This window comes from Heloderma suspectum, chromosome 10 (assembly GCF_057233095.1).
Source record: "Heloderma suspectum isolate Gila_16-S chromosome 10, 16-S_ref, whole genome shotgun sequence".
NCBI lineage: Eukaryota > Metazoa > Chordata > Lepidosauria > Squamata > Helodermatidae > Heloderma > Heloderma suspectum.
Window position 1 is genome coordinate 45755672 of NC_139467.1, and position 576716 is coordinate 46332387.

General features: G+C 48.4%; 1 protein-coding gene across 1 annotated transcript; it reads right to left on the minus strand.

Annotated features, from left to right (window-relative positions):
- Positions 1 to 91562: 91562 nt before the first annotated feature.
- Positions 91563 to 426912, minus strand: GRIK3 (glutamate ionotropic receptor kainate type subunit 3). The gene is made up of 16 exons (XM_084816223.1): positions 425741 to 426912; positions 226815 to 226991; positions 214107 to 214364; positions 210636 to 210817; positions 202930 to 202983; positions 190582 to 190755; positions 189852 to 189995; positions 176710 to 176817; positions 172406 to 172519; positions 164932 to 165135; positions 145591 to 145814; positions 132044 to 132162; positions 128763 to 128980; positions 96537 to 96759; positions 94615 to 94865; positions 91563 to 92201 (listed from the first exon to the last, which is right to left on the minus strand). The coding sequence occupies exons 1-16, from the start codon at positions 425868 to 425870 to the stop codon at positions 92007 to 92009; spliced, it is 2775 nt and encodes a 924-aa protein (XP_084672349.1). The 5' UTR covers positions 425871 to 426912; the 3' UTR covers positions 91563 to 92006.
- Between the last annotated feature and the right edge of the window lie 149804 nt (positions 426913 to 576716).

Consider the following 576716-nt stretch of genomic DNA (forward strand, 5'->3'; position numbering starts at 1 on the left):
ACACGCACACACCACTCTGTCTGTCTGTCTCTGTCTCTGTGTGTCTTTGCAATCAGAGGTACAGTGTTTCTGAACATTGAGGCCCTCTCTCTAATATGGCTGGATAAGACAAAAGGTCCAGCATTCTGTTCACATGGTGGCCAACCAGCTTCCCATGAGGAACTCACAAGCAGGACATGAGTGCAACAGCACCCTTCTGCCCATGTTCCCCAGCAACTGGTGTACATAGGCTTACTGCCTCTGGTGCTGGAGGTAGCCCATAGCCATCAAGACTAGTAGCCATTGATAGCCTTTTCCTCCAGGAATTTGTTGAACCCCCTTTTAAAGCCATCCAAACTGATGGCCAATACCACATCCTGTGGCAGCAAATTCCATAGTTTGACTCTGTGCTGTGTGAAGAAGTCCTTCCTTTATCTGTCCTGAATCTCCCAACAATCAGCTTCATGGGATGATCCTGGGCTCTAGTATTATGAGAAAGGGAGAAAAATGTCTCTCTGTCCACTTTCTCTAGCCATGCATAATTGAAACGCCACTATCATACAGTGGAGGCTAGTGGCCAGTCTGAAAGGCGGGATGGAGGGCAAGTCAGCAGAGGCATAGTCAAGGGGTCATGAGAGGCGGAGCCAAGGGGGATCAGTGGATGAGAAGCAGTCTTTGAATCCCCAACCCATACCACAGAAGGAGAAAACTGAGGCACAAAACATGCAAAGGGCGCGGGGGGGGGGGGAATCACATAGCCACACGAAAGTATTTCTTTGCATCCACATTCTGTTCTAGCAATAACTCCCATTTCACAGAGAATCAGGTGACTTTAGGATGATGAATGGGAGCAGAGAGTCCACATAGCCATAATAACAATGGTAATAATTAAAATAAGACTTGATATTCCCAGAGCCACATAGAAAAGCAGCCTTTGGAACATAGGAACAAGTTCTGAAAGCCTCCCAACATCCATGCTTTTGTTTTGAAAGCATCCAAAAATCCATCACAAAGCATCCACCAGAACAGGCCTATTCAGAAGCAGCACAGTACAAATTTATCATTTCATTTCATTTCTGTACCTCCCAATAGCCAAAGCTCTCCAGATTATGCATATCTTACTTGTAAGAAGTAAGGACTGGACTGCTCAGGAGAAAGTATAAGCATCCTTTGTATGTAATGATGATAATGATGATTATATCCCTTGGAAGCCAGCAGGAACTTTTGCAACCCCCCCCCCAGCTTTCACACATACACAAAAACATCCCAAACCATAACATCAATGATAATAATCATAATTAAAATAACACATGATATTCTCAGAATCACACAGAAAAACAGCCTTTGAAATACAGGAACAAGTTCACACCCCTGCCTCACCAATCCATGGTGTACAATTGTTTGCCAGCCCTGGTTAAAAAACAATAGTACTCTGAGCATGTGTAGTTTTATACTTTAAACTCACTTAAATAATATCACAACTATGACTGTAGAAATAAAATGGAGCTTGCTTCTGCTGTCCTGATGCTGACCACATTTACTTCAGAATCAGCACCATTTCCTTGCAGAGAAAGATAATCTATTTAAAAATATGTTTATTTTTTTTAAATTGTCCATTTGTATAGTTTTGTATTTTTTTTAATCCTGTAAGTTCTACCCTTATAAGCTCTACCCTTAAAGGCAGCGTAAAAATTCCATTCCAGCAGGCTGTGGTGAGGGAGCGTGAGAAGCAGCGCCATTCCTAATGAACGGAATGGCTGGGGAATGCTGTGAGTTGTAGAACTTATTTCTGCCTGTTTTATTTATTTCATTTCATTTCTATACCGCCCAATAGCCGAAGCTCTCTAAATGTGCCTAGGACTGCATCCTATTTTTTCCCATTCATCCCTCCCTATTCTTTTTTCCTTGTGTGTCATGTCTTTTTAGATTGCAAGCCTACAGGCAGGAATTGTCTTCACTTACTGTTTATCTGAGTTCAACGTGCATGTGGTTTGTTGGGTTGTAAACTCGACTTGTCCAAAGCCTTTATAGCATGATTGATTTGGTGATCCTCCTTTTGCATTGTGCTCTTGTATGCACCATGCACTGTGTAATGAGAAACAGCTCTGCCACACGGCTTCTCCATCTTGGCTCTGTGTTTCCTCCTCCCTCCCAATCCCCTTTCCTTTTCTATTATGTCTTTTAGAATGTAAGCCTGTGGACAGGGACTGTCTTATTTCCTATCTTTGTAAGTCACCTTGGGACACTTTTGAGCTAAAAGGCAGAATAAAATGCAATCAATCAATCAATCAATCAGCTTGCATACAATTTCAATCTATATCTCTCACTCAAGAGTGGTTTTGGAAAAGTGACTGGCAGCGTGGAAGCTTCTGTGATAAAAATTAATGAAAGTTTCTGAGTGCGTGATATGGCATACTTCTGATTGTGTTGTACAAAGAACCTTGTGTAACTGGGAAGTCTGCATTTTTCTTTTTGTTGGAATCTGCAGAAATTGCCCCGAGAAGATATGAAATTACTGTCCTTATACAGTATTTGCCTGACTTGAACCAGAAAGTCATGGATCAGGGCGGGGTGGGGTGGGGCGGGGGGGAATTTAAGTGTGTGTTGAAACATCAGTAGGGATGTACGGATTCCTCACTGTCTGTTCCGGTGGGGAATATGTGGGGGGGGGGAGGCAATCCGTTCCTCCCCCCGGAATCATGCCTTGGATTCCCCCGTTTTTTTTCAGCTCCCTGAACGTACGTAAATAATTCTGTAAGTACCACCGAAAAATCCTTTTTGCGCGCCCGCCGTTGGTCTCCATAAGAGTAAAGCCCTTCACGGGGTTTCCCCACGTAACTTCCGGTCACCTGACCTCGCCGGACCTGACCTCACTGGACCTCACCTCACCAGACCTCACCTTCACAGACAATAAACAGAAAAGATGGAGGATTTCCGTAGACTTTGCGACTCAGCCCTAGCGAAAGAAAGCCTTGGGAAAATGCCTCGTAAAAAGGGTAAAGCCGTTCACATTCTTCTTCCTCCATTTCCAATTTATGGATTTCTTTTTGTGATTATTTTCGTAAAATCCGTTTGGAGGACAAAAAAAAAAAGATCCACGTGAGCTCCAGTCTGGGTCGACCGGGCTGCCCCATTCCGAGGAGGATTCCGTGGACTGGATTTGTTAGAATTCGATTCCATTTAAAATTCAGGCGGAATTCTCTGACATCTCTACCAGTGCCTTGCAGCACTTTTCCATCCCCTGAGCCAAGTCGATTCTTTTCCTAATTATGCCTTGAAATACATGGAATGTGCCTTTTTTCATAGCAGCTGCACACTGGGTTGACCTTGTCATCAAACTGTCAACCATAAGCCCAAGATCTCTGTCTTGGTCAGTCACGAGCATACAAGTGAAGTTGGGATTCCCCCCACCCCTAATGTGTATCACTTTACACTTGCTAGAACTGCATTTGCCATTTTGATGTCCATTTTTCCACTATGGTGTGATCTATTTGGAGCTCTTCGCAATCCCTCTTTGTTTTAACTGCCCTAAATAATTTGGTGTAATCAGCAAACTTGGCGAATTTGCTGCTTAGTCCTAGTTCCAGATTATTTATTATTATTATTATTATTATTATTATTACTACTGCTACTACTATTACATTTGTTATTATTACATTTATATCCTGCCCTTTTTCCTCTTGCAAGTAACCCAAGGCTGCTTCCATGGGCATCCTCCGCCCCCATTTCACCCTTACAATAACCGTGTGAGGTAGGTTAGGCTCAGCGTCAGTGAGTGGCCCAAAGCCATCCAGTGAGCTTCATGGCTGAGTGGAGACTGGAACCCAGATCTCCCAGGTTCCAGTCCAACACTTTAACCACTACACCATACTGTCTTTATGAGCAAATTGAAAAGCATTGGTCCCAATACAGATCCCTGCTATCTAAAAAGCTATCTAAAAGTTAAATATGTTTGAAAATATATTTTAAAAGTTAAGCAGGGAAACAGTGAATACCCTTTTAAGTTGTTAAACAAATGAAATCATGCCACATGAGAAGTCTTAAGATATGTATGGTTTATAAAGAAAATTAAATGCAGAAGAACATCATATACAGAAATAAAATGTGAAACATGCAAAGATTACAAAGAAAATACATGTGAACGCTATGCAAAATACACTACAGTTTAACTCTTGCTAAGGTCTATTGAAAGAAACCAACGTTCGTAGGCCCAATGTTATTTAGGGGTGAACGAAAGTCACTTACCTTTTCTCGCAGCTTTTTCGCGGTGGGGGGGAGCGCTTCGCTGCTCCCCCCGCGAAGTTCAGGCCGGGGGGGGGAGGCTTCCCGCCTCGCCCGGCCGAAATTCAGGCCAGGGGGGGAGGCTTCCCGCCTCGCCCGGCCGAAATTCAGGCCGGGGAGGAGGCTTCCCGCCTCGCCCGGCCGCGAACACGAAAGTAAAAAAAAAAAAAAGTCCCCTGATAGGCTACGTGACGATTCACGTAGCCTATCACGGCTAGATCTGGAAAGTCAGCCGTGATAGGCTACGTGAATCGTCACGTAGCCTATCACGGGTGACTTTAAAAAAAAAAAAAAAAAAGCGCGTACGCGAATGGCGGCCCCCATAGGGAGCCGCCATTCGCGTTCCTTATTTAGTTGCTGTAGTCTACGTCAATGTTTACGTAGACTACGGCGAAAATAAGGGCAACGCGTTGCCCTTATTTTCGCCGTAGTCTACGTAAACATTGACGTAGACTACAGCAACTAAATAAGGAACGCGAATGGCGGCTCCCTATGGGGGCCGCCATTCGCGTACGCGCTTTTTTTTTTTTTTTAAAGTCACCCGTGATAGGCTACGTGACGATTCACGTAGCCTATCACGGCTGACTTTGCAAATCTTGCCGTGATAGGCTACGTGAATCGTCACGTAGCCTATCAGGGGACTTTTTTTTTTTTCTTTCATTGCAATGGCGGGGGCGGCAGCCGGTCGAAAGACCGGCTGCCGCTCCCGCCCCGCTCGAACACCGGACGAACCGCCAGCCGGACCCGCCGCCGGGAGGGACATTCAGGGAAGGTAAGTCCCGTCCCGGGGGGGGGGCGGGGGGCGGGGGGGCGGAGGATTTCTCCCCGAAACTTGTTCGGGGGGCCGAACACGTTGGCGCTCAGCCCCCCGAAGTTTCGGGGAGAAATTCTCCGCCATCCCTAATGTTATTAGGCCCAAAACAGTGTTAGTAGGCCCAAGTAAGCCCAGCAGCAGTTTCAATCATACTTTGCTGTACTTAAAACTTTCATCAATCCAAACTAGTTAAATGCAGTGTTTGAAGCTTTTCGCTATATAGCAGTATGGTCCACATGTTTAGAGAAAAGGAAGAGAGTGAGGGGCGGGGCAGGGGGATTAAGAGGAAGGTATAGCTACCTCTGCAGATCCCAAGCAGAGATCTGAAGACCAGGCTTTTGGGGGCCCATAGGAAGGTCGAAAGAGACCTCTCCTAGGACCCAGAGTGTAGAAGTCAGCAAAGTCCAGGTAGGGAAAATTAATCCAGGTGGAGAGTGAAGAGAATGTTTAAACTGAAAAGGGTTGCGAAGCCCATGCTTCACCGGTAGGGATGTCAGAGAATTTCTCCACGAATCTCGGGGAGGCCAAATTAGGGATGGCGGAGAATTTCTCCCTGAATCTTCGGGGGGCCGAGCGCCAACGCATTCGGCCCCCCGAAATCGGCGGTGAAATTCTCCGCCACCCCCCGCCACCCCCCCCGGGATGGGACTTACCGTAGCCGAATGTCCCTCCCGGCGGTGGGTCCCGGCGGCGGTTCGGTGGGCTTTCGGCGGGGGCGGGGGCGGCAGCCAGTCTTTCGACCGGCTGCTGCCATCGCCATTACAGCTGAAGTAAAAAACAACAACAACCCCGTGATAGGCTCCGTAACGATTAACGTAGCCTATCACGGCTAGATCTCCAAAGTCAGTGGTGATAGGCTACGTTAATCGTTACGTAGCCTATCACGGGTGACTTTGGAAAAAAAAAAGCGCGTACGCAAATGGCAGCGCCCCATGGGGGCCGCCATTTGCGTACGCGCTTTTTTTTTTTCCAAAGTCACCCGTGATAGGCTCCGTAACGATTAACGTAGCCTATCACGGCTGACTTTGCAAATCTAGCCGTGATAAGCTGCGTAAATCGTTATGTAGCCTATCACGGGGTCTTTTTTTTTGTTTTTTACTTTCATAGTTCGCGGCCGGGGAGACGGGGCGCTTCTCCCCGGCCTGAATTTCGGCCGGGCGAGGCAGGACGGCTCCCCCCCCCTCGCCTGAACTTCGGGGGGAGAAGCGAAGCGCCTCCCCCCCACCGCGAAGCACCCCTGCGAAAAGGTAAGTGACTTCCATACATCCCTAGGCCGAATGCCAGCGCATTCGGCCCCCCGAAATTGGTGGAGAAACGGTCTGCCCTCCCGCCCCCCCCGGACGGGACTTACCTTGTGCAAATGTCCCTGGCGGTGGCGGTTCGGCGGCGGTTTGGCGGCGGCGGCAGCTGCGGCGCCCGGTCTTCCGACCGGCCGCCGCCGCTGCCATTTCCAAGTTAAAAAAACAAAAAACAAACGTGATAGGTTACGTAAAGATTTACGTAGCCTATCACAGCTAGATTTTTAAAAAACACCGTGATAGGCTACGTAAATCTTTACATAGCCTATCACAGCTGAGTGAAAAACAAAAACCCGCGCGTACGCAAATGGACACAAAAACAAAACAAAAACGGTCCTCAGAAAGAAAACAAACTCCCCCCCCCATATTTTTCTGGGAGGGTCAGGTCTGAGCCTTCACATCTCTAGGTACGGTAAGTTTAAAAGTGCTGAAAATGGACACATTTACACATTTTAACTTCAATTTGCAGCACAGCATATCATCTGTTGCTTTCAAATTTTGGTGAAATCTACTGATGTACTTTTTTCAGGCTTGCTGCGGAGACGTGCCTTTCATTGGTTTGGTGGAGTTCTGAGCAGTGGTCCAAAGGTTATTAAGGGTTTCCTCCCCTGTTATAGCCATGGCAGCAACTGCTGGCAAAGTTACGTTGTGCCCATTGTCATTCTGAACCTAGAATGTTGCCGGCACTCTGATGTTTTCAAAGGGTTATGTTGCAGAGGGAGTCTGTGCGCAATGCCTATCCCTCTAGTTATGGACTGTGACCTTGCAAGGTCAGCCTACATGTTACAGCATAGATTGGGATCCTAGCATGGCAGGGTAGAGGAACTTTATGGGATAGGGGGACCCCACCGCTGTGGTACTAATCTGGATCAGGCCCCCCATGCCTCCAGTGTACGTTGCCAAAAAGGCACCCAGTTGTAGTGTAAATTCTAGGCACAGGGGAAAGGGATAAAAACCCCTACCCCACTCTAGGGTCCTGATTATCTGTCAGGGATGCTCTGACCTGGATTCCTGCACTGAGCAGGGGATTGGACTCATGGCCTTGTAGGCCCCTTCCAACCCTACGTTTCTATGATTCTATGATCCCTATTAGGTCCCATGCACTTACTTTTGAGTAAAGAAGGGAAAAAAACCTTAGCGACATCTTTAAAGTAACATGCAGTTTGCTCCTCAGGGAACTGAATGGGGTGGGGGCAGATTGAACAGGTGGGGGAAGCAGAAAGACAGGGGCTCATGCTACCTTTCTGAAAGCAGAAATGCAATACGAGGGCCCCAATCCCTGCTCTTCCTTTCCACATAGAAGGTAAAATAAAGGGGGGGATTGTGTGTGTGTGAGAGAGCGAGTGTGTGTGTGTGTGTGTGTGCAATGTGCTGAGTTTCTGAAGACAGAAAGAGAGTATGAGGGCCTCAGTCTTTGCTGTTCTTTTCTATGTGGGATGAAAATAACGTGCAAAGATCATGTATTACAGAGGGATATTCAAACATTACACTGAACATGTGTTCACACTCTGTATGCTCATTAAGAATAATAAGAATCTAGCCCTATGCAGTCATTCTGCTCATGCGTAAGTTCTACATGTAAGGAGTGGGAGTGGGAATGTCCACTAGGGCACTAGGTCCACTCCACCCCCTCACTGTTCTTGTTGCCCTCTACATGTCGAAGGTGGCTGTCTGCAAAGGAGAGCCTTCTCTATCCATGGAAATTCTCCCCAGGTTTTTAGAATCCTGATGTTTGACGTAAGTCAAGCATGCCCAGTGCAGCTCTCCTGTCAGCATTCTGACAGTGGGGTAGGGGTAGGAGGAAACTGTCAACTGAGATAATAGTGAGGTAATTTTGAAGGCTGAGGGAGTCATGCCCGATACTGATGAACAGAGGGAGGAAAAGGGGTGGAAACCATGTTGGAATCCTGTGCAGGCTAACTCAGAAGCAAGCCTTTCTGAACATACAGGGTCACATCTATTCATTTGTAGACATATACCCAGTTAATATCTTATTTGTGTTTCATTTTTTAGTTTGTGTCCCCCGCCCCCACCACAACAAATACTGTAATAATATATTTCCTTTTTAAAAAAATGGAAATTCATTTTTTTTTTAACCCTGCTGGTTTAAGACCAGAGCTAAGGCTATTTTATGTTGACTCAAGCTCCGCAAAGAAATTGCCAGGAAATGGGAAGTTTAGGCTGTTGCCTTAACAGACGTGCCCTGTGATCAGTGAAGAGGTTGTGCAATGTCACAAATAGTGCTTTGTTACAAGCAACAAATAGGCATGTGTCAGCTCACAGGAGGATTCCTCTAGCAATACAGTAAAACCCAGATTCTTCGTAAGGCAATACAGGACCAGTGGGACATCTTTTCCATCTGGATTTGGGCCTGAAAGACAAAGAAAAGTCTGTGTGCATGGAGGATAAATTGTGGGCAAGCACAATTTGTGGCACTGCACAACATCTTCACTGATCACAGGGCATGACTGTTTTATGACTGATAATGTGTGGAGGACCTCCATAGGTATGGTTACTTGAAGCCTTCCATTTGTCACAAAATTCAAGGGAGGATGAGGATTCCATGCCTTGCTTTCTAACAGTTTCACCAGAATTTTAGAAATCACCCTATCAAGTTGTCATCAAGTATTTCCATAAGAAAGACTGGAAAATGTCATCCAGTGGCACACAAATTCCCTAACGCTTTCTTGGAATACTGTGCAGCTGATAAAAGCTTAACTCCCAAGGTGGTGTACAAGAAAACTTTAAACCACAAAGCATAGTAAGTCAATGATAAAAAAGGATACAATCGAACTTAAACTTGACCATAACCATTTTGAGAGGTACTTTGGGTTCATAATAAGTGGGGGCAGGTTACTGCATTTCAGATTTCTAAAAAGAGGAGACTGGCTAAAACAAACTATAATAAAAGGATGTTCATTTTTGACTGTTTTTTAAAACGTGGGTTTTGAAAAACTAGGAGGAGGAAATGAATCCACCACCATTTGTGATCTTCTGGCCTGAATTGTAATCTCGCTCCTGCTACTCTTTTCACCGTCTTGGTGATAACATCCTCTGGGGTAGGAAAATGCACCAGCAGGAGGGAATTCTGCATGTGCAGATGGCACAGCGGTATCATCCACCAACGTAAGGTAATTACTGAGGTCACACAATCTTATTTAAGAATCCAGCAGGGCACCTTTACTTTTGTTAAGGCTGCTGTTTTCCATATGCTTCTCAGCAACTGACAGCACTGCTTTTTCTTTTTCTTCTTCTTTTCCGTTCTTTTTCTTTTTTTGTAAATTTGTATTAGATTAAACTGGTTGCTCATTCCGTTATGTATTCCCTTTTGTAATTGTAAAGGATGCACACCAAATGCTCCAGGGATATAGCCGGTCATAACGTGGTGTTCAGATGGGCTTCCATGCAGCCACCAGCTGGGTTTGAAATTTAAAAACAACAACAACAACATACCTTGGTGGGTAATTTAGAAACCTACTGGACCAATAAAGTTAGATACTAAGACCCAAAATATATGTCCTGCAGGATATTTATTTTGTTCCAAACTTTAATCCTGCCATCCATGCTCATGTCTGTGTCATATAATTGCTGTTAATTATCCATTTCCACATTCTGCAGCACCCAGGATGCACTGTAAATTAAACCAAAATCTAATTCTAACCACCACTGGCTTTCCCCAGAGCGATCAGTTTGAAATACATGCTTTTGAACTGGGATATTTGATCATGTCAGAGTTAGATTGTGAAATACTTGCATTTTTTGCCCATTCTCACAACAGCCCCATCACTACTACATCCATCTGCAGGCAGGCCTATCTCTGGAGGACAGTTCCTTTGGGTCTAGTGTTATCTCATATGTTTGTGGATCTCTACAGGGATTTCCATGACAAAACAGACCATTGGCACCACAACCAGGGATACACAATAATTTTGTTGCTGTTTGCAGATTATGCAAGCATGTCATGATCACAACTCTGAATGCGGATATGAGGAGGAATGCAGTTTCCAAACTTGTGTTTTCATTCAAAAGTGCACATTTGTGCAAATGTGTACTTGTGCAAATCCTGCAAAATTGCATTTTTGTGCCTATGGGGGAAAATTCAATTTTTGGTTGGGAAAAATGTGCATTTTTTAAAAAAATTGTATTTTTACACTTGGGAAAAATCCCACACTTTTAGAAATGTGCATTTTCTCCGAGAAAAAGGAAAAGAATGCTCATGTTCAGGAACACAAACAAGGCAAAACAAGCTTCAAGGCAGAATTTGGAGAATCTCAACAAACTTGAACAGCGCATGTTTGCCCGTCCCATTCCTCATGCCCACCTGCTGAACTGCAGTGAGTGGGGGATCCAAGGCAAACTTGAACACAGTGTGTGGGAGGAAGCAGATCATTCAGTTATCAGGTGGCACAAAGGCGCCAAAGGATTCCACTCAGCCCCCCTCCAACATTGGTCTCTGCAGTCTGAGCAACCTGTTGCTGGAGTGAAGAGCCAGCTGCTCTTGGATCACCCAAACCTGCTTGCCAACCCCGCAGCATGTTTTGTATCCAGACCATTTGCCTTATTTATTAAACTTATAACTTGCCTTTCCGCTAAAAATAGTGCTCAAGGCAGCTGACAATAAAATGCAGAAAAAAACAGTTATAATTAGAATATTAAAACTCATCAATTACAAACATGGCCAATAAAAACGCTTGAAAACACAAATAAAAATAAGATGAGCAAAAGCACATTCATAAGAAAAAGCAATAACTGCACCCACCAGATTAAAGGCCCAATTAATGAGATCAGCTTGGATGCCAAAAGCTGGCCTGAATAAAATTGTCTTTGTGCATTGCGAAGGACAACAGAGAGGGGGCCAACCTGGTTTCCTTTGGCAGGGAGTTTGAAAGCCTGTGAAAGGCCCTCTTTCCCTCTCTCACATCACCACCAAGCGTGCCTCCAATGGCCGTGGCACTGAGAGAAGGGCCTCCCCGAAGATCTTAAAACCTGGGCAGGTTCACGCATGAGGTAGTCTTCCGGACAGCCTGGCCCCAAGCTGTGTAGGGCTTCATAGGCCATAAGCAGCACTTTGAATTGTGCCCAGAAACAGACTGGTGGCCAGTGAAGCTGTTGTAACAAGGGAGTCATGTGCTTCCTGTAACCTGCCTCAGTCTGGCAGCAACATTCTGGACCAGATGAAGTTTCTGAACCCTTTTCAAAGGCAGCCCCACACAAAGCGTGTTACAGGTGTCCAAACAAGGTGCAACTAAGACATGTGTCACTGTGGCCAGATCTGATGTCTCCAGGAACAGGTGCAGTTGGCGCACTAGCCTTAGCTGTGCAAATAAATTCCTGGCCACCACCAAACATGGACATTCAGGAGTACACTCAGACTGCAACCTGAGGGCTTTTCTACGTGAGGCTTTTAACCCGCCCCTTTACCAAGGCGTCTGCTTCCAGATTCTTTGTTGGGATTAAGCTCGGATCCATTACAAGTGTTTTTTTCCAGGTTTTTTCTTTATATGTTCCATTACACAACCAGTAGGTGGCACTGTGGTATAACGGAATTGCGCAAATACCCCAGGGTTTTATGCTGCCATTCACAAAAATACCACTTTCCTCGTTAGAAACACACAGATGCTATTATGGTTGCAAAGCACATGAGAGAGGCCCTGGAGGAATACGACATTGTGTAAAACACCTGCAAACTACCATGAGTGAGAAATCCTGAGTGCACAATAAATGCCGTGTGTAGAAAGGATCTGAGTCTTCAAGGGGAGTTGAGCTGAGGGAGGGGCCTGGAGAGACATCCCTCCTGGGCAGGCAGCAGGATTCAGGAGCTGTTTGTTGCTGACCAGCCAGCCCAAAAGTTAGTATTCAGAGGGGAAAAAGAACACCAAGCCAGGATGGATGGGTCCCCGCAAGGCAGAGTGGGTACTTAAACAGTCACCACAGAGAGAAACAGGGTGGTGGTGGAGAAGGAAGACAATGGCCAGTGGAAAGACAGACAAAGGAGGGAGAGCTGGAGGAGAGACAGCGGAAGGATGTAATGGAACAAACAACAGCCAATGAAGAAATGGAGGCAAGAGGGGAACCCTACAAAGATGACAGCTGAATAAGCAAAAGAGACAGAGCAAAGGAGAGGGGGCCGTGGCACGAAGGTACTGTGGGAATTGGTGGAGTGCATAAAAGTGAGGAAGAGGCAAAACAATGATAAACTTACTTGGGAAAGGGGAAGCCCTGATACAGATAATTTATTAACGGGCTGGTCAGTCAAGGGGCTGCCTTTAGGGAAAATGAGGCTGAAGAGGAGAAAAGAAGTTGGAAAGGCCAGAGAGAGAGAGCCAGGACACACAGGAACTGCTGGTGAGAGCACAGAGTCTTCCAGAGGGACGCTATAGGGGCGAAGGCTCTTCTTGCCAATACTTACCCTGGGTCCCAATGGGCTCAGGACAGGATGCACGTTGGAATCCTGCATACTCCAAGGAGACTTATTCCAGAAGGAAACTGAAGCAGGATTAGTTTTCATACTCAGGATACACATTTGAAGCCAAATCAAACCCCAAAATTTAACCCCAAGTGAGCCTACAGGCTCTTCCATTACGACAACAGTTATCTTTACCCAAAGGAACAATTATTATTTCTTGATTATGCTTACTATAAGTGCACTGAAGTGCTCTCACTTTATGAACAAAAAATATTTTCAGTTACCAGAACAGGATGTTTGCATTTAATACAATGGGGATGAGGGACAGCATAAGGCAATGACCCAGTGCTGAACAGGAGTCCTCCAGCACCACTTTCTGAAATTGCTCCTCCAAGAAAAGCTGGAGCCACCATAACATGGTGCCTCCAAGACTTATCCCACCAGGCAGTCCAGAAGGGCACCACGGTGGACTGTATTGAAAGCCACAGAGAGGTCCAGCAGAACTAGCAGGAGCATGTTCCTCCATTTCAGTTCCCAGTTCCAAGCAAAGATTGTCCACCAAGCCATCTCTGTCCCACAGCTAGGCCTGAAGCCAGACTGAAATGGGTCTAGAGTTCCTTCCTCATCCAGAAACCCCTAGACTATAATGGTGTCTGTTGAACCGCATTGATCCAGCTGCTCTGTGTTGAATAACAAAAAGTACACAGCAAGTGCAGGTTTGGAAGCAGTGGGGAGAGAAGTCACAGGATAGGACCATCTGCTCTGGTGATGTTTGAGATCTTACGTCTACCCTGTGGGAGGCTGGCATGGCCATCCTTTCTTCCACTTCTCCATTTCCATCCCCCAGGAGAGCTGTGTTCCAGCCCAGCTGCATGAGACTAAACTATGACAGTGTGACAAAGAGCACAACAGGCAGGAGAAATGTTGATAACATGCCTGGGCTAATGGCAAATAATGGGGTGCAGAAGAAGATCCAACAGGAACTGAGCAGTGACACAGAGACAATAGGGTGCCCTCTATAGACACAGCATGAGACTTTTCCGCAGCTTACACCAATCTGCTAAGTGAAGAGAATTCCCAGCATGGCTTTAAGAAATCTATGATAGGCAATATCTGTAAGGGCATCAATCTTCATGGAGGAGGGGGGCAGGGATAGAAAGGTGCAGTCAAACAAGAGTTGGCCTCTCTTTCCTGACAAATGAAGATAAATGCGACATTGACAGGTTGCTTAGTTAGTTAGATTGGCAGAACACATATCTGTGTGCTGGAAAACAGCTATCAGAAACAACTACAATGTGAGTGTCTCTACATAGGGAATATGTACTGGTGTGCCAAGAGATCCATATTGACACATTCTCCATCAGGTGATCCAAATATGCTGATCTTGACTCAGAATAGTAAGAGGTTTATTCTTTTTTGGAGGGATGGAAAGCCCACTGCTCCAAGGACTCATGCCATCAATGCCACTTCCCAGAATTGCACAAGTTCAGAGGGATCCTTGTGAGGCCCACCAGCAGGTGCCACACACAGAATCCAGAGGGAGGGCAGACCAAGTAGGGGCCTAGGAGAGGAAGACGCATCGACTCCTAAAGCCTTCAGGCAGTGCAAGCAGAGCAGAAAGGAGACTTGGACCGTGTGTCCACAACAACAGAAGGAGAAGCGAATGGAGGAGTACTGGATTTTTTAAAAAAGGGATCCACTTTGCTGTGCTTCGGTCCATGCAGAGCTCCACAAGCGAGTGCTCCGCACCAGTAAAAATTGCTTCACAGAACATGCTTTGTATGGGGGTGGGGTGGGGGAGTGAATGTCATCTGACTGGCAGGGGCTGCTCAACCAATAAGAGAGGCTTCCCCCCTCTCTCCTTTCCCCTGAAACTCCAGATACATTTCAGAGGGCAAGCCTCATTGACTACAATGGGATTTACTTTCGAATAGACACACATATCCTTGTGCTGGGAAAGGGGGGTGGGCACAGGGATGGGAAACCAGCGCCTTTTCTTACCACAGGATCTCTACATCGAAGGTGTGAAGTAGTTACTTCCTAAAGCAATAATCCAAGCCTTGGAGAATCGCAGGTTTGGTAAAGAGCTTTACAGGCATCAGGGAATCAGTGCTTTAAAATCTGTATTTCAATTCAGGGGCATCTCTATAAATTCTGATGTTCATTAGCCTCCTTGAGCACAATGGGAGTTACTTCTCAGTAGGCACTACTTGATTTGTGCTGGGAAACATAGGGGGCATGTTTCCACGCTATAGGCTTCACTTTGTTTGCAACTTTGTTGCGATGTTTCCCCAATCGCATCTTCTCCCTTTCTAGTTTCCACTAGGGATGGTGGAGAATTCCACCACGGACTCCAATGAGGCCAGATTCTAAGAACTCCCCCCCCCCCCCCCGGAGTCTGTGGTGGAAAAAAAGACTCACCTCTGCCACCTGGGGGAATCCGCGATGGCTGGATCCTACCTGCTGCTGGCTGTCCGCTGCCGTCTGCTGCTGCCTGTCTTCGGACACAAATGGTGTCCAGCGTAGTGGATGCCATTTGTGCCCCTGCCTTTTGCTGTGATAGGCTACATAAATCTTTACAAAGCCTATCACGGCAAAGAGCAGGGATGCAAATAGCGTCCGCTACGCCATTTGCGTCCCTGCTCTTTGCCATGATAGGCTACGTAAAGACTTACGTAGCCTATCATGGCTAAAGCAGGGACGCAAATGGCGTCCGCTATGCCAGAGCTAGGGATGTACGAAAGTCACCTGTTCGCAGATTATGTTGATGGTGGGGGGGGAGGCGTTCCATCCCTCCCCCCGGAATCCTCGCCGGGGGGGAGGCGCTCCGTTCCTCCCCCCCGGAATCCTCCGCGGCCGGCTGTGCTCCGTGGCAGCTCCGTGGAGCAGCTGGCCAGGCCCGGTCAGGCCTGTCCGCAGCCGGATTTCCAGCCGCAGAAGGCTCTGGGTAAAAAACAAACAAACACCACATACGCCAATGGCGGCAGCTACAGCCGCTGCCATTTGCATTCCTTATTTTTGGCTGTCTTAGTCTACGTAAATATTTACATAGACTATGATGGCGAAAATCAAGGGGAACGCAAATAGCGTAGTGGGCGCTATTTGCGTCCCTTTTTCATTCCCCATTTTAGCCTACGTTAATATTTACATAGGCTAAAATGGGGAATCAAAAAGGGATGCAAATAGTGCCCGCTATGCTATTTGCGTTCCCCTTGATTTTCGCCGTTATAGTCTACGTAAATATTTACGTAGATTAAGCGGGAAAAAATAAGGAACGCAAATGACGGCAGCCGTAGCCACTGCCATCTGCGTACATGGTTTGTTTGTTTTTTTTAATCCACCCAGCCATGATAGGCTTAGGGCTGTCAGAGAATTTCGCCACGAATCTCGGGGAGGCCGAATGCCAGCGCATTCAGCCCCCCGAAATCGGTGGCGAAACAGTCTGCCGCCCCCCTGCCCCCCCGGGATGGGACTTACCTTGGGCGAATCTCCCTGGCGGCGGCGGCTCCGGCGGCGGCGGCTCCGGCGGCGGCCAGTCTTTCGACGGGCTGCCGCCGCCACCATTTCCAAGTTAAAAAAAAAAGAAAAAAAAGTGATAGGCTACGTGAAGATTTATGTAGCCTATGATGGCTAGATTTTAAAAAAATACCGTGATAGGCTATGTAAATGTTTACGTAGTCTATCATGGCTGAGTTAAAAAAAACAAAAAAACCTGCGCGTACGCAAATGGCGGCGCCCATGGGCGCTGCCATTTGCGTTCCTTATTTTGGCACGTGTAGTCTACGTAAACATTTATTGTTGTTGTTGTTCAGTCGTTCAGTCGTGTCCGACTCTTCGTGACCCCATGGACCATAGCACGCCAGGCCTTCCTGTCCTGCGCTCTCTCCCGGAGCGTGCTCAAGTTCATATTCATTGCATCCGTGATGCTATCTAGCCATCTCATCCTCTGCCGTCCCCTTCTCCTTTTGCCTTCAATCTTTCCCAGCATCAGGGTCTTTTCCAGAGAGTTTTCTCTTCGCATTAGGTGGCCAAAATATTTGAGCTTCAGCTTCAGTATCTGTCCTTCCAATGAGCACTCAGGGTTGATTTCCTTTAGGATGGACTGATTTGACCTCCTTGCAGTCCAGGGGACTCGTAAGAGTCTTCTCCAGCACCACAGTTCGAAAGCATCAATTCTTCAGCACTCAGCCTTCCTTGTAGTCCAGCTCTCACAGCCATACGTTGGTACTGGGAAAACCATAGCTTTGATTAGACGGACCTTTGTCGGCAAGGTGATGTCTCTGCTTCTTACTATGCTGTCTAGGTTTGCCATAGCTTTCCTCCCAAGGAGCAAGCGTCTTTTAATTTCATGGCTACAGTCACCGTCTGCAGTGATCTTGGAGCCCAAGAAAATAAAATCTGTCACAGCTTCCATTTCTTCCCCTTCTATATGCCAGGAAGTGATAGGGCCAGATGCCATGATCTTCGTTTTGTTAATGTTGAGTTTCAAACCAGCTTTTGCACTCTCCTCTTTCACCCTCAACAAGAGGCTCTGCCCCCCGCAGACCCCCCCAGCAGACTGGTGAGTGCGTTTCGTACTCCCCTAGTTTCCACAGTGCTTAAAGTCCTGGCTTATCATCGCTGTAGCCTGAGGCTCTGTGCTGTTTCCACTGAGTTCTCATCAAATTCTTTTCTTGATGGCTGGGTGGAGTCTGCGTGGAGGCTGGGTTGGGTCTGATTACCTCATCTGTGTTCCTGCCTTCTCAGCCATGTTTCCAGGACAACAGAAGGAGAAGCTAATGCAGGAGTGCCGGATTTTTAAAAAGGAATCAGATTTACTGTGAAGAGAGGCTTCCCCCCTCTCCCCCCGTTTCCCTTGAAAGTTCAGATGCACCTGCATTTCAGGAGCAAGCCTCATTGAGCACCATGGGAGTTACTTCTGAGTAGACACACATATGCTTGTGCTGGGAAAGGGGGGGAGAACACAAAGAGGGAAACCAGCCCCTATTTTAACCCAGAGGACCTCATTGACCACAATGGGAGTTACTTCTGATGAGACAGTAATGGGTTTGTTGGGGGAAAGAGAATAGTAAACACAAAGATGGAAACCAGCCACCATTGTAACCTCTGGGATCTCTATATGGAAGCTGTGAATGAGCTACGTCCTAAGGCAATGGACCGAAGTCTCAAGATCTCGCTAAATCCCATTTAAGGAATTGGGCTTTGATATGTGCCGTGTCACTGAGGGGCTTCTCTGTTATTTCTGTGGTCACTGAGAGGGGAAGCCTCATTCGGCGCAATGGGAGGAAACACCCCTTGACTGGGGTCCTGGCTCCTGGGCTGTGTGTTCCAGTGCTTATTTTCAATGATGTTTTAAGAGCTGGTCCCTCGGCATCCTGCTCCAAAACAGTGATGAAACTTCTGGAGAATGGAGGGAAAGGGTTGGGTCACTGAGGTCAGAGCGACACACCCACAAAGGCTACATGCCCCATCGGCAGGACTATGATACCGGACCCAGTGTGATTGTGGAAACGGGTCAGTAATGGAGCCGCGGTAAGCTGGAAAAGTCAGACTATAACCAGTCTCAGAAGAAGTGGGTTTTCAGTGATAAAATGTGGGGCTGGTGCTGAATGGCCACGATGTCACGGAAACACAGAGACCTCACCGTGCAGCCAGGTTGGAGTAAATCACTGGTGGAAACACAGCCCAGGGCAGGAGACAGGAAACACCCCTTAAGGCACACCCCTGAGCAGGGCCAGCATCCCCGAGGTCAGTGTGAGGGTTGGGGCACATGGCAACCATACTGGGGAGAACCTGACTCAAGGAAAAGAATCTTGGGAAATCTGGTTCCTCCCTGATAAGCTGCTGTTTTAAAATCCAAAGGGACAAAAAGGAAATTTTACAATAGTCTACTCCAGGGTTTCCCAAGATGTATATGGGATGTGGGCAGGGAGAGGGATAAATGCGGGATGAGGCCCAGCAAGCTTATGTATGAGTGGCGTTTGCTTTCTGACAAGCAAGATGGAAGGGGGGAATGTTTGTTGCTACTGTCCAGACCTTTCAAAGGCAGCCCAAGCAGCACATAGGAATGCTTCTTGATGTTACAACTCTGCAAGCTATTTGCAGGACTTCATCGGCCTTAATGCAAATGCTTATCTTACTAGGCACAGTTGAAATCCTTATTTAAAAAGGAGCTCCACTGCTAATTCTGGGCAGGTGTCTCCATGACAACAGAAGGAGAAGGGAATGGAGGAGTACTGGATTTTTTAAGAGGAATCAGCTGTGCTGAGCTTCTGTCCATGCAGGGCTCCACGAGGGAGTGCCGCACACCAGCAAAAATCACTTCACATAACATACTTCCGGGTGGGGTTGGGGGTTGGAGTGATCGTCATCTGACTGGCAGGGGCTGCTCCACCAATAAGAGAGGCTCCCCTGCCCCCAGGCTCTCCCCCACTTTCTCCCTTCCCCTGAAGCTCCACATGCACCTGCATTTCAGGAACAAGCCTCATTGACTACAGTGGGAGTTACTTCTGAGTAGACACACATATGTTTCTGCTGGGAGACAGGAAACACATTTTGTCTCAATAAAAATCACTTATTCATTCTCTCTCTCTCTCCACTCCCTGCACCTGCATTAAGTACTTTATTAAAGCGACAATCATTAAAAGAACAGAGTGTTCTCCCAGCTGAACAATCTCCTTCTCTCTCTCCCCCCTCCCGCGCATTACTTACTTCATTAAATAATCAGTAGAGGAAGAACACGGTTCTAGTTGCCATGCTGGATCAATTGATGTCAACGCTTCGACATTAAGGCTCCTAAATCCATTATTTTGATTTATGGGAATCTCAGTGACTCCCTGGAGTGCACATTTTGGGGACAAGCCTCATTGAGCACAGTGGGAGTTACTTCTGAGTACACACACACATGCTTGTGCTGGGAAACACCATGGGGGGGGGGAAACCAGCCCCCTTTCTAACCCAATGCTGTGCAGGATCCCTATAATGAAGGTGTGAAGCAGTTACTTCCTAAGACAATAAACTAACTGACAGAGAGTTGGAGCCTCGAGATCGTGCTTTACAGCCTTTAGGGAACTTGTGCTTTAAACTCTGCCATTTCAATAGAGGGGGATCTCTGTAAATTCTGATGTGGGCATTCAGAGGACAAGCCTCACTGAGCACAATGGGAGTTGCTTCTGAGTAGACACTAACTGGTTTGTGCAGGGACGGGAAACACACAGGGGTCATGGTGAAAGGCACACCCCTGGGCAGGGCCAGCATACCTGAGGTGAATGCAGGGGATGGGGCACACAGCAACTATACCACCAAGAACCCGACTTAAGGAAAAGAATCAGACTGTAAGCAGTCTCAGGAAATCCGGTTTTCCCCTGATAAGCTCCGGGGTGGCTGCTGGATGGCCACAACATCATGTATCCCTAACAACCTCCAAACGCAGCTGGCTCAGAGTAAATTGCTCATGGAGAAACCCTCTGGAACTCAAATGGCAGAGTTTTGAGATTCCTTTCCATCACTCACAATAAAATAGCATTTTGGAATATCAGGGTACCTTAGTAGACCCAAAAATATTTTATAGTGTAGATCTAAATGGGAGCTTAAGTGTTTACTCAGGATGGTTCAGTGGACAGAGTATGTTCATGCCCAGATACACACTTAATATTATTTTCTGTCACACAGTGGTTAGTCTCTCAAAGAAACCAGATGCCACTTTGGAAAATAGGATAGGCTATTGTACAGATGATAACATCCCTTTTGAAGTTGTGGGAAGACTGACAGGTTTTTATAATGTTAAACTAAGCTTGAATATCTCACTATTAGCATTTATTCAGCGAGATCTGACACAGACTTATTAGGAAACTTGGAACTGTGGGAACAAGATAACTTTAAAAATGATTGTATAAAGAATGGTCATCTGGTTTCATTTCATGGGATTATTCTGAAAATGTCTGGGGCCAGACATACATTTTTTCCAGTATTTACAAAATTCCCAAATGTATATGCCATAATTAGACATTTGAGAGGGATAAGGGAAAGATCATATTTTGAAAATCTGTTGGTCTGGAACATTAACAAAGGTTTGATGAAAGATCTTTATAGTTATACTTTTGGATAGAATTTAGGGGTATAAAAGGAATTTATATATACAGAAGGTACATAGAAATGGGCTTTGTTCCTCCAAAGTGAGGGTGCTTCCAGGTGGGGGGCTCCTTGCACTAGCAAATGGATGCCTTGTGCAGCTATTCCATCTTTTTTTCCTCCTTTTTTTTGTGGTGGTGAGATGAAGAAGCAGTAAGAAAACACAGAGAGGTTACAAGCTGAAGATGACAATGCCTGGACTTGTGTGAGTTAGGCAGGGCGACAGGGCCATAAAAGCCTCGTCTGGAAGCACCCTGAGTCTGTTTACATCTGAAATAACACCTTCATCAACTTCATCAACTATTATCTGATAGCACCTGATACCTCTGACACTTCAGTAAGCCCAACCTGTAAATTCACTCAGCTAACAGTTGAAGATTGCCTACTAGGGGACTTCACTCATCTTTGGTGGAGATGTCTAAAAAATATACATTAGCAAACTAAAATTCAGTTTCTTGAAGACAATGCAGATTATTATATTAACTGACTCTGAGCCTGTTAACTGTTCTCCTGTGTGATCTGGGAAAAGTAGAAACGTAACGAGTTTATTATTAATCTCTTATGTGCCATTGCAATTCAGCAGCTAATTGGAACAAAATAATTGTGCTGAAACTTAAAGGCTATCTGGAAAGGATGTGGCAGGGAGATGAAATGGGAAAAAAAAGGGGTAAACTACATAGGAGGCCCTCAAATGGGCAGTCAGTTTGAAGAACTCTGGGCACTGTTCATTCATTCCTGGAATAAAAAAGATATAAATGAAGAGCCATGCTCAACCATATGCCATGTGACTTTACTGTAGTTTCAGTTTTATTTTTTATTTGTTTTGTTTTGTTTTCCATCATTCTTTTGTTCTCCATTGTTATAATTCACCCCCCATACTGCACTGTGTGTGTGTGTGTGTGTATTTTAAATACTAGTAGTGAAATAGTATATATTAAAAATATTAGTGTGTTTAGTTCCATCACACAAGAAAGAAGCTGATCTTATTTCTAGCAAACCTAATGAAGTCCATCTAATTGTGTTGGGGTCTGTACAGTCACTGCATTTTGTGGACAATTGGCACCAATTTCTTAGCACTCTAAACATCATGAAATAGAGATGTCATGTTATTTGTGCTAATAAAAAGTAATAGGTAATAAATTTCCAATTAGCAGAACAGATGGTAGCCAGTGGTATTTTAATGACACTTGTCAAGGGGAAAATACTTTGCCTTCTGCTCCAGCTCCTGGGAAGAAACACCATTGATTCCATAGAAGAAAATGTTAGAAATCATCTCTGCCATGCGAGAGGCCCTGGTCAGGCTCATGCATAATTTGTTAGGGAAGTCAGGGCTGAAAATAATGGAAAATTGGCATTCCGAAGTTCTTTGTGGCCAAGAGGCTTAGACAGTGCAAAGGCACTGGACCAAGCAACAGCATCAGCAGGACTGTGGGCCAGTGCAAAAGCGACAGGTTTCAGGCCCCCACAAGCCCCCAGCTGTGAATGGCACAGAGGCCACACACTGTTAGGGGTGTACGAAACCCCGCTTACCTGGCTCCACTGGGGTCTGCAGGTGGGGGGAGGCAATCCGTTCCTCCCCCCGGAATCCTCGATGGGGGGGGAGGCGATCCGTTCCTCCCCCCAGAATCCTGCCTGGCCAGCTCTGCTCCATGGCCAGTCCGTGGAGCCGCCAGCCAGGCCAACCCGCAGCGGGGCCTCCAGCCACTGCCGGGCTGCTGTGGACGCAAATGGCGTCCTGTGTGCTGGCCTGTGATAGGCTACGTATATATTTATGTAGCCTATCATGGCTAAAGCAGGAACAGAAATAGCGTAGGGGACGCTGCCACCACCGCCGCAGCCACCGCAGCCGCAGCCAGGTAGGCTCCATTTCGTGGGGCTTTCGCAGTGTGGTGGGGTGGGTTGCTCCGTTCCGCCACAGATTCTGGGGGGCCAAATTCACTGGAATTCAGCCTCCCTGGGATCTGTGGCAGAATTCTCTAACATCCCTACACACTGTACAGGCACTGTTAGAGCTTGAGGCGTGTTAATATGGACAGGAGGGAAGCCCTGGGAGTATCTCTCATCAGTGTTCTCAATGCTTCTCCTTCCGAACCTGATCCTAAACATGATGACATGATATCAATGGGACTTTCTAGCCAGCAAATGTAGGATCCCAGCAAGGCCAGCCCAAGATATTTTGCTGCCTGAGGCAGAGCACCATATGCTGCTCTACACCCACCCAAGTCAAGGTGCACAGTACCCCAAACCAGCCACTTTTTGGGGGGTACAGAACATCCCATAAGCACCTCTCCCCATCCCTGGCAGTAGAAACACAACAATAACAAAGTGAATCACAATTTGCTATCCTCCTATGACACCCAAAATCGGCTGCCTGAGGCGACTGCCTCACTCTGCCTCATGGTAGGGCCGGCCCTGGATCCCAGCCTTATGTTGCTTTCAAAATATACAGAGCAATCCTAGGGATGCTTACTCAGAGGGGCTGTAGCTCAGTGGCAGAGCCCCTGCTTGGCATGCAGAAGGCCGCAGGTTCAATCCCCAACAGCATCTCCAGACAGGGCTAGGAAGGAATCCTGCCTGAAACCCCAGAGAGCTGCTGCTGCCAGTCAGTGTCAACAATACTGCGCTAGATGGACCCAGGGTCTGACTCAGTATAAAGCAGCTTCTTATGTTGTTCCTAAGCAAGTCCCACTGTGTTCAGTGGGGCTTACTCATGCGCAAGCGTACACAGGATCTCAGCCTTAGGAGATGCCAGGGCTCCCAAGAAGAGCCGCAGGTGGATGGGATGCCGTGCTGGGGTGCGGCACTGGTGGATGGGGCAGTGGATGTGGGGCCAACCTGCACAAGAGGCCTCCGTTCTGCAGTGGAGCCAGGTTGCTGGTGCTTGATACCAATCGGTTACATAGCAGCTTTTAAACTGACCTCTTGGGAAACCCAGAAGGAGCTTGAGATCATCCAGTTTGGGGTGGCTCATCCCTAATATGAAAGCCCCCGGTTGTCCAGACAGGGACTGGGTAGAACTTGGCAATGAGTGTACAAAAGGGCATGACAGACAGATTGTTGGAAATGCCAAAGGGCCATGCTAGAAGCACTTTGCCAAGATGGGAGAGCTGGAGTGCCGCTGGTGCAAAAAAAGCACACACACGGCCGTATCAGAGAAGAATCAGTGAGATGTCCCTGGAGAGAAACTCTTTAGGACAGACAGCCATGTGGGCAGCCATTTTCCCCCAGGGGTGTCACTCCCAGGGGCATTTTGAGACATCAGAACATCGGAGGAGCCCTGCTGGATCACAGCAAGGGTCCATCTATTCCAGCATTCTGTTCACACAGTGGCCAACCAGCTGTTGACAGGAAATCCACAAGCAGGACACATGTGCAAGAGCACCCTCCCGCCCATGTTCCCCAGCAACTGGTGTACATAGACTTTAATAGTTGTTCTACTCTGAGACTCAGAAGTAAGTATTAGTTGAGGGACATCCTAGTCTTTTATGTCTAAACCCTTTAAACAACTTCCAAGAACATAAGAAAAGTCCTGCTGGAACAGACTAAAGGTCTACGTAGTCCTCCTGCATCGGAGTATTAACAACTCTCCCACTGAGGTTTGTTTATTTACTGTATATACATCCTGCCTTTCCTCCTAGGATCTCAAGGGGCTGTACATGGTTTTCCCATTTTTACCTTCACAACAACCCTGTGAGGGAGGCTAGGCTGAGAGATGGTGACTGGCCCAAGGTTATCCAGTGAGCTTCATGACCAAGTGAGCATTTGAACCCAGGTCTCTCCAGTCCTTGTTTGATATTCTAACCCTTCGTTCCCCAACCTGGTGCCAATGGCCATGCTGGCTGGGGGTGATGAGAGTTCCCCACACGTCAGGTTGGGGAAGTCTGCCCTGACCACTCTGCACTGGTGCAACCCTCCCCACCCTTTCTCTAGCATACTAGGCCAGACTGCATAGACAGATTGGGGAGGGGGGAGGGTTGGCAAATAGCCAGGGGGTTAGACTGGATGGACCTGTTAGTCTATTCTGCCACTGTGACCCTGAGCTAGGCTGGCATAAATGGGAAGTGATCCCCCCCGCCCGAGACTAGCCTGCTTAATCTCGATTCAAGCACCAGGGAAGGGTGACCCCATCAGAACCAAGGGCTTTCTCGGCACACACAAATAATTGACTCTGTCATGAGGCTGGCAGGAGCAGTGGGCCAAGGGGACCGCTAGATGCACTACACGGTCTTCTGTGACTCCAAATTAAAGCTAAGCTCCAGCTCAGTCAGATCTCCTCTGCTAATCCTTTCACAAAAGCATGGCATTCTAATCACATTCTAGACATGAACCAACTGCCAATTGAATAGCTACCTAGGTTAGTTTCATATTTACAAATAAAATCCCATCTCAAAATGCAATTTGACTTCTTGCCACCCTTGAGAAGCAGCCACTTCAACGAAGACTGTGAAGAAGCAGAAAATCCATTTGCCAAACTTCCCGCCCCCGTGACTACCGGGCTCAGCATCAACGCTCTAAAAATGGCTGGAATGAGCCAGGGCAAGAAATGCTCTTGAGAAGCTGCCTGCCAATCCCAGAGTTCAAAATGACTGACAGAGGTGTGTGTTTTGCTTTGCATTTAGTCCTAAACTCTAAGCCATTCACAGCCTGATCATATGTACTCAGTCTTAGAATGACAGAATCATAGAATAGTAGGGTTGGAAGGGGCCTACAAGGCCATCGAGCCCAACCCCCTGCTCAGTGCAGGAATCCGAGTCAGAGCAGCCCTGACAGCCTCGTCTTGAAGGCCTCCAGCGTGGGAGAGCCCACCGCCTCCCCAGGTAACTGGTTCCATTGTCGTATTGCTCTGACAGTCAGGACGTTTCTCCTGATGTTCAGCCGGAATCTGGCTTCCTGTCACTTGAGCCCATGATTCCGTGTCCTGCACTCTGGGATGATCGAGAATTGATCCTAGCCTTCCTCTCTGTGGCAACCTTTCAAGTACTTGAAGAGCGCTATCCTGTCTCCCCTCAGTCTTCTCTTCTCAAGGGTAAACATGCCCATTTCTTTCAGTCTCTCCTCATAGGGCTTTGTTTCCAGTCCCCTGATCATCTGTTCCTCCTGTTGTTTTTGAAGAAGTTATATCCTTCAGTTGCTGTATTCCAGTCATGGGAGTCATCCCACCAAGTCTCAGTTATACCTATCAAGTCATAATTTCCCTGCTGTATTAAGAGTTCAAGTTCGTTCTGTTTGTTTCCCATACTCTGGGCATTAGTATATAGTAGGGGTGCACGAAAGCCACTTACCTGGTCTCGCAGCTTGCTTCGCGGTGGGGGTGAGGCGCTTCGCTGCTCTCCCCCCGAAGTTCAGGCCGGGGGGGGGAGGCTTCCCGCCTCGCCCGGCCGAAATTCAGGCCGGGGGGGAGGCTTCCTTAGTCTCACCCCACCCTTCTGTAATAGGTTTACCGTTCATTCTTCTCGTTTCGTTTGTTCATTTAAAATGCAGAAAAATTCGCTTTAGTTGCTTATTTCTTCTCCCCCAACCTTTTCAGTTCTCTCTCAACCATAAGTTTGCCCTTACTTTGATTCTGTCTCTCTATATAGAACTTTCTTGTCCTCGTTCTTGGCTCCCCTCCCCTCCCCTCCACCCCACCCCATCCCTTCTCAATTCCTGTATTCCTTCCCTTCCCATTTTTTTTATCTCTTTTCCCTAAAATAAAATTTAATTTTTTTAAAAAAAGTCTTTCTCTTCGGTTAGGATTATAATTAGTCCCCCCCACACACACACACACTTTTTGCTGGTTTAGTTTGTGCTTTTCTTTTGCTCTTGTGTGTCTCTGTGGGTGAGTGTGCTTGTGCTGTCTGGACAAGCAAACAGTGTGTGTCAAAGGACTACAGTCCACATTTCCAAAAACAGTGGGCAAAGCACTACACACACAGACACATTAACAGCTATTATTTAAATAATATAATGCTACGCTGTGTGGCAAAGCAAGCAAGCCCAACATGAGGCATCTCCGGGGTCCTGTTGGCAGGGGCAGAGGTGGGCGAGGTGCTGCTGGGACTAGCAGCGCCGGTAAGCAAGCCAGCTCTCCCCAGCCCAGATAATGCTGTGGCAGGGCAGAAGTGTGGAGGCCAGTGTGGAGGCCAGTGGCAGTGCCTGGAGGTCACTGTTTGCGGAGGCTGGTGCAGGCCGCAGCAGCAGCACTCTTGTCCAAGGAGCAGCTTCTCTTTCTGTGGTGGAGGAGGGGAGCCCGCTGAGGGACATCACCCCAGAGGTGTCTGATGTCCTCAGTGGGTCGTAAAATGGAGACATTGTTGAACTCAGTACCAGTGGCAACTGTTGCCTATTGGGACTGGGCAGGACAGCTAACAGTAAGCAAAGCCAAGGCGTCACAGTGAGCAGAGCCAAGGGTTCTACTCCGCAGCAGGCACCCATTGTACAGAAAAGGAAAACTGAGGCAAATGAACCTAGAAGTCATGAGTGCAAAAGCAGATGTCCTTTTACAACATAAAAGGAGCCCTTTTTGAACCTTTAATTGTCTCCTACAATATCAACCCCCAATGCACAGAAAAGCCAAATTGAGGCAAGTAATTCAAGATCATGAGCGCAAAGCAGTGCAGGGAAGGGCCATACCAAAAGCTCTTGTTGGAACCCACATTTTTCTGTTCCAGCAGCAGTTCCCAGTGCACAGAAAAGGCAGACTTTGTTTCCCTTGTCATCCCTCTCTTCTTGCAGGACAGCAGTCAGGATTTCTGTCTTTTGAGCAACTGCAAAGAAGTTGCATGTGCTCAAATTCCTCCTTTCACACACTGTGGTGGTGGTGTTTTTATTTGCAAAGGAGTTCTGTGGGCATATGTGGTCACCCTAAATCGGGGTGAGCAAAAGGTAAAATCCAGTCCACAACTAATTCTTTTTTTAAGCTTTATGGACATAAATAAACTCCCAGCTTTGAATTATAGGGAAACTGTTGTCATTTGTGGAATCTGCGAGTCAAGAGCTTCCCAATGAAGTGTGTTCCATGAGAATCAGTCAACATGAAGGCAGTCAGACAGGGAAGACCTACTAATTCCTGAATTTGAATTATTATATATATATATATAAGGTAAGATTGATTGATATTATATCTGCTAAAATGCTGGCACTAGAATAACATCCAAGTTTATGTATATATTTATTAGTAATTCTTATATGCTGCAATTCCCTAGGGAGGTGGGGGGCTCTCCCACACTGGAGGCATTCGAGATGAAGCTGGACAGCCACCTGTCAGGGATGCTGTGACTTGGATTCCTGCATTGAGCAGGGGCTGGACTTGATGGTCTTGTACACCCCTTCCAACCCTACTATTCTATGATTTTAATATAATAACAGCTCTAAGCAGTTCACATATAAACATTTAAAAACACTATTAAAAACAATTTCATTGACAGTAACAATAAAAATTACATTTAAAATATGCTATTAGAAACAATTCTAATGACAATTGGGGATGTACGGATCCCTTACCTTGCTCTGCTGAGGGGCATCTGCGGTGAGGGGGAGACGCTCCATCCCTCTCCCCTGAATCCTCCCCAGCTAGCTCCGCTCCGCAGCAGCACCGCGGAGCTGCCGGCCGGGGCAGCCCACAGCCAGACTTCCGCCATTTGCGTCCTTGAGGAGGCCATGATAAACCTAGACACGTAGATACTTACGCCATTTGTGCCCCGGCCTTTTGCCGTGATAGGCTATGTAGATACTTACGTAGCCTATCATGGCCTCCACAAGGATGCAAATGACGGCCGCTACGGCAGTTCCCATTTGCAGCTGCAGCCCGGCAGCGGCTGGAAGACGACCCGGAGCCGCCGGAGCCACCACCACTGGAGCCGCCACCAGGTAGGCTCCGTCCTGGGGGGATTCCGCGGGGTGGCAGGGGGGATTGCCCTGTTCCACCACGGACTGTGGGGGGCCAGATTCTAAAGAATCCGGCCTTGCTGGAGTCTGTGGCAGAATTCTCCACCATCCCCAATGACCATACAAAAGCAATACAAGGAGCAGAAAGGTGGAGCAGCCTACAGTTAATTGCAATTAACTACAAGCCAGAGAAAAGCTGGGTGAGCGAGTGGCAGGAGCGCCCTAGCTGCCTCTTACAGTCCCTTCCAATAGCCTACTCAGGACACAGAAGACGAGGATTCTTTCCAAGGCTTTATTCCATTATTACTTTATGACTCTTTCAGATACTAATCACTAGCGACTAAGCAAGGAACAGCACTGGGGAAAGATAGCAGAGTAGCCTAAGCTCCAGGTAAGGCAGTTGGTCCCCGTTTGAAGGGAAGACCCTGAACTTATGGGCTATGGAGAGATCCTCCTTTCCCTTGGGTCCTTGGGACGCGACTGTTGTTTGAGCGCCAAATGAGTGGAACGCCTCCTTTCCTCACCCTCCATCTGTCGTCGCTCCCTGCGTCTGTGCCGAGCATCCAGCATGCCCCCCTCCAGCGCTCTCTCACTGCCAGGGTCACCATCTATCCCAGGAATGCTGGCAGGAGGAATCTCTGCCAGCTGCTGTGCTTGTGAGAGATGAGCGAGCTCCTCCCTCGCGGATTGCTGTTCCTCCTCAGAATCAGAACTGCTCTGGGGCTCTATGGGCTCAGTTTCCACCCTGACAGCAAGTGCGTTTCAGGGGGTGTCAGAAACAGACCGGCTTCCTGCCTCGCAAGCTGCACAGGGGGGTCTTCCTGAGGCTGGGCGCCACCTCCATGAGGGCCCAGCATCGAGATATGTAGCGACTTTCTGTTGGTCCTAATCAGCTGGGTATATACAGGGGAAGGTGGTCTGCTAGATATCCTGGTCCCAAGTTGTTTGGGGCTCTGTGTGCCAACAACATAACCATGAATAGCTAACAGGCAGACCGAGCAGTTCTTTTACCCCCGGTGTTAGGTGGGCATAGCTGGGCCTCCCAGTGGGCACCCCAGCGGCTGCATCCTGCACCAGCTGCAGTTTCTGGACCAAGGACAAGGGCAGCCCCACGTAGAACACATTGCAGCAGCCTAACTGTGAGGCTACCAGTGCATGGATCGCAGTAGCTGGGCTGCCCATATCCAGGGACAGGTGTAGCTGGTGCACCAGCCAAAGTTGGCGACGAGTGCTCCAAGCCACTGAGGTCACCTGGGCCTCCAATGTCAGAGATGGATCCAGGAGCACCCCCCCCACACACCAAAGAAAGACGTACCTGCTCCTTTGGTTTGGCACCAGGGAAGCCTCCCTAGGGAGGGCATTCCGGAAGTTTGGGTGTGGGCGTCATGCCGAGGGCTGTGTTGAAAACCCACCTGCTCTTTCGCAGCCTCAGTTGTTTTTCTGCCTCTTTCATCGGGATGTTGAGAATGTCTCAGGGTGCAGAGCTTGAGTGCTTCCCTTCCTGGAAGGAGGTGGCTGGGGGGCTCCTGCGCGCACCTTCTTTTGCCATTTCCCCACGCTCTGTCCTTGCAGACTCTCTGGCTGCTTGAGCTTCTCGGAAAGCCCTGGAGGACTCGGCCAGGCCGCCCCCCCGCCCCCGGGGCTCTCCAGTGCTGTTGCCTGCTGAGTGCCTGAAAGCCAAGAGGGGCATTTTTCGATTATTTTACTTTATTGCTACAAGTCCTTTTATCAGAAGCAACAGCAACAACAACAAATCCTCTCTCAGCTTTCAGGCACTCAGGAGGCAGCAGTGTTGGAAAGCCCCAAGAGAGGAAGGCCTGGCTAAGTCCTCCTGGGAGCTTTCTGAGAAACTCAAGCAGCCAGAGAGGCTGTGAGAACAGGGGAAAGTGGTACAAGAAAGAGCCCCCCCCCCCCCGCTGCCACCTCCTTACAGTAAGGGAAGCACTCATGTCCTGTACCCTGAGCAATTTCAGAGAAGTTCTCACCCCTTCCCTCAATTTTCGGGTAGTTTATTTTTCCCCCTTCCCCCCAACGAATGGTCAAAAATAAATACATCAAACCCTTTGGCACAGTGCTAGTCATGACTGAATAGACTCTCTGGCCACCACACACCTAACTTCAGTTGGCATGGGAGGGGAGCAGAGAGGTGACCAGCCCAGTGTTCGGGCAGGCTTGCGTGACAGAAGGCAGCCCTTGAAGTATTCAGGTGCCCCACCACTTAGGGCCGGATAGGTACACATCAGCAGTTCAAAGGTGCCTGGACTGGATATGGACCAGTTGCCAGTGCTACTGAGGAAGAACTGGTGGACCAGTCCCAGGTAGCAACCTAGCTGCTGCATGGTACGCTCACTGACGTTTTTGAGAAATCCTCAGAACCTGCCCCACGTATGACACCTTGTAAAAGACTAACCTAGAGGCTAGACAACAGTGGCCAGGCCATAAGGCCCAAGATGTGAAAGATGAATTCCCCATTCCCCCCCCCCCCACTCAGTGATTCAGAAGCAACAAGACGGGGACAAACGTCCCATGACTGTGGGAGCGACTGGGGCCCTGGACGCTCTTGCGGTGGGCAGCCCTGGCTTGTGCAGGGCAGGGCAGCTGGTGGATGCAGCAGTAATTGTGCTTGAACTGACCCTTCTTTCTGCCCACCCCGAAGGGCACCCTCAGGAGTGGGGGTGCAGCGTGATGCTCTGCAGAGGCGGCTCTTGAAGCAAGGGGCACCCCTCTCCACTAGGGCCCTGGGAAGGCCTGTAGCGCAGTGGCAGAGGCCCTGCTTTGCCCGCAGGAGGTCCCAGGTTCAATCCCAGGCATCATCTCCAGGCAGAGCTGGGAAAAGACCCCTGCCTGACACCCTGGTGAGCCACTGGCTGTCAGCGTAGACAGTGCTGAACTAGATCCTGGGCCAACGATCTGACTCGGCATAACACATAAGGCAGCTTCCGAGGTTCCTGCAACACTTTGCCTAGGGAGGTTGTGGGAACTCTTTCCTTAGGGGATTCCAGTGGGTGGGATCCTATAGGAAACCCTGTTTTAGTGGGTTGGATACTTGGAGTAGACAGGAGCATCCATTGAGTTTAGTGAAGAAATGGCGCTTGGAGGAATGCAGAATGACAGGATCACATGTGAGGATTACCTGCTATCTTATATCAACAGGCTGATAAACGGTTATCATTAAATTATGCTGTCTTGGATTCAAGGCCAATACATCAAGTTGGTATGAAATCCAGCGCTGCCTATCACAGCACTTGGCTAATGGGGGGTAGGGGGCTGTTATCTTTTGCTAGAAGTTGGCCGAAGCTTCGATCTGTCAGTTATCTTTAACTCACTCATAATGGAACTGGAGTAATATCAAATGGCAAAGACTTACACACGATGATGATGGATCCTCTTTTACACCCCCGTGGCCCTGCAGAGCAAGAGAGTACTAAGAAATGTGCATGTCACATGTTTATTGCATGAGGATAAAAAAAAGAGAAAAGGAAGTTACTACAGATATCTCCAAAATACATTTGAGCAAGTATGATCTATGTTCTCTGAAGGATGTGTGTGTGTTTGTGTTTGTGTGTGTATAAACTCATCGTCATGCAGCAGAAAATGTGCCTTTGTGTTTATGTTCTTTGGCTTATGTTATGTATTTTGGGCAGAAGAAACTATAGAGTCCTAGGGCCCAGCAAGGCCTCTCTGTCCCCAGCAAGCCCCTGCCTACTGCCAGTGACCCTCTCCCCTTCTCAAGGGTACATTTTTTTGTGGTCGAGAGGGGACTGGTGAGAGGAGGGGTGCACTTAAGGCCCTCATGTTTTTTTGTAACTCTGCACATGAGTACTAAAAAAGACTCTGTTTTCTCTCAGCACTTGCAGGGAAAGTTTGCCAAAAACAAGTCACAGAATCATAGAATAGTAGGGTTGGAAGGGGCCTAGTCAGGCAAGCTAGGAGGACTGCTAACCAAAACATCTACTGGAATACAAAAGGCAAAACAGGAGCCAATTGCTGTAGGTCTGAACTGTGTGAGGAAAAATGCAACTACATTTTTGGTACTGTGGACTGAGCATGAGTGTGATGGGATGGGGGAGATGTTGCTCATCTGTGCAGGATCCAAGCTGTTGATCTGAGTCTTTAGACAAATTCTGCACCTTGAATGATGCTTGGAAGTTGGTAGAAAGCTATTTGATATTAATTTTATGTTATCAGGGTGCCAAACATATCTTGCTATTCAATAACAGATATAATACAGGTGCCACCACCCCTCTGAACTATCATTTGTAGCAAATCTTTAACTGTGACAGTGCTACTTAGCAGACATCCCTTCTTTTACTGCATTTTTTTTTTAAATCAATGAACGAAAATTTGAAACATTCAATGCATCAGAAGGTCACACGGTGCCATTTCCATCTTCTTCAATGCCTTATTTTCAGGCGTCTTTTTTGTCCCGTGAAAGGCCCATAATGTGCAAGTGTTTTTTTAATCCATCTCCTGTAGTTCTATAGTATTGTCCCTGCTGTAACTAGTTCTCTGCTTCCCCCTCTTTTTGCAGATATTAATTTTTTGTTTATAGGAAAATCTATACAGTTTGAATTATCAAAAGCCAGCTTCCCCAGTGGGGAAAGGCACAAAATCAATACTGAGATATTGCCTTATTTAATGGCTGTTGTGAATAGCTCTGTTATGATGCTTTCAGAGAGGTAAATTATGAAAGCTTTACAGAAGTCAGTTAACAGTGCCTGTTCCTACCTGCCTTGTATTTTAGCAGCCCACACTTCTGACATGTCTTGTTGGAGACTAGCTGACATCATGTTGCAATGCCCCAGTTCACCAAGATTTCATGTAACTCTCCTGGATTTTAGAGGGGTTGGATGGAACACATTTGAATGCAGTGTTTTGGGACTCATGTGATATGGAAAACTGCAGAGTGCTGAGGCAGGAAGGGGCTACCAAGGCATCCTCATGGATAATAGTATTTGAAATGAGGTCCTGAGCTTTAGATCCCAGTTTTCATCTATGAGTACTGAGGGCCAGTGTGTGTGCTCATCAGAATCAAGTGATGCTTAAGCTTTGCCTGAATGGTACTGCATTAGGCTGCATGTCTGGCAGAAGAGTTTGAATTCACCCCCCACCCCACCCACCACGCATACAGAAAACAAATATGTCAGGAGATGGATTTGGTGGCCAAGCCTTCTTCTGGGGATGCTGCTTTTCTGTATTCAAGAAATTGTACTTTTGTACACAGGAATATTTCAAGGACATAGATGTGGTGAGATGCCCATGAAGGATGAAAGGCAGATAAGAAAGGAACCACTTACTGAGCACATGAGTTATTTGGACTTTTAAAAATCCCTTGACCTTGCTTAAAGCCCCTGTTTCAATCAAGATGGCATTCCACTTAGACTCCCCACCTCCACTGGCAAAGTTTTGGTCCCTGTTCTATTCCTATCCTATCTCACCTCACTGATATATTGAAGGGTAACATCAAAGACTGGGGGGAAACCCAAACAATTTAATATTCCATTTGTTGCCTATTTGTTTGTGGCAGTGTTGAGATGGGAGCCACCTGGGGAACAAAAGCCTCAAACTCTCTCTGTGCCAGGCAATTAGGCACCGATCCTTCAGAAAGGCTTTGAAATGCCACTTCTTGCCGGTTGGTCAGGCAGGGAAATAGCTGTGCCAAGAGCTGCACAGCTCAGCTGCCAGTTCACCCCAACAGCAGGCCCTCATCCATTCCACATACGGCAGAGATGGTGTCTGCTGGATGCAGAAGTAGCTGTCCTCCCATGCAGCTGCTCTCTTCACCAACCAAGAGTTGAATCTCCCCCCCCCTTTAAAAAAAGTGGGGGGAAGAATGGCTCAGGAGCCAATATCAGAAAGTTTGCTGCCTTCCCAAAATCACCACCTCTAGTGTTTCAGGAACATCAGCCACAGCTGTCACCACATTTAAGGCATCACAACACAGGTGCTCAGATCAGAAGCGCTACCATCACTGTATTGTATCATTTCTACATCACTTCATTTGCCACCAAACCCAGCTTTGGTCTGAGACCGACATCTTCGACCACTTTGTGTGTCAATCAAAGTATTCCTGTTCCTGACAAAATGGGTGCAGAAATAATGAGGAACAAGGGCTGAAAGACAGTCCAGGGGAAAAGGCTTAAAAGTCACTCTGGGACTGTGTCTCTACAACAATGGAAGGAGAAGCGAACAGAGGAGTACTGGATTTTTTAAGAGGAATCAGCTGTGCTGAGCTTCGGTCCATGCAGGGCTCCACCTCCACGAGGGAGCGCTCCACACCGGTAAAAATCACTTCACAGAACATACTTCCTGGTGGAGACGCCCCCTGGGTCAAAATATTCCACCCAGATGGTTTCAGGGGCTTGGCCAGTCCACCAATACTTCAGGGCGGGGGGAGATACTATACATTTCCAGGGGGCTTACAATGATGATACAAGCTGAGCAAGGGTTGTTCCTTCGTTTTCTTTTGCAGCTGCTTCAAGCAGCACCAGAGCTGCAGGCACAGCCCATCTGCATGCTGCCCCTGGGACGGGCTTGTGCTTGCAGCCTGGCTGATGCGACCCAGCCATTTGCAGGGCTGTGCTGAGCATTCTTCCGTTTCAGTTCTTGGGTCAAGAACTTGGTTGAGATTGGACTGAAATTTCTCCTGAAATTTGCATGGTTGTGCAAATGTCACCTGGATGCTGCTTCACTGCCTTTGCACCTTCCTTCTTTCTGGAGTAGTCATATGGGCAATCCTACCCAATCAGAACCACATAGTCAACCGAGAACACCACAACGCTATGTAGCTGATCAGATTCGGTTGTGTGATGACATCATAAACAGGTTGTAACGACATTTTTATTCAAGCCACCCGCCCCCTTAAATCTATGAGGGACTGAGTAGGATCAACCCCCTCCCCCCAGTGTTTCCTACATTGGCCCAAGAGAATGCCTATCTCAACTCCTCCATACTGCTGGCATTTCTTGGGGTGAGGCTCCACAATTCAACTGGATTTTCAATATTTTATTGGTCACAACTGGCAGGCCCCGTGTGGGTTGGAAGGGAGGGCTCGAATGCCAGGCTGACCTGATGAGCAACCCGAGGCATTGTAAGGGCGGAGGGGGCTTGTCCAGCCAATCTCTCATGGCCAACCAGCTCAGGGGGACGGGGGGTGGCTGCCCTTGGGTCCTGGCAGCAGCGTCCTGTCAAGAGCTTGACCAGCCAAGGTGCAGGGGAAGATGGTCAGGGGCCTCCTTGACACACCCTAAGGCTGGCCAGTGATGAGAACCATGGCTCAGGGCATGGACCGGTGCTTTGATCCAGGCTGGAGTTGCCTGTTAAGACAGACAGGCCAGGGATGTCTTCACAGCTGTCTCCTTCTACTGCAGGGAGCCATGCTGTCGGGGGACGTGCTGCTCATGGCAGAGCCTTGCAGTGGATGAAGACAGGGCTGTTTTAAAACTCCATATCTGTCTTGTGCCTCCATTCCAGGGTTCATGAAAATACTATTGTTTTCTTATAATGGTTCTTAGTACTTCTTTTAATGTTCTTATTGTCTACTACTTTGATTGCATAGAATCATAGTAGGGTTGGAAGACCATCGAGTCCAACCCCCTGCTCAATGCAGGAATCCAAGTCAGAGCATCCCTGACAGGTGGCTGTCCAGCCTCGTCTTGACTGCCTCCAGTGTGGGAGAGCCCACCACCGCCCTAGGGAATGGGTTCCATTGCTGTATTGCTCTCACAGTCAGGAAGTTTTTCCTGATGTTCAGCCAGAATCTGGCTTCCCGTAACTTGAGCCCATGATTCCATGTCCTGCACTCTGGGATGATCGAGAAGAGATCCTGGCCTTCTTCTCTGTGACAACCTTTCAAGTACTTGAAGAGCGCTATCACGTCTCCCCTCAGTCTTCTCTTCTCAAGGGTAAACATGCCCAGTTCTTTCAGTCTCTCTTTCTTCATAGGGCTTTGTTTCCAGTCCCCTGATCATCTTTGTTGCCCTCCTCTGAACCCTCTCCAGTTTGTCTGCATCCTTCTTAAAGTGTGGTGCCCAGAACTGGACACGGTACTCCAGATGAGGCCTAACCAGTGCTGAGTAGAGGGGAACTAGTACTTCCTGGGATTTGGAAGCTATGCTTCTATTAATGCAGCCCAAAAGAGCATTTGCCTTTTTTGCAGCCTCATCACATTGTTGGCTCATATTCAGCTTGTGATCGACAACAACTCCAAGATCCTTCTCGCTTGTAGTGTTGTTGAGCCACGTATCCCCCATCTTGTAACTGTGCTTTTGGTTTCTTTTTCCTAGGTGCAGAACTTGGCATTTATCCCTATTCAATTTCATTCTGTTGTTTTCAAGGGATGTACGAAAGTCACTTACGGTTTTGCGGATCTTCTTCGCGGTGGGGGGGAGGTGCTCTGTCCCTCCCCCTGGAGTCCTGCCTGGCCAGCTCCACTCTGCAGGGATTCCGCGGAGCCGCCGGCCGGCTCCGCCAGCAGCCAGACATCCAGCTGCTGGGTAGCAGGGACGCAAATGGTGGCTGCCATAGCCGCTGCCGTTTGCATCCCTGTATTCAACTGTTGAATCCCTGTATTCAACGTAAATATTTATGTAGCCTATCATGTCTGGGTTAAAAAAAACCACGTACGCAAATGGTGGCGGCTATGGCGGCCGCCATTTGCGTTCCTTATTTTTCGCTGTTTTAAATATTTACGTAGACTATTATGGCGAAAATAAAGGGGAATGCAAATCGCGTAGTGGGCACTATTTGCGTTCCTTTTTGATTCGCTGTTTTAGCCTACGTAAATATTTACGTAGGCTAAAACGGCGAATCAAAAAGGAACGCAAATAGCGCCCACTACGCGATTTGCGTTCCCCTTTATTTTCACCATAATAGTCTACGTAAATATTTACGTAGACTAAAACGGTGATAAATAAGGAATGCAAATGCGGCCACCATAGCCGCCGCCATTTGCGTATGCGTTTTTTTTTTACCCAGACATGATAGGCTATGTAAGTCTTTCGGTAGCCTATCACGTCTGGGTAAAAAAAAAAAAAAAAAAACCAGAGTGCAAATGGCAATGGCGGCAGCCGGTTGGAAGATCAGCTGCCGCTGAAGCCACCACCGTCCGGAACATCCGCCCCAAGTAAGTCTCGTCCCGGGGGGAGGATCCGCGGGGGAGTGGGGTGGCAGGCTGTTCCGCCACGGATTTCAGGGGGCTGAATGCCAGTGCATTTGGCCTCACTGAAATCCGTGGCGGAATTCTCCGCCATTCCTATTGTTTTCAGCCCAGCGCTCCAGTCTATCAAGATCACTTTGAATTCTGTTTTTGTATTCCAGGGTATTAGCTATTCCGCCCAGTTTTGTGTCATCTGCAGATCTGATCAGCATTCCCTGCACCTCCTCCTCCAAGTCATTCATAAAAATGTCGAAGAGCACTGGGCCCAGGACTGAACCCTGCGGCACCCCACTCATTACCTCTCCCCAGTTTGAGAAGCACCCTTTGAGTCCGATTCTGCAGCCAACTGTGGATCCACCTGACTGTTGTTCCATCTAGCCCACTTTGAGCTAGTTTGCTCATCACGATATCATGGGGCACTTTGTCGAAAGCTTTGCTGAAGTCGAGGTATATGATGTCCACAGCATTCCCACAGTCCACAAGGGAGGTGACCTGATCAAAACATGAGATCAGATTAGTCTGGCAGGATTTGTTCTTGACAAATCCATGTTGGCTTTGAGTCATCACTGCATTGTTGTCAAGGTGCTTCCAGATGGATTGCTTTATCATCTGCTCCAGAATTTTCCCAGGGATTGATGTCACACTGACTGGTCTGTAGTTCCCAGGTTCCTCCTTTTTACCCTTTTTGAAGATAGGGACAACATCAGCCCTCCTCCAGTCATCTGGCACTTCACCCGTCCTCCATGATTTCTCAAAGAGAATAGACAGTGGCTCTGAGAGTTCTTCTGCCAGTTCCTTTATTATATTACATATATTTATTATATATACTACATATATTTATTATACTACATATATCCTTTATTATACTCCATATATTTATGTAGAAAGTAAAATAAAAATAAGCTAGCTAGCTAGTTGAAGGGTACTGAGAATGAGTGCGGATGTAGTGAACACTTTTGCAGTGAGTGCCAAAAATGGCTGGCAAAGAGGGCCATGGAGCCACAGTAAGTAGTTTGAGCTGAGGTTTGTCCTAGTGACAAGGTTTTTGCTGCTGGCCACACAAATTCTGACCAAGCAAAATAAAATGGAAGTGCTGAATAGGTCCAGGGTGATGGAAGCAATTCCACCTTAGACTGCAGCCCTCTTCCTATTAGCCAGTACTTCCTCCCGGAGTCCCTTGTCACATGATGAATTTTCAGCACAAGCACTAGCAATTAGGAATTCTACTCTCATCAAGGAAAGTGATTAGCAGGAATGCATGCCGCTAACAAAAGCCAGCTCAATTAAAGAGAATAACAAGCTTTTTACAGCAACAAAGGACGTTCTAAGTAGGCCTGGGTGAGTAAATAAAGCAGTAATCAGGGTGATTAATTTAAAAATTCTCAGAAAGGTCTGCAATGGATTGATATTCTAAAAGTCTAATGGATCCCCAGAGAAAAGCAAAGGAACCATTTGGCTAAAGAGTGAAGGAAGCCTCATTAATTGCCGGCAACAAGGGGCAACAGCTGAACACTGTCAAGCATCCTTCTGCCAGAATCGGGGGCACAGCACATTGCAGCACTTAGAAACGCAGCTCACTCCTGTGTTTCGAGTGTAAGGGAGAGGTGTGGGGACCTTTGAGGTCCTTCTGCCCAGTCTCTGACATCTAGGTGCTGTTGTGGCACAGGCACAGGATGCCTTTGCGCTTTCCTGCCATTGGAGTTAGTTTCGGGGCAAGGCGGGGGGGGGGGCGGGGGGGCATCAGCAGACTCTGTGGGTTGCAGCCAAGGCTCACCTGGTCTGGTGTTCCCACCGTTCCCACCGTGGCCTGCCACAACTGAGCAGGGGATCGTCTTTCTTGGGAGGAGGGAGGAGGGAGCCTCCCTGCTCACTTTCTTCACGGCCTTGGCAGGGCACTGTTAAAAGGACGGGAGCAGGGCCAGTAAAAACGGGGGCTTATGGAAGAGCACCTGGCAGTCCACAAGGTGTCCTCTTTTACAGTCCTGTCTTTGAAGGGCTGCCAGAGGACTGTCCTCTATCGGTCTGAAGGTCTGCCCAGTCTGAGCCTGGTTTGAAGTCCAAGAACCGTCCCCAGGAAGAGCCGCAGCGGCCTTCAAGTTGCCCATCAACACCCAGCACCTGGAAAGCAGACTGAGCAGACAGGTCACCTGGTCACAGGCATCCACACGACAATAATCGTTTCAAATGTGTCTCCATATGTATATGTTAGCATATGCACATTTTAATGCAAAGCAGCGTCTGTCTGTCCTCTTCGTTGGAGATTCCAAAGTGGCCACCCAAGCACAGAGGAGGTGTGGGGAGGACCCACGGCAGGCTGGTCATTAGGCCAAGGTGCCTCAAAGGCCAGGAATGCCTCAGGACCGGCTCACGAACAGAAATGGACTTACAGGCTCTAGAACAGGGGCAGGCAGCATGTGGCCACAGGCCCCTGCCACCCCCACTGCTCCACCACCAAACTGTGGCTAAATTTGTCCCTTTAGGCCTCCGTAGCAGTCTGCTGCCAGCATTTTGCTGCTGGTAGCAGCATGGCTGCAGCAGGAGTGCAGCCTGCAGCAGGGCCCAGGGGGTGGACAGTGGCACCTGGGCCTGCCAGAGTGGCCTGCCCTGCTCTGGGAAGTCACTGGGGGGGAGGAGGGTTCCAGGGAAAGGCAAGGCCTGCTGCTCATTCTTGGGAGCCATGCATGAATGCCACAAGGAGCAACCCAGTGAGAGACAGTGTGGTGTAGTGGTGAGAGTGCTCCGCTGAGGCTGAGGAGACCTGGGTTCAAGTCCTCCCTCAGCCATGAAGCTCACTGGGTGACTTTGGGTCAGTCCCTGTAGGGATGTACGAAAGTCACTTACCTTTTCGAAGGGTGACATTCGCAGTGGGGGGGAGGCTCTCCGTCCCTCCCCCCAAAATTCTCTCTGGCCGGCTCCGCTCCGCGGAGATTCTGCAGAGCCGCCAGCTGGGGCTGCCCGCAGCTGGACATCCAGCCGCTGGGCAGCCTGCAGGGACGCAAATGGCGGCTGCCGTAGCCACCGCCATTTGCGTCCCTGTATTTTGCCGTGATAGGCTACGTAAATATTTACGTAGCCTATCATGGCAAAAAAAAAACAACACAACCGCCAACGCAAATGGTGGCGTTCCCTTTTTTGCGTGTTTGTCAGGGTAGACACTGAGCCCATAGAATCCCAGAGTAGTTCTGATTCTGAGGAAGAACAGCCGCTCCTGGGAGAGGAGCGCGCTCATCCTTCCCAGGGCCAACAGCTGGCAGGGATCCTCCCACTGGCATTCCTGGCATAGATAGCAGTCCCGGGAGTGAGAGAGTGTGGGAAGCAGATTTGCTGGACGCGCGACGCCGACGCAGGGAGCGGCGCCAAATGGAGGGCGCGGAAAGGAAGCGTAGTGCCCGGTTGGCGCACAAACAACGGTTGCGCCCAGAGGATCCAAGGGAAAAGGGGAGGGACTCTCCCTAGCCCATAAGTTCAGGGTCTGCCAGTGATTCTCCTTCAGACGGGGACCAACTGTTCCAACTTAGGGCATAGGTACTCTGCTGCTCATAGCTAGTTGCTAACAGTAGAGTTGTTAAGTTGTAAAAGAAGAATAAAGCTTTGAAAAGAATCCCTTTGTCTGTGTCTGGACTTGGCTACTGGATTAGACTGAGAGAGGCCTCCAAGGAGCCCTTGACAGCATTCCCTTTTTTTTGCCATAAATATTTACGTAGGCTAAAACGGCAAAAAAAAAAAAAAAGGGAACGCAAATGGCGGCCGCCGTAGCTGCCACCATTTGCGTTCCCTTAGTTTTGCCGTGATAGGCTACGTAAATACTTACGTAGCCTATCACAGCTTCTGCAGGGACGCAAATGGCATCCCTGTGTTAGCCGTGATAGGCTACGTAAGTATTTACGTAGCCTGTCATGGCTACATGGAAGAAGCGAATGGCAGCCACAGATGCGGCCGCCATTCGCAAGTCAGTGCGGATGACAGCAGGTAGGTGCTCCGTTCTGGGCCAATTTCGCAGGGTGGGGGCGGGGGGGCTTCGTTCCACCATGGATTTCGGGTGGCCGAATGCACTGGCATTCAGCCTCACCGAGATCCGTGGCGGAATTCTCTGACATCCCTAAGTCCCTGACTCTCACCCTAACTGACCTCACAGGGTTGTGAGGATAAAATGGAGAGGAGGAGGATCGTCTGTGCCACCTTGGGCTCCTCAGAGGAAAAGACAGGACATAAATGTAACAGGTAAATCAGTAATTGGGGCAATGAGAAGTGGAGCCAACGAACTCCATCAATTAAGTTGTACCCCTCAACAGCAAAGTGAGAGTTCTGGATGAAGGAGGCTGGAGGGAGCCCCTGGGAAGCAGAGAGCAAGCCAGGCATGGGGAACCCTGCTGCCTGTGGTTTCACCACAGATGCCTTTCTGTCGGGAGCTGATGGCTCTAGAGCCCACTGAGATAACAGGGCTGTTCACACAGCATGACAACCCACTGTGAGTTAGAGGCTGTGCAGCGTGTGTGGCCCCCATTTTGAATATGCAGCCCCACTCGGGGGTAGTGGGGTCATACGAACCTGGTGAGCATGGGTTGTTGTTGTTGTTATATTTATTTATACCCCGCCTTTCTCCCAGTACTGGGAGTCTGGGACACAAGGCGGCTTACAAAAATTAAAACATATACAATTAAAGCATATGAAAATATATAAAAGTTAAAATATAAATTAAACGACAATACAATTAAAATTATATTAAAACATTAAAATAGCATTTTAAAACAGCATTTTAGCAGCTTACCCCCAGGTTCCAGCTATGTCCCAAAGGCCTGCTGGAACAAGAATGTTTTAGCCTGCCTCCAGAAACACATCAAGGAGGGAGCCATCCTAGCCTCCCTGGGAACGGTGTTCCATAGCTGTGGGGCAGCCACTGACAAGGCCCTCTCCCGGGTTCCCACCAAACGTGCCTGTGACAGCAGTGGGACTGAGAGAAGGGCCTCCCCAGAAGATCTCAGGACACAGGCAGGTTCATAAGGGAGGATATGGTCTTTCAGATAACCTGGACCAGAGTCGTATAGAGCTTTATAGGTCAAAGCCAGCACTTTGAATTGGGCTTGGAAACAGACTGGGAGCCAATGAAGCTGTTTTAACAAGGGAGTTGTGTGCTCCCTGTAGCCAGCCCCAGTCAGCAGTCTGGCAGCAGCTCTTTGAACCAACTGCAGTTTCCGAACACTCTTCATAGGCAGCCCCATGTAGAGCGCGTTGCAGTAATCCAAACGGGATGTAACTAAGGCATGTGTCACTGGGACCAGATCAGACATCTCCAGGAACGGGCGCAGTTGGCACACTAGTTTTAACTGTGCAAAAGCACTCCTGGCCACCGCTGAAACCTGAGCATCCAGGCTTAGGGCTGAATCCAGGCGCACCCCCAAACTGTGAACCTGAGTCTTCAGGGGGAGTGTGACCCCATCCAACACAGGCTGAATCCCTATTCCTTGATCTGCCTTTTGACTGACCAGGAGCACCTCTGCCTTGTCTGGATTCATTAAGCTTCAATTTGTTCTCCCTCATCCAGTCCATTACTGATGCCAAACACTGGTTAAGGACAGAAACAGCTTCCTTGGAATCTGGCGGAAAGGAGCAGTAGAGCTGGGTGTCATCAGCATATTGGTGGCACCGAACTCCAAAACTCCGGACAACCTCTCCCAGCAGTTTCATGTAGATATTAAATAGCATGGGGGACAGAACAGAACCCTGAGGTATCCGACAAGCTAACAGCCATGGAGTCAAACAGGCATCCCCCAATACCACCTTGTGAGTTCGCCCTGCTAGGAAGGAATGGAGCCACTGTAAAACAATGTCCCTTCACAGCGAGGCATCCCAGAAGAGTACCATGGTCGATGGTATTGAATGCCGCTGAGAGGTCCAGTAAAACTAACAGGGACACACTCCCCCTGTCCAGTTCCCGGCGTAGGTCATCCACCAAGGCGACCAAAGCTGTCTCCATCCCATACCCAGGCCCGAAACCAGATTGAAATGGATCAAGATAATCTGTTTCATCCAGGAACCCCTGGAGCTGGGAGGCCACCACATGCTCTAATACCTTGCCCCAAAATGGTACGTTAGAGACTGGACAATAGTTATCTAGTATGGTGGGATTCAGGGAAGGCTTCTTCAACAGAGGTCTCACAACCGCCTCTTTCAAGCATAATGGAACAATGCCTCGTTCCAAAGAGGCAATAACCACTCCCATTATCCACTCAGCCCGTCCTCCTCGGGCCTCTTTAGTAAGCCAGGAGGGGCAAGGATCCAGCATACGTGTGGTGGCTCTCACTGCTCCGAGGAACCTGTCCACATCCTGGGGCTGCACAAATGAGAAGAATCCATCAGCACTGAACACGCAGGAGCCAAAGTGGCATCCACGGGATCTGCATCAACTACAGCATCCAGGTCAGGACGGGTCCGAGCGATTTTATCAGCAAAGTGCTGAGCAAATTGTTCACAGCGGGTTGTCGAGTGGTCGGAATTTTTATCACATGGGCCAGGATGTAGAAGGCCCCTGGCCACTCGAAACAGCTCTGCTGGCCGGCTCCCTGCAGATGCAATGGTGGCAGAAAAGAAAGACTTCTTTGCTGCCCTCACGGCCACGGAGTAGGCTTTCAGATAAGCTCTGGCCCATGTTTGATCGGGCTCGTTCCCAGTTTTCCACCAACGTCGCTCTAGTCTCCATCTCCTTCACTTCATCGCTGCCAGTTCCCTAGAGAACCAGGGTGCTGGATTGGCTCCATTCTGTCAGAGGAGACGCTCAGGAGCGATTGGTTATGCGAGGGTTCAACAACGACACAACAACCCCCGAGTGTGGGGGCTTGGATACGCAACCTGGTGCCCACGTGAACCACAGCTCGTCCAAACCCAGTCAGTGTCTCAGTGGGAGGAGTGGCGTGGAGTTTAACCACAGCATTCATTTGAAGAACCCACACTCCACCCTACACACTTCCTCCGTGTTTAGCAGGAGGTTCAAAATAGAATATGTTTTTGTCATAAAGAGGAGGGAATAATGACGGACTCTCTTTGTTGAGCACTAAATGCAGGGGATAATTTTAGGTGCCTTCTGGTGTTGTGTGGGAGATATCTCAGCCCTGGCAGTCAACAAGGGGGAGGCAGCTCCTGATGTGGAAAGGGAATTCAGAGCGAAGTGAATGCCACCCAAACAGCAGGGAGCGGAGGCGGGGGGGGGGGGCGCACAGTGGCTGGCTGGCAGGGCTGCCTTGGTTTGTGGCTTTTGTCACAACAGCTTCTGAACCTGCTGGGCTCACGGGATGTCTTTTGCGCCTGGTACTCAGAATTCACCTGCTTTTGGTATGGAATAACAATGGAAGGCCTGGTGAAAATGAGGATGCTGAATTCAGAAAAGAGACAACGGGTCCCCTCAGAGCAGGGGCCAGCAACGTTTTTGTCCCTGAGAGCTGCATGCAGCGACAGGCGGGGGTGTGTGTGCACACATGCACACACAGCCGTCCCCCTTGACTCCCACTCTCAAAGACCCCCTCCCCCATGCACACAATGTCTCCCCCCTCATCTCTACTTGCAGGAATGGGGGGGGGTTACAGCTTTCCTCCTTGCATGCTCAGGCCCCTTTAAAAGTCGGGGTAACAGCCGTGGCAGCCAGCCTGCCCCTGGCTTTCAAAGGCTCTCTCTGCTGGGGTGGAGAAGGGCAGACCCCTCTCCACCCCCTCAGCCCACTTCACAGATGCGCAGAGATCTCCAGAGCGAGGGAGGGGAGTGGGGACAACCTCCCCGGCAGGCCACTCCCCCCCCCCCAGTTGTGCTCTGGCCAGAGAGCAAGTGCAGCTGCAGAGGGAGGGAGGCGCCCCCCTCCCATGATGACGCCACCCCGCAGGCCGCAGAGTTGTGGGCTGCACGCTGAAGGCCGCAGCATGGCAGGGGCAGGGACGGGGGGAAGGGGTGCTGAGGGCTGGGGAGGACAGGGGAGCAATCCGGGGGGTGGGGTGCGGGGGAGGGCTGTCAAGCAGCCGTGGCCTGGGGAGAGGGCTGTGGATGGGGTTGTTTTCCCCCCAGATGGGGCTCTGGAGTCTCTGCGCCCCTTCCCCCGCGGGGCAAAAAACACTGGGTTGGGAGGGAGAGGACTTGGAGCAGAAAAGCAGCCTGGGGGTCAAGAAGCCGCACCTCCCACCCAGCCAGTCCCTCGCCGTGCTCTGTATCGCAGGTGGACCGCAGGACCTTTGAGGGGGATTTGGGGGCGGTCATGCTGCGAGCCTGGGGTCTGCAACCTGGTGCCTGCCAGGCTCCCTGCCCCTCCTCATATGTATGTATGTATGTATGTATTATTTTAAACAATACATCTGAAAAGTGCCTGGGAGGGTGGCCCGCTACAACGTGAAGTTCCACGAATGCAGCTGCGCCCCACGTGGGCCCCAGAGGCTCTCTGTGGAGATGAACGCGGTGGCTGCAGCCCAGCCTTTCATTCTGAAGCATGCCAGAAAAACAGAAAGGCGCACGCGGGGGTGGGCTGGGGATTGCCCTGGGGCCAGAGGAGGTGGCGGGAGCACCTGGGGCCTAGCGGGGCGCAGCTGGCAAGGGGGTGCGTGGGCAGTGCTCTCTGCCTGGGGGATGTGCTGCCTGTCTGCTTGGTTGGTTGGTTTTAGCATAATGTGCATTTGCCTGCCTTGTGTGTGGGCGGTGCGCATGTGTGTGTTGCCTGACTTTTGACTGAGTGTGGTGTGTGTCTATCTGAGCATCACCAGTTTGCCTTCTGGAAATGAGTATTTGTTGTGCTTATTTAGTTGTACTTTGTGGGGGCAAATATATGATTTGGTATTTGGGTCTCAGACTCCACCTCTGCCTTTGTACTGAATTTCTTGGCCAAGTTACTTGACTCTGAGCCTCCTCAGTTTTCCTTTTGTGAAATGGGTGTTGGAGCAGAAAACTCACTGTGCATTCAAACAATGATTCTGTGTTTTGCAGCTCAGACTCCACCTTTGCCTTGGACTTACGGTCTTGGCCAAGTTACTTTTCTCTTAGACTCACCAGTTTGGCTTCTGGGAAATGAGTATTTTGTGAATGGCCTTGCCAACCATGGCAGCTGCTTTAGGAATGGGCAACCCCACCCCTGATGGCAGCCATTTTGCGTCTGAGTGGCCATGGCACTCTCTCAAAATTCCAGATGTGCCCACTGACCCAAAAAGGTTGGGGAACCCATATCAGTTCAGTTTATTGTATTATTTTTCACTCTGTTATCCCATCCTTTCTCCACAGAGCTCTGGGTAGCAGCATACATGGCACTGTCCTGTTCTCTCTTCTCAACAACCCTGGGGTGAAATCTTGGTTTCCCTGGATGCTACCCTGCCTCCTGCTAAACCTCCTGGCTGAGTGATGGCTTGAAGCTGGATTCCCTACCAAAAACCCTAATACTCTTCTGTGCCCTGCCCCATACTGGCTGCCTGAGGACCAGGAGAAGTAGAAAGTAAGGGTGTTTCTGCATTAAGCAAAAAACTTGCAAAAATCCACATCCTTTCTGGAGCTTCCTGCTTTTGGTTTCTTTGTGGGATTAGGAAGGGCTCCTTTACACAGCAGCCACATGGTTTGAACGGAGGGAGTGCCTCCCTCCCTCCCTGGCATGTGTGCAAAGGAATGGGGGCGGGTGGGTTCTTGTTTCCGTAGCTTAAGGTCTGCTGTACTGTTTTTTCGCAGCCCCCAGGAAAACTCTGATTTACTTCTGAGTAGACATAAGATTGTGCGGTAAGCCTGCAACCCTCAACACACTAACTTGGGAGTAAGCCCCATTGAACTTAATGGGGTGTTCTGAATCAACGGAGGACATTGCTTCTGAGCTGGGTGGGGTGAGGGATCAGATGTGTCTCCCTTCGTTGCAGGGAGGCATTTTACTCTCTTCTCCCTCCAGCTGAGAAATGTGCTCAAGCATTTACATGGCAGACACCTGGGAATCGAGGACAGTCCTTCCTCAGCAAGACTTGAGCGGAGGCAGGAGTTGCAATTGGCGGGCGATTCTTGCCCTCGCGTCTGTCAAATCTGCTCCTGCACGCCCCGCTCCCATCCTCCATGCCTTCGTCACCCTGAAAACAAACTCCCACAGCAGGCAGACACAGCGGTTTCTCCCACTGTTGGAGAATTTCATGGGGAGGTCATCATGGCGCTCCTGCGCCGTGGGCTGGAAAAAATACTACATGTATTGCGTTTGGGGAAAACACAAGATAGGCTGGGGAAAATGGTGGGAGACACCCTGGAGGGTCACAGCGTCCTCTTAAGAGCCCCCAACTCCTGTGACAGAGCCATCTCAATAGCAGGATAAAAGCTCCATGTGATGAACCCCTAAAACAGCACGCACCTTCTTCATTAAGGTTTTCTGCATTCTCTTTGGCAACTTATGCACAGGAGACCAGGACGAAGAATGCTTCTGTTCCTAGCTGGAGAGAAGCTGCCTCAGTCCACCATTAGGGAGTAAGTACCCAGTGGCTTGCTCCCAATATTCCTGCCCAGAATCTTTTATCTTCAACACAACAATATGTCCCTTTGTAGTTGCAACTTGCAACGAGCTGAGCAAACAAGTGTAGCAGCCGTGAAGTCTTGGAAGGTTTCCAGCAGATTAGTTAAGGAAGACCTCCCTCTTGCAAATACAAGTTGGCCGTTTCTAATCAAATTATGTTCTTTCAAGGTCTTTCCTTTACTAAGCACTGCAAAATTGTTTCTTGACTAAGCGAAATAAACAGCCGCTTGACACTTTGCTTTTCACGGGGCGTCCCCATGCAGGTGCCCCAGAGAGACATGCGACATTAAAACATGACTGTAAACAGGTAGGAAAGTAAACAAACAATAATTAAAAATGCAGCTGGATAAATTGAATGCTAATGAGCCTCTGTTATGCACCAGAGACTTGGCACAGCACAGATCTTGTGGCAGGCAGGGAAATGCCCGAGACCAAGGCCCAGTGGCGTGCGCATGCTGGACTCGGAGGCATTGATCGCAAAAGCCTTTGCTACGATCCACCTCCAGACCCTTTCTGGATCTCATTGTAAGACATGTGCTACTGGAGCCGGGGGAAGATGAGAAGTGGGAATCTCATTTCACAGAGACCAAAGCGGGAATCTCATTTCACAGAGACCTAGGGACAACAGAATGAGAAACGCGTTGGAGTATTACCCGGATTTTCATGGAATTGGCTTTGGCACGTCAGGGATGCATGAAGCAAGAAGATAAGTTGAATGTACCATACCTCTAAAATATGGTTTTCAGGGATCACACAGAGCTTGAAAGGAACATACTTCTGCGTGGGGTGGGAGAAGTAGAACTGTAGTGAAAACTGGTAACTGGGGCATGAACCTCTATGCTAGACAGGAAGGCTCTTTGGGGCTTGGGACATCACACAGTTAATGCAGGAGATTTGGCAGGAGAGAGAGGCTCATTGATGGGTCTTAGAAACCTTGGACTGGCATCTGGCAGGGTTTATCAAAGAAGTGGACAATGCCGGGGCAGATGTCTTTACATCTGAAGATGCCTTCAGGAGAGGTACAGAAAGGATGTGTTTCCTCAAGCGACCCAAAATGTCCTGCTTCCTGAATTCCCAGAGTGCTGCATGAACACAGAATGGAGAGGATGGGTGGCTGAATCCTAGAAAATGAATCCTGAGATCTGAGAAAAAGTGACACCGAAGGAACATCAGAAGGACTTACGTGTATGAACAATCCAAGTTTGGGTCTGAAAACTGGTCTTCTGGTCTCAGCAGTCTCCTGACAGGGACATTTCACTCCTGAACGTTTAGTATATGAATATTTAGTGCATGAGCATGTTTCAGGTTTGGAGTGTGTCATTTTGTGCTATTTGAAATTAGTAATAAACTACATACTACAACTTCTGTTCATGTGATGTTAGGGAACTTATGGGGTCTTAAAGCCTCTGTGAGAAGTAGAAGGCATGTAGCTTAGCAGAACAAATAGACTGAAAGTGCAACCCTATAAATGTCTACTCAGAAGTAAGCCCCTGAGTTCAATGTGACTTACCATCAGACGAGTGTGTAGGATTGTAGCCAAGAAGGCCAGATGAACTGCATCCTAGAGTAATAAAGGTACTGGCAGAAGAACTCTCAGAACCGCTGTCTATTCTCTTTGAGAAATCATGGAGGACGGGGGAAGTGCCAGATGACTGGAGGAGGGCTAATGTTGTCCCTATCTTCAAAAAGGGTAAAAAGCAGGAACCTGGGAACTACAGACCAGTCAGTCTGACACGAATCCCTGGGAAAATTCTGGAGCAGATGATAAAGCCATCCGTCTGTAAGCACCTTGAAAACAATGCAGTGATTACTCAAAGCCAACATGGATTTATCAAGAACAAATCCTGCCAGATGAATCTGATCTCATTTTTTGATCAGGTAATCTCCCTTGTGGACCATGGGAATGCTGTAGACATCATATACCTCGACTTCAGCAAAGCTTTCGACAAAGTGTCCCATGATCTCCTGATAAGCAAACTGGCTTAAAGTGGGCTAGATGAAACAACAATCCAGTGGATCCACAGTTGGCTACAGAATCGGACTCAAAGAGTGCTTATCAATGGGATCTTCTCAAACTGGGGAGAGGTAACGAGTGGGGTACCGCAGGGCTCAGTCCTGGGCTCAGTGCTCTTCCACATTTGTATTAATGACTTGGAGGAGGAGGTGCAGGGAATGCTGATCACATCTGCAGATGACACCAAATTGGGCGGGATAGCTAATACTTTGGAAGACAGAAACAAAATTCAAAGTGATCTGGATAGACTGGAGCGCTGGGCAGAAAACAACAGAATGACATTTAAAAGGGATAAATGCCGAGTTCAGCACCTAGGAAAAAGAAACCAAATGCACAGTTACAAGATGGGGGATACATGGCTCAACAACACTACAAGCGAGAAGGATCTTAGAATTGTTGTCGATCACAAGCTGAATATGAGCCAACAATGTGATGTGGCTGCAAAAAAGGCAAATGCTCTTTAGGGCTGCATTAATAGAAGCATAGCTTCCAAATCCCGGGAAGTACTAGTTCCCCTCTACTCAGCACTGGTTAGGCCTCATCTGGAGTACTGTGTCCAGTTGTGGGAACCACACTTTAAGAAGGATGCAGACAAACTGGAGAGGGTTCAGAGGAGGGCAACAAAGATGATCAGGGGACTGGAAACAAAGCCCTATGAAGAGAGACTGAAAGAACTGGGCATGCTTAGCCTTGAGAAGACTGAGGGGAGACGTGATAGCGCTCTTCAAGTACTTGAAAGGTTGTCACAGAGAAGAAGGCCAGGATCTCTTCTCGATCATCCCAGTGTGCAGGACACGGAATAATGGGCTCAAGTTACAGGAAGCCAGATTCCAGCTGAACATCAGGATAAACGTCCTGTTAGAGCAATATGGCAGTGGAACCAATTACCTGGGGAGGTGGTGGGATCTCCCACACTGGAGGCGTTCAAGACGAGGCTGGACAGCCACCTGCCAGGGATGCTCTGACTTGGATTCCTGCACTGAGCAGGGGGTTGGACTCGATGGCCTTGTAGGCCCCTTCCAACCCTACTGTTCTATGATTCTATGATTCTAAGGTCTTCAGACAGGCCAAACAAATGTAAGTTTAAAGTATCAGGAGGGCTGCAGCTAGAAACTGCTTTGCACTTGGCATGGCATGACAACAGCTGGAGCAAAGAAATGCATGCAGGATACCCACAGTAGTGCCCCATGCAAGGGGAATGAGGAAGCTGGAGAGAGCAAGGTATGCTGGGATCTACAACGGGAAATGGGGAATGCTGGAGAAGAGGGGCTCTGAGCAGCTGGCTGTGGTGGGGGTGGGTGCATGGGGGTGGGGACTGGCAGGCCTCGACAGATTTTTTTTTTTTTTTTAAGGGGACTGGTAATTTTTGAAGCTTTTTCCTTGTTTTTCCTAATAAATAGCACAGTGGGTATGTGAAGCTTGGAGCAAGGCCTGTCACTGCCACTTCAGGACTTGCTGAAAAATAGTTTAGGGAGCAATCCTACGGCCACTAGACAGAGGAGCATGGAGCTGCAGGAAAGGGGCATGGCTGGGGGCGTTCTGGGATGGGGAGGGGGGAAATGCCTGTACGACACATCCAATGTGTCGTACGGCAGCCTCCTTCCCTGCTCCATGCTCCCGTGGCTAGACAGCTGCAATCGGTTGTCTAGCCCAAATAACAGGGCAGGAGAAGCGCGGAGGGAACGATCCCCTCTGTGCTTCTCCTGCCCTGCTTTCTGCATTGGAAAGGTGGTCCCCTCCGAGTTCAGAGGCTATCTAGTTAGGATCATGTCCTTATTAATTTAAAATTATTTTTAGACTGCCTTTAGGAGAGGAGCGCCAGTGGTGCGAGTTTTGGACTGGGGAGGCCCGGGTTCCAGTCCCCACTTGGCCATGGAGCCCACTGGGTGACTTTGGCACAGTCACTGACTCTCAGCCTAACCTACCTCACAGGGTTGTTGCGAGGATAATATGGAGAGGAGGAGGATCATGTAAGCTGCCTTGGTTCCTTCCAAGAGGAAAAAAGGTGGGATATAAATGTAATGAATATTTAAGAGATGGAACTCTCTCGTCTCAAGGCAGCGTACAAGATGAAAAACACACAAAGTGGATACAGCGCAAATCAGTAAGAACATATTAAATAGTAGTCCATAAAAACAGGACTTAGCAATAAAACCAGCAGTCTCGACCTTACCAGAATGAATACAGGTGGGTCTTCAGAGCTTTCCTGAAGACTTGCAAAGAAGGGGCCTGATGAACCCTGATGGAAGCTGATTCCAGAAGTGTGGGGCCACCACTGAGAAGGTCCTCTCCTTTGTACTCCTCAGTCTAACTTTGTACTCTCTTTGCTCTTTAACTCGGCTCCCAGGAATACCTGCAACTTGTCTGAAAGTTAAGAAGGGGTGCAGCTATTTAAGCAAAATTCAGTCACCATCCAGCATTTCTTGGGAAGGGGCGAACATTCAGTCTTTGTCTAATCATGTCAATTGATAGCAAAGGCAGAAAGTGCATCCAAGAAAGTTCACCTCTGCCATCATGTTTGCTGCTGATACCCCCTCCTCCAACCCATCACTGTGCAATGGCAACTTCCAGTACTGTTTTCTTCTGTTACAGATTCTATTTAACTGAGACCAATGTTTTATTGCCATATCTGTGCGTTTCAAATTGCATTTCCCCTCCAGATTTAGCCTAATGGGAATTTACAGCACCCATCATGCAAGAAAATGGAGCCTTTTCAGCACGAGTGGAAATTTATTTTCATCAATTATTTCTGATGGGAATCTTTACCTCCTTGATTAATTTGGCTGATTAGTTATAAAAAGTGATTACTGCAAGTGCACAAATAATTATTGATGCGACTAAGCAGCTAGCTAGCAGCTCGTGAGCTCTCAGCTGGTTCTTACAGTGGCATAATGGGGAGACGTGTCTGAACTGAAGTGGTCGAGGGGAACTGGTGGACAACAGCTCTTGCTGCAATTAGGGATGGCGGAGAATTCCACCACGGACTCCAATGAAGCCAGATCCTAAAGAATCTGGCCCCTTGGAGTTTGTGGCGGAACGGAAGACTTACTCCCACCTCTGCACGGAATCCTCTTCAGCTGGATCCTCCGGCTCCGGATTGCCAGTGATACAGCCGCCATGCCGTATCGCTGGCTGAAGGGGACTGACTGCGGACGCAAATGGCATCCAGGATGCCATTTGCGGCCGTAAAGGCCTTAGTTTAAGGTTAATGCAGCCATTTGTGTCCGTGCTTTTCATTAATTCGCTAGGCTATGCAAATATCTGCCGTAAATGGCTGCATTTACCTTAAACTAAGGCCTTTACGGCCGCAAATGGATTCCTGGACGCCATTTGCGTCCGCAGTCAGTAGTCCCCTTCAGCCAGCGATACAGCATGGCAGCCGTATCGCTGGCAGTTCGGAGCTGTCCAGCAGCTCCGCAGAATCATGAGTGGAGCTGGCTGAAGAGGATTCTGGGGGGAGGAACAAATTGCCTCCCCACCCTGTGGACCCCCCCCCCCCTAGACTGGCAGGTAGGGGATTTGTACATCACTAGCTGCAATAAGAGATTGCACATGTTGAACTGAGGTTTTTTTTGCAGCAGGAAAACAGTGCTTATCAATGGGATCTTCTCAAACTGGGGAGAGGTAATGAGCGGGGTACTGCGGGGCTTAGTCCTGGGCCCAGTGCTCTTCGACATTTTTATGAATGACTTGGAGGAGGAGGTGCTGGGAATGCTGATCAAATCTGCAGATGACACCAAATTGGGCAGGATAGCTAATACCCTGGAAGACAAAAACAGAATTCAAAGTGATCTTGATAGGCTGGAGCGCTGGGCAGAAAACAACAGAATGACATTTAACAGGGATAAATGCCAAGTTCTGCACCTAGGAAAAAGAAACCAAATGCACAGTTACAAGATGGGAGATACGTGGCTCAACAACATTACAAGTGAGAAGAATCTTGGAATTGTTGTCGATCACAAGCTGAATATGAGCCAACAATGTGATGTGGCTGCAAAAAAGGCCAATGCTATATTAGGCTGCATTAATAGAAGCATAGCTTCCAAATCCCAGGAAGTACTAATTCCCCTCTACTCAGCACTGGTTAGGCCTCCTCTGGAGTACTGTGTCCAGTTGTGGGCACCACACTTTAAGAAGGATGCAGACAAGCTGGAGAGGGTTCAGAGGAGGGCAACAAAGATGATCAGGGGACTGGAAACAAAGCCCTATGGAGAAAGAGAGACTGAAAGAACTGGGCATGTTTACCCTTGAGAAGAGAAGACTGAGGGGAGATAGGATAGCACTCTTCAAGACCTTGGAAGGCTGTCCCAGAGAGGAAGGCCAGCATCTCTTCTTGATCATCCCAGAGTGCAGGACACGGAATAATGGGCTCAAGTTCCAGGAAGCCAGATTCTGGCTGAACATCAGGAAAAATGTCCTGACTGTTAGAGCAATAAAACAGTGGAACCGATTCCCTAGGGAGGTGGTGGGCTCTCCCACACTGGAGGCATCCAAGACGAGGCTGGACAGCCATCTGTTGGGGATGCTCTGACTTGGATTCCTGCGTTAAGCAGGGGGTTGGACTCGATGGTCTTATCAGGCCCCTTTCAACCCCACTATTGTGTGATTCTATGAAACATGCAAAGTGTTGAGAATCTGGCACAAGAGAGCCCTGCTCTCCACACAGAGAGGACCTCCTGCCCTTTAGCAGGGATGTGCACAACAGTCACTATTTTAGCGTTGGCCAAATTGGCGCCTCATGTTTAGGACTTTTACCTGCAAAAAGAGAATTGTGACTTTCACAAAGGCAGGATTGTCTGAGTGCTGCTTTCACACATTACGTGGCATCCAGGAATAACTTGGATCATCCCCTGTTCAAAACTGTGACGATTGTGCTCTTGACTGTGTAGGGTGCCGGGTACTTGCTGCCCAGCCTTCCCTGTTCTGTGCAGTTGGCTTAATTGTGCAATGCCATCTCTCTCCCTCCGCTTCATATATCTTCAATAACTGTTCATAAACTCATCCATACATGCAAATGTGATTTTCACTCCCTGTATTGATCTGGGGTCCCGATTCTGTCAGGGCCCAGTCAAAATAGATGCTTTTGGATTGCCAAGATGAAATTGTAGTTAGAAGAGGGATAGAAAGGGAACGAAAAATACTCCGGGTGAATGACTGGCTACGAAGGTGGTGCCGACGAGAGAGATTTGGATTCTGGGACCACGGGCTATACTTCCTGGAAGATGGGCTGTTGGCTAGGGATGGGTTGCACCTCACAAAGGCTGGGAAGAATGTGTTTGGCCACAGCATGAAGAACTTCATCAGGAGGGCTTTAAACTGAATCCTACGGGGAAGGGAGATGTAATGTTGGGGGTAACAATGGATGTAGGCGCATGCACTGCAACGGAGAGAACAGCTCTGACAGCGCCCAATAATAGTCTTCAGACACAGGTAGGAAGAAAGCCAGACTATGAAGCACATGGTCTTCGATGTCTATATACTAATGCCCAGAGTATGGGAAACAAACAGAACGAACTTGAACTCTTAATACAGGAGGGAAATTATGACTTGATAGGTATAACTGAGACTTGGTGGGATGACTCTCATGACTGGAATACAGCAGTTGAAGGATATAACTTGTTCAAAAAGAACAGGAGGAACAGAAAGGGAGGCGGGGTTGCACTGTATGTGAAAAATACATATCTCTGCACAGAAATACAGGAGGAGGAGCTTGGTAGCCCCATCGAGAGCATCTGGGTTGAAATAAATGGAGCAAAGAATAAAAGGAACCTGGTGGTCGGAGTCTACTACCGGCCACCCAATCAAGGAGAAGACAAGGATGAAACTTTTGAAAAGCAAATAGCCAATGTTTTAAGGAAGCATGATGTAGTAGTAATGGGGGACTTCAATTTCCCCGATATTTGTTGGGAGACAAATTCTGCAAAACATGGCCCCTCCAGGAAATTCCTGACTTGTGTGGCGGATAACTTCCTCCTACAGAAAGTAGAGGAAGGAACTAGAGGATCGGCTATCCTTGACTTGATCCTAACCAACAGAGATGACTTAGTGGATAAAGTAGCAGTTACAGGAACTCTGGGGGAAAGCGACCATGTTGTACTTGAGTTCTTGGTTCTAAGGGAAGCAAAAGCCGAGTGTACTCAAACGCGTACCCTGGATTTTAGGAAAGCTGATTTAATAAACTCAGAACAATGATCAGTAAGGTCCCATGGCAAGCAATGCTAGCGAGAAAAGGCGTCCAAGATGGGTGGGAACTTTTAAAAAAGGAAATTCTCAAGGCACAATCACAAACAATTCCAACAAGAAGAAAAGGTGGAAGACAACAGAAGAAGCCAATGTGGCTTCACAAAAAGCTTAGGGATGACCTGAAAACAAAAAAGGACACATATAGGAAGTGGAAAGAAGGCCAAGCAACGAAGGAAGAGTACAGGCAGGTAGCACAGAATTGCAGGGATGGCGTCAGGAAGGCTAAAGCGGAGAACGAGGTGAGGTTAGCGAGGGATGCTAAAAACAACAAAAAGGCTTTCTTCAGCTACGTGCATAGTAAAAGGCAGAGGAAAGAAATGGTTGTTCAGCTATTAAATAAGGATGGCAAAATGATAACAGAGGACAAAGAAAAGGCAGAGGTGCTCAATTCCTACTGTGGCTCAGTCTTCTCCCCAAAGAGGGTCTATGACCCCCCTGGCAAAGGCGAAGTACAGGCTGAAGGGGCAGGATTGCAGCTTGAGATCGACAGGCATATGGTCAATTACTTTGAATGAGTTCAAAGCATTACTTTGAATGAGTTCAAATCTCCAGGGCCAGATGAACTGCATCCTAGAGTCATAAAGGAACTGGCAGAAGAACTCTCAGAACCGCTGTCTATTCTCTTTGAGAAATCATGGAGGACGGGTGAAGTGCCAGATGACTGGAGGAGGGCTAACGTTGTCCCTATCTTCAAAAAGGGTAAAAAGGAGGAACCTGGGAACTACAGACCAGTCAGTCTGACATCAATCCCTGGGAAAATTCTGGAGCAGATCATAAAGCAATCCATCTGGAAGCACCTTGACAACAATGCCGTGATTACTCGAAGCCAACATGGATTTGTCAAAAACAAGTCCTGCCAGACAAATCTGATCTCATTTTTTGATCAAGTCACCTCCCTTGTAGACCGTGGGAATGCTGTAGACATCATATACCTCGACTTCAGCAAAGCTTTCGACAAAGTGCCCCATGATCTCCTGATGAGCAAACTAGCTCGAAGTGGGCTAGGTGAAACAACGATCCGGTGGATCCACAGTTGGCTACAGAATCGGACTCAAAGAGTGCTTCTCAATGGGACCTTCTCAAGCTGGGGAGAGGTAACGAGTGGGGTACCGCAGGGCTCAGTCCTGGGCCCAGTGCTCTTCAATATTTTTATTAATGACTTGGAGGAGGAGGTGCAGGGAATGCTGATCAAATTTGCAGATGACACAAAATTGGGAGGGATAGCTAATACTTTGGAAGACAGAAACAAAATTCAAAGTGATCTGGATAGACTGGAGTGCTGGGCAGAAAACAACAGAATGGCATTTAATAGGGACAAATGCCAAGTTCTGCACCTAGGAAAAAGAAACCAAATGCACAGTTACAAGATGGGGGATACGTGGCTCAACCACACTACGAGCGAGAAGGATCTTGGAATTGTCGTCGATCACAAGCTGAATATGAGCCAAAAATGTGATGTGGCTGCAAAAAAGGCAAATGCTATTTTGGGCTGCATTCATAGAAGCATCGCTTCCAAATCCCGGGAAGTACTAGTTCCCCTCTACTCAGCACTGGTTAGGCCTCATCTGGAGTACTGTGTCCAGTTCTGGGCACCACACTTTAAGAAGGATGCAGACAAGCTGGAGAGGGTTCAAAGGAGGGCAACAAAGATGATCAGGGGACTGGAAACAAAGCCCTCTGAAGAGAGACTGAAAGAACTGGGCATGTTTAGCCTTGAGAAGAGAAGACTGAGGGGAGATAGGATAGCGCTCTTCAAGTACTTGAAAGGTTGTCACAGAGAAGAAGGCCAGGATCTCTTCTTGATCATCCCAGAGTGCAGGACACGGAATAATGGGCTCAAGTTACAGGAAGCCAGATTCCGACTGAACATCAGGAAAAACTTCCTGAGTGTCAGAGCAATACGGCAATGGAACCAATTACCTGGGGAGGTGGTGGGCTCTCCCACACTGGAGGCCTTCAAGACGAGGCTGGACAGCCATTTGTCAGGGATGCTCTGACTTGGATTCCTGCATTGAGCAGGGGGTTGGACTCGATGGCCTTGTAGGCCCCTTCCAACCCTACTATTCTATGATTCTATAAATGAAGCCCCTCGTGCAAAAGGATGGCAGTTATTGCTAGAAAACAGATGCAGCATAGATATGCAAAGGAAGCGCTCGCCTCTCATCGGCCAGTGAAGCTCTCACAGCTAAATGTCTATCTGGGCCCCCAAGAGAGATGGAGAAACCATTCCTAGGGCCATAAGTCTACCCAAGCTGGCCTGCATGCGTGTTGCTCCTTGGAGCGAGACCAAAGTGCAAAGTCTGCGGATTGGATCTTGTAAGCGTTTCTGCTGGATGCCCATGAGCTGACAGGCAACGCCTCTCCCCCCTCTCAGGACAGGCCTAGCAGTGTTCAGATGTTGACATGTGGAGCTGTACTTCCTTGGAATCAGTTAAGGCCTGGCGTACAAGGCCTGCTTACTTAACCATGTAGCTGCTGGTTAAGCCAAATCTCACAGGTCTACCACCAGATATAGGAACTCCATGAAGTCCGCTTTTTTGCTCACTAACCAACTCACTACATTCCCAAGTAGGAAAATCATGAATATTCTTGGCATCCTTTGGGGTCTTGGTTAATTTTTTTGAGATGTGCCACCTGACCTGGCTGCTGTGTTGCCCCGGAGAAGTAGTTCTGAACTGCTTGCCTGTTACGATTTTGCATCTGCCTGGCACAGCTGAGTATCCTATAGTCCCAGGTCCCCTGGCGATTCTGCTGTCTGTGTACAGCTCATTATGAGATGATTTTTGTAAATTGATCCATGGTGGGGCAGGCAAATGACTGGCTGCACATTTGTTTCCCAGGTGATTGGAATGCCTCCAGGCTCTGTCATATTAGCACCCATCTATCCACAAAGGGCTTTGTGCTGGAAGTCAAAGTACTCAGAGACACTTTCTGATATGTAGCGCTGGGGCACCCATTCGGGGTTGGGGAAGGGATCGGAATCTGTCATACTCTCAGTTGCATAATTGGACGGTGCAACACACCGTGACCCAAATAGGGTTGTAATTGGGCTTGAAAGAACTGAGCTATTTCCCAAGTTGTGGGGGCGAAGGGGAGGGGGAATTAAGAACACAATTCTGATCCTTACTAGGGGGAATTGGGCTCAGCCATTGCTAATCATATGCCTTTTATAAAACCTATTTGCTCCGTTAATTGGACCTATTGCTCTGTTGGCAGTTGATGGAAACACACACCATGTTGCAAGCCCTAGGAAAGGTGAATTTCACAGTGATTATACAAATATCCTTTGGAATATAAACCACGTGATGAAGTGCTCATCAACTGCAAAAACTCTTACTGACCCTGGATAGTGCCTTCCTGGATTTTTGAGTTCTGCGTTACCTGAACTCTTTTCCAAAGTGGAGCCCATGCATTAGAAATTACCCATTCTTATTTTTCTTTTTCCAATTTTTGTACATAGCATTATATACTTTGCTACAGAGTTGTCAAGAGAGGAGATCCCATTGCATTTTAAAACTGTTTTTAATTGATATACAAATTTATACAGATGTGTACATTACCAACCAAATACTGATAAACCTTCACAAATACTCAGTAAATAAAACCATCTATACAAAATTGAATTAAAGTCATCGATAAATAGCAAACTTCATCATAATATTTAGATAATTCACTATAACAACAAAATACATAACTTTCCAGTTAATTTCCGCCATTTCCAGTTAAAAAAAACAAAAACAAAAAAAGTGATAGGCTACGTAAAGATTTACGTAGCCTATCATGGCTAGATTTTTAAAAAACACCATGATAGGCTACGTAAATTTTTATGTAGCTTATAACGGCTGATTTAAAAGAAAAAACAAAACGTGCGTACGCAAATGGCGGCGCCCATGGGCGCCGCTATTTGCGTACACGCGGTTTTTTTCCTTTCTTTTAAATCAGCCGTGATAGGCTACGTAAACATTTACGTAGCCTATCACGGCTGACTGCAGGGACGCAAATGGCGGCGGCTACGGCCGCCGCCATTTGCGTCCCTGCTAGCCAGCGGCCGGATGTCTGGCCGCTGGCGGAGCTGGCCGGCGGCTCCGCAGAATCCCTGCAGAGCGGAGCCGGCTGACCAGGATTTGGGGGGGAGGGACGGAGTGCCTCCCCTCCCGGCCAGAATTTCAGGGGGAGGGACGGAGTGCCTCCCCTCCACCACGAAGGGTAGAATCATAGAATAGTAGGGTTGGAAGGGGCCTACAAGGCCATCGAGTCCAACCCCCTGTTCAATGCAGGAATCCAAGTCAGAGCATCTCTGACAGATGGCTGTCCAGCCTCGTCTTGAAGGCCTCCAGTGTGGGAGAGCCCACCACCTCCCCAGGTCATTGGTTCCGTTGTCGTATTGCTCTAACAGTCAGGACGTTTTTCCTGATATTCAGCCGGAATCTGGCTTCCTGTAACTTGAGCCCATGATTCCGTGTCCTGCACTCTGGGATGATCAAGAAGAGATCCTGGCCTTCCTCTGTGTGACAACCTTTCAAGTACTTGAACAGTGCTATCATATCTCCTCTCAGTCTTCTCTTCTCAAGGCTAAATGTGCCCAGTTCTTTCATTCTCTCTTCATAGGGCTTTGTTTCCAGTCCCCTGATCATCTTTGTTGCCCTCCTCTGAACCCTCTCCAGTTTGTCTGCATCCTTCTTAAAGTATGGTACCCACAACTGGACACAGTACTCCAGAGGAGGCCTAACCAGTGCTGAGTAGAGGGGAACTAGTACTTCCTGGGATTTGGAAGCGATGCTTCTATTAATGCAGCCCAAAAGAGCATTTGCCTTTTTTGCAGCCACATCACATTGTTGGCTCATATTCAGCTTGTGATCGACAACAATGCCATGATCCTTCTCGCTTGTAGTGTGGTTGAACCACGTATCCCCCATCTTGTAACTGAGCATTTGGTTTCTTTTGCCTAGGTGCAGAACTTGGCATTTATCCCTATTCAATGTCATTCTGTTGTTTTCTGCCCAGCGCTCCAGTCTATCCAGATCACTCTGAATTTTGTTGCTGTCTTCCAAAGTATTAGCTATCCCGCCCAATTTGGTGTCATCTGCAAATCTGATCAGCATTCCCTGCACCTCCTCCTCCAAGCCATTAATACAAATGTTGAAGAGCACTGGGCCCAGGACTGAGCCCTGCAGTACCCCACTCATTACCTCTCCCCAGTTTGAGAAGGTCCCATTGAGAAGTACTCTTTGAGTCCGATTCTGTAGCCAACTGTGGATCCACCGGATCATTGTTTCATCTAGCCCACTTTGAGCTAGTTTGCTCATCAGGAGATCATGGGGCACTTTGTCGAAAGCTTTGTTGAAGTTGAGGTATGTGATGTCTACAGCATTCCCACGGTCTACAAAGGAGGTTACTTGATCAAAAAATGAGATCAGATTTGTCTGGCAGGACTTGTTTTTGACAAATCTATGTTGGCTTCGAGTAATCATGGCATTGTTTTCAAGGTGCTTCCAGATGGATTGCTTTATCATCTGCTCCAGAATTTTCCCTGGGATTGATGTCAGACTGACTGGTCTGTAGTTCCCAGGTTCCTCCTTTTTAAGGTATAAGTGGGGCAGTTCCTCACCCAGTTCCCATCTCATCAAGCCTCACATTACATCCATTAAACTGGCTTTGAGAGCCCTCGGAGCTAGAGCGCACCATAGAGAAGCACTGAAAAACCCACTGGAAACCAATATCATGTACCCTCAGCTGCCCATGAGCATCCATTAAAGTTAGAAACCTACACCCCAAAGATGCACAGAACCTCTTCTTGCATCCTGCATCTGCTTGCATTCAACAACCTTGTGGGGGGAGGGGGATCAGGGACAGCTACACTCCTTTGGCTTTCTGTTGTATTTGGAAAAAATGCTCCCCCAAATCTCATCCTTTAAGAAGGCATCTTTTAGTTCCAACTTCCAGAGAGTGCAATTTGCACAGGGCAAGAAAGCTGTTTCCCTTCCCATTTGTGTGACTACGTTTTTATACCATCTTGGAAATCTCAAGCAGAACCCAGGTCAGGTGTTTGTTTTGAGTAAGTTCCATACCGTGTGGGGGTCAAGGGGAATCTGAAGCTTACTAGTTCCTGTGTTCCTCCACCGTGGTCTTTTTCTGGATGGCTAGAGAACAACCTGCATCTTGTTATCAGCAGGCCCACCAGTAATTCCTAAGGAATAACCTGCACCATTCCAGTGCTCCATTCCAAAGGATGCTCTCCCAGTTCAGAGCAACCCGCTGAGGAAGAGCCCCGTCTACCCACCGCTTGGGATAGGAAACTTTTGCACCATACCGTCTGTTCTGTTTCCTATTCTGTTTCCCTACTTGCCCTTCTGACCAACAGTTATTGCCACCTTGGGCCAAGGTTTTATTTACATTTTGGTCCCTTTCCCCAACCCAATGAAGTGCCTTGTGTGTCTATCTGACTCTTATTACCCTTCTATTTTCTTATTTGGCATTTCCCCTCATTCACCTTCCTATATTCCTTGTGAACGTTGGCTGGGCCAGAGATTCATTCCATCTCACTTGGTCCTTCTCCTGTCTCTTATCTTCAATATAGATTTAACCATATCGTTACTGGCTCCATCGGAACACCCATTACTCTGTCATTTTTGTTTAATGAACTGCATGTTTGAGTACCTTAAATTCTGTCTTGTCCCTTTCCTCCTTCACCTCCTGGGTGTCCTAATTCTTGCCGTGGCACACTGTGACCTTCAGTTACAGATCCCAATACAAATCATTGTTTGTACTGCCGTACGTAGGTAGATGAGGTTATGCTTTTCAGACCCTTCAGTCCATTCACATCTTTCTACTGATCTACATAAGATGTCCATGTGTACATTCATAAAATGCCACCAGAATTGATCCTCTTGTGATCATATTTGTATGGCTGCATCAAGATCTGTAAAATATTCTCCTGATAAAACCAGAATTCCAGAATAGTGGAACACATGGCAGGTGGGAAAAGAGGAGCAATAAAAACAGTTTGTCTTGTCCCTAGTGGCCACCCTTCCCATCCCTTGAAGTGAAAATCAGGCATATCTTGAAAACAATGGGACTTACCTGTGAGTGGGCATTCTAGGATTAGACTGTGGATCTCAGAAGAGACCTCTGTTGGGAACTGCCTTAGCATATTAAGTGAAGAATCATTTCAATGATTCCATTTTCGATCAAAAAATTAAAAAAAAATACTTGACTGTAGGATCCTTGTGAATATTGGCTGGGCCTGAAATTCGCTCACCCCTTAGAAACTGATTGGGCCAGCCTCCAAAAGACTAGTGTCTCCCCGCTCCATCGGTTTTTCTGGGAACCCTTCACAGGCAGTGTGGGATCTTAATCCAGATTACATGGCTTTCCAGTGCCAGGCAACTCCAATTCTTGGACTCATCAGCCCAGTCAATCCATCTTCAGGTTGGGAACTAACCAGGCCATTCTGAGTCCTGGTGGCCCAAAGTGTGCAATATCCTGGCAAGTAGTCCAACGCATCTCACCTTGGAGACAAATAGTGGTGGCATTTGAAGAATCTTCTACATCAACTCGTCTCTCCCAGGTTTAACTGGAGACAACACTGATTGTTTGCTCTTTCTCCATGGTCTCTGAGAAATGCCATTCCCTGCTTACCACTGCTTCCACAGAGGCACACACATTAGCAAAGCTCTGTTCCATGTTCACTTCTCTCTCGAGTGCTAAATCCTGCATGGAATCTTTAGTGCAGAAAATTCTGATTTATTTATTCCCAATCTAAGCACAGTGTCACATGGATGGCTGTGGCCAGCAATCCCAGTAAATATATTTGTTTAATTTTCTGCATTATTAAAGCAGAGTCGCAACAGCAGTTTTGTTGTTGTTGTTCAGTCGTTCAGTCATGTTCGACTCTTCGTGACCCCATGGATCATAGCACGCCAGGCCTTCCTGTCCTCCGCTCTCTCCCAGAGCGTGCTCAAGTCCATATTCATTGTATCAGTGATGCTATCTAGCCATCTCATCCTCTGCCGTCCCCTTCTCCTTTTGCCTTCAGTCTTTCCCAGCATCAGGGTCCTTTCCAGAGAGTTTTCTCTTCACATTAGGTGGCCAAAATATTTGTACTTCAGCTTCAGTATCTGTCCTTCCAAGGAGCACTCAGGGTTGATTTCCTTTAGGATGGACTGATTTGACCTCCTTGCAGTCCAGGGGACTCGTGAGAGTCTTCTCCAGCACCACAGTTATAGGGATGGGGGAGAATTTCTCCCCGAAACTTCGGGGGGCCAAGTGCCAACGCATTCGGTCCTCCGAAGGTTCAGGGAGAAATTCTCCGCCCCCCCCGCCCCCCCCGGGATGGGACTTACCTTTTACGAATGTCGCTCCCGGCGGCGGGTCCCGGTGGCGGTTCGGCGGGTCTTCGTCAGGGGCGGGGGCGGCAGCCGGTCTTTTGACCGGCTGCCGCCGCCGCCATTACAAGAAAAGTAAAAAAGAAACAAAAAACGCCCTTGTGATAGGCTACGTAACGATTAACGTAGCCTATCACGGCTAGATCTGCAAAGTCAGGTGTGATAGGCTACGTTAATCGTCACGTAGCCTATCACGGGTGACTTAAAAAAAAAAGCGCGTACGCAAATGGCGGCCCCCATAGGGAGCTGCCATTCGCGTTCCTTATTTGGTCCCTGTAGTCTACGTAAAGATTTACGTAGACTACGGCGAAAATAAGGGCATCACGGGGCTTTTTTTTTTTTTCTTTTGAAGTTTGCGGCCGGGGAGATGGGGCGCTTCTCCCCGGCCTGAATTTCGGCTGGGTGAGGCGGGAAGCCTCCCCCCCCGGCCTGAACTTCGGGGGGAGAAGCAAAGTGCCTCCCCCCCACCATGAAGCAAGCTGCGAGACCAGGTAAGTGACTTTCGTACATCCCTAGTTCGAAAGCATCAATCCTTCGGCGCTCAGCCTTCCTTATAGTCCAGCTCTCACAGCCACTGGGAAAACCATAGCTTTGATTATGCGGACCTTTGTCGGCAAGGTGATGTCTCTGCTTCTTACTATGCTGTCTAGGTTTGCCATAGCTTTCCTCCCAAGGAGCAAGCATCTTTTAATTTCATGGCTACAGTCACCGTCTACAGTGATCTTGGAGACCAAGAAAATAAAATCTGTCACAGCTTCCATTTCTTCCCCTTCCATATGCCAGGAAGTGATGGGGCCAGATGCCATGATCTTAGTTTTGTTAATGTTGAGTTTCAAACCAGCTTTTGCACTCTCCTCTTTCACCCTCAGCAAGAGGCTCTTTAGATCCTCTTCGCTTTCTGCCATTAGCAACAGCAGCTAATTGCTGCTAATCAATAGCACATGTTGTTGATCATGTTTATTCAAAGGCAAAGGCACAACTTCCTTTGCTTCAGCAACTGGTGAGGCCTTTTGTATATGGCATCTTGCATGAAGGACTGTGTTGCTTGCTTTATACTGACATCTTAAAAACAAACCTGACTTTTTTTGTTTGCTTTTAAGATCATAGAATAGTCCAACCCTACTATTCCATGATCTTAAAAACAAACAAAAAACTGTCAGGTGCTGCAACTTTTCAGAGGGTTCTATGGCAGATATCCAGCACTGAAAACAGGTGCTGTGGTGGAGTAGGAAGGGGCCTATAAGACCATCGGGTCCAACCCCCTGCTCAGTGCAGGAATCCAAGTCACAGCATCCCTGACAGATGGCTGTCCAGCCTCATCTTGAATGCATCCAGTGTGGGAAAACGCACTATAGCTATAACTTTTCACTGTTTCCACAGAAGTGCTTGAAATCTGGGTACCTAGTAGCCCCCATGGAGGGGATCCCACCTGCTAAATTTCAGACAGTTTGGCCCAGTAGCTTTTGTGCTAGGCACAGGTGAAATGTGCTATTTTCAGAAACTCAAACCAAACTCAGAAGGGAAAATATATCAGAGAAGTTAGGTCTTGAAGTGGAGGAGGTCACTATCCCTAATCTCTGCTGTAGGTTTCTTTGAAGTGCAAGTAACCCCTCTCCCCTAGGACTAATTTTCTTTTTTCGGATTCCCAGACTAGAGCTGGTGTGAGGAAGCCCTGTGCACTTATTTTGACAGGATCTGGCTAATAAGGTCAGTTTCTATATTGGGGTTGGGGGATTAAATGCTGTGGCTCCTCCTCACTTCCTCTGTAAGCTGAGAGGAAAAGACATTTCCCATATTGCAGCCTCACCCAACCAGGTGCCCCTCAGGTGTCTTGGGCTACAACTCCCATTGTCCCCAGCCAACATAGCTACTTAGTACTACTATTCTATTCACCTTCACAGTGGAAGACCTCAGGCTCTCTTTGGCTGAATTTGGAATACACACATTACCTGGCAGGCAGGCTGGCAGGATAGTTTTTGTAGTAATGTGCTTTTTTTTAGCACACACAAAGTAACAACTTTATATTTATTTTATATTTTAATATTTTTTTTTAGCCACACCACACCTGCCAAACTTCAGAGAGTTTTTAATTTAGAAAATGATGCAAGTGAACTGAAGGAACTGAGAGTGTACCAAGTGCACATCATTATCCAGTTTATATTTATATATGCAGTAGATGATCTCTGTTGTAGGTTTCGATGACCTCAGGCTCTCAGTCATCTAGTCTGGCAGAGGCAGGGAGACATAGCCAGCAACCCTGCCAGGCGGGCACATCGTGTTGAACTGAGAGCAATGACAGTGGTCTTTTCTGACAGAGGCAGCAAGACACAGCAACCCTGCCAAGTGGGAACGGTGGTATTCTGGAGCTCATACATGGCAAGGAGCACTGACTTCCTATTCTATACGGAAGAGCGGCCTGGGGTGAGAATGGATCAACAGTGCCTTGCCCGCCAGGGCATATTCTATAGGGAAGAGCGGCCCAGGACCACAAAGGAATCAGCAGTGCCTTGCCTGCCAGGGCATGTTAGGGAAGAGCGGCCTGGGGCTGGGAACAGATCGACAGTGCCTTGCCTGCCAGGTCATAGCATTATTATTCTCATGCTTCGGTCACTCTGGATTGAATGACTACACTTTAATGAGGAGCTATTGAAGGGCAGGTGGGGTGCCAGCAGCTGCGGTAATGCCTGCTCCCACAGCATATGTTGAGATTGTTAGGGATGGACGAAAGGGACTTACCTTGTCCCGCAGCTTGCTTCGAGGTCGGGGGGAGGCACTTCGGTTCTCCCCCCAAAGTTCAGGTGAGGGGGGGAGGCGCCCTGCCTCGCCCGGCCGAAATTCAGGCCAGGGGGGGAGGCGCCCCATCCCTCGCCGGCGAAATTCAGGCCAGCTGAATAGCGTTCCCTTATTTTCGCTGTAGTCTACGTAAATCTTTACGTAGACTACCCCTGTCCAAATAAGGAATGCAAATGGTGGCGCCCATGGGGCGCCGCCATTTGCGTAAGTGCTTTTTTTTTTTCTCAAAGTCACCCGTGATAGGCTACGTGACGATTTACGTAGCCTATCACGGCTGACTTTGGAAATCTAGCCATGATAGGCTACGTAAATCGTCACGTAGCCTATCACGGGTGTGTTTTTTTTTTTTTACTGTACTTTTTTTTTTTGTAATGGCGGCGGCGGCAGCCGGTCGGGAGACTGGCCGCCGCCCCCACCCCCGCCGAACCGCCGCCAAACCGCCACCAGGACCCGCCGCCGAGAGGGACATTCGCCAAAGGTAAGTCCCATCCCGGGGGGGGTGGGGGGCCGGCGGAGAATTTCCCCACCAATTAAGGGGGCCGAATGCGTCGGCACTCGGCCTCCCGAAGATTCGTGGAGAAATTCTCCGCCATCCCTGGATTGCTTCAAAAGCTTGTTACATTTATATTTTCCTAATAAAGGAAGAAAGGGAAAACTAATCAAAATCAACATTGCCTTGCCCACCAGAGCATACGGAACAGCAGAGGCCATGCCTGCCAAGAGGGCGTATACTGTAGGGGAGGGCTGTGAGGGGTGACTGGGGCTTGACTGCCCTGGGGCAAACAGCCAGAGCAAATGAAAAGCAGATACAGAAAGAAAACCCCCTACATGCAAAAGGGTAGACGGGAGGGAGGAACACTGTGCCCTGCCTTTCTCATTGGGACTTGGAATTGGAGGATGTGCACCACTCTTGTGCTGAGGACATCAGACACTTCTGATGTAACATGCATCTTCCTGGAAACAGAAATCCCCCCATGCCAGGAGGGCACATTGATTGGACAAGAACAACCACAGCTGCTTGACGGACCAAGGCAAGGGCGCTGGCATGTGGCTGGTGGGGAGAGAGAGACACACACCTGCGAGTGCAGCAGGATGCAAATAGGCAATAGTCCTGTGGCGTCAAAGCCACCAAGCCCAGCTGTTCCACCCAGGCACAGGACGCGGGGCACAGGGTGGGAGGGCGACCTGGTTGATGCCCTACCTGACTCAAATAAAAACAAAAATGAGCCAGCTGAAATAAAAAGAAACAGCAGGGTGACTGTGCCGCTCAGTTGCCCAAGGGCTTGAGGGGGGGGTATCCCAGCAGGGGCAGGTTGGCCTGGGGCTGGAAACAGAACAGCAATGCCTTGCCCACCAGGGCATATAGTGGCCTGGGGGCAGAAATGTGGAGACATACCAAAGCCAAGCCCACCACGTGGGCATATTCTATAATGGGGGAAGGCTGTGAGGGGTGACTGGGGCTGGACCGCCGTGGGGCAAACAGCAAGAGCGAATGAAAAGCAGATACAGAAAGAAAACTCCCTACATGCAAAAGGTCGGGGGGAAGGGAGTAACACTATGCCCTGCCTTACTCATCAGGACTCGAAACTGGCGAATGTGGCAGGCAGAGGGAGAGGCACCCGTGGGTGCAGCAGGGCGCAAATACACGATATGCTGACTCTGCCACTCTCATGGGGAAGCTGTACTATCCAGTTCTGTCAGTGATGGAAGAGGGGCTCTGGTGGAAGATCCAGCTCCCAAGAACCAAAGAGGCCTAAGGAAATAAGCATCCAAGAGGTGGACCCCGAATCAAGCAAGGAAAAATACATCTGCACTAAATGTGAAGCCATAAAATATGTAGGATCCCGAGTTCAAACTCAGACTGGGCCTGGAGAAGACGAGCAAGCAAAGGAAACTAGCCCGCTGTGGGCATATTGAGACAGAAGGCCCTGAGTTCAGACTGGAACTGGGCCTTCGACAAACAAAACAAGCCAGCTAAGAGACTTAAAGACTTAATGGCTATGTATTCTAGGGGGTACTGCGGGTTATTGTTCATAGAATCATAGAATAGTAGGGTTGGAAGGGGCCTACAAGGCCATCGAGTCCAACCCCCTGCTCACTGCAGGAATCCAAGTCAGAGCATCCCTGACAGGTGGCTGTCCAGACTCGTCTTGAAGGCCTCCAGTGTGGGAGAGCCCACCACCTCCCCAGGTCACTGGTTCCATTGTCGTATTGCTCTGACACTCAGGACGTTTTTCCTGATGTTCAGCGGAATCTGGCTTCCTGTCACTTGAGCCCATTATTCCGTGTCCTGCACTCTGGGATGATGGAGAAGAGATCCTGGCCTTCCTCTCTGTGGCAACCTTTCAAGTACTTGAAGAGCGCTATCCTATCTCCCCTCAGTCTTCTCTTCTCAAGGCTAAACATGCCCAGTTCTTTCAGTCTCTCTTCATAGGGCTTTGTTTCCAGTCCCCTGATCATCCTCATTGCCCTCCTCTGAACCCTCTCCAGTTTGTCTGCATCCTTCTTAAAGTATGGTGCCCAGAACTGGACACAGTACTCCAGAGGAGGCCTAACCAGTGCTTAGTAGGGGGGAACTAGTACTTCCCGGGATTTGGAAGCTATGCTTCTCTTAATGCAGCCCTAAAGAGCATTTGCCTTTTTTGCAGCCACATCACATTGTTGGCTCATATTCAGCTTGTGATCGACAACAATGCCACGATCCTTCTTGGTTGTAGTGTGGTTGAACCACGTATCCCCCATCTTGTAACTGTGCATTTGGTTTCTTTTGCCTAGGTGCAGAACTTGGCATTTATCCCTATTCAATGTCATTCTGTTGTTTTCTGCCCAGCGCTCCAGTCTATCCAGATCACTCTGAATTTTGTTTCTGTCTTCCAAAGTATTAGCTATCCCTCCCAATTTTGTGTCATCTGCAAATTTGATCAGCATTCCCTGCACCTCCTCCTTCAAGTCATTAATAAAAATGTCGAAGAGCACTGGGCCCAGGACTGAGCCCTGCAGTACCCCACTCGTTACCTCTCCCCAGTTTGAGAAGGTTTGATTGATAAGCACTCTTTGAGTCCGATTCTGTAGCCAACTGTGGATCCACCGGATCGTTGTTTCATCTAGCCCACTTTGAGCTAGTTTGCTCATCAGGGTACCATGTCGAAAGCTTTGCTGAAGTCAAGGTATATTATGTCTACAGCATTCCCATGGTCCACAAAGGAGGTTACTTGATCAAAAAATGAGATCAGATTTGTCTGGCAGGACTTGTTTTTGACAAATCCATGTTGGCTTCGAGTAATCACGGCATTGTTGTCAAGGTGCTTACAAATGGATTGCTTTGTAATCTGCTTCAGAATTTTCCCAGGGATTGATGTCAGACTGACTGGTCTGTAGTTCCCAGGTTCCTCCTTTTTACCCTTTTTGAAGATAGGGACAACGTTAGCCCTCCTCCAGTCATCTGGCACTTCACCCGTCCTCCATGATTTCTCAAAGAGAATAGACAGCGGTTCTGAGAGTTCTGCCAGTTCCTTTATGACTCTAGGATGCAGTTCATCTGGCCCTGGAGATTTGAACTCATTCAAAGTAATTAGGTGTTCCTTGACCATATGCCTATCGATCTCAAGCTGCAATCCTGCCCCTTCAGCCTGTACTTCGCCTTTGCCAGAGGGGTCATAGACCCTCTTTTGGGAGAAGACTGAGCCAAAGTAGGAATTGAGCACCTCTGCCTTTTCTTTGTCATCGGTTATCGTTTTGCCATCCTTATTTAATAGCTGAACCACCATTTCTTTCCTCTGCTTTTTACTATGCACGTAGCTGAAGAAAGCCTTTTTGTTGTTTTTAGCATCCCTTGCTAACCTCAGCTTGTTCTCAGCTTTAGCCTTCCTGACGCCATCCCTGCAATTCTGTGCTACCTGCCTGTACTCTTCCTTCGTTGCTTGGCCTGCTTTCCACTTCCTATATGTGTCCTTTTTTGTTTTCAGGTCATCCCTAAGCTTTTTGTGAAGCCACATTGGCTTCTTCTGTTGTCTTCCACCTTTTCTTCTTGTTGGAATTGTTTGTGATTGTGTCTTGAGAATTTCCTTTTTTAAAAGCTCCAACCCATCTTGGACTCCTTTTCTCGTTAGCGTCGCTTGCCATGGGACCTTACTGATCATTGTTCTGAGTTTATTAAAATCAGCTTTCCTAAAATCCAGGGTACGCGTTTGACTACACTCGGCTTTTGCTTCCCTTAGAACCAAGAACTCAAGTGCAACATGGTCGCTTTCCCCCAGAGTTCCTGTAACTGCTACTTTATCCACTATTTATTGGCAGCGCCTGGAGAACTGGGAGCAGCAGCGGTGGGTGGAGTTTCTGCTAAGCCCCCCCTTCTGCGTGTGCTGAAAGAACAGTTGTGCTTGAGGCCCGCTGATTCCTGCACTCATTCCAATACAACGCTAGCAACAGCAACATGTAATGCCCTGCCTGACCAATGCTAGCCAGCCAAATTAAAGAGAAACAGCAGGGTGAGTGTGCCGCTCACTAGCCCAAGGGCTTGAGAGTGGGGCATCCCAGGAGGAGCAGGGTGACTCTGAGGAAGACCAGCGTCCCCACTAAGTCAGAGTCCGAGCAGGGATGGTGGGGTTCACATCGCCCACCATGGAGAACACCCCCTCTTGGGGCGGTAGAGGGTGGGCATCTGAGTCCTTCCCTGGCCACCCGAGCCAGGTCCGGCCAAACCTGGCTGTGGGACAACCAGTAGGCCATGGGGTCCATGGACCAGTCCTCCATAGGTTCTGCCAGGTAACACTGCACAGATGTTGCGGCGTCATCCTGGCGGGTGGGTTGTGTGCCTCTTCCCCCAACCACTGCCCACACTGCCTTGGCCCAGAACCCCTGGCCTGTGGTCCTGCTGGGAATGATGCTGCTGGAAGGGATGGTGCCCTGTCTCCCCGCTGCCGCCGCCACCTCCTCCTCTGGCACCTGCCCCAGCCTCTTTGCCCATGCCTCCCTGACTTGCCCCACCAGTATTTCCTGCCACCCCATCCGGGAGTTCTCCCCACAAAGACCGTCTTTCAGGCGGGGATTGCACATGGTGGCCAACATGCACGTCCTCTCCCAGCATAGGGGCTCCACCCACCGTACTAGGCCATCCTTCAGCCTTGTTGCCACTTCCCACAACTCTGGCAGGAAGCGCCTGCCTGTGACGGATTCCCTGGTCTCCAGAAACTTGCCCATCTGCTTCTAGAGATGTTTGGCCACAGGGATCACCTGGTTGAGGAGAGCAGTGCTGGTGCTCAGGCTCTTGGTGGCCTCGAGGAATGACTTGAGGACCACCACAAGCTGGGACATCGCATCCCACTGCTGCTTGCCCTGGGGTGCCTGGATGCCAATGTCCCTGACCCCTGAGCCCTCGTGGACAGCATGCTGTTGCTCCATCGTATGCTCCGGTGTGAGGTGGGAAGAGTCCCAGCATGTTGCCACATCCTGCACCAGCCTGTGCTGTGGGAGCCCCAACTCTGCCTGCTTCTCCTGCAGCAGCCCACTGCCTTCATCCTGTGGTCAAAGTGCCCAGCCACCTTCCTGCAGCTCTCCACCAGATTATGGATGCCAGACAGGGGGGTGGGATACGCCTTGGCGTTGCCTATTCTAAGGGCCAGCCACCCCTCGGCCATGCAGCTCGTGGCCTCCGTAATCTCTGCTGCGGTGTGGGACTGGTCCATGGCTTGCGCGTGGAGGAGGGCCCAACAATACCTGTCCTTCCCAGTCCCAGAAGTGCCGGCTGCTACCATCCCTGTGGCTGCCCACCAGAGAGCCATCAGGGACAAGGGAGCGTGCGCTCCGCCCTCGCTGGGCCAAATGTCCGAGGTGAAGTGCAGCATCTGCGCCTCGGCCTGGCGCAGACAGTCCAGCACTTTCTCCCCGCGTGCCTGGTACAGGGAGGGCACCCTCCGCCTGCTAAGGGTGGTGTGACACGGAGGCTTGTGACAGGGCGCCACAGGGGCCGTCAACCTCTTGACCCCCACAGTTTCAACGAGGCTGGATGGCTGGTCGTCCAGCGCCACCATCTCACCGATCTGGTCAGGCACTGAAGCCTCCACCTGGTGGACCCGCACTTCCCCCGCCCCGTCTCCTCCATGGAGGCCTGCCTAAGCCTCTGGGGGGTGAGAGTCGGAGAGCCTGCAGGAGTTCTGGAGGCACCGCCAGCCTTCCGCTTGCCCCTGCTGCCGGGCTGCCGGGGCGTGGGGCCTCTTCCCCGAGCAGGACCGAGTGGTGCTGCCGCCTGAGGTGCAGGAGCAGGCTGCTGCTGCTGTAGCGCCTGCTGTTTCCCCTGCTCAGAGGCGCCTCGCCGTGGCGGCACACGGCAGTGCTGGGATCCGCTCCCCCTCAAAGCGGTCCCACGCGATGCTGCCCTGATGTTTCTGTGGAGACAAGAGACTGCCTGCCTTGAGTCTCGGGGGTCACCACCGGAGCAGGGGGCACAATGGAAGAGGGGCCGGGTGCTGGAGACTGAGCCTCTGCCTGCTGCTCGTCCTCCCCTGCACCCTGGAGGATCTCCTCCTCCTGACCCTCCACCACGCTGTGGACATCAGACACCTCTGGCTTGACATCCCTCAGCGGGCTCCCCTCTTCCACCATGGGAGAAGCTGCTCCTTGGGCAAGAGTGCTGCTGCTGCTGCCTGCACCAGCCTCTGCAAACAGTGATGTCCGGGCACTGCCACTGGCCTCCGCACTCTGCTGCCCTGCCACAGCATTATCCAGGCTGGGGAAAGCCAGCTTGCCTAGTCCCAGCGGCACCTTGCCCACCTCTGCCCCTGCCAACAATACCCCAGAGATGCCTCATGCTGGGCTTGCTTGCTTTGCCACACAGCGTAGCATTATATTATTTAAATAACAGCTGTTAATGTGTGTAGTGCTTTGCCACACACGGTTTGCTTGACTGCAACACAAGCGCGCACACGTGCACACACGCGAGCAGAAGAAAAGCACACGCTAAACCAGCAAAAGGTGGTGGGGGGAGGGGGACTAACTATAATCCTAACAGAAGAGAAAGGTGTTTTTTTTTTTTTTTAAACAATTTAAAAATAGGGAAGAGAGATTAAAAAAATGGGAAGGGAAGGAATACAGGAATTGAGAAGGGGTGGGGTGGAGGGGAGCCAAGAGCAGGGACAAGAAAGTTCTCTCTCTCTCTCTTAAAAAGTCTAGACAGAATCAAAGTAAGGGCAAACTAATGGTTGAGAGAGATTTGAGAAGGGGAGGAGCTAAAGAAAGAGGCAAAGTGAAATTTTCTGTTTTTTTTTTAATGAACAAACAAGAAGAATGAAAAGTTAAAACCTATTAAAGAAGGGTAGGGTGGGGGGAGACTAAGACCCAGGGAGGAAACTCCAAGTAAGTACGAATTGTTTGTCTTTTTAAATGAATCTAGAAAAGAAAGAAAGAGCATTGGGAAGGAAGAAGAGCGCTAGTGCAACACGCGTGCAGGCGCACGCACACACACACACACGCCTCTGGCCAAGTTCAGACAGAGCCCTCTGCAGCAACACCACCTCTCTCACAATGAGCAAACACAGCCGTTTCTCCAGGTTTATCCAGTATTCCCCCCCCCCCTCCACCACTGTCACTGCTGGGTAACATTCAGCCCTAATTTGGCAACCACAGTTGCCATTCGCCAAAGCTCACTCTCTCCTCCTCCTCCTCTCCCCTTCCCTGCTCCTTCCTCCTCTTCTCCCCCTCCCGGATCTCTCTCAAATTGATACATTTGGAGCCAGCCTGTCTGGGCTGCTCAGAAGGCATTGGAAGAGCTCCGAACCTACAAGGCGGACCGAGGCACCTCGTCAATGATATGCTTCACTTTGGGCTGCCTCGGTGCTGTTCTGATCCGCTTCAGATCACACTGATGCACCTCTGAAGCAGCCTGCTTCGCCTTGTTATTCAGGATTCAGACCAAAGCAGTGCACAGCCCTAGTTTAATTATAAGCTGCCTGTAGCATAGAATTTCCAGCCAGCCAGTAAGATGTCAGCGTTCAGTTCACTGAAACCCTCCTTCCTTCTTCTGTCCAAATTTCCACAGGCAGGCTGGATTTAAGTAATGGCCTCTGTTCAATTTAATGATCCCATTGATTTTAATAGCCAACCTGCACACCCATTGACTTTAATGAGAGTTGTACAGCTATTTTAAAAAACCACAGAAAACAAACCTTTTGCAAGTCTCTTTGAGAGACCAACTTTAAAATGCTTTAAGCAGCTCTATATTTTACCTATTATAGTATTGACCAATTTTCCTCCCCACAAAAGCATAGCCCTGTGAATTCATTGCCTAGTAAAAATCCTGAAAGGTTAAAGCATTACAAACACTGGACATTTATTTCCTGGAAGTTATATTAGGGTCGTACTTACAAGATAATGCCCCCATTTGTTTAATGGGAAATGAGCACCCAGCCAAGGACTTCTGCCATCCTGCCCCTGGCAGAAATTAACAGCAAGATTAACTAGGGATCTGCGAAATATCCAAAATTTAAGATGAGAAAAAAACTGAAATGCTGAATCCAAAACATCAAAAATGACTTTGAGGGACCCTTTAAAAAAAGATGGAGGGTCTCTCCAGTTCTCTGCTTCATCCTCCCCTTCTCAAATCCCATGTGCCCCAACTGGGGAAGCCTTGCTATGTGTCGAGAGCTATGCTGTGCTCACTAAGCCTTGTGCATGTGCACGGCTCTACATGATAGACCAAGGAAAGGGGCGGATCCAGAATCTGCCGTCCACAAGAGGAAGGGACCCACTTGCAGAAGGTCCCTCTGCCTGTTTTTTGAGATCCCTCCTCTCCCCACACTGCAGCTCACCCCTTTCAGCAGGGTCTCCTGACTCTCGGAAGCATTTGCAGGGGACTGGTGGGGCTGCCGTGGGAAGCTGGTGTGTGTGTGTGTGTGTGTGTGTGTGTGTGGCAGGGCAGGGCAGTCCACTTCTGCCAGCACAGTTGATCCAGCTTAAATCTGGATCTAACCCTTAGTCTTCAGCTTTGTTGATAAGTGTTTGAGGAAATAACAACATGGCTTTGCGTAACCGAAATAACATCAGGTATGACCTTAGAACTACTCTTTACTAATCCTAGTTGTTTTTATATCTGCTCTTATATCAGCATGTTAGATATTTCTATGTAAAACATAGGATAATAGGATTCTGGGACCATTTCATAAGGTCAGACATCTGAGAGCTGTTTATTTTTTTTTTTAATAGAATCTGAATCGGCAAAAGGAAAAAACTGGAGGTATGTTATGGAAGTGCAAAACAAGATGCCAAAACAGGGTTCAAAGTACAATTCAAGGGAAAACGTTTAGACTGCTGTGTCAACCGTTCTTACCGTTTGAAAATTTGGCTGTCTTATAACTCTCACCATTGGTTACTATTGCTTCGGTACAGACGGATTTGGATTCAGCAGGTCAAATAACATACAACACATTCAAGCAAACAGTCCCCTCAAATAGCCTCAAACCTGGGAAATCTCTCTCACTATGGGAAGGCATTCTCCCCTACGGCAGTCTTCTGGGCAGTGACTCCATTCTCCCTGATCAGCAAGAGAAACAAGAGCAGCAAGAGAATGACCAGAAGAATCCAGCCAGAAATGTGGCACAAAAGCCTTGAGTCTTTGAATATCTATTCATGATTTTGCTGTGCATTCCACCTTGGTTCCTTTTAATGCAAAATCTCCACCCATCATGGTGCAGATGCAGTGCCAGCAACTGATCAAACCCTTTCTGTGGTGCCTTTAAGAGCCCTTCTCATGCCCTGTCCTTCCAACCAGCTTTTTCCTTGGAGGTAGGGATGGACGGAACACGTACCTTCCGTTCCGTTCTGTTTCCGCTGGGGGGGAAGGCGCTCAGTCCCTCCCCCCGGAATCCTCGATGGGGGGGGAGGCAATCCAGTCCTCCCCCCCAGAATCCTGCCCAGCTGGCTCCGCTCCGTGTGACATCCGGCCGCTGGGCAGCCCTGCAGGGATGCAAATGGCGGCTTTCGTAGCCGCCGCCATTTGCATCCCTGTATTTAGCTGTGATAGGCTATGTAAATATTTATGTAGCCTATCACGACGGGAAAAAAAAAACACCAGCGTACGCAAATGGAGGTAGACGCCACCATTTGTGTACGCTGGGTTCTTTTCCCCCTGCCGTGATAGGCTACATAAATACTTACGTAGCCTACCACGGCCTCCGCAGGGACGCAAATGGCGTCCCTGCATTAGCTGTGATAGGCTACGTATTTACGTAGCCTATCATGGCTATGAAGAGGAAGCGAATGGCGGCTGCAGGACGGGTGCCATTCGCAAAGCAGCGCAGACAGGAGCGGGTAAGTGCTCCGTTTCGCGCAACTTTTGTGGGCTGGGGGCGGCGGGGACTTTGTCCCGCACGCCTTTCGTGGGTTGGGGGGGCGGGGGCTTCGTTCCACGACGGATTTCGGGGGGCCGAATGCTACTGAGCTCTGTCGCAGAATTCTCTGACATCCCTATTTGGAGGAGCTCCAGCCACCAGGCGGCCCGAATGCCACTGGCAGAATCTGTCCGTATAACGAATCATTTAATATGCTGCCAAAATGACACGGATTCTGAGTGCCTGCGCAAAGTCGTAACAGAAGAGGCCTCCATTTGGGAAGTGTATGATTATTGCTGCGCCAGCTCAGGCGTGACTCTCTGACATCAAGCGCTGTGCAGCAGCCTGTAATTAGAGGGCTGTTATTAAGTGTCATTTATTAGAGGGGCTCTTGCATGGAACTCTTCGCCAAGTCATGTGCCAGCCTTGCTCAGCTACAGGTGGCTGGGTTGTGTGCGCGTGTGTGTTTTGTCAGCCTCTGTTCATTTCTGGCTGCTTTGGGGGAGGAGTCTCCCCCCCGCCTCCTTTTTCTTCTTCCAACTTTCCCTGTAGATAATTTAATGTTTATTTTGTTCATTTTTTCACCCTTCTAATGTCACAGCATGTGGGAGGTTGCCAGCTTTGCAGTGCAAAAATAAGGTCTAATGTGGTGATAAACCACTCAAAGTCTGTACAATGGATCTGAAGGCCATCAAGTCAAATTCTTTGATCCCTGCCTTGTTGCATTGCCCAGACTAGAGTGCCCCAAAGGATGGAGGAAAAACACAGCAAGATGTCCCATACCTGAGATGCTGCACAGGGGAACATTCTGGGCAGGTGGTCCAAAAATTCCCAGAGACATTTTGCTGGCCTTATTGAACTCTTTTGTCTTCCCTCAAAAATGCTCAGATTTTCACCTGAGGAGGAACTGCTAAAGTGGCTGATAATTTCCGAGGTTTTTGTGCATTTTTACTTTGAAACAGAAGCACCACTGATGACTCTCTGAAACTGCTCAGAGTGATTAAAAAGGAGGAAGCTGGGAACTACAGACCAGTCTGACATCAATCCCTGGGAAAATTCTGGAGCAGATCATAAAGCAATCCATGTGGAAGCACCTTGACAACAATGCCATGATTACTTGAAGCCAACATGGTTTTGTCAAAAACAAGTCCTGCCAGACAAATCTGATCTCATTTTTTGATCAAGTAACCTCCCTTGTAGACCGTGGGAATGCTGTAGACATCATATACCTCGACTTCAGCAAAGCTTTCGACAAAGTGCCCCATGATCTCCTGATCAGCAAACTAGCTCAAAGTGGGCTAGAGGAAACAACGATCCGGTGGATCCACAGTTGGCTACAGAATCGGACTCAAAGAGTGCTTATCAATGGGACCTTCTCAAACTGGGGAGAGGTAATGAGTGGGGTACCGCAGGGCTCAGTCCTGGGCCCAGTGCTCTTCCACATTTGTATTAATGACTTGGAGGAGGAGGTGCAGGGAATGCTGATCAAATTTGCAGATGACACCAAATTGGGCGGGATAGCTAATACTTTGGAAGACAGAAACAAAATTCAAAGTGATCTGGATAGACTGGAGCGCTGGGCAGAAAACAACAGAATGGCATTTAATAGGGACAGGAAGCCAGATTCCGGCTGAACATCAGGAAAAACCTCCTGACTGTTAGAGCAATACGACGATGGAACCCATGGCCTAGGGAGGTGGTGGGCTCTCCCACACTGGAGGTGTTCAAGACGAGGCTGGACAGCCATCTGTCGGGGATGCTCTGACTTGGATTCCTGCATTGAGCAGGGGGTTGGACTCGATGGCCTTGTAGGCCCCTTCCAACCCTACTATTCTATGATTCTATGATGCTCTATCTGCTGCTAATTTTGTGGGCAAAGTAAATAAATAAATAGGTGTTTACTAACATCTTTTTTCACCTTGTTTTCCACAAACACTAAATGGTACCATTGACACCTTTTCATAGTAGAATTAATCCATGGTTGGTTGGGGGGATACACAGATGAGCACTTAAGCACCAGATGTTTGCTGGGTCTGAGACAGAGATAACAACAAAGTGAAACATGAATTCAACAACAGACTGAAGTCTCTCAGAAAAAGGGCCCCAAGCAGAGAAGGAATCAAGGGTGCTCCTCAGATGCCCTCGGGAAGCAACGGCGCCAGATGAGGGACTCTCTCCTCTCTACTCCATTTTTTCCATGCAAAGCATTCACAGAGCCTTTCCACAATCTCCTTCCTTTGACACTGCCTTTGTCCCCTATATGTCCTGGCTGGTTTCCTGCTCCTGATATGTAAGGTAAGGGTTTGCTGGTTGCTTCGTATATCCCTTTTTGCTGATGTTCATGTTTTTTTTTAGATCCCTCCAGCGAGCTTGACTTCTAGTTCCCTCCATCTCGTGTATAAATGCAACCTTCTCGCATTTTATGTGTAAACTTTTGTAAACGTTGGTATACACTTTATACGGTCGCTGGGGTCATAAGTTAACTCCATGTTTCTGGAACTGATTTGACCATCCTGCCTTTCCCTTTCAGCATCCTTTCAGCAAGTCAGCCATTTTACAGAACTTCCCTCTTTCATGGCGTTGACGTGAAACTTCGCAAAACACACAAGCGAGCTTCACGGAGAGCTAGGGACAACGTTAGCCCTCCTCCAGTCATCTGGCACTTCCCCCGTTCTCCATGATTTCTCAAAGAGAATAGACAGCGGTTCTGAGAGTTCTTCTGCCAGTTCCTTGATTACTCTAGGATGCAGTTCATCTGGCCCTGGAGATTTGAACTCATTCCAAGTAATGAGGTGTTCCTTGACCATATGCCTATCGATCTCAAGCTGCAATCCTGCCCCTTCAGCCTGTACTTCGCCTTTGCCAGGGGGGTGATAGACCCTCTTTTGGGAGAAGACTGAGCCAAAGTAGGAATTGAGCACCTCTGCCTTTTCTTCATCATCTGTTATCGTTTTGCCATCCTTATTTAATAGCTGAACAACCATTTCTTTCCTCTGCCTTTTACTATGCAGGTAGCTGAAGAAAGCCTTTTTGTTGTTTTTAGCATCCCTCACTAACCTGAGCTTGTTCTCAGCTTTAGCCTTCCTGACGCCATCCCTGCAATTCTGTGCTACCTGCCTGTACTCTTCCTTTGTTACTTGGCCTTCTCTTCACTTCCTATATGTGTTCTTTTTTGTTTTCAGGTCATCTCTTAGCTTTTTGTGAAGCCACATTGGCTTCTTCTGTTGTCTTCCACCTCTTCTTGTTGGAATTGTTTGTAATTGTGCCTTGAGAATTTCCTTTCTTAGAAACTCCCACCCATCTTGGACTCCTTTTCTCGTTAGCGTCGCTTGCCGTGGGACCTTACTGATCATTGTTCTGAGTTTATTAAAATCAGCCCCCCCTGCCCTGCGAGGTGCGGAGGATGGGAGCAAGGGACAGGGCCTTCTCATTAGTGGGCCCCAGGCTGTGGAATTCTCTGCTTTGGGAAATCTGGCTAACCCTGGGCCCATTTGGATGGCAGTTTAAGACAAATGTGTTTAGGAGTGGATTCTGAGAAAATGTTTGCTGAATTTGACCCTCCCTGGTTCGGTTGTAGTTGAGTTTCATTTTTGCTGGCGGTAATTATTGTTTAAACGGTTTTATTGTTTCACATCTGGACTGTAGGCTTACTTAAGGATTCTACTGGAAGGAAAGCACATGGGATAAATATTTTCATAAACACAATAGATTAATGCAGGAAGCAGCATCTTCTCAAACCTATGAAGCGCAAGAGAGGCCCCCAAATGCCTAGTAGCTCACTGATATACTGCAGAGCTTGAGGTTGGAGAAAGAATCCAAAGTCTGCTCCATTTGTTCTTGGGATGAATTCTTGGAGGGGAAAGGAGCACATCTAATTTCACTTCTTCCTCTTTTTAAAAAAAAAATTATTATTGCAGTTTGATGCATTATTCATGTCTGGCTTATTGACCCAGGTGGGGAGGCAAAAGGCGGCTCCGTGACTGGCAAGGTGAATGGGGCTCTTCTGCGATGGGTCGCTCCCATTTAAGAGCCCTTTTGATTAGCCGTCGTGCTGTGATTCCACGACAGATGAACTCTGCTGACCGGACTTGGGCCTCTGCTAGCAAGATGAACGCCGCTGTCTTCCCAGAGGCAGCCGCCGCCGCCAGGCACAGGCGCGGTCTGATCACCGTGCACCAGGGGCACATACTGGGAAGGAGGCCCCATTCCAGACATCAATTGGTTTCTGCTGCCTTTGACAGCCGTGTTGCATATTGATCAGGGCTCAGAACATGAAAACCGGTTTCCCCTTGAAAGACTCTCCTTTGGGTGGGAAGTGCGGGCGTGCTGTGTGCTTACAGAGAAGAGAACTAAGCGAGATTTCAGGGTGAAGGACCAGACAAGGACACTGTGTTAAATCACCCTGTAGAACAAGCAGAGGAAATTTTGCTCCCAAACATGCATGTTAAAATACTACCAAGGGATTTCAAGATGGGTTACAATCATAGATCAACATGAGCCAGTCCTCTAATCAGTTTGCTGAGAAGAGGGGGATGATCCTTATCCTTCACCGAAGGCGTGATTTTTTTTTAAATTGAGTCTCCCCAGTAGTCATATGAGAAACCACCTTTTAAAATGGCCGCCATGTCCTTTCTCAGAGGTTGATAACTTAATCAAAAGCCATGTTTGGGGAAAACAGCTCTAGAACTAATGTTTTCACAGCGTTCCAGTGAGGACCAGAGTAACCCATGGTCTTGCCAGGCACAAGACCACATTTTTATCCAAAACCCAAAGGGGGGAATGTCACTGTGTGACTTTTCCACCACAAATGGCGGCTTCTTGGTTTGCTGGCACACTGCTGGATTCCCCCCCCAGCTGGCTGTCTAGTCCATTCAGAAGGTGAGAAGAAGTAGGATGTCTTCCTCACCCACCATCCAAATTGCAGCAACTCCAGTACTGATAAAAATTGCCATTTTGGGGGTAGGATAGCTTCCATCAAGCTAATGAGAGATTTTAATTGCATTGAGACATCAAATGGACGGGGGGGAGATAAACAGGTTTTTCCATTGCTTTGAGCTGACAGGGAGGCTGTAATGCTGCATTTGATACAAACACCTCTGCCTAATGAAAGGCAAAGTCTTTGATAAGAAGCTTGAGGTGGTGGAGCAATACGGCAATGGAACCAATTACCTGGGGAGGTGGTGGGCTCTCCCACACTGGAGGCCTTCAAGACGAGGCTGGACAGCCATTTGTCAGGGATGCTCTGACTTGGATTCCTGCATTGAGCAGGGGGTTGGACTCGATGGCCTTGTAGGCCCCTTCCAACCCTACTATTCTATGATTCTATGATTCTATGGGGAGCAGGAGGCAGGGAAACCCGCTCCCACCCAGCTTCAATCGGAAGCACTCCGACTTTTATCAGCAGTCTTACAATGCTGAGGAATTACAGACTGAATAACGTAATTTTTTTTTAAGAATTGGAGGTACCACTGTGGAAGTACCGCCTTTTCCTTCCCTACCTGCGAAGGGCTGGTCCACGCACGCACATCTGCCTTGATTGCCTGCAGCTGAACCTTGAAGTGGAAAAATTACCACTTGCAATGCTAGCATGGGAATGTGTTGCTGAGCTGCCCAGAGTCACACAGGCAAAAGGACGTAGTGACTGAATGGGTGCTGGAGGACGGTGGTTGATTAACTTACTGTGCATGAGTCACAATGCCTAGCAGGCCCTTGTCTCTGGAAACCGGAAAACTTCCTCTGAAGGAAGTGTGTAGCCCCTTGACTCAGTGCTGCACCAAATACTAGGGATGTACGAAACACCTGGTTTCGTCCAGGGATATCCATGGTGGGGGGGAGACGCTCCGTCCCTCCCCCCTAAATCCTCGATGGGGAGGCGATCCATTCCTCCCCCCCCCCGGAATCCTGCCCGGCCAGCTCTGCTCTGCTGCCAGGCCAACCTGCAGCGGGGCCTCCAGCTGCTGCTGGGCTGCTGTGGACGCAAATGACGTCCTGAGTAGGGGACGCCATTTGCGTCCTTATGGTAGCCTGTGATAGCTGTGATTTACATAGCCTATGACGGCTAAAGAGGGAATGCAAATGGCGTCCCCTATGCCATTTGCGTCCCCGCTTTAGCCGTGCGTGATAGGCTACGTAAATATTCACTGGAATTCGCCCCCCCCCCCCCGGGATCCGGTGGTGGAATTCCCTAACATCCCTACCAAATACTGACCAAAGCTTATGTCATGTGCCTTGTTTACTTGTTTGTAAATACCAAAGTCACCTATTGTTCTGGGTCCAGGCCTGAGGGGCCACACTGGCAACTCTTGACTGCCCCACACCTTGGTGTTCTGGTAATAAACATCCACTCAAACAGAGGCCAGTGTCTGTTAGCTGGCTGAGCTTGGCAGAAGGGTAAAATTCTGCAACAGCCTCGGCAAAATAGTCTTGCATTTGAAGTGATGGCAGGTGGTAGCCATTGCGAGTGGAATCCCCAGCTTGTTTTCTGTTCCACACTTGATGGTGCACACACACACTGCACTCATCTGTAGTTCTGCTGCACATGGGAGGCAATCTCCTTTCCATGGGAGAAGACAGGACCATCTGCCTGTGCTCACCTTTTCAGCTTGCAGCCTGGACTGCTGGGCCCACTCTCCCTTCTTCCCTCAAAGGGCTGGAATATGCAATGGCTTAAAATATGAGCAAGGAAATCCACAATTCCAATCTAGGGGTGTACGAAACCCCGCTTACCTGGCTCTGCCAGGTTGCACTGGTGGGGGGAGGTGATCCATTCCTCCCCCCAGAATCCTCCATGGGGGGGGCGATCCGTTCCTCCCCCCCGGAATCCTGCCCGGCCGGCTCTGCTCCGTGGCCAGTCCATGGAGCCGCTGGCCGGGCCAACCTGCAGCGGGGCCTCCAGCCGCTGCCGGGCTGCTGCGGACGCAAATGGTGTCCTGCGTAGGGGACGCCACTTGTGTCCCTATGCAAGCCCATGATAGGCTACGTAAATATTTACATAGCCTATCACAGCTAAAGCAGGGACGCAAATGGTGTCCCCTATGCCATTTGCATTCCCGCTTTAGCCGTGATAGGCTACTTAAATATATACGTAGCCTATCACGGGCCGGCGTACCTGCTGCAAATGGCTGTCATAGCGGCCGCCATTTGTGGCCACAGCAGCCCAGCAGCGGCCAGAGCCGCAGCCACGTAGGCTCCGTTTCGCAGGGCTTTTGTGGGGGGGCTCCGTTCCGCCACAGATTCCGGGGGCCAAATTCACTGGAATTCGGCCCCCCTGGGATCTGTGGCGGAATTCTCTAACATCCCTATTCCAATCTCACTGCAGCCAGGAGCTGTCAAGGCAACTTTACACCTCAGGTTTAGCCTCTCCCAGATGCAATATGGAGAAGATAATACCAGCAGCCCACCTGTTGAGCAGCTTACCAAGAATAGGAAGTGCCCTGGACACTTGAAATATGTTCTATAAATAACAAAGTGGGACACCTCTCCCTGCATATTCCTCCAAATCGTCAGGTCAGGTGGGGATACCTTTTTCATCTGTACAGAGTCTTTTCAGGAGTAGAAAGATGCTCGATAGAGTAAAAGTGCACTCCGATACTTGTCTATTCAGAAGTAAGCCCCATTGCATTCAGTTGGGCTTACTCTCAGGAAAATGTGTTTCTACAGCCTAAGTAATTGATTTTTAGTCTTATCACGGTCATTCCATCTCCTCATTTTGCAAAGCAAATGTTCTTCAACTTACCTGAATTTTCTTATATTCTGCTTCTGTTCCTCCTTACCTTTGTATCTTGTCTATTAGATGTTAAGCTATTCTGGCAGGGATGCATCGACCCTATTCTTAACTTAGTGGAATATTCAGTGCTTCATCATGCTATACTATAATATAGCCAATTGAGTCAGTGGGGATGGTGTTTTGGTCTAGGGTGGAGCCAGGTGCATTTTTTCGATGGGGACCCTGCACACTGGTAAGCAGTTGAGGTGAAACCACATCCTCTGTTTTGGAAAGTGAAATCCCACTCTAGTAAGCTGGCCCTCACTGGAGAAACCGAAGCCGAATTCATGAACCGATAAAGCACATAAAGGAGCTTGAAAATTTACATCCCACTGCTCTCTCTCTCTCTCTCTCTCTCACACACACACACACACACACACCATCTGTTTACCACATGTGTGCCTCTGATACTTTGACTTGCATTTAAAAAAAAATGTACTACAAATCCATTGGTAACAAAATGGTGGGGGTTTCTTTTGTAGAAATTTCTTTTATTTAAAATTTAAAACAATGTTACCTCATACAGCAAACTGTGCACTTTGATATATCACAGTGTCTTAAAAAGGAAAATAATCAGATTTTTCTTCTTTTAAAACTTGGAACGCAGTTTTGGGAATTTTTATTTACATCCGCCTAGAATGATCTGCAAGTAACACAGTTACTATGAAACCAAAATTGTTACAAAATGTTTACAAAAAACTATATTCATAGAAATTTCTGCATGTCCACAAAGGAATATTCCCCTGAATGTCACAGAGACCAGTTCTGACAGTTGTTGAGAAACAGCTCAAGAGCAGCTTGGGATAGACAACAAAAGAGCAGTTCGGCAATGATGGCCCACGCCCACCATTCTCTTAGTTGTGGCAAACAGACTGTCCTTGTGCAGCGATTGGATCATATTACTTTTCTGTGGCCCATAAGTATTGGTGATTAAATGATGTGAGTTTGTATGGTTGTGAGAATAAGTGTGTGTGTTTGGAATGGGACTTGCACAGCAGCTCTGCATTTTTGTGACAATCTGAAGGTCATGAGCTCATAATCCAAGGTCAGAAGGTAGCTCAAAAAGCCACTGAGTTTGTCATCTTGCAGAGCCATGTGGGAAAATGTAAGCACGGCGCATTAACTACCAGGACTGGACATCAGCTGTTATCAAACGGTATTTGCTAGCCATCAGGGAAGCAGCGGGAACATCTTTTTTGGGACTTCCAGGGCACAGCCCTGGCCAAAGCTTCAGCTGTGTGAAAGAAGTGCAGCTTTTCCAGCACAACCCCTTTGGCAGAGCAGTGGCAGCTGTGACCAATGCCCTTCCCCCTCCTGGCATTACATTTGAGCATAATTTGCTTCCACTTGGAGCATGAGCAAAATATGGCCCACAAATACAGTCTCCCCGAGTTTTAATACACTGAAGAAGGGTGCGAGATTGTTCTTGGTGGCTAGTTGAGATATGCCCACTAGCCACTTAGTCCAGTAGCTTGCCTCCACCAGTGGCTACCCAGCAGCACCCAGGGCAGGAACTGTGTGCTCCACCCATCGCTAGCTTACTCTCATAATCCAGTTCAGCCTCAGAGTGCTTCAAAAACTGCTATCCATTGTTATGCACATCCTCAACGACTTGCATAAGCAGGCCTGGTGTAGAAGACAAATATATGACAGAGAACACAGAGGGAAAGGCTTATAGCAAAGCCCCAAAGAAAAAAGGCTGTTTTACATGAAGTTCAGAGGCTGGATTGAGATCAGGTTTTAGATAAATTCAACTGGATGCAAGAACAAACAGTTTTTGCTCAAAGGGTTCTGAGACAACCTAAATGAGCATGTTCCTGATTTAATTAATGATTCCTGTTTCCTAGGTTTGCTGAAGTAAATTGGTAACCCCAACCCAAAAATCGAGATGCAAAACCAGCACCAATCCGCCACAACATTCAGTGCCATCAGACCACTCCTAATGAAAAGACTTCACAACCAGTGAGGGTTTGACTAAACTGAGAATGACTGAACTCCTCCTCCTCCTTCTCCTCCAGGGTAGAATGACCAACGTCTTCTGGGTGGGAAGGAGTGGCAGCAATGCCCATCTCTTTCTTCAAGGTGCAAGCGGCAGGGAGGGTATATCGGAAATGGACTAAAGCTCACTGTTACACATGCAGAAGTTCCACAGGTCTCAATGTCTTCCAGCCAAACTGCCCTCCCTTTCCAAGACAGAATTAAGCAGCTTGGGCTAGTTATTTCTATAACTTTTGCTTTGTTTCTCAATCCCACTGTTGCAGTATTTTGAGTGGTGGGGCAGGGGTCAGAAGGCAGCAACAGAGACATGGAACTGGGGAAATGAGAGGTGGAGAAGAGCTGGTGAACAAGGATCTGCCTGGGGAGAGGGTGGAGGGGCAGCTAGCCAGGGGCACTGGGAGGGAGATGGGCAATGTCAGCATTTCACAGGCCGGCTTGAAAAGACCAGCCGGTCCGCTTCTGCGTGGGCCGCATGTGAGGGACACACACGGGCCCTTCCCTGGTGGTGGCTGCCCCATCATTCCAGTGCCTTCTGGTTCTTCACTCTGGGGCTCCTCTGCCTTCTGGCAGCACTGAAACCAGGCAGCCACAGAGGCTGCGGGGCTCTGCCCTCAGAAGACATGAAACTCACACTTGTCTCCATGCTTGCCACCGTCTCGGAGGCCGTCTCAGTGTCTGTTTTCCCTGCTGACGAAAGATGCATGTGGCAGTGAATCTAGTCTGAGTCCTGTGCATAGTCTCCTTTCATCCCACCCTTTTCTTTTGAGAATGAAAAGCAGCTGCTTGAGGAGTGGAGGAAGGGGGTACTTGGCCTTAAGGGGAAGGGCTGTGGCCCCGTGGCAGAGCCCCTGCTTTGCCTGCACAAGGTCCCAGGCTCAACCCCGGCATCTTCAGCTAGGGCTGGGAAAGAAACTCTCGACAGCTGCTGCCAGTCAGCCCTGACAGTGCTTGGCTTGATGGACCAAGGGTCTGACTCGGTATTATGAAGGCAGCTTCCTCGGCTCCATGTTTACGGTTCTTCTCAAAATCTCCCTCCAGTGTAGGGGTGCACGAAAGTCCCTTACCTGTCCTCGAAGCTTGTTCGCGGTGGGGGGGAGGCGCTTCGCTGCTCCCCCCGCGAAGTTCAGGCCGGGGGGGGAGGCTTCCCGCCTCGCCCGGCCGAAATTCAGGCCGGGGGGGAGGCGCCTCGCCTCGCCCGGCCGCAAACTAAAAAGTTAAAAAAAAAAAACGCCCCCGTGAGAGGCTACGTGACGACTAACGTAGCCTATCACGGCTAGATCTGCAAAGTGAGCCATGATAGGCTACGTTAATCGTCACGTAGCCTATCACGGGTGACTTAAAAAAAAAAAAAAAAAAGCGCGTACGCAAATGGCGGCCCCCATAGGGAGCCGCCATTCGCGTTCCTTATTTGGTCGCTGTAGTCTACGTAAATCTTTACGTAGACTACAGCGACCAAATAGGGAACGCGAATGGCGGCTCCCTATGGGGGCCGCCATTATCCGTACGCGTTTTTTTTTTTTAAAGTCACCCGTGATAGGCTACGTGATGATTTACGTAGCCTATCACGGCTGACTTTGCAGATCTAGCTGTGATAGGCTATGTTAATCGTCACGTAGCCTATCGGGGGCGTTTTTTTTTTCTTTTATTGGAATGGCGGTGGTGGCAGCCGGTCGAAAGACTGGCTGCCGCTCCCGCCCCGGACAAAGACCCGCCAAACCGCCAGCCGGACCCGCCGCCGGGAGGGACATTCGGCAAAGGTAAGTCCCGTCCCGGGGGGGGTGTGGGGGGTGGGGGGGTGCGGAGAATTTCTCCCCGAAACTTGTTCGGGGGGCCGAACACATTGGTGCTCGGCCCCCCGAAGTTTCGGGGAGAAATTCTCCGCCAACCCTACTCCAATGTGCCTTCCCCCTGCAGGTCCCCATATCCTTCCTCCCATGTGGAGAAGAGAGAAACGGCCAACAGAGCCCTGTGAAGCACTCACTTTCCCCTCATCCTTCCTCTGTTCCCGACTGCAGCCCCACACAGCTGTTCTTTTCACGGTATAGACCAGGGGACAGGGAACTGACACCGAACTCCATCTGACATGCTCTTGGAGCCTGGGTCTCTTGAGCTCTTGCCTGAACAATGAGAGCCATGCCAGGTTCTCTTGTCCCACTGGCCAGCCGAGCCCCCTCCTCTTCTCCACAGTGTGCTTGCAGCTGGTGGATGCTGGTACCGCAGTCTGGTCTGCTACACATCTTTAAATATTGCACATGATTGCATGAGCTTGGTCATCGTGGCTGGGACTGAGTGCTGGCAGAAAGAGGCAGTTTAGGCAATGGCCTGAGATCACCCCTCCCATTCTATTAGCTGATGCCAGGATTCAGACTTCTCTGGTTATGCCAGACCCTGGATCCAGGCCTTTCCCTGGCCTGCCCACTCACATGTTCCCCAGCTAGATCTGACTTGGAATGTCATTGACTACTGAACTTCTGAAACTGGGATATGGTTTGGAAACTTGTCTTGCAATGTGCATTAAGATCACAAGTCAAAACAAAAGTTTGGTTCAGTCTTAAGCTGGCTAGGTGTGGAAAGATGCAGCTTTGCATCCATGTGTACGTTGTCAATCTACTGATAATTTCCCAGGAAACAGAGGTATGCGGAGTCAGTGTCTGTTGATGCCACCAACAAGAGCAAGGAGAAGAACAGCCCATTCACTGTTTTCTTTGAAATGGCAGGTAAGGCGGTCTTTGGTCATTGGGAGAGAAAACATTTGCCTGGGAGGGAAAAAAGGACAACTAATGGGCAATTCAAGGTGCCATTGGGGAGAGCTATTCCTTTTGAATGGCAGTTTAAGTACTTTTTGCTTTAGGTGATTGGGGCTACAGTCCTACGCATACTTACCTGGACATAAGCCCTGCAGAACACAGCATGACTAACTTTTGAGTAACTGTGAATAGGGTTGCACTCTAGCTCACCCAAAATTCAGTTTCACCCCCAGCTGTCACTGCTGGTTTCAGGTAGCATTTTGTCTCACTGTACAGAATGTTGCCAAATCCCACCCCGCCCCACTCAAATTAAATGCCAAACTTTATCCACTTTGCCCAACCCCAATTCACTCCTGGTATCAACATGGTCATCATTTCCCAGTTGCAGGTTTTGCCAGAATGGGAACATCTCTTTCACGAGGTCTATGGCCTTGCCTGATCTGCATCACTGACTTGGGAGAGAGGGCAGCAACGGGTTCAAGGAGCCACTGTCTGAAGGGCAGGATTCCTCCTCCTCTGCAGCAGGCATCCACCCCAAGGAGAAGGGGATGTTTGCTTTGCAGGCAGCACCTCCTCTCTCCTCATATCAGTTCCTGTCTTCCCTCCCCATGCTCAGCCGCATGTCTGAAGATACACGCTTTCCATGGCATCTCCTCCCCTCAGGAGGGAGCAGGCAGGCAAGACACCCACACAAGGCAGGTGCGCTGGTGGAAGCTTCCGGACGGGGGCTTCCTGATGGGGGAGTGTCCAGAACAGCACTGAGGTAAGAGGTCACAGTTTTGCTCCTTCCGGAGCCAGTGGCTTTGACCATGAATACTCCTTCCGCCCTTCCCCCCAACCTCCTGTCCACATTTCAGAGACATGTGGAAGCCAGTTCAGATTGTGGCCCATGTGGGGCTCCGCACATGTCATTTTGTTTATTGCCATACGTAAAAGGAAGTGTTAGATCCGAGGGCGATTCTTCTCTGAGCCGGAGGAGTCTATGCCCTGCTTTGTTCCTTCCATTACTTTGATATGTAAACATCAAGACTCTTAGATGCGTCTGGCTGAGGAGTGGGTTGGGGGTGCTGCTTAAATCTTGGCCTGCAGTGCTGCTTAAATCTTGACTGGAAAAAAACCCAAAACAATCCCCAAATGAAATCATCACAGCCCATGCTCTGAGTTCTTGTTTCCAAGTTGGATGATGGCTGTGGCAGCATTAGAGGCCTTGTTCTCAGAAAGAAACCCCCCAATGCTGGCTCTTTCCCTGCTTCCATAGTATGGGTGTGCCCCCCCCCTCGTGTCCAACAAGCCCCTCCCCAGTTCTCATCCCTCACTCTGTTATGGGAACACAGGGGTCAGCCCTGTGCTACAGGTCAGGCTGTCCTTGCCAGGCAGACGCCGGTCATTGAACGTGTGCATATTGATCACAGCATCCGTCTTCGCCGTGACGGGGGGCTGGGGCTTGTGTTTCACACGCCGGTGGCAGGTGAGCGACAGTCGGATCTCGTTGGCCATGGCACTGCAGAAGGAGCGCTGTGGGCAGGGGGAAGGGGAGGGGGGAAGAGAGAGGCGCCCATTAGACTCGGCAGCAGGTGCTCTTGGGGCGCGTGGCCCCCGAGCAGGAGCGGCACGCGATCGCCCGGAAATACTTCAGCCGCAGTGCACCGGGAGGCTCTCCTCTCGCACCCCTCTCTCGCTCACTGTGTCTTATGCACCTGCTCAAGGGTGAGGGCACCACGCAGCCTTAGGAACAGGTCAGTGTGTCTTGTATACATATGAGCATGCTGCATGGGACAGAATTGGAACAAAAAGGGCAAGTTTCTAGTTCTCATGATGGCTCCTGAGAATGCAAAACAAAAACAACAAAGCACTGATGAAACACTTCCCTATGTTTGAAGTGCTTCTTTTATTTACTCCTTTGTAGACAGTATTTATACCCTAACCTTAAAAAAATCCACAGGTTGCCTCACAACACACATTACCTGTTGTAGAGCTTGGTCAGCACGCATTATTATCCCTGTAATAATAATAATAGCTTAAGCCTACCTATGCCGACATCTTCGTAATGAGTTTAGGGCAAACCAAGGTTTGAACCAGGGATTTCCTGGTCTGCAACTCAGTCTCTTAGCCAGTATGCTGCACCAGCGCTACCACAGAGAGTCTGAGGAAGAACTCCTGGCCTCTTGCTACTCTCCTCCTCCTGCCACAACCCAAAACTTATCTAGACTTTGTGTAGAAAACTCGTGTTCCATTTACACCCTACATACACAACACACCTGGGAAGGGGTCTACAGTAAGAACCACCAAACTATATCTGTTTCCAAAACATCTGAGTCAGAGCTTGAGGATGATCATGAGTTTCACATAGATGAGATGGGCTGGATGCTTCCCCACGGGGCGGTTAGCGGGGCTGTCAAAGACCATGTCAGACCAAAGGCCCATCCAGGCTGGTGCTCTGGCTCTGCTAGCCAGCCAATGGCTCTGGGAAGCCCCTGTGCTCTCCCCGCCTCCCCCGCCCCCAATTGTGGCTTCCCAGGAGCACCCAGCCACACAGAGCCAGACAGTGCGTAGGGATGGACGAAAGTCCCTTACCTGATCCCGAAGCTTGCTTCGCGGTGGGAGGGAGGCGCTTCGTCCCTCCCCCCGAAATTCTGGCCGGGGGGGGGGAGGCACCCTGTCCCTCCTGCTGAAATTCTGGCCGGGGGGGAGGCGCCCTGTCCCTCCGGCCGCGGGACGCAAATGGCGGTGGCCGTAGCCGCCGCCGTTTGCGTCCCTGCAGTCAGCCGTGATAGGCTACGTAAATGTTTACGTAGCCTATCACGGCTGACTTTGGGGGGGGGGGGAGCGCGTACGCAAATGGCGGCCCCCATGGGCGCCGCCATTTGCGTTCCTTATTTGGGCACGTGTAGTCTACGTAAACATTTACATAGACTACGGCGAAAATAAGTGGAACGCTGGAATGTTTACGTAGACTACACGTGCCCAAATAAGGAACGCAAATGGCGGCGCCCATGGGCGCCGCCATTTGCGTACGTGCTTCCCCCCCCCCCAAAGTCAGCCATGATAGGCTACGTAAACATTTATGTAGCCTATCATGGTGTTTTTTAAAAATCTAGCTGTGATAGGCTACGTAAATCTTTACGTAGCCTATCACGTTTGTTTGTTTGTTTTACTTGGAAATGGCGGTGGCGGCAGCTGGTCGGAAGACCGGCCGCTGCCGCACCGCCACTGGAGCCGCCGCCGCCAGGGACATTCGAACAAGGTAAGTCCCGTCCGGGGGGGGGGGGGGCAGACCGTTTCTCCACCAATTTTGGGGGGCCGAATGCGCTGGCATTCGGCCTCCCCGAGATTCGTGGAGAAATTCTCTGACATCCCTAACAGTGCGGCCCCTCCACACGCAGGCTCCACTTCCAGTTTCTGGCTGTCATCAGCTGATGGCTCTTGACAGATCCTCATCTAAGAGAACCTAAGAATGCCGTGATGGGTCAAGCCAAGCTCCATCCAGCTAGTCCAGCACTCCGATTCCAGTGGGGGGGAACTGCCTCCTGGCCCTGGAAGGTGCTGACCATGTCCCAGCCACCCAGTACTGAGAGGCAGACTGCCGCAGCATCTGGAGGTTCCACTGAGCCATCTTGGCTAATAGGCTCTAACAGGTCTCTTGCTCTTTTCCTCCATGAATTTACCCACCCTGTTTTTCAAGCCATCTAAGCTAGTGACCATCACCACATTAAGTATAATAATGGTATGTTTCTGACAGCTGCAAAATAGATTTATGATTTAGAGAAGGGCCTTTCTGAACACATCTCCCCTTACTAGGAAGTCTGAGGTCTTAAGGTCATGAGGATTCAGGCACCTCTTTCTAACTCGGGTCATCTGGGGTCCTCTGTGCATTGGTGGAGGGGAATGAAGGTGTCTCAGGGTTACTTCAGGGTGCCATGGCCAATACCTGCTCACGCTCTGCTGTTTTGCGCAGCTTGTAGATGAATTCCACAGTGGCCACAAACACGGAAAGGACCAGCCCAGCCGCCAGGACAATGAAGAGCCCCCCGATGTTCTGGATCCCGAGTGCGCTGGCTTCTTTGCTCTCCTCCTCGGGGCAGCCATTGCTTCGCCACCATTTATCCTTCATCGCATGCAGCTTGGCCTCTTCCTGAAGCTGAAGGATTGCGATGGTGATTTTGTCTCTATAAGGCGAGCCTGCAGATGCAGAGAAAATGGGCATCCCATAAGACATACAGCGATAAAGCGAGAGGCAAAGCTGCTCTAAAAATTAATAAATCTGAATATCCGGATACACTTTGCATTCTTTTTGAGGCCAGATGAAAAGATTTTTGGATCTTGATGCTGCAGAATCATTTTTAATTGGTATAAAAATTAAAACAAGGGAACCAACTCTCCCAGCCTCCGGAGTTGGAACTTAGCCATCTTTACTGTTCGTTTGAAGTGCTGTTTGGGCTGTAGCCGATAAGACTTCTGGCAGCATGCCAGAGTAAATGTTCACATATTTTTGTTTTCTTTCTCCTTTTTGTTATATTGTAATAAAATACCTATTTGTGTGTGCATGTGTGTGTACACATATATATTTTTAGATATATCACTTAAAATATACAAATCATTTGCTTTTTTAAAAACTTTTTTCTTCTCTTTTTATTATTATTATTATCATTATGGGATTATTATTATTATTATTTCTTGTTGGCTAAACCTTTAATGTTTATTAATACATGTTAACTGAATGGTCACATATGGCCAATGGAAATGGATTGTTTGCTCCCATTCCTTTGCTGTAAGACTGAGGTTATGATATTGAAAGATAAGGTTTACCGTTTGTGGTGTAGTGGATTGAACATTTAATAATACTTGCAAGGTTTGGATGAATGCTCTATAGGTATAATCTGCAATTGGATTTATATTTGGATATTTGGTCTGTTCTTATTGAAGTTTAATATAATCCTTTTTCTTTTCTTTCTTTTTTCTCTTCCTTCTTTTGCTATCCTCCCTTTTTTCTTTTCCTCAGAATACTGTAATGTTGGAAACTGAAGATTCTGATTATGTTGTTGGTAGTGTTTATTTCATTTATAAAAATAAAATAAAAATAGATTAAATTCTCTCTCTCTCTCTCTCTCTCTCTGCACCCAGACAAGCTGAATCATGCAACTTGTGCAAATTCTACTCAATGTTATTCCTATTTGCACAATGTCTTCTTCTTTTGCTAGTCACGGTTGAAGGGCAAGGAGCATGGCAAGATACTGACCCCACTGGAAATCTTATTAAGCCACCTCCTGACCCTTTGAGGTTTCATATGCTTTGCAGTCATAACGTCTAGAAACTTGCTTTTTAAAAAAAGCTTGTCAGGAAGCTGAAATGTTGTGCACAGAACCACTCTGATGGAATCATGGCACACTCACAGCCCTGGTTAAAGTTGGCTTCAGAAAGCCTGTTTCAGAGGTAGCAACACCGTCACTTCTACACAGTATTGTGGGTTATTTGGTTGTTTGTTTTTGAACGAGGGGGCTATTTAAATGCCTTGGTAGACATGTGGCAAGATGAGGGCTCGTAACAATTTTGTTTTTGGCTCAAGGCATGTTTCATGGTTTGTGCCCAATATTATTACCCCATCAGATGCCCTTCCCAGCCATCAGATTCAACATCCTTGCAGGGTCTCCTCAGACATTACAGCAACAACGCTTTCTTGAAGGAGGAGCTGGCTTTCCTTTCCTGCAACCAAACCTGGAAGTGGTGCACTGACCCATGAATGCTCTCCCCAGCATCTGGAGCAGCCCTGTGAGCCTGCTTTCAGCTGCTGCCCTGCCACAGCACCATCTCCCACCACCCCACCCCCGCCACTGGGGCTGTGCTGCTCCTCACCCATGGGAGTGCCAATCCCATATCCCTTGGAGTCAATCAGTCCCCCAATCTGGCTGAGGTTGCAGTTCCTTTGGGTGATGTACTCAATGGTGGTGGATTCCATCAGCAGGGCGTAGTCAGAGGTGAGGGTGCGCTGGATGCCTTCCTCATTATTCTTAACAAGAGCCGAAGACTTGCTGCTCATGAAGGCCCACATTTTTTCAAATGTTGAGATCTTGGATTTCTGAAACGGCAGTCACATGGGAAACAAAACAACACAGTTGCCTTTCTGTACAATGACAAGCAGGACAAGCTTTTCGGTCTTTCTATGTCACTATCCACCCTGAAAGCATCAAAGCACCTCCTGCTTCCTGGAATCTGCCCCACTGTCAAAGGAATCTGTACCACTGCACAGGAGCTTTCATGCAACAAGGTGTGCCAGTCCTTGAATTCAGAACTAACAAGAACGTGCTGGTGTGCAAAACCGTTCTTGCAGAGCAATGTGGTTCCTGCTTGTGGCACAAGGCTTACTCAACTGTCCTGCACGTGGCCCCGTGACATTCTGAAGGCGGACACCAGTGCCCTTCCGTACTGCTCTGGTGTCTCAGCCCTGCCTGCTACTTCTCTTCTCCTTAGGGTACTTCTTGCCTGTACGTAGCGTAGATGATGTACAAATGGTCTCAGGTCATCTTTCTTCCTAAATTAAACTACCCCACCCCCCAGACATGATGGATGCTATGAACATGATGAATGGAGAGGGAGGGCTCAGACATTCTTCTTCCCCCTCCGTCCTCATGCAGGCACCCTGGACCACTCAGTGACATTTTTGGCAATTGGTTCAAGACAGGCAAGAAGGTGAATCACAAATGCATGAAATTCCCTGCCCGTGAATGCAGCAATGGCCTCTACTTTAGATGACTTTAAAAACGGAATTAACTGAATCATGGATGGGGATCTGTCTGTCTGTCAATGTCCATTTAGCCATGACAGCTAAATTGAGCTTCTACACACAGACAGGGGCCATGAATGCTGGGCACTGGAGACAAATGGGAGGCAGCCACGATCACCACCTCCATGTTGGTGGAAACAGGATGCTGGATGAGATGGACCAGTGGTTTGTTTCAGCAGCAGGGGCATCGGGGTTTGGAGAGGGGGGCAAAAGGGGCAGTCCCCCCCACCCTGAGATGAACCATAATGTCCAGACTCCCAGCTTTCATTATTTTCCTTTTTTAAAGCAGGTCTCTAGTCCTTACAGAACCTGAGAAAGGAGGCAAAATGTACAGCCAACAATTCTGCCCATTTGTTCTGTGCTCCTGGCTTTCAGTGTTTTAACCAATGAATGGTCAACATGCCCAGTGTCTGGAGAAGGAAGTGCAAGTCCATGAATGGGTGACATCCCTACCCAAGGCTTACTTTGTGGCTCTGGGGAATGCCTCTCATCCTACCCTACCTAGAAAGACTGTTGTGAAGTAAACCAGGGAAAAACTGCTAAGTAATCTGCAAACTGAAAAGGGCTATAGAAATAGAATTTCAACTGGAAAACCACGTGCCCTGTTACTGACTTGTGTCTAAACCATGCAATTAAGATGATGTAGCTCAGTGGTGCTTGGGGATGGGGGACGGAAAGGAGGTGCTTCTTATCATGATCAAGTTCTCATCACCCAGATGTGGGTGTTTTCTGCCCTGAAAGATGGAGGCTTGTCTCATATCACTGCAGCCATTCAGAGTGTTAAGGTACTTGGTGTCAGATCCATTATCTTGTGCTGAAATGTGTGCGTGAGGGCTGTGCAAAGGAAGTGCAGATCATTTCTTTTGTTACTTTAAAACTCAGGGTTCATAGAAGGATGTTCAGGAGTTGTGGGTCAACCATTAGGGAGTCATAGGCACAGGGGAAGCTGCTTTATTCCGAGTCAGACCCTTGATCCATCTAGCCCAGTATTGTCGACCCTGACTGGCAGCAGCAGCAGCTCTGCAGGGTTCCAGCCAGGAAGAAGTTTCCCAGCCCTACGTGGAGAGGCTGCTGGGGGCGGAGCCTGGGTCCTTCCGCATGCAAAGCAGGGGCTCTGCTCCTGCTCCACAGCCCCTCTGCCTCACAGGATGTGGGGAGCATTTTTTGCTTGCACTGAAGAGCCCCATAAAACACAAGACGTAGCAGTTAAAACAGTGGCAAGGGTAAACAAGGAAGTGTGACAATAGGAAACTGCAGTGTGCTTTTTATGTCTATCCCGGCTATGACAGAACGGTTAATGAAAGTTTTCACGTTTTCAGACAGACATCAAACAGAGGAGCATTTGGTGGCATTCAGGTATAACACCAAACCATAGTTTAAAGCTATGTGCACAAACCGCAGGCTCATGCGCCTGTCCTCCCCTCCCCTCCCCTCCTTTGGCACGGCCCTGGGGGCAGAAGAGTCTGGTTCTGCTTTCAACTAACCACAGTTTGTCTTTCATCCAAACCAGGACAGATGGTGTTTGGTTTTTACCCATGTTTTGTCAAAACAGACCATTTCTAAGCTTTGTTTAGGCTCCTGGCTTGATTGGCAAACCATCGCTGAAACTAGAATCAGAGTTGGAAGGAACCCCAGGGGTGCTCAAGCACAACCCCCTGCGATGCATCCTTGATAGGCGGCCATCCAGCCTCAGCTTAAAAACCTCAAATGAAAGAGAGCCCATCACCTTCCCAGGAAGTCTGTTCCACTGTCAGACAGCTCCTACTGTCAGGAAATTCTTCCTAAAGTGTAGTCAAAGGCCTTTTTCTTGTAATCTGAACCCACTGTTTCAGACCTTACTCTCTGGAGCATCAAAGAACAAATTTGCTCCATCATCAATGGTTTGATCGTGGATGAGGGAGCCGACCTGGCGTGCATTGGTGAGGCCTGGGTAGATGAGCTGGGCAGTGTAGACCTGACCCAGATTGTCCACCCAGGTACTCTGTGCAGCACCGGGCCAGGCTGGTGGAAACTCCATCTCACTCACTAGGAACCCCACCCCACCCTGGGCCAGCTTATGAGAGCCTTACTTGGTATTGGGCCAAAGAGACAGATTGGAGATGCTATTGGTGGACACCTGTGCTGCTGCCTGACAGCCTCCCTGCCTGACCTGGCTGAGGAAGTCTCAGATGTGGTTCTGGAGACCTGCAGGATTTTGGTCCAGGGAGACTTCAATATCCACACTGAGGCTGCCTTAACAGGACCAGCTCGGGACTTCATGGTCTCTACATGATAGAGGAGCACAAAACTATGCATGGTGTGGAGAAAGTGGATAGGGAGACATTTTTCTCCCTCTCTCATAATACTAGAACCCAGTGGAATCATCCCATGAAGCTGATTGGTGGGAGATTCAGGACAGATAAAAGGAGTTCCTTCTTCACACAGCGCATAGTTAAACTATGAAATTCACTTCCACACGATGTAGTGATGGCCACCAATTTGGATGACTTTAAAAGGGGATTGGAGAAATCCGCAGAGGAGAAGGCTATTAATGGCTACTAGTCCTGATGGCTATGTGCTACCTTCAGAATCAGAGGCAGTATGCCTATGTACACCAGTTGCTGGGGAACCTGGGTGGGAGGGTGCTGTTGTGGTCATGTCCTGCTTCTGGGTTTCCCGTGGGCAGCTGCTTGGCCACTGTGTAAACAGAATGCTGGACTACTTGGACCCTTGGTCTGATCCAGCATGGCTCTTCCTATGACAACCATGGGGCTGTGTCAGTTTGTCATTGGTCCAACACATAGGGCAAGACACACTCTTGGTCTGGCCTTTGTCTCAGGGTGTGAGGGGGGTGTTCTGCATATTGGGTGTATGTGGAAATCACCTCATTGTCATGGTCAGACCATGTTCTGGTGATGTTTGGTCTCACAGTGGCAGCCTCTCCCTTGCAGAGGTGGGAGGCCCATCAAGATGGTCCACCCCAGAGATTTATGGAATCCAAGGGATTCCTGAATATTCTGGGGGATTTTCCAGTAGCCAGAGTGGGGATTCTGCTTCGGCCCATGTCACACTGTGAATGATGAGGTGGGACCGGCCATTGACACGATCGCTCCTGAGCCCCCTCTTCAGCACTGTGGGGTTTGGACGGCTCCTTGGTTTACCGAGGAGCTTCAGACAATGAAATGGGCCAGAAGACAGCTGGAATGCAAGTGGCACAAGACTTGTTGTGAGGGTGATAGAACATGCATGAGAGCACATCATCGCGCCTAATGCATGGCAGCGAAGGTGGTAAAGAAGGCTCACTTTGCTGCCTCCATCATATCTTTGAATAACCATCCAGCGGAGCTCTTCTGAATGGTTCAGGGATTGCTTTCACCTACCCAGTGAATCCAGTGCTGGAGCCCTCAGAGGCCTGCTGTGATGAGTCTGCCAAACATTCTGAGGATAAAATTGCTCACCTTCATGCTGTCTTGAACATCAGAATTAATACAGTGCTGTTGAAGTATCCAGTCCATTGTCTTGTCCTGTGTTGTGGGATCAATTTCAATTTTTGAAGACTGAGGTGGACAGGATGCTTGCATATGTGTGACCCATCACTTGCTTTCTCTACCCTTGCCCATCATGGCTTCTTTGAGCTAGCCACGGGGGACTAACTGGATGGATCAGGGGAGTAGCGAATTTATCATTCTGTGATGGTGAGTTTCCCGTTGCCTTGAAGGAGGTGGTGGTGTAACCACTCCTGAAAAAACCCTACCTTGATCTATACTAATCACCCAGTCACAAATACCCCCTTTTTGGGTATGGTGCTCGAAACAGTGGTGGTGTCTCAGCAGCAGGTGCTCTTGGATGAAACTGGTCATCGTGATCCATTCTGGTCTGGGTTCAGACCCGGTTTTGGGAAAGAATTGGCACCCTGATGGATTACTTTCTTCAGGAGAGGAGTGGGGCCGTGTGATTTCATTGATTCCTCTTGAGTTCTCTTTTGATACCATTGACCATGGTATCATCCTGAACTGGTTCCATGAGTTGAGAGGTGGTAGCAACATTTTACGGTGATTCAGTTCTTATTTACAGGGTTGGTTCCAGAGAATGACAATGGGTGATTGTGTTTCAGTTCCCTGGCAGTTGAGCTGTGGAGTGCCACATTCTGTCCCCAAGTTGTTTAACATTTATATGAAGCTGTTGGGAGTGGTCATTAGGATTTGGGGCAAGGTGTCATCAGTATGCCAATGATACTCAGCTCTATTGCTCTGTAACATTTGAACTGGGAGAGGCCACACACATTCTGAACTGGTGCCTGGATGCTGTTATGAGATGGATGAAGGCTAACAAACTGAAGTTGAATTCTGACAAAACAGAAACAATATGGGTGGGAACTGGGCTAGTTTGCCTGTTCTGGATGGGGTAGTAATTCCTGTGAAGGAACAGGTCTACAGTCTGGGGATGCTCCTGGATCCATCCTTATTTGCTTGTTTGTTTATTACATTTCTGTACTGCCCAATAGCTGAAGCTCTCCTTGTCAATAGAGCCCCAGATGTCAGAGAATTCCGCCATGGATCTCGGTGAGGCCAAATGACAGTGCATTCGGCCCCCCGAAATCTGTGGCGGAACAGCCTGCCGCCCCCCCCGCGGATCCCCCCCGGGACAAGACTTACCTGGGGTGGATGTTCCAGGCGGTGGCGGCTCCGCCATTTGCAGTCTTGTCAGGTTTTTTGTTTTTTTTTACAGAGATGTGATAGGCTATGTAAAGACTTACGTAGCCCATCACATCCCGGTTAAAAAACAAAACAAAACGCGGCTGGATTTCCGGCTGCGGAGGGCTCTGGGTAAAAAACCAAAAAACCAAAAAACCAAAAAACGCGTACGCAAATGGCGGCGGCTATGGCCACCAACATTTGCGTTCCTTATTTTTCACTGTCTTAGTCTACGTAAATATTTACGTAGGCTAAAACGGCGAATCAAAAAGGGCCACAAATAGCACCCACTACGCTATTTGTGTTTCCCTTTATTTTTGCCGTAATAGTCTACGTAAATGTTTACGTAGACTAAGACGGCGAAAAATAAGGAACGCAAATGGCGGCGGCCGTAGCTGCCGCCATTTGCATACACGTTTTTTTGTTTTTTTTACGCAGAGCCCTCTGCGGCCGGAAATCCGGCTGCGGATGGCCCTGGCCTGGGCCTGGCTGGCTGCTCCGCAGAGCTGCTGTGGAGCACAGCTGGCCGTCAAGGATTCCGGGGGGGGGGGAGGACTGCATCGCCTCCCGCCGTCGAGGATTCTGGGGGGAGGGACGGAACACCTCCCCCCCCCCATTAACAGAATCCGTGAAAAGGTAAGTGACTTTCGTACATCCCTACCTCAGTGGCTCGAAGTGCCCATTACCATTGGTGGAGCTAGAGGGTTGCCATGTGAAGAGCATAGCAAAAATAAAAAAACAAAAAAACCTGATAGTTCTGTTAGAAACAAAATATGAAATCCTTTCGAAAGCACTTTCACACTGCAATTCTATGCATAGTCACATGAGTGCAAGACCAATTACACAAAATGGGACTTACTTCCAGGTGAAAATGCATGGGATTGAAAGGAGACCTATAAGAGAAACCCCATAACTGACGAGTGTTGAGTGAGGATGCTTGTTTTGGACAAGGACTGTTATGATGGTGACTACTGGAGGACACAATGATGGCAAAGTGGGGCTGAGGGAGATGCGTTCTTCTGGAAAAGAGCATGCTTGGCTTAATTGATTGAACACTGAAGTTAAGCACAGCACACTGCTGTTTCAAAACATAGTTGAGCAGAAATCCATTTACAGAGAGGCACATTGAGGCAATTATGCATATATGAGAGTCAATATAGTCAGAGATAATGATTACGATGGAAAGGTTGAGTCAGACCACCACACCACACTAACACAGTGGGGGGCATTCTCCCACTGAGAGAGCAAGGTTTTTTTAAAAAAAATGTTTGCCAGAGCAAGGCAGATGTGGCTGTACACATTAAACAGAAGGAATTTAGCAAGAAATGCAAGTCCTAGAACAGGGGTGTGTAGAAAGTTGATCTCCAGGTGTTTTGGACTTCAACTCCCAGCATTCCCAATAAGGGTGGATGAACCACCCTGTGCCCGCCCGATGTGCCCATCGCTGGCCCGCTGCCATTCACCTGCCCCTGTTTGGCTCCCTGGACGAGCTGCTGGGAGATCTCCAGGTGCCCCAGTATGCAGCTGCCCGACCCCTCAGTGAACTGTAAAGCGGCCATTTACACAAGATTGCAGGCACGAAGGGACCATTCACACCTGTAATCTTGTGCAAATGTCCACTTTATGGCCATCATTTGCATAAAAGCCCTTTTACATAAAACAGCAAGCTGCCATTTTTATGCAAAATAGGGGCTCGGCAGCCTCTTGGCACTCACCAGGCAGCCGCGGACCACCTGGCAGCTCATCCAAGGGGGCCAGGGTAAGTGTCAGTGGTCTGCAGACTGTGGAGTCCAGGATGCTGAATAAGGGGGAGTCTGCCAGACTCCATCCCCCTCTCGGACTCCCGCAATATCCCCAACGCCTTACCATTGGACATGCTGGCAGGGGCTTCTGGGAGTTAAACTCCTAAACATCCAGAGTTGAACTCCAAAACCTTCTGCCCACCCCTAGCTAAGGACATTAATTTGCTCTACCCAGAGAAAAGAAAGGGTTACAAAACATGCAATTACCTCCATCCCACAACAGACACTTTTCCTTAAGCGTACATATACAGACTTGCATGCATTTTTCACATGGTGAAATTTCTCAAGTGTACCAGCCAAGAGAAAGTAAATGTTTTAAAACCAAAATTAATTTTGCCTACTTTAAGCAGAGTAATCCAGAGAGAGAGGCCACAGAGGAGAAAGGCCATGTTGGCCCACACGGCAAGCAAGCAAACCAGAAAGCAAGGCTTTTTAAAGACAACAACACAAGGCGCTTTTTCTTTGGCTCAAGTAAACAAGCAGGCCCAGAAGCAAGCCTTACATGATACATTTCGCCCACACAAGCAAATAATCAATACAATATGTGTTCAATTGATGATGATGATATTGCAACCATAAACTGAGATGGATTTATATACAAGATACAATCTAACCAAACCTCATATTTTTTAAAGAGATGGTAGAATTCAGCAATTTGTATCCACAGAAATTTAAGTAAATTCATCACCACAGCTCACATCCCAATGTATTTTTACACAACGTGGGGACACAGACTTACACTGCAATCCTATACATGTCTGTTCAGAAGCAAGTCACTCTGAGTTCAATGGGACTTAGTCCCAGGTAAGTGGGTATAGGATTGCACCTTTAAATGTATTCTCCCCCCCCACACACACACACTGATTTTCTCCAGCCACAACTCAGAGGGGGAAAATGACCCACCTACCCACCCACTGCACACACACACATGAGCAAACCATAAATAATTTCAGCCTATCAGTTGCCAGTTCAGAATAGGGGTGTATGGAACTCACCTCCGAGTCCACTGGGGAGTCCGCGGGGGGGGGGGGGTGATCCGTTCCTCCCCCTGGAATCCTCCCCAGCCAGCTCTGCTCCGCGGTGAGTCCGCAGATCCACCGGCCGGGTCCATCTGCTGCCGCCCTGCCTGTCTTCGGACGCAAATGGCGTCCGGCGTAGCAGACGCCATTTGCGTCCCTGCCATTTGCCGTGATAGGCTATGTAAATCTTTATGGCTGAGGTGAATCTTTCGTTCCACCGTGGACTCCGGTGGGCCGGATTCTAAGAATCCTCTAAGGATTTCTAAGAAACCTCATTGGAGTCCGTGGCGGAATTCTCTGCCATCCCTACTTCAGAAGGGGAAATAATTCTGAGCTTAGTGGTGTCCATAGAAGGGGAAGTCAATGATTTCTTAATCCCTCACCCCAGAAAGGAATGTTTAACATTACATAAAAGTAGCCTACCTACAAAAAGGGAAATGTCCCCACCCCATAAATAATTTTCAGTGCAATCCTTTGCCTGTCTAATCAGATGTAAGCCCCATTGAGTTCAATTGGGCTCACTGCTAGCCAGTTCCGGGTGTGGATTGGAGCACAGGTAAGACAAACAGCAACATTCATACCAGTAAATCCACAAATTAGTAACGCAAGGCATTGGTGTCCCCCCGGAATCCTAAATGTATGTATGTATTTATTTTGATGTGCACAGGCACCCCCTGCCCCGCCCCGCTAGTTAGCAAGTGGTTTGGAGCAATCTCTGGGCCGCTCCTGTGGAGGGTGCTGCCAGACTCGGGCCCTGCCCCCCTCTGGGGGCGGGGGAGCCTTCCCGGGCAGCAGGCGGCTCCGGTGACTGCCACTTGTTCCGCTCTCGTGGGGCTGCTCCAGCACACATTGCGAGCCCTGGCAGCAGGACGCGAAGGCAAACAGAGGCGTCGTGGGGCTTTTTGGTGATCGGGGAGGAGCTGGGGGGCTGCTGGGCTTGGCCCTGCTTTCTGAGGGGCCAGTGGCCAAGAATAGAATCCAAAAGTGCCCCAGCAGAACAGAGACCCAAAGTGCCAACCAGGTTCTCAGGGAAAGGGTCGCAGACATCCTTTCCTTGGGGAGCAGAAACTTGGTGCAACTGTTTGGATTGCTTGATGGCTGAAAGAAAGGCAGGCGGGTTTTCCGCATAAGAGAGAAAGCAAACAAGCAGAGCTGTTTCTGTGTGCTTAGCTATGGATATCTGCAACTACTTCAAAAAGCAGGAGACAGCTAGTGAGCCCCAGGCACAGACTGAAGTTCCTACTTCATCCGGCATCGTGCAAGTAGCACCGGATGTGTCTGCCCCAAAGGAGACAGAACATATCCAGGCACAGACAGTGGCAGGGCCTGAGAACACCCCGTCTGAAAATACTGAGGCAGCTACCAGTACTGCACAACTTGAACGACAGGAAAAGCTGGAGAGGGGGAGCTACCTATCGAAAGCAAATTCTCTATAAGATGTATTAAAATTTAAGCTGATTACACAATGCTGGATCCCTACAGAAAGTTACGTCTTCAAGCATGATATACAGGTCCAAGAGAATTTTACCATGCATGGCATTCTAAATATTCTCCTTCATTAGCATACTCTGCTGTTTTGAAAGGACCTGTAGGATGTTACTGCATTTTATTTCCCGAGCCAGTAGTACAGGGCACATTCATTACTGAAGTTTGTACCAAGTACAAAAACTTCAATGACTCTGGAAGTGAGCACTCAAAAAGTGGATGCCATAGTGGGTCACATGAAGATCCTTCTTCCTTTCTGTCATGAACAGGAAAAAGCTGTCAACTGAACAGCAACTTAGTAAGTCATACGCAACTTACGCAAGAGCTATAGAGGGAACTAAACAGAAGCTGTACTCTGTAATATCAATTACTGTGTATTATGGGTCACATGGCCTTGCTCTTCAGGGTAAGACCAATACCACAGGTAACATAATAGACCTTTTACAATTTTGTGTTAAGGCAGGGGATGAAATATTTTTTTAAAAAAACATTTGGAAACTGGGTCAGGCAGTGCTAAGAACACATCTGCAAGAATGCAGAATGAGTTTATTATTTGTTTATTACATTTCTAATTCACCCCAAAACTAATGTTATCTGGGTGGATTACAAACAGTTGAAAAACTAAAATGCCACGGAACAATGAAAAATGTAAAATAAAATACAAATATTTAAAATAATAAAATACAATATAATAAAGTTAATAATGTTGTGTGGCCAAATTCTGAGGGAATATATTGTTGTGAAGGCTTAACACTTAGGGATGGACGAAAGGGACTTACCTCGTCCCACAGCTTGCTTCGCGGTGGGGGGGAGGCGCTTCGGTTCTCCCCCCGAAGTTCAGGCGAGGGGGGGAGGCGCCCCGCCTCGCCCGGCTGAAATTCAGGCCAGGTAGGAGCGCCCCGTCTACCCAGTCGCGAAAAAAAAGTAAAACACACACACACACCCGTGATACGCTACGTAATAATTTACGTAGCCTATCACGGCTAGATTTCCAAAGTCAGCCATGATAGGCTATGTAAATCGTCACGTAGCCTATCACGGGTGACTTTGAAAAAAAAAAAAAGCGCGTACGCAAATGGTGGCTCCCATGGGGACCGCCATTTGCGTTCCTTAGTTTGGTACGTCTAGTCTACATAAAGATTAACGTAGAATATGGCGAAAATAAGGGCAACGCAAATAGCTAGACGTGCCAAACTAGACGTGCCAAACTAAGGAATGCAAATGGCGGTGCCCCATGGGCGCCGCCATTTGCGTACGCGCTTTATTTTTTTTTCAAAGTCACCTGTGATAGGCTACGTGATGATTTACGTAGCCTTTGGAAATCTAGCCATGATAGGCTACGTAAATCGTTACGTAGCCTATCACGGGTAGTTTTTTTTTTTTTTTACTTTTTTTTTTTTGCAATGGCGGTGGCGGCAGCCGGTCAGGAGACCGGCCGCTGCCCCTGCCCCCACCGAACCGCCGCCGGGCCCCGCCACTGAGAGGGACATTCGCCGAAATTAAGTCCCATCCCGGGGGCGGCTGGGGGGCCGGCGGAGAATTTCCCCAACACTTTCAGGGGGCCGAATACGTCGGCACTCGGCCTCCCGAAGATTCGTGGAGAAATTCTCCGCCAACCCTGTTAACACTTCCACAAGGTTCTCAGTTTTAGCAGATGAAACAGCAGGTATTTCTGGCATAGAACAACTGTCTTTAACTAGGGATGTCGGAGAATTTGTCCACGAATCTCCGGGAGGCTGAATGCCAATGCATTTGCCCCCCGAAATTGGTGGAGAAACGGTCCGCCCCCCCACCCCCCCGGAATGGGACTTAACTTTGTCGAATGTCCCTGGCGCTGGCGGCTCCCGGCGGCGGCTGGTCTTCCAACCGGCTGCCACCACCGCCATTTCCAAGGTGAAAAAAAAACAAACAACAAACGTGATAGGCTACGTAAAGATTTACGTAGCCTATCACGGCTAGATTTTCAAAAAACACCGCAATAGGCTACATAAATCCTTACGTAGCCTATCATGGCTGACTTTGGGGGGGGGGAGAAAGCGCGTACGCAAATGGCGGCACCTATGGGCGCCGCCATTTGCGTTCCTTATTTGGGCACGTGTAGTCTACGTAAACATTTACACAGACTACGGCGAAAATAAGGGCAACGCTATTTGCGTTTCCCTTATTTTCGCCGTAGTCTACGTAAATGTTTACGTAGATTACACGTACCCAAATATGGAATGCAAATGACGGCGCCCATGGGCGCCGCCATTTGCGTACGCGCTTCCCCCCCCCAAATTCAGCCATGATAGGCTACGTAAGGATTTACGTAGCCTATCACGGCTGATTTCAGGGACGCAAACAGCGGCAGCTACGGCCGCTGCCATTTGCGTCCCGGCAGGAGATGAGATTCGCGGCCGGAGGGACGGGGTGCCTCCCCCCCGGCCAGAATTTCAGCCGGAGGGATGGGGCGCATCCCCCCTGGCCAGAATTTCGGCGGGGAGGGATGGGGCGCTTCCCACCCCGCCCAGAATTTCGGGGGGAGGAACGGAGTGCCTCCCCGCCCACCGTGAAGCAAGCTGCGGGATAAGGTAAGGGACTTTCGTCCATCCCTACTCTAAGTGTAAGATTTATGGAAGAAGAGGACCTGGACAGATAAAATGAACTTTACCCTGGATCAGTTATTGGGTGTTGATGATGAGTTTTTGCTATTTTCAAATTGTGAGATAAATTTGATTTGCATCCTACAGCCGAATGGCAGTATTTGCAACTGAAATACTTGTTGGTATCTAGATGTCAGGGTGGACACTGAGCCCATAGAATCCCAGAGTAGTTCTGATTCGGAGGAAGAGCAGTCGCTCCTGGGAGAGGAGCGCGCCCCTTTTTCCCAGGGTCCGCAGCTGACAGAGATTCCTCCCACCAACATTCCTAGATTAGAAAGCAGTCCAGGGAGTGACCCAGCACCGATAGCAGACTGGTTGGATGCGCGGCGCAGATGCAGAGAGCGGCGCCAAATGGAGAGCGCAGAAAGGAGGCGTAGCGCCCGGTTGGCGCTCAAAGAACGGTTGCGCCCAGAGGATCTAAGGGAAAAGGGGAGGGATTCTCCCTAGTCCTTATATTCAGGGGTCTGCCAGTAATTGCCTTTCAAACGGGGACCAACTGTTCCAACTTAGGGCATAGGGATGCTGCTGCTCAGATCTAGTTGCTACCTGTAGAGTTGTAAGTTATAAAAAGAGGAATAAAGCTTTGAAAAGAATCCCTTTGTCTGCATCTGGACTTAGCTACTGGATTAGACTGAGAGAGCCCTCCAAGGAGCCCTTGACACTCTATTCGGTCCTGCTGCTTTTACTACCTCGGAGTCTCCTTTGGTTTTGGAAACACTTATTGAAGCTGACCACATATATCGACCCACGATTCATGTTTATAAATACTTATTATCAATGAATAAATAGGATACATGGGGTCTACAGCAGGACTAGAACAAGGAATTGGAATGTCCTATTTTGTCTAATCAATGGACCACCATTTTGGCATAGGTATAGGATATCTCTATGGATCTCCAGTTATGCCTTATTCAGCAAAAACTTTTGTTTGGGGTCTATTGGACGCCACAATGTCTCTTTAATAAAGGTTTGTCAAACTTGGCTAATTGTTGGAGGTGTAATGTAGTTAATGCTTCTTTTATTCACGTTTTGGAAATGCTCAACAGTTGCCTCCTTTTGAGAGGAAGTTATTATATGGATAAATTTTGTATTGGAAAGCTCTTTAATATTTACTTATATACACGTTCTCCTAAATTACTTACCTGCTTTTTGGAATGTAACACATGGTCAGCATAAATGGATTATTCGTACCCTTTTGGTTGCTAAAAGACTGATACTACAATACTGGAAGGATAAAAGCTCACTGCCTATAATGTAATGGATTGAAGACTTAACAATGCTAGCAACATTTGAAAGAGTGGCATAACTTGCAGATGGACTTATATTTGGATATCTGGTCCACTTTTACTTAGGGATGTCAGAGAATTTCGCCACGAATCTCGGGGAGGCCGAATGCCAGCGCATTCGGCCCCCCGAAATTGGTGGCAAAACGGTCTGCCCCCCCGCCCCCCCGGGGACGGGACTTACCTTGTGCAAATGTCCCTGGCAGTGGTGGCTCCGGCGGTGGTTCGGCGGCGGTTCGGCGGTGGCCAGTCTTCCGACCGGCTGCTGCCGCCGCCATTTCCAGTAAAAAACAAAAAACGTGATAGGCTACGTAAACATTTACATAGCCTATCACGGCTAGATTTTTAAAAAATACCGTGATAGGCTACGTAAATGTTTACGTAGCCTATCATGGCTGAGTGAAAAACAAACCAACCAACCGCGTGTACGCAAATGGCGGCGCCCATGGGCGCCGCCATTTGCGTACGCACGGTTTTTTTTTCTTTTCACTCAGCTGTGATAGGCTACGTAAACATTTACATAGCCTATCACGGCTGACTGCAGGGATGCAAACGGCGGCGGCTACGGCCGCTGCCATTTGCGTCCTGGCCAGCAAGGATTCGCGGCGGGAGGGACGGGGCGCCTCCCCCCCCGGCCAGAATTTCGGGGGGGAGGGATGGGGCGCCTCCCCCCTGGCCAGAAGTTCGGGGGGGAGGGATGGGGCGCCTCCCCCCCAGCCAGAATTTCGGGGGGAGGGACGGAGCGCCTCCCCCCCACCGCGAATCAAGTTTTGTGAAAGGTAAGGGACTTTCGTACATCCCTACTTTTGCTGAAGTTTATGTGTAATCTATTCTTTTTTCCTCCCTAGACTACTGTAATATTTGAAACTGAGAATTTTAGAATATATTTTTAATTTTTTGGTTTTGTTATGTTGTTTGTTTTGTTTTGTTAAAACTCATAATAAAAAATTGATTTAAAAAAGATTTGTGGAAGAAAGTGATGGGAATGCATCTGTGCATGAGGAATTCCTTGGGTTCATTTCAGTCTCAGACCAAACTGCAGTGGGCAGAGCCAACACAACCCTATCTGCCTGTTTGGATTTTGGACGAGATGTCAATAAGTTAGTTGGACAAGGATACGATGGCAGGAAAAGAAGGTGGGGTTGTTCAGGCAGGCATTTGGGGTGGGTTAGGGTATTTTGGAAAACATTTTTATTGTAGAATTTTATTGTTTTAAACTGTTTTATTATATGCTGTACATCTCCCAGAGTGGCTGGGTGACCAGCCAGATGGGCGATTAATAAATTTAATAATAAAATAAAAGTGGGGTCCAAGCACAAATCAGGGCAATCTATCCCCAGGCAACCTTTGCCCACTGCTCATCCCATAGACTTAACCTCAGTGTCAGTGAGCAGGATGGCATTAGTGATATGCACAATACTGTTGGCTCTATTAAAGCCATGATACATTTTTCTGTGACAGCATCCAAAGATGACATCTAATACCCCAAATACCAATGCTATGTGAAACATGGTGGACTCAAAACATGAGTTTGCAGAAAATTACGCAAGTATTATCTTGCAACCAAAGCAATTAGCAGGATCAAGCAACACTACGGGGGAATCTACATGGCGATGGTGTCTGAAGTGTTTTGTGGTTATATCCGGATTTTTGTGAAATCACTTTGGTCCATCAGCAGCACACAAAGCAAGAAAAGTGGAGCATACACTACCTAAAAACTGACTTTCATGGGTTACACAGAATTTGAGACTGCCATACTTTGGGACTGGGTGGGTGGAGTCCAGTGAGTACAACTGAAAATCATCAACCACATAGCTGTTGCTCAGCCAATGAGAGAAGCTTGTTCCCCACCCATGCCCATGCTCTTCTGCTCAGGGAAGTTTACTGGAAGTGCAGAATTAAGCTCCTGTAGTTTACCCCACCACACCTCTCCCCCCTCTCATCCACCACTGGGATATTGTGAAAGGTCAAAAGAGTACTACTGCAATATTATGAATAGTTAAAACAGTGCAACTACAGATTGTGAATGGGTAAAGCAAGCTACTGCAATATTGTGAATGGCTAAAACAGTGCTACTGCAAAGTAGTAGGGAAAGGAAGCCTGTGTCCAAAAGCACCCTACTTCGAATGGGAAAAAAAGGGAATGGGGCAAAAAAGGGGTGGCCACACACCTCGATCATCACTGCCACATCACAACCAGGTCACAGAAACATCCCAAGGCATGCCCAGGATTTAATGTGGAGGGATAGGGCACACTGCAGTAGAACGAGGTGGGAGTGGGAGCCACAATTAAGGACAACAAAGCACTAAAATGACTTTGTGAGAATGTGCCACTTCCAGAGGGAAGCTGCGGGGTTGCTGCAAATTGGCAACAGTGTCATCTGACCCCAATGTGCTCTTGCTTCACACTAAAGCGGCGGTGTAGACTGGGCCCAAGACAAGACAACTTCTGTGCCAGTCATTGTGTGCATCGTGGACATCAACTTTATAAGCGAATATTCTTCAGTGCTAGAGCCAGTCACCCAAACTCTGCAGTCTGTGATGTAAGATGTAGTGGAAATGAAACCACATATGCAAGAGTTGCTGGGAATAATGGAACAACACTGGGAAGCTAGTGAGGAGGCCTTTAGCACAATAGCAGAGAAGTGCAAGAAACTGGCAGATGAAGTGGGTGCAGAACTTAGAGCACCTAGACTAACCATACCACAGAAACATACAACAGATCGATTGCCTGGCTTGTGTTTGCTAGATGTCCATAGAGAAAAGTTGAAGACCTATCCCAAGGAGAAATGTATTATAGAAGTTACTGACCATTTTGGACAAAACCCTCAAGGACTCCAGTTTTTATTTAACAAATGATCCACTTTGTATTATATTCTCCTTTGGTTTATGGACAGATAAGGATTAACAAAAAAATCTGACTCATTTTAGACCTTATGTCTGGCATTCACCAAAGCCAAGGCAGATTCTGTGTAAATGGTGTGAAATTCAGCCTTAGGGATTTTTCATTTGGGTCAGAGTCCTACAGTATTGTTGTTCAATGGACAAACTGAAGCTGTATATGTCTTTCTAGTGCCTGTCTCTGTTATTGTTAAATGGACAAATAAAGCAGTTCGTTAGAAGTTTGTTCTGAAATGTATAATCGCACACAATGCAGTAAATCACCAACAGGCACTGCCCACCACTGTTTCTCATTGCTTCTCTTCAGCACCATGTACTCGTGCGACGGGTTCAGTCATATAAAGACTGCAAATAGTCCAGTCAACAACCTGTAGTTACAAGTCAAAGACTCCCCCTGCCCCATTATTTCTGCAGACAACCACGATGCAAGCTGAAGGCTTGAGTAAAATCTGGGATGGGAATGAAAGAAAGAAAAAACCAAACAAATCCCAAAGCTGCTGCAGCCGCCGCTCTCTACCCTTAGGCAGTCGCTGGAGAAAGGAACCTTGTGGGGTTCAGCAACGCATTCAGCAGCCTTGCCCCACAGCTGGGAGGCACCCCTCACCATCGCCCAGCACTCGAGCTCCTCCAGTGGGAAGGAGAGGGCACCTCCAGAGGCAGCTCAGGCTGGGGTCTGAGCCAAGGAGCTTCTCTCCTCTTTTCTCCCCCTGCCCCACACACTTTGAGGGTGTGAGAGCCCTCCAGGAAGCCTTCCGCCAGCGTGCACACCGGCCGTTCCCAGGATGAAGCTGATGGCCAGGAGCGCCTCCCCCAGGTCTGCAGCCGCAGCGCAGCAGCTGGCACAACGTATTTGCAAGTAAATGATTTATCAAAGCGGGCAGGCGGGGGTTAGGTGGTTCACAGCCCCCCGCCCTTGATTCCCATTTCCACTGCAAAGCTCTAAATAACTCGGGCCTGGGATACTTGGATGGCCATCTTCCCTTGCATATACCCAGTCCGCCCAAGATCTTCCGAGGAAGCCTTACTGGTCATTCCATGGCCGAGAGGATGTTGCCAGGCAGTGGAACGCAAGCGGGCCTTCTCAGGGGTGGCACCTGCCCCCCCCGTGTGTTCCCCACATGTGGTTCAAGAGGCAGAAATGGTGGCAAGTTTTAAATGCCTCTTGAATAAAAACACATCTTCTCACACAAGCTTTCGCTGAACTGTGAGGGACTTTGTTACTACCCTGTTGCTATTGTTATAGTACTGTAATGTTTTAAAAGGTTTTCAATATATTAACCATTTGTTATTTTATCTGGTGCTGTTATATTGTATTTTAATGTGAACTGCTTGAACTTTATGTGAACTAATATGAACTTTAATGTGAAGTGCCATTCTCTGGTAGAAAAGCGGGCTATAAATCAAATGAATGAATGAATAAATAATAAGCTGTACAGAAGTATTTCAATAAATAAATGCTTATAAACTATGTGACGGCCCTTCCAGTATCATGTTGCCTCTTAATTGTCTCTTCTCCAGGCTAAACGTACTCAGCTCCTTCAACTTTTCCTGATCAGACCTGGACCACGTCTCCATGACAACAGAAGGAGAAGGAAGGAGAGTGGCTTACCCACATTTTTCAAGGAGCTGATTTCGGTCTGGGCAGGGCTCCATGAGAGAGTGCATCGCCCCATAACTTATGAAGTCGCTTCACATAACGTGCATCTGGGTGGTGGGGGTGGAGTAAACGTCATCTGACTGGCAGGGGCTGCTCAACCAATCAGAGACACTTCCCCCCATCCGGGTTCTCCCCCCACCCCTTTCTCCTTTGATAAAAACTTCCTCCTTTGTCAAGAATCATAGAATCATACAATAGTAGGGTTGGAAGGGGCCTACAAGGCCACCGAGTCCAACCACCTGCTCAGTGCAGGAATCCAAGTCAGAGCATCCCCGACAGGTGGCTGTCCAGCCTTGTCTTCAAGGCCGCCAGTGTGGGAGAGCCCACCACCTCCCTAGGTCATTGGTTCCATTGTCGTATTGCTCTAATAGTCAAGAAGTTTTTCCTGATGTTCAGCTGGAATCTGGCTTCCTGTCACTTGAGCCCATTATTCCGTGTCCTGCACTTAGGGATGGACGAAAGGGACTTACCTGGTCCCGCAGCTTTCTTCGCGGTGGGGGGGAGGTGCTTCGGTTCTCCCCCCGAAGTTCAGGCAAGGGGGGGGGAGGCACCCCGCCTTGCCCGGCCGAAATTCAGGCCGGGGGGAGGCGCCCCATCCCTTGCTGCCGAAATTCAGGCCGGGGAGGAGCTTCCCGTCTACCCGGCCGCGAAAAAAAAAGTAAGTAAAAAACAAACAAACACACACCCATGATAGGCTACGTAATGATTTACGTAGCCTATCATGGCTAGATTTCCAAAGTCAGCCGTGATAGGCTATGTAAATCGTCACGTAGCCTATCACGGGTGACTCTGAAAAGAAAAAAAAGCGCGTACGCAAATAGCGGCGCCCATTGGGCACCGCCATTTGCATTCCTTAGTTTGGCACATCTAGTCTACGTAAAGATTTACGTAGACTACGGCGAAAATAAGGGAACACTATTTGCGTAGCCCTTATCTTCGCCATAGTCTACGTAAATCTTTACGTAGACTAGACGTGCCAAACTAAGGAACGCAAATGGCGGCGCCCCATGGGCGCCGCTATTTGCGTACGCGCTTTTTTTTTTCCAAAGTCACCCGTGATAGGCTACGTGACAATTTACATAGCGTATCACGGCTGACTTTGGAAATCTAGCCATGATAGGCTACGTAAATCGTTACGTAGCCTATCACGGGTGTTTTTTTTTTTTAACTTTCCTTTTTTATTTTGCAATGGCGGCGGCGGCAGCTGGTCAGAAAACTGGCCGCCGCCGCCGCCACCGCCGAAACGCCGCTGAACCGCCGCTGGGACCCGCCGCCGAGAGGGACATTCTCATGAGGTAAGTCCCATCCCGGGGCGGGGGGGCTGGTGGAGAATTTCACCACCAATTTCGAGGGGCCGAATGTGTTGGCATTCGGCCTCCTGGAGATTCGTGGAGAAATTCTCCGCCATCCCTACCTGCACTCTGGGATGATCAAGAAGAAATCCTGGCCTTCCTCTCTGTGACAACCTCTCAAGTACTTGAAGAGCGCTATCATATCTCCCCTCAGTCTTCTCTTCTCAAGGCTAAACATGCCCAGGTCTTTCAGTCTCTCTTCATAGGGCTTTGTTTCCAGTCCCCTGATCACCTTCGTTGCCCTCCTCTGAACCCTCTCCAGTTTGTCTTCATTTTTCTTCAAGTGTGGTGCCCACAACTGGACACAGTATTCCAGATGAGGCCTAACCAGTGCTGAGTAGAGGGGAACTAATACTTCCTGGGATTTGGAAGCTATGCTTCTATTAATGCAGCCCAAAAAAGCATTTGCCTTTTTTGCAGCCACATCACATTGTTGGCTCATATTCAGCTTGTGATCGACAACAATTCCAAGATCTTTCTCGCTTGTTGTGTTGTTGAGCCACGTATCGCCCATCTTGTAACTGCGCATTTGGTCTCTTTTTCTTAGGTGCAGAACTTGGCATTTATCCCTATTAAATGTCATTCTGTTGTTTTCTGCTCAGCGCTCCAGTCTATCCAGATCACTTTGAATTTTGTTTGTCTTCCAAAGTATTAGCTATCCCGCCCAATTTGGTGTCATCTGCAAATCTGATCAGCATTCCCTGCACCTCCCCATCCAAGTCATTAATACAAATGTGGAAGAGCACTGGGCCCAGGACTGAGCCCTGCGGTACCCCACTCGTTACCTCTCCCCAGTTTGAGAAGGTCCCATTGATAAGCACTCTTTGAGTCCGATTCTGTAGCAAACTGTGGATCCACTGGATCGTTGTTTCATCTAGCCCACTTTGAGCTAGTTTGCTCATCAGGAGATCATGGGGCATTTTGTCGAAAGCTTTGCTGAAGTCGAGGTATATGATGTCTACAGCATTCCCACAGTGTACAAGGGAGGCTACTTGATCAAAAAATGAGATCAGATTTGTCTGGCAGGACTTGTTTTTGTTTTCAAAGTGTTTCCAGATGGATTGCTTTATCATCTGCTCCAGAATTTTCCCAGGGATTGATGTCAGACTGACCGGTCTGTAGTTCCCAGGTTCCTCCTTTTTGCCCTTTTTGAAGATAGGGACAACATTAGCCCTCCTCCAGTCATCTGGCACTTCCCCCGTCCTCCATGATTTCTCAAAGAGAATAGACAGTGGTTCTGAGAGTTCTTCTGCCAGTTCCTTTATTACTCTAGGGTGCAGTTCATCTGGCCCTGGAGATTTGAACTCATTCAAAGTCATTAGGTGTTCCTTGACCATATGCCTATCGATCTCAAGCTGCAATCCTGCCCCTTCAGCCTGTACTTCGCCTTTGCCAGGGGCGTCATAGACCCTCTTTGGGGAGAAGACTGAGCCCAAAGTAGGAATTGAGCACCTCTGCCTTTTCTTTGTCATCGGTTATCGTTTTGCCATCCTTATTTAATAGCCGAACAACCATTTCTTTCCTCTGCTTTTTACTATGCACGTAGCTGAAGAAAGCCTTTTTGTTGTTTTTAGCATCCCTCGCTAACCTCAGCTCATTTTCAGCTTTAGCCTTCCTGACGCCATCCCTGCAATTCTGTGCTACCTGCCTGTACTCTTCCTTCGTTGCTTGGCCTTCTTTCCACTTCCTATATGTGTCCTTTTTTGTTTCCAGGTCATCCCTAAGCTTTTTGTGAAGCCACATTGGCTTCTTCTGTTGTCTTCCACCTTTTCTTCTTGTTGGAATTGTTTGTAATTGTGCCTTGAGAATTTCCTTTTTTAAAAGCTCCCACCCACCTTGGACTTCTTTTCTCGTTAGCGTCGCTTGCCATGGGACCTTACTGATCATTGTTCTGAGTTTATTAAAATCAGCTTTCCTAAAATCCAGGGTACGCGTTTGACTACACTTGGCTTTTGCTTCCCTTAGAACCAAGAACTCAAGTACAACATGTCCCTTTCGCCCAGAGTTCCTGTAACTGCTACTTTATCCACTACTTTCTTAAAACAACAGTCAATGCAGGAACTCAGTGTTCTCTCGGTTTTAAAACTGCCAAAGCTGAGAGCAATCTGCCTTTCTCTCCCCGGCATTAGTTACTTTCTTAAAACAACAATCATAAGGACACAGTGTGCTCCCTGCTCTGCTGCGATCAATCGAAGCTTCGTAGCTTCACAGCTTTGACATTAAGGCTTCTAAATGCATTATTTTGATTCATGGGAATCTCAGTAACTCTGGGAGTGCATTTTGGGACCAAGTCTCATTGAGCACAATGGGAGTTACTTCTGAGTACACACTAATTGGTTTGTGCTGGGACGGGATGAGAAGTACAGGGGGATGGGGAAACCAGCTCCCATTTTAACCCAATGGTGTGCAGGATCTCTATAACCAAGGTGTGAATTAGTTACTTCCGAGGGCAATAAACCAAACACTGGAGAATCACAGCTTCAGTAAAGCGTTTTACAGCCTTTAGGGAATTAGTGCTTTAAAATCTGCTATTTCCATTGAGGGGGATCTCTGTAAATTCTGATGTGCATTCAGGGAACAAGCCTCATTCAGCACAATGGGAGTTACTTCTGAGGAGACACTAATTGGTGTGTGCAGGGACAGGAAACACAAAGGAAACCCTCCTTGATCAGGGTCACAGTAAAAGGCACGCCCCTGGGCAGGGCCAGCATACCCAAGGTGAGTACAGGAGTTGGGGCACATGACAACTATACCAGGGAGAACCCGACTTAAGGAAAAGAATCAGACTGTAAGCCATCTCAGGAAATCCATTTTTTCCCTGATAAGCTCTGGGGTGGCTGCTGGATGGCCATGACGTCAGGTATCCTTAATGAGCTCTGCCAGCTCGGAGGAAATTGCTGGTGGAGACACCCTCCTGGTCTCCAGCCCCACCATCTTTCTCACCCTCCTCTGGATGTGTTCCAGTTTGCTGATATTCTTTTTTATTCTTCTATCCTGGATTTTGAAGTTTAAACTGCATAGCCTTCTTAAACATACATTAATGAAACAACAAACTGAGGTTAGTGGAAAATGGAAGTGGATCCTTCTTGACTCCTTGCAGCCACACCAGCGAAAGAAGGGGAGGGAGGAGCAGGCTTCCCTCAGTTTGTAGATCATGCTCAAAATGCTCCACCCATTTTGGCTTTGCTCCCACCCACTCTTGCTCTAGCTCCTCCCCCTCAGAAGCACAGCCCCCAGCCAGGTGTCCAGCATGAAGAATGGCCCTCGGCCTCGTGGAAGTCGCTTACCCCTGTCCTATAGCCTTGCAATCCCCTGCTCCACCATTTCCACGGTGCCGCCTTCTTTGCCAAACACAAATTTCCCCAACTTTCATCTTTACTATCTCTTTTCTAGTTAGGCCTATTAGGTACACTGACCTACGTGTTAGGGCGTGGGTGTACGAAGCACGCCATTCTTCCTTCTCTGAATATATGTGCACGTGTCTTTTTAAGAACAAAAAGCTGTAAAAAATAAAATTGACGTATTTAACTTTGAACGAGCCTTTATTTTATTTATTTATTGCATTTATACCCCGCCTTTTTTCCTCTTGCAAGGAACCCAAGGCGGCTTACATTATCCTCCTCCTCTCCTTTTTATCCTCACAACAACAACCCTGTGAGGTGGGTTGGGCTGAGAGTCTGTGACTGGCCCAAAGTCACCCAGTGAGCTTCCATGGCCGAGTGGGGACTAGAACCCGGATCTCCCAGCTCTTAGTCCAACACTCTTGCCACTACACCACACTGGCTCTGTGTATTTTAAGCCACCACTTGAATTGTAGTTATTCCCCATTTTAGTAGGAGCATATTGCATGTGCCTCCTGTGTACATACCACACTTTGGGCCAAAGGCCCCCTAAGACCTGCATTGTTTTTTACACAAGTAGACATCTCAGTGACGTGCCCATGTGAAGGAGGATACGGGGCAACATTTGGAGGCCATCTGCAAAATTAGAGAGCAACACCTCCCACTTCACACTGAGCAGCCATAGTTTGAGGGTTTGAAAACTGGTGCGTGTGCGTCATAAAAATGTCATGTTCTCACTCATTGCCATAAAAGTCAAGTCACGCTCCAACTGAAAGCATCTCCAATTAGGGCTAGGCTTTGATTACATGCAAATTAACTCCCACTTTCCCCATATCATCTAGGAGAGGGTATACTCTTTTAATAACCATATTAGTTGTCAAATGTCCACTGTAATTGCTTGCTATTAAAGCTAACTGTCAATACAGCAGGCAATTAACAACATCAGCTTTTGAAGTTAATCAGGTATCTGTCATGTATTGATTTAAGCACCAAGCAGTGCTTTAAAAAATCCAAACAGAAAATTTATTGAGATGCAGCACCCTTTGTTATATCATGATTGGACGGTATAAACATACTCTAGTTTCTAACAAGTGAATTGCATTTAAATTTGGTGTTTTGTTCAAATTAATACAAGTGTCTTGCAATAGCAGTCAATTGATAGGCAGTCCATCTGCTAATTTTGGCATCCATTTTCCTTTGATGACAAGTATACCCTCTGTGCAGGTTGTCAGGGAACCCTACTGCAGATGTAACAACTTCCCCCTACATTGAGAGATCTTTACACTGAGAAGGTCTGCAGACTCCAAGCCCAGCATCATATTGTGGAGTGAGACCTGGGGCACAGGAAGCTGCCTTATGTGGAGTCAGACACTGGTTCATCGGTTGATACTGACTGGCAGCTGCAGCTGTCCAGGGTTTCAGGCAGGATTCTTTCCTAGCCCTACCTGGAGGTGCTGGGGATCAAACCTGGGACCTTCTGCACGCCAAGCAGGGGCTCTGCCCGTGAGCTGCAGCCCTCCCTGCACAGGCCTAAGGGCATCAACAGGAATATGGCAAAGAAGACCTCCCGCTCCCCCTCCCCCGGCCCTACTGCAGCGTTGCCTTACTAAGCATTGAATTATCTGGGCTGGATAAGGACGGCCTTGCTATCCACGTGACTGAGAAACAACAGAATAGACAGGGCACCTGGGGAAGCGGGAGTTGGCTAGTGGGGCCCCAGGAACAGTCTACTAGGTGTAATTTGTCTTGGCACGGGCAGCAAGAAGCACCCTGAGGTTTCTGTTCTGTTTGAATTGGGTGTTTGTTTCTCTTCCCTTCTTTGGATGTATTTATTTTAAATATTTATAAGCCACCTTTCCGGACAAAGTCTACTAAACGTGGTGAACAACAATATAATCATAAAATTAAAATAGTATAATTTTATATTAGAAATGTTAAAATTCAAAAAACAGAAAAAAATACAATTTAGCCAGTACAAAAACTATTTCCAAAGACACAGCAATAAAACAGCAGCATGTCCAATAGAACAGCTCACTTAGACACCAATTGGAACAGGGAGGTTTTAAACCCTTTATGAATACCAAGACTGAAGGGGTGGGAGGGCGTTCCACAGAGTAGGGTTCACTAGAGAAGGCCCTGTTCCTTGTGCCCACCAATCTAACTTGACAGTGGGCCAATGAGCAGCATCTCCAATGATATCCTGAAGGCATGGGCATAGGCAGGTGGTCCTTAAAATTATTTGGCCAAACTGTTGATGGCTTTAAAGGTCAACACCAGCACTTTGACCTGGGCCCAGAAATGCACAGGTAATCACTGCAACTCATATAGAGTTGGTGTAATATGATTCGTCCACCCAGCCCCAACAAGTTCTCAGCTGAATTTCCTGGGTTGCCTTTCTCTTTCCTTTGATCTCCTCATCACCCCCTCTGCCCTAGAGCCTTCTGTCAAGCTGCTGTCTGTGCTGGAGTAGCCCCCGACCCCATCAGACTCCCTTCTTTCCTCGAGACCCACCTCTTCAGCAAAGCATTTCCTGGGTATTCTCACCTGCACTTGAACTGCTTCCCACTTGTTTGGGAAGAACTTCTTAACAGTAGTACAAAAAAGGTCCCATGTGGGCAGGCACCAAGGCCATGTTCATACACACATACTCATCCCTCCCTGCCTTGCCTGTGTCAATGGGCCATCCTGGAGTAAGCAGCACAAACAGGCCTTTGATATCCACCTCCATTCATCTCAAACACACAAAGCTTTTCAGCAAAGCTGGTTCACATGGACAGCTGCAACACCTTTAAGGGCCGAGGAACTAAGAAAAGTGTGTGCAGGTGTGACTGCCCCTTCCCTAGAGAACGGCCTCCTCTGCCCCTCCTCCCTCTCCCCTGCAGCACCTTCACACTCAGGAGTTTCCCCACCCCTGCTTGTGAAGATAATAAGCTGGTTTGCAGCTCCGTAGTTGAGGTTTCAGGCTTCACTGGGGAACAGCTGGCTGTTCCATGGTGGACTGAATTCTCCCTCCTAGCCAAACACCTCCCCAGACCTTAGCCCCTTTCATCCTGTTGGACAGAATGATCTTAATGTGTGTGAATAGTTGAAAGAATGTCCACATCTTAGGAAGAGGGAAGATGTGTGCACAGGATATCAGCACTCCATCTAGCCTCCCCTCCACATGGTCTTTTCTGTGTGGGCTAGTGCAAGCTTTCCCCTGCTAGCTGTGTCCCACAGGTATCTTCCCATGGCCAAAATGGTGAGTCCCTCCCTCTTCAGGTGAGTCTGCTTCTATCTATTAAAAAGGCAGATCCAGGAGATTCAAAAAGGGGCTTTTCTTTGAGCTTCTTTGTGTTCTAAAAAAGGACTTTCCCCTTGCCTTGGGGAGCCCAGGTGGAAGCAATGCCATGTGAAGCCATGGCCTGTGTCTTCAAGCAATTGTTCTGAGAAAGGCATGCATGGGTCACTCTGTTTCTAGAATGGGTTAAACCAAAAGACTGTACACCTGCAGCTTAGGGTCAAGGACTTGCACGGACAGACAAAACAACAGAGGTTAGGTGTGTAAGAAGCTTGCAGTGTTCCGTCTGACATTTTTTCTTTGCTTTTTAAATGCCATGTAAACGTTGATTTCCTTAAATCAATATATATTTTCTTTAAGATTATTATGCTTCTGTACTCGTTCACACTTGTCCTCCCACATGCTACTAAAAGTTTGGGACACCCCACAATTATTGGGATTCCTCTTAGGTCTGTTGGGGCCCTTTTAATGGGCAGTCCCAGGGGCTCATTCAAATGGCCGAGGCGGTGGCAGCTTTTAAAGTACATTTTATGAAGTTTTGGGGGTCCCCGTGCCTCACCTTGAACCTGATCCTTCACACTGCTTGACACTTCATTGGCTGCTGCTTGCAGGCTCAGGGGAACTCTGAGCGGAATGACATCCCATCGCACATGTTACATAACTAGATGCTGTGGGGAAGAGGAGGACAAGATGCAGGGCTGTTTCTTGTGGCAGTAGCCATGCAGATCCCATAACATCTAGTTTAGCCTTTAGGTAGCCGTCCAGGATAAGTACATATAAAATGCATACAATATAAACTGGATATGGGAACTTCTTTTAAAAAGGAACCAAGAAATGGAGCTGTATAACCTGTATTTAATGTCTGGTGCCTGGATTGCTGCCAATGCCAGGTGTTCCAGAGGGACATGCGCTGCAAGGCTTCCTTGCTGTTGCTGCAAAGGAAGTTTTCAGGGAAAGGCAGGGGTGGCAGGCAGGCAGGGCTGCTCATGGGGGAAGGCATTGGGGCCCCACCATACTTCCAATATTGTCACTGGGAGCACAACAGGGGCTGAAATGGGGAATGAGCATGGGAATAATATGAGTTATTTTTGTTGGAAAAGCAATTTGTATTAGCTGAGCCCATTCCGAATCAAGATGTGGCTTTCACCCATAATTAATTGTGAAGGTCCTGCTTGTGAACTCCTGAGGGCTGGGAACATTTGTCTTTTTGTCCAGTATGTGTGTAGCACCTGACAAAAACAAATGCACTCCTAGCTTGCAAATGACCGACAATAATGCTACAAACATTTTAGCTCAGAACCACGTTGACTGGAGAAGCTCTGCATGCAATAGAGTTTATTCTTTGCAGTCACAGTTCAGGAGCCTCCTTTAAGAATGGGAGTTTCAGGACCAGTCTCCCGAGCAAACTATTGGGACAGTTTAGAGGTGCTGGCATGAAGGACCACCCCAAGATCTTTCTCATTTTTTTTTAAAACCAAAAGTAACTCTCTGGCTTGCATTGTTCAGCTCCAGTGCATACAAAGAAATCAATTTTCAGCAACTAAGTGAAGATACTAACTCTTAAGAATTTAGCATTTCTGTACATATACCAAGGCACTTGAACAAAGTTTTGTCTACACGTTATTAATACACCAACAGGGACAACCAAAACACAGCTCCCAATTTATGAGAAGACAGTTTTGCAGCATGTAGAATTCTTTTACATTTTCCCAAATTGCAGATTCAATAGCCACTTTAGTTCACACATTATTTTGCTTAGGAACAGGAAGACTACAATTCCATGCTACAAAAAACCCCAAATTCTGCGATGAACCCAAATTTCTGCACAACTAATTATGAAAAAATAGATTTGGCTTGCATGTTTATGCACTTCCAAATTAACTAAGTTAACAGCTCTGTCCAGGAACACCAGATTCCATCATACAACCCTCAGCACAGAATTGCACAAGAGAAACCTGGTGATGCAATGCAGTGAGCGCTAGAGTTTGATCTGGGTTCAGATCCCTGCTTAGCCAGGAAGCCTCCCTGCCCACAGAGCAAAAAGGGGTATATCCCATTTTGGAAAAAGGATGGGATAAAAATGTAATAAACAGTTTTGCTTTTATCTGGCATGTCTTTACATAATTTCTATCTTTCCAGGGAGAGTTTTTGTTCCTTTGCCTGGCTCTTCTTGAAATCCCACATCTCTTCCAATGGAGAAACTGAACCCTTGCTTGCCTTTACCACCACTTTTTAATGCATTTTGCATGCATCCTCGCTCCCTTAAAATCCATTTTTCAGATTTAATTGGCAAAGAAGGACATCATTTTTGAAACCAGGGAAAATCCCTTGGCAAGGCACATCCTCCCCTTCCCCCCACCCCCAGCTCGGGTGTCCCCTCTTAGCACAAACACTGACAACCAAAAGGTGCCCCTTTCAAAGCCCCTCTCAAATCTCTTAATTAATTTCAGTTTTTAAAGCAGCATTGTGTAAAAAGAAGTGTGGTATCTTCTCTTGTGTGTCCACCGGCTCCTTCAATTAATTTCTTTTCCAATTGTGGAAATTAATGCAAGCCGTTTCAGGTGAGGGCTGGTGGGAGGAGCAGAACAGGGTGGGTGGCAAGGTTCACCGGTGTGAAAGAAGACCACTGAGGCCTGAACTGGAGCATGTGGCTTGCCCCCTTCCGACCTTCCCTGCATGTGCCTGTCCTGGGGGTGTGTTTTCTGGTTTTTCTCCCCATTACTTTTTCTGCAAAGCGTTTTTGCAGATGCAGCACTGAGGAGCACTTGATGAAATATCAACATGGGTTGGATTCCAACTCTCATCCCAGTAGGTTATTGAGACCATAAGGGCTGCCCTGCTGGATCAGAGCAATGAGAGTCTGGCCTGCCCAGGATCCTGTTTCCAGCATTGGCCGGCCAGATGCTTCTGAGAAGCCCATAAGCAAACATTGCAGGTCAAATACTTGTGGTGTATTGGGACAAAAAAATAAAATGGGCTACTTTTTTAAGCTTTGTTTACTAAATTCAATTAAAATAAACATACTAAATTATATCTCTCTAGGGCAGCGGTGGACAACTTATGGTCCTCCAGATGTTTTGGCCCATGGCTCCCATCAGCTCTAGCCAACGTTTCCCATGGTGAAGGATGCTGGGAGTTGTAGGCCAAACATTTGGAGGGCCACAAGTTGCCCACGCCTCCTCTAGGGCATCAGAAGATTTTCTGGGGCAAACTGAAAATGTTCTTATGCAAATGACCCTAATTCACATTGGAACATTTTCCAGTACATACTGAAAAATTTCCTATGCAAACAGCACTGTGTAAATTAAAATTCTTTGCACTCCAGAAAACTCTCCAATTCAAATTTTTCTGGAAAAGCCTGCTCAGGTCAGCAACAGCAGCAACACCTCCATGTGGGACGTCAGCTCATTATCAGAAAACCATGCCTTGCTTGTGGTGAAACCTGGCTGCCCACCATTGGAAACAGCATGCTAGACAGGCTGAACCCAGAGCGCTCTCAAGCAGCACTCCTATGTTCTTCCGGCTGGTGAGTCTCTCAACAGGGGCTGCCTATAACAGCTAAAGGAGCCTCCTTGCGCAGGGCTACTCTGTGTGTGAATGCCAGAGGCTGGGAACAAACAGACAATAGGGCAGAGGGGTGACTTCCAGCCTGTGGGCCTAATGTGGCCCACAGGATTGCCCAAACTGACCGGTGGAGGGTTGGGGTGCCTCTGCAGGCCCGTTCCTGTCCTCCCCAAGCCCCTCCCCTCGGGAGAGGAACACCATGCTCCCTCCCATTTCTGATTGATAATGGGGGGATTCCTCTCCCCATGGGAGGGGCAGAGCTTTGGGGATGGGGAGCGGCCCATGGGGGATTCTTTTGCACTTGGCTGGGGCTTGCAGCAGCCCCAACCAAGTCCCTCCCCATGTCTGCTGCTTGTGCTCAGACAGGGATGCAAGCAGCACGGGAGGGAGGTGTTGGACTTGGCCAGGGCTTCCAGGAGCTGGTCCTGCAATCCCCGGCCCGGCCACATGGGGCTCTGTGCCTCTCTCTGCCCAGAGTGGGAGAAAGACCAAAAAGAAGAAGGTGGGGCAGACTGGATGCTGCCACAGGACGGGGAGGCTGGGGGGCAGGGGGTGGGGGCTGGCCCTTGACGTCACTCAGGCTGTGGCTTGGCCTGGGGGGCAATCTGGCCCCCAGACCAAATTAGGTTGCCTGTCCCCGAAACAGGAATGATCACCTTCATGTCCAGCTTGTCATACTAGCCTGATGTACCTGGCTGGTCACTGTTAGAAACAGGATGCCGGACAAATGGACCTTGACTGCGTCCAGCAGGGCTCTGCATATGTCTTTCAATAGCTTGGATCCTGTCCACCAGTTCTCCTTTCCCTCGAGAGGTAAACTTATAGGGCTGGTGGCTGATTGCGGATCGATTCTGCTATGTAGAAAGCAGGGTGGGGGGCCACACTCAAGGAGCAAAATCAGCGGGGATTTGCGTTCCTTATTTCCACCTGCCACTTCTCCCCTCGGCACTTTTATTCCCTCCGGGCTCACTTCCTTTGTGGGAGCCCAGCTGAAGAAAAGAACTCCCAGGTGGGTGTGTGGGGGCAAGCTCCATGCCCAGGGGGCGTTCGCCACTCCTCTGCTTCCCGGCGTGCCTGTTTTGTTCTTTGAACCCTCCCGCCCTGCCTCATCTCCTGCTTCCCAGGGCCTGCATCAGAGCAGACGAAGCGACTGCCTTCCACAGGCAGGCAGGGAAGTGGTCCTCCTGGGCCAGAGGGCTCTCCAGGGTTTCAGGCAGAGAAAGGTCTTTGGCCTCACTTGACCCTTTCACCTGGAGATGCTGGGGCTGAACCTCGAGCCTTCTGCATGTCTCACAGGGGCTCGACCACTCCATGCCCAAACATCGTTTCACTGGGCCCGGTGAAACCTTGTAACAGGGCCCGCTTCTTCCCCACTCTTTCTGACAAAACACTCTGTCTGGTTAGAAAAACTGGAGGATTGCCTGGTATGTTTTTGGTCCCTTTGTTTAGGCGCCTTCCATTTCTGCCTGCCTAATTTGTATTTATAGCCAGATGTGGTGGCATGAGCCCCACGAGAGAGGCCATCATCGGGGTTATAGACTAGGAGGCCAAAGACGGCCCTGGGCTGTGCCAGGGGTCTTCTTCAACACTCCCTTGTGCTTCTCCAGCCAGTAATTCCCTTGCTGCAAAGTTCTTGCCACACTTGCCCTTTGCTCCAGGAGTAAGCTGACAAGCATTTCATGCCTTAAGAAGGATGGCTCCCTGCTGTCTTGACTACTTGGGGGTCAAAAGAGATCCCCCCCCCCGAACAAATATACCATAACCAGTGAACTGCAAGCCAAAGAAGCTCATGCACTGAAATCGGTGTGTGAAATCTAGCCTTTGGATCACAGTCCTCCCACCTCCAAAGCGCCCTTGCTCATCTACCCCTCCTGCCACTGGCACGCCCCTCCCCAACACACGCACGTGCCCTTTCTCCAGTCTCTCCTCCGCACGCTTTCCCGCCTTTGCTTGCTCCCTGCCCTGCCCCTCATTCCTAAGGGTCTGCTTCTCAGGCAGAGTGCTGTTCAAATCCGCAAGGCTGAAAAGGGCTGACTGGGAAGGTAGCCAGTCCACACGGGCCACATCGCTAGCAGACACACGACTGCGCCACCACACGCACAGCTCCAACCCAAACCACCTCCCATCCATTTCCGCACACAGCCCTGACATTTTCAGGAGAGGGAGCTGCGGCCCCCTTCATATGGCTGCACTTGGGCTCAGACTCCTCACTGGCCTTGCCATGACTGATGCTCCAATACCCCGGACTGTGTATTTCCATGTCTGACTGGAGGCCAGGATCGAATGCATTCAAACCTCACCTTGAAGAAGGTCATGGTGGCCCCATCCTTCACTGCTCCGTATTCAATCTTGGTTTGCTTGGCCAGGTCATCAGCCGAGTCGATGGGGGACTCCATCCTCTCCACAGTCAAGAAGGCAGCCAGGTTTGCCGTGTAGGAAGAGATGATGATGAGAGTGAAAAACCACCAGATACCCCCAATGATGCGAGTGGACAGTGCTTTGGGCATCAGCTCAGAACCTGGGAAGAATTGGGGGTGGGGGGGAGGAGGAGGTCAAAACAAGTTGGAGTGGGGGTGGGGAACGCATAGAATTTAAACCCCAAATATTATTCATTGCTGGACTGTTACACAAATTCGACCATGTATATTAAACGTAAATTAGCCAGACAGTGGTGCACAAGAAAACATTCATGTTTTTTCTTCTCCCCTTAACCTATAATGTTTGCAGAAATTCCCACCCTGCTACTGCTGACCTTGGGCACAGCCAGCAATTTATGGGGAACTTTCAAACCAAAGTAATTAACTAAGCAGCTTTTATGTGATTTAAATAGCAAGTCATTTGTGAACTTTTATGAGTGTTTTGTTCTACCATTTAAAATAAAAAGGCACTTCTCTTATATGGATTGTTTTTCAAAAGGGCTCACTCTAGGGAAATTCTTCAAATATACAAGCACTTTTTTAAAGTATCCAATAGTGTGGAAGAGAAATGATCAAGGCTCTAAATAGCAGCTGGAGGTAGGAAAATACCATTACAAAAAGGTGTTACAGGCCTGTAATGACTTTGAGCATACACGGATGAAGGACATTACGGGCTGCTATTTTTGTACTTGCCCCTCCTGGTGCCTATTAAAACCAGAAAATGGGGGAATGGAGTGGGGAGCTGACCTCAGTGGGCATTTTTGGTCTGAAATTGGGGAATCAAACAGCAAGCTGACGTGGTGCCATATTAAAGCAACATCAAGGCCTATCCCCATGCTGGCTAGTCAATCAGCCAGTCCTCAGAACCCAAGTACTGAGCATCATAGGATATGCAGTCAGCAGAGAGCTGGGCTATCACGTCTCCATCTAGACATGATGCTCGAGGGATGGCTTTAGGAAATCTGCACCTGCCACTGGCTGGTTTTTTGAGCCCAAAGAAGCATCCCATCCATGAGAGGTGCACAGCTTCTTCAACCCCATGGGCTGCATGTGACCCTGCTGCAGGACGGGAGCTGCATGCGCATGCACTTACATGTGCGCAACACCGCCCCACTACCACTGACCCTGAAACAGCTTACTCTTTCCCCTGGGGAATGCCCATGCACAGTGAACCCAAGTCCTGGCTCCCTGAGCTGCCAGGTGGAAGAGTGCTCCTCTGCCCAGGGCCTTGGAGAGGGTGGCTTCATCCACCTGTGCCCTCTGCAGTGGGGAGCCCAACTGAAGCCCCACCCAGAGGAGCCTCAGCCAGTGCTTCAGCTGGGACCAATGACGTCGCGCCTACGAGCATCCTCCAGCCCACAGAGGTAATCCGCCTCATTGTCAGTTTCTCAGCCCATTGCCTTTCATAGAATAATTAGTGATGTATGAAAGTCACTTACCTGGTCCCGCAGCTTGCTTCGCGGTGGGGGGGAGGCGCTTCGGTTCTCCCCCCGAAGTTCAGGCCGGGGGGGGAGGCGCCCCGCTTCGCCCGGCCGAAATTCAGGCCGGGGGGGGAGGCGCCCCGCCTCGCCTGGCCAAAATTCAGGCCGGGGAGAAGCCCCCCGTCTCCCCGGCCGCGAAATATAAAAGTGAATTTAAAAAAAAAACCACACACCCGTGATAGGCTACGTAACGATTTACGTAGCCTATCACGGCTAGATTTCCAAAGTCAGCCGTGATAGGCTACGTTAATCGTTACGTAGCCTATCACGGGTGACTTTGAAAAAAAAAAAAAGCGTGTATGCAAATGGCGGCGCCCATGGGTGCCGCCATTTCCATTCCTTATTTGGGCCCGGGTAGTCTACGTAAAGATTTACGTAGACTATGGCAAAAATAAGGGTTGCTTCTATTAGGAGGCAAGGGGAGTGCCATGGCTGCCACGCCGCTCTGCAAAGGCGAAAAATCCGCCACTTGGCCCAACTCGGTGGTGGCTGAGTCGGGCCAGCTGGCGGATGTTGGACTGGACTCTGGGGCATCAAGCTGGCGAAAGCTCACTGAGCCCCACCCCCCAAACACATCCCTCCTACATCCTTAATACTGAGTCTACACTTACAGCTCCACAAGTAAAAGCAGATATATGTGGACTTAAACTTGTAAATGTTTTAATATTGTGTTTGCATTGTTTATATTGTTGCATTTTATGGCTTTAAGTTTCATGAACCACCCAGGGAGTTTCAACTATTGGGCAGTATAGAAATGTAATAAATAAATAAATGTTAGCAAGCAAGCTCAGGGTGGGACCTGGAATACCCCTGAGGGGGGTGGGGGCTCCCTCCCTGAGGCAATGGTCATGGACCTGGCATTGAAAAACAAGCTCCAAGTCCAAGGCTTGTATGCAACCCCAGGAACTCTCTGTTCCCCTTCATGATTCGGAGCAAAACCTACTGGAGATAAGGCTGGGTTTACAGTCCTATTATCAATGGTGCCTCTGGAGGGACAGAAAAGAGGAGAAACTTCACACCCTTTCTTTGAGCTAAAATTCCTGGGCAAGTCCACAAGGCTGATTTGCTTCCAGGAATTCAGGCCTCTGAACCACGCCTGGATTCTGCTGGCTTAGCTAAATGCCACCCCACCCCCCTTTCTGGCTCTTTGCCTGCCAGGAGTGGCTCTTGAGCAACGCAGCAAGTGGAAGGAAATCCTGAGGACAGCAGAGCCATGCTGGAGAGGCATCGCTCAATTAATGGGAAGAGCCATAAGAGGCAGGGAGCTTCGGTGCCTGGTACCCACAGGGCTGCGTAAAGCTGTCAGGGGAGAAAGAGGGAGAGAGGGAGATCTCAGCCGCACCTAAAAGCCTCTGCACTGTGGGAGAGACAAAGCTGGTCTTGACAAGCACTCCTGTAATTGTTAAGAGACAGACTCCACCATTTCAAAACCAACGTCTTTGTTTGTCATTGTGGGATGACAGAGACACCCTGGCACTGCTCAGCTGTGTCGTGACAATGAGGGAGAAGAGGCTCAACGTTATTGTTCTTGCTCCAGAGACTCATTTTTTTGACAAGTGCAACTACATTTATCTTGCACCTGTCAAGAAGGAAAACACACAACACGTGCATGCAGGTACGCACCAAACACAAGAGGCATTCAGAAGAGGCATTTGTTCAGGGGGTGATGGGAGGGGGACATACCTTGCTGCATAAGTGCTCCCATTCCAAACCAGAAGCTGTTGAGGAGGGTGAAGTTATTCTCAACTATGTCCGACCCTGGGTTGCAGGGGTGGGCATCGTACCATTCGTAAGGGCTGAACCTGTATGTGGAAAAGGAGGGAGGAGTCAGTCATAATGGACGCAAAACCTCATGAGACGGCGAGGAGAGGGAGGGAGAGGTGTAGCAGGCGTGCACCAGCCCCGAGGGACGGCTTCAGCCCTGCTGTGGCTGCTTGGAGGCTACCGGATCCAACGGACTCTGAATCAGAATCTCACCTGGGGAAGTGCAAAGCTGTGCGCCTCCCCATCGACTCTCATTGGGAAAGCGACAAATGGCATAACATTTTTGCTTTTTTGACAGAACCGGAAAATATTTCCAGACATTCTGAGGGGATAACACCAGCCACATTTCAGACAAAGAAGGGTTGGCATGTATGTGTGTGTGCAAGAAGCCTTTAAAGTCTGATTTTTTTAAAAAAAAAATTCTTGGTAGAATTGGATGAAACTTGCAAGCATAGTTGTCCATATTCTGAATCCTACCAGATTTCAGACAGGTGCATAGTGTGTGTGTGTGTGTGTGTGAAACAGTAGCTGTTACATTTTGGAAGGTTTTTTTTTTTAAAAAGGATTCATTTACTGCCCTCTGTTTTGAGGGGTAATTTGTATGGAAACAACATACATCATAGAGGCACCCCTAGGAAAGAAACCTGCACATTTTATTTATTATTAACGTATACTGCCTTAATTGCTAAAATGCCAAAAAGGCTGTGCACAGCAATTAAAAATATTAAACTTTAAAGCAATAAAAATAACATTAAAAACAGTAAAACATTAGAATATTAAAATAACTCCATAATTTACATTATTTCACATAATTAAGTAAATAATTAAATGTAATTAAAAGTTCAGAAGGTTGAGGGTTCTTTGCACTAGGTGCCTTTAAAGGTGATTTGGGGGAGGGGCTAAAAGGGAATTCACTGCCCCCAGTGGTTTTGTGGGCAGCTTGTACTATATAGAGGAGTCCCTTAGTAAGTAATGTCTGAAATTTTGGAAGGATAGGCGCAGTGCCTAGGAAGGTATGATGAATGAAATACAGTTTGAGCCCCTTCATTCAAGTGAGTTAATAAATGTTCTTGTGCACATTATATGCTGGGCGCTGTAGTCGCCTGCAGTCCAGTTACAACTAAAGTGGGGATGGCACATGTGTGAACATGCACCCCCTCTACCCCCAAGCCTCCCTGCATCCATAAGTTTTCATGATCTTCACTCATTCACTTGTCACAGATATTTCCTTGCTGAGGCTGGGTTCCTCATCATGGAAAGGTTCCCAGTAAGGCATGAGGGGTCTGTAAGCATGTTCAGCCAACCTCACTTACTAGCCCGTACTCAGATCCTCATGGTCAACGTGGGAAGTGCTGTCACAGGGAACAGGGACATTTGGGGGTGGGGCATGCATCTCACACATGTCCCATCCCCACTCTAGTGGTAACTGAGTTGCAGGTGAACACCAGCATAGGACTCTAGTGTGTGCATGTAGCGGTCACATACACTCACACATACACATGCACCACAAGGAACACACAGTCAGACAGAAAATAAAGTATTAGAGAAACACACAGACCAAAACAGAGAACACTGCACTTAAATCAAAATCAAACCTATGCAACCAGGGCCAAAATTGGGCGGGGGGGGGGTAGGTGTGTGGTAATGGAAGAGACACTGCCTATATATATATATAGCTACTAAGAAACAACGAACACTCAAGACAGACTCAAAAACAACAGCAAGAACTAAGAACTGGATTTTAGGAAAGGATATGGATTTTAGGATAGGACGAGATTAGAAAGCAAGGTTTTTAGGAAAGGACTGGTTGGAATAAGCAAAGAAATAGATAAGTTGGATACTGGTTAGGAACAAAAACTCCCTAGACATCACCACAATTATTTAAACGTTTTTACTCAGAAGTGAATTCAAGAGGCCAGTTGATATATTACTTCTCTCCCCAAAGTACCATGTTTAGACAGCCTTGGCGAAATTCCCTGTGCCAGGCCTGTCAGTCAAAAAACTACACGCCCCAACTCTCCCCCCCCACCCCCGGCCCCACCCCTGGCCTCTGTCCGAGTCAGGCCAATTTGGTTTGGGTTTCAGCATTTGGATGAATCCAATACATGCCCCTAATGCAAAGATTTCAGAACTGTGTCTGCACACGTGGACTGGGAGAAGTGTGACACTCATGGGGCCTCTGTGTGTCCTGCATTTGCTTGCACTGCAAAGGGGCAGCTGGGAGGAAACGGGGACCTGTGTCAGGGGAGGCGCCTGTTTCAACAGAGCCTATTTCTGCACTTCCCATTCTTTCCAATTCAGCTGAAGTCTGCCGGGCAGGAATTATCTTTATGCTGACGCCATCACTATGCGTGGCCCATTGCGGACTAACATAAGCAAACGAAGACGATCCCTGCCTGGAGAAGCTTGCCGTCTACATTTCAGTTGTAGGGATCTTTTGCTTTATGATTGTGAGTTCACCATCTATGTGTATGGCACTTTATAGAGTACAAGAGGACAGGTCCCTGCCCCAAGGAACTTACAATCTAAAATTTGACACAGGGAAATATTTTTTGACACAGGAAAAACAGAGAAAGGGGAGGAAAGGGGAGGCAGAGGGAGCAAACAGGGGAAGAACAATCATGCTGCCACTTGCCACCTTTTCAAACAAGAGCGCACGGTCCACCCTGCCAATGGTGTCCATCACTACCTACGAACCCACACCTGTTTCATGTATTTATTATGAAGATTTATACCCTAACCTTCAATCAAGTTATCAGGGTGGCTTACAATAAAATATATAAAAAACAATATTACAACAAGTACATAAAAATAAGCTAAAAGCAGCAAATCCATAAAAGCAGCGTTAAAATAATATGCCAGACGGGATAAAACAGATAATCAAATGTTAAAAATCTGGCACTGGACAAACCTTAGAGCGGGCACCACAGGAGAGAGTGTCGCTAAGCCAGGGCGCCCCCACTGGAAACCACCCGCCGTACCTCGGTCCTGTTAGGGATGTACGAAAGTCACTTACCTTTCCGCGGATTATGTTGATGGTGGGGGGGAGGCGTTCCGTCCCTCCCCCCGGAATCCTCGACGGGGGGGGAGGCGATCCATTCCTCCCCCCTGGAATCCTCTACGGCCAGCTGTGCTCCGCGGCAGCTCCGCAGAGCAGCCAGCCAGGCCCAGCCAGGCCAGAGCCGTCCGCAGCCGGATTTCCGGCCCCGGAGGGCTTTGGGGAAAAACAAACAAACCCGCGTACGCAAATGGCGGCGGCTACGGCCGCCGCCATTTGTGTTCCTTAGTTTGGGCCGTCTTAGTCTACGTAAATATTTACGTAGACTATGATGGCGAAAATAAGGGGAACACAAATAGCGTAGCGGGCGTTATTTGCGGCGAATCAAAAAGGGACGCAAATAACGCCCGCTACGCTATTTGTGTTCCCCTTATTTTCGCCATCATAGTCTACGTAAATATTTACGTAGACTAAGACGGCCAAAAATAAGGAACGCAAATGGCAGCAGCCATAGCCGCCGCCATTTGCGTATGCGTTTTTTTTTTTAAACCCAGCCATGATAGGCTACGTAAATCTTTACGTAGCCTATCATGTCGTGTGTGTGTGTGTGTGTTTTTTTACAAGACTGCAAATGGTGGCGGCGGTGCCGGCAGCCGGTTGGAAGACCAGCCGCCGCCAGAGCTGCCGCCGGAGCCGCCGCCACCCGGAAGATCCGCCCCAGGTGAGTCTCGTCCCAGGGGGGATCCGGGGGGGGGGGAGGCCGTTCCGCCATGGAGTTCGGCGGGCTGAATGCACTGGCATTCAGCCTCACCGAGATCCGTGGCGGAATTCTCTGACATCCCTAGGTCCTGTGCTCCCTTGCTTGCTGTGAAGCACAGAGGACAACTTTCTGCTCTTCAGATCCTGTCGCTGGTATTGCCCTCACCCAGACACCCTTTCTTCTCTCTCATCTGCTCTAGCTGAACTGTCCACTTGTGACCTCGGCCAGATCTACACAGCAACAGAACGAGAAGCGCGATGGGGCATTATCCGGATTTTCATGAAATCAGCTTGGTCCATCAGCGGCACACGAAGCAAGAAAAGCCGAATGTGCACTACCTAAACCCTCGCTTTTCTTGCTTCATGTGCCCCTGACGGGGCAAAGCCGACTTCATCAAAAACGTCAACAACCCCGTAGGTGCTGCTCAACAAATGAGAGAGTTGTTCCCCGCCTCTGTCCATGTTCCCCTGCTCAGGGAAGTTTACTGGAAGTATCTGGGGGAAAAGCAAACCTCGCAGCGTGATCCCCATGAAGGCTTACTTTAAAGTAAGTCCAACTGAACTCAGTGGGGTTTACTCCCCTGCTTGAGACTGCAAGGAAGCAAAATATACTTCTTACTGGGGAGTGAAACTTAGTTCTGAGTAAATAAGCACACCGGGGGTAGGGGTGGCTTCACAGAGAGTCCAGCACTGGGATATGGGAAAGATTAAAGATTAAACCTGCAGTTTTATGAATGGAGAAAACAGCCTGCATTCTACAAATGAGTCAAGCCACTATCCTGACAGAAAGGAATAGTGAAACTGCGCTTTTAAGAAGGGAGAAAACTGCATTCTATGAATAAGCCCTTATCCTGACCCATCAAAATAACAAATCTATGCCTTTAAGAATGGAGAAAATAGCAGCATGGCTCCAATTTTCTCAATGGGAAAAAGACGCTACAGGTTCTCAAGGGAAAGGCACCTTTTTTTTTAAAAAAAAGGAGATGGAGCGGGTGTGCATTTTGGTGTGCTTCTTGTTGCTTTGAGGGCGGTGAAGGGAAATGCTGTGGGCACTGGTGTGATGGGAGTAGGGATGGCAGAGAATTCCACCACAGATTCCAGCAAGGCCGGATTCTTTAGAATTTTTCTAAAGAATCCGGCCCCCCGGAATCCGTGACGGAACGGCCTCCTGCCCCCTGCCCCCCCACGGAATCCCCCCGTGACGGAACTTACCTGGGGCGGATGCAGCGACGGCTCCAGCAGCTGGTCTCCTGGCCGGCCGCGGCCGGGCTGCTGCGGCCGCCATTTGTGTCCTTGCAGCTGTGATAGGCTACGTAAGTATTTACATAGCCTATCACGGCTACCCCCCCCCCCAAAAAAAAACAGCGTGCGCAAATGGTGGTGGCTACGGCGGCTGCCATTTGCGTTCCCTATTTTTCGCCATTTTAGCCTACATAAATATTTACGTAGGCTATTACGGCGAAAAAAAAGGGGAACACAAATAGAGTAGTGGACGCTATTTGCGTTCCTTTTTTTTTTGCCCTAATAGCTTACGTAAATATTTATGTAGGCTAAAACGGCAAAAAACAGGGAACGCAAATGGCGGCCACCGTAGCCGACATCTGCGTACACTGTTTGTTTTTTTGCCTGCGGTTGATAGGCTACGTAAATACTTACGTAGCCTATCACGGCAGCCTGGCTGGACGCAAATGGTGGCCGCTATGGTGGCCGCCATTTGCGTCCGCACCAGCCAGTCCGCGGCCAGAACTCCGGCTGTGGACAGCCCTGGCTGGCTGCTCCGCGGAGCTGCCGTGGAGCGGAGCCGGCCGGGCAGGATTCCGGGGGGGGGGCGGATTGCCTCGCCCCCCCTGCGAATCTGCGAAAAGGTAAGTGACTTTTGTACATCCCTAGATGGGAGCAGGAAGAAGCGGGGCACCAGCAGGTGAGGGGAGAAGAGTCTAGGGGAGGGGAGAAGAGTAAGTGGTTCTCCTCAGGCACCCTGAAGGCATACCCAAAGTTAATTCTGAGGAGGTGGATATAAGTGGGGGATTATTTAACACTTGACTGCCAGTTTTGACCCCCCCCCACTTCCTATGTCTATTAAGGTAAAGGTGTCCCCAGCCAGTCGTGTCCGACTCTAGGCGGTGGTGCTCATCTCCATTTCTAAGCCGAAGAGCCAGCGCTGTCCGAAGACGCTTCCGTGGTCATGTGGCCGGCAGGACTGAACACCGAGGTGCATGGAACGCTGTTACCTTTCCCGCCGAAGCAGTCTATTAAAGGAAGCGCCAATGTCTCTCTCCCTGCCCCTCCCCCCGCTCTTGCACTGCCTCTCTCTCCCCCTCTCCCTTCCCCTTTTCCTAACCAAACAGTAGAAGGTGTTCTGGCTCCTAGCCAGCGCAGAAGCTTTTATGAATGGGAAAGGCAGGGCAGATACTCTGACTGGCAAAAGCAAATACAGCAGGATTCTGAAGGGGAGAAACAGTGCTCCAGCGCTTTTATGAATTGGAAAGGCAGGGTAGATACTCTGACTGGTGATAGTAGTGCCAACGGGGGAAAAGAGTAAATGGGGAGGGGGAAGAAGCCATGTCACAGAGGCACACCCAGGATTTAATGCGGAGGGATGGAGCATACTGGAGGGGAACTGCCTGGGAGCCACTTTAAGTAAAAATACAAAGTAAAAGGACTTTCAGAAAATGCTTTTTTTTAAGAGGGATGCAGTTGGTTGGCTGGGGACTGGGCACAACATCATGTGTTGCAAAGGACCTCCAACTGCTCTCACTTCACACCAAATTGCTCATGTAGATTGCTCCCTCTTCTAGTCCAAGTAGAGGCACTGCATTTGCTCCATCAAGTTTGAGGTTGACTTTGTCAGATACAGTTGTGCTGACCTATCAACGTGCTCAATATACCTGTTCCTAGAGTAACCTGGACTCAGAGGGCAACCCTTATGTATCTGGGGGTAAACAAAATATTATGGCTGAGCTAAAAGTTCCCTTAAAACAATTACCAGCTGGAGATGTGGGATTTTGTCGCTATGTGTATGTGAAAGTGTCTCTCCAGTCCATCCCTGTCCCACTTTTTCCCATTGCTGCTTGTTTTGTAGTCTGAGTAGCGATGGCAAGAGTGCTCTTAGGGGTAATGGCATCTACCTTTGTTTTCTCCCAGGAGTCCTAGGAGAAATGGGGAGGTGGGGGAAAATTTTGGTTCAGCCCAAAAAAATATACAGTAAGGCAGCAATTGATGAACTGAAATGATAACGAAGGACTCAGCTGCCTGCAAGGGATGGATGGATCCATTTCTTTAGGGTCCTTGTCAGTTTTGCTTGTGTTCAGTCAATCCATTTCGATCTGTGTTTTGTTCATTTTTCTTAAAACCACACAAAAATTCATATTTGAATTATGCTTACAAATGCAGAATGAACAAAATTCTCCATCATCCATGCACAGCCATCTGAAACCAACATTCTCCTATAGGTTAGTGAAGTGCAATGGTTCCTCTTCCACCACCACCACCCTCCTTGGACTTGGCCATACACCTTCCCCCACAAGCTATTTAAATCAAAATTTGTTCCCTGTGCTTCCTCTTGTGTGGAAGCCAGTTTGCCAGCACTTGTAAGACGGAGAGTGTGGATGGCTCTGGGAACCAACTGAAAATACGAACCAAGCGCAAAACATGCCCAGCTTCTCACAAACAGATGTACCCGGGAGCATGAGATGAGGAAATGATACTGAAACCCCTATAATATAGGTGTAGCAACTGCAGTATTGCAACCGAAACTCTCCCCATGACCTGAGTTCGATCCCAGCGGTTCGATGACAGTGTACTGTCATTCACATCACTGCCTCAATTACACTACAAAGCATCACCAGGCAAAAGTGGCCCACCTAGAAGATATCATTCTGTATCTCTCACCCTGACGACATTTGGTGAATCCAGGCTGCAGCTCCATCAATAAGCTTCAAAAGCCTTATTAAAAGCTCTGATGGATCAAAACGGCACCATTTCTGGTTTCCAAGCAGCCAGAGAGCTGACTTTAAATGGCAATGACCTATGCTGGAGCTGATGGAGGTCTTTATATTGGGGGGGGCAGGCAGGCTTCAAGAGCGACTCATGTCTTTGAATTAAGGTGTACCAATGTTGGCAACATTTCCCCTGTGGGCAAAAATTCCAGAGCTGGTGAAGGTCAAGAGTGGAAAATGTTCCTATTATCTCTGGGAGTGACAAATCCAGTTTCATTCTGGAGACCTGTGTGCACCCACTTTCCCCCAGTGCAGCCTTTGTACAATCTGAATTATGCTGAAGGCCAGGTGTTGCTGAGAGACATAACAGGCTGAGGATGAAAGGCATACAAGCACGTAATTTTGAGGGAGAACTTGTGGTCATAGGAAGTTTAATTAAAACCAAGCCAAGGGGAAAATCATATGAGAGAAGTCAGCTCAGAAAAATAAAAATATCCAGTGATGTGATGGAGTTATTTTGGTTGGAAATCTGTACAGATTAAATAATTAAAAAACTAATAGGTAAGAAAGTGGATGGAAAGACACAGAAATAAAACTTAATGGAAGAATGAAAAGGATGAATTAATTTTCTCCCATTGTGGCATGACCGAATGCAAAAGTGGGAGGGAATTAATTAATTCGTCTGCTAAAAAGGTTTACAAGTTATTGTATTGTTTCTAGGGATGTACGAAAGGGTTACCTTGCTCCGTTCCGTGGCATCTGCGGTGGGGGGAGGCGCTCCGTCCCTCCACCCGGAATCCTCCCTGGCTGGCTCCGTGGCGACTCTGGAGCCATCGGTTGGGGCCAGCCGCAGCTGGAATTCCGGCTGCAGCCGGGCTGCTGCGGCTGCAAATGGTGGCCGCTACGCCAGCTGCCAAGCCATGATAGGCTACGTAAGTATTTACGTAGCCTATCATGACAAAAGGCAGCCACGCAAATGGCGGCCACTACACCATTTGCGTGGCCGCCTTTCTTTGTGATAGGCTATGTTAATACTTACGTAGCCTATCATGGCAAAGAGCAGGGGCGCAGCAGCCCGGCAGTGGCCAGACCAGCCGCCGCTGCATCCGCCGCCGCATCCGCTGCCAGGTACGCTCCATCCTGGGGGGATTCCGTGGGGTGGCGGGGGGGGAGGCCATTCTGCCATGGATTCCGGGGGGCTGGATTCTAAAGAATCTGGCCTCACTGAAGTCCATGGCAGAATTCTCTGACATCCCTACCCTATGCACATATGGAGGCTTTTGTGTATAGGGCTCCCCTTTTACCATTCTCCAACTGTAGGGATGCATGAAACTACTTACCTGTTTTGTTTCGTGACATCTGCGGTTGGGGGGAGGCACTCTGTCCCTCCCCCCAAAATCCTCGCCGGCCAGGTCCGCTCTGCGGCGACTCTGCGGAGCCACCGGCTGGAGCCACCCGCAGCGACATCTGGCTGCTGCTGGGCTGCACAGGGATGCAAATGGCGGCCGCCGTAGCCGCCGCCATTTGCGTCCCTTTTTTTTGCCGTGATAAGCTACGTAAATATTTACGTAGCCTATCACGGCGAAAAAAAGGGAACGCAAATGGCGGCGGCTACGGCAGCCGCCATTTGCATTCCTTTTTTTCCCCCTGATAGGCTACGTAAATATTTACTTAGCCTATCACGGCCTCCGCAGGGACACAAATGTCGTCCCTGCGTTAGCCATGATAGGCTATGTAAGTATTTACGTAGCCTATCACGGGAAAAATCATGAAGCTATTCATGAAGCAAATCGTGAAGCAAATCATGAAGAAAAATTGTGAAAAATCGCAAAGCAGCGTGAACGGCACCAGGTAGATGCTCCGTTTCGTGCGCCTTTTGCGGGGTGGTGGGGCGGGAGGGCTTTGTTCCGCCATGGATTTTGGGGGGCCGAATGCACTGGTATTCAGCCTCACTCAGATCCATGGCAGAATTCTCCACCATCCCTAATTGGTTCAAAAAAAAATAATGAGGGGGGTGGGATACCCAAACTGTCAAGAATGCACATTTTCCTCCATATATTGATATGGTGACTCTACTCACATGTTGGGAAACTAAGCATGACTTGGAGCACCCCTAAATGTCTGTCAGTAAGAGATGCATTTGATCAGTAATTTTAATAAGGGATGGAAGAAATAACTATCATGGGAATCTGACAGAGAGGATTTAAAAGTTTTTCCCCCCATGGTTTCATTATTCCCAGACAGTTTACATCTCTAGACTTTCTATAGAAGCCTTCTTATTACATCATTTTTAGAAATCATTTTGTGGGGAGTAAAGGCTGGGTAACAATATATGAACACTTTGTCTTGAATTCTAAAAGAAACTATTTCATAATCCAAAACTGTTCAATTATTCCAATTTTTCAGAAACCCCCCCCAAACCAGCCCTTGGAAAGAAAATGGAGAAAAACTGTTTTTTACAATTTTTTTATTGGCCTTCACATCGCCGAGCCTGGTGGGCGGTGACAGAGAGGAGGGCCTCTTTGTGGTGGCACCCATGCTGTGGAATGCTCCCCTGCTTGAGATTCATCAAGCACTGAACCTCTATGGTTTTAGGTGCTTAACCAAAACAGGGCTGTTTAGAAAGGTCTTCGCTCATAAATGATTCTCTTCTTGTTATGAATATGTTTAAGCCAGTTTCCCTTTCTCTGAGTCTTCACTTTGGTTTTTGGAGTTATTTTTGGTGATTTGGGAAGTTTTTCTTCATGGTATTTTCTGATGGTTGTTTATTGCATTTTGTGGATTTTTATGTAAACTGCTTTGAGTTTCTTTTTGGAAAAAAAAGTGGGACGTCAGTTTTTTAAATGGAAAAAAAAATAAAACAAATCTTTGTTGTGCTTCCCTCTGAATTATTCTGTGAGGAAGGCCATGCTTTCTCCAGTTAAAGCTGTGAGATGCCCAAGGCCATGCAGGGAGCGTGGAGAGGTTTAAACCCAGATTTCCATCTAGAGTAGGGATGTATGAAACTCCCCTTACCTGGCTCTGCCGGGTTCCGCTGGGGGGGGGGAGGCGCTCCTTCCCTCCCCCCGGAATCCTGGCCGGCCAGCTCCACTCCGCGGGGATTCCACAGAGCCGCCAGCCGGCTCCGCCAGCAGCCAGACATCCGGCCGCTGGCTAGCAGGGACACAAATGGCGGCGGCCATAGCTGCCGCCGTTTGCGTCCCTGTAGTCAGCTGTGATAGGCTACGTAAAGACTTATGTAGCCTATCACGTCTGGCTTAAAAAACCCCCCAAAAACACGCGTACGCAAATGGCGGCGGCTACGGCTGCCACCATTTGCGTTCCTTATTTTTGGCCGTCTTAGTCTACGTAAATATTTACGTAGACTAAGACAGCGAAAATAAGGGGGAATGCAAATATACGTAAATATTTACATAGACTAAGACGGCCAAAAATAACGCAAATGGCGGTGGCCATAGCTGCTGCCATTTGCGTACCTTTTTTTTTTTTTTTATAAGCCAGACGTGATAGGCTACATAAGTCTTTACGTAGCCTATCACGTCTTGTAAAAAAAAACAAAACCCGACAAGACTGCAAATGGCGGTGGTGGCAGCCGGTCGGAAGACCAGCTGCCACAGCCGCCACCGCCGCAGCTGCCGCTGGAGCTGCTGCTACCTGGAACATCCACCCCAGGTAAGTCTCATCCCGGGGGGGATCCGCAGGGGGCGGCAGGCCGTTCCACCACAGATTTCGGGGGGCCGAATGCACTGGCATTCGGCCTCACCGAGATCTGTGGCGGAATTCTCTGCCATCCCTATTCTAGAGGAAAACTCTTTCTGATCCCTTCCTTATGAGCTGCTGTCTGGCATCAGGTTCTCTCTGGAGGGGAGAGGATGGTCCATTCCTGAAATGTTGGGATCTTTGGAAAGGACTCCTCTCAAAGTTGGTTGATGCACCTGCTAAACTTTCCCTCCCCCTCCCCCTTTCCAAGCGGCCATTTAACCAATCCAGATGTGCCAGAGGAAACAAATCCACCCGCTCCCTGCTGAGCTGATTTCCACAACAGCATTACATGAAATTAGAGTATTAGGCACTAAGCTCAGGTAATCGCCTCCAAATGCTGTAATGGCCCCAGGGAGCCTGCAAGGCATCACAGCCGGAACACGGAGGGTGGGGTGGGGGGCTAATGGAGATAATGATGCTGCAGCTGCCTTTGCTATTCCCTTTCCTCTCAGATCCCAGGCTGGACAGGCTCTCGCAAAAGCAATTTGCCAGCTGACCCCAAGAGGCCTGCCACACAGGCACCTGGGATGTTTCCTACCTCAAAATTCATTCGCATAAAACCAACTTCAGGGATGGGCTGGGATCAATCTTCCCAATTACTACCAGGAAGACGCAGATTGTTGCCTGTAATTGTTTAATATGCTGCACTTCTTCTCCCTTTACATAGCAGTACAGGGAAGGTGGCATGGTTCTCCCGCCCTCCCAAACCAGTTTTGCATGGTGCCTGCTATGGTGATCTTGCCGTGACAACCACCTGCAGTGAGCGGCTGCATCGGTGCCACAGCCCCCTAATTCCAGCATGTGTGGAGTTATCACCATTCTTCCCCAGCAACAGCAGGGAAAGCCCCCAACCCCCTGGGGCTGGGAAGGAGGGTAGAAGGCCATGGCTGGCTGTGAGAGAGATAGGAGCCAAGAACCTTCCCGGGCTGCTCCCTCCTCTCACACTCCATTGCAGCCACTGTGGCAACCCACCACCACCCCTGCCCTAGGGACTGCTGGGAAGGCATGGCAGTGACCAGCCATCAAGACTCAGGCAAGCATCTTCACTGCCGGTGATAGCTGGAGCTATATGCTTTGCCCTATTTCATGCCACTCCCAAATTTGAGCCATGCAAAAAGGATGGCGAAACTGGGGGAGGCATTTTGGCTCAGCCCTCATTTAAGGGAAGCTCTAAGACGCCGTCTTCCATCTCTCTGTGCTTTCCAAGTAGGGTAGCCAGATGGAAAAGAGGGCTGGACCTTGTAAATTTAGCTGTGTAGAAGATGACAAGCTATGCCTGCTGAAATTCCCTCTTCTACACAACTATTAAGAAGGAGCCTTATCACCTTTTGCATCTGGTCACCCTTACTCCAGGTCCTTCTGGGTGTGGGGAGAGGGGGCAGGCAAAATCACACCCATGAGGAGCCTCTGAGCTTGGCCAACACCAGCCACTATCAAGCAGCACTGATGTGGCAACGAGACCAGGCACCCATGTTGCCTCTAGTTGCAGCACAGGAAGGCGCACTGGCTCAGTTGCCAGGGTGGCCAGGATATTTGCTGGAGTTCCTGCAGACACAACTGAATTTTGTGGGATATTGGGGAATGGAGGAAACTAGCACTGGCCTTAGGGAGATATAATAGGGAGCAAGTGGCCAAAGAAGCTTGCCCTGTGACCCCAAGAGTGGTATAAGGGAACACAGGGAGGAGGAGGAGGAGGAGGAGGAAGCTGGTTGACAGCAACCCCTTCCCTTCTGATCTGAGGCCATGGAATATGAATGAGGGAGAGCCAAATCTGACGAGGTATTTCCCCAGGAAAGTGCTAAACAGAAGCTCTTGCTTCCCTCTGAGTCAACCCCAAGGTGAGAGTCAAATGTCGCCGGGGACGATCAGTGGCGGAAAAGGAAGAGCAGGAGCTGCTGTATGTGTGAAGCAGATCTCCATCCCCAGGAGCAGGAGGGTTTCTGAGGGAAGGTGCCCAGCCCAAGCCAAGAATCAGGTCTTCAGGCCCTTGTACTTGGTGAGCTCCTTACCTGGCAATCACAAAGAGCACACAGCTAACTCCCAGATAAGCGAGGAGGATGTACATCCAGATGTCAGGAGACAGAGGGTTAAGGAAGGAGAAGGCACTGGGGCTGGTTCCATTGGCCTTCCGGTAGAGTATGCTGATCCCCAAAGTCATGAAAGGCTTGGAGAAGTCTATCGCTTTCTCCCGGACATGGGTGATGGTAAGTGGAGCGACTGCCAGATCAGCTTTCTGTGGAGCAGATGTGACAAGAAGGGGAGAGAGAGAGAGAGAATAGCCATTAGGAATGAAGAAGGAAGGCGATGATGGCGTAAGAAGTTCTTTGGTCTCTTTAATGCAACCTTTTTTCCTGTAGGACTGCTTCAAAGATATAATTATTCTGGGGGAAAGAGCTGCAGTGGAACTGGAGTGGCCCTTATTGGAGTAAAATATTAAAGACATCTGAAATATTCCTAGCTCTCTTATAGAGACAGCTTGTGCACAATATCCAGCTGCCAATTTTAGCTGGAACCAATTGTTCGATCAACTTTGTCACTTCTTTGCTTTAATCAGAGGGTCCAGACATTGTTCTACGTGTGTTTTTTACTCACATTTGCACAACAGACAGTTTGTAGCCTTAGGGCTGAATGACCTGTCATTCTTAGGTGTGCATGTTTGGTTTGGAGGAAAAGGGCGACTGAAAGAACAAGAAGGTCCAAGGGCCAAACTAGAGATCTGCAAAATGAGAGATCTGTATACAAACATCCTCCCCTTTGCCTCAAAGCAGCTGTGGATGTACGTGTGCATGTGTGCATGCGTGTGAGCGCGTGGATCAGGCCGTGGTGCTAGGGGAGGGTTTTCTTAATCCTCTCCTTCCATGTCATTGCCCTCAAGCTGCTATTAGCTACAGAGGAGAAAAAAGACAGGTACCATCTTATTAAAGAGAAGAAGTCATGATATGAACTGAACCAGCTAAACCTTGGATTTTCTGCAGAAATCTGTGGCATAGGAGTAGGACTGAGAAACAGCATTCCTCTGGTGGTTTCTATCCACACGATCCAGGGCAGGAAGTGCCAGAGGAGGATTTCTAAGGTGGAAATTCCAGAATTTGCAGGTTGCTGAGATGGTGCAACAAGCCAAGTCATGCCTATGGGCAGGAATTAGGTACAACTCCACGTGTCTTCCCAACCCTAACATTTTCTTTGTCCTCAGTATCCCACAGCCAAATTGACTAGACTAGCCCACAGATCAAGTCGCTTATGATCCCAGACGCCACTTGTCCTCTGTGTCTGTCTCACTCCCCTTCAGGAAAATGCCATGGCTCCCTTCTTATGCTAGACTAAAATGAGAGCATTTCAAAGAGCATCTAGAGCATTTCAAAGAGCATCAACAGAAGGATCGCAACTGACTTAAGCACTCTGCCCATGCAGCCACTGAGCCTGCACTGCACGGGCTTACAAGGACAGCACAATTTGGTGTGCCCATTTCCCAGATGTAGCCCATCACTGTAGTGAATAATGTAGGGAACTTTTGCCATGTTTTCAAATCCCGATGTTTCTTCACGGAGGAGAAATCTTAGCTCTAAGTACAGTTATACTGAATTAAAAGTTAATGTGCTGGATTTGAGTATCTTGGAACTATAGTGAGATATTATGCTTATAAACTACAGAACTATGTATTGAAGATGAATTATAACATGGATATACTATTGCACAGAATACTTCAAGTCAGCCAATAGCATCTCTGTTAAAGGACCAAGCATGGCCATTAAGAACAGGTCTGCTTCATTGCTATGATAAGTCTCTCTCCTCTACCCCAAGACTCAAACTCTCCTTGGTTTTCCCTGCTTCTACCTGATCTCAAAAGTGGCTCGTGTGGCCTTGTGCCATGATCTGTGGCCAGCACAGCATTCTTCCAAGCAACGCAGATTTTCCTAAAGGTGGTTTTCTGGCCAAAGAGATATCTTTCTAATATACAGAAAGAGTGAGGAGGGGAGAGAGAGAGAGAGAGAGAGAGAGAGTGAGAGAGGGTTCATTTCTCATCTGTTGGCCGTGGCATGACACCCCGTGGAGTCAGAAAGGGTGCTTAGAACAGCTCCTTCATTCAGCTCTGGTGTTTGCACTTCAGAAAAGCAGCTGATGTGTGTGTGTGTCACAGTCAATGAGTCTCCAGGGAGCTATCAAATGAGCCAGAAGGTTACAGGATCCATCTTACCCAGTGTATTACATTTCTCATACACATGCGAGCAAACTAGCTCAAAGTGGGCTAGACGAAACAACAGTCCAGTGGATCCACAGTTGGCTACAGAGTCGGACTCAAAGAGGGCTTCTCGATGGGACCTTCTCAAACTGCAGTGGGGAGAGGCAAGGAGCGGGGTACCGCAGGGCTCAGTCCTGGGCCCAGTGCTCTTCCACATTTGTATTAATGGCTTGGAGGAGGAGGTGCAGGGAATGCTGATCAGATTTGCAGATGACACAAAATTGGGCGGGATAGCGAATACTTGGAAACAACATTCAAAGTGATAGACTGGAGGGCTGGGGACAAAATAACAGAATGACATTTAATAGGATAAATGCTGAGTTCTGCACCTAGGAAAAAGAAACCAAATGCACAGTTACAAGATGGGGGATACATAGGGATGTCAGAGAATTCTGCCACAGATCTCGGTGAGGCCGAATGCCTGTGCATTCAGCCCCCCGAAATCCATGGCGGAATGAAGCCCCCCCGCCCCCCCACCCCCCGAAAGGCGAATGGAGCACTTACCGGCTGCCATCTGTGCTGACTTGTGAATGGCGGCCGCATCTGCGGCCGCCATTCATTTCCTCATTATAGCCGTCATAGGCTACGTAAATAATTATGTAGCCTATCACGGCTAATGCAGGGACGCCATTTGCGTCCCTGCGGAGGCCGTGATAGGCTACGTAAGTATTTACGTAGCCTATCATGGCAAAATACAGGGACACAAATGGTGGCGGCTACGGCCGCGGCCATTTGTGTCCCTGCAGGCTGCCCAGCGGCTGGATGTACGGCTGCGGGCAGCCCTGGCCGGCGGCTCTGAGGAATCTCCGCGGAGCAGAGCCAGCCAGAGAGAATTTTGCGGGGATGGAAGGGGCGCCTCCCCCCCACCGCGAATGTCACCCTTCGAAAAGGTAAGTGACTTTCGTACATCCCTAGGGATACGTGGCTCAACAACACTACAAGCGAGAAGGATCTTGGAATTGTTGTTGATCACAAGCTGAATATGAGCCAACAATGTGATGTGGCTGCAAAAAAGGCAAATGCTATTTTGGGCTGCATTAATAGAAGCATAGCTTCCAAATCCTGGGAAGTGCTAGTTCCCCTCTACTCAGCACTGGTTCAGCCTCATCTGGAGTACTGTGTCCAGTTCTGGGCACCGCACTTTAAGAAGGATGCAGACAAGCTGGAGAGGATTCAGAGGAGGACAACAAGGATGATCAGGAGACTGGAAACAAAGCCTATGAGGAGAGACTGAAAGAACTGGGCATGTTTAGCCTTGAGAAGAGAAGATAGCACTCTTCAAGTACTTGAAAGGTTGGCACAGGGAGGAAGGCCAGGATCTCTTCTCCATCATCCCAGAATGCAGGACACGGAATAATGGGCTCGAGTGACAGGAAGCCAGATTCCGGCTGAACATCAGGAGAAACTTCCTGAGTGTCAGAGCAATATGACAATGGAGCCAATGACCTAGGGAGGTGGTGGGCTCTCCCACACTGGAGGCATTCAAGACGAGGCTGAATCTGCAAGGATGCTCTGACTTGGATTGCACTGAGCAGGAGGTTGGACTCAATGGTCTTGTAGGCCCCTTCCAACCCTACTATTCTATGATTCTATGTCTATCATCTTGTTAAATCAGCTAAGATTAGGTGTCAAAGGGCTTAATTTGAGTTCCCCAGGGCTCAGGCTGAGGAGCCATTTTCAATGTGAAGCTCAGAAGAATTCACTGGAGCATGTGAGAGTGTATTTTCCCCATCATCAAGTAACTAGTCCTCCACACCTTGCACCTTGAGACTAGAGGGTGGATTTGCAGTAGGGTTGAGCTCCAGCACCTACCTACCTACCTACCTACCTACCTATTATTTCTAGGGATGTACGAAAATCTTATCTGGCTCCGTGCGGGGCAATCCGTGGTGGGGGGGAGGTGCTCTGCCCCTCCCCCTGGAAACCTCCCTGGCTGGCTCTGCTCCGTGGTGGCTCCATGGAGCTACCGGGCTGCAGCGGCCGCAAATCGTGGCTGTCATAGCAGCCACCATTTGCGTCCTTGCAGTCAGCTGTGATAGGCTACGTAAGTATTTACGTAGCCTATCACGGCAAAGAGCAGGGGTGCAAATGGTGTAGCGGCTGCCATTTGCATCCCCGCTCTTTGCTGTGATAGGCTACATAAATACTTACATAGCCTATCACGGCTGAGTGCAAAGACGCAAATGGCGGCTGCTACGACGGCTGCCATTTGCGGCCACAGCAGCCTGGCGCTGGCTGGCCGGGAGACCAGCCAGAGCCGCCGCATCTGCTGCCGGAGCCGCCGCTGCCGGAGCCGCTGCATCTGCCTCCGGGTAAGGTCCGTCCTGGGTGGATTCCGCAGGGTGGCGGGGGGGGAGGCCGTTCCACCATGGATTCCAGGTGGCTGGATTCTAAAGAATCGGCCCTCACTGGAGTCTGTGGTGGAATTCTCTGATATCCCTAATTATGTCAGGTTGCCTTTCAGGGCAGGAGCCCTCCCAACGTGGCCTACAGTGACGACATTCATTTTATAAATGCCTGATGTGTTTGTTTGAGAATCACCCGCTGTCCATAGAGCAGCTCTCAGCACGCCTGGTGCTTCAGGAAAAATGCACAGCTGGCTGGCAGCCATCTCTGGAACAAACCGTCCCCTGCCCTAGAAGGCAGGAAGCCATCATGAACTGGAAGGGACCTTCTGACCTGCCCGATGAGCCCGTAACGGAGCCCGAGCGCCCTGCTGGTCAGGCCAAGTGCCATCCAGTTCAGCATCCTGCTTCCCCCCATGGCCACCCCAGTCCCTGGAAAGCTACAGCCCTATCCCCCGCACTGCTGCTCTTCAGGCTCCAGCAGGACACCAGGATTAATAGCCAGGGGCAGACGTCTCTGCCGCCATGGATGTGCCCGTCCCCTTTGCCTCCTCCTTTGTTCTTATCCCACTTGAGAGGGAGGGAATCACCAAGGGAGATGGGGTGGAATTTCCATTCCAGAGGGAGGCACCCCAGGCCAGTGGGGGGTGCCCACGTCGCACGTCGATCCCTGGCATCTGCCGCCTTAAAGGGACAAGGTAGCAGGGGATGGGAAAGACCCTCTGGGCCAGAGACCCTGGTGAACTGCTGCCAGGGGCATCACTAGGCTTGGCATCACGGGGCCCTGGCCTCGATTCCCTTTCCTAGGCCCCAGATCTATTCCTCAGAACCCTGAGTGGCCGCGGGTGCCAATGGGAGGTTTTGTCTTCAGCTTCGTGGCCATGCAGGAGGTGATTTTAAAGGAGGACTGCAGCTGGGAAGGGAGGGGTTAACTTCTCACCACATCGTCCACCCCCTCCGCCACGCTGCTAATTAGATTAATTGAAGAATTTGTTTTAGTTAGATGAGAAATTAATTCGCTGGCCTTTCCTGTGGAATTTAAATAAATCGTAGGAATTATTTCTATATTTGCATATATAGTTATAAATCAACATATGCAAATTATATGCAGAATTGTGTCCTATGGGCTGGGACCCCGAATCTTTTAAGTTCCACATGCTTCGCTGCTGCCAGCCTAAATGTAGACAGCACTGGGCTGGATGGAGAAATAGTCTGACCGGGGGAACGGGGAAGCCTGAGAGGGGAGCGGGGGCAGCATCGCTGCTCGTCGAGGGGCCTGGGGCCGCGCCCCTGCACGCTCCAGCTCCGCTACGCCCCCGCCATGACTGGGAGAGCTTCTGCCTGTCTACTTTCTCCACGTGATGCCTACTTTCATACACATCCCCTCCCCGCCACTCTTCAGTTGCCTGTTTTCTAAGCTAAACTAAAAGGCCCCAGCGCTTTGGCCTTTCACGGCACGGAGGCTGCTCCGGCCCGCTCGCTTTGGCTGCCCTAGCACTGGAGGCCTGAAATCAGTTTCCTCCTGCGACACCTCGTGTCCTATGGGGTTCTCTCTATGAAGCATGAAAGGTAAATTGTTATTATGGGATACCTCAATAACTGGGTCTAACAATTCTTTTGATAGACAAGGGAAGGAGCAGGCCCAGGAACCGGCTGTTCCCTCGGAGGAGCCAAAATCCCAGGGCTGGTGGCCCTCCGGCCTTTCACAGGCTGCCAGTGCTCGCACGTGCCAGTGGGAACGCTCAGCACCCTCTTCCCCGAGTTCTTATGGGGGAGAAAAAACATCCCCTAAGCTAGTACTATGCCGAAACCTGCCCCCTATTTTCACATTTAAAAAAAATCTCCCTGCGAAAGTGGGATTGTTTCTGTCTTTTTCGCAGGGAGGGGGAGAATTTCAAATAATTTTCTCACTGGGGCAGGGGCAGGCCTTCCGCTTGCCTGGTCAGTGGTAAGAGGCGGTGGGGAGGGGGCAGTCCTCTTTTTAGCTGTGAGGCTGAGGTCACCCTGTGCGTCGCAGCGTCGCGCGACTCTCTGCACAAAGGCCTTTAGCCTGGCAGCAGTTCCTGAGGCCAAACTAGACGCTCTTTAAATCACACATAGCAGAGCTGTGTGCGATTGACCTACTTACCTCCATGTAAGCATATGGGGCCCCAATTTGGATCTGGACCATGGTGACTTGGGAGGGGGAGAATTTCAGTTTCCCTCCCTCCCGTTTTTGTGCCAAAGAGCTGCCACCGTGGAGAAGCCTCTCTAAAGAGTCCTGTGCTGCTACAAGTGCATGGGGCGTTTTAACGCCAAGCGAAGCCCTCCGCCACCTCCTGCACTAAAAAAGGCGGACAGACCCCCTCCACCGCTCCCCAAGGAGAACAGCGCTGGGGATTCTCACCTCCCCAGCCTCTTTCACCGGGGTTTTCATTTCACCCCGCTGCCCATGAATTGCCAAAAATTGAAGGATCAAATACACTCCACAGCTGTTTAGTGAAAATGATTTTAGCTGTAACTTTTAAGGGATTTTAATATTTGTGTTTATTTTTACCTGCTGCTCCTTAATATTTATTATTTGTGTTTTAAAATGTTGTGTTACTGCTGTTTTATGAACTATTGGAAGCCACCTTGAGAGGCTTCTAACTTTAAAGGCAGGCCTATAATAAAAATAAAATACACTTTAATACCTGGGGCATAAGGGATTCCTGCACCCTTTGGGGGGTGGCCATTGAGGACTCACAACTCAGTCCTGATAAGGGTGGACATCCTCAGCGGACTGGCTAGATCACAGCTGGATATCTTGGCAGCACACGAGAGAATCAAGCGAAGGCCTGTGGGAGTGTCTTGGTAGTGCTCAATAGGTGCTGAACGGTAGCAAGAACACTCTCGAGTCCTCTGTCTCGTCAATGCAGGTCCTCCTTGGACCCACAACTGAGGCACTGACATAACGAAGGTTATTCAACAAACAAGCGAAGTGACAAAGCAGCAGCAGCAGCATTATCCAAGGACAGAAGAGGGAGGGAGCAACACATATTTACTTTAGGTATTACATAAACTAATTGTCTGTGTCACTGGAAGACAAGGTAAATAATGCATATGTCATTGATTTTACTGGAGAACAACACAGAGACTGTAGGGAAAAAGGATAAACTGCTGTTACTTCCAGCATATTTAGGCTGGTGAGTGGCAAATGACTCATAATGGTGGACTGACTCCAACAATATTTTCATTTGGGGAGTATGGGGATTTTCCGCACGCGCACGCACACACAAACCCCGAATGTCACAAGAGAGATGCCCCTGTTTTGATTATGAAGGGTAGAGCCAGGGATGCTTGAGCTTGCTGAAAGTCTCCAGACTTCACTTCAAGGCTCAGTTTGGCTTGCTCACATTCTCACTTGCAACCTATTTTTTGGGTTCATTAGAATGGGAAAAGTGTACACTCCCCCCACCTTTAACTTAGGCATGAAAATGATTCTTCTTTAAAGTGGGCACATTTAAAAAGACACCCTTTTAAAAATGCACACTTAACATTGTGCATTTTTAAATTGCATTTTTAAAATTGTGCATTTTGTAATGTGTGTATTTTTAAAAGTGTGCATTTTTAAAGTGCATACTTTGTGAATGCGAATGCAGGTTTGGGAATTTGTGAACATTTTCGGAGAACATAAGCTTCCATTTGCGTTCAGGGTTGCGAATGCGGCACTTTCAAGTAATTTGCAGATGAAACAAAATTCTCACACATCCCTAATTCTGATTGTAACATCTCTCAAAATGGCCAGCTGGACAACACTTCGCAGCAACAACAACAACAACACTAAAATTTGATTGCACATATGCCCACGTAGTCATCAATTTTCACTAAATCATTGCCTTTTTTATTTTCAGTTCTCCTACCCCTATAATTTGTAGCCACAGATATGCCAAATTTAGATTGGAACAAAAAGGATATACAACTGGGAATGAAAAAAAAAATTGGCATGCAAAACCCACCTTTCTAAATGTACTAAAAAAGGAGGTATCACAAGAGATCCATAAATCCTGCCTGAGATTTTTCACTAAACGTACTGAAACTCTTTTAGCCCTGAGAACCCTCAAAAATTATTTTAAATGTAACATGGCAGTATGTGACCATTCCTCTCATCTGAGAGAATTTGTGCATCATCAAAATTTCCTTCAAAACTCTTGGATGTTTTGCCTACAAATGCACCTTCTCTGAGGCTACTCTAAACAAAGAATCTCATAAGAGGAAGACTGTGTTTCTCCTTCCCACTCTCAACTTCTTTCTCCATGTCAAATGTGGGATAGCATCAGGCCATGACCAAAGCTGTTGCCTTCATTCCCAGGGCAATCACTTTGCCAGTGACCTGCATCTGTTCTGAACAATCCCCTAGCATCAGCCGCAAAAACATTTCCAAGCCAGGCGGCCATCAGGACATAATTCACTGGAATTTACTGTCAATAAATGCTAATTTATTGTGAAAGCATTAAATCAGCTGTCAAACCATCCCCCAGGGATATAGTTTAGGCCCAAGCAACCATCATCAGTGGGGAGGTATTTCCTTTCAAAACTCCTTCCAACGTTTGTGTCCTTCATGCCTAGCAGAAATCACAGCAGCCCAGAGAAGAACTTGTACGTGTGCAAAGACAATTGCCAAATTTCACCAATAAGGATAATAGGATTCTTAATGCAGCCACTTTTGCTGCAAGCCTCTTCTGTGGTAGGAGAGGTGTAACAACAAAGCTAGCTTAAGTTAAAACTAAAAGAAATTCAAAGCACAGTTCATTATGGGTTGTGAAAAATCAATTATGAATAAATGCATTGCCCTAAGATGATGGTCACTTACTCAAGTAGCTTTGTAAAGGGTTAGTTAGTCAAATTCAGGGATAACAGGTACAGGTTGCTCAGTTCTCACAGCTGCTATTAGCTGTGAGAACTAGGGATGTCAGAGAATTTCTCCACGAATCTCGGGGAGGCCGAATGCCAGCGCATTCGGCCCCCCAAAATTGGTGGAGAAACGGTCTGCCCCCCTGCCCCCCCCCCCGGGAAGGGACTTACCGTGCTCGAATGTCCCTGGCAGCGGCGGTTTGGCGGCGGCGGCGGCCGGTCTTCCGACCGGCCGCCGCCACCACCATTTCCAAGTAAAAAAACAAACAAACAAACAAACGTGATAGGCTACGTAAATCTTTACGTAGCCTGTCATGGCTAGATTTTTAAAAAACACCGTGATAGGCTACGTAAATGTTTACGTAGCCTATCACGGCTGACTTTGAAAAAAAAAGAAAAAAGCGCGTACGCAAATGGCGGCGCCCATGGGTGCCACCATTTGCGTTCCTTATTTTGGCACGTATAGTCTACGTAAACATTTACGTAGACTACGGCGAAAATAAGGGCAACGCAAATAGCATTAAGGGCAACGCAAATATTTCCGTTTCTCGCAAATAGCGTTGCCCTTATTTTCGCCGTAGTCTATGTAAATGTTTACGTAGACTACACGTGCCAAAATAAGGAACGCAAATGGTGGCGCCCATGGGCGCCGCCATTTGTGTATGCGCTTTTTTTTTTTTTTAAGTCAGCTGTGATAGGCTACGTAAACATTTACGTAGCCTATCACGGCTGACTGCAGGGACGCAAACGGCGGCGGCTATGGCCGCCGCCATTTGCGTCCCAGCAGGAGATGAGGTTTTGCAGCTGGAGGGACGGGGCGCCCCCCCCGGCCAGAATTTCGGCGGGGAGGGACGGGGCGCCTCCCCCCCCAGCCAGAATTTCAGGGGGAGGGATGGAGCGCCTCCCCCCCACCGCAAAGCAAGCTTCGGGATCAGGTAAGGGACTTTCATCCATCCCTAGTGAGAACTAAATAGAATGTCCATGTCCAGTATAGTATGTCTCCGAGTACAAGATGCTTGGTGGACAAACAATAGTTAGAAATAGTTGCCTTCGTGCCCTTCTTATGAATGAACTTCCTCTGGATAGTGTCATTGTTCCTATGGGCCAGGCTGTTGATGAAATTTTTTACAAGTTAAAAAAGAAAATTTAAAAAAGAAAAAAGTGTCCGAATTTAATGTCCTCCAATGATCCACAAAAATCCCCCCCCCCGCCACTTTGGCACAGGGCAAATGGCCTTGCGCTAGTAGTGGTAATGGGGATCTTTTGGATTAGCAAGATGATTTTATACTCTTATATGTTCTAGAGCAAAAGGCCACAAGTCCAGCTCTCTGCTATGAAACAGGCCCATCCATGGATATCCAGTTAACTACAACGAGAAACTGGAGTTTTGTAGAGCCCTGAAAATGATCCTGCATGCAAAATTGCAGTTTCTTATTGAGGTCAGCAAGTCGGACAATGAACTTGCTATGAACAAAGCAACAATTATGGGGAGCTAGTTACAGCCTGCTAGATCTGGATGTTTTAAATAATTGCTTTCTGCCTTTCCATCTTGTTTCCAAGACCCAAGGTGGCTGACATCACAACATTTATATGTAGGATGTATAAAACTCACAGAAGGATAATGCTGGTGCTGGACCAAACCTCCCCCCCTTTTGTGGAGCCACTTGTGCCCATATGAAAACGTGGGATTGGCCATCTTCATGGGTGTGGTGGGGAGGAACATTCTATCATTTTCAAGGGTGGGACCTTACCATTAGGACATGAGGGGACGGAGGCTTTTTGCCAGTGGAGCAGCCATCTTTTCCCCTGGCAACATGCCCATGCTACATTGTGACATGGTGTCACTCCCATTGGGCCACTGGGGACAGAATGCCAACCAGAGGAATATTGCAGCTCCGCTGCCATGTGAAGGAGTAGCAACGCTTTGTTTGTTTGTTTAACAGAAAGAAAATTGGAGAAAACTCTGTGCCACCATGTGTCCATATGGTAAGCTCTCCAACCCCTGGGAAAAAAAAGCTCAGTTTTGTATTTCCACATCCAGCTCATTAGCAAACCTCCTGTTAGTTATCTCACTGGGAGACTTTGGGCTGGACTCTCACCACTACACCACACTTCTGTTATGAAACTCATGAAGAAAAAGAGACAGTATAATGGAAAGCTCTTTCTGAAGCAGTCACACTTCACTTGTACAGATGCAGCATGAAGGGAAAGATCAGCAACCTTCTCTTTGTTTGAATAAAAAGCACACTCTGCACATGCTCAGGGAATGGACAAAATGAGGAATAAACATACCAGGGAATATGAATAACTATATCCTTCTATTGTGTGTGTGTGGGGGTGTGTGTGTGTGTAATCTCCCTCCATCCAGCTGTTCCCTGGAAAAAAAAAAACCCATTCACCCAAGGGTCTTCCGAGATAACTAACAGGAGGTCTGATAATGAACTGGATGTGGAAATACAAAGCTGAGCAGAGAGGAGAACCAACTCTGTGCATGTCTACTCAGAAGTAAGTCTTATTGAGTTCAATGCAACATACTCCTACACACGTCAGCACCCCACTTGCCCCCAGCTCAGCTTTGTATTTCCACATCCAGCTCATTATCAAACAGCGTTGCTTTAAACAAAGAGTGCATCGTTCAGGCACACCTAGGACTAGGGATGTCGGAGAATTTCTTCACGAATCTCCGGGAGGCCGAATGCCAATGCATTCGACCCCCCGAAATTGGTGGAGAAACGGTCCGCTGCCACCCCCCACCCCCCGGGATGGGACTTACCTTGGTCGAATGTCCCTGGCGGCGGCGGCGGCTCCCGGCGGCGGTTCGGCGGCGGCCGGTCTTCCGACTGGCTGCCGCCGCTGCCATTTCCAAGTGTAAAACAAAAACAAAAACAACAAATGTGGTAGGCTATGTAAAGATTTACGTAGCCTATCACGGCTAGATTTTCAAAAAACACCGTGATAGGCTACGTAAATGTTTATGTAGCCTATCACGGCTGACTTTGGGGAAAAAAAAAAGCGCGTACGCAAATGGCGGTGCCCATGGGCGCCGCCATTTGTATTCCTTATTTGGGCACGTGTAGTCTACGTAAACATTTACGTAGAGTATGGCGAAAATTTATTTATTTATTTATTTATTGCATTTATACCCCGCCTTTCTCCCTCTCGCAAGGAACTCAAGGCGGCTTACATTATCCTCCTCCTCACCGTTGTATCCTCACAACAACCCTGTGAGGTAGGTTGGGCTGAGAGTCTGTGACTGGCCCAAAGTCACCCAGTGAGCTTCCATGGCCAAGTGGGGACTAGAACCCGGATCTCCCGGCTCCCAGTCCGTCACTCTCACCACTACACTACACAGGGCAGCCCTTATTTTCGCCGTAGTCTATGTAAGTGTCTACGTAGACCACATGTGCCCAAATAAGGAACGCAAATGGCGGCGCCCATGGGCGCCGCCATTTGCGTACGCGCTTCCCCCCCCCCAAAGTCAGTCGTGATAGGCTATGTAAACATTTACGTAGCCTATCACGGCTGACTGCAGGGACGCAAACGGCAGCGGCTACGGCCGCTGCCATTTGCGACCCGGCAGGACTAGAGGATTCGCGGCGGGAGGGACAGGGCGCCTCCCCCCCGGCCAGAATTTGTCATCCAGTGTGAAGCTGAATACAGTAGTACTAAGGGAGAGGGGTTATCTTACTTTGCACTTCAAAAAAACCTACACCAGAAATCAGGTATAGCGACCTCCTAATCATCGCTTAAACACCTAACTTCTCTGATTATTCCCTCATGATTTTTGGTTTGAGTTTCTGAGAACAGCATGTTTTACCTGTGCCTAGCACAAACGCTACTGAGACAAACTGCCTGAAGTCTCGCAGGTTCAGTCACCTGCATTGGGGCCGCCAGGTGCCCAGATTTCATGCACTTCTGCGGACTCAGTGAAAAGTTCTAGCTCTTTGCTTTCAGAGTTTTTGTTGAAAAAATCAACTCTGTGCCTAGCACAAAAGCTGCTGGGCCAAAGTGTCTGAGATCTGGCAGGTGGAATCAGCTCTATGCGGGCAGCCAGGTCCCCAAATTTCATGTATGTATCATAAAAACTGAAAAAGCTATGGTCGTTTCTGTTTCCCAATGCAAGTCAACGGGAAAACAGGAAATCCAAATAATTTGGATATCCAAATCTCACTTCGGATCTGACTCTGAAGTGGATTGGGTCTGAATCGGTCCGAAGCAAAGCAGGGGCTATTCAGAAGGTCCAAATCGGCATCTGAAGCAAATCGGGGGGGCACAGCCCTAATCTACTGTACATATCTACGCCACTTTGAACTGGGATTCACTGCTAATGAATCCTAGGAACTGTACTTTTGCGAAGGTAAGAAGAATTTCTTTAAAAATGGAGAGTCCTAACTCATCTGAGAAGCACAGTTCACAGTATTCCTTGCAAGGGAACTGTGACAATTAAAAAGGTTGCAAAATGGGTTTAAATGTATAGCCATCCCCAGGCCCAACATGTTCTCTACTACCCTACACTGGCTCTCCCACACTGTTGGTCCACTGTGTGTGAAGGTCCAGTTTGAGTCTGACTAGCTTGGAATAAGCTGAGAGGTACCCTGATTTTGAGGGATATAGACTAGCTTATTCTGAGCCAATCCAAGACAACACTTGAGGGTAGGGGTGAGTGTGTGACTAGCATGACTTCCCACCATTCCCAGTTCTGCATACAGGGTTGCAAATTTCATTTGTTTAGAAACACAGTTTTATTTTTCAAAGTAGTCTAACCCAGACAAAATGGAAACTGAAGCTGTTTCCTAGCTGGGTAGATGTAATACTGAACATCTATAATCCTCCCACTTAAACTCTGCTAAGCACGCATTAAAGGAGATAATCCACTCATCTATGTGCAAGCCTCCCGCACCACTCATGCACTCATAGCCCTCTCCAAACTGCATTCAGAGTGCAATTATGCCATTAATTATTTTGTTCTGTTTTACAGGTTCAGTTTAAGAAGGGCTCTGAACTGAAATTTGCATGAAAGACACTTCAGTGGGTTGGGAAATCAGGCTTCTCTCGGACCTCCTTCCTTCACAGTATTATTGGAGCCACAAGAAATGATGCTGTTTCAGAGCCTCACGAGACTTCCTGCATATGGCATCCCAGATTAATTATCCAATGGCTAAAACAAATGGTAAATGGTGGCGGTCCTATTAATAAAGCGATTATTAAAAGGACATGTTTTCCATAGGTAATCAAGGTTAACAAAGTCCTTTTGTGCTGAGGCCATTGTAATTTGCAAATAGGGATTAAAGAGACGCGGCAACAGTTCCCATACACCGACAACTGCAAGTCCCATCGCAGCTAATATGGTCAGTTTCTGGGTGACTTCGGATTCTAGGCTTACGTCTACATTCTGCCTCTGATTCGGTCTGCAGCCCTGGACAAAGCCATTTACTGTTTCAATTAAAATGGAACCCACAGAGCATTGCAGGGGGGTAATTAAGGAGTGCGTGCGGAGTGCTTTGAGGGATTTGAATAAAAAGATGTTCTCAATGGGCAAGTGGTGATGAAGGCCTGGAAGGGCTCCTAAAAGGGTGGCTGGTTTTTAATGGCCTTTTAAAACCATTTCCCTCTTGGAAAGTGATTTTTTACTTGTTGCTTGTGCAAGAGCATGTGTGAATGTGTACATGTGGGAACAGGAGGAAGACTCAAGCCACCCACTACAGGGGCAAGGCTGGGAGGCAGGGAGAGGGCAGTTCCAGTGTTGCCCTCTTCCCGCGTGGCAGCTTTCCACACAGGGGCTGCAACGTCTGAAGTCTGTGCACCATATGGAGATCTCCACAGCAGCAAAAAGTTCTCCCAGCTGCCACAGGGGACACTGCAGGTAGTCATGTCTATTCTTGTAGTGAGGAGATTTAAAATGGGTGGTGATTAGGCTGTCAGACTAAGACTGGAGAGACTGGGGCTCAAATCCTGACTCATCTCTGAGGCTCATTGGGTGATTTTGGCCCAGTCATTCTCTCTCTCCCTTAGCTTAGCCTACCTCAAAGGGTGGTTGTGAAGATAAAATGGGATTAGGAGAACATGCATGCCACTGAGCTCCCTGAAGGAAAGCTGTGATAAAACTGCAATACAAGACAAGACAATCCATCCATCCATGTGTGCATGTGTGGACAGCATAATATCTGTAGACACAAAATACTTTTATCTGTTAATGATGTCACCGAGACTCATATTCCCATGCTTGGGAATATGAATCTCAAGGCTCCTAATGGTCATCTGAAAAAAGAGGTGAGCATCACACCCCCTGCATTCTTCTTAGCATCGGATTTTAATCTCGGCCAGAGAAGAATCCCCCCCCCCAGTCCCTCCCTTGGGCAAACTCCATTCCTCATAGACTACTTGCAGCCCGCCAAGCCCTGGCGGGATGAAGGTCTCTCCTTGCCCCCACTTGGTGCCAGAGAATCAGAGAGCAGCTAAGCTGCTTCCCTATTTTGGTGAAATGACTTATTTCCAGTCCAATCCAACAGGAGTCAGGAGGAGCCTGAACTTCAGTACTGTCCACGGAGGGGCCATCAAGGCCTCCCAGTTTAGCATTCTGGGAAGAAGATGGGTTACTGTTAGCTTAAGAAGCGTTCTATCTGAGGCATGAGAAAGGCTACTGCACCCGCTCAGCTGGAAAGCAGAATCTGTTTACATTTTGTCCAGGTCAGACTGCTTTCGAAAATAAAACTGCATTTCTAAATAAATGAAATTGTCCCTCACACACCTGGTCCTCCTTTTAGATCTTGCCCTCCACTCTGCAGCAGGGTAGGCAATAAAAGTGCAAGCCCAGATCATCATCATGCGGAGATATTGCCTCTGGGATTCCGGCCTGCAAGGCAGTGGCTTAACTCCTTGAGAGAAGGATTTCTCTGGACTGGATGTGAATTCAGCACATAGCTCTCAGACAGATTCTGCTCTCCGGACCGGTCTCAATTTCAGACAACAGAGACTCCATACCCCTTCCCTAACAAGACTTTTTCTCTGTTATCCAGAAGCTTTGGAAGGATATAAACCTAAATGGCCAACATTAATAAACTCCTTTGTGAAAATTCAGATTCTAAACCCCGCCCCACCCGCAACCCCCAAATATTCAGATTTCAGTTAATTTTCAACCACATGACACCCAGCTCTGTTTCCTCTTTCCATCACATTCTGGGGAAGATGTTGACATTCTAAACTGGCGCTTGAGGTCAGTAATAGGGCAAAGACATTGAAGCTGAATCAAGACAAGACAGAGGTGTCCATGGTCAGTAGAATTGGGAACTGGCAATAGCTGTTCAGCCTGTTTTGGTTGGGCTAAAACTCTCCCTTAATGCAACCCTGTTAATTCTGCTTGACCTCTCATCAGCTTTTGATGCCTGGATCGACTCTGTGGGATGGGCATCGGAGGCACTGTGTTACAGTGGTTCTGGTCCTATCTGCGGGGTTGATTTCAGACAGTAACGTTGGGTGATTAGTCCTCGGCCCCTTGGCAATTGAGCTATGGGGTCCGCAGGGTACCATCTTGTCCCCAGTGTTATTCAACATCTACATGAAGCCACTGGGAGCGGTCATTAGGGGATTTGGAGCCAAATGCCATCAGTATGCTGATGACACACACACAGCTGTATTGCCCTGTGACATCTGAATCAGGTGAGGCTGTGCAAGTACTGGATCAGTGCCTAGACTTAGTGATGGGCTGGATGAGGGCTAATAAACTGAGGCTGAATCCTGGCAAGATAGAAGCCTTGTGGGTGAGTGGCTCCCGAGTCCAGGAGACAGACTCACTGCCTGTTCTGAATGGGGCTGCACTCCCCTTGAAAGATCAGGTCCATAGTCTGGGGGTCCTCCTAGATCCAACATTGTCACTGGAGGCCAAAGCGGCCATGGTGGCGCCGAGTGCCTTTTACCATCTTCGGCTGGTTCGCCAGCTACGGCCTCTCCTGGACAGGGATAGCTGGGTCACAGTGGTACAGGTGTTAATAACCTCAAGACCAGATGACTGCAATGCGCTCTATGTGGGGCTGCCCTTACGGCTGCTCCGGAAGCTGGAGCTGGTGCAGAACGCAGCAGCTCAGCTGTTGTCAGGAGCTGCCCACTTTCAACATGCAACTCCTTTGCTGAGGGACCTGCACTGGCTTATTCGCTACCGGGCCAGGTTTAAGGTTTTAGTACTGCATATAAAGCCCTCAACAACTTGGGCCCAGGATACCTGAGAGAGCGCCTTTTCCCTTACCAACTTGCCCAATCACTGAGGTCATCAGATTGCATGCTATGATAGTTCCACATGGACCTATGGCCCAACTGGAGTGCAGCTGGAGAAGAGCCTTCAGTGTGCTGGCCCCCTTTCTCTGGAACTCCTTGCCTCTGGAAGTCACCCAGACACCAACATTATCTTGTTTTCAGTGCCTCCTGAAAACTTCTTTATTTCAACAAATCTCCCTTGTTTGACCAGCCACAGTTTTTACTGCTACTCTTTTTAAAAAACAAATATTTTAATACGGTGTTTTATTCTTTTTATTCTTTTCATCTTTTATTGTTGACCACTTCAGAATTTATCTAGATGTGGAGCTCACAGCTTGGGTGTGCTCCTGGACACAGCCTTGAAAGTGGATGCTCATTCCTTAGCTACCTCTCAGACTACTGCAATGTGCTGCACATGGGGATGCCTTTAAAGAGTATTTGGAAACTTCAGCTGGTTTAGAATGCTGTAGCCAGACTGTTTACCAGAGCTGGGTATTGGGTGCACATTACTGAGTATATTACTAGAATATATTACTGTGGCTGGGTTTTGGGAGGATATGACTGTGATTTCTGGTTCATTTCTGAGCCCAATTCAAAGTGCTGGTGATGACCTTTAAACCCTCAACAGCTTGGACATGGGATATCAGAGGGACCATGTTCTCCCAAAGAAACCTGCTATTCATTAAGATCTCGTGGAGAGGACTTCTCTGTACCAGAGTTGTGCTTGGCTGGAAATCAGGGCAGGGCCTTCTCTGTGGCTGCACCCAGGCTTTGGAACTCCCTAACCAGAGAGGCTTGACCTCCTCCTCGACAACCTCCTGCCATCATGTGAAAACCTTCCTTTTTCTACAGGCATCTGATCTGCCATGTGGATACGTTTTTATTGTCCTGCTGTTCTGTTTTGGAAATGTTTTTATTAGGGGTGATCCAAACATTTTATCCTCCCCAATTTCTCCACATTGCTGGGCTGTGTGAAACTCCTCCCACAGACTGGGAGGAGGGTGGGGGTGGGGTGAAGACTCCTAGTGGAGGTGGCAATAGTGCTTTCACTTGAAATAGTGAGGTGGTTGGAGGGCTTCTTAACCCCTCAAAAGCACCACCACAGCTCAGCTGAGCACTCCAGCACATGGAAGGGGCTGCAAATGCCGCTGGGAAGATGCGCCGCTGTGATGATGTTGCATCATTCCCAGGGCAGTGTATGGAAAAATGGTGGGAGACATCTTCTGAATGGCAGGTGGACTAGAAAAACAGGAAGGGATGAAGAAGCCCTCAGGCCACCTTGTAATGCCATTTATAAGCGTTACTCCCTCACCCCAAAGCCTAAAGAATTTCTCCCCTACCTGCAAAGAATGTTCCCAAACTTCTAGCCCCAACGTTTTGTTAGAAAGAAAGGTCTGAAGAAGGTGGTGGTGCTGGGGATTTTGCCTAGCCTAAGTTTGCATCTGCTGTTTCATTTTTAGTGTTTTTACCTTGTTTCTGGCTGCATTTTGTGCTTTTTATCCTGGTTGATAGTCAGGTGGAGTGTGGTCTCGCATGGAAAAGCAGGGCAGAAGCATTTTAAAGGAACGACCCAATGACCCAGTGGATGAAAGTGAAGGCCAGGGTGACCCAGCGCACAGACGAAAGGCACAAGGTGTCTCACTCACATGGTCAATCAGCTCTCTTATCATGCCATTCCACTGTCCCTTTTCATCCTGGGCGCCATACTTCCCATCCTCCACCAACCGGATCTCATATGAGAAGCCAAGGATACGGGAGACCTCTGTGAGGAGGTCGACGCAGTACCCTTCAAAGCGCTTGTTCCCAGAGAGGACTGTGTCTGACTTGGTGAACATGACGAAAGGTTCCTCCTACACAGCCAAGAGAGAAAGGTAAAGATGGTGACATCAACAGCAACAAAATACACACGTAACTCAAACCCACGAGTTTTAGAGGTGGGCAACACAGTCAGTTTCTGGTTGGCTGCTTCTTCATTTTCTGCATCCAGTCTGGTCATTAGTACTGCCACATTCCATCATTAAAGCATGTTTAATTTGCACAGTGCTTTACAATTTGGTGGGCCATGATCCAAGACAAAGTGAAACACACTAAAACCAGGCACTGAATTCAATGGGGTTTTTAAAAACAAACAAACAAAATCCTTGGATCGTGGCCCTTTGCTTAACTGTGTGAAATTTCCCATTTTACAGATCAGGAACTGAAGGTGAGAGCACATGACTTGCCCAAGACGATGGCAGAAGGCCAGGGTGCAAGGCCTCCTGTTTTGCCAGTGGACCTCATTGCCTCTCTTTAGTAAACAATCCATGACTGCCCTACACAGGGAGTATCTCCCACCAAAGAAGCTTTGAAATATTCTTCCCCTACAGCTCAGAAAACATAAAATTCATGTCAAACATTCATAAACCAACACATGCTTAGTGCCATCCATCATTCACACATTTCCAGATTCTCAGTATGCAAGACATGCTAGCAAGGGTGAGAGATCCACCCAGACTCCAAAGTAAGGCAGACTTCTTGTGACACCCCAAATGGGCACAGCTGGTGGAGTAGCAACAATATTAGAAGAACGAACACACACACACGAAACAGGTGCTGCACCTATGAAATCGGTAGAATTGTAAATTTTATTAGCCCTTGTGCCTTATGGAAGCCCTCTAATCTATGGGTCAGCTGGAGTGGCCGTAAAGCCCCATTAACCTCAGGAGGCGTCAAAGGGAGGGCATCCATATTTAACAGTTGAAACAGCAGCAGCAGCATGCTAGAGCTCTGCTCGCCTCAGCACTGCTGCTGGCGGTCTCATCTCAAACATTTCCTAGGGGGTGATGCTTGAACTCTGCAAGGCACTTATTCACGGGCTGTTTCACAATGTATTACTGGAAATGGCCAGACATTCAATTCGCAAGCTTTCAGGGCTTGCTAATCGATTTCTCTGCGAAGGTGCCCTCAATTTCAGGGTCTTCACAGCTCTCCTGTGGCTCAAGGAGAGAGGAACGGTCTGCTGGGGCAACAGCAGCATTCTGCTGGCGAGTCGCTGCAATATGGGCAGAAGGGTGTGAAAGAACGAGGGAGGGAGAGGGGGATTCCGGCTCACCAGCTCCTTGCTTCCCCCTTTCTCCAGCATCACAACAAACATGCAAGCAAGTGGCAAAGGGTGTGAGAGCTGAAGTTTCTTTTTCGTTTTCTTACTTCTGGGGATACTCAGCTTGAAAATGGAAGGATCGCTGGACTCCGGGAAAGTGGAGGCACTTGTCTCTACATACAGCAGTATCATGGTTTTTGCTGGCTTTACATCTTGCCATGGAGAATGGCTTATTGTCAGTGAGGGGCGGAGGAGACGGCTCAAAACAAAGAGGGAAACGTCAGGGAGGGACTGCTGAGCCTCCTCCCTTCCCATTTCTCTGACTCGGAGGACTGCCAGGCTTACAGGATCTCTCTCTATACTTCTTGTACAAGCCTCTTTCCACCCTCTCTCATGGCTCAGCTGATTTGCTTACCTCCTGATCCACAGTCAGTTCACTGGGATTGCCCTGCACAGCACAGAACATGCATTTAATGCAGAATCCAGCTGCTTGTACAGAATCCTGTACAAGTATTAACATCAGCATGTATGGTTTTTAAAACACTGGGCTTCTAGCCCTCATTGAGGCAGAGCAAAAATGTTTTGACAGTTTTTGCTGAAGAACTGAAACGAGAACTGGTCCAGTACAGGACTCTCCTTGAAAGCGGGTAGGGGCTTCATTCACTCAAACTCACCCCAATCTTCCTCCCCTGCTTTCTCCCTTCAACAGCTGTCAGTCATCTTGCTGTTTTTCTGCAGACCCACCAAATCTCTTTCACCTGTCTCTAGCATGTGCACACACAATTGTGTTAATTAATTTCTGGCAAAACTGAAACTAAAGAAAGCATCCAAATAGAAATCCCGATCAGAACAGGAATGCAACTGAACGTCCCATAGTGTATTTGTAGAAATCACGTTCTGGGGAGCTGTAGAATTAGGGCTTTGTACTGAATGATTCTGATCATTCAATTCCTTGCCCCAATTCCAAATCCAGCAGTACCATAATCAAGGACTTGCATTAGTATCTGCCTCCCTTTATCTTAGTCCATTAATCACCTTTAGAGGACATGATATGGCCTGAAAATGAATTTGGGGGAATGCAAAAATGTGCTTACTATTTTGTGACATTTTAGTTAGTCCAAAGAAAAATGCTACCCAACTGTTACTTTGACAATTTCGTAGCATTATGTGTGGCTTAATTGGGGGCAGGAGGGGGCTTGGGGGGATGGGAAGGAAAGCTTGTGAGGGGGCAATTGCAATCATTTTCTGCTTGAAGTGAGCCCAATTTATATGCAGTATTCATCTGAGTAGCTCGAAAGCTTGCATATTCATTTACCAACAGCAGTTGACACACAAAATATTATTGAGTTTCACTACTGGAAGCAGCAGAGCATTGATTTTGCACATCAACCTCCCCCACCCCCATGCTCTCCCTGAAGGCTTGATACTGTGCCAGAGGAAGTTTCCCGGCTCGAAATCCCTTGGAGAGGATCCATATGCAGGAAAATGACTCCATCTCTCTCTCAGGAGCCACACTGATGGGCGGGATTTCCTCCCATAGGGAACTAGGGTCTAGAAGCAGCAGCAGCAGGAAACTTAATGGAGATCCAGAACATTCCAGGTGCAAAGGGGGCAAGAGGGCTCATCACGTGAAGTGACACAGCAGCCCCCTGGGTGAAAGCGTTCCTGAGGTTTGAATGGAAGAAAGTTACCAAATGAAGCAAGCAAAGTTCCCAGAAGAAAAGAGCCGAGGAGGAACTGAAAAAACAGGTGTGTGTATGTGCAAAGCTGACTGGGGGATGTGAACAAGATGCAGTTAGCGGAGTTTGGAAGAAGAAAACAGTGGCCAAAGGAACTTCCAAGATAAGCCTGGAGCCTGAGGCAAAGGGGGTATGATTGCAAGAAGGTAAAGTGGCAGTCAAGACCTCTGAAGGAACGGGGATGCCCTTCAGCATCAAGCAGAGGGATTTCCAAAAAGGGTAAGCGGAGCACAATTAACATACAACCAGGGCACACAGTCAACAGACATGTTTTCCGCATTGTGCAAAGACTTAGGAGAAAGAATATTTAAGATACACCCAAATCAGCAAAACTCTGAGGAAGACATGGGGCTCCATCACACAGGTGAAGAATTCCACAGCAATACCAGTGCTTTCCCCATCCGGTATCCTTGTGGGACTGGCTCACTCTCTTTAGATGGCTGTCCTCGATGCGTTACTTTTCGTTTCCTTCTTTTTCACAGGGGTGGTGATGCCACTCGGAGATATCACCACCTTTCTGCGAAGAACCATTAAACGTGCTGGGGGTTTCATGATAATTCCTCGACCCTTTTCCTCCCCTCGCATGTCATTGATGGCTGGGCTAGACTGACACGTAGACAGCTCCTCCCCCCACCCCAGGCCTCCCCATCACCTGTTCCATGTTTCGCCTCTGCCTTTTACTCTGCCATTTACTCAGCCACTGGGAATGCACAGCATGGGGGCATCCCAGCAGGCTGGGATGCTGCCATGCCGGGTTTCCCCCCTCTGCGGAGGAACGTGCATCTGGGCCTCAGGGCTTGCTAGTGAAATGCTGCTCTGCCGCCTTGTTCTTAGGGCTGCAGGCTGAAAATGGCGAGGACCCAAAATGGCGCAATCGCGGAAAGGCGACACGCCCCACATCCCGTCGGCACCACTGTCGCCATCATGACCCTGGAGGTGAGACCACCTGGGAACTACAACGAGTTCCAAAATGGAAGAAAGGTGTGATACAAGTGTAATAAGTAAGTAAGTAAGTAAGTAAATAAATAAAACACCCCAGAGCAACCACCCACAGCTGCCAGCATACAGCAGTTTATTTGTGCTATGAGATAAATACATAGACAGGCCATGGCACTCCTGTTGCATTGACTGGGAAAACATCACATTTTTTCTGTTTGAGGATAATACGGGATAGGTAGGGGGGAAATGGTGGGATAATGACTGGAGGAGGAGGATGTCGTGTAATGGATCCGCAAACATCCGTGAGTGGCCAATTATGAATGTGCGATAAACTGCAGGTGTAGAGATAGATGCCCAGAGGCACCAAAGAAGCAGCTGTGTGCGGCACACCGCCTGCTTTCAAGTGTACGGCCCGGCCAGACACCGGGCTCTCTTGCTCCGACACTGGCAGCTATCCGAATGAATGTGACACATGTGAATGGGTTGCACTTAACTGCATTTTATCCAGATAAAGGTGTCCTAGGAATTGCATTTGGGTTTTGTGTCTCAGTCTGTATCTTGCCCTGTATCCCAGCTATCTCCTGCACCTTTGTGCACAAGAGGTAATTCCAGCAGGTGTAGTTTGCATAACAGTATGTTGAACTGGAATTGCTCATTTGCTGACAGGAAGCAAAGCTGAGAACAACGGAGCTCCCCAAGGGGCCTGACGGACCTGCCAGGATTGCCAAGACCATGTTCCAGGCGGGCCTGGCCAAGAAGGGCAACTGACGGGGAGCAAATCAAAGCTTGGATACAAAATGGCAGAAAAAGGTAGCCTGGATCAATTGTGAGGCTCCAGGAAATGGTTTCAGGCTGATCAAATGGCCAAGGCCTCCTGCTGCAGGCAAAGTGAATAAGTGATACAGGTTCTGACCCCACAAGGACTAGCACCTGACACTGCGCCATCCCTGCGAGGGCTTTCTGAAGCTATCAAAATGGAGGCTGAGTGGGGAAAAACGGTATCTGTGCATGTGTTTTAAAGGGAGAATCTCGTCAGTCTTGCTGCAAGCAACCTTGTGTCAATTGCTGCATCCCTCCCTGCCTCTTCCTCTTGACACAACAAGACCCAGCGCCGTGTGAAACATACCCGAGTCTAAACCAACGGGCCTCATCATAATTCATTAAAGACTGGATAGAAATTTCTCCTGATCTGATGCCTGCTATCAAATCCAATAGCAGGCGGATGTGGTAAATTGACTGTGACAGTTTGTGGTCAAGGAGACTGGTGGAGTATTCGTGCGTTGCTGGCTAAGCGAATTACATTGGGCTAGTCTGTCACTTGTGTGCCTAACACTGTCTCTGTGTGTAGGGGCAGCGACGGGGGGTGTGGGAGGGATGCTGAGAAATTTCAAGGAAGAATGACAAGGCTTTGTTGCAGTTTCAGGTGCCCTCCAGAGCATAGTGGCCATGGGAAGACGCTGCCCAGAACTTTTAATTGCAGGCAGATGCCTTGAGAAGAGTCAGCTCACCCTCTGAGCAGCTACACCAGAGGGACATCACCCCCCCCCCGTGTGCTTGCTGCTTGTGGTGGCTGACGCTGCTCCAGAGTCCCAGCAGCCAGTGTCTCTTTCTGATGCTGCCTGTCCTCACACACAGATCCTCCACCAGGACACATGTTGGCTAGATGATGTCAGGGTGGCAACAGAGCCAATGGATCCCCAGAGCAGTTCTTATTCTGAGGAGGAACAGCAATCCGTGGGAGAGGAGCTCGCTCATCTCTCACAAGCACAGCAGCTGGCAGAGATTCCTCCTGCCAGCATTCTTGGGAGAGATAGTGACCCTGGCAGTGAGACAGCGCTGGAGGGGGGCTTGCTGGACGCTCGGCACAGATGCAGGGAGCGATGACAGATGGAGGGTGCAGAAAGGAGGCGTAGCGCTCGTTTGGCACGCAAAGAACGGTCGCGTCCTGAGGACCCAAGGGAAAGAGGGAGGATCTCTCCCTAGCCCTTAAGTTCAGAATCTTCCCATGGTTCTCCTTCAAACGGGGACCAACTGCCTTACCTGGAGCTTAGGCTACTCTGCTATCTTTCCCCGGTGCTGTTCCTTGCTTTGTCACTAGTGATTAGTATTCTGAAAGAGTCATAAAGTAATAAAGGAATAAAGTCTCGGAAAGAATTCCTCATTGTCTGTGTCCTGAGTTGGCTATTGGTGGGGACTGCAAGAGGCAGCTAGGGTGCTCCTGACAGATACTGGTGGACAGAGGTGAGAAGGGGTTGGAGGAATAAGGGAGGATGGGATGGCGCAGGGGGCCTGGTGTAACCCGTGGACTGATGAACACCCTCACCGCATTTGTATCCCACTCTTCCAAGGAGTTCACTCAGGCAGGGTCACTCAGGGCAGGATACATCATCTCCCCATCCATTTGATCCTTCTACAATGCTTTGAGCAGGCTGAGCAGGTGCAATGGCTTCAAGGTGACCTCAGGAGGCCATGTGGCTTAGCAAGGATTGGAACCTGGGTCTTCCTGGTCAAAGTGCTGATGCTCTTTTCACTACCTCACCCTGTTGTGGAGCAGGACCCAAGGGGTTCCTTCTTAGATACATCCCGATGTGGCCTCTAGCACTGCCCTGACCCAGTCCTGAGACTAATTCATTGTTGTCTACTGATGATCTTGGCCACCCTAACATGGAGCTCTTTGCTTCAGGTGCCTGGGGGAAACAGCCAACCTGTCACTTCTTACATCTCATGTGAGCCTGAAATTATTTGCTTAATGAGAAAGCCAGCTGAATTCTCCCACATGGAAATCAAAACCCATTTAACTCTTTTCAGTCTTGACAAGGGAAGCAGAAATTGCTCCATTTTCACACTCACCTCAGAACTTTGCTGTACAGGGCCTGGCCTGCTCAGAGAACTTCTCCTGTGCTGAGCATACTGACAGATTACCAACTCTCTCACCACTGGATACGTTGCCACTCTAGTCCTCAGCCATCAGTGCAGGGCAGCGATTAGCTTTCGATGGGCTTGCCCATTAGCATTGTGAACTTGCCCGTGACTGGCCTGATTACTTGGTGAACTGATGCTCTTGCTCACCTTGGCAATACCTCTGAACCTGGCCTGCTTGTTCGATCCTCTGGCTGCACTGAGCCTCAGTCTGGGCAAGAAGAGCACTGTCCTCCACAGTAACACATCATATGCAAACATTTTGGCAAAACATCCGCAATTGTCCGTATTGAACATAAAGTATGCGAACACTGCTCAAGTTCTGTATTTGCTTCCCATGAGAAAATTTGGTTTTGATCTCAGAATTGTAAACAGCAAGTAGGAGACATGAGAGCAAAGCATGGACAATATAGGAGGATTAAGTAGAAACCTGCAACCACCTACCAGGATTGTGGTGACAACCAAGGATCTATTGGTCAGGGAATCGGTCACATTGGGCCCTTGCCTTCGGGAGATTTCGGTGATGTTCAGTCCATCAGAGGGGCTCCACACTCCAACCTGTGATGGAGGCAAAGGCAAAAATTAGCAAAATCTCAACTGAGGGGCTCTGACCAGACCCATCAAGCCACTGAAGAGAGAGAACTTTTACTCAGGGTAGAAGGAAATGGTGGCCAGAGATGCTGAAAGTCCTAGATAAGAAGGCAAAAATCAGCCACTAGTCTTTAAGAGAGTTCTTTTACAATGATAAGATGGGGAACCCTTCTAAGAAGTGAAAGGGAGAGCTGGCCCATCTTTGCACAAACTGTTACTTTAATAACAGGCAGAAGTACTCAATTCCTGCTTCGGCTCAGTCTTCTCCCAAAAGAGGGTCTATGAGCCCCCTGGCAAAGGCGAAGTACAGGCTGAAGGGGCAGGATTGCGGATTGAGCTCAATAGGCATATGGTCAAGGAACACCTAATTACTTTGAATGAATTCAGATCTCCAGGGCCAGATGAACTGCACCCTAGAGTCATAAAGGAACTGGCAGAAGAACTCTCAGAGCCACTGTCTATTCTCTTTGAGAAATCATGGAGGACGGGGGAAGTGCCAGATGACTGGAGGAGGGCTAATGTTGTCCCTATCTTCAAAAAGGGCAAAAAGGAGGAACCTGGGAACTACAGACCGGTCAGTCTGACATCAATCCCTAGGAAAATTCTGGAGCAGATGATAAAGCAATCCATCTGGAAGCACCTTGAAAACAATGCAGTGATGACTCGAAGCCAACATGGATTTGTCAAGAACAAATCCTGCCAGACTAATCTGATCTCATTTTTTAATCAGGTGACCTCCCTTGTGGACCGTGGGAATGCTGTAGACATGATATACCTCGACTTCAGCAAAGCTTTCGACAAAGTGCCCCATGATATCCTGATGAGCAAACTAGCTCAAAGTGGGCTAGATGAAACAACGATCCGGTGGATCCACAGTTGGCTACAGAATTGGACTCAAAGAGTGCTTATCAATGGGATCTTCTCAAACTGGGGAGAGGTAACAAGCAGGGTACTGCAGAGCTCAGTCCTGGGCCCAGTGCTCTTCAACATTTGTATTAATGACTTGGATGGGGAGGTGCAGGGAATGCTGATCCTTTTGCAGATGACACAAAATTGGGTGGGATGGCTAATACTTTGGAAGACAGAAATAAAATTCAAAGTGATCTTGATAGACTGGAGTGCTGGGCAGAAAACAGAATGACATTTAATAGGGATAAATGCCGAGTTCAGCACCTAGGAAAAAGAAACCAAATACACAGTTACAAGATACTTGGCTCCACAATACCACAAGTGAAAAGCATCTTGGCATTGTTGTAGATCACAAGCTGAATATGAGCCAACAATGTGATGTGGCTGCAAAAAAGGCTAATGCTCTTTTGGGCTGCATTAATAGAAGTATAGCATCCAAATCCTGGGAACTACTAGTTCCCCTCTACTCCGCACTGGTTAGGCCTCATCTGGAGTACTGTGTCCAGTTCTGGGTACCACATTTTAAGAAGATGCGGACAAACTGGAGAGGGTTTAGAGGAGGGCAACAAAGATGATCAGGGGACTGGAAACAATGCCCTACGAGGAGACACTGAAAGAACTGGGCATGTTTAGCCTTGAGAAGAGAAGACTGGGGGAGATAGGATAGTGCTCTTCAAGTCCTTGAAAGGTTGTCACAGAGAGGAAGGCCAGGATCTCTTCTTGATCATCCCAGAGTGCAGGACACGGAATAATGGGCTCAAGTGACAGGAAGCCAGATTCCGGCTGAACACCAGGAAAAGCATCCTGACTGTGAGAGCAATATGACAATGGAACCAATGACCTAGGGAGGCGGTGGGCTCTCCCACACTGGTGGCCTTGAAGACGAGGCTGGACAGCCACCTGTGAGGGATGCTTTGACTTGGATTCCTGCATTGAGCAGGAGGTTGGACTCAATGGCCTTGTAGGCCCCTTCCAACCCTACTATTCTATTATTCTAATTTAACACAACTTGGTTTTATTGTAATGTTCCTACTTAGTGAGGAGATAAAATGAGGATGGAGCAGAGCATGGGCTCCACTTTCATCAGGATGAGTACAAACCTCTCAAGTCTTGGTTCCAGTGAACATTACTAGAAAAGGGCAGGCGAACACACTCACACACAACACACACCCCTTCTGTTCACTGACTGTATAAAATGGGAACAGCCCCAGGCTGTGAACCTCACTGATTTGTTGTGACTCGAAGGAATTATTATTGTAAATCTCTCTGCTCTGAAAAAGCTGATGTGTGACAAAGCACAAGGCACCATGTTCATTCCTTTGCTTAGCGGCACGTCTGGAAATGGCCCAACAGCTGGGAAGTCGAATATGTGCCAGCTGATCATGGGACATGTGTGTGCAGTGACTTCAAGTGATATTTCCAGGCATTTTAGGAGACAGATCATATGCTTCTGTAAAACTAACACAGGCCAGCCTGTTTCGAAGTTTCATCTTGGAGAGCTGAGATGAGGTAAAGGCTCCAGTCCCAAGCCACACTTTCTGCAAGCAGTAACTTCTGCATTTCTTACTTTTCTTTCTTTCCTTTTTTTTAGATCTGCACAGCCACCTGGTGGTATTGTAACCTGAGAAAAATGAGGCAAATCCTTCCAAAAGAATAATAGAATCACAGAATAGTAGGGTTGGAAGGGGCCTACAAGGCCATCGAGTCCACCCCCTTGCTCATTTAAAAGAGTTTAATGAGAAGCCAGGGTGGTGGTGTAAAAGCCACTCCCCCGCCCCCCAGTCTTCTCCTCAGCCTCTGTGCTAAAAAAAATCTTGGTGGGTATGATGGGAAGCAAACAGCAGCCGAGAACCCACTGCAGCTGCGACGATCACTGGGCTAAAGGAGGACGAACGCCCTGTGAGAGACTGGCTCCAGCTGCATCCACCGTCTTCTAGAATCCCCCAGCAGCACCAGCGCCCTACCCCGCTGCCGCACTCCTGGCATAATGTATGACCGGCAATTACACGTGGTTAATGCTACCACAACCCGCAACGCTGCAGGAGGCAAGGAAAAGGGGGACCCCCCCTCACGAAACCTCTGCAAATGGAAGCTCTTAAGCACAATGCAAAAGTACATATTGGGATTTGCTCCTGTTTTGGGCGCACCATTCATTCAGATGATCTACTGACAAGAATTTAATGTCCTGACTCCACAGAGATTGGACAGGGGCACTTCAAAGCCTCTCTTGAGCTGACAAAGAGCTTAAATACACACTCATGTGAAGGGGAGAGTGAGCATGCCTGTTAAGACCTCTCCAGAAATGACAGAGATTAACCACAGAATCACTGGCAACCTTGCAGAATAGGGATGGAGCTTCATAATGCCAGAGGCTTTGGAACGCTGCATGTTGGGCTCAGATGACAATGTCCCACAAGTGCCTTGAATTGTCTTGAATAAGGGATTGTGGTGGAAGAAGTATGAAGACCAATTACCTCCAGAAGGTCCTGCCAAAGGTCAGAAAGTCTGGAGGGAGTTTAGGGAGGAAGGAGGACATATTCTTCTCCACAAGTTTCCGCAATTAATGCTTGCTTGCTTGTTCATTTATACTTCTTTATTGCTTTGTATAATAAGATATCTAAGTGGTTCACACTAAAATGCATGCAGAATACAATATTAAAAAAGTAAAGCAGTCCCTGTCAGAAACAGTGTGCTGGACTAGATGGACGTTTGCCTGGCCCATCAAGGCAATTCTGCTCCCAAGCAGGCTCCACTGTGTCTCCAAACCAGCCAGCCAGCAACGATCGTGTCAGGCCAGTGTGGTTGCTAAATGAACTTCAGGAATGAGAAAGGATCTGAACATGGGACTGGGCAGTGCAAATGAAAGGATTGTAGATTTGGAAGGGATCTCGAGGGTCATCTAGCCCAGCCCTGTCAATGCTGGGAATCCACTGCTACAGCATCCCTGGCAGGTGGCCATCCAGCCTCTCTGGAAATGCCTGCCGGAGAGCATGCCATCTCCCAAGGCAGCCTTCTCCACCGACAAACCCAACACTACACCATCCATACCAGGGGCAGGCAACGTGGAGCCCTCCGGATGTCTTGCACTACAGCTCCCATCAGTCCCAGCCATCATGGCCAATGTTCAGGGATTATGGGTGCTGAGGTCAAAAACATCTGGAGGGCTGGGTACCCCCAATGCTGTCTGCACGGCTGGAGCTATGCCAGAGGGAGCCCCATGGGAAGCCGGAGAGGAGCAGCCCACTGACCTTCTCCAGCCCATCTTCCTTGAGGCTGACGATGTCCAGGTCGAAGTCGGTCCTCAGGCCACTGGTCCTGTTGAAGGCGATGCGCCCGGTCAGGCCTTCCCACTGGGCCTGAGGGGAGCAAGAGTGGACATGAGGGGGGCAGGGGTGGCAGCGCGTGTGCACGGGTGCGTAGGGGGTGGTGAACAAGGCCAACAAAGGAGCCATTCGTCAAGCGCATAAATCACCATTCGCTCCAAGCCGTGTGCTGCTTCGTTTTAATTGCTCTGCACACCATGACGCTGTCCCTGTGAAGCCCGGTTAATTCCTCATCCCGCCTGTCATTGCTCAGAGCGCTGCAGAGGCTGGAGCGTCCCACTGCACTTGTCGCCCTGATTTATGCGCACACCTTCTGGGTTCACTGTGGAGGGGAACTAACTGAGCATTAGCTGAGATCTGGTCACTGGCCAGTCAGCCCCTGGGAAGGGGGAAATTTCCCCTTGCCTTAAGCCAGCCAGGCACTGAGGGAAAGCAAACGGCATCTGCTCAGTCGTCCCAGAGGACTGGGCCAAGGAGACCAGACGCCTTTTTCTGGCATGCTGTTCCAATGACAGGGCTCAGTAGATCAAGCATAGGAGGCCTCTTGGCATGTGCAGAATGCCTTTCCCTCCCTTTGTAATTGCAACCTAGTACTGCCACATGATTGGTATTCAGGAAAGGGCTTCCAGGTCAGAAGGGGTGGGCATGTCTCAATCCAGCTCCTTTGTCTTGTTCACTCTATAATGAATAACCCCTTTCCTGTACCTCTCCTGCAGCCACCCATCACCCTTCTGGGACTGTCCTTGCCCAGCACCCTCCAACAAAGCCACTTGGTCTGTGGTCCCCTCCCAGCACACTGGAAATCAGTTTTTCTCAGCTTCCAGCACCACTAGAGCAATTCAGCTGGATGCCACAATGGTCTCTCCCTCACACATGCACACACCCACATACAGAGTACAACTGCAGGAGGTGGCCCCCTTTTTGTGGGGAGGGGCATGGTGCACCCACAGATTAAGGTCTATTCTGGCCTGTGGGCTTCCACGTGGCCAGCCCTTGCTCCCACACTCAACAAAGCAGTTCTGTGTGCCCTAAGCTTTACACCTGGCATTTGCCTGCTTCCATCCATGAAATGCCAAGCTCTTTCCATGTGATCCTCTCATGTTCTAGTGACGGGGGTGCTGTGGCTCCAGCACATTCCCATAGGAAGCTTCTCACAGGTCAGACTTCCCACACCAAGCTAGAAATCCCCCCCCTCCACCCCCAGTGTATACATGCAACCCCTTTGACAGCTGGAAGCCTTGTCCCCATGGCCCCTTCCATGCCTTCATATGTAGTGAAAAAAACATGGGGGGAGAAAAGGATAGATATGTTAATATTTGGGTTTTTTCCAGATCATGTGCCTAAGAGCATGCTTAAAATTGGTATTACTATTATCAATAATAAATAATGATGCTATATTTATAACTGAGCAGCAGAATGACATTATTCTGTATTTTGTGAATGCAAATCCAGGTTTCTCCTGCGTCAAGAGAACTAGTAAGAGAACTCCTGCTAGTAAGAGAACTATAAACTTTGCTAAACCTGAGTAGCTAAGATAGTTCCAGACTGAGGTCTCCTGCTTGACTTGCAAAAGCTGCATAGGATTGGGTTGTCCTTCAAAGGGCAAGCCCAGCTTTTTAGTGTTGTTTTTAATGTTTTACTATGTTTCTGTTTGACTATGGAACAGAGAGGCTGTTCAAGGGGCAATTGACAAGCTATTGATTGCTAAACCCCCAGCAAGAGGAAGCAATAAAATGGGCTGAACCCCCAAAGAGGAGATACGGCCTGAATATTCATCTCTCTTGCTCTTCCCTGGAAACGCTGCTCCATGCAGCTCAGGTGGGTACTCCGTCCCCTTAAACCAGGCAAACACAACAAGCAGCAAGGCGGCAGTGTTGCCAATGGCCTTCTGTCTGCAGCTCCTCAGACACATTCCCGTTCCACTGGGCTAAGTTTTATTCCCAGGGTTGTTGCTTCCCCGTGTTTTCAACCAGCCGCACCTTTGCGCGATCGGCTACTGAAAGCAGAGATCATAAAGAGGCAGCACTGGCCCTTTGGGAGATTCCAAACGGATGGCATTTCTCTGTGAGAGAAGCCAACAGTCCCTCTGTGGGTAGCAACCTGTGCTGCTTTTGCCAGCATGCAACAGACTGTCCAAGTTTCTGCTGAAAGCAGGAGAATGCCCAGACTTTACAAGGCCAGTCTCCCCTGCTTCTGCTTTGCAGATTGGTCTTCAGACTTTGTTCTGTTTCACCTTCTTTGAGAATTTTCTTAACAATCTTAGGAACAGAAGATGCACCCTGCTAAATCAGACCAAGGGCCTGCCTCTCCAGTCCAGCCTTCTCTTCCCATTGCAGTAGGCTGACCATATTTCCTTGAGACAAAAATGGGATATTGGGATGACAAAAACGGGACGGGGTTATGTAATATTCCGCTGTAATAAAAAAAATAGCTAACAGCCTGTTGAACCGACATACGAGTCTGAAAAGTCCGAATCAAACTGAATGGAGGGCAGAAAGAATCTCTATGGGCAGAATGATGGTAGAAATAACAGCAAGTCTCACCCTCCTGGCTCCCACACGCTGAACGGGGCTTAGCGATGCCTCTCGAATTCCCCACCACTGCAGACAAGCCAGGGGGCGGTGTCTGATCGTGGCCAGCTGAGGAAGCCCGGCCCTGGCTGGACGAAGGAAACGGAGCTTCCTCTTCCATCACACTAGTAGTTTTACTGCACGCGTTGATTAGCATAGAGCCTTATGATAAACGCGTTCAGTTTTTTACAAAAAATCAAAAACGGGACAAAATTGACATTTATATTAAAACGATGGGACGGTCGGGAGATATGAAAAAACGGTACTGTCCCGCTTAAAACGGTACGTATGGTCAGCCTACGCAGTGACCAATAGCTGCAGTGCTATTGACAAGTAAGGGAAGTTGAGCTGTGTTTGTTATTGATGGATTGACTGAACTTCTGTACCACCTTTCTGGGACCAACCAAGGCAGTTTACAAAAAGATGAAAACATAAAAACTCTCCCTCTGCCCGGCGCGTGGCATTGGTTCTCTCTTTAAGATGGATCATTTGTCCTTTTGCAATTGATTATGAAACAGAAGTTGCCTCCAATTCTCTTAAATCTTCCTATTGTTCTCTTTCTGCACACTTCACCCTCCTTCTTCTCCCTGTCAATCTCTTCTCTCCTTACAGAGGCAGTTGGTGGGAGTAGCAACCAAGCTGCTCCAGGTGCACACGTGCGTACTTCCCCCACACTCCACCAGCACCCCCTCTCTGAAGGGAGAAGGTCAGTGTGAAACCCTGGTCCCTATACATCCTTCTCTCATGACAAGGAAAAGAAAGACAGGGATTGGGGCCCTCATGCTGTGCTTCTGCTTCCAGAGATCTCCACTTTCCTCCCCATACCCATTGCCTTAGGCCCAAATTACACATAAAGCAGGGGTGGGCAACTTGTGGCCAGATGTTTTGGCCTACAACCCCTGCCATCCCTCACCATTGGCTATTTTGGCTAAAGTTGATGGGAGTTGTAGGCCAAAGCATCCTGAAATCCACAAGTTGCCCACCCCTACTCTAAAGTAAGCACAGGGTCCCCAATCTGGATTGGGACTACAGTGTATGTGCGTGCGTGCGTGTGTGCATGTGTATGTATGGTGTGGGGGGTACTTAAACCTTTGGCCTCACACATACATCTGCAATTTATATTGCTCAAAATATAGATTTCATGTGTTGGTTGGATCACTTTTTGACAACGTAAATTGCAGGTGTAGGGCCCCCAATCCTGATTGGGACCGCAGCGTGGGGCAAAGAATTAAACCCCCCTAACACCCCTATGCTAGGGTCCCAATCTGTATTGGGTCCTCTCTGCTTACTTTAGAGTAAAGAAGAAAAATGTGCAGCAATGCGCCATTTGGCACTGAGAGGTTGCAGTCCATGACTAAAGAATTCTCTGGTGGCTCTGCAAACTTTGGAGGACTGGCAGCTCTCCAGCTTCAGAATCAAACTGAGCATGCATGACATAATGCTGCCAGCAGTTGCTGCTATAGGCTTTAATGGAAAAAAACCCTTAATAACCTTTGAACCGCTGCTCAGAACTTCACCACACCAATGAAGGGCTCCCTTCGGTGTTGAAGGCACATCAGGAGCTTCCAGCCAAATCTGACGGAAGTACATGATATGCACAGAAAGCTGCCACTGCTGAGGCTGTCGGAGGAAGAGGAAGCAGCAGCCCTTGCATTGAATTTAGACCCAACTCCATGACCTGCTGAAATATGCAGCTAGGAATCTAGTGCCTGCATTTGTTTTTTCCTCCTCCCTCCCAATCCCCTTTCCTTTGTGTCATGTCTCATAGATTGTAAACATGCAGGCAGTCACAGCCTTATTTCTGATCTTTGTAAGCCACTCTAGGAGCATTTATGGCTGAAGGGTGGGATAAAAACTCTTTGAATGAATGAATGAATGAATGAATGAATGAATGGGGTAAATGTGTCAATTTTCAGCACTTCTTAACTTGCTGTACCTATGGCAATATTGATCAGATTGGTTTGAAATTTGCACATTTGTAGACCTCATGAAGTAGATCATGGGCACCGAGTTTTTAGCTCGACAGGTGGCATTTCATAAGGAACAGGCATTGGAGTTGTCTCATACTGTGACAGTAGCCAATCAGACGCAGGCCATGAGTGCACGGTAGCTAATCAATTGCCCACAAGCCGGATACGAGTGCAGCAGCGCCCTCCTGCTATCGTTCCCCCACAATCCGCTTTCAGAGGCAGATACTGCTGGAGGTGTGGCAGAGCCTTCAGGCGCCTCATCCACCATGCGTTCTATCACAAAGCAACTGCCACAAATCAACTCTGAAGAAGAAGCACAGGAGGGCAGTGCAGGGAACACTGGGGGACGAGGATTTGACAATGATGTTGTCTGGATGCTCTGTAAAAAGTGAATGAACAAAAGACGCAATCCCGAGAGATGGGCTAATGGGGAGCGACCTCTCTTGGCCAGCCTCACAGGGATGGAGCGGTGCCTTAATCTGAGGCCAGATGTTGCAGTTCTTCTGCCTTTGTCTACCAGACTCAAAGAGATGCCTCCACGAAATGCCTTTAGTTTCATGCACACAAGGGTGGAGCCGCCACTCGACCTTCTCCTTGACGACCTGAATAGGACTCCAGCCTGCCTCATCTTCTCATGGCCATCGCTTCCACTTGAGCGGGGACCTTCTCCTTTCTAGCCACTAGAGATCATTCAGAATTAGGCGCCTTGAGGAAGGGTGGCAGGTGAAGTGGCTTGGAGAGCTGCGACCAGAGGTCGGCTGATCCTGTTTCTTCCTCAGCAATGCTCTGCTGTTCTCCAGAGTAGCTTCACTGAGCACTGACTGAGGAAGCAGCTGCCTCTTAGGCCAGTGCTGGAGCTGTCCAGCTCCCTCCACAGTTTAGAAGGCTGATGACCTGCCCGCCACACCCGCGCCTCCTCAGAGCTACAGGCCCAGGCCAGCCATTCGGATTGCCACCTTTCAGGAAATACTCCAAAAAGCTGCTGGCTGATAGAATCATAGAATCATAGAATAGTAGGGTTGGAAGGGGCCTACAAGGCCATCGAGTCCAACCCCCTGCTCAATGCAGGAATCCAAGTCAGAGCATCCCTGACAAATGGCTGTCCAGCCTCGTCTTAAAGGCCTCCAGTGTGGGAGAGCCCACCACCTCCCTAGGTAATTGGTTCCATTGCCGTATTGCTCTGACACTCAGGAAGTTTTTCCTGATGTTCAGCCGGAATCTGGCTTCCTGTAACTTGAGCCCATTATTCCGTGTCCTGCACTCCGGGATGATCAAGAAGAGATCCTGGCCTTCTTCTCTGTGACAACCTTTCAAGTACTTGAAGAGTGCTATCATATCTCCCCTCAGTCTTCTCTTCTCAAGGCTAAACATGCCCAGTTCTTTCAGTCTCTCTTCATAGGGCTTTGTTTCCAGTCCCCTGATCATCTTTGTTGCCCTCCTGATGGTTTTTCCTGATGTTCAGCCGGAATCTGGCTTCCTGTCCCTATTAAATGCCATTCTGTTGTTTTCTGCCCAGCGCTCCAGTCTATCCAGATCACTTTGAATTTTGTTTCTGTCTTCCAAAGTATTAGCTATCCCTCCCAATTTTGTGTCATCTGCAAATTTGATCAGCATTCCCTGCACCTCCTCCTCCAAGTCATTAATAAAAATGTTGAAGAGCACTGGGCCCAGGACTGAGCCCTGCGGTACCCCACTCGTTACCTCTCCCCAGCTTGAGAAGGTCCCATTGATAAGCACTCTTTGAGTCCGATTCTGTAGCCAACTGTGGATCCACATGATCGTTGTTTCATCTAGCCCACTTTGAGCTAGTTTGCTCATCAGGAGATCATGGGGCACTTTGTCGAAAGCTTTGCTGAAGTCGAGGTATATGATGTCTACAGCATTCCCACGGTCTACAAGGGAGGTGACTTGATCAAAAAATGAGATCAGATTTGTCTGGCAGGACTTGTTTTTGACAAATCCATGTTGGCTTCGAGTAATCACGGCATTGATGTCAAGGTGCTTCCAGATGGATTGCTTTATGATCTGCTCCAGAATTTTCCCAGGGATTGATGTCAGACTGACTGGTCTGTAGTTCCCAGGTTCCTCCTTTTTACCCTTTTTGAAGATAGGGACAACGTTAGCTCTCCTCCAGTCATCTGGCACTTCCCCGGTCCTCCATGATTTCTCAAAGAGAATAGACAGCGGTTCTGAGAGTTCTTCTGCCAGTTCCTTTATTACTCTAGGATGCAGTTCATCTGGCCCTGGAGATTTGAACTCATTCAAAGTAATGAGGTGTTCCTTGACCATATGCCTGTCGATCTCAAGCTGCAATCCTGCCCCTTCAGCCTGTACTTCGCCTTTGCCAGGGGGGTCATAGACCCTCTTTTGGGAGAAGACTGAGCCAAAGTAGGAATTGAGCACCTCTGCCTTTTCTTTGTCATCTGTTATCATTTTGCCATCCTTATTTAATAGCTGAACAACCATTTCTTTCCTCTGCCTTTTACTATGCACGTAGCTGAAGAAAGCCTTTTTGTTGTTTTTAGCATCCCTCGCTAACCTCACCTCGTTCTCCGCTTTAGCCTTCCTGACGCCATCCCTGCAATTCTGTGCTACCTGCCTGTACTCTTCCTTTGTTACTTGGCCTTCTTTCCACTTCCTATATGTGTCCTTTTTTGTTTTCAGGTCATCCCTAAGCTTTTTGTGAAGCCACATTGGCTTCTTCTGTTGTCTTCCACCTTTTCTTCTTGTTGGAATTGTTTGTGATTGTGCCTTGAGAATTTCCTTTTTTAAAAGTTCCCACCCATCTTGGACTCCTTTTCTCGCTAGCATTGCTTGCCATGGGACCTTACTGATCATTGTTCTGAGTTTATTAAAATCAGCTTTCCTAAAATCCAGGGTACGCGTTTGAGTACACTCGGCTTTTGCTTCCCTTAGAACCAAGAACTCAAGTACAACATGGTCGCTTTCCCCCAGAGTTCCTGTAACTGCTACTTTATCCACTAAGTCATCTCTGTTGGTTAGGATCAAGTCAAGGATAGCCGATCCTCTAGTTCCTTCCTCTACTTTCTGTAGGAGGAAGTGATCCGCCACACAAGTCAGGAATTTCCTGGAGGGGCCATGTTTTGCAGAATTTGTCTCCCAACAAATATCGGGGAAATTGAAGTCCCCCATTACTACTACATCATGCTTCCTTAAAACATTGGCTATTTGCTTTTCAAAAGTTTCATCCTTGTCTTCTCCTTGATTGGGTGGCCGGTAGTAGACTCCGACCACCAGGTTCCTTTTATTCTTTGCTCCATTTATTTCAACCCAGATGCTCTCGATGGGGCTACCAAGCTCCTCCTCCTGTATTTCTGTGCAGAGATATGTATTTTTCACATACAGTGCAACCCCGCCTCCCTTTCTGTTCCTCCTGTTCTTTTTGAACAAGTTATATCCTTCAACTGCTGTATTCCAGTCATGAGAGTCATCCCACCAAGTCTCAGTTATACCTATCAAGTCATAATTTCCCTCCTGTATTAAGAGTTCAAGTTCGTTCTGTTTGTTTCCCATACTCTGGGCATTAGTATATAGACATCGAAGACCATGTGCTTCATAGTCTGGCTTTCTTCCTACCTGTGTCTGAAGACTATTATTGGGCGCTATCAGCGCTGTTCTCTCCATTGCAGTGCATGCGCCTACGTCCATTGTTACCCCCAACATTACATCTCCCTTCCCCGTAGGATTCAGTTTAAAGCCCTCCTGATGAAGTTCTTCATGCTGTGGCCAAACACATTCTTCCCAGCCTTTGTGAGGTGCAACCCATCCCTAGCCAACAGCCCATCTTCCAGGAAGTATAGCCCGTGGTCCCAGAATCCAAATCTCTCTCGTCGGCACCACCTTTGTAGCCAGTCATTCACCCGGAGTATTTTTCGTTCCCTTTCTATCCCTCTTCTAACTACTGGAAGGATGGATGAGAAAACTATCTGGGCCCCAAAGTTCTTGAGTTTCCTTCCCAAAGCTTCAAAGTCTGACGTGATCTCTTCGTAGCTCCGCTTGGCGCTATCATTTGTTCCCACATGGATGAGAAGAAAGGGATACCTGTCAGTGGGCTTTATGAGTGCAGGTAACCTTTCAGTCATGTCTCTAATCTGTCCTCCCGGGAGACAACGTACCTGGCGAGTCCATGGGTCTTCGCGACATACTTGGGTCTCGATCCCACGCAGCAAGGATTCTCCCACTACTACCACTCTTCTCTTCTTCTTCTTGTAGGCCTGGGTTTCATCGCCTCTGTTTGACTGACCTTCAGCCTCTTGCTCACTCTCATGCAGGTTCCCCTGTGATTCTTCCTCTGCAGGCTGTCCTCCAGTCTCATCTGCAAGTACCTGGAATCGGTTCCACAGCTCCACCGCTTCCACTGGTGCAGAGTGGCGTCTAGTTCTTCTTCTCCTAACTGTCACCGTTTTCCAAGGAGTATCCTCTACTCCATTTTTCTTCTCCTCAGCATTTCCCACTTCTGCCTCATCTTGCTGTTGCTCTTCAAGCTTCTGGTCTGCCCTTTGCTGCTGTAGTTCCCCCATTCTGTCCAAGAACTCTTCGTGTTCTCTTATTCCCCGGAGGGTCGACAGTCGCCGCTCCAGTCCACTTACTTTTTCCTCCAGCAGCGTGATCAACTTGCACTTGTTGCAGGTGTAGGCCATGTTGTTCTCAGGCAAGAAAACAAACCTGGCACACACCTTGCAGGTCACCACCACTGGAGAGTCTTGTCCTTCCATAGCCCCGTTTCCCTTTTTGTGTCTAGCTTTGTGATTGTTCTAGACTAGCCTGTGCCTGCTCCTCTACTCAGTAGAGGTTAAAAGCAGAGTCCCACTGGTGTGGAAGTGTGTGTTACAAGACAAATAAATGGGAAAAAGTTAGTTAAAAAAAAAAAAAAAAAAGTTAGGGGCCTCCCCCTTGACCTCCCCTGCCGAACTCCCCTGGCCAACTCCTGTTTGCTCCCCCTGTTTGCTCGCTCTGTTCGCTCGCTCTCTGGGAGCTTGCCTGCTTCTGTAGTCCCTGGAGCAGCTTGCTCTGCTCTGCTCTGCTCTGCTCTGCTCAGCTGGGAGGCGGGAAACAGACTCAGACTGGGAGAAACAGACTGGGAGGCGGGAAACTTGATCCGTGAAACCAAGTCTAGCAGCCTCCCGCTAGGCTCTGGGGCATCCACCTCACCTGGGAAAGGGCATCTTTGCTCAGGACAACCAGCCTGCACACACACATCTCTCGGCAGCCTATCATTACCTCCTTGCTCTAGACCTAGAAATGAGGGGCACAAACCAGCCCTTACAGCCAAGGCAGGCCGGGACACTGTGGAGGGGGCGGTGTGTGTGTGTGACTGCCAAGCACCTTTACTAATCCGAGACCAAAGCTGAGGCAAGGACCTTTGGTTTACTTACACGGAAGTTGCAGGCTGATGGAGAAGCCATCCCACTGCACGGTCCTGGAATCTCATTGTGGCTATGCTGCTGGCTGAGGGCCCCATGAGCCAGACTACCCATTCCCTTCCAGCACTTGGCCTTCCCCCAGGCCCACTCTACACGGCCCATGCAGTGCGGAGCGAGAGCACATCAGGGTTGTTCGTGACAGATGATGCGGTCACCAATCCGCGGCATCCCTGCAGCTTCCCTCTGGAAACCGGGTATTTTCACAAAGTCCATAGTGCACTGTTTTTCTTAAGCATGGCTCCTGCACAGTTCCACTGCAGTGTGCCCCGTCCCCCCACATTAAATCCAGGGCATGCCTAAGGGTATTTCTGTGACCTGGTAGTGATGGTCAAGGGGTGGGGCTGCCCCTTGTTTCCCTCCCATTCCCTCTTTTTCCCCATTTGCAGTAGGGCACTTTTGGATACAGGCTTCCTTTCCCTGCTACTTTGCAGTAGCGGTGTTTTAACCATTCACAATACTGCAATAGCACTGTTTTCCCATTCACAATAGCGCAGTAGCCTGCTTTTCCCATTCACCATCTGTAGCCTATTTTAACCATTCACAATATTGCAGTAGTGCTCTTTTAACCATTCACAATATCCCAATGGTGGATGAGAGAGGAGAAGAGTGGGGTAAACTACAAGGGCTTAATTCAGTGCTTCCATTAGAATGCCCTGAGCAGGAGAGCATGGACGCAGGCAGGGAACAAGCCCCTGTCATTGGCTGAGCAGCAGCTACGTGGTTCATGATGTTCAGTTCTACTCACTGGACTCTGCATACCCAACCCTGACGTATGGTGGTCTCGTGCCGTGTGACCCATAAAAACAGGTTTTTAGGTAGTGTATACTCCACTTTTCTTGCTTCCCGTGCCCCTGATGGACCAAAGTGATTTCATGAAAATCTAGATATAACCACAACACGCTTCAGAAACTGTCACCATGTAGATCCCCCCCTGGTAAGTTAACAAGGCTTTCCCTCTCCTCAGTTGCCAACCATTGAGGGGGACCTTCCCTGAAAGAGCCAATGGCTTGAATCATGCCAGGATTCATAGGTGGTAACTGCAGCACAGAGTCACCAGCGATAAGTACTCGGCAATAAAAGCACTGGTTTAAGGGCCACCCCCCCCCGCCCCCACCACAGGTACTAATTGAGGTATGGCACATTTTCACCATCGGCCATCTTCAAAAGGCTCAATTCCTGTGAGATGTAAAGTGAGCACCAGACTGCCAATTTCATCTTGGTGTGGGTTATGTTTCAAGAGAACATCAGGAAATGGTGAGCCCTGGAAAGTTCACATGTTTCTATTTTGGCCCCTTGTGATTGCAAACTCAGCTGGCTGCTCTGCCTCTCTGATTCGAGCTGTGCGCACTGCACACCCTTGCTGCCAAAAACGGGCAGAAAAGCTGTTTGGGCTGCAGGCAAGCAGAGAGTAATTACCCAAAACACAGAGAAAAATGAAGTTCCCACTTCACTCCCCTGACATTCAGCTCACTCAAGTCCGTGGATCTGCCAAAACAAAGGCATCCATCGGAAAACGCAGTGCGGTGCCTGCTGCCAAGGATCCTGCTATAGTTTTAACTATTCACAAAGTGCGTGACAGATGTGCCAAGCAAACACTCCTCAACACGGCCTATAGATGGAAAGAAGGGCAACCAACGGTGTTGCCACTTTACTCAGAAAATCTCGCAGAAAGGGCGGGAGGAGGTGCCCACAGTCCAATGGCAGAGCATTTGCCTTGCCTGGAGAAGGTCTCAGGCTCAGCCCCTGATATTTCTGAGGGAACATGTCTCAGGCAACAGGGCTGGGGAAAAAATGCCACTCCCCCGCCCCACCAGAGAGCCTGGAGGGCCACCGCCAGTCACAGCGGACAATCCTGGGCCAGACGGACCAGAGGTCTGATTCAGTCCAAGGCAGCTTCGTAAGTTCATATGGCAATAGGGCATCAGTCCCTGGATGGAACCTGGCAGTGAGGGTGACAGTGAAAACATTGGTGCAGTAGTCTAGTGGCAGAAAGCGGTGTGTGTCTAGGGACTGGCGACTCAATGGAGAGAGAAAGCGCCATACGTAGAACAGGTTGCAAAGGGGGGAACAGAATGGTAGGAGCAGAGGAGTCTGCCTGATACTGAGTCAGACCCTTGGTCCATTTAGCCCAGTATGGTTGGCGTTGACTGGTAGCGATGGCTCTGCAAGGTTCCAGGCAGGCTCCTCTCCTGGGCTAGCTGGAGATGCCACCAGGGATTGAACCTGGGACCTTCTGCATGCAGAACAGGGGCTCTACCGTGGTGAGGGTGGAATTCCTTTTTTGACTATTGCTCTGCTATGTGTGATTAGCAGAACGCTTAGTTTGTCCCTCGGAAGGGACTTCAGAGGTCATCTAATCCACCCACCTGCTCATGCAGGAAATCTAGTCCTACAACATCCCTGACAGGCAGCCATCCAGCCTCTGCTTAAAAATCTCTAACGAAGGAGAGTCCACCATCTTCTGAGGCAAGCAGTTCCCCTATTGAGCAGCTCCTACTGTCAGGAAATGCTTCCTACATTGTTTTTTCTTGCAATTTAAATCCGTGGGTCCTGCTCGATCATCTTCGTGACAAGCCCTTCAAATATCATGTTGCCTCTCAATCATCTCTCCTCCAGGCTAAACATACCAAAGTCCTTCAACCTTTCCTCATAGCACTTGGTCTCTGGGCCCTGCACCAGCTCTGGCAGCCTCCTCTTGACATTGCTTATGGACGGCAGACTACGGGTCAGGGCCCTTTGGGGGCCACTGAGGGAAGCATAACACAGCCTGCAATTTAACAAACAGAAGCAGCCATACATTGTTAGGAGGGCGGGGGGGGGGCATCCTGAATGGTTCCCTAATTTTTTTGCCTATTTCAGACTGCCTCAGAAATAAAAAGAAAGCACTTGTCTTTCATGGACTCCCATTGATCTCTCACCTAAAGCTTTCTTAGATTAATCTACCAATTCGACAGACCCATGCTTGCAGAAGTGCTAAATATCCCAGTGCCTCTCTGGGGCTGGCTGGCTCTGTACGAGTGCTTGCCTGGGTGTTCCCCTTCCCTCATGGAGTTAAAGTAGGCTCTGCTTGATGCTCATCTTACCTCTTTGATGAAATTCATGAAGCGTCCGCCAAACCGCCAGGCTTTATGCCGATGGCACTGGAGGGAGTTGACGGTCATTTGCGGAGCCCGTTGGTAGCACACTGAGACGATGTGGACCGCATCGTACAAGAGGGCAGCATCTGTCTAAAATGGAGGGGAACCAGGTTTGCTTTGCTAACCATTCTCGGGGCAGGAAGCCACAGGGCCCCACGAGCAGCGATGGGGCTAATGCAGCACCCTCAGGAAGCTGTGCTGGCCAGGACATTCTCCTTGTTTTGCCTCCAGAGGAGTCCTGAGCTCTCTGTGCTATGAAGCTGCTTCCATCCTAGAGGCTGGGCCATCTCTGGTCCAGTTTGCACAGGCATTGTCATCCCTGGATGCCCCGCTCTCACAACCACACACCTGGGAAACTACGGGAGGGAGGGAGGGGAAAGCAGTGGCTGGGGAGAGCAATTAGTACTCCCTCATGCTGCAGCTCCTTGGTTTCCACTGGCCCCCCTCCCAGCATGACTGTTCCCTAGAAGGAGGAGGTGTCAAGGTTTTGTTTCACACATTCGTGCGTAATGGCTCACAGCTGATGCAAGAGACAGTGGGCTCATTTTCTGTCAAAAAGGAGAACCTGACCCAAATCTCTCTCTCTCCCCTTCTCCTAACACTGACCCGCCCCCTATAAGCCACATAGGTTTACACACTAGGAAAATGCTGGAGTAGTTCAAAGTGAGCATCGTACCATCATCACGCCTGCAATCAACCCTGGTTCAGGCTTGGGGGCTGCCTGCAACCGCTCCATGGACCATTTATCGATGATGGCAGAGACATGAGGGTTCTCCACGTTCAAGATGCGGAAGCCAGTCAGGTTCACTCCAGAGTAGCGATACTGCTCTAGATCTAATGCATAAAGATCCTTTTAAAAAAGAGAAAAACCTTGTTTCAGTGCTTCATCTACTTTCCTCTGAGCTTCATTTCATTCTTTTTGTGAGGGAGGGGCAGTCTGTAGGGAAGGGGGCTGGTGCAAATCCCACTGAGAAATTCCACGAGTCTCACTGAAACTCAACTTTCCTTGGAATTCAGAAGATGCTTTGCCTGTGCAAGGCCCCTCAGAGTTAGTCTCCAACGATGCTTCAGGGGGTGAAGGAAATTGGTGTCTATTGCAGCTGGGAGGCATTTCTGTGCCATGTATCAGTTAATTATGGTGATGATTAACTCCAAACCACATGAGAAAATTTAAAATGTTTGAAAGGGGGAAAAGAAATAATAATGTGGAAAGACTGACATTAAACCTCGTTGCCACTGCTTCCTCCAAGCACTAAAAAAACACCAACGTGAGAAGCCGACACTGGGGGCACCATCTCGTGGCTTTCTGCAGAACAGCTAGAGGGTTGGGAGTGTGGTGATGAAACTGAATACAAGTTTGCCCAGATCATAAGATCCTGAAAGAAGCCCTGGCATGATGAGCCCTGATACAGCTTTCTATTCTATTCTATTCTATTCTATTCTATTCTATTCTATTCTATTCTATTCATGAGACAATCTCAGGCGGGAAACTGCACATGGAAAGGTCGCCACCAGTTCTTCAGACTTGTCCCACCACCTGTGGAATGCAGCTTACGTGCATCTAGATGCTGGTGCACGTATCTCCCTGCTGCGAGAGCCTTGAGCGGCGGGCACCATGCGGGAGTCTTGCTGGGGCAGTTCACTTCTGCCTGGCTTCTCATACAAGCCCCCCTCCCCGTCTGATCACAGTCTCCCAAAGCTCAGGCTCCGTGCCGTGGATGGCACTGTGCTGCCTTCCTGCCTCTGCTCCACAAAGCCTCCACCAACCCCGGCGTGCTCCTTTGGCTTCAGACCAGGGACGGTGAGCTGCTTTCAGCCTGAGAGCCAAATCCCATTTCAGGGAAGCTTTCGGGGGGAGGGGCCTGTCCTGGCGGGGGCAAAGGGGGCAGGGCTGAAATTCCAAACTGTGCCTTCAGGCTCTTGCTGCCAGCTGCTGAGCCTGGGTGGGGGGGAGTCGCGCAAAGCGATCACTGGCCAAAGGGGAGGGACACTGCACTATGGGGAACCCTGGAGGGCCAGACTGGAGCCCCAGGGAGGCTGAATTTGGCCCACGGGCCCTGAGGTCCAATACCCCCGCTTCAGGCTCTGGGACTACTGTCATGGAGCACAGAGCTCTGTGGCATGGCACTGTGTCCCTGGCCCTGGGGGTGCCTCCCAGATCGCCCTTTGGGACATGTGGACCCCGGCCCACATTTCTCCATCACCCCAGATTGTGACAGGAGGACAGGGCACAAAGTTCTTCCCCTCTCAACTCCCCCTGTTTCCCTACACACAAGCCAGAGCTCCTCATGGTATTGGTATCACACTCATCACAGAAGGCGAAAAACATGGCACATTTCCTCCTGACCAGCTCAGTCCTTTAAGAAACGGGCTGGGTTCCCTGACCCCAAATCTCCCCCGTTTCTCCCAGAGGGGAGACTGCTTATGGTCTGCAGATGCATCTTTGAGTGTCTTCCAGTTAAGGAGACCAAGCAGCACATGTTACGATGAGAGGCAGTATTTCTTTAAGGCCGCAAAAAGCATGTCTTTATTCTTTTAAAAAAAATATTGGTCCTAGCTGTGAGCACTGACTTGTGGAGCACCCGGGCTTTGGCCTGTCAATTTGCAGATTGCGATCAGTGAGGAGCTAGGATGCATTTCCTGAATCCACCAGCCATCTCAACCATGTGCAAATAAACATGCGTGCCCTTCATGTAGTTCACTGAAGAGGGGAGAAGGAGGAAGCACTTGAGCGGAGGGCTTGCTTGGCTCTCGGCCATGTGAGCTGAGGGGACATTCACAAGCCCCCCTCCGGTGCATTTCCCTCAGACCTCTCTCAGGCCAGAATATGGGCTCCCACCACAGGGATGTCTGCAATTCCAACCTCACTGAGCCCAACCTGAATGGACCAGGTGAGCCAAGTGAATGACTAAGGGACAGCTGACCCAATTTGCTAGCCTGTTACAGCAAAATCAACAAAGAGTCTTGTGGCACCTTAGAGACCAACATTTATTTTGGCATAAGCTTCATGGACCATAGCCCACTTCATCAGATGCATGGAGTGTTACAAGAATTTCAGGTTTTCATACAGTGAATATAGTGTGTGTGTGTGTGTGTGTGCGCGCACGCGCACGTGTGTGTGAATTTCCTTCTGACCTCACTATCATAGAATCATAGAACAGTAGGGCTGGGAGGGGCCTACAAGGCCATCGAGTCCAACCCCCTGCTCAGTGCAGGAATCCAAGTCAGAGCATCCCTGACAGGTGGCTGTCCAGCCTTGTCTTGAATGGCTCAAATGTGGGACAGCCCGCCCCCCCTTAAGCCTTGGCCAAAGTTTTAAGCTTCACATGGCTTCCCATCATGGTTACGCCACAGAAGGGACAACCTGGACATGGCAAGAGATGCATCTCTGGACGGCTCCTGCCTCCACCTGGTGCTGCCAACTGAAATGCAGCCGCAGAGGGTGGGTGGTAGAAATGTGACAGCAAGAGCAGGAGGGAAGGAGAGGGCTACTTAGCCAGCTTAATGCACCTACCTGCACCTTAAGGTGCTCCTCAGAAGCCCTTCTTCAAGCGCCCCCTCATTCCGAGGCTCAGAGGGTGGCAAAAGAGACAGAGGGCTTTATAATTCTCCCCTCCCTCATACATGCTGTATAATTTCCTGAAACTCATGGTAACACTTAGTGCATCTGATGAAGTGGCCTGTAGTCTATGAACGCTGACCCAATGGAGAGGGAAGCAATTGGAGTTCAGCAGCAGCCCTGTTGGTCTTGGAGGACAGCAACACCCCCCAAAGGAGACCCCAGATCTCATGCCAGTGGTTGAGAACTTGGCTGGCCCAAAAGAACAGGATCAAACCACTCCCATTCCCTACGTCCCTAGAGGTGTACGAATTACTCACCCCATTCCGGTGGGGCTGTCTGCTGCTGGGGGGAGGCGATCTGTCCTTCCCCCCCGGAATCCTCTGTGGCTGGCTCCGCTCCACGGCAAGCCCACAGAGCTGCCAGCCAGGCCTGCCTGCAGCCGGACCTCTGTCTGCTGCTGGGCTGCAGCTGCCAATGGCGGCCGCTGTAGCAGCCGCCATTTGCATCCCTGCATTAGCCGTGATAGGCTACGTATATATTTACATAGCCTATCACGGCAAAAGGCAGGAATGTAAATGGCGTAGTGGATGCTATTTGTGTCCCTGCTTTTTGCCGTGATTATTGTTCAGTCGTGTCCGACTCTTCGTGACCCCATGGACCATAGCACGCCAGGCCTTCCTGTCCAGCGCTCTCTCCCGGAGTGTGCTCAAGTTCATATCCATTGCATCAGTGATGCTATCTAGCCATCTCATCCTCTGCCGTCCCCTTCTCCTTTTGCCTTCAGTCTTTCCCAGCATCAGGGTCTTTTCCAGAGAGTTTTCTCTTCGCATTAGGTGGCCAAAATATTTGAGCTTCAGCTTCAGTATCTGTCCTTCCAATGAGCACTCAGGGTTGATTTCCTTTAGGATGGACTGATTTGACCTCCTTGAAGTCCAGGGGACTCATAAGAGCCTTCTCCAGCACCACAGTTCGAAAGCATCAATTCTTCGGCACTCAGCCTTCCTTATAGCCCAGCTCTCACAGCCATACGTTGCTACTGGGAAAACCATAGCTTTGATTAGACAGACCTTTGTCGGCAAGGTGATGTCTCTGCTTCTTACTATGCTGTCTAGGTTTGCCATAGCTTTCCTCCCAAGGAGCAAGCGTCTTTTAATTTCATGGCTACAGTCACCGACTGCAGTGATCTTGGAGCCCAAGAAAATATCTGTCACTGCTTCCATTTCTTCCCCTTCCATATGCCAGGAAATGATGGGGCCAGATGCCATGATCTTCATTTTGTTAATGTTGAGTTTCAAACCAGCTTTTGCCCTCTCCTCTTTCACCCTCAACAAGAGGCTCTTTAGATCCTCTTCGCTTTCTGCCATTAGGGTGGTATCATCTGCATATCGGAGGTTGTTGATAATTCTCACAGCAATCTTAATTCCGACCTGTGATTCATCCAACCCGGCGTTTCTCATGATGTACTCTGCATATAAGTTAAATAAGCAGGGCAACAATATGCAGCCTTGTCGTACTCCTTTCCCAATTTTGAACCAATCGGTTGTTCCATGTCCGGTTCTTACTGTTGCTTCTTGACCCTCATACAGGTTTCTCAGGAGACAGGTAAGGTGGTCTGGTACTCCCATCACTTTCAGAATTTGCCAGAGTTTGTTGTGATCCACACAATCAAAGGCTTTAGCGTAGTCAATGAAGGAGAAATAGATGTTCTTCTGGAATTCTCTTGCTTTCTCCATGATCCAGCGAATGTTGGCGATTTGATCTCTAGTTCCTCTGCCTCTTCAAAACCCAGCTTGTACTTCCGGTAGTTCTCGGTTCACATGCTGCTGAAGCCTAGCTTGTAGGATTTTGAGCATCACCTTGCTGGCATGTGAAATGAGCGCAATTGTGCGGTAGTTTGAACACTCTTTGGCGTTGCCCTTCTTTGGAATTGGAATGTAAACTGACCTTTTCCAGTCTTGTGGCCACTGCTGAGTGTTCCAAATTTGTTGGCATATTGAGTGCAGCACTTTAACAGCATCATCTTTTAGGATTTTAAATAGCTCAGCTGGAATACTGTCATCTCCGCTAGCTTTGTTGTTAGTAATGCTTCCTAAGGCCCACTTGACTTCACTCTCGAGGATGTCCGGCTTAAGTGACCACACTATCATGGCTATCAGGGACATTACGATCTTTCCTGTATAGTTCTTCTGTGTACTCTTTCCACCTCTTCTTAATCTCATCTGCTTCTGTTAGGTCCCTGCCTTCTTTGTTCTTCATCATGCCCGTCTTTGCACAAAACGTTCCCTTGAGATCTCCGATTTTCTTGAAAAGATCTCTAGTCTTTCCCATTCTGTTGTTTTCCTCGATTTCTTTGCATTGTTCATTTAAGAAGGCCTTCTTGTCTCTCCTTGCTATTCTCTGGAACTCTGCATTCAGTTGGGTATATCTTCCCCTTTCTCCCTTGCTTTTCACTTCCCTTCTTTCCTCAGCTACTTGTAAAGCCTCATCAGACAGCCACTTGGCTTTCTTGCATTTCTTTTTCTTTGGGATGGATTGAGTTGCTGCCTCCTGAACAATGTTACGGACCTCCATCCATAGTTCCTCAGGTGCTCTGTCTATCAGGTCTAATCCCTTAAATCTATTCCTCACCTCCACTGTATATTCATAAGGGATATGACTGAGGTCATACCTGAATGGTTTAGTGGTTTTCCCTACGTTCTTCAATTTAAGCCGAAATTTTGCAACAAGAAGCTCATGATCTGAGCCACAGTCGGCTCCAGGTCTTGTTTTTACTGACTGTATAGAGCTGCTCCATCTTTGGCTGCAAAGGACATAATCAATCTGATTTCGATATTGACCATCTGGTGATGTCCATGTGTAGAGTCGCCTCTTGTGCTGTTGGAAAAGAGTGTTTGCTATGATCAGCGTGTTCTCTCGACAAATCTCTATTAGCCTTTGTCCTGCTTCATTTTGTACACCAAGGCCATGCCTGCCTGTTATCCCTGTTATTTCTTGACTTCCTACTTTGCCGTGATACTTTGCCGTGATAGGCTACGTACATACTTGTGTAGCCTATCACGGCTAAAGTAGGGAGGCAAATGGCTGCCGCAGACCGGGGCAGCGGATGGACTGGACGGCCGACAAAAGGAAGGGTCCGTCCCATGGAAATTTCACAAGGTGGCGGGGGGGATTGCTCCGTTCTGCCATGGACTCCGGCCTCATTGGAGTCCGTGGTGGAATTCTCTAACATCCCTATATGGCCCACCCCCAACATAGCCACAGCTACTGATGGTGCTGAAGTTTGTAATTAGCTGGTTCAGTATATGAATTGGTGCAGCTCATGATGCTCAGCTGCATTATGAATTGAGTCCCATTTCCCCCAGAAGTTCTTGCCCAGCTCAGAATGTTATATGAGATTCTCCACATGCTCAGTCAGCCTCCAGCAGACCAGGCACCCAAAGACAGCTCTTACTGATTGCTGTCAAACTACATGAGCTGGCTAAATGGCCATGTCGTTGCCAAAACAGCGCTGCGCTGCATAAAGCAACCAACCAGGGGGATGTCTGCACCATGGTGCTGCAGCATCCACATTTGCTGCAGGTTCAATGGTGCAAGTAGTACCAAACTAAATCACAGTTCCCAGGAAGCAAGCACCACACCACACATAACTAACACTATGAGCCAGAAAGAACTCTATGAAAACAGATGAGCTTTTTCTGAAGGCCTAAGCTTGTAACAGCTGAGTCAATTGTGAGCAGAGCCGAGGGGAAGACGCCCGTCACACCCCACTGCCACCTTTCTTGAAGGTACACATTCACGTGTGTGCTATCATAAGGAAGCCCTGGGGGCTGAAACCACTGGGTCTCAACATCGTAAGTTGTTTACATCTTTACCGTTTGCCTTTTGTTTTTTAATATTTTATTACATGCTATTATAGTAATTCATCTATCCATTTTCTCACTTCACATATGAATTAAAAATCTTAACACTATTAAATATTTTTATTAAATTGCACATTCCAGAAGTTCACAAAGAGCTTACCCAAATCTCTGTATTATTCTTATCTTATTTATCCCTTCTCCTTTCTCAGTCAATTAAAACAGGCCCCTCCACTCTCTTCCATGAACTAGCTACTTTAATTCTAACAGCTATTCATTTACTAATTACAATGAGTACAGTACCTCTGATAAGTTCTAAAAGAATTGCCATTGGTTTTTGTTTGAAACTTTGGGGCACCAACCACCACCACAACCAGTAGGTGCTTGAGGCAGGATGGCAGTCCACTGGGTTGAGTCCAGGATCAAGCTGAGACACAGATACCACCCCTCGCCAAATGGAAGGTGGCTGGGACCTTCTCCTTGCTCTTTGGTCAGCCATTGTTGATGGGAATGGGCCCATCTCTCTGTCTTGCCTAACACTAAGCCATCAAGGTCCTAGGACCATGGCTTCCGTATTTCACCCATTTCCACACTGAGAAGCCCCTGTAAGCCTCTCGCACAACCCCTCTTTTATGCTGCAGAAGTTTCTGGGGCATGTTCTACGATGCGGTTCATGCAGAGTGCTGCGTGGTCTAGCGTGGCATGCAGAAGCTTAGTGTGCCTCAGTAGCTCTGTGCAGGCATTACAAAACTGAAAGCATGGAGGGCACATGGGGACAGGCATGCTGGCTCTGCCCGAGCTCCCCACATTGACAGGCAAGGTCTGAAGAGAGACTGCAACCACGTTCAGCTGAATGCACTTACATTCCTTCCATGGTTTGGGAATCCTGATTGCGCAGGGCTACCTATTATGCAGAAGACTGTAACGGTGTTAGAATCATACCATCACAGAACAGTAGGGGTGGAAGGGGCCTGCAAGACCCTCGAGTCCAACCCCCTGCTCAGTGCAGGAATCCAAGTCAGAGCATCCCTGACAGGTGGCTGTCCAGCCTCGTCTTGAACACTTCCAGAGTGGGAGAGCCCACCACCTCCCGAGGGAATGGGTTCCACCGTCGTATTGCTCTCACAGTCAGGAACTTTCTCCTGATGTTCAGCCGGAATCTGGCTTCCTGTCACTTCAGCCCATTATTCCGTGTCCTGCACTCTGGGATGATCCAGAAGAGATCCTGGCTGTCCTCTCTGGGACAACCTTTCAAGTACTCGAAGAGCGCTATCCCATCTCCCCTCAGTCTTCTCTTCTCAAGGCTAAACATGCCCAGTTCTTTCAGTCTCTCCTCATAGGGCTTTGTTTCAGCCGAAGATGGTTACAGTCTCTCTTCAGACCTTCTCAGGGCCTGTCTTCATGGGTGATTTGCTGTGGATTGGGACCATATGGAGGTCCTTTGCGGCACATGACATGGTGAGCAGTCCGCAGCCACCCTGGAGTTTACCTGTGGGGAAGTGGCATTTTTGCAGAGTACTTTTACTCCATTGTTTTTCTTTAATTTGGCTCCCCTGAGGTTCAGCTGCTGTGTGCCCATCCCTCCGCTTTAAATTCTGTATGAACGGGACATTCCAGGTGTCTTTCACCCGGCTGTGACCTCGGTAACGTAGGTGACTAGAGTAACTAGCCTGCCTTTCCAACTCATCAAAGTGCTAGAGTGCTCGTCCGTGCCTCCAGAACCGCGCTGTACTTCCTTTTTGTTAGTCAGAGTAACTAGCCTCCATTTCCCAGCCCAGCCCGTTGGGAGCAGTGATTATGCACTTCTCTGACGCTTGTGTCACTTCGTGGCTTCTCTGCAGGGGGCAGGGGATGGCTGGCCGGAGTTGCCTCCCTCTGCTAGCACTGCTGCTGCCTGCCTGCCTCCTCTCCTCCTGCTCCACATCTTTAATTTTCACTGTATTGCTGTATCGATACAGCGAAACACTGGGGCTGCAGCCTCCCACTCCTCTGGCCGCCTCCTCTTGCTAGATAGCTAGTACTTGAAACAGCACAGCTCCTGTTTTCTCAGTGGGACAAAGACACTACAGATTCTCAATGGGGGGGAAGCAGGCAACAGAGGCTGCAGACTGAGAATGGGTGAAGCAGCTAGATCGCGGTATTTACTCCCTGGAAGTGTGCAACTGGGGTTTTAGGACTGGGCAACACAGGCTGCAGGCTGTCAATGGGTGAAGCGGCTAGATCCCTGCCTTTACTCCCAAGAAAGGGAGTGGGAGCTCTAACTCCCTGGCTGTTGACTGGAGTGGGGTGAAATTGCGCTGGTGGGGTGCTCCCATGGCAAGCCTTTAGATGTTGTTGGGGATAATCATGTGGTAGCCGGGGGGAGCCTGCACAGGGGTGGGAAACAAGCCTCTCTCATTGGTTGAGCAGCACCTGCCAGGTTGATGACATTCAATTCTACTCCCCCGACCCTGCCCGGAAGTATGTTGCTTTCAAGCGCTGTGTGACCCATGTAAAGTGGATTTTTAAGGTCACAGTATGCTTGGCTTTTCTTGCTTCATGTGTCCCTGATGGACCAAAGCCGATTCCATGAAAATCCAGATAATACTCCAAAGCACTTCTCATTCCATTGTCTTGAAGATCCTCCCGCCCCCATCAACACAGGGAGGGTGGGGGGGGGGAGGCAGGGCTGGGGTTCCCCCCTCCATGCTTACCATTGTGTCTTCCTTGCCTGGGGCTACTGCTGTCCCTAAAACACCCCCCAATGCTCCCCCATGGCTGCACACTCTGCAGGGGAGGATCAGTAATGATGGGAAAAGTGTTTCCAGGAAGTTACCAATCTTTCTTTGATGAACCCTTGCTGGGCTTCTGAGGAACTCCCAGGATCCTGGAGCAGTTTTGAAAATAACTGGAGTAGGAGAAGGGATAGCCTTTCACACAGAGGCAGGAGCCATTATTTCTCCAATCACCAGTAACTTAATTTAGGAACAAGAAGAGGAGAGGTAAAAAGGGACGGGAGTCCTGCTGCCTTAACAGAAACCATTCCCAGGATGTGAGACCTGCCCAGCAGGCTCAGTGATTGCTGGGGCCATCTAGTATCCTCAACTCTGCATGCTCAGGAGGATCTCCTGCAAGGTTCTCCCCATTCATCCTGGCTCTTTTTTGCAAATACTGCCCCCTCCTTGCCAAATGCTGATCCACAGTGTTTGGAATCCATTGGGGATCTTTTAGCGTAACACAACAGACTAATTCAATCACACCCCCTGGGCCCTGTAAGGCAGAAAGGATGGCTCTGAAAAGAACAGCGCCTGGAGGAGCAACAGCTGAGAATATCTTTCCCACAGTACAGCTGTTATTTCAGGGAAGTGGCACTAATTGTAATTGCTTATCTATTAATTTATTATAATTCTTTTTTTGGCTCCCTCCTCCCACACCCCTTCTTCATCTTCACCTTAAAGCTTCTACTTATTTGCAAAAAATGTTCCAGCGTCTCAGCTGGGGCTGATTAATGGGAGGTTATCAGAGAGTTGCGTAAAGCTGCTACAGATAGATAACGGTGGCAGCAGTAATTAAAATGTCTCTTTATTTTGGAGGGAGGATGTAATCTTTTAAAATTAAATGCAGATGTTTCCATGTGTGTGATTTGCTCTGGGGAAAGAGATCTGGCCCCAGTGCACCATCGGAGGGCCCAGGGTGCAGCCACCAGGCGGAAGCTCAGCAGCGCCAGGCAGGAGGCCACCTGGGAAGCCCAAGCAGGCTGCTTTGTGTTCCAGGATGGGGGAACCCAGAACACAAATGTGTGAAAGAGATCAGGAGAAGAACGACATCTGGTAGATGGCGAGGGGGACTTTCCACCTCCTCTGCCACAGGCTTGCTCTACATCCTTGGTTAAGCCCCCTCTTCCACTACCCACGTGTAGTGGCCTATTATTAGCAGCATGTGTGTTATTTAAAAGATTTATAAGCTGCTTCTTAGGGCAAAGCCCCTCCCAAGGAAGTATACAAAATGTAAAAGTACAAAACACAATTAAGAAATGGTGAAATTTACAATTAAAACAAGATAACACCATATACCAAATGGGACCCAATAAAATCCTGACTCAATTATAAGCCAAGGTAAATAAATAAGCACTTTTCTACATGAGGCATTTATTGTGCACTCACCATCCCTTACAGTTTACAGATTCTTTAAACAATGTCATGACTCTCCAGTTTCACTTTTTTTTTTAAAGAGCACTTTCCGGGGGGTGGGGGTTAGAGATGGAAAATGGAGTATTATTTGTGAAAGTGAAATCAATTGTATTTTCCTACTTGTGTATTTCCACTATTCCACTGTAGCACAACTCCACCTAGAGGTTATGTAGTGGAAATGCAGGAAAGGAAAAGTTCTTTGTGTGGAGCTTGGGTCTCAATTCTGTGACGAAACCGAAAATAGATACAGGGAATTAATGACCTCATGTAGAAAAGCTCTAAGTCTTTAGGGCTTGCTTGAAGGCTGGTAATGAAGGAGCCTGGTGGACGCTGATCAGAACAGAGTTCCACAAGTGAGGGGCCACTGCCATTGTGCCTGCCAGCCTAGCGCTTTGACACGTGGGGGAACAGGCAGGGGCTTCAGTGTTGATCTCAGGGTGCGTGCAGGCTGATGTGGGTGAAGGCAGGCAGCCCTTCAAGTACTCTGGAGCCAAACTGTCCAATGCCAGCCAAAGCAGGCCAGAACCAGCACTTTAAGTTGGGTCTGGAGACGCACTCACAGAGCATACCAGTGCTGCTGATACAATATCAACGTCACATGACCCAACTGCCTGGCGTTTACCAGAATTCAAGTTGACACATTTTCTACCAGTCAAAGTTTCTGAACCATCTTTCCAGGCAGCCCCCCCCCCCCCCGTGTGATTCGGGCTGGATGTCCCTAGCGCACGGATAACTGATGCGAGGCCCGTCCTCTCCAGACAGGGTCGCAGTTGGCGTATCAGCATACGTGTGTAGAACGTGCCCCTGGCTACTGCCACCCCCACTACCTGAGCTTCCCTACTTAGTTCTGAATTCAAGAGAATTCCCAAGTGCAGTACTTGGCCATGCAGGGGGAGTGCAACTTCATCTGGACCAGAATAGTTAGGTCCCCTACCCACAATACCTCTGTCTTGTCTGGATTTGCCCTCACCCATCCCAAACCTGTGTCCAGACACTGGTTCAAGGCTACCTCACAGTGCTGTTGTGAGGTGAAACAAACAAAGGCTGCAGTGTCTAGTGTCTCATCAGCAGCTGCTATTTGAATTTCGAAGTTACATCACAAATAGAGTGAAATTCAGTTCAGTGGATATTGCGGAGCCACGTTCAAGTTCTCTTTCTCCTTAGAATTACAACCATAATTTTACAAGACTGAGTTTACCCTCTTGGCCAGATGCCAGAATAAGATACAAAACCAGGGTTTAGAGCCATGCTGTGGGCACTGTGGCTACCATGTAACAGGGTAGATGCTTGAAAAAGGTAGAGGACGGGCGAGTTTATTTCGAGCTAAAGCAGATCTGTCATCTGCTCTTCCTGCTTCTAACCAGGGTGGCTCAATCAATCACAGCCCGAGTTGTGTGGTGGCCAGAACAGCCGGTGCATGCGTCAAGACACTTTACCAGTGTGGTGAAGATGAAGTGGTAGTACTCCGTCATCATCCCCATCGCCATGGCCTGAGAAAGAGCAAATGGAAAGTTCATTAGAAAGGCAGCCGGGACACAAGCAACAGGAAGACGGGGCCCAAAGAGCCTCCCAGGAAACAGATTTAAGGGCTTTGCCACTTTGACTACAAGATATGCAGCACCCCCCTGCCCCAGGCAGCCAAAGAGCGCTCCACGGTCATGTGGTGGTCAGTGCTGGACCCCACAGGAGCAGAACTACAAACTTTGGCCAACCTGCCAAGCCTGGACACTGTTTTCAGCGCTGCTGCAGCATCTCCCTGCTCCGACTGGATTCCAGCTTGGCTATGGATGACATCAGTATTTCAGGTCAGCCCCAGGGGCGGCTGCTCTACCAGAACTCCAGATATGGGGAAATCCTATACAAGTGGTGAGGAAAGAAGACTGTGGTCCCGGGTGCAGAACAGACTTTCCTGAAATGTTTGACTATCTTTTTAAAGAAGTGTCTAGCGCTTGGCAGCACCTGCTGAAGTCTCAGAGGCAAGATACACAAGGTGTCTGGTGGCCAGGTGTCTGGGCCTTCTGTGCCCTGGCTCAGATAGCAGCTTCCCCTCTCCCTGGCTGGCAAAGAAGTTATGCAGAATAAGCAGAAATCTGCTCCATTTGCAAAACACACACAGATTGCAACGCTTGGCTTATGTTGACACCACAACTTGTTGCAGCATATTTGTTTATTGGGAACGCAGATGACAGACAGACAGCTAACCCTTCCCTGAAGTATTCCAGCTCGGCAAGTCTGCTCTCCCTTTCCTGCTGATGGCCCTCTCCTTGGACAGGTGGCCCTGCTGTGAGGATGTGCATTCATTTCAGGACAGAATGGAGACTGGGATGACAGAGCCCCTTGCACTCCATTCACGATGAGCCAAAGCCCAAAGTGACCACCTTTTCAGAGGAGCGTTGATAAACTGGGGCATGCCCAGGGAAGAAGGCCAGGTGTGTGTGTGTGTGTGTCTGGAAACCAAGTCCTATGAGGTATGCTTGAAAGAGCTGGGCATGTTTAGCGTGGGGAAGCGAAGATATAATAGCAGTCTTTGAATATCTGAAAGGCTGCCATGCTGAAGGTGGAGCACGGTTGCTCTCCATTGCTCCTGAGGGCAGGACTAGAACCGAGGGTGGAGATGGCAGGGAAGCAGATTTTGGCTAAACATTAGGAGAACCTTCCTGGCTGTGCGGGCTGTTCAGTGGTGGAACAGGCTGCCACCTCAGGAGGTGGTGGGCTTAAACACTTCCAGCAGAGGCTGAATGGCCACCAGGCAAGCTGCAACTTGATCCTGCATCAAGCAAGAGGTTGGACTAGATTATCTCCAACTCTTTCTAGAATCTGGCTGAATTATGGGAGATTCAGGACAGCTAAAAGGTTCACACAGCACATAATTAAACTATAAAAATCAGTACATCAGGATGTAATGATGACCACCAACTTGGATGGCTTTAAAAGGGGGTTAAACACATTCATGGAGGATGCGGCTATTAACGGCTATATATTACCTAGCCATAATAGCTATATTACCTCCAGTATCTGGCAGTATATCATTGCTGGGGAACATGGGTGGAGAGGTGCTGTTGTGCTCATGTCTTGCTTGTGGGTTGTCCATAGGCAGCTGCTTGGCCACTGTGGGAACAGAATGCTGGACTAGACAGGCCTTTGATCAGATCCAGCATCAGGGCCCTTCTTATGTTCCCCACAGTGCCATGTAGTTCAGATTAGGTGGGGCCAGGGTGTGTCTCCAACACACCTTTTTAAATTGCGGTCTGAAATTTGGCAGGTGTGATTCAAGCCATTCCTGGGTCTGAATTATAGATACTGTCTAAATAGGTGTTCCCTAAGAGTGGCTCCCTGAGGGACCCATAAACCAGCACCGCTATTTAAAGGTGTATTGTGGAGTCCAGATGGTGGATTTGTGTTTTGGACAAAGTTTTTCCTCTTCTTAGATAAGTACCAAGGAAAAAGCCAGATACAGGGGGAAACATCCAAGTTGTATTGAAAGTGTGATGAAATGGGCCCGGGGAAAAATTTGTCAAATCTGAATTTGCTTTCTTTCTCTCTGCCTTAGGTAGGCCTTTCATATGTACCCGCACTAGCAGCTAATTAAGGAATAAACAACAGTGTGCCCCTTACTCATCAGAGGGGCACTTGGAAACTCTTGTCTAATTAGAAACATTTCTAGGGTCAGAGAAGACTGCAGAGGTAAATGCGTGGTTGGGGATGGGGATGGGTGGAGAGGCGAGCAAAGCCATTCAGCTGTATTTGTCAATGACATCAAATCAGTTAGTACACATTGAAAGAGCCTGGCAGGTTGTACAAAATGTTCCCAAAATAGCCCAAGAAGGATTGCTGATGCTGGCACCCACAGAAAAAATGAATGTTTCCAAGGAGGGGAATGCTAGATCTTCAGGGGTGGGTTGGAATCTAGAGCCATGCAGTGGCTGGCACGAGGCAGGAGCGGCAAGTAGCCCCACAGTACTGCACAGCTCCCTGCACTGCTGAGTTATTCAGCAGAGGGAGTAACCCGCATAGCATCATCATCATGAATCAGGTTGTCACTAAGATGGAAGACAGTCCAGACCTCCGCTCTGGCAAAGGGACCCTTGCCCTTCTTGTGCCACAGCTCTGAGTCACTGCTGTCTGCCAGAGAAAGCAGGTGTTTGAGGACGCTCAAGTTTTCCATGTGGCAGGCGGCGGCAGCCCCCCACCTCCAGCCAGAGGGTCTCCTGGCTTTGTGCTGCTTCTGCGGAAATTACGAGGGCAGAATTTCACTCGGAGGAAGAAGGGAACAGTTGGCAAAGAAGCAGGAAGCTGGGGGCATTGGGAGGGAGGAAAACCATGGGGGGGGGAGAAATGGGGAGTGGGAGAGTCTGCTGTAGGTTCATTTTCCTTGCAACCCTTGTCCTGACCTGGATGGCACTGACAAAACTGCAGGGGAAAGAGCCAAGAGATGCGATTTCTGAGGTAAGCAGATCGTGCTGACTTGGCTCAGCGTCAGTGACGCAGAGTGAAGGGAGCAGTCACATGACCCTGGTGGGTGCTGGAGGGTCGGCTGGCCATGCGGCAACTAATCTGGGCGCACAGACTGAACCCGTCATGCCGTCTCTTTGCCATATGCGCGTGGTCAAACTTGTTCGGTGCACTTCCCCATTTAAATAGGCTGCTGGGGACTGACTCCAGAAGCCTTTATGGGGGCGCGGCGCATCTGCCCAGACTCAGGCAGCCTCTTGTCTTTTGCAAAGCGCCCTCAGGAGAAGCAGCTTGCACTGGAGAAGGTGCAGGCGGGGAGGGAGGGTGCAAGCATTCCCTTACCAGCCCGCTGCCCTCCGAAACGCTCCCTTGAGCCGCTTTTATCCCTGTGCGAGGGTGGGAGGGGCTGGTCGGGGAGCAGCTGTCAGGGGGCGAGTGCAGCGCTCCCGCCTTCCCGCCTCTTCTCCAGGGCAAACTGGCCCCAGGGGAGGGGCTGCTGGCCTTTGCTGTGGCCGCCGAAGTGTCCTGTGTGGTTTGCTCCTTCAGCGTCCAAGTGAGGCCGTTCCCGAAGCCCTTTGCCACAATCCCAAGCTCACCCCACCAGGCCTAGCCCCACCTGACAGGGCACCTCCAGGCTGTAGGAGCTGCTCCCAAGGGCGACTGGGCTGCTGTTGACCTCAGGCCCCTGCTGCCACGACTCTGGCTTCCCGCCGCAGCATGGAGGGCAATGGGCCAGGGCTGCAGGAGGCGGCGGCACTGGGCTGGAGCTTTGGCAGTGAGCCAACTACCAGGTATCCTCAAGCCTGAGCCTAGGTGGCCCCCCACTCCAAGCCAGCAGCGCTCAAGCCTGACTCCGCTGAGGGGCCAACATCCTCACCTCCACAGAGCCCCCCTGGGGTGAAACCTCCTGAGCACTCGCCTGGGGGCAGGTCCTTCTAGCTCCCTGACTGTGCACCTAGCCAGGCCAGGCCAAATACCTCTTGGAAGAGGAGTCAGTGGGAGCCTTCCTTGCTGGCCCCAGTCCTGATGCTGAACCACATGAAATGCCTCTCCTGCCCATCCAATATCCCCCCCCCCCCGCTTCTTCTGGCTGTTTTCAGGCACTCACATAGCAACACCAGGCTGGACGTGAGCATCTCTGCCTCAAATCAAACCTTCCTCCGGTGTGCCTCTCCTGTCCCTGCCTCTCTGGGTGGATCCCCCGATCCCTCCTGGAGTCCCCAATGCATGGGTCAGCTGAGGGTGTATTGCACCCCATTCAAAGTCCAACACAGGACCCTCTTCTTGCAGTACTTTCTTAGTGGAGAGGGAAAGGCACTCTGAATGCATCCAGAGGCATTCCTTTTATTGCTGCCTCTCTAGTCCTAAGGTCTGGCTCAAATTAAGCCTTGTCTGTAGACTGTGTATAGGAGACACAACACTGGGGAGTCGGTGGCAGGGGGAGATAGAGATGGATGTTAGAATAACACAGGCACTTTGGCTTGGCGAACCTGCACTTAAAATTATGTGAACAGAGAACCTATCCAAGGGAGGGAGCAAGGGAGGGAGAGGTGGAATCGTCTGTCCCGGCTGACACCCGCCATAAGCAGCTGCGAAGCGGGTGACAGCGGATGTCCAGCCACCAGCAAACAGATGTGCTCAGAAAGGGCAACCAGTCACAGAGCCCCGGGGACCTGCTGAGTTGGCCCGGCTTCTCCTGTGCCAGGAGGGGAAAAGGCAAACTCTTCAGTTCCTCATACATCATGTTTTCAGTGTCAAACAAGAGGTTCTGGGGCTTAAATCTTCCTGGAGGCCATCCCTGCTGATGCCAGTCTGGAATCCTCATCTCAAACATGAAGTTGCACAGTAGCATGGGGAAAGGCAGTCTGCTGCATGTGGTTCAGTCAGAGACCCACGCTTCGTTGGGAGGGCTCTTGTGTGTCCCAGAGATTAATGTGGCTGGTCAAAAGCATTCCGGGACTGAGCCCTGGCTCAGATTAGGCACAGCCCAGTTTTAGTCACTCAGATCAGCATTTTCCCTTTGCAAGTCCAGAAGAGAATGTAAAAAAAGAAACAAAATATCAATTATATTGCCTAAATTTGGCACCAAGATGGTCTCATCCAGGAACAGTTACTTCATACTTGTTTTGCAAATACACAAATTGTGAAAATACACAAATTGTCTGTTGAGAGAAAAACCTGGGGAAGCCAACAACACAGGGTGCTCCAAGGCATACTAAAGGACACACACCTGTCCCAAACTTCTGCTCTTTAAGCTGGAAATCATCTCTCATATTTCTTGATGCATGCAAAATATTTTAAAGCCCTCATTTGAAGCGAGGTCCATGCGCTCAGAGGTTTTCTAAAGTACCAGCACAGCAAGCTGCATATCAAACTGTGAAAATGGTTCACTTTTCCTCCTGAAAAGTAAGTTAACTCAGAATTTGGGGGATTTTCAAAAGCACTTTGTACATGCTCAAGAGTTTCCTCTAGCTGCTTTAGAAGTGCAAGGGGAAAAATAGAGCAAATGCCTGATATTCCTGTTCCACACAGAAAGAAGAAATCAACGTCTTGCAAAGATGCAAACTAGCAGGTGCTGGGAACTTGTCCTCTGTGTGCAGGAGATATCAGTGCAAACACGGTGATATTCCATGGCTGAGTTCTGGGTCGTGTTAAGCTGCAGGTAGGCTACACACCTCCATGCAATGCCCATGTCCTGGAATGCCCACACAGGGTTTTCCCAGGCTGTGTGCATCCCTCTCCTCCTCTTCCCAGCCCAGTTTCCTTCAGTGATGAATGGAGCAGATGGGCACAATGACGTATGATAGGAGTGCCTAATAAGGGAAGAGCACCCAACACAGCCACTACACGAGTGTCAGGGAAGGCAGGAAATGTCACTTCTACCACCAATTTGCAATGATCCCTCTCAGGCTTGCGGCTTACATTGGAAGCTTCCATTAATTTTAGAGCGACCCAGAGTTGCAGGAGCATGGAGGCCACTAAAGGCCTGGCCAGTAGGGATGTCGGAAAAATCCACAGCAGATTCAAATGAGTTTCTATGAATTCAACCTGTGGATTCTGCAACAGACCACCTTCTTCTGAGTTGCGCAGACTCTGTGGACGCCCGGACCCATTTTTTATGGGGTGTGTGTGTACAAATGTGCATTTGCGAATGAACAAAATCCTCATACAAAAAGTCAAATTCTGTCAATGACTGGCTGACAGAACGAAAGACGCCCGACAATCCACGAAACACAAACAGAACAGATGGAACAATCTGTCCATCCCTCCTGACCAGGCTGCTGGAAAGCAGCTGACCTCCAGCTTTACCCTGGTTTGCACTTAGAGCTCCAGCTTTACCCTTGTTTGCACCTTGTTGCACTGTCGATACGGCCGGCAGCCATTGCCGTGCCGAATCGCTGTAAGTCAGGCTCCGGACACAAATGGCGTAGTGGGTGCCATTTGCGGCTGTGAAGCTGATAGCTTAGCCTAAATGCAGCCATTTAGTCTGGGGGGGGGGAGGCAATCTGGTTCTCCCCCTGGAATCCTCCCTGGCTGGCTCCACTCTGCGGCAAGTCCGCAGAGCTGCCGGACTTCTGGCCACGGCTGGTCTTCGTCCGCAAATGTCATCCTGCGTAGCAGGTGCCATTTGCATCCTGCATTTTACAGTGATAGGCTACATTAATCTTTACAGAGCCTATCACATTAGAGAGCAGGGACGCAAATGGCGTAGCGGATGCCATTTGCATCCACAGTCCGGCGATACGGCCATGATGGCTGTATCGCTGGGTCTTCGGAGCTGGTGGCAGGGAGGATCTGCCAGCGAGGACTTCGTGCTGGAAGACAAGGTAGGAGATCTGATCCTCCACGGACTTTGGGGGGCCGGATTCAATAGAAGCCAGCCTCATTGGGGTCCGTGGAGGATTTCTCCAACATCCCGAATCCCTGGTCCCCCCCCCCAACAGCACACAGTCCCCCCTCTTGTTGGAAGGCCCTTTGACCTTCTGCCCCCAAAGCCCCCTCCCCTCCAGCAGAGCCCAACTATCCCCACCCTGGGCTCCATATGAAATTCTACCTCCCCCCACTCTCTCTCCCCCTCCCCCAATGGAAAAAACATCCCTCCACACTAACTGCCCTTTCGGCCTTCCACGGAGGGCCACCCCCCCTTGCAGCGAATGACTAAGGACCCATCTGTGACTCCACAGCGGCTTCACCGGCGTCCCGTGCTGCTTGCAGCTGGCTGATGTGTGGTGGTGAGTTTTGCAGATCTGCAATACTGGGACATCCGCAACGCAGTCCCATCTGGAATACAGGGCACAGTCCTGGTTGCTTTCTCTCACAAGGCAGAGCCGGAAAGGTGCAAGGAGGTGCAACCAAAATGCTCAGGAGATGGGGGCACCTTCTCTATATGGAAAGGCTACATGATTTGGGTGTTTTTAGCTTGGAAAAAAAGGCTACTGGGGGGACCTGATAGAGGTCTGTGACATTTTGCACAGTGTGGAGAAAATGGCTTTTTCTCCCTCTCATAAAACTAGCAGTTGGATCATTCCATGAAAGACAGATTGGCCGGAGAGTCAGGGAAGACAAACGGAAGTAACGCTCGTGGCCAGAACAAGGCTGGGAGCCCAGGTCACCCGGGCCCCAAGCGCTCACCACTATGCCATTCCGCTGCTCCGTTATCCACACACGCGCGCGCACACCGAGGGCCCACCTGCTTGAGGATGTGCACCGCCATGGTGTGGGCGCAGTCGAAGATGATCCGGAACTCCCGCCCCCGCTTCATCTCCTTGAGCAGGGGCCGGGTGTCATCCGTGTCGAGGGGCAGCTGGCGGATTTTCAAGCGGATGTTGTATCTGGATGGGGCCATGATCAGCTCTTGCAGCCGGATGAGGCCTTGGGGAGAGCAAGCACAAGCACAGGAGACCAGGCACAGTGGGACAAGGGCACCAGGCTCCCCATTCAAACCCTCTTACTCCCGGAAAGGAAACCTGATTGTCATCTGAAGCAAACTGCGGTCAGTGAAGTTACAGTGGGGAAAAATCTCTCTCCCTGCCCTCCCCCCGCCCACTGGGGTTCTGCTCTTTTATAACAAGGAAGCCTCTCCTCTCACCACCTCTTCACTCAGCCTCCTTCAACCTGATGCCCAGATGTGTTTGGACTACCACCCCCATCTTCCCCAACCTGCACAGCCAATGGGCATGCTGGCTGGGGATGACTGGAGTTGTCATGGGTTACAAGGTGGTGAGAGGAGAGGCTTCCTGGAGGCCACTGGGTTGTGGGACGCTGACTTATCTATGGGGCTGGGGTCATTTTTGCTGTAGGGTAGAGATAGGCAACTGGAGGCCCCAGGGCCAAATCTGCTCCTGCCCCCAAGGAGTCTCCTCTGGCTTCTGGCTGCCAAAGCAAGGGTCTGAGGGCTGCAGCAGTGGCGTTTCAGCCTCCCCTCCCCAAAGCAGTTCTCTGAGGGAAGGAGTGAGCTGCAAAGAGCTGATGAGATAAAGCAGACACTCAGAGGAAATGGTCCCAAGTGGCGGCCGGCTCACACAGGAATGTGTGGTGCTAGCACGAGAGGAAGAGTCCATGCAATTCAGGGGATCCACACCGTAAGCAGGTCTGCAGGCTGCCTCCCATGTGGGGTCTCTCCTGGTCCTCAGGCAGGCTTTCCTGAGCATCCACATGGCTGCGAGAATGGGTGAACCTTCTGCTTGGTGGCTTCACCAGCTCAGCTGTTTGTCTGAATGACCCCCTTGCGGTTCAAAGTCCCCTTAGACGATGGGCCAGTTCACCTGACATGACAGCCCATCGAGGGTTAATCTACCCTCGAGGAGGTGTGGTGCATGCCCATCGCCATTATGAGTATGCGACCCGTGACCGGGGGTTGTCAGAGGTTGTCGTGTCTCGTGAACCTGGCCAGCAGGGCTTATTTGAGGGTTAAGCAACCTTGGCATAACCGTACAACAGACCCTAGGTTCTGTGATGATAGTTTAACCATCACATAACCAACGCCAGCTGGGTTTGCAGGACAGGACAACCCCACCAGCTCCCAGCTGCATGATGCATATTTATGACAGCGGCTGGCAGGTGTTGCAGCTCCTCAAGGGTAAATGAACCCTTGGTGGGCTCTTGTGTTGTGCATACCCGGCCAATCTTGCAATGCTTCACTTTATAATTGTGTTCCCAGGTTTAGTGTTAGCACCCCAGATCTTAAACGGCAAAAAACTCCTTAGGCACACTGTCACAGTTAAGCTACCTTCCCAAGGTCAAACGGGCTTGGAACCTCTGACAAATGGACTCCTTGGGGCTGATGAATTCTATTGTCGAAAACATAGCCTGCTGCCTGCAGTTATGATACTGCATTAGCCAGAAACTCTCTGCAGAAAAACAGCACAACCCAATCCACCGCCAGAATACCCTGGCAGAGCACTTGACTGTGCCGGGGGCTGGTAGGGCAGGACGTCCCTGAAAACACACACGTTCAGAAGTGACTTTTTTGTCTCTAACATGAGAAAGGGAGGATGTGTTTGTGAATATGATTACGAGGTGCGCATTCTGAGCTGTAAGGAGGCCCCGATTATTCTCTTCCAGGGAAAAGATGCTGTCTGCTCACTGAGGAGCAGCTCAGTGGGCAGAGCACATAGAGTCTCCAGTTCAATCCCAACACCTCCAGTTAAAGCAGGAGTGTGCAACATGCAGGTGTGGGAAACACGCAGCACCCTGGCCTTAAGTGCGTCCCACCTCCTACCCCCCGGGCAATAAACTGACTGCTGCAGTGGTGAGCTGAAGTTCAGCAGCAAACTGCAATGGAGGCCTAAAAAGGCCAAATTTAGCTTTAAAGCAAATCTCTGATGGTTTCACTGCAGCCACCACCACCAGAATTTGGCAATGCATAACAGCAAAGTGTGGGTGTGTGGCCCCCAGGGAATTCAAATTTCCCCACCCCTGAGTTAAAGGAGCTTAGGTAGCAGGACTAGAAAACTCATCTGCCTGAGAACTGGGAGAGAGAGCCAAAATTCACAAATTTTGTCATGTTCCAGAGGGAAAGAACTTGACATTTTTAAAAAAAATGAATGTGGGAGACTTTACCAAAATCTGCAAATTTCTTCATATTTGGGACCCGCTAGTCAGACTGCAAGATAATAGATCTAGGCTAGAAAGACCAACCAGCAGTCCAGCTTGGTGGTATAAAACAGTTTCCTATAACAGTTGCCCCGAGAGACACGTTATAGATCCACTTTGGCATTTTTCCCCAGAGAGATAGGGCCAATCTTTTACCAGGAAATGATATGCAACAACGCAAGAGAAGAAGAAAAGGTCAGGCCCATTAAGAAATAAGGAATTCCTTTGTGACAGTCAAGGCTTCCCAGTGACACTGATGAGGTCAGACTGCACAGCCCTCAGTGTTATTCTATTTTACGTAGTGAGCACCTGTTTTACAATATTTTCCGGCCACTCTGAAATGACCTGGAAAACATTATTTATTTTAGTTATCTATTAAAAAGTATTTATAAATTGCCTTTCTGCCCACCAGAGCCCTCAAAGTGAGAAACAATTTAAAACAACAATACAATAAAATCACAACAGAGCAAAAATGGAAACAACATTTTCTTTAAAAGAAGCCAGAACAATATTAACGTCCATCAAAGGCCCATTGAAACAGGGCAGGTTTTACTGCCTGTCTAAAACTCATCTGGGATGGAGCCAAACTGTTGGAGTAATGCTAGAGTTGGGGTGCTGCTACAGAAAAGGCCCCGTCTCATGCACCCACCAGCCCAGCTTCCCTTACTGCAGGGTCTCTGATGAAGATCACACTTTGATTAAGGGCAGGCTCCTATGGGAGGAGGGGTCTTTCAGGAATCCTGGCCCCAAGCCATTTAGAGCTTTAGAGGTCAAAACCTTGAACTGGGCTTGGAAACTAACTGGAAGCCAGTGGAGTTGGTTTAAGACTGGTGATCTGCACCCTCTAAAGTACACACCACACAATGGTCTGGCCGCTGCATTTTGCACTAGCTGTAGTTTCCAAATGCTTCTCAAGGGCAGCCCCACACAGATGTCCCTCAAGGCTCTTCCTCGACCCTCTGTGCTTCTTGAAGGCCCCCAGAGGACACATCGGCTTTTGTAATGTGACAAGGATCCATCCACTAGAATCAACGAAATGGAAGCGCTCTGAAGGGGCTCTGCTTACCTGTGCTATCATCATATACCACCGTTGCTGACCTCCACTTCAGGTACTGTACAAGGTCCAAGATGGCGTGGCTGAGGGAGGCATAGTCCGGGTAAAGGTTGACATAGAAAGTGTCTTTATTATCCAAAGGGTGATGCTTCCACCGTAGCTGTATGTGGGGGACTTCCAGTGCATTGCAAATGGACTGGACTGCATTGGTACAGGAGCCCTGGGAAGGCCCAAATATTGCTACAACACCAAGTGCAAGCTGGTCACAGGCTGCAATGGAAAGGGATCAATGTTGTCAGTCACACTCAGGCAGGAAACAAACAAGCGACATCAAAGGAGGCGCATGAAAGGGCTTGTGGCACGGCAGAGCGGAGATGCTCAGAACCAGGCTGGGCCACAGCTCCACGATCCCTGCAGGGAGGAGGGGATCGCTACCGGCCGTACCGCGTGGGTTACGCTGAGGGGGGCCGTCTGCCTGGCTGGTTTCTCCCATCTGGTGGGGAGGGGGCATTTTGTTGGGACCCTGGAGGAGGGTGTGCTGCTGAGCAATGTATCTGAGGCCAATCAGACTATGAACTGTTAAAACATGTGCCAAGGATTTTGTTTTGCTTTTAAAAAGTTTAATCAGGGTCCCTGTCCCTATATATGGTTTTGGGGAATCTGGGATCGCGTCTAAAATGTATGTGTTTTTGTGAAGCGGTTATACATGTGGGTACTTGTGTGTCTTGTGATGTCCACAAATTAGATGTGTGTGTGTGTGTGTAAGGGGAGGGCTGTGCTGTAGAGCGTGTTCAGGATGGCAGACTCCCCAAACTCTCTCTCAGTGAGAGGACATGGTGAGGTGCTGTGCTTCTTGCCTAAACATTCACTACTCTCCCTTTACGTGTTGCTGGCCTGCTGGACCTGGGCCAAAAAGATCCTTTTTGGTTATCTGCCGGCCAAGCTAACAAGGCCCAGGTGTGTGTGTGTGTGTGGGGGGGTGTCTGTGCAGAACGGCACGTGGCCCTTGCCAACTACCCCTTCAACAGGGGGTCTGAAGACCATGTTGGGAAACTGGGGAGGGGTGGGTCTGCTGGAGAATGGCAGCTACATCGCTCCGGAGCCCATGAAGGAGTGTAAGGGGCAGGGGGCCTCCCCAGGGAGTTCCAGTCTGCACATGAGGGACAAAGGCGCAGGATCTGTAAAGTGGACAGCTTATAGGTTTTGTCTTATTTTTAGCGTATCCTCTGTTTGCTCCCTTACCCTATTTGTCTTGTTCATCTGTTAAATAAAGTTCTTTAGTTAACAATTGGGTTTGTGTCATCTAATTGGGAGGTGTCTGACCAAGATTCAAGGGAGGGCCTGACCACTTGGGAACACTACCCAGAGTAAGATCTGAATTCTAAAAGGGTGTCAGGGGGGGACGAAAGTCCCCCTTCCAGAGGGGAACCCCTTGTGAGCAGCACTGAAAGGCAGGCTGCCCTGCAACAATTCTTGAACACACAGGGAGGCTGCCTCGGACTGCACGCTCGCCCCCCCTGCCTAGCAGGTTTGTGGAGGGCTCATCCCCAAGGCCAGAGGAAGCCCTTCTTGTGGTGGGTCCAGAGAGTATTTTGTGTCACTGTCCTCGCACCAGAGAAGATGCTTCCTTACGTATGGTTGGTGGGGGAATGAAGCCAACACAACATATTGCACACCTGTGCTCCACAGACACTTCACTGACATAGCTGAGTCACTTGACCTGATTCTGGATTCAGCCGAAATGTGCGGAATTTTCACCACACGTTATTAAGGGCAGAACTTAGGGACGTCAGAGAATTTCTCCACGAATCTCCGGGAGGCCGAATGCCAACGCATTCGGCCCCCCGGAATTGGTGGAGGAACGGTCTGCCCCCCTGCCCCCCCCCCCGGATGGGACTTACCTTGTGCGAATGTCCCTGGTGGTGGCGGCTCCCGGCGGTGGTGCAGCGGCGGCTGGTCTTCCGACCGGCTGCCGCTGCCGCCATTTCCAAGTAAAACAACAACAACAACAAACGTGATAGGCTACATAAAGATTTACGTAGTCTATCACGGCTAGATTTTCAAAGAACACCGTGATAGGCTACGTAAATGTTTACGTAGCCTATCACGGCTGACTTTGAAAAAAAAAAAAAAAAGCACGTACACAAATGGAGGCGCCCATGGGCGCCGCCATTTGCATTCCTTATTTTGGCACGGGTAGTCTATGTAAATATTTATGTAGATTACCTGTGCCAAAATAAGGAACGCAAATGGCGGCGCCTATGGGCGCCACCATTTGCGTACGCTTTTTTTTTTCAAAGTCAGCCGTGATAGGCTGCGTAAACATTTACGTAGCCTCTCACGGCTGACTGCAGGCCAGGGACGCAAATGGCGGCAGCTATGGCCGCCGCCATTTGCATCCTGGCAGGGGAAGAGGTTTCGCAGCCGGAGAGATGGGGCGCTCCCCCCCAGCCAGAATTGCGGCGGGGAGGGATGGGGCGCCTCCCCCCCGTCCAGAATTTCGGCGGGGAGGGACGGGGCGCCTCCCCCCGCCCAGAATTTCGGGGGAAGGGATGGAGCACCTCCCCTCCACCGCAAAGCAAGCTTCGGGATCAGGTAAGTGACTTTCGTCCATCCCTAGCAGAACTGAAGTCTTGAACACATCCACCACTGTAATGCAGGAGTCCAGCTCGACTCAGTCTCCACTCAGGTTCCCCACACAAGCTTCCAGTGATGTGGCGCACCATCCATTAGTCCTTCAATAAAACGGCACACGATAGTGAATGTTCGTCCCAGAAGAACATGAGAATGGAAGCGCCAGGGAAGCTTCCTGGCAAGGAACGTTGAGCAAACCGGCTCTTGAGCGAAGTCCCCGTCCCACCCCAGAAGGGATGCTGCTGCCTTCCGCAATGTGGGTTCTCGAGGCAGTCAAGCAGGGAATAGATACTACATTGTTACTAGATCTGCTTTGGACCCCGTCCCAGAACCTAGAACCCACCTCCCTTCATTAGAGAATCAAGTGATTACTGTGAAGTCAGTGTATCCAGTGCAGAGACACCAACCTACACCTGAGATTCCATGCAGGCAGGGGCAAGCTGTGCAGGTTTTGAGCTGGAGAACAAATGGGCTGAGGCATGAGGGTTTTCCCAGTGTATGCACAAAGCATTCACTGGCACAGAAAGCCACAGGGAAGCCCCTGCATGTGTGGAGAGAGACCCTTGCATACTCTGGAGCCTTGGGGACTTCCCAGCTGTATTCAAGAAAGGAAATGCAGCAGCAATTAACATTTTCAGCTGTGGAGGAGCAGAGTCCATAAGTCTTCAGACCAGCACCTGCAAAATGAATGTTAAGATACTGAAACACACGCAGGGCAGCATGAGGAAACTCCTTTCCGTGACAAGAATGTTGAATAAATGTTCCGTGAGATCCAGTTTGCAACTGACCAACCAGATTCAAATCGTGCCTGAACCCTGGCCTAAGTGGATAGCTGTGGTCAAGTTCCTACCCTTCAGCCTCAGTTTCTCCAGCCTGACAAACAGGAATAGCAGTCACTGTGAAATAAAAAAATGAAGGCCAGTTTACATTATCCACTTTTACAAGAATGTGTCACCACAAGATGACCAATTCCTATCGCCCTTCAAGGTTACCTATTCTTATAGTAGTTTTCCTACTAAATTCACTGGCAACTCCTTTTTAGTAGGAGACATTATTACAGGAATTTCTGCAGGTGTTTTTATAATCCCTTGAAGAAGGCCTTAAAATAAAAATAGGCCAAAATGTGTTGGGCTTTTTTTACCAATAAAGTCTTTATTCCAGCATCTTGAGACATTTTCCTTCCATTTGTGGGTCTATGCTCTCCCGTGTTTGCGCCTTGTGTTTTTTCAGTTACCTACCTGTCCATTCTGCTCTTACTCATTCTTCTTTCCACATGGTTTGAAAATATTGTCCCGGTGCATCTCTCCAACTGCTCCAATGAGCCACGCGCATGATCCCTTCATGCGACGGCAAAGCGGCATCTGCTCTGCTGCTTCCGCTGGCATGTGCGGGCATGCTGAAGGAGGGCTACCTTTCTTGGGGGAAAGTTTTCAAGCATCTTTACTGAGTAATGTGCAAGCCTTGAATAGCAGAACATTAATTAAACGCACGGGAGAGGTTGGTGAGGGCTTTTTCTTTTCTTTTTTTAAAGTAAACCTAACCTTATTTACTTGCCACATTTCATTAGCATCTTCTGTAAACAGAACCATATAGCAGTCTTTAAAAAACTTTAGTCAGAAGAACTAGGCCAATTTGGGCAGGGTTAGTGGGTGGAAGAGCAATGCCATCTAGCTGCATTGACAGAGGCTAAAGAGCAAGGCTCGGGGGCTCAGTGTCCCAGCCGCAGGGATTTCAGCTTCCCCCACAGTCTGCTTGACTTCTTGGTATGAGGTCCCTTTGGAGGCTCGATTCAGCAGCAGTGCAGAAGCAACCCAAAGGAGGACCACTTACTTCTGGTGATCCCGCTTGCTGTGAAGTGATGGTGGAAGAGACCCACGGCGGAGTGTGCCCAGCTCTCCGACTCTTGCAGTGACTGACGGAGCCCTTGCAGGGTCTAGGCACTGACACGACAACCTGCTGCCCTAGCCCACAGGCACCAATATTCCAGATTTCTCTTGCCTGCCCACTTCCCTCCTGCTAACAGCCCCAAAGCCTTCCCGTCCTTAGGCCTTTGCGAGGTTTTCCGCATCCCTGCTTCCTCCTTGGCCGTGCTGTTTCTCAACTCTGCTTCCACCATCCACTCTCTTTCCTTGGGCCCCAATTACGTGGCCACCCAGCTTCCTTCAGCCATGCTGACTCTCTCAACTGGCCCCTCTAGCAAGCCTGTCCTTCCCAGTGGCCTCTACTGTCCTTCAGCTACATGAGGATCCACAGACCCTGTTGCATTGGTAAAAGGGATGACTGCACCAGTGACTGAATTGGCGGGCCCCACGCAGACCTGTTCTTTATTCAGCACAGGCGGAAGTGGGGGCTTAGCAGAGCTCCACCCACTGTTGCTGCTCCCAGTTCTGCAGGAGCTGCCAAGGTTCAAAACAATAACTAACCCATAGTGCCCCCGCTGGGATACATAACATTCCTCCCCCCTTAGCTATCATAGCCTTCCAACCAACGAGGAGGAACCCTTTCACAGCACGCCCTCTGCACTCCGCAGCAGGTGTGGATTGCTCAGATGACTTCCTTTCAGTATATGCTGTAGGTATGGAGGGGGTACCGCTCCCATTGCTTAGTGGTTCTGGCACTTCAACAGGCAATGAGAGAAACTCATCACTTCCAGATAGATCAGCAGCTACCTCTCCTGATGACAACCCACTCTGGCCCGAGCACCTTCCTCTCAGCTGGTCAACATGGCAATGCCACACTGACCCATCTGCACACTGGACCTTGTAGGACACAGGCCCAGCGACCTCAGGGATAGAGGAAGGAACCCACCTCGGTCCAGTACCATAGTTCCTAGCAAACACCTAATCTTGTGGGGCAAATGAACAGAGGGTACGAGCTGAGAAGGCAGAGCTTGCTCCAGTTTGCTTTGTAAGTCTTCAGCTAAATCTGGGTGGAGATGGTCAAGGGCAAGGCAAATGTTTAGATGCTGCCCCATTAGTAACTCTGCAGGACTGACTCCTCTGGTTGCACAAGGAGTAACATGTTGAGCAATGAGAAACCTGGCAAGGCGTGTTGGCCAGTGTCTTCACTAGGGCTGTACGAAAGTTCCGCCACGGATCTCGGGGAGGCTGAATGCCAGCACATTCGGCCCCCCGAAATCGGTGGCGGAACAGCCCGCCACCCCCCCGCCACCCCCCTGGGACGGGACTCACCTGGGGCGGATCTTCCTGGCGGCAGCGCTCCGGCGGCGGCTGCCGGTCTTCCAACCGGCTGCTGCTGCCGCCGCCATTTCCAGGTTTAAAACAAACAAACAAACAAACAAACAAAAAAGGTGATAGGCTACGTAAAGATTTATGTAGCCTATCACAGCTAAATTAAAAAAAAACACATCGTGATAGGCTACGTAAATGTTTACGTAGCCTATCACGGCTGATTAAAAAAACCAAAAACAAAACGTGCGTACGCAAATGGTGGCGCCCATGGGCGCCGCCATTTGTGTTCCTTATTTTGGCACGTCTTAGCCTACGTAAACATTTACGTAGACTAAGACGGCGAAAATAAGGGGAACGCAAATAGTGTAGCGTCTACACTATTTGCGTTCCCCTTATTTTCGCCGTCGTAGTCTACATAAATGTTTACGTAGACTAAGACATGCCAAAATAAGGAATGCAAATGGCGGCGCCCATGGGCGCCGCCATTTGCGTATGCGCGTTTTTTTTTTAATCAGCTGTGATAGGCTATGTAAACATTTACATAGCCTATCATGGCTGATTGCAGGGACGCAAACGGCGGCGGCTACAGCTGCTGCCATTTGCATCCGTGCTAGCCAGCGGCCGGATGTCCGGCTGCTGGCGGAGTCGGCCGGCGGCTCTGCAGAATCGCTGCGGAGCACAGCCGGCCGGCCAAGATTCCGGGGGGGGAGGAACGGAGCGCCTCCCCCCCGGCGAGGATTCCGGGGGGAGGGATGGAACCCCTCCCCCCGCACCATCAGCATAATCCCCGAAAGGTAAGTGATTTTCGTACATCCCTAGTCTTCACACAATGCGCTTCAGGGCATCTTCTGTTGTCTGCACCATCCATTCAGCCATTTGCTCGGGGATGACGAGGTGCAATGGTGACAGCCCGAATACATTTCTTGTCCGCAAAAGATTTAAATTCAGCAGATGTAAAAGCAGTCCCATTGTCTGAGACTATAGTATCGGGCAACCCATGGGTTGCGCATAAGTGGCTCAATGCTGTGATTGTTGCAGCAGGTGTTTGTGATGGTACGAAGACTACTTCAGGCCACTTCGAGTAAGAATCTACCACAACCAAGAAGATTTTTCCTTGAAATGGTCCTGCAAAATCAATACGGATTCTTGAAGATTTTTCCTTGAAATGGTCCTGCAAAATCAATACGGATTCTTGACCAAGGCTTCTTGATCACTTCCCATGGAAAGATATGTGCCCTAGGGGATTGTGCCTAGTGGCTTGACAAGTGCCGCACTCATTTGCAGTTCTTTCAAATACTTTCATGCAAACGATCCCTGGATGAGCTGCACGCATCGTGGTCAAGATGGTTTGATGACCCTTATCTGGATTAACAACACTGTTTCCCCACAGCAGACATCCCTTATGGCAGACGTCTCATGCTGACGGCGTTAGAATAGCGTACATCCTCTGGCAGTTCTTCATCTGGCCATCCCCTCCATACTCGGTTTAAAGCTTGAGCCAGTACAGGATTTCGAGCAGTCAGCCTAGCAATTTGATCAGCCGGAACAGCTGGGTCAGGAATAGGGATGTACGACTCCCTTACCTGCCAGTCCAGGGGGAGGGGGTCTGTGGGGGGGAGGAAGCGATCCGTTCCTCCCCCCGGAATGCTCGTTGTCCGGCTCCACACCACGGCGATTCCATGGAGCTGCTGGCCAGCTCCGAAGCGCCAGCGATACAGCCGTCGTGCCGTATCGCTGGCTGAAGGGTAGTAGTTAACTGACTACTAGTTAACTGACTGACTTAAGGTAAATGGCTGCATTTACTTTAAACTAAGGCCTTTACAGCTGCAAATGGCGTCCTGGACGCCATTTGCGTTCATGCTTTTCATTAATGTGATAGGCTATTACGTGATAGGCTATGCAAATATCACGCTTTTACGTGATAGGCTACACAAATATTTGCATAGCCTACGGCGTTAATGAAAAGCACGGATGCAAATGGCATCCAGGACACCATTTGCAGCCGTAAAGGCCTTAGTTTAAGGTAAATGCAGCCATTTACAGCTGCATTTACCTTAAACTAAGGCCTTTACGGCCACAAATGGCGATGCCATTTGCGTCCGCAGTCAGGCCGCCCTGCCAGCGATATGGCAAAGGCAGCCGTATTGCTGGCACTCCAGAGCCGACCGGCAGGGAGGTTCTGGCTGGTGAGGATTCCTCCAGGAGGCAGAGGTAAGTCTTCCGATCCTCCACAGACTCCGGGGGGGGGGGGATTCTTTTGAATCCTGCCTCACTGAGGTCCGTGGAGGATTTCTCCCCCATCCCTAGTCAGGAAGGGCTTCTAGCATCAAGACTTCCAGCAGACAAAAACTGGAATTTGAAGTGGTACCTGACTCAATACATCAGCATTAGCTATTGCCTTTCCTGGTAAGTGTATCATCATAAGCAGGGAGCAGAATGCTGCAGTGCTGCATGCGAGGGGATAGTATGCAGGGAGTAGGCTCACCAGGAGAGAAGATTCCTAGAAGAGGCGTGTGGTCCTGCATATTTCAAAAGCATGGCCACGGAGATAGTTGTGGCACTGTCTGACTCCTGCAATAACAGTCAAGGCTTCTCTGTCAATTTGTGCGAAGTGCCTTTCAGGGGATGACATAGTCCTTGAATAATAAGCTGTTGGTGCCTCTGTACCACCTGGATATTTGTGGCTTAGCACAGCACCAACCCTGTAAGAAGAAGCATCAGTAGTAAGGATTAGCAGAGGGGAGGGGTTCATCATAATGTACAAGCACAGAATTTGGCCTCAGCATGTGTTTGACATTCTGGAAAGCCTTCTCATGCTGGCTGGTCCATTTCCATGGAACTCCTTTTCCCAGCAAGCGATGCAGTGGCTCAGCAAAGGTAGCCTTCCGTGGAAGAAACACAGGGTAGAAATTGAGACATCCCAAGAAGGCTTGAAGTTCCTGCTCTGTTTTTGGAGCAGCTGCATCATGAAAGGCACGTGCTTTTCCGTCAGCGGGGAGACTGCCAGAAGCATCAATATGATAGTCCAAAAATGTTATGCTGGAGGTTCCAATTTCACATTTCTCCTTTTTTGCCCGAATGTTGGATGTGTCAAAACAATTTAGGGCTTCTTGAAGTCGTTCAGCAAGTTCTTGCTCTGTTGATCCCATGAGCAGGGCATCGTCAAAGTGTGGTACAACACCTGGAATTCCAGAAAGTAGGGTTTCCATGAATTGTTGGAACAGTCCAGAGGCCACAGAAATTCCGAACTGCAGATGCTTTGCTCGGAATGCCCCTTGATGAGTGGTTATTGTTTGGGCACCTGCTGCAGAATCATCGACAACCGTTGATATGCTTAGGCCAGGTCAAGTTTTGCAAAGACCTTCCCTCCACCAAGAACAGCGAGGAGTTGATTGACAGCAGGCACTGGGTATGGCTGCTGCTTAGGTGCCTCATTCACAGTGCACTCGTACTCTCCACACAGTCTCACCTTCCCATTAGGCTTTAATACCGGCACAATGGGCGTAGCCCACTGGGTCTGTGTAACTGGATCTAGCACACCTTGCTTGATGAGATGCTCAAGCTCTTCTTTAATTTTTTCCCACAATGCAAAAGGCACATTCCTGGCTTTCATGCACATTGGTGCAATAGATGGATCCAGATGGAGTGACACTGGATTCCTGTTGTAGTCTCCCAATTCTTCAGACAAACCCTTGGAAATGTATTAACAATTGCTGCAAGCCGACCTGTAGTAAGGGCGTGAATTCCTTGAACGCTAATCCCTATTGATGAGAACCACTTTCTCCCCAAGAGGTTTTTCCTCTGCCCCTCCAAAATTATAAGTGGAAGATTCCCTTGGAAGGAGCCATACTTTACATCTACAGTGTAGCATCCAACAATATTGACCTTCTTTGCATAGTAATCATGCAGAATGCATGATGGACTTGACAACTTTGGAGCAAGGGTCCCAGAAAATATGTGCTTAAAGGTGTCTCTGTTAATTAAGGATACCCCAGACCCCGAATCCACTTCCATTTTGCACTTCTGGCCATTGATTAATACGGTTGCATACAACACAGAATCATGAGGTTCTTTGCCACAGACTTTCTGAATGTGATATAGCTGTTGAGTTTCATCACCCTGTGGATAATCAACCCCATGAGACGCTAGGTGGAGTGACTCCTTGTTATAGTTCCTGGCCTTGTGCTGACAGGCTTTGAACAGCAGACTAGCTCAAGGTGACCCTTCTTCTTGCAAAACCTGCACTCAGCATCGTTGAATCTGCACAGAGAGCGCTGATGTGGTCCTCCACAGCCTGAGCAGGAACAGGTAAACCAGGGCCTATCTGCAGATTTTATGGAGGGTACATTTCTTGTGCCTGTTGACCTTGCTGCCCAGAATTCTCAGCCTGCTTCCTCCAGATGGCATTTACATCATTTGCATCTCTCTTGAGTTCTGTGACATATAGCGATGCAGTCTCACTGCCAGATGCCTTTTCTTGAGCCATTGCAAATGTCAAGTTTGGCTTGGACAAGAGGCATCATCAGAAACCCCACAGACAAGGCGACCCCTCAACATATCCTCTAGAAAATCCCCAAAGTTGAAGTGTTGAGAAAGATGATGAAGTTCTGCAATATCCATGGCAATATCCATGCCCTCTCCAGGTTGCTGCATTCGTTTGTGAAATTTAAATCTCTGCACAATACCTGAAGGATTCGGTGAGAAATATATCTTCAATAGTCCTAAAAGTTCATCAAATGTCTTAGTTTTGGGTGAGGCAGGAGCAGTGAGGGAGCTTATTATGGCAAATGTCTGCGGCCCACAAACAATTAAGCTCGCTTTTGTTCAGCATTAGCTGTCTTATTTGCTTCAAGATAAAAGAATAGCCATTCTGCATAGGAATCCCAGGAAGCAGGTTGACTAACATCAAACTCTTCTATATGGCCAAGAGCAGCCATTTGGATTTTAATTCTCTTAAAACACACACACACAGGAGTTGCTCAAGTTCTTAAGTGGGTCTAGCTGACTGCTTACCACTTAGCTATGTAAATGGATTCACAGTCCTTGCTGGCTGTACAGCTCTCAGAATCCCATCTTTGTTGCTATGGATGTACGGATTCCCCACCATCCGTTCTGGTGGGGAATCCGTGGGGGGGGGGAGAGGCAATCCATTCCTCCCCCCCCTGGAATCCTCTGGAGCGGCTCCACTCCACGAGGATTCCGGGGGCTTACCTTGCCACCTGCCAGCCAGAGCCGTTCACCTCCGTTCACCTCCTCCCTGCCAATTGCCATTTCTTTTTCTTTTGGAAAAAAAATGGTGATTAGCTGCAGCAGGATGTGCCTATAGACTTATACACAAATACAGCCATGAATCTTGCGTATAAGTCTATGTGTCCATAGGCTTATACACAAGATTTATGGCTCTATTTGTGTATAAGTCTATGGGCACATCCCGCCAATTGCCATTTAAAAAAAAAAAGAAAGAAATGGCGATCGGCAGGGAGGAGGCGAATGGCTCTGGCCGGCAAGAAGCAGCCGAGTGCCGTTCCGCCTCCAATCCTCCTGGAGAGGAGGTAAGTGGTGCCGATCCGCTGCAGATTCCTGAGGCCAGATTCAAAAGAATCCAGCCTCATTTGAATCCGTGGCGGATTTCTCCAACATCCCTATTCATTGCCAAAAAATGTTGTAGTGGTAAAAGGAATGAATGCGGGAATCAGTGGGCCCCAAACACAACTGTTCTTTATTCAGCACACACGGAAGTGGGGGCTTAGTAGAAACTCCACCCACTGCTGCTGCTCCCCATTCTACAGGAGCTGCCAAGGTCCAAGAGCAATAACTAACCCACACTCCCCATAGAATACATAACAGACCCCTCTCTCCCCATCTCTTCTTTCCCTCAACTCCCCATCCCACTTGCATTCTCTCTTACCAGGCACCTCTCTTTTCCACCTACCTGTCTCAGACTCCAGCATCACACTTCTTATTCTGCCTTCTCCTTTCAGCCCCCCTCCCCATAATTTTCCCACCTCCTGAGTCTTCTTCCATGTCAGCGTTTCAGTTCTCATAACTCTAGGACTTGTGAGAGTTGTAAACTCCAGCCGAAGCCCAAGAGCCAGAGCAAGAACATCTCATCCTGGGTAGCTTCTTTTCCTGAGCAGCTGAAACGTTCCCAAATGTCCTGTGACATCATACCAACTCAGCCAATCAATCTCTGGCTGCCATAATACAACACAAATGGCCAACACCTTTGTTTGAAATATTCTGTTGCGGTTGAGTTGCCTATATTATTTAATTCTCCTTAAACTGCAACACCTTATTGAAAATTAATCAATTAGGGCTTGCTCTTCTTCATTTTTCTTTTTTAAATCAGCTTGCATATCAACATATTGGAAGGATTCTTCACCAGCATGAATCTCCTTTAGCCATTCACTTTGCATCAAAACTATTGCAGGTGGCAACCAGCATGAGGACTTCAGAAAAAGAAAAACAAAGGAAGAAAACATGGCTCCTGTCCTGGGGCACTACAAGCAAAGGCCTGATCAGGCCTATAGCTGGAGAAGCACAGTAAAAAAAGAAAAGAAAAGGGGTGTGTGTGCTCTTCTCTGGTGTTGCTATACGTCCAGAAATGATGGTCCCCAGGGTAGCATCCAGGTGGGTTCCACGACACCTCCTGACCTTGCTCCCTCACTCCCACAGGAAGCAAACCACTGAACATTCTTCATGGGTTCCATAACACCCTTCAGGCCGACTGAAGAAAGGCGATAGAAATGGATGAAAAGGACGGAATTTTAGGAAGCACTGAGGCGCCAGTGAGCCCCCAAATCCTGTCAGGACAGCCAAAACTGAACCTCTTGGCCCACGAAGCCCTCAACTTCACAGGACCGTAAAGCTGTGTGGGAAGCTGCTCCCTACTCACCCTTCTTAGTGGCTTCAAAGCTATCGTGGAAGTGTATCCTCTGGATGTCATAGGTTAGGGTTGTGTTGGGCAACAAAGTCCGATTCCTATTGATGATGTTGGCAGAGAATCGGAAGGCCTGCTCCTCAGCGTTCATGATCTGGGCATTTGGGCCATCTGCGTATTCAAAGATTCCTCCTGCAAGAAAATGACAGACTGTCACCACCGACCAGTCAAGCATGCTCAAGTCAAAGCGCAGATTGCACCTTGAGCACCATTTCGTATGCTTTGTGTTACCAGAGGTGCATATTTGATGCATTAAACATAGAACTGGTGAAGAAGAAACATGCATCCTGCACATGTGGCAGATGTGTGTCAGAGAGACAGAACCAGCCATATTAGGGATGGATGAATCTGCCAAATGCATTTTTGGCCAGTTTGGTGGATTTCCGCAGGTAAAGTCATTCTGTCCCATTTCTGCTTTGATTTGCAAACAGTATTTTTAAAAATCAGCAAGAAAATATATGCATTTTTGTACACAATTTTCCAAATGTATCCATTTTTAATGCACATTTAAAAATATATATGTATCCTCCCCTCTCCCACCCTGGCTGATGTGATGTTGTGCACTCTTTCCCCTAATATGTGCATTCTGTGTGCGCCATTTCTTAACATATGCTTTTTTGTGCATATTTTAAAATTGCTGAACTTAGTTCAACATTCGGGAAAATGCAGATTTTGGAGTGCAACTGTGTTCTGGTTTGTGCGTTGGTTCAGGGAGTGCAAATTAGGTATGTTCACCTCAAAATGCAAACCAAATGAAATTCTCACTTAATTTATATGGCCTAGATACACGTCTATAGTGTGTTTGGGAGATTCACATCCACGACCAGCGTCAAGGGTAGGTCTGGTTGAGCACCAGCCAAGGGCCCACACCCCAGCAGGGGCTCCCTGACCAGAGCCCCCTGCAGTTGCTCCTCCTCTTCACCACTGCAGCCTGCTTGTTCCCCGGCCTCTCCCTCTGGCCCAGACAGCAGTGGCAGTAAGAAGGAGGAGCAGATGCCATGGCCGACTCACTCACTGGCTCTTGGCCTGGCAAGCAAGCGGGAGGAGGAGCAAAAGGGGCTGGTGACCATGATGGTGAGGGGGTGCACTCACTGAGGGGGGAGGGGGCCCATGGGGGGATGTCTTACCCTAGGGCCCTCCGAAACCCAGAGCTAGCACTCTTCCCTTCCCCCAACCTATGCACTTCATATGTTCTGTGTTTACCATGACAAATATCAGTGTACCTTCCACGTGTCCATGCTGCCACACAAAGTGTGAAGTGGCTCAGGGAAGGTGAAACTTTCCACCTTGCTTCCCATTCCTGGAGTAAGAGGCCACATCTTTGCATATTCATCTGCATTATCACAGTAACTCAGCCAACCACCCTTCTTCAATCGGAGCTTAATTGAACTCCTTGAAGTCTGTTGCAGGGAGGTGGGGAGAATAGGTGACACACATCTGGGTATGGACTGGAAACTCTGATCAGTTACCTGAGCCAATGCCAGTCCAAAACGTGAGTTTTCTTTCTTCATTGAATGGATGGAGACAAAGCAGTATTGGATGTAGCATGTCAATGACGTATAGGACATCAACAATGAAGAATGGGAGAACTGGTCAACCAGGGGCGTTGCTCGGTTCTTATAAGATCCGGGGCACAGGCCCATAACACAAATTTGCATGTGCATATGTCCGAGTCTAAGCGCACCTCCAATATATATATAGATATATATGTGTGTGTGTGTGTGTTGAACATGTGATGTGCTTGCATGTGTGTATGTGTGTGTATACATAAGAAGGGTGTATTGACGCCCCCACCCCACTTCAACTCAGACCCTGATTCAGCGTTTTGGAAAACATCCCGCTTCTGCTCGGGCCAATTTGTAGTTGGCTCAGCACCAAACCTGAGTCAAGCTTTGGAAAAATGAGACCTCATGCTTCCTGTTGACTACCGTGGGAAATTAGGGCGGGGGAAACTGTAACTTTTTTCTCTTGGTCAGAACTGGATGATAATTTCAGGCATAGTAGCCCCCTAGAAGGGGATTACACTTGCCCAATCTCAGAAAAATAGGTGCAGGGTTTGTGTTTTGATTTTCTTTTAATGGGAGCAGTCAATTCCTTGGAAGAATTGGATAAAAATTTCAGGATTCATTGCCCCATCAGAGGAAATCATGTCTGCCAAATTTCAGAATGATAGCCACAGAGGTTTTTGTGCAAGGGTAGCCTTGACATTTTGAGGTCTCCAAAAGAGGGCATACTTATCTCTGACCATTGTTCTGAAAATTACAGACAGCCTAGACAGCCTTCTCCTTAAGTAAGAAACCAGCAAAGTTTCAGAAGGATAGGTACAGCAGTTCATGTGGAAAGAGAGTTCTCCAATTTGGGGGAGGGAGTGATTTGCTTTCCCTTCCCTTCACCCCCTGCCCCCCAATAGTTTTGGGTAAATTTGTATGAAAATGCACAAGTAATTAGAGGTGTCCCCCAGGCAACCCCCCCCCCCTGCAAAGTTCATGAAGGATACACATGCATGCAAATTTAAAATTACTAGAATGTATTTACATTTCACCAATGTTAGCAGCAGGGAAACATGGGTGGGAAGTGCTATTGCACTCATGTCCTGCTTGTGGGTTTCCCATGGGCATCTGGTTGGCCACTGTGTTAACAGAATGCTGGACTAGATGGACCTTGGTCTGATGCGGCACAGCTCTTCTTATGTTCTTAAATACAGAGTGCCTCTGAGCATATACAGGATGCTTTTCTTTCACCACTGAGCCCTTACATTCTCCCCCTACCATGCAACCATCCCTGCTTATCCTACCATCCTCCAGCAACTCTCCATAAAAAGATGTCTTGTTTTGTGCAACTCCTCTCTACCTCCTCCTTGTTATGCACAAGCTCTCATTGTATCTTCCTCCTCATAACTTCAATTGTGCCAAGACTTCACCAGGATTCAGCCAATGAGTCTGTTCTCAAAACTAGAGTTAAGGAGAAACTCTGAGCATGTAGTAAGCATGTACTAAGTGCCTTTCCGTCACTACTGAAGCTAGAGCTCATGCAAAATGGGGGAAAAACCCCACACACAAATGACAAAACATGCATAGGATTGAGTTGAAAGGGTAGTCAATTCATTAGTCTGGAGTTGGGTAGACACTGTATTAAGCCTGCAGTACCATGCTCACAACTCAGGACTTATTTCTGAGTAAACATGCAGAACATCCGGGTTCAAACCTCCCTGCAAAAGTAACTTGTGCTGGAACCCTATGAACATTTTCATGAGAGTAAGCCACATTAAACATAATGGGGCTTCTGAATAGGCATACATAGGGTGTTTCTACATTAAGCAAAACCCCCGCAAAACTCCACATCCTTTCCGGAGCTTCCTGCTTTCGGCTGCTTTGCGGGATTAGGAAGGGCTCCTTTACAGGGCAGCCCCTGGTTTGATCTGAGGGAGTGCCTCCCTCCCTCCTTGGCATGTGTACAAAGGAGCGGGTGTGTGTGTCTTGTTTTCCTGCTTAACCTCTGCTGTACCGTTTTCTCACAGCCCCCAGGAAATCTCTGACTTACTTCTGAGTAGACATAAAATGTAAGGCTGTGCATGGACCCTCCAATCTGCTTCAGACCCCCTTTGATCCGACTTGGATCCAAAGCAAGATTCGGATATCCGAATTGCACGGTTTTGGTGTTTTCCCATTGACTTGCATGGGAAATGACGCAAATGGTCATAACGTTTTCAGTTTTTAGGATACAGACATGAAATTTGGGGAGGTCTCCACCACCCTGGAGAGGAGACCACCTGCAAAATGTCAGACACTTTGGCCCAGTGGTTTTAGTGCTAGGTCGAGTTAAAATCTGATGTTTTCCACAGAAACTCTCAAAGCAAAGAGCTGTCACTTCTATTGTTTCCACAGACATGCTTGACACCTGGGCCCCTCCCAGCCCCCCTTGAGGGCATCCCACTGGCCAAATTCCAGGCACTTTGGCCCACTGGCTTGTGTGCAAGGCGCTGATGAAATCTGAGGTTTTCCAGGAAAACTCCCAAAGCCAAGAGCTGTAACTTTTCTGCACCTCTGCCCTGGCCAACACCCCGAAGATGCCTCATATTGCACTGGATTGCTTTGCCACACAGTGGAGTGTTATTGGGATAAGAAGGTGATTAATATAAAATACTAGGTGTCTCATGATTTTTCAACACTGCCTTGAAATTTGGACGTACGATGTTGGTGGAAAAACACCCTAACATGTACCCACCCACCCACATGGATACAGACACACAAGAGCTAAAGAAAAGAAGAACTACCTAAGCAATGATGGGTGTCTTTAATTTATTGTTTTATATTTCATGTTTTTTTATGGAAGGCAGGGTAACTTCAAGAAATACAGTACAGCACAGGCAGTAAGATAAGAGCCTAGATAAATCAAACAAAAAATTTAAAAGCCCCTTCTTTTATTTCTGTTTTGGGAGTATCAACACAGAGAGAAGACACAGATAGCTCAGCACAGAGGGGCGGGGGAGCAAACACTATAGACTGCTATAATGTTCCTTTCTTTAAGAATTTAGAAAGATAAAAGTAAATGCCTGAATATGAGTTAAAATCGGGGGGGGGGGGGGAGGAACATGCCCAGCCAGAAGTCAATGTCTGCTTTTAAAAATTGAAACAAGACTGAGTTTTTAAAAATCTAAAAGAGACAGAGTTGATGGAGAAAAATGACAAGGAAATAGAATGGAGAAAGCAGAAGTGACAGTCGAGTGACAGCCTTTTCCGGAGTCCAAAATCGAGATAAGCAAACAAACACAGGAATGGCAGGGGAGGGGAGAGCGTAGCAGCAACAACTCAGAAAAAGCTGTTAGTTTGAAAAATTATGGAAAGGAGAGATGAATCAAATACAAATAACAAACAAGTCAGAAGTAGAAGGAAATAGGAGAGGGCAGCTGGAAGAGGTGCTGCAAAAGACACCGTCCCAAAAGGGACAGAGTATAAAGGAGCGAGGAAACTCTCCCAGTACAACCAAGCTGTTTCCTTTTAATTTAAAGTTTGAGGAAAGCCTAATGGCGATCAAAATAAAATGAATTGCAACCCCTGGGAATGCACGACCACACACACACACACTATCATCTAACCACACCAGCCCTCTCCCAAAGACACAGCGCAATAACCGAACGCAGCCTTTCACCAAAGTATATATACAGCCTTTCTCCACCTCTCTCTGATCGGAGACTGCTGGCGTTGGTGGTCAACTATTCTAAATGTATGTGAGACTCTGCCCTCCTGGTGACCTTGCATCCCTTCCACCACCATCATATAGGGTGTCCCGTCCCTACAACCCACATTTCACCCCATTCTCTTCTGCCTCCTTACCACTCTGCCCCCTAACAAAAGTGAAGGACAGACTCCCCCCCCCCACACACACTCTTTAACACACTGTCTACTGGGCATACAAGTCCTTGTGAGGTTCTCCTCCCAAATATACACAAATTCTTCCACATCTCTCACTTTAGCTTAAAAACTGAAGAACAGTCCTGCTGGATTAGGCTAAAGGTCCATCTAGCACAGCATCTAGGAGCACCCAGATAGATGCTGCTGGGAAGAAAAACCTTATCCAGAGATAGACTGCCTCTGAACAAGGAGGTTCCATTTAGTTATTATAGGGTCAGTATGGAGGCAGCTTTGCTCCCCCCTCACCTTTCCTTACTGGGAATGAGGCCTTCACAAACTGGATGGGGTGGCCTGGTGGTCCAGATTTAGCTCAGAGGCCAAAGTTTCTAGATCCATGATCTACTGGATCACGCCATATGCTCTCAAATAAGTCCATAAGGTTGGTGAGACAGAACTTCCTTTTGCAAAAGCCATACTGATTCTTCCTCAGCAAGGCTGGTTCTTCTATATGTTCTAATTACCTTTAATAATGCTTTCCGCCAATTTAATAATGCTTTCTACCAACATAAACTAGCTGGCCTGTAACTTCTAGTCTCTCATCAAAAACAGTCTATGTTAGGTTAGATATTTCACAACCTTCCAACAAAGAGGGCAATTTTAGTGATAAGTTACATGTTCATCATGTTAGTTACATGTTCATCATGTTGTAGAACACTACAAGCGAGAAGGATCTTGGAATTGTTGTAGATCACAAGTTCAATATTAGCCAACAATGTGATGTGGCTGCAAAAAAGGCCAATGCTCTTTTGGGCTGCATTCATAGAAGCATAGCTTCCACATCCCGGGAAGTACTAGTCCCCCTCTACTCAGCACTGGTTAGGCATCTGGAGTACCGTGTCCAGTTCTGGGCACCACGCTTTAAGAAGGATGCAGACAAGCTGGAGAGGGTTCAGAGGAGGGCAATGAAGATGATCAGAAGACTGGAAACAAAGCCCTATGAGGACAGACTGAAAGAACAGGGCACATTTAGCCTTGAGAAGAGAAGACTAAGGGGAGATAGGATAGCGCTCTTCGAGTACTTGTAAGGTTGTCACAGAGAGGAAGGCCAGGATCTCTTCTCGATCATCCCAGAGTGCAGGACACGGAATCATGGGCTGAAGTGACAGGAAGCCAGATTCCGGCTGAACATCAGAAAAAACGTCCTGACTGTTAGAGCAATACGACAATGGAACCCATTACCTAGGGAGCTGGTGGGCTCTCCCACACTGGAGGCATTCAAGATGAAGCTGGACAGCTGTCTGTCAGGGATGCTCTGAGTTAGATTTCTGCACTGAGCAGGGGGTTGGACTCGATGGTCTTGTAGGCCCCTTCCAACCCTAGTATTCTATGATTCTATGATTAACAAATTTGCATTTGCATTAAGAACCCTTGGATGGGTGCTATCTGAACTTGTTGACTTGTTAATTTTTTAATTTGCTACTAAGCCCAATAATCTCTTGTCACATCTGTTTAAGATGTCCTCCCCAGAAAACCAGTTCAGACATGGGTGTCCGGTCCAACATCTTCTGCAGTGAAGATGGATGCAAAGAAGTTATTCAGCTTCTCTGCAATTTCCCTGTGTTCATTTAGAATTGCTTTTACTCTTTCATCATTTTAAAGTCTGCTTCTGGTGTATTTAAATTGTTTTAAGTTATTGTTCACCTTAATGTTTTTAATGACATCTTTTCTCAAATATGATTTTTTGCCAGCCATGTTTTCAGCTTCTGCTCTGTTTTTCTAGAGTTTGTGCTCTTTTTTGTTCTCATGTGGGCCTTGAGCTTTCTTGAGTCTGATCATTCATAATATTATTTTAAAAAGAAAAACAAAACACAACAACAACAGAAACACACAATACACATACACTAAAATATCTCTTAAGATGGTAAGATATCTACCTTTGGCTCCCCTTATACAACAAATGCTCATTATTATTCTCTACTTCTTATCTTAGTTGTATATCATATATTGAGTTCACAGACATTATCTAATTTCTCTCCCAATTTTAACAACAAAAAAAGAGAATTAACCATCGCAAAGTTCAAAATCCACATACATAGATATCATTTTTCTCTATTTCTTGTACAAATACAAGACAAGACAAGAGGAGACAAGAGGAGGCTGGGGGATGTTGACCTGGTGTTGAATGGGGTACGGCTACCCTTGAAAGACCAGGTCCGCAGCCTGGGGGTCATTTTGGACTCCCAGCTGTCCATGGAGGCTCAGGTGTCAGCTGTGAGCCGGACAGCGCTGTATCAACTCCATCTGATACGGCGGCTGCGCCCCTTCCTTCCCGACCATCTGCTCCCATCGGTAGTACATGCCCTGGTCTCCTCTCGTTTAGACTACTGTAATGCGCTCTACGTGGGGTTACCCTTGAAGACGGTTCGGAAGCTGCAGCTGGTACAGAACGCAGCGGCTCGCCTGATTAAAGGCAGCCGCCGGCGAGATCACATCACTCCAGTGCTGAAGAAGTTGCACTGGTTACCAGTTGTTTTCCGGGCCAAATTCAAGGTGTTGGTTTTGACCTTTAAAACCCTATATGGTTCCGGCCCAGCCTATCTTAAGGAGCGCCTCAAGCAACACCAGACAGGCTGCTTAACAAGATCAGCCTCGGATGGCCTTCTCCCTGTCCCATCAGCCAGGACAGCTAGACTGGTGGGGACGAGGGAGAGGGCCTTTTCTGTGGTGGCCCCCACTCTGTGGAACTCCCTCCCTAGGGAACTCCATCATGCCCCCTCTTTAATGAGCTTCCGTCGTGCATTAAAAACGTGGTTGTTCAGGCAGACATTTGGGGTGGGTTAGGGTATTTAAAAAAAAAAATATGGTAAAATTTTATTGTTTTAAATTGTTTTATGGTGGGTTGTACATCGCCCAGAGTGGCTGGGTGACCAGTCAGATGGGCGATTAATAAATTAAATAAATAAATAAATAAATTCTATAAAAGGTTTCCAATCTAACATACATTTAGTTGTTGATCCTTCTTTCATTATAATAGTAAGTTTTGGAATCTCTGCCAACTCCATCATTTTCATGATCCACTCACTCACAGTTGGTATTGTTTCATTCTTCCACTTTTGTGCATACAATAACCGTGCAGCCGTTGTCATGCAGAGAAAGAGGGTCCCCCCCCCTCTTTTACATGTTTATCCGTTAGTCCCAATAAAAAAGTTTCTGGCTTTAATTCTATAGTAGTCTTTAATATTCTTTGAGCTAAAGACTGTATTCGTTTCCAAAATATTTTAGCTTTTTTACAGGTCCACCATAAATGATAAAACAGTCCCTCGTGATCTTCACATTTCCAACATTTTCCAGAAACACCTTTATACATTTTAGACAATTTAAACGGTGACATACACCATCTATACATCATCTTATAAAAATTCTCTTTAGGACTTGTACATAAAGTAAATTTTAAATCTTTTCCCCACATACTTTCCCACTCTTCCATTGATATATTATCACCAACATTTTGTGCCCATTTTATCATACAGTCTTTTACTTGTTCATCCTCTGTCTCATACCTTAACAGTAATTTATACAGTTTAGCAATAACATGTTCATCATTTGTACACAGTGCTGTTTCAAACTCAGATTCTGTTTGTTCAAATCCACCATTTTTCTCATCTATTTTAAACCTTTCTTTAATTTGCAAATATGAAAACCACTGACATACATAACCTTCTTTCAATATGTTTTCCCCTGATTTTAACTTATATTCCCCTTGTGACAGTTCCAGTAAATCATTATATCTTATCCATTTATGCGTGCTGTCAAATTCTCTTATACGCATTGCTTCTTGTGAAGATATCCAACGTGATATTTTTTGATAAAGCTTTAATTTATATTTATTCCAAATTCTTAATACAGCCCTTCTTATATAATAATTATTAAAATCTACATTCACTTTTGTTTTATCATACCACAAATAACCATGCCACCCATATCTCAATTCATGTCCTTCTAGTTCTAAAAGTCTTCTATTTTTCAACGTCACCCATTCCTTCATCCACATCAAGCAGCAGGTGGAAAAACAGGTTTTAAAATCTGGGAATCCCAAGCCACCTCTTTCCTTTGCATCTTGTAAAATTCTTATTTTAACTCTTGGTTTTTTTGCTTGCCATATAAACTTCGTTATATCTCTCTGCCACTGCTTAAAAGGTAAATCCGATGTAATAATGGGTATCATTTGAAACAAAAATAACATTCTAGGTAATACATTTTTTTTATTGTTGCAATTCTTCCCAGAAGTGATAGTTGTAATTTTTCCCATTTTAATAGTTCTTGTTTGATTTCATTCCACACTTTAACGGAGTTATTTTGAAAAAGCATACAATTCATATTTGTCAAAAGGACTCCCAATATTTTACTTTCTTTTCAATTTGGAAGCCAGTCTTATCCATCAACTTTTTTTTTTCTTGAACATTCATATTCTTTGTTAAAATTTTTGTTTTCTGTTTATTAACTTCGAATCCTGCCACTGCTCCAAATTCTTTTAATTTTTTCATTAAAATTTCAATTCCCTTTAAAGGTTTTTCCAACATAAATACTAAGTCATCTGCAAAAGCTCTTAGCTTATATTTCTCCTTTTTAATCTTTATTCCTGTAATTCGATCATCTTGTCTTATATCTTTGTTCAATAATTCTAAAACCAATATAAACAGTAGCGGTGACAATGGGCAACCTTGTCTTGTTCCTCTTTGTATCTCACAAGGTTTAGTCAAATCCCCATTTATAATTATTTGAGCCTTTTGATCAGTATATACCGATTTCACTGATTTTATAAAGTTTTCTCCAAAGTCCAGTTCTTCTAAAGCCTTAATTAAAAATTTCCAGTTGAGTTTATCAAATGCTTTCTCTGCATCTAAAAAGATCAGAGCTGCTTGTTTTTCTGGGTGCTTTTCCAAATATTCCACAACATTCAAGACCGTTCTTACATTCTCTCTCATCTGTCCCCTTGGTAAGAAACCACTTTGGTCCTCACATACGGACCTGCAATATTTTCTTGAGCCTTTCTGCCAACATCGTTGCAAATATCTTATAGACATTGTTTAATAATGAGATTGGTCTGTAGTTTTTTGTCGAAGTTAAATCCTGTCCTTCTTTAGGTATTAACGCTATATATGCTGTTTTCCATGTTTCTGGTATCTCCCCCTTTTCTAAAATACTGTTCATCATATTTTTCAACGGTTGTAAAATTTCTTCTTCACACTTCTTATGATATAATCCTGATACTCCATCTGGTCCCGGAGTTTTTCCCAATTTAATTTTTTTTATTGCTTCCACCATTTCATTTACTGTTATTGGGCAATTCATCATTTGTTTTTGTTCCTTAGTAATTTTTCCAAAATTTTGTTTATGAATATATTTATCCATTAATTCTGGGGAGATATCCTGTCCTTTTTACAAATTTGAATAATATTGATAAAAGGCTTTCTGGATTGCCACATTATCGGTTAATTCTAATCTGCTTTCCCTTATTTTCACAATTGTTTTCTTTTCTTTTTCCTTTCTAAGTTTATAGGCTAACCATCTCCCTGGTTTATTAGCAAATTCAAAATTTCTTTGTTTTAAAAAGTTTAATTTTTTTTGCATATCCTGAACTGTTAACATCGACAATTGTTGTTGGAGTAATTTAATCTGTCAGAGGACACTTGCCTTTCCCATTTTTTTCTTTAGGAATTCTTCTTTCTCTTTCATCTGTTTTAGAATATTTTGTACCTTCTCTTCTCTTCTCTTCTCTTTTCTTTTCCAGTTGCGTGTTTTGTTATATAAAATAACCTCTCATATAGGCCTTACTTGCATCCCATACTTTTCGGTTATTCCCTTGTTTGTAGCAAGCTCTTTAGTTGTCAAAATCATATAAATCCTTGAAAAAAAAATATGTCTTTCTGAAAAATATGTATATTCTTTGGAGTTTCCATTTTTATCTCTCCATACATCTACTAAGGCCAAATTATCCATCAATTCAAAAAAACTTTTAGGTAACTTCCCTTGATTACGCTTTATTTTTTTCTCCAATATTCTATCAATTTGAGGTGCAATCACCCCATTCCAATCTCCCATTAAACACCAACTGTCAAAGGTTAGATCCACGAGTTTGGAAAAGAGATCCTCATAAAATTCCGCTTTGTGGTCATTAGGTGCATAAACCCCTAAAATCGACATTGATACACCATTCAGTGTAATTTTAACTCCCAGAAAACGACCTTGTTCATCTGACAATACCAATTCCGGTCCCAAATGTGGCTTAATATATAAAACTACTCCATTTTTCTTTTTTCAGCTTGCAATTATAAACCTTTAACCTAATTTTTTATTAATTAAATATTTGGTATCTTCTTTCTTAATATGAGTTTCTTGTAAGCATATTACATCTTGTTTCAATTTTTGTAAATAGTAAAATATTTTCTTTCTCTTTTGAGGGGCATTCGCCCCATTAATGTTCCAAGTTAAAAATTTATAATCCATTAAAAAAAAAAAAAAAGATTAAGGTACATTCTTAATTTCCACTTGTTGCGCCCCGAGTGCTGTCCTCTTCTTTTACATCAGGTTGTAGGTCTGTCCAATCTTTTCCATAAGTTTGAAGGAACTGAGTTCCTTCCTGAGTTCAACTTAAATCTCTGTGTAAGAGAAGACCACACCTTCTGGGAACTCCCATCTAAACATGATCTTTTTCTGTTTCAGGATTGTTGTTAAAAATCTCTCTTTTTCCTCAGAAATCTTCCAAGAATTTCTTTCATGATGATAATCTCTTTGCCCACCATCTTCAATTTAGTTTTATAATGTTTCTGGAGAATTGCATCCCTTGTAGTTTTCTTTACAAAATGGACAATAATATCTCTGGGTAGACCTTTTGTTTTTGCATATGTCGAATTCAGTCCATAAGCTTGATCTATTTCCATTTCCATGATTTTCTCTTCTTTACTCAAAAAGGCCGCTATAGTCTTTACCAATTCCGTTCTGAGGTCAGGTTCTGCGCTGCCAAAACTTTCTGCGACCCCTCTAAAACGTAACGAATGTTCCTCATCTTTAAGCTCAAACCAAGCTAAGGCATCCTGTCACGTTCTAACTCCGTAGTTACAATTTCTGCATTATTTTCCAGTACTTCCACTTTGTCATTATTTTAAATTCTTCTGTTCTTTGATGTAATGCATCATCTAATTTCTTAAATTCTTGTCTCAATTCTTCCTTCGTGTCTTTAATCTCTTCCTTTACTTCCAGTGCTTGCCTTTCCATCCATTTTTCTATACGTTGTTCAAAGGTGCCCATCCTCTGTTCTAAACATTGTTCAAAAGTGCCCATCCTTTGTTCTATGCATAGTTCAAAAGCCTCCATCTTTTTGCTTATAGCATCTATAATATTCTGTGTTTGTTCATCCAAGGCCATATTTTGTATATCTTTTGTATATAGGCTTTTGTATATAGGCTTCTGCTCAGGTGCCTCTTCCTTGCTTATAGATGTTGCTTTCACCGATAATTTTGTAGCTCCCGTCGGAGTCTCTTTTAGAGAGCCTTTCCTGGATTTCGTATTTCTACTTAATTGTTCTGTAGGCATCTCCCAAGTATTCACTCTACTATGAGTTGTTCTGATATCCTTTGCCGGTTTATCCAAATTCATAGCTCTCATTCAATTATCTTCTTCATTACTTCCTTTATAAATTAATCTACCTGGATATCCAGTAAGTTATTGATCCTCCAATGCCAAAAGAGATCTCTCTCAGTATCAATAGGAGAAAAAAAACAACACAGAACATGAAAAGAAGAAAGATTTTTCATAAGCTGTTGATTTTTTAACATCCAACAGGTGTCAGCAATACTCCTTCTTTAGTCAGCCCAAAAGTTGATATTATTCCAGCCTATTCCAGGCTTTCTGCCAAAGATTTAGTTATTTTGACTTCGTCGCTTTCTCAAGGTCATGCAGAAGAAAAAAGTAACTGGACAAAAACATAGCTTTCAGCCATATAAGTTCAAACATTAAAACCTTCAAACACTGATTGAAAGAAATAGTAAGTTAATTAGACTGTAATATTTATTCAAAAATGCAAACAGTCTTAGTACTCTTTCTTTTTTCTTCTTTTGAAAGGACCTTTTGAGCTAAATTCACTTTGTAAAAGTCTGCAACTCCTTGATTTTAATTCAGGTTAGATTTATACAACTGCCATACTTTCGCTTTTTGCTGTGTAAGTGGTGCTCACCGGTAGCTTAAGTTTACAAATACTATCTAAGATTGGAGCACACCCTCCTTATATTCTCTTAATTAATTAAGAGTTTCAAAACAGCATTTCAGTAGGTGTTTATCTCCGGTGACTGACCTTAGATTTGAGCCCCTTTGCATCCTCCACAAAGGCAGCTGTTCTTCTAAGATTTCATCTGGATGGTACTGCAGGCTTCCCCTTATTTTCCAGGGGAAAAAAAGGTTTCTCAGTCTTTTCACAGCTGTTTGAAAGAAGCTACCTGAGGAGCCCTGTAAGTCACTGCCAGGATGACATGACTCCTTACTGGAAGTCAGCTTTCTTGAGTCTGATCATTAAGCACACTGTCATTCTCTTGGACTTGTTGGTATCCTTCCTAACCTGTGATACATATTCTAGCTGATGTTTTCAATAACATCCAAGAGTCCTGGGGTGATTTGACCATCTTGACTTTACTTTCCAACTTCCCTTCATGATTTGTTTGTTTTTTAGAAGTTTTTAAAAATCAAATGTGACCATGCTGGCTTTTCTGGGCAACTTTCCACTTACATGTTTGCTGAATTTCATAGCACTGTTGTCACTGTTCCCAATTGGTTGGGCACCACTTATATCTTGCCCCAGGGGGGTGTCTCCATGGTCGATTTGCTGTGAGGTGGCTCCGTTTCAAGGTCATTCAGGGCACATGACATCATGGCCACCCCACAGCCATCCTGGAGCTTTTCATGGATAAACCGGATTTCCTGACACTACTTTTAAGTCCGATTCTTTTCAGAATCAGAGAACCGCGGAGTCAGGTTCTCCGCGGTATAGTTGTTGTGTGCTCCAGGGATGTGCCTTTCACCATGACCCTGGTCAAGGGGTATTTCCTATCCCTGTGTTTCCTGTCCTGTGTTTTCCAGCACAAACCAATTAGTGTCTACTTAGAAGTAACTAAGATTTGTCAAAAACAAGTCCTGCCAGACTCATCTGATCTCATGTTTTGATCAAGTCGCCTCCCTTGTGGACCGTGGGAATGCTGTAGACATCATATACCTCGACTTCAGCAAAGCTTTCGACAAAGTGCCCCATGATATCCTGATGAGCAAACTAGCTCAAAGTGGGCTAGATGAAACAACGATCCGGTGGATCCACAGTTGGCTACAGAACCGAACTCAAAGAGTGCTTATCAATGGGGTCTTCTCAAACTGGGGAGAGGTAATGAGTGGGGAACCACAGGGCTCAGTCCTGGGCCCAGTGCTCTTCCACATTTGTATTAATGACTTGGAGGAGGAGGTGCAGGGAATGCTGATCAAATTTGCAGATGACACAAAATTGGGAGGGATAGCTAATACTTTGGAAGACAGAAACAAAATTCAGAGTGATCTGGATAGACTGGAGCGCTGGGCAGAAAACAACAGAATGACATTTAAATAGTGATAAATGCCAAGTTCTGCACCTAGGAAAAAGAAACCAAATGCACAGTTACAAGATGGGGGATACGTGGCTCAACAACACTACAAGCAAGAAAGATCTTGGAATTGTTGTCAATCACAAGCTGAATATGAGCCAACAATGTGATGTGGCTGCAAAAAAGGCAAATGCTCTTTTGGGCTGCATTCATAGAAGCATAGCTTCCAAATCCCAGGAAGTACTAATTCCCCTCTACTCAGCACTGGTTCGGCCTCATCTGGAGTACTGTGTCCAGTTCTGGGCACCACACTTTAAGAAGGATGCAGACAAACTGGAGAGAGTTCAGAGGAGGGCAACAAAGATGATCAGGGGACTGGAAACAAAGCCCCATGAAGACAGACTGAAAGAACTGGGCATGTTGAGACTTGAGAAGAGAAGACTGAGGGGAGATATGATAGCAGTCTTCAAGTACTTGAGAGGTTGCCACAGAGAGGAAGGCCAGGATCTCTTCTCCATCATCCCAGAGTGCAGGACACGGAATAATGGGCTCAAGTGACAGGAAGCCAGATTCCGGCTGAACATCAGGAGAAACTTCCTGACTGTTAGAGCAATACGACCATGGAACCAATTACCTAGGGAGTTGGTGGGCTCTCCCACACTGGAGGCATTCAAGACGACGCTGGACAGCCATCTGTCAGGGATGCTCTGACTTGGATTCCTGCGTTGAGCAGGGGGTTGGACTCGATGGCCTTGTAGGCCCCTTCCAACCCTACTATTCTATGATTCTATAACTCCCATTGTGGTCAGTGAGGCTTGTCCCCTGAATGTGCACTTCAGAATTTACAGAGATCCTCCTCAACTGAAATAACACATTTTAAAGCACGAATTCTCAAAAGGCTATGAAGCGCTATCTCGAAGCTGTGATTCTCTGTTGTTTGGTTTATTGCCATTTGGAAATAACTAATTCAGAGCTTTGATCGTGCACAGGCTCAGCATTGGGTTAGGAAGGGGGTTGCTTTCCCATCCCTGTGTTTCCTGTCCCTGTGTTTCCCACCACAAACCAATGTGTGTCTACTCAGAAGTAACTCCCATTGTGTTCAATGAGGCTTTTCTTTGATGTTTACTTCCTTTCTTTTTGGAAGTAATTAATTCACAGCTTCGCTTCTTTGCAGCATCGGGAGCTTCAGGGGAAAGGGGATTAGAAAAAGGGCTGGTTGGAGCCAGGGTGCTTCAAGTATTCACAGGGTTAAGTCTCCTGAAGGCTTTGAAGCACTTTGCCAGCTGTAAGGGAGCAGTTAATGCGGAGTTATGCTGGATTGCAGCATCCCAAACTTAAATGGAGGGAGAAGGATCTCCAGCTGTGTTTCTGTAATGTTTCGTGCTGAAAGAAAGTTGTTAAAGGGGGGGAGGGGGAGAGAGAAGGAGAGTGTTTTTGTTGAGACACAGGAGGAAACCTCCCAGGTTTTTATTGAAGGAGAAAAGCGGGAAGAGCCTGGACGGGGGGAGGGGGGGACTCTCTTACTGGTTGAGCAGCCCCTGCCAGTCAGATGATGTTCACTCCAACCCTCCACTTGTGGAGCCCCGCGCAGACCAAAGCTGATTCCTAGGAAAATCCGGATAATCCTCCATTTGCTTCTCCTTCTGCTGTCGTGGAGAAACCCCCCAGGTCCTGGGCACCAGTCAGGATTGCATCCCCCACCCCATCAGTTCTATTTGCAATTGTTCTGTGGGACAGTCATGTAAGGAACCTAAAAATGTAAAATTTCACAACTATTCAACCTTGCTCAACTAGCTTGCTTCCTTGGGGTGCTTAAAATATTCATGAAGATGCTGTGGCAGCACAGTTGCTCAGCTAATGACTTGGGGAGGTAACAGGCGGGACATGATCCATGTAGTTTCCTTGTCTTCCATAGTAGTCAAGTTCTTCCCCAGTCCTTTTATGTTAGGCTCGCTTTTCCCCTTTTTTGCCCACTCTCCTCAGATTTGCCTCCCAAGTTCAGACAAGCGGAAACTTCCTTCTGAGCAAGCGCAGGGGAGCTATTCAGGCTGCTGAAGTGTGCACACCGTGGAGCACCGGCTTTTTGCTGTTCTGAAGTTGTTAATGCCATTATCTCTCCCAAAGGCAGAGCAGCTCATGTCACAGCATTGCAAAGTTTTTCTTGGCTCCACATCTTCCAGGCTTGTTTTCGATTCCCCACAGAGAGCCTCTCCAATCAAAGCACCAGAACCCAGGCAGAAATCACGTAATTGTATTGCCTTGTTTCAGAGATGTTGGAACAATCTTGTGTTTTCCTTCCCTCCCTATCTCCTTGCTCTCCCTTGGAGCAGCAGAGAGGGACCTAAACCAGGCACTCTCTGATTAACAAGCAACTCAAAATAATTAATGGATGAATGAAATATGCAAATGCAGCCAGGAACAGATGGATCCCCTGATTCATTAGCAGAAAGCAAGCCTCCCTTTTCAGTGTCAGGAGAGCTTGTCGGCTGCTGTATCTTAACACTGCCGGATCCTTTGCAGCTCTCCAGGCACTTCATTAGATTTTATGGATTTGCATTCCACTCCTACTTCCTCCAGAAGAACACAGGGAGCAGGACATGGGAAGTATCTCTTTTTATCTCTAAAACATTTCTGTGAAGTGGATGAGACTGGGAGAGCGTGACTGACCCATGGCCATCCAGGTTGCTTGATGGCTGAGTGGGGACTGGAGCCCATCAAGGCTTCCCAACACCAGACCACTCAGGAGGCCCTCCTACACCTAGTACATTGGATGTGCAATTCAGTCTCCATTTTGCCACCAAGGTGCTCAAATTCTACACTATGGAAGAAGACACTTTGAAATCTGACCAGTGCAGTTTTGCATGTATCTTTTTTATTTTGCTTCTGCCTGCAGTAAGGAGAAAGGAACAAAATGCAATGAACACTATTGGAACATTATGGTGGGCTTCATCACTGAAACCAAGCCCCCACCCCAGCATTTAAGTTTTAACCTAGCACTGGCCATGATTTTTTTTCAAACTTATCTTTGAAGCTGTAAGAGCTGGGAACTTGCTTTCAAGAACGCGGGCGGAAGTTCTCAAGAATGGATGCTAAAACATGTGCCAACACATTTGGCTATTCCACGGTGTGATTGTGACCATGAATAATATCTCTAGGGTTCCTCCATGACCACCACCTCCTCTTCCACCTCCTCCTTCTCCCAGAGAAGGTGAGAGATACTTCAGGTCTGGCTCTGTCTCTGGCTGTCTACAGCTCTAGCTTGGCCTTGACACAGTCTACCAGCCAGGTTTCTGGAAATGAGAGAAAATGGCTGTGAACCTAGCTACCGGGTCAGGTTTTGGGCACCAGTATGACCAGGCAGCTGTGATAATTTTTTTTCCAGCCAGGTTGTAGCTTTGCACAATTTCTCCACAGAACTCTACAGGAATGGAAAGAGAAACACAGGAAGTTCATTCCCAAAGCTGCTACCAAGAAAAGGCTTCACAGGTATTTTTATCATGCTCTACCTCCAAGGAGCTCAGAATCACATATATGGCTCCCCGTTGGATCCACATAAAAGGCATGTGAGGGAGACTAGGCTGAGAGGGAGCGGCTGGCCCAAGGTTGTTCGGTTTGCTTTCTGGGGAATGGGTATTTGAACCCAGGTCTCTTGGTCAAAGTCCAACCTCTAACCACTGGTACCATATTGCCCATTTAGCTTCCAAGATAGGGAAATGGGCCTTTGATGCCCTTCAACCAACTTGAAGGCCTCTATTCCTTTCTTCGGGATTCCTTGTTTTTCATGTTTTGCTGTATTTATGAAATAGTCTGTTATATTGTTTTAATATATGGAAGGTTAGCTGCTGTGGCTTGTCCCCTGCAAGAATGGTGGGATAAATTTTCCAACATAAATAAAAATAAACAAAGAAATGTTGCAATGTTGCAATTTTTAACACTATATGGTAAAAATACATATCTCTGCACAGAAATACAGGAGGAGGAGCTTGGTAGCCCCATCAAGAGAATCTGGGTTAAAATAAATGGAGCAAAGAATAGATGGAACCTGGTGGCTGGACTCTACTACCGGCCCCCCAATCAAGGAGAAGAAATGTTGGGGCTGGACTCGATGGTCTCATAGGCCCCTTCCAACCCTACTATTCTATGAATGTTCTGGAATCCATATCTGAGGAAGAGAATCACTGAGCCAAGTCCCAGGTGGCACCAAGCTCCGTGAGTAAATGGTGCTTCTCTCCCCCCCCCCACACACACCTAAAGATTGTTCCCTCCCTATTGCCCATGAAGTATTAATGAGGTGACAACCCTTTTCCATCATAGCAGCACTCTGACTCCAACTTGAGGGGATCAATTATTCAGGATAATGCAGCCAAAGAGGGCCTCCTCATTCGAGCACCGTATCAGAAAGGCCCGCATCACTGCTAAGTATCCCCCAGCAACACTTAATGCGGAGAGATGGGAGCCCATCTGCTCCTTTTGCCCAGCGCAGCCTGAGATGGCAGCAAAGATGGGTGAAGTCGGCAGCTCTGACAAGACAGAACAGTCAAATGTGGTTGGTTCACTGGGGTGCTCAGGGAAGGGCCAGGCCTGCCCTCTCTCCATCTCCCATAGATCTGGTACCAACTAAAATAGCCAAGCCATGAGAAACACTGCTTCTTGTCAACCCACACTATACTTCCAGTGCTGAGATTTCCTCCCTCTCTCTCTCTCTCTCTCTCTCTCTCTTTCTCTCTCTCTGTATTATATTGAAATGACAACAGATTTAAATAAATCTGAATAAATAGCTGTATTGTGTGTGTCTCTTAGCCTGCATGCCTTTTCAAGAGAAGATTTTCTATTTTCCAACCTGCCTGCTTATGATACAATACAGATGCATTAGGACTGGGATTACATCTGTACTTGATCCAAAATAAATTAACACTCCAGGCATCCATTTGGACATAATAGGCTTTTCGTCTAAGAAGGATGTACACTTGATATGTGGGAACAAGGTGAGAGCTGGGAGCTGATAACCTATTCCAGATTATCCTGAAAGGATTTTTTGCCACAACCAGAAGGCCACAAAGCAAACCTGGCCTATCCATGGGGTTGTAGGGAAAGTGAGACCATTACATCCAAATGACCATCCCAGAACAGCAAAGACCCGCACAAAGGTACTCTCAGAACCATTGTGGACATAGGGATTTGGAGAAATTTGCATTTTAATGTGAACTTACCCAGTTTTGCACTTTTGAACCATTACGTAAACTGAAACTCAGATATAATTTGGAATTCACACTTCTCCAAATTTTGCTATGGAGTTTGTCAATAAATAATGCATACAAAATGCATATATTACAGAAAAGTGCATATAAAAATGCATATATGAGGGGACATGATGTTTAAAAATGTATTATATTAGGAAAATCGCTTGCAAAAATGTGCATATTAGGCAAGATGCATACCAAAATGTATGCATTTGGTGAAACATGCCCGAAAATGCTCATGAATTTTCATTCAAACTTTAAAGTTCAACATTTGGGGTGAAACTGGAGAAATTCTCAAAGTTCAAGACAAATTGAATGTATGATTAGAAGAAGAAAAAAAGAAAAACTGAGAGAAACCAAAACTGACAGATTGAGCCATCCCTATTTGGACATGGTGATTTGCAGGGAGAAGAGGAAGCAAAAGTCTCAGACTTCTCCATCTCACCCACTTCCCCTGGGAAGGACCTGAGGGAAGCACAGTATGCTTCCTGTCCCCCCTCCACTTGCAGTTACACTGGGAATGGCTTCCACAGTATGCACCTTCACACTTAAGCCATGTGAAGGGACATCATTCACAGAAATGGGCTGCGCTGCAGGCCAGCCCCCAGGGCCACATGGCTTCTCAGCTCCACCCCCAACATCCATGCATTAGGCACGGAAATTTGCAGGGGAAAACCTATGCACGCAGGCTTTCCATGAGCTGGAATTGTTCCAGCTTGCATGTAAAACCTACAAAAATAACCTTTCCTCTGCAATTGCTCTTGCCCAAGGTGTGGATATCGGGGGCAAGGCCAAGGGAAGCCGCCACAACTGGGAAGGCCCTGATCTTTGCACTCACTCCATGAAGGAACCCAGAGCAGGACTTCAGATGTTGCTCAGGGTGCACAGGGGGAACATGGGGAGCTGGTGATCTTTAAGGGATCCTGCTCCCAAAACAATCTGGGATTTCAAAAGGTATAAACCAGCACCTTGAACTGGGCTTAGAAATGGACAGGTAGCAAATCAAGAAGTACCGAAGCAGTATGTTCCAAGTCCCAGATAACAATCTTGCAGTAGAGTTTCGGACCAAGTGAAGTTTCTGGAGACTATTCAAGGGCAGCCCCACATCAAACACATTATGGTAGTCCAGTCAGGAGGTTACTAAAGCATGAATGACCATAGCCAGGTTCGTCTTCCCCAGGAACAGGTTCAGTTGGCACACCAGCCGAAACAGGTAAAAAGCGCCCATGACCACTGCTGCCACCTGAACAGTCCGAGGCCATGCCAGATCGAGAAGGGTCTTCTCTGCGCGGTGAGCCTGTGCCTCTGGGGGAGTGCGATCCCGCATGAAGCAGGCTGTGGGCTCACAACTCCCGACTTAACTGGATGATGTTTCGTATTGTTCACCCACACCAAGTCCTTCCCTGGGCCCAAACAATGATCCAGGGGTTCCTCTGCCTCCCTAGAATCCAGCGCAAGTGAGAGGAAGAGCTGGTGACCCTCAGCCCAAATGCTCTCCTCTGCTGGCTTGATGTGGGAGAGGAGGCAGAACACAGTGGAGCCCCAGGAGCCCCTGGCCGGCACAGAGCAGTCGCCCCCCATCTTCTGGGGCCTTCTCCCAGGGATTGCCAGAGCCACTTACGCATTCACTTCTCCACGCATTCATTCATTACATTACTACGCTGCCCAACAGCCAAAGCTCTCTGGTCAGTTTGCAAAGATTAAAACCCTAAAATAACATAATATGAAACAAGCCCAACAAATGCATAACAATTTTAAAACAATCCACAGTAAATCCCAGGAGCCATTACAAACCTTATCATATATTGCCAAATGCCTGGGAGCAGTCAAAAGGCTTAACCTGGCAACAGCAAGATGGCAATGTTGGTGCCAGCTGGGCCTCACTGTGGAGAGTGATCCAGAATCAGGGAGCCACCACTGCGAAGGCCCTCTCCCTTGTGGCCATCCTCTGAGCCTCCTTCGGGGGAGCTCGGGGGGGGGGGGGAGCTCCTATGTTGATCGTAGAGTATGGGTGGGTTCATGTTGGGAGAGGCACTCTCCAGGTATTGTGGTCCCAAGCTGAGCAAGCAGAGTGGCACCCCACCATCCCCGTCACTGCAGGTTGGCCTAGGAGGATGGCATGGTTAATGGTCCTGATACAGCCAAGACATCCAGAACAATTAGAAGCATCATCTCCCCTGCCTTTCTCCTGCAATTGAGCATCCATCAGAACAACCAAGGTGGTTTCAACCTTAAAACTAGGCCACAAAGCAGATGGAAAGGGGTCCAGATAATCAGATCTGTCCAGAAAATCTTGGAGCTGGCTCCAACTTGCTGCCCCACACACTTAGCTGCTGAAATGAGGAACAAAATAACAGGATGATGGACGTTTGGCTGCCTCCACCCCACCTTGAGCAGGAATGTCAGTAATGCTCACGTTTGCCAGGATTCTCTGGTCTCCCCGTTGAAGCTCAAGCTGTCTTGCTCCTGCCCCGTTTTCTGTTGTGATCTGATTTTCTTTTCACTTGAAGAGGAAAAGTGTGCATTTTGGTAAGCATTTTTTGAACGCGTGCACCCAAATGTGCACTTTCCCCCCATAGACTAAAGCATGAAAATGCACATTTTAAAGTAAGCATTTTCCTAAGTATGCATTTTGTGAACATGATCATAAACTCAGGACCGTGTAAGCTTTTCCTGAAAACTGTGCTCCCATTCACGTTTGGGGCTGCAAATGGTGCAAATCTGAGTTAAACATGAAAGAAAATGACATTCTTGTAAGGGCGAGCAAAGCGGAGCAAGCTCAGACCCCTCCACTCCTCCACTGGCTTCTGATGGAGGAGCAACGGGGATGGAGGCCGCTCAGCTGCGCTCCACCTGGGCTTCACTAGCCGGGGAAAGCTCGGATGGAATGAAGCAGTCCCCTTCGCGCCTGGTTTTGGTGCCTGTGGGCTTCCCCTGGCCAGGGAAAGGCCACCCATGTGGAAGCCTCCCTGGCTGAGGGTTGCTCCACCCAGCACTGCCTTGGCTCAGCGTGCTGCTGCCACTCGCAACTGGGAGGCCAAGAGGCCTGCTCCGTGAGGGGAACCCCCAAGCTCTCTGAGACTGGCAGGCCCAAGGGGTGGGCGCTTGTGGAGGTGGGGTGTCAGTGGAGGGAGCCGAAGCCTCTGTGGGGAGATGGGGAACCTCCTTGGGCTGGCCTGGACTTGTGAGCCAGTGGCTCCCCATCCCTCCTAGCCCATCTGGGGGGGCTGCTAAGATTCATCAGTGAGGGACTCACCCTGGCAGCGCTGTCCCTGTCTAGGGGTGTACGAAACCCCGCCTACCTGGCTCCACCAGGTTCCGCAGGTGGGGGGAGGCGATCCGTTCCTCCCCTCGGAATCCTCAACGGGGGGGGGAAGTGATCTGTCCTCCCCCCCAGAATCCTGCCCGGCCGGCTCCGCTCTGCAGCCAGGCTGCAGAGCCGCCTGCCAGGCCAACCCGCAGCAGGGCCTCCAGCTGCTGCTGGGCTGGTGCGGACGCAAATGGCAAATGGCATCCTGCGTAGGGGACGCCATTTGCGTCCCTCCGCAAGCCCGTGATAGGCTATGTAAATATTTACATAGTCTATCATGGGTCGGCATAGGGATGCAAATGGCGGCCACTACGACTGCCGCCATTTGCGGCTGCAGCAGCCCGGCAGCGGCCAGAGCCGCTGCTGCCGCCGGAGCCACAGCCAGGTAGGCTCTGTTTCGCGGGGCTTTTGCGGGGTGGAGGGGTGGGGGGCTCTGTTCCACCACAGATTCCGGGGGCCCGAATTCACTGGAATTCCGCCCCCCTGGGATCCGTGGCAGAATTCTCTAACATCCCTATACCTGTCCCATAACTTGACAAGGGCAGCAGTAGTCTGGTGAGAGCGCGACTCAAGAACAGGCTGCAAGAACCCTGGCAGGATTAACAGGAGAACCTGGACAAGTCCCAGTGCTAGATCTGGAAAGAACCTGCCCGTCGTTCACAAGTGTCGCTGCTACAGTCCCTTTGCGCTGAGGTGTGGAAGCGCATCGCCTCCTGCTGCCGCTGCCGTTCTTCATGAATTCGTGCGTTACTCAACAGCACCTGCGTGCAAATTCCAGATCTGTTGCCACTACAACAAATCAGCCTCCTTCTGTGTGACAGCTGCGCATACCCACACGCACGTACCTCTGGGCAAGTTTTTTGCAGTCATTAAAGAGCCTAATCACTAACTTGGAGCAGTTGATTAATGCATAATCTTAATCATGATTACACAGTGTAATTGGCGTTAATTTGGAGAGCCAGTTAATTATGAAAATAATTGTCACAGCTTTTCTGTTTTAATAAAATGGAAGAAATGTGCCTGGGCTGTAAATTACGTGGGGACATGGCCATTCCAAGGTTTCAGGAATCCATCTCCGGCTCTGAATTTTGCTAAGGAAGGCACGCTTCACATCACAGCGCCCCTCCGAAGAGGCTCCGCAGGTGGAGCCTTGTGCAGAGCTTCCTCACACACATGGGCGTGGCGGCCCTCAGCAGATATTGGGCCAGCGTCCCCCTGGGCAGGAGACAGACAGACTGGATCCCTGGTGCGCGTTCCACTTCGTGCTGCTGTACAATTCCCATTCATTCCAATGGGAGTTGTGCAGGATTGTGCCCCATAGGGATCATATGTTCATCTCTCAATCCCCCTCCACCATTGGAGGGCAGGAGCCATTCCATGGCAGCTGACCTTGTGCCATGTTCTCATTTTTAATGGAAACTACTACACTGCCCATGTTCTCAGGCTGGGGAAGAATGATTTATTTATTGCAGGATTTTTGCCCGAACTTGCCACCCCCTTGATTGATGGATTGATTGTTCACAACATTTATATACCACTCCATATCTAGAACAGATTTTGGAGTGGTGAACATGAAAGGTAAAACACTAAAGGAATAAAAAGATGATAACACCACATTAAAACTATACTTGTTTAAAAAACACAATGCCAATAAAAACCATAACTGGGCAATTAAGGAATGCCTCCTGGAACAGTGCTGTTTTCAGGAGGTGACGGAAGCAACACAGTGTTGGTGCCTGCCTGACCTCAAGGGGCAGGGAATTCCACAGGAAGGGGGCCACCACGCTGAAGGCTCTTCTCCTGGTGGACTCCAATCAGGCCATAGGCCCATGTGGAGCCACCAGGAGCATGCCCTCCAATGACCTCAGTGACCAGGCAGTCTGGTGAGGGAGAAGGCGCTCTCTCAGGTCTCCTGGTCCTGAGTTGTCCAGGGTTTGTCCACTAGCACTAAGACCTTGAGCCTGGCCCGGCAGCAAATAGGCAGCAAGTGCAGCTCCCTCAGCAGAAGAGGTGCATGCTGGAAAGGGGCAGCTCCCAGCAACAGCCGAGTGACTGCGTTCTGCACTAGCTCCGGCTTCCGGAGCAGCCTCAAAGGCAGCCCTGCATAGTGCACTGCAGTAATCCAGTCTTGAGGTTACTAACGCTTGTACCACTGTGGCCCAGCTATCCCTGTCCAGCAGAGGCCATAGCTGGTGAACCAGCCGAAGCTGGTAGAAGGCACCCTGAGCCACAGTGACCACTTGGGCCTCCAGTGACAATAATGGATCTAGGAGGACCCCCAGACTATGGACCTGATCTTTCAAGGGGAGCGCAGCCCCATCCAGAACAGGCAGTGAGGCTATCTCCTGGACTTGGGAGCCACTCACCCACAGGGCTTCCATCTTGCCAGGATTCAGTTTCAGTTTATTGGCCCTCATCCAGCCCATTACTGAGTTCAGGGACTGGTACAGTACTTGCACAGCCTCTCCTGATTCGGATGTCACAGGGAGATAGAGCTGTGTGTCATCAGCATACTGATTGCCCTTGGCTCCCAATCCCCTAATGACCACTCCTGGCTGCTTCATATAGATGTTAAATAACATTCAGGACAAGATGGTAGCCTGTGGAAACCCATAGCATAATTGCCAAGGGCCGAGGAATGGTCGCCCACTGTTACTCTCTGAAATAGGCCTTGTAGGTAGGACTGGAACCACTGTAACACAGTGCCTCTGATACCATCCCACAGAGTCGATCCAGGAGGATACCATGGTCAATGGTATAAAAAGCCAATGAGAGATCAAGCAGAATGAACAGGGTTGCTCTCCCCCTGTCCCTCTCTTGATAAAGGTCATCTATCAGGGTGATCAAGGGTGATTCAGTCCCGTAAGCAGGACAAAACCCAGACTGAAATGGGTTTAAATAATCAGTATCCTCCAAGAGTCCCTGCAGTTGTTGTGCCACATCCTCTCCAGAACCTTCCCGAAAAAGGGGTATTTGCAACTGGGTGGTAGTTGTCTAATACCATTGGGTCCAGAGTGGGCTTCTTCAGAAGTGGTTGCACTACTGCCTCCTTAAGAACAGTTGTCCCAATTGTCCCAAACAACTCCAATGAGGGATTATAGTTCTAAGTGGCTTACATCAGACAAAAGAGGGAAAAACACACCCATAAAAATTAACAAAAACAGCATAAAAACCCCAACAATGAACAGAACAGACTTAGGGGTGTACGAAACCCCGCTTACCTGGCTCTGCCAGGCTCCACAGGTGGGGGGAAGCGCTCCATCCCTCCCCCCGGAATCCTCGCTTGTGGGGAGGTGCTCTGCGCCTCCCCCCCGGAATCCTGGCCGGCCGGCTCCGCTCCGCGGCCAAGCTGCGGAGCCACCAGCCAACTCCGCCCGCCCACAGCCAGACATCCAGCCACTGGGCAGCCCTGCAGGGACGCAAATGGCGGCTGTCATAGCCGCCGTCATTTGCGTCCCTGCAGTGAGCCGTGATAGGCTACGTAAATATTTACGTAGCCTATCACGGCAGGGGGAAAACCCCAGCGTACGCAAATGGCGGTAGTCACCGCCATTTGTGTACGCCGGGTTCCCCCCCCCACCGTGATAGGCTACGTAAATACTTACATAGCTTATCATGGCCTCCACTGGGACGCAAATGGCGTCCCTGCATTAGCTGTGATAGGCTACGTAAGTATTTACGTAGCCTATCACGGCTGAAGGAGGAAGCGAATGGTGGCCGCAGGACGGCTGCCATTCGCACAGCAGCGCGGACGGGAACAGGTAAGTGCTCCGTTTCGTGCGCCTTTCGTGGGGTGGGGGCGTTGGGCACTTCGTCCCGCGCACCTTTTGTGGGTTGGGGGGGGTGGGGGATTCGTTCCGTGATGGTTTTCGGGGGGCCGAATGCACTGGCATTCGGCCTCACCGAGATCCGTCGCGGAATTCTCTTACATCCCTAAACAGACTAAAATCCAGAGGGGGACAAGAAAATCAAACAGCAGCCAGGCCAAAGGCCTGCCTAAGCAAAAATGTCTTCAAATGATGGTGGAAGACCTTAGGGATGGCGGAGAATTTCTCCCCGAATCTTTGGGAGGCCGAGCGCCGACGCATTCGGCCCCCCAAAGTTGGTTGGGAAATTCTATGCCGGCCTCCTGCCCCCCCGGGACAGGACTTACCTTCGGCGAATGTCCCTCTCGGCGGCGTGTCCTGGCGGCATTTCGTTGCGGGCAGGGGTGGCGGCTGGTCTCCCGACTGGCTGCTGCCGCCGCCATTGCAAAAAAAAAAAACCTAAAGTAAAAAAACAAACAAACACCCGTGATAGGCTATGTAACGATTTACATAGCCTATCATGGCTGACTTTGGAAATCTAGCCGTGATAGGCTACGTAACCTATCACAGGGTCTTTTTTTTTTTTTTTACTTTTTGTTTCGCGGCCGGGGAGACGGGGTGCTTCTCCCCGGCCTGAATTTCGGCCGGGCGAGGCGGGGCGCCTCCCTCCCCAGCCTGAATTTCAGCCGGGCAAGGTGGGACGCCTCCCGCCCGCACCTGAACTTCGGGGGGAGAATAGGGATGGCGGAGAATTTCTCCCCGAATCTTCGAGGGGCCGAGCGCCAACGCATTCGGCCCCCCGAAATCGGTGGTGAAATTCTCCGCCCCCCTGCCCCCCCACCCCGGGATGGGACTTACCTTTGGCGAATTTCCCTCCCGGCGGCGGGTCCTGGTGGCGGTTCGTCGGCCTTTCGTTGGGGGCGGGGGCGGCAGCCGATCTTCCGACCTGCTGCCGCCGCCGCCATTACAAGGTAAAATGTAAAAAAAAAACAAAAAAAAACATGATAGGCTACGTAACGATTAATGTAGCCTATCACGGCTAGATCTCCAAAGTCAGCCGTGATAGGCTACGTAAATCGTTACGTAGCTTATCACGGGTGACTTTGAAAAAAAAAAAAAGTGCGTATGCAAATGGCGGCGGCCTATGGGCGCCGCCATTTGCGTTCCTTATTTTGTCCCGGTAGTCTATGTAAAGATTTATGTAGACTACGGCGTAGAATGGGGCGCTTCTCCCTGGCCTGAATTTCAGCCGGGCCAGGCGGGAAGCCTCCCCCCCCCGGCCTGAATTTCGGCCAGGCGGGACGGCTCCCCCCCCTCGCCTGAACTCCGGGGGGAGAAGTGAAGCGCCTCCCCCCCACCGCGAAGCACCTCTGCGAAAAGGTAAGTGACTTTCGTACATCCCTAGGGGAGAAGCGAAGCGCCTCCCCCCCACCGCGAAGCCAAGCTACGAAAAGGTAAGTGACTTTCGTACATCCCTAAAGACCATTGAAGAAGGTGTGAGAGAAATACCTTGGGGCAGCGAGTTCCACATTCTACGTGCTGGCACACAGGAGGCCCTGTTCCTTCAGGCGCAGCAACTTTGACAACAGACAGAAGGACCTCTCCTACTGACTGCAGAAGATGGGCAGGATTTTCCAACCAGGGCTTTCAGGGTGATACGCAGCACTTTGAATTGTACGTTTACACTACTGCCTTGTAACTTCTACTTTTTCTTCCTCTGTCTTTTCTTGAGTTTCTTTCACCAACGGTTCCCACCTGTCTTCATTCATAGTTGTCCCTCACAGAGGCTTGCTGTTCTCACAAAGCCATTAGTTCCACAGCATATGCATGATACACTCAAAGATAAATTCACCATGTTTAATAGCAACCAGCCAGACAATGAGAAAGTTACTCATAAAAATAAATCTGATATGAAGAGGGAGATTTTCAGTCAGCTCCCACCTACCCCACAGACCAACGTAGTTGTCATCAGCTCAAACGTTCACACCGGACATTTCTCCCTTTGTATCCCTCAGCGGCTGTGCGGGTCAAAGTGACCCAAACCCTAACTTCCTACAAAAACGGTAATTGCTGCCTTGCCATTTCCCTGACTCAGAACAGAACTGCATCAACGAGCAAAGGCGTGCTGAAAGGACAGCTTGCTGAGCGCTTCCTCACATCCTCAAGTGCTTTTGTCTCCAGATTTCAGAGTGGGTCACTTTGCCACATTTGACTGTGAAGGAATGTGGCAGTGACCCAAGGGCAAGGCAAGAAGCCCTGACTCAAGGAGCGTCACCAACTCCATAGTGCAGTCATCATAAAACTGATGATAACTCACAGGGCTTCTTCACGAGGAGCTTTTATCCTGTATTGAGATTGCTCACTCACAGAAGTTTGTGGGTCCTTTTCATGATGTTGTCAACCTCCAGGGCAATCCAGAGATATTTCCTGGTTATTCCATGTTTAAAAGATCCAGAAAAAATGAGGTATCAAAAAAACTTGGATTGTTACGCTACTAAATCAGCCACTAGATGGTACTATTTCATTGAGTTCTATGGAACCTTGAAAATTAAACGCTTCTCCTCCCAGCGCCGTCTGGGAGCCCGCTGTAAACACGGAAAGGCTCCACAGCAGTAGGGCTGCGGGGTTTTTCTTTAATGTAAAGGCAGCCACAGAAACAGGGAGTATCATGCACAAACATTAAGTCAACCCATTGGATAGAGAAGTGATCTTCACTATTTTTCAAGCAGGAACCACTTTGGATGCAAGCACTACCACTGAGGCCACTTGGGGCCTTTCCTGGGCTGTGGGGGTGGGGCTTGCTCTCCCCCACTCCAATCAAGTGGCAACACTGAGCACAGGATAGCTGGAGGCCTTTTCAGGCCTCCTCTCCCTATCCCCTCTATGTCATCCAAGCAAGGAGTCACTAGGCAGGCAAATCCCGACAGGCTCGCTTGGCCTTTGGACTGGGAGGAGTCTTCTTCCCATCACGGAGAGAGTGCCCTGCTCTACGGAGTGCTGCAACATCTCCCAGTGCAAGTGCGCACTGCCCTCTTCTCCCTGCGCATTCAGTTTCCCCTCCAGCACCACTACAGCTAGCCTATCGCATTGCTCTCGGCCTCTTGGGCTCCTCCCCACCACAGCTAATTGGCTGATTGCTTCTTTATTCCACCCAACCACTCCCTTAAAGCTGGTGAGCGGCAGGCCTCTAACCCCCCACCCGAAACCTCCTCTCCTAGCCCAGATCATAGCAACTTGCCTGCCGCTAAAGCAAGCAACGAGGCAAAGCTTCAGCGCTCCTGCAGTGAGTGCAGCTACTGCAAAGAGAGAGGGAGAGGGCAACAGGGTGCCCTCTCAAGATGAGCAACAGGGACTAGGTCGTCTCTGCCCCGACTTTGCACTGAGGGGAAGGAAGCAGGCTGGGCGAAGAAGTGGCCAGGTCCCCTGTGCTTCTCCAACAGGAGAACAGGGGGCTCAGACGGCTTCACCTGCCTGCCTCCTTGTGGGAAGCAGGAGGGCTGGCAAAGCAGAGTCAGGCCGCCTGACACCCTCATCTTCACTGTTATCCCCCGTCTGAGAGTGGAGATCATCAGGTGGATGGCAGGAAGCAGGGCAAGAACCACATCTCTCCCCCCCCCATACTAGAACCCAGTGGGGTCATCTCATGAAGCTGAGTGATGGGAGATTCAGGACAGATCAAAGGAAGGACTTCTTCACCCAGCGCATAGTCAAACACTTCCACAAGATGTAGTGATGGCCACCAATTTGGATGGTTTTAAAAGGGGGTTAGACAAATTCCTGGAGGAGAAGGCCATCAATGGCTACTGGTCACGATGGCACTATGCTACCTCCAGTATCAGAGGCAGTGTGCCTCTGTTGCACTCATGTCCTGCTTGTGGGCTTCCCATTGGGGCATCTGGCTGGCCACTGAGGGAAGAGAATGCTTGGCTTGATAGGTCTTTGATCTAATTCAGCACAGCTTTCTTATGTCCTGCTCTTGATTTATTGTGGAATGAGGGTTTCGAGAATCAACCTTCTTCTTTGTCAAAGCATGCTGAGAAGGTAGCAGAAATATAACATATCTGACTGGTGAATGAACAGAGCATAACTCAAGTTAATGAGGTGAAGGCTAAAGAAAACAACACCACACGCGCGTGCACACAGACACGCATACCCTAGCCGCTGGATGAATGAACACAATCTATGCCCCAAACCTTCTCTGGCGAATCCAACATGCTAAATGCACAACCTCATATGTTATGTGCTGGAATTGAGAGCACCACCCACCAGCATTATTCAGATCAACTCAGTCGAAATGTGTTAAATACTTCCAGTTATGCAGCATGCCCGGGGATCTTTACTTTGCTTTGTTCTTCCTCCAAAGAGCTCACAGTAGCACATTACTCTGGTTCCCAACTGGATTCCCTTCCCAGGAACTGTCAGGACACAGCCATTTTACTTCAGCAGCACCAGCTTCCTGCGTCCCAGACAATTTCTCTGGGCTGACTGGGCCCAAGGTTGGTAGGCAAGAAATGCCCTCTGACTGTATATGCCTATTTTTTAAGGGGAACGTACCACCACAAGGTGCTAACTTTGGCCTTCTATATGCTGATGGTATGAGTCTTGCAAAAGTATATGGCAGGGTGATAATTAACCACTTCCTAAAAGTACATTGCCTTCCCCACCCCCTGGGTCCAGGAAGTGGAAACACGAAGCCTTACCACAATCGCACAAGGCTACATTCCACCAGAGAGGAGAGGAAGGATGTCATTTTGCAACCCCCACAGCAAAACCAGTCATCTGGGTTCAGCCAGGGAGTCAGGTGGAAGAGAAAGTAGCCTGTGCATCAAAGGCCAACCTCAATGAAGGCAGGGTCCTGGAGATGTTCCAAAGAATCTGCATTTCCCACTCTGTGGGACAACGTCGAGGGAGCATTAATGTACTCACCAAATAGGTTCATTTTAGTGAGAGGCCTGACACATCCCCATGGCAAGAGCCCCACTGGGCAAGTCACAAGGCCATCTTGTCAAACAGGAACCTGGGACAGAATGTCTGCTCATTAGCAAACATAAAATTAATAAGCTTATTTGATGAATAATTAAGTCGGAAGCTGCTGTATTTCCCCCTCCCAACCAGGGGTTGAACATTCCCCAATCTTTTGTCTCCCTCCTCCTAGGGATTGTCACATCATGAAAGAGACTGAATATTTGTCAAAATATGTAAAAGGCTGGTGGGGGAGGGCCAGGAGCCCACTCTTCAAATATCAACTGTATGCTCTTCTTGTATTTTAAATATCAGCTGGCAGGCAGGTTAAGCACTCATTCACATTCTCTCCTGGACTTCAAAAGCAGGCTAATTGCTCCCTGGAGTGCCTCAATCGGCAAATGAGAGAAGGCACCAATTAGAACCTGCTCCCCTTTGGATGTCATTGACCACCAAAACTGTGGCAAACAGTCTAGAAAGTTTAAAAGTTTTCGAGGGTCGCAAGAAGAGCCATGCGGATGGGCCTGGTCCACATGATTGCAGGGCGGCTCATCAGCCCCTGTGGCTGGCCAACCCCCCTGCATGCCAGTCAACCAGGGCACGCACCCTGGAGCAGCCCGTGGGTCCTGGGTGGCTTGTTGCCCACGGCTGTGCTGCCGAGGAGGATTATGCCGAGCCCACCCGGCACCTGTGGCGGGGAAATAAGCGACCGTGTTGCCCATGCAGACCAGGTCACTGTCACAGGGGCCCACCCCAGCCCAGCCTTTGCCATTGCCCCTCAGCCCAATCACTGGTCTCTGCGAAGGATCACAAAGATGCTGCTCCCCACATAAGATCCCTGGTCTGCACTCATTGATTCGAGAGAATCCCTTGGCTCTGCATTCACTGATCTTGGCCATACACTGGAATGGAAAGTGTGGAGAAAATCCATGCTGACTGTGAGCAGATCTGGCTAGGAGAAGCCGCTCCAGAACCACCTGCAGACGGCCAAGGAGAGAGAGAGTGGCTCCTTTCCCTCTCTTTCATGCCATCAACGTGGCCAAACTAACACAGAGATGAGTGGGCTAGTCTGATTTCTTTGGGCTACTAACTTCTATGGATTTATTTGCAAGTTAGGAGCAGATCCAGGTGTTCCAAGAGTCTAGCAGAAATCTCTGTTACATGATACTGTGTATAAGCCCCAAATAAAAGCAAACAGTGAACATTCCGCATGCGGGAAAGGTTGTTGTGGCAGAATATTTACATACGGAATCTCCGGGTGTAGAGATGCACAATTTCCAGAAATTTCCAGAGATTTTGAAGCCATGGGAAAAAAAACATTTTTCTGGGATTTTTGTGTGGAAAAACATGGATATTTGGGGAAAAATAGAAAAATAAGCAGTACTTATTAATTTTAAGCACTCTTGACAGATCTAAAGTCACTTGGTTGCTTCAGGACAGCCTTTCTCAACCTGGTGCCCTCCTGGACCTGAGCTCCTATTAACCTCAGGCAGGATGGCCAATGGTCAGGAATGCTGGCCATTGTAGTCCAAAACATCTGTAGGGTACCAGGTTGAGGAATGTTGCTATAGGAATGTAAAGCAGCCTTTATGTTCCTAAAGTTATATGATGTATAACATCGTTTGCTCATAAAATTGACATTATATTTGAAAACTTTAAAAAGTGAACTCCGTAAATTTGTAATTGTTGTCTGAATAAACTATACTTTAAAAATTTCATATACTAATATGATTAATTTTATGAGCAAACCAAGTTATACATAGCATTTTTTAGATTCCTAGTTGATTGATTGATTGATTGCATTTATATCCCACCTTTTTTCCTCTTGCAAGGAATGCTAGTTTATGTCTGACTAGAGGGAACTTCAGCAAGTAGTCCTTGAAACATCTGAATCACCCTAGAAGCTAGAAGAAGCAGGAAGAACTGGAGGCAGAGGAAGACAAGTCCAGAAATACTGGACTCTGTAGAACAAAACCCAACTGTCAAGAACGTACGCTTTCTTCCATATTATGATATGGTGACTCTCTTCACATGTTGGGAAACTGACCAAGACCTGTCTATCAGTAAAAGATACATTGGAGCAATAATTTTAATAAGAAATGGAAGAAATAACTATGCTGAGAATCTTACAGAGAGGATTAAAAAACATTTCCCCCTATGGCTTCATTATTTCCAGACATTTTCTATCTTTAGTCCTTCTATAAAAAGTCTTCTCATTACATCGTTTTTAAAAACCATTTTGGGGGGAATAAAGGCTTGTTAACAATATATAAACACGTTGTCTTAAATTCTAAAAGAAAATATTTCATAATCCAAAGCTGTTCAATTTTTTCCAGGGCTTTTTTTGGTGGTGGTGGTGGGGGAAATGATGCTTGGAAAAAACCCAGAAAAAAACCTGTTTCCCCCCCAAATTTTCCCATTTTTCTTCCAGGCCTTCACATCTCTACCCACATGCCCTCTGAAGTTGTACGGTGCAGGAAGAACTATGGCATCACATGCAATGTCAGCTCTGAAAAGGACCTTGACAAAGCCTGAAGCAGCCAGTTTCTTGGCTGCTTCAAAGCAGCTTCCCAGGAAGGACTCCTTCCCAAGTGGAGATGTGAAGTCCTGGGGAATACTCAGAAACAATGGGAGGAAACTGGAAAAAGAAAAAAACAACTTGTTTTCCCCAGTTTCTTTCAGGGATTTTTGGAATATTTGGGGAAAATTTGTCTCCATCCCTGAATTCGGTTCCCCCCCACCCGAAGCTGTTACATTTCTATTCCCAAGCAGTGGCAGACCCCAGCTTAAGATTCAGCTCTCTTTGGAAATGTGCCAAGCATCTGCAGACATTTGCTTGCCACTGGCAACATGGGAGAAATGTTGTGTCTGCAAGCAAACCTTGAACCTCGACACTGCTCAGCATTTTTCAGCATTTACTCTGTCTGCTTCTCTTCTTGCCAGTTTAGCAGACAAATTGTCAGCCCAAATGCCACTTCTGTAAATTGCTCATTATTGTTGCATTTACAGGGGAAAATCCACAAGAAAAGAAGATCCTCTGAAGCTCTTACTTAAAATAAAAAATATGTGAACCAAACCAAACAAGCTTCTACTGAGAGGAAGCATTCAGGGATTCTATACTTCCTTCAAATATAAATGACCAAGTTGTTTCACTTTGGCAAACTGCTCCTTTTGATAACACCACTCCCTTCCCTGCTGATAGTGTTGCTAACACATCCAGACAGCATTTGGGGTAGTCAACTTTCCTCCCTCTCACCAAAATAGTCCTGAAAGGGACACATGAAAAGGGGATGCAGGTTCCTTCCACCCCTCATCCATATGATGCAGGAAACAGGAGAAAGTGGAAAGGGACTGACCAAGGCACAAAAGGCCCCCTGCCTTGGAAAATGAACCATTCTAACTGCTAATGGTGATGGCGGGAGAGGACTGCTGGTAGGGGAGAAATGACCAGAACTGCTTAACCACCACCCCTGAAATAGTCTTGAAATAGCCCTCAAATTGATCTAGATCATCCAGGTTTCAGAAGTGTGTGGAGGAAAATAGGCAGAAGATAACAAACCACTGAATATTGGAGGCCTAGATGAATACTCTGAATCCCTGCGAAGGGGTTGTGGAACCGAGAAGTCTAACATCACCAGACAGTGATCTGACCATGACAAGGGGCTGGTAGATATACCCCCGACTTCCAGATCACTCCCTGCTTCTCCAGAAACAGACACAAGGTCTAGTGCATGACCGGCTACATGGGTGGGCCCAGTTAGAATATGGTGCAGCTCCCAGGAAGCCATGGTCTCCATGAAGTCCCGAGGTGCTCCTGTGAGGATGGCCTCCGAATGTACACTGAAGTCCCCCAACACCAATAAGTTAGGGGACTGTACACGCACATCAGAGACCACCTCAAGCACCTCGGCCAGGGAGTCAGTCATGCAGCGGGGTGGACGGTACACGAGCAGAATCCCCAGACTGCCCTTCGGGCCCAACCTCCAGTACATGCACTCAGCAACCTTGGTCTCCCGGAGAGGGGGTCTGGTGAAGACCAAGGACTCTCGGTAGATAACAGCCACTCCCCCTCCCCGATCCCCAGCCCTCGGCTGCTGTGCATACGAAAATCCAGCTGGACACATGGCTGCAAGGGTTGGAGCAGCAGCCTCAGCCAGCCAGGTCTCCGTAATACATGCCAGGTCTGCACCCTCGTCCAGGATCATGTCATGGATGAGTGAGGTTTTCTGGGTAACAGACCTGGCATTGCAGAGCAGCAAACGAAGGCCAGAAGATGGAGTCACGCCTCCCCCAGCCATCCTTTGGCTCTGGACAGGCCCAGAGCAGGGGACAGATACTACACATCTCTCCCTTGTGCCCCTTCCCTGGCATGGCCTGCCCCTAGCGCTCCGCCAGCGCCTGCCGCCCAGCCTCGGTATGTTCTGGCCCCCAACAGTCCCCCCACTGCCTCCATCAGGTGGACACATGCCCCTTCGCTCCCACCTATCAAGCAGGCTACCCACACCTAAAAACACAACAAAATCCCCCAGAAATTAAAAACAACAACAACAACAACAACAACAACACAATTAAAAATCTCCTTAAAAATAATGCCAGGCAGGAGTCCACAGTAGTGATAGTGGCGGTGGCAGCAGTGCAGCAGCAGCAGAAAAGATGTGCAAGAATCACAGCAAGCTTTCAATTAAAGCGCAACCAGTTTTTCCATTTATCCCTTTCCTATCTCTCAAGTCAAGGACCAAACAAGCATGATAAATTTCCCTAACAACAACAACAGCAAAACCAGATTTATATATTTTTTTAAAAAAGGAAACTAAGCTATCGTCATTGTAAAGACAGATGCTCTCATACTTCCAGAACTGATAGAAAGCTGAAATTTGATACACACATAATCCAAGGCACATGAAGTACAAGAAACATCTGGAAAAAAGGAACATCAACACTCATATTGAAAATGACCTGATGGTAGAGGCCAGAGCTCCAGGAGAGAGCACGTTGAGCTTTTGTAATGAACATAATGAAGGAGTATGGGTGAGTTTTCCCATTCACTTGGGCCATCCTCAGGTTGGGAGAGGGGAGGATTCACAGCGGCAGCCAGGAACATACATCTGAAAAAGGTGAAGCCATACCTGTGATGGATGGTTGCAGAGTCTGTAAGCTACAGGGGCAAACTTATCAGATAGGTGTTTGAACTGAACATGTTGTCCCCACATGTAAGGGGCCAGAAAGTGGGGATACTGGAGAAATTCAAGATGGACTAAAATGAGTTCAGATTTCTAAGAATCTGACCTGCGGAATCTGCTGCGAAGCGACCTCCTCAAGCTGTGCGGAGCCCATGGACATCCAGATCTTTTTTTTTTTTTACTTTCTCGAAATTTATGCAAATTTATTCTTAAGAAAATATGCAAGTTTCTGCTGAGACTGGTAAATATATGTGAGGAAAAGTGGAATGGAATGGGGGACAATACACTAAATCTTACGTACTAACATAAATTACATAAATTGATGCGAACCCTCTTACGGAATAATTTTTGTATCTTTCCACATGAGAAAAAAAATCGAATCCACCTGTGAGCAGACGCCGGAATGAATGACACTGCACAATCCACAAAACACACACGGAACAGATGTCACCAAATGCAGACATCCCTCCCACAGAGTCTGTGTAGCTCAGGCCCTGAACGGAGGCAGGCTCATCAGTCAAGTTCATTAGGTGTGACAAGGGGAGAATCATCCACTCGACCCCTCGCGCCAGTTGTACTCCGCTGTCTCAAACAGGCAGGGCTTGGTCTCTCTGATAAGAGAGGGGTCGCATTGCTGTCCCTTTAAATACAGAGTAAGCGCTCCTCGGCCCTGCCGCTTTGTCTTGACCTGGTTTAATGTGACAGGACATCGTTGCGCATCTCAGGCGGAAGGCAAGGGGCTGGGCCTAAGTGCACGGGCCCCGCAGAGCCTATGTGGCACCCGGGGTCGACGTGGACATTCCCGCTTCTGCGTACATTCTTCAGCTACACCGTCTTCCCACAGCTCTCTCCTCCGTTTATCAGCAGCAATACTGTGACTGTAACCATTCCCCAAGGGGCGACGGCCGTGCCGGCCCGGAGCAGAAGCAGCAAAAGGAATCTTGTGGCACCTTAAAGACTAACACATTTATCTGATCTGGTATAAGCTTTCACGGATACTGTCCACTTCATCAGATGCATTCTACTGTGAATGTAAACATTTACACACACACACACGAGCAGATTCTGACATTTTGAGCTTTGATTTTCTCAGGAAGTTGGAACTAATGTGAGGCACTATAGCTCAGTGGCCAACCTTACCGAGTTGTTTTAAATATTTCTCAGATAATGCATCTGAAGCACTTGGAACACTCTGAAGTGTTATATGAATGTACTAATAAGGTCAGAAATGTCTTTCTTCCAAAAAATGTTTCCCACAAGTAAAGTGTGCACCTGTGTGCACACGTGTGTGTGTGTGCACTTCATCAGCTTCCCAAAATATTGGTTCCCTGAAATTTAATTTTCCAGAATTCTCGTTTCCTGTAGAGAATGTCTTGAGGGTGGGACTTGATACTGAGAAAGGTGAATGTTCACCATACAGAAGGTGGCTTAGACATTCTTGCCTACAACTTTTGAGAACGTGTTGCCTTCTAGAGGCACAGAATCATAGAATCACAGAATAGCAGGGTTGGAAGAGCCTATAAGACCATCGAGTCCAGCCCCCTGCTCAGTGCAGGAATCCGGTTTTGGTTCCTCCCAGAGCAGGAACCGCTCGGTTCCCCACTCATAGAAGCTTCTGGTGGAGAGAAGCTGCCAAGTGCTCAACCCTCTGCAAAAGACCTCCACATTCTGCCTCACCTGTTTCCATGCCTTTCCCCCCATCCCTTTTACTACATAGCAAGAGACTTCAGTCCTCTCCCACACAGTGGGGGACACACAGGAGTGGTTAAATCTTCCCCAACACAGTAAGGTTGCAATCCTGTGGGGATAGTTGGCCACCTCTGAACTCGGAGGCAGCCAACTGTCCAATGCAGGGTGGGCCGAGTGCAGAGGGGATCTTCTCCTCCACACTCTGGCCACCCTGCACTTGCGGCTAGATGGCCAATTTCGGCTGTCCAACCAGGGTGCCTGGGGGGAGGCCGGATGGCACATAGGAAGCATCATACCAGCCCTTCCAGAGTCCCCTCCCCTCCCTGCCCCCAGGAATGCCCCCTTTTCGGTCGCTCCACACTGCTCCTCTGAGATCGGGGCTGGGGACAAACTGCGCCTGCTACGAGGCAGTGGGGGAGGGGGCAGGACTCGGATCTCTGGGAACCGTGCTTGGAGTACTGGCTCCAAGCTCGGTTCCCATGAGCTGAAAAATCCTATGGCTGCCGAGACGCTGCTGTCTAGCGGCCATAGGACTGCGCCCTAAGTCAGGGGAAAGGAAAGTCACAGACATTTTGCTGAAGCAGGACACACTCATCCCCTCACCGTTGAACTATGAGGAGACGCTTACCAATGCGAGGTTCATTCCCAAATGGGGCAAGTTGGGGCGACAGCCTGCAAAGTGGCCCCTGGGTGTGGAGGGGAAAACTTCCTCTGACTGAGGCAGGGAAACCACGAGAGGCAAGTGGGTCTTCGAGCAGCCTCTCTCAGCCCAGTGCCATTGTTTTTATATTTTAGAGTATATTATTGTATCCTTATTGCCTATTTGCATAGATCTGTATGGTTTTTTTCCTGTATACCACTTTGAGAGGGTTTTACCCTTAAAGGTGGCCTAAAAATAATTTTACATGAAAATAAACTTAAAAGACACGTACTTTCCAAAAAGGCTTCCAGTGTGAGAGGGCTGTTCCTTGCAAGTGTGGCATGTGAATACACTTTCCCTGCCTTAGGGCATCCTGTAGGGGCACCAGAGGCTGCCTTCTGCTGAGCCAGACTCTGGGTCCCTCTAGCCCAGCAATAGCCATGCTGACTGGCAGCAGCGGCTCTCTCCAGGGTTCCAGGTGGAGTCTTTCCCGCCCAACCTGGAGACCACCGGGGTAAAACTGGAGCCTCCGTACGCCAAGCGGGGGCAATGCCAGATGCGGGTCATTCAGCGGGGTGCCACAGCAGATCCCCGGTGGCCTGAGCACCCCCCCACTCCACCGCCCCCTGGCCTTTGACGTGTAACTGTCCTTTAGAGACAGCACCCCCACGCTGGGCGCTGCGCCAGTGGAACTGCTGCGGCGGCGGCTCTGTGCTGCTCCCCTGGAGCAGCGCTGCCATGTGATCTGCGCCTCTGACAGGATGTCAGTTTCAGGCTTTTGTGCAAGCGCCTTCCTGTCCTCCTTTTTCTCCTCCTTACATGATAATAAAATGCTGTGGTGCAAGACCATCAGTAGGGGTGTACGAAACCCCGCTTACCTGGCTCCGCCGGGTTCCACAGGTGGGGGGAGGCGCTCCGTCCCTCCCCCCGGAATCTTCGCTGTGGGGGAGGTGCTCCGTGCCTCCCCCTGGAATCCTGGCCAGCCGCCCGCAGCCGGACATCTGGCCGCTGGGCAGCCCTGCAGGGACGCAAATGGCAGCTGTCATTTGCGTCTCTGTAGTGAGGCGTGATAGGCTACGTAAATATTTACGTAGCCTATCACAGCAGGGGAGAAAAAACCCCAGTGTACGCAAATGGTGGCGGCTATTGCCATTTGCGTACGCTCGGGTTCCCCCCTCCACGCCGTGATAGGCTACGTAAATACTTATGTAGCCTATCACAGCCTCTGCAGGGACGCAAATGGCATCCCTGCGTTAGCCATGATAAGCTACCTAAGTATTTACGTAGCCATCTTACCTGTTTCCTGAGGAACCTGTACGAGGGTCAAGAAGCAACAGTAAGAACCAGACATGGAACAAACGATTGGTTCAAAATTGGGAAAGGAGTACGACAAGGCTGCATATTGTCACCCTGCTTATTTAACTTATATGCAGAGTACATCATGAGAAACGCCGGGTTGGATGAATCACAGGTCAGAATTAAGATTGCTGGGAGAATTATCAACAACCTCAGATACGCAGACGATACCACTCTAATGGCAGAAAGCAAAGAGGATCTAAAGAGTGTCTTGTTGAGGGTGAAAGTGGAGAGTGCAAAAGCTGGTTTGAAACTCGACATTAAAAAAATGAAGATCATGGCATCTGGCCCCATCACTTCCTGGCATATGGAAGGGGAAGAAATGGAAGCAGTGACAGATTTTATTTTCTTGGGCTCCAAGATCACCGCAGATGGTGACTGTAGCCATGAAATTAAAAGACGCTTGCTCCTTGGGAGGAAAGCTATGGCAAACCTAGACAGCATAGTAAGAAGCAGAGACATCACCTTGCCGACAAAGGTCCATAAAGCTATGGTTTTCCCAGTAGTAGGGATGGGGGAGAATTTCTCCCCGAAACTTCGGGGGGCCGAGCGCCAACGCATTCGGTCCTCCAAAGGTTGTTCGGGGAGAAATTCTCCGCCCCCCCCCCCCGGGATGGGACTTACCTTTCACGAATGTCCCTCCCGGCGGCGGGCCCCGGCGGCGGTTCGGCAGGTCTTTGTCAGGGGCGGGGGCGGCAGCCGGTCTTTCAACCGGCTGCCGCCGCTGCCATTACAAGCAAAGTAAAAAAAAAAAAAAACACCCGTGATAGGCTACGTAACGATTAACGTAGCCTATCACGGCTAGATTTGCAGATCTAGCCATGATAGGCTATGTTAATTGTTACGTAGCCTATCACAGGGGCGTTTTTTTTTTTCTTTTTAAGTTCGCGGCCGGGGAGACGGGGTGCTTCTCCCCGGCCTGAATTTCGGCCGGGTGAGGTGGGAAGCCTCCCCCCCGGCCTGAATTTCGGCCGGGCGAGGAGGGAAGCCTCCCCCCCCGGCCTGAACTTCGGGGGGAGTAGCGAAGCGCCTCCCCCCCACCGCGAAGCAAGCTGCGAGACCAGGTAAATGACTTTCGTGCACCCCTAGTAACATATGGCTGTGAGAGCGGGACTATAAGGAAGGGTGAGCGCTGAAGAATGGATGCTTTCGAACTGTGGTGCTGGAGAAGTCTCTTACAAGTCCCCTGGACTGCAAGAAGGTCAAATCAGTCAATCCTAAAGGAAATCAACCCTGACTGCTCATTGGAAGGACAGATACTGAAGCTGAATCTCAAATATTTTGGCCACCTAATGCGAAAAGTCACTGGAAAAGACCCTGATGCTGGGAAAGAAAGACTGAAGGCAAAAGGAGAAGGGGACAGCAGAGGATGAGATGGCTAGATAGCATCATGAATATGGACTTGAGCACGCTCCGGGAGAGAGCGCAGGACAGGAAGGCCTGGCGTGCTATGGTCCATGGGGTAGGGATGTCAGAGAATTCCGCCACGGATCTCGGGGAGGCCGAATGCCAGTGCATTCGGCCCCCCGAAATCGGTGGCGGAACGGTCTGCCTCCCCGCCGCGCCCCCCCGGGACGAGACGTACCTGGGGCGGATCTTCCTGGCAGCGCTGCTGCCATTTCCAGTTAAAAAAAAAAAAAAAAAAAAGACCTGATAGGCTACGTCAAGATTTACGTAGCCTATCATGGCTAGGTTTAAAAAAAAAACCGTGATAGGCTACGTAAATGTTTACATAGCCTATCATGGCTGACTTAAAAACAACAACATCAACAACGCACGTAGGCAAATGGCGGCGGCCACTTGGGAGGGGTCATTTGAGTAGCGTCCGCTACTCTATTTGCATTCCCCTTATTTTCGCCATCTTAGTCTACGTAAATCTTGACGTAGACTAAGACGTGCCAAAATAAGGAACACAAATGGCGGCGGCCACGTGATAGGCTATGTAAACATTTACGTAGCCTATCACGGCTGACTGCAGGGACGCAAACGACGGCGGCTATGGCCGCCGCCATTTGGGTCCCTGCTAGCCAGCGGCCGGATGTCCGGCTGCTGGCGGAGCCGGCCGGCGGCTCCACAGAATCCCTGTGGAGCACAGCCGGCCGGCCAGGATTCCGGGGGGGGGAGGAACGGAGCGCCTCCCCCCCATCCGGGATTCCGGGGGGAGGGACAGAGCGCCTCCCCCCCCACCATCAACATAATCCGTGAAAGGTAAGTGACTTTCGTACATCCCTACCATGGGGTCACAAAGAGTCGGACACAACTGAACGACTGAACAACAACAACAAATCACGGCCAAAGAGGGAAGAAGTGAATGGTGGCTGCAGGACGGCTGCCATTCGCACAGCAGCGCGGACGGGAGCAGGTAGGTGCTCCGTTTCGCACGCCTTTCGTGGGGTGGGGTTGGCGGGCACTTCGTCCCGCACGCCTTTCGTAGGTTGAGGGGGCGGGGGCTTTGTTCCGTGACAGTTTTCGGGGGGCCGAGTGCACTGGCATTCAGCCTCACCGAGATCTTTTGTGGAATTCTCTGACATCCCTAACACCATGGCTCTCTTCACACCTTGGTTTTTTAGTGTAACCGTTATTCTTTAATCGCTGGTTTTCCCAGGAGCTTTAAACAGTGCTGCTGCTCTCCTGCTGCTATCGCACAACTTCACCTCCCTCTTCCCATGTTATCTGAGAATGGGGAAAACCCGGCATTTTCTGTGCTTACGATTGAAATTGCCATTTCCTCTCTGTAGCGCTTCGTCCCGCTTGGTGTGGGCATGTGCTGGGGGTGTTGCTGGGCGGTGTTGAATAACACTGTCATGGCAACAGATCAGTGGGAGGGTGGGGGCAGGCCACGGACCGTGCTTTCGGTGACCCTTTCCACCTCTCTCCCATTCCACTACGGGTGCTTGAACTGTAAAGTGGTTAACCATCCCAAATTCTCCAAGATCCCCCTGAACACAGCAATGCTTACTTCCAAGTAAACACATTGGCTATAAGGCTTTCCTGTCCTGGGAGTAAGTGCCATTGAAATCTGTGTGGCTTGCTTCTGAGTAGGCATGCATAGGAGTACACTGTAAGTCTCCTTAGAGTAGCAGTCTTAAGGTCTCCCATCCCCTTCAAGAGCAGCAGAAACCCCTGCCGCTCTTCCTGAGCATGGCCACGGCCCACGATTGCTTTTCGTGATCGCAGCCAGGCTGGCCAGTTCCCCTTTCCCCCTGCCAGCGGTAGCTCCTTTGAAGTGCTCAGATGGCACTTCGGAGGGGCTGCCACTGCCCCCTCAGCTCCTGGCAAGCCCCCCATCCTGCTCTGACGGCAGTCCAGATTGCAGTTGGAGTCCCTTTTGTGTGTGTGTGCAAAAAACGGGGCTGGGAAAGTTTTCTTGCATTTTCCCAGCACTCTTTTATGTGTGCAAATCCCCCCCCCCCCGCTTTTTGGTTATTTGCAGTTGTGCATTTGATTTGCGCAACTGCGGATTTCCAAAATATGGGAGCGTGTCTTGGCTGCTCCCTTGCATGTCAAACATACAAGTGAACAGTCAAGGCTACAGTGAAGCAAGCATGTTTCGGCAGCCTTCCAGAGCTGACAGGGAGGGAAATGCGCCCCTAGCAAGGGTATCCCCAGGGTTCAATTCAGGGCTCAAATGCCCTGAATGTTGGGGGTGCCCTGCTAGGAATCCCCCCCTTGCCTGAGTCCCCAGAAATCTGTTTTCAGGATGCCTGACACGCCACCCCCTTTTTCTATGACACACAAGGAAAAAGGAATAGGGAGGAATGAGGAAAAAAATAATGACGCAATCCTGTGCATGTTTAGAGAGAAATGAGTCCCCGACCACATATTAAAATACGTATTGTACTTTACTACAAGAACACAGTACTCATCCCAACATAAATGTGTTCAGCATCAGGGCAGCAGGGGCAGCTCCCATCTTATTTCTGCAACCATCATGGTGACGGTCTTTAAATGAGTTTAAAGCGCAAAACAGGCGCAGATTATATATGTTGGGGTTGGCAAACAATTCCACAGCATGGATTGGTGGGGCAGCGGGGGAGGGGGTGTTAATTGTGCACCTGATGACTAGAGCAATGCACATGGCTTTTTAAAGGCAGCTGTGGGGTGGCGTGAAAGAAGACCATTAAGGACGCAATCCTATGGGGATAGGCGGCCACCTCTGAACTTGGAGGAAACCACCTGTCCAAAGCAGGGCAGGAGAAGCATGGAGGGGATGATTCCCTCCGCGCTTCTCCTGCCCTGCATTTGTGGCTAGACAGCTGATTTCGGAGCGGAGCGGAGCGGGGTAGGAGGCTGCCGGATGTGTCGTACCAGCATCTCCGCCTTCCCCGCCCTGGAATGCCCTGTTTGGGCTGCTCCGTGCTCCTCTTCTTTGCGCAGAGCTTGGGGCTGTTCCATGCTGCCTGCAAGGCAGCGTGGAAGGGGGGGGAGGTCAGTTCTCTGGGAGCCAACCTTGGAGTGCGGGCTCTGAGGTCAGTTCCCAGAAAATCTCATATCCTATGGCTGTCTAGCCACTGACTAGCGCCATAGGATTGCTCCCTAAGTCCAGCATCAAAAATTAACTTCATGCATCTCAGGGCTGGGGAATTTATCATGTATTTCTTACATTTATATTTCACCTTTTCTAAAAGGAGTGCAAGATGGTGTACTTGATCCCCCTCCTCTCCACTTTACTCTCACAACAATCCTGTGACGCACGTAGAGGTGTACGAAACCCTGCTTACCTGGCTCCGCTGGGGTCCACAGGTGGGGGGAGGCGATCTGTTCCTCCCCCCGGAATCGATGGGGGGGAAGCGATCCCCCCCCGGAATCCTCCCCCCCCAGAATCCTGCCTGGCCGGCTCCGCTCCGTGGCCAGTCCGCAGAGCCGCTGGCTGGGCCAACTCACAGCGGGGCCTCCAGCCGCTGCCGGGCTGGTGCAGACACAAATGGCGTCCTGCATAGGGGACGCCATTTACGTCCCTACGCAAGCCCGTGATAGGCTACGTATATATTTATGTAGCCTATCACGGCCAAAGCAGGGACGCAAATGGCATTCCCTATGCCATTTGCGCCCCTGCTTTGGCCGTGATAGGCTACGTAAATATATACATAGCCCATCACGGGCCGCCATAGGGATGCAAATGGTGGCTGCTACGACGGCCACCAGCCGCAGCAGCCCGACAGTGGCCAGAGCCGCTGCCGTCGCTGCTACCGCCGCTTCATTGCCGCTGGAGCTGCCGCTGGAGCCACTGCTGCCGCCGGAGCCACAGCCAGGTAGGCTCCGTTTCACGGGGCTTTTGTGGAGTGCGGGGGTGGGGGGCTCCATTCCGCCACGGATTCTGGGGGGCCGAATTCACTGGAATTTGGCCTCCCTGGGATCCGTGGCGGAATTCTCTAACATCCCTAGAGGCAGGTTAGGCTGAGAGGTAGCGACTGGCCCAGATGATCCCATGAGCAACGGGAGGCATTTGCTGGTCCTCCTCATGCAGCAAAAGGTCCTGGGCCACCACTGGCTGTGCTTGTGCGTGTCCTGCTTGGCTGTTGTGCCTAAATGAGTCAGTCTGTGTCTCTTTCTTGAGTGTGTGTGTGTGTGAGGGAGAGAGGGAGAGCTTTGATGTGTGTTTAAATTGTCTGTGTCTCTGTGTTGTATGCTCTAAAAGGGGAAGCTCGTGTTGAGTTCTCTGCCATGGAAGAGATTTTAGTCTTTTGCTTCCAGGAAAACATGGAAGTATATTGTGAAAAATGTTCTTGCATTATCATAGAATCATAGAATAGTAGGGTTGGAAGGGGCCTACAAGGCCATCGAGTCCAACCCCCTGATCAATGCAGGTATCCAAGTCAGAGCATCCCTGACAGGTGGCCGTCCAGCCTCGTCTTTAACACCTCCAGTGTGGGAGAGCCCAGCCCACCACCTCCCCAGCTCACTGGTTCCATTCTCGCATTGCTCTAACAGTCAGGACGTTTTTTCTGACGTTCAGCCGGAATCTGGCTTCCTGGAACCTGAGCCCATGATTCCGTGTCCTGCACTCTGGGATGATCGAGAAGATGGTAATTATTATTGTATGTTGTTGACTGTGTGTGTGCAAGTGCAAATGTTGGGTGTGAGTTCTGTATTGGGGACTCAGCAGGGGGTTCACGACAGATGGCTGACCCTTGATCTGGCCCTGGCTGTATGGCTCTGTGTATCATCGTAGGGTAACATCCTTAGCAATGGCAGCATTACGATTTTGTGTGATGTTATGTGGTTTTGTGACACCTCCCCCCATGATCTTAAAGTCTGTGGAAGGGCAATTATTGCTGGAACAGGAGAACATGAGTCCAAAGGTGTGCTTTTTTGTGGCGCTGTGATTTCCTTACACTCTCCATTGCATATTCAATGTGCCTCAGCTTTCCCTTTCTGTAGCATGGGTTGCTGGTTGTTGGGGATTCAAAGAATCCTCCACCTCTGCTGACCCCCTTGGCTCCTCCTCTGCTGATCCCACCTCTGCTCCACCAGTCAGATTGGCCACCAGCCTCCACCGTGCTCTGCCACTGAGCCGTGGCCCCTCCCACTCACAACCTCCCCCCCCCCGCATTTGACGAGGAACCACTGATGAACACCCTGAATCTGGGTTTTCAACCAGCTGTGGATCCACCTGGTGGAATTATCATCTCGTCTGCATTTTACCAGTTTGCTGACCAAAGTGTCATGGGGAATGTTGTCAAATGCATTGCTGAAATAGAGATTAAAGACAAATGATCGTGTATCTCATATTTTTAAGTATGGATAAAGAACAGCTACAGAAGGTGTGATCTGGATCAGGACCATGGAGGTGAAGATCATTCAACCCTTCCGTTCTCCCAATCAAGGTTCTCCCAAGCTGCTCTCTGCCATTTTAGGAAAAACAGATGTGTTCAACTGGTATGTTTTCCCCCACAGGACACACAACAAATTCAAGGGGGAGGGGATTTTTATCAGGGAAAGAGTATGGAAAGATAGCCGCCCATCTCCCCACAAAGCCACAGTCCCAAACTGAAGCCACAGTCCCCCTTCGCTAAGATCGAAAGTTGGGAGATTCGATCCTGGGTCTCCATTGTCTTCTCTCATTTGGCCCTAAGACTGCGGCGATGCAGTTGGAACTTCAGCTTCACAGGGGCAGGAGAAACAGGCCAGGCCAGGGAAAGGTCCCTGTGCCAACATCCACACTGAGCAGAAAGTCGGGCATGTGGTAAAGGGCAGCTGCTTGCATCAATGTTCTGTGTGGGGCCATGGAGAGATGGGTGCATCTATCAAGCTCTATTTCATAGAATCATAGAATAGTAGGGTTGGAAGGGGCCTACAAGGCCATCGAGTCCAACCCCCTGCTCAATGCAGGAATCCAAGTCAGAGCATCCCTGACAAATGGCTGTCCAGCCTCGTCTTGAAGGCCTCCAGTGTGGGAGAGCCCACCACCTCCCCAGGTAATTGGTTCCATTGTCGTATTGCTCTTACAGTCAGGAAGTTTTTCCTGATGTTCAGCTGGAATCTGGCTTCCTGTCACTTGAGCCCATGATTCTGTGTCCTGCACTCTGGGATGATCGAGAAGAGATCCTGGCCTTCTTCTCTGTGACAACCTTTCAAGTACTTGAAGAGTGCTATCATATCTTCCCTCAGTCTTCTCTTCTCCAGGCTAAACATGCCCAGTTCTTTCAGTCTCTCTTCATAGGGCTTTGTTTCCAGTCCCCTGATCATCTTTGTTGCCCTCCTCTGAACCCTCTCCAGCTTGTCTGCATCCTTCTTAAAGTGTAGTGCCCAGAACCGGACACAGTATTCCAGATGAGGCCTACCCAGTGCTGAGTAGAGGGGAACTAGTACTTCCCGGGATTTGGAAGCTATGCTTCTCTTAATGCAGCCCTAAAGAGCATTTGCCTTTTTTGCAGCCACATCACATTGTTGGCTCATATTCAGCTTGTGATCGACAACAATTCCCAGATCCTTCTCAGTTGTAGTGTGGTTGAGCCACTTATCTCCCATCTTGTAACTGTGCATTTGGTTTCTTTTTCCTAGGTGCAGAACTTGGCATTTATCCCTATTAAATGTCATTCTGTTGTTTTCTGCCCAGCGCTCCAGTCTATCCAGATCACTCTGAATTTTGTTGCTGTCTTCCAAAGTATTAGCTATCCCGCCCAATTTGGTGTCATCTGCAAATTTGATCAGCATTCCCTGCACCTCCTCCTCCAAGTCATTAATACAAATGTGGAAGAGCACTGGGCCCAGGACTGAGCCCTGCGGTACCCCACTCGTTACCTCTCCCCAGTTTGAGAAGGTCCCATTGATAAGCAGTCTTTGAGTCCGACTCTGTAGCCAATTGTGGATCCACCAGATCGTTGTTTCATCTAGCCCACTTTGAGCTAGTTTGCTCATCAGGAGATCATGGGGCACGTTGTCGAAAGCTTTGCTGAAGTTGAGGTATATTATGTCTACAGCATTCCCACGGTCTACAAGGGAGGTGACTTGATCAAAAAATGAGATCAGATTTGTCTGGCAGGACTTGTTTTTGACAAATCCAATTTCACTCCAAGTTCTCATGTTTTCCACAGCTAAGTTTGTTCCATCTCATTTCTGCTTCAAAGAGCTTTTTTTAAAAGTCCACATGAAAATGTGTATGTATTTTTGTGTGCATTTTTCAAAATGTGTGCACTTTTTATACATAGTGGTTCAAATGTATACATTGTTGCATGCAGTTTTTGTACACTTTTTTGGTAACTGCATCACAACTGTTAATGGTGAATGTTAATATGGTAACTTCCCAATGAAATCTGAATCAAGTGAAGTCCTCACCTGTCCCTACCCAGAAGGCCAGCTAGGTACAGCTTTCTCCCCCGCCGAGCAAATCTACAGTGTCTCTGGACTGAATTCGGCTGCTCTCAGCCAGTGAAGCATTCGAGGCTTCCTCAGTGCTCGCAACTGGTGAGCTCCAGAGAGCCTCTGGTGGAGACTTTGGCTCAGCTGTGACTTGCTCCAGAAGGTAAAGGGGCAAATTTGTTTTGGAGTTCCAAGAGGACGGAGCTGAGTGGAAACCACAAGGCTCGTCCTCCTCTTCATCTAGAGAAGGGTTTGCTTCATTGGTGAACAAAAGGGGACAAAGAAAAGGAAGAAGGGCTACTTTTTTCTTCACCAACCTGTTTTATACACTCCCAAGAGACACTCTTTTGTGAGTGTGTGTTCATTTTGGCATTAAACATTCTGTTTTCATTATATTAGATATTTCCTGTCACTTAGGATGACAGTATTCTCCTGTGCACAAGCCATTTAACAGATGAGCAGTCAAGTGGCAAAGGAACTACATTATTAATGTTTCTGGTTAAATTAACTGATTAAACACACACACACACACACACACCCCTTAGGTAAAATGTACATATCAGCACTTTATGCAGACTAAATTAGAAATTAATGGAATATGGCAGGTGATTTTGTAACAAACAGCAGACAGAAACTGCATGGAAAGGTAATGGAAGTTACATATTAGGGATACACAAACAAGATGAAGGTGCAGACTGAGAAGTTTCAAAAGGATTCTCAAGAGCTTCACACCTCCACCCACATTTGATGGCAAGGGAGGAAACTGAAGTCAAGTCACCTGTATCCTGCAGTAGGAATCCGGAATGTTCTGACCCTCTTACTTCAACTCTGGGCCCAGACAGCCTATTGGAAAGAATTTGGATGTTTCATTCAAAAGGCACCCAGCAAAACAGAACCTGGAAAAACGCAAGAGCTATGTGCGCTCAGTGTAAATTCTCCGCCTCTCTTGCTCATAGGGAAGGTTCATTCCTCTTTGTTTACTCTGCCATAACTCCACTGGTTTAAATACTTTGAAATGAGATGGACCAGAGACAGCCACCCAGCCAAAGAGGAACTCTTGCAACGTGTCTGTCTGTCTGTTTGTCAAAGGCTCCAAAACGAGGCTGACAGCTCTAGATAAATATGATGCTTTGCTGGGGATTATAACCAGGTGTAAATCCTGGATATCTGAGCCATAACAAATGCCCTGGCATGAAAAGCTTCAGGTCCTTGCCACACTGTCATGTGGCAAAGCACTGGGGTGGGGTGGAATGGAAATTGAGGTGTGATGCTGGCAGCCAGCAGCCCCTGCCCACACCTGCCCTTTGTGCTTGGCAGCCTCTGTGTTGGCATGGGCATGCTGGCATCACAGTTCTTCCATTTTTAGCAAGTTTGACACATGCTTGGATCTGCCTAGGATGGCTGTCCATCTGCCATCGTGCTGCAACTGCTTGCCAATTATGGAAAACCGCCACCAAGCATTGCTGTTTCCCAGGACTGCACAGTGGTACCTGGGACTGCAGGGCTGCCAGTGGAATCATGGAAGCATAGGAAGACGAAGCCAGGACACAAGACACAACAGAGAAGACAGCAGGTGAGCAGAAGGCAGGCAAAGATGGAGCAGAGGAAAAAGATGCTGTGGGTTCAAGAGGGATGGGTGAAGGCAGCAAGGTGGGGCACAAAGGGAAACAAAGAGCCAGAACCAAGGACTAGCAAGGAGCAGGGTGCATCTTCCAAAGCACAACCCCACGTTGCTGGAATGGGGAGGCTGGGGCTTTCCATCTACAAAGGCCTGTCGAGAGCCACTCACCTGCCATGGGTGTGAAGGATCTCCGGGGAACCGAGCTTGGCTCCTTTTGGTTTTAGGGTAACACAGGCAGGCCATTGGGTGAGGCATAATTGATGTATTGCATTTTTATCCCACCCTTCCTCCAAGGAGCCCAGAGCAGCAAACGTAGTTTTTTTCTGACACACACACACACACACACACACACACACTTTTATCCTCAGAACAACCCTGTGAGGTAGGGTAGCCTGAGAGGGGTGACTGGTCCAAGGTGACCCTGTGAGCTTCATGTGTAACAGGGGAGTAGAACTTTGGTTTCTCCAGGTCTAGTCCAGCACTGTGATTGTTCTACCATGTTAGCTCTCATGTGAACCAGTGAACCTTCATTCCCTGCCTTTGCCAAAATTTGACTCCTCTCAATCTCTCCCTCCCCCCCCTCTCTCTCTCACACACACACACACACACACACACACACGTGTACTCAGTTCTCCACTGTCAGATCTGGAAGCCCCAGCTGCCTTTGCAGCTTGGTGTTTGCTTGTGTGTTTATCTGGAAGTTGTTTTGACATTTCTGTCAATGACCCACTTTGCCTCCCAGAAAACATGTGCCAGAGAGCGACCCCTCAGTGCACCACACGAGGGCCCCCAATCAAGAGAGCAGATCAAAGCGCTCAGATCAAAGGCCTTCAGCACTGCTACAAATGGAAACAAATTAAGTTAGCAACAGATTTCTTGAGGATGTTTACATTACTGATTAGCACAGAACAAGATTAAAATGAAACACCCGCTCCCCAGCTTTCCTAGCATGCTTTATTAATTTGAGAGAACCAAACCAAACCCACACAACCTCCTGAGAATATCACAAAATCAAGATAAGGGCCACCAAAATGCCAAATCAACATTTAACTTTTAAAAGAGAGATGTCAGAGGAGAGCAACATTTCTAAGGAGACTTGACTAGGGATGGCGGAGAATTTCTCCCCGAAACTTCGGGGGGCCGAGCGCCAACGTGTTCGGCCCCCCGAACAAGTTTCGGGGAGAAATTCTCCGCACCCCCCCGCCCCCCGCACGCCCCCCAGGACAGGACTTACCTTTGCCGAATGTCCCTCCAGGCAGCGGGTCCGGCCGGCGGTTCGGCGGGTGTTCGTCCGGGGCAGGAGCGGCAGCCGGTCTTTCGACCGGCTGCCGCCGCCGCCATTGCAATAAAAGAAAAAACAAACAAAAACGCCCCCGTGATAGGCTACGTGATGATTAACGTAGCCTATCACGGCTAGATTTGCAAAGTCAGCCATGACAGGCTACGTAAATCGTCACGTAGCCTATCACGGGGGCGTTTTTTTTTTAAAAAAAAAACTTTTGAGTTCGCGGCCGGGCGAGGCGAGGCGCCTCCTCCCCGGCCTGAATTTCGGCCGGGCGAGGCGGGAAGCCTCCCCCCCGGCCTGAATTTCGGCCGGGCGAGGCGGGAAGCCTCCCCCCCCCGGCCTGAACTTCGCGGGGGGAGCAGCGAAGCGCCTCCCCCCCACCGCGAACAAGCTTCAAGGACAGGTAAGTGACTTTCGTCCACCCCTAGACTTGACTAACACAGACTCAAGGTCAGTTCACATAACCAATATTAGGAGCAGAACTCAATACGGGTTGAGTTTTCCTGTGTATGTTTGACAAGCTGAACCAGGATTGCAACTGAATGTTTCACCAACCATACATCCTAACCAGCAGCAGGTTGCTTCAGATGGTTAGGGAATCCCATTCCTTGGCAGATCTTCAAGGCCAGACAGATGTTTACCTATCTGGGATGTTTTACCAACAAGTCCCTTCCATTGTCATTTCTAGGATTATATGGAAAAGAGCAATTTAAAAAATCTAAAGGACTAATGTGGATGTTCTCCAGCAGATGAAGAAATAATGGTGAAGGAAAGGTAGCTGGAAAGGTGTAATGGCAGTAGGTACTGGGAGGAAAAGGTGGTAGGGTTGGCCTCAGCACACATCACTGGACACCTGGAGATGTATATGGCCAAACTGTGGCAATTCCAGTCCAAAGGGTCAGTGTGGAAGCAACTATGTCCTAACTGAATTCAGTGATGAAAATGAATTTCATGTATTTTGCCTGAACTTTTGCTGGTATTCTGAGTAGAGATGGGGGACACATTCATTTGGTTTGCATTTTAATATGAACTGACCTAATTTATAATTCCTTAACTAATACACAGACTGGAATGCAATTATCATTGAGTTCTTGCACTTCTCCATATCTTGCAATGCAGTTCTGATTAAAAAAAAAAGTGTACCAAAAATGCATACATTTGGGATGCACACAAAAATGCATACATTAAAAGAGATACATACAACACTGCATAGATTAAGAGAAATGCATATAAAATGTGTGTGAATTTTAGTGCAGGCTGGTTACCCATATATTTGTAAGCTTATGTGGAAACGGGATGGCCTGAGCTTTGCTGGAAAGTGGTAGAAACTAAAACAGACAGATTCATCCATTCCTAGTTCTAAGTAATAGAAAATGTGGGTAAAATATTTTGTAAGTGTGCCATAGCTGTCCCACCCACTTTGCCCCTTATAGCAAATTGTAGTTTGAACATGTGTTATGGTATTCACAAAACCAACTGTGTTGATATTGTATTGTATCGGTATACCAATTGTATAGTATTATTCATAAGACCAATAAAACAAAATCCAGTGTGCTGCAATTTCAGACCATTGCCTTCTCCTCCAGCTGTCTAGTGGACAAGAAGTGGTAGATCTGTCTCTCACAGAACAAGCCACTGTTGTTTGTGAACAGCAGGCTGATCTTGCAACAACAAGAGATAAGAGTATCCACTTGTGACTTTTGTAGCAGCAGCCAACTTGGCCTGGAACCTAGAGGCAGGAGACTAAACAGTGCAGGCCCAAGACATTTTCCCACATCAAATGGAGTCCAAATAGTATTCCCTCCGCCCGGCGAGGGCCACAACTTTAAAGAGTCTTGCTTCAGACACCAATTCTTGGCTTTATCTATCTCACTCCACCCCAGTTGCTTCACCCTACTGCATGGCAGCACAGGACCTGGGAATAAATCAAAAACACCAACACGTGGCATTTGCCGCTCATTTTCATCCCACAAGAACAATTCAAACTTCCACAAACAGTAGATAATGTGGAATCAGTTGAAAGCTAATAATTACTGGGCATCTGTAAAAGGGAGAAGGATACTCTCCGCTGTAGATTTTTTTATTCTGCCATGTAGCCTTGTTTATACAAAAGCCTTACATTCACAACACAGAGACAGAACAGGAAAAACAAGCAAGCAAAATAAAGGCAGGTCAGGCCTGTAAAAGAGATGGCAAGCCACTGGGAAGAAGTGTGTGTGTCTGTGTTCCCTGGCCCTGTGGGTATGTTATGCAAGTGCAGGGTCTGCCGCCATCTGGAAATGAATTCAGCATTCAGAGAATCTCCATATTCCACTTTCCCTCCCTTATGGTCATGGAGAAAAGCTGGGAGGCATCTCCATATTCTTCCCCTCCCGGCTTTCTTCCCCCTCCCCTCAGCCTCACTTTATGCCACAGAATTCTGTATTACTTGAACGCCTGAACTGTAGATACAGAATTATGTGCATTTATTTATTAATGTATTTCATTTCTTTCATTTCTATACCTCCCAATAGCTGAAGCTCTCTGGGCAGTTCACAAAAATTAAAACCAAAGAGCACACAATAAAACAATATAAAATATATAAAACATTAAAACCACAGTATAACAATACAACCAGAATAAAACCAGAATAAAACCTAGCAGCAATGCAGAGATTTAAAATACAGATTCAAAACAGCAAAGCTAAAAGTCTAGAACGCTAAAATGCGAAAATACTGGGAGAATAAAAAGGTCTTCCCATGGCGTTGGAAGGAATACAATGTAGGTGCCAGGTGAACATCACAAGGGAGCTCATTCCACAGCCGGGGTGCCACAGCAGAAAATGTCATCCTCCTAGTAGCCACCTGCCTCACTTCCTTTGGCAGGGGCTCACAGAGAAGGGCCGCTGAGGATGATCTTAAGGACCGGGCAGGCACATATGGGAGGAGGCGATCCTTCAGATAACCTGGCCCCAAGCTGTTAAGGGCTTTGAATTTTAATACCAGCACTTTGAATTGAGCCTGGAAATGGACTGGTAGCCAGTGCAGCTGGAAAAGTACAGGCATAATATGAGCTTGTTGGCCAGTCCCTGTTAACAATCTTGCTGCCCTATTTTGGACCAGCTGAAGTTTCTGGACCTTTTTCAAAGGCAGCCCCACGTATAAAATGCACTGCAGTAATCCAGAGGAGAAGTTATCAGAGCATGGATGACTGTAGGTAGGCCATCTCTGTCCAGATAAGGGCGTAGTTGGTATACCAGCCTAAGCTGATAAAAAGTGCTCTGTGCCACTGAGTTCACCTGTGCCTCAAGTGACAGTTCTGGATCCTGGCCCTCACCCAGTCCATTACCACGCCCCAGGCACTGATTCAGAACAGCCACTGCCTCACCTGGGATTGATGAGAAAGCGAGGTAGAGCTGGGTGTCATACGCATATTGATGGCACCTCAGCCCACACCTCCGTATAACCTCCCCCAGTGGTTTCATGTAGATGTTAAACAGCATGGGGGATAAAACAGAGCCCTGTGGAACCCCATGGCAAAATTGCCATGGCACAGAGCAGTAATCCCCACACACCTTCTGGATTCGGCCATCCAAGTAGGAGCGGAACCACTGCAGTGCAGTGCCTCTGACTATCAGCCCAGACAACCTATCCAGAAGGATACCATGGTCGATGGTATCAAAGGCCGCTGAGAGGTCCAGGAGAATCCACAGGGTCGCACTTCCCCGTCCCTCTCCCGGCAGAGGTCATCCCACAGGGTGACCGAGGCAGTTTCCGTTCCATTGCATGAGCGTGTGTGTGTTTCTGTGTGAGTGCACATGCACCCCTCCCCCAGTGAATGGCTTCACATGAATTATTCTGTTTGCAGGTTTTTATCATATATTATACTAAGGGACTCCACCTCCAAGCGTGGGTCCTGATGTAGCCAAAACAGCACCATCCACATACAAGAGGGCAGCATCAGCAGCGGGGCAGTGGACCTGGGGATCACAGGGATGCAGCGCTGGCCCTTTTTTGGCTTTTGGTTAGCAGGTCCCCTGCCGCCCCCTTCAGGCTCCCCCTTTCCTCTGAGCTTGGCTGCCATCCTCATAGTAGCTGGGGGAAAATTAATTTTCCCAGCAGCAACGTATTGATCCCTGTTGTAATCAAAGCCTGGGGTGGGGGGCCTTGGCCTTCAACAGGCAATTAAGACCCAAGACCTTTCCCCAAGACCTGCTCCTGGTGGAGACGAAAACTTCTAGAGCTGGTTTGCTGACATGGCTATGGTTTTCCCAGTAGCAACGTATGGCTGTGAGAGCTGGACTATAAGGAAGGCTGAGCGCTGAAGAATTGATGCGTTCGAACTGTGGTGCTGGAGAAGACTCTTACGAGTCCCCTGGACTGCAAGGAGGTCAAATCAGTCAATCCTAAAGGAAATCAACCCTGAGTGCTCATTGGAAGGACAGATACTGAAGCTGAAGCTCAAATATTTTGGCCACCTAACGCGAAGAGAAAACTCTCTGGAAAAGACCCTGATGCTGGGAAAGACTGAAGGCAAAAGGAGAAGGGGACGGCAGAGGATGAGATGGCTAGATAGCATCACCGATGCAATGAATATGAACTTGAGCATGCTGTAGGAGAGAGCGCAGGACAGGAAGGCCTGGCGTGCTATGGTCCATGGGGTCACGAAGAGTCGGACACGACTTAATGACTGAACAACAACTCCAAACAGCTGCCAGCACTTTTGGGACTCTGCTTGTGGGGTGTGGCTGTAGATGCTGTCATGATGCGCGCCTGTTCTTCAAACTGTGCTGCTATGGCACTGGCTGTCAGCTGGCTTTGGGGAAGCTCAAGGTTTGCAGAAGTACAAAAAGTATTTAGATTCCCCACCACCACCCTGAGTGGAGGAAAGCCCCAGAACAGCCCAATGGGGACCGAGCACACTCAATGGGCACAGAACACCACCAGACTGAGTTGAAGAGGGAAGTGCTGGGAAAATGGGGACTGGAATAGGGCAGCATGGAAAATGGTATGACTGGCTGGCTGGAATCCTGAACAGCAGCATACTACTGCACTGCGACATTCTGTGGCAGGCTCCACTTGCTTTCAAAGAGCTTTCATATTTTTTGTTTAGAATGTATGGGGTCCTGCACTGCTTAGTGGGCTCATAGTTTTCTATGCCGTATATTTTTCCAACTAGTATTACAGCAGTGATCAGTATAAAAGGGGGCTTAACCCCACTCCCCTAACAAGAAAAAAATTAATAGTTGACTAACAGCTTGTTTATATTACCTATAGCATAAAATAATATCATTTTAAAAAAGCCCCCCCCCCATTTCCTGAATCACCTCCAAGAACTGGGGCAGATGAAATCCTAAGAACATAAGAAGAGCCCTGCTGGATCAGACCAAGGGTCCATCCAGTCCAGCGTTCTGTTCCCACAGTGGCCAACCAGCTGTCGACCAGGGACCCGCAAGCAGGGCATGAGCGCAACAGCGCCCTCCCACCCATGTTCCCCAGCAACTGGTGTACATAGGCTGACTGCCTCTGGTACTGGAGGTAGCACATAGCCATCAGGACTAGTAGCCATTGATAGCCTTTTCCTCCAGGAATTGGTCTAACCCCCTTTTAAAGCCATCCAAACTGATGGCCAATATACCACATCCTGTGGTAGCAAATTCCATAGTTTGACTCTGCGCTGTGTGAAGAAGTCCTTCCTTTATCTGTCCTGAATCTCCCACCCATCAGCTTCATGGAATGATCCTGGGCTCTAGTATTATGAGAAAGGGAGAAAAATGTCTCCTGAACTACATTCTCCACACCATGTGTAATTTTGTAGCCCCTTAACCTCCCTTTTTCCAATTATTATTATTGTTGTTGCTGTTTTGTTATTATTATTATATTTATATCCTGCCTTTTCCCCAATACTGGGACTCAAGGCAGCTTTACAACATTAAAACTTATACAATTAAAACCTATAAATAGAAATATAAATAGAAGTGTACAAAAGTTAAAATTATAATTAATTCCAAGCTAAACAAGCCCAGCTGTTGTAACCTTCTCTCATAGGGGAGATGCTCCAGCCCCTTGATCATTTGAGTTACCCTTTACTGCACTTTTTCCAGCTCTACGATATCTTTTTTTTTTAGGTGTGGTGACCAGAACTAATGGACACAGTATTCCAAGTGTAGCCACACCACAGATTTGTATAGGGGCAGTATGATATTGGCAGTTTTTTTCTCAATTCCTTTTCTAATTATGCCTAACATACAGTTTGCCTTTTTTCAGTGGCCGCACACTGGGTTGACAACTTCATTGAGCTGTCCACCACAACCCCAAGATCTCTTTCCTGGTTGGTCACTGCTAGCTCAGATCCCATCAGGCTATACTTGAAGTTGGGATTTTTTGCCCCAACATGCATCACTTTACACTTGCTTACACTGAACCACATTTGCCATCTTAGATGCCCATTCTCCCAGTCTGGAGAGATCCTTTTGGAGCTCTTCACAATCCCTTTTTGTTTTAACCACCCTAAATAATTTGGTGTCATCCACAAACTTGGCCACTTTACTGCTCGCTCCTAATTCCAGATCATTTATGAACTGGTTGAAAAGCACTGGTCCTAATACAGATCCCCGTGGGACCCCACTATATACTGTACTTCCCTCCATTGGGAGAATTTACCATTTATTCCTACGCTCTGCTTTCTGTTCTTTAACCAGTTACTGATCCATAAGAGGACTTGTCCTCTTATTCCATGACTGCTAAGTTTGCTCAGGAGTCTTTGATAAGGAACTTCGGCTATTGGGCGGTATAGAAATGAAATAAATAAAAATTAAAATTAAAAAAAAACTTTGTCAAAAGCCTATTGGAAGTCCAAGTAAACAATGTTTACCGGATCATCCCTGTCCACATGTATATTGACACTCTCAAAGAACTGTAAAAGGTTAGTGAGACAGGACTTACCTTTGTGGAAGCTGCCTTGATTCATTTTCAGCAGGGCTTGTCCTTCTATATACTTACTAATTTTATCTTTAATAATGCCTTCTACCAATTTACTCAGAACACACACTAAGCTAGCAGCCCTGTAATTTCCTGGATCCCCCCTAGATCCCTTTTTGAAAATTAGTGTTACATTGGCCATCTTCCAGTCCTCTGGTATAGAGGCTGATCTTAGGCACATGCTACATATTTTCGTTAGAAGATCAGCGATTTCAAATTTGGGTTCTTTGAGAACTCTAGGAGGGATACTAGCTGGGCCCAGTGATTTATTTGCTTTCAATTTATCAATAAGGTTGAGAACTTCATCTTTTGTTGCCACTATTTGCCTCAGTTCCTCAGATTCTAGGGGTGTACGAAACCCCACTTACCTGGCTTCGCCGGGTTCCGCCGGGGGGGGGGAGGTGCTCCGTCCTTCCCCCCGGAATCCTCGCCGGGGGGGGAGGCGATCCGGTCCTCCATCCCGGAATCCTCGAAAGCCGGCTGTGCTCCGCAATGGTTCTGCGGAGCAGCCGGCCAGGCCCAGGCCAGGGCTGTCTGCAGCCGGATTTCCAGCCGCGGAGGGCTCTGGGTAAGAAAAAAAAAAGGCGTAAGCAAATGGCGGCAGCTACAGCCGCCGCCATTTGGGTTCCTTATTTTTCTTCGTCTTAGTCTACGTAAATATTTACGTAGACTAAGACGAAGAAAAATAAGGAATGCAAATGGCAGCGGCTGTAGCCGCCGCCATTTGCGTATGCCTTTTTTTTTTTTTTTTACCCAGACGTTTTAGGCTACGTAAAAAGTTACGTAACCTATCATGTCGGGGTAAAAAAAAAAATGCGTACGCAAATGGCGGCGGCTATGGCCGCCGCCATTTGTGTTCCTTATTTTTCTTTTTCTTTGTCTTTTTTTTTTTTTTTACAGAGACGTGATAGGCTACGTAAAAACCTATGTAGCCTATCACATCTCTGTAAAAAAAAAAATGACAAGACTGCAAATGGCGGCGGCGGCAGCTGGTCGGAAGACCAGCTGCTGCCACCGCCGCCCGGAACATCTGCCCCAGATAAGTCTCGTCCCGGGGGGAATCCGCGGGAGGGGGCAGGCCGTTCCGCCATGGAGTTCGGGGGGCTGAATGCACTGGCATTCGGCCTCACCGAGATCCGTGGCGGAATTCTCTGACATCCCTATCAGACTCCCTTCCTGAAAACATTAGTTCAGGCACAGTCATCTGTCCTATACCTTCTGCGGTGAAGATGGATGAAAATAATTCATTCAGCTTCTCTGCAATCTCCTTGTCCTCCTTCAGTCCTCCTTCAACTCTAGGGATGTACGAAAGTTACTTACCTTTTATGAAATTTGATTCGCCGTGGGGGGGAGGCGCTCCGTCCCTCCCCCCGAAATTCTGGCCGGGGGGGAAGGCGTCCCGTCCCTCCCCCCTGAAATTCTGGCCGGGGGGGAGGTGCCCCGTCCCTCCCGCCGCGAATCCTGCCAGCTGGGTCTGCAAATGGCGGCGGCCGTAGCCGCCGCCGTTTGCGTCCCTGCAGTCAGCCGTGATAGGCTACGTAAATGTTTACATAGCCTATCACGGCTGAATTAAAACAAAACACAACCGCGTGTACGCAAATGGCGGCGCCCATGGGCGCCGCCATTTGCGTATGCACGGTTTTTTTTTTTTTTAACTCAGCCGTGATAGGCTACGTAAACATTTACGTAGCCTATCATGGTATTTTTTAAAAATCTAGCCGTGATAGGCTACGTAAATCTTTACGTAGCCTATCACGTGTTTTGGGTTTTTTTTTTAAACTTGGAAATGGCGGCGGCGGCGGCAGCTGGTCAGAAGACCGGCCGCCGCAGCCGCCACCGCCAAACCGCCGCCGCAGCCACCGCCGCCAGGGAGATTCGCCCAAGGTAAGTCCCATCCCGGGGGGGGGGCGGGGGGGCAGACCGTTTCGCCACCAATTTCGCGGGGCTGAATGCGTTGGCATTCGGCCTCTCCGAGATTCGTTGCAAAATCCTCTGACATCCCTAATCTCAAGTTCACTCTGAGTATTTTGGTCTGGGGGATGTTAGCATGTTCCTAGCACTAAAATAGTTTTGGAGCCTGGTATTGTCACCCACAGTGCTTCTGTGGAAGATCCTACCCCTTTTACGTGTTCTAGTCCTCTCCACACTATCTCTTCTTTGATGTACAGGGCAACACCTCCCCCAGTACACCCTTCGCTGTCTTTCCTATAGAGCTGATATCCAGAGATAACCGTATCCCACTGTTTCTCTCCACTCCACTAGGTTTCTGCAATGCCCATCATATCCAGGTTTTCCTTTAAAATCAAGCACTCTAATTCTTCCATTTTGGCTTGGAGGCTTCTAGCATTTGCATAAAAACACCTATACATGGTATCCCTCCCCAGTTGCCTCTGGCGTGTGCATCTTTTGCTATGGGACATTGGCCCCTTTGATTGGCTATTATGTTCTATACTCCTGTCCTATTCCACCCCCCCCTTCTACAGATGCTTTCACCCGAACTGGATGCTTCCCAGCTCCTGTCAGCTTTCCCCCAGGGTTTAGTTTAAAAGCTGCTCTGCCACCCTTTTTATCTTTAGTGCCAGCAGTCTGGCTCCATTTTGGTTCAAGTGGAGCCCATCCCTCTTGTATAGGCCTGGCTTGTCCGAAAACGTTCCCCAGCGCTGAACAAATCTGAACCGCTCCTCCCTGCACCACTGTCTCATCCATGCATTGAAACTCCTCAGCTTCGCCTGTCTAGCTGACCCTGCGTGTGGAACAGGTAGCATTTCAGAGAAAGCCACCTTCGTGGTCCTGGATTTCAGCCTCCTACCTAGGGATGTACAAAACTCTTACCTGGCTCCACGCTGGGCAATCCGCGGTGTGGGGGGGAGGCGCTCCGTCCCTCCCCCGGAATGCTCTGCAGCAACGCTGCAGAGCCACCGGCCAGGGCCACCCGCAGCCGGACATCCGGCCGCTGGGCTGCACAGGGACGCAAATGGCGGCCGCCATAGCCACCACCATTTGCGTCCGTGTCTTTAGCCGTGATAGGCTACCTAAATATATACGTAGCCTATCACGGCTAAAGACACGGACGCAAATGGCGGCGGCTACGGTGGCTGCCATTTGCATTCCTTCCTACTGCCGTGATAGGCTGGAGCCGCAGCCAGGTAGACTCCATTTCGTGGGGCTTTCGCGGGGTGGTGGGGCGGGTTGCTCCATTCCACCACGGATTCCGGGGGGCCGAATTCACTGGAATTCGGCCTCCCTGGGATCTGTGGCAGAATTCTCTAACATCCCTACTCCTACCTAGCCACCTAAATTTGGCTTTCAGGACCTCACAACTACATTTCCCCACATTGCTGGTACCAACATGGACCAGAACCACTGACTCCACCCCAGTGCATGGTATCCACAACCTTCGCACCAGGCAGGCAGTTCTCCATGCGGTCTATACGCCCATCACAACGCCAGTTGTCTGTATGTCTAATGATCGAATCTCCCACTGCCACAAGCCCCCTCCCCGCCAGAGGCACATTCTTGGTGTGAGAGGATATTTGTTTGTCTTCCAAGGAATAGGTCCCTTCTAAGGGATCATTACCCTCTTCCTCAGAATGACACCCTCCTTCCTCGAGACCCACATTCTCCATGACAGCAGAGAAGCTGTCACCCTGGGAGTGGGACACAGCTAATAGGCCCCTGAAGGTCTCATCCACCAACCTCTCTGAGCTTCTGCAGGTCAGCCACCTTGGCCTCAAGTGAATGAACTTGTTCCCTGAGAGCCAGGAGCTCATTACACCAAGCACGCGCCCACGTCTTCCGTCCAGCAGGCAGATGTCCAGCAGTACATGTGGCACTCTGCTAGGGATGGCGGAGAATTTCTCCACGAATCTCGGGGAGGCCGAATGCCAACGCATTCAGCCCCCCGAAATTGTTGGTGAAATTCTCCGCCCCCCCACCGCCCCCCGGGATGGGACTTACCTCCCTAAATAACGATTTATGTAGCCTATCACGGCTGAGTTTGGGAATCTAGCCGTGACAGGCTACGTAAATCGTTACGTAGCCTATCACGGGTGTGTGGTTTTTTTTCTTCACTTTTTTATTTCGCGGTCGGGGAGACGGGGCGCTTCTCCCCGGCCTGAATTTCGGCCGGGCGAGGCAGGGCGCCTCCCCCCCCGGCCTGAACTTCGGGGGGAGAACTGAAGCGCCTCCCCCCCACCGCGAAGCAAGCTGCGGGACCAGGTAAGTGCCTTTCGTACATCCCTACACTCAGCGCAATACACTGGATAGCCCCCACCCCCTGCTGTTTTTCTACCTTCATAACTTCACACATTTGGGTGTGTTTTCCCTGGAAAACACAGTAGTTTCCTACGAGAAGTTGGGGAAATTATTTATAGTTATTTATTTACAGTTACTTACTTTAAGTACAGAATAAGGAGGAAAGAGTCGACTGCACTGGATTCCTCGCCCTGTTGCTCAACTCGCACAATGATGCTGCGTCACTGGACTCCTCAAGCTCGGAGAGCTGGCTCCCTCGCAAGCGCTCCTCCTTATATAGAGAGGCCCAACTGCTGCTGCAGTGAATCTCATTGGAGGGCCTCATTTGAAAAGCAAGGGAGGCGGTGTGAAATCCTAGCCATGTTTGGCCAGGCAACAGAACATATCTTACTGAACATATTTTCAGTATAAGTTTTCTTATACTGAAACAGACAGTTGGTTCATGTGTATTCTTATTCTTATTATTGTTGTTGTTATTATTATTATTATTTTCATGTATGTTTGAATGTATTTGTATATATATTGTGCATTTCCCATGCTTAATAAAGCATTGGGGCAACTAATAAGAATTAAAAACAGAAATACAATTCCATTAATAAAATTAGTTGAAAATAAACTGCATGAGCAAGTATTATATAACAGCAATTACTAAAAGATTCTGGCATAAAATTTACATCTCCCCAAATGCCTGCTAGAATTGTAGTGTCTTAACTGACCTCCTAAAGTGCAGAAGCAGAGAGGCCCTGCCGAGTCTCGCCCTGGGAGAGCTCTACAGCAGGCAAGGGCACCCCCACCCAGATGGCACCCACCAACCAACCTCACCTCAGCCAGTGCTGAAACTCAGAGGGGGCTCCACCTCATGGGCAACATGCCCATGCAGGGGCATGGCAGAACAGGCATCTTTGAGATCTTGACATCTCTGCCAGGCCTGCTCCTGTATTGCTGCCTATTGTACGGCTACGGAATGCAGGGCAGAAGAAACAAAGTCCAAAGGACCATCCTGCGTCCTGCTAATTTTCATATTATTCATCAGTCCAGAGGCAGTTTGCCACTTTTCATACTTACAAATCAGAGACTAAATGTTTTACACTACTTGGAATCATTTAGTAGCTGGAATTGAATCTGGAACCCCCTGCATACGAAGCAGGTCTCTGCCACAAAGTGACGGGCCCGCCCCTGAATTTAACAAGTACTGTGTGTTCTAACAGCAGGTCTCCAAGGCCGAAGACTTCCTGGCCCTGCTAGCTGAGAGCCTTTTAATTAGGGATGGCGGAGAATTTCTCCCCGAAACTACGGGGGGCCGAGCGCCAACATGTTCGGCCCCCTGAACAAGTTTTGGGGAGAAATCCTCCGAACCCCCCCCACCCCCCGCACCCACCCCCGGGACGGGACTTACCTTCACCGAATGTCCCTCCCGGTGGCGGGTCCCGGCGGCAGTTCGTCAGCCTTTCGTCGGGGGCGGGGGCGGCAGCTGGTCTTCCGACCGGCTGCCGCCACCGCCATTACAAAGTGTAAAAAAAAAACCCGTGATAGGCTACGTAACGATTAACGTAGCCTATTACGGCTAGATTTCCAAAGTCAGCCGTGATAGGCTACGTAAATCGTTACGTAGCCTATCACAGGTGACTTTGGAAAAAAAAAAAAAGCGCGTACGCAAATGATTCGGGGAGAAATTCTCCGCCATCCCTACTTCAGACAAATGCTGCCAAGGAAGTCAGAATATATAGACAGGTTGCTTACCTGTAACTGTAGTTCTTCGAGTGGTCATCTGTGCATTCACACATATGGGCTCTGCGTCTGTGCGGAGACTCATTTGGGAAACTTCCAAGCTGAAGAAGTTTTTGGTGGGAACCCCTCCCCCACCGTCCATGGTATATATAGCGTGGGTTCTCACCTTCCCCTCAGTTCCTTAAGACCGCAAAGCAGTCTCGAGCCCGAGGAGAAAAAACACCTTGGTACCAATAAGCGATACATTGATACCCAAGTGGAGATGGTGGGAGGGTTGTGTGAATGCACAGACGACCACTCAAAGAACTACAGTTACAGGTAAGCAACCTGTCTTTCTTCTTCATGGTCTCTGTGCATCACACATATGGGCAAATAACACGCTGACTTACCGGAGGTGGGAGGTGCCTCACTGCAGTACCGACAAGAGCACAGCCCTGCCAAAGGCACAGGCTGCTCGGGCCCAAACATCCAGTCTATAGTGCCTTATAAAAGTAGAAGGCTTAGACCAGGTAGCTGCCTCACACAAGTCCACCAGAGGCACACCTTTTGTAAAGGCCGTGGAAGTTGACACTCCCTTGTCGAATGTGCTCAGATTCGAGGTGGTAACACTGCCATATGACCAAATAGGCATTGAATGTTGCGTGCTTTGGTATGGTGATTGAGAAATATTGAAGTGGCATGTTTGACCAGATCTTTGACGTGATTTGTGGGAAGATATGCCCGCCCAGTCCTGGAATCGAGTATAGCCCCTATGAATTGTACTGTTTGTGTGAGCGTCAAGTTGGATTCCCCTTCATGGATCACTGCCTTGTTGTGGCGAAGGGGCTTGTGTAACTCAGTGAAGCCATAAGTTATGCCATGCAGGGCCACCCTGCATGGACAGGTCAGGTCATGGACGGACAGGTCATGGCAAAGAGTTCTGACAAAATGTGGTCCACTGGAGAAGGAAATGGTAACCCACTCCAGTATTCTTGCCAAGAAAACCCCATGGAATGTATCACAAGGCTAAAAGAGATGATGCCGGAAGATAAGCCCCTCAGGTCGGAAGGTGTCCAATATACTACTGGGGAAGAGCAGAGGGAATTTCCAAGTAGTGCCAGAAAGAGTGAAGCGGCTGGGCCAAAGCCGAAAGGACACTCAGCTGCGGATGTGTCTGGTGGTGAAAAGAAAATCTGATGCTGTAAAGAACAATATTGTTTAGGAACCTGGAATGTAAGATCAATGAATCAAGGTGAGCTGGAGGTGGTCAAACATGAGATGGCAAGATTGAACATCGACATCTTGGGAATCAGCGAACTAAATTGGACAAGCATGGGCGAATTTAATTCAGGTGACCATCATATCTACTACTGTGGGCAAGAATCCCTTAGAAGAAAAGGAGTAGCACTCATAGTCAACAAAGGGATGGGAAAAGCCATACTGGGGTACAATCTCAAAAACGATAGAATGATCTCAGTACGAATCCAAGGCAAACCATTCAACATCACAGTAATTCAAGTCTATGCCCCAACCACTGATGCCGAAGAAGCTGAGGTTGATCAGTTCTATGAAGACCTACAACACCTTCTAGAACTAACACCAAAAAAAGATGTCCTCTTCATCATAGGGGATTGGAATGCTAAAGTAGGAAGTCAAGAAATAACTGGGATAACAGGCAAGCATGGCCTTGGTGTACAAAATGAAGCAGGGCAAAGGCTAATAGAGTTTTGCCAAGAGAACACGCTGCTCATAGCAAACACTCTTTTCCAACAGCACAAGAGGCGACTCTACACATGGACATCACCAGATGGTCAATATCGAAATCAGACTGATTATGTACTTTGCAACCAAAGATGGAGAAGCTCTATACAGTCAATAAAAACAAGACCTGGAGCTGACTGTGGCTCAGATCATGAGCTGCTTCTTTCAAAATTTCAGCTTAAATTGAAGAATGTAGGGAAAACCACTAAACCATTCAGGTAAGACCTAAATCATAACCCTTATGAATATACAGTGGAGATGAGGAATAGATTTAAGGGATTAGACCTGATAGACAGAGTGCCTGAGGAACTATGGACGGAGGTCCGTAACACTGTTCAGGAGGCAGCAACTCAATCTATCCCAAAGAAAAAGAAATGCAAGAAAGCAAAGTGGCTGTCTGAGGAGGCTTTACAAGTAGCTGAGGAAAGAAGGGAAGTGAAAAGCAAGGGAGAAAGGGGAAGATATACCCAACTGAATGCAGATTTCCAGAGAATAGCAAGGAGAGACAAGAAGGCCTTCTTAAATGAACAATGCAAAGAAATCGAAGAAAACAATAGAATGGGAAAGACTAGAGATCTCTTCAAGAAAATCGGAGATATCAAGGGAACGTTTTGTGCAAAGATGGGCATGATGAAGGACAACGAAGGCAGGGACCTAACAGGAGCAGATGAGATTAAGAAGAGGTGGAAAGAATACACAGAAGAACTATACAGGAAAGATCTGAATGTCCCTGATAGCCATGACAGTGCAGTCACTGAACTTGAGCCGGACATCCTAGAGAGTGAAGTCAAGTGGGCCTTAGGAAGCATTACTAACAACAAAGCTAGCGGAGATGACAGTATTCCAGCTGAGCTATTTAAAATCCTAAAAGATGATGCTGTTAAAGTGCTGCACTCAATATGCCAACAAATTTGGGACACTCAACATTGGCCACAAGACTGGAAAAGGTCAGTTTACATTCCAATTCCAAAGAAGGGCAACGCCAAAGAGTGTTCAAACTACCGCACAATTGCGCTCATTTCACATGCCAGCAAGGTGATGCTCAAAATCCTACAAGCTAGGCTTCAGCAGTATGCAAACCAACACTACTGGAAGTACAAGCTGGGTTTCGAAGAGGCAGAGGAACTAGAGATCAAATCGCCAACATTCGCTGGATCATGGAGAAAGCAAGAGAATTCCAGAAAAACGTCTATTTCTGCTTCATTGACTACGCTAAAGCCTTTGATTGTGTGGATCACAACAAACTGTGGCAAATTCTTAAAGAGATGGGGGTACCAGACCACCTTACCTGTCTCCTGAGAAACCTGTACGAGGGTCAAGAAGCAACAGTAAGAACCGGACATGGAACAACCGATTGGTTCAAAATTGGGAAAGGAGTACGACAAGGCTGCATATTGTCGCCCTGTTTCTTTAACTTATATGTATCATAAGAAATGCTGGGTTGGATGAATCACAGGTCGGAATTAAGATTGCTGGGAGAATTATCAACGACCTCAGATACGCCGATGATACCACCCTAATGGCAGAAAGCGAAGAGCCTCTTGTTGAGGGTGAAAGAGGAGAGTGCAAAAGCTGGTTTGAAACTCAACATTAAAAAAACGAAGATCATGGCATTTGGCCCCATCACTTCCTGGCATATAGAAGGGGAAGAAATGGAAGCAGTGACAGATGTTATTTTCTTGGGCTCCAAGATCACCGCAGACGGTGACTGTAGCCATGAAATTAAAAGACGCTTGCCCCTTGGGAGGAAAGCTATGGCAAACCTAGACAGCATAGTAAGAAGCAGAGACATCACCTTGCTGACAAAGGTCCGTCTAATCAAAGCTATGGTTTTCCCAGTAGTAACGTATGGCTGTGAGAGCTGGACTATAAGGAAGGCTGAGCACCGAAGGATTGATGCTTTCGAACTGTAGTGCTGGAGAAGACTCTTACGAGTCCCCTGGACAGCAAGGAGGTCAAATCAGTCAATCCTAAGGGAAATCAACCCTGAGTGCTCATTGGAAGGACAGATGCTGAAGCTGAAGCTCAAATATTTTGGCCACCTAATGCGAAGAGAAAACTCTCTGGAAAAGACCCTGATGCTGGGAAAGACTGAAGGCAAAAGGAGAAGGGGACGGCAGAGGATGAGATGGCTAGATAGCATCACTGATGCAATGAATATGGACTTGAGCACGCTCTGGGAGAGAGCGCAGGACAGGAAGGCCTGGCGTGCTATGGTCCACGGGGTCACGAAGAGTCGGACACAACTGAACGACTGAACAATAACAAGTAGGATTTCTCTGTGTGGATCCTTAGTCCCAGTGCCTGAAGGAGATTCAGAACGATTATAATAGCGCACGATAGAGCCTCCCAGGAGGTATCCACTAAAAGCAAAATCGTCGAGATATGGGTAGATCTCTACTCCCTTGAGGCGGAGGTAAGCACCAACCACAGCCAGACACTTTGTGAATACGCATGGGGCTGTTGAGGGACTAAATGGCAGAACGTTGAACTGGAAGAGTTCTGCACAAATTGCAAAGTGGAGAAATTTTCTGTGTGATTGTTCTATCGCTATGTGGAAATACGCATCGTTGAGACTGACCATGGCAAACCATGAACCCTTTCGGAGGAGTGGGAGAATTGTGGCTAGGGTTGTCATTCTGAATCTCTTGGGAGTGACAAATCTGTTCAGGTCCCGAAGATCTAAAGTGGGTCGGAGGCCTCCATGCCATTTGGGTACAGTGAAGTACCTGGAGAAAAAGCCCGCTGTACCAAGTTCTGGATGAATGCACTGGATAGCTCCTTTCCTTGGAAGATACTGTGTTTCCTCCTGGAGGACTTTCGAGAACAGAGTAGTCCGTACCGAACCCAGCAATGGAAATGTGCTGAATTCTATTTTGTGTCCTCGACAGACAATAGTTAGCACCCAGTTGTCTGACATCACTCTCGTTCAAGTCGAGTAAAATTTGCTCAGAAGATCTCCAAAAAGTAGTTTGTAATGGTCTGTATGGAGGGGAAGAAGACTGGAGTCAAAGAAGACACTTAGAGAATCCATTGCCCTTCACCTTTTGTTGAAACATAGGAAAAGGATAACTTCTCCTTTGTTGCTGTTGTTGCTGATGTTGGTATCTAGGTGCTCGATCCCCAGGTTGTTGAGGGGCACAGATCTGGTGTTGTCAGTATCAGAGGTGTTAGCGATAAGGGACATGTTGTTGTTGTTGTTGCTGGACTTGGCCGATACCCATTTTACAAGCACAGTAGGGGTGTACGAAAACCCGCTTACCTGGCTCCGCCGGGTTTCGCTGGGGGGAGAGGCGCTCCGTCCCTCCCCCCAGAATCCTCGCTGGGGGGAGGCGCTCTGCGCCTTTATTACTCTAGGATGCAGTTTATCTGGCCCTGGAGATTTGAACTCATTCAAAGTACTTTGCCTTTGCCAGGGGGGTCATAGACCTTCTACCGGGAGAAGACTGAGCCAAAGTAGGAATTGAGCACCTCTGCCTCTTCTTTATCATCTGTTATCGTCTTGGCATCCTTATTTAATAGCTGAACAACAATTTCTTTCCTCTCTCTTTTACTATGCACGTAGCTGAAGAAAGCCTTTTTGTTGCTTTTAGCATCCCTCACTAACCTCAGCTCGTTCTCAGCTTTAGCCTTCCTGATGCCCTCCCTGCAATTCTGTGCTACCTGCCTGTACTCTTCCTTTGTTGCTTGGCCTTCTTTCCACTTCCTATATTTGTCCTTTTTTGTTTTCAGGTCATCTCTAAGCTTTTTGTGAAGCCACATTGGCTTCTTCTGTTGTCTTCCACCTTTTCTTCTTGTTGGAATTGTTTGTAATTGTGCCTTGAGAATTTCCTTTTTTAAAAGCTCCCACCCATCTTTGGACTCCTTTTCTTGTTAGAGTCGCTTGCCATGGGACCTTACTGATCATTGTTCTGAGTTTATTAAAATCAGCTTTCCTAAAATCCAGGGTACGTGTTTGACTACACTCGGCTTTTGTTTCCCTTAGAACCAAGAACTGAAGTACAACATGGTCGCTTTCCCCCAGAGTTCCTGTAACTGCTACTTTATCCATTGTGTGGCGGATAACTTCCTCCTACAGAAAGTAGAGGAAGGAACTAGAGGATCGGCTATCCTTGACTTGATCTACAACAATTCCAAGATCCTTCTCGCCTGTAGTGTTGTTGAGCCACGTATCCCCCATCTTGTAACTGTCATTTGGTTTCTTTTTCCTAGATGAAGAACTTGGCATTTATCCCTATTAAATGTCATTCTGTTGTTTTCTGCCCAGTGATCCAGTCTATCGAGATCACTTTGAATTTTGTGTCGGTCTCCCAAGATATTAGCTATCCCGCCAAATTTTGTTTCAAATTTGATCAGCATTCCCTGCACCTCCTCCTCCAAGTCATTAATAAAAATGTGGAAGACCACTGGGGCCAGGACTGAGCCCTGCGGTACCCTGCTCATTACCTCTCCCCAGTTGGAGAAGATCCTATTGATAAGCACTCTTTGAGTCCGTAGCCAACTGTGGATCCACCGGATCGTTGTTTCATCTAGCCCACTTTGAGCTGGTTTGCTCATCAGGATATCATGGGGCACTTTGTTGAAAGCTTTGCTGAAGTCGAGGTATATGATGTCCACAGCATTCCCACAGTCCACAATGGAGGTCATCTGATCAAACAATGAGATCAGATGAGTCTGGCAGGATTTGTTCTTGACAAATCCATGTTGGCTTCGAGTAATCACGGCATTGTTTTCAAGATGCTTCCAGATGGATTGCTTTATCATCTGCTCCAGAATTTTCCCAGGGATTGATGTCAGACTGACTGGTCTGTAGTTCCCAGGTTCTTCCTTTTTACCCTTTATGAAGATAGGGACAACATTAGCCCTTCTCCAGTCATCTGGCACTTCACCCGTCTTCCATGATTTCTCAAACATAATAGACAGTGTTTCTGAGAGTTCTTCTGCCACTTCTTTTATTACTCTAGGATGCAGTTCATCTGGCCCTGGAGATTTGAATTCATTCAAAGCAATGAGGTGTTCCTTGACTATACGCCTATCTATCTCAAGATGTAATCCTGCCTGTCAGCCTGCACTTTGCCTTTGCCAGCGGGGTCATAGACCCTCTTTTGGGAGAAGACTGAGCCAAAGTAGGAATTGAGCACTTCTGCCTTTTCTTAGTCATCTGTTATCGTCTTGGCATCCTTATTTAATAGTTGAACAACCATTTCTTTCCTCTGCCTTTTACTATGCATGTAGCTGAAGAAAGCCTTTTTGTTGCTTTTAGCATCCCTCACTAACCTCAGTTCGTTCTCAGCTTTAGCCTTCCTGACGCCATCCCTGCAATTCTGTGCTACCTGACTGTACTCTCCTTTGTTACTTGGCCTTCCTTCCACTTCCTATATGTGTACTTTTTTGTTTTCAGGTCATCTCTAAGCTTTTTGTGAAGCCACATTGGCTTCTTCTGTTGTCTTCCACCTTTTCTTCTTGTTGGAATTGTTTGTAATTGTGCCTTGAGAATTTCCTTTTTTAAAAACTCCCACCCATCTTGGACTCCTTTTCCGTTAGAGTCACTTGCCATGGGACCTTATAATTGTTCTGAGTTTATTAAAATAGGCTTTCCTAAAATCCAGGGTATGTGTTAGGCTACACTTGGCTTCTGCTTTCTTTAGAATCAATAACTCATGTATAACATGGTCGCTTTCCCCCAGAGTTCCTGTATCTGCTACTTTATCCACTAAGTCATCTCTGTTGCTTAGGATCAAGTCAAGGATAGCCGATCCTCTAGTTCCTTCCTCCACTTTCTGTAGGAGGAATTTATCCAACACACAAGTCAGGAATTTCCTGGAGGGGCCATGTTTTGCAGAATTTGTCTCCCAACAAATATCAGGGAAATTAACGTTCGCCATTACTACTACGTCCTGCTTCCTTGAAACACTGGCATTTTGCTTTTCTAAAGTTTCATCCTCATCTTTTCCTTGATTGGGGGGCCGGTAGTAGACTCCGAAGACCATGTTCCTGTTATTCTTTGTTCCATTTATTTTAACCCAGATGCTCTCGATGGGGCTACCAAGCTCATCCTCCTGTATTTCTGTACAGAGATATGCATTTTTCACATATAGTGCAACCCCACCTCCCTTTCTGTTCCTCCTGTTCTTTTTGAACAAGTTATGTCCTTCAATTGCTGTATTCCAGTCATGAGAGCCATCCCACCAAGGCTCAGTTACACCTATCAAGTCATAATTTCCCTCCTGTATTAAGAGTTCAAGTTCGTTGTGTTTGTTTCCCATACTCTGGGCACTGGTATATAGACATCAAAAACCATGTGCTTCATAGTCTGGCTTTCTTCCCTACATGTTTGTGAAGACTATGATTGGGCGCTATTAAAGCTGTTCTCTCTGTTGCGGTGCATGACCCTTCACCTGTAGTCAATCTGCCCTATTCTTCCGGGCCTGCTTCGATAACAATTGGCAGTGGTGGCGAGATTTGACTTCATGGGATTCTCCGAAACACATTAGGCATAAGGAGTGACTGTCTGAAGAAGGCACCTTACTGCCACAAGCCGTACACTTTCTGAACGGTGCCTTTTGGGCCAAAAGCTGTGAGACGTGTCGTTGTTGAGGCGAATGACGCTCTCCTCCACCGCTCTCCTTTTCTCTCTCTTTCTCTCATTTTAGATAAAGAAGGAAAAAGATAAAGGAAGAAAAAAGGAAGTAAGACAAGATAAAGATAGAATAACAGCTTGACAAGAATGTCAAAGAAGTTCCCCACAAAGTAATGCTAAGGCAGTCAAAAAGGAACTGAGGGGAAGGCGAGAACTCATGCTATATATACCATGGACGGTGGAGGAGGGGTTCCCGCCAAAAAACTTGTTCAGCTTGGAAGTTTCCTGAACGAGTCTCTGCACATGTGTGACGCACAGAGACCATGAAGAAGAACTCCAAGCTTACAGTTGCTTTCCTTACAAGACAATAAAAATGGATAAAACAAATTCCATTCAAGTATCACCAGCTCCCAAGCACAATTTGACTGGTTATTGCAATATGTCCTTCAAACAGTAAGAAAGAAAAGGAGAGGAGGAGGAGGAGGAAGGGGGAAGAACGTGTTGGCAAAAAGGGAGAAAACTGTCTGTTTAATCCCATCCATTCTCTGCAGTCAAGCCTTTATGAAGGCAAAGATCAAAGGTCCATAATAAGATTTCAACACGTTTCAAAGGGACTTGCAGCACACTGAGTAGAGTTGAGGTTGCTGTGCCAAATGAGCGATTAAATTGCTATGTCCTGCTATTGTGCCAATAGTTGGGGAAGGGCTGAGGTTTAGAGGCCTTATCTTCCATATCCAGGCAGAAAATATCAGACTTTCCAGAGCCTGTATTCTGGCAACATAATTCCAAAGGGTACAAGTACAAAGCGTGAATGAAGCAGTGCTAGCCAGGCTGATGGTGGATGGGCAATAGGGAACTGGTGTCCAGCCCCCCACCTATCAAAGTCCCACAGTGCTAATCAACCCAAACCCTTTAAATCCACGAACAGCAGCTTTTGTCTTGTTTACCCCCCTTGGGAAGCCAGGGAAGGGGTGACTGCCCAGATTGCCTCCAGGTTTACCATAGTCCAGGAATGGTTCCCCAGTAGAACTGTCATGATGCATGGAGTCTATGAGAATGGAAAGGCACCAAGAGACCATCTACTTCAATGCTCTGACCAAGGAGGCAGGATCCTGCAACAGCAACACCACCAACAAAAGCAACAACAACACACACGCACACACCCTTCTCCATCCAACCATCAGGAAACAGCTGCTCTGCAGAGAGAGAAAAGAGCTCCAGACAATCCAAGATTCGGAGCTGCTGACAAAAGCAAAGTATCTCCAGTGGCACAAATCAGTGTAACCTACTGCAAATCCAGAAGAAGTAATAACTGCTAGCATTTATATGGTTCTTAGTAGGGACGTATGGACTGTGTAAAACCTGTTTCATCTGTGTTTTGCGGCTTGTCAGGTGCCTTTCGTTCCTTCATCTGCCCATCGACGGAATCGGATTTTTTTTGTTTCCAAATTTGCACAAATGCACATTCTCACAATTTCACACTGTCAAAAATGTGCAAGTTCCCCCAACATGCGCATTTTCACATTTTGGCCATTTTTAAAACATTTTCATATTTTTCTACGATGAAATTTGAACAAAATCTGGGAAAGTTAGAGAAATGGTCTCCAAGTCCATGAAATCCACCCGACAGAGAGAAAACTGGTCTTCTGCAGAATCCACAGGCCAGATTCATGAAAATCTGAACCCATTCAGTTCTGCTGAGGATTTCTCCGACATCCCCAGTTCTTTGTTCTTAATAACTTTGTTGAGTATTTAAATAATTTTTATTTAAATCAAAGTTTTGTATTGGGAAAGGTTCTTTGTTTTTAACATTTCTAAACATTGTAAAAGCCTATGGCTATATACAGTAAAGTCTATATGTTTATTATGCTTCTTTATTTGAAACGTTTGCATCTCCCTGTCCTACAAGAGCCATCAAGGCATAATCCCAATCATGACTCTGTAAAGCAGGTCAATCAGTGCTATCATCACCACGTCTTGCTTGGGGACGATAGCAGTGGCTGAGGGGAATGAAGGCCCAAGGAAACTGAGTGGGTTTGTGGCAGAGGTGAGATATGTACTGCGGTCTTCTTTGTTTGCAGTTCTGTCTCTTAGGGTGCAATCCTAGGCATGTTTAGAGAGGAAAAAAGTCACTGTGCTCAGTTCCAACTCTGGAACTCTAATGCAGCCATCAGTCAGCCTCTCAGTGTGTGTAGAATCACCATCCCCCAAGCCATCCTTAGGACAGGTGACTGGGCACAGCTCCGAGGCATGCAACACCCTGCCTGCCTGTGTTGCTTCCTGTTTCCACAGAGGAAGGCAAGAAAAACCTCCCTCGCAGACAAACGTTTCTGTGCATAGTTGCATGTGTTTAGGAACACACACATATGCTCTCAGTCTCTCCCCGCCCATACTTGAATGGATATATTTTATTCCAATGAGTCAATTACAAGTCTACGGCTTGGTCATCAAATCCAGCAACATCTTCTCCCCTCCCCGCCCCGCCACTCTCTCTCTGTGTTTACTTAACATCTAACCTGATGAAGACTTTTGATGAACTAAACACTTGGCTCACTTCTTCACGACTTTTTCAATTGGTCCTAATAAAGTTATTACTCTACAGTAGATTGTATCAGTCTTATCATAGTTTAAGGCCCGAAATGGGTGACAAACAGTCAGAAGTTTTCAATCTTTCAAATGAAACAACCAGCATAATGCAGCTGGAATGGATTCTGGCGTTAAGCAATGAGTAAGCAGACGAACATGCTCTCCTGATGGATTTGTGTACACCCCTTTCCCCATAACTAACGCAAACTAGCTATGAGTTTGGAAATTAAGAGAGTCAATTACAAAGTCTCATAATTGGAACTCTTGTGATTTAACACCAATTACAGAAGAGGCAGCGCAGGGGAAAGCTTATTAATGGATGCAAATCCAATTAACGACAAATTTAAGTCACTCTGCAGAATGAAGGATTGTTAGGGGGTAAAATGCAAGAGTGCTGAACAGAAGCCCTGGCTGGCCCCTGAATGGCTAATGAGGGACTGCTGCTCCCCTTGCCCACAGGTATGTGTGTCCCCACAAGCTCCCCCAGGTGCTTAGCATGGAAAACATGCTGGAACGTTACCACAACCACCCAGTGAACCAGTCTTGATCAATAGGGTTGCTGGAAACCTAGGCTATATCCACAAGCTCCTTACGTGTCCCCAGTGGTCCCCATTTCCTTCAGGATTTCTACCCAGCCAGCCACCTTGATGTGATGTTGGCAGACCCACTAGCCAGTCTCTCTAAAGGGCTGTGTAGGAAATCCAAAGGGGAGATCACCTGAGAGTCTGTACTGGTGCCAAGAAAGAGCCAGAGGGCGGAGCAGCTCCCTCTTGCTGCAGCTCAAGCCCAAAGGGCCTGGAGGATACAGCCACCTTGCTAGGCAGAGAAATTACTTGGGCTAGGTTGGGGGGGGGGGGCGAGAAGGAAAAAAAGGTGGTTTTCAAGGCTTGCATAATGTGTGGGTTAAAAGTAAAAAGGGGCAAGGACTCAGCCAGAGACCCAGGGGAGCGTTTGGGAGGCCTTCCTCCTGGTGAGAAAAGTGTGTGTACATGTGTGTGTGTGTGTGGGGGGGGGGGGAATTCGACCCAAGGACAACCTCGTAGGAATGCTTGGCTGGAGCTCTCCACACCACCCCATTAGGAGGTGGGGGATTGTAATGACGTATGACATTTCCACTGGCCCATCGTTCCAACCTGAGTCCAGAATAAGGTTACAGGGGGACTGAGGGCAACCCTCAGTCCCCCTGTAACCTTATTCTGGACTCAGGTTGGAACGATGCAAACCACAGAGGCAAACCACATGAGTACCTACTGAGCATGACAGCAGGGAAGCACCCAGCCTCACAAGTCTAGTGCTTCTGACACTTCCAGCAAGGAGAAACATGGGAAACACAAATACCAGAAGCTCATTTCCAAAGGAAGAACAAATGCCCGGGAGCCTTGCCTTGGAATTCTCTTGAAGGAACCAGAAATCAGGAGTGCCAAGCATAGGAGCAATGTGCATTTAGCTCTGTCATGCTGCTCCTCAATCAATGACTTCTTGATTCTCCTCCCATCACCAATGTTCCTGAAAGTTCTTGTGCTTGCTGCTCCCATTTGCACCCTGGCCAGAGGGGTACATGATCAGGACTTGATTGTCAGCGGCCACCACAGGCTGGACAGGACAGGTCATACTCTGCCCCCCCGCCCCCCGGCAAGCCACATTTGGAGCAACTCTGCTCTGTAATTTCAGTCTGAGCCCTGAGTGGGGTGTCAGATATGGATCACCCTTCCCCCTTTGCAATCAACACCACATGGAGACAGACAAGCTTCAAGCTGTCACTACTTTATTTTGCTGGGAACTGGCCTCTTTACAAATGCAGATTCCAGGAACACTTTCAGACTGCTTCAGGCCCCTAAACCATTAACCTGTGATCCACAATAGAGTTGTCAACAGTTTGGGTGTGAACCTCTCATGGCCAGACTCACTTCACAGTATGCCCCTCCCTCAGGGCGGCTCCCTCCTACGATGGCTTCCAAGCACGGTTATCCTGGCGGAGTGTCTGAGCCCTGCCCCTAACTTTTCCTGCTTGGCCTTACAACGTGCCCTAGCATCTCTCAAGTCACGCCCCTCTTCCTCCTCCTCCTCCGAAATTTCAGTTCTCATGGTGGAGGGAGAGGGCAGTGACTTAGCCTGGGCCATCTGTTTGTCAAGGCCTCAGGAGGAATCTCTCCCAGTGCCATGGCTCACTAGGGAGGTCCCCCCCCCCCAGCATCTGATCTAACTGTTCCAACTCTGATTCAGAGTTGGAGCTGTCAGAAATGTCAAGGCACTCAGACTTATCCTGACAGGGGGTCTATCACAGCCACAACAATCTCAGTGGCTCTGTGACGCTCACCAGGAAAACAAGTCTGCAGTCCAGGCAATCAGCCTGGGAGGATGTGCCTGATGTGGCCTCCTTGGAACTCTTGATGGAGCATCCACATCATGGGATTCCCTAAACTGGTGACTGAGGTAGGCAGGGCAGCCATTTAGTAAAACACTTCCTGACAACTTGGCGTTTCATGTTCGACTCGGCTCACACTGAAGTATCACTCTGTCTTTTTCCTCTTCCTTTTCGAAGTTAAAGAAACTGGTATCTTGACAAGAATACTGGTAGGCCTGGGTATGAGTGGAGGCTGTGACCTGAAGTGTGGGGCTTCCTCTCTGTGTGGGCTTGGGGAGACCAAACATGGGATACAAGGGTCGCTGAGCACGGCGGAAGGGAGAGGATGGAGTGGTGCAGCAACCACAGATCCACAATACTAGCCTAGCTGAAGATCAGAGGAAGATCTGATGTTCCCTCCCTCCTTCCCTCAGGTGCACCCAGACCAAAGCCCACGCCAAGCCACATGGCGACATTCCAAACTAGTGCACTGCTGCAACTGACTCCCTTAATTAAAAACAGGCAGTAACTCATGCAAATGGATCTCAGGGCCAGAATAATTAAAATTTATGAGCTGGCTGTTTGGAAAAATAAATGAATGTTGCTCTTGCTGGTTCTGTAGTGTGTTGTTACATCCCTGGTGTCAGCTGAAGTCAGCTGCGAGGGCTCACTGCAGAATCAGCGTCTAGCTGTAGGGGGGGAAACCTGGAAACCAATCCACCAGCACTCCCATCTGCCAGGGAAAAAGAGAGTGGATGATAAGCTGTGCATCTTCAGCACGAACCGGCATCATCATGATGGGAGGAGGTGCTGTTTGCAACCTCAGGACCTCCAGAGACCTGAAATCTGGAAGGCAAAGGAGGGTAGGTTTCACCCTCCCCGCCTACCAACATGTGTCTTAAGGAACAAGTTAGTGCAGCAGTCGCAGGTGGGTAATACTGGAATAGCTGAAGGTCTGAGGAGGAGATCCAAGAGGGGTGTCTGTTTCAGGGCTTACAGGGGTCCTTGAAGGCCAGTTTGGCTCCCAGATGGAAGCTCCAGAAACAAAACTCCCTCCTCCTTTCTCTCATATACACTAATCCGTACACATACGGTGCACTTACACTGTCATTTTTTACAGTAAAATGTCATCACAAGGTAAGAAAACATTGTACTGTGCCCATTTGTTACCATTTGCATCCACGAACGCACAGCTTTCTTTCATCTCAGGGCAACAGTTGAGTAGATGTGATTATGTAAACCCTCCTAGCTCAATCCCATCTAGTTTCAGAGAGCTGAGAGGGGGACGGGGAGGAGTGGCCAGGTGCATGAGGCACTGCACGTCCCTAGTCCAAATGTCAGGCCAGCCATGAACATCAGCCTTAGAGGAGCCATTGCTTTCTCCGTCTTCACAGGTGCTCTGCAATTTGGAGATAAACGATCCTGAGCTCCCTGCAGATAGGTCAAGAATTCACTGAAATAAAGGGCTGCAAGAATTAACTGCGATAATGCTTGGGATGTCCGTTGCTTTATTGCAATGTGCCTCCTCACCAGAAATTGCACGTGACTCACTGAAGGGCATCATGCTCGGGGTAATATATTCTGCCAGGGATGGCTGACTCCCACCTACAAGTCATCCTTTGCTCACGGCAGCTTCTAGCACTCATCCCAGCTCCCTGTGCCACAGGTGGGGTGGGCGGCTTTGCTCCCAGCAAGGGAGGAGGCGCGCACACAGGCAATGGCTACACGGACCCTCCTGCAGCCAGGCTAAAGGGGAGGCAATGCTCTGCTGGCAACAAAAAGCCGGAAGCAGGCCTCCCTGCCTCCACTTGGCCACCCCATGTCTACCCTCCCACTCTGCCATGCAGGATTAGCCTACGGCTTCACATCAAACAGGATTTCTCCCCCACCCTTCATCCCACATTGATTTTAGGATTCCCACCCACCTACTCAGAGCAGCCCACCTACTCTGCAGGGCTGGTGGAACAGCAATCCCTGGCAGGCTATGCATGCTAAACAGATGAGTCATCTGGACATCGCGGGCTGAATAGTGGGGACAGGAGAGGATGAAGGAGTGGGGCAGGTGGGCGAGCACCCTGAGGCCTTAATGAAAGATGGAGAGCTTCAGCAGGCTAGACTAAGCATCCAGAGCTACTTGATCCCAGGGAAGCAGGAAGCCAAACTCTCTTGAGGCATGTCTCAGACAGTCTTACCTCAAGGCTTCATGGGACGGGAGCAGTTTCTGTGCTCAGAGCAGGGTGGAGCTCAGCCAGACATGGCTGTGAGATAAGTAGGGATGTGCGACACTGAGAAGTCCATTCTGTTTAAGCCCAACAGATTGCCACCGTGTTTCCAGTCCATTAAGCAGGGGCAGACTGTATGGGGGGGGGGGATTCTGGGGAAAATTTCTGCTTTTTCCTAATGGCTGCAATTTGCGTAACTTTTTAAAGGGTTCTGCCATTTATGCAAATTACAATTTACACAAAAAATTGATCTTGAAATGTGCTCAAACGTTGCGGTCATTTTTATTTTTTTTTAGAAGATTGTTTGAGACTTGGGCAAGTGGAAGCGGGGTACCCCCAGGTGTTGGTTCAACACATCAAACCTTGAGGATCAGGTTGCTTAGTGGGCGATCTGGTCCCCTTTTCACAACCTGCCAGAGTCAAAGCATGTGCAAATTACCCACTGATAGGTCCGGAAATGGGGACCCCGCTTCCACTGCACACTTGCTAGAGTCTCAAGGAAGTGCTTTCAACACAGATGTAGCCTCCACCCCTTTTGCCTGGAACCCATTTGCAGTAACCATGACAGCACTTCCTGAGGGTGGGGGCGGGGAGTGAAAAGGTGTTGACAAGTATGGAATATGGCTCTGCTGGGCTAAATGAAGTCATGTGCGGTGAGGATGAAACTGACAAGGATATTAACAAGAGGGGAATTTGCCTCTGTGGGGCTACATAGTGGAGAGGCAGACCTGCGACCGTGCGCAGTTGCGCAAGAGCAGCAATAAAAACATCTTTTAAAAATTATGGCAATATTTGCATACATTTCAAGATCCAAAAAAATAAAAACAACAAATTTGTGCAAATTGCAATTTGTGCAAGTGGTGGAACCCAGGTTGTTGTTTTTAAAAAGTTCAAATTGCAGCCATTAAAATAAAAATGGATACCTACATATTGGTCCCGCCCCCCACAACAGAATCCTCCGACATCCCTAGAGATGAATGGAGAATTGACATCCACAGATTCAGCCCAGGAAGTCACCCACCTGCAGGATGGGTGCCTGGTTCCAGTTGATATTCCATGGTAGATCTTTCTATTGTGTTAATAAAGTCTCCTTATCTCTGAGTCTGGGTGCAATTCTATTTGTTTCTCACAGGAAAATGCTGTTGCTCTTTTAGACAAGTCCCTGGGTTAGGGCAATAATTGCAAGCAAAACCTTCAAGTCCTAATGACTATGTACTCTCTGGACCGCCCTCCCACCCCACTGCCCCATGGTTAGTCCAATTAGAACTTGGCCTGTCTTTCTTGCCTGCTGCAGAGATGGAGGTGGCAATCCTTTCTTCTCCAAAGACTGAAGGCTACCCCCATCCTCTCATGACTTTTTGTCTTGAGTTTCCTGCCTGCCAGCCCACATGCAGCTCATATCCTTGGTGAATGCAGCTTAGCAGCACTAAACAAAACCCCCAAACATGTCCATGGGACACACTAAGATGATTGCCAAGGAGGGCGACAGCCACTTCTCTGAATGGCAGGTCTCCTCACAGGGGTAACCTAATTCCATCATCCTAACACCTGCAGAGTACAACTGTTGGGAATGGCAGACTTTGGGGCTTCTGCATCAGGACCAGCTTTTTTCTCCCCCTCCCCTTTCCTGTTGTTTTGTTTAACATCCAGCCTGAATCAGATTTCTGGAGAACATTTGGTCACTCCTTTGTGGATTGATAGTTAGTCCAAAGAAAGGTATTACCTTCTGTGTTCAACATGCTCCCTGTTGCCCAACCTCCCTTAGCTAGCTTGGGGGTGGAGGGAGGTGAAGTCACAAGGGTCACATTCCCTTCCAAGGGGACAGATGGCAGGATGCTTCCATTAGAGCGGAGCGGAGCAGGGCAGAGGCAGGACACAGCAACAAGGGAACACAGACTCTCGCACTGCCTCACTCAGTGAAGGGGCAGTAATTGCTTTTCTCAGATAAAAAGAGGCAGCGCTAGAAGCTGAGAACCAAATTGGTGCCACTTTCACACATTCAGCAGGAGTAGGAGAAAAATCCCTCCATAGTTATAACCATAGGAGATTACAAGGCAATTCCTTCGGGCCGTGCAGAAATCCTCTTCAGCTATCACTTCCTCCCACTACCATTAAAAGCCCCCCCCCCCCGACTCATACACACACACACACAGCTCCCAGTCAAGGGGGGACTTCCTTGGCTCATGTTCCTCCAGTCCTCACATGATTATTTTTAGGTGGTGATTGCAGATTTCCCCCCTTCCTGCCTGCAGATATTCCTCACACTTGAGGAGTGCACAGAAAGGTGACAGCTCCCCCAAAATGAGCCACCCAGAGGAGATGCTGTCACCTATGGAAACCATTCAGGAGCACTTGAGTGGAAGGCAGAGTGGGAAATTGTGTGTGGCTGATCCAACTCAGGAAAGACACAGCTTTTAATCCAAGGTAGCATTTTAAGTTTCCAAAGCTCTTTACTTGTTTTCTTGTACTGTTTGCCATCACACAATTTAGAGAAAGATCATTATCCCCATTTCATAGATGAAGAACTGAGGATACAGTGTACACACACTGCCCTGCTAAGAACTAGCTGGAACAATCACTCCATTGACTCATTTATCTTATGATCAACTGAATGTTGGATTCTCTATCCAGCCAGTCATACAAATCGGCCTAGATGGGAGACAGGATCCAAAATTGATCTTAACTGGAGCTGTGCTGACTAGTCTTCAGTTCTGGTTTTACAAAGAAACTAGGGGAGCTTCCAGACAAAGGGCTCCTAGCACTGCCAGTCAAAAGTCCTTCTGCCGTTATTCTGTCTTTTCCTCCTTAATAGCTTTTTTTCCTGATAAAGAGAAAAGGTGGAAGAAAGGTTGGGAAAGCATGGGGGATGACAAATGGAAGGCACCACTGTCTTAGTTTGACTGGGCTACTAGCTTAGTGGCTATGGGCATAATGTACCTAGATTTCAGCAAACTACGCAACAAAATCACTCATAGTATTTTGGTTAGCAAACTGGTTAAATGCAAGCTAGATGAAAATACCATCAGGTGGATTCACAGCTGGTTGGCAGCCCATACTCAAGGAGTGCCCCACTTCAGGTCTTCATCAAACTACAAAGAGGTTTCAAGTTGGGTGCCACAAGACTCTGTCCCGAGTGCTGGGGCCAGGCTTCATAGCAACGCATTGAGATGCGTTTTCAGCTTCCATCCACTTTTTCCTGAAATCATCTTAGCCTATTAGAAGCAAGAAAAAGTGGACTATACAGCTCCCAAACCACTTTCACAGGTCACACTGCACTTTTATCTGCCTTATCTTGGGGTCAGTTGGGTGGAGTCCTGCCAGTTGAAATGATGTCATCAACCATCTCTGAGAAGCATGTTACCTGCCCCCTTGCTCCCTGGGGGCATCCAGAAAAGGCAGCAGAGCATTCTGACTCCAAAATTCCCTACATTCCCACCCAGTGTAGGTATGTCATGAAGAGGTCTATTTGTCTGCCTTCTTTCTGCACAGAAACAAGGCTTCCACAGCTACGTAGAGCCATACCGTGATATCGTCCATATGGAATAGCTCCAAACTGCTATAGTGCTGTAGCGCTATACCAGTGTAGTGATAGAGCAATTTAGAGCTATTCCCTATGTGTGAAATTGCTACTGCAGGGCTTCCAACCGCAAATTTGGTTGTCCTTAGGATTTGATTAGTATTTTGTACAGTTGGGCTTCAATTAGGGATGTTGCAAGCACAGTTCAGGGATTGGGAATTCATCGAGCAACCCCCACCTGCGACCCCCAAAATGCACCCGCTGATATGCTGTCCTTGTTCGCCCCCCGCTCGCGCTCCTCAGTACTCACTGCAAACCCATTTGGTGAGCGCTGCCATTTTCACGCCTTTGATTTCTTCGTAAAACAGGAAGTTAAAAAAATATACATATTCATATATGCAGTTTGGAGCTGGGAAAGCTAAATATGCACAATATTATATATTATAGAGGGTATAATCCCTCTAATATTGCGCTTATTTAGCCTTCCCAGCTCCAAACTGCGCATATTTGAATATGCACATTTTTTTTAACTTCCCGTTTTACACAGAAATCAAAAGTGCGAAAATGGCGGCGCTCACCGAACGGGTTTGCGGTGAGCACTGGGGAATTCACCGAACTCATGGGTGGCTTGAGCGCAGGTTTGGGGGGATGCGAGCAGGGGCGCTGCTTTGGCAAGTGCCTGGAGAACCTGAACTAGGGTGAGTTCTTGCATCCCTAGGTTCAATGTTTCCCGTTTTTACCCACCCCTGAAATGAAAGGGTGGGGGGATAAAGAAAGGACCAAAACACACTGTAATGAGACCCCAAAGTAGTGCGATTTCAACATCTGCTATGGCACAAGGGCGATTTACTGGTTCAGCAATTTCAGAAGATTTGGGGGAATTAAGCTGGGAAAGACTGCAAGATAGAAGGGAACAGCAAGAAGAGAGCTGAAGGAGAAAGCCCCACTGGCCTTGATCCCCAAAAGACACACCACAGCCCAGGAAGGAGCAAAAGGAAAGGGGGAATACAGCTGGCAAGTTCCCAGTAATGAGAAACTGTAGTAATAGAGCAATTTTGGCATTGTGGCACTTCATAATAGTGATTTCATGATTTTCTGGGATTTTGGGGGATTACAGGGTAAAAAAATGATCAACTGGAGGGGGGGATGGTTTAAGGAAGGAGCAGAGAATGAAGCCTCTAAAGTGAGCTGCCAGAGGTGCAATATAGTGAGATAGGGAAATTTATTTATTTATTTATTTATTTCATTTCTATACCGCCCAATAGCCGAAGCTCTCGGCTTTACAAAAAGAGTAAAGGAGTTGTTACTTCAAAGCCATGCTATCTCAGGACTGTGGTCTACTACCGAAGAAAGAAGATGTGAAGTAAAGTGGATGGGAAAGCAGAGAGAACTATTGGGAGGCAGAAACACTGGTACGGCAAAAACCAGACCAGTGTCCTCCACATGCTACTGCAAAATGGCAGCAACTCAAAACAACAGTGGGAAAAGGTCCCATGGCAAGCGACTCTAATGAGAAAAAGAGTCCAAGATGGATGGGAGTTTTTAAAAAAGGAAATTCTAAAGGCACAATTACAAACAATTCCAACAAGAAAAAAGGGTGGGAGACAACAGAAGAAGCCAATGTGGCTTCACAAAAAGCTTAGGGATGACCGGAAAACAAAAAAGGACACATATAGGAAGTGGAAGGAAGGCCAAGTGACAATGGAAGAGTACAGGCAGGTCGCACAGAATTGCAGGGATGGCGTCAGGAAGGCTAACACTGAGAACGAGCTGAGGTTAGTGAGGGATGCTAAAAGCATCAAAAAGGCTTTCTTCAGATATGTGCATAGTAAAAGACAGAGGAAAGAAATGGTGGTTCAACTACTAAATAAGGATGGCAAAATGATAACAGATGACAAAGAAAAGGCAGAAGTTCTCAATTCCTACTTTGGCTCAGTCTTCTCCCAAAAGAGGGTCTATGACCCCCCTGGCAAAGGCGAAGTACAGGCTGAAGGGGCAGGATTGCAGCTTGAGATCGACGGGCATATGGTCAAGGAACACCTAATTACTTTGAATGAGTTCCGATCTCCAGGGCCAGATGAACTGCATCCTAGAGCAATAAAGGAACTGGCAGAAGAACTCTCAGAACCACCGTCTATTCTCTTTGAGAAACCATGGAGAACAGGTGAAGTGCCAGATGACTGGAGGAGGGCTAATGTTGTCTCTGTCTTCAAAAAGGGTAAAAAGGAAGAACCTGGGAACTACAGACCAGTCAGTCTGACATCAATCCCTGGGAATATTCTGGAGCAGATGATAAAGCAATCCATCTGTAAGCACCTTGAAAACAATGCAGAGATTACTCGAAGCCAGCATGGATTTGTCAAGAACAAGTCCTGCCAGACAAATCTGATCTCATTTTTTGATCAAGTAACCTCCCTTGTAGACCGTGGGAATGCATCATATACCTCGACTTCAGCAAAGCTTTCAACAAAGTGCCCCATGATATCCTGATGAGCAAACTAGCTCAAAGTGGGCTAGATGGAACAACGATCCGGTGGATCCACAGTTGGCTATAGAACCAGACTCAAAGAGTGCTTATCAATGGGATCTTCTCAAACTGGGAAGAGGTAACGAGCAGGGTACTGCAGGGCTCAGTCCTGGGCCCAGTGCTCTTCAACATTTTTAGTAATGACTCGGATGAGGAGGCACAAGGAGTGCTTATCAAATTTGCAGATGACACAAGATTGGGCAGGACAGCGAATACCCTGAAAGACAGAAACAAAAATCAAAATGATCTTGATAGACTGGAGCGCTGGGCAGAAAACAACACAATGACATTTAATCGGGATAAATGCCAAGTTCTGCACCTAGGAAAAAGAAACCAAATGCACAGTTACAAGATGGAGGATACGTGGCTCAACAACACAACAAATGACAACGATCTTGGAATTTTTGTAGATCACATGCTGAATATGAACCAACAATGTGATGTGGCTGCAGAAAAGGTAAATGCTATTTTGGGCTGCATTCATAGAAGCACAGCTTCCAAATCCCGGGAAATACTAGTTCCCCTCTACTCAGCACTGGTTAGGCCTTTTCTGGAGTACTGTGTCCGGTTCTGGGCACCACAATTTAAGAAGGATGCAGGCAAGCTGGAGAGGGTTCAGAGGAGGGCAACGAAGTTGATCAGGGGACTGGAAACAAAGCCCTCTGAAGAGAGACTGAATGAACTGGGCATATTTAGCCTTGAGAAGAGAAGATTGAGGGGAGATAGGATAGTGCTCTTCAAGTACTTGAAAGGTTGTCACACAGAGGAAGGCCAGGAGGGTCTCTTCTCGATCTTCCCAGAGTGCAGGACACGGAATCATGGGCTCAAGTGACAGGAAGCCAAATTCCGGCTAAACATCAGGAAAAACATCCTGACTGTTAGAGCAACACGACAATGGAACCAATTCCCTAGGGAGGCGGTGGGCTCTCCCACCCTGGAGGCATTCAAGATGACACTGGACAGCCATCTGTCAGGGATGCTTTGACTTGGATTCCTTCGCTGAGCAGGTGGTTGGACTCGATGGTCTTGCAGGCCCCGTCCAGCCCTACTATTCTGTGATTCTAAGGGAGGACACCACCCCTTGACCAAAGTCACAGCCTGGTGAAAGACACACCCCTGACACACCCATCAGGCTGGATTTAATCTGGAGGAATGAGGCACACTGCAGCTGAACCGCTTGGGTAAAAAAAAACCTACTCTGCAAAAATATGGAGTTTACAGAGGGAAGCAGCGGCATTGCTGTGGATTGATGACGACGGCACGTGTCGCAAATGACCTCAAACTACTTCCCTCTGTACTAAATTGCACATGAAGATTGGCCCCTGGACTCTTCAATATTTCTATAAAATACTTAAGGGATGACCTACAAGACCCCTTATATTTCTGTGAGTCTATGACTTCCACCCCCTGATTGTTCCTGATCAATCTGACTGGCCAGGTTGTGCCTGACAGAGCTGAAGAGGGAACAGAACAGCTCTGGGGCCTTTGGAAGCAGATTTCTCCCTTAGAACAAGGATGCCTCTCCTCTCCATCACATGAATCGGATTGGCGTCATCAAGACGATGACTTCTTAGAGCAAATGTCTGTGTCTCTCAGATTTGAAATCCTCCCTGAGAAGACTAATGTCCATTCAGCTTGTTCATTCACCTCCTTTTGTTGTCATTGTTTCTTATGGATGTTTCTGGAAAGGGATTGTGGCTTTTAAAAAGCTTTGGGAGGGAGGGAGGTTGCTGCCCCTGTGGGGAGGCTTGTGCATTACGGATCAGAAGCAGGCCTGCAGCTGCACTCCCCAGAGGAGCACCTGCCCAGGCAGGCATGATGGATAAGGACAGGGCCAGGGCCAGGGCCGGGTGTCAATGGAATGCGGGCTACGGGTCAAGGCAGGAGAGATGTGAGCTGGGAGAAGTTGCTGCTGCTGCTGCTGTGATCCCACCATCAGCGTACAGCACATGGCAAATTACAGAGGTAATAGCAACGTAAACAGTGCTCTGCCCACATTGAGCCTGCAGCATAACACAAGCTGTGGGAGAACAACCGGGGGGAGGGGCAGAGGGCAGGCCAATGCCATGACAGCTATTTAAAGCCTGGTTGATAGGATAGCACTCTTCAAGCACTTGAAAGGTTGCCACAGAGAAGAAGGCCAGGATCTCTTCTCCATCATCCCAGAGTGCAGGACACGGAATCATGGGCTCAAGTGACAGGAAGCCAGATTCCGGCTGAACATCAGGAAAAACTTCCTGACTGTCAGAGCAATACGACAATGGAACCAATTCCCTGGGGAGGTGTTGGGCTCTCCCACACTGGAGGCGTTCAAGACGAGGCTGGACAGCCATCTGTCAGGGCTGCTCTGACTCGGATTCCTGCACTGAGCAGGGGGTTGGGCTCGATGGCCTTGTAGGCCCCTTCCAACCCTACTATTCTATGATTCTATGATTCGAGGAGGAGGAGGGAGGGAGACACGCCCAGGCAATGGCTCCATGTGTGCCTAAACCCTGAGAAATCACCGTAGCCAGGCCGTGTTCTACCTTTCACGCAGTTACTCCCCCCCCCCTGGATAAGTTAGCTGCAATGTATTGTGTGTGTGTGAGAGAAAGAGTGAGTGCACGTGCACACACTTACCCATCTTCTCTCACTCTCAACCTGCTACATCTTTTAATAACTGGTTAAAAATTAATACATTTCTAACCAGAAAAAAATAGGGTGGGGAGGAGACAGACCATCTCTTGGTTTGCGTAGTCATTTAAAGACAGGCCCCTACCCTGAACACTTCTACTCCTGACCCTTGCCACAGAGTACTTTCCCCCAATCTTTTGTGAATTGAACTAATATCTAACTGTTGAACATCAAAAGGCTCCACAAACGTGGGGGCTGTGGGGGCTCCTCCACCTTGACTCCGAACTGTGGGGCTTCCTCAACAGTCAGACACATTCTGTTTTCCCATCAGGTACCATCCAATCCATCCCTCTATGACCCACTGGATCTCATGGAGCTTGCTTGCCAGTAAGTGTAGATAGGATCCCACACACATGTGCCCCACACTTGACAAACCTTTGCAAAAAAACACATGCCTGTCACTTCTCCTTTTCCAGCTGCCATCCTAGTTCAACAGTTAATTTGTAATACAAGTACTACATTTCATTTTATATATACTCTACCCTTCCTCCAAGGAGTTCAAGGTCGCTCCACATTTTATCCTAACAACCCTGTGAGGTAGACTGTGATGTGAAGGGCAGGCTAGACTGTAACTGGCCCAGGGTCCTGGTGATCTTTTATGCCCATGATTTGAACCTGGATCTCCCCAGTCCCAATCTGCCACTCTCATCATTACACTACCCTGGCGCTCTCGGTGCATATCAAATGCATATTTTAACTGATCTGCTGCTCTGCTTTTAAATGCTCAGTTAATTTGCCAACTAAAATGATCATTTCATAACAGCAGTGATGAGGGTTTCATGAAGATGTCAATTCCTCCTAAAAGCAACACAGAAAATCCTTTAGGCTAGGGGTAGAGATCAACTCCAGTGGTTGCCTGGTTTGAAGGCCATGCAGTAGTTTACACAATGCCATTCAGAAGAGATTACTCCAATTAAAAACCTGCATTTCTACCTACCATCTTATACAAAAGCTCTTGCAGAAAGTTAATGGCCCGCATGTCAGCCACTGAAGACAGTAAGGGGACTGAGAAGCTTTGGGGAAAGTTTGATCATCTTTTTTACATGTGATTTTAATTACAAATCATGCAGAGCTGCTTGCAAAGTTCATCTGGAATCTTCAGAGTCTGAAATATCCTAAAATCAAGACTCAAGAACGTTGCTCCTGAGGGGACTTCCCCCCACCCCCACCCCCCACTTACACAGGAAGACATTTGTCCTTTTTAGGGGCTGAAATGAGTCAAGGGACTGTGTTGCTGCTGCACTAGCAGGCAGGCATATGGGTGAACATGTATGTCCTTAAAAAGGCCAGCATGATCCGCTTAACTCCAGGACAATGCTGGAGACACACAAGAGATCTTCTTCACAATGATCTCTGATAAGCAGAGCAAAGCAGGATGTGAAGCAAAGATAACAATCAGACTCTGAATGACTGCAGGAGGCATGTTGGTGCAATGTGATTCTCCAGCTTCTAAGAGGAAGGCGGGGGGGGGGGAAGCGCTTACGGAAAACACATCAAGGAGATGAGAGTCCCTTGACACATCTTCAGACAAACTCTGGATGCTCCCACTGAGATAGTGGGGACAAAGAGAGACGCCTGCTCATCTCTGCAAAGAACAACATCCAGAGCGATTACACTCTAAACGGGATCGCAGTTATGCTAACATGGGGAAAATGTCCTTCCCAAGAGGCACAATTAGAAGGTGAAACCCTAAAGTCACATGGTGAAAATCCTCAGGCTTGCCAATGCAGAAGCTGGAGACTAATCTGGCCTCTCCCAAATAAGCAGCCACATCTGGCTCCCAAAGGCAACCCACCTTCCTCTGTCCTGATTTCCACTGGGCTCTGCTCCCCACCCCAAACTGCTCTTTGAATACTGAATGGTGCTCCTTTACAGTGAAGGAGCATACACTGATTTTGAGCCTGTTTTACATGTATTATTTATTGCATACCATGAAATGTTAAATTTTAGGAGATCGCTCTCCAAATCTTATAAATATGCATAGGGGAGGAAAGAAATAGCCAATGGGGTTTGCATTTTTTCTTCTTCTTCCCACTTAAAAAAAGACTGAAATATGTTCAGATGCTAATAAACAGAGACTCTTTTTGGAGTTAATGATGGTTCAGCTTGGGTCACCTCCTGCCTGTGTCAAAAGATGCATTAAGATCCATTTAAAGTAGCAAATAACTCTCCAGTACTTGGGTGGTGACCTTTGCTGTCCGCACTGAGACACAATGTGTATAAATAGGCAAGAAGGACAGCGCTGAAGGACAGCATTTCCTTCAGCTCGGTAGCAAAGAGAGCTTTCTGAAAACAAGCACAGTATGTATGGAGAGGTCAGGGATTTTGAATGTTGCACACTCAGCATGTGGGACAGTTTAAAATCTAGTATGCTTTGGGGGCATAAAGGCATCAAGACAAAAAAGGAGGTTGGGAAACTCACTAGGGCCCAGTCCCTAGTTGTCTGGTGCACCCAAGCATCAACTAAGCATCTTGTTCTCATATATTTGGTTAGTGGGATAGTGTTCTATGAGTTGGCTATGGTATGTAAGCTAACTGCAGCTATTTCCTAAGAACATTCCTTCTGTTCTGGTACCTGCCCCTACTGAAACACACAAACCTGTCCCTGTTTTTCACACCTGTTCTCTATTCTGGATGTCAAAGATGCCTTTGAAAAATAACACTGGAGTTCCAGTCCCCTCCCACAAGTCTCTAGAAGTCAAATACATCAACTTCTGGTAGTGCTGGTATTGACCTTTGACATCCTAAGCTGGCTAGAACCAGGGACCCCCCACTCCTATATGAGAATAATGAGACTACTGTTGAGGTCCATGTTCGACCAGCATTAGAAGTACAGTGGTAGAATCAAAGAATCATAGAATAGAAGGGTTGGAAGGGGCCTACAAGACCATCGAGTCCAACCCCCTGCTCAATGCAGGAATCCAAGTCAGAGCATCCCTGACAGGTGGCTGTCCAGTCTCATTTGGTACCCAGACTTAAGAACTCCCCACTTTGCAAGGTCCACTGAGTCTCTCCCCTTCGTGTTTTTGGGAGGGTTGTGAAGACCACCCGATTCAGGCAGGTCTTCTATTAGGAAAAGCATGAACCCCCTTCTAATAAAAAGCAAAAACAAAACCAATGGTGTTTTTTCTGGCTCCTGACAATACTGTGTTTTCTTTTGTTTCTTTAGTCTAGCGTTTCACCGCCCAAAAACAGTCTATGCATTTTTAAAACACGTAAAATGCCTGTGCTCTCAGTTCTTTGGCTAGTGTCCTGCTCCTCCCATCTCCGCCCCATCTGAGGTAAGACAGGTGTGTACACTGGGGAAAATCCATTTATTTGCATACCACCTTTCCACAAAACATTGTCCTCAAAGCAGTTTACAGCAAGCACAACATCAGCGGCCTGTCACAAGCAAGTCACCATTGCACCCAGGCTCTTCCCCGAGAGGATCGCCTGCACACACACCCCCAACCCCTCAGCCTCCATTACTCTGTGAAGACTTTTTTTTTTTTTTGCTTCAGAGGGCATTTGGGCAGGCAAATTGGCTTGGTGCTGCTCTGGTTCTTGTTTTTATTACTGCTCTTGAGAGGTGTTGTTTGCACTGTATTCTAGTTATTGGTTTGTTGTTATATATCATACATATGTTTGGTAGCTGCCTTGACTGTTTAAATCTAAACAGCTAAACCAAAAGACAGGATATAAATATGTTTAAAGAAATGAGCACATCTCTGAGTGGGGGACAGGCGCATTTTACTCTTGTGTGCCTGCATGTAAATGCACCCAGGTAGACACACCTGAATGCCAGGTCATGGCTTCCCTTCCTCCCTCCTTTGAAGCCCCTCTCCAGCTAGGTAACTCTGTCTGAGTCGCATTTGCTCTGTAAGAAGTGTGGCCAGATCCACTGTAACATCAAATAGCAGAGATGATGCATGAAGAATTCAGACCTGTGGAATCCTGTACAAAGTGATCGGATCACTAGACCTCTTGGACTAATGTGTGGATCAGAACTTATCCTCTGGATTTCACACCTCCTAATGCTGTGATGCATTTCTTGACAGTTTAAGCATTTCAAAAATGTATTGTGAAAGAACACACACACATAAATACATATTGTGGAGGGGGGCGGTTGTTTTTCTTTTTTAAAAAGCAAATTCACAGATTATTCATTCATTTCATTCCATTTTGATACCATCCAATAGCCAAAGCTCTCTGGGAGGTTTAACAATGATTATAAAACAATACAATAACGAAACATACAAAAATATAAAAAACAATTTTAAACTATTAACAATAAAAAATCCTAGGTCCTCTTAAAAAGCCTTATCATATGCTGTCAAACACCTGGGAGTAGAGGAGTCCTGACCTGGCACTGAAAAGATAACAATGCTGGTACCAAACAGACCTCAGTGAGGAGGGCATTGCATAATTGGGGCCACCACCGAGAAGGCCCTCTCCCTCACTGCATCCTCTGAACCTCCTTAGAAGAGGCACCTAGAGGAGGGCTGCAGATGATGATCACAGTGTACAGGTAAGTTCATACCAGGAGAGGTGCTCTGTCAGGCCTTGAGGTCTGAAGCCATGTAAAGCTTTGGGGTCAAAAGTGGCACCTTGAATTGGTCTCAGAAATGTATAGGCAGCCAGTGTAAATGGGCCACAATTGGTGTTATATGTTCAGAGATCTTACTTTGAACTGATCTGGCATTTAAAACCAGCATCTGTAGAGTCATAGAATCCTAGAGCTGGAAGGGGTAATTTTGGCCATCGAGTCCAAGCCCCTGCTCAGTGCAGGAATCCAGCTTAAAGCATCCCTGACAGATGGCCATCCAGTCTCTGCTTGAAGACCTCCAACAACAGACAGCCCACTAGGCAGCTAGTCCCATTTCTGACTGCTCTGACCATTAGGACATTTTTCCTGAAGTTTAACCAAAATCTGCCTTATTTTAACTTAAGCCCATTATTTGATGTCCTACAGTCTTGGATGATAAAGAACAGGTTGTGGCCCTCTTCTGCATGACAGCCCTTTAGATACTTGAAAAATGCTGTCATATCCCCCCTCGATCTTCTCTTTTCAAGGCTAAACATCCCCAGTTCCTCCTATCTTTTCCTCATATGACTTCCAGGCCCCAGGCCTGAGGGCAGGTGGATGGGGCAACCACCAACCCTGCAGATGGAGGGAGAGCTAGAGCACAGTACAGATACCCCTCACCTCACTAGCCCTCCTCCCAATGCCATACCTCCCCCTACCTATCACCACACGAATCCCCTCCTTACTGTGGAAATGGAATGGAATTATGAGTAAAAAGATGTAGAAGTGATTCATGGACCACAGACGGACAGACTGATTCGTCCATCCCTATCATGATTTCAGAAAAGGAGGCTGCTGAAGTTAGTTTACTAACAACACCATGGTTCAGAAACAAGCACTCTTCTACTCAGTGGCACCTAAGCAGATCTGCCTGTCATTGTCATTCACACAGAAAACGTGGTACTTGTCAAGAAGCGGTTGGTTGGTGAACTTATGGAAGGTGCACATACCTGTGGATCTTCTCCCCTGACTAGCAGGGGGCATGGAAGAAAACTAGCATATTCCAAGTACATATGTAAACCCTTCTCTTTTAAGCTCCCAGTTCCCATGCCCTACTATAACTAAGCCTAAGTAGGTAGAACTTAGGTAATGCATTCCCCCCCCCCAAACACACACACACACTGCTAATCCCTGTCTCCATTTCCCTTCCCTTCTACTGTTGTCTCCCTTGCAGCAAATTTTAGACTGTGAGCCCCTTGGAGCAGAGAGCTGTACTCTGCAAGCCATGATGCACATTGATGGCAGAAGGAGGGGGAGGCAGAGGAAGCAGTTACTGAACTGTCACTGGCCAGGTGACAACTGCATCATTTCATCTGACCATGGAAAATAGAAAAGGCTAGATGACATGCTATCTCCCCCCACCGCCTCCTCCCATATATAGCACAATTCCTGCCCTACTTCTGTCATGGACACAGATGGGCTTCTCTCTCAGACAAATGAGGAAGCATTTAGGGCACAGCCTTTGGGAGTCTGGTTAATTTCCAGGTCACAAGCAGTGTTCGGTCCAAAATGAAATCAATTTCTATTCTTCCTCCAAGTGGCGAGGCTGGGAGCCTGTGGTAGTGCTCAAGAGTGCACCATCTTGTCGACTCCCATTAGCTACGAAGGACGGAGACAGTGACCCAAGGAGCCCGAGAATTGGAAGGCAGCCCCAGCCGTCACTGTGGGCTTGTGCATTGCAGGCTTCTTTGTAGCCATTAACAGTACTGTACATATATCTATGTAACCAAGGTGTAATAATAGTGGTGCTTTCGTTACCAAGGATAATAACGAAATAGCGGTGCTTTCGTTACCAAGGATAATGATAGCGGTGCTTTCGTTACCAAGGATAGGAGCAATGCCTAAGTGTTGGAGCTCAATGCGGAGGGGGGGGGAGCAAGAACAGAAGAGGGGCAGAGAGGTGGTGGAGGAGGGCTTCTGGAAGAAAAAGATTCCAAACCGAATGGGCTCTAGTGAAGCATGAAAGCAAACCCTGGGAATAATTGTGGGAGCTGCAGTGTGGAGGGCTCCTGCTCATGGTGCCAGCCAGCCAGCCATACCTCCTCCAAGACACTCCATTCCATTCCTCCTCCCGCCCAGATTCCCGTTTGTTCACCCAAGAAAGCCAGCATTCTGTGGCCATTGAGCATGCCAGTCGGCTGCACTGGGCTATTATGGGGATCCCGTCACAGCTTGGAGGCCTTTTTCTAACCTCAGTCCTCAGGGCTTCACCAAACCTGTTAACACCTCCCTCTTGTGTGGGGGTGGTGTCATTTTGCCTACAAAAGTATTGGCACTTACAGCCTGAATACTGCTAACAGAGGGAACATGTGCAGCTGTGCAACAAAACGTTGCAGCATGAAGTGCCTCTTTTCAGGGTTCCAGCCACTCCATTCTATTTCAGTTCCCACTCAAGTTTTCCTTTCTTCCTTTCTCTCTCAGTCAGCATTCCATGCTCACTGAGCATGCTCAGTCCTCCCTGGGCTGTTCTGGGGGGGGAGGGTTCTCTCCATTTGGGTTTGAAGTGGGGTCGGCACCCTTGTGCCCAATCCTAGTTGCATTCAAATCTTAGTTTTCTCCATTGATTTCTATGGGCACTCCCACTTCTCTTCCAAATGACATTTTAAAATATCATCTCAGCATGAGCCAGGAGATGATTTATCCCAGCCTTCCCCAATCTGGAGTCCTCCAGAAATTTTGGACTACAGTTCCCAGCATCCCTTACCATTGGCCATGCTGGCTGGGGCTGCTGGGAGCTGAAACCCAAAACATTTGGAGGGCACCAGGTTGGGGAAGGCTGGCTTATGCAAAGAGGTGTTTTTCTCTCTTCAGAAACCTATGTCTCTCTTTTTTGTCCTCCTCCTCCAGCCACTGCATTTGATTTCCCCTTCTATTTCTTGTCACTTTTTTCTAGTGGTATGCCAAAAATTTCTCCTACTTTTTTTTTAAACCATTCTCATTCAATTTGATAGAAAAAAAAATGCTTTGAAAGAAATTCAAAGGAGAAGAAAATTTTGGAGAAATGCTCATACTTTTCTGATGAGGTGGCCAAGTAGTGTCACAATTGTCCTGTCTTTCATTGTAAAGTCATCTCTCCAGCAGCCTGTAGTCTCCTTGGCTTCCCACACTTCGATTGAAGCCCAGGGAAGACACCATGAGGGAATTCCTCTCATAGGGCTTTTTCAGATCAGAAAGTGCAGGCAGCCTGGAGGGCTGCAGAGCAACGGAGAGATGTGTAATAGAAAGAAAAACACACATGCAGCACCCCCAGCCACTTCACACCTCAAAATACCTCCAAAAGAAATTCAAAAGAAATTATAAAATGCCCTGAGAATGAGGCAGAAAAATGGAAGCCTCCTCTTTCACGGGAGAAGAAAACTTTCCGGAAATTGGCGGACAGATTTTGGCACAGCACTTGCCCCACCGCTTCCCTGGATCTGGACACAAGACTCCCACCTCACGCCTGCTACACGGCTTTCAGGGAAGCAGTGGTATTATAAGCATCTGCCTTAGAGACAAGATGTACCCACGGTCACCCCTCGGAAAGTTAACGTTTGGAAGATCCTCAGGAAGGAGCTGAACCCTGAAGAATGATAGTCAGAGCTGAGCCAAAATTTTCTCAAAAGACATTTTTCTCAAAAACATTCTGGGATTTTGCTTTTCTCTCCTCTGCCCCCAACCCCCAGATATAAAAGGCTACTTCGCAGAATTTTCTCCCAGTTTTCTTCATCTTTTTCTGATGTGGTGGCTGCCTTCCCTCTCCTCCCTGGAATGATGCTAGTATGGGGCACTGTGGAGGATGCAGAATTGGGGTCAGGCTGCCCACAGAGTCGATGCTTTTGCCACTTGCACCAGCAGTGCAAAAAAACAAAAACCCTTAAGAAAGAAAGAAAGAAAGAAAGAAAGAAAGAAAGAAAGAAAGAAAGCAAGCTGTGCTACAACGCCTGCCAGGGGTGAGTCCCACTTCTGAGAAACTGTTGGGAGAATTTCTCCTCCCACTGGAGCAATTTGGTGAAATGGTTCCCCCAATTTCTCTGTCCACGAATAGGGTGGAAAATTTTGAGAGCCCCCTCCTCCCCGTAAGCTAATGGAGCAAAACCAACCATTCTTCCCCAGGCTGGATTCCCTTTTGGAGGCTTTTAAAATTTGCCTCTCCTCCAAGGTGGGCTTTAAGGGGTCCCCAAAGCTCTCTTCTGGTCTCTCCCATTTAAAAGGTGCCACTGGAGCTATCATCACCAGGGATGCCAGAGACCCTCTTCTGGTCCCAAAGTAAGCTTGTGACTTTGGGGAACAACGACTGGGTCGTTCTGATGGGCCCAAGCATGATCGAGGTGGGCAGTAGGTTTGAGGCTGGCTGTGCTATCGGGCCCACTTCCTAGCAGAAACTGAGCAGGGGTGTTGCTGCAGAAGGTGCCTTCTGGTCTGCCCTGTCCTGTCAGACAGAGTCCATTGTGCCTCAGTCCAAGATTAGGGATGTACGAAAGTCACTTACCTGGTACCGCAGCTTGCTTCGTGGTGGGGGGGAGGCGCTTCGGTTCTCCCCCCGTAGTTCAGGCCGGGGGGGGAGGCGCCCCGCCTCGCCCAGCCGAAATTCAGGCCGGGGGGGGAGGCGCCCCGCCTCGCCCGGCTGAAATTCAGGCCGGGGAGAAGCGCCCCATCTCCCCGGCCGCGAAATAAAAATGAAAATGTAAAAAAAAAAAAAAACCACATACCCGTGATAGGCTTCGTAACAATTTACGTAGCCTATCACGGCTAGATTTCCAAAGTCAGCCGTGATAGGCTACGTAAATCGTTACGTAGCCTATCACGGGTGACTTTGAAAAAAAAAAGAAAAAAGCGCGTACGCAAATGGCGGCGCCCACAGGCGCCCATCCCGGTCCCATCCCGGGGGGGGGGGCAGAGAATTTCACCGACAATTTCGGGGGGCCGAATGCGTTGGCATTCAGCCTCCCCGAGATTCGTGGAGAAATTCTCCGCCATCCCTAAAGATACATTCAGAGGTGCAAGAGCGGACATCGACCACACTGCCTCTTCCACACAAGCTGTGCCCAGGCTGACTGGCTCACCTTTCAATCCTTCCATCAGTTGCACTGGCTTGAAAACCAAATCACTTTGTGCAGAATTTAAAACTTTTGCCCCAAAGAAAATTGCCTCGGCAGCACTGATGTGAGTGGAATGGATATCTCTGCAGGAATGACTGCAGATGCACCATTTTAGAAGTCTTTCAGGAGTGGTTTTGGATTTTATAGTCTTACATAAAAGAGCACTTCACAACTCTGGATGGATAATGAAATTTAGGGTCCCCTTGAGACCTCCCTTGCTATGCATTCTTCCTAACACCAAATGTTTCGTCCTCAATTTAATTTTTGTGTGGCCTCACAAATCCCCTTTCCTGATCAGGGTAGTCACAATTACTTTGGGGGAAGATAGCACTACTAGAGACTTACCATTGTGTTTGCAGTAAGTATTTACAGAGGTGTGCCTGAGCAGATCTTGCAGAGGTGTGGTTGTCAGTACACAGGCAGGCCTTTTCCAAGATCTCAGCCACCCCCAAATCCCAACCAGCTCTCAGTGTTCCAACGTTTCCCCTAAAATTCTTAATTTCCCATGCTATACTGTCCAGACGTTTGGGAAACTAATTGAAGCAGGAACCACACAAACACCTCCAGAGGTAACACAGCCCCTCTGCCCTGCCCTGCTCCCCCCCCCCAGACACACATTTGTTAAGGGTGTTAACTTCAGAGCCACCCTTAGGGTGTTTCCAGATGAGGCTGTTATTGTGCAGCCCCCATCTAATTCATGGAATTGTATAGGGGTGGGGTGGTCCAGATGACATCATGGCCCACTGGTAAACCTCCCCCCGCCCCGTTTCCCACCACTTCTTCTTTTTTCAACCCACACACACACAAAATCTGCTAAAGAGGAAAGGGTGAAACTGCGGCACCAGGCCTCTGGATTGGTAGTGCCTGGGCCCCCCTGTCTGGAAGTTCCCACATTCACCGTTTCAAAGGCTGCATCACGTTTCATTTTCCTTAAATATTGCCTTGGCTATCAATAACGGTACTCCTTGCTCAGATCCAGGGGATAAATTAAATCCACACTAGGATTAAAGTTGTGCCAAAGATTCACCAGATCCAATTTGGGTGTGTGGGGGGATTAAGTTAGCAATTCTTATGGCCTGAAAATTTACTCTAGAAAACGGTTTGATGAGGCAAATATTTGCTTTTTAGATAGCGTTTGGTGACTGGTGGTGGCGGTGACAGCTAATTTTCTGCCTGTTTCTCCTGGCTGCTTCTTCTTAATTAACCTTCTTCTTCTCCTTCCTGAGTCTCATGGATAATCCCATCCAACCAAGGCCATACAGCATGGAGGCAAGCAAAAAACATCCATCACGGTCAACTGTCAGACAATTTCAGATGCACTGTCACTATCCTGCTACCCAGTGGTCTGCACATGCTCAGAGTTTGCTCATGACTATGGTTGACATTGCCACTTTAGACAGAGAGGTATGCCAGGTCAGTGTCATTGTAGACAATAAGATATTGTGAGGCACTTTAAAAATCAAATAAGCTTCAGTGGGCCTCTCTTCTGCGCAAACATGGACAGGGCTGGGTTGTCTGGTCTGGTGTTGGCTGAATGCCTGCTGCAGTCCTTGGCACACATACTTGAGAATAACAACAACTGCTTAAAGTGTGGCTTATTTCCAAGAGAATGTGCAGAGAGCCAGGCTGAACGTCTGGTGTGCAAGTCTCTTATTGCAGCTCTATGCCCATCCACAGCTCCAATGGCTGTAACTCTTCACACACACCCAGTTTGACTTTGGAACCTGTCAAGGCAGAGATGATCTGGCAGCATCCAGGAAAGTCAATAGAAGAGAGGAAGTGTTGAGCAAGGGGGTGTCTCCACAGTTGATTTACCGTGAGCTTGCTCCGTTTCAAGATTGTTCAGGGCACATGACGGCGTGGCCATCCCGCAACCACCCTGGAGCTTTTCGCAGAAAAAAATGGATTTCCTGAGACTTTAAGTCCAATTCTTTTCCTCAAGTCGGGTTCTCCCCAGTATAGTTGCTGTGTGCCCCATCCCCCACAAGGACCTCAGGTATGCTGGCCCTGCCCAGGGGTGTGCCTTACACCGTGACCCTGGTCAAGGGGTGTTTCCTGTCCTTGTGTTTCCTGTTCCTGTGTTTCCCAGCACAATCGAATTAGTGTCTACTCAGACGTAACTCCCATTGTGGTCAATGAGGCTCGTCCCCTGAATGTGCACTTCAGAATTTATAGAGATCCCCCTTAATCAAAATATCACATTTTAAAGCACTAATTCCCTAAAGGCTGTAAAGCCTCGAAGCTGTGATTCTCCGTTGTTTGGTTTATTGCTGTTTGGAAGTAACTAATCCACAGCTTCAACCCTGTGCTGCATCGGGTTAGAGAGAGGGCTGGTTTCTTGTCCCTGTCTTAGGGATGGCGGAGAATTCCGCCACGGATTTCAGTGAGGCCGAATGCACTGGCATTCAGCCCCCCGAAATCCGTGGCGGAACAACATCCCACCCCCCGCCATCCCACGGAATCCCCTCGGAACGAAACTTACCTGGGGCTCTAGCGGCGGAGGCGGCTGGTCTTTCGGTAGTGGCCACCATTTGTGTGGCTGCCTTTACCATGATAGGCTACGTAAATACTTATGTAGCCTATCATGGCGGCCGCCATTTGCATCCGCAGCAGCCCGGCCGCGTGCCAGCCAGGGAGGATTCCGGGGGGAGGGACGGAGTGCCTCCCCCCCACTGCGAATCACATCTGCGAAAAGGTAAGTGACTTTCGTACATCCCTACCCTGTGTTTCCCAGCACAAACTTATGTGTGTCTACTCAGAAGTAACTCCCATTGTGGTCAATGGGGCTTGTCTCCTGAATTTGCACTTCAGAACTTACAGAGACCCCCACAATCAAAATAGCACATTTTAAAGCACTAATTCCCTAACGGCTGTAAAGCGCTATCTCGAAGCTGCAATTCATCATTGTTTGGTTTATTGCTGTTCAGAATTAATTTGCACTTGCACAGCACTGGGTTAGAAAAAGGGCTGGTTTCCCGTCCCTGCGTTTCCTAGCACAAACTTATGTGTGTCTACTCAGAAGTAATTCCCGTTGTGGTCAATGAGGCTTGTTCCCAAAATGCACACTCCTGAAGTTACTGAGATTCCCATGCATTGAAATAACATGTTTAATTAATGTGAAGCTTCAACGCTTCAGTTGTTGGCAGCATCGGCAGCTTCAGGGGAGGGAGAACACTGTGTTTCTTTAATGATTGTTGCTCTAAAGAAGTAGTTAATGTGAGGATGGGGAAGAGAGAGAGAGAGAGAGAAGGAGAGTGATCTTTCTTGAGACACAGGAGGAAACCTCCCAGGATTTTATCAAAGGGGGGGGGAGCCTGGATGGGGGTGGAAGCTTCTCTTACTGGTTGAGCAGCCCCTGCCAGTCAGATAATGTTCACTCCAACCCCCTCACCACACCCGGAAGTATGTTCTGTGAAGTGACTTATAGTGGTACAGTGCACCCATTTGTGAAGTCCTGCGCAGACCAAAGCTGATTCCTAGGAAAATCCAGGTGAACCACCATTCCCTTCTCCTTCCATGGTAGTCGAGATGCCTCCAAGTCCTGAATTTCTCTGAATTTCTAAGAAAAGGAGATGGGGGCTCTTCAGTTTAACCCCAGCTCTGGCCTGGTCTAAAATGCAATGAATTAAAGTTTAGAATTTAGAATCAGTTTGGGGGGCCCTGGAAGGTGCCATCCATGACCCCCTCCAGCACCTCCCTGGTAAGCCCGCCCCCAAAGCTTACCAGGGACAAACTTATCAGTTAGTAGTGGGCAAAAGTGGGTATGTGGTGGGCAACAGAGGGGGGGCAGCAACACTGAAGCAGCCCAGTCCCAGTCGCCCAATCCTCCCTCAGCCCAGCATGACAAAGAGAGACAGTTACAGTGGCTGATGCTCTGTCATCAACTTCTGTCTTGCCAGTGCCTTTGGGCCTTGGTCAAAGGTGTATGTCGGGGCAGAGTCCAGAGGCACTGGTGCTGGTGGCAGAGGTAGATGCCTTGCATGCCACTTCTCTTTGCAGTGCTGCTTAATAAAAAGTTTTTAAAAATTAAGGAGAGGACCAATATCAGCTGTGGTGGGCCCCTTTAACTGGGGATGTCGGGGGGATCTGACTGGGGGGTGGAGTTTGACAAGCTTTCATCAGCTCGTCTCCAATCGGCTCCTGGACTCCAATCCCAACTTCCGCCAGCTGGCCTGACTTGGTTTGCAATGAGTTGGGCCAGCTGGTGGAATTTCCATAAATAATTTGTGTGTGTGTAAAAAAAACACATTTTGCGCAATTTACAGCTGTAGATGCGCAAATTGTGCACATGTGTAGCTGTAATTTGCACAGATCTCTATTTGTGCAAATTACAGCCAAGACAAAAAAAAAATGCGTTTAAAGACTTGGAACTTGAGGAAATCCTGCGGCTCGACTCACAAAAGCAAGTGAAGTTGAGCGTGCCGTGGAAGTCTGGCAAGCTCAAAAGGGGCTGGACTTCCTGGCGATAGGCATCCCTACCCTTAATGATGGTTTGTTGAAACAAGGCAGCTTCAGACCACAAGTTATGAAGCTGGCTTGTCTGACCAACCCATGGTTAAGATTAACCACAGTTTAGGGTCCAAATGGCATGCCGAGTTGCAGTTAATATAGCAGGGCAGCAGAGCCTTCCAATCTCCTCCTTGTGCGGAGCGTGGGAACCCAAGGTTCTCTGTGGCTCACCTTCATCTAGCATTACATGCAAATAGGGATGGGCAGAAGGCTTACCTCTGGGTCTGGAGTGTGTGTGTCCACGGGGGGGGGAGGTGATCCGTCCGTTCCCCCCCAGAATCCTAGTCGGCTGGCTCTGCTCCGCAGCAATTCCGCGGAGCTGCTGGCCAGCTTCGGAGCACCAATACGGCCGCCACTGATTGCCATATCGCTGGCTCAGCCTTGCTGGGTGGATTGACTGCGGATGCAAATGGCGTCCACTACGCCATTTGCTGCCATAAAAGTCTTAGTTTAAGGTAAATGCAGCTGTAAATGGCTGCATTTAGCTTAAACTAAGACCTTTACATACTGGACGCCATTTGTGTCCGTGCTTTTTCACGCGATATTTGCGTAGCCTATCGCGTGAAAAAGCAGGGATGCAAATGGCATAGTGGATGCCTCACTGGGGTCCATGGAGGATTTCTCTCCCATCCCTACATGCAAACTGTCCCAGAGAGAGAGAGGCAGCTTTGAACTTGAGGCCTCAGAATATTAGCAGGTAGCCATAGTTTGTTGCCTGTGAACAGGGCTTTGGGTAGCTCTTCTAAGCAGAGTGTGTTTTAAGGGTTTGATGTTGGGATTTTATATGGCTTTCATATGATTTGTTATTACTATTTGCTCTATTTGATTTTTCTTTTTATGTATGAATTTTAATTGTTCTTATATTTTGATTTTACAAGATTTGTTTACTTTGTTAAAGGGTGGAATTTTACACACATAAAATAACATTCCCGATTGGTAGTAATTCAGATGTGTTTTTGGTAGATGATCCCACCGTATGGCTCCTGAGGCAAAGCAGTCTACTGTGCTGGTCTCCACCCCAGCTGTCATTCTGTGACTGGCTCAAAAACCTGGACCAGGATGTCAAAGTCTTCTTGATCCAGAAAGGAATGGAGCCTATGCAACAGAAGGAAAGCAGCCCTCCCCAACTTGGTGCCCTCCAGATGTGTTAGACAACTCCCATCCTGGCTGGGGATGACGAGAGTTGTAGTCCAACACATCTGGAGGGCACCAACTTGGGAAGGCAGATGGAAAAGATGAAATGTACTCCCAACACATGGTCACTTGCTTCTCCAGAAGCATGGCCACAGCCAGGAGCACCCCCAAACGTTCCTAACCCAGTCAGAAGGAGATGCCCCCACTCTGTCTACCACCACAAAATCCCTCCCCACCAGGATCTGAACATCCCCCACCAGCATGAACTTATTACTTTCTGGGTTTAACTTTAGCTTATTCACCATCATTCGCTCAACCACAAGCTCCAAGCCCTGGCTCAGGACAGAGACGGCAGCTCCCGAGTGGATGTGTTGCCTCATCACCTCTCTGGATTCTGCTAAGGATGATAAGTATATGGCTTCACACAATAAAAATGCCACACACACACACACAGTGGCATTTCAGGGGACACATCAGAATTGCATCTCATCTGCAAGACAGATTTACACTTCTAAGCACTCTTGCGAAAAAAATGCAAACACCATCCTGCATATGGTGATGGCAAATGTTCTGACAGCTCAAAGAACTGGATGGGCTGACAGCCTCCATTTGGGATGAGATTGCCCAAGGGAAGCCATGCATCATGGGCAAAAGAGGTGTGATCTCAGAAGAGATGGTGGCCTGGAGGCTTCGCCTTCCTTCCAATTCTACACATTGACACGGTGGGCTCTAATGTTCCTTGTCAAACTTAATATATGTCAAACTAGATTCATCCAGTCCTCCACCAGCAATAGCTGCAAGAACGAGAGATGGCTTTATGGGAATCCAAGTACTGACCTCATCATTTGCCAGGATAATGAGATGCCTGGGATTATTCCAGATTTATGGCCCATTAATTTCCGTGTTCGTGCTAAACTATCATGCCACCAGGATGGTCATAAGGCAGCACCCCAATGGGATGGCCGCAGATCTGGAAGATATATAAAAAGCTGTCCACTGGGCCATATTGCTTTTCGTGCTCTAGTTCCAACCTGGTTGCAAGGTTTGCTGTTCTCAATGGACTGGAGAAGAACTTTAGCTCTATTTTATTTATTTATTTGGTAGATTTGGTAATTAGGATAGTGAACACTTTAAAACATCACAAAGAAATACAATAAAAATTACAAACAGAACAGTAACACCATAAAAGTGGCAGGCCATAACCAGACCCAACATAAGACAAACACACAACCAGCTATGAAGCATGTGGCAATAAAAAAAAGTCTTTACCTGACACTGAAAAAAACCAAGTGTTGGCACCAGGCAAGCCTCTGTATGGAGAACATTCCAAAGATGAGGTGACTAGAGAGAAAGAACCTCTCTCCAGCCACCGCCCACCTGAATTCTGTTGGCAGCAGGACTTGGGTGAGGAGCTCTGATGATCACCATAAGATTCAGCCAAGTTCATGTGGTAGTAAGTAGGGATGTACAAAAGGAACTTACCTTTCGCGGATTCTGTTTATGGTTGGGGGGGAGGCGTTCCGTCCCTCCCCCCAGAATCCTCACCGGGGGAGAGGCGCTCCGTTCCTCCCCCCCCCCCCGGAATCCTGGCCGGCCGGCTGTGCTCCGCAGGGATTCTGCGGAGCTGCCGGCCGGCTCTGCCAGCAGCCGGGCATCCGGCCGCTGGCTAGCAGGGACGCAAATGGACGTTTGCGTCCCTGCAGTCAGCCGTGATAGGCTACGTAAATGTTTATGTAGCCTATCACGGCTGACTTAAAAAAAAACACACACAAAACGCGCATACGCAAATTGCGTTCCTTATTTTGGCACGTCTTAGTCTACGTAAACATTTATGTAGACTAAGACGGCGAAAATAAGGGGAACGCAAATAGCGTAGAGTCTACGCTATTTGCGTTCGCCTTATTTTCACCGTCTTAGTCTACGTAAATGTTTACATAGACTAAGACGTGCCAAAATAAGGAACACAAATGGCGGCGGCCATGGCCGCTGCCATTTGTGTACGTGCGTTGTTGGTTTTTTTTTTTTTAAAGTCAGCCGTGATAGGCTACGTAAACATTTACGTAGCCTATCACGGGGTTTTTTTTAAACCTAGCCGTGATAGGCTACGTAAATCTTTACGTAGCCTATCACATTTTTTTTTTAAAACTGGAAATGGCGGTGACAGCAGCCGGTCAGAAGACCGGCCGCTGCAGCTGCCGCACCACTGCCGGAGCCGCCGCCGGAGCCGCCGCTGCCATCAGGAAGATCCGCCCAAGGTAAGTCTCGTCCCGGGGGGGGGCATTCGGCCTCCCCAAGATCCGTGGCAGAATTTTCATACATCCCTAGTAGTAAGCTGCCCTTCAGAGAGCCAGGTGCCCCACTGTTTTTACTCTAGGGATAGAGGTAGGATTAAGATGTCAGGTTTGTGGTACCTAGAGCTCAAAGGCTTGGCAATAATTGACTGATTCACCAAACTTTGGTCAGGATATCTGTACAAGGATGAACTTGGGTCATGGAGGGGGAGGAATAGAAGAAGAAAGCCAAGGAGAGAGCAGGGAAGAAAGCAAAACCACCTCCACATTTGGGAAAATGGTGCTCTTGTCAACAGTCAGTACAAAGGAAACACCCCTGGCTTTTCCAACCTGCAATAAATTAGCAATTAGCCTCCAAGGTCCACATCAATGTAAACCTGGTGGAACCAAAGGTCTAGAGAGTTGCATATTGGATTTACATGGTAGAAAAGCACATCAAGGAACACAATCCACATTATTAAAGGTCCCTGGGGCACAAGCCACCTCCGAGGATGAGTTCTTCCCGCTGATCGGAGATTGGAAATAGCGCTTTCAAAAGCTGTACACATCTTTCTTCATCTGCCGTAAATGAAATTATTTAGCGCTTGACAATTACAGTCTAGGGAGCCAGGATTTACTGAAGCATAAAGATGCCACCAATAATTTATTGGGGGGAAGCACAGTGGGAACAACAGAACTGTTATCTTGAGCAGCTTGCAAACTGCACTTGAACCTCTGCTTACAGCAGAAAATGTGAGCAGCTTGAAGCCACAGCAGGGCTCAAAGAGTCAACTGCAAGGCTGCCTTTGGCATGGGCTTCAGAAAATTTATTGCGGCTATAGAGGTCTCAAACCTTGCGGTCACATCAGGGGACAAATCCAGTTTTCCTGGTTGTGAAAACAGCACAGTTTAGAATCATGACTGAAGTGTAGCTCCTCTTTGTAGTAGAGATGTCAGAGAATTCCACCACGGATCTTGGTGAGGCCGAATGCCAGTGCATTTGGCCCCCCGAAATCTGTGGCGGAACGGCCTGCCATCCCCCTGCCATCCTGTGGATCCCCCCCTGGGACGAGACTTACCTGTGGCGGATCTTCCGGGTGGCGGCGGCTCCGACAGTGATTCGGTGGCGGCTGTGGCGGCTGGTCTTCCGACCGGCTGCCACTGCCGCCATTTCCAGGCTTGTGGGGGGGGGGGAAGATGTGATAGGCTACATAAAGATTTACATAGCCTATCATGGCTAGGTTTAAAAAAAGAAAAGAAAGACGTGATAGGCTACATACATCTTTACGTAGCCCTATCATGGTTGGGGGTGGGTTTAAAAACAAACAAACACGCGTACGCAAATGGCGGCGGCTACGGCCACCGCCATTTGCGTTCCTTCTTTTTGGCCGTCTTAATCTACGTAAATATTTACGTAGACTATGACGGCAAAAATCAAGGGGAACGTAAATAGCATAGCGGGCGCTATTTGCGTCCCTTTTTCTTTCACCGTTTTAGCCTACGTAAATCTTTACATAGGCTAAACGTTAAAACGGGGAATCAAAAGGGGACGCAAATGGCATCCACTACACTATTTGCGTTCCCCTTGACTTTCGCCGTCATAGTCTATGTAAATATTTACGTAGATTAAGACAGTAAAAAGAAGGAATGCAAATGGCAGTGGCCATAGCCGCCGCCATTTGCGTACACATTTTTGTTTTTGTTTTGTTTTTTTACCCAGAGCCCTCCGCGGCCCGGCTCTGGCCTGGCTGGGTCTGGCCGGCTGCTCCATGGAGCTGCCACGGAGCACAGCCAGCCGTTCAAGGATTCCAGGGGGGAGGGACGGAACGCCTCCCCCCCCACCATCAACATAATCTGTGAAAGCTAAGTCACTTTCGTACATCCCTACTTTGTAGTGTTGACTCATGAGGCTTCACCCCCTCTTTCTGTTTGTGACAGTAACTCAGTATATGGGCAGAGAGAAAATCATAGAAATAGGGAAAGACACACAGCACCCCACAGCAGATGCAAACCTCTGTTTGCCGAACAGGAGCACAACATAGGTAGGAGGGAGTGGTCTGCTCCCCACTATCATGCCCCATTTGGCTCCAACTGAACGTTCTCATTCAGCTGGCTATCACTCTAAGACGCTGGAGTCCCATTAATTCCTTATTTCTACAATGGTGAAATCTGTGAGGGCTCATGAGGAATTATTGGGAAAATGCAACAAAGAGCCCTGGGATACTTCCAGTGTGGCAACCCTGAAATTCATCCTCATTGTGGGGGGCTCCTGCACATAAAGCATGTGTGAGATGCAAGGTAACCGCTCCAAAATGTCCCCCTACAGAAGTAAACATTGCAGTTCTGCTCTCTTTGTGAGGATACAATCACTGTGAGGAGCAACCACTGTTCCCTCTCAGGATTTCCCATGCTTTCGCTGTCACAGTGTATTAATGTAAGAAGAATGCACTTGCTGGATCAGACCATCTTGTCCAGTATCCGATTTCCAACAGTGGTCATATATCTCTGAAATCCCACGAACAGGAGAGGACGGCACAGCCCCTTCGCCCACCAGCATGTTGTCCTCATGAGCTAATATTCAGACACAGACTGCCTCTGTTCACAGCAGTTTCATTTTGCTAGCATGGCTAATAGATGTTAATAGATCGCTCCTATATGAGGTACCTCTGATGGCTTGAGATCCTGGTATGTGAAAAGCCACCTCCTAAGACATGAGGTTGCCCAAACCTTATGTGCTCCATTGGAGACCTTTCTCCATGTCCCTTGCTCCCCCTGCCCCGCTCCCACTTCACACTCATCTGAGATTTGGCAAGCAGTGACCTGCAGTAAGGCCTGCTCAGTTGTGGCGCCTCATATGTGGAATGCATATATGGAATACACAGAGAAGCTTGCCTGTCTCCAACCTTGATTTCATTCTAACACCAGGCAAAGCAGTGAAGGCTGGTCCATTAGTGCAAATCGGGTGCTGCCCCACCAGGCACAGGCTGCCCCCAGCCTGGCCCCTCCCGTGCACATCTGTATGAATAAACATTGCATGCTGTGCAACGTAGGGTCTTTCTGTGCAATGAAGGACCCTGAATAAATAAAACAAACAACCCATGCTACCTAGCGAGGTCTTGTAACTCTATAATCCTTCCTGCAGCTCCCTCGGCATAGTCTCCCCCCCCCCCCACGAGATCGGCCCAACATGATGTCCTCCTCTTGCACACCATGCAAATGGCTGGGAGATGGAAGGCCCTGGAGGCAGGTTGTCCTCACCTGTACTTCTGCAGGGACTGAGGAGACACCAGAGCCGAAGCACACCTCCAGGCCAGCACCACAGGAGGGTTACTGCTGTGCCCCTCTTGGACACTGAGCACAGCTTGGGTGCTGAGTCAGCAAGTGCTCTGGAGGTGGAAGGTCGCTGAGACAGATTAAACTGCCCGGCATGCAGCATCTTGGCCGCAGACTCTTACATCACTTTGATGTCTCCAGATTGTGGGAATGGCTGCAGTTTGAAATGGATGGAATAATTCCAGACATGGAGGCAGGCAGGGGGAAAAGGGGTAGTAATGTCTCCCCAGCAGGAGATAGCTATTCCAGACCTCTGACCACAGCTGGGCACCTGGACATGATGTGTTCTGCCACTAAGCTGAACCCCCCCCCCCCCCCGCAACCACAGGGAGTGGCAGAGAAAATTAGGGATAGAGCAGTAGTGATGGGAGAGCAAAAGGAGACCGGGGGGCGGGGGAATAGAGCATTAGCACCTGGCTGGAAACTCTCACTTGAAAGACTGATGTGACCCCCAGGCTCTAAGCACCGTGCCTTATTTGAACACTCCAGAGCACCTCCCACTTCCCACAGGGGGTTGTGCCTACTGGCAGGACCTACATTACTCATAGCACCAGCCTGTACTGGGAATCCAAACAAGCTGCCTGAAACGGCCACCGAAAGACCTGACAGTGGGCAAAGGGGCACCTCTCCAAGCTAGCCCAAAGCCTCCAGGAGTCTATCACTAGGAACACGTTTTGTCCCATTCCTGGTTCTCAAAGCAATGGTTTCTCGCTCCCACTGCTAAAAATGCAGAAGACAGCTCTGTGAAGCTTCATTTCTAGGAATCATGCCAAACCTTCAAAGAAAACAACCTCACATACGTCCTAGCAAGGAACTGTCTGTCAATGTGATTCATCTAGCTCAAGAGCCTAGGATCTGCTTAGAACTTAACCTCTCTCTTTCTCTCTCATACACACACAGAGGAGATTCAATTTCCCCATCTGCCTTTACAATATCTGCTTATGCAAACAAAAGTTGCCATCCACTCTTGAAGTGCATCCTACTTAGAGACTTGCTACTTCTACGTTTGCAAGAGAGCTCTGGGAGCTCACACAGGTCTGGAGACCTCCCTTTCTAAAATGAGAAGCACTGAACTCCTCAACCCTGATGCCAGGGAAGGTTTGTGGTTACTTAGGGCTAAGAGGAATGCACTCTGCACATGCTCAGAGGTATTCAACTCTTTGCATCGTATCTTAAAGATGGAACATTGACAACTGGAAAGCATGTATTCCATATACATAGAACATATATGCCTGTGAAGCAGACTGGATGGTCTAAATGTGTCCAGCATATATATTTATGCTGGCATTTCTGTGTATCACATAACTACAGGCATGCATTTGTGATGTTGAACATTGTCATTACACGTAACTCTGCAACGTAAACAGTACTTAAATTGTAGTTAAAAGGCCTGGGCAATGTAACAGGCAGTGCTGGGTAGGGATCTTTGGAAGAGAAGAAGAGGGCTACAAGAGCTAACCTTTTACCTTCCTCCTGACGTATCGTATGGCAAGTTCTTGGTGGTATGGGGATACCAAGTCATCTTGTCTGCCTCCTGAGGAATCTGTATAACGACCAAGTAGCAACGGTAAGAACAGACCACGGAACAACGGACTGGTTTAAGGTTGGGAAAGGAGTACAGCAGGGCTGTATACTCTCACCCTACCTATTCAACCTGTACGCAGAACACATCATGCAACGTGCTGGACTTGATGAAGCCAAGGAGCTAAAATCTCTGGAAAAAACATTAACGATCTCCGATATGCAGATGATACCACTTACGGCTGAAAGTGAGGAGGAGCTGAGGAACCTCATGACGAAGGGGAAAGAAGAAAGTGCAAAAGCTGGGTTGCAGTTAAACCTCAAAAAAACCAAGATGATGGCAACCAGCTTGATTGATAACTGGCAAATAGAGGGAGAAAACGTGGAGGCAGTGACAGACTTTGTCTTTCTAGGCGCAAAGATGACTGCAGACGCTGACTGCAGCCAGGAAATCAGAAGACATTTACTTCTTGGGAGGACAGCAATGACGAATCTTGATAAAATAGTGAAGAGCAGAGACATCACACTGACAACAAAGGTCTGCATAGTTCAAGCAATGGTATTCCCCGTAGTAACCTATGGCTGCGAGAGCTGGACCATAAGGAAGGCTGAGCGAAGGAAGATAGATGCTTTTGAACTGTGGTGCTGGATGAAAATTCTGAGAGTGCCTTGGACTGCAAGAAGATCAAACCAGTCCACACTCCAGGCAATAAAGCCAGACTGCTCACTTGAGGGAAGGATATTAAAGGCAAAACTGAAGTACTTTGGCCACATCATGAGAAGACAGGATACCCTGGAGAAGATGCTGATGCTAGGGGAAGTGGAAGGCAAAAGAAAGAGGGGCCGACCAAGGGCAAGATGGATGGATGATATTCTGGAGGTGACGGGCTCGACCTTGGGGGAGCTGGGGGTGGCGACGGCCGACAGGAAGCTCTGGCGTGGGCTGGCCCATGAAGTCACGAAGAGTCGGAAGCGACTGACTGAATAAACAACAACAACAACGACATATCGCTTTGCTCCTTCCGTAGCCAAAAGGTATACAGTGCAACCCAAGTCCTCCAAAATCTTTTGATGTGGAGCGGTATATAAATATTGTAAATAAATAAATAATAAATAGGCCTAGACGCACTCCATGGGCTACATTGGGAACCTCTGAAGGCCAGATTCATTTTTGGGAAGATTAGATCAGGATAAATTGCAACCCACCTTGAGTTCTTGGCTAAGGCTGGAAAGAAATGTACGATAAGTGAACAGATGCCGCAGATGACATCACAGAGTGATTCTTTGTTGTTGTTGATGAGGATAACGTCACAGAATGCAGCCAGGACACAAGCTGTGATCCTACCACCTGGCTGAGAGGGAATTGTGTGTGGATCCCTCCCTCCCTGCCCCCTCTCTGTCACATACACACCAAGCCCAAACCGAGGCATATCCGCTGTTATCTTCACACCAAAATCCAATTTCTGCACCCACAGGTGCCATTCCACAGGGCTGTGTCCAAAAGCTCGGCCAAGAACTCTGCTGCAAAAGCTATCCAGCCGAGGTATGTGGGCAGCAGGTGATACACAATATGACCCAGGGTGAGGGAAAAGCGAGCGAGCTCTTGCGCACTTGGAGATAGGCGATGGCAAGTGGAACTCCTGCGTGAAGAGGAGAATTTCCACAATGCTCCTGTGAGAGGTTTCATGGCTCCCACCTCTGCAGCAGGATCATGTGCTTCCTCTCCACGAACGTCTGTCTGGTCTGTGAGGGCTGGGAAGATGAGGATAGGGGTTCCCAGGCTTCCAGGGCCTCACAAGCTGAACAACATGGACGATGGACCCCATGCCCTAGGGAGGCTGTGGGCTCTCCCACACTGGAGGCGTTCAAGATGAGGCTGGACAGCCATCTGTCGGGGATGGTCTGACTTGGATTGCTGCATTGAGCAGGGGGTTGGACTCGATGGCCTTGTAGGCCTCTTCCAGCCCTACTATTCTATGATTCCATGATGCACGTTGCTCTCGTGTTATAAAAGGCTTTCCGAGGATGAGAGCTCACCTCCCCACTTCATAAAACATACTGTATGTCCCAGCACACATCTGCTAGTTTTGCATTTAAGGGGCCTCATGCAAAACTGGCAGGAGACAACTGGGATTTGTCACATCTCTGGGGGAGAACTGTTAGCTTAGGATACAACAACAAGCAACAAGGGGAAGGACAAGCCACATCCACCCGAAGTCGCTGGCCAACAGCCCCCTCCAGAACAGGATGGAGAGTCCAGCCCTTGCAGATGGGGCCTGCTGCTTCCCTTGCACTGCTAGCCGTGGCTTCGCTGACTTGTCTGGGGCAGAGAAGAGGGACAACAGAGCCCCTCAATTTCCATGCATTAAAAAAAATCTGTATCGTTAGAATTCGGGGAAGTGGGGGGAGGCAAGCAGCCTCCCTTGCCTTGCTCTGGCCACCTATGAGTCCATCTTCCCCCACCCCACCAGCACTGTTTCTCCAACAGTAAGGGGCTCCTGGTGAAGAGTGTGATGTGCAGGAACGTTTCTCAGGTTATCCACATCCTCCATTGGCTGCAGCTGCTGAATAAACATCAGAGGTGGGTTGTTGGCTTTTCTCCAAGTACACAAAGGTATAAACATTTTGCCAGATGCATTTTTCTTTATGTCTGTGGGGAGGCCACCCTAATGCATCATGTAAATGGCAAAATGACACTGCAGCTGCCAGAGCAAATGGGCCTTTGTATTAATGAGAGAGACGGAAAACATCCACAGAGATGAAGACAGATACCCAGATTGAAAATGAGTTTACACCAAAAGGCTTAATCTGAGCCGGTGCTCAGCTCCAGGACCGGTTTGCAGTGTTAGGGAAGGGCCACGGCTCAAGGAGCACCTGCTTGCCCAGGTTCACTCCCTGGAAGCATCTCCAGGAAAGAAGGGATCTCGGGGAGCAAGAGGTGATGGGAAGGCTTCCACCAAAGGGCTCCAAGAACCAGGACTGGGCTAGATGGACAAATGACCTCTGAGTCAACATGTTCAGTGCCAGAACTCAAGCCCTAGGAGCATAGAGGACTAGCAGTCACTTAATTTATGGATTTCTGCATATTTATATCCCACCCGTCCACTGGAAAAGCAACCCTCAAGGTGGTGTAGTGTATAGGGATGTACGAAAGTTCCGCCACGGATCTCGGGGAGGCCGAATGCCAGCGCATTCGGCCCCCCGAAATAGGTGGCGGAACGGCCCACCCCCACCCCCACCCCGGGACGGGACTTACCTGGGGCAGATCTTCCTGGTGGTGGCGGCTCCGGCGGCAGCGGCGGTTTGGCGGTGGTTCAGCGGTGGCCAGTCTTCCGACCGGCTGCCGCCGCCGCCGCTGCCATTTCCAGGTTTAAAAACAAAACAAAACACAAAAAACGTGATAGGCTACGTAAAGATTTACGTGGCCTATCACGGCTAGATTTTAAAAAAACCCCGTGATAGGCTACGTAAATCTTTACGTAGCCTATCACGGCTGACTTAAAAACACACACACACACACACGTGCATACGCAAATGGCGGCGGCCATGGGCGCCGCCATTTGCATTCCTTATTTTGGCACATCTTAGTCTATGTAAACATTTACGTAGACTAAGACGGAGAAAATAAGGGGAACACAAATAGTGTAGATGCTACGCTATTTGTGTTCCCCTTATTTTTGCCGTCTTAGTCTACGTAAATCTTGACATAGACTAAGATGTGCCAAAATAAGGAACGCAAATGGCGGCACCCATGGCCGCCGCCATTTGCGTACACGCATTTTTGTTTTTTTAATCAGCTGTGATAGGCTACGTAAACATTTACATAGCCTATCACGGCTGACTGCAGGGACGCAAACGGCGGCGGCTACGGCTGCCGCCATTTGCGTCCCTGCTAGCCAGCGACTGGATGTCCGGCTGCTGGCAGAGCTGGCCAGCGGCTCCGCAGAATTGCTGCGGAGCACAGCTGGCCGGCCAGGATTCCGGGGGGGGGGGGAGGTACGGAGCGCCTCCCCCCCGGCAAGGATTCCGGGGGGAGGGACGGAACGCCTCCCCCTGCACCATCAGCATAATCCCCGAAAGGCAAGTACCTTTCGTACATCCCTAGTAGTGTACAATATGGTAAAAGGGCATAATTCTGTGCCTATTTCCTCGGAAGTAAGTCCCGTTTTGTTCAGTGGAGCTTACTGCCAGGTAAGGGTACACAGGATTTTGCAACCTGCAACAACCAAGGCACACATCATAAAAATCTAACATATCAGACCAAAGGCACAGTCACAAAGGATAAAACAGCCTTAAGAGCAGGGGGACAATTCAGTACAGCTCTTCACCCCAGAACGGCAAATGCCTGCTGAAAAAGAAAGATGTCTTTGCCAGGTGGCAGAAGGTCAGGAGAATGGGATGCAGAAACAGAAAAGGCCCTCTCCCGCATCCCAGCCAATCACGCCTCTGCCACTGATGAGATGTGGAGGAAAGCCTCTCCTACAGGTCTGAAAGAGTGAGCAGATTCATATGGGAGAAGACAGCCCTCCTGCTCTTTTTCGATCTCACTACCAATTAATTTTCCTGAGAGACCGAGTAGAATATAGAGTACAGAATAATTCTCTCAAAGAATTACTGCACTTAATTAAAGAATTCTTGGTTGATTGATCATCTTAGTTGATTAATCAAGTTTGCATAAACTTGCATATGGATAAAACCAAGCGTTGGGCAAATTTTAAAGATAACATTATTATGTTAACACATTTTTAATCTGTCTTCATCTGCACCTCTCTTTTTGTTATATGCCGCTGCCAGGCTGTGTAGATAATTTTGAACTGCATTGCCTGGTACACAGAAATAGACAAAGGGCATTCCCGTCTAACTGAGTTCCTCACAGTAGCTAGCCGGAGAAGCCCATAAGCGCTGCACCCCTCGCAGCTGTGTCTCCTCCCCGCCCCGCCCCGTCCTTGGCTTTCCCTACTCCCCTCAGTGAGACACGCTCAGTTTCGGCATCGGCTCCAGCATCACCGGGTCACTTCCCGCTCAGCTTTCTGCTCAGAGCTGGCCAGGCCAAGGAGCTGCTGAAAAGCCAGGAAACACAGCTTGGCTTCCCCAAATAACGTCAGACGTTGAGCTGCATGTGGGTGGGTTGGGCAGAGCCCACAATTAAATCACGCTCCCTTTCTAATAATCCCATAGCCATTCAAACAGTTCAATTAATTAACATTGCAGTGCTAATTTCTATACAGCTGGAAGGAACCAAAACAGTATCAGTCCACGAAAAGGCCCTTCTACACGTCAGTCACCAATTTATGTGATTCAGACTATACAGAAGGTTCACTTCTGGGTAGTCAGCTAAAGAGCAGACTGGACTCAAGCAAGCCACGCCACAGGAGCTCGGCACAGCACAGCACAACACCGTAAGTGACGTTCATGTGGCAAAGCCTCCTGCACAGCCAGAGCCTGAGTCTGAATGACCTTGTCTGCCCAGCGTAGATCGCATCATGCTCTCTGGGCAGGAGGCCCGTCACTTCTGCATGCCAGTGCAGCGCCTAGCACCACAGCCAGCCATCGAGAGGAGGAGGAGGACGAAGAGGCCTACAGAAAAATGCATCAGGCCTCCGGATGCAGACACGCCCACGAGGGCCTGCAAATGAACAAGAAATCCTCACTCGAGATGGACGGCGACAGTCTCCCACGATTTCAGTTACCCCACCAAAAAGCAGAAAGACAGTGGAGGAGGCACAAGCCTTGTTACTGAGCGGCTGGCAGTTTCTTTACTAGCAGAAGGTGAGAAATAAAAATGACTAAATGTGAAGCTTCTCTAAACACATGTTATTGATACTTCTGCTGCCTCATGCAGGTAAAAGCAGCTACAAGGCCCACTCCAGGGTCTCACCAACCACCTTTCCTCTGTGTGCCTCATGGTTTCCTTCATTATGAGCAGCTGTGGCCATGCTATTGAGTAATAAGTGCTCCAGCCGCCTGGGAATTGGCCTGCAGCTGAAAATATGCCCAACTGAATACATGGAGTGGATACCTTGACACCTCATTGGAAACCGGGGGGTGGGGGTGGGGAGACACATCTCATATGCTTGGCATGCAGGTGATCCCTGGGGCCTTGGTTAGCAGGATTAGGAAAGACTTTTATCTTTCTGTGACGTTAGAGAGAAGTGTACTGTGCTAGATGGATCATCACAGTGGCTTGGAGTAAAACAATGGAGGGATTTGTGTATCAACAATGCTGTGACCTTTTCACATAGCGTACGAAGTGGCAGAAAAAAGAGGGATGAGAAATTACTACACCACCACTGGGCCAACATTCATACTCCTAGACCATAGCTCAGCTTAGCTGGAACCTCAAGCTGCTTGGATTCCAGTTCATCAGACAGGAAAACAGTAGGGGTGGGTGAAAGTCCCTTACCTGTCCTCGAAGGATGTTCGCGGTGGGGGGGAGGCGCTTCGCTGCTCCCCCCGCGAAGTTCAGGCCGGGGGGGGGAGGCTTCCCGCCTCGCCCCGGCCGAAATTCAGGCCAGGGGGGGAGGCTTCCCGCCTCACCCCGGCCGAAATTCAGGCCAGGGGGGGAGGCTTCCCGCCTCGCCCCGGCCGAAATTCAGGCCGGGGAGGAGCCTTCCCGCCTCGCCCGGCCGTGAACGCGAAAGTTAAAAAAAACAAAACAAAACGCCCCCTGATAGGCTACGTGACGATTAACGTAGCCTATCACGGCTAGATCTGCAAAGTCAGCCGTGATAGGCTACGTCAATCATCACGTAGCGCGTACGCTAATGGCGGCCCCCATAGGGAGCCGCCATTCGCGTTCCTTATTTGGTCGCTGTAGTCTACGTAAATCTTTACGTAGACTACGGTGAAAATAAGGGCAACGCAAATAGAAATCACGTCAGACTTTGAAGCGTTGGGGGCCCAGAGAGTTTTCTCATCCATCCTTCCAGTAGTTAGAAGAGGGACAGAAAGGGAAAGAGAAATACTGGCTACGAAGGTGGTGCTGACGAGAGAGATTTGGATTCTGGGACCACGGGCTATACCTCCTGGAAGATGGACTGCTGGTAAGGGACAGGTTGCACCTCACAAACGCTGGGAAGAATGCGTTTGGCCACAGCATGTAGAAGTTCATCAGGAGGGCTTTAAACTGAATCCTACAGGGAAGGGAGATGTGAAGTTGGGGGTAACAATGGACGAAGGCTCATGTACCACAACAGAGAGAATAGCTCTAATAGCGCCCAATAATAGTCTTCACAAACATGTCGGAAGAAAACTAGACCATGAAGCACATGGTCTTCAATGTCTACAGACTAATGCCTAGAGTATGGGAAACAAACACAACGGACCTGAACTCTTAATACAGGAGGGAAATGATGACTTTATGGGTATAAGTGAGACTTGGTGGGATGACTCTCATGACTGGAATACAGCAATTTAAGGATATAACTTATTCAAAAAGAACAGGAGGAGCAGAAAGGGAGGTGGGGTTGCACTATATGTTAAAAATACTAATCTCTGCACAGAAATACAGGAGGATGAGCTTGGTAGCCCCATCGAGAACATCTGGGATAAAATAAATGCAGCAAAGAATAAAAGGAACATGGTGGTTGGAGTCTACTACCAGCCACCCAATCAAGGAGAAGACGAGGATGAAACTTTTGAAAAGCAAATAGCCAATGGTTCAAGGAAACATGATGTAGTAGTAATGGGGGACTTCAATTTCCCCAATATTTGTTGGGAGACAAATTCTGCAAAACACGGCCCCTCCAACAGATTCCTGACTTGTGTTGCTCATAACTTTCTCCTACAGAAAATAGAGGAGGGAACTAGAGGATCGGCTATCCTTGACTTGATTCTAACCAACAGGGATGACTTAGTGAGTAAAATAGCAGTTATGGGAACTCTGGGGAAAAGTGACCATGTTATACTTGAGTTCATGATTCTAAAGGAAGCAAAAGCCGAGTATAGCCAAACGCGTACCCTGGATTTTAGAAAAGCTGATTTTAATAAACTCAAAACAATGATCAGTGAGGTCCCATGGCAAGCGACTCTAACGGGAAAAGGAGTCCAAGATGGGTGGGAGCTTTTAAAAAAGGAAATTCTCAAGACACAATCACAAACAATTCCAACAAGAAGAAAAGGTGGAAGACAACAGAAGAAGACAATGTGGCTTCACAAAAAGCTAAGAGATGACCTGAAAACAAAAAAGGACACATATAGGAAAGTGGAAAGAAGGCCAAGTAACAAAGGAAGAGTACAGGCAGGTAGCACAGAATTGGAGGGCGTCAGGAAGGCTAAAGCTGAGAACGAGCTGAGGTTAGCGAGGGATGCTAAAAGCAACAAAAAGGCTTTCTTCAGCTACGTGCATAGTAAAAGGCAGAGGAAAGAAATGGTTGTTCAGCTATTAAATAAGGATGGCAAAATGATAACAGATGACTAAGAAAAGGCAGAAGTGCTCAATTCCTACTTTGGCTCAGTCTTCTCCCAAAAGAGGGTCTATGACCCCCCCTGGCAAAGGCGAAGTACAGGCTGAAGGGGCAGGATTGCAGCTTGAGATCAACAGGCATATGGTCAAGGAACACCTAAGGACTTTGAATGAGTTCAGATCTCCAGGGCCAGATGAACTGCACCCTAGAGTCATAAAGGAACTGGCAGCAGAACCACTGTCTATTCTCTTTGAGAAATCATGGAGGACGGATGAAGTGCCAGATGACTGGAGGAGGGCTAATGTTGTCCCTATCTTCAAAAAGGGCAAAAAGGAGGAACCTGGGAAGTAGAGACCAGTCAGTCATCAATCTCTGGGAAAATTCTGGAGCAGATGATAAAGCAATCCATTTGTAAGCACCTTGAGAACAATGCAGTGATGACTTGAAGCCAACATGGATTTGTAGAACAAATCCTGCCAGACGAATCTGATCTCATGTTTTGATCAAGTAACCTTCCTTGTGGACTGTGGGAATGCTGTGGACATCATATACCTCGACTTCAGCAAAGCTTTTGACAAAGTGCCCCATGATATCCTGTTGAGCAAACTAGCTCAAAGTGGGCTAGATGAAACAACGATCCGCTGGATCCGCAGTTGTCTACAGAATCGGACTCAAAGAGTGCTTATCAATGGGACCTTCTCAAACTGGGGAGAGGTAATGAGCTGGGTACTGCAGGGCTCAGTCCTGGGCCCAGTGCTCTTCAACGTTTTTATTAATGACTTGGAGGAGGAGGTGTATAATGCTGATCAAATTTGGAGGAGGAGGTGCAGAATGCTGATCAAATCAAAATCAGATGACACAAAATTGGGCAGGATAGCTAATACTCTGGAAGACAGAAACAAAATTCAAAGTGATCTGGATAGACTACAGCGTTGGGCAGAAAACAACAGAATGACATTTAATGGGGATAAATGCCAAGTTCTGCACCTAGGAAAAAGAAACCAAATGCACAGTTACAAAGGATCTTGGCATTGTCGTCGATCACAAGCTGAATATGAGCCAACAATGTGATGTGGCTGCAAAAAAGAAAACTTCCTACCCTCGCAGGAGTGGTGTAAGTAAGAGCAACATTCATGTGGATGAACCTTAGGTGCATGACAAGAGCAATTTTCAAGAAGAGCAAAGTTCCACTTTGAGTATTTGGAAGACAGAATCTACTGTCTTGAAATGATGTTAGCATTCTCCCTTTTTGTTTACTTTCTTAAATGAAATCAGGGTCTCATTAAAGTTCTTTGACTAAGTCACCCCAGACTAATTCACTCCCCCCCTCTCTCTTCCATTAAAATTTAATCATTCTTCTGAGCAGTATGACTATTTGGTGTTCACTCAGCCAGTCTCATATTCACATGAAAGCATCCACAATCAGACGGACGTATCAGCGTGGAACCATTAAAATGCTGGTGAGTTAATGACAACTACCCCAAACGTATTAGCATTTCACTCTCCTCCTTCTCGCCAACACCATCTCCCCCCCATCTGCTCTGTGGTGCAAGCAAACACTGGCAATTACTGAATTAGGAAGAGTTATCTTTAAAACCTTGTTGATTGGTGTCTCCGTGCCCTTATATAATTTTGCATCTTTGCCTGAATGCTAAAATCACAAAGGTGTCTCCATTCAGAGAACTGAGAGACCCCCACTGTGCTTTTGCAAAAGCGGCAGTATGTTGTACTTACCAGATTTAGCTTTCTGCATCCAAATAAGACATCTCTGAAGTGACAGTGCAGATCTGATTCTACTCTCAGGGGCTACAGCTGGTGCCAACTCTCTTCGTACAATTAATTATTTAAAAATATTTATACAGCGCTTCCCATTTAAAAAACAATGAAGCCGTTTACAACAAATTATAAAATAACACATCATTATAAAAGCACAACATTAAAAGTCAGGGTGAGGGCAGGGGGCACCAGAGAGAAGACCCGTTGCCTTGTTGCTGACAGATGGGACTCTGCAGGAAGTGGCATGGACAAGTGCTCCCCTGAAGATCATAGTGGTCTAACAGGTTATATAGGACAGGGCAGGGGGATGATCTTTCAGATAACCTGGTCCTAAATAGTTGAGGGCTTTGTTTTCAATAACAATACCTGGAAACTGGCTCAGTAGCAAACTGGCAGCCGGTGCAGTTCTTCCAGCTAGGGATGTACGAAAGTCACTTACCTTTTACGAAATTTGATTTGCAGTGGGGGGGAGGTGCTCCGTCCCTCCCACCGAAATTCTGGCCGGGGGGAGGCGTCCCGTCCCTCCCCGCCGAAATTCTGGCTGGGGAGGAGGCGCCCCGTCCCTCCCGCCGCGAATCCTGGCCAGCCGGGTCTGCAAATGGCGGCGGCCATAGCCGCCGCTGTTTGCGTCCCTGCAGTCAGCTGTGATAGGCTACGTAAATGTTTACGTAGCCTATCACGGCTGAGTTTAAAAAAAAAAAACCCGCACGTATGCAAATGGCGGCGCCCATGGGCGCCGCCATTTGCGTTCCTTATTTTGGCACGTCTAGTCTACGTAAGCATTTACGTAGACTACGGCGAAAATAAGGGGAATGCAAATAGCGTAGCGTCTACGCTATTTGCGTTTCCCTTATTTTCACCATAGTCTACGTAAATGTTTACGTAGACTACACGTGCCAAAATAAGGACCGCAAATGGTGGCACCCATGGGCGCCGCCATTTGCATATGCGCGGTTTTGCTTTTATTAAAAAACTCAGCCGTGATAGGCTACGTAAATCTTTACGTAGCCTATCACGTGTTTTTTTTTTTTTTTAACTTGGAAATGGCGGCAGCGACAGCTGGTCGGAAGACCGGCTGCCGCCGCCGCCAAAGCCGCCGCCTCCAGGGAGATTCGCCCAAGGTAAGTCCCGTCCTGGGGGGGTGGGGATGGCAGACCGTTTCGCCACTGATTTCGGAGGGCCAAATGCGCTGGCATTCGGCCTCCCCGAGATTCGTGGCGAAATTCTCTGACATCCCTACTTCCAGCACAGCTGTCCTCTGGGCACGGCCAGGCACTCCACTCAGCAGCCTCACTACAGCATTCCACACTAGCTGCAGCTTCCAAAACAACTTCAAGGGCAGTCCCACATAGACAATGTTACAGTAGTTCGGTCTAAAGGTTACCAGTGCATGAATCACTCACAGTGGTTAATCCATCCTGAGTTCCACAGTGTCAGAGAGAGCCCTCAGGAGCAATCGTGTCGACAGCCCACACATCTCACCATTCCACAGTGAGACAAGGGCCTCAACAGGATCACCAGCTCTAGTTACTGGAAAATCCCCAAGGGCATTCAGGAATCCATCAGACCCCACAGGTTTCCAAGGGCGGACCATTTTAATGGGTCCCCCCGCCCACAGGGAGGGACAAATACCACGAGACCAAACTTCACCAGGAAGTGAAATAAATGAATGAATGGCCTGATCAGGGCAATGGGGTCGTCATAACCCCTCCTTTATCCAGGCCACCCCTCCCACCTTCTGAGGCAAATACCAAGTCAATGCTAATTATCAATTTAGGCAGCCCCATGCTTGTCATGGAGGCCACGAAGGCCTGAGCTGGCCTGGTCACACCCATCAATATGCCAGACACACCTTCCCCAGCTGCACTCTAACCCAGGGGGAGGCAATCTGGCACTCTCAGGATGTTTTGAACTACAAGCATGACCAAAGGTCAGGAGATATGGTGGCTGTAGTCCAAAACAGCTGGAGCGCACTGGTTCACCAACTCCTGCTCTAGCCCATTCTATCTTTGTCTAAAACTCTTCATAGGCTGCCTTTAAGGGTGGAACCCTCTCACCTGCTCCACTCCCTGCTGATGAACTGCCTCCTCCAATTTTGATCTTCCACATTCCTGATCTGTGGTATTTCCATAAATGGACCTGATGTGAACCACATTCAAGCACCCATTTAAGTCTTCCAGGACCTCCCACCCCTAGCAACAATGGCTAGCAACACTGGCTGGGTAGACAGATTTCCCAGTCTGGCTTCCTAAATCTCCAGTGAAATTGACAGTGCCCCATATTCAGCTCGGCCAGTCTTCCCAATTTCTTTGAGCATTTTTATAATTAATTTTGGAATTTGTGCATGCAGTTCCTTCCCAATATTCACATCATGTTTTTCCTCTTGTAGACAAACCACGTGCATAAGTGATTATGCATAATAATGCTAAAAAAATTAAAAACTAATGGAGATCACAGGAGTTAATTTAAAGCTCCTTTGTCTTCCTTGAGAATTCCCTAAGACATGCATACAGGGAAAGCTGATCACCTGGAGAGCAGCGTAATTAGTGCCAGAAAGGGCCAGACTAATATCATAGGAGGACTGTGGCTGAGTTTGCATCCAAGGGTGTGTCCCAACAAGTGATTTACTGCAGGTTTGCTGAGTCTCGAGGTCATTCAGAGCACATGACGTCATGGCCATCCCGCAACCATCCTGGAGATTTTTGCAGAAAACCCATTTTTTCTGAGACTTTAAGTTTGATTGTTTTCCTTAATTTGGCTTGTCTGCGCTTCTGTTGGGGTGTGTACCAACCCTCCGCATCCACTTCAGCATGATAGCCCTGCCCAGGGGTGTGTCTTTCACCTGGCTGTGACCTCACTGACCCTGGGCAAGGAGTGTTCCCCCAATGTTTCCCCTCCTTGTGTTTCTCGGATGTTTCTGCCATTTTGCAGCTGGCTGTTCAGGAGTTCTGAGCTACCTCATGGTATTTACTTTGCCTTGCCTACCACTAACCTCTGGCGGCCATCCCCCCAAAAGTATAGCTGTGCTCTGTGCCGCAGTCTCTACCTTAAAAAAAAAAAACGCCTTAAATGTGCAACATCAAAGTAACACATTTCCACTCCATCACGAACCCTAAGTAAGTACTCCAGTTTCACCAACCACAGCCGCCTGGTGGGGAGTGGAGTTATTTACAAGTGGGGTATAATGTGGGTGGACACAGAGTAAAAAAAATGTGGGGAGACCAATGAGTGAGGCTTGTTTCCCACCCCTGTCCAGGCTCCTGGCTGCTACTACATTATGAATGCTCCTGTAAACTGGAAAGAATGCTACTGTGATACTGTGATAAAGCAGAGATGGGATTTTACATAATAGCTGAGAAACTACAGAACTTCAAAGAACCCCTCATATTACCACAGTAGTGGGGACACTCAATCACTTTAGTTAGCCTGGTTTCAATCTTTAACATTCCCCCCTCTTCAGTACATGTTTCCTCAGAAGTAAGAAATAAATCTCACTCCCCTGCAGTGAAAGGGTTAAAGACTAACTGTAGTAACTTGCCCTAAAGCGCTCTTTCGCTTCTCCAATGATCTCTTAGATCCCAACCAAAGATCTCAACATTGTGCTTCTTTGATGTTTTGTAGTTTCTCTGTTATGTAAAATCATTTCTCCTGTTCCCAGTAATGATCTTGCCTTCTCATTGCAAGCAGGGAGAAAGAGAAAGGGAGAAAGGGGGGGGGAGGGTTGGGGTGGAAGCAGTAGGCAAAAGTGCACACGTGGGGAAAAATGGGGTGGGGAGCATAACTCCACAGCAGATTGCTGGGATGCAGTGAAATTGGGGTGGGGGTGTTAGAAATGGGGAACATTGCAATCCTATGCATCTCTACTCAGAAGTAAGCCCTATTAGGTTCAATGGGGCTTCCTCCCCTGTAAGTGGGTTTAGAACTGCAGCAAACATCTCCCAGAGGAGCAGGGCCTGCAGGAGAGGCCACCACCACCACCGGGGAAGAGGGGGGCCTGCTGCTGCTGCCGCCGCCGCCGCCACCACCACCACCACCACCTGGCCTTCCCTGTGGACTCCTGCCTGGCATTATTATTTTTAAGGGGATTTTAAATTTTTGTTTTGTTTTAATTTATGGGGGATTTTGTTGTGTTTTTAGGGGTGGGTAGCCTGCCTGATAGGCGGGAGCGAGGGGGCATGTGTCCACCTGATGGAGGCAGTGGGGGGAGTGTTGGGGGCCAGAAGATACCGAGGCTGGGCGGCAGGTGCTGGCGGAGTGCTAGGGGCAGGCCATGCCAGGGAAGGGGAACAAGGGAGAGATGTGTAGTATCTGTCCCCTGCTCCGGGCCTGTCCAGAGCCAAAGGATGGCTGGGGGAGGCGTGACCCCATCTTCTGGCCTTCGTTTGCTGCTCTGCAATGCCAGGTCTGTTACCCAGAAAACCTCACTCATCCATGACATGATCCTGGATGAGGGTGCAGACCTGGTATGTATTACGGAGACCTGGCTGGCCGAGGCTGCTGCTCCAACCCTTGCAGCCATGTGTCCAGCTGGATTTTCGTATGCACAGCAGCCGAGGGCTGGGGATCGGGGAGGGGGAGTGGCTGTTATCTACTGAGAGTCCTTGGTCTTCACCGGACCCCCTCTCCGGGAGACCAAGGTTGCTGAGTGCATGTACTGGAGATTGGGCCCGAAGGGCAGTCTGGGGATTCTGCTCGTGTACCGTCCGCCCCGCTGCACGACTGACTCCCTGGCCGAGGTGCTTGAGGTGGTCTCTGATATGCGTGTACAGTCCCCTAACTTACTGGTGTTGGGGGAGTTCAATGTACATTCGGAGGCCATCCTCATAGGAGCACCTTGGGACTTGATGGAGACCATGGCCTCCTGGGAGCTGCACCATATTCTAACTGGGCCCACCCATGTAGCCAGTCATGCACTAGACCTTGTGTTTGTTTCTGGAGAAGTGGGGAGTGATCTGGAAGTCGGGGGTATATCCACCACCCCCTTGTCATGGTCAGATCACTATCTGGTGACGTTGGACTTCTCGGTTCCACAACCCCTCCGCAGGGGTGGAGGACCCATTAAAATGGTCCGCCCCAGGCGTCTTATGGATCCAAATGGGTTCCTGAACGCGCTTGGGGATTCTCTGGGGCATGCCAACGGCCACTCGGTCGAGACCCTGGTGGGTGGCTGGAATGCCGCAATCACTGGGGCATTAGATCGGGTGGCTCCGAAACACCCTCTCCCCCTGAACAGGGCTCGGACTGCACCATGGTTCAATCCGCGGTTACGAGCTCTGAAGCAGGAGGTGAGACGGCTAGAGCGCCGGTGGCGGAAGTCTCGCTCCAAAGACGATCAGACACGGGCTAGAGCTGTATCTTCAGCCTATCACGTGGCGGTGAAGGCAGCAAAAAAGGAATATTATGCTGCCTCCATCACGTCTGCAGAGTGCTGTCCCAGGAGGCTGTTCCAAGTGGTCCGGAGCCTGGTCGGTCCTGTGGCTCCGGAACCACTGGAGCATTCTAAGGCCTCCTGTGAGGCCTTGGCAAGGCACTTTGCAGATAAAATTGATCAGATTAGGTGTGTTACTCCGCATGCTGTGGATACAGTTAGTGAGCAAGAGGCGGCCTGTGGCAAACCGGTTTTGTGGGATAGGTTCCAGCTTCTTCCTCCTGATGAAGTGGACAAGGTGCTTTCATCGGTACGGCCGACCACCTGCTTACTTGATCCTTGCCCATCTTGGCTCATTATGAGCTGCAGAGAGAGACTGGGTGAGGGGATCAAGGCGGTGGTGAACGCCTCCCTTGAGGAGGGAGTGATGCCATCAGCCCTCAAGGAGGCAGTGATAAGACCGCTCTTAAAGAAGCCCTCCTTGGATCCTCAAGTTTTGAACAACTTTCGCCCAGTCTCAAATCTGCCATTTTTGGGCAAGGTGATTGAGCGGGTGGTGGCGGTGCAGTTGAAGGCACACTTGGAAGAAACTGATTATCTAGACCCATTTCAGTCGGGCTTCAGGCCTGGGCATGGGACAGAAACGGCCTTGGTCGCCTTGGTAGATGATATGAGGAGGGCTCTGGATAGGGGTGAATGTTCCTTCCTTGTTCTCCTCGACCTCTCAGTGGCTTTCGATACCGTTGACCACGGTATCCTCCTGGACCGCCTGGAGGGGTTGGGCATTGGGGACACCGTATTGCGGTGGTTCCGGTCCTTCCTCTCCGGCAGGTACCAGAGGGTAGCACTGGGAGAGGAGGTTTCGGACCCGTGGCCACTTACTTGTGGGGTGCCACAGGGTTCCATCCTCTCCCCGATGCTATTTAACATCTAAGTGAAGCCGCTGGGGGCTATCATCAGGAGGTTTGGGGTGCAGTGTCATCAATATGCGGATGACACGCAGCTCTACCTCTCGTTTAAATCTTCACCAAGGTTGGCCGTAGAATCCCTGTCCAAATGTCTGGAGATGGTGAGTGGCTGGATGGGGAGGAACAGGCTGAAGCTGAACCCTGACAAGACCGAGGTACTTTTGGTGGGAGACAAGAGGAGGCTGGGGGATGTTGACCTGGTGTTGAATGGGGTACGGCTACCCTTGAAAGACCAGGTCCGCAGCCTGGGGGTCATTTTGGACTCCCAGCTGTCCATGGAGGCTCAGGTGTCAGCTGTGAGCCGGACAGCGCTATATCAACTCCATCTGATACGGCGGCTGCGCCCCTTCCTTCCCGACCATCTGCTCCCATCGGTAGTACATGCCCTGGTCTCCTCTCGTTTAGACTACTGTAATGCACTCTACGTGGGGTTACCCTTGAAGACGGTTCGGAAACTGCAGCTGGTATAGAACGCGGCGGCTCGCCTGATTAAAGGCAGCCGCCGGCGAGATCACATCACTCCAGTGCTGAAGGAGTTGCACTGGTTACCAGTTGTTTTCCGGACCAAATTCAAGGTGTTGGTTTTGACCTTTAAAACCCTATATGGTTCCGGCCCAGCCTATCTTAAGGAGCGCCTCCAGCAACACCAGACAGGCCGCTTAACAAGATCAGCCTCGGATGGCCTTCTCTCTGTCCCATCAGCCAGGACAGCTAGACTGGTGGGGACGAGGGAGAGGGCCTTTTCTGTGGTGGCCCCCACTCTGTGGAACTCCCTCCCTAGGGAACTCCGTCATGCCCCCTCTTTAATGAGCTTCCGTCGAGCATTAAAAACGTGGTTGTTCAGGCATTTGGGGTGGGTTAGGGTATTTTAGAAAATGTTTTTATTGTAGAATTTTATTGTTTTATTGTATGTTGTACATCGCCCAGAGTGGCTGGGTGACCAGCCAGATGGGCGATTAATAAATTTAAAAATAAATAAATAAATAAATAAATAAATGGTGATGATGATATAATATCATAAGGAGAATCCCTTCCAAACTGGGCAAGCTGAACTCTGAATTTGAAGACGTCTTTGTGAACCCAGTCCTCCAGAGCCCCCACCGCACCCCACCCCAATTTCATCACATCCCAGCAATCTGCTTCAAATTCAGTCTTCAAATTCAGACTGTGGCTTGCCCGGTTTGGAAGGGATACTCCTTCTCATCATCATCACTGTCATTATTTTATTTATTTATTTATTTATTCTTTTCATTTCGTTTCATTTCTATACTGCCCAATAGCCGAAGCTCTCTGGGAGGTTCACAAAAATTAAAACCAAACAGCACACAATAAAACAATATAAAATATATAAAATATTAAAACCACTGTAACCAGTACAGCCAGAATAAAACCAGAATAAAACCTAGCAGCAGTGCAGAGATATAAAATACAGATTCAAAACAGCAAAGCTAAAAGTCTAGAAAGGTAAAATGCTAAAATGCCTGGGAAAATAAAAAGGTCTTCACCTGGCACCGAAAGGAATACAATGTAGGTGCCAGGCGAACCTCACTAGGGAGCTCATTCCAGAGCCAGGGTGCCACAGCAGAAAAAGCCCTCCTAGTAGGCACCCGCCTCACTTCCTTTGGCAGGGGCTCACAGAGAAGGTCCAGGCAGGCACATATGGGAGGAGGCGATCCTTCAGGTAACTTGGCCTCAAGCCGTTAGGGGCTTTAAATGTTAATACCAGCACTTTGAATTGGGCCTGGAAATGGACTGGCAGCCAGTGAAGCTGGAAAAATACTGGCATAATATGAGCTCGCTGGCCAGTCCCAGTTAACAATCTTGCTGCCCTATTTTGGACCAGCTGAAGTTTCCGGACCGTTTTCAAAGGCAGCCCCACGTATAACGCATTGCAGTAATCCAGGCGAGAAGTTATCAGAGCATGGAGAACTGTAGCTAGGCCATCTCTGTCCAGATAAGGGCGTAGTTGGTATACCAGCCTGAGCTGATAAAAAGTGCTCCATGCCACTGAGTTCACCTCTGCCTCAAGTGACAGTTCTGGGTCCAAGAGCACCCACAAACTATGAACCTGATCCGTTAGGGGGAGTGCAACCCCCTCCAGAACAGGTTGAATATCACCTAGCCGGGCAGACAAACCAACCACGAACAGTACCTCTGTCTTATCTGGACTGAGTTTCAGTTTATTGGCCCTCATCCAGTACATTACCGTGCCCGGGCACTGATTCAGAACAGCCACTGCCTCACCTGGGATTGATGAAAAAGAGAAGTAGAGCTGGGTATCATCTGCATATTGAGAGAACCTCAGCCCACACCTCTGAGTAACCTCCCCCAGTGGTTTCATGTAGATGTTAAACAGCATGGGGGATAAAACAGAGCCCTGCGGAACCCCATAGCATAATTGCCATGGCACAGAGCAGTAATCCCCCAGCATCGCCTTCTGGATTCGGCCATCCAAGTTGGAGCGGAACCACTGCAGTGCAGTGCCTCCAACTCCCAACCCAGAAAACTTATCCAGAAGGATACCATGGTCGATGGTATCAAAAGCCACTGAGAGGTCCAGGAGAATCAACAGGGTCGCACTCCCCCTGTCCCTCTCCCGGCAGAGGTCATCCCACAGGGCGACCAAGGCAGTTTCCATTCCAAAGCCAGGCCTAAAGCCCAATTGAAATGGATCTAGATAACAATCCATTTCATTCAAGAGTGCCTGGAGCTGTCCTGCAACCACCCGCTCAAGCACCTTGCCCGGGAAGGGGATGTTGGCCACTGGCCTATAATTGTTAACAGCCTCTGGGTCCAGGTTAGGCTTTTTCAGGAGTGGCCTGATTACCACCTTTTTTTATGAGGCCGGCACCACTCCCTCTCTCAAGGAGGAATTTACAACCTCCTGGACCCAGCCAGACATCCCCTCCTTGTTTGATTTAATAAGCCATGAAGGGCAAGGGTCAAGCACACAAGTGGTCGATCGGACTTGGCCAAGCACCTTGTCCTCATCCTCAGGCCTCAATAACTGAAACTCATCCAATAAAACTGGACCAGACGGTGCTCTGAACGCCTCTACCAATGGAACTGCATTAATCGTGGTGTCCAATTCATGGCGAATCTGAGCAACTTTATCTTCAAAGTGCCGTGCAAACTCGTCACAGCGTGCAACCGAGGGCTCCGCAGCCTCTCTCCCTGGCCTAGGGATGGCGGACAATTCCGCCATGGATTTCAGTGAAGCCAAATGCACTGGCATTTGGCCCCCCGAAATCCGTGGCGGAACAGCCTGCCAACCCCCCGCCCCCCAGCGGATTCCCCCCGGGATGAGACTTACCTGGGGCGGATGTTCCAGACGGCGGCGGCTCCAGCAGTGGCTTCGGTGGCAGCTGGTCTTTTGACTGGCTGCTGCGGCCGCCATTTCCATTCTGGTCTTTGCCGTGATAGGCTACGTAAGTCATTACGTAGCCTATCACGGCAAGCCAATAATTTTTTTTAAAAGGCATACGCAAATGGCAGCGGCTACAGCGGCCGCCATTTGCGTTCCTTATTTTTCGCTGTTTTAGTCTACATAAATATTTACGTAGACTATTACGGCAAAAAAAATGGGAACGCAAATAGCATAGTGGGCGCTATTTGCGTTCCTTTTTTATTCGCCGTTTTAGCCTACGTAAACGGCGAAAAATAAGGAATGCAAATGGCAGCCGCCGTAGCCGCCACCATTTGCGTACGCCTTTTTTTTGTTTTTACCCAGCCATGATAGGCTACGTAAAGACTTACGTAGCCTATCATGGCTCCCTGGCTGGATGCAAATGGCGGCCGCCATTTGTGTCTGCACCAGCCAGTCCACGGCCGGAAATCTGGCTGTGGACGGCCCTCGCCGGCTGCTCTGCGGCACCGCTGCGGAGCAGGGCTGGCCGTCGAAGATTCCGGGGGGGAGGACCGGATCGCCTCCCCCCCCGGTCGAGGATTCCAGGGGGAGAGACAGAGCACCTCCCCCTCCCCACGAACAATCTGTGAAAAGTTAAGTGACTTTCGTACATCCCTACACCTGGCCCAGAATGTAATAAGCCGCAAACCACTCGGAAACGCTCCGCTGGACGACACTGAGAAGATGCAATGCTGGTGGAAAAGAACTGTCTCTTTGCCACCCTCACCACCACAGAGTAGGCTTGATAGTGAGCTCTTACCCATGTTCGATCATTAAATGTTCTTTTTGTTTCTCAGAACCCGTCTGGGAGATGTTGGCTGCAATTCTAAACCCACTTACAGAGGAGGAAGCCCCACTGAACCCAATCGGGCTTACTTCTGAGTAGAAATGCATAGAATTGCAATGTTCCCCATTTCTAGCTCCCCTCCCCACCCCACCCCAATTTCACCACATCTCAGCAATCTGTTGTGGAGTTATTGCTCCCCACCCCATTTTTCCCCATGTGTGCACTTTTGCCTACTGCTTCCACTGCCCCCCCCCCATCGCTTTCTCCCTTTCTCCTTCCCCCTGCTCGGAATGAGAAGGCAAGATCGTTACTGCAAAAAAGAGAAGTGATTTTACATAACACAGAAACTACAGAACATCAGAGAAGCACAACATCGCTTTCTCGATTAAGAGAATGTCAGAGAAGCAAAAGAGCGCTTTAGGGCAAGTTACTACAGTTAGCTTTAACCCTTTCACTGCAGGGGAGAGAGATTTATTTCTTCTAAGTGAACATGCACAGAAGGGGGAAATGTTAAAGACTGAAAGCAGGCTACCTAAAGTGATTGAGTGTCCCCACTAATGTGGTAATGTGAGGGGTCGCTGCTATGCACTTAGTCCTGCCTCTATTGTGTTATTTCAGTTTTAGAGGGAACATAAATTTTTAAACATTGTGTGGAGAGGGTTGGACATAGGTTGGGGAGGTGTGGGCACTAACACACACACTGGCCAGAGAAAGCAGCAGGGGTTGAACAAGGTGAGAGTGGGAGGGTAACAGGCTCTCTAAATGCTGATGTGGACTAGACTGCTGGAAGGCCCAGTCCTACTTCTCCCTTGACACATTGGTTATATCCGTGAAGGGGGAATCTTCTGAAAACCCCTAGGGTCACACTGCGCCCGCCAGCTGTGCTTCCAATATTCAAGCCCTCCCGACCCTTACCCCTGTGATCCTAGTGACACGCCATCCTCATTTACTTTCTTCTTCTTTATTTATTCTTGGCATTTATATCACGGCCTTTAACAAAGGTCCCAGGGTGGCTTACAAGCATGGATGCAAAACCTCCTACAATTGTTAACCCAACCATCCATCTCCCAAGAACTCTCCGTGTGCTACTCTCCACAAATTGACTAAATGCCATTTGTACAGGAGACCTTATTGGTGGACTGGAGCCCTCAAGCCAGCACAGAACACGGGTTCCACAGGAATGTCGGATGCTGCTCTTCCTGCCACCCTGCCGGCTCTTTTCTGTGTGCTAATTTCTCAACATAGAATCATAGAATAGTAGGGTTGGAAGGGGCCTACAAGGCCATCGAGTCCAAACCCTTGCTCAATGCAGGAATCCAAGTCAGAGCATCCCTGACAAATGGCTGTCCAGCCTCGTTTTGAACACCTCCAGTGTGGGAGAGCCCACCACCTCCCGAGGTCATTGGTTCCATTGTATTGCTCAAACAGTCAGGAAGTTTTTCCTGATGTTCAGCCGGAATCTGGCTTCCTGTAACTTGAGCCCATTATTCCGTGTCCTGCACTCTTGGAATGGGAATCAGTCATCACATTTAACAGAAAATATAACAAGGGGTTATATATTTCAGGCATCATGAGCAATTTGTTTTGCAGAGGCTAGAGCCACAGTATATCCTAAGTGAAATAGATGTCTCCTTCTTCTATCTGTAGCACGGATAACCCCATGTGTTTAGAATTTTGATGTTGAGCTATTTATGGAGTGAATATAAATATGCACAGAACATGGTAACTCCAGGGCTTGAAACCAAGCAGAGCGTGGCGGGGTGCAGATGGAAGAGGGGCCCGGCTGTTTTCAGGAGAACAAAACAGAGATGCCCTAAGACCCAGACATCATTCCCCCAACAACCAGCAATGTGGTTTTCAGCCAGGAGGGCCCCTTACATAGGAACTCCCCCTTTGCTTCTCATTTCTGCCTGTGGCTCCAGGCCCCACATGTGCCCCTGTTCCTCTGTCCACCCCCATCAAGGCTCATCCGATCGCCAAGGGATGCCAGCAAGACAGCTGCACTCCTGACTCAGCCAGGCTTTCATGTCTAGGTTTCCTCTCTCTCCACAGCAGGGGTGAGCAACTTGTGGCCCTCCAGGTGTTTTGGCCTACAGCTCCCATCATCCCTCACCATTAGTCAGCTATGCTGGCTAGGGCCGACGGGAGCTGAAGTCCAAAACAGCTGGAGGGCCATAAGTTGCCCACCTTTGCTCTACAGTGACTTTGTAGAGGGGGGAGGATGGGAAGCACATCTCAGTTGCTAGGCAACAGCCAGGACTGCCTATATTCCAAGTGAGCACAGAAGTTGGTATTTGGAACAAAGTTTAGCATCCTATGATGGCGTTCTCCCCACAGCCCACTTTTTTTTTTTCTTCCCTAAAGAGACTGTGTAGTGCTTATAGAAGTGGAGATAATCTTTGTAAACTGCCCAGAGAACTTTGGCTATTGGGCAGTATAAAAATGTAATGAATGAATTAAAATAACCGTGAAACGTGTGAGCAGAATAGGTGCTGCAAAATGAGCATGCACACGTGTGCACACGCACCTTTGGCTGGTATTTATCTGTATATTTTCATCCTGCTTCTCAACTAAAACATTCCTCAAGAGGCTCTAAACAGCTATTACAATTAATTTTCAAAATTCTATAATATAAACTATTCGTTCACAAAGAGTCTTGTGGCACCTTAAGGACTAACCAATGTATTGTGATATAAGCCTCCCTTCCTCCATGTGGCACCTGCAGATGCTGTAGCACCCACAAGGCCCCTTCCCCTTCCAAAACCATTGCAATATGGGTATAATAATGATAAACTTTTATATGCACGCATTGTCAGCATAATTTTTTTAATGTTTATACACTCAGGAAAAATTAACAAGAAAGAACTCCTGTCTTTCTTGCTAACTTTTATTTTGGATGGATACATTACTTACCACATTTCCAAGAGTCTGAGCCTAGCAGCTGTATATTCAAGGTTCCAAGAGTTCCCTAACAGGGAAGACCCCAAAGGGCTAAAAAATGAACCAGGAAGTTCCTTCTCCATATAGAGGAGGTGTTAACCACTACTGCATTCATTGGCTGTGGACGCTCATCCTTGGGAGTGGCTTCTTTGAAGCACTGCCTGACCCTTTATGAATTTGCCCAGGTCTTAGGATCTACCATGGAAAGAGGCCTGCTCAAGGACCTTTCTCTAAGAACCATCAGGTTGGCTAGCCCAAGATACATACAGGGCATTTTCTGTGATGGCCCCATCCTTATGGAAAGCCCTTATAAAGGAGAGGCACCTGCCCCCTTCTCTGATTGTTTTAAATGGTCCTCAAGGACCTGGACATTTCTGTCCACCTTTAATTTAACAATAGTGCTGGTCTACATTTTATGAGTTATAGTTTTAACTCTCACTAATATTTTTGGTTTGTATTAGAATGAAATGTTTTATGCTGCTGTTTTAGTTAATATTATATTTTATTGTTTTATGGCTTTTCCTTGTAAGCTGCCTTAACAGGGCTTTGGCTTTGAAAGGTGGCACGGAAGTAAAGAGCTTCTTAATAAAGTCACTGTAAGTCCCCTCCCCTCAGTGAAATCCACACTAAGAAGCTGTCCTGGAAAGAGAAGGGCCTCAGGACAAGGGCAGCATAGCGCACATCCTTGCTTTCAGAAGGTCCCTGCCATCTCCAGTGTAGTAACAATCAGTGCTCCCAGTGATGTCATTGAGAGCACAGCAGGGTTTCTAAATGTCAAAATGGACTTGTGAGTGGGGAATAGGAGCTATTTTCCTCCTCCTCCTTTTTTGGTGGCAGGGAATTAATTCATATTAGCTGAGCCCATTCTGAGTCAAGCTGAGGAGAGCTTGCGCGTTACTAAACTGGAGATGGCAGGGAGTCCAAATGCCTCCCTTCTCCATGAACAATCCCCGCAAGTCCCCTCCCCCACAGCAGGAACAGCGACTGAAATGCCTCTGTTCCTCCTTCAGCCCCGGAGTGCTGAAAGTGGTAGCTTCGCGCCAGGTTCCTGGTGCCTGGGAAATGTGATTTTCCAGGGTGCGTGAGAACTCGAGTGTGATGTCAGGGACCCTGGAAACTCTGTGGCCTCGGACTCTTTGCACCTGCCAAACTGCCAAACGTACTTGCGACTGTCCCAGCAGCAATGAGATCTACGACACGCCATTCCCATGGCTCCTGACATCCCTACGGAATGGTCAGGTGCCCTGAAAACTACACATGCCAGGGCTCTTTGCTGACCTACACAGAGTCAGAAGCTCAGTTCACATTCTGAGCCAGAGACAAACATCTCGGGAAAGGACACTCTGTTCATAATGCAACCAAGCGGTATGAGCTGGACCAGGTAATAATAAACCTCAGGAACATCACTGTTCCAGCTGGCAGTGGGGTAATGTGAGACCTCGGAGAACCATGGCCAGAGAGTTCCAGGGATGTCCCAATCATTCGGTCCAGGGTAAATGCAAGTGCTCTGGAGGGGAGGACCATGTGAACGCAGTCCCGAATGGAGCCTGCACCTAACCGAGCGGAGAGAGGCCGCCTTTGCCTTCCCTTCGCCCAGCAGGCTTCCCAGCTGCCAAGGGGCAGAGGTGGCTTTGGTGCAAAGTGACTCTGGTCCAGGAAAAGGCTCCCAGGGCAAAGCTGGGCTGAACCTTTTGGCCTAAAGATTTTTGTGGTGGGTGGGGGGAAGAGAACATCCCCGAAAACTGGCAGTTGGCAAATTTCTCAGAAATTGTATAGGAAGGGTTGGCTTACCTTACTTTAAGCAATGTGGCCAAAGACTTTCCCCTCCTTTAAAAAAATTTACAAAACAGCTCACCCAAATGATGCGACGTCATGATGACTGCTTGCAGGAATTGCAGCTGAGAGGCTGTGCAGAGCCTTGCCACCACTACACACAGTAGGGAGCCTTTTTTAGTGTAAAAAGAAAAAGAAAAAACCTCAGCCACCTCATTTAATCTAGCCACCCCAATCCTGAGAAATTCACCCACCCCTACCCCAAAGCCACCAAATAACCCCCACCCTGCCCACTTTTTGTCGAGGAAGTGTTGGTCTTGCAAAAGTGGGGAGGGAGATATTTGGCCCAGCATCATTACCCTTCCCCGCAGAGACCTGTGAGACCCCAAGTTCCAGCATCCCCAGGGGAGAAGTGATGCTGCTTATGCCATTCCCACTGAGGGGGATCTGCTGCCTCTCTCCACAGCCTTCCCTTGCCCTTGCCCAAAGTTAGTTTCATTACATTCGGGAAGGAAAAAGCAGGTTGTCAGCTGCTGCTGCTGTTTGAGCGCTTTCAAGAATTTGTGTGCAGTCACTGGAAATGCAACAAAACCCCTTTCCCTTTTGGGGTGAACCCAGGAGTGTCCCTGTACCTCCAAAGTAGACACAGGCTGGGCTAAATGGATCAATGGCCTATCTCCATAGTCTTCCATGGATGTTTTTATATATAAGAATGCATGCGGGGGAAAACACAACACATTTTATATCAGACGTTCTTAGAAGCGAACAATACATAGTCTTATGCTTTTGGTGAAGTGTCTAGAGTCCCACAGAGAGTCATAAAAGGAAAATAAAAAACATACCAAATGTAGGGTTGTTGTTTTTAAATAGTAGCAGAAGTTCAGAATTGCCAAATTATTCACAATTGTTGCAGGCCTGTATCCACAAAGAGGAGTTATACATTATAAAACTGATAATATCTTATGGTGTCCACAGTGAATCACCATAGAAGACACAAGGGGAAATCACTCATTTGCAAATGCCTCCATATCACATCTCTCCACATGTGGAAAAATGGCACATGGGAAAGATTATTCTGTTATACAACAGCTCTGCCAAGGTACACAGCAAAGCCATCTCCCTATCATCATCAGTGCTGTATGGTCTGCCTGTTTTGAGCACAAACAGAAATCTTGCCTAGATTCAGAGCAGAGGGGTCAAATTCTATCTCATATTAGGAGTCCAGGCCTGAAGCATTATGAGCTGCAGGTTCAGCAACTCATCATAAATCCATTGCTATAAATTGCATTTCTGTTTCCCATTGTTAGATGAAGGGAGTTAAAGATGTTTACAGATCTATGAATATCCTGTCAAAGAAGGCACTTTCCCATAAGAAATGAAGAGCAGGAGGGAGAAAGAGTTGAGTCATCCACTCCAGGAAAAGCAGAGGTGCTTTCTATGGCACTTAGAAGAACAGTTCCCTTGTATACTACAGGTTTCCTTGGTAAGTTTGTAACGTGGCGTCCAACAGAAAGCTTGCTCCCGCTCTTCGCCCTGGGCGGGCGGGCAGGCAGGCAGAGTAATCCTGTTCCCCCTGAAATCAGGACTGCTGCACAAGAGAACAGATGCACAGGACCCTTTCTGGTATTTGCTTTGGCTTCCAATGTGATGCTTCCTTATTCATAACGGGAAATAGCTAGAAAGCGCTGAGGGGCCTTTCCACACAATTGATCCAGTATGTAAGATGTATGCATTTGCATTTCAGTTTTTAATGTTAAATGTGTCCACCACACACACACACACACACACAGTAAATCCATATATGAGCAAATCCATCTCTCTCTCTCTCTCTCTTGCACACACACACACAAGTAAGAATGAACCTCATTATCCCCACATTAATATCCAGTTGAAATAATCATGAAAGCAAAGAAAGCTGTGTCGGTCCATAAGAAAAAATCCAAAATCCACCGTCAAAATTCACGTAACTAGGACCAACCAAAATGTTACAAAATAATGATTAAGCTTTCAACTTCTCTGGAACTCTTTGTCAGGCTGGCTGTTGAGCTAAGGAGGGAGAGACTAAAATGGCTTGATGGGGAATGCACTGATGTCACCATGCCAGATTTGTAGGGATGTCAAAGAATTCTGCCACGGATCTCGGTGAGGCCGAATGCCAGTGCATTCGGCCCCCCGAAATCTGTGGCGGAACGGCCTGCCACCCCCCGCCCCCCCGCGGATTCCCCCCAGGACGAGACTTATCTGGGGCGGATCTTCCGGGCGGCAGCAGCAGCGGGCGGTCTTCTGACCGGCTGCCGCCACCACCATTTCCAGGCTTGTGTGTGGGGGGGGGGGGAGACGTGATAGGCTACGTAAAGATTTACATAGCCTATCATGGCTAGGTTTAAAAAAAAAAGAAAAAAAAGATGTGATAGGCTACATACATCTTTACGTAGCCTATCATGGTTGGGGATGGGTTTAAAAAAAAAAAAGCGTACGCAAATGCCGGCGGCTACGGCCACCGCCATTTGCGTTCCTTCTTTTTACCGTCTTAATCTACGTAAATATTTACATAGACTATGACGGTGAAAATCAAGGGGAACGCAAATAGCATAGCGGGTGCTATTTGCGTCCCCTTTTGATTCACCATTTTAGCCTACATAAATATTTACGTAGATTAAGACGGCCAAAAAGAAGGAATGCAAATTGCGGCAGCTGTAGCCACCGCCATTTGTGTATGTGGTTGTTGTTTTTTGTTTTTAGTTTTTACCCAGAGCCCTCCGCAGCTGGAAATCCGGCTGCGGACGGCTCTGGCCTGGCTGCTCCGCGGAGCTGCGGCGGAGCACAGCCGGCTGTTCGAGGATTCCGGGGGGAGGAACGGAGCGCCTACCCCCCACCATCAACATAATCCGCAGAAAGGTAAGTCACTTGTACATCCCTACAGATTTGTGGCTTCAACATCAAGTCAGCTTTCTCTTGCCTACCCACCCCAACATGCACACTTTGCTTAACATCCAGTCTTGAGTTCTCAAGAGCTCAAAACTAGCTCACTATTTTGTGATATTTCATTTGATCCTAACAAAGGTATTGCCCAACTGTGGATTTTGGAAAGGTCTACAAATTGAACATCATTAGAACATGAAACGTGGTGTTACTTGCTGGCCTAGAGGCATAAGGAACTTATTGATACTTAAGAGCAGATTTGACGTGCTGCAGCCTAACCTTAGGGAAAGGCTGAAGCTCAGCAGCAGAGCACATGCTTTGCACACATAAGGTCCCATCTCCAGGTCAGAGCGCAAAAAGGGCCCTGCCTGAAACTCTGCAGGGGAGCTGCCAGGCAGTGTAGGCAAGACCCGTGGACTCGCCAGGTACACTGTCTCCTGGGAGGACGGATGAGAGACGTGACTGAAGGGTTGCCTGCGCTCATAAAGCCCACTGACAGGTATCCCCTTCTTCTCATCCATGTGGGAACAAAAGATACCACCAAGCGGAGCTACGAAGAAATCAGGTCAGACTTTGAAGCTTTGGGAAGGGAACCCAAGAACTTTGGGGCCCACATAGTTTTCTCATCCATCCTTCCAGTAGTTAAGAGAGGGATAGAGAGGGAAAGAAAAATACTCCGGGTGAATGACTGGCTACGAAGGTGGTGCTGATGAGAGAGATCTGGATTCTGGGACCATGGGCTATACCTCCTGGAAGATGGACTGCTGGTAAGGGATGGGTTGCACTTCACAAGGGCTGGGACAAATGTGTTTGGCCACAGCATGAAGAACTGCATCAGGAGGGCTTTAAACAGAATCCTACAGGGGAGGGAGACATAAAGTTGGGGGTAACAATGGATGACCCCTTCATGGATCACTGCCTTGTTGTGGCGAAGGGGCTTGCGTAACTCAGTGAAGCCATAAGCTATGCCGTGCAGGGCCACCCAAGATGGACAGGTCATGGCAGAGAGTTCTGACAAAATGTGGTCCACTGGAGAAGGAAATGGCAACCCACTCCAGTATTCTTGCCAAGAAAACCCCATGGAACGTATCACAAGGCTAAAAGGGATGACGCCGGAAGATGAGCCCCTCAGGTCGGAAGGTGTCCAATATACTATTGGGGAAGAGCAGAGGGAATTTCCAAGTAGCGCCAGAAAGAGTGAAGCGGCTGGGCCAAAGCCGAAAGGACACTCAGCTGTGGATGGGTCTGGTGGTGAAAAGAAAATCCGACGCTGTAAAGAACAATATTGTTTAGGAACCTGGAATGTAAGATCAATAAATCGAGGTAAGCTGGAGGTGGTCAAACATGAGATGGCAAGATTGAACATCGACATCTTGGGAATCAGCGAACTAAAATGGACAAGTATGTGCGAATTTAATTCAGGTGACCATTATATCTACTACTGTGGGCAAGAATCCCTTAGAAGAAATGGAGTAGCACTCATAGTCAACAAAAGGGTGGGAAAAGCAGTACTGGGGTACAATCTCAAAAGCGACAGAATGATCTCAGTACGAATTCAAGGCAAAACATTCAACATCACATTAATTCAAGTCTATGCCCCAACCACTGAGGCCGAAGAAGCTGAGGTTGATTGGTTCTATGAAGACCTACAACACCTTCTAGAACCAACACCAAAAAAAGATGTCCTCTTCATCATAGGGGATTGGAATGCCAAAGTAGGAAGTCAAGAAATCACTGGGATAACAGGCAAGCATGGCTTTGGTGTACAAAATGAAGCAGGAAAGGCTAATAGAGTTTTGCCAAGAGAACATGCTGATCATAGCAAACACTCTTTTCCAACAGCACAAGAGGCGACTCTACACATGGACATCACCAGATGGTCAATATCGAAATCAGATTGATTATGTCCTTTGCAGCCAAAGATGGAGAAGCTCCATACAGTCAGTAAAAACAAGACCTGGAGCTGACTGTGGCTCAGATCATGAGCTTCTTGTTGCAAAATTTCGGCTTAAATTGAAGAATGTAGGGAAAACCACTAAACCATTCAAGTATGACCTAAATCACCTCAGATACGCAGACGATACCACCCTAATGGCAGAAAGCGAAGAGGATCTAAAGAGCCTCTTGTTGAGGGTGAAAGAGGAGAGTGCAAAAGCTGGTTTGAAACTCAACATTAACAAAACGAAGATCATGGCATCTGGCCCCATCACTTCCTGGCATATAGAAGGGGAAGAAATGGAAGCAGTGACAGATGTTATTTTCTTGGGCTCCAAGATCACCGCAGACGGTGACTGTAGCCATGAAATTAAAAGACGCTTGCTCCTTGGGAGGAAAGCTATGGCAAACCTAGACAGCATAGTAAGAAGCAGAGACATCACCTTGCCGACAAAGGCCCATCTAATCAAAGCTATGCTTTTCCCAGTAGTAACGTATGGCTGTGAGAGCAGGACTATAAGGAAGGCTGAGCGCCCAATAGGGATGTCAGAGAATTCCGCCACGGATCTCAGGGAGGCCAAATGCCAGTGCATTTGGCCCCCCGAAATCGGTGGTGGAACGGCCTGCCCCCCCGCCCCCTCCGGGACGAGACTTACCTGGGCCGGGTCTTCCGGGCAGCAGTGGCTCTGGCGGCAGCAGTGGCCGGTCTTCCGACTCGGCTGCCACCACCGTCATTTCCAGTAAAAAAAAAAAAGACGTGATAGGCTACGTAAAGATTTACGTAGCCTATCACAGCTAGGTTTAAAAAAATAAAAAGTGATAGGCTACGTAAATCTTTACGTAGCCTATCAAGTCTGACTTAAAAAACAACAAAAACAATGCGCGTATGCAAATGGCGGCGGCCTCAGCCGCCACCATTTGTGTTACTTATTTTAGCACGTCTTAGTCTACGTCAAGATTTACGTACACTAAGATGGCGAAAATAAGGGGAACGCATATAGCGTAGCGGACGCATTGTTGTTGTTTTTTTTAGTCAGACGTGATAGGCTATGTAAACATTTACGTAGCCTATCACGGCTGACTGTAGGGACGCAAACGGTGGCGGCTACAGCCGGATGCTAGCCAGCGGCCGGATGTCCGCAGAATCCCTGCAGAGCGGAGCTGGCCAGCCAGGATTCCGAGGGGAGGGACGGAACGCCTCCCCCCGACCATCAACATAATCCGCGGAAAGGTAAGTGACTTTCGTACATCCCTAGTGCCGAAGAATTGATGCTTTCGAACTGTGGTGCTGGAGAAGACTCTTATGAGTCTCCTGGACTGCAAGGAAGTCAAATCAGTCAATCCTAAAGGAAATCAACCCTGACTGCTCATTGGAAGGACAGATACTGAAACTGAAGCTCAAATATTTTGGCCACCTAATGCAAAGAGAAAACTCCCTGAAAAAGACCCTGATGCTGGGAAAGATTGAAGGCAAAAGGAGAACGGAACGGCAGAGGATGAGATGGCTAGATAGCATCACCGATGGATGCAATGAATATGAACTTGAGCACACTCTGGGAGAGAGCGGAGGACAGGAAGGCCTGGCGTGCTATGGTCCATGGGGTCATGAAGAGTCAGACACGACTTAACGAATGAACAACAACAACAACAATGACCTAAATCATATCCCGTATGAATATACAGTGGAGGTGAGGAATAGATTTAAGGGATTAGACCTGATAGACAGAGTGCCTGAGGAACTATGGATAGAGGTCTGTAACATTATTCAGGAGGCAGCAACTCAATCCATCCCAAAGAAAAAGAAATGCAAGAAAGCAAAGTGGCTGTCTGATGAGGCTTAACAAGTAGCTGAGGAAAGAAGGGAAGCGAAAAGCAAGGGAGAAAGGGGAAGATATACCCAACTGAATGCAGAGTTCCAGAGAATAGCAAGGAGTGACAAGAAGGCCTTCTTAAATGAACAATGAAAAGAAATCGAAGAAAACAATAGAATGGGAAAGACTAGAGATCTCTTCAAGAAAATCGGAGATCTCAAGGGAACGTTTTGTGCAAAGACGGGCATGATGAAGGACAAAGAAGGCAGGGACCTAACAGAAGCAGATGAGATTAAGAAGAGGTGGAAAGAATACACAGAAGAAGTATACAGGAAAGATCTGAATGTCCCTGATAGCCATGAGAGTGCGGTCACTGAACTTGAGCTGGACATCCTAGAGAGTGAAGTCAAGTGGGCCTTAAGAAGCATTTCTAACAACAAAGCTAGCGGAGATGACAGTATTCTAGCTGAGCTATTTAAAATCCTAAAAGATGATGCTTTTAAAGTGCTGCACTCAATATGCCAACACATTTGGAACACTCAGCAGTGGCCACAAGACTGGAAAAGGTCAGTTTACATTCCAATTCTAAAGAAGGGCAATGCCAAAGAGTGTTCAAACTACCGTACAATTGCGCTCATTTCACATGCCAGCAAGGTGATGCTCAAATCCTACAAGCTAGGCTTCGGTAGCATGTGAATCGAGAACTACTGGAAGTACAAGCTGGGTTTCGAAGAGGCAGAGGAACTAGAGATCAAATCACCAACATTCGCTGGATCATGGAGAAAGCAAGAGAATTCCAGAAAAACATCTATTTCTGCTTCATTGACTACACTAAAGCCTTTGATTGTGTGGATCACAACAAACTGTGGCAAATGCTTAAAGAGATGGGAGTACCAGACCACCTTACCTGTCTCCTGAGAAACCTGTACGAGGGTCAAGAAGCAACAGTTAGAACCGGACATGGAACAACTGATTGGTTCAAAATTGGGAAAGGAGTACGACAAGGCTGCATATTGTCGCCCTGCTAATCTAATTTATATGCAGAGTACATCATGAGAAACGCCGGGTTGGATGAATCACAGGTCGGAATTAAGATTGCCGGGAGAATTATCAACAACCTCCGATACGCAGACGATACCACCCTAATGGCAGAAAGCGAAGAGGATCTAAAGAGCCTCTTGTTGAGGGTGAAAGAGGAGAGTGCAAAAGCTGGTTTGAAACTCAACATTAACAAAACTAAGATCATGGCATCTGACCCCATCACTTCCTGGCATATGGAAGGGGAAGAAATGGAAGCTGTGACAGATTTTACCGCAGACGGTGACTGTAGCCATGAAATTAAAAGACGCTTGCTCCTTGGGGGGAAAGCTATGGCAAACCTAGACAGCATAGTAAGAAGCAGAGACATCACGTTGCCGACAAAGGTCCATCTAATCAAAGCTATGGTTTTCCCAGTAGTAACGTATGGCTGTAAGAGCTGGACTATAAGGAAGGCTGAGCGCTGAAGAATTGATGTTTTCGAACTTTGGTGCTGGAGAAGACTCTTATGAGTCCCCTGGACTGTAGGAGGTCAAATCAGTCAATCCTAAAGGAAATCAACCCTGACTGCTCAATGGAAGGACAGATACTGAAACTGAAGCTCAAATATTTTGGCCACCTAATGCAAAGAGAAAACTCCCTGAAAAAGACCCTGATGCTGGGAAAGACTGAAGGCAAAAGGAGAAGGGGACAGCAGAAGATGAGATGGCTAGATAGCATCACCGATGGATGCAATGAATATGGACTTGAGCACACTCCGGGAGAGAGTGCAGGACAGGAGGGCCTGGCATGCTATGGTCCATGGGGTCACAAAGAGTAAGACACGACTTAACGACTGAACAACAACAACAACAACAATGGATGAAGGCTCATGCATCACGACAGAGAGAACAGCTCTAATAGCGCCGACTCATAGTCTTCAGAAAAATGTCGGAAGAAGGAGGCCAGACTATAAAGCATATGGTCTTCGATGTCTATACACTAATGCCCAGAGTATTTATTTATTTATTTAATTTCCATACTGCCCAATAGCCAAAGCTCTCAGGGCGGTTCACAAAAGTTAAAACCAAAGAGCACACAATAAAACAATATAAAATATATAAAACATTAAAACCACTGTTAACAATACAACCAGAATAATCCAGAATAAAACCTAGCAGCAATGCAGAGATTTAAAATACAGATTTAAAACAGCAAAGCTAAAAGTCTAGAAAGCTAAAATGCTAAAATGCCTGGGAAAATGAAAAGGTCTTCCTGTGGCGCCGAAAGGAATACAATGTAGGTGCCAGGCGAACCTCACTAGGGAGCTCATTCCAGAGCCAGGGTGCCACAGCAGAAAAAGCCCTCCTCCTAGTAGCCACCCACCTCACTTCCTTTGGCAGGAGCTCGTGGAGGAGGGCGGCTGAGGATGATCTTAAGGTCTGGGCAGGCACACATGGGGGGAAGCGATCCTTCAGGTAACCTGGCCTCAAGCCATAAAGGGCTTTGAATGTTATACCAGCATTTTGAATTGGGCCCGGAGATGGACTGGCAGCCAGTGAAGCTGGAAAAGTACTGCTGTAATATGAGCTCGCTGGCCAGTCTCTGAGAACAATCTCGCTGCCCTATTTTGGACCAGCTGAAGTTTCTGGACCGTTTTCAAAGGCAGCCCCACGTATAACGCATTGCAGTTATCCAGACGAGAAGTTATCAGAGCATGGAGAACTGTAGCTAGGCTCTCTCTGTCCAGATAAGGGCGTAGTTGGTATACCAGCCTGAGCTGATAAAAAGTGCTCCGTGCCACTGAGTTCACCTGTGCCTCAAGTGACAGTTCTGGATCCAAGAGCACCCCCAAACTACGAACATGATCCTTTAGGGGGAGCGCAACCCCCTCCAGAACAGCTTGAATATCACCTAGCCGGGCAGACAAACCACCCCTGAACAGTACCTCCATCTTGTCTGGATTGAGTTTCAGTTTATTGGCTCTCATCCAGTACATTACCGTGCCCGGGCACCGATTCAGAACAGCCACTGCTTCACCTGGGATTGATGAAAAAGAGTAGAGCTGGGTATCATCTGCATATTGAGAGCACCTCAGCCCACACCTCCAGATAACCTCCCCCAGCGGTTTCATGTAGATGTTAAACAGCATGGGGGATAAAACAGAGCCCGGCGGAACCCCATGGCATAATTGCCATGGCACAGAGCAGTAATCCCCCAGCATCGCCTTCTGGATTCAGCCATCCAAGTAGGAGCGGAACCACTGCAGTGCAGTGCCTCCAACTCCCAACCCAGAAAACCTATCCAGAAGTATACCATTGTCGATGGTATCAAAAGCCGCTGAGAGGTCCAGGAGAATCCACAGGGTTGCGCTCCCCCTGTCCCTCTCCCACAGGGCGACCAAGGCAGTTTCCATTCCAAAGCCAGGCCTAAAGCCTGACTGAAATGGATCTAGATAATCCATTTCATTCAAGAGTGCCTGGAGCTGTCCTGCAACCACCCACTCAAGCACCTTGCCCGGGAAGGGGATGTTGGCCACTGGCCTATAATTGTTAACAGCCTCTGGGTCCAGGTTAGGCTTTTTCAGGAGTGGCCTGATTACCACCTTTTTTTATGAGGCCGGCACCACTCCCTCTCTCAAGGAGGAATTTACAACCTCCTGGACCCAGCCAGACATCCCCTCCTTGTTTGATTTAATAAGCCATGAAGGGCAAGGGTCAAGCACACAAGTGGTCGATCGGACTTGGCCAAGCACCTTGTCCACATCCTCAGGCCTCAATAACTGAAACTCATCCAATAAAACTGGACCAGACGGTGCTCTGAACGCCTCTACCAGTGGAACTGCACTAATCATGGTGTCCAATTCATGGCGAATCTGAGCAACTTTATCTTCAAAGTTCCGTGCAAACTCATCACAGCATGCAACCGAGGGCTCCGCAGCCTCTCTCCCTGGCCCAGAAAGTAACAAGCCGCGAACCACTCGGAAAAGCTCCTCTGGATGACACTGAGAAGATGCAATGCTGGTGGAAAAGAACTGTCTCTTTGCCACCCTCACCGCCACCGAGTAGGCTTGATAGTGAGCTCTTACCTGTCTGTGTTCGGTCAGTACGGGAAACAAACAGAACGAACTTGAACTCTTAACACAGGAGGAAAAATATGACTTGATAGGTGTAACTGAAAATTGGTGGGATGACACCCATGACTGGAATATAGCAATAGAAGGAAATAACTTGTTCAAAAAGAACAGGAGGAACAGAAAGGGAGGTGGAGTTGCACTATATGTTAAAGATACATATCTCTGCACAGAAATAAAGGAGGAGGAGCTTCCTAGCCCTTTCAAGACCATCTGGGTTAAAATAAATGGAACAAAGAATAAAAGGAACATGGTAGTCGGAGTCTACTACCGGCCAATCAAGGAGAAGACGAGGATGAAACTTTTGAAAAGCAAATTGCCAATGTTTCAAGGAAGCAAGATGTAGTAGTAATAGGGGACTTCAATTTCCCCATTATCTGTTGGGAGACAAATTCTGCAAAACATGACCCAAGTACAGGCTGAAGGGGCAGGATTGCAGCTTGAGATCGATAGGCATATGGTCAAGGAACACCTAATTACTTTGAATGAATTCAAATCTCCAAGGTCAGATGAACTGCATCCTAGAGTAATAAAGGAACTGGCAGAAAAACTCTCAGAACCACTGTCTATTATCTCTAGGGGTGCACGAAAGCCACTTACCTGGTCTCGCAGCTTGCTTCGCGGTGGGGGGGAGGTGCTTCGCTGCTCCCCCCGAAGTTCAGGCCGGGGGGGGAGGCTTCCCTCCTCGACCGGCCGAAATTCAGGCCGGGGAGGAGGCGCCTCGCCTCACCCGGCCACGAAATAAAAAGTAAAAAAAAAAATGCCCCCGTGACGACTAACGTAGCCTATCACGGCTAGATCTGCAAAGTCAGCCGTGATAGGCTACGTTAATCATCACGTAGCCTATCACGGGTGACTTAAAAAAAAAAAAAAGCGCGTACGCAAATGGCGGCCCCCATAGGGAGCCGCCATTCACGTTCCTTATTTGGTCGCTGTAGTCTACATAAATCTTTACGTAGACTACGGCGAAAATAAGGGCAACACAAATAGCGTTGCCCTTATTTTCGCCGTAGTCTACGTAATCTTTACGTAGACTACAGCGACCAAATAAGGAACGCGAATGGCGGCTCCCTATGGGGGCCGCCATTAGCCGTACGCGCTTTTTTTTTTTTTTTAAGTCACCCGTGATAGGCTACGTGACGATTAACGTAGCCTATCACGGCTGACTTTGCAAATCTAGCCGTGATAGGCTACGTTAATCGTTACGTAGCCTATCACGGGGGCATTTTGTTTTTTTTTACTTTGCTTGTAATGGCGGCGGCGGCAGCGCGTATCTCTGAGAAATCATGGAGGATGGGGGAAGTGCCAGATGACTGAAGGAGGGCTATTGTAGTTCCTATCTTCAAAGAGGGTAAAAAGGAGAAACCTGGGAATTACAGACCAGTCAGTCTGACATCGATCCCTGGGAAAATTCTGGAGCAGATGATAAAGCTATCAGTCTGTAAGCACCTTGAAAACAATACAGTGACTACTTCAAAGCCAACATGGATTTGTCAAGAACAAATCCTGCCAGACAAATCTGATCTCATGTTTTGATCAGGTAGCCTCCCTTGTGGACTGTGGGAATGCTGTGGACATCATATACCTTGACTTCATCAAAGCTTTCGAGAAAGTGCCCCATGATATCCTAATGAGCAAACTAGCTCAAAGTGGGCTAGATGAAACAATGATCCGGTAGATCCACAGTTGGCTGCAGAATTGGACTCAAAGAGTGCTTATCAATGGGATCTTCTCAAACCGGGGAGAGGTAACGAGCGGGGTACCGCAGGGCTCAGTCCTGGGCCCAGTGCTCTTCAACATTTGTATTAATGACTAGGGATGGCGGAGAATTTCTCCCCAAAACTTCGGGGGGCCGAGCGCCAACGTGTTCGGCCCCCCGAACAAGTTTCGGGGAGAAATCCTCCGCCCCCCCCCCCGGGACGGGACTTACCTTCCCTGCATGTCCCTCCTGGCGGCGGGTCCGGCTGGCGGTTCGTCCGGTGTTCGAGCGGGGCGGGAGCGGCAGCCGGTCTTTCGACCGGCTGCCGCCCCCGCCATTGCAATGAAAGAAAAAAAAAACACACGTCCCCTGATAGGCTACGTGACGATTCACGTAGCCTATCACGGCAAGATTTACAAAGTCAGCCGTGATAGGCTACGTGAATCGTCACGTAGCCTATCACGGGTGTCTTAAAAAAAAAAAAGTGTGTACGGATAATGGCGGCCCCCATAGGGAGCCGCCATTCCCGTTCCTTATTTGGTCGCTGTAGTCTACGTCAATGTTTACATAGACTACGGCGAAAATAAGGGCAACGCTATTTGCGTTGCCCTTATTTTCGCCGTAGTCTACGTAAACATTGACGTAGACTACAGCAACTAAATAAGGAACGCGAATGGCGGCTCCCTATGGGGGCCGCCATTCGCGTACGCGCTTTTTTTTTTAAGTCACCCGTGATAGGCTACGTGACGATTCACGTAGCCTATCACGGCTGACTTTCCAGATCTAGCCGTGATAGGCTACGTGAATCGTCACGTAGCCTATCAGGGGACTTTTTTTTTTTTTTTTTACTTTCATGTTCGCGGCCGGGCGAGGCGGGAAGCCTCCCCCCCCGGCCTGAACTTCGCGGGGGGAGCAGCAAAGCGCTCCCCCCCACCGCGAAAAAGCTGCGAGAAAAGGTAAGTGACTTTCGTTCACCCCTATTAATGACTTTGTATTAATGACAGAAAGACAATTCAAAGTGATCCTGATAGGCTGGAGCGCTGGGCAGAAAACAACAGAATGAAATTCAATAGGGATAAATGCCAAGTTCTGCACCTAGGAAAAAGAAACCAAAGGCACAGTTACAAGATGGGGATACCTGGCTCAACAATAGTACAAGCGAGAAGGATCTTGGAATTGTCGTAGATCACAAGCTGAAAATGAGCCAGCAATGTGATATGGCTGCAAAAAAGGCAAATGCTCTTTTGGGCTGCATTCATAGAAGTATAGCTTCCAAATCACGTGAAGTACTAGTTCCCCTCTACTCAGCACAGGTTAGGCCTCATCTGGAGTACTGTGTCCGGTTCTGGGCACCACATTTTAAGAAGGATGCAGACAGGCTGGAGAGGGTTCAGAGGACGGCAACAAAGATGATCGGAGACTGGAAACAAAGCCCTCTGAAGAGAGACTGAAAGAACTGGGCATGTTTAGTCTTGAGAAGAGAAGACTGAGGGGTGATAGGATTAGGGATGTCAGAGAATTCCGCAATGGATTCGGCCCCCTGAAACCCGTCGCAGAACGAAGCCCCCGCCCCCCCAACCCACGAAAGGCGCGCGGGACGAAGTGCCCGCTGCCCCACCCCACGAAAGGCACGTGAAACGGAGCACTTACCTGCTCCCGTCCGTGCTGCTGTGCGAATGGCGGCCGTCCTGCGGCCGCCATTCGCTTGCTCCTCTTCAGCCGTGATAGGCTACATAAATACTTACATAGCCTATCACGGCTAACGCAGGGACACCATTTGCGTCCCTGTGGAGGCCGTGATAGGCTACATAAGTATTTACGTAGCCTATCACAGCAGGGGGGAAAAAACCCAGCGTACGCAAATGGTGGCGGCTACCACCATTTGCGTACGCTCGGCTTTTCCCCCTGCCGTGATAGGCTACGTAAATTTTTACGTAGCCTATCATGGCGAAAGAAAGGGACGCAAATGACGGTGGCTATGACAGCCGCCATTTGAGTCCCTGCAGGGCTGCCCAGCGGCCGGATGTCCGGCTGCGGGCAGCTGGAGCCGGCTGGCGGCTCCGCGGCTTGGCCGCGGAGCGGAGCCAGCCGGCCAGGATTCCTGGGGGAGGCGCAGAGCACCTCCCACCCCACTAAAGATTCCGGGGGGTGGGACGGAGCACCTCCCCACCAGCGGAACCCGGCGGAGCCAGGTAAGCGGGATTTCGTACACCCCTAGATAGGACAGTGCTCTTCAAGGACTTGTAAGGTTGTCACAGAGAGGAAGGCCAGGATCTCTTATCAATCATCGCAGAGTGCAGGACACGGAATCAAGGGCTCAAGTGACAGGAAGCCAGATTCTGGCTGAACATCAGGAAAAACGTCCTGACTGTTAGAGCGATACGACAATGGAAACAATTCCCTAGGGAGGTAGTGGGCTCTCCCACACTGGACGCGTTCAAGACGAGGCTGGACAGCCATCTGTCAGGGATGCTTTGACTTGGATTCCTGCATTGAGCAGGGGGTTGGACTCGAGGGTCTTATAGGCCACTTCCAAACCTACTATTCTATGATTCTATCATTCTAAGACTGAGCTAGGTGGACCAAGGGTCTGACTCAACAGAAGGAAGCAACCTATGTTCATGAACCAACCAGTCCTTTCTGAAGCCACTCCACTTATTTAGGTATGATGTGCAGGGCGGTGTCTTCAAGTGCTTTGCAAAAATTACCCTTGCAGCAGTTAAGAGACACAGGAGACCACTTTCTATAACCACAGGAATTCTGAGTGACAAAACCTATTCAAATGGCCATGCTCCACACCATTTTTACCTTAAAAAAAAATCTTTGGAAGCTGAGCTCCTGAGCCCTTCCCCACAGCAGTGCTCAGGTGGCCAGCAAGGCTCACCCATTCCTCCCCCCTCCCCAGCAACAATGCCTCACTGACTGTGGACTTCTGATTTCGATTCACATTGTTTTCGTCTCTGGAGGCCACTCTGAGATCTGCCTGTGAAGGAACCTTCAGAGGCGTAGTCCATTTGTGTCTGTTCTGGCCTGTGAAAATCCCTGTTGAGGTGCACACGGTGTATTTATCACTCCTGGCAGCCCAGCCAATCCCAGCCCCTCACCACCACCACCACCACCACCACCACCACTGTAACTTGCCACTCAGTGGCCAAGCATTGCGGTCTGCTCCTCCCAGTAGTGTTGGAGCCAACAGCCTTTGGCTTACTTGCAAAGCATCCAGATGAAAATAATGGAATTATTGGGCTGAAAAAGTGCACTGGACCACAGAGTGGAATTATGCTCAAACGTTCTTACCAGACCAATTTGCTAGTGAAACTCTGTCGAAGATACTACAGTGGAGACGTTGGTGCAGAGGACAGACTGCAAGCTTCTAGTGAATGCCTGCTGGAGATTAATAACCAAATGTTTCAGCAGCTGAGGCCTCCCCACCCCACCACCACCACCCTTTCTGGGTCACCTGATTAAGGGACGGTGGGGCAGTGTTCCCTATTACAGCACACCACCAAATGCATTATGTCTTTGTTATGCTAATGCCACAGTGCCACACAATTTAAATAGCACTTCCAGAAAAATTAAGTATGTTCATTGACACAGCGAAATGTTTTCACCCTCCATGTAACCTTCACAGTTTCTGTACAAAATCTATCAGTCAGTAAACTATTCATCTGTGAATGCTTACCAATTATTATGCTAATGCTTTACAATACGTTACTGCCGATTCTCTCTAAACGCCAAGAAATGCAGCCGTCTGGCAATACCTCACCCGTATTATAGCCCTATCAATAAACAACACAATATTTGCAACTGGATTTTCAGCTGCACAGACGGAACAATGTCTATTCTTCTTTCAAGCTATTATTACTACAAGTTAATGCCAAGAAGAAGAAAGTAGAAGAAGAAACAACCCTGTATGCAGAGAAAAATATATTCTAGAACTGAACTGAAACCATCTGTTTAGTTTAGTTTTTGCTTTTGTGATTTATAAAAAGCATGTCATTTGGGGGGTGGGGGTGGGTGATTTTGATGGTGCCCTTGGGGAAAAAAATCCCCCAAGTCCTGGACAATACAAGGAAACCTGCTAAGCCCCCCAAAGGCAGGTATTAAAGATATCTATACAGTCTCTGAGCGACCCACAATATACAGCTCAGGGAAACTCCTGCAGCTTGAGAGCAAAGGTGCTGAACAATCCTGATGAGGATGAATGGATAGACAGACGTGTGTGTGTCTGTGTATGTATGTATGTATGTATGTTTATGGTAGGAGTAATGCAAGTTGAATGGTTAGGGCACATTAACACCTGGTCATTGTGCATATTCACCATGCCTCATGGAGAATGTGCATATAAATAGGGCATTGTGCTCTTTTCCTGATCAATATAGAGGTTTTCCAACCGGAATTTGGGGAATTTGCACTTCTCAGCAGCATTTCATACACAGTCTCCAATAGGTGCTGGCGACTGCACATGTGCATGCACGCCAGCCCTTCCGCTGGGCTAGTAAGGTTGGCAAGAGCCCTGTCTGGGATGGGCTGGAGGCAGGGCTTACGGAGAGCATATGGAAGGCCCCTGCGAAAGCTTTGAGCTGGCCAGACAAGCGCAAGGGCTGCTTCGCTGCACTGCTCTCCGGCCTTGAGAACTACCCTGAGCTGCGCTGCTTACGAAACTGCGGAGTCCTACAGACAGCCACTGAGAGCTTCCATACAGCTGCCTTAGGCTAATCCCTTAGGCAGTGCAGGGAATGCTTATCAAACCCGCAGATGACACAAAATTGGGCGGGATAGCTGACATCTGCCAGGGATGCTCTGACTTGGATTCCTGCATTGAGCAGGGGGTTGGACTCGATGGTCTTGTAGGCCCCTTCCAACCCTACTGTTCTGTCATTCTACGATTCTATGAATTCCAACAAAGCTTTATTTGGAAGGAGGATACAGAAACACACATTTCGATTCGGAAGACCTGGTGGTGTCCTTCCACTCACAGCTGAAACCCTCAATTCTTTCTATGACTCCTTTTACCTGTATAATGGCTCTTGGGCCAATGGCCCTTACAAGGGGTGAAAGGCATGGCTGATACTGGGCGAGGAGTGTGACCTGTTCAGCTTGCAGTCCATCTACTCCTCGGCTCTACTTTCTAGTAGGGATGTCAGAGAATTTCGCCACAAATCTCGGGGAGGCCGAATGCCAGCGCATTCGGCCCCCCGAAACTGGTGGCGAAATGGTCTGCCCCCCTGCCCCCCCCAGGACGGGACTTACCTTGGGTGAATCCTCCTGGCGGCGGTGGCTCCGAGGGCGGTTCGGCGGCGGCCGGTCTTCCGACTGGCTGCCACCGCCGCCATTTCCAGTAAAAAAAGCCCAAAAAACAAAAAACGTGATAGGCTACATAAAGATTTACGTAGCCTATCACGGCTAGTTTTTAAAAAAATACCGTGATAGGCTACGTAAATCTTTACGTAGCCTATCATGGCTGATTTAAAGGGGGGAAAAAACCGCGCGTACGCAAATGGCGGCGCCCATGGGCGCCACCATTTGCGTTCCTTATTTTGGCACGTCTTAGTCTACGTAAACATTTATGTAGACTAAGACGGCGAAAATAAGGGGAACGCAAATAGCGTAGACGCTACGCTATTTGCGTTCCCCTTATTTTCGCTGTAGGCTACGTAAATGTTTACGTAGACTAAGACGTGCCAAAATAAGGAACGCAAAAGGCGGCGCCCATGGGCGCCGCCATTTGCGTACACGTGGGGTTTTTTCCCCTTTAAATCAGCCGTGATAGGTTACGTAAACACTTACGTAGCCTATCACGGCTGACTGCAGGGACGCAAACAGCGGCGCCTATGGCCGCCGCCATTTGCGCACTCAGCCGGCCAGGATTCGGGGCGGGAGGGACGGAGCGCCTCCCCCCTGGCCAGGATTTTGGGGGGGAGGGACAGAGTGCCTCCCCCCCCGGCCAGAATTTCGGGGGGAGGGATGGAGCGCCCCCCCCCACCGCGAATCAATTTCGTCATAAGGTAAGTGACTTTCGTACATCCCTACTTTCTAGGCAACACACAACAGATTCAGGCACCTTCACAAGAGATCTCGTTATTTCTACAACACCTGAGAAAACACTGACCTCTGAGGAGCTGCATGGCACACTGTCTCCGCTCCAAGGCCTGCACTAAGCGAGAGACGGGGAAGGTCTCCGCTCGGGCCTCCTGCAAGAGCTAAGAAGGGCAGGTTCTTCGAAAGCCATGTTACATCACAACAACCCCCTCTATCCCGGAATAAGTTGCACTGCCACTACAATCAGCTTCACAGCCCCATCTGCATTTCCTGGAGGCCGGATTCCAGGAGGCTGGATAACAGCACTGCACTACACTGCAGAGTTGTCGCACGCTAACAATCCCCTAGCCCAGGTCTGAATAACAAGACTGGGCAATTTCACAGGACCAGTATAACCCACACTTTTTCAGCCACAGCCCTGCCTTTAGCAATATGGGTATAAATAATAATGATGAACATTATCTGCATGCATCGCCAGGGTAATTTTTTAGTTTTATAAACTCAGAAAAAACTATTAACAATATCTTTGTTAGAAAGACAATGAACTCCTGTTTTTGCCGCTATATTTTGTTTTTAGGTCAATATATTACTGCCCAAACTCAGCTACACTAAACTCCTGGACTTCTAAATTGTTTTTATGAGGCTGCAGTTACTTCCTAACACGGAAGACCCCCAAAAGGCTTAACACCCAGAAGGGTTAACACACCTGGAGAACGGGTGTGTTAGCCATTGGCATGACTTCATTCATTGGCTAAAAATACTGAAAGGCAGGAGCAGGCTGGTTTCTCACAAAAGGAATGGGCAGAATAGTGGCTGCACATTTTGCTTTGTTTCAGCAAGATGGCTGCATCCTATACTCTCAGACCATGAAGTGGACACCTCTAAACCAAGAGGTGCATGCCAGTTGTTGGGAATGTTGCAACCTTGTCCACAAGTGCTAGAGACCTGCTTTTCTTTTCTTACTTGAATGAAGTCTGGGCATGTGGCAATTATGGCTCATCAGGGGGTGGGAAACTGCACCCCTTGCCCATTCCTGTGGGTGCCCATGGGATGCCCAGAGAGCTTCGGCTATTGGGTGGTCTAGAAATTTAATAAATAAAGTATGCTGACTTTTAAAGAAAGTTGGCCAGGATTTGTTCTCTCTCTCTTAACAGAAAGTAGGTTTTGCCGTGGCTCCACGCAGCCACCTTGTCCTTATAGATTAATCCTATGTGTGTGCATATGTCCCCTCTCCCCCCGCCCCTGAAATCCTAGAAAAAGTCTAAGCTGAATATTTCATCTTAGCACTAGTTCCATTGTACAGAAACTGGTTCTGTCATGGGTAATATTGTGAGCAGTCCTTGAGTAAATACGATGGTGATGAAGCATCCACAGCGGTTCAAACTGCTTCTAGGGATTCCGTACATTTGGATTCCAAGAATGTGATTGCCACCTTCATGGAAAAAGAAAATTCAGCAGCTCTTGGGGCAATGTGATGCTGACTCCAAAGTGCAGAAATAGCACATGGTCTTTCTGGAGCAAAGGTGCCCTTAGACATCACACATTTGAATGTTCCCCAAGGTAGAAACACATCCTGTGAATGGAACACACACCACCAGCCTACTGAGGAGGTGGCTGTGGCTAAAGGGTTATTCTCTGGAATGTGCTCGCTTCCCATGTGTAGGGAGTCTTTTTGTTATGGGGTAGGATCTACTGTGTGCCCAGCTTCCCTCCCTTTGCACATGATGCTTCCCATATTATTTGGTTTTGCTGAACAGATATGCCCAGAACAGGAAGCAGAATTCATGGTGGATGCTTTCATAAGGTCAGCTTTTAATGTAGCTCTTGCAACACAGAATCATACAATCATACAAGAGTAGGGTTGGAAGGGGCCTATACGACCCTCGAGTCCAACCCCCTGCTCAATGCAGGAATCCAAGTCACAGCATCCCTGACAGATGGCTGTCCAGCCTCATCTTGAATGTCTCCAGTATGGGAGAGCCCACTATCTCCCTAGGGAATTGGTTCCATTGTCGTATCGCTCTAACATTCAGGACGTTTTTCCTGATGTTCAGCCGGAATCTGGCTTCCTGTCACTTGAGCCCATGATTCCGTGTCCTGCACTCTGGGATGATGGAGAAGAGATCCTGGCCTTCCTCTCTGTGACAACCTTTCAAGGGCTTGAAGAGCGCTATCCTATCTCCCCTCAGTCTTCTCGTCTCAAGGCTAAACATGCCCAGTTCTCTCAGTCTCTCCTCAGAGGGCTTTGTTTCCAGTCCCCTGATCATCTTTGTTGCCCTCCTCTGAACCCTCTCCAGCTTGTCTGCATCCTTCTTAAAGTGCAGTGCCCAGAACTGGGCACAGTACTCCAGATGAGGCCTAACCAGTGCTGAGTAGACAGGAACTAATACTTCCCGGGATTTGGAAGTTATGCTTCTATTAATGCAGCCCAAAAGAGCATTGGCTTTTTTTGCAGCCACATCACATTGTTGGCTCATATTCAGCTTGTGATCGACAACAATGCCAAGAACCTTCTCTCTTGTAGTGTTGTTGAGCACATCTTGTAACTGTGCATTTGGTTTCTTTTTCCTACATGCAGAACCTGGCATTTACCCCTATTAAATGTCATTCTGTTGTTTTCAGCCCAGTGCTCCAGTCTATCAAGATCACTTTGAATTTTGTTTCTGTCTTCCAGGGTATTAGCTATCCCACCCAATTTTGTGTCATCTGCAAATTTGATCAGCATTCCCTGCACCTCCTCCTCCAAGTCATGAATAAAAATGTAGAAGAGCACTGGGCCCAGGACTGAGCCCTGCGGTACCCCACTCGTTGCCTCTCCCCAGTTTGAGAAGATCCCATTGATAAGCACTCTTTGAGTCCGATTCTGTAGCCAACTGTGGGTCCACCGGATCATTTTTCATCTAGCCCACTTTGAGCTAGTTTGCTCATCAGGAGATCATGGGGCACTTTGTCGAAAGCTTTGCTGAAGTCGAGGTATATAAATGTCCACAGCATTCCCACGGTCCACAAGGGAGGTTACTTGATCAAAAAATGAGATCAGATTTGTCTGGCAGGACTTGTTCTTGACAAATCTATGTTGGCTTCAAGTCATCACTGCATTGTTTTCAAGGTGCTTACAAATGGATTGCTTTATCATCTGCTCCAGAATTTTCCCAGGGATTGATGTCAGACTGACTGGTCTGTAGTTCCCAGGTTCCTCCTTTTTGCCCTTGTTGAAGATAGGGACAACATTAGCCTTCCTCTAGTCATCTGGCACTTCCCCCGTCCTCCATGATTTCTCAAAGAGAATAGAAAACGGTTCTGAGAGTTCTTCTGCCAGTTCCTTTATTACTCTAGGATGCAGTTCATCTGGCCCTGGCGACCTGAACTCTTTCAAAGTCATTAGGTGTTCCTTGACCATATGCCTATCGATCTCAAGCTGCAATCCTGCCCCTTCAGCCTGCACTTTGCCTTTGCCAGGGGGGTCATAGACCCTCTTTTGGGAGAAGACTAAGCCAAAGTAGGAATTGAGCACCTCTGCCTTTTCTTTGTCATCTGTTATCGTTTTGCCATCCTTATTTAATAGCTGAACCACCATTTCTTTCCTCTGCCTTTTACTATGCACGTAGCTGAAGAAAGCCTTTTTGTTGTTTTTAGCATCCCTCGCTAACCTCAGCTCGTTCTCAGCTTTAGCCTTCCTGACACCATCCCTGGAAAAGTTTCAAAGGTCACTTTTGAAATTCAAAAGTTATACTATCTGAGACAATATAACTGTCTGAGTTATACTGAGACATTATACTGTCTATTTTTCTTCATGGGTTTCATAACAGAAGTATGATGTAGTGGTTAGAGTCCAGCCCAAAGTCACCCAGTGAGATAGCTAACAGGAGGTTTGATCATGAGCTGGATGTGGAAATACAAAGCTGAGCTGGGGGCAAGTGGGGTGCTGACATGTGTAGGAGTAAGTTCCATTGAACTCAGTAAGACTAATTTCTGAGTAGACATGCACAGAGTTGGTTCTCCTCTCTGCTCAGCTTTGTATTTCCACATCCAGTTCATTATCAGACCTCCTGTTAGTTATCTCAGAAGACCCTTGGGTGAATGGGTTTTTTTTTCCCCAGGGAACAGCTGGATGGAGATTACACACACACACACACACACACACACACACTAGAAGAATATAGTTCTTCATATTCCCTGATATGTTTATTCCTCATTTTGTCCATTCCCTGAGCATGTGCAGAGTGTGCTTTTTATTCAAACAAACAGAAGGTTGCTGATCTTTCCCTTCATGCTGCATTTGTACAAGTGAAGTGTGACTGCTTCAGAAAGAACTTTCCATTATACTGTCTCTTTTTCTTCATGGGTTTCATAACAGAAGTATGATGTAGTGGTGAGAGTCCAGCCCAAAGTCACCCAGTGAGATAGCTAACAGGAGGTTTGATCATGAGCTGGATGTGGAAATACAAAGCTGAGCTGGGGGCAAGTGGGGTGCTTGACATGTGAAGGAGTAAGTCGCATTGAACTCAGTAAGACTTACTTCTGAGTAGACATGCACAGAGTTGGTTCTCCTCTCCATTTTAGCCTCACCATGTCACCAACAAGGCTGGATGTGGAAATAGAAAGCCTAGCAGGGGGAATAATACTCATGCAGGGCTCCAGACCGGCATGGTCATTGTAAAAGGTTTTTTCTTTCTTTCTTTCAAACAGCATTGCTTTAAACCAAGAGCACATCGCTCAGGCACACCTAGGGCAGCCTTGTTTTGGGAAGCCCCGAGGAGGAGGAAGTGTTTTGGCTGAAAGTAAACGGAGAGGGAGGATTTAAATTGAAAAAGAACACCCACAAACAAGGCGGTGAGCACAATTTAAAAAAAAAAAAATTACGTATTTATTATCGAAATATTCTACCTTGCGTTTTTATTTACGAAAATTTTGCGACTGTGCGGATGACAAAAAAAGCTGCATGACTGCTGGCTCCGCAGGACCTCACGGTGCTGTTCCGCAGAGGATTCCGTGGCAAAGACTGAAGGGAATTCGATCCCATTTCAGTCCATGGTGGAATTCTCTGACATCCCTAACCAGAACCAGGTAAGCGATTCGTACATCCCTACCTATGATGCCCTTTCCCCTCTGGTTGTATTTTGCTCAGTACCACCCCTCCAAGCTGCTTTTCCAGCCACTGTGGAAGTTATATGGGTTACTCATGTTTTCTCCCCTGCAGCTGGAAAAGTGGTATGGTTTTGAACGGGGGGGGGGGGCAGGGCAAACTGTGTGATGAGGGGTACCCAGAGCTCCTCCACTCAGATCAGCAGCACAGCAAGGATGCTTTTGATTAAAAAAAAAAACTCTGCAGGAAAAAGTAACACATACATAGCATGCAATATCTAGTTTGGTCTCAAGTGGGGGGGCCACTGTGCACAGAGTCTGTGCACCTTTTCTCTGTAAAATGTGGTTTGGTTCACTTGCTTGTTTGCACCATCAGAAGCCATTTGCTCTCCAGGTACCTCTAGAAAACACACTTGATTAGCCTGGTATCTGCAAACCCTCCAATTCCAAGAATATCATAGAATAGTAGGGTTGGAAGGGGCCTACAAGGCCATCGAGTCCAACCCCCACATCAGATGGTGTTCCTGCCGTGCTGAAGGTTCAGCAGCACTAAAAAGCTGTATGACTGGACATACAAGCCTGACAAAAACCAAACATCAAAGGAGAAAATGCTTATGAATCCAACCAGAGTCTGGACCTGGCTTTAGACATGCCGGGGAGCCTGCGCTGGGCAGAGGGCAGGAGTGTCATCTGGCTCTAGAGAGGCAGACTTGCAGAGGCATCTTTATATGCTGCTTTTTTGTCTGTAATGTTTGATTATTCTCCTGTCTTCCACAGTGCCATGGGAATAATTGGGGGTGGGTTTGACTGGTTGGCTGGTATGTATTCTGGAAAAGGGGATATGGGGAAGCAAGGCATGGCCATCACAAAGGCAGTGGGTAGTGGGCATACTACCAAAGTGGTATGGCGGAGGCAGGCAGCCTGGCCATTACAGGAGCAGGGGGCATGACCTAAGTTGTTTCTCCCGGCCAACTAGCTCGACTGCCAACTGAGGCTCTAGTTACTTCGGAGGGAATTCCCTGGGTCTGAAGGTTGTCCTGCTGAACGTCGGGCCAGTCAGTGGAAAAGCACCAGTCATTCAAGGCTTAACCCTGGACAAAGGAGCAGACTTGGCCCCATCTACACGGGGGATTTACTCTGGCTCTACCTCAGCTCCCTGACGGTTGTGGCACATGCTCTATGCACCTCTCCACAGCAAACGTGTGTTTAATGCCATAAACCCCGCTTTTTTGCAAACTCATTTTGCGACAGATGTTCCCACTGCAGCAGCTTCAGTGCGGTTTGGGAGTCTGTCTGCGTAAAATCAGCAGGCTTTGGCACAGGCTGGGGAGAGCAGCACTAGCTGATGGGAAAGTTGCATTGTGAAAGGGTGGACACCAGGAGAGGAGTGGGCTAAACATGTTCTTCAGTTGCACTTTACCAAGTATGGAGCAAAAAGAGGGGTCGGGAGAATTTGTAGGTGCACAGAAGTTTAATGCATTGAAAGGATTATCGCCCCCAAGTGACCCTTACTTCCGGAGATAGGGTGAACATGAGAAGAGGAGTGAGGTAAACATGTCTACTCGGAAGTAACTCATTGACATGAGTTGCACTTCACTGAGCACCGGAGCAGAGAGAGGGGCCGGAGCGAGCCTCTGCTCATTCACGGCACCGCACCTACACAGTTGCTGACGTTCCATTCTGCTTGCGGGACTCCGCCCCCCCAGCCCCGAACTCATGCAGTCTCGGGTGCCATTTGCCCCATGGAAGCAGGTTTAGTCCACATACACACCGCTTTACTGGTTCCGTGTGCCACAGAAGGCGCTCGTTCCGTTTCTTGAAAATCCGCTTTTGAATGGCATCATGTTGGAAAGCGTTTCCGTGTAGATGGGGCCCTGATAGTATGTCAGAGACCTAGCTGGATGACGGAGGTGGAGTGAACCCCAACTCTGCCCACCAGAATTCTTCATAGAGCATCGGCTGAGACTGGAGTGTGTGTGAGGGGAGGTTGAGTTCCTGTGTTCTATTGGAATCCCATTCCTATGACTAGGTGCCCTGTTCATCTTCCAGTTTCAAGTGTGTGTCCTTATGAATAGATAGAGGGCCAGGAGGGAATGTGGAGTCTAAACTGATTGTGTTGGGTGATTTCAACACAGCCCTGCTGCGAGTGGCTCAGAATGTCATGGCTTCCATGGCAACCATGGAGGTGTACCCATGGAGTTGTACCCATATTATGTTGTACTCAAGTAGCTGGACACACTTTGGAACTGGTATTTATTTATTTTTACTGGATGAGATTTTGGTGATCTAGGTATGACAGGACAGTATGTCATTGGCAGATCACTACCTGGTTGGATTTGGTCTTACGGGAACTCCTAACCTTTGCAGGAGTGGAGGACCTATTAGAAAAGTCCACCCCCAGAGCATGATGGATCTAAATCATTTCCTGGCTGCTCTTGTGGAGTTTACTTCCACCTCAGCTGGTGATTGTCAGAGTTGGTCTCTGGGACAGGGAAATAACACTCGTGCTCCTGAGTATCCTCTCCCTGCTGGTGCAGCTAGGAAAGCTTGGACTGATGAAGTGACCAGGATGATAACTAGAATGCCGGTGGAGGAAAACGTGGGACAAATCCAAGGAACGTGCAGACCTAGAGCCCATATAAGGCCTATTCTGTGGCACGGTTTTATGCTGCTTTCTCATCTGTTGCTTTGATTTTATTGTTGTTGCTGTTTTATTATATTTATATGTGTATATTTTTGTATTACTATTTTTTGTAAGCTGCCATGGGAACATTTTTGATGGGTGTGGTATAAATACACTAAATAATAAAACACACATATTCATTTTGCAGGCTTAACACAACAACTGTAAATCCCTCTTCTGGCCAAAAGTACAATTTTAAATGATAAATAAATACTACCATAAGGAAACAAATATGGAACATGTTCCCTTCCATGCAGTCCTAAAAAGAGTTGTGTGCAATTTATTTACAAAGAAGATTCCTCTTTCCTACCACACAAGAGAGGCCCCAATAAAATGTATTTAAATGTACAAAGGAGTCAGACATCCATAGCCTTCTGATAACAGCTGTGAACAGACCTCTATAAAACATAATTCCACAACAGCTTTGAGTGAGCATTCACATTATCTGCCATGAATACAAGAAGAGAGAGGATGGAGACAGCTTCCCTTTGCACGTCATCATTCTGCACTCTAACTGCTCCATTAATCATCCTTCTGAGGCGCCCAGCTCCTGTCTGCATGGGGTCAACCACAGACACTTCATAACATTTTACACAACTAATTCCTATAATTTATGAGGCAGCAGAAATGACAATTTCAAGTTCAAGTGGCTGACTTATGGTTTCTTCAGCTATCCATCAAGGAATCAACCAGTCATTTCGCCATGTGAGAAATTTAGGCCTACATACCTGACCAAGGTTGAAATGCCACACCTGCATACACTGAAGAACATTGTGAAGGCAAGACAAGAAAGCACATAGAATCTTCATGCTAGACACTACATGGTTGGAAAGACACTTGGAAGCCTTGAAAAAAGGAAAGAAGGAAGGTGGATTGTAGACTCTGCCTATTTAACTAACTTTGATCCGTGCTTGCTTTCAACCTGCTCACTTCAGTTTTGCTGGGCTTATCAGTGCGACCTGCCAGCTCTCCAGTCTGTTTGCCTGCACTGAAGTCTTGCCCAATTTTCCGGACAACATCCACCAAAGAATCAAAGTCACCTTGATGGCTCTCTCCAAATCAACAACTGTGGATAACATTCAACCCAGGAAAAACGCCTCATCATTCAGTGCTTACAAGTCAACAATTCAGTTCCAGCCTGGCACACGGCAATGAAGAGACCACAACCAATTCTTTGTTCATGAACATAACAGTACTTCATGTTCCCCCCAGCAACAGAAGTTCCAGGGCAGACATTTACAAGGTCAAGTTGCTTGGGAGGAAAAATAGCGGTGAGAAATCTTGTTCTTTGTAGCAATTATATAGATTGAGCAGGTGCAGAGTTCAGATTATTGTGGGAAAGGCAGGGAGTTCTTCACAAAATCCACAAGCCCGGCCCCTCTGACTTCCCCCCATCTTAGCTGAATCATGACCCCTTTTCTTTCTAAAGCAGTACCTAATGGGGGCATCACAAAAGAAAGGGAAGTGGGGTCCCTCTGCTTCCCTCACACCATATTCCAACGCTGAGCAGGTTATTCATTTATTTGCAATATTTATATGCTACCCAATAGCCATGGCCCACTAGGAGGTGTAGAGTAAAAATTTGAAACCATTACAAATGATGTGAAGCCAGCACACCTGCTAGTAGTACCAACCCTTCAGAATCCTCAGCCCAGCATTGCTGTGAAGAAACCTCTCCGCAATCTTTTCAAGCAAACCCCAGACTCAATTTTCTCCTTCTGCCCATTGTCAAACTGCAAAACCTAAAATGCTACGTATACTGAGGGCGTGCACATCATTAACTAACAAGAAGGACACACTATTTCTTCCAGCCCCTACCCTGGCAAGTGGGTTGCGTGACACAACCTCCTGTTGCTTGTTGTAAGTCCCAAGCCAAGGCAGGGTGTTAAGCAGGACCATCCACTGCAAAGGGCCAGGCTGCCCAAAGCCTGGGAGACTATGGATGCCCCGTGCACGGCCACAGAGCGCGTGCACACGGACGCCAACGAGAACCGATGGGAAGGAAGACTGGCCAACCGCACAGTGCTGGGTAGTTCCAACTTCCAGCCTCCTGGGCAGGTTTGCCTATAATCAATGTCTACCCATCATTCAATCAGTTCTGAAACATTTCCAAGAAAGGATCAACCCAGGGGGGAGAAGGGGAGCAGAGTCTGTCTGAGAGAGGAATCAGATCATGTTGGGAGAGGCCAGCTCTGGCTTCCCAAGTGACTCGGAAGGGTTTCTAGCGTTCTTTTCACTGCAATGTACTTTTGCCACAGCCGGACAAGTGAAACTCCGACGTGCCTGCGCTCGGCATCCGTTGCATGTGGACTGATGAGGCCATAAAACCCAAGTATAAAGTTAAACAATTTACCATAAATATCTAGCACTCTCAGATTATTCTCTACTATAAGCACCCAAGACTCCAGCAATCTCTGCGTTCAGCATGCCGCAGGTGGCAGCGCAGCCAGACAAGAGAGCCCTTGACAAGACTCTGTGGCTGTAATTACTCCTGACACAGCTGCAGTTTATTCCAACGCCTCCTTTGGTTAGGCAGAGACAAGGGGAGAGGAGTACATGCATTTGAAAAATAAAGGATTTTCACCAGTTGGACAATAAGACATTTGAAATGTAAAACAAGAGGGGAAGGGCACAACTTTCACGGCACTTTCTGAAAATTGGGCAGAAGGACATGGACATGCTCAAATGGCACAGTAGATTTCCAGGGCAAATTAAAAGTAAATTCACTCCCATTACAATGCTAATGGAATGCTGAGCACCTGAAACAATCTAGCAAGTGCTCCCATTCTGGCTGACAGTTCAGTGAGAAACATCTGCACCTTTCAAGAATGGAGAACTCTGGAGGATTTAAGGGAAGAAATGAGGTTTCTAACATGAGGTCGGTGCTGGACTCTCTAGGGGAGAGGCTGTGGAGGGAGAGGCTGTCTAGTGGTGGCACCCCTGGCTAAAATTCTCTCCATCCCCCACTCTGCCTGATATCAACAGGAGTGTGGGACCCCTCACATTTTTTAAAAAGCCTCTTCTTGTCCCAGGATTTTGCAGTTTTCTAAAACATAAAAGCAGAAAAAACAAAACCCCTAACAGGCGTCTTATTTGAGAACACATCATCATGGTCTCAGGGATGCTCAGATATTGAATTTTACCACCCCAAATAATTCAGGGTCAATTAAACACTGACTACCCCCCTGTGCACCCCTCATGCCAGGGCATTTAGGAACAAGTTAGATCACAATGCAGAGCCTTGGGGACACCACAGCACACTTCCCTCTGCTGCCAGAACACTCCACTCATCCCTACCCTCTGCCTTGTGTTGTTGAAACCATTTTGGGGGAGGGACCATCACTCAGTAGCAGAGCTGCAGAGCACAGGACTGGATGCAGATGCTTGCAGGTTCGGTCCGGAGCACCATCTCCAGTAAAAAGGATCAGGTGACAGGTGACAGGAAGGACCCTCTGCGGAGACCCTGGAGTGCTGCTGCCAGTCAAAAGGGGCAGTGGCCTGATGGGGCATAAGACAGCTCCCCATGCACTAATCCAGGCGCCCCCGGATAGGAGGACAAGATCGTAGGGATTGTCCAGGAGCCATTGTCGAGGGATTTTGTCCAAGCAGGTTATGGCTACAGAATCACTCCACCCGCATGTTTGTCAGCAATCCAAAACTATGGTCTCCATCCCAGCCGGTGAGAGAACCACAAGGTCATCTGACCAACCTGCTTCCTCCAGCCTCTACAGCTCTTCAGGAATTAAACATGTGGGGTGGGGGGAACCTGCATGCTGACATTCTGCATAGGTCACTAAGGGTAGCAGCTATTTCGCTTGGGTAACATAAAAAATCTTTGGCCTCATGCTACATCCAGATCCCTTTTTTTTTACATATACTTCACATGATAAAAATGTAGACATCAAACCTGGACATTGGAAACATAGTCTCATAGGGCCAGGGGTGTGTGGAGTGCAGGTCTAGTCTGGCCTCCTTGTTCTGGGCCCAAAACATCTCTAAGCCTTTTAGGCAATGAAGCAGAGTGTGATGTTAAGTCAGCTGATGTTTTTTCGTTGTTAACGAATGAGTTGAACCCCCCCCCCAGCATCTGTGGTTAGTTGACTAGAAAGTGCTATTTTCATAAATGGGAGGCTGCCATGCAGACCACGCCTCTAACTCAGCAGATCTGGACTTCAAAGATGTTAGGAATCCTGCCCTACCATTTTATATTGTGCATGATTACCCGCCGCCAAGATTAAAGCCTTCCAGCTAGGGATGTACGAAAGTTCCACCACGGATCTCGGGGAGGCCGAATGCCAGTGCATTCGGCCCTCCGAAATCAGTGGCGGAATGGCCCGCCCCCCCGCCCCCCCCCCGGGACTTACCTTGGGCGGATCTTCCTGGCGGCGGCGGCGGTTTGGCGGCGGCCGGTCTTCCGACCAGCTGCCGCCGCCGCCGCCATTTCCAGGTTAAAAAAAACAAAAAAAGGGATAGGCTACGTAAAGGTTTACGTAGCCTATCACGGCTAGATTTTTAAAAAAACACCCTGATAGGCTACATAAATGTTTACATAGCCTATCACGGCTGACTTAAAAAACAAACCAACGCATGTATGCAAATGCGTTCCTTATTTTGGCACGTCTTAGTCTACGTAAACATTTACGTAGACTAAGACAGCGAAAATAAGGGGAACGCAAATAGCGTAGCGTCTACACTATTTGCGTTCCCCTTATTTTCGCCGTCTTAGTCTACATAAATGTTTACGTAGACTAAGACGTGCCAAAATAAAGAACGCATTTGCATACACATTTTCTTGTTTTTTAAAAAAATCAGCCGTGATAGGCTACGTAAACATTTACGTAGCCTATCACGGCTGACTGCAGGGACGCAAACAGCGGCGGCTACGGCCGCGGCCATTTGTGTCCCTGCTAGCCAGCGGCCGGATGTCCAGCTGCTGGCAGAGCCAGCCGGCGGCTCTGCAGAATTGCTGCGGAGCACAGCCGGCTCGCCAGGATTCCGGGGGGGGGAGGAATGGAGCGCCTCCCCCCCGGTGAGGATTCTGGGAGGAGGGACAGAACGCCTCCCCCCCCACCATCAGCATAATCCCCGAAAGGTAAGTGATTTTCGTACATCCTTACTTCCAGCAGATTCCTGCCTTACCATGAAAGTTTCTCTCCAGTTCATTCATAACAGGAAAACCCCCAAATTGGTGCCAGCTCCAGGTTTCGGAGGGCCCTTGAGCAAGGGCCCTTCAATGGGCCCCCTCCCGCGGTGAGCCTGGCTTTCCACTGCCACTGTCACCAGCTCCTGGTGCTCCCCCCCCTCCCCATGGCAACCACCTGCTAGACAGGCAGAGAGCCCGGGAGCGAGGGGGCTGCGGCGTCTCCAGCTCCTCCTCCTTCCAGCACCGCTGTCTGGCTGGAGCGAGAGGTGGGTGAAGAAGCAGGCGGCAACAGGGAAGAGGAGGGGCAGCTCCAGCAGGCTCTTGTCAGTAGGCCCCTGGTGGGGTGCGGGCCCTTCGCAGGTGCCCTGCCATGCCTACCCTTGACGCCAGCCCTGCCCCAAACACTCCGTGTTCCAATTCTTACATGACTCCGGTTACACAGGTTATACCAACATGCATATGACTCACCAGATCCTAGCAGGTGCCCTCCCAGCCAATTACAGGCAGTCCCACAGAGACTCTGCGTACCCTCGGGCTTCATTCTCTAGGGAGGCCTGCTGGGAACACAGGTGGGGACTTCCATCTGCCAGTGAAAGACTGCTCACTTTCAGGTGCACAACTGCATTCAGTTCCTATCTTAAAGTATATTTATTGAGATTGCACAAGTGTTATGTATACGAGGCACACTACTTTAAAAGGTTTAAATATGTGCTTAATAATTTCCTGCTTTGAGAATGGGTCATGGCATCTATTACATTCCAATTAAATCCTTATTGATTCACTTAATTAAGGGACTATAACAAGTTCCAAGGTACCTTGCCCTTCTAGTCTCCAAGATCCACAATCTCTCTCACACAAATTAATGCTCCATTGCAACCCCTCCCTCACCTCCATTTGCTTGCCTTCTGCATGCCTGTGAATTGTGATGCTGGGTGATGAATGATGGCACAGGGTAGTGAGATCATGAGCACTTCTCATCTGGTCCCAAGGTCTCGGGTAATGCTGCTGAACTGTGCCCAGGAGGATGGGAACTGTCCCATCCTATTATGGGACATGGACAACTCTCTCCCACTCAAGGGATCTGGAATGGACGCAACATCTCAGTCACTTTCTCTTTGCAAACTCCCCCATGGTCCAGTCATTGGTCATGGAATAGTGGTGTTGCTCAAAGTAGCATCTGAGAAGCTACAGAAAATATAAGAGATGCAGGAGTCTTGAACTTTTCTCACTGCCATGGGGACAGGAAATGTTTGAAAGAGAAATTCAGAAAAACATGGGGCTCGGGGACACCTTTTAAGTCTGTACTGAAGTAGTCTAGTATCAGGTTGTGGAGAGCAGGTGAGGGCCCAGGTGGTCTCTTCTGTCATGAATTCGAGAGGCAAGTAATACTGACACTCAGAAACTTAAGCAGGAGTTTATTATCCTCAGTGGCAGATTAGGAGCACGGGTGAGAGTGAATTAGAGAAACATGGAGAAAAGGTGCAGAAAGAACAAGCAGGAGCTACAGTGCACCCAGAATGTCCAAAGCATTTTCCTGTTTGGCCAGATTAGCAATGCCTCCTGAATGACCAAATTCTTTTGTCCCAGAATATCATAAGGAGCTGTTCCAAATCAGAGTTCCACAGAGGAGCTTTCAGGGGGCTATCCTGAACTGTTAGAAAGGCAGTCTGAAATTTCCAAAAGCCAACCAGAAACTAGGGAGCTTGAAATGGAATAAGGTTTCTATGATTCGCCGTTCCCTGAAAGGGCTACAAGGCAGACTCTTCTGTCGACAGTCCCAAAGCATCAGGGTTCTTGGCGTAAAGACATCCCTGTCTGTAGGATGTAACCCCACCACCACCACCAGCAGATGATGATCTGGCCTGTTTGATAGATGGATATATTCATCTATCTAAATCACAGCCAGGAACAAGTTCCAGAGGAGTAGCCATGGCAGCCTGTTGCAACAACAGAAGACTCCCATTAACAGACCTATTAGGGCAGAAGCTTCCACGGGGGTCGCTTATCTTTCTTCAGCTGTGTTGAAGAAAATCCTACCAATATTTCTTCTATCTTGAAATGCGCCAAATGCATTTCAAGACAGAAGAAATGTTGGTAGGATTCTTTTTGATACAATGCGAAACGCATTGGGCAGAATATTGTTTTTTAGGCACCTGAGATTTTTCTCTCTCTTCTGTCTTTTTATCCACAAGTGCCTTCCCTTCTTGCTGTTTCTTGCTCATGTCCACTTGAGCAGCTCCATGAAGTGTATCTTGACTGCAAAGCCCACACTTCATGGATCTGAGGACAGGGGCATGAGTCCATGGGAGCTTCTGCCACCAGAAATCTGTTAGTCTTTAAGATGACACAAGAATTAGAGAACAGGAGGGATGGAAGGATTTGCTTAGCAAGACCAATTCATGTGGCTCATTCCAGCAAGGCACATGAATTTTACAGGAAAAAATTATCCTTTCCATGCCAATGATCACTGACAGCGACAGGTGCTGATCCAACTGTCATTGTTTTTCAAGGTCCCAGTCAGGAGTCCCTTTGTTTGGGACACTGATGAAAATCCATACTGGTTTGGATCAAGTTAACACAGCCTCCTGGCATCACCACACTCTACTTAATGCTTGGGTCCCAGATCATCATCAGGCGCTGTTCCAGGTGTTCAGCAGATGTTGCCTCTACACAATAACAGTGATGTGTCTACCACATTTGCCTGAGCGTATCATGGGGTATTATCAAAGAACATCTAGAATATACGAGATTCAGGTGCATAAAACTGGGCTGGCAGAAGTGAACTTCCCCACCCCTCTTCCCCACGGCAGCCCCTCCAGCCTGCTCAAAGTGCTGAATGGAGGGCTGGGGGACCCTGCTCAAGGGGGCGACCTCTGGTGCAGTAGGCAGAGGGATCCCGGAAAACAGGGTGGAGGCACCTTCTTGTGAGTAGAGCCCTTCTGTCCATGGAGGGCAGATCAGCTGCACAAGCTGGTCGTAGCTCAATTCACTTTCTTTCAGACAGAGCCCTGTGGACCAATAGTCCCTCCCTTAATCCCTTTCAGTGTGGAAGGCTGCTGCCAAGCCCATTCGTGGAGACTTCAGGCATAGAGTCCTTGAGCAGCAAGTGCTCTAAGGAGTTGGACTTGCTTCCCAGCCCCTCCTGAATGGAGCCATGCCCTAGATTCTGCATCCCATCTGCTGCACTCCAGGAAAGGACAACTGCCAGACATCGAGAAGCAGGCCTCGGCCTCCTCCAAGGAAACACTGCCTGTCTCTCCATATGCACACTTCTTACAGAGGCCTACAAAGGCCACTGTCACCCGGAGCTGAGGTGCCGCCAGCGATTTACTGCTAAATGCTGCAACACGGAATCCACTCCTAAAGTCACTGAACATGCAAAGCAGTCTGCAAATTGGGCATAGAGGAGGCTGAAAGCTTCTCAAATCCAAGTGCTCACCTCTCAGCAGTACCTTCTCAAATGATGCTACCATAATTCACATACTGTCTCTTGGTCTCTCTCTCTCTCTCTCTCATTACAGGAAAGACCTACACGTGATTTTAAAGGGCATTCTATTATCACAGTGTATTTATTTCTCTGCAACATGCATAGTTGTGTCTGGGATACAGCTGCTAAGCTGTAATGCTAACAAACAATTTCATAGAAACTTCGGTTTCTAGAACACAGTGTAATATGACATTTGTGGGTGGGGGCAAAGGTATAGTGCTATGGCTCCAGCTCTCTCTGTTGACAAAGCCAAAAAGAAACGTTCTGAAGGCAAAAGGAGGAGTGAAAGCCTGAATCACCTAAACTTGGGTTTGCACCCAAGGCTGAAATTGGCCTCAAAGAAACACCCTGCCTGGCAAAGTAACTGCCTTGCAGATTCACTGCAAGCTCCTTCTCCATATTCAGAGGAAAAGATGCAGGCAAAGGACATGACCTGTGCACCCCTGCCAAGGAGCAAGAGCGGAGTCCCCGACCCTCCTCCTTCTGTTCCTCTAAGGTTGCCAACCATGCATACTTACCAAGAAGTAAGTCCAATTGAATACAATGGACCTTACTTCTGAGTGAACATGCTTAGGATTGTACTGTAATATTCTGGACCACAACACTGTGGAAAACCAGCAATGACAGGAAGATATCAGAGCGGTGGCAGGGCATCACACCAAAAAGGGGGAAAGGTAAGGGTTAATTTGTCCTAAGAGTTTTAAAAGAGTTAACAGGAACAACCACAAGGATCACAAGGGGCAGGGCCAATTCACAGCTCTGGCTGCATCAAAGAGCTTTGGCTGCAAGGGAGGGATGTTACCTAGTAGCCCAGTGGAACCCTGATAGGATCCAACGGTCCCCACTACTAGCGCTGAGCACCACGGTTCCTGGTACGTGCACGGCCGGCCCTGGCATATGCATGGCCCCTACCGCCACCAGCAATATAGCACTTCTGGGGCAAGCCCCCAAATGAAGCACATGCTTCTGGAAGGGGCATGTCACACCCCTGGATGTGTCCTCTACTGGAAAGGCTGCATAGTTCAAATCTTGTTTAAAGATAAAGAGCCATCGGGGGGAAGTGCTGGACCTTAATGTTCATTTATTCATTATGTTTCTATACCATCCAATAGCCAAAGCTCTCTGGGCAGTTTCCAAAAATTAAACCCCTAAAATACAACATGGTAACACATAATATTTAACATACAAACATTTACGCAGTTTGAAAAAGTTAAAAACAATTAACAATAAACTAAGTTGCCCATCAAGAGCACCTGGACAGGGGACTGAGCAAGGCTTACCGGTCATCTGGTCACAGTTGTTCACACTATGGTGAGATGTACCATATTTCTATTTGAATTCTAATAATTTTGCACCTAGTCATATAAATTAGCATATGCACATTTTGTACAAATTGATATCCTTTTTTATCCTCTTTTTAGTGATGCATTTCTTCTTTGTTGGTGATTCATTAGTGGTCACCTTAAAGTTTCCTTCTTAGCCTAGTTGTCTTTTGTATAAACAGACTAGTGTGTTCAATATGTTCAGTAATAGTAGTGGTTTCATTCTGTAAGAAGCCTGGCCTGATTTTGCTGTGCTGTTTTATATTTCTGGCTGCTTAGCCAGGAAGCCTTTGTGTTTATGACTCAGTAAACTTTGCCAAGCCCTTCACTGTCTAGATTCAATCTGCTTTATTCATCCCCTTCTGCTAACATTCCGATTCTCCAGGCAAACGAGAATCCTTTTATCGAAAGGTTATTTTATTAAAAGGCAGTTAGTACACACACACTTTCAAAAGGAAATAATAAAAAGAAATATACTTACTAAACATTGTCTCTAAGCCAAGACTGTGAATTTGTTTAAGGATTTATATGCCACATTCTCTGCCATTCACATGATACAAAGAGCAGCTTAGAAGTATAGAAATAACCTGAACAGCAAAGTCCAGTTTAATTGCCTGTAGTTAAAGTAATGTTACCAACAGGTCACTGAACTTATCCCAAAGCCAAGATGAAGCATCTTAAAGAAAACTTCCTTTTAAACCCACACATCATGGCAGAGGGTGGGATATGTCAGCCAAACCCAGTTCCCTGGGGCTCAGGATTTCTCAGAGCCAATTACTTATTCAAGTTCCTGGCACTCCTCTCTTCAGAGCATGTCTGAGCAAAACAGTAGACTGAAAGTGAAAGCTCTGAAATGGCCAGGTGCAGATGGGCATAGCCACAAAGGGTCTACTTTCTTCAGGGGTCTTTGACAAAGAGAAGAGGGCTATTCACGAAGCCGTCATTTTGAGCAGACAGTACACTGAGAGATTCTAACAGACATTACATTTTAACACTGCCTTGATGTTACAGGGATGCAGTCCCACTGTTGTGGTTATCTGTGAATGGTTTGTCCCTCTACTCCAGGGTCTGGGGTTACACAGGGAAAACTGAACTCAAACTTCCAGAACCTAAAGTGGCTACTGTCTGATTCATAACAATGGCAGTTCTCCAAGCTGCCCTTCCAATCCTGTTCTTCCAAGTATTTTCTCCCTTTGGCGAGATTTTATTTTATTTTATAAAATAAATTTTATTTTATTTTAGCCTGTCCTTGGTTAACAAATTTTCTCTCCTTCATAGCCAGTATAACAGTCTAGTTCTCAAGCCAAGTGAATCAGAATTCTGTTTTATGTGCAGTGGAACCTGCTGCTAAAGAGCATAGGAAGTTAAACAACCCAAGAAAACAAGAATTTTGATATAAAAGCCTATTGCTTTGTTTTATTTTGTTAAGTCTAGCTCCTTCATTTAAATAATAAATCAGCCCGATGATATTGCTGGATTAGAATAAGCTGATCAAAGAAACCAAGAAAATGAGCAAATGGATTTTTCCACTTAGGAACATAGTTAAAATGATAAGTATAGGGTGCATCTGGTGACCTCTGGTAACCTTTCAGTCCAATAAATTGTGTGGAGGTCCAGTTGTGATCCCTCATATACACCTTCTCTTCCCTTTCAGCCCACTCATGTCTATTCTCTCCTTTCCAGATTCTGTCAGTGACAAACCCAAGTGGTGAAGTCTTGAACATGTCAATTATTTCCCAGAATGACTGATTCAAGGGTAATTATCACCATTATAAATTGAATCAGATGGTTTATAACAGCCATAAAACATACAACATAGCTTTAAAAGAAAAACTTCATTAGATCCCCTGTGGTTTACAAGTAATTTTCCTCCAATAAAAATGCAAACACACAGTTTTGTTAGGTAATGATCATCAATAATCCCTCACACAGACATTTCTTTCTGGCGAACACACTTCCTCTGATGCTGGCAAGGTTTATCATTCCCCCCACCCACTCATTCCACCCACACTCCAACCCCTTGGTTTCTCCAGGTCTTCTTTCAGAAATGCACACTGTCAAAACAACTTGAGCTATTCCAGGTGTAAACAGTCATTATTTATATGGAAATAGGTTTCCCACACAACTCTCGGGAAGTCATGGATCGTCAGCAGCAAGCCACACAAAAGTGACCTTAATAATGCAGCAAAAATGTGTGTGCCAGAAAGGGACAGAAACTGAGAGGCAAAAGCGAAATATGGATGGTCAAACTGTTGGTGGAAGAGGCCTATTCAGAAGGCACTGGGAAGGCTTTTTGGCTATATATGCAACATGGTGTCAGTGCTTTATGGCCCCAGCTTAAATGGAAGCAACCTTTTGTGTTCTTTATAATATGAAAGGGACACTAAGTACCTGGTGCCACCTGTGCAGAAAAGGCAAGATTGCAGCCCTACAAGCCAGAGGCTGGATGGCCTTTAAGGTCAGACACTTTAAGGGGAGAATTAATGTGTTTGCAACAGCAGAGAGCTCTATGACTTCAGACAAAGCAGGCTCTGGAGAACGATGCTCCGCTCCTTCTCAAAGGCAACTGCTGCTCCAGGTTCAAGAAGCAGCTGACTGGAATTCATATCCCTGTCACCACATCCTGCAACCACACCCCCAGCCCCGTGAGGCACACAGCCCCATTACACCAGCTGATGAATGTCCAAGAGTAAGAAAAAAACTAGACAATGGCAACCTCAGAAAGAGGAGAAAATGTACAGGACACTGGGCCGACTGCCAAGTAACCCATTCACAACTGTGAATTGGGTACAGCTGCCAGTTTGAGACTTTAATTTCTAAAACTGGGATTACTGGTGGGTGTCCCGCAGTCGCTGACAGGATTCATGAAGCAAAAATTACCAAAATGCAAAGCAACATAGCATGAGAAAGAGGAGAATGCTCTACGGAACAAGGTAACTGGTATGGGGGTTTCTATACCTGTAGTCCAAAATAAATCTATGGTTTATCAAATATCAAAGTGTGATAGAATTAGGGATGTACGAAAATCACTTACCTTTTGCGGATTATGCTGATGGGGGGGGCGCTCTGTCCCTCCCCCCGGAATCCTGGATGGGGGGGAGGTGCTCCATTCCTCCCCCCCCCCTGGAATCCTGGCCGGTCGGCTGTGCTCCGCAGCGATTCTGCAGAGCCGCCAGCTGGCTCCGCCAGCAGCCAGACATCCGGCCGCTGGCTAGCAGGGACGCAAATGGCGGCGGCCGTAGCCGCCACCGTTTGCGTCCCTGCAGTCAGCCGTGATAGGCTACGTAAATGTTTACGTAGCCTATCACGGCTGACTTAAAAAACAAAACGTGCGTATGCAAATGGCAGCGGCCACGGCCGCCGCCATTTGCGTTCCTTATTTTGGCACGTCTTAGTCTACATAAACATTTACATAGACTAAGACGGCGAAAATAAGGGGAACGCAAATAGCGTAGCGTCTACGCTATTTGCGTTCCCCTTATTTTCTCCGTCTTAGTCTGCATAAATGTTTATGTAGACTAAGACGTGCCAAAATAAGGAACGCAAATGGCGGCGGCCGTGGCCGCTGCCATTTGCATACGCACGTTTTGTTTTTTAAGTCAGCCGTGATAGGCTACGTAAACATTTCCGTAGCCTATCACATTTTTTTTTTAAACCTAGCCATGATAGGCTACGTAAATGTTTACATAGCCTATCATGTTTTTTTAAAAAAAAACACCTGGAAATGGCGGCGGCGGCAGCCGGTCAGAAGACCGGCTGCCACAGCCGCCGCCGAATCGCAGCTGCTGCCGCCAGGAAGCACCCAAGGTAAGTCTTGTCCTGGGGCGGGGGCAGGCCGTTCCGCCACCGATTTCAGGGGGCCGAATGCGCTGGCATTCGGCCTCCCCGAGATCCGTGGCGGAACTTTCGTACATCCCTAGATAGAATTGACCATTTACTTCCAAAATATTTTCTTCAACTGGTAGATGAGAGTGTCTTCTTATTAGCAGTAGCGCTCTGTATGTATGAATGCTGCTATTCCACACAACTACACCAAAAATGTGCAAAATAGAATTCAGCTTCATGAGAAGTACAGCTTTCTTTTAAAAACCAATGAACTGAAGAGCACGTTTCTAGCCCTTGTGTTTGCAAATATAAGCTTGAAAGTATGTGGGCAAGTGTGTCTCATGAATTCTCAGAAGCTGGGGAGGGGCTGTGAAAAGGTTTTGGCGGGGGGGCTGGGAAGGAACTTCAATGTCCTACATGGGTGCTGTCTCCTCCCCATGGCTTGCAGAAGTACAGTAAACTATACAAAATAACAAAAATGTAGAATTGTGGAAAATTAGAGAAATTATAGTATACAAACCACAAGACATAGCTTTTCTGAACACAGAATTTGAGTTACCTTAATGCAGAGCATTATGAGTGCAGCAGAGGACACGCCATCCTGCTTTTCCTGGGCGGCTCATCTCAATGCATGTGTTGAGACTTCCTGCCTCAGATGCTATAGAGCAAGTTAATAAACTAGACAGCATTCTTGCAACCATCCCACAAGTTGGAGCCCCATGTGATGGCGCCCCATGTTTCTAGAGCCAAACCATTTCGTTTCTTATCCAGTGTTCAGATGTGTTTCTTTTCAATAATTCAAGCCATTTTGCCAAAGCCTCTGAATATTGGGGAGATCCTAAGAGCATGAACACACCTTTGACATACAGCATCCACCATCCCAGCTGTTCATGTCTGTCTGTCTGTCTGCCTCTCTCTCTCTCATTTTCACTCTCTCTCAACACAACCAGCCTAATAATCAAAAGGGGAACTGTTGATCCCTATCATCTCTGTCCAGTTCTTTGAAAGGAGCACAAGAGCTTGGCATTTCTGTTCAGCCTTTTCTTTAAGAAAAACTTCTTCTGTTTGCCCTGTACCTGTGAACAAAGTTCCAACAATGGTGGGAAGGGCCTCTTCTTCCAATCAGGGAGGGGTTGGAGCTCTTCTCTTCCTCTGCAGAAGCTAAGGCCCTTTCCTTCCCAATGCAGGCTCTGGCTGGGCCAGCGTCATCGGGGAAGTTGGAATGATGGGAGGATTATTTAAAATTTAAAGCACAGTGGTAGCAGAGCACATCATCCCAACCTATCATTCCCACCCACCACCAGTGTGAGTGTGTGTGTGTGTCTACTCATTTTTCAGATAGAGAGAGAGACAGGCATCTGGGATGGGGAAAGGAGAGCAGCAGCTTATTCCCGGAGAAAGAGAAAAATTGAATTAGGTTGAGAGTCGCCTCCAAAAAAGTACTAAAATTAAATGTGAATTCATAATGGACAGTATTATGGATAATGAGATGCAAATTGGGCTGGGTTACAGCTTTTAGTGTGCAATTTGCTTTCTCTCTAATTGGGAGAAATGGATCCGGCCCCAGAAGCCAGGTACTCAAAATGTAAAACAGCCTCACAGCAGGGAAAGGAAATGGTTCCACTCCAAAATCAAATATCCAAAGTAACATGAATATTTCATTGTAACAAAACAGAGCAAACAGTACCATTATTTTAGCTAAACCTTCAGCCAAGCAAAACAGATGACACACACCAGCCCTGTATGAACAGGAGCAGCAAGGCAGCCTCATTTGGCAGGCAGGGTAGGTGGCTGAGTGCTGAGAATATGCTGTTCTGAACAAATTTGCTCAAGATGGTTTCCATTTTGGAATGTTTTCAATGCATCTGCAACCTTACTCCTTTCAGGGTTAGTGAGAATTTCACAAAATCCCAGGTCAAGTCTTCAACAAAAGTCAAAATGCTTAGGAAGACACTTAACTGCGCATGTCCAACCTGAGGTGTGTTTCATTCACAAGAACAAAGGCAAACAGGTTAAGATTGGTTAAATCAGCCTTCCCCAACCTGAAGCCCTGCAGATGTTTTCAACTTCAGCTCCCATCAGCCGAAGCCTTAGCCAGCATGATCAATGGCCAGGAATTCTGGGAGCTATAGTCTAAAACATGATACATCTGGAGGGCCCCAGCTTGGGGAAGATTGGGTTAAGTCATTACAAAGAGTGATTAATTACATCCCACGTGGCATCATGCAAATCAAGCATTAGCCTCACTGCAAAGGTCAGGTCTTCTGGGATCCATCGACATTTATGGGCCTATGACTGAGGCTGCAATCTTACACCTACTTACCTGGGAATAAACCCCATGAAACTCAATTAGACTTATTTCTGCGTAGCTATCTATAGGACTCATCATGGATTTTACTTATTTCTGCCACATGATTCATGGGCAGTATCTGTTCTTTCAGAATGCATGTCATCATTTTTTAATCCCACCTTGCAAAACCATTTCTTGCAATAAAACATCTCTCTCTCTCTCCCCACCCCCCTTATACACACACACAGCAAGAAGCTCAGCCCAGACTGTCTAGTGGCACAGTGGAATCCATTAACAAATTTCAACTGGGGATTTCTGGAATTCTGTGGCCCATACAGGCAGAATGGTGCCAAAATCCAGGAAGGGCAATATGAAGAATCTGCAAAAGCAGATAGGGGCCCGGGCTGAGGGGGCAGAACCTCAACCTTGTCCTGGCTATGGTCACCAACGCAATGTTCAGGACTGAGTGGGAGGAGAGCCTGCTGAAAGCCACACACGATTTGGGAGGTCCTCTAAAACAGCTAAGAGAAAGGTGGCCAATACCCAGCCAATACCCAGCACTTGTTAGCCAGTGGTCACTCAGCCTGGCAAGCCTAAGTCCTCTGCCTCCAGCCTCAAATGACCATAGCTTGGTAAGAACATGCCACACACCAGCAAGCAAACCCAGTGTTTTTACACAGTCCTTAACACTGTCTAGCTGTGATGAACAGAATACCGTTAGCACTGTTCCCACAATGCATCTACTCTTTATATATGGGGACATTTTGCACAGAAGTGCCTGAAAATAGAGCAGCACAGACAGGCCTATCATATGCTCAGTCAGGAGGCTTTCTTGCCTCCCTCACTGCACGCCTCATCCTACCACGGTGGGCAGAATCCACATTCAAGGACAGCCAGAACATCTTGCTTTCTCTATGTAAACACTCTCAAAAGTGCTTCAACCTCAGCCTATCCCATCCTATGGTGTGCACAATTCCTCATTTTCAGCCCTTGTCCTTAGTGTATTTGTTCCATGCAGATGTTAGAAAATAATAGACCGAAAAGTGAGAGATGGAACAACTGCAGTGTTATCTTTCCTTTGATTTTTTTTAATGTAAAAGTTGATGTTGTTTTCGTCTATTATTCAGTCAAGTAACTGATTAAAGCCTCCCAAAATCACATATAACAGAGGTGCCTCATATAGGCTATTGAGGAAAGTGAACTTACAGTTTAAGGCACAAGGACTGCCTTTCTTTGTTTAGTCACAAGAGCCGCCTTTCCTATTTTATTTTTATTCCCTATATTCCCAGTAACACAAAGAACCAAAGAAAGCAGCAGCAGCAGCAGCCTTTTCATTTCAGATCCATCCATTAACATTTTTCCCAATGATAAATTAACGTTTTAGACGACTGTGCACCCTCACCCTCCAAACAGCAACATGTTCTCATTCAGGTTGTGTGACAGACACTGAGACATTGGTGGTTTTGGTTTTGCCTTTATGCACTATAAACAAAAGGCCCTGGAAGGGGAAAACTAAGAAGAGCAAGGGGGGAAACTCCAAAATATCCTCAGGACACAAAGCAGAAGCTAAAATCACAGGCTGGATTTATTGCTTTGGCACTGATAGATTACCTGAAAGCATTAGGTAGATAAAGTAATTGATTATTCAATAAATCATTGTGTGTCCTATGAAAGTAAAAATTTTTAAAGGCAAGGAGGAGAAATGTACTAGTCTGTAGCGGGTAGGCAAGGAAATTATTGAGTGTGCAAGGTGAATGGCTGCCCATGATCAAAGACACATCATTTTGGAGCTCTCAACAATTTACCTTGGAAACGCTACCATTTGTTGCACATGTTGCAGTCTGGGGGAGAATGCAGATAAAGAATTGCTCTGTACACTTGCTTGAGTGCAGAGTCCCCAAAAAAGGACATCCAGGTCACCCTGTGTGGCTTCTGTCAGCAACACTCCGATAAAAGGCTTCTCTAGCCCAGATCTGTCCCAGAGCGTTGCTGCCACTTGATGCATGGCTTTAATGTCACTCCTGATGGAGGAAGGAGGGAGAGCAAGAAGAGTGTGGTTGTGCAAATGGGGACGGTAGGTGGGATTCCAACATGCAGCCTTTTAAATTACTGGAAGTCAGGGCTAGGGCAGAGTAAAGGGATGAATACGCACATACACGACAGGGAGGAAGCAACACAGCAGCCCCAAAAACCCAACAGAGCAAGACACTCCGTACAGGGACTCATAATACTCCTGAACCCACCTAAATTGTCCCTTAGAACATAAAAACCAGAGCTGTACAATAACTCTTTTATCTAAGTCCAAATTGGAAGGGGGGGGCTGTTTCAATGGGCTCAATTTAAATCATTCTGTGCACATCACGCTCTATTAGAATCATAGAACTGGAAGGGGCCATTTAGGCCATCCAGTCCAGCCCCCTCCTCAGTGCAGAAATCCAGTTCAAAGCATCCCTGACAGATGGATGTGCAGTCTCTGCTTGAAGACCTCCAGTGACGGAGAGCCCTCCACCTCCCTAGGCACTTGGTCCTATTGTCTGACTGCTCTGATGGTTAGGAAGTTTTCCTTGATGTTCAGCCGAAATCTGCCTTCCTGTACCTTACGCCACTTACATTTTATCTTGTGCCCAAAATTTTCCCTCCACCCATGCTTGGCTGAATTTCACACCTTTAGCCCTGTATAACTTATGGGGAGGGATTTGGGTTAGAAAGTTAGGTGGGTGGAACTAGACTAATCAGCTTTTCTGGAACTGGGTACCATTTGCCCACTGGCCTCCTTCCCCACTTGTTTGCGGATGTAAAAGACCCTTTTATACCCTCCTGCCTTGATCAGGAAGGGTGTCACTTCCTGGACGCCACTGCCGCATTCAGTCAGTTCCACTCTCATTTGTCTGAGCTGCAGCAGGGGAAAGGGTTTGCCACAAATCCAAGCCAAGGCAATGCTTGCAGGTAGCCAGCTCTCAGGAAGTGCGAACACCAGGAGAACGAATGAACGAATGACAGAGGCGCCACTGCAGTAGGAACATCTGAGAGGAGCTCTCTCACCAAGGGCCATGCCTTCCTGAGGGATTGGCTGTGATGTTGCACACAGCTGCAGCTCTACCTCCTCAGCTGGGAACAGCTGTTCAAGTGCACCAGGAAGCTGCGGAGTCATGCATGTCTAGCCTTGGCAGGGGAACAGACCAGCAGGCACCCGGAGAGCTACACGGGCAGCACCAGGGAGACCCAGTGGCTCGGGCTTGGGAGTCAGCGTCCCAGGTTCACGCCTCTGCTGCAGGCTTCCCACCTACTTTGTGCACCACCATCTTGGTGAGCTCCAGTTTTTCAGCTGTGCCTTGAGCACAGAACTTTTAACCTCCCAAAAAAGCAGGGCTGGTAAATCCCCAATGATGGGTCACCAAGGCCTGATTTGCCAACTGTTTCATTTATTTATTTGAAGTGCGAAGTTCTTGAAGCTCCTAGCTTTCAACGAAAAGCCTCGGGAACAGCCAGCAGGCCCAAAGGGACACCTGCTATATTTAGAACACTCTGTTAAGTTTTCATCAACTGGAGATGCAGAAAGTCATGACTTTTTTATGGCAGAACTCCAGTGCAAGACATCTGAAATCCTCCTCAGGCACTCCAGCCCATGTCTCCACCGCATCCCCCTTCTCACTCTTTGCACTCATCTGTTCTCTGCCTCCTTTGTTTCCTTCTTCCAAATCTGACTGTGAGCCTCTTCCTACCCCGCTGTCCCTGAAACTAGGGGCAGTCACACCCTCCTGCATCCATCACACACTGCTCCTGCCCAACCTATCCTCCCTGCGCCCAACCTTTTAACTCTCCCTGCTCTTTTATCCTTATTCTCACTCCACCTCTGTCCTGTGCACTCCAGCTTGTAAGCAGTGAAGGCAGGGAGCTTGTCATTCCTGGGGTCCCTTCATCTCACCACTGGCAGCTGCAGAATGGCATGGCACTGTGGTCCTCCCCTGCAGCAAAGAGAAGTCCACTGACCACATACATCCTGGAGGCAGGAGGGCCAGAGGCACAGTGGTGGAAAGCCATGGATGTTTCAGGCAGGAGAACAGAAAGGCAGCTGGCGCAGTTGACACCTCACATGTGAGGCCGCTTTTGCAATCTCGCCCTGTGCAACTGGGGGATCCACAGTCCCTTTCACTGGATGGCGCCCCCTCCCACAGCAGAATAAGACCCGGGAGGGAGGGAGAATCCAGGACTGCCAGCTAGGGATGTCAGAGAATTCCGCCACGGATCTCGGTGAGGCCGAATGCCAGTGCATTCGGCCCCCCGAACTCCGTGGCGGAACGGCCTGCCACCCCCCCGCCAACCCACGGATCCCCCCCGGGACGAGACTTACCTGGGGCGTATGTTCTGGACGGCGGTGGCTCCAGCGGTCTAACGACCAGCTGCCGCCTCTTGTAGTCTGGTCCCCCCCCCCAATTCGTGATAGGCTACGTAAAGACTTACGTAGCCTATCATGGCTGGGTAAAAAAAAAAACGCGTATGCAAATGGCGGCGGCTACAGCCGCTGCCATTTGCGTTCCTTATTTTTGGCCGTCTTAGTCTACGTTTTTTACGTAGAGTAAGATGGTGAAAATAAAGGGGAATGCAAATAGCGTCCGCTATGCTATTTGTGTTCCCCTTTCTTGTCTTCGTCTTAGTCTACGTAAATTTTTACATAGACTAAGATGGCCAAAAATAAGGAACACAAATGGTGGTGGCCGTAGCCGCCGCCATTTGCGTACGCATTTTTTTTTTTTAAACCCAGACGTGATAGGCTATGTAAGTCTTTACGTAGCCTATCACGGCTGAATTCAGGGATGCAAATGGTGGTGGCTACAGCCGCCGCCATTTGTATCCCTGCTAACCAGCGGCTGGATGTCCGGCTGCTGGCGGAGCCGGCTGGCAGCTCCGCGGAATCCCCGTGGAGCGGAGCCAGCTGGCCAGGATTCCGGCGGGAGGGACGGAGCACCTCCCCACCAGCGGAACCTGGCGGAGCCAGGTTAACAGGGTTTCGTACATCCCTACTGCCAGCCAAGTTCACAATTCAAAACAATGCAGGACAGGAGCCCACTGCGGAGCCAAAGTATTACACGAAGAATGGAGAGAGGCACAGCTGATCAATTTATAAAATGCAGTAATACAGTCAAGCAACGCAGTCCCATTTTCTTTGGTCCAGTATATGGATGGTGGTGGTTGTATTATTATTATTATTATTATTATTAAAAACACATGTAGCTCTCCTCACAGGCCAGTCTGACCTGCAACATCTCTAGCTAAGCAGCCTTGTTATCACCAGGAGAGATCTGACAAAACAGAAGTACCAGCTCTTCAGCTGCAAATGCACACCTGCACCACGAGGCTAGAGCCTTATTCTTTCGGAAGTCTGCCATACACAGACCAAAGAAAACAAGTCATGATTCACTGCATTCCTAAATCACTGAGTTCAGCCCCACTGAAAATAGGCTACCCCTGTTGCAGCCACTGGGAAAGTTACCTAAGCTCCTTTTCTCAGGGTGAAGCTCTGTCTACATGGGGCTTATATCATGTGATCAAGACTGGTTGCTCATGGATGTTTGTGGGTCCTTTACATGACATCATCAACCTCCAGGGCCCCTCCCATGGTTTATTACCTTTATCCCACTTCTTTAAAAGAACAGCCATTGGCTGTGTGTAATGACAGCATTGCACTATGATCACAGTGCCATCTAGTGAGCAGTTAGGTGGCCAAGTTTGATGACACCAAATTATTTAGGGTGGTTAAAACAAAAGGGGATTGTGAGGATCCAAAAGGACCTCTCCAAACTGGAAGAATGGGCATTTAAATGGCAAATGAAGTTCAAGGTAAGCAAGTGTAAATTAATGCATGTTAGGGTGAAAAATCCCAACTTCAAGTATAACATGATGGGATCGGAGCTAGCGGAGACCCTCCAAGAAAGATCTTGAGGTTGTGGTGGACAGCTTGATGAAAATGTCAACCCAGTGTGTGGCCGCTATAGAAAAGGCAAACTCCATGTTAGGCATAATTAGAAAAGGAATTGAGAATAAAACTGCCAATATACAGATCTATGGTGCAACCACACTTGGAGTACTGTGTACAGTTCTGGCCACCACACCTAAAAAAGGATATTGTAGAGCTGGAAAAAGTGCAGGAAAGGGCACCTAAAACGAGCAAGAGGCAGGAGCATCTCCCCCATGAAAGAAGCTTACAATACCTCGGATTGTTTAGCTTGGAAATAAGGAGGGTAAGGGGCAACATGAGAGAGGTCTACAAAATTTTGCATGGTGTGGAGAATGTGGATAGAGAGACTTTTTTCTCCCGCTCTCATAATACTAGAACTCAATGGGGTCATCCCATGGAACTGATTGGTGGGCGATTCAGGATAGATAAAAGGAAGGACTTCTTCACACGGCACATATTTAAACTATGGAATTCGCTACCATAAGATGTAGTGATGGCCACCAACTTGAATGGCTTTAAAAGGGGGCTAGACAAATTCCTGGATGAGAAGGCCATCAATGACTACTAGTCCTGAAGGCTATATGCTACCTTCAGTATCAGAGGCAGTATGCCTCTGCACACCAGTTGCTGGGGAACATGGGCAAGAAGGTGTTGTTGCACTCGTGTCCTGCTTGTTGGTTTCCTGTCGATAGCTGGTTGGCCACTGTATGAACAGAATGATGGCCTAGATTAATCCCACAATTAATTCTTAATCCCACAAAGAATCTGGAAGCGGAAAGCCCTGGTAAGGATGTGGGATTTCAGCCTTGTGTGATGAACCCCTAAGTGAGGAGAAGCTCTGATGAGATGGGCAGATGGTGGAATGAAATAATTCCCTCCAGTGGGTTCCCAGGTGCTCTAAATTCACTGCAGAATAGTAACAGGCAAGTCTGATGCCAGGTCCCAATAAACCTTCCTGGTTTGGCTCAGCTTGTGACTTATTCCAGGTTTTATTTACTGTTTTATTGCAGGAGACAAAAGATGACAGCCGTCTATTTATTAAACTGAAAAATACACAACTTACATCAGGCATTTCTGTTCTCATCATGATCCACTATGGTACCTGTTTCTGCCCTCACTGAGCTTGTTGCTTTGGAATTATTTCTCTCTCTGTCTTGTCCATCTTGGCATGACATAGGGGAAGAAAGCGACATCTTTCACAGGTAACACAAGTGGCAGGAAGCAGCAACCGCATGCTGCTATTCCCAAGAGGGATTTGGCCTCTGTAGAAGCATCTTTAGCATCAAGACCAAAGCGTGCGGACAGTGGCAGGATTTGGGAAAAACAAATGCAGGGTTGAGGGACTGTTCCATGTGCAGCTGTCTCCTTGATGCTTTGGAAGAAGGGAGTGACTGGCACAAAATCTCAGTAACCACAGCCTAGTAGTAGTAATATTTTAAGCAGATGTCTGACCCTAGGGGTTACACAAAACTCTTTTGAAGCCATTCAGGCTACAGGTCCAGAACATTCCAGCTGCTGACCTCTCAAAAGTCCCTGACCAACTGCCAGGAATTTGCTGACCTTGAACTTGGTTTTGACATCCCTTGCTATCCTTGCAGCATCTGTGGCTTTTTACCACCTGTTTTTGTTCTTCAGAATATGCCTGTGTCAGGTAGATACTTAAGTCCAAACCTTCAGAGACCTCAACCTCATATGCACCTGTGCACTTGACAAGGGTAGACATCCCAAACTCTGCAAACAGAACTCACTATGTAACCCAGTAAAAACAACGGCTCCCCACAGGGATTGACAACTTTCCATAAAGTTGTCAGTTTCGTCCCTCTTACTGGCTGCATTCAAACTTCACTTAGAGTCTGCCACAGACCTCTCTGCAGCATGCTGCCACCTGCAAAGACAGAAGCAACAGAGAGTGGTCCTTGTGGCCTAACACAGACAGAATGCTGGGTGTGGCATCACAGTGCTGCTTTCACAAGGGTCCGCTCTCGCTCTCATTGAAGTGAGGGGTAAGATTGGGGCATCTGGCACATGGGGTGCTGACACTCACATCCTCCAGTTCTCAAAAGCCATGGTTTGGCGGATTAGCAATGAACTGTATAGGCACATGTTCTATCCTCCCCTATTTGGCCCTATCCAGTACTCAGCATAATAAAAGACCTCAGCATCCAAACTGGCAAACTGTGGTTTGAGCAATTCCTCCAAACCAGTGTTGCAAGCCAGATCCAGCACGAATTTGAAGGATCAGAGAAAGTGGCATCCAAATGCGGACAATATTTCACTCCATGAAGGCCAAAAGCAGGTGACCAGCAGAGATGGCAACATCACCCTTGGAGGATTCCATTTTACATGATGGCCACCAGCCATCTGAGTCTCCCGCCTGGTCACAGCTGCCTGGGATGCCCAGGTCTTCACTCAAGAACTTCGTTTCCTGTGGCAGGGACCTCACCTAGTTAGCTACCAAGGAGTCTTGTGTGCACTCAGATCTCAGAACCCCCCTCTTCAGGCAGAGAGGGAAATAAGGGTGTGCATCATTAGCCTCTGTGATTGGCAGGCAGCACAACGCCCCTGGATTGGCTGGGCCTGATCCTGGCCTTCTGCCCTTGCCAGGTCAACTGAACAGGACTCTGCCTGCTGTGCTTCCAGCTCCACTTGCCCTGGCTCCCAACAGAGCATCAGAGCCAGTACCAGCTTCCAGATCCAGCAGCTGACCTCAGGAAACCTAGGTAACAGAATACATGCTCAGCCTCAGGGGTGTAATTGGGTACAGCTCCCCCAGCCACAGCCTCACCTGCCACAACCACCACACCCCATATCCTAGAATACACTTTTGGACTGCAGAGAGAGCCATGGAATGGTAAGCTCTGTCCTCACCAAGCGACTGATTCACAAAACCACTGAAATTGTCACCATGCCATCCAAAATGCACAACAACCAATGTGTACTGCATTCACCAGCTCAGCCACCACATCAGCTGCTCATCTGAATTAGTTAAGGCTAGTGAACGATCAGCATCCCTTGAACCTTGCCAGCCAGACCCCTCCTTCACATGCACAAAACCACATGGAGGGGAATCATCCACGTGAATGGGACACACTCAGGAAAACATATTGTGTGAGCCAGCCTTTAGAGTCTATGGGTTGAGAAACACACATAGCTTGGAGAGCAGGAAAGGGGACATTCGCTTTCAAAGACACCAAAGTCTGGAGGCGATATGCCACATGGCCTCCATACAAAGAATGTTAGCAAGAAACCTCACCTTTGCTATCAGCAACAGCCCTCTGGCAACCTCGCCTGCAGTCAGAAGTGTTAGCATCCTTTTTCAGTCTCTGAATTGCACCTAGTTCCTCTCTCATGATGGATTTTATTTTGGTGTCCCAGGATTCTGATCAGTTATAAGGAGGAGGGGGAAACGTGTCTTTTGGGGTTGGGAATACAATGGAGGGAATGAAACACATGCAGTTGCCTACATGAAACCTTTCTGCCAACGTGAATACAAAAAAGGCTGCGCAGTGCTGTGCAGAAGAATAGCAAGCAGGAGATTCGGGATTTAAGCACATTCTGTGCCTGCCGGGTTTTTCTGCATATCTCCATAAGGATACAACAGGACGCATGTTGGTTCAGCAGCCCCACACACTGTGAGAGAGGATGGAAGTTAGCCACATTCATTTACAAGCACGAGAGGCATCATTCGGCAACAGCAAAGAGAGGCTAAAAGGTCCAGGTGGGAGGGCGGAAATCAGGATACATTTGAAGTGTCATCGGAACGCAGTGCCCTCTGCTGACGATCCACAACTGATGCGCCAGCTGCCATTCAACACCTGTGGTGGAGTTTGCAACAGATCAGCCCCCTCTCATTTGGCACCATTAACGTAACAGGAGCTGAAGAGCTGTCATGTTAAAAAGGGCAAGATGAAGTGAGTTAGCCTGCCAGGTGGGCAAGTCAGCTACTACTAATACATTGTCAGGTCAAAGAGAGTTATTACAGAGCACTTCTTCAAGGGAGAACAACATGCTAACAGGCAACCATAGAAAAGAAAGGTGCAAAGTGCGAGAGAACAAGTGAAATGCAATGATTTAATATGGATCTCCTGCCATATTTAGAATGGTAAACAGCACACCAAATTAGTTGCCCAGAAGAGCAGAAGTTACATCAGTACCTGTGCTAAGAAACAGTCCTCAAAATTTCAACTTCCAGCCCAGTGGGTTTCATCTGAGAATGAAGCAGCTGCTCCTGAAGCGATACACCCTTTGACAAAGCAGCCGCTGGATTCTGAAAAAACGACAACTGGTCTCTCCCACCCTACTTCTAATTCTCGGTTTTCCAAATCCCATGTCAACTACAATGTGGTTTCCTGTTCTATTACCAGACCTTAATATCGCGTACATGGTTCTCATGAGAGCAGGGATTAAGTAATTAGATTGCCTGCCACAAAGAGGTAGCATCGACCCTCAAGCTTGAAATTCATCTTGCTGCTGCACAGTTTACACCACCATCCTCCCACCTACAGAAATTACCAGGTACTGTGTGACCTGAAATTAAAAGCACATGCCATGATCTGGATCAAGTGAAAAAGAATGCAGGAAGCATGAGTGGCAAAAAGAAGTCAGAAACAGCAGTTCTCCTTATTTCTATGTAGTTTCAAAACCCTAAAGTAAAACCATAAATGGGGATGGGGTAGATGCGGGATTTGCTTATGCTAAGGCAAATGGTTTGGTTCCTTATTGCATGATGGCAGGTAAAATTCCATTACCTGGGAAGAGCTTCACTGCAAAATTTACATATGCACACCACGGAGCCCAGAATGTCAATGGTGACGAGGAATATTCATGCATGACACTAAATGACCTTTCTAGCTTTTCCAGTACAATTCTTATGCACAGTTTAAACTATGTAGGATTGACATTCACACCACCACCAGCCACTCCAGCAGGCTGAGATGAGAGGGAGAGCACGGCCATTCCACCAGCCCTGCTGAAAGACTCTATTTCCCCCCTCTTCCCTTCCCATCCCCTTTTCTTTGTGTGCTGTGTCATTTTAGATTGTAAGCTTGCAGGCAGGGATTGTCTTTTTTAACTGCGTATATGGAAGCCACTCTGGAACCTTTTTGGGCTGAGGAGTGGCATAAAATATTTCACGCTCACATATATATGCTGTGCAAGAACGGCCTCTCAAAATTCTCCACCCTATTCGTAAGCAGAGAAATTGGGTGAACAATTCCACAAGGACAAGGAGAAATTCTCCCAACAGTTTCTCACAGATAGAGCTCACCATTGGCATGGGCAGCACAACTTCTTTCTCTTTTCCAACGGGGGGGGGGGGTGTTGTGTGTGTGTGTGGGGGTTGCATTGCTATTGCAAGTGGCAACAGGCTCTGTAGCCTGATCCCAATTCTGCATCCTCCACAGTGCCCCATACTGGCATCATTCCAGGGAGGAGAGAGAAGGCAGCCACCACATCAGAAAAAGATGAAGAAAACTGGGAGAAAATTATGCGAAGTGGTCTTTTATATCTAAGGTGGGTGGGGGGAGAAAAGCAAAATCACAGAACGTTTTTGAGAAAAATGTTTTCTGAGAAATTTTGGCTCAGCTCTGACTATCATTCTTCAGGGTTCAGCTTCTTCCTGAGGATCTTCCAAACACTAACTTTCTCAGGGGTGTCTGTGGGTACATCTTGTCTCCAAGGCAGATACTTATAATACCACTGCTTCCCTGAAAGCCGTAGCAGGCATGTAGCAGGCGTAGCTGGTCTTGTGTCCAGATCCAGGGAAGCGGTGGGGCGACTGCTGTGCCAAAATCTGTCCGCCAATTTCCGGAAAATTTTCTTCTCCCGTGAAAGAGGAGGCTTCCATTTTTCTGCCTCATTCTCAGGGCATTTTATAATTTCTTTTGAATTTCTTTTGGAGGTGTTTTGAGGTGTGAGGTGGCTGAGGGTGCTGCATGTGTGTTTTTCTTTCTATTACATGTCTCTCCGTTGCTCTGCAGCCCCCCAGGCTGCCTGCACTTTCTGATCTAAAAAAGCCCTATGAGAGGAATTCCCTCATGGTGTCTTCCCTGGGCTTTAATCAAAGTGTGGGAAGCCAAGGAGACTACAGGCTGCTGGAGAGATGACTTTACAATGAAAGACAGGACAATTGTGACACTCCTTGGCCACCTCATCAGAAAAATATGAACAAGAACTGCAAACCCAACCCATGAACATTTCTCCAAAATTTTCTTCCCCTTTGAATTTCGTTTCAAAAGCATTTTCTTTGCTATCAAATTGAATGAGAATTGTCAAAAAAAATGTAGGATAAGTTTTCAGCACTGCACCAACATACATACAGAGAGTTCTCCTATGCAGATACACTTACAAGTGCTGGCCTTAATCTTGGCTACTATACTTGCAAAGGCAGCACATACTTTTTCATTGACTGTTTTGCCTCTAGAGGGGCTCTTTGTAACCAGCACCCCTAAATATTAGCATGTGCATACAGAATTTCTGCTTTTTCTATTTTGAAAGCAGATATGGCAAAACTCAGCATTGCAACATTTTCCCCCTAATGTATTTGGGGCTCTTTGTAACCAGCACCCCTAAATATTAGCATGTGCATACAGAACTCTGTGGGACAAATGTTTCCAGAATTTTCAATATTAACTAGTCCTCCCAAAATTATTCTTCTCCCCTTCCCACTTCCCCAAGGGCTGGGATGCATATTGGGGTATTTTCAGATCCAACCTGCAGCTTCCCTTGTTAAGCTGGGCTGAATATGAACAGACTTCTATTTCATTCCATTTGCTTCCATCTCTGTGATTAAAAGGATTTTTTTAGAGGCATTTGGAATTTCTGAGCTGGCAGGGACAGTTCTTCAAGTTAATGTTTTCTAACTTGGTTGTTCCATTCCCAGGTGGCAAGAAACCACTTGTCTGAAGCTATTTGCTTTGCGCAGGGAGAGTAAGTGGGGTTGGGGTGGGGGGACATATTGATCTTCATTCAGTTTGTGTCTGCTCCTGTGTAGCTAAGCTTTATCGCATCAACAGCCGCCAACGCCGCAAGGGTTCTTCGCTCATTGTTTTACACTCACCGAGACACGAACTCAGAGACAGGCATTGTGGCCCGTTTGGCTGTGGTGACACATCAAATCACTGCTTTGGAGGAGAGCTGTCCACAGATTCTGGTCTTGCTTGCACAGATGAGAAGTTATTAAGTCACCCAGGCCCAGGACCCTAATCCTGCGGAATTATCCTGGCAAGATCACCTCTGATCTTGCAAACATTTCCGTACCACTTTCATTTTCAATAGCATTGATTTTCAATTATGTTTCCACAAATTGGGAGCCAAGTTATTTTCTTTGAAGGCATTGATCCAGGTTCATAGTGGGCCAAATCTGGGAGTGCTTCTTTGTTCTGACTGCAGCTACTGCAAGAAAGACTGAGCAAGCAAGCGAGTCTTTGGAGGATCAGTCCCTGCATGAAGAATCAGGAATGGCTTTGCACAAAACATCCAGGAACTAAGGATATAGTTTTTACACAATAGAAGGGGGAATGCTTGCTATCCAAGACCTCTCATTTTCAGACAACTTACAACAGAGATGGCTCTCCCAACACACACTTGCATCTGCACCTGTTCAACTCAAGTTCCATGGTATCTGGAAGCCTATTTGCACCCTCTATCGCTGCCTCCAGCCCCCACCAACAAGATTTTCTCCAAGCTATTAATCGCATTCAAGTCAAAATAATAAATGAATCTTTTTTGCCCCTCATGGATCACAGAACAATATCAAACAGACACAATTGAAAACTGTAGTCTTCAATAGTGGAATTATTATTGGGGGGTATGGAGAGGGGGAAAGCTGTTAAATTCCCTTGAGGGGAGGGTAGATGGAAAATAACGTTTCTAAAAAGAAAAGAAAATGGAATAATAAGTCCTGGGAATAATAAGCCTACCTCTCAAGGAAGCATAATTATGAATTGAATTTGTTCACAACACGTTTCTATAAAATAATCAATGGACTATTTTATTTCAGCAGCTACAACCGCCCACATGCCTCCCTTCTGTGTTACTTGCATTTTATCCAAACAATTGATGGCACAACCTCTTTTCAGTCACAAATTAGCATAACTCATCTCTTATTTCAGCCTATTTGTTTCAAAATGAGAATTGTGGCCCTCGTCCCAGCTCCCTTCGATGCTAATGGCAAAATCGCCCACCCCGCTCCTTGCTGGGATTGTAACAACCGCATACACAAATAGAGGAAGCATCTTTTCCAACAGTCAGTCTGCAGAACAAATCAGCAAGCCAGCAACACAGCACTTTTAGGCAGAAAAGACAGAAGGCTGCTGTCTGTGTGAACACTCCGGGGCTACTTGGAGCTGCATTTTGGCAACATGCTGTGCCGGCTCCCGTGCTTTCACCCAACCCAGTTTTCCCATTCAGGTCTAAGCCACTAAAGCATGCACAGGTGACCAAAGGCTCGCCTAGGAACATGGCCATGCCCTGGATAGACAGTATTTGCCCTGTACAAATACAAGGATCCACAACATGACCCTCCTCTTGCAAGTCTTGCTTTTACCCAGATCCACAGTATATTTGATTTCAGTTTTTCACCCCTTTTAGTTTTTGCAAATATTTGACTTATTTCAACAAGGCAGAATATTAATTGATGCTTCCATCAGATGATTTTATTTGGTACAGTAATCAAAATATGAACATCTGAAGGCTTAATACAGTTAAAAGGGCTTTGCCATCTCCTTTAGCAAGGCATTTGCCTTGTTCCCAAATGTCTGTGATGTCTTAGGCTGTGAAGAGGCATTAGGGGAAACTGAGGCTTTCTGCATCATTCGGAAAGGCTGCTGTAGTTGGGGTGAAAAAAGGCAGGCAAGAAATGTGCTTAAAGAAAAATGGTGAACGAGTTTGCTTCACTCATTACAAACAACAGTACTTCATTCAGTAGCATTTACAAACTATCAGAAGCCACCTCAGTTGCACCAACTAATATTCATGTAATTTTTATTACATTTTAATTTTTGTGAACCGCCCAGAGAGCTTCAGCTATTGGGCGGTATTGAAATGAAATGAAATGAAATGAAATAAATAAATGTAAGTCAGTTTGGTTATTTCATATTTACCCTGTGCTGTTTTGCAGTCCTCATTCCTGTGACAGCAATTACATTTGTGCCAGGCATAATAAATTGCACTCCAAAAATATTATGCTCAAAATTACAAGACAATTGCAGTATAAAACCTAAAGATGTTCCAGTGAAAAAAATCATCTTACTTAGTTTGCATGTAATACAGATTACATTGGTTTATTTAAAACTCAGAGTCAACAGAAGAAAATACTGAGATATTTTCTCTCTCAATGGGAAAAAACAAATTTTCAAGAAAAAAAACATTACTTCAGACTGGTGCATAGAACTGCACGCACGCACGCACGCACACTCACCACAAGCTCATTTTGCTTACGATCCTTTTTCCAGTATCATATCTTGTAACCAGGCAGATCCATTTGAAATCCAACATGCTTCTTAATTTTTATAACTCTTTTCTATCTCTCAGTTTATTATAAAATCTGATTTAAGTCAACATAAAGTGACAATGAAATTAAATTAAGAATGCAGGGAGGAGGACATCACTGAATTCCTAAAAAGGAAAGATGACAGTACAGCATTGGAAAGCTCTATTGACTTTGATCTAAACCTGAAATTGCTGTGGCTGCTACAAATTCTCTTGTCATTCTGGCTTTTCAACTCCCTTCTCTCATTTAGCATTGTACAAAGGAGATTTTTTTTACATAGTTTTGAGTGAATGTTTTTCTAACATCTTTTTTAAATTAAAACACAAGGCCCTTGCACCCAGCTCCAAAGGAAAAGCCCAACAAGCCAGGTTTACAAAACAACATTTAAAGAAATTATTCTTTCTCCAGCATATCGTGGTGAGATGGTGTGCACTTGACAGTCAGCAGTGGCACAGCCACACCTGAGTGATTCTCTGTAAATAATCCATCCAAGCAGAATGTAGACTCTAGAATGCTGTTCACAGCCAGATCTTCTCTGTTCTCTCTACAAAGCCTTTTTAGGTGCCTTTTCACCTCTTAGAAAATGTCACTCCATAGGAGGTGGAGGCCAGCTGCATCCCCCTAAACAGTCATTTCAAGTATCCAGAGGGAAGCAGAGTGGCACAAACACAACAGTACCGAACAGCCAGAGCCAACATGCTTCAGTTGTGTTTACAACCAAGGCTAAATCTACAGACTAGCCAAAAATGTCAATGAAAGTAACATAGCTTCTCTGGGCCCAGACTTGGAGTATATTCAGATGAATGATCTTCTTTCTTCCCAGTTAATTCTGCAGCGGACATGCATTAAAAATCACGTTGAACCCCTTTGTCTAAGGCATCTGAAGCCCGATGAATGCAACTTTCACAGAGTAAAGCCTGTTGGCCTCTCAGTCCACATCCCCTCCACCTCCCTGAAACCACTGAAGTGTGTTGATGGCCACTGGGGCCACCCAGGTGACTCTTTCTCAGGCAACATACATGTCACAGCAGCAGCTTAGCCCCTGTGAAGTTTTCCAGCAGCCCAAGTTGACATTCAGCCATCCCAACACAAAGCGAGCCAACCAGATGCAACCCGGCAACATTTCCAGTTGCAACTGAGTGCTGAATCCGGATCCATGCCAAATTCAGCAGGTGCCAACCAGCTCAGCCTATGATGGCTTTGCTGAAAGACGGCTGCTGAGAAACTATGGTCGCCATGAACTGGGGGGGGGGGATTCATGTGCACAGAGTGCCACCCCAGAGCCATCTTTCTTGCATGCTGCTGTGTTTCATATACAACACAGAGCATTGCTGGAAAAACAACATGGACTGGACAGTTTCATCACTGTATGGGCTGCATTGCGAATGCAGAATCTGGAACTCACAATGCAGAGAGAGCCATAGAAAACCATAAAGTGACAGGGCTGTCAGAGCAGACAAGGGCCACTGTGATCCGCAACATGCACGCGAACACACACACAAGCCTCAACAGAATTTTGATTTGCCAGTAAGTCAAGGCCCAGTCATACGTTATTTGGAAAGCATCTTTCTGGATGGATGTTCGGAATGCACTAAAGTGAAGAAAAGGGGGGGGGGGCATTCACTGAAATTCCACAGCAGCTTGTCCCTCCAAACATATCCACTCTGACAAACTGCTACTGGATGATGCGGCCACGGCCCTGTGCCATAGGAGATAGTTTGGCTGTCCCAGTGCCAGAGGAGAACAAAGCTAACTCCAGAGTTGCTCTGTGCACAGAGGCAGCTGCCTCAGGCAGAGCGATCTGGTGGGCACCATTACATACAAATGCACTCATGCCCTTATGCAGCTCCCATTCTCTTCAGCTGGGCTCCTGCAGGAGAACGTCCCAATGTCTGTGCCTCCTGCTAATTATCAGGCAGAATTTTTCACCACAGGCACCGGCTTTGTATTTGATCAGCTATCCCTGCGCCCCCCGTGCCATGCAATAAACTCCTATGTGATAACTTGTGAAGTCAAAGCAAATGCAGCTATTCAAACACAGAGCAACCACTGAGATTAAAACAACTGGGAAGGGAGGGAGGCAGCTCATCTGTTTTGTTCTCATTAAGACACAAGAGCATGTTCTGAGTCTTCTGACTTTTGCAGTTCACTTTGTCACAAGTTAAAGTATTGGCAGCCATTCCTCTCCGGGCTTTTCCTTGCCTGAGCCCAGAGTTCTTTAATAACGCGAGGGGGAGTCCTGCAGGCCCCAGTCTGCCAGGGTCCATTTCAAATGTGACAAGCGGCCTCCAGACAGTACCTGGGACTACACGGGGAGGGGGCTGTCCAAATCCGGGGGGAGGACCCCCTCAAGGCGCAGCAAGGGCTTGCTGAAAGCAGCCTCCGAGCCCAAATCTTGGCATGCAACCCTCTCTCCTGCACCAAGCCCTGACCGGGAACCCGAGCGCCGGCCGTTCCCTCGGCAGGTCCGTGGGCCGCAGGGGCCCTCCAGGGCAGCATTTGCTGGACCAGGGCGCGGAAGCGTCCCAGGCAGCGGCCCTCCGAAACAGCGGCCTCAGCAGAGCCGAAGCACGGTGCAGGAGCGGCCACCCTGCCCAACTTTGCGCCATGCAAAAGCTCTTCGCCTCCAACACAAACGGGAAGGGACGGGGGGCGCGGGGGGGCGCGAAACTCCTCCTCACCGCTCCCTCACTGACCTTTTGCTGCAGAAGTTTCCAAACCAAACTACTTATTGAAGAGGAGAGGAGAGGGGAGCCCCCCCCCCCCCCGCGCTGACTTGTTCTGGCAATCCCAGCCCCCAAGAAGCCACCGGTGTCCAGCCACTTGGCTCTTAGACTCGCCCCCCCACACACAAGCGCGCTCGCGGCGCCTTTGCACGGTGGCCGCACTTGACCCGTCCTGCGCCCCCTCCAAAAAGGGGCGCAACCGTCGCCAGGGCCCAAGTGGGCGCCGGGGCATCCCCGCATTTCTCCGAAGCGACGCACGCAGCCCCGCTTTGCTCGGCGTTTCATCCTCCCTGCAGGAGCAACCGCAGCGGCGGTGGCGGGGAACCGCCGCCCGTCTGGCCCCTCTGCTCACCAAGCGCCCCGCACCCGAGAGCCCCCGAAGCCCCGCTCACAACCGGCGGCCCCCGGAAGCACGCCAGCGAGCCGCCCGAGCGGACTGCCCCCCCCCCGAGCCCGCCGTGGCCGAGGCTCCGCGGCCGGCCGCTCACCGATGCGGATGACATGGGGCATGCCGCGGCAGGAGTGCAGCCAGACGAGCCCGAAGAAGAGTCCGGCGGCGGCGCAGGAGCGGGCCAGCAGCAGGAGGAGCGGGCGCGGGAGGCGGCAGCTGGTCAGCATCCTGGGCGGGCGGCGGGCGCGCGAGGCGCGGCCGAGCCCAGCCCGGCTCGGGCTCCGGCGCCCGCTACACCTCCGGCGCGGCGCGGGCGGCGGCGCGGCGCGGCGGCGAGGGCGCGTCCGACTGTGGGCTGCCTGCGCCAGGCGCAGCGGGGAACATCGCACTGCCCCGGCGGCGGCGGCGGCGAGGCGAGGGGAAGCCCCGGGAGCCGCCGCTGCCCTCCCTGCCACGCCCGGCTCGGCTGCCGGGCCCAAGGCGCTGATCCCCCGATCCTCGCGCCTGCCTTCGCCGTCCGAAGCCCGAAGAAGGGCGGGCAGAGCCGCCCGCGGCGCTTCCCGAGCCGCCCGCTCTGTGCCGGGCTCGCGCCGAGCTGTTCCCGCGCCGCGAGGAGGAGAGTAGCAGGCGTCTGCCTGGCAGCCGGAGAGTCTCGGCCGGAGGTGCCGGGGCTCACGCCGCAGAGCAAGGCACGCCTTCTGCCCGGGAAGTCCTGCCCCCTAAGCTCCGGCGAAGGGAGGCCGGTTTAGGAAAAGCCACTCTGCACATGCTCAAGGGCACGCCCTCGTCTCTTCTCCACGAGACGCTTCCCCCGGTGCTGGTGCTGGTGCGGAGCGTCGCGTCGGAGCCTGAGCCCGGGCCGGTCGAACGAGACTCCGAGTCGAAAGCGAAGTTCCCCTCTTGCAACAAGCAGCAGCCGGGCGGAGATGCGAGGGCGAAAGTCCCGCCGCCGCCGGCCCGTCTCGAGCGGGGAGGTTCGCGGGGCTTCGCCTGGGCGCGTGACCAGCGGAGGTCGTGGGGAGCCCCAGCCCGCCGAACACGCGCAGAGCGGCAGCCCCGCTGCGCCCGACTCGGGGGCTGGGCTCGCGGGGAGGCGGGCCGGGCCGGGCCGGGCCGGGCCGGGCCGCCGCAGGAGAAAACCAGGCTGACTGCCCGCAGGGGCCGGCGGGCGGGTCAGGCGAGGCCGGCTCGCGAAGGAGGGCTGGCCCGGGGAGGGCGGGGAGCGAGCCCCGTGCGCGCGGCGGGCGCCCCCGAGTTCGCCGCGCCGTCGCCCGGGCGGGGCGGGGCGGGGCCTCTGGGCTCGGGCTCCGCGCTCGGCATCCGGGCGCCGCCGCCCCTCGCCCGCGTCCCCGAGGAGCTGCCCGGGAGAGGGGAGAGCGGGGAGCTTTGAACGGGCCGGGATCGCGCAAATGCCGGGGACGGAGGAGGGGCGCGGGCGACGGCGACGCGCTTCTCGCCGAGAGCCCGCAAGCGGGCAGCCATCGGGCGGCGTAGGCTCCCCGCAGCGGCCCGCCCGAGGAGCGGGCTGCGGGTGGAGGAGCACATCGCCGGCTCGCCTCTGGCCGCGGGCCCAGTTGGCGAGGAGCGGCGTGGAGGCTGGCGACTGGGAGAGGCCTGCTTGAACAGGGATCTGTGCGCAGCCACGCCGGGGTTGTGGGGAGGAAGCCGGTGGAGTGGAATGAAGGGGCAGGCGGGGGGGGGTGAGAATATCTGGCTGGAAAGCAGCTCAGCCCCTCACAAACATCGCCCACACGCGAGAAAAGGGGCCGTGGGGCCGCACCGTGGCGCCTGCAGCCCTGGCGGTGCCGTGACGCTGGAGCTGCCTCCCCACCGCTGGCCTAACTCGACAGACCCGTGAGGGGCTGGGGAATTTGGGGGATTCTCTGCCTCTGCGTGCAAGGCTCGCTGATTCCGCACATCCACACTTGGCAACCTCTGAGGGCCTCGAATCCCAAAGCAAAGGCCATCCTGAGATGGTTGGCACAGAGTTGCAGCCACAATCAAAGCCTGGAGCGACTGGAAGCGTCGTGAAATTGCTCAGCATCTGCAAAATGAATAAATTTGTTCCAGGCAGGAAGAATCATTACGTTAATCAGATGTGATCATTCTGCATGTTAAAGGGCGAGTAAACCCACCCACCCGCTCTTGTAGTGAATTCAAAAGGGTTGATTTATTCCCTGTGCAGTATGGATCCACAAAGGGCTTTCAGACATCTTCTAGTGGCAATGCAAGGGGGGAAAGTGAGATGTAATGCATGTGCATAGTGGTTTGCCAAGACACTGCACACACACACACACACACACACCTCTGTGTGCACACAGACATCTTACTTTCCTCCCTTGCTTTGCCCCATTGCCTAGACTCTTGTTCAGTCGTTCAGTCATGTCCAACTCTTCGTGACCCCATGGACCATAGCACGCCAGGCCTTCCTGTCCTCCACTCTCTCCCAGAGCATGCTCAAGTTCATATTCATTTCATCAGTGATGCTATCTAGCCATCTCATCCTCTGCCATCCCTTTCTCCTTTTGCCTTCAATCCTTCCCAGCATCAGGGTCTTTTCCAGTGACTTTTCTCTTCGCATTAGGTGGCCAAAATATTGGAGCTTCACCTTCAGTATCTGTCCTTCCAATGAGCAGTCAGGGTTGATTTCCTTTAGGATGGACTGATTTGACCTCCTTGCAGTCCAGGGGACTCGTAAGAGTCTTCTCCAGCACCACAGTTCGAAAGCATTGATTCTTCAGTGCTCAGCCTTCCTTATAGTCCAGCTCTCACAGCCATACGTTACTACTGGGAAAACCATAGCTTTGATTAGACGGACCTTTGTCGGCAAGGTGATGTCTCTGCTTCTTACTATGCTGTCTAGGTTTGCCATAGCTTTCCTCCCAAGGAGCAAGCGTCTTTGAATTTCATGGCTACAGTCACCGTCTGTGGTGATCTTGGAGCCCAAGAAAGTAAAATCTGTCACTGCTTCCATTTCTTCCCCTTCTATTTGCTAGGAAGTGATGGGGCCAGATGCCATGATCTTAGTTTTTTTAATGTTGAGTTTCAAACCAGCTTTTGCACTCTCCACTTTCAACCTCAACAAGAGGCTCTTTAGATCGTCTTCGCTTTCTGCCATTAGGGTGGTATCGTCTGCGTATCTGAGATTGTTGATAATTCTCCTGGCAATTTTAATTCCAACCTGTGATTCATCCAACCCGGCGTTTCTCATGATGTACTCTGCATATAAGTTAAATAAGCAGGGCGACAGTATGCAGCCTTGTTGTACTCTTTTCCCAATTTTGAACCAATCAGTTGTTCCATGTCCGGTTCTTACTGTTGCTTCTTGACCCTCGTACAGGTTTCTCAGGAAACAGGTAAGGTGGTCTGGTACTCCCATCACTTTAAGAATTTGCCACAGTTTGTTGTGATCCACACAATCAAAGGCTTTAGTGTAGTCAATGAAGCAGAAATAGACGTTTTTCTGGAATTCTCTTGCTTTCCTCATGATGCAGCGAATGTTGGCGATTTGATCTCTAGTTCCTCTGCCTCTTTGGAACCCAGCTTGTACTTCCGGTAGTTCTCGGTTCACATGCTGCTGAAGCCTAGCTTGTAGGATTTTGAGCATCACCTTGCTGGCATGTGAAATGAGCGCAATTGTGCGGTAGTTTGAACACTCTTTGGCATTGCCCTTTTTTGGAACTGGAATGTAAACTGACCTTTTCCAGTCTTGTGGCCACTGTTGAGTGTTCCAAATTTGTTGGCATATTGAGTGCAGCACTTTAACAGCATCATCTTTTAGGATCTTAAATAGCTCAGCTGGAATACTGTCATCTCCGCTAGCTTTGTTGTTACTAATGCTTCCTAAGGCCCACTTGACTTCACTCTCTAGGATGTCCGGCTCAAGTTCAGTGACCGCACTCTCATGGCTATCAGGGACATTAAGATCTTTCCTGTATAGTTCTTCTGTGTATTCTTTCCACCTCTTCTTAATCTCATCTGCTTCTGTTAGGTCCCTGCCTTCTTTGTCCTTTATCATGCACAAAACGTTCCCTTGAGATCTCCGATTTTCTTGAAGAGATCTCTAGTCTTTCCCATTCTGTTGTTTTCCTCGATTTCTTTGCATTGTTCATTTAAGAAGGCCTTCTTGTCTCTCCTTGCTATTCTCTATAACTCTGCATTCAGTTTGATATATCTTCCCCTTTCTCCCTTGCTTTTCGCTTCCCTCCTTTCCTCAGCTACTTGTAAAGCCTCCAGACAGCCACTTTGCTTTCTTGCATTTCTTTTTCTTTGGGATGGATTTCGTTGCTGCCTCCTGAACAATGTTACGGACCTCCGTCCATAGTTCCTCAGGCACTCGGTCTGTCAGGTCTAATCCCTAGATTAGAGCGCCTAGACTCTAGCAGATGTCTGAAAGTTCAGCAAAGGAGGCCTTGCATCTTTTTGAAAGCTGGGACTCAATCTGAGCTACAAAGCCAGTCACACCAGAGCGAGTACAGGACAGCAATGTAACCACTTAAAGGCCAACAGTTGTGCTTTCGCAAACCTCGGGGGGGGGGGGCTCATTTCATAATTTGGAAGCAATGGTAGAAAGGCCCATCCCTGATACTTCTCCACCTCAGTTTGTGCCTTGGGAGAGCCCTGGTGTTGGGCTGTACATGCAGGTCTTGACTGGGTCAAGGGGATGTGCCTTGTGCAGAGTAACTCAGAGGGGCCGTCTCTCAGGGGTGGAGCACACACTTGGCATGTGGGAAGTTCTAGTCCCAGGCTTTGGCATCTCTGGAAAGGGACTAGGCAGCATGGCTGGGGAAGAGTTATTTCTGCCTAAGTCTTTGGAAGGCTGCTGTTAGTCAGAGCATGCAGTATTAGGCAAGAGGGTTAAATTCTGGTACTTCTAGGGGTTCTGGGATTATAAAGGTTCTGGGTGTGGAGCCAGGGGCCAGAGCTCAGTCATTTCTGGCGGGTCCAATAGTCGAGGCTGGCACAAAATTGTGTATTCACTGAAACTACAGCTTAAAAACTCTAAACATCGCTCCTACTCACTGGCCCCAAAGAAAGTCAGCCAGCCAATCCATCCATTTTTCCCTGGTCATTTGGCACAAGGTGGACCGAAATGGTCCAACAGAGTAGAAGGACTAATGTCCATATGTTTGCATATGCTTTGTGTGTTCAAGGGCTCTGTTGCTGACCCAGCTAAGATAGGGATGTTGTTGCTGCACATTTCTCTGCTTCTGCTTAGGTACATAAAAGCATTTCATGTTCTCACACCTGTGAGCAGAAGTGCAGATTTATGGGGAGGACTCAGTCCTATTAATTTAACGCCAGCCTTTTCAAGTACAAAGGGAAACTGCTTACAGGAGAGGACAAATGTTGAAACATTTTATTAATCTCTAGAGAGAAGGAGGAGGGGGAAATTGCTGATAGGACAGAGCATTTTCAAGTCCAAATCACAATATTGTTTGAAAGATGAGCTGCCTGGAAAGAGGTGTGAAATAAGCAGTTTTGCCTTGGGGGCTTTTTAGTTTACAACACTAATGAAGACGAAAGAAGGACTTTTTAAAAATAAAGGGGCGGTTCTTGGTTGAATTAGCCACAGCCACCTGCATTTTGTTTAAATTTATATGCATCTGATATAATATAGTGACAATCAACGTGAGTTAGAGGGCCTGTGTATGCATTACAGAGATTCATGTGCTGGAGCTTCTAAAGCACCACAGAGTGAAAGTGCCTGGATTTGGCAAGGATAGATTTCTCAGTCTGGAGTGCCCTCTACTGAAATATTCTCAAGTTCTTCACATTTGATGGTTAGAAGCTTGATTGATGGATTCGCTAAATTGAATTTACTCCACTGGGCATATGTTTCCCTTTTCAAACACACACACCTTACCCGCCCTCTTTATAGAGAACCCTTCTGTTTTGTAAAAATACTGTTAAAATATATGGTACTCTTTCCTTTTTAACCTGATTTGTTCTCTAGAGCAGCTTAATGCAGATCAGACAAAAAATGTCCTATACATGTATTATAAAAGTCTTTTTTTTTTAGTATAGAAGTCATTGCAAAAGGCATAAAGAAATGTGAAAATTGAATCTTTTATCAGGCCAATGACTGAAGGCCAGGACAGAGAGTTCTAGCCCTCATTTGCCTCACTTTAGTTGCTTACATGGCTATCTCATACTACCCTGTTCATGCAGCTTCTTCCTGCCATCCCTGTCTTGTCCGTCCAATGTAGACTGCAAACCTCCTTGTCAAAGGCTCAAGGACCCCATTCCAGATGTGTGTGTTGGGTAGAAGTGGGGCTGCATGTCGCTGTCACTATAAAGCAACTAATATTTGGATAAGAATTACAGGTGTTTTTGAAGCTTGAGCTCTGAGATGGGAGCAGCAGCGCCATCCTCACCACCACCACCGTAGCTTGCAAGTACAGCATTGGTTCTATAACAGGTACAGCGTCAACTCACAGTGGGCACAAAATACATGCTCAGTGTAATTGTCGTTGAAGGAGAGAGACAATAGGCACCATAGGCTTTTCTAAAAAAAAAAGTGCCTTGGAAAAACATGGCATATTGCAGTCAAGCGAGAAGATTTGGATTTCTTGCATCGTCGTTAGGAATGCCAATGTTTAATGGTGGTAGCAGCATTTTGTGGCTTTGGTTGAGATCAAAGTCCAGCTATTTGACTAAAAGAATGAAAGAAAAAAAGCTTCCTTGCAACATCAGAAGGACACGAGTGAAAAAGTTTCTGCGTTTTCCCTCATCCTATGTAGCGAAAGAGAAGAAAAATGTGATACGTCGCCTGGTGTTGTGGCTGGTGGGTGAAGTCAACTGAGGACTGGGGAGGGGAGGAGGGGGCAGCAGGTGGTGGAAGCTGGTAACTCAGCTGGTGAGAGGTGGCTGGAAAGTAGGCCTCCGAGGGGAGGAGAGCTGGCAAAGGCAGAAGCAAAGTCTACAGGGCTCGGGGGCAGTTCCAAGGTGGCACTTGAGTTCTGCCAGCAAATGACAAAGCTTGATCCCGTATCTATATTTCACTGCAGGCCCAGATCACCATCTCAGCTTTGCCCACTCCGCCGCCTTGGAGCCTTGCAGCCCTTGAGCGCTTGAGAGACGTTTCGGTGGAGGGCAGGGTCTGAGTTCCAGAAGAACCTGAGGGCCTTGCTCCTTCTGCACACGAGCCCATGAACTGCTCCTCCTCAGATGGGGGACTGACACATCCTGACGTTCTCTCCTCTAGCTCGCTGTCCAGCTTGATGTGTGGCACTGGGAGTAGGACCACATACCTCGTCTGGGCACCAAATGGGATTTTAGTCCATCTCATTTCTGTTGGGGTGCTGAACCTGATTCCGAATGCCCCTCTTTCCATTCTCTTCTCCCGCCACCACCCTTCCCCCAAAAAAACTTGACACACATTTCAGGGTTTTCATTCTCCCTCATGTGGCCAGTCAGCATCCCCTTGGCCAGGAGCATGATTGGGAAGCCACAGTACAGCTCCTGCATTGTGAATGTTGGCCCCCCTGACTCCTGCCTGCCCTTGCTGAAGACATTTCTGTAGATTTGTCAGGGAAGCAAAAGCTACGGTACAAAGTCATTACTGTACACCTGGAAAGAGAGGTAGAAGCAAAGCAGGAAAATATATGACCACAGTTACCTGCCCAGAATATGCCCTTGAAAGTATAGCTCTACTGTGCTGTGTCAGTTTGAAACAAACACACTTCCATTGCAAACACAATTGCAGAAAACCAAGTTAGTGTGCTGAGCTGCTGAAAATCTGAGACAGATCAAATTCCAGATCTAGACAGCTCTAGTCTGGGGGCTGGAAGCTGTTGATTTTACATGAGGGGGGCAAACTGCTGTGCAATAGCTATGTGGGTTTCAGCACATCCTGTGACAAATGTTGCAGTCTGCGAACTTTGAAACATTCTCTCTGAATCTTACCTTGCATATCCAAAAGGACTTGCCCAGGTAGGTCTTAAAACATGATGAGGGGCATCCCAGTTTCTGATTTTATCCCAAGCATACCCTGACCCAGCATCTGCTGGTGTGGGCCTAGTTTTGCTCTGTCTTGGTGCAAAAGGTATGAAAGAGGAACCAAGGACAATAAGGTGACCCCCCAAGACTGGGGTGTGTTTTCATGTTTTCGGTTTCACCTGGCTTGTAACTTGGTTGCGATGTTTCCCCAATCGCATCTGCTCGTTTTCCAGTTTCCACAGTGCTTAAAAGTCCCGGCTTATCATCACTGTAGCCTGGAGCTCTGTGCTGTTTCCACTGAGCTCTAACTGAATTATTTTCTTGATGGCTGGGTGGAGTCTGGGTTGGGTCTGATGACCTCATCCGTGTCCCCGCCTCCGCTTGCTAATTCCCCCCTCCCTCTCCCCCTCCTGCTCCACTCCAGTTTCCCACTCTGTCCCGTCTCCTCCCTGCCTTCCAAGCCCTTTCCCCCGCTTTAAAGTGAGTTTTAAAGCGCAATTGCACTTTAACAAAGAGGAGTGAAAAAGCAAAGGCACTTGCACATTAGCAGGCGCTGCAACCCATCCCATTGTTCCTGTAGCGACCTGCTCCAGTTGCGACTGCTCTGCACCATTATAAGTCACTGACAGAAACATACTTCTGGGTGGGGTGGGGGGATTGGAAGTGAATGTCATCAGACTAGCAGGGGCTGCTCAACCAGTCAGAGAGGCTCCCCCCTCCAGGCTCTACTCCCCTTAATGACAATCTCAGAAACAAGCCTCAATGATCACAACGGGAGTTACTTCTGAGTAGACTTCCTGAGTATGCCCGATTCCGCCCATTTTTTCCCTTTCCTTCTAAATAGCAGGCTACTGCATTAGGAGGCACACTCTAAGTCGCTATCTCATTATCACACTATTTCACAAGTCTTCCATCAATATGTATACCCTCCACATCAGTATGTTGCTATCACTCTATTATTCAGTCGCAAAACAGCAGTAACACACATTTGTGCTATCGCATGATAGCGCATTAGCCCAGGGGCACCTGTGGACTCCTGTTGACGTCATGTAGGGTTGTTCCGGAAAATGTGCTAATGCGCAATAGTGCAAATGTGTGTTGGTGCTATTTCGCGATTGAGTTGTAGGAAGATACTGACATAGAGGGTATGCGTATGGATGGAAGACCTGTGCAATAGTGTGATAATGAGATAGTGACTTAGCGTGCAATATGAAAACTAGACTACGATGCTTGTGGCATCGTTTCCCTGGTCCAAAGGTCACAAAGGAATATTAGACGTGGATCCTCCCCACGTGTAGTTCTGGGGAAGCGACCGGAGATAAACCTGATTTTCAGGCTCTAGAGGGAGTACTTGCTTACCTGAAATAGCAGGCTTAAACACACTCGTGTTCCAGCGCTTATTTTCAGTGATGCTTTAAAAGTTCGTTGCTCAGCTTCCTGCTCCAAAATGGTGATGAAACTTCCAGAAAACAGGGAGGAAAAGGGTTGGGTCACTGAGGTCACGAGCGAGTGAGCAACGCACCCACAAGGACTGGGCTACATGCCCCATGGGCAGAACTATGATATCAGACCCAGTGCGGTTGTGGAAACAGGTCAGTAATGGAGCCGAAGTAAGCTGGACTATAGGGATGTACGAAACGACTTACCTGTTTCGTTTTGTGACATCTGCAGTGGGGGGGAGGTGCTCCGTCCCTTCCCCCGAAATCCTCGCTGGCCGGCTCTGCTCCGCAGCGACTCCACAGAGCCGCTGGCCGGGGCCGCCAGCTGGGGCCACCTACAGCAACATCCAGCCGCTGCTGGGCTGCACAGGGACACAAATGGCGTTCCCTTTTTTTTGCCATGATGGCTACATAAATATTTACGTAGCCTATCATGGCCTCCGCAGGGACGCAAATGGCATCCTTGCATTAGCCGTGATAGGCTACGTAAGTATTTACGTAACCTATCACGGGAAAAATCGTGAAGCGAATGGTGGCCGCAGATGCGGCCGCCATTCGCAAAGCAGCACAAATGGCACCAGGTAGGTGCTCCATTTCACGCGCCTTTCACAGGGTGGTGGGGCGGGGGGGCTTCATTCCGCCATGGATTTCGGGGGGCCAAATGCACTGTCATTCGGCCTCACTGAGATCCATGGTGGAATTCTCCGCCATCCCTAACTATAACCAGTCTCGGAAGAAGTGGTTTTTCTGCAATAAAATGCAGGGCTGGTGCTGAATGGCCTCAATGTCATGGAAACACAGAGATCTCACTGCACAGCCAGGTTGGAGTAAACCGCTGGTGGAAACACAGCCCTGGATGGACTCCTAAAAGGACAAGCCCCAAGGAACTGGTTAACCTTTGCCAGCCATTCTGCCTGAGGGTATATTTAGGGCCTCTTCATATGGAGCTTTTATCCTGCTATTGCGATTGCCCACTCACGGAAGTTTGCCAGCACTTTAGATGATGTCAGCCATCTCCAGGGCATCTCCTGCACTTAAATGACCTTTATTCCATTTTTAAATACATCAGAGATGATGAACTATCAAATTACCCTGCTTGTGTTCCACTTGAGTTCCCTCTGTGAAAAAGGAAAAGCCACCATCAGAGAAGCTAGATGAATGAAACATATGAAAGACTCAGATAAGGGGGAGAAGGAGGAGGAAAGGGGAGGGGGAAAGGAAGCACATATAAAGGGGAGTCCATTGTGATCCTGCATTTAAAACAGAAGAAGAAAGCTTCCTTTTAAATGTATGATTTTAGGCTGGTGTAGAGATTAGGGATGGCGGAGAACTCCGCCACGGATTCCAGTGAGGCTGGATTCTGCAGAATCTGGCCTCCTGGAATCCGTGGCGGAACGGCCTCCTTCCCCCTCCCCACGGAATCCCCCAGGACGGCACTTACCTGGGGCGGCTCCGGCGGTGGCTCCGGCGGCAGCTCCAGCGACAGCTGGTCTCCTGGCTGGCCGTGGCTGGGCTGCTGCAGCCGCCATTGCTGTCCTTCGAGCTGTGATAGGCTACGTAAGAATTTACGTAGCCTATCATGGCTACCCCCCCCAAAAAAACCCAGCGTACGCAAATGGCGGCGGCTCCGGGGGCTGCCATTTGCATTCTCTATTTTTCGCCATTCTAGCCTACATAAATATTTATGTAGGCAATTACGGTGAAAAAAAGGAACTGCAAATAGCACCCACTACGCTTTTTGCAGTTCCCTTTTTTTTTCCCGCTGTAATTGCCTACGTAAATATTTATGTAGGCTAGAACAGCGAAAAATAGAGAACGCAAATGGTGGCCGCTGTAGCTGCCACCATTTGCGTACGCCGTTTGCGGGGGGCATGCTGTGATATCATGGCAGCCTGGAAGGACGCAAATGGCGGCCACTACGGCGGCCGCCATTTGCATCCGCAGCAGCCCGTCCGCGGCTGGAAGTCCGGCTGCGGCCAGCTGCTCTGCGAAGCCACCACGGAGCAGAGCCGGCCGGGCAGGATTCCGGGGGGGGGAGGACTGGATTGCCTCCCCCCCCGTTGAGGATTCCAGGGGGAGGGACGGAGCGCCTCCCCCCCAGCGGATGCCCCAACCGGAACAGGTAAGGGATTCATACATCCCTAGTAGAGATGCTCCCATTGTGGCCAACACAGAATGTGGAAGGAGGAAAATTGGAACAGCAAGGTGGACAGGAAACATTGTTTATATTACTTATGGCACCAACCCTCCTCCCCTCCACCTCATGGATGCTGCTGGTGCTGCTATGGGCTCATCGGGTGGAACTCCATGAGCACCCCATGGGACCAGAATCCCCATTCCCCAAGTCAGCCCCTCCAGACAAGAACGTTTCTGCTTCTTCCTCTGAGGCAAGTGAAGCTGGGAGAGCAAGACAGTATGGGGGCCAATGCCATGTTGGGGAGTATTAGGAAAGGAGTCAAAACTAAATCTGCCAACATATTGTAATGCCTGTGTGTACATCTAGGATGAGGTCACACTAAGCCAACTGTGTTCAGTTCTGCTCATGGCATGTCTGAAAGGATGTTGTAGGCCTGGAAAAGGTGCTGAAAGGGACAACGAGAGTGGCCAAGGGGGTGGTGCACCTTCCCTACCCTTGGAGTGTTCTGAGTTAGAAAGAGAAGCTAAGGGTGTGGGATATGGTAGAGGCTCACAAAATCATGGATGGTGCAGGAAAAGCATCTCGTATTATCTGAGTTGGGGGCCATCCAGCAGAATAGATTGTGAGGGGGAGTCAGGATTGTCCAAGGAAGGACTTCTTCATGTGACAGATAATTTGATCTTTTGTCAACCATGCTGGCTGGGGATTGCTGGGAGTTGCACAACTTTTTCTGTCTAAACATGCATAGGATTGCACCCTAATTTGTGGAACTCACTGCCACAAGTTGTAGTGATGGCCTCTAGCTTAGATGGCTCTAAAGTGATGGGATTATTGATCAAATCCCTGGACGATTAAGACTGCGGAGGTGATGTAACCTGAAGCTTTCCTTTGCCCTTCTCATGCCCCTTTCCCCTCTGTGTTGGGTCTGTTGGACTGTGAGTCTGATAGTAGGAATGGCTTTATCTTTAATCTCTATACAGCACTTAGAACACTGCAGCATCAGCATCACGCTGCAGTCCGATGGCCTCTGGGAGGGTGTTCCAGGAGCCGCTGCAAGTGGAGAGGGAGGTCCATCCTCAGATGACTCCGCACAATGGCAGCGGAAAGGTCTGCCGCCATTGGCACTCCAGCGACAGAGAGGGCAACACGTGGGTGTTCTGGAGGCATTTTGGCTGATCAGAGGATGGGGCGGGGTGCAGCGCACCAGCCTTGGAGCTGGCATACTGATTTTAGACAAACAGAAACAGGCAGAGCAGCAAGGAATGGCAACAGAGGAAAACACACTGCAGTGGGTGCCACCCCTGGCCCGGCTGGCATGAGGCCAGCAAGCCTTTGGGTTTGGCTGTTCATCCTTCCACCTCCTTAGGACTGCTCTGCCCATCTCCCAGTTCTGAGGGCTCTGCACAGCCCCTCGCTTGCCAGGTTCTGGGAGTCAAAGAACGGGAAGGCTGTGGGCCTCGCACCTCGCAGTGGCCAGCCAGGTGTCCTCAGGGAAGTCGCCATGCTGAAAGGCATCTCCTCGGGGTTGCCCTCAGCATCTGAGCCTAGACACGCCCTTTCTACCTGCCAGGGTCGATGGCTCTGGATAGATGCATCCTCCAGAATGTCTTCAGTCCCCCAAAAGCAGGTTACGCTACTGGGCATCAGGGTCATTATTCCATGAAAATCCTTCTCTCCCTCTTTGCCTTGGACTTACTGCCAGTCTGGCTTATCGATATCACATGTAAGAATGTTTTGTGTGTGTATGCACTTCCTGTTTACTCTCCAGTTTGTTCATACATTCATAATTTGTCATGACCAACTTCCTGTATATGTGTTTTCTCTTTGCTGAAAAGCCCAAATATCGTTGCCTTTCCTACAAAGGCTAATCTGAACCCTCCAAATTATTTTAGTAGCCTATTTACTTTCACCAGCTCTAATTTTCTTATTTGAAATGGGACAACTAACACTTTGGTCTGTATTAATGTAAGTGCAACACGGTGAGACCTGGTGTTCTGCTCCCAGCCCTTTTCATCATCATTCCTGACATCTACATGTCCCCTATCCGGCCGCTGCCTGTGCAGCGCACATATCTTGAAGACGCTGCTGCTTACTTTGCTTCCTTGGTCTCTGTTTCAGGAGTCAGATTTTGAGTCCAGAAAAATGGATGTTGTACCACAGCTTCATTCTGATGGACGTTGGCTGGGATTCCTCTCCGGGACAGAAACTGGAAACACTGGCTATGGTCCAGCAACGTTTTATGGATGTCCTTCCTGTGAGTGACCCTGTCATGAGTGAGTTTAGAAAGGGGAGAGGAATGTTTAAAATTTATCTAAGCACCATCCATTTCAGTCTCATGCACTGTATTCTAAGGGTTCTGGAATCTAATCCTGATTCCTCTTGAACATTAGGCTAAGGCAGAGATGGGTAGAAGGAAGTAGGGGTGCGTGTCTGCTTTGGATGCATCCCAAGGTGAAGTGGGCCACTTTGGAGAGATTTGGACCTCTTCCAAAGAAAGGTGACTCCTTGCTGAAATGGTCCAAACAGAAGCAGGTTTGTCCCAAAGTTTCAGATCTCCTTTGGAGGATGGATTTTAGTTTCAGTTCCTAAGCCCAGTTTGATATATTTTTGAACCTCCAACAGGCAAGCCTGCATCAAAGGGTGGGGGTGGGGGGAGAGGAGGGCATGGAGTTTTGTAATGGCTTTACCTTCCAACCAGGGAAAGCCTTTGGCAGGTCTCTCCTTTTTACTTCCAGTCACAATGCTTTTGGAGGGACGCAAAAGGAACCTATCAAAATCTGCCCCAATATTTTCACTGTTTTTTGTGACTGTGTAGGGGCAGCCACATAGCTTTGTGAGGGCAGGGCAGGGCAGGGCAGCCCCCCCCCCCCCCCGCCGCCGCCGTTTTCCTCATCCACAGTGAGAAGCACACACAGCTCAGCCCAAGCAACTTGCAAGTGAGGTTGGGTGCATCACACTGCTGCTTCCTCAAGTCCAGTCACTTGCTCTCCCAGCCCATTTCCTGCTTTCTTGCTTTAGGTTTCACTTCCATTCTTGGTGGCAGAGCTGGCTAAAGTTGCATGCAATCTTTTTCCAGCATCTTTCAGAAGGGAGCTGTGCATGCCCAGAATCATAGAATAGTAGGGTTGGAAGGGGCCTACAAGGCCATCGAGTTCAACCCCCTGCTCAATGCAGGAATCCAAGTCAGAGCATCCCTGACAGGTGGCTGTCCAGCCTCGTCTTGAACGCCTCCAGTGTGGGAGAGCCCACCACCTCCCTCGGGAAATGGTTCCATTGTCGTATTGCTCTTACAGTCAGGAAGTTTTTCCTGATGTTCAGCCGGAATCTGGCTTCCTGTAACTTGAGCCCATTATTCCATGTCCTGCACTCTGGGATGATCAAGAAGAGATCCTGGCCTTCCTCCCTGTGACAACCTTGCAAGTACTTGAAGAGCACTATCATATCTCCCCTCAGTCTTCTCAAGGCTCAACATGCCCAGTCTTCTCAAGGCTCAACATCTTGGACTCCTTTTCTCGTTAGCGTCACTTGCCACGGGACCTTACTGATCATTGTTCTGAGTTTATTAAAATCAGCTTTCCTAAAATCCAGGGTACACGTTTGACTACACTCGGCTTTTGCTTCCCTTAGAACCAAGAACTCAAGTACAACATGGTCGCTTTCCCCCAGAGTTCCTGTAACTGCTACTTTATCCACTAAGTCATCTCTGTTGGTTAGGATCAAGTCAAGGATAGCTGATCCTCTAGTTCCTTCCTCTACTTTCTGTAGGAGGAAGTTATCCGCCACACAAGTCAGGAATTTCCTAGAGGGGCCATGTTTTGCAGAATTTGTCTCCCAACAAATATCGGGGAAATTGAAGTCCCTCATTACTACTACATCATGCTTCCTTGAAAAATTGGCTAAAGAAAGTCTCAGGGAACTTTCAACTTCCTCTTCACAATGCATAAGCATTACTGAAGGGCAGGTAGGGCATCCAGGATGAGCCCTCTTCCTGACACCCAATATAGAATCACAGAATAGTAAGGTTGGAAGGGGCCTACAAGACCATCAGGTCCAACTAAGGATGGACGAAAGTCCCTTACCTGGTCCCGCAGCTTGCTTCGCGGTGGGGGGGAGGCGCTTCGGTTCTCCCCCCGAAGTTCAGGCCGGGGGGGGAGGCGCCCTGCCTCGCCCGGCCGAAATTCAGGCCGGGGGGGAGGCGGCCCATCCCTCGCCGCCGAAATTCAGGCCGGGGAGAAGCGCCCCGTCTCCCCGGCCGCGAAAAAAAAAGTAAATGTTAAAAAAAAAAACCCCACACACATGATAGGCTACGTAACGATTTACGTAGCCTATCACGGCTGACTTTGGAAATCTAGCCGTGATAGGCTACGTAAATCGTTACGTAGCCTATCACGTGTGTGGTGTTGTTGTTTTTTTACATTTACTTGGAAATGGTGGCGGCGGCAGCCGGTCGGAAGACCGGCCCCCGCCGAAACGCCGCCGAAACGCTGCCAGGACCCGCCGCCGAGAGGGACATTCGCAGGGGGTAAGTCCCATCCCGGGGAGGGTGGCGGGGAGTGGCGGAAAATTTCACCACCAATTTCGGGGGGCTGAATGCGTTGGCATTCGGCCTCCCCAAGATTCGTGGAGAAATTCTCCGCCATCCCTAGGTCCAACACCCTGCTTAGTGCGGGACTCTAAGTCAAATCATCCCTGACAGGCGGCTGTCCAGCCTCGTCTTGAATGCCTCCAGTGTGGGAGAGCCCACCACCTCCCTAGGGAATCGGTTCCATTGTCGTGTTGCTCTAACAGGATGTTTTTCCTGATGTTCAGCCGGAATCTGGCTTCCTGTCACTTGAGCCCATTATTCCGTGTCCTGCACTCTGGGATGATCGAGAAGAGATCCTGGCTGTCCTCTCTGTGACAGCCTTTCAAGTACTTGAAGAGCGATATCCTATCTCCCCTCAGTTTTCTGTTCTCAAGGCTCAACATGCCCAGTTCTTTCAGTCTCTCCTCGTAGGGCTTTGTTTCCAGTCCCTGATCATCTTCGTTGCCCTCCTCTGAACCCTCTCCAGCTTGTCTGCATCCTTCTTAAAGTGTGGTGCCCAGAACTGGACACAGTACTCCAGATGAGGCCTAACCAGTGCTGAGTAGAGGGGAACTAGTACTTCCCGGGATTTGGAAGCTATGCTTCTATTAATGCAGCCTAGAAGAGCATTGGCCTTTGGGGGCTGCATTAAGTATGGTGCCCAGAGCTCAAGATGAGGCCTATCCAATATGGCCTTGATCAGTTCCGCTGAACCAACCAGGACCAGCTATTAGAATGCAAATAGCCAAGAGTAAGAGCAAGTGTATTATACGAGTCAGTGGGCTCCTTCACATGGTTTTTTTTGGTGTGATTGTCTTTGTGTCAAGGGCTCCTTGGAGGCCTCTCTCAGTCTAATCCAGTAGCCAAGTCCAGACGCAGACAAAGGGATTCTTTTCAAAGCTTTATTCCTCTTTTTATAACTTACAACTCTACAGGTAGCAACTAGATCTGAGCAGCAGCATCCCTATGCCCTAAGTTGGAACAGTTGGTCCCCGTTTGAAAGGCAATTACTGGCAGACCCCTGAATATAAGGACTAGGGAGAATCCCTCCCCTTTTCCCTTGGATCCTCTGGGCGCAACCGTTCTTTGAGCGCCAACCGGGCGCTACGCCTCCTTTCTGCGCTCTCCATTTGGCGCCGCTCTCTGCGTCTGCGCCGCGCATCCAACCAGTCTGCTATCGGTGCTGGGTCACTCCCTGGACTGCTTTCTAATCTAGGAATGTTGGTGGGAGGAATCTCTGTCAGCTGCGGGCCCTGGGAAAAAGGGGCGCGCTCCTCTCCCAGGAGCGACTGCTCTTCCTCCGAATCAGAGCTACTCTGAGATTCTATGGGCTCAGTGTCCACCCTGACACTTTGTTCTTTCACAGTGTTTCCCATGTGCAATACACAACGTCGTTGTCCTGAGGCAGCTGTCCCACCTTCCCCCTGTTTTCCCCATGATGTTTCTGTATGTGGAAAATGTGGTATTATTTGCAGCCATGCAACAGATCTGCAATCACCTGCCCATGTATTGCTGACATCACGCTATGACACACTTTGTATAGGCAGGTGTTGGGTGGTGCGGTGTTGAAGTCACCTAGTGATGACAATCGGGTGGGAGTGTCACCCTCCTGTGCCTCTTTTGGACTCCAGCCCCTTTGGCATCCTGCTCCTGGGAGCAGCACTGGGGCCTTCAGAAGGGCAGCATGCCGGCGTTTCGCTAGACCAGCATGGCAGAGACCACTGCTGCTCCAAACGCGCACAATGTTGCAGCCCCTTTCCACGCAATCCCCTCTCCCAGCGTACACTCAAATGAGAAAAGCATCACTGCTTGCTTTTACAGGGACAATACTGACTTGTGCATGTGAGGGTGGGGGGAGCAGACCTCTGAAATTGCAAACATACTGTGGATTATATATAGAAGCTGCCGAGACAGGGATCGGAGGCAGCAGAAGTGAAAAGGGGAGGCAAAGAAGTTGAAATGGGAAAATTCATGCCAAGAGGGAGGAGGGGCTACCTCAGAGGGGGTGGACAGTGGGGCATACAATGCTGCTGACATCCGATAACATCCTGCCAGGCTCCAGTGTAAATGGCAAGTAGCATTATGCAGTAAAAACAAAAAAAAAACGGCTTTGTAAAGAACCGATTAAAATCCCGCAAAGGATCCAGAAGCAGAAGCTCCGGTAAGCTGCGGGATAAAAAGCCTGGTGGTATGAAGCCCAGTGTGAGTTATTGTGTCTGAGCAGCTGCCATTAACTTTGCAGGAAGCAGCCCAACAGCAAACAGGTATGTTTCTTATCTTGCTTTACTTACTTTGAGTATTAACAATGTATGTGCATGCAGTGGGGATGTGGAGAGTATCTCAGGAGCCCCCAATTCCCTCTATACTCCCCTGTTTTTTTCCATTTTCCCCAATTTTATTTTTCCTTATTTGGGGCTATTAAAAAAAAGAAAATCTTTTTCATCCTGGGGTCTGGAGTGATCATGGGGTATGTGGAAAGTGTTCTATAAGCCCCCAGCCACAGGTCAGGAAAGGTAGCACCAAATCCCAGAGGTCTCCAACATGGTTAACAAATAGTGTCAAGGAAGCTATTAGAGAAAAGAGGACTTCTTTCAGAAAATGGAATGTCCAAATGAGGAGAACAAAAAGGAACACAGACTGCACTAAGGGAATGCAAATAGATAATAAGACTTGCAAAACATTTTGAAGAGCACATCACTTTAAATGTATGAGAAACTGAAAACCAGCTAGGGAGGCAGCTGGATAACAGTGGAGCTAAAGGAGTACTAAAGGAGGATAAGGAGTTTGCAGAGATGCTAAATGAATTCTTTTCAGCTGTCTTCACTGGACAAGATGTAGGACAGATTGCTGTGCCTGAACTGAGACAAATAGTGGTGACAAGATGTGATGTTAGGAACGCATACTGTTCCTCCTTCACACCACTACTACTCTTGGATTATCCTCTTGGATTTGGTGCTACCTTTCCTGACCTGTGGCTGGGGGCTTATGGAACACTTTCCACATACCCCATGATCACTCCAGGCCCCAGGATGAAAAAGGTTTTTTTTTTTTTAAATAGCCCCAAACATAGGAAGCTGCCTTACACTGAGTCAGACCATTTGTTCATCTAGCCCATTATTGTCAACACTGAGTGGCAGCAGCTCTCCAGGTTTTCAGGCAGGAGTTTTTCCAGCCCTACCTGGAGAGGCCAGGAATCGAACCTGTGACCTTCTGCATGCAAAACCACTGCACGCAAACCACTGAGCTGCGGTTCCTCTCATACTCAACCTTCTGGACAGTTTGAAAGCTAACAAACCTCTGAGCCCAGACAATATCCATCCTAGAGTTCCTAAAGAATGCAAATGTAGAATTCCAGATCTTCTAACAAAAATGTGTAGCATGTCCCTTGGATCAGCCTCTGTTTTAGAGGACTGGAGAATGGACAATGTAACACCAATTTTTAACAAGGGATCCAGGGGGGATTTAGGAAATTACAGGCCGATTTTGTCTTTTCCAGGTAAATTGGTTGAAAGCATTATTAGAGATAAAATTACTAAGCATACAGAAGGACAAGCCGTGCTGAAACAGAATCAACATGGCTTCCACAAAGGTGAGTCCTGTCTCACTAACCTTTTAAGGTTATTTGAGATTGTCAGTAAACATGTAGATGGGTGATCCAGTCGACATTGTTTACTTGGACTTCCAAAAGGCTTTTGACAAAGTCCCTCATGAAAGACTCCTGAGCAAATTTAGCAGTCATGGAATAAAAGGAGATGTCCTCTTACGGATTGTTAATTGGTTAAAGAACGGAAAGTAGAGAATAGGAATAAATGCTAAATTCTCTCAATGGAGGGATGTAAACAGCAGGGTCCCACAAGGATCTGTATTGGGACTAGGGATGTACGAAAGGGACTTACCTTGTCCCGCAGCTTTTTTCGCGGTGGGGGGGAGGCGCTTCGCTTCTCCCCCTGAAGTTCATGTGAGGGGGGGAGGCTTCCCGCCTCACCCGGCCGAAATTCAGGCCGGGTGGGAGGCGCCCCATCCCTCACCGGCGAAAGTCAGGCCAGATAGAAGCGCCCCGTCTACCCGGCCGTGAAAAAACAAAAACAAAAAACCACCCCCGTGATAGGCTACATAACGATTAACGTGGCCTATCACGGCTAGATTTGCAAAGTCAGCCGTGATAGGCTACGTTAATCGTCACGTAGCCTATCACAGGTGACTTTGAAAAAAAAAAAAAGCGCGTACGCAAATGGCGGCCCCCATAGAGAGCCGCCATTTGCGTTCCTTATTTGGTCCCTGTAGTCTACGTAAAGATTTACGTAGACTACGGCGAAAATAAGGGCAACGCAAAGAGCGTTCCCTTATTTTCACCGTAGTCTACGTAAATCTTTACGTAGACTACAGGGACCAAATAAGGAACGCAAATGGCGGCTCCCTATGGGGGCCGCCATTTGCGTACGCGCTTTTTTTTCCCCCCAAAGTCACCCGTGATAGGCTAGGTGACGATTAACGTAGCCTATCACGGCTGACTTTGCAAATCTTGCCGTGATAGGCCACGTTAATCGTTACGTAGCCTATCACGGGGGTGTGTTGTTGCTTTTTTAACTTTCCTTGTAATGGCGGCAGCGGCAGCCGGTCAAAAGACCAGCTGCCGCCCCCGCCCCTGACGAAGACCCGACGAACCGCCGCCGGGACCTGCCGCTGGGAGGGACATTCATGAAAGGTAAGTCCCATCTCAGGGGGGTGGCGGGGGGGTGGCGAAGAATTTCACCGCCGATTTCGGGGGGCCGATTGCGTTGGCGCTCGGCCCCCCGAAGTTTCGGGGAGAAATTCTCCCCCATCCCTAATTGGGACCAGTGCTTTTCTTAACTTATTTATAAATGATCTGGAAGAAGGTGGCCAGGGTTGCTGATGACACCAAATTATTTAGGATGGTTAAAACTAAAGGGATTGTAAAGGGGCTACTAGTCCTAATGGCTATATTCTACCACCAGTATCAGAGGAAGTATGCCTATGTATGCCAGTTGCTGGGCAGTGTGACTGGGATGGTGCTATCGCACCAACATCCTGCTTGTGGGTTTCCCACAGGTGGCTGGTTGGCCATTGTATGAACAGAGTGCTGAACTAGAATGCTGGACTTGGTCTGATCCAGCATGCCCCCCCCCCCCGCAGCCTTTTGTGTCCCCTGGTCAGCCCTGCTGCCACCACTGTGGTGACAAATTTGCCACCAAAACTTGGTGGTGTGGCAGGGCTGTGGCGAAATAAAAGCAGTGATTTTGCTTTAAAATAAGATGTACAAAAATTGCACTCCTTGAAGCCTCCTATGAGCATGATTTTGCTCCCCACATGCTTGTGGGTTTGTGTGCCGTCACCACACCATCAAGTTTTTGTAGCAAATGTGGTAATGTGTTGGTGGCAGGGGGGCAGAGGTGTGGCCCCCAGTTGGATCCAGGGGGCAATGTGGCTTCCTGACCCCCGGATGTTGCCCACCTCTGATCTACAGCATTAGAGACTGAGCGGAGCATACCAGGTCTTTGTTTTCTTGGGAAATGTTTCTTTCTTTGACCTTTGATCTAGTCTAGAGATTCTAGAAGCAAGTGTCCTTCCCCAGCCTGGTGCCTCCCAGATGTTTTGGACTACAAGTCTCAGGATCCCTGACCATTGACCATCTGACGGGATGATGGGAATTGAAGTCCCAAATACCTGGAGGATATCAGGTTGGGAAAGGCTGGAGCAGACGCTCAGCTTTGAACCTCAACTGAAGCACAATGCCTCTCCAAAGCCCTGAACCAGAGTGGCCTCCTGTCCGAAGCTCCAAAGTGGGTTCCAAACCACCCCTTTTTCTTATGCACATTCCAAGAAGGATACCCTGGAGAAGATGCTGATGCTAGGGAAAGCAGAAGGCAAAAGGAAGAGGGGCCAACCAAGGGCAAGATGGATGAATGGATGATATTCTGGAGGTGACAGACTTGACCTTGAGGGAACTAGGGGTGGCGACGGCCGACAGGAAGCTCTGGCGTGGGCTGGTCCATGAAGTCACAAAGCGTTGGAAGTGACTGAATGAATAAACAACAAACACCACTTTCCTCAAGAACTTGCTCAGACTCAGGGATCCTCAGAGGCCTCCTTCGGGTAGGAGGTAGGAGCTCCCTCTGAGGTAGATCTTGAGACAGGCCTTTGGGTGTTGATGCCCCACTTCTTGAATGCTCTCTGCAAAGGGCTCGCCCGGTACCAGCTTCGTTGCCCTTTTGGCACTTGCTTTTTGCGCCTTTTTATTTGCCCAGGTCCTTAGATGCTGTTTCATATGGGTTTTTAATCATATTGACTGGGATATTATGTGATGTTAACGGCTACAGCCCACTCTGGACCCAATAATATTACATAACTACCAGCCAATCACAAATACCCCTTTCTTAGGGAAAGTCCTTGAGAGGGTTGTGGTGGAGCAACTGCAGGCACTCTTGGAGGATACTGATGATCTAGACCCATTCCAGTCTGGGCTTCAATCTGGTTACAGGACTGAATCAGCCTTGCTCACCCCAATAGATGACTTTCATCAAGAGAGAGACGGGGGAGTGCAACCCTGTTAATTCTGCTTGACATCTCATCAGCTTTTGATGCCATTGACCACAGTATCCTCCTGGATCAACTCTGTGGGATGGGCATTGGAGGCACTGTGTTACAGTGGTTCCAGTCTTACCTACAGGCCCATTTCAGAGAGTAACGTTGGGTGATTAGTCCTTGGCCCCTTGACAATTGAGCTATGGGGTCCGCAGGGTACTATCTTGTCCCCAGTGTTATTCAACATCTACATGAAGCCACTGGGAGCGGTCATTAGGGGATTTGGAGCCAAATGCCATCAGTATGCTGATGACATGCAGCTCTATCTCCCTGTGACATCTGAATCAGGTGAGGCTATGCAAGTCCTGGATCAGTGCCTAGACTCAATAATGGGCTGGATGAGGGCCAGTAAACTGAAGTGGAATCCTGGCAAGGTGGAAGCCCTGTGGGTGAGGGGCTACCGGGTCTGGGAGGTAGGCTCATTGCCTGTTCTGGATGGGGCTGCACTCCCCTTGAAAGGTCAGGTTCATAGTCTGGGGGTCCTCCTAGATCCATCACTGTCACTGGAGGCCCAAGTAGCTGCGGTGGCTCAAAGTGCCTTTTACCAGCTATGGCCTCTCCTGGACAGGGACAGCTTGGCTACAGTGGTACAGGTGCTAGTAACCTTAACATTGGATTACTGCAATGCACTCAATGTGGGGCTGCCCTTGAGGCTGCTCCAGAAATTGGAGCTAGTGCAGAACGTAGCATCTTGGCTGTTCTCGGGAGCTGCCCCTTTTCAGCATGTAACTCCTTTGCTGAGGTAACTACACTGGCTGCCTATTCACTACCAGGCCAGGTTTAAGTAGGGATGTCAGAGAATTCCGCACAAATTTTAAATGGGATTGAATTCTGACAAATCCGACCTGCGGAATCCTCCTCGGAACAGAGCGGCCCGGTTGACCCGGACTGGAGCTCACACGGACCCTTTTTTTTTTTGTCCGCCAAATGGCGGATTTTATGAAAATAATTATGAAAAGAAATCCATAAATTGGAAAAGGAGGAAGAAAAACGTGACCAGCTTTACCCTTTTTACGTGACATTTTCCCTGTGATCCGAGGCTTTCTTTCGCTGGGGCTGAGTCTTGAACTCCACGGAAATCCTCCATCTTTTCTGTTTATTGTCTGTGGAGGTCAGGTCCGGTGAGGTGAGGTGAGGTCAGGACAGGTCCAGTGAGGTCAGGTGATCGGAAGTTACGTGGGCAATCCCCACGCAGGGCTTTACCCTTTTTACAAAAATAAATATGCATTTTCCCTATGACCCGAGTCTTACGGAGACTGATGGTGGGCGCGCGGAAAGGATTTTTTGGTGGTACTTATGGAATTATTTACGTACATTTGGGGAGCTGGGAAAAAAACGGCGGAATCCGGGGCATGCGGATGGCGGAATGGGGCGGCCCTCGGCTCTGTGGAATCCTCCCGGAGCAGAAACACTCCACGTGGATTCTGGGAGGGAGGAACGGATCACCTCTCCCCCATCCCGCGCGAATTCCCCACTGGAACGGACAGTGGGGAATCTGTACATCCCTAGGTTTAAGGTATTAGTACTAATGTACAAAGCCCTAAACAACTTGGGACCAGGAGACCTGAGAGAGCGCCTTCTCTCTTACCAACCTGCCCAGTCACTGAGGTCATCAGAGGGCATGCTCCTGGTGGTTCCACCAATGGCCTGGCTGGAGTCCACCAGAAGAAGTGTCTTCAGTGTGGTGGCCCCCTTTCTTTGGAATGCTTTGCCTTTGGAGGTCAGGCAGGTGCGAACATCATGTTGCTTCTGGCACCTCCTGAAAACACCGTTATTTCAGGAAGCCTTCCATGACAGACAGGCTGCAGTTTTATCAGAACTTGGCTTATCAGAACTGTTTCTTTTTTTAAAAATAGTAATTATTTTAACAAGGTTTTTATTATTTTATCCTATCTGTTGTTCACCACTCCAAAATCTGTGGGTGCGAAGTGGCATACAAATATTGCAAATAAAGAAAAATAAATACAGCTGTAGTCAGTGTTTTGCTGTTTAAATGCAATTACTGGCATTTGGCTGATTGTTGGCCACTTTGGGGACCCTTTGGGATTAGAGCATGATACAAATATATGTAAATAAATACATAAATCTTGTGGTTGGCTCCAGTTGGTAGTTTCCAGGGTCTTGTAAAAAATTAAGATCCCACAGTTTGGGGGGAATCTGCCTATCCTTGGACAAAGGAAGTGGATTACAAGTGATGGATGGAAGAAAGCCAGATTGAACCTTTGCTCGTGAGTGTCGAGGGCTCTCCTTGGAGGCTCCAACGCACTCATTTTGCACCTGCCATGTGCCAGCTAATCAGGGGAGTGCAAAAAGATTGTAGCATGTTTCCAAAGGGCTGCGGGGCACACATGAACAAGTAAGGCCTGTGTGTCAGTGATTATTTTCAGCACAGCACATGCTCTTCACCTGCAAAAAGGCCTTGTGTGGCCCCAAGACACTCCTTGCCATGTTTCTCTGTTGGCTTGCCATCAATGCTTGGGAGCTAGGTTTGACAGAGAAGCCATGGATGCTTTTATGACACATGCTGGTGCTGTGCGATCATTCATATGCATTTTCATTCCCTTTCTGTGGAAGCAGGAAATCACCTTTCATCTTTCTTTTCTCCAAAGAAACCAGCCCTTGGGACTGTTGGTGGCCTACAACTGACAGCCATTAAATGTGCCTGTTTCATCAAGCAAGAAAATTAGAGCCTGCAGAATTGGGGGCTGCTTGCCATTGTCCTTGTATGTAGCCTGTTGGTTTTCTGACATGTTTGCCTTTACTCTGTCCACCTGATCCCAGAGCCAAGGAAAGCACACGTTCTTCATGTGAAAGTCCCTTTTTCTCCTGTTGTGTAGATGCCCCAACCTATGAAAGATCAAGAAGGAGAAATGTCAACCCAAAGGACATCCACCACCAACATGGAAAAGTATTCAGGCCAAAATTTGGAGTTTCTTCATGCCTATTTTTCCTCCATCCGTAAGTATGTGATGAGTCTTAGCATGATGTTTAGCTGTCAAATTGTGAGAAAACACTTTGCCACTGAGAGCATCATCTGTTCCATGTAGGCCCTGCTCTTGTGGGGGCTGCTTGGATGGACCCCAGTACTCACATCCCTTTGAAACATGGAGCTCCTTTAAGGCCAAGGTCAGCATTGCTCCAATTGTGAATTGGGTGGAACAGCACCATGACCGTCGGTGAGCCATCCCTTGTTGGGGGCACTGGCTGGGGGTGGCAGCTGTTATCCTCCCACCTCCAGCTGCATCCCACAAGCCACCTGTTAGGCAATAGAATTTCCGTTATTCACAGCCATCCATTGAAGCTTGCAAAAAAGGTAAGTGTGATTGCTTCTGCTAGCAAGAATTAAGTGGATATGGCTCTTACTTCCATGGACCGTGCAACATGATATATTTGTTGGCTGGGAGGAGAAATGTGGGTAGTGAATGTATGCAGTACATATCAAGCAGCAATTCTTTTGCCCAAGAATTGAGTCAGTTCTTTATTCGATATCTCCTAACAATCTGCTGTGTATCTAATATTTTTTAAGTATTAGGGGATAAATGCAGGGAGGGAAATTTGAAAGAAAGAATATTAACTTGTACAGAAGGCCTAATCTTAGTTTCTTGACCTGTGAGACTAACCTAATTGGTTGTGGAAATTAATGTGATTGCCAACATAATTATTGGAATACAGAGGGCAGGAATGGCAGTGCTTGGGTCTAGAGAACCCTAAACTTAAGAGCAGAGAAAGCATCATCCATCAGGGATCTGAAGATTCTGTAGATCACCTGAAGTGTTGTGTCTGTGGGTTAGCCAGTGGAGGCTGGTGGCTCCAATTTTGGTGGGGCTGTGAATCCATTCTGGGTTTCAGTCAGAACCAGCCAGAACCCTAAAGGAGTTATCCAAGGTGCTGAGCCTATTTTGGGGACAGGGTTAGGCACCTTGGATAGCTCCTTTAGAGTTCTGGCTAGTTTTGACTGAATCTCAAATGAATTCACAGCCCCACTGAAATCAGAGCCACCAGCCACCACTGGGGTTAGCATCTGGCCCAATATCACTAGGGATGTACGAAAGTGACTTACCTTTCTGCAGATTATGTTGATGCTGGGGGGAGGTGCTCCGTCCCTCCCCCCGGAATCCTGGCTGGCTGGCTCCGCTCCGCAGGGATTCTGCGGAGCCGCCGGCCAGCTCCGCCAGCAGCTGGACATCCAGCCACTGGCTAGCAGGGACGCAAATGGCGGCAGCCGTAGCTGCCGCTGTTTGCGTCCCTGCAATCAGCCATGATAGGCTACGTAAATGTTTACGTAACCTATCACGGCTGATTAAAAAAAAAAATACGCGTACACAAATGGCGGCGGCCATGGCCGCTGCCATTTGCGTTCTTTATTTTGGCACGTCTTAGTCTACGTAAACATTTACGCTACGCTACGCTATTTGCGTTCCCCTTATTTTCGCTGTCTTAGTCTACGTAAATGTTTACGTAGACTAAGACGTGCCAAAATAAGGAACGCAAATGGCGGCGGCCATGGCCGCCGCCATTTGCGTACGCGCGGGTTTTTTTGTTTTTTTTAAAGTCAGCCGTGATAGGCTATGTAAACATTTACGTAGCCTATCACAGTGTTTTTTAAAAATCTAGCCGTGATAGGCTACATAAATCTTTACGTAGCCTATCACGTTTTTTTGTTTTTGTTTTTGTTTTAACGGGAAATGGCAGCGGCGGCAGCCAGTCGGAAGACCCGCGGCCGCGCCGCGGCCGGATCTGCCGCCGCCAGGAAGATCCGCCCAAGGTAAGTCCCGTCCCGGGGGGGGGCCGTTCCGCCACCGATTTCGGGGGGCCAAATGCGCTGGCATTCGGCCTCCCCGAGATCCGTGGCGGAACTTTCGTACATCCCTAAATATCACCGTGTGGTTTTCTGGCTGAGTAAAGATTCAAATCCAGTTTTCTGCAGGCCTTTCCCAACACATTAAACACTACATCATACTGGATCTCATGGAGCGTTTAGAAGATTATCTGACCATGACCCACCTGAGCACCCTGGAGGAAACGTCCCTTCAGAACTTGCTCCACAACTTCGCTTGCTGGACGCCTCATGTCATCTTAGCCTCATTGTCCCATAGCCTAGGGGTGTACAAAACCTACTTACCTGTCCACTGAAGGGGTCCGTGGCGGGGGGAGGTGATCCGTCCCTCCCTCCGGAATTCTCCCCGGCCAGCTCCGCTCCACAGCGAGTCCGTGGAGCCGCCGGCTGGGCCCAGCCACAGACGGACTTCCGGCCGCTGCCATACAAATGGCGTGTGGCGTAGCGGATGCCATTTGCGTCCCTGCCCTTGGCCATGATAGGCTACATAAATATTTACGTAGGCTTTCATGGCAAAGAGCAGGGACGCAAATGGCGTAGCAGATGCCATTTGCGTCTCTGCTCTTTGCCGTGATAGGCTACGTAAAGATTTACGTGTTCTATCATGGCCATGGGCAGGGACACAAATGGCGTCTGCTACACCAGACGCCATTCACATCCGCAGCCTGGCTGCAGAATGAAAACAGACCTGGACTAGCCGCTGCCAGGTAGGCTTCGGCGGCGGCAGCTCGTCTTCCGACCGGCTGCTGCTGCCGCCATTTGCAGTTTTGTGTGTTGTTTTTTTACAGAGACGTGATAGGCTACGTAAGTTTTTACGTAGCCTAAAACGTCTGGACAAAAAAAAAAAAAGGCGTACGCAAATGGCGGAGGCTACGGTAGGGGTATCAGAGAATTTTGCCACGAATCACGGGGAGGCTGAATGCCAGCGCATTCAGCCCCCTGAAATCGGTGGCGGAAAGGTCTGCCCCCCCGCCCCTCCCCCGAGACGGGACTTAACTTGGGCGGATCTTCCTGGTGGCAGCGGCTCCGGCGGCGGTTCGGCGGCAGCGACTGCGGTGGCCAGTCTTCCGACCGGCCGCCCCCACTGCCATTTCCAGTTAAAAAAAAACAAAAAAAGTGATAGGCTACTTAAAGATTTACGTAGCCTATCACAGCTAGACTTTTAAAAAACACCGTGATAGGCTACGTAAATGTTTATGTAGCCTATCACGGCTGACTTTAAAAAAAACAACAAACAGCTCGTACGCAAATGGCGGCGCCCATGGGCGCCGCCATTTGTGTTCCTTATTTTGGCATGTCTTAGTCTACGTAAACATTTACATAGACTAAGATGGTGAAAATAAGGGGAACACAAACAGCGTAGACGCTACGCTATTTGTGTTCCCCTTATTTTCGCCATCTTAGTCTACGTAAATGTTTACGTAGACTAAGACGGCCCAAACTAAGGAACGCAAATGGCGGCGGCTGTAGCCGCTGCCATTTGTGTATGCGGTTTTTTTGTTTTTCCCTCCAGAGCCCTCTGCGGCCAGAAATCCAGCTGTGGACGGCTCTGGCCTGGCTGGGCCTGGCTGGCAGCTCCGCGGAGCTGCCACGGAGCACAGCCGGCCACGGAGGATTCCGGGGGGGAGGAACGGAACGCCTCCCCCCCCACCATAAACTTAATCCGCGAAAGGTAAGTGACTTTTGTACATCCCTAGTCCAGCCTCATCTTGAACGCGTCCAGTGTGGGAGAGCCCACTACCTCCCTAGGTAACTGGTTCCATTGTCGTATTGCTCTAACAGTCAGGAAGTTTCTCCTGATGTTCAGCTGGAATCTGGCTTCCTGTCACTTCAGCCCGTTATTCCGTGTCGTGCACTCTGGGATGATCAAGAAGAGATGCTGGCCTTCCTCTCTGTGACAACCTTTCAAGTGCTTGAACAGCGCTATCCTATCTCCCCCAGTCTGCTCTTCTCAAGGCTAAACATGCCCAGTTCCTTCAGTTTCGTCTTGAATGCCTCCAGTGAGGGAGAGCCCACTACCTCCCTAAGCAATCTTGGCCTCGAGAAGGGATGTCAGAGAATTTTGCCAGGAATCTCGGGGAGGCCGAATGCCAGCGCATTCGGCCCCCCGAAATCGGTGGTGAAACGGTCTGCCCCCCCGGCCCCCCCCCGGGACGGGACTTACCTTGTGCGAATGTCCCTGGCGGCAGCGGCTCCAGCAGCAGTCCGGCGGCGGCAGCGGCGGCCGGTCTTATGACCGGCTGCCGCCGCCGCCATTTCCAGTAAAAAAAAAAATCAAAAAAGCGTGATAGGCTACGTAAAGATTTATGTAGCCTATCACGGCTGAGTTAAAAAAAAACAAAAACCGCGCGTATGCAAATGGCGGCGCCCATGGGCGCCGCCATTTGCGTTCCTTATTTTGGCATGTGTAGTGTACATAAACATTTACGTAGACTACGGCAAAAATAAGGGGAACGCAAATAGTGTAGCATCTACATTTACGTAGACTACACGTGCCAAAATAAGGAACACAAATGGCGGCGCCCATGGGTGCCGCCATTTGCGTACGTGCGGTTTTCTTGTTTCTGTTTTTTACTCAGCCATGATAGGCTACGTAAACATTTACGTAGCCTATCACGGCTGATTGCAGGGATGCAAACGGCGGTGGCTACAGCCGCCGCCATTTGCGTTCCTGGCCAGCCAGGATTCACGGCGGGAGGGACAGGGCGCCTCCCCCCCGGCCAGAATTTCGGCGGGGAGTGACGGGGCACCTCCCCCCCCGGCCAGAATTTCGGGGGGAGGGACGGACTGCCTCCCCCCCACCGCAAATCAAATTTCGGGCAACGTAAGTGACTTTTGTACATCCCTAGCCTCGAGATTACTCGAAGCAAACATGGATTTGTAAAAAACAAATCCTGCCAGATGAATCTGATCTCATTTTTTGATCAGGTAACCTCCCTTGCGGACTGTGGGAATGCTGTAGACGTAATTAGGGATGTCAAAGAATTCCGCGACAGATCTCGGTGAGGTCGAATGCCAGTGCATTCGGCCCCCCGAAATCCATCACAGAACGAAGCCCCCGCCCCCCCACCCCATGAAAGGTGCGCGGGATGAAGTCCCCACCTCCCCCACCCTAGAAAAGGCGCACGAAACAGAGCACTTACCTGCTCCCGTCTGCGCTGCTTTGCGAATGGCGGCCGTCTTGGCCGCCATTCGCTTCCTCCTCTTCCTAGCTGTGATAGGCTGCGTAAATACTTACAGAGCCTATCACGGCTAACGCAGGGACGCAAATGGCCGTGATAGGCTACGTAAGTATTTACGTAGCCTATCACGGCAGGGGGGGAAAAAACCCAGTGTACGCAAATGGCGGCAGCTACCGCCATTTGCGTATGCTGGGGTTTTCCCCCCTGTCGTGATAGGCTACGTAAATATTTACGTAGTCTATCACAGCTCAATACAGGACGCAAATGGCGGCGGCTACAACAGCCGCCATTTGTGTCCCTGCTGGGCTGCCCAGCAGATGGATGTCCGGCTGCGGTTGGCTGGAGCTGGCCGGTGGCTCCGCAGCTTGGCCGTGGAGTGGAGCCGGCCGGGCAGGATTCTGGGGGGAGGGCCGGAGCGCCTCCCCCCCCGTCGAGGATTCTGGGGGGAGGGATGGAGTGCCTCCCCCCCACCGCGGATGCCCCTGCACGGAGCCAGGTAAGGGATTCGTACATCCCTAGACATAATATACCTCAACTTCAGCAAAGCTTTCGACAAAGTGCCCCAGGATATCCCGATTAGCAAACTACCTCAAAGTTGCCTAGATGAAACAACAATCAGGTCATCCATAGTTGGCTATAGAATCAGACTGAAAGGGATCTTCTCAAACTGGGGAGAGGTAACAAGCGAGGGCTCAGTCCTGGGCCCAATGCTCTTCCACATTTTTATTAATGGCTTGGAGGAGGGGGTGCAAGGAATGCTGATCAAATTTGCAGATGACACAAAATTGTGTGGGATAGCTAATACCTTGGAAGACAGAAACAAAATTCAAAGTGATCTTGATAGGCTGGAGCACTGGGCAGAAAACAACAGGATGAAATTTAATAGGGATAAATGCCAAGTTCTGCACCTAGGAAAAGAAACCAAATGCACAGTTACAAAATGGGGAATACGTGGCTCAACAACACTACAAGTGAGAAGGATCTGGGAATTGTTGATCACAAGCTGAAAATGAGCCAACAATGTGATGTGGCTGCAAAGAAGGCAAATGCTGTTTTGGGCAGCATTAAGAGAAGTATAGCTTCCAAATCCCAGGAAGTACTAATTCCTCTCTACTCAGCACTGGTTCGGCCTCATCTGGAGTACTGTGTCCAGTTCTGGGCACCACATTTTAAGAAGGATGCAGACAAGCTGGAGAGGGTTCAGAGGAGGGCAACGAAGGTGATCAGGGGACTGGAAACAAAGCCCTGTGAAGAGAGACTGAAAGAACTGGGCATGTTTAGCCTTGAGAAGAGAAGACTGAGGGGAGATATGATAGTGCTCTTCAAGTACTTGAAAGGTCGTCACAGGGAGGAAGGCCAGGATCTCTTCTCAATCATCCCAGAGTGCAGGACACAGAATAATGGGCTCAAGTTCCAGGAAGCCAGATTCCGGCTGAGCATCAGGAAAAACGTCCTGACTGTTAGAGCAATGCAACAATGGAACCAATGACCTAGGGAGGTGGTGGGCTCTCCCACGCTGGAGGCATTCAAGACGAGGCTGGAGCTGGACAGCCATCTGTCAGGGATGCTCTGACTTGGATTCCTGCACTGAGCAGGGAGTTGGACTCAACGGTCTTATAGGCCCCTTCCCAACCCTACTATTCTATGATTCTATGATAATGTTTTTCCATATTCAAACATGCACCAATGGTTATCTGAGGCAGCACTGTCTAGGGACAGTTTCACTATCTCACCTGCTGTTTGGGTAACCCAGCCTCCCTCTTTTCCTGAGCCTGCACCTTAATTTCTACCCTCTTTCCTGTTCGCATACTTGCTGCACTGTTTCCAGACCGCATCTGACCTCACCACTGCTCTGTCTCCGGCTTGAAATTGGCCCTACCCTGGCTCTGCTGAGACCTCAAGGCCCAGGCCTTGCAAAGGCACCCGAAGCTCTGCCTTCTTGTGGATGTATACAACACTGCTCCTTGGCTGGGGCAGCCCCTGTTCTATATTTGAACCCCCCCCCCTCTCTGGACCCACAAGTAATAAGAGGCAAAACATTGAATTTCCATATTTGCAATGCCTTGTTAAAGGAGGAAATGTCTGAGGGCACCTGGTGAATAAGCATAAGGGCAATGGGCCGCATGAAACACCCCCACATTTCTGTTACAGGGCTCTTTCTTTTTTCTTTTTTTGGCCCCCATGGGTTTTAAAAAGAAAACTTCCATCTGTTTTATTGACTACAAACTCCAGGATGGGATTCCATTCAACACAGCAGATGGGAAACAGCATGTAAATTTGCAGGATTGAGCTAACAGAACTCACAAAATGTTCATCTTTTGAGGGAAAGAAGTTTTTGGTAGATTCCCCACTTGCTTAATTGTGTAGGTGTCTGTTCTTGGTCTCTGATGCTTACCCTGGTAGCCTGTGTGTGGTCTTGTGAAGGGGAAATGGCATATTTGGCTGTAGCGACTGGCCTGTAAGTGATCCAGATCTGCAGTTCTGGATGCTCTCCCTATTTCTCATAAAGCCTTGATAACCGATTCTGTGTATATACATTCTCAATAAACAGGGTACAGCTTGTGCTTTCAAGCAGAAGTTCCCAGTTCAGTCCCTGCTACCTCCTCCAGGTAGATTGTGGACACTCCTGAGTGTCTGTCTTGAGCTGGCACCATACATTGATTCCAGGAGGCCTTATCTGAGATAAAAAAAAATGGAACCCACCAGATAAAAAAACATGTTCTCAAGTCTGGTGGACTTGAGAACATGTTTCTTCTCAGAAACATCTTTGATGATAACCTTCTCCTCTAGTGACCATTCAGTGGGAAGCTTAACCCAGCCAAGCCTCTGATCCATCCCTTTTATGTGTTGTCCCAGAGTCACTACAGTTTCCCTTTGCACTTGCTTAAGTGTTCAGCCAGTTGCATGAAGTGCTGGTGTGTCACCTGCTCTGCTTTGAACTTGATCTTTTCTCTGCTCAGAGTGTAAAGGGGAGTTTTCAGCCCCAGCTGTTTCCTTAGCCAAGGAGTCCACTACATTATTGTGGGAAGCCACTGGATTTTGTTCCGAACTACTGACTGTTTGGTGGGCTGGAGCATGCGTTGTTTTGACCTCAGTTTTCCCACTGTTGGTGAGATCAACAATCTATTGATACGTATGTTTTTCCATCCACAAGACCTTGTGACAGTCAGATGGGCAGCCAGGTTCCAGAGCACTGGTATGGCAGGATCAGAAAATATGCCCAGCTTTGTATCTACTGGGGCTGCCCTTAGCATCGTTAGCATAGCATGCATTTCTGCTGTTCGAGCTGAGTGGGGAAGTACACATGAAACTGCTGGGAGAAGTCATTTGGAGCTTTGGAATAAGGTGCCACCAGTATGGTGAGGGCACCCAGCTCTGTTGCTCTTTGCCACCTAGCACAAGAAAGCAGTTGTTTGCTACCCTTGAATGTTGCCTGTGTTTGATAATGGGCTGGATGAGGGTGAAAAGCTGAAGTTAAATCCATACAAGGTGAAGGTGTTGGTCAGTAGTAAGCCTGACTTGGGATCAGGATTCAACCCGTTTTGGAAAGGGTTGTGCTCCCCCTGCAGGATCAGGTTCATGCCTTAGGCATGCTCTTTGATCCTATACTGCCCCTGGATCTTCAGGTGGTAGTGGTGACAAGGAGCGCATTTGTACATTTATGCTTGCTGAACCAGCTGCGACTCTTCCTGAATTGGTTCGACTAGGTAGCAGTTATACATGCCTTGGTTATGTCATCTTTAGACTATTGCAATGCACTCTATGGGGAGCTTCCCTTGAAGCTAGAATTGGTGAAAAATATGGCAGCTAGGCTGCTAACCAATACATGGTATTGGGATCATATTACACCTGTCTCAAATAGACCTTCATTGCTTGCCAGTTGCTTCCCAGGCTCAATTCAAGGTGTTGGCTTTAACTAGAGATGGGAGAAACAGGGATGCTCGAGCCCATCAAAATTCTCTGAATGTCACTTCAAAGCTTGGTTCGGTCCACTTCCATTTTCGTTTGCAACCTATTTTTCTCCCCAGTATGTTCAAATGAGAAAAGTGTGCATTTTTTTAAAAAAAGTGCACCCCCCCATTGACTAAAGTGTGAAAATGCAAATTTTTAAAGTGCACATATTTAAAAGTGTATTTTTTTTTAAGTGCTCATTTTGTGACCATAAAATCAAGTTCAAGAATTTACAAGCATTTGTGGAGAACGTGCACTTCCATTCACATTCAGGGTTGTGAAGGGGAATTTTTGAGTGATTTGAAGTTCTCATCCATCCCACATTTTAACATTTAAAGCCCTAAATGACTCAGGACTGGCTGTTAGAGGGATGGCCTGTCTCGTTATGAACCTGCCCAGGTATTAAGATCTGCAGGAGAGGCCATTGGGAGGGTGCCAATACCTGCAGAGGTCTGTTTGTTGGGCACGTACGAAAGGTCTTTCTCCTGTATTGCGCCTAAACTGTGGGGTGCATGTTCTCAAGAACTAGGAGTGGCCCCCACTTTCCTGGCTTTTATAAAGGCTGTGAAGACATAATCTTTTTAATCTAGCCTTTGACATTATGTGGTTGTTTTAATGTTCTAATGTTTTACTGTTTTTAATGTTCTATTGTTTTAAGTTTTTATTGTTTTAAATTGCTGTGCACCACCTTGATGGCTTTTTTTTAGCAAATAAGGTGGCATACAAATATTAATAATAAAAAATAAAAATCAATAATGCATAGCTCCTTAACTGTTCTTCATTCGGTACTCATATGGCAGTACATGCTGTTTAGGATTTCCCATTTAGGAAGCCCCATCTATAAACTTGTCCTGTAGCCTTGTGCTATTGCTTGCTGTGATGTAAGTTCTGGTTTTACTAGCCCACCTGTTTTTTAGCGCTTAGGGGTAGGACGCTGGTGGTGTTCTGTCCCTTCTACAATGACTCTGTAAGGGACTACAGACAGGGCTTTGCCTTCCTACACTGTCATTCCTTGGTCAACTAATGCCAGGGTACACTGAGCAACTCTGGGGCTGCTAATGTGTCCATCTTGACTTTCTCCACTGACCACATATTGTAAAGGACTATGAACGCTTTGGACTATGATTTTACTGGAACGATTTATGTACATCTAGTGGTTCATGGACCCAAACAAAGAGGGAAGCTCTCTTTCACAGGAAGTAAACTGCTCTTCTGCTGAAGACAATGTTTTCGAAGCATGGACAATGGTACACCATTTTTCATTCTGCTTCTGCAGGAGTGTAGTTCCCATAGCTTTTTGGATGAAGGGGTTTGACAAAAGTGGGGCACTAACCATTCAGGAAGGACAGCCAGTGGCATACGCACACACGTCGTTGGTGGCTCATAAGTAATGGAACGAATGGCTGACAAGCCACTGCATGGCCAGGTGTGGCCTGTTTCCTGGGTAACCCATGACCCATCAAGCAGAGAAAAGGCCTGGAGGTGGTTCTGAGTGTTACATTTGCATTTGGTGGCTGTTCACTGGAACTCCCAACATGAGGTCCAAAGAGGTGTCCATGCAAGTGAAGGAGGCCATCATTAGGCTGAGGAAACAAAATAAACCCATCAGAGAGATAGCAAAAACAGTGGGAGTGGCCAACACAACAGTTTGGAACACCCTGAAAAAGAAGGAATTAACTGGCAAGCTCAGCAACAGCAAAAGGCCTGGAAGACAACTAAAGTGGATGACCGCAGAATTCTGCTCATGGTGAAGAGGAACCCTTTCACAACATCTAGCCACGTCAAGAATGCTCTTGAGGAGGTAGGCATGTCATTGTCAGCATCTACAGTCAAGAGACGGCTTTATGAATGTAAATACAGAGGCTTCACAATGAGGTGCAAACCACTGGTAATGCTCAAGAACAGACAGGCCAGATTAGCCTTTGCCAGCCAACACTTTAAAAAGCCTGCCCAGTTCTGGAATAAGATTCTTTGGACTGATGAAACCAAGATTAACTTGTACCAGAATGATGGGAAAAGTATGGAGAAGGAAAGGAACAGCTCATGATCCAAAGCAGACCACATCATCTGTCAGACATGGTGGAGGCAGTATTATGGCATAGGCATGTATGGCTGCCAATGGAACCGGGTCACTGGTGTTTATTGATGACCTGACTGCTGATCAAAGCAGCAGGATGAATTCTGAAGTGTATAGGGCTATACATTCTGCTTGGATTCAGCCTAATGCTGCCAAACTGATAGGACACCGCTTCATATTGCAGATGGATCATGACCCAAAACATACAGCAAAAGCTACCCAAGAGTTTCTCCAGGCAGAGAAGTGGGATGTTCTTCAATGGCCAAGTCAGTCACCTGATCTCAACCCAAGAGAGCATGCTTTTCACTTACTGAAGACAAGGCTGAAGGCAGGAAGACCCACAAACAAGCAGCAGCTGAAGGTAGCTGCAGTAAAGGCCTGGCAAAGCATCTTGAGGGAGGAAAGTCAGCATTTGGTCATGTCCACGGGTTCCAGACTTCAGGCAGTCATTGACTGCAAAGGATTTTCATCCAGGTATTAAAGGCGATCCTTAAGTTTGAAATGATGTTGGTTTGTTCCATTACTTATGAGCCACCAACGATGGGGGGGTGGGGTGTATGCCACTGGCTGTCCTTCCTGAATGGTTAGTGCCCCACTTTTGTCCAACCCCTTGAATTACAGCTGAAAGTCCTGACTTCACTCCCATCTGGGTGTGTTTCCTTTCCACTTCAATGTGGTGGTGTACAGAGGCCAACTGCCAAAACACTTATCCTTGTTCCAATATTTCTGGCCCTGACTATACATGCATACATAAGAAGTGTGCACTGACCCCCACCCCACTTCAACTCAGACCCCGATTCAGCATTTTGGAAAAAATCCCGCTTCTGCTTGGGCCAATTTTGTAGTCGGATGACTTCAGCTCAGCACCAAACCTGAGTCAAGGTTTGGAAAAATGAGACCTCATGCTTCCAGTTGACTACCATAGGAAATTAGAAAAAAACTGTAACTTTTTTCTCTTGGTCAGAACCGGATGATAATTTCAGGCATAGTAACCCCCTAGAAGAGGATTACACCTGCCCAATGTCAGAAAAATAGGTGCAGGGTTTGTATTTTGATTTTCTTTTAAAGGGAACTCCCAATAACATTTTAATTCCTTGGAAGAATTGGATGAAAATTTCAGGATTCATTGCCCCATCAGAGGAGATCCTGTCTTCCAAATTTCAGAATGCTAGCCACAAGGGTTTTTGTGCAAGGGTAGCCTTGCCATTTTGAGGCCTCCAAAAGAGGACATACTGATCTCCCTCGTTCCTTGTGGACCATTGCTCTGAAAATTACAGACAGCCTAGAGGTGTCCCTAAGTAAGAAACCAGCAAAGTTTCAGAAGGATAGGTGCAGCAGTTCATGTGGAAGGGGAGTTCTCCAGTTTTGGGGGAGGGAGGGATTTGCTTTCCCTTCCATTCACCCCTTCCCCAATAGTTTTTGGATAAATTCGTATGAAAATGCACAGGTCATTAGAGGGGTCCCCCAGGCAAGAAACCTGGAAAGTTTCTTATACGTGCATTCTAATTTAGAATTACTAGGATTTCTTTACATTTCACCAATGTTAGCAGCAGGGGAACATGGGTGTGAAGGTGCTATTGCACTCATGTCCTGCTTGTGGGTTTCCAATGGGCATCTGGTTGGCCACTGTGTGAACAGAATGCTGGACTAGATGGTCTTGGTCTGATGCAGCATGGCTCGTCTTATGTTCTTAAATAGAGAGTGCCTCTGAGCATGTGCAGAATGTTTTTCTTGCACCACTGGCCACTTACATTCTCCCCCTACCAATTCTATTCCCCTCCCTGCAACCATTCCTGCTCATCCTACCATCCTCCAGCAACTCTTCATAAAAACAGATACTTTATTTTTTACAACTCTCCTCTACCTCCTCCTTGTTATACACAAGCTCTCATTGTATCTTCCTCCCCATAACTTCATTTGTGCCAAGACTTCACCAGGATTCAGCCAATGAGTCTGTTTTCAAAACTAAGGTTAAGTTATGGAGAAACTCTGAGCATGTACTAAGTGCCTTTCCCTCACCACTGAAGCTAGAGTTCATGCAAAAAAACAAACCCCAACCCACAAATGACAAAACATGCATAAGACTGAGCTGAAAGGGTAGGCAATTCATTAGGCGGCATTGGGTAGGCACTGTATTAAGCCTGCAGTACCATGCTCACAACTCAGGACTTATTTCTGAGTAAACATGCAGAACATCAAGGTGTAAACCTCCCTGCAAAGTAACTTGTGCTGGAATCCTATGCACACTTTCCCAAGAGTAAGCCTCATTAAACATAATCGGACTTCTTGGTAGGCATACATAGGATTGCATAAATTGGTAATATTTATCTCCCCTCTACTTAAAAAAACAAACTCCTTTTTAAAAAAAATTAAGCTTTCTGTTCATAGGAACATAGGAAGCTGCCTTATACTGAGTCAGACCCTGGGTCCATCTAGTGCAGAATTGTCAACACTGACTGGCAGCAGCGGCTCTCCAAAGTTTCAGGCAGGATTCTTTCGTAGCCCTCCCTGGAGATGCTGGGGATTGAATCTGGGACCTTCTGCATGCCAAGCAGGGGCTCTGCCACTGAGCTGCGGCCTTTCCTATTGCTGGATGATGGCAACTGACAAAACAGCCCCGGATTTGTTTCTCTGCAGCCATGTGAACCCACTCTTCTCAAAGGCTTGAGTGAGGAGGAGAAAGACCAACCCTCTTGTCTGTTTGTATAAAGTCAAATACAGTTCAGAACTTCTCTTGCCCGCTGAAGAGAATTCTCAAGTATTCCCCAAGATATCCTCTGGGTGGAATAAAGAAGAGAAAGAAAGAAAGAAAGAAAGAAAGAAAGAAAGAGAGAGAGAGAGAGAGAGAGAGAGAAAGGAAGGAAGGAAGGAAGGAAGGAAGGGGAGGGAGGGAGGGAAGAAAAGAAGAATGGTGATTGGAAATGCACTGGGAGGGCGGGTTGGGGGGGATAGAGAGAATTCCCTAAGCCAAGCGGCTCCTTTCAGAGGAATTTAGAAGGCTGTGGAGGGTTTGCAAGGATTGCACGTACTTAAATGAACTTTATGAGGTGAGGTAGCTGAGGGCTTTTTCTACCTTTTTCAAAACTGTAGAACCTATTTAAAAGCCTCAGCAGTTTCTCGATCATGACACCACATAGTCCTAACCCTCCCTTTGGGATTATTTGAGTCCTACAGCTATTTAGGAGAAATTAAAGTGGAGGGGGAGAAAGAAGTTTGTGGAGGCTGATTGGATCCTTTGCTGTACTGAAGCTACTAAACTTCTGCAGAAGCCAAAGGTTCCAGTTTGGTGCAGTAAAATCAGATGCTGTGTGAAATACTAGTATTTCACATGGAGCTCTTTCTTCCCTTCTTTCTCTCTCTTCAAAATTTCATTGCAGGCAAGCTCCCAACAGTGGTCATGTAAGAGCAGAAAAGTAGCTGGATGTGCCTTATCTTGTCTGATCTTGGAAGCTAAGCAGGGTCAGCCCTGGTTAGTACTCGGATGGGAGACCACCTGGGAATCAGGCTTCCTGCATTGAGCAGCGGGTTGGACTTGATGGTCTTGTAGGTCCCTTCCCACCCTATGATTCTATGTCTAAGTAGGGGGAGAAAGGTTTTTTGCACCTCGAAAAAACCCCTACACTAGAGATTAGGGATAGTGACCTCCTAATGGTCACCTTAAACACCACCTGATTAGGATCTCTAATCCTCTGGGTGGCTTGACAGTTTTTACTTTTTGTTTTAGACTTTGATAAAAGGAAAATATGCACATGGCTAGCACAAAAGCCACTGAACCTAACTGTCTGAAATTTGGTAGGTTCAGTCAGCTCCATAGGGCCTGCGAGATCTCCAAATTCCATGAATTTATGTGGAAACACAAAAAATTTATAGCTCTTTACTTTGACAGATTTTCTTGGATAAAGCAGATTTTACCTGTGACTAGCACAAAAGCCACTGGACCTAACTGCTTGAAATTTGGCATACTCAATAAGCTCCATGGGGGCTACCAAGCCTCCAAATATCATACATTTATCATCCAAACTAAAAAAGTTATGGCTGTTTTTGTTTCCCAATGCAAGTCTATGGGAAAATGTAAAAAAAAAAAAAAAGCAATTAGGACAGCTCAAAAGATCCAGGGCACAGCTCGAAAAAAGATCCAGGGCCCATGCAGGTAGGCGTCTCCTAACAATGCCCTTGACCTAGAGACTGGCTAGAGTAGGACATTGCTGAGACTGAACATGGATACAATCACCCGCTGTTCCATATCAGTCACAGGCATAATTCCTTCCTCTACTTCAAGGAAGTATAGATATGACTGCTGAGGTTTTTGATCTGGACCTACTAAGAGGATTTCTGCATTCAGCTTTCCACACTCTGCCTTGTTTTTAATTCCCATTGTGAAGGGAACTCCTCCATCCACTGACTTTTCTTGATATATTGACTTCCTTGATATATTCTGATTGTCTAAAGGTGATACAGCCACCTGGACAGGGACAACAAGTCTTGGTTCTTGAGGTGGTCTCTGATGTGCATGTACAGTCCCCTAACTTACTGGTGTTGGGGGACTTCAGTGTACATTTGGAGGCCATCCTCACAGGAGCACCTCGGGACATCATGGAGACCATGGCTTCCTGGGAGCAGCACCATATTCAAACTGGGCCCACCCATGTAGTCGGTCATGCACTAGACCTTGTGTTTGTTTCTGGAGAAGCGGGGAGTGATCTGGAAGTCGGGGGTATATCCACCACCCCCTTGTCATGGTCAGATCACTATCTGGTGACGTTAGACTTCTCGGTTCCACAACCCCTCCGCAGGGGTGGAGAACCCATTAAAATGGTCCGCCCCAGGCGTCTTATGGATCCAAATGGATTCCTGAACGCGCTTGGGGATTCTCTGGAGCACGCCAACGGCCACTCGGTCGAGACCCTGGTGGGTGGCTGGAATGCCGCAATCACTGGGGCATTAGATCGTGTGGCTCCGAAATGCCCTCTCCCCCTGAACAGGGCTCGGACTGCACCGTGGTTCAATCTGCAGTTACGAGCTCTGAAACAGGAGGTGAGATGGCTAGAGTGCCGGTGGCGGAAGTCTCACTCCAAAGATGATCAGACACGGGCTAGAGCAGTATCTTCAGCCTATCACGTGGCGGTGAAGGCAGCAAAAAAGGAATATTATGCTGCCTCCATCGCGTCTGCAGAGTGCTGTCCCAGGAGGCTGTTCCAAGTGGTCCGGAGCCTGGTCGGTCCTGTGGCTCCGGAACCACTGGAGCATTCTAAGGCCTCCTGTGAGGCCTTGGCAAGGCACTTTGCAGATAAAATTGATCAGATTAGGTGTGTTACTCTGCATGCTGTGGATACAGTTAGTGAGCAAGAGGCGGCCTGTAGCAAACTGGTTTTGTGGGATCGGTTCCAGCTTCTTCCTTCTGATGAAGTGGACAAGGTGAACCGCCCAGAGAGCTTCGGCTATTGGGCGGTATAGAAATGAAATAAATAAATAAATAAATAAATAAGGTGCTTTCATCTGTAAGGCCAACCACCTGCTTACTTGATCCTTGCTCATCTTGGCTCATTATGGGCTGCAGAGAGAGACTGGATGAGGGGATCAGGGCGGTAGTGAATGCCTCCCTTGAGGAGGGAAGGCTGAAGCTGAGAACGAGCTGAGGTTAGCGAGGGATGCTAAAAGCAACAAAAAGGCTTTCTTCAGCTATGTGCATAGTAAAAGGCAGAGGAAATAAATGGTTGTTCAGCTATTAAATAAGGATGGCAAAACGATATCAGATGACAAAGAAAAGGCAGAGGTGCTCAATTCCTACTTTGGCTAGGTCTTCTCCCAAAAGAGAGTTTATGACCCCCCGGCAAAGGCGAAGTACAGGCTGAAGGGGCAGGATTGCAGCTTGAGATCGATAGGCATATGGTCAAGGAACACCTCATTACTTTGAATGAGTTCAAATCTCCAGGGCCAGATGAACTGCACCCTAGAGTCATAAAGGAACTGGCAGAAGAACTCTCAGAACTGCTGTCTATTATCTTTGAGCAATCATGGAGGACGGGGGAAGTGCCAGATGACTGGAGGAGGGCTAATGTTGTCCCTATCTTCAAAAAGGAGGAACATGAGAACTACAGACCAGTCAGTCTGACATCAATCCCTGGCAAAATTCTGGAGCAGATGATAAAGCAATCCATCTGCAAGCACCTTGACAACAATGCCGTGATGACTCGAAGCCAACATGGATTTGTCAAAAACAAGTCCTGCCAGACAAATCTGATCTCATTTTTTGATCAAGTAACCTCCTTTGTGGACCGTGGGAATGCTGTAGTCATCATATACCTCGACTTCAGCAAAGCTTTCGACAAAGTGCCCCATGATCTCCTGATGAGCAAACTAGCTCGAAGTGGGCTAGATGAAACAACGATCCGGTGGATCCACAGTTGGCTACAGAATCGGACACAAAGAGTGCTTATCAATGGGACCTTCTCAAACTGGGGAAAGGTAACAAGCGGGGTAGCACAGGGCTCAGTTCTGGGCCCAGCGCTCTTCAACATTTGTATTAATGACTTGGAGGAGGAGGTACAGGGAACGCTGATCAAATTTGCAGATGACACAAAATTGGGCGGGATAGCTAATACGCTGGAAGACAGAAACAAAATTCAAAGTGATCTGGATAGACTGGAGCACTGGGCAGAAAACAACAGAATGACATTGAATAGGGATAAATGCCAAGTTCTGCACCTAGGAAAAAGAAACCAAATGCACAGTTACAAGATGGGGGATACGTGGCTCAACAACACTACAAGCGAGAAAGATCTTGGAATTGTTGTCGATCACAAGCTGAATATGAGCCAACAATGTGATGTGGCTGCAAAAAAGGGAAATGCTCTTCTGGGCTGCATTAATAGAAGCATAGCTTCCAAATCCTGGGAAGTACTAGTTCCCCTCTACTCAGCACTCATTCGGCCTCACCTGGAGTACTGTGTCCAGTTCTGGGCACCACACTTTAAGAAGGATGCAGAGAAACTGGAGAGGGTTCAGAGGAGGGCAACAAAGATGATCAGAGGACTGGAAACAAAGCCCTGTGAGGAGAGACTGAAAGAACTGGGCGTGTTTAGCCTTGAGAAGAGAAGACTGAGGGGAGATATGGTAGCACTCTTCAAGTACTTGAAAGGCTGTCACAGAGAGGACGGCCAGGATCTCTTCTCGATCATCCCAGAGTGCAGGACACAGAATAATGGGCTCAAGTGACAGGAAGCTAGATTCCAGCTGAACATCAGGCAAAACATCCTGAGTGTTAGAGCAATACAACAATGGAACCCATTCCCTAGGGAGGCGGTGGGCTCTCCCACACTGTAGGCATTCAAGACGAGGCTGGACAGCCACCTGTCAGGGGTGCTCTGACTTGGATTCCTGCACTGAGCAGGGGGTTGGACTTGATGGCCTTGTAGGCCCCTTCCAACATTACTATTCTATGATTCTATTATTGTAAGGCCAGGTAGTTCTGAAAAATAGCAGTTCCCATGCTTGTCAACTCTGTTCCAGTAGCTCCTAATGCTTCAGCATCATTGTTCAATGCCATGTCCACTGCTCTTCCAAAATATTCTCCTTGTACATTATAGTAGCCACCCCACCCCCAGGGAAAAAACTCCAAGCATAGTCAGCCGAACTGAAGATGACTTGTTGCCATCTCACCTTCCAGGCCCTGCAATTACCTACTGCAGGGCTCTCTAAGATATTCACAAACCTATAGGGACCCCAAAACAGTCCCTGGGAACACTTTCTAATCCACCCTGGGGGCAACCACGGCCACGCTTTTTCTCTACAGATCTAATAACTAAATAACATTAGGGCAGCCCAGTGAATGCCAGGGCGCTCTTTCCAATTTATGCACACCCATCCATGAGTGTTGTTACTAGGGCATGAATGTATGGTCTGGCACCCCCAACTGAACCCTACTTGTCATTGAAAGTGTGGTGCTACTATACTGTGTTTCACTTGTTCCCAACACCTAATGGCAGTGGTGGGGCATACACCTTTAATGGGGTAAGCCATCCTATCCCATCATGTAATTGCTCAAATCCTTCTCTGATTCGCATGGATTTGTTTGCCTTCTGCATGTTTATTCTGAAGGCTCTGTCCCAGGTGGCACTGACATCAAACCATTGGGAACCACACTCAGTATCATTCAGGGTTGTAACTGACACCAAAGACATTTGCAGATATTGCATAGTATTTAAAAAAACATAAAATGCGCACAACAAACTTCCACTGAAATCTAACACCATAAGCGGAAAACCTGCATGGTGAAGCATGGTGGAGCAGATCCAGCAATCATACTGCTCCGCCAGCTTACATTGTCAGGGTCCATCAAGAGCAAGAGAAGGGTATACTCACACGCACAAGGAGTTCTAGGCCACCGCTGTCGCATCAGCAATGCCATGCTGCACGAGTTCTGGCAGAGGGAAGTCCAAAAGTCGTAGATCAAACTCAGCCTGCCGTACACTGAGCTGACTACAAACACAGACACACAATCCACAGCAACGAGAGTTCAAGTCTATGAAAAGCTTCACAGTACTTTTCATGGCAAGTCTTTAACAGTTCAAAGTTCCAGTCCATGTGCAGAGTTCTTCTAAAAGCCCAGATGATAAATCCAAACAGAGTAGGCTTCGGGCAATAATGACGAGATGTTTCCAGCAAAGGCTCCCTGCCTCTGCATCAGCTCAAAAGGGAAGGTGTGACTGTACACCTGTTCCAGATCCCCTGACAGACAAGGGCCATTAGCCTTTTAGCAAGGCTTCTTTCTAAACAGAGCGGCACTGCTCAGCTCTTTAGCAGTGACGCTTCAACCTGTGTGACTCTTCTGCAAATCCTACTTCACCTCTGTCAGGTTCTCACAGACATCTTCTAGCCTCCCTGCCTGCCAAGGCTAGATCAGCGGCGGACAGGGAGTTGGGTGACTCCCCTTGGCTCTGTTCTGAGAACACTGACAGACATAAGTTCACACAGACTCTGACATTAAAAAAACTGAACAGGCCTAAACTCTTCCAGACTACTTCTAATCAAATCATGGCTATAACTTACAAGGCCCGCTGTAATACTGATGCTGGGCCTTGACATTGCCTTTGCTCCTATAACGCTTCTTTACTCTAAAAATTTACTAGGGGTGGACAAAAGTCACTTACCTGTCGTCGAAGCTTGTTCGCGGTGGGGGGGAGGCACTTCGCTGCTCCCCCCGCGAAGTTCAGGCTGGGGGGGGGAGGCTTCCCGCCTCGTCTGGCCGAAATTCAGGCCGGGGAGGAGGCTTCCCGCCTCACCCGGCCACGAACTCCAAAGTTTAAAAAAAACAAAACGCCCCCGTGATAGGCTACGTGATGATTAACGTAGCCTATCACGGCTAGATCTGCAAAGTCAGCTGTGATAGGCTATGTTAATCGTCACATAGCCTATCACGGGTGACTTTAAAAAAAAAAAGCGCATACGCTAATGGCAGCCCCCATAGGGAGCCGCCATTCGCGTTCCTTATTTGGTCGCTGTAGTCTACGTAAATCTTTACATAGACTACAGCGACCAAATAAGGAACAGGAATGGCGGCTCCCTATGGGGGCTGCCATTATCCGTATGCGCTTTTTTTCTTTTTTTTTTTTAAAGTCACCCGTGATAGGCTACGTGACGATTTACGTAGCCTATCATGGCTGACTTTGCAAATCTAGCCATGATAGGCTACGTTAATCGTCACGTAGCCTATTGGGGGCGTTTTTTTTTTTTTTTCTTTGATTGCAATGGCGGCGGTGGCAGCCGGTCGAAAGACTGGCTGCCGCTCCCGCCCCGCACGAACACCCGCCGAACCGCCGGCTGGACCCGCCGCTGGGAGGGACATTCGGCAAAGGTAAGTCCCGTCCTGGGGGTGGGGGCGGGGTGCGGGGGGGTGCGGAGAATTTCTCCCCGAAACTTGTTCGGGGGGCCAAACACGTTGACGCTCGGCCCCCCGAAGTTTCGGGGAGAAATTCTCCGCCATCCCTAAAATTTACTCGCCTCCCCTCACACTGTCCCGACTTGGTTGCTCAGAGGTTGCTGAGGGGAAGCAACTGTCTAACCAGGGAGCTTGTACAAATATTGCCAGTGCTTCTGAGCTTTCAATGGGTCTACTTGGAAATCTAAATCTAAGCTATTTCAAACACATTAAAAACAAAACCATCTCTTTTGCAAGGAGAAAAGGAGAGATTTACATGGGCTGTCATTACACACTATAATCGGCTATGATCCCCTCCCCTTTGCAAAAGTAAACTTACAGTTACAGGGCAGTTTTGAATTGCTGGGCTCTTAACAGCAAGGGAACAACAATTGTACTTTTCAATGCTTCTCAAACAAGGACTAAGGAAACTGAGGCTTGAGTGAGGGGAAAAACTCGTGGAGCTATCAGTCACTAGATAGGCTAGCCAGGGATTCACAACATGACCGCCCCTCTTCTTCTCCCTTACTCGGCACACAAACTTTTGGATAAACAAAGTGCTGAAACTCAGGACGCCACAGGGCGATGGGGGTTGCTTTATACTTGCATTCTTTGTGCAGCCATCAATCTTCTTTGGGAGGCAGCAGGGTGATTTGCAGGGCTTAAAAGTAAAGCTTCACAGTTTGTTTGTATTTGTAAATCCCGGGTTTGACGCAAGACACCATGAGGTAATGGGCAACCGAATCTTTGCTTTGTCAGGGCGACAAATGACTCCCGTCAGTCTTTTTCTGTTGGGGTTTCAAAAAGGAAAACAGTCTTAGTTTGCAGTTGTAACATAATTTACAGCGTCGGCCAGCCAGCTAAGCAGGTCTCGCTGTTTTTGGAGACAGCTACTATGATATCTTCTTTTTCTAAATCAGGTTGGGTCTCCCAGCTTACAGGGTTTATTGCAGCTTGCAGGAGCATGGTAGTAGCATTTTTGGCTTGGCTAGGAACACGCTGTCTGGTTTCTCGATCTCTTCAGCGCATACGCTCAGTCAGTCCAACACTGGACACCCAAATCAGTGAGATTTCTTTATTGCAGGGAATCTCACAGCAAAAGCTTAATGGTTACACTCTCCAGCAATCATATAGCTGATGATCAGTAGCTATATGCTCTATGAAATTCCAGAACAGTCCAAAGTTAAACACTATTACCACGACTGAGATCTTCAGTGTGGTTGCTCTGCTTCATTTTTCCTTGGGACTGTCCTCTGGCATGCTTTCCACTCTAAGAGGGGTCTACCCCATGCCCTGGGTGCTGATGTTTCACCTTTACTCCATTCTGCATCTTCATCTTCTGGGTCTTCATCTTCACTTTCCATTTCTTAGGGATTTCATCCCAATCGGGTGAGGTGCACACTTCGGCAGTCTTTGGGCAATTCTTCTGAGCTCAGCGTATCATCCCAACGGCTACTTCTTCAGCCTCATGCTCCCACGCCTCGTTGGAGGCCAGGCTGTCTTGCAACATTTCTCTAGCTAACAGTCTCAGACCTTGTCCTTTCCCCAGCTCGTCCTTGAGCTTTTCTGCTTTCTCTCGCCATTCTGATTCCTTGTGCCCAACAGTTTGCAATGCTGTCAGCAAAAGCCTTGCCAGAGTTCCTGCACTCTGCACCTCCTTAGCTGACCACTAAGTCAGAGGGGAAACAATCAGAACTTTCCCAGCACAGACACCTGTAAACAGAGCCTCACTTCTCAGGTGCATCCTTGGTCTGATAAGATTCAGAGTTCATTAGCATGGAATGTGCTGAGGCGGCAATATCGACCTTTGACTCATCTTACCAGCCAAGAGGCCCGCTAGCAAGGGAATTGCGCCAAAGCAGAACGCATTATGGATTTCCAGCCCCCTCTAAAATGACAGGTGACTTGGTTACAGGCCTGGGGACATTACAGGCTCCCCACTGCTCCTGTCCTGACTCGCAAGACATCCATGAAGCTGGGCTGCTTTCCCCTGGTATCAGGTTTTAGGGATGGTCCAGGCACTAGGAAATCTCATTCAACTGTATTAGCTGTTGACATCTTTGGTTTTCATGAAGCTTGTTCTGCAGGGTGCTGTATTAAGCCTTTTCAACATCAAATCATAATGTTTGCTTCACACTGACTTTGAGGTCACTATGTTTGAAACTGAGGCACTGGCGACTTGCCCAGGGCTACATGAATCCATCACTGTCCTTAGTGGGACTTAGCCAGTCTGTCTCCATGCCTAATTCTCCCTTCACCAGACTACAGACTGACCTGGGTTGCACAGTTGCTGTGGGTTAAACAATAGCCATGGGGTCATTTGAGGGTTGTTTCCCCCTCCAAAAAGCCACCAATGTTTGGATGACATGACAAGCTATGCCTGGGCAGTTGATTAGGCAAATGGCATCCAGCAGGCGCCGCAGCTACAGAATTGGACTCAAGGAGTGCTTATCAATGGGATCTTCTCAAACTGGGGAGAGGTAATGAGCGGGGTACTGCAGGGCTCAGTCCTGGGCCCAGTGCTCTTCAACATTTGTATTAATGGCTTGGAGGAGGAGGAGGTGCAGGGAATGCTGATCAGATTTGCAGATGACACAGAATTGGGCAGGATAGCTAATACTTTGGAAGACAGAAACACAATTCAAAGTGATCTGGATAGACTGGAGTGCTGGGCAGAAAACAACAGAATGACATTCAATAGGGATAAATGCCAAGTTCTGCACCTAGGAAAAAGAAACCAAATGCACAGTTACAAAATGGGCGATACTTGGCTCAACAACACTACAAGTGAGAAGGATCTTGGGAGTGTTGTAGATCACAAGCTGAATATGAGTGAACAATGTGATGTGGCTGCAAAAAAGGCAAATGCTCTTTTGGGCTGCATTAATAGAAGCATAGCTTCCACATCCCGGGAAGTACTAGTTCCCCTCTACTCAGCACTGGTTAGGCCTCATCTGGAGTACTGTGTCCAGTTCTGGGTGCTGCACTTTAAGAAGGATGCAGACAAACTGGAGAGGGTTCAGAGGAGGACAACGAAGATGATCAGGGGACTGGAAACAAAGCCCTATGAGGAGAGACTGAAAGAACTGGGCATGTTTAGCCTTGAGAAGAGAAGACTGAGGGGAGATATGATAGCAGTCTTCAAGTTCTTGCAAGGTTGTCACAGAGAGGAAGGCCAGGATCTCTTCTCGATCATCCCAGAATGCAGGACACGGAATAATGGGCTCAAGTGACAGGAAGCCAGATTCTGGCTGAACATCAGGAAAAACCTCCTGACTGTTAGAGCAATACGAGAATGGAACCAATTCCCTAGGGAGGTGGTGGGCTCTCCCACACTGGAGGCATTCAGGACAAGGCTGGACAGCCATCTGTCAGGGATGCTCTGACTTGGATTCCTGCATTGAGCAGGGGGTTGGACTCGATGGCCTTGTAGGCCCCTTCCAACCCTAATACTCTATGATGCTATGATTCTATGATCCCATGGGGATCATGCAAACCAGCCTACCGACTCTCTCTCTGGCCAATTGGCATGGTTGCCACAGCCCACAGGTGGGCCACTTTGAATATTCAAGCAATGACAGGTGGTCACTGTGGCTTATCATGATGTCCAAACCCAGTGAGGGCAGGTTGTTGGTGTGGCATTTGCCAAAATAAGGAATACACATCATATGTTAAATGTTGTTTAAGTGCATGGTTGTTCCTCACCTAAAGCTGATGAAAATCTTCTGGTCTCTAGACATTGCAATATTTCCAATACCAAATCCAAATGATCCAAATATCTTTCAACAAGCAGCAGAAGGCAGTTGTTAGAAAAGAAAGGCAGGCAGGCAGGCAGGCAGGCAGGCAGGCAAGCAAGCAAGCAAGCAAGCTCTAGCGTCTTTGGGCAAATGTCTATTACTCAAAATTGGGGTGGGGAAGAAAAGGAGGGAGAAGGCATTCTTGCCAGTAGAATTGTCTACAAACACCGTCATTTTCAGAGGGTCAATAGCTTTTCCAGGCCTTTAACCCCAAATTACTGACACCCTCATCAAGGTGCACACTGGCCTTTTTCTAGCTTGGCCCAGCATCTTCTTAGCTGCATTGGCAATTAGCCTTTCCAAGAAGAGAGTGCACTAATAGCTGCTGCTTCCAAGTGCCTCATCATGATGGCAAATTAACTGGTGTGCAGGGGAGCAGCATTAGCTCTAATAACACAGCTTTGATACATGCCCTGACCTTACACGCTGGGAGGGAGTGCAGGTCTGCCCGAGTTTGCTGCTTCTGCAGCCTGATTTCAAGGAGCCTTTTGAGGACACAGGCAGGCCACTGATTTCCACAGCCTCCCTGCTGGCTCCGCCCCCCCCCCCCCCATAGCTGACAGGAGCAGAAGCTTTATTTGCCCTAGATGGATGTTCCAGGTCCTTGTATAGGCAGGCAGGCAGGCAGGAGACCACACTTCATATATCAACACCACTGTGATCCACAGGATACACAAGGCCTGGTAGAGCCTGTACTCCTGCAATTCCTTGTCTGTCATGAACTCCTCCAGTCGTGCTCGTAACAGAGATAATACCTGCCAGATTGCAGTGGGTATAAAGGAAGGTGTGATCTATCAGGGTGCAACACATTCAATGCTTTGGGGGTTTTTCCTGCAAGATGACGGAGCACCAGGTGATAATAACTGTGACTGCTGGCCCAACTCCAGGAAGAGGGATGTCCCATCTTGCATCAGCTGCAGCTTCCAATCCTGAAGGGCAGCCTGATGGAGAGCACATTAAACTAGTTCAGTAATGAGTAAATGGAGTATTATTAACAATAAAAATACAGTATAAATTATAAATTATATATTATAAAAATAATACATTATGTTTAATAAGTTCCCAGTGCAAATAAAGCAGTCCCAAAGTGACTTATAAACACACACCAATCCACAAATCTATAATTAATATAAAAGAAAAAACTGAAATAATTATAAACCATCATTATCACAGTAATACAAATAAAATAAACTGTAAAAACCTCATCTAAAAACAATGGAATACAAAGAGTGTTCATCCACAGTAGACAACTCTTCCCCACCCCAGACTGAACTCCACAAAAGCAGCCCACAACATTTGGGCCATAACTAATGTCCAAAGGCCTGGGAAAACAAATTCATCTTTGCCTGGTGCTGAAAAGATGACAGTGTTAGCACCAGTCAGATGAGCTTCCTTGTGGAGAGTGTAAACATGGGGCTATCACAGAAAAGGCCTGTTCCCAAACTGACATCCCCAAGCATCTTTTGGAGGGGGCACATAGAGAAGGGCCTCGGAAGCTGACCTCAGGGACTGGGTAGGTTCATACAGGAAGAGGCGGTCCTCATAGTATTGAGGCCATGAACCATATAGGACTTTATAGATTAAAACCAGCACTTTGAATTTTTGGCCTGGAAACAAATTGGCAACCAGTGCAGGCGATGGATGTACCTGTGTGACTGAAATGCCACTAGCTATCTTCCTGGTCTCTTGTCACACCTGAAGCTACACTTAACATGAAAGTAGGGATGGCGGAGAATTCTGCCACGGATTTCAGTGAGGCTGAATGCACTGGCATTCGGCCCCCCGGAACCCGTGGCAGAACGGCCCCCCGCCCCTCCGCGGATTCCCCCCCGGGACGAAGCTTACCTGGGGCGGATGTTCTGGCGGCGACGGCGGCTCCAGTGGCGGCGGTGCGTCTGCTGTTTGCCGTGATAGGCTACGTAAGTATTTATGTAGCCTATCACGCCAAGCAAAACAAAAAACAAACACCAGTGTACACAAATGGCGGCGGCTACAGCGGCCACCATTTGTGTTCCCTTTTTTTCGCCATAATAGCTTACGTAAATATTTACATAGGCTAAAACGGCGAAAAAAAAGGAACACAAATGGCTCCCACTACACTATTTGCGTTCCCTTTTTTTTCCGCTGTAATATCCTACATAAATATTTACGTAGGATAAAACAGCGAAAAATAGGGAATGCAAATGGCCGCTGTAGCCACCGCCATTTGTGTAAGCTGGTTTTTTTTTTGCCTGCTGTGATAGTCTACATAAATACTTACGTAGCCTATCATGGCAGCCTGGCTGGACGCAAATGGTGGCCGCTATGGCGGCCACCATTTGCATCCACAGCAGCCTGTCCACGGCCGGAACTCTGGCTGCGGACAGCCCTGGCTGGCTGCTCTGCAGAGCCGCCGCGGAGCGGAGCCAGCTGGGCAGGATTCCAGGGGAGAGGACCGGATCACCTCCCCTCCCCGTCGAGGATTCTGGGGGGAGGGACGGAGCACCTCCTCCCCACCGCGAATCACATCCGCGAAAAGGTAAGTGACTTTCGTACATCCCTACATGAAAGGTCTGAAGCCCATATATACATTTCAAGAGGGCAAATAAGCCACCTCAGAAGTGGGGTAGTCTGGATAGTGGACTCTCAACCCAGCATGGTTTGTTGTGGAACAGCTTCAAATCAGATGGAAAATGCTCCTCAGAAGGAACATCTGCTTGGATCATCTTAGTTGGAAGGAGGATTTAGGAGGCAAGGATTGGAGACAAACAAGCTGTTCATTCGTGTTCTCTTTCATACAGCTTTGCTTCCTTTCTTGCTTTCCTCCACTTTCCTCTCTTTCCTCCTTCTTCTCTGCCTTCTTTCTACCAGGGCCCTCTAGCAACCAGGGCACTCTGGCCAAGCAGGATGGGGGGATGGAAAGAGACCACAGCTAGAAGGATGCAACCATCAGTTTCAATAACTGGAGCAAAGATGGGCGTGCACATGGCATTTATCAGTAACATGGCAAATGCTCAGTCTCTCAAAAGAGTGGGCCTTCTTTGATGGGCCGTGTGCTTTCACTAAGAATTCAGGCTACCAGCTGGGAGCACTACTGGCCGCAAGTCAAGAGCCATGGAATCCGAGTCCAGCAGTGGGAGAACCCTTGTGCCACCTTGCCTGATGTCAGGGTGGAAACTGAGCCGATAGAGCCCCAGAGCAGTTCTGATTCTGAGGAGGAACAGCAATCCGTGGGAGAGGAGCTCGCTCATCTCTCACAAGCACAGCAGCTGGCAGAGATTCCTCCTGCCAGCATTCCTGGGAGAGATAGTGACCCTGGCAGCGAGAGAGCGCTGGAGGGGGGCTTGCTGGACGCTCGGCACAGATGCAGGGAGCGACGAGCGATGGAGGGCGCGGAAAGGAGGTGTAGCGCTTGTTTGGCGCGCAAGCAACGGTCGCGTCCCGAGGACCCAAGGGAAAGAGGGAGCATCTCTCCCTAGCCCATAAGTCTAGGGTCTTCCCGTGGTTCTCCTTCAAACGGGGACCAACTGCCTTACCTGGAGCTTAGGCTACTCTGCTATCTACCCCAGTGCAGCTCCTTGCTTAGTCGCTGGTGATTAGCATCTGAAAGAGTCTTAAGGATTAAAGCCTTGAAAAGAATCCTTTTGTCTGTGTCCTGAGTTGGCTATTGGAGGGGACTGTAAGAGGCCGCCAGAGCGCTCCCGACACCCCCCAACCCTCCTTTCCACTGATAACCCTCACCTGATTCTTGTCATCCCTGACAGCAGTGGGGGAGAGAAGCCCCACTGCGGGCGATGGATGCAAAATCAGGAAGGACACACAGCAGGATCTACTGCCTGCCTGATGCACGGGAACACTGGGCTGGGCAAAAGGCAAGTGACGGTGGCCACTGGGAGAGAGGAGATCCAGGCGGCCCGGGCTCAGCTCCCCTTCTGGCTGCCGGTGGGACGCAGAAGAACGTTCCGGGGAGCGGTGCCCTTTCTACTGGGGTGCCATCTGGACTGCCTGCTTCAGCCACCGACCTGCCTTGGGCTGGTCCTCTGACTCCATGTGTGCTTATGCATGTCGATGCCATTTCACGACCAGCCTTGCGTTCCATCTCCGGGAAATATGTGGAATGTGAGCTTTTGAACAGAGGGCTCCATGGCTCCCCTCCTCCTCTCCCAACACCCCACAGCTTCTCCACCCGCTGTGCACAGGAGCGACAGGAGCCCACAAGGCACACCAGCCGGGGCGCTTGGGGCCTGTGCTCTGCTGCCCCTCGTGGAGAACCAGAGGTCTGCGAGCCAAGTGTTCTTGAGGCTGTAGCGCCCCTCTTGGGAGACACTGCCCAGTGGCACCCAGTCGCTCCACTGGTCTTCCCTGGCCTGCCTGGACTGGAAAAGCTTTGGGGCAAGGCTGGGCTTTGCCCGGGCAACAGTGAGCTCAGCTTGTCAGCTGCCCACTGTTCTTATGCCACTGCTCGCTGGATTCTCCTTGAGTCGGACCCTTGTCTCAGGGACCCACACCTCTTGCTCCCCACGCCCCAGCCCTCTAGGCAACACAGCACCACAGCAGGGGTGGGTCGGACGCTTCCTGCTTCCAAGCCATATTGGCCCCAGAAGCGTAGCCAAGTCATTTGGAGTGTTACAGGGGCCCAGAGATCCATAATGCTTGCTTAAGTTCATTATTGGTGCAATTCCCATGCCAGTAAGCCTCTGAGCATGTGCAGATGAGTCAAGGGCCAATAACAGCCTTCTTGGTGCATTCCTTGCTAATGAGGAGAGTCTTTATCTCTGATGTGCCTGGGAAGCAAAGTCTGTTTACAGGTGGCTGTGCTTGAGTTCTGACTATGTGTTCTGACATGCTAAAAATTTCTAGGTTTGGGTGGTTTGGTGACATCAGAGACTCTCGACAGTTTTCTTCCTGTCCTGCATATACTTCAGAAGGAAGATTCAGGATTTCCCATTGCTCACATCTTGCTGTTACATCTGTTGACTTTTCCTCTTCACCTCACAAATAAAGCTGCACAATTCCAGCAGTGGTACTGGAGGCAGAACTGTGACATGATTCAAGAGGGAAAGCACCTGGTCATCTAGCTCAGTAAATGTGAAATCCCAGGAGTGATTAGCTTAAAGGACATTTAGCTTCAGGAAAATTAACCTGTTTTTGCACATCTTCCACACCCTCACCCTACAAACCAGTTACCCTGTTCCAATAGGTGATACATAATGCTTCCTTCTAAAGATAAGTAAATTGCAACTTGGAAACAGCTCTATTTGTAATGCGTAGGCTTAGAAAAGGTTATTTCTGAATCAGCACACAGAAACTTTGTAAAGCATGCAGTTGACTGGATTCAAATGAAAGCATGTTTCCCTTACTGCCACGCTGAGCCAGACCCTACATTTTCTGACACAGGAGTCATGTAACTGCCATTAAAATCTGCATGCAAGTGCAGTCATGGTGCCACTAACCTCTCTTTCTAATCTGTCCTGCATGACACTCAGTGTCCTATTCCAGCTGGGCAGAAAGCCCAAAAATCAGGAGATGGATAACAAAGAGCCAGTCAGAATGGGGTGACATTAAAAGACATCATGGACATCCTAACTCAGTACCATCTTCTGTCATCTTAAGGTAAAAGCAAATGTTTTTGTTGGGACATTTATTGTCATTTGATCAGGTTATATAGAATTAGCTCTGCCTTGTAAATCCTCCTGAGTTTAGTAGAATTGCTGTGAACTGTTCTGAACAATGGGATTGCAACGGAAGGGTGGTACAGTTTCTAAATAAATAAATAACCAGAAACTTCACAACAGGAGGCAGACACATGTGCCAGGAGGCAGAGCTGCATAAAGAGTACCAGAGACTTCCCAGAGCTCTAACAGAAAGACGTGTTTCCAAAAAGCAGGAAGCTCTAGCAAGCAAGAAGACACACCTGGCATCACAGATGCTGGGTTGGCACATTTGGGACAAGAAGTGGTTCCTATGGCTCTAGAATAAGCTTGAACACAGGAAGCAGAATGGGACTGTGATCTTCCCATCAAAGAGGAACATATGAAGCTGCTCTGTTAGGAGCCAGATCATTAGTCCATCTAGTCTGCACTTACTTCTGGCAGCTCACCAAGGTCTCAAGCAAAGATATTTCCTAGCTCTGGGAGCTGAGATTGTTTTAATTGAAGATACTAAGGATGAACGCAAAGCATGTACTTGATTAGCCCTCAGATCCTAGATGTGACACTTTTGATGTGTCCTTTGTTCCCGGACTGATATCTTTGGTTGTCAGGTCCTGATTATTCCTGGGCTAGGATTGGATGGAACATCCTTGGGGGACGATCATACTACAGTTCCCTTCTGGAGGGGGGGGGCAGCATGTTTTGGGGAAAACCTCAGGACAGCAGGCTTGGAGATTGCTCCACTCATGGAACCTAGAGGCCATTGTGCCCTGCCTGGGGTTACCTTCTGCTTCAGGACACACACCGCCCCCCCCCCCATGGATTCTAAGAACAGAGATGGCAAGATGTGCAGGCAGAAGCCCTCATCAGAAGGTAGAAGACTCAACTGGCAGCATATGGTCTCCCTTCCCATTGCACTATGATGATTATTTATAATTTATAAAGTACCTAAGATGTACTAAATGTTAAATCTAGATTAAAAACAAAAGGACAAATCTCCAACCTAAATACTTTCAGAGTCAGGGACCCACTGTTGCATCTAGAAGGATGAGGCTTCAAGGCTTCTTATGAAAACTATGAAGCTGCTGGTGTAATGCCTACATTGCCTGCCTCCTGGTACCTGCCTCCAGTTACCAGTTGGGCAGTTCCCCTGTTGATCAATGCTTTAGTCTGAAGACGTTCTTAGACTAAGGGAAAGAGTAAATCTGCATAGTCTACCTAAGTTACTCTGCTGGACAGCTCCCCTAGACAGTCATGACCCTAAAGTTCTTGAAGGTGGGATGTCAACCATCAGATGAAATACCATTTAACTTAACTCAGGACATCCAAAGAGATAACATCATCCTGTAAACACTGACTGACTAAGTTGGTGAGGCTGAGAAAACCTTGCTATGGGCATGTTTTTTTTAAAAAAAATGTTTGTTAGAATCCAAACTTTACAGCATTTGTTGAAAACTTCTCATTGAAGATGGGAAGTAATGCTGCTGCTGGTGGCATTTTTTTTTAAAGAAAAGGCAAACGGGTGTGAGAGAGGTAGGAGATGCTCTCTATAGAGGTACTTTGGTAGCCACAAGAGGAAGTTATTGTGCTGGAATCGCATGATCATTTCATGCTGCTTTAAAAATTACATTATAATGGGAGCATTGAAAAGCACCTAGCCTTCAAATTGCTGGATGTTCTGCAGGGGGTGGTGCTTTGTTTATTTAATCAATGGGGTGTATGGCTAATGGATTGGAAAAGTTAGGCTCCAGGCTTAAAGGCGTGAATAACTCTTCCATTTGGATGATGAAATTGATCAGCAAGCCTAGCCTATTTCTGAATGATTATTGTAGAAATGTGGGAAGGAAAATCAATGTTTAAAACCAGCCTGCTCCCACTCCCCACCCACCCCCACTCACATATGTCATGCAAGAATACTTGCCTGCAGACTGTAAAGCAGAAGATTGGATGGACAAGATAACAGATCTTTCATAAATTGCATTGTGGCTATTGAGCGCTGAAAATGAACTATAAGTCGCATTTGCTATTGATTTCACTTTTTTGTTAGAAACAATAAGGCTGACACATAGAATGGAGGAGAACAGACTCTATTGATCCTGTTGTCTTTTGAACAACTTCACTGCAGAATTTAAGTTCTGATTTTAATGTGGGATTTATGAAGTCCATTTTTTCTTTCCTACTTGGCACTTGTTGGCCATGGGGGTTATGATTCATCAAAATTGAAATTAGACTTTCAGAAAGATGGCATTTTTGTAAAAGTTTGCCAAAACAAAAAATGTGAAATCCAAACAGCTCTGAATGTGTTCTTCAAAGTAACAGTAGTAAATGCATCACAAGCGACAACAAAAAATACAGAGTGAACTCCACCCAGCTCCAATCGTCTTTATTTGCATTTGCTCTGTAACTTGGTGGATCTACATGGTACAAAAGCTGACTTTCATCTTGGCTTTTGTGACACTTTCAGTCAAATGGATGTGGGCTGGTACACACACGCACGCACACACGGAGGACTATATGTTGATCTTGAAGTCACCAGGTGGCTGGAAACAAGAATAAGTTTAAAGGGGTGCAAAGAATGATTGGACAAGCAGCAGAGCCTAGTTTGTGAAAACTGCTATGGCCATGATGTCTGACATGCGTGGGGCACCTTCGGACGATCTAGTTCCACAGACTGCCACTGGCAAGGTGAAATTTAGGTGAAGGCTGTAATCCTATGCACACGTAACTGGGAATAAACTCCATTGAGAACAATGGGACTTATTCACTCACTCATTCATTCATAATAACTAAATTATCTTTACAGAGTGTATTTATAATACTCATAGGTTTGGGCTGCATGTGGATCGATGCAGAATTCAGCATAGGATTAAACTATGGAATTCAGTACCACAAGATGTACTGATGACCACCAATTTGGATGGCTTTAAAAGGAGGTTAGTCAAATTCCTGGAGGAGAAGTCTATCAATGGCTACTAGTCTTGATGGCTATGTGCTACCTCCAGTACCAGAGGCAGTGAGCTTACATACACCAGTTGCTGGGGAACATGGGCAGGAGGGTGCTGTTGTGCTTGTGTCCTGCTTGTGGGTTTCTGATGGGCACCTGGTTGGCCACTGTGTGCACAGAATGCTGGACTAGATGGACCCTGGGTCTGATCCAGCCTTAGGGCTCTTCTTATGTTCTTATAGAGTTAAATGGTGCATGACTTTGCTATGGGACAGTGCTAGCTCACAGCTCAACAGATCTGAGCCTTGACAACAACAACAGCAACAACACTCAGAAAATAGTTTGGCAGGATGCAGCAAATATAGGTTGAGGGGTAAGTTTATCATGCAATGAAACAATCTCATGTTCAGTTTCACCAAGTGCTAATAAATTCTGCATCAAGCAAGCTACGCATCCTGCATTCCCTACTATCCAAACAGGTTGAGTGAATCTGCTCATATTTTGCAAAGGACTTCCCCTGCCCCCCCCTCTTCTGATGATGTTGGCTTTTTAATCAGGTTAAGGATTTGTTTTATCCAAAGACATCTGCTGTTCTGAACATGTCCTGCTTTGCATCAAGACAAGCACCACTGTGCTAATAAGATGGTGCTTACTTCCATTGGCCTCTGATTCATGCTGCACGCTTCCTTTCTAAATACACCTATTTGCTTCTGCCTCCCCTTCCACTCCTGGATAATAACAAATAGACAGCACTTCACCCATGAAGGGGACCCCCATACTTGCTTATACTATTCTCCCCCTCCCCTCCCATCGTTTGAGAGGCCCCAAAGACCTATCAGTATTTCAGGTCTTCCTTACATGCAAAAAGAAACGGTAATCACCCTTCACGGGTGAGGCACTCAGTGGGGAGTCATGATGCATTATTCTAAATTAAACTGGTTCTTTTTCTATTTTCTAGTGCCTGCTGCCTAGAAGGGAGTGGAAAGGTGGAAGGAGTGACTGTGACCCAACGGTGTGGGAAGGCTTTGGCTGGCATCCAAGGACTGCCAAGGCCTACAGAGGGGCACTTGTTCCAGCTGGAGGGGGGGGGCTTGTAAAACGGAAGGCACCCTGATGCCCCTGCAAGGCTTGTCCACATGGCAGGCAGCTGCACCACCCCGGGCTCAATGCCATAGAGCTGGCACTGCTATTCTGCTGTGCACGTGGAAGAGCCTGAACTACCTTGGCTGTGCGCGTGGAGTGGGCATCTTCTCTTTTAAGTGCTCCGTGTCAAAATCTCCCTGTTCGTGGGTATTGGGCAAGTCAGGGAGAAAGCTAGGCTGAAGCTGCCCCCTAACATACTAGCTTTGCATAGGCATGGAGTTTGTGGCATGGGCTGTGGTGTGGACAATGTGAGGCATCAGTACTAGAGACAGTTAGGGTAGAGCAAGGTTGAGCTGTGGTTGGAGGACTATTCTGCTTTGCTTGTGCTTTGCAAGCGGCCTCTTTTGTCCCAGTTGCCCAGTGGGTGGGAGGCTTGAACGTCTTCTCTGCTGCACTGGTCCGTGACTGCTCCTCAGGCCATGATTCATGCCGTGGCTCAGATCTCACATGCACACATGGGAGGGCACATGCACATAGATGAAGCTTCACAACTTCGAAGCTTCGAAGATCATGCCTGAATTAGAAAAAAAAAACATCGCGGAGAAGCCCCGATTCTGCGAGGATAACGCCTGAATTAAAAAAAACAAAACATCCAGAGTGGGGGATAGGAGGGGGTAAAACTTAATCTCATTTGAAGGGATACAACAACCCGCTGCTCAGTGCAGGAAGCCTGATTCCCAGGCAGTCTCCCATCCAAGCACTGACTGGACCGACCCTGCTTAGCTTCTGAGATCAGGCAAGCACGCACACATCCAGCCCTTTGCTTGTTGCTGAAGAAATGGGCTGCAGAGGAAGCTATGAGATCAGTAGCCAGAAGAAGACATGGGGCCATCGAGAGGTGTGATTGGACAGGAGGGAAATACAAACACTGCTGCATATGGACAGGCGGGGGAGAGGACTACAACCGGATATGGTAGCGAAGGCGGAAGATCAGAGCACATTAAGGGGAAATGCCGGGATATCAGGGTATTGAAAGCAGGAGCACGGAAGCAGGAAATTCCAGTTCCAATTCGAGGCGGGTACTGCATAGTGTGAAAGGCGGGTGGTGAAACCTCATTGGAAGCAAAAAAAAGGTGGTAAGTGTAAATCCAGCCCTGGGCCGATACTCTTGTTTCCTTGCAGAATACGCCTTGATGATGCTAGCGATGTGATACTCATCCAAAGACATTAGGAGAGAGGGAAAACCACCATCACATCAACCAAACTTTGTTTGTGTCCAGAAAGCAGAAACACAGGCAAGTGGGTCTGAGCTAGCCAGTTTATTCAACTTGCAGACAGATCTGCATGGGTAAGTGACTGTGCAGGATTCCACGGCTTCAGGCTACTAGGCAATTATGCCTGATGTCTTCTGGGTGAGCCCCCTGCCCCAGAAGAGACAGCGATGTACCCCACCCCTTCCCCTAAGCAGCACCCCTTAAGGAGAGGAGGGAAGAGTTACCCCACCTCAGGGTCCCACAGCTCTGAGTGAGTTAGGTTAGCCCCAGTGGGGATCCTTTTCTTGCCCACCACCCCCACATCCCAGAGCTGCAGGGCTTCTTAGCCACCCTTCGCCTTTAAAGGTGCATCTGCCAAGCAAATGTCTTTATTCAGTCTTTAACAGCTTTGACTACCTTCCCATTTGGGTTAATGGGTGTAATTTACTTGTGGGGGAAACACACACACACACACACCCATGCAGGCCCACACTCCTCTGTGCTTGAGGTGAAGTGAACTGAAGTGAAATGGTGAGGGGGGGGCGCTCTGGTCCTCCCTTTTGGAACAAACAGAGATTCGATTCTGGCCTAGAACGAGCTGTGGTGCTGCTGAGAGGCGGCAGTGGGGATCACCAGCCTCTGCCATGTGGCGAGAGAAAGGGTCAGCCTGTGTCCATCACCCTGATAGATTGGGGCACTTGTCGTCATGGGACGTCACACAATGAGAAGAGAAGGAACAGCAACAGTAGCGTGCAACTCCTTTGCTGAGGGAACTGCACTGGCTACCTATTTGCTACTGAGTCAGTTTTAAGGTATTAGTACGATCGCCAACATTCGCTGCATCATGGAGAAAGCAAGAGAATTCCAGAAAAACGTCTATTTCTGCTTCATTGACTACGCTAAAGCCTTTGATTGTGTGGATCACAACAAACTGTGGCAAATTCTTAAAGTGATGGGAGTACCAGACCACCTTACCTGTCTCCTGAGAAACCTGTACGAGGGTCAAGAAGCAACAGTAAGAATCAGACATGGAACAACCGATTGGTTCAAAATTGGGAAAGGAGTACGACAAGGCTGCATATTGTCACCCTGCTTATTTAACTTATATGCAGAGTACATCATGAGAAATGCCGGATTGGATGAATCAGAGGTCGGAATTAAGATTGCCGGGAGAATTATCAACAACCTCCGATATGCAGACGATACCACCCTAATGGCAGAAAGCGAAGAGGATCTCAAGAGCCTCTTGTTGAGGGTGAAAGAGGAGAGTGCAAAAGCTGGTTTGAAACTCAACATTAAAAAAACTAAGATCATGTCATCTGGCCCCATCACTTCCTGGCATATAGAAGGGGAAGAAATGGAAGCAGTGACAGATTTTACTTTCTTGGGCTCCAAGATCACTGCAGATGGTGACTGTAGCCATGAAATTAAAAGACGCTTGCTCCTTGGGAGGAAAGCTATGGCAAACCTAGACAGCATAGTAAGAAGCAGAGACATCACCTTGCCGACAAAGGTCCGTCTAATCAAAGCTATGGTTTTCCCAGTAGTAATGTATGGCTGTGAGAGCTGGACTATAAGGAAGGCTGAGCGCCGAAGAATCGATGCTTTCGAACTGTGGTGCTGGAGAAGACTCTTACGAGTCCCCTGGACTGCAAGGAGGTCAAATCAGTCCATCCTAAAGGAAATCAACCCTGACTGCTCATTGGAAGGACAGATAATGAAGCTGAAGCTCCAATATTTTGGCCACCTAATGCGAAGAGAAAACTCCCTGGAAAAGACCCTGATGCTGGGAAAGACTGAAGGCAAAAGGAGAAGGGGACGGCAGAGGATGAGATGGCTAGATAGCATCACGGATGCAATGAATATGAACTTGAGCATGCTCCGGGAGAGAGCGCAGGACAGGAAGGCCTGGCGTGCTATGGTCCATGGGGTCACGAAGAGTCGGACACGACTGAACGACTGAACAACAACAACAACAACAACAAAGCCCTAAACAACTTGAGACCACAATACTTGACAGAGCACCTTCTTCTTTACCCACCTGCCTGGTCACTGAGGTCATCAGCGGTCATGTTCCTGGTGGTTCCACATGGACCCATGGCCTGGTTGGAGTCCACCAGGAAAAGAGCCTTCAGTGTGGTGGCCCCCTTCCTGTGGAATTCCCTGCCTTTAGAGGTCAGGTAGGCACCAACATTGTGTTTCTTCTGGCACCTCCTGAAGACGTTGTTATTTTGAGAGGCCTTCCTTGCATGACCAGCTGCAGTATATTAAATTCTGCCTTACTGGGATTTGTCTTTTTAAAAAATGTTTTAACTCTTTTAACCTGGTGTTTTATTCTTTTACCTTGTTGTTCACTGCTCTGAAATCTTCTGATGTGGAGTGGCATATAAATATTGTAGATAGATAGATAGATAGATAGATAGATAGATAGATAGATAGATAGATAGATAGATAGATAGATGATAGATGGATGGATGAGGGTGAAAGGTGTCCCGTTCCATTCTGTCATAGATGACAAGGCTCCTCCTCCGCATTTCTTCTCCCCCAAAATACAACTCAACAAAACCAACCCCATGAATCTCAAGAGCATCTGGTCAGCATACTACACCTATCTGGTGATGGCTTTGTTATGTAGGATGGAAGATGCTGGGCTGGGAACAGTGAAGTGAGTGTTTGGGGGGACCTCTCTGAGTCCTCCATGGGAGAAGGGTTGGGCTGGTGGTGAAATTGGGGTGTGTGGGGGTATGGAAATAGAAAATGCTTCAGGTCTGGAATGGTGCTGGGCGGGGAGAGAGCAGTGCTGGGCCAAGATGAGCATCCCACTGATTCTCTCCCTGCTCATGAATGTGGACACAATTTCCCAGGACCGTCACCTGTGCCAGTCTCATGGTGGATGGTGTGCCTCAGGGGCCAGGTCCATCTGTCTGTCTTGCATTGCTGCCACCCTTCAAGGCCCTCAAACAGAGCCACCTTTCCTCAGGTGGGGAGCCACCATGGAGGGTAATATGGAACTAATAAAAGAAAGGAAGGGCTCCTCCTGTGCAAGCACCGGGTCATTACTGACCCCTAGAGGGATGCCTGCTTACGCTGGCGTTTTCATGGCAGACTATAGTGGGGTGGTTTGCCTTGGCCTTCCCCAGTTATGACTACCTTTCCCAAGGGCATGCTGGGTACTCATTTCACCGACCTCGGAAGGATGGAGGGCTGAGTTGACCTGAGCCGGCTACCCGAGACCCAGCTTCCGCTGGGATCGAACTCGGGTCGTGGGGAGAGTTTCGGTTGCAATACTGCTGCCTACCACTCTGCGCCACACGAGGCTCGGAACTAATAAAGAAGAAGGGTTATAAGTAAGCCAGTGGCAAGTTTTTGAAAGAGCCAGGCCCTTTGTCTTCGTTGATCTTTTTCCTCTGGAATGAGCCGTGGCTCATTTTTGCCCAGCTCTGACTCCTGTTCCACTCTCCCCACTCTCTCCTCACCATTATTTCCCTTTCAGGGGCTCTGCCACACTAAAGGGAGAATTGATGCTTTTTTTTTGTCAAACCCAAACAATATCTGCAGATTGTCGCAGTGCTATTGACAGCTTAATTCCTTCTCTTGCGCCTTCCATCTTTCATTTATGAAAAGCACTGCAATTATCCCCGGCCTGTTGCTGGAGAGACCATCATACACACAGCTGAGAAGGGCTCCAAAAGGGAGCACCGGATGGCACAGAATAAAGGGCTTCTATTGAGCGGTGTTCCCAGAGGTCTGAATCGCCCATTTGCCTCAGCACTCAGTGCCTACATGTGGAGCAGGGCTCCGGTATGATTTGCAACAGGATTGGCAGCTTTCCTGCTTTCCTGAGCTGTCTATGGCCAGGCAGTTAACAGCACTAGCTCAAGACATTGTGATGTCTGGGACGGAAAATCCCAAAGGCACCTCCCCATTGCACGCATCAGCAGGGTGGACAATCGGCATGAATCGGCACCGGCCCGGATCACTGGCCCTTCTAGCCCAAGACCGCTTATTCTGACTGGCAGCAGTGTTCCAAGCTCAGAGAGGGTCTTTCCCAGCCCTGCGGCCCTTTTAATGGGAGGTGCCAGGGACTGAACCTGGTACCTCTGCATGGGTAGCCCTGCTTTTCAAAGGTGTTGTTTACACAAGAACTCCTCAGAAGCTGGGACAGGGAGCGGGCTGTGTCTTGTGGTGTCTTTTGGCTCTTCCCTTTCACATTAGCAAGGAATCACTAGAGAAGCAGGGCTCCTTCGATCATTAGAGGGCTTGTGGCACAGTAAGCCATAGCTCACAACAACATCCCGATTCCTGTTGATCCACAGCCCTTAGACCAGGGGTGAGAAACATCAGGCCCAGGGGCCACAGCTGGCCCTCTGGCGTTCCCCAACAGTGATGCCCTTTCTCCCAGCCAACTGTCCTTTAGGGGTTCCTGGCTTCTGTGCAGCTTCCCTGCGATGGGGGTGCCCCTCCCAGAAGAGCAGCAATACACGGCATAATAGCCGGTGGGCGCATTTGCACTCGGCAAGCGCGTTCCGCCTAACTTGCTAGACATGTGAGCCAAGTTTCAAGTCATTTGCCCAAGGTTTGGACACGTTAAATCCCACCACCCCATTAATAGCCTTCTCACCCATCCACTACAATCATCATCAATCATCATCAGTAGCATTTTCCCAGCAACTGGTGTAGACGGGCATACTGCCTCTACTGACACTGAAGAGTAAGTAGTATATAGTCATCCTGAGTAGTAGGCATTAATAGCCTTCTTCTCCATTACTATTATTATTATTATTATTATTATTGGAATTTAACTGGAACATGATGTCCCTGGCTGCTGTCAGTCACTCCAGCAGAATTGATAGAGTGACATGAAGAGAGAGAGAGAAAAGATAAATTGGTGAAGGGAGCAGTTACTTCCCTATGAAAAACCGGTGCCCTGCTTCAAACCCGCACTTGCCCGAGTCCCCAGCAAGTGCCGTTTCAACACTTTGGGAGGGGATGTTGCTGGCAAAGGGCACTGGAGGTGGCTTGGCCACGCTTGGCAAGAGCGGCAGTGGTTTCTGCCGCTCTTGCGGAGTGGCTTGCTTCCGATGCCCTCTACCCTCGATGGATTGAGTGTCCCAGTTGTTCCTGTGCTCAGTTAAAAAGCCTTGCCTTTACAGCCCTAAATGGCTGGGTACCTTAAAGTCTTCCTCCTCACATGGGTGTTCTCCCCTATGCTAATTCAACCTCAGAAGTCTGTCTTTGGGCTCTCCCACCAGCTGAGGCTTGCTGGGTGAGCAAGAGTGCTTTTTCTGTGATGGTGGGGCTCTGTCGAATCCCCCCGCCCCCCCGAGAGATCTGCATGACCTCTTTATTGTTAGATGTAGTGCCAGCTCCAGGTTTTTGAAGGCCCTGGGCAAGGCACCCTCCATGGGCCCCCTCCCTCAGTGAGGTGACCTTCTCCCTGCCATTGCCATCAGCTGCTCTGGCTCCCCCCCACCCATGGCAACCACCTGCTGGACAGGCAGCGAGCCCGGGAGCGAGGGGGCTGTGGCATCTCCTGCTCCTCCTCCTCCCAGCACCACTGTCTGGGCCGGAGCAAGAGGCAGGGGAAGAAGCAGGCTGCAGTGGGGGAGAGGAGGAGTGCATCCAGGGGGCTCCTGCCAGTGGGCCCCTGCTGCGGTGCAGGCCCCCCGCAGGTGCCCAGCCATGCCTGCCCCTGATCAGATGCCTTCTGGTGCCTGATGATGAGGACCCAGCCTGCTAAGTGGGCTTTGGGGGAAGCTAAACTGAGTCAAACCGTTCATTTTGCTGGCTCTTTTCTAATATTGTGTGATGTTGTTTGATTTTGTTTTGATTATTGTGTCTCTGTGCTGTTCACTGCTTTGACTTCCCCTAGTGGGAGAGAAGCCGGATAGACATTTCTTAAATAAACAAGTATATAAATTATTACAATAATGTATTAGCCACCTTTCCAGCATTTAAGGGTGCTTATGGTGACACATAAAACAAAGCAAACTCAGCAGCAAAAACAACCAAAGAAACAGTACTAGTAAAGGCAAGCAAAACTAGCCTGCTGAACTAAAGGTCAAATGGAAGAAATGCATTTTGTACCCCTCACTGCTTCCTCCAGAAGGCCAGTGGAGACCATGGATTACGGATCTCAGCGGGGGGACGTTCAGGGCAACTGATGTGAAGTTGCCCCTCGCTGTAGACAGTTCTCTTTTTGCACAGCGTTCGAACTCAGGGCAGAGCCTGAGACAAAAGTGGTGCTATACTCAAAATTAATAGTAATAGAGTCCTTTTAGATGTATTTTCTTCAGACACTAGCACATTCATCCCACCCTCTCTAATTTAATTATTAGGCAGCAATTGCTACACTTGCTACAAATGTTTTGATCCATTGATTGTGAGAAAGCACCTGGCATTCCAAAATCTAGACGGCTCAATTTTCAAAAATGCAACTCAAATGAAAAATAAGATGGGAAAGAAGGAGGACTCATGTTAGTACAAATGGCAATTGTGGACCAACCTCAGTGGAAGCAGTTCATACATGTTTCTTTTCAAAGAAGGAAGGGGTGTGGCAAGTCATTGCTGAAGGAGCAATGTTTGGGCACTAGGAACATTCTTCCTTCTCTCTCGCTCTCTCTCAAGATCCCCTTCACCATTTTGAAAGATATGCAGAATGGAGCAATGAAAAGCCCAAATGATGATCTTTAATACTAGGCCCTGCACTTCCCTAAAATCCTCTTTGTTACATTAAAACAGCAACACCAAACCTTTATGGAGAATGCTCTGCCAGCGCTTTCAAAGAAAACACTTTGGCTCTCTTCACTCCTGGCATTTTATCCCACTACAAACCGGTCCTTTTGCTTCCGGAACCTTTCCGGGATTTACGTTGGCCCTGTATTCGGGTGTCTCTCATAGTGCTTCCCTCCGCTGTACTCCTTTTCACGGCTGGGAGGAGCTGCATGGAAAAATCAGGACAGAAGGGGGCTGCTGGCCCCTCACCCTCCCCTCCACTGATCACTGGTTCCTGTAACATGATTGATGGCTCCACCCATCCCTCCCCTCCTCCGCAGCAGGAGGGAAGTTGGAAGTGACCCGGATAGTGGGCTACGGGAGCTGGTCCCCTGCCCCCTCCTTCCTCTGACTTTGTGGCGAGGGGGAGAGAGTCTTCTTGGTGGCTTACCCCGAGGCTGCTGGCCCTGCTAGTCCTTCTCTGCTAAATATGTCAGTGTGTGATGGAATTAAATGCAGCACATTGCTTGTGCTACTGAGTTCGAAGGGTATACTGATTTCTGGGTTCCCAGCTACAGAAGTAAGAAATCCACAGACGCACTTGTATACAGTCAATGAACCAAGCCATCCCTAGCAGCCCCCGACCGCTTCACAGGGGACACCTTCTTCATTAGACCCGGCTTCCCCCCCCCCTGTGCTGTTGTTGCTCTTCCCCCTTACTCTGGCTTCCCAACGACCCTGCAAGGTGGGCTAGGACAAGAGGTAGTGGCTGGCTGGCTTCCCAATTGTACAGGATGTTTTCACAGGCATGAGTGCAAGTCCATTCAATGGCTGTATGCATGTACATGCCCACTTTCTTCCATGCTGTCCTAGATAGTTGCCACTCAGAAGACCTTGTGGCAGTGATTGCGGTGGTTTGCTGTAGGAGGGAGGGAGGACTATGGAAAACCACCTCAGCATTACTGCCTTATCTAAAACAACTCCACACACAAAAAAGAAACCAAGCTCCGCATGATGAATTTATTCAGGGGAGAAGGCACCTTTAATACCCATTGAAATCCTAACTGTCAAGCCTTTCTCCTGTGTGGCTGAGCAGGGGGACTCCCCCATCCACCCTGGGAGGAAAAAAGCCCATCAATCTGGTGAGCAAAAGGGAGAAGAAGCAGTCAGTGGAGTCAATGGGAGGGGGAGGTTCCAAGTACATGCATTGAAGGGGATGGGAGACCTTAAGACTGCTACTCTAAGGAGACTTACAGTGTACTCCTATGCATGCCTACTCAGAAGGAAGCCACACAGATTTCAATAGTACTTACTCCCAGGACAGGAAAGCTTTACAGTCAATGAGTTTACTCAGAAGTTAGCATTGCTGTGTTCAGGGGGATCTCGGGAAAGCATTTGGGATGGTTAACCACTTTACAGTTCAAGCACCCATATGACCTGCCCCCCATTTGTTGTCATGACAATGTTATTCAACACCGCCCAGCAACACCCCCCAGTACACGCCCACACAAAGCAGGACAAAGCACTACAGGGGAAGTACACAGGGGGAAAATGGCAATTTCAGTCGCAAACACAGAAAATGCAGGGTCACACTAAAAAAACAAGGTGTGAAGGTGGCCTTGACAGGACTGGCTGGAGGCAAAGAAAATACCCCTTCAGTGAGATGAGCCAGATATTCTCGCTGTAGGGCAGCATCTTCTCCTCAGCAATGAATCACTTTTTGCCCAGGAAAATGGATGCCCAAGCAAACTCCTCTCATCGTGTCAGAATGTAGTCCAGGCAGGTGCCATGAAGAAGAAGAGCATCCCACCAGAGCTCCAGGGGATGACCGTCCCCCCAGGAGAATGGAGGGTGGCACAGATAGTGCCTGGACTGCACTTCTCCCCCCAGCAGCACTGCTAAGTTCTCCTTAGCCAGCTGGAGGGGGCCCTGCCAGGCTTGGGAGACCTCACTCAAATCCCAGCTCAGCCATGCATGAAGACACTGGCCCAGGGCACCCTGTCTTGGCTACAGTCCAATATCCATCCCAGGTGGGAGACTTGGCCTGCTGGAGGGGGTAGGGGTGCACGTGGGGGGGGATTAGGACTTTTCCCATGTAGGTGTGCTTAGAGATATTCCTCATGAAGATCAGCTCTTCTTCACCTCTGCTTTTGTAGGTGATGATGGCACAGGCCCACTTCATATGGGAAAACATCATTTGAACATAAGATGAGATTTATATCTTAGACACAGAAAATGCTGGGTTTTTCCCCATTCTCAGATAACACGGGAAGGAGAAGTTGTGAGATAGCAGCAGGAGAGCGGCGTTGTTGTTTAAAGCTCCTGTGAAAACCAGTGATTAAAGAAGAATGATCCTGCTAAAAAACCACGGTGTGAAGAGAGACTAAAGGACAAACAGGACCAAGGACCAAGCCACAAGCCAGGACAACCAAGTGATACAGGAACACACCTGTGCTGATGTTGACCTTGCTGCTTAAACAAAGCTTGGCCTTAGCAGGAAACCCTATTACGCCCCTTCCTGCCCAGAAGGATGGAGTTAGTCCAGGGCTGGGGAGTCCTTCAGTGAGAACCCCCCAGTCATTCAGTGACTTTCTTGCATAATGGGGCAGGTGCACATAGATCCCAGCAGCTCCCAACAGTGAGCAAGGACTTGTGGGAGGCAGTTGCCTGGCAGCTAAGGTGGGGAGGGTGGGAGAAGGTGGATCTGTATCTACTGGTAGATCTCTGGGTGATTTACAGTAGATGGGCAAGGACCTTTGGCTCCCAGTGGTTTGACAAAAGCAGCAACAACATGGCACCTCATCCCCATCTCCCTAAGTCAGGGGTGCAGAGCCTCAGGCTTGGCCCACCTGGGGGGTCCCAATTCAGCCCTCCAGAGTTCCCCAGATGGCTCCGCTCTGTTCCCCTGGCCCCCACTCCTTCTCCCCCGCTACTCATTAGGTGGTGGTTTCCTGGTTTGTGCAGTTTTTTTCCCCATGCTGCAAAGCTGAGATGCCCCTTCTCTGAAGGCCGAGTCCCTGGCAGCAACCTTGAAGCTCAAACATGCAGGGGCTGGGGGCATTTTGGACCAACCCCTTTTGCCTTTGCCCCCCGCCCCCTGAGCTTCTGAAAGTGAATTTGGCCCTTGGGCTGAAAGAGGCTCAGCACTCCTGGTCTAAATTATACGGCTGAAATGGAGAAAGCCATCAGAAGTGGATGCTGGTGTGGAAGGGGGACTCTGAGCGCCATGCAGCTCCGGCACGCAAAACAAATTCCCGGGCTCAGAGTCGCTTAATACTTTGCGTATGACTCTGGCACTATGCTGCATCTGGTGGGTTTGGGGGGCTCTAGCAGGTAGGATACTGACAGTAAGGGAACTGTCCTGTAGGTAACTAGCAGCTTGGTGTTACTGCCCTCACAGCTCCCAGGCAGCACAGAGGAGGATTTTGTAGGCAACCTGGCTATCACTAGGGATGCTGGAGAAATTCAAGAAGGACTAAAATGAGCGTGGATTTCTAAGAACCTGACCTGCAGAATCCACTGTGCACTGACCTCCTCAGGCCGCATGGAGCCCGTAGGGGTGTACAAACCCCGCTTACCTGGCTCTGCCGGGTTCCGCAGGTGGGGGGAGGCGATACGTTCCTCCCCCCCAGAATCCTGCCCGGCCAGCTCCGCTCCGTGGCCAGGCCGCAGAGCCGCCGGCCAGGCCAACCCGCAGCGGGGCCTCCAGCCGCTGCCGGCCTGGTGCAAATGCAAATGGCATCCTGAGTAGGGGACACCATTTGCATCCCTATGGTAGCCTGTGATAGGCTACGTAAATATTTACGTAGCCTATCACAGATAAAACGGGAACTTAAATGGCGTAGGGGACGCCATTTGTGTCCCTTCTTTAGCCGTGATAGGCTACATAAATATTTACGTAGCCTATCACGGGCTACCATACGGGCACAAATGGCATCCCCTACTCAGGACACCATTTGCATCCGCACCAGCCCGGCAGCAGCCGGAGCCACCGCCACTGGAGCCGAAGCCGCAGCCGGAGCCGCAGCCAGGTAGGTTCTGTTTCGCGGGGCTTTCGTGGGGTGGAGGGGTGCGGGGCTCCATTCCGCCACAGATTCCAGGGGTCCGAATTCACTGGAATTCGGCCCCCCTGGGATCCGTGGCGGAATTCTCTAACATCCCTAGGAGCCCATGGAATTCCGGATCGTCTTCTTTTTTTTACTTTCCCAAAATGTACACATATTTATTTGTAGGAAAATACACCAGTTTCTGCTGAGACTGATAAATATAAGCAGGGAAAAGTTGAATGGAACAGGGGACAATATGCGAAATGCTACGTATTAGGGCAAATTATGTAAATTGTTGCAAAACCTCTTTGTATTTTTCTGCACGACAAAAAACCATTCGCCTCCATCTGTGAGTGGAAGAAGGAAGAAAACGTGCCTGACAGTCCGCAAAACACAGATGGAGTGGATTTTACACAGTCCGTACATCCCTAGCTGTCACTCCTGTCTTGGCCCTGATGCTGACCCGTGTAAGGTGAGGGTTCCTCCTCCCAAGTAAGGCTTTGAAACTGGATGAGCTGCTAAGTGGATGCTACCAAGGACTAGACAAATTGCTTCACCTTAAGTGCCCAAATGCAGCCCTGGAGGTGTGATTCTTTCTAGTACCTCATCAAAGATTTGAAACAACTTCCCAAGAGGGATACTGAAATAATCCAAGAAAAAAAATGAAGCAGAAGCACTGATCCCGCTTATAATATATTCATAGATTACATCACACTTCTTATTTCCAAGTGGGCCTGGCCAATCTATCTCAGGGGCTTCAAGGGTGCTCTCACTGGACAGTATCCAACCCAGTGGGCAGTATCCAACACTGCCACTCTGCTTACGCAATGGTGTAGTGCTAGTGTAAATTACCTCTAGGACTATGCCAATAGCATAAGCTGGTGTGACAGGTTTCCCTGGAAAACCCATTGCACCACTTTACATTGTTGGCGTAGCGCTAGAGTTCACTTAGCTAGTGCTACATAACTGCATAAGCAGAGTGGCAGCATTGGATACTGCCCCTTGAACCATATAAAACCTGGGAAACTGGTGCCATATACCATGAATTCATGCCAGTTTTCCATTCATACTGGTTTTCATCTCAGCAAAGACCAAAGGGGCTGCAGCTGACATCAACATCAGCAGATCTTCAAGCGCTGCATCTCATAGTTTGTGGCCAACCCAGGACAGCTGAGATCAGTTAATGAAGAGATTTAAACTGCCCCCTCGACAGACACTGAAATATCTGTACAATCTAGACTCAGAGACCACTCTCTCTTTCTGTGACAATGGGGATAGGGGAAGCATGATCTCCCTCCCTCTCTTTCAGCTGAATAAATAAGCATTGCCAGTCAATGAGATGGAGCTCATTACTTAAGTAGCTACTTGAACATTTTAAATGCTTGTATATTTCTTGCAGGAAATAAATTGCCCAGGGAAACATCTAGATTACAGAGGCCTAGACTCTTGGCAGAGCTGATTTCAAATTTTCCCCTACTGAGGTTCTGGCCCTCAAATGCAGAGGTACAGAAACTTTTTTTTGTCTCTTTTTGTCCAGTTTCTCCCACTGTTTTGAGGTTCTGTTTCGGGGGAGCCTTTTGCTTGACACATCCTACTATAGGCCTTGGTGTGTCATGTGTCGTATCACAGCAAGGACTCGTCACATAGCATCTCCCAGAGCACAGAGTAAGGCATAGGAAGTACAGCGCTTGCCTGCTGCATTGGATGCTGTCAGTGACCCACTCCGGGCCAGTGCCTTCCCTCCCTTAAGATGCTGCTTGTGAGCCTGCTGAGAAATGGCAGGGACGGAGGACAGGCTGTGAGGGGGCAAAGAGACCCAGGTGGGGGCCTGCACTCTGCGAATTGAAGGAGAGGCATCTAAGGTGCTGGGGCTCCATTCAGAGCTATTGTTAGGATCAACCTAGCCTGATATCTAGTGACCACGGGCTGGAGGGGCAGGGCCTGGGCAAGCTTCAGACCCTGCTTAGAGATAAAGATGCAGTTGAGGTTTGATCTGGTCAAGCTCTTCTCTGTCCTGATTGTGACCAACCCCCGCATTTTGGCTCGCTGCAATCTGCTTCTTGACCCCATCCCCTGCTGCTTACAGAGGTCGACCCTATTAGGCAGGTGCATGGAGCAAGGCGCTGTTGGTTGCTCTGTGCTCCAGGTTAGCCCCCACCCAGATCTTGACTAGGACCCCATGGGTTTTCATCCCATGTCTGGCCTCAAGTGTGAGAGGTAGCTGACCTAAGGATGGACGAAAGTCCCTTACCTGGTCCCGCAGCTGTTTTCGGTGGGGGGGGAGGCGCTCCGTTTCTCCCCCCGAAATTCTTGGCAGGGGGGGAGGCGCCCCGCCCCTCCCGGCCGAAATTCTGGATGGGGGGGAGCGCCCCATCTCCCCAGCCGTGAAATAAAAAAGTAAATTGTAAAAAAAAAAAAAAAAAAGTGATAGGCTACGTAACGATTTACGTAGCCTATCACGACTAGGTTTTCAAAATCAGCCATGATAGGCTATGTAAATCTTTACATAGCCTATCACGGCTGACTTTGAAAAAAAAAAAAAAGCACGTACGCAAATGGCAGCGCCCATGGGCACCGCCATTTGCGTACGCGCTTTTTTTTTTTTTCCCCAAAGTCAGCTGTGATAGGCTTAGGGATGGGGGAGAATTTCTCCCCGAAACTTCGGGGGGTCGAGTGCCAATGTATTCGGCCCCCCAAAGTAGTTTCGGGGAGAAATTCTCCTCCCCCCCCGCCCCCCGCACCCCCTGCTGGGATGGGACTTACCTTTCCCGAATGTCGCTCCCGGTGGCGGGTCGCAGTGGCGGTTTGGCAGGGCTTCGACAGGGGCAGGGGCGGCAGCCGGTCTTTTGACCGGCTGCCGCCGCCGCCATTCCAAGAAAAGTAAAAAAAAAAAACGCCCCTGTGATAGGCTACGTGACGATTAACGTAGCCTATCACGGCTAGATTTGCAAAGTCAGCCGTGATAGGCTACGTAAATCGTCACGTAGCCTATCACAGGTGACTTAAAAAAAAAAAAAAAAGCGCATAAGGCTAATGGCGGCCCCCATAGGGAGCCGCCATTCGCGTTCTTTATTTGGTCGCTGTAGTCTACGTAAATCTTTACATAGACTACAGCGACCAAATAAGGAACGCGAATGGCAGCTCCCTATGGGGGCCGCCATTTGCGTACGCGCTTTTTTTTTTTTTTAAGTCACCCGTGATAGGCTACGTGACGATTAACGTAGCCTATCACGGCTGACTTTGCAGATCTAGCTGTGATAGGCTACGTAAATCGTCACGTAGCCTATCACGGGGGCGTTGTTTTTTTTTAACTTTTTATTTCGCGGCCGGGCGAGGCGAGGCGCCTCCCCCCCGGCCTGAATTTCGGCCGGGCGAGGCGGGAAGCCTCCCCCCCGGCCTGAATTTCATCCGGGCGAGGAGGGAAGCCTTCCCCCATCGGCCTGAACTTCGGGGGGAGCAGCGAAGCGCCTCCCCCCCACCGCGAAGCAAGCTGCAAGACCAGGTAAGTGACTTTCGTGCACCCCTAGATAGGCTACGTAAAGATTTACGTAGCCTATCACGGCTGACTTTGAAAATCTAGCCGTGATAGGCTACGTAAATGGTTACGTAGCCTATCACTTTTTTTGCGTTTTTTTTACTTTACTGAGAAATGGCGGCGGCGGCAGCCAGTCGGAAGACCGGCCGCCGTCCCCGCCGCTGCCGAAACGCCGCCGGGACCCACCGCTGAGAGGGACATTTGCACGAGGTAAGTCCCATCCCGGGGGGGGGGGGCGTCAGAGAATTTCCCCACCAATTTCGGGGGGCCGAATGCGTTGGCATTCGGCCTCCCGGAGATTCGTGGAGAAATTCTCCGACATCCCTAAACCCAGGTTTGGGAACAGTTAACATTCCACCTCCTTGACTTTTTCAGAAACTTCACTGCTTATAGAAGTGTTGAATGATTCATGTACTCCAAACCGCCTCCGGGCCCAGCTCTGCCTGTAAACAGGCTTGCAGACTGCTGTGTCTTAATGTGCACTTCTCAGGAATCCAAAAACGGATCCTTTAACCCCCCACCCCCACACCAAATCTGTCACATCACCAGCAACATGTGGAAGGGTTTGCAGGGAGCCATGGCATCTCACGTTCGTATTCTGGAGGCTGTGCCTCAAGCCACTACTGCTGATTGTCCCTGGTGACGTTTCTGTGTATCCCATATCTCAAGTCCCTTTAATATCACACTTAAACCATGGTACTAGAGTTGTCAGGACTGTATAATGCAACTAAGGGCTCCACTACACTTTTAAGAGGAAGTGGGAAATGAAAAGAGGATAAAGAGTCTGGATAGGAGCATATGTAGAAGAGTTCGCTGTTCACTGAAGAAATTCCTGGACAATGCTGTGTGGCCAAAATCAGTTCTGGGTGAGACTTATGTATGTTAACTCTGAGGCAAGTCTCCCTGGGCTGATCTACATCGCGCCTGCTGTCGTAATGAATTTGGTGTCCCGTCAGGTTAAACGCTCTCGCATTAAAACGTGATTATTCACACTCACCCATTTTCCCCATTGCAGTGCTTCATCGAATGCGTGAGCTCGGTTCACACTCGAGCGCTGGGCTGTTTTCCTGCTGTTTTCCTGCGCACGCTTGTCTGATCTCAGATGCTAAGCAGGGTCGGCCCTGGTCAGTAGTTGGATGGGCGACTGCCTGGGAATCAGGCTTCCTGCATTGAGCAGGGGGTTGTTGTATCCCTTCAAATGAGACTAAGTTTTACCCCCTCCTATCCCCCACTCAGGATGTTTTAAAAAAAAATTAAGGCGTTATCCTCGCAGAATCGGGGCTTCTCCGCGATGTTTTTTTTTTTCTAATTCAGGCATGATCTTCGAAGATTCGAAGTTGTGAAGAAAATGCACACTCTGCACATGCTCAGGGAATGGACAAAATGAGGAATAAGCATACCAGGGAAACACCTGGATTGAGAGAGGATCTTCCCCCCCCCCCCACACACACACACATACACACACATAATGGAAGAATATAGTTCTTCATATTCCCTGGTATGTTTATTCCTCATTTTGTCCATTCCCTGAGCATGTGCAGAGTGTGCTTTTTCTTCAAACAAAGAGAAGCTTGCTAATGCTACATGCTCGCTCATGCTACATTTGTAGAAGTGTGACTGCTTCAGAAAGAACTTTCCATTATACTGTCTCTTTTTCATGAGTTTCATAACAGAAGTGTGGTGTTGTGGTTAGAGACCAGCCCAAAGTCACCCAGTGAGATAACTAACAGGAGGTTTGATCATGAGCTGGATGTGGAAATACAAAGCTGAGCTGGGGGCAAGTGGGGTGCTGACATGTGTAGGAGTAAGTCACATTGAACTCAATAAGACTTACTTCTGAGTAGACATGCACAGAGTTGGTTCTCCTCTCCATTTTAGCCTCACAACGTCAACGACCACGCTGGATGTGGAAATATAAAGCTTAGCAGGGAGAATAATACCTCGTGCAGGGCTCCAGGACCGGCATGGTCATTTTAAAAGGTTTTTTCTTTCTTTAAAACAGCATTGCTTTAAACAAAGAGTGCATCCCTCAGGCACACCTAGGACAGACTTCTTTTGGGAAGCCCCAAGGAGGAGGAAGTGTTTTGGCTTAAAGTAATTACTGCACGTCAGGGCACGGGAAAAAAATACGTAAATATCTATGAAAAATAACAATCCTTACCGAAGTTATGCAGACTCACAGAGATGGCTGGGCACTGGAATTACGGTTGTTGGTACTTATTGTCGTAATTTTCGGAGCGGAAAAAAAGAGGAGAATTCCAGGGGCTTGTGAATGGCGGAACGGGGCACTGGCCGCAAACTGCGGAAGTCAAGCGGCACTGAAGGTACACAATTCGTACTTTCCTAGAAATTCCTCCCACAAGGCATTTTCAGATCAGGAAGTACAGGCAGCTTGGGAGGCTGCAGAGCAATGGAGAGACATGTAATAGAGAGGAAAAAACATGCAGCACCCTCAGGGCTTCATTGCACGGAGTTTTATGCTGTGATTGAGAGTGCTTCTTCACAGAAGTTTGCGGGCTCTTTACATGCTGTGATCATCCAGGGCATCTCCTCCTGCACTAAATGCCCTTTATTCTATTTTGAAATAGATCGCAGATAATGAGCTCTCAAATTGCCCCATTGTGTTCCGCTTGAGTTCTCTCGTGAAAAGACTAAAAGCAGCAAGAAGAGGAGCGAGATCAATGAAAGATCCTGGAAGACTCAGATACAGGGAGAAGGCGGGGAAGAGGAGGGGGGAAGGGAGCGTGTAGAAAGGCAGTCAGTTGTGATCCTGCATCTAAAGCAGGATCACAACTGAAGCAGACAGCCCCGTTTTAAATGCAGGTTTTTAGGCTGGTATAGAAATGCCTTCAGCCATAGGGATGTCAGAGAATTCCACCACGGATCCCAGGGAGGCTGAATTCCAGTGAATTTGGCCCCCCGGAATCCGTGGCGGAACGGAGCAACCCACCCCACAAAAGCCCCGCGAAATGGAGCCTTCCTGGCTGCGGCTGCAGGCTGCAGCTGCGGCGGCTCTGGCTGCGACGGCGGCAGTGGCTCTGGCTGCTGCCGGGCTGCAGGCAGCCACAAATGGCGGCTGCTAACCCGGCCACCATTTGCATCCTTTCACTGAGCCATGATAGGCTACATAAATATTTACGTAGCCTATTACGGCAAAGAGCGGGGACACAAATGGCATCCGCTGCACCATTTGTGTCCCTGCTCTTTGCCGTGATAGGCTACGTAAATATTTACATAGCCTATCACAGCTCAGCGAAGGGACGCAAATGGCGGCCGCTACGCCAGGCGCCATTTGCGGCCGCAAACCTGCTGCAGCCAGATGTTCGGCTGTGGATGCACCCGGCTGGCAGCTCCATGGAAGCTGTTGCCACTTGCAGTAGAAGTGCAAAAAACCAAAATCGCTTAAGAGAAAGAAGGAAAGAAGCTGTGCTACAACCCCAGCCAGTGGCAAGTCCTACGTGTGAGAAAGTGTTGGAGAATTTCTCCTCCCACTGGAGAAATGTGGGGAAATTGTCCCCCCAATTTCTCTGCCCACAAATAGGGTGGAGTATTTTGAGAGGACATTTGCGCACAGTTGTAGTTTGAATACTAGACATTACAGGAGTCACAAAGGGGTATGTGGACTGAGTGTGAGACACATGCATACTAGGAGACTGTTGACGCCATTACGTGCACTAGGACTGTTTGAGTCACACGTCACACTTGCATTGTGTTAAGGATAGGTTGGTTCATCTGGAAAATCTTCCACCAGCATAAATCAGTAGGAAGGCCAAGTATGTCACCAAAGTAGCAATACGGTGAGCACTGCCAGCAGAAGCAAACATGGGATGAAGCCACTCCACTTGCACCCTTCTTCACAGTGGAGCTGAGCAGAACAATGAAGCTCAAGTGCCTCACTGAAGGGGTAACACCGAAGAAAATAAGTGTGAGCCTGTGGCCAAGGTGGCAACTGCCATGGCCCTGCTGGGGGAGTCCTCTTCAGAGGAGGCTTTGGAGCTCCCACAGACAATGCGTACCAGGAGGAGCCAGGGCCCTTGGGGGAGACGGCCACGGCTCCATCCCTGCGAGGGGAGGGGACCTCTGTTCCTGGGACAGAAGCTGGGCGATCACCTAGCACCCAGGACAAGCAGCTCCTCAAGAGGCAAGCCAGAAAAAGCTCCATGAGAAGAAGTGCCCACTTGTAAAGGAAGGCTCCTCCTCAGTAAATGGCTCATCATGAGTAGGGCCTTCCTCATGAGGAGGACTTCTTCCAGAAGCTTCTGATGTGCTGTGGTTGAGTCCTGGGTAGGGCTCTGGAAGCTAGAGCTTATAAGGTCTAGGCTTGCTGGAACACTTTATTTCAGCTCCCAGTACCTTGTAGCCTTGCTTCCTTGCCCTTGTTGCTTCTCCTTGGACTGATCTCTGGTCACGCTCCAGTCTGTCAAGATCACTTTGAATTTTGTTTCTGTCTTCGAAAGTACTAGCTATCCCGCCCAATTTTGTGTCATCTGCAGATTTGATCAGCATTCTTTGCACCTCCTCCTCATAGTGTTGGACTATGAGCTGGGAGATCCGGGTTCTAGTCCCCACTCGGCCATGGAAGCTCACTGGGTGACTTTGGGCCAGTCACACACTCTCAGCCCAACCCACCTCACAGGGTTGTTGTTGTGAGGATAAAATGGAGAGGAGGAGGATAATGTAAGCCGCCTTGGGTTCCTTGCAAGAGGAAAAAAGGCGGGGTATAAACGCAATAAATACATACATACATACATACATACATACATAAAATGTTGAAGAGCACTGGGCCCAGGACTGAGCCCTGCGGTACCCCACTCGTTACCTCTCCCCAGTTTGAGAAGATCCCATTGATAAGCACTCCTTGAGTCCAATCCAACTGTGGATCCACCTGATAGTTGTTTCATCTAGAAGGCCTAAACAGGGCTAATAAGTCACTAGAAATTACAGTCTGTGGGTAAATGGAGCCAGTGATAATTGCAAAATGGGGAGGGGGACCTGTCAAGATAGACCCCATAAAAATGATGGTCTTGCACAAACTTCTTTTTTTTAATGATCCCTATCCCCCCTTCTGACAGAGGATGCCATTTTATAAATAATGGCATTTATAAACGTTTTATAAATAACAGAGAAGAGCCAGACTTCCAGAGTCAGTGTTGTGCAGGCATCAGACACAGGGGGGATGGGCTGTTTCCAACCATAAATTGTATTGTACTGACTTTCAAGTTTGGCAGCTCATTCCCATCATGCAACAGCATAGCGATGAGGCCCCCATTGACATGCCCAACTATGGAGCACTGCCATTCATAAAACTCACAAGTGCCCTGCTCACTATGACTGGAAACTTGTCTTATGCGGCCACATTATGAGTGTGGGCCATGAGGCACCTCCAGCACCCGCTCTTTACCCCTTTTGGATCTCCCTTGGTTTTGGGACTCAGCCAAGTGCTCCCATCATCAAGGCTGGACCAAGTAGGGGATTTTTTTTTTTTTTTTTTTGTATAAGAGACTTATTTGTGGGAGGCAAAGCAATTCCTGTAGAAGCCTTGTGGGTGGGGTATTGCCTGGCTCCAAAATAATCAAGTAAGCTCTTTTCATGAAGACACTGTTAACTAACCGTGTAATCCTGAGGTCTCTTGCCATGTTCAAATATTTATGTATTGACCAGAATGGCACCCTGAATGGCACAATTTCCCTTATTATAGATTGCAACAGGACGAAAGCTGTGGTGGTTTCATTAGACTGAAGATTTAGCGGAAAACTGACCTGTCATTTACAGATTCTCAGTGGAACTGGAACTGGTCATACCCTCTGCTTAGAACCATGTCAACCCTGCTAAGAGAGGCCTCTTTGAAGGGCATACACCAGTGGCATTCCTCTCTTGAATAATTAGCACAAGCCAATTCTAGTATATCCCCTGTGTGCTGGAAGGAGTGTTGGTCTAGGGGCATGCTACTCCATTTGTGGCTCCTCTGTCCAGTAGTTGCTGAATTTTGGAAAGCTGTTCTCCAAACTCTGAATCAAATAACACACCAGTCTAGCAAACATGGTGTGTGTCATTACTTGTGTGTCTTTACAATTACTCCGGCTGAACATCAGGAAAAACTTCCTGACTGTTAGAGCAATACAGCAATGGAACCCATGACCTAGGGAGGTGGTGGGCTCTCCCACACTGGAGGTGTTCAGGATGAGGCTGGACCGCCATCTATCAGCGATGCTCTGACTTGGATTCCTGCACTGAGCAGGGGGTTGGACTCAATGGGCTTGTAGGCCTCTTCTATGATTCTATGATACTTTTAAAATCAATATTCAGTGATGAAAATGAGAACATAGGATACAAAAAATTACTAACACACAAACAATTACTGTGGCATGATTGGACGTCGTGCTCACTGGAAAAATGCTGATGGTCTATCCAAACTCAGTGAAAAGCTAATGCACAAAGTGAGAGTCCTATGTGGGCAGAGTCACATGATGCCTTTGCTATGACTTGGTTTCCTTACCACGTATGTTAATAGGAACTCTGCAACCCAGCTCAAATTTTGGAGGGATGTTTACCAAAAAACAGAAGCCACAGCACTAGTCTGTGAACTGATTTGTAACTAAAGGAAGAGCAACCCTATATGGAAATTTTTATTGTAGTATTGATTTACTACAATAAATGAATAAATCAATTGATTTGTGTTGGACAGTTGTTTCGTTTGTGAAAATAATAACAATAACAACAACAACAACAATAATGACAATAAAAGTGTAAAAAGCACACTGGGGTGAAGTGTCTTCCCGGCTCTTCTGCCCAGCAGCCTGCCACCAGAGAGAGTGGTAGAACAGCAGCCAGGGGTAGCTCAGTTGCCATCAGCATTGGGCAGGCGCACCATGAATGGTGCAGCTGCCAGCCCGTTGTGACATGTCTTCATGGTGCAGCCAGAGCCCCACCTCCACGGCCCCCCTGCATCCCCTCTTCCCCTTGGCTGCTGCTCAGCAGCAGTGGCCCCGGCTGTCTCTTGTCTCTGCCTCACCAGCTGCAGCCATGGCATTAAAGGGAAAGACAGCCTCCAAGGTGCTGATCTGGCAACCCCAAGCGAGTCACCATCTTGCCAGTGGTTGGTCAGTGTCTATATGTTTCAGACAAGGCTGAAGTTGGTTCCTGGTTCCCAGTTCCTTATTCAAACTGCAGCTGTGCATGAGGAGCCTGAATAAGGAACTGGTGTGTATGTCCCTGCACCCACAATGAGTCCATAGGCCACAGTTATGAATAAGGAACTGGGGATTGTCTGAAGGGTTGCCTGCACTCATAACGCCCACTGACAGGTATCCCTTTCTTCTTATCCATGTGGGAACAAATGCTACTGCCAAGCGGAGCTACGAAGAAATCACGTCAGACTTTGAAGCTCTGGGAAGGGAACCCAAGAACTTTGGGGCCCAGATAGTTTTCTCATCCATCCTTCCACTAGTTAGAAGAGGGATAGAAAGGGAACGAAAAATACTCCGGGTGAATGACTGGCTACGAAGGTGGTGCCGGCGCAAGAGATTTGGATTCTGGGACCACGGGCTATACTTCCTGGAAGATGGGCAGTTGGCTAGGGACGGGTTGCACCTCACAAAGGCTGGGAAGAATGTGTTTGGCCACAGCATGAAGAACTTCATCAGGAGGGCTTTAAACTGAATCCTACGGGGAAGGGAGATGTAAAGTTGGGGGTCACAATGGACAAAGGCCCATGCACCAAAACGGAGAGAACAGCTCTAATAGCGCCCAATAATAGTCTTCAGACACATGTAGGAAGAAAGCCAGACCATGAAGCACATGGTCTTTGATGTCTAAATACTAATGCCCAGAGTATGGGAAACAAACAGAACGAACTTGAACTCCTCATACAGGAGGGAAATTATGACTTGACAGGTATAACTGAGACTTGGTGGGATGACTCCTATGACTGGAACACAGCAATTGAAGGATATAACTTGTTCAAAAGAACAGGAGGAACAGAAAGGGGGTGGGGTTGCACTGTATGTGAGAAATAAATATCTCTGCACAGAAATACAGGAGTATGAGCTTGGTAGCCCCATCGAGAGCATCTGGATCAAAATAAATGGAGCAAAGAATAAAAGGAACCTGGTGGTTGGAGTCTACTACCGGCCACCCAACCAAGGAGAAGATGAGGATGAAACTTTTGAAAAGCAAATAGCCAATGTTTCAGGGAAGCATGATGTAGTAGTAATGGGGGATTTCAATTTCCCCGAAATTTGTTGGGAGACAAATTCTGCAAAACATGGCACCTCCAGGAAATTCCTGACTTGTGTGGCGGATAACTTCCTCCTACAGAAAGTAGAGGAAGGAACTAGAGGATCGGCTATCCTTGACTTGATCCTAACCAACAGAGATGACTTAGTGGATAAAGTAGCAGTTACAGGAACTCTGGGGGAAAGCGACCATGTTGCACTTGAGTTCTTGGTTCTAAGGGAAGCAAAAGCCGAGTGTAGTCAAATGCGTACCCTGGATTTTAGGAAAGCTGATTTTAATAAACTCAGAACAATGATCAGTAAGGTCCCGTGGCAAGCGACCCTAACGAGAAAAGGAGTCCAAGATGGGTGGGAGCTTTTAAAAAAGGACATTCTCAAGGCACAATCACAAACAATTCCAACAAGAAGAAAAGGTGGAAGACAACAGAAGAAGCCAATGCGGCTTCACAAAAAGCTAAGAGATGACCTGAAAACAAAAAAGGACACATATAGGAAGTGGAAAGAAGGCCAAGCAACAAAGGAAGAGTATAGGCAGGTAGCACAGAATTGCAGGGATGGTGTCAGGAAGGCTGAAGCTGAGAATGAGCTGAGGTTAGCAAGGGATGCTAAAAACAACAAAAAGGCTTTCTTCAGCTACGTGCATAGTAAAAGGCAGAGGAAAGAAATGGTGGTTCAGCTATTAAATAAGGATGGCAAAACGATAACAGATGACAAAGAAAAGGCAGAGGTGCTCAATTCCTACTTTGGCTCAGTCTTCTCCCAAAAGAGGGTCTATGACCCCCCTGGCAAAGGCGAAGTGCAGGCTGAAGGGGCAGGATCGCAGCTTGAGATCAATTGGCATATGGTCAAGGAACACCTAATTACTTTGAACGAGTTCAAATCTCCAGGGCCGGATGAACTGCAACCTAGAGTAATAAAGGAACTGGCAGAAGAACTCTCAGAACTGCTGTCTATTCTCTTTGAGAAATCATGGAGGACGGGGGAAGTGTCAGATGCCTGGAGGAGGGCTAATATTGTCCCTATCTTCAAAAAGGGCAAAAAGGAGGAACCTGGGAACCACAGACCAGTCAGTCTGACATCAATCCCTGGGAAAATTCTGGAGCAGATGATAAAGCAATCCATCTGTAAGCACCTTGAACACAATGCAGTGATTACTCGAAGCCAACATGGATTTGTCAAGAACAAGTCCTGCCAGACGAATCTGATCTCATTTTTTGATCAAGTAACTTCCCTTGTGGATTGTGGGAATGCTGTAGATATCATATACCTCGACTTCAGCAAAGCTTTTGACAAAGTGCCCCATGATATCCTGATGAGCAAACTAGCTCAAAGTGGGCTAGACGAAACAACGATCTGGTGGATCCACAGTTGGCTACAGAACCGAACTCAAAGAGTGCTTATCAATGGGGTCTTCTCAAACTGGGGAGAGGTAATGAGTGGGGAACCACAGGGCTCAGTCCTGGCCCCAGTGCACTTCAACGTTTTTATTAATGACTTGGAGGAAGAGGTGCTTGTTGTTCAGTCGTTAAGTCGTGTCCGACTCTTCGTGACCCCATCGACCATGGCACGCCAGGCCTTCCTGTCCTCAGCTCTCTCCCGGAGCGTGCTCAAGTTCATATTCATTGCATCGGTGATGCTATCTAGCCATCTCATCCTCTGCCGTCCTCTTCTCCTTTTGCCTTCAATTTTTCCCAGCATCAGGGTCTTTTCCAGTGAGTTTTCTCTTCGCATTTGATGGTCAAAATATTTGAGCTTCAGCTTCAGTATCTGTCCTTCCAATGAGCACTCAGGGTTGATTTCCTTTAGGATGAACTGATTTGACCTCCTTGCAGTCCAGGGGACTCATAAGAGTCTTCTCAAGCACCACAGTTCGAAAGCATCAATTCTTCAGCGCTCAGCCTTCCTTATAGTCCAGCTCTCACAGCCATACGTTACTACTGGGAAAACCATAGCTTTGATTATGTGGACCTTTGTTGGCAAGGTGATGTCTCTGCTTCTTACTATGCTGTCTAGGTTTGCCATAGCTTTCCTCCCAAGGAGCAAGCGTCTTTTAATTTCATGGCTACAGTCACCGTCTGCGGTGATCTTGGAGCCCAAGAAAGTAAAATCTGTCACTGCTTCCATTTCTTCCCCTTCTATATGCCAGGAAGTGATGGGGCCAGATGCCATGTTTTGTTAATGTTGAGTTTCAAACCAGCTTTTGCACTCTCCACTTTCACCCTCAACAAGAGGCTCTTGAGATCCTCTTCGCTTTCTGCCATTAGGGTGGTATCGTCTGCGTATCTGAGGTTGTTGATAATTCTCCCAGCAATCTTAATTCCGAGCTGTGATTTATCCAACCCGGTGTTTCTCATGATGTACTCTGCATATAAGTTAAATAAGCAGGGCGACAATATGCAGCCTTGTCGTACTCCTTCCCCAATTTTGAACCCATCGGTTGTTCTTACTGTTGCTTCTTGACCTTCATACAAGTTTCTCAGGAGACAGGTAAGGTGGTCTGGTACTCCCATCTCTTTCAGAATTTGCCACAGTTTGTTGTGATCCACTCATTGAAAGGCTGTAGCGTAGTCAGTGAAGCAGAAATAGACGTTTTTCTAGAATTCTCTTGCTTTCTCCATGATCCAGTGAATGTTGGTGATTTGATCTCTTGAGCATGATAGCTAATACTTTGGAAGACAGAAACAACATTCAAAGTGATCTTGACAGACTGGAGTGCTGGGCAGAAAACAACAGAATGACATTCAATAGGGATAAATGCCAAGTTCTGCACCTAGGAAAAAGAAACCAAATGCACAGTTACAAAATGGGCGATACTTGGCTCAACAACACTACAAGTGAGAAGGATCTTGGGAGTGTTGTAGATCACAAGCTGAATATGAGTGAACAATGTGATGTGGCTGCAAAAAAGGGAAATGCTCTTTTGGGCTGCATTAATAGAAGCATAGCTTCCACATCCCGGGAAGTACTAGTTCCCCTCTACTCAGCACTGGTTAGGCCTCATCTGGAGTACTGTGTCCAGTTCTGGGTGCTGCACTTTAAGAAGGATGCAGACAAACTGGAGAGGGTTCAGAGGAGGACAACGAAGATGATCAGGGGACTGGAAACAAAGCCCTATGAGGAGAGACTGAAAGAACTGGGCATGTTGAGCCTTGAGAAGAGAAGACTGAGGGGAGATATGATAGCGCTCTTCAAGTTCTTGCAAGGTTGTCACAGAGAGGAAGGCCAGGATCTCTTCTCGATCATCCCAGAATGCAGGACATGGAATAATGGGCTCAAGTGACAGGAAGCCAGATTCCGGCTGAACATCAGGAGAAACTTCCTGACTGTTAGAGCAATACGACAATGGAGCCAGTGACCTCGGGAGGTGGTGGGCTCTCCCACGCTGGAGGCATTGAAAATGAGGCTGGACAGCCATCTGTCAGCGATGCTCTGACCTGGATTCCTGCATTGAGCAGGGGGTTGGACTCAATGGCCTTGTAGGCCCCTTCCAACCCTACTATTCTATGATTCTATGATTCCACATCCACGCACTACCAGGACAGTGACCCCTGTAAGACACCAGAGTATTTTATCTGTTCCAATGCTTTGTTTTGCACAAGACACTGTCAAACAGGGAGCTCCATGTCAATATACCTATAAATGAGTAAGGAATTGGGCGGCATACTCCAAACGAAGCTTTTGGCTGTCCAAATCAGGCACATCTCCTGGAAGTGTGGGGTACGTGGTGACCCAAGGCTTATTTGGGGGGACACAGAACCAGCTCCTTCATGCTTGACAGTGTTTGCCATAAAAACAAAGCACCGGGCCGAGCACAGTGCTGTGGCATCTTACTTCCGGGAGATTTCCCCTTGCAGTGCCGTGGCATTGTGCTCAGCCCGGTGCTTTGCTTTATGGTGAACACCGACAAGCATGCTGGAACCCCAGCATGCGCTGCCACTATGCGCATGTGTGGGGAAGGGGCTGGGTCTGTGTACCCCCAAATAAGCCTCGGGTCACCACAAATGACACATCCATACCACCAGGGAGCCCTCATGTGTCTCTCCCCAATCCTTGTTGCTCTTCCAGCATGACTGAACATGTGACCAGCTTCCCAGCTTAAAAATCCCAGAGAAGTACATTTCTCAGAATGACATTTTTTTTTTCAAAAAATCATCTCTTTGCAGATCTACCAAGCAGTTGTATTAATTGTTCCTCTAGATTACATGGAATTGCTCCAAAAGACTGTTCCTGTAATTTCCTTTTAACTGAACTCAAGTAAATTTGTAATCAAAACTGACAGGGGCAATTTAAATCAGGTGCCGCCACTTTTGAGGGGCTGGAATACAGGATGAATGTTAAACCAGTCGAGAGAGTTTGCAACACTAGCGCCATTTAAAGATGAACAAGCAGCCCCTGAGCGGCAGCCGGTTTCCAGTCTTGCGGCGGCTTTCCCTGAGGAAGAGGCTCCCCGGGCTCAGGCAGCAGCGCAAGATGTGCGTGCAGCTCTGTACACAGAGAGCCTGGTGAGGCTTCCCCGGGAAAGGGAAGGGCAGCCAAACCTCCTCACACATGGAATCAGACTGGTGAATGAGACAAGGGCGCTTTGCTTGGGAAAAAGCAATGACCAGTTTCCAGGGGCATGGACAGCACGTAACTAACCGTCTGAAATCTTAGCAGGCATTTGTGCCCCCAGTCTAAATGAAAGATCCACTTTCAATGCGAGCCAAAGATCTGTCTGCTTTCGGTTCAGCATTTCCTACAACTGATGGGTGCTCATAAATCACCCTTCCAGGGAGATAAAGGAAAGACTGAAGAGAGGGGCCGGCTAATTTGGGAAGCAGCAAACAGCTGGGGTGTTGGCTAGCCATACCACTGGGCTGGTGGGACCCCGGAGGAGCCCTGGGAAGGCCGGATGATTGTCTGCCAGCTCTGGTGCGCTCTCCTCACACCCATCCCCATCCCAAATCTAGTACAGCAACCCCGGGTTTTAAGGTGCTGGACTCACACTGACTTCAAAGGCACCACAAGGTCTGAAATGCACACCATCCCTCCCACCTATGGTGGGCTACAGCTGGAGAGCGGGGAGGTGCAACACCTTTTCCTTGCTTGGCTACTTGAGAGTTTGACATTTAAAGAACATCGATCTGCTGAAACGCCCAATGCCCTTTCCCTGTGCTCAGCTGGCAATGCATGATTGCGGTGGTCTGATGCAGAGGCACCCCTCCTTCGGCTGGTTTCAGGGGGCTCTTCTAACAGATCTCTCTCTGGCCTAAGCCCATAAATCAATTAAGTGAGAGCACTTGGCTTTAAACTGGACATTCCAGCCTTGAGAAAAGATTGGGGGAGGTAGGCAGATAATGACCAACTAGCTAAGCAGTTAGGGCTGCCATTTTAAAAAGCACAGACCTGGTCTGCTCCTTTATCTTTAAGACCAGCCCTGCAAGTGGAATGGTAGCAGGTGAAGCTTTCCTGGCATGGAGATAGGGGGTGGTGAAAGCTTCGCCAGGGACATTTCTGTGTGTCTGGCTGTTCTGGAAGACGCAGGGGAAGGGCCAGTGGGGACCCTTGACATGGATGCTTGAAGGGCCCACAGAGCTGAGCCCAAGGCGCTGTTTGGGAGACTAGCAGGACAGGTGGGTTAAAGCGAGTGTTGGGTGAGTGAGTGGCGTATTTCCCTGAGGGAGGGGCACTGCTTGTCTTTTGCATGGTGGGGAGAAAACCTTGCAGGTCCACAAAACCTGGGGCTTCATCACACGGAGCTTTTATCCTGCTATTCAGATAGCTCTTTCTCAGAAGTTTGCGAGCTCTTTACATGACGCCGTCACTGTCCAAGGCGCCTCCTGCAATTTTCCCCAGCCTATCTCGCGTTTTCCCCAAACGCAAAAAATGTGGTATTTTTTCCAGCCCATGGAACAGGAGCGCCATGACCTCCATGTGAAATTCTCCAATAGCGGAAGAAACCGCTGCGTCTGCCTGCTGTGAGCGTTTGTTTTCGGTTGTTGGGGGAGCAGACAGGATGAGATTTGACAGGCGCGAGGGCAAGGCCGATTGCGTCTCCTGCCTCCGCATTTCTCAGCTGGAGGGAGGAGAGGGTAAAATGCCTCCCTGCAACGAAGGGAGACACATCTGATCCCCCGCCCCACCCAGCTCCGAAGCAGCGTCCTCTGTTGTTTCAGAGCGCCCCATTAAGTTCAGTGGGGCTTACTCCCAAGTAAGTGTGCTGAGGGTTGCAGACGTACAGGGCGCTCTTATGTCTACTCAGAAGTAAGTCCCACTGAGTTCAATGCGGCTTACTCCCACATAAGTGTGCCAGGGGGTGCAATCTTACAGCACCATCTTACATTTTATGTCTACTCAGAAGTAAGTCAGAGGTTTCCTGGGGGCTGCGAGAAAACAGTACAGCAGAGGTTAAGCAGGAAAACAAGACTCCCCCCCCCCCCCGCCTTTGCACACATGCCAGGGAGGGAGGCGCTCCCTCAGTTCAAACCACGTGTCTGTAAAGAAGCCCTTCCTCATCCCACAAAGAAACCGAAAGCAGGAAGTTCTGGAAAGGATGTGGGGTTTTGCAGGGGAGGGGTGCTTAATGCAGAGACACCCCGGTCTACCTGGTGCTGAGCCATGGGGTTGGAACAGGTGGCCAACTAGGCCTCTTCCATGCCACGTTGCACCAGCCCAAGCACACAAAGGTATAGCTGCCGCTCGTGCATCGCAGGTGCACGTGCACAAAGGCTGGTCGTGCCCAGTGCCTGTGCCGGCTCCAGGCTTCGGAACACCCTCGGGCAAGACACCCTCTGCCCCCTCGGGAGCTGGCCGCCCCCCTGCCATTGCCGGCGGCGGCTCTGGCTCTGCCTCGGCATCACGGCTCCCAGCGGGCTGCTTGCCTGCCTGCCATGGAGCCAGGAGGCTGCGCATCTCCTGCTGCCCCTTCGCACCACCACCGCTGTCTGGGCCAGAGTGAGCCAGGGGGAGAAGCGGGCCGCAATGGGGGAGAGGAGGAGCAAGTCTCGGGGGCTCTTGCCCGGGGGCCCCTGCTGGCGTGTGGGCCCGCAGCAGGGGCCCAGCCATGCTGACCTCTGATGCTGGCTCCACCCAGTGTCCATACAGACAGCTTTTTATGGGCACAAAGCCTTTGCACATGTGCCAAATGCGGCAGAGTTCTGTACATCCACAGATTCGGGTGCTTTGTCACCCCTTGGTGGTTGTTCGGCGAGGGTGGCCCGCCTTGAGTGCGCAAGCTACGTTTGCTTTGTGCACCGAAGAATGCTGCAAGTGGAGCCTTAGCCCAACATTTCCTCACTAATGCAGAGTTCAGCGTCTCTGACTCATGTCTTTCTCTGGAGCAAATTTCCTAGTTGATGCTGCTGCTTCTTTATGCTAGAAATCAAGAGGAAGTAGTAAAACAGGAAGGGAGGGGGAAGAATAACCAGTGTGCAGGTGTCACTGTGAGAAGCTCCTGAGCCACCCCAAGTGTGTGTGGGTGCGGGAGGATCCCATTCTTCTCCTCTGCTGACAGTATCATATGCTGGAGCATCTCCTGGCTGGCATTCCTAACAGTGCTTCCCATTATTTATTTAACTGGTTCTTCATGCTGTGGATTTTTTTGGTGTCATATGGACCAGCTGCCACTGTGCCATCCCTCCCAGTCCTTCCAGCTTAGCAGGACCATCATGAACTGTATAAATTCTTCCCAGCCAGGTTGGTATTATATCTCTTTGCTGAGCTGTGCTGACATTAATAAGGAGGACCACAAGCAATGAATTTTACTGTGGCAATATTTATTACAGGTGATATATAGAAACAGAGGGATTGACACAGCCTAGCCCATAAATTATGTTTGTTGCAACGAGTCAATCTAACAATCTAACTGCAAATAAATTATACACAATGCGTTTTGAGGGGGTTTGGCATTGTGAAGTGAGAATGGGTGTCATTTGCAAAGATGATGCTGAGAAAAAAGGGAAGAAGAGGCAAGCTTCAAAGGAAGGGACAGAAAGGTGGCCAGTCTCTCACCACCAGTGCTGCTCCAACTGTCATGCCCAGCCACGTGCCGGGTCAAGATGCACTCTACTAGGTGCAATACAAGGGAGGATCTATAGATTTTGGGATTTTTTAAAAGCCTGATTGCAGCACGGGGGGGGGGGGTATTTTTGAGGTGGGTTGAAGCATTCAGGGAGGAGTGCATTCCCTGAAAAATGCCACCTCACATGGCAATTAGGATTTTTAAACTTGATTGCAGGGCTGGGGTAGTTTTTCAAGGAGGATTGCAGCATTCAGGGCTGGTCAGGTTAATCCATCCCTCCCCAGCAGCAACCCGCACCCCAAATTGCTCTCCATGTAGCAGGTTTTACTTTTTAAAAAGTCTTCCTTGGTAGCAGATGGGCCAGATGGTGGGAGCCACTGTGGACTGTATCTGGCCCATGCATTGGAGGTTCCCTGTGCTTGGTTTAGAAGAACAGTACATCTTCTGTTGCAGACATGGACAAGATAATGATAACTGCCATTTTGCGGTTGCTGGGGGAACCATAATTTTAAAATTCCAAATATTTATGAATCTACACTATGCAGCCAAAAGTTGCACTGATGCAGTTCTTAGAGCCATTATTAGAGGAAACTAGCCAATATGTGGTTAGTAACAGCACCCTAGGAAATCACAGTTTCCTAAATTAAAACATTCTGTTATGGGCTATTATCCACACACACGCGCACACTTAAAAAGAGGGCAAGTTCTGGCACATGGCTTTCTTGGGACTCTTCCGGAGTAAAGGCAGGAGGCTTGGCAGTGTTTCCGGTGCTTCATGTTAAGGCTCATGCCTGCCTGAAAGCTGTCCACACTCTGGAACTCCCTAAATGTAGAGATCTATGAACAAAATCATTGTGCTGAACATTCAACGGTTCCAACTTTCTGGTCAAAACTAGTTATTTCAGCAGGGTATACATGTTCCTTCACCACCCCCACCCCCAATACACACACACACACACACACACACACACACTTTGTGTGAATATTCATTGTTTTTCAATCCTGAAAAAGAATACTATTGTTTTTTTCTGACCACCCCTGTTCTGAACTAGTCACATGGGAGATTCTATCCAATTAGGGATCACTTAGTGAAGAGAATGAAGTTACAGTGCTACAGCTGACATGATAGTGTCACCAGATGTCAAGAAATAAAATCATATGGGTTGATGCAGCCAATCCAGTTTGTTTCAGGATGAGCTCAACTGAGCACGAAGGCAAGCACCATTTAAAAAAGGATGCAAGTTTTCTTCCCAAGGAATTCCAGAAATGCTCATGAAAAATGGTGAGTACATTCAGCTCAGCCCTGATGGGGAAGTTGGGAACTGGTTGTAATGGACTCCCTTCCAACATGTTCACATGTACTTGTGCATACCATGAAAAGTTATCCTATATCTGTTAAAAAAAAAAAGTTTATTTCAATGCTACTCTAGGGTGGTTAAATTATAGCTGACCATGGACTGAGCTGAATGACTCTTCAAAGAGCCCAGTTTGGACCTGTGTTCCATCCCCCCATGAACTCATGTGGGGCCAGCCTTACCACGGAGCAACGTGAAGCTGTGGCTTTGGGCAGCCACTTCTAGAGGGGCAGCAATATCTGGTCCTGCCTCCAAGCTCTGTCTCTGTGGGCTCCTTCACACGGAGCTTTTATCTTGAGATTGCTCCTTCATGGACGTTTGCGGGCTCTTTACATGATGCTGTGACCCTGCCGTGACTCTCCTGCACTAAATGCCCATTGTTCCATTTTTAAATAGATTGCAGATGATGAGCTATCAAGTTACCGTGTTGTGTTCCACTTGAGTTCCCTCATGAAAAGAGGGAAAGCGGCAAGAAGAGGAGTGAGATCCATGAAAGATAATGCAAGACTCAGATACAGGGAGAAGGCGGGGGAAAGGAAGCAGGTGAAAAAGGGGGTCACTGTGATCCTGCATTTAAAACAGAAGCAGAAAGCCTCATTTTGAATGCAGGATTTGAGGCTGGTATTGAGATGCCCTGTGTATCAGTAAAACAGAGTGAGCTCCAGACCAGGTGAGGGGCAAATACTTTTGTCTTTTCCCATTGGGTGTGAAAATATTAAAGGCTGGCCCTGAACTCTGGCTTCCCCATGTGGCCATGACTGGGCTGTCCTTGAGTTTGTCGCAAATCCAGCTCCTTTTGCAATTCCATCCTTTCCCTTCTCTGACAGCCCTCATTCGGGCTGCTCTCTTCATGGCAGGTTTTACAACTTCCCTTCAGGAAAATGAATGTTGCATGTGCATCATTTAGACGGGTGCCCTTTGAATGCCAAAAATCACCTCATCTGCTAGATGGCATAAGTGGCTGGCGTACCTCTCGCCTTGTAGCCAGCATTGAAACTGGAACCTGCTCCCAGGATGTTACCAGAGGCTGTTTCCCCCCAGGAGCTGCAGGACCGCTGCCTCTTTGTGCACTATAATATCACAGGACAAAGAACCAGAAATCTGCATCCAGCAGCCTCCTTTGGCTCTATCCAAGTTTCGGTTCGTGGTGAACTGAACATGGGATTTTCAGCCACTGCAAAACTGGATTTCATGACTTAAAACCTAAATTTAATTCCCCAAACCTGGATTTCATAGCATTTGGATCCATTTATATAAATATGCAGTTGAGAATACTGTGTCTGAATATGAGAAACTGAGATCTTTCATACTTTGTGTGTGAAAATTTCAGTTTGACAGTACTTTGAACAGGGGATTACGGTGCTGTCTGCCCATTAGAAATACATTTTTCTGATCCCGCCAGACTTTTGACATGGTATAAAGGAACACAACCTCTCCAGATATGAACCCTGCTTCCTGCTAAGGGTTCTCCTCTCAGTGCCTTCAGTGAGACACATGATCTATCACTGATGCGCAGCCCTATTCCCCTGTCAAAGCAATCTCCACTCAGATAAACAGAGTCTCGAAACTCCTGCATAGATGACAGCTCAACCCCATCAAACTAAACCACATGAATAATTCAGTTTTGCCCACAGCTGGAGGGGATGCAGGACATAAGGCACTCTGGCCTATATGTGGATGCAAGATCCACTGGTAGCAGATTACTGTAAACAGATCCCCCAAGCATCACAGAAGTAATGGGCAGACTCTTGCCCAGTAGGGCCCCCTTTTGCTCCTGTCATTTTCGGAGGATCCCAATGAAACTCTGGCCATAGAGATCTAATGAGACTCCTCTTGGCAACAGTGAGGCTGGACTGGAGGTGGCCAAATGTTAGAAGTCAGCTGTGGGGCTTTCCCTAAAGCGATGGAGAGAGAGTGTGTGGCAAGTAGTTGTAGCTGAAAAGCTAATCCATCGAATGAGGGAGTTATGGGGAACACATAAGCAATGCAAATAAGCTTCTTCCCTGCATGGGCCACCATCAGCTTAACTCAAGTTCAGGTGGCGGGGTGGGGGGAACCTTTTGATGCAAGGGCACTTTCACACTCAAGTTGAACAGAACTGTCTGAACTTCCTCAGCACACCTGTTGAATGCTGAGCAGCCTCCTGGCAATATTTTGTGGTTGTTCTGTCCTTTGATGTGCTTGTTTATTTTTTTATTTCTGAAAATAAAAATGGATCTTTTTTTTTAAAGACCTTGGGTCAGCTGTAGTGGCAGAGTGGAGCCTTTCCCACTTTAGCAGTCCTGATCCTGTGGAATGAATTTGTCCCCCAAGGAGGTGTGTCAGTGCCCTTCTCTTTTAGTCTTTTGAAGAAAGAAAAAAGTTCAAATCCCACCTTTTTATTTGTGCTGCCTGTTTCTGTTCTGTTTTTACATGCTGTTAAATGAATCTTGCTGCTATTCCTTTTTCCCATGCTGGGAAAATTTGGCTGCACCTGTTGAATTTCTGACTGTCTTTTATCTGTGAAAGGCACAGGGCCAGTGTGATGGGAACCATCCAGCATGAACATTTTATCACTGCAGTGTGATGGCAAAACTGCACCATGCTCAACTTTTCCCTTTCTCATCACAGCTCTGCACAGGAGGCCAGCAAGAGATGGGATCTGGAAAACATCACCTCAGCCAACCATTTCCACTTAATGCTATCTGCTCCGGGCACATTGTAGCAAGATGTGTAAGCCCTGTACAAATTAGCACATCTCTCATTCACTCCCTTATTTGCTCACCTGCTCCCCCAGCCCTGGGTAAGTGGATCCAGCCCTACCAGCGGTAGCTGGAGCAGAGGAAGGGGGAGGGCAGCTAATCCCAGGTTGCTTAAACAATTATTTATTCATCGATTTAAGAGATTTTGATAGTGCCCTTCACAAAGCTTCCAGGGTGATTCACAAAACAAGATAAAACACAAAAATTAAAAAAGAATTTAATAAACTACAGTGAGTTTAAACACTAAAAGTCTTTTAGTGCCGTTTGGTTTTAATTTTTGTGAACTGCCCAGAGAGCTTTGGCTATTGGCCGGTATAGAAATGAAATAAATAAATAAAAATAAAAGTCCTGGAAGGATACAATTGTCTTTACCTGGCACTGAAAGAATTACTGTGGACCAGGTCCAGGTGGACCTCCCCAGGGAGGGGAATCCGCATACAGGGTGCTACCACTGAGAAGGCACTCCTTAGAGATGGGCTGAGGCATTCAGGCCAGCTGTTTTCACAACTTGAGGGGTGGGGGAGGAGCTTGGCTGCAATGAAAGCCTCCTCAAGGTTTGGGGAACCACAAATGTTTCAGTGCGCTTTACGATTTATTTATTATTTGTTCAGCTGCCCATTAACAGAAGTTATCTGGGTAGATTACAATGTAAAAGTGTACTACTTATACCCATGAGATGGCAAGGACCCCTCCCCCCATCTTTGACGGTTTCGAAAGCCAGGCCATGGGCTGACTGGCGCTGTGCATGGGCTTGACAGTGCGGCTGCCGACAGCTTTGAAAACCATGCTGCAAATGCCACGCGAGTGATTCACTGCACGCTTGTGATTGGCCACTCACAGAGATTTGCGGGTCCTGTACACGATGCCGTCAACCTCCAGGATGTCTCCCGCTCCTTTCCCTGTTCATCCTGCTTTCAGAAAGATCGGAAATAAGCTGGAATATTAAAAAAAAAGCAGGGTGCCGGCAGTGTAAAATGCCAGTGTAGTGCTATGAACTTGCTGAGGAAGGACTTTCCTCAATTCAAACCACGTGTCTGCCGTGTAAATGCTTGAGCACATTTCTCAATTGCAGGCCGATCAGAAGGAGGAGAGGGTAAAATGCCTCCCTGTAATGGAGACAGATCTGTTCCCCCACCTCACCAAGCTCAGAATCAACGTCCTCTGTTGATTCAGAGCACCCCATTACGTTCAATGGGGCTTACTCCCAAGTTACTTTTCTTTTTTTCAGTACTTAAAAAAAATAATCATATAATAAAATACAAAACTTTACAACAATTCCCTCCCTCCCCTCCCCTTCCTAGATTGGGTGACAAAATACAAAGTCCCTCAGGATGCATATTTAACTTTAGAAATGAAATAATACACAATAATATTCAAGCCTGGAAAAAAGGAATCATTTACAACAACCATAATGCTGGTATCATTCAGCCATGTTCTAATACATTAGTGAATTCAATAAACGGTAACCAAATACCCACAAAAGAATCATATTCTGTTTGCCACCTATGACCTGTATTTTATATGACAGTTTTTCCATTTCTGCTGTCTTCCACACTACTGTATACCACTCATTCAAGTCTGTAAATTTGAAGTCCTTCCAATGTGCCGCTATTACTTTTCTGGCAGCAAATAAAAGATGCAAAATTAGCTTCTGCTTCAAATTCCTATTCATTTTAACAAATATATTCAGTAGAGCCAGTTCCAAGTCCATATGTACTTCTCCTTTTACAATCTGGGTGATTATTAAAAACCGCAGTCCAAAATTGTTGAGCCTCAGCACATTCCCACCACATGTGCTGGTAGGTGCCAAACGCATGGCATCCCCTCCAGCATATGGGGGAGGAACCAGACTTAATGTATGCCAATTTTCTCGGAGTCAAATACCAGCCCTGTAATAACTTCAATGATGTTTCCCCAGCGTTGGCTGATAAACATTTATAGGGTGGACTCACCCACATGTTGGCCCAAAGCTTACTCCCAAGTAAGTGTGCTGAGGGTTGCAGACTTACAGCGTGATCTTATCTCAGAAGTAAGTCCCATTGACTTCAATGGGGCTCACTCCCAATCAAGTGCATCTAGGATTTCAGATTTACAGCACAATCTTACATCAGAAGTACATTGTAGCTTTCCTGGGGGCTGCAAGGAAACAGTACAGCACAAATTAAGCAACGAAAATAAGACACACACACCGCTCCTTTGCACACATGCAAAGAGGAACTCCCTTGAGTCAAGCCACATGTCTGCCATGTAAAGGACCCCATCCTGATCCCACAAAGAAAGAGAAAGCAGAAAGCCCCAGTAAGGATGCAGGGGTTTTGCTAGTATAGAGCCACAAAATGACAGAGTGCCATTGCCAGGGGCCCTTAGTGCCACATTTTCAGGTGTGGCACCAAGGTTAGGAAAGGTAGCACCAAGCCCAAGAAGTCACAGGCATGGCTAACAAGCAGTGTTAAGGGAGCTATTAGAGCAAAGAGGGCTTCCTTCAGAAAATAGAAGACTTGCCCAAGTGAAGAAAACAAAAGGCAACATAAGCTTGCACAAAGGCAATGGAAGCAGACAATAAGAGATACAAAAAAGCATTTTGAAGAGCATATTGCTAACGTGTTCAAGGCCAACAATAGAGAATTCTTTAAATATATCAGGAGCAGGAAACCAACTAGGGAGGCATTTGGACCACTGGATGACAGTGGAGCTAAAGGAGTACTAAAGGAGGACAAAGAGATTGCAGAAAAGCTGAATGAATTCTTCGCATTGGTCTTCACTGCAGAAGATATAGGACACATACCTGTGCCTGAACTGATGTTTTCAGGTAGGAACTGAGGCAAATAGTGGTGACAAAGATGAAGAATTCAAATATGAAATTGCTGATCAAAATATGTAAGATGTCCCTAAGATCAGCCTCTGTACTAGAGGACTGGAAGATGGCCAATGTAACACCAGTTTTTAAAAAGGGATCTGGGGGGATCCAGGTTAGCTTAATATCTATTCTGCGTAAACTGGTTGAAAGTATTATTAAAGATAAAATCAGTAGGCATATAGAAGGACAATCCCTGCTGAAAAAGAATCAACACTGCTTCCACAAAGGTAAGTCTTGTCTCACTAACCTTTTAGAGTTATTTGAGAGTGTCAATAGACATGTATTGTAGACAAGGATGATCCAGTAGACATTGTGCACACAGGAGGAGGGTGGTTAGGGGAACTACAGAGGGAGGGAAGTTAGCGAAACCACTACATGCAGGCCTGCTAATCCCCCTCCCCTCTGTAGTTACCGGGCAAGCTTACCTGAGTAGAACGGGTGCATCCTGACATCCTTCATGGCATGAATGGCCTCTCGGCAGCCCTCCATCATCCAGAATAGCTGCACAACCACAGAGAAGGTCCATGGTGGCTACAGCATCACCCACAGTAGCGGACACTCTAGTTGACAGACTCTATGGTCTTGGACTCGAGGTCCTCTGGAGCCCATTTTAACCACCAGGGAGCCCAACAGATGACACAGTAAGCCTTCCGGGGACTCTTAGCCCTTTTTGTAGGGGGTGGTTTCCCTGGGTGGCTGAATGACCACGTGGAATGTGGGTTTCTACCCTCACATGACACTAAGCCACTAGTTACCGGAAATTCCCAAACAACCATGGCTTAGTGTGAAGTCTGAACAGGCCCATTGTCTACTTGGACTTCCAAAAGGCTTTCGACAAAGTCCATCACCAAAGACTCCTGAGCAAACTTAGTAATGGAATAAGACCAGAGGTCCTCTTATAGATCAGTAACTGGTTAAAGAACAGAAAGCAGAGAGCAGGAATAAATGGTAAATTCTCCCAATGGAAGGATGTAAATAGTGGGGTCCCACAGGGATCTGTATTGGGACCAATGTTTTTCAACTTGTTCATAAATGATCTGGAATTAGGAGTGAGCAGTGAAGTAGCCAAGTTGCTGATGACACCAAAGTATTTAGGATGGTTAAAACAAAAAGGGATTGTGAAGAGCTCCAAAAGGATTTCTCTGAACTGGGAGAATGGGCATCCAAATGGCAAATGAAGTTCAATGTAAGCAAGTGTAAAATGAGGCACTTTGGGGCAAAAAATCCCAACTTCAAATACAACCTGATGGGATCTGAGCTAGCAGTGACCAACCAAGAAAGAGACCTTGGGGTTGTGGTGAACAGCTCAATGAAAATGTCAGCCCAGTGTGCAGCTGCTGTAAAAAGGGCAAACTCCATGTGAGGTATGTTAGAAAAAGAATTGAGAATTTAACTCCCAATGTCATACTGCCCTTATACAAATCTATGGTGCGAGCACAGTTGCAATATTGTGTACAGTCCTGGTCACCATACCTAAAAAAAGGATATTGTGGAGCTGGAAAAAATGCAGAACAGGACAACTAAAATGATCAACAGGCTGGAGCAACTCCCCTATGAGGGAAGGTTACAATAGCTGGGGTTGTTTAGCTTGGAAAGAAGGAGGGTCAGGGGAGACATAAGAGAGGTGTACATAATTATGCATGGTCTGGAGAATGTGGATAGGGAGACATTTTTCTCCCTAACTCATAATAGAGATTGATTAATTGATCCCAATGGAGTCATCCTCTGAAGCTGATTGGTGGGAGATTCAGGACAGAGAAAAGGAAGTCCTTCTTCACACAGCGCATAGTTAAACTATGGAATTCACTCCCACAAGATGTAGTGACAGCCACCAACTTGGATGGCTTTAAAAGGGGGTTGGATAAATTCCTGGAGGAGAAGGTTACCAATGGCTACTAGTTCTGATGGCTATATGCTACCTCCAGTATTAGGGGCAGTGAGCCTATGTACACCAGTTGCTGGGGAACATGGGCGGGAGGGTACTGTTGCACTTGTGTCCTGCTTGTGGGTCAGCTGGCTGGCCACAATGCTGGACTACATGGGCCCTTGATCTGATCCAGCAGGGCTCTTCTTATGTTCTTATTAGCCCTTGCCACCTTGTAATTGTATGTAGTGGCCACCCTCCTGAAAGTCACATGACTTTTGTTCCCCACACACACACACACACACATACAGATAAACACTACACAGGGGACAAAGCTTTGGCAAAGTGGTGAGGGGGGGAGAGAGAGAGAATGTGTGCTGGCCTGAGTGATCCCTGCAGGCATCATCTGCCTTACCTTGGATTTGTGGGGGGGGGGGTGCACCTGCAGGAGAATCTCTGAAGATGACCTCAGCACAAGGACAGGGGGTGTGGGAGTAGGTACTCCTTCAGGTACCTGTGTCCAGTATAGAACTTTAAAGATAAGCAGCTGCAGCACCCATACTTTGAATTGTGCTTGCAAATGGGCTGGCTGGAAGCAGTGAAGTTATTTCAATACTGCCAAGATACCACCAGCCTCACCCAACAGTCCCAGTCAAAAGGCTGATGGCTGTACTTCGAATGCGCTGTCGTTTCTAACGAGTCTTCAAAGGCAGACCTACTTATACACGACTGCAGTCAGTCTTACATGTCACCAGAGCATGGAGAACTGTGGCCAGGCAGGCTGCCTGATGAAAGGCATCCCTGCTGCAGAGGCTACCTGGGCCCCTGATGCACCAGACTGTGAATGTGATCGGGGGGGGGGGGGCGCATCCCCATCCAGAACAAGGCCAAGCAGACAAACCACCTACTTATAGCCCCCCTCCTCAAAATCTGGTCAAGATGGTATTTTGTAGTTTCTTGGCCTCATTCAGCCCAGGCACTGCTCAGTACAGAGACCGAGACATTAAAAAAGGGGGCTCTGAAGAAGCGTTTTTGGGATGTCTAGACTGAGAGAATAAGGCAAAAACAAACAACCCTCCAAAAAGGCTTGTGAAAATCATGAACTGAGGTCCAAAAGGAGAGTTGTGAGGAGGCAACATGGGCTGATGGTGTTCTAGGCTGTGAAAACATTCCTTTGGAAGACAGAGTGTACGAACTACTGATTTAGCTGGTACTGTAGGGCTGCAGAAGCAAGCACACATCAGGAAGAACTAGACCCAAAGCCCACTGAAATCCCTATAGCTGCTGCTTTCAGCCACAAGCCACTGAACAGCTTCCCCAGCCGACAATCCATGGCAGCTCACACCAACTGGGGCATCCACTCCTAGGTAGTCACCTGGGAGTCACCTCGTGCTGCTGAGGGCAGCCTTCACTGCAGGCATGGTGCTGGAGAGGGAGAATGACTCTCACGTACATGTCGTTCTGTTGGCATCCCCAGATGCACATCAATGGCTGGAAGCCTCTTTGTGCAAAGCTCTCGTCTCCAAGGCTGCTAAAGACATTTCTAAATTTTCACATCAAAACTCCAACTCCTGTGCTTCCCACCTTCAGAACAAAAGATTATTTTTATTCTTCCCCGAAGTCAAAAAGTCACTACAAAGGGATTTTCCTTTGCAAAAGCATACGCAAAAACGTTCTAACAGAATGAAATAAAAAGGGATTTTGTCATCCCTTTATCAAGTGCAGCATGCACCATTCACTTGCTTCAGATATGCTAGAACGCCTTTATTTTAATTTATTCATCTTCTCTAGCTATTTATTGCTTAGGGGAAAAAATATATATTCCTAGTCCTTGGAAAGGGGATTTGTGTCTTTGGTTTTTGTTTTTCACCAGCAGAAACACTCCCTGGACTGAGGGTCCTTCATAGCCTCAGGCAGGGGGCAGAAACCCCCAACCCAATCCTCACAAATTCATGTTTGCTCCCTTCTTTTGTCTCACACACTTGACTAAGTGACCTTTAAGGTCCAGAAATTTTATAGGTCCATTATTTTATTAGCCTAATAAAAGACAAGCTGGAGTGCCAAAATTTAATGTTTCTGGAGAAAGGACAGCTACCGAGCACAGTGCCACTTGGGAGAAGAAATGCCACTGCAGCCCAAAGCTGGCTGAGCTCAGCTTTTGCCTCTTGCTTGGGAGAGGACAATCCATTTCCTTTAGGACCTTTCCAAACGATTTGGCTGGATGGGGGGAGCTGGAATGATAAATGCATGGCTGTCACCCATTATCCATCCAGACATCTTCTCTCAAGGAAGTGCTCTTGTGGGAAGCAAAAAAATAATTTTAAAAAATCCCCAAGTACTCAAGCCACAATAATATATTGCCGGCAAAACGTGCCTTTTGTCCCAGCCCCCCAACCATCATTACTGCTCTCTGAGCTGCAGTTGCACAAGAGGCCATAGGGAATTGTGGGCTCTGGCCCACAAGGTCACTGCTCTGGAGGGACACCCTTCCCCTTGAGCCTCATATCCCTTTTTTTTCTTTGTCATCTTTTGCATTTAATTGTATTTATATAATGATTTATGTAATTATTTAATATTTATTTTTAGGGATGGAAGAGAAATTTGTTTCAGTTCATTTCTGACCAGAATCTGGAACCGAATGCAAACTGTAGTTGAAATTCATACATTTCCAAACTTGTGATGTAATTTGTGGATTTAAAAAAATCTGTATAAAAGATACATACTTTCGAAGAATGTGCACAATTGATGCACACATTTGGGAAATGCACTTGAAAATATGCACTAATTTTCATGTGGAAAGAAAGCTCACAATCTGATCTTGGCATGAGTCAGAATGAGCTTCAATGTGGTGTAGTGGCAAGAGTGTTGGACTGGGAGCTGGGAGATCCGGGTTCTAGTCCCCACTCGGCCATGGAAGCTCACTGGGTGACTTTGGGCCAGTCACACACTCTCAGCCCAACCTACCTCACAGGGTTGTTGTTGTGAGGATAAAATGGAGAGGAGGAGGATCATGTAAGCCGCCTTGGGTTCCTTGCAGGAGGAATAAAGGCGGGATATAAATGCAATAATCAATCAGTCAATCAATCAATCAATAAAGTGTTGAGTTTGGAGAACTTTGAGGAGCTTGCGTTTTGCTGATTTACACATCCACAATTTTTATCACATCTTTCAGCACAAAAATAGTCAAGTCAACAATGTAACAGAAAGATTAAGACAATATAACAACATTATAAATTCCATAAAATTAAAATTAAACAAGTGACAATCAAGAGCAGTGTAAAAATAACAGCAGTCAGAGAAATTATTTTAAAAAGCAACACATGAAAAAGCCAGTTGGAAGAGGTTGGTCTCGGCTCCTCATGGAAAGGTAGACCACTTCTCTGGCAGGGTGCCCCACTGTCTTGGCATCAGTCCAGAACAGGCTCTCTCAGCCCCACTTGCCCAGCCATGAAGCAGGAGAACAGCAGGCCAGCTCAGAGGCTGGGCAGAGTCACTCGGAGGGAGCCGAAGTCTCAGGCCCACTGGGCCCAGGCCACTCCGGGCTGGAAATGTCAGGCCCAGTGCCTTGAACTGAGCGCACAAAGCAGTGGGCAACCGTGATGTCAGGTGAGATAAAATCAGAGTCGAATGCTCCAATCCGTCTGCTCTAGTCAGAAGACTGGCAGGTGCATTCTGGACACACTGATGTTTCCGAACGGTCTTCAAAGGCAGCCCCAAGTATTTGGAGGGATTTAGCTGGTATTGCTGCCTCCAGTTAAAAAGGCAGTTAGCAGAGAAAAACAAAAGGCAGAACAGAATGAGGGGACAGTATAAAAGCCAGAATGGAGCGGGCGGGAACAGCCCCGTTGTATTAAAAAAGCATGTGTTAGAAACACTTGAGAACAATATTTTAGGACTAAAACCCTTGCAATATTGTATTATTATTACTATTAACCCCATAATGTGCAGAACACATCCGGAACAGAACAGAATGGCCTGGAGCGGACACTTCCACATGAGCCAAACCAACCAAACTCACCCATCGCACCTAACTACATGGCAGGGATGCAATAAGCCACAAAATGTCCACAGAGACCACGTTCCGATACCCGTTCCAGGCAATAGTCCATACTGAGGAAAAATGGCCCGGAACGGCAACTTCCCATCGAGCCAAATCAACCAAACTGGCCAGCCACAGTGTCCTCCTCCAGCTACCACAGCAGTGCCCAGACATTTTGTCACCCTCCCCCCATTCCCGCTGCTTCAGAAGAGCACCAGAGTGGCCACCCTCCGTCCCGGGCAGGGCAGGGCAGGGCAGAGGCAGATGACAGCACTAGCGGTGGATGCGGAACCCCGGCTGCTGTCAGTGGTAACCGATAGTAGTCTGTGTGACTCGTGGCCCTGGCCTCCCGAGAAGCAGAGGCACGTGTTCTTCAGAGTGTTCTCTCTCCCAGCCCCCGGTTCTCCCTGCTCTAAGCAGATGGCATCAACAGCTCCCCGGCCTCATCCCTCGTAGAGGAAGCACAGGGGTGGGGCACAACGTCGAAAGGTCCTTGCCCAGTCCTCCTGCTGGTGCTGCCACCTCACTAGGTCCACACCAGTGGCTGTGGGGAAACCCCCCCCCCCCCGACGAACCGCTGCCAGGCTGATGCTTAGCAGCCAGATCTTCTCTGTCTCTGTGAAGATAAGAACATAAGAAGATCCTGGCTGAATTAGACTGGAAGTCCATCTAGTCATCATCCTGTTCCCATAGTGGCCAGCAGGATGCCTAGGAGGATGCCAGCTGGGCCTGGGCAGATGGACTAACTGGGACCTGTTTCTAAGGGGTGAACTATTATGTTTGAGTAAATACACAATAGGTTCAACAAAACCAGGGAAACAGTCTATAGCAGAAGGCAAGTAGCGAACAAAGAAGAATGGGACCCAGAGGGCCGTTGCTCATGTGACATTTTTAGTCGGAGATAGATTTACACCAAAAAAGTTGCCATGAAGGTGACCAATATGAGTTTGCAAACATGCATCAGGGAGTCATGATTGGAGGAGATGCAGAGGAGCCCTTTAAATGGCCCTACAAAAACTCGAGCAGGGAGGAGGAAGAGGAGGAGGAGGAGGTGAGGAGTGAGCCAGGAGCAGAAGGAGGGCAGGTGGCAAAGACCCAGACTGAAGAAGGAAAGAAGGGAGTGGGGAAAGGGTGAGAAAGGGAGGCAGCTCAGGGCTGGGCAGAGCCGGCGCTCCACAACGCCCCTGCCTTGGAGCCAGCCAGTGGAAGTGGAAACCACAAGTGGAGTGTCCATTTACCTATGGCTCATGTCTACCTGTGTCTACAGGTCAGTTGGCTTGGAGGTCCAAGGAGAGACAGGCCCAGGACTCAAGGACAGCCATGCCCCTGGGCCTGGAGAGAAAGTGACTACGGGCGTGTTTCCACGCTATCAGCCTCACTTCGTTTGCAACTTTGATGCGATGTTTCCCCAGTCGCATCTTCTCCTTTTCCTGTTTCCATTAGGGATGGTGGAGAATTCTGCCATGGATCTCGGTGAGGCTGAATGCCAGTGCATTCAGCCCCCCGAAACCCATGGCGGAATGAAGCCCCCCGCCCCGCGAGAGGTGCGCGAAATGGAGCACTCACCTGCTGCCGTTCATGCTGCTCTGCGAATGGCAGCCGCATCTGCAGCCGCCATTCGCTTCACCACTTTAGCCGTGATAGGCTACGTAAATACTTACATAGCCTATCACGGCTAATGCAGGGATGCTATTTGCATCCCTGCGGAGGCTGTGATAGGCTAAGTAAATATTTACGTAGCCTATCACGGCAAAAAAAAGGGACGTCAATGGCAGCAGCTACGGTGGCTACCATTTACGTTCCTGCGCAGCCCAGCAGTGGCCGGATGTCACTGCAGCCTCCCCAGCCGGCAGCTCTGCGGAGTTGCCATGGAGCGGAGCCGGCCATCGAGGATTTTGGGAGGAGGGACAGAGTGCCTCCCCCCCCCCACGGATGTATGAAACGAACCAGGTAAGTCGTTTCGTACATCCCTAGTTTCCACAGCCCTTAAAGACCTAGCTTATCATTGCTATAGCTTGGGGGGAGAACACAAAGAGGGAAACCAGCCCCCATTTTAACCCAGAGGACCTCATTGACCACAATGGGAGTTACTTCTGATGAGACAGTAATGGGTTTGTTGTGGGAAAGAGAGCAGTAAACACAAAGACAGAAACCAGCCCCCATTGTAATCTGCAATGGGAACCTCGTAATCCCACTTGGATCTCATTTAAGGAATTGGGCTTTAACGTGTGCCATTTCAATTGAGGAGAATCTCTATAAGTTCTGATGTGGGCATTCAAAGGCAAGCCTCATTCAGCACAATGAGAGTTATTTCTGAGGAGACACTAATGGGTTTCTTGTGGGAAAGTGATGGAAACCAACCCCTCTATACGTAAATCTATACGTAGCCTATCACGGCTAAAGACATGGACGCAAATGGCGGCGGCTACGGCGGCCGCCATTTGCGTTCCTTCCTATTGCCGTGGTAGGCTACGTATATATTTACGTAGCCTATCACAGCAAAAGACAGGGGCGCAAATGGCGGCCAATACGCCATTTATGCCCCTGTCTTTTGCCGTGATAGGCTATGTAAATATATACGTAGCCTATCATGGCTAAAGACACAGACGCAAATGGCGCTGGCTGTGCCATTTGTGTCCCTGCCCTGAGCCATGATAGGCTACGTAGATACTTACGTAGCCTATCATGGCTTGCCAGGGATGCAAATGGCGGCTGGCATAGCAGCCGCCATTTGCAGCCACAGCCCAGCAGCGGCTGGAGCCACTGGAGCTGCTGCCAGAGCCACCGCCACCGCCGCCACCAGAGTAGGCTCCGTTTCGCAGGGCTTTCGCGGGGTGGTGGGGCGGGTTGCTCTGTTCCGCCTCGGATTCCGGGGGGGGGGGCGAATTCATTGGAATTCGGCCTCCCTGGGATCCGTGGCAGAATTCTCTAACATCCCTCTGATTCCATTTATGGCTCCACCCCAGACCTGTGAGGTTCTTTCTACCTGACTTGCTAACATCTGACCAGGATGGAGGGGCTCTTTTTGAAATGAAGATTGGCAGTCTTCTCAGAAAGATGCACCTGCCACAGAGGGATGCCACGCAGTTCCAGGGTATCATCGCTCTCTAGGCCCTGTCCTGAATACAGGTTGGAGAATACAATATCTTGGTTAGGAAATATCTGGTCTTTTTAGTTTCCTCCCTTTTCTGTTTTACCACCTAAACATCCAACCTGACCAAAAATGCTCCGTGACTCAGAAGATTGCACTCCATGTTCCAAAGAAAAGGTGCTCTCCCCATTCCTTTGTATTTCTTGAGCCATTGGGAGGGTGCAGCAAGGCTGCCAAGGTTTTAATCATCAGCACTCAACACATACGTTCCAGGTAGCTTCTTTTATGGAACACTGAGAGGGAAGGGGCTGAGCACAAGAACACCAGGGAGGAAAAAAGTCCCAAAGCACCACTGAGTATGGTCTATAATCATTGTTTATTCATTGTGCAAATTGCTAAAAAGCTCTGCTCTGTGCGTTTTGAGATGAAGTCTCTTCTTCAGGAGCAATTAACCTCTTGGTCAAGTCTGCTTCTATTTCTGCAGGAACTAGTCTGTTCTATCAACTGTTGATGGAGCCACAAATCTTTGAAAGGAGGTAGCTACAAAGAAGAAACTCCTGTGAAATTTGTATTTCATAGAATCATATGTATTTCATAGAATCATATTGTAGGGTTGGAAGGGGCCTACAAGGCCATCGAGTCCAACCCCCTGCTCAAGGCAGGAATCCAAGTCAGAGCACCCCCAACAGATGGCTGTCCAGCCTCGTCTTGAACGCCTCCAGTGTGGGAGAGGTGTGTGTGTGTTTTCCATCTTCTGTTATGCTAATTAGAATGGTGATGTAAACAACATACACGCGCCCCAAAATTGAATAGTATATTAGCAAAGGGGCGGCGGGGGGGGGGGGCAGAATGAAGGAAACATGGTGGGTGGTGGTGCATTTTTATTGTAAAAAGTAACAAGGAATATTCCTCCAGGCATCCTTGCTTGCTTTCGCCTTTTCTAGCCTGAGGGAAATGCATGCAGATCAGTTTGGAATGAACTCTGGGAGAAACCCAGGGTGTCTTGAAAGTATTAGAACATCCTCTACTGGTAGCCTTAATAAGTGATATGGAGATAGCATTTTTGTCCAGTGTGAGGGTGTTCTTTTGTTTTGCTTTTGGGGTGGGTGGGGTTGTTAGTTATGATTATGACTGACATAATATGCAAGTCGGAAACAGTGCATTTCAAATGAATAAGCTACTGCATCTTTGGTCCTGTTCCTCTGGTGTCGAAGATGTGTGTTACTGGAGACTAACTATGGTTTTGGACAGCAAACCTACTGCCATCGCCATTGTCGTCAGCGGCACGGTCCTTTGCAGTGTCCCATAGGCAAAAAGTAGTGACCTCCCGCTCAGAGGAGTGTAGCTTCTTCTGCTTCTCGACCATGATGGAGACTATACAATTGCAATTAACGTTAATCTTCGAAATGACAACGGCAGGTTGGTGCAACACTGTTGGTGATACAGGACTGCACAGAAAAAAAAGGTTCGTGTTGGAACCTGCCTCACAGCTTTGGACCGGGAGCTGCTTTGGCTCAAAACTTCAGAACGACGTTGCGCTTTGGTTTGGATCCAAAGCAGAGCCTCTCTTCAGTTCATTTCCTGAAGCTTTGGATGTCCCCTTATTGACAATAATTGGAATGCAGCGAACGACTCTGTACATACTGATGTTTGTTAGAACGGGAGTCGCGGCCCCTTCTAGGGTGACGACGCCTGCCATGGCTTAAAGAAATAGGCCAGAGGCTTTGGTGGGCGGTGCCTCTGCAAGCGGCGTTTTTAGAAAGAGATGCCCCGCCCGTGCCACGGTTCCACGAACAACCTGCGCGAACACGACAAGCAGCCCGGCGGCGTGTCTGGCGCGTTCCCCGGGGAAGGGTGGGCGCGGGCCAGGCCGGCCAGGCGGCAGCGCTCGCTGGTGTGGAGGCGGCAGCAGGCTGGCTGGCTGCACATGAGAGGCAGAAAGAACGGGGGGCGCGCAGAGCCGGGGGTCTTCGCCACTCTTCTTTCGGGGCAGAGAAAAGCCGGGGTGCTGCTAGGCACTTCGGCGAGCCCGGGCGCGGGATACAAATCGGCCTATGCCAATCTATACCGATAACACACAATTTTTAGAAGCAGCTATAGTATTTATTTGCATTTCAAAAGAGGTGAAGGCAGCAGATCAATTTCTCATCCAAATGATCTAAAAAAAAATCCATTCTTCCGGCCATTTGCACCCTGTCCCCGATCATCCCAAACCAAGGGGAGTTTTTTTCCCTAAGCCTCATTGCCATGCAGGGAGGGGGCTTGGGCGGGGGGTCGCAACATGCGGGCAGTGGAGGGGTAACCCTTCCCTCCCCAGCTGCAACCTCCATTGAAAACAACCCCCTGCATGGCAATTAAGCGGGGGGCGGGGCTTCCGTTGGCACCGTGGACACTCAGGCCTCTTTGGAATAGATCTGGGCAAGGGCGTCATGTGCCCAGGCCTAGCAGTGCCCTGAGTTACCCAGCCCATCATTGTGGCTTCATTTGAAGCTGTGGGAGAGGAGACCCCCGCCACCCCGCACTATATTGTCTGGCTGCCTGGAGTTCCTGCCCCCTCTTCTACGTGGCTGCAGGCCAGGCACTGCCTGGGCCAGGAAGGCTGTGCCCTGCTTGCCCTCCCCCAGCAGCCAGGGAGAACATGGACCCTGATTTAGTATTGTGGGTGCTTAGTGGAACTCCACGTGCCCAAGTAGGGTGGGGGAGTGGGTGTCACTGAATAGGCAGCAGTGGGACACCCCCAGGCATCTCCCTCTTCGTGGTGGTGGGGTTTCTCTCAAGCAATTCCAGGAAGCCCCGAGGGCTGCTGCTTCCCGTCACTGCTGCCACAAACACGGTCACAAAAAGCAGTGAAAGCAGGAGAAGCTTCTGACAAGTTCCTTCCCTGTCCCTCCCAAAGCACTGTGATGGGAAGTAAAACGGGCAACCCCGTTAAAGTCCTTCCTTGGATGAAAGCTAACGCTGTCAGTCACAGAATTCTTCCCATCCTCTCTTTCAAAATTATATTTGGGGCTTACACAGCCATGCAACTAACTCCTTCCAAAGCTTCCAAGCAGGTGTGAAGGTCCAGAAACAGCCTGTTTTGCTTCAGACAAGAGCCACTTTGCTTCAGAGGCTGTCATAGAATCATAGAATAGTAGGGTTGGAAGGGGCCTACAAGGCCAGTCAGAAATTAGTGCTGTGCTGAAAATTTCTTCCACATTTTTTCAACCATCTTCATTCAATTTGATAGAAAAGAAATTCAAAGGAGAAAAAATTCAGAGAAATTCTCATGACTGGAGTTTGGGGTTCTTGTGCTCACCTTGCTTATGAGGTGACCGGGGACAGTGTGCGAGTGTCCTGTCTTTCATTGTACAATCATTTCTCTGGCAGCCAGTAGCCTCCTCGGCTGCCTGCCCTTCCATTAGAGCCCAGGGAAGACATCATGAAGACATCCCTCCCATGGGTAGGGATGGCGGAGAATTTCTCCCCGAAACTTCGGGGGACCGAGCGCCAACGTGTTCGGCCCCCCGAACAAGTTTCGGGGAGAAATCCTCCGCACACCCCCCCCCCGGGACAGGACTTACCTTTGCCGAATGTCCCTCCCGGCGGCGGGTCCAGCCAGCGGTTCGGCGGCTGTTCGTGCGGGGTGGGAGCCGCCGCCGCCATTCCAATAAAAGAAAGGAAAAAACGCCCCCGTGATAGGCTACGTGACGATTAACGTAGCCTATCATGGCTAGATTTGCAAAGTCAGCCGTGATAGGCTACGTCAATCGTCACGTAGCCTATCATGGGTGACTTTAACAAAAAAAACCAAAAAAAAAGCGCGTACGGATAATGGCGGCCCCCATAGGGAGCCGCCATTCACGTTCCTTATTTGGTCGCTGTAGTCTATGTAAAGATTTACGTAGACTACAGCAACCAAATAAGGAACGCGAATGGCGGCTCCCTATGGGGGCCGCCATTAGCGTACGCGCTTTTTTTTTTTAAAGTCACCCGTGATAGGCTACGTGACGATTAACATAGCCTATCACGGCTGACTTTGCAGATCTAGCCGTGATAGGCTACGTTAATCATCACGTAGCCTATCACGGGGGCGTTTTTTTTTTTTTTTAAACTTTCGAGTTCACGGCCGGGCGAGGCGGGAAGCCTCTTCCCCGGCCTGAATTTTGGCCGGGGCGAGGTGGGAAGCCTCCCCCCCCGGCCTGAACTTCGCGGGGGGAGCAGCGAAGCGCCTCCCCCCCACCGCGAACAAGCTTCGACGAAAGGTAAGTGACTTTCGTCCACCCCTACCCATGGGGCATTTTCAGATCAGGAAGTGCAGGCTGGCTGGGAGGCTGCAGAGCAATGGAGAGACGTGGAGTGGAGAGAACACAGACGCAGCGCCCTCGGCCACCTCGCAGTGAAAAACACCTCCAGCGTAATTCAAAATAAATGACAAAACTCCCCAAGAATGAGGCAGAAAAATGGAAGCCTCTTTCATGGGGGAAGAAAGCTCCCAGGAACTCGGAGGACCAATTTTGGCACAGCACTCGCTCCACTGCTTCCCCGGAGCGCCACACAGCACTGCATTGTGGGGGATGCAAACTGGGGCCAGGCTGCCAGCGCAGCTGAAGCTGTTGCCACTTACAGTAGTGCAAAAAAACCAAAGCTCAGGAGAAAGAAAGAAGCTGTGCTACAACTCCTGCCGGTGCAGAGTCCACCTGTGAGAAAGTGTTGGAGAATGTCTCCTCCCTCTGGACAGATTTGGTGGAGAAATTTCTCTGCCCACAAATAGGGTGGAGAATTTCGAAGGCCATTTGTGCACAGCTCTAGTCTTGAATACCTAAAGTGGGCTGCTTCAGTTTCGTATGCAGGCTTCATCCCAAGTGGATGCACTCTCCTAACTGATGGAGACACCACATTTCCAAAAGCAATTGAAGGGTGATTTGCAAAACCCAGTTAGCTTTACAACATGGTTTCTTTACATCATGACTATCTAATCAAACCATGATTCTTGGTTTTGAACATCTCCCACTCATATTGCTTGACATGGGACACACTGTGTGAGATGTTGAGAACACAGTGGAAATAACTTTATTTCATTATGCAAATAACAACCTTATTTCATTACTCAGAATGTTTAAGAACTGGGTGTGAACTGAACCCCCTACTTCTGATATAGATCCACAGTGCCCCCTTGAGCATCTGGTCAGTTGGGACCCTGCTGGGCAACCTGAATAGTTTTATCTACCCTTATTTCACTTCTTTGTCCTCCAAAATGAGAACAAAACCTTAATCCCTTCTCTTGAGTAAGCTGACTGGTTCCATCCACCTTGGGGTTTTGAGTTGGAAGTTACCCTCATTAAGAAGGCCAGTCTAGCCACTAGGTAATTCTCTGATTTGCTGGGTAGACCACTGCCATCAGAAATGGGAGGCTATCATGTTTTGGATAGACCACCAATCAGTCTCTGCAAGGGGGCTGGTTTTTACTGAGCAGAGATCCCCATAAAAAAAGATTCCCTCAGTCCTTCTAGAGCCTTCCTATATACCATCTAACTGGAAGCCAGATGTTCTCTCTCTGACCATCCTCGCTGCAATAAACTTGGCATGTGTTCTAGGACCCATGGCTGTACTCATGTAGGTAATGTGGCTAGATAAGTTAGACTGAATTTTTGATTTCTTTAAATTCTGTGTATGTGTGTGATTGCTGCCCCATTTCCCCCCCTCCAATAAACTCCTTTTTATATTTCACATTTGGCTATGTTGTTTAAAAGGGATTTCTCACAGAAATCCCACACTTTCAGTGCATGTCAGAGTTGTAATCCAGCTGCATGTCACTGTGGAATGGGCCAGTGCCTTGCGAGGGCTGCTGGATCACTGAGAGCATTCATAACGTAGGTCTCAGGGACGTCATCAGGGAGATGTGTGGTTAAAAAAAGAGAGACTGCTGATTCCCTTATGAAAATACTCAACTTGAGTAGTTGCTGTTCTGCACATTAGACGGCAGTGATCCTGGGCTTGCCACACCATGTAATCTCGAGAGGGGCTGCCCGCTGGCTTCCAATAAGCTGGAGCTGTGTCAGGAGGAGGTACAGGAGGGGAGGGGAGGGGAAGGAGGAGACACGGCTACACCAGCACAAAATCACAAATGATACCCTTCCACTAGAAGCAAAGGGTTGTCACAGCTTTGCCCTCTCTGCCGTAGTCCTGGCAAGCATTCCTTCTTCCTTGCATCCACCATGAAGCACGTCTTTCTGTGCCAATTAATTTGCCTGTATGCAGGATCTGATCAACCCACAAGCCTCAACAGTGGCAGCATGCCAGGAGAGCTTGGCAGAGGAAAAGTTGCTGACCAGCCCATTTCCCCCCCTGTCAGAACTAATCAGCATCAGGAAAGTTAATGGAGAACACAAAACCTATTTAAAAGCTACATTTACCACTTGGCTGATTCCATTACAGCCCGTAATATCCAGGTGTCACATTCTCCCTTGGAATGTCTATCTACTTGTTTCCTCTGACTTCACTGAGGGGCTGTTCCCAAGACAAGAAGAATCTCCTCAGGTTCCTGGTCACACTGAAAGAATATGAAGCCAGGCATTTGGGTGGTCGAAGGTTTCCAGGAATAGGATGCAAAGATCACACTGGAGACTTGTTTGCCATTGTGTTCATGATCACAGCGGAGATGTGCTTTTCATTGTAGGAAAATCCAGACCCAAATCTCCAGAAGTCTTGAGTAATACCTTTCTCCCATAATTAAGGTGAAAGAAAGGAAAGGTTCCTCCTGTGCAAGCACCGGGTCATTGCTGGCCCCTAGAGGGACGCCGCTTGCACTGGTGTTTTCATGGAAGACTATAGTGGGGTGGTTTGCCATGGCCTTCCCCAGTCGTGACCACCTTTCCCCCAGCAAGCTGGGTACTCATTTCACCGACATCGGAAGGATGGATGGAGGGCTGAGTCGACCTGAGCCGGCTACCCGAGACCCGGCTTCCTCTGGGATCAAACTCAGGTCATGGGGAGAGTTTCGGTTGCAATACTGCCGCCTACCAGTCTGCACCACACGAGGCTCTTTAATTAAGGTGAACCCCCCATCTAATTCCTCCGAGGGCAATTACATCTCTGTAGCTGAGGATATCTCCCTGTATCCCATGGATTGAATTGGACTTGCAGATGGTTTACTTACCTCAAAAAAGTAATGATGCCCTATCAGTTTCATAGCATCTGCTTTGTATTAATGCATGAATACCCCAGATTCGTGTGTGTATTATACTCATGATTCATGGGAAGGAACCACGCAGTGTGAGCTCTCAGAGCATGACAAGCCAGTCAGATGTGTTTCATCACTCAATGTGTGATTCTCTTATGGAACTCATTACCACAAGCTGTGGCAATATTTACCAGCCTATATGGCTTTGAAAAAAGTCAGGATTAATTCACAGAGACCCATCAATGGTTGTATTACCTTAATACAACCTCTCATGTTCTGAGCGAGTGTAATTTGTTGCCCAACAGTCTCCCAGCCTGAACTGACAGAGGTTACAGTATATCTAGTATAGTGTTGACTTCTCCCAGGTTAATTTTTCCGGGGATGTCAACATCCACGATGGGGCCCTCTTGTCTGCAGCAGCACAGGATATCATGGCCTTCATGGCAACCGTGGGTCTATCTATCTCAATTTCTGTTCGGTCCCTTTCATTCTGTAGCGCACCTTCTCCAACTGCTATTTGCTGCTGGGCAGGATGTTAGTGATCTGTGGTGTGTGTGTGTGTTGAAATAACCCTTTGTCATAGGATTTAGATATACTGGGACTTCTATGGAGTGAAAGGCCTATTAGATGGTCTGCTTCTTGGTTCTCTGAGGATGAAGTGGCTGGGGAGACAGCTAGAGCAATGGTGGAGATGACTCACAATGACTGACTGAAAATGAACTATTTATTAGTTCATTGTAGGGCCTACTCCATGGCAGTCATGTCAGCAAAGAAATCTCACTCTCCCACCACCATTTCATGGACATAATGTCATCCACTGAAGCTTTTCTGGATAGTTAAAGTTTTGTTAAAGCTTGGTAGTCCACTCTGACCAGTTTGCTAAACACTTCACTTGCATTCATCCTGACTTGTTCTCCAGACTGAGAGCAAGTTCTCTGGACATGCCCTTGGTGACTGGTTGTCCTGTTTCAATAGATACGTACATTTCAGCTTGTTCAGGCTGAGGATGTGGGCAGGCTGTGTGGAGGTTCAAGGCTAACCACGTGTCCTCTCAAGACTGATTATGACAGCCAGAAGGCAACTGGCCAGTTGGGTGGTGGAGGTGTTTCCTTAAGGGAGGGTAAGAGGCCAGCTATATTCATGTATTTAAAGTCATTATGTGCTGCCTTCCAGGGCAAAGCCCTCCCAAGGCAGCTCCTGCTTCCCTCCTTGGATGGTTCAATGCCTCAGTCTGTGAAACTTTTTTTTTTCCTGATGATGGAACGATTTTGGAATTTGAATAGCACTTCCTTTCAGGTATGGCTTACACAAGTCTTCTCCACCCTGGTACCCTCCAGATGTTTTGGACTTCAACTCCCATCAGCCCCAGCCAGTCTGGAATGGTCAGGAATGCTGGGAGTTGTACTCCAAAACATCTGTCTTGACATTCTGTCCTCCAAATCCCTTCATGTCTTCAGAACAGGCAGAAATTCAGCAGGTCATGGAGCTCAATAAGCACAATGAAGGGGCCACTGCTTCCTTTCCCACTGGTGGCCTCAGCAATGGCAGTTGGTAGCTGGAAGATGGAGTGGGGCTCTCAGCTGGAGCTGTATCTAGGCATGATGGAGGGGTGACTGACTGTTGCTTCCTCTCCCTCTAACAGTGTTGGTCTACAGAGAAGGAAGCAATTGTCAGAAACCCTCAGTAGATTCCCCTAGATAATTGCCAGCCTGTCCCAAATGTACCTTTCTTGGACAAGGGTTCAAGGAAGTGGTGGCAGCCCAACTCCAGGCTTTCCTGGATGTTTCTGGTTATCTCGACCCTTTGCAGTCTGTGCCCCAGCCCAGTTAGGGCACTGGCTGCCTTGGTTGCCCTTGAGGGTGGCCTATGCTGGGAACTAGACATGAGGAGTGTGTCCATGTTGGTTCTACGAGACCTCTTAGTGGGTTCTGATACCATTGGACATGATTTCCTCCTGGGATGGGATTGGGAGGCACCATTTCGTGGTTGCTTTAATCCTACCTGGAAGATTGAAGCAATCCCATCAGGTGGTGTTGGATAACTATTGATCAACCCCTAAAACAACAGCTGGGAGAAGCTGTCCAGGGATTTGGAGTATTGCATCATCAATAAGCTCTAACTCTCCTTTCCGTCAAGTAGCCTTCCAAATTCACAGCTCACAGACATGCATGCAGTTCACAGATACAGTGTGGAGACATGGACTACTTTATAAATTAATACAAGTAACCTCATGCTGAAAAACTACCCAACTTATTGATAATATGCTTGCTGGAAGAACTTTCTCTGTGACTATAGGAGAGGATACTAGCGTCCCTAAAATTTTAAACAACGGACTACCACAAGGCTCGGTTCTTGCACCTCTCCTTTTCAATCTATACATAGCTGACATACCACACACAAAGTCGAGGAAGTTTGCCTACGTGGATGATTGGGCTATAGCCACACAACATAAATCCTTTGAGATAACTGAAGATGTCCTCACTTCTGATCTAGACATACTGGATAAATATTTCTGTAAGTGGAGGTTAAAGCCCAATCCAACAAAGACAGAAGTAACATGCTTCCACCTTTGTAATAGATAAGCAGGCAGATTGCTCAACGTTCAATTTAAGGGAAACCGGCTCAATCACAACATGCATCCCAAATATCTTGGGGTCACACTGGAATGGATAGGACACTTTCCTATAAAGAACACTTGATGAAGACTGCTGCCAAACTGAGAAGCAGAAATAACACAAACTATGTGGCACTAGCTTGGGCTCAACAGTGGATATGCTGAGAACGGCCGCACTCAGTCTGGTTTACTCAGCAGCAGAGTACTGTGCCCCAGTGTGGCTTAATAGTCCGCACACGAGAAAGATCAATACACAACTGCATGAGTCAATGTGTATCGTTAGTGGGACGATACGATCTACTCCCACATACTGGCTGCCTGTTTTGGCACCTCCGGATGCAAGACGAAAGAGCGCCCTTTTTCAAGAAGAATACCCGAAGATTATTGACAATCTCCAGCTACCAATATTAAATGACGTAACCTACTTGGAGCGAAACAGGTTATGATCGAGACATCCTGCCACTTCTACTGTTAAAGCTCTTCTAGAAGATGATTTTAATATCTACAACACATGGAAACAACATTGGCTAGGGAACTGCCCTCCACAATGCAAAAGCTTGCCCTGCATCTTGGAAAAACCACCTGGATTTGACCAGCCCCATGCAATATGGACAACCTTGAACTGAATTCGCACAGGTCATGGTAGATGTGCAGATGCCCTTTATAAATGGGGCAAAACAGCATCATCAAATTGTGACTGTGGGGCTGAAAAACAAACTATCCAACATATAGTGACAGAGTGTCAAAACCGAGCCTACAAGGGAGACATTGCTGATTTCCTGGCTGCGACAACTGAAGTAAAAAAACTATATCTGTAACCTAGACATACGTTTGTAATATTCCTGTCTATATTTTATATTTTACATTTCATATTTATTATGCTCTATGTTTTTATTTCCAATGGCACAAGAGGCGACTCTACACATGGACATCACCAGATGGTCAATATCGAAATCAGATTGATTATGTCCTTTGCAGCCAAAGATGGACAAGCTCTATACAGTCAGTAAAAACAAGACCTGGAGCTGACTGTGGCTCAGATAATGAGCTGCTTCTTGCAACATTTCGGCTTAAATTGAAGAACGTAGGGAAAACCACTAAACCATTCAGGTATGACCTAAAGCATATCCCTTATGAATATACAGTGGAGGTGATGAATAGATTTCAGGGATTAGACCTGATAGACAGAGTGCCTGAGCAACTATGGACGGAGGTCCGTAACATTGTTCAGGAGGCAGCAACTCAATCCATCCCAAAGAAAAAGAAATGCAAGAAAGCAAAGTGGCTGTCTGAGGAGGCTTTACAAGTAGCTGAGGAAAGAAGGGAAGTGAAAAGCAAGAGAGAAAGGGGAAGATATATCCAACTGAATGCAGAGTCCCAGAGAATAGCAAGGAGAGACGAGAAGGCCTTCTTAAATGAACAATGCAAAGAAATCGAGGAAAACAATAGAATGGGAAAGACTAGAGATCTCTTCAAGAAAATTGGAGATCTCAAGGGATTGTAACAAATGCCTTTGTCAGGTTGTAACAAATTGCCAGGTTGTAACAAATGCCTTTCTTCTACTACTCTAGTCGCCCCTACTACTTGTACCTTTTGATGGGTGAGGGGTGCCACTGGGTAGGTTATTACAGAGGAGGCCGCTCCGGTGTCTATCATAAAATTAATATTTCGGCCCTCTACAGTGGCGGTGACCAAGGGCTCCCCGGGGCCAAGATGAAGGGGGCCCGGTCTATCCTATTCGAGACTTTCTGTCGCGGCCATCCCCGTGAAAGGATTCATTTCATATCTCTCTATGGACTCTCCTTGCCTCTGCCAATTAATTGGTTGCCAGCTTGGCTGCCCCCCTGCTCGTCCTTGGTATTCTCCTTGATTTCCTTCTTGGTACATTGATGGTCCACCTTGACACTCACGCCACCAATGTCCATCTTTTCCACACTGTGCACACTGATTTCTCCTCAAAAGTTCTTTTTTTCTTCGTCCACGTCTTCTTTGCCCTCTGCCTTGTCCTCTGCCTCTTTCTCCGATTTGCGGCCCTACTAGTGCCGCAGCGAGCAGTTCTGCCTTTTTAACCATTCTCTTTTCTTTCTCTTTCTTTTTTTCTTGATCTTGATTCATATACACTTTCTGAGCAACTTCTAAAAGTTCTGTCAAATTTTTTCCTGCAAACCCAGTCAACTTGTGAAGCTTTTTTCGGATGTCTTTGTAACTTTGGGCTACGAAAGCCATGTTGACTACCTTCAGGTTATCTGGGGCTTCAGGGTCGAGGGGGGTATACTGGCGGTATGCATCTAAGAGGCGTTCTAAATACTCTCCAGGGGCTTCGGTTGCACCTTGCAGCACTTCGGAGACTTTAGTCATATTTATAGACTTCTTCATGCCCACCCTCATTGCCTGCAACAGCAGGGTTTGATACTGGGTAAGGCGCTCTAACCCCGCGGGGGTATTTGGATCCCAATGGGGATTCTCTAAGGGCACTCTTTCTCTCATCTATCCTTGGGGGTTTACGTGGTTTTCAGGAGCCCTTTCTAAGGCAATACGCTCTACCTGTTGATGGATTTGTCGCCTTTCTTCTGTGGTGAATAATGTCAATAGTAGCTGTTGGCAATCTTGCCAATTGGGCATATGCGAGGCCATAATACTAGAGCATAGTTCTACTAACTCATGAAGCTTTGTGGTATAGGAGGCATAGTGGGTTTTCCAATTTAATAAGTCTGAGGTTGTAAAAGGCGCATAGGTATAAGCTTGAACTGGAATATAATGCGCCTCTGCCTCTGGGTCCGGGTTATGCACCATCTGGGTTACTTGCCTCAGGGGAAGTAAAGGTTGAACCTCGTTTTCCGACTGACGAGCAGTAGGCGAGCTCTCTTCGTCACTTTGTCGGAACAAACATCTCTTCTTAAGGGCATTTGCTGATTTTACTAAATCTGCGGCCCAAATTCTTAAACCTTCCAGTTCTTCAGTTTCCCTGCCTAGCGCTGTTTGAGGCGATAAAAGAGAACCTTCAGACTCTACAGAAATTGACGTCTCCACAGGCATCATAGGGGAGTTGGGGGCAGTAGTTGAAAGCGGCGAATTATTGCCTGCTAGGCTTGAAGCTGATGGTGACGGTTCCAAGTCGAAACGTGGGGCTATGATACGGTTTCTGCGGGGGGGGGGGCTGGGGAGACGACATAGGCTCAGGAACTCCTGTGTTTTGGCGCGGCGGCCTCACGGTGACATGGGCCCGCGGTGGGAGCGGGGCATAGGCGGGTGGTAACGCCGTTAGCTCTGTTACGTCTTCATTTGGGGCGTCTAACACTGGTTGCATTTTTTGGCTATCTTTTCCTTTTTAAGCACTAAAATTCTGGCCTGGGTTTCTAAACATTTCTTAAGCCAGGGGGGAGAGGTGCGGACCACAGAATCTCATGAGTCAATGTAGGGAAATTGGTCTGGATGCCCAGGCTCCCCTACCACAATGGCATATACATGACTAATTGTGCTAAGATCTAAAGAGCCTTCAGTGGGCCATCCCACACCAAAAAACGGCCACTCTGCTTCATACAAGGTTTGCAACCGTTGTGGATTCATGGGGGGTTCACCATAATCTCCACTAAAACCCTTCTTACAATTCTTTAACATACATCCCAAGGGGGTGCAAGGTTTGCTTCCCCCTCCACCCATAACCTCCCTCCTAAATTGAAGACAGACACAATTAGGGAATGGGGATTGGTCAGTGAGTAAGGGGTCTCACTGGCCGACACAAGAGGATTTTATACACCACGCACTTTGCTACTGGCCTGGGCACCCGGACGGTCAATGGTATGCTTCAGAAACCGCAGTAGCCACTCACACAATCATCATTCTCTCCGCTGCATCCATATGTCCCTGCCACCCACTTTTCCCACTTTTTACCAGAGCGGAAAACAGCTTCTCCAGCTTCCTACTGAGTACTGGTGTGCTGGGTACTGGCGCCCACTTGGGGGTGTGAGCAGGCCCCCCTTCTACTCGCAAGGAGTAGGTTCTTTTCATATACGTATACTAACACTGACCTTCTTCACAAGGCGGGGCCCTCTTTTTTTCTGCCCAGTGGCCTTTCTCCCTAAAGGCGGGGCCCTCTTTTTTCCATATACTTGCCTTTCTCCTGAAGGCTTCCAATGTGGGTTTCAACGCAATTTCAGCTGCGATACAGGCAGGGCTCAAATTCCTTTCTCCGCTCGCCGGGGTTCCCTTGATGCTCACAGCCGTTCAGGAGATCCCGGCGCGAGTGGTCTCCTGTTCACCCGACAAAAAGGTCGATGGCGCCAAGAAGGGAAAATGTGCACCGAGGTCTCCCTCCTGGTGCGGCAAAAAACAGCAGGCAAATGCCACCTGTCTGGCTTAGAGCCTGCCACATCCGAGTCACGGCACCATTTATGTAGCAGAAATCAAAGTCAGAGAGACCACGGAGTGAAGGAAAATGAGAACTTCTTCATTTAACGCGCGGGCTTAAGGCTGGAATCTTTTCCAAAGAGCCAAAAGCCCTGAACTATAGTTACACATTTCTTTTATAGTAATGATGACATACATGCGACCCTTTCTCCCATCTCCTCCTTCGTGGTTTTACAGTTAGCACAGTTGTTTACAGTACAGGAAGTGGGCCACAGGATGTTCTATCTTAAGACATGGTTACAGCCTACAGTAAGCAAAAAGTTAAAGGCATGACTAGGTTGTGCAATCCAGCTTGCTGACAAGGGCAGTTTCTACATTGCTGATCTTTTGCTAAACTATACTAACTTAGCAGAAATATAAGACCACTCAGTCTGGCCTTAAATATGGCTACTACAATCTGAATGTCACTGATAGCCATGATAGTGCGGTCACTGAACTTGAGCCGGACATCCTAGAGAGTGAAGTCAAGTGAGCCTTAGGAAGCATTACTAACAACAAAGCTAGCGGAGATGACAGTATTCCAGCTGAGCTATTTAAAATCCTAAAAGATGATGCTACTAAAGTGCTGCACTCAATATGCCAACAAATTTGGAACACTCAACAGTGGCCACAAGACTGGAAAAGGTCAGTTTACATTCCAATTCCAAAGAAGGGCAACGCCAAAGAGTGTTCAAAACTACCGTACAATTGCGCTCATTTCACATGCCAGCAAGGTTATGCTCAAAATCCTACAAGCTAGGATTCAGCAGCATGTGAACCGAGAACTACCGGAAGTGCAAGCTGAGTTTCAAAGAGGCAGAGGAAGTAGAGATCAAATTGCCAACATTCGCTGGATCATGGGGAAAGCAAGAGAATTCCAGAAAAACGTCTATTTCTGCTTCATTGACTAGGCTAAAGCCTTTGATTGTGTGGATCACAACAAACTCTGGCAAATTCTTAAAGAGATGGGGGTACCAGACCACCTTACCTGTCTCCTGAGAAACCTGTACGAGGGTCAAGAAGCAACAGTAAGAACCAGACATGGAACAACCGATTGGTTCAAAATTGGGAAAGGAGTACGACAAGGCTGCATATTGTTGCCCTGCTTATTTAATTTATATGCAGAGTACATCATGAGAAACGCTGGGTTGGATGAATCACAGGTCAGAATTAAGATTGCCGAGAGAATTATCAACAACCTCCGATACGCAGACGATACCACCCTAATGGCAGAAAGCGAAGAGGATCTAAAGAGCCTCTTGTTGAGGGTGAAAGAGGAGAGTGCAAAAGCTGGTTTGAAACTCAACATTAAAAAAACGAAGATCATGGCATCTGGCCCCATCACTTCCTGGCATATAGAAGGAGAAGAAATGGAAGCAGTGACAGATTTTATTTTCTTGGGCTCCAACATCACCGCAGACGGTGACTGTAGCCATGACATTAAAAGACGCTTGCTAGGGATGTCAGAGAATTTCTCCACAAATCTCGGGGAGGCCGAATGCCAGCGCATTCGGCCCCCCGAACTCGGTGGCGGAACGGCCTGCCGCCCCCCCGCGGATCCCCCCCGGGACGAGACTTACCTGGGGCGGATCTTCCAGGCAGCGGTGGCTGCGGTGGCGGCTGCGGCGGCTGGTCTTCTGACCAGCTGCCACCGCCACCATTTCTAGTCTTGTTTAAAAAAAAAAAAAAGACGAGATAGGCTACATAAAGATTTACGTAGCCTATCATAGCTGGGTTTAAAAAAACAACAATGACGTGATAGGCTACGTAAATCTTTACGTAGCCTATCATGGCTGGGTGGGTTTAAAAAAACCCCAAAACCGCGTATGCAGCCGGCCAGGCGCAGCCCAGCCCAGAGCCGTACGCAGCCGGATTTCCGGCCGCGGAGGGCTCGGGGGGGGGGGGGGAATCGCATACGCAAATGGCGGTGGCTACGGCCGCCGCCATTTGCATTCCTTATTTTTGGCTGTCTTAGTCTACGTAAATATTTACATAGACTATGACGGCGAAAATAAAGGGGAACGCAAATAGCGTAGTGGGCACTATTTGCGTCCCTTTTTGATTTGCCGTTTTAGCCTACGTAAAGATTTACCTAGGCTAAAACGGTGAATCAAAAAGGGACGCAAATAGCGCCCGCTACGCTATTTGCCTTCCCCTTTATTTTTGCCATCATAGTCTACGTAAATATTTACGTAGACTAAGACAGCCAAAAATAAGGAACGCAAATGGCGGCGGCCATAGCCACCATTTGCGTACGCGATTCCCCCCCCCCAGAGCCCTCTGTGGCCGGAAATCTGGCTGCGGACTGGGCTGGGCTGGGCTGCGCCTGGCTGGCTGCTCCACGGAGCTGCTGCGGAGCACAGCCGGCCATCGAGGATTCCGGGGGGGAGGAACAGATCACCTCCCCCCCGTCCAGGATTCCGGGGGGAAGGACGGAACGCCTCCCCCCCACCATAAACATAATCCGCGAAAGGTAAGTCACTTTCATACATCCCTAGCACCATGTGCACCTTTTCATTGAGGAGGCAGATTTGGCCACTCTCAACCGTGGTTAGATTCCCCTCTGTGGGGCTGCCTCTGAAGAGTATTCAGAAACTTCCACTGGTGCAAAATGCAGCTGCCAAGGTTTTCTCTGGGCTGTTCCTTTTAGATCAGACAAGAGATCACTGCCCACCCAGCCCTGCTCTACACCTCTCTCTGTCCCCTCCCAACACACCAGGCTGGTGCTCATCAGCATGGCATCAGCAGTGCCTTCTCCCATAGGAACCTCCCTGAGCACTGCAATCTGCAGGTTAGGTCCTTCTGTCTGGGTCACCAGATCATTTCTAGTGCACGGAGCACCAGAGCACCTTTTCAGTGGCGGTAACCACAGTCCTGCCAGAGCTTCTGCAGGGATGCTTTAAAAAGGGTTTCTTTTTAAACATTTGATTTGTGACTTGTTTGTAATGACTTTCAATGTTTTATAGTGCCCCGAGTACCTTTGTGGAAGGTTTAATGATAACTCCATAAACCTGCTATCTGCCCCTTTACTTCTCTTACTGTTAGCCTGTTCTGTTGTCTTTTACTCGGGAAGACTCATGGCCACAAACTTTTAAAGCCAATTTGGTAGAGAAGGCAGGCCTTCCTGAGGAGGGCCACGTGGTGAGTCTGTTTAGGCGGTGGGAACTGATGATCAAGGACCTGGCAAAGGAATGCTCATAATTCTTACTGCCGCCCTGTGGATGTTCCCCTAATTTGGCAGCTCACCTGCAAGGGTGGGGGCGGAGATGGGGGCTCTACGGGTGGGCAAGAAGTGGCCACCAGTGGGCAGCTGAATTTCGAGAAGAGATGGTTGAGCATTTGAGCCAACTGGAGCACAGCCTTCTCGGGGGGCTGCATAGCATTCCCTCAGGAATCTGGTGTAGCGTTAAACTCTGTTATGCTATCTCCTAATGCTGCTTCTCCTTCTGGGATGTGGGGCAAGAGCAGCAATGTGAAAACATCATGAATAAGCTTTAGAATCAGGGCGGGGGGCCTCTTTCGGCCTGCGGGCCAAATTCCATTTTGGAGACGCTCTTGGTGGCCATGTTGCAGCAGTGGGCGGGGCCAAAGGCAGAGTGGCGGGGGCAAAAGACGCAACACGCCAGCCTGCCGCTTCAAGTTCTTCCTGCCAGCAGCTGCATCTCAGGAAAAGCACTTCAGCCTTTTGGAATGGGGAGGGGACACTGCAGAAGCTGTGGGAGCCACTAAACAGTTGGCGACGGTGGGGGGGAGCAGGCCCAGGAGAGGGGCGTGGCCATCCAGGGAGGGGGCGTGGCCATCCGCAGAGGACCAGCTTGGGACCCCAGGAGGGCTGGATTTGGCCCTCAGGGCTGAGGGTCCCATCCCTACTTTAGAATTCTGCCCTGTTGCAGTCTGCAGATCACACTGTTGGAACAGACTTCCCTCATCTCCCCCATGCAGGGCGTGTGGTTTTAACCTGGAGCCACTGTTGCCCTCCATTTCTCTTGCAGGAGATGGATGAAGATCCAGCCGAATGATTTCTATAACGAGAACACAATCTACTTTTGTTTAGAGGGCTCTGAAGAGAATCTTAGTTATATTGCCTTTGTTTCAAAAGGTGGGAAATGGATCTGTGTCTCCTTGATGCCTATTGATGCAGGCTGGATTCAAATGCCTCCTTTGGCTCGACATCACTTCCCAGGTCAGGCATAGCTGCTTGTTTCTCCAGGAGCAAAAATATAGGCCCTGTTCACGCTTAACGCCAAGCTGTGATGGTTAGGGAATTTGCGCAAACCACAGTGGCTTAGCATGTCATGTGGGGGGATAAAACCCTGCTAACCATGGTTCTGGAACCACCCTGGCTAACCGCCCCCCTGCAGCAGGGTTAAGGGTCACCAGGTGGCTTACCGTTACATGTGGCGGGTTCTCCAGTGGTTAAAATGCGCTCCTGGTGGTTTCTAGGCTGTGACCATAGTGATGGCGGCCTAGAGCATCCCATACTTTGGGTGACATGGTAGCTGGCGTGGGCTTTCTCTATGGTTGCCAAAACATGGCGGTGGATGGAGCAGCCAGCATGTGCGTTTTCAAGTGCTGAGGGCCACTGGGATCACCGGTGGCGGCAGTGGGAGGGTGGTTATGGTAACTACAGAGGCGGGTGGCTATGGGACCCACATGGCACACCACCCATGTGTGGTTCCTGGTCATGTGATGGGCACACATATCGTGGTTTTGCAACACCCCCCTCAGTAGTTACCCTACCCCCCCCATGCATGTCTGAACAGGGCCATCGAGTCTGAAGAGGTGAAAAAGCCTGCCACAACCTCTGCTTGAACAGCATGAGAAGGCCAGTTCTAGAAGCAGGGTTAGATCGCACTGCTACAGATGTAGATCAGCAAACCGACAGCAGTGTTTTGCTGGCTTCCTTGAAGCTATTTATCATCATATTGTGGGTGAATCAGGTTCATGTTGTTGCTGTTTCTTCCTGCACTTCTGTGAAGTGAGTACAAGGCAGTGGCACTCACACAGGCAGCCAAGGGAGCTCATGCAGCCCACCTGCCTCCTCTTGACTCCCACCCTCCCAATCGCGCCCAGCACCAACAGCAGCAGGCGGGCATGTCCTGATCAGAAGGGGCTGACATTATGAATGGAACAAGTCAGACCAAGACCGACAGTTGGCCCTCTGTTGTCTGCTGTAGCTCACAGTGGCTCAGGCAGAAAAGAGGCCTTTCTCCCAGCATCTTTAGCTGGGGATGCCAGCAGGGATTGAAGGAGGAGCCTTCTGCCTGCAAGGCAGGTGTTCCACCACTGAGCTGTCCCCTCCCCGAATACGGAGCAGCTGGGACATGAAGGTTCCTATGAGCATGAGCATTCCAGTGCAATCCTGCAAGGGGCTCAGTTCCCAATTCTGTTCCCGGGCAGAGCCCTGTGCACACAGAATAGGACATTTCCTCTGTAGCTGCAGTTAACTTGAGTTAAAGAGACCAGGAGGGTGTTCGCTTTCCCTACCTCCCAGCATAGCCTCATTTCCTCTGAGAGCCAGATCAGGCTATGAGATAACCTTATGGATTAAAGACCTCATTCAGAGCCCAAGTTCCATATAAAACCCTCCCCTCCCTCCCCACAACATCGAGCTTAAACCTCCCTTTGTTTGCAAGATGGGCCTGACCTTTGGATGTTAAATAGAACAAAACCCAGCTTCCATTTAAACTCCAGTTATTCTCTTTACATTTGAATACTGGCAACTTAAAAGCCAACATAGCTTCCCTAAAAGGCACTTAGCACATGGGAGTGGGCAGGACGGGAGTAATAAGGGGCACACTGGGATTCTGGTTGCCCTCTTCTATGAGAGCTCTCGAAGTCCACCCTCACAGTTGTGATCAGGACACCAAGAGGTACCGAAAGGAAGGGTCCAAATGCCCCTGGACTATCCTGTGTATCCGCAGAATGTTTGTCTGAGATGCATCACATGTGCTTTTAATAACCAAACAGATGTACAGCAGCACAAAAGGAGACTTGCTTTGACTTGTACATCCCATCATATTCACGTTCTTCATTATCAAAGGTCATTGGCAAGCTCTCTCCCCTTCTGAGGAGCACCGAGCTTGTAATCTCTCCTAGGTATATTTTCATGAACCTTTTATTATGTGTAAATGTCTGGTTCTTGCACATTTTTTTCATTTTTTTCCATTCTTTCCATTTTATTTTTTAACAAACTTTTTTTCCATTTATTTGTCTTGTAACACACACTTTCACACCAGTGGGACTCTGCTTTTAACCTCTACTGAGTGGAGGAGCAGGCACAGGCTAGTCTAGAACAATCACAAAGCTAGACACAAAAAGGGAAAAGAGGACAAGACTCTCCAGTGGTGGTGACCTGCAAGGTGTGTGCCAGGTTTGTTTTCTTGCCTGAGAACAACATGGCCTACACCTGCAACAAGTGCAAGTTGATCACGCTGCTGGAGGAAAAAGTAAGTGGACTGGAGCGGCGACTGTCGACCCTCCGGGGAATAAGAGAACACGAAGAGTTCTTGGACAGAATGGGGGAACTACAGCAGCAAAGGGCAGACCAGAAGCTTGAAGAGCAACAGCAAATGAGGCAGTGGGAAATGCTGAGGTGAAGAAAAATGGAATAGAGGATACTCCTTGGAAAAGGGTGACAGTTAGGAGAAGAACTAGACGCCACTCTGCACCAGTGGAAGCAGTGGAGCTGTGGAACCAATTCCAGGTACTTGCGGATGAGACTGGAGGACAGCCTGCAGAGGAAGAATCACAGGGGAACCTACATGAGAGTGAGCAAGAGGCTAAAGGTCAGTCAAACAGAGGCGATGAAACCCAGGCCTACAAGAAGAAGAAGAGTGGTAGTGGTGGGAGACTCCTAGCTGCGTGGGATCGAGACCCAAGTATGTCGCGAAGACCCGTGGACTCGCCAGGTATGTTGTCTCCCAGGAGGACGGATTAGAGACGTGACTGAAAGGTTGCCTGCACTCATAATGCCCACTGACAGGTATCCCTTTCTTCTCATCCATGTGGGAACAAATGATACCGCCAAGCGGAGCTATGAAGAGATCACGTCAGACTTTGAAGCTTTGGGAAGGAAACTCAAGAACTTTGGGGGCCAGTTAGTTTTCTCATCCATCCTTCCAGTAGTTAGAAGAGGGATAGAAAGGGAACGAAAAATACTCCAGGTGAATGACTGGCTACGAAGGTGATGCCGGCGTGAGAGATTTGGATTCTGGGACCACGGGCTATACTTCCTGGAAGATGGGCTGTTGGCAAGGGATGGGTTGCACCTCACAAAAGATGGGAAGAATATGTTTGGCCACAGCATGAAGAACTTCATCAGGAGGGCTTTAAACTGAATCCTACCAGGAAGGGAGATGTAATGTTGGGGGTAACAATGGACGTAGGCGCATGCACTGCAACGGAGAGAACAGCTCTGACAGCGCCCAATAATAGTCTTCAGACACATGTAGGAAGAAAGCCAGACTATGAAGCACATGGTCTTTGATGTCTATAGTAATGCCCAGAGTATGGGAAACAAACAGAACGAACTTGATCTCTTAATACAGGAGGGAAATTACGACTTGATAGGTATAACTGAGACTTGGTGGGATGACTCTCATGACTGGAATACAGCAGTTGAAGGATATCACTTGTTCAAAAAGAACAGGAGGAACAGAAAGGGAGGTGGGGTTGCACTGTATGTGAAAAATACATATCTCTGCACAGAAATACAGGAGGAGGAGCTTGGTAGCCCCATTGAGAGCATCTGGATCAAAATAAAGAATAAAAGGAACCTGATGGTAGGAGTCTACTACCGGCCACCCAGTCAAGGAGAAGACGAGGATGAAACTTTTGAAAAGCAAATAGCCAATGTTTTAAGGACGCATGATGTAGTAGTAATGGGGGACTTCAATTTCCCCGATATTTGTTGGGAGACAAATTCTGCAAAACATGGCCCCTCCAGGAAATTCCTGACTTGTGTGGCGGATAACTTCCTCCTACAGAAAGGAGAGCAAGGAACTAGGGGATCGGCTATCCTTGACGTGATCCTAACCTACTGAGATGACTTAGTGGATAAAGTAGCAGTTGCAGGAACTCTTGGGGAAAGCGACCAGGTAGTACTTGAGTTCTTGGTTCTAAGGGAAGCAAAAGCTGAGGGTAGTTAAACGTGTACCCTGGATTTTAGGAAAGCTGATTTTTATAAACTCAGAACAATGATCAGTAAGGTCCCATGGCAAGCGACTCTAACAAGAAAAGGAGTCCAAGATGGGTGGGAGCTTTTAAAAAAGGACATTCTCAAGGCACAATCACAAACCATTCCAACAAGAAAAAGAGGTGGAAGACAACAGAAGAAGCCAATGTGGCTTCACAAAAAGGTTAGGGATGACCTGTAAACAAAAAAGGACGCATATAGGAAGTGGAAAGAAGGCCAAGTAACAAAGGAAGAGTACAGGCAGGTAGCACAGAATTGCAGGTATGGTGTCAGGAAGGCTGAAGCTGAGAATGAACTGAGGTTAGCGAGGGATTCTAAAAGCAACAAGGAGGCTTTCTTCAGCTACGTGCATAGTAAAAGGCAGAGGAAAGAAATGGTGGTTCAGCTATTAAATAAGGACGGCAAAATGATAACAGATGACAAAGAAAAGGCAGAAGTGCTCAATTCCTACTTTGGCTCAGTCTTCTCCCAAAAGAGGGTCTATGACCCCCCTGGCAAAGGCGAAGTGCAGGCTGAAGGGGCAGGATTGGAGCTTGAGATTGATAGGCATATGGTCAAGGAACACCTAATTACTTGGAATGAGTTCAAATCCCCAGGGCCAGATGGGAGTAATAGCATCCTAGAGTAATAAAGGAACTGGCAGAAGAACTCTCAGAACTGCTGTCTATTCTCTTTGAGAAATCATGGAGGACGGGGGAAGTGCCAGATGACTGGAGGAGGGCTAATGTTGTCCCTATCTTCAAAAAGGGTAAAAAGCAGGAACCTGGGAACTACAGACCAGTCAGTCTGACATCAATCCCTGGGACAATTCTGGAGCAGATAATCAAGCAACCCATCTGCAAGCACCTTGAAAACAATGCTGTGATTACTCGAAGCCAACATGGATTTGTCAAAAACAAGTCCTGCCAGACAAATCTGATCTCCTTGTTTGATCAAGTAACCTCCCTTGTAGACTGTAGGAATGCTGTAGACATCATATACCTCGACTTCAGCAAAGCTTTTGACAAAGTGCCCCATGATATCCTGATGAGCAAACTAGCTCGAAGTAAGGATGGCAGAGAATTCCGCCACGGATTCCAGTGAGGCTGAATGCACTGGCATTAGCCCCCCCGGAATCCGTGGCGGAACGGCCTCCTGACCCCCTGCCCGCCCCGCGGAACCACCCAGGACAACACTTACCTGGGGCGGATGCGGCGGATGCGGCAGCGGATGTGGTGGCGACTGCGCGGCGATGGCGCGGCGGCGGAAGGGACGGCAGGGGCAGCGGAAGCTGCGGCGGCGGAAGGTGTGGCGTGGGCGGCAGTGGGGGTGGCAGGTGCAGCAGTGGTGGGGGTGGCGGCGGAAGGTGTGGCAGTGGCGGAAGGTGCGGTGGCAGTGGAAGGTGCGACGGCGGTGGAAGGCGCGGCGGGGGCGGCGGGTGCAGCGGCTGTGGCAGCGGCGGCGGCGGAAGGGGCGGTGGCATCGGTGGAATGGGCGGCATTGGGGGCGTCAGGGGCAGCGGCGGCAGTTGCAGTGGCGGGGGCGGCTGGTCTCCTGGCCGGCTGCGGCTGGGCGCAGCGTATGCAAATGGTGGCGGCTACGGCGGCCGCCATTTCCATTCACTATTTTTAGCCATTCTAGCCTATATAATTATTTATGTAGGCTAGAACGGCGAAAAATCGCGAACCCAAATGGCGGCCGCCATAGCTGCCGCCATTTGCGTACGCGCTTTTTTTTACTTTGCCGTGATAGACTATGTAAATATTTACATAGCCTATCACAGTTAAGTACAGGGACACAAATGGTGGCGGCTATGGCTGCTGCCATTTGTGTCCCTCCTGCCCAGCAGCTGGATGTCCGGCTGCCGGCGGAGCCAGCCGACGCCTCCGCAGAATCCCCACGGAGCAGAGCCGGCCAGGCAGGATTCTGGGGGGAGGGACGGAACGCCTCCCCGCCGTTGAGGATTCCAGGGGGAGGGAGAGCCTCCCCCCCCACCGTGAAGCAGATCCATGAAATGATAAGTGACTTTCGTACATCCCTAGCTCAAAGTGGGCTAGATGAAACAACGATCCGGTGGATCCACAGTTGGCTACAGAATCGGACTCAAAGAGTGCTTATCAATGGGACCTTCTCAAACTGGGGAGAGGTAACGAGTGGGGTACTGCAGGGCTCAGTCCTGGGCCCAGTGCTCTTCCACATTTGTATTAATGGCTTGGAGGAGGAGTTGCAGGGTATGCTGATCAGATTTGCAGATGACACAAAATTGGGCGGGATAACTAATACCTTGGAAGACAGAAACAAAATTCAAAGTGATCTGGATAGGCTGGAGCGCTGGGCAGAAAACACCAGAATGACATTTAATCGGGATAAATGCCAAGTTCTGCATCTAGGAAAAAGAAACCAAATGTGCAGTTACAAGATGGGGGAGACGTGGCTCAACAACACTACAAGTGAGAAGGATCTGGGAATTGTTGTTGATCACAAGCTGAATATCACAAGCTGATCACAAGCCAACAATGTGATGTGGCTGCAAAAAAGGCCAATGCTATTTGGGGCTGCATTAGTAGAAGCATAGCTTCCAAATCCCAGGAAGTACTAGTTCCCCTCTACTCAGCACTGGGTAGGCCTCATCTGGAGTACTGTGTCCAGTTCTGGCCACCGCACTTTAAGAAGGATGCAGACAAGCTGGAGAGGGTTCAGAGGAGGGCAACGAAGATGATCAGGGACTGGAAACAAAGCCCTATGAGGAGAGACTGAAAGAACTGGGCATGTTGAGCCTTGAGAACAGAAAACTGAGGGGAGATAGGATAGCGCTCTTCAAGTACTTAAAAGGTTGTCACAGAGAAGAAGGCTAGGATCTCTTCTCCATCATCCCAGAATGCAGGACACCTTTTAATTTGTGTTAGGTTCCTATGATTGTAAGCCACCTTGAGTACTACTTCTTTGGAAGAAAGACTGGGTACAAATCACACAAACAAACAAACAGTATATTATATTTCTATACCACCCATTAGCTGAAGGTCTCTGGATGGTTCAAAAAACAAAGCTTAAAACCATAAAATACAATAACCTAGTAAAACATAATATAAAACTTTTAAGTTTAAAATACAACAGAACCAGTGTAAAAAACAAGATAAAAGCCAGCAGCAGTGCAAAGATCTAAAATGCATTAACAGATCTTTTAAAACTGAACGACTACAAAGCCTGGGGAAATACAGAGATCGTCACCTGGCTCCGAAAAGACTGCAACATAGGTGTCAGGTGAGCCTCTCTGGGAGGGCCTTCCACATCTGGGGTGCCACCACTGAAAAGGCCCTCTCCTTAGTAGCCACTCGGGATGGACAGACACCCCGCAGTTCAGGTCCTTCGGGGACCCGCTGAACTGCTGATGCAGCTCACACACCCCTGGACCTGTGCCCGAGCTCCCCCACCCACCCACTTGCTGACCACCCACGCTCACCCTGGACCCGTCCACGAGCACTGTGAGTGCCATTTTGTGGTAGAAAATGATGGTTGCAAATATTTGCACATCTAGTGTTACGCAAAATGGCACCAAGACTGGCTGATATATGCAAGATTACACGCATAAATGGCCCATTTTAGCTATGCCCAAATTCCCATGAGTTAACTACAGCACTGACCCCTTCCTGTAACTTGCAGACGAGGTTGCCATATTCCCAACAAATACCAGCACTTTGAATTTAAGGAAGCAGAGCTAGCCAATTAGATGAAAAGGCTAGAGGCACATTCATTGCCTGGAGAAGGAACCTCCTGATCCATTTTAAAGTGTGTGTGTGTGGGGGGGGGGGGGTTCCTGGTGGAGAAGTAATTGCTTCCCTATAGAAAACAATTCAAAAATCCAGGATTTTAATGCAACTGTGATTGGGCAATCCCGTGCCTACTCAAAAACAAAAGGTAGCAGCAAAAACAGGAGTTCATAATCTTCCTCACTCAGGCCTTAAGTCATACAAAAACAAAACTCCATGATTTTCCCTGGGACTTGGTAAACATTAAAAATAAACCCTGCCAATGCCAATGCCAATGCAGATACAGTCTGTCATTATTATTTCCGTTATACAAGGGGCGGGGCTGAGAGACTGTGGGCCATGCCAACGCCACACTCCCCAGGCCCTTCACCTGCCCAGCGGCACCTACTGGTGGCACCCGGGGGGCCCTCCTGGGGGGAGAGTGTGTAGTCTGCCACTTCTCCTGCTCCGCTGCAGGTGGGGAGTTCCCCTGCCCATGGGAGGACTGGCCTTGCAGAAGGGCTCTTGCAGCGGGGGTGCTGTGCATTGTTGCGTGTGCTGTGATGCAGGGGCTGTCCCGGGGGCGTATGCCCATCAACTTGTGTTCATTGACTTCCTCCACGTGTGGGTGGCATGTGGGTGTCACTGCTGTCACAGCTTGTAATGGATGGGCTTTCATGGTGCTTCCATGGAGACCGGGGGCATGGTTGCCATTTTTGCATCATTTGGGGATTTTTCTTGTGTTTTCCCTCCTCCCTTACTGCTCCGAGCACCAAGATAAACAGTGGGCATTGCACCAGGATTGTAGCATCATCTACCCCCCCCCCCCCCCGTAGCTGGAGTAGATGATTGCTCAGCCTTTTTAACTATGACCCTTGCAAATTCAAGTGACTCTACAAGAGGGGAAAGTTAAGGAGTCAAGTTCAAATGATCAACAAAATCAGAGGTGTGAGAATCTGTGCACATTTGCACACCCCAAATTGTTTTTGTGACATCCATGTCTAAAGTAATGAGGTATCACTCAGTCTCAAAACCTCATCAAGTTCTGTTTTGGTTTCGCTACCACCACGATGAATTGTCTCTTGGCGCAAAGAAAAAAATAATTTGTGACAAGAAATCAATGTAACAGGATTATCCTCATTTACCCTGTGAAATGTCTGTGTGTTGGTTATGTCAACAACAGCCAACCCCTTTGGTGGCAGACTGAAGAACTGCTAGGTTTAAAACAAGAATGAGGAAATATTTCCCACCCTCCCAAAGGAGGACATGATTCTCCTCTTCCCCAGTATCCACAAAGGGGGCTGCGCATTGGGTTATGCTCTGTGTTCTTTGTTCCAAGATCTCCTAGGTTCTGATTAGCTCCCAGCCTAGTATTCTGATTGGCTGAGCCCTTGGCTATGTTTCCACAGTAATGGAAGGAGAAGCAGATGGAGGAGTACCGGATTTTTCAAAAGGAATCAGCTTTGCTGCACTTTGGTCCATGCAGGGCTCCACGAGCAGGTTCTCCGCATCAGTAAAAATTGCTTCACAGAACATACTTCCAGGTGGGAGTGGGGGTGAACATCAATCTGACTGGCAGGGGCTGCATAAGAGAGGCTCCCTGACTCTCCCCCCCCCTTTCTCCTTTTCCCTGAAAACCCAGATGCACCTGCATTTCAGGAGCAAGCCTCATTGAGCACAATGGGAGTTACTCCCGAGTAGACACACATATGCTTGTGCTGAGAAAGAGAGCAGTAAACACAAAGATGGAAACCGGCCCCCATTTTAACCTGCAGGATCTCATTGACCGCAATGGGAGTTACTTCTGAGGAGACACTAATGGGTTTGTTGTGGGAAGGAGAGCAGTAAACACAAAGACGGAAACCAGCCCCCATTTTAACCCACAGGATCTCTATAAGGAAGGGTCGAAGTAGTTTCTTCCTAAGGCAATAAACCAAACAAAGGAGAATTGCAGCCTTGAGATGGTGCTGTGCCATGTCAGTTGAGGGGGATCTCTGTAATTTCTGTGGGCATTCAGAGGGCAAGCCTCATTCAGTACAATGGGAGGAAGCACCCCTTGACTGGGGTCGGTGAAAGGCACCCAGGAGAACTCGACTTAAGGAAAAGAATTGGACTTCAAGCAGTCTCAGGAAATCTGGTTTCTCCCTGATAAGCTCCGGGGTGGCTGCTGGATGTATCCCTAACAACCTCATGTATCCCATACGACCTCAGCACGCAGCCAGCTCGGAGTGGATTGCTGGTGGAAACACCCCGCTTCTCTCTCTTGGCAACCATGGTCAGCAATACTATTGCAATATCTCTGACCTCTGTCCTCCAGCCCTGGCTCCTGCCTTCGCCCTTCTCATGAATCACATCCCAGCTTTAACTCCTTTTTCTCTCTCACTCTATGCAATTTTCCTAACCCTGAATAGATTACTTGCGAAGCCCATCAGTCGTATCAGCCTGGCAGTGTCCACATCCCTGCCACGAGAGACCTCTCAGACCAACAACTCATGATAATTCGAAACCAGTGCAGAAACCAGGGTGCCAAATCTGTGTGAGTCTTCATAGCTTCAATCAATACTTTCAGAAATGCTGTCGCTTTTTACTGGATCTGAACGAACCTCCTCAGTACAAGCTACATAGCCAATGCACTTGGCCTATTCCGCAGCTGCCTCAATAGTGGCACCTATAGCTCACCTCCCTCCTGATATCCATTTTAATGACTAAAAGTAGATCCAGGCCCCCTCTGGGAAGGCCAGGCCTAACCCTGTTTCCCCGTCTTCTCTGTTTAGGCCACATAAGCAAGTTGCCATGGTGATCTTCTGCACAGCAATATAATTCTCTGGTGATGGAGCTTCACAATGAGCAGTACCTGTTAATATCATTTTATTCATTTTTAAACAGGGGATGATGATAAAGTCTATCCTCTCCTGCATCCACCATAGCTACAGCCTTTCCAATCTCTTGTGAAGCATTTTGTCTATGCCTTTTATTTGGAGCCCTGGCTTTGAAGGTGAACCTGAGTGAACATGACACCAGGCCTTAGGGAATATCCTTTATGAGGGACAGTGTTTGGAAGCAGAGAGCTTTTGACTTTCCACATATTGTGCTTACTTTAATGAGGAAAAGATTGACAGCATGAGGCAGAGGTAAAAGGAAGAGATGCACCTCAGGTTGTCATGGCAAAGCTGGATTCCATAGCCTTCGATCTAGACTTTGCTCAACTTGCATTTGGGGGCACATAAGCATCTCTGAAGAATGTAGTAGCGTCCTTCTGCCACAGGCTTGGAATGCATCCCTGTGTGTCATTTCACTCATTACTTAACAAACAGAGGTTTGCTTGTGAGTATTCACTCCACTGGACAATGCACTCTCTAATAACTCTCCCTGGAAGATATGCGTGCATTTGTTCGATTCACACTTAGCATTTTTAGGTGTAGGCTTCTCCTTTAAAAAACAAAACACAGAACTTTATGTCTAGGAAACGTGTGAATCATAGAATACTAGGGTTGGAAGGGGCCTATAAGACCATCAAGTCCAACCCCAAGAGGTGCTTGGTCTGCATATGAAGTGAATCGGAGACACCATCCTTCTACAACATACATTTCCGTTCCCTTGATGTCAGTAGGGCATGTTTTGTAGTATTAATCATGGGTTTAAATGTTTTGCTAAACAGTGGTACATATTATGATATCCCCCCCCCCCCCGCCAACTTTGAAATGCCACTGATGCTTTCACAATATTGATAACCCTCTCAGCCCAGGGACACTAGTTCACCTTAGGAGGCTGATGAAAAAGCAGAACGCTTTCCACCTATCTCACTTCCTTTGGTAATTCTGCCTGGTAATTCTGCCTGCCCTGGTAATTCTGTCAGGTCAAATTCTGCCAAGTCAAGTTCCATAAGAGCCTTCTGAACAAACTTCCTGTTCCCAGGAAACACTTAGTTTTGAATGTTCTCCTGATTATCTGCTGCATGCGTTCATTCAGCTTCTTGGTGCTGAGACCTGTTACGCCCTGATCGCTATATCTTAGAATCATGGGGTGGGAAGGGGCCTCCAAGACCCTCGAGTCCAACCCCCGCTCAGTGCAGGAAGCCTGATTCCCAGGCGGTCTCCCATCCAAGTACTAACCAGGGCTGCCCCTGCTTAGCTTCCGAGATCTTCACTTCTCTTTCTTCCTTGCTTGTTCTCCAATCATCTGGCCTTGGGTTTCTTTACTTGAATACCAACCAATCACGTCATGCCTTACTTAACCATTGCAGTTATGCCACCATTAAAACTGGTTCCTGTCTGTATCCTTCCAACCTAGTGTGAGCGCACTTCTGTCTGTGGCTAAGCGCCTGGCGTACACCAACACTCTAAATACTACTGCTAGCACCAGCAGCAGCAGTCTATGCAGTTCAGCAGCATGGATAGCTGCTTTTCATTAAGATAAAGCCACGGTGGGCAGAAGGCATATGGAATGGGACCCACTTGTAGGTCTCTGGGTGATTTGCAGTTGGCTTGGGCACAGACCACAAGATTTGGTTTGGACTCCAATTCAGTGATTGATTTGTAAAACAGCCCAATTTACCTCAGACTAATTTGGAGGCTGCCCAATTTGACTTGGGGGGATGAAAGAGGGGCTGCTTGCCTCCCATTATCATTGGAAATAAATAAATGACTGTAACTTTTTTTGTTTGTTTGGCATAATTGGATGAAATTTGCAGGGATAGTAGTTCATGTGAGGGAATGAAATCTGCCAAATTTCAGAAAAAAGTGGTGCAGGGAGCTTTGTGCTAGATGCCTAGATGTTTAAAACAGTGAACTGCCAAAAAAACCTTCTTTATTTCTTGAGAGAATTGGGTGAAATTTTCAGGCATAAGTGACCCTTTGAGAGAATCATATCTGCTATTTTTCAGATGAAGAGGTGTAGGGGTTTCTGTGAAAGAGCACCCTTCGCATTTTGGAAGTTTTCAAAACAACATGTACTTATTCCTCTATGTTCTTTGTGGACAATTTTTATGAAAATGCTCCACAACAGGGGTAAGCAACTTTCTGGGGGCTCTGGGCCCATTTGGCAATTTGATAAACTGACCCAGGCACTGTCACAAAATGGTTGTCATGGGAGGCATGGAAAAGGAGAAGTAACCAGCCCCAAATAATGAGTACAAGGAAGAGGTGAGGTCTGAGCTACAACCCATTAAACAGCTCTTTTGAACCCACAGTTTTCAGCACCAACAGAAACGTATTTCACAGCAATGCCTGCTACCAGTAAAATTTTTGGTTTGTTTGGGGTTTTTTTTGCAGAAGTGGGAGGGGTAGAGCAGCTTGCCGGGCACTAAGAAAGGTGTCTTGGGATGCATTTCTGCCCATAGGTACCATGTTTGCAATCCCTGTCCTACAGTATAGATGTGGCCCTAGCTAAGAAACCTGCAGAATTTCAGAAGGATAGGTGCAGCAGTCTTTGTGGATAGGGAGTCTTCAAATTCTGGAGAAGAAGTGATTCATTTCCCCCTTCCCTGAAAAATATCAGAAGGATAGGATCTGGGTACAGGAAGTTATGATGAATGAAAAAGAATTGAAGACTGTTTTCTGCTCACTTGGCATTAAACAGAAAGTGCAAAAGGACCAGGGTGGATGATGGATGTGGAGCACACAGCAGCAGAGGAAGAAGGACCTGAACATCCAGGTTTTTCTCAAGCAAGAAGACCCCAGTGCTGCACCCTCCCGGGCCCCACAGACTCTACCAAAACTCTCTCAATGTCCCTGCTCCAGGGACAGAGAACGAGGAAAGAGCACAGGACACTGGACCAGTCCTGCAGAATGTTACTTCAATATTCCTCCCTGAAAGCACTGGGATTGGGGAGCCCTAGTAAAGCCATCCACTGTGATTAGAAGCTAGAAATGTCAGTGACAAAACTACACCCCCTCCTCTCCCTTCCCCCTCTCCCCATCCTGATGTTTTCCTTACATGGATTGCTTGGGGAGAAAGGTATCAGTTTTGGCAGATTCATTGTCTGGGTCTCTGAATCCAAAATGCCAATGAAGCTTCCAGAGGGTTCAGAGGAGCCCTGCTTCAATTCAGATATTTCCTGAACCTTTCTGAATCAGCCTGATTTGGTTTGGGATTTATTCAAATCCAAAGCAGCCCCTAATTTGCAGTAGATCAGCAAGGATTTCTGACTCCCAGTTGTTTAATAAGTGTGACAACAAAATGACCCCCAGTCCCTAAATTTTGGTGCTGAATGATGGGTAACCAGGAATGGATTTTCATGTGAAGGACCAGGAATGGATTTTTGTGTGGAAGGATGGGTAGCTCCTTTCACTTCTTGTACTCAGAACTAATTCCTGGGATCATCATTCCTTAATTCTATTTGTTCTGTATAAGGTTCCAACTACGGTTCTTGGAATTCTAGTCAAAATCAAAATAGATCCCACAAGACTGGAGTCTGCCCACCCCTGAGATAAAGGAAGGACCAGAACTAGTAAGGACCCAGAACTAGGGCTGTGCACCATCTTGGTCTGAAGCCCGAATAATGAGTTGAAGCGGGCTGCTTCAGAGGTGCCTCCGTGTGATATGAGGCAGAGCAGAATAGCAACAAGGCACCCCGAGGCGAAGCAGCTTGTGTACAAAGCACCTTGTCTGACTCGGTGATTCGTTCTGAGCAACCCAGACAGCCTGGTGCCAAAAGTATCAACTTGAGAAAGTTCAGTGAGGGGTTGAGGAGGAGGGAGGGGGAAAGGGAGGAGGAGCAGGGAGGCAGCTTTAGCAAATGGAAACTCTACTTGCCAAATCTGGGCTAAACATAACCCAGCAATCTCCAATCAGTGATGGGGGGGGGGGGACTGAATAACCGGAGGAAAATGGCTGCATTTCAGAGACAGAGATCATTCTGGTGGTGTTACTTAGGGATGTGAGAACACCCCCCCATCTGGGTTCTCCGGATTGCCCCCCCCCCAGCTGCTGCTGCACTTGCTGGTCCCTCTGCCTCTGCTGTGATTGCCATGTCTTTAAGAAAACATGGTGATTGGAAGTCTATGTGCACATAGACTTATACGCAAAAAGCTCTGTGAATATCCCAGGCAGGAGGAAGAGGAGGTGAGGTGCACATCCCTGCTGCTCGCTTGGAGACAGCTAGAGGAGGGGTGCGACGCATCTCCTCCTCCTCCTCCCTGGTTGGCTGTCAAGGACAACCGACCAGCAGCATGGTGCACGCCCCCACAGCTCGCTAGCTGTCTCCTTGTCATGAGCAAGAGACAGCTAGCAGTCCTTGGGGGTGTTTCCACCAGCGATTTACCCCCTCAATTGACAAGGCACAGCATGATATCGAGGCTCCAATTCTCCTTTGTTTGGTTTATTGCCTTAGGAAGAAACTTTGACCCTCCATCATATTATAAAAGGTTTCCAGCCTTACAGCTGTTTTTCTGGTCCCTGTTGGCACTGCTGCCCCCTGGAGAGCTCCTGCTGGACGGTGTCGACAGTACTGGGCCAGATGGACCAAGGGTCTGACTCAGCATCAGGCAGCCTCCTCTGCTCCTGTGATGTGCTCCTGGGTAGCCTTGTGGGGCCTTTCTTTGCCCTTCTGCCTCTGGCCAGCAAAGCTTGTTATTCCACATACTCAGGGGTTCCTACTGGTTTCCCCCAGAGCTGTACGGCCATCTTATATTTCAAGCTGGATGTGTGCAGAATAAAGGGAGCCCACACACCTGAGCCATATGAAGAAATTCCCTTTGGGAAATATGAGGGGGGAAAGGCATGTCAACCAGCACTCCTCAAATGCATAATGAAAGAGATGATTTTAAAAAGCCCAGGAGGCAGGACTGATATGATCTGAGTGAAAACGTCATCTAGAATACTCCCTAGAACAACAGGGTGAGTTATCCCAGCATATGCCTGATAAACCACAGATTAATTGCCTGTCCCATTGGAACTTGGGTTCACCGTACGCAAGTGGCTGGATGCATTGCCAGGGCTCAGCCATCAGCAGGCATCTGAGGTGGATCAGGAGCAATGGGTCAAGCCAGTAGTGAGGACCAAAGCAGGAGGCAGGCTGGAGGAGTAAGCCAGGACCAAAGAATAACCAAAGCTATAAGAAGGCACCAGCTTTCAGGAAGATCTTTTTGTTCGAGCAAGACTTAACAACGAGAGGACACACTCTTATCCTCTATTCTGTCCAGGATGATCCATTGACTAGCCAGTCTGGCTAAGCGGAATCAGTCTAGGTGGCTGAGGATATAGCGTTGCCTGTGCAGAGCCTGTGACATCCATGCATCAAGTTTAAACAACAATGGCACGTCAAAAACACTCTTGGTGGTTGCTCCCCAATGCTGGAATCCCTCTCCCCTTGCCCTGACACAGCACTCTGTCAGCAAGTAGGTAGACCCCAAAGACGCATTGATGATGATGACCCTTAGAAAACAGTCCCCCAAACCACCCAGGCCCAGTGCTCTTGGGGGCTGTTGAGGGCCTCCCTGGAAGCACCTGAATTGAAACACTCACACAATGTTACCTGACAGCCGCTGTGAAGGAACTCATGCCCTTAGCTGGAGCATAGAGACCACTCGTTCAAGGTCCCAAACATCTCTGCTTCAGACGAAAACCTGCCGTTTGTACAGCCCAAAGCCCATCCAGGGGCCTTCCAGCAAAGAGGAGGCACATGGCTCCAAGCAAGGGCATGTTGCCAGTGGCTGGGGCCAGAGCAAGGTTTTCTGGTCATCCTTGCACAAGAGGACTCAACCAGGTGCCAGCAGCTCAGCTCAGCCTGCATGGACCCATCGCACGCGTGATGATCAGGACCCTTTGAAGACACTGAGAGGCTCGGGGCAGAATGTTAATTCGAGGGCCCCTCAAATCTGGTAGATTTCTGTGAGCAGCACACTGGTGCCCACAAGCATTGTGCTGAGGGCCCCATAGCGTGGGGCTGGGTTGCTCTTTGCGTGGCCTGTGGCACCAGCTGTCTTGTTTACACTGTCATGATGAAAGGACACCACTAACCAGGAGGGTGTGTTTTGTGATTTTCCCCCATTAGGTTCATGGAGCTCAACTTAGTGGGATTCTGAAAGAAAAGAGCTGGCCTGGCGCCTGGCAACAGTGCAGCAGTGCCAATGGTGACGTGGCTCCCTCTGTGTGCGAGCCCCCTCACATATGAGGCAATGCTCCCTGTTAAATGCCTTAAAAAGGCTCCAGCGACTATGGTTTCACCATCCACGTAATTTGTGGTGTCTATGCATAGTGTGCATGCACTGGGAATCTGTAGCCAATTGTGGCTTCCCAGAACACGTACATGCAGGAAGTTACATGTACATAGGATCATTGTATAGTGAATGATCTGCATGCCTCATTAGTGCAAATCCATGCCTGAAAATCACTTTTGCGTGCCGGTTTTGTCAGCTGAAGGACCACCTGCTCACATGCAGTCACGCCCACCCCCGCCCCGAGACCTTCCCTCAGAAGTTGAACAGCTGGGTCTAGGACAGCCTTCTCAGGCATGGGTTCTATGCTCTGGGACTCGCCCAGGCGGTGAACTCCCACCTCTCCACTCCTTGAAGTTTTGTGAAAACAGCTCTTTTTAAATTAGCGTATTGATGTTTAGTTGTTCTCTGGTTTGATTTTTCTGATGGTTTCAGTGGGTCCTGATATATCGTGGATTTGGGGGGTAATTTAAATAGAGCCATCTTATACTGAGGTTCTTCTGGCGGACAGCTTATAGGGTATGGCAGATTGCTTCTATGCCAGCAGAATGCCAGATACACCATGGCAAGCATGGCCAGTGGTCATGGATGATGGGAAGTGTAGCCTAACAATATCTGGAGAGCCACATATTCCCCAACAGAACATATGACCCAATTCCAGCACACCACCACCAGCATAGAACCACACACAGGGAGACAGTAGCTACTGGTGAAATACTCATGTGCCTTGCAGGAAGAAGCCTGGATACGTGGAGCAGAACAAGCTGTCCCCACATACCCAGAACTTCAATGTGCACATCCACACCCCCAAAGGAAAAGGTGAGTACTGCTACAGTCACCGCAGCCCCTCCCGTCATGACGCTTCCCCCTTTCCTAGTGCGAGGTGCACCCCGCAGTTGAACCAGCGGTCTCCTGGGTGTAAAATGTGAGCTGCACCACCAGGCCAGGGCTCCTGGTGCCCATAGGTGGGTGTCTAGGGCAGGGAGAGGCAAATGCCCCGTGGGGTGCGTGAGTCTGGTCTTCTGTGATAGCACAGTCAGACTGATGAACACAAGCCTGAGTTTGGAGAAGAAAGGCTTTCAGCTGGAAGGTCACTTCAGGAACATAACTTTTACAATCATGTCTTCCACTTGTTACACAGAAAGAAAAAGTGGGGGAGCTTCTCCTAGCTCCATCATGCAGGGAAGAGGAGAAAGGAATGGCTTCTCTCTAGGCAAAGAAATGGACATACCAATACAAAAAGGCGGGAGAGAGGATCCTCCCTAGCCACCGGTGGAGTGGTTCATTCTACTAACCCCTGACCCAGAAGGCGTAGAGAGCAAAGTCCAGTTAACCCTTGCATGCATATGCATCCCCCTCCCCAAGAACTCCTCCCTCCAGAATTATTAGTCTGTTGTTGTTCTTCTCACACCCCTTCTTGATGACAGATAGATCATTCTATCAGATTCATCTTCTTCAGGAGATCATGATGATGATCTCTGGACAGTGGCTTGGTCAGCGTGTCAGCAATCATCTCTTCTGATGGATAGTATTGGAGATCAAGAGTCCTTTACTCCTGAGAGTCCCTAAGCAAATGATGCCTTACATCAGTGTTTGGTGAGGAGATTTATCTGCTCAGCCTGTGCCAACTTTATGCACCCTTGGTTATCCTCTAGACGAGGAACAGGCTCATGGGTACCAAGTCCCATAACTGACAATAGCTGGCACAACCAAATTGCCTCTTGGCATGCGTGTGCTGCAGCCATGTATTCAGCTTCCATGGATGATAACACCAGTGTTGTCTGCTTCTTGCTGGCCCAACAGATGGTCCCTTCACCCAACTTGAACAGATACCCTACAGTGGATTTGCAGTCTGTCACACCTCTGGCCACACAGCTGATGAGTCTTGGATCAGAGGCTGCTGGTAGCTTGAGTCTTATGTGAGCAGTCCCCAGTGAGCAGGTATCGCATCACTCTCCTTACCCTGCTCCAGTCGCACCAAGACAGCTGTACGACTTTCCTGCAGAGGATGCCCACTGCTGTCGCAATGTCTGGCCTAGGGATGTACAGATTCTGTAAACTCCATTCCACCTGTGTTTCACAGGCTGTCAGGCACCTTTCGTTCCACTATCCACTCATTGACAGAAGCACACGTGTATTTGCTCTCTTGCTCCTGCCTGTGTAATGGAACACAAAATGGACTGAACAAACTCCTTTTGAAACCCTACACTGTACCCGCATCTTATATGCAGGCTTTTATTGTTGTTTTTATTGTTTTTATATTTTTATCACTTTTAATCTTTTTATTGTTTTATTGTTGTAAGCCGCCTTGAGAGGGCTTCTGCCCTGAAAGGCGGCTAAGAAATATTTTAAATAAATAAATAAATAAATAAAATAAGCAGATTTTTTTTGTTTCCGAATCTGCACAAATTTGCACATGCAAAAATGCACACATTCCCCCCTCCCAGTGCACATCTTCACACTTTAGCCTATAGAGGAAATGCACATTTTTGACCATGTTTTTTAAATGTTGTGTGCAAAATTCGGGAAAGTTAGAAAACCGTTCTGCATGTTTGTGGAATCCATCCAACAGGGGAAGGTTGGTCCACTGAGGAATTCACGGGTCGGATTCATGAAAATCTGAATTCATTTGGTTCCACTGCAGATTTCTCCGACATCCATGATCTGGCCTGGTCACTGTGGCAATGTACAGCAACTCACCTATCACCTTACAACATTCATTGCTTGGCAGTGGTATCTGTACATCATCGCCCTTTGGACAGTTTGTCTCCATAGGAGTTTTCATCTCCTTGGTTTCTTCCATGTTGAAGCATTCTAGCATCTCAATAATCTTTTGTTTCTGGTTGAGGAGAAAGTTCCATCCTCTTCTCTTTCTACTGGGATACCTAGCTAGTGTTTTACCTCTCCTGGCTCACAGTTCTGATTGAGACTGCAGATTATTTGTTCACTGTCTTCCTGTTGTTCACAGCAGACTAAGATGTCATCGACATAAATTAGCAGATATACCCATTTTCCTTTTCACGTCCTGGAATAAAGACAGGGGTCTGCTTCACTTCATGTGACTCATTCCTGTATGAGTACTTGGTTTATTTTCTGGCCACCTGTTTGAGTACATAGATGCTCTTCTTGAGCTTGCATACTAAACCTTCCCTTCTGGATCTGTGAGCCCTGGTGGCTGCTCCATGTATAGATCCTCTTTGACGTCACCATGTAAGAACACCATCCTTACATCGAGGTGCTGCACTGCCATACCCTTACAGGCCACCATACACAGGAGAGTTCCAATAGTGGTGTGCTTCACAACTGAGCAAAAGTTTAATCGTAATCTTGTCCGTACTTCTGAGAATATCCTTTGGCCACTAATCTTGCTTTATATCATTCTACTTTTCCTTCTGTATCATACTTGACCTTGAAGATCCATCTGCATCTGACACTTTTATGGTTGGCTGGTAGCTCTGTAAGCATGTAGGTTCCATTCTTGTACATGGAGTCCATTTCTTCTTGTGCTGCTGTCCTCCAATGATCAAATTCATTTTTCAGTAGCTTTGCAATGACCTCCCAGCTGGAGGGCTCCCTTGTTTCATCAGTTGTCACCATGTAGGCCAGTCTGCGTGCAAATATACCTTTTGTTTCTTTGGATTGACCACCAAAGTGCCTGCTCTTCACCTTGCTCTTGGTTCAGGAGCATTTTTTCCTCCTTGGACTTCTCCATTTTTTCTTGGCCAGGTTCAAGGGCCTTGTTCTTTGGTTGCACCTCATTATGCTGCTCCACGTCTTCATCTTGGTCCATATCTGCCACCACCCCTTCTGTGGGTAGAATTTCTGGCATGACTTCTTCTAAGCTGGCTGGTCTTATGGTGCTGTCTGCAGGGCTCTTGCTGAAGTGCACACTGCAGCTTATCAGCACTTGGCCTCTCTTGAGATGTAGAATTCTGTAGCCTTTGGTCTGGTCACTGTACCACATCAGCACTCCTTGAACTGCTCTGTCTCCCAGTTTTGACCTTTTCTCACCCAAGATGTGTGCATAGGCTTTGCACCTGATGACTCGCAGGTGACTCATGCATGCTGGGCTTCATTCCATGCCATTTCTCATATGGCATGTCCTTAATTGCCTTTGATGGCCATCTGTTTTGCAGGCAGGTGGCTGTCATGATTGCTTCTCCCCAGTCCTTTCACAGAAGATTGGCATCCATGAGCAGGCACCTTGCCATTTCCACGAGAGCACGATTCTTCCTTTCTGCAACTCCTTTTTGCTCAGGGGCATCTGGCACCGTTGTCTGATGTTCAGTATCGTATAGTCTCAGATTGGCCTCAGCCTCCTTGCTGTTGTATTCACCTCTGTTGTCTGATTGGATGGTTGCACCCTTGCATCAAAACTTGTTGCTAGCTGCTGCTACAAACTGTTTGAGTTTCTGTAGCATTTCACTTTTGTGTTTCATGGGATATGTGGTCATCTATCATGAGTAGTCGTCATTGAAGATCACCAAGATTCTGTTTCCACTCAGGGTAGAAGTCTTCATTGGCCTGTACAGATCACTGTGAAATGCCAACTGGCATTTGCTTCTCATCCAGCTCACCACAGGCAGTGGTGCACATGTGGCATTTTTTAAATTGTTATTACACATCTGGCTGGTTGCACCACTGCCTATGCACCATCCAGAGGTACCATCCTTCTGCACATCTTTGAATGTTGCATTGCAGGGATCACCTCGCATCATGTTGGTTACTGCTTTTGCCTTTTCCCTGTCAAAGCCCTGCTGCCACTTTCGCTGCTCTGCTTTCCAGATTGCACATTCTTTCTTAAAATGGCCTGTCTTCTTACGTCTAAGACAGACTCTCATCTCTGTTTTATGCTGGGGACTTTCATCGTAGGGATGGCGGAGAATTTCTCCACGAATCTCCGGGAGGCTGAATGCCAACGCATTCGGCCCCCCGAAATTGGTGGTGAAATTCTCCGCCGGGCCCCCCCCCCGGGATGGGACTTACCTCGTGCGAAAGTCCCTCTCGGAGGTGGGTCCCGGCAGCGGTTCAGCGGCAGCAGCGGCGGCGGCCGGTCTTCTGACCGGCTGCCGCCGCCACCATTGCAAAATAAAAAAGGAAAGTAAAAAACAAACAAACACACAGCCATGATAGGCTACGTAACGATTTACGTAGCCTATCATGGCTAGATTTCCAAAGTCAGCCATGATAGGCTACGTAAATCGTCACATAGCCTATCAATGGGTGACTTTGAAAAAAAAAACGTGTATGCAAATGGCGGTGCCCATGGGGCACCGCCATTTGCATTCCTTAGTTTGGCACGTCTAGTCCACGTAAAGATTTACGTAGACTACGGCAAAAATAAGGGCAACGCAAATAGTGTTCCCTTATTTTCGCCGTAGTCTACGTAAATCTTTACGTAGACTAGACGTGCCAAAATAAGGAACGCAAATGGCGGCGCCCATGGGCCGCCGCCATTTGCGTACGCGCTTTTTTTTCCCCCAATGTCACCCGTGATAGGCTACGTGACGATTAACGTAGACTATCACGGCTGACTTTGGAAATCTAGCCGTGATAGGCTACGTTAATTGTTACGTAGCCTATCACTGGTTTTTGTGTGTTTTTTTCACTTTTTGTTTCACGGCCGGGGAGACGGGGTGCTTCTCCCCGGCCTGAATTTCGGCCGGGCAAGGCTGGACGCCTCCCCCCCCTCACCTGAACTTCGGGGGGAGAAGCGAAGCGCCTCCCCCCCACCGCGAAGCCAAGCTGCGAAAAGGTAAGCGACTTTCGTACATCCCTAATTCCCTCGGTCTACAAGGCAGGTTACTTGATCAAAACATGAGATCAGATTCGTCTGGCAGGATTTGTTCTTGACAAATCCATGTTGGCTTCGAGTAATCACTGCATTGTTTTCACAGTGCTTACAAATGGATTTCTTTATCATCTGCTCCAGAATTTTCCCAGGGATTGATGTCAGACTGACTGGTCTGTAGTTCCCAGGTTCCTCCTTTTCACCCTTTTTGAAGATAGGGACAACATTAGCCCTCCCCCAGTCATCTGGCACTTCCCCCGTCCTCCATGATTGCTCAAAGAGAATAGACAGTGTTTCTGAGAGTTCTTCTGCCAGTTGTTTTATTATTCTAGGATGCAGTTCATCTGGCCCTGGAGATTTGAACTCATTCAAAGGAATTAGGTGTTCCTTGACCATACGCCTATCGATCTCAGGCTGTAATCCTGCCCCTTCAGCCTGTACCTCGCCTTTGCCAGGGGGGTCATTGACCCTCTTTTGGGGGAAGACTGAGCCAAAGTAGGAATTGAGCACCTCTGCCTTTTCTTTGCAATTTATCATTTTGCCATCCTTATTTAATAGCTGAACAACCATTTCTTTCCTCTGACTTTTATTACGTATGTAGCTGAAGAAAGCGTTTTTGTTGCTTTTAGCATCCCTCACTAACCTCAGCTCGTTCTCAGCTTTGGCCTTCCTGACACCATCTCTGCAATTCTGTGCTACCTGCTGCCTGTACTCTTCCTTTGTCGCTTGGCCTCCTTTCCACTTCCTATATGTGTCCTTTTTTGTTTTCAGGTCATCTGTAAGCTTCTTGTGAAGCCACATTGGCTTCTTCTGTTGTCTTCCGCCTTTCTTTCTTGTTGGAATTGTTTGTAATTGTGCCGTGAGAATTTCCTTTTTTAAAAGCTCCTACCCATCTTGGACTCCTTTTCCATTAGAGTCGCTTGCCATGGGACCTTCACTTATCATTATTCTGTGTTTATTAAAATCAGCTTTCCTAAAATCCAGGGTACAGGTTTGACTACACTCGGCTTTTGCTTCCTTTAGAGCCATGAACTCAAGTACAACATGGTTGCTTTCCCCCAGAGTTCCTATAACTGCTACTTTATCCACTAAGTCATCTCTGTTGGTTAGGATCACATCAAGGATAGCCGATCCTCTAGTTCCTTCCTCTCCTTTCTGTAGGAAGAAGTTATCCACCACGCAAGTCAGGAATTTCCTGGAGGGGCCATGTTTTGCAGAATTTGTCTCCCAACAAATATTGGAGAAATTGAAGTCCCCCAATACTACAACATCATGCTTCCTTGAAACATTGGCTATTTGCTTCTAAGTTTCATCCTCATCTTCTCATTGATTGGGTGGCCGGTAGTAGGCTCCAACCACCAGGTTCCTTTTATTCTTTGCTTCATTTATTTTAACCCAGATGCCTTCGATGGGATTACCAAGCTCATCCTCCTGTATTTCTGTGCAGAGATATGTATTTTTCACATATAGTGCAACTCCACCTCCCTTTCTGTTCCTCCTTTTTGAAGAAGTTATATCCTTCAGTTGCTGTATTCCAGTCATGGGAGTCATCCCACCAAGTCTCAGTTATACCTATCAAGTCATAATTTCCCTCTTGTATTAAGAGTTCAAGTTCGTTCTGTTTGTTTCCCATACTCTGGGCATTAGTATATAGACATTGAAGACCATGTACCTCACAGTTTGGCTTTCTTCCTACGTGTTTGTGGAGACTATGAGTTGGCGCTATTAGAGCTTTTCTCTCCGTTGCGGTGCATGAGCCTTCATCCATTGTTACCCCCAACTTTACATCTCCCTTCCCCATAATATTCAGTTTAAACCCCTCCTGATGCAGTTCTTCATGCTGTGGCCAAACACATTCTTCCCAGCCTTTGTGAGGTGCAACCCATCCCTAGCCAACAGCCCATCTTCCAGGAAGTATAGCCCGTGGTCCCAGAATCCAAATCTCTCGCTCCAGCACCACCTTCGTAGCCAGTCATTCACCCAGAGTACTTTTCTTTCCCTTTCTATCCCTCTTCTAACTACTGGAAGGATGGATGAGAAAACTCTCTGGGCCCCAAAGTTCTTGAGTTTCCTTCCCAAAGCTTCAAAGTCTGATGTGACTTCTTCATCGCTCAACTTGGTGGTATTATTTAGGGATGTCAGAGAATTTCGCCACGAATCTTGGGGAGGCCAAATGCCAGTGCATTCGGCCCCCCGAAATCGGTGGCGAAACGG

What these genes read in the sequence shown, in the direction of transcription:
- GRIK3 (XM_084816223.1), bottom strand. Translation starts at nt 425,870, where the DNA reads ATGCTGACCAGCTGCCGCCTCCCGCGCCCGCTCCTCCTGCTGCTGGCC. An exon ending in ACTTCATCTTCACCACACTG is followed by an intron (nt 190,756 to 202,929) that starts GTAAAGTGTCTT and finishes CTTTTTTAAAAG; the next exon opens with GATCTTTATGCATTAGATCT. An exon ending in GGGAGCACTTATGCAGCAAG is followed by an intron (nt 128,981 to 132,043) that starts GTATGTCCCCCT and finishes AATTCTTCCCAG; the next exon opens with GTTCTGAGCTGATGCCCAAA.